The sequence below is a fragment of the Paramormyrops kingsleyae genome, chromosome 6 (assembly GCF_048594095.1).
Source record: "Paramormyrops kingsleyae isolate MSU_618 chromosome 6, PKINGS_0.4, whole genome shotgun sequence".
NCBI classification, from domain to species: domain Eukaryota; kingdom Metazoa; phylum Chordata; class Actinopteri; order Osteoglossiformes; family Mormyridae; genus Paramormyrops; species Paramormyrops kingsleyae.
In genome coordinates this window covers 28,751,560-29,280,422 of record NC_132802.1, presented here as the reverse complement: position 1 = coordinate 29,280,422, position 528,863 = coordinate 28,751,560, and the positions used below count along the sequence as shown (strand labels likewise).

At 42.6% G+C, this 528,863-nt stretch overlaps 8 protein-coding genes, 12 long non-coding RNA genes, 2 other non-coding genes and 28 pseudogenes across 46 annotated transcripts; 26 read left to right on the top strand and 24 right to left on the bottom strand.

The window, feature by feature from the left end:
• The first annotated feature begins 5,683 nt into the window (after positions 1–5,683).
• On the top strand, positions 5,684–43,534 carry syn1 (synapsin I). 4 transcript variants are annotated; one of them, XM_023813492.2, is made up of 14 exons: positions 5,684–6,214; positions 6,506–6,857; positions 21,357–21,414; positions 22,076–22,167; positions 24,075–24,231; positions 25,269–25,358; positions 30,618–30,680; positions 31,262–31,404; positions 32,390–32,464; positions 33,487–33,589; positions 36,217–36,366; positions 36,858–36,951; positions 37,291–38,011; positions 40,448–43,534. In XM_023813492.2, the coding sequence occupies exons 2-14, from the start codon at positions 6,556–6,558 to the stop codon at positions 40,584–40,586; spliced, it is 2,187 nt and encodes a 728-aa protein (XP_023669260.1). In that variant the 5' UTR covers positions 5,684–6,214; positions 6,506–6,555; the 3' UTR covers positions 40,587–43,534. The 4 variants fall into 4 exon arrangements, with proteins under 4 accessions (XP_023669260.1, XP_023669261.1, XP_023669259.1 ...); XM_023813493.2 differs by having other exon boundaries at positions 5,684–6,235; XM_023813491.2 differs by having other exon boundaries at positions 5,685–6,187.
• A 1,130-nt stretch (positions 43,535–44,664) lies between these two features.
• araf (A-Raf proto-oncogene, serine/threonine kinase) lies at positions 44,665–67,337 on the bottom strand. 2 transcript variants are annotated; one of them, XM_023813428.2, is made up of 16 exons: positions 67,284–67,337; positions 59,223–59,429; positions 58,128–58,231; positions 57,590–57,692; positions 56,766–56,920; positions 56,574–56,642; positions 55,543–55,678; positions 55,286–55,313; positions 54,970–55,097; positions 54,583–54,785; positions 54,140–54,316; positions 51,524–51,570; positions 51,101–51,219; positions 50,749–50,880; positions 50,517–50,651; positions 44,665–48,913 (listed from the first exon to the last, which is right to left on the bottom strand). In XM_023813428.2, the coding sequence occupies exons 2-16, from the start codon at positions 59,391–59,393 to the stop codon at positions 48,773–48,775; spliced, it is 1,848 nt and encodes a 615-aa protein (XP_023669196.2). In that variant the 5' UTR covers positions 59,394–59,429; positions 67,284–67,337; the 3' UTR covers positions 44,665–48,772. The 2 variants fall into 2 exon arrangements, with proteins under 2 accessions (XP_023669196.2, XP_072569095.1); XM_072712994.1 differs by having other exon boundaries at positions 59,223–59,439; positions 67,284–67,302.
• A 769-nt stretch (positions 67,338–68,106) lies between these two features.
• On the bottom strand, positions 68,107–68,189 carry trnal-cag (transfer RNA leucine (anticodon CAG)). The gene has a single exon. It is a non-coding gene; the product is annotated as a tRNA-Leu (tRNA).
• Positions 68,190–68,928: 739 nt separating this feature from the next.
• On the bottom strand, positions 68,929–75,380 carry imp4 (IMP U3 small nucleolar ribonucleoprotein 4). Its single transcript, XM_023813525.2, has 9 exons — positions 75,271–75,380; positions 74,511–74,619; positions 73,716–73,799; positions 73,520–73,629; positions 73,248–73,380; positions 72,646–72,800; positions 70,220–70,314; positions 70,028–70,101; positions 68,929–69,867 (listed from the first exon to the last, which is right to left on the bottom strand). Exons 1-9 carry the CDS (start codon positions 75,271–75,273, stop codon positions 69,755–69,757), a joined length of 876 nt encoding a protein of 291 aa, XP_023669293.1. The 5' UTR covers positions 75,274–75,380; the 3' UTR covers positions 68,929–69,754.
• Positions 75,381–75,555: 175 nt separating this feature from the next.
• Positions 75,556–75,627, bottom strand: trnah-gug (transfer RNA histidin (anticodon GUG)). The gene has a single exon. It is a non-coding gene; the product is annotated as a tRNA-His (tRNA).
• A 2,869-nt stretch (positions 75,628–78,496) lies between these two features.
• LOC140591683 (malate dehydrogenase, mitochondrial-like) lies at positions 78,497–84,627 on the bottom strand. 3 transcript variants are annotated; one of them, XR_011991962.1, is made up of 4 exons: positions 83,085–83,919; positions 82,790–82,933; positions 81,767–82,307; positions 78,497–81,510 (listed from the first exon to the last, which is right to left on the bottom strand). XR_011991962.1 is itself a non-coding variant. In XM_072712993.1 (4 exons), the coding sequence occupies exons 2-4, from the start codon at positions 83,224–83,226 to the stop codon at positions 82,180–82,182; spliced, it is 414 nt and encodes a 137-aa protein (XP_072569094.1). In that variant the 5' UTR covers positions 83,227–83,245; positions 84,009–84,627; the 3' UTR covers positions 78,497–82,179. The 3 variants fall into 3 exon arrangements, 2 of the variants coding, with proteins under 2 accessions (XP_072569094.1, XP_072569092.1); XM_072712993.1 differs by adding an exon at positions 84,009–84,627 and having other exon boundaries at positions 78,497–82,307; positions 83,085–83,245; XM_072712991.1 differs by having other exon boundaries at positions 78,497–82,307.
• Positions 84,628–84,993: 366 nt separating this feature from the next.
• Positions 84,994–86,522, top strand: LOC140591759 (malate dehydrogenase, mitochondrial pseudogene; annotated as a pseudogene).
• Positions 86,523–90,353: 3,831 nt separating this feature from the next.
• On the bottom strand, positions 90,354–91,237 carry LOC140591682 (malate dehydrogenase, mitochondrial pseudogene; annotated as a pseudogene).
• On the bottom strand, positions 90,354–100,447 carry LOC140591681 (malate dehydrogenase, mitochondrial-like). 8 transcript variants are annotated; one of them, XM_072712986.1, is made up of 9 exons: positions 98,905–100,445; positions 97,984–98,127; positions 96,215–96,644; positions 95,881–96,038; positions 95,601–95,744; positions 95,044–95,490; positions 94,531–94,697; positions 94,184–94,430; positions 90,354–91,931 (listed from the first exon to the last, which is right to left on the bottom strand). In XM_072712986.1, exon 9 carries the CDS (start codon positions 91,701–91,703, stop codon positions 91,233–91,235), a length of 471 nt encoding a protein of 156 aa, XP_072569087.1. In that variant the 5' UTR covers positions 91,704–91,931; positions 94,184–94,430; positions 94,531–94,697; positions 95,044–95,490; positions 95,601–95,744; positions 95,881–96,038; positions 96,215–96,644; positions 97,984–98,127; positions 98,905–100,445; the 3' UTR covers positions 90,354–91,232. The 8 variants fall into 8 exon arrangements, 7 of the variants coding, with proteins under 7 accessions (XP_072569087.1, XP_072569090.1, XP_072569091.1 ...); XM_072712989.1 differs by having other exon boundaries at positions 94,531–95,181; positions 95,433–95,490; XM_072712990.1 differs by having other exon boundaries at positions 95,433–95,490.
• Positions 100,448–100,813: 366 nt separating this feature from the next.
• LOC140591758 (malate dehydrogenase, mitochondrial pseudogene) lies at positions 100,814–102,342 on the top strand (annotated as a pseudogene).
• A 1,450-nt stretch (positions 102,343–103,792) lies between these two features.
• On the top strand, positions 103,793–108,990 carry LOC140591680 (uncharacterized). Its single transcript, XR_011991960.1, has 3 exons — positions 103,793–104,097; positions 104,595–104,859; positions 105,451–108,990. It is a non-coding gene; the product is annotated as an uncharacterized lncRNA (long non-coding RNA).
• On the bottom strand, positions 106,174–116,268 carry LOC111844698 (malate dehydrogenase, mitochondrial pseudogene; annotated as a pseudogene).
• Positions 116,269–116,729: 461 nt separating this feature from the next.
• LOC140591757 (malate dehydrogenase, mitochondrial pseudogene) lies at positions 116,730–118,163 on the top strand (annotated as a pseudogene).
• A 1,450-nt stretch (positions 118,164–119,613) lies between these two features.
• LOC140591679 (uncharacterized) lies at positions 119,614–122,044 on the top strand. The gene is made up of 3 exons (XR_011991959.1): positions 119,614–119,918; positions 120,416–120,680; positions 121,272–122,044. It is a non-coding gene; the product is annotated as an uncharacterized lncRNA (long non-coding RNA).
• Positions 122,045–122,434: 390 nt separating this feature from the next.
• On the bottom strand, positions 122,435–132,088 carry LOC140591678 (malate dehydrogenase, mitochondrial pseudogene; annotated as a pseudogene).
• A 366-nt stretch (positions 132,089–132,454) lies between these two features.
• On the top strand, positions 132,455–133,983 carry LOC140591756 (malate dehydrogenase, mitochondrial pseudogene; annotated as a pseudogene).
• Positions 133,984–135,433: 1,450 nt separating this feature from the next.
• On the top strand, positions 135,434–137,235 carry LOC140591677 (uncharacterized). Its single transcript, XR_011991958.1, has 3 exons — positions 135,434–135,738; positions 136,236–136,500; positions 137,092–137,235. It is a non-coding gene; the product is annotated as an uncharacterized lncRNA (long non-coding RNA).
• A 579-nt stretch (positions 137,236–137,814) lies between these two features.
• On the bottom strand, positions 137,815–147,077 carry LOC140591676 (malate dehydrogenase, mitochondrial pseudogene; annotated as a pseudogene).
• A 1,307-nt stretch (positions 147,078–148,384) lies between these two features.
• Positions 148,385–149,818, top strand: LOC140591755 (malate dehydrogenase, mitochondrial pseudogene; annotated as a pseudogene).
• Positions 149,819–151,268: 1,450 nt separating this feature from the next.
• Positions 151,269–153,762, top strand: LOC140591675 (uncharacterized). Its single transcript, XR_011991957.1, has 3 exons — positions 151,269–151,573; positions 152,071–152,335; positions 152,927–153,762. It is a non-coding gene; the product is annotated as an uncharacterized lncRNA (long non-coding RNA).
• Positions 153,650–163,743, bottom strand: LOC140591674 (malate dehydrogenase, mitochondrial pseudogene; annotated as a pseudogene).
• A 366-nt stretch (positions 163,744–164,109) lies between these two features.
• Positions 164,110–165,638, top strand: LOC140591754 (malate dehydrogenase, mitochondrial pseudogene; annotated as a pseudogene).
• A 1,450-nt stretch (positions 165,639–167,088) lies between these two features.
• LOC140591673 (uncharacterized) lies at positions 167,089–172,285 on the top strand. Its single transcript, XR_011991956.1, has 3 exons — positions 167,089–167,393; positions 167,891–168,155; positions 168,747–172,285. It is a non-coding gene; the product is annotated as an uncharacterized lncRNA (long non-coding RNA).
• Positions 169,470–175,542, bottom strand: LOC140591672 (malate dehydrogenase, mitochondrial pseudogene; annotated as a pseudogene).
• A 1,975-nt stretch (positions 175,543–177,517) lies between these two features.
• On the top strand, positions 177,518–179,046 carry LOC140591753 (malate dehydrogenase, mitochondrial pseudogene; annotated as a pseudogene).
• A 1,450-nt stretch (positions 179,047–180,496) lies between these two features.
• On the top strand, positions 180,497–185,693 carry LOC140591671 (uncharacterized). Its single transcript, XR_011991955.1, has 3 exons — positions 180,497–180,801; positions 181,299–181,563; positions 182,155–185,693. It is a non-coding gene; the product is annotated as an uncharacterized lncRNA (long non-coding RNA).
• LOC140591670 (malate dehydrogenase, mitochondrial pseudogene) lies at positions 182,878–187,942 on the bottom strand (annotated as a pseudogene).
• Positions 187,943–187,975: 33 nt separating this feature from the next.
• LOC140591669 (uncharacterized) lies at positions 187,976–189,148 on the bottom strand. 2 transcript variants are annotated; one of them, XR_011991954.1, is made up of 5 exons: positions 189,017–189,148; positions 188,739–188,888; positions 188,405–188,562; positions 188,125–188,268; positions 187,976–188,014 (listed from the first exon to the last, which is right to left on the bottom strand). It is a non-coding gene; the product is annotated as an uncharacterized lncRNA (long non-coding RNA). The 2 variants fall into 2 exon arrangements; XR_011991953.1 differs by having other exon boundaries at positions 188,739–189,145.
• Positions 189,149–192,829: 3,681 nt separating this feature from the next.
• On the top strand, positions 192,830–194,263 carry LOC140591752 (malate dehydrogenase, mitochondrial pseudogene; annotated as a pseudogene).
• A 1,450-nt stretch (positions 194,264–195,713) lies between these two features.
• On the top strand, positions 195,714–200,910 carry LOC140591668 (uncharacterized). Its single transcript, XR_011991952.1, has 3 exons — positions 195,714–196,018; positions 196,516–196,780; positions 197,372–200,910. It is a non-coding gene; the product is annotated as an uncharacterized lncRNA (long non-coding RNA).
• LOC140591667 (malate dehydrogenase, mitochondrial pseudogene) lies at positions 198,095–208,187 on the bottom strand (annotated as a pseudogene).
• A 461-nt stretch (positions 208,188–208,648) lies between these two features.
• On the top strand, positions 208,649–210,082 carry LOC140591750 (malate dehydrogenase, mitochondrial pseudogene; annotated as a pseudogene).
• A 1,450-nt stretch (positions 210,083–211,532) lies between these two features.
• LOC140591666 (uncharacterized) lies at positions 211,533–216,729 on the top strand. The gene is made up of 3 exons (XR_011991951.1): positions 211,533–211,837; positions 212,335–212,599; positions 213,191–216,729. It is a non-coding gene; the product is annotated as an uncharacterized lncRNA (long non-coding RNA).
• On the bottom strand, positions 213,914–224,007 carry LOC140591665 (malate dehydrogenase, mitochondrial pseudogene; annotated as a pseudogene).
• Positions 224,008–224,468: 461 nt separating this feature from the next.
• Positions 224,469–225,902, top strand: LOC140591749 (malate dehydrogenase, mitochondrial pseudogene; annotated as a pseudogene).
• A 3,829-nt stretch (positions 225,903–229,731) lies between these two features.
• On the bottom strand, positions 229,732–231,101 carry LOC140591664 (malate dehydrogenase, mitochondrial pseudogene; annotated as a pseudogene).
• A 27-nt stretch (positions 231,102–231,128) lies between these two features.
• LOC140591662 (uncharacterized) lies at positions 231,129–239,823 on the bottom strand. Of its 8 annotated transcripts, none has more exons than XR_011991946.1 (9): positions 238,281–239,823; positions 237,360–237,503; positions 235,592–236,021; positions 235,258–235,415; positions 234,978–235,121; positions 234,421–234,867; positions 233,908–234,074; positions 233,561–233,807; positions 231,129–231,309 (listed from the first exon to the last, which is right to left on the bottom strand). It is a non-coding gene; the product is annotated as an uncharacterized lncRNA (long non-coding RNA). The 8 variants fall into 8 exon arrangements; XR_011991948.1 differs by having other exon boundaries at positions 233,908–234,558; positions 234,810–234,867; XR_011991949.1 differs by having other exon boundaries at positions 234,810–234,867.
• A 366-nt stretch (positions 239,824–240,189) lies between these two features.
• Positions 240,190–241,718, top strand: LOC140591748 (malate dehydrogenase, mitochondrial pseudogene; annotated as a pseudogene).
• Positions 241,719–245,549: 3,831 nt separating this feature from the next.
• LOC140591661 (malate dehydrogenase, mitochondrial pseudogene) lies at positions 245,550–246,919 on the bottom strand (annotated as a pseudogene).
• A 9,454-nt stretch (positions 246,920–256,373) lies between these two features.
• LOC140591747 (malate dehydrogenase, mitochondrial pseudogene) lies at positions 256,374–257,536 on the top strand (annotated as a pseudogene).
• Positions 257,537–258,986: 1,450 nt separating this feature from the next.
• Positions 258,987–261,480, top strand: LOC140591660 (uncharacterized). The gene is made up of 3 exons (XR_011991941.1): positions 258,987–259,291; positions 259,789–260,053; positions 260,645–261,480. It is a non-coding gene; the product is annotated as an uncharacterized lncRNA (long non-coding RNA).
• LOC140591659 (malate dehydrogenase, mitochondrial pseudogene) lies at positions 261,368–271,476 on the bottom strand (annotated as a pseudogene).
• Positions 271,477–271,936: 460 nt separating this feature from the next.
• On the top strand, positions 271,937–273,371 carry LOC111844744 (malate dehydrogenase, mitochondrial pseudogene; annotated as a pseudogene).
• Positions 273,372–274,821: 1,450 nt separating this feature from the next.
• LOC140591658 (uncharacterized) lies at positions 274,822–277,873 on the top strand. The gene is made up of 3 exons (XR_011991940.1): positions 274,822–275,126; positions 275,624–275,888; positions 276,480–277,873. It is a non-coding gene; the product is annotated as an uncharacterized lncRNA (long non-coding RNA).
• Positions 277,874–278,062: 189 nt separating this feature from the next.
• On the bottom strand, positions 278,063–279,970 carry LOC140591657 (malate dehydrogenase, mitochondrial pseudogene; annotated as a pseudogene).
• A 2,411-nt stretch (positions 279,971–282,381) lies between these two features.
• Positions 282,382–293,346, top strand: LOC140591656 (uncharacterized). Its single transcript, XM_072712983.1, has 2 exons — positions 282,382–283,268; positions 290,290–293,346. The coding sequence occupies exons 1-2, from the start codon at positions 282,532–282,534 to the stop codon at positions 290,381–290,383; spliced, it is 831 nt and encodes a 276-aa protein (XP_072569084.1). The 5' UTR covers positions 282,382–282,531; the 3' UTR covers positions 290,384–293,346.
• A 12,971-nt stretch (positions 293,347–306,317) lies between these two features.
• Positions 306,318–306,929, bottom strand: LOC111843584 (malate dehydrogenase, mitochondrial pseudogene; annotated as a pseudogene).
• A 33,645-nt stretch (positions 306,930–340,574) lies between these two features.
• Positions 340,575–341,482, top strand: LOC111845821 (malate dehydrogenase, mitochondrial pseudogene; annotated as a pseudogene).
• Positions 341,483–409,601: 68,119 nt separating this feature from the next.
• ntsr1 (neurotensin receptor 1 (high affinity)) lies at positions 409,602–433,502 on the bottom strand. Its single transcript, XM_023841183.2, has 4 exons — positions 432,689–433,502; positions 422,072–422,273; positions 414,292–414,376; positions 409,602–411,771 (listed from the first exon to the last, which is right to left on the bottom strand). Exons 1-4 carry the CDS (start codon positions 433,289–433,291, stop codon positions 411,522–411,524), a joined length of 1,140 nt encoding a protein of 379 aa, XP_023696951.1. The 5' UTR covers positions 433,292–433,502; the 3' UTR covers positions 409,602–411,521.
• A 29,797-nt stretch (positions 433,503–463,299) lies between these two features.
• On the bottom strand, positions 463,300–493,250 carry slco4a1 (solute carrier organic anion transporter family, member 4A1). 4 transcript variants are annotated; one of them, XM_023841182.2, is made up of 13 exons: positions 493,091–493,250; positions 478,976–479,944; positions 477,360–477,450; positions 476,275–476,396; positions 475,984–476,095; positions 474,360–474,514; positions 474,002–474,251; positions 472,578–472,740; positions 472,169–472,341; positions 471,768–471,832; positions 471,399–471,547; positions 470,953–471,102; positions 463,300–466,076 (listed from the first exon to the last, which is right to left on the bottom strand). In XM_023841182.2, exons 2-13 carry the CDS (start codon positions 479,772–479,774, stop codon positions 466,071–466,073), a joined length of 2,235 nt encoding a protein of 744 aa, XP_023696950.1. In that variant the 5' UTR covers positions 479,775–479,944; positions 493,091–493,250; the 3' UTR covers positions 463,300–466,070. The 4 variants fall into 4 exon arrangements, with proteins under 4 accessions (XP_023696950.1, XP_023696947.1, XP_023696949.1 ...); XM_023841179.2 differs by lacking the exon at positions 463,300–466,076 and having other exon boundaries at positions 470,764–471,102; XM_023841181.2 differs by lacking the exons at positions 463,300–466,076; positions 493,091–493,250 and adding an exon at positions 492,761–493,028 and having other exon boundaries at positions 470,764–471,102.
• Between the last annotated feature and the right edge of the window lie 35,613 nt (positions 493,251–528,863).

The following is a 528,863-nucleotide window of genomic DNA, read 5'->3' as shown; positions in this document are numbered from 1 at the left end:
TGGTTAGCACTGTTTCCCTCCAGAACCAGGGTTAAAATCTCCACCCTGACTCCTATTTGTCATTGTAGTGCTTCCTCCAGGTACTCCAGTTTCCCCCCACAGTCCAAAAACACACTAAGGTGAACTGGAGTTCCCAAATTGTCCATAAATGTGTGTGTGTGTGTGTGTGTGTGTGTGAGCGGGTATACCTATCCTTATGGGGACATAATGTCCCCATAACGTGATAAATATCCATTTTTTTTCCCTTATGGGGACCGGTTTCCTGGTCCCCATAAGGGAATACTCTATTTTATAAAAATCGGTGACTGCTATGAAAAAACTAAAAATGCAAAAACTCTTGTATTTTGTTAGGTTACTTATGGTTATGGTTAGGGCAGGGTAGGGGTTAAGGTTGTCATAGTTAGCATTAGCATTTTTCCCATTGAAATGAATGAGCGGTCCCCATAAGGATATGTTTACCCTACATGTGTGTGCAATGGGTTGGCACCCCATCCTGGGTTGTTTCCTGCCTTGATACCTGGGATAGGCTCCAGATCCCAGCAGCCCTAAATAGGAAAACAAGTACAGAAAATGGATGGATGTATACAAAAACACAGTAGGTATGACTAGAAACAAAGTCTTAGAATTATTCTAAGTAACAATAAATGAAATGCACAGTAAATGAAAATATTTTGAACCTGCATGCTTCCTGCAACTTAGCATGCCACATAAATATAAAGACAAGACATATGAGGAAAATACAACAAAATATGGAGCATTAAACATGAAATCCTTCTTGTTATGTTTTCATATGCATATTACTATGATTCGTTTGACTTTTTTTGTTTGTTTTACTTGTTTTTGCAAGAACTTGGGAGGCAACCCTAGTTACTGATAAAACATTGAGCTGAAAGCTGGATGTGAGTGAGCTGGGGACATTTGCAATAACCTTGAATGTCACAGTTACCTCCTGGTCTTGTGGGGGACATTGAAGCACATAGCTAGCTCTCCACACCAGTGCCTATGAGTCTTTAGGCCACGTCTTTGCACTGATCGGTAATTAGTGCCACTATGACCCAATCTCCCTTCTGCCCCGTCAATGTCATTAGGTGTCAGTATGGGAGGTTACTTAACATTTAGGGAAGTGCACTTGGAACAAAAAGGCCGTCTTTTCAAATGGCAGGGCAGGAATTGTTCGGGTACTTTTGGGAAAGGTATCGAAGCTGCAACAATTATTCATGCAATTATTCAGTTGCATGAATTGGTTCACTTGATGACTATACCCCACATACCTAGTGGAGTGATCTGCCTTGTCAGCGCCATTATGCTGCATTGGTATTGAATATACAAAGCTCACAAATATCATCTCAGAATGTGGGTGTGAGCCAGCATTTTAATTGCCAGAATTTGAAATAGTCTGCTTTTTTATTATTCCTTTATGAATCAAAACCAACCTGACTAGCCTTTGTATTTGTGAATACAAAGTATCTGGTCAAGTAAGTGCTGTTGCCTTGGATAAAAAGGCTGTGTGAATTCCAGCTAGACGCTAAGATTTCTCAGATACAATGTGAATACAAGCTTGGTGTTAGCTCGTAGCACTGCTGGCCTTTGTCAGATGTATTACGAATACACACTAGCTATTACTTGATAGCGCTGCTGGCCATTGGCAGATGCTTTGTGGATTCAGACCAATCATTAGCTGCTGGTACCACTGGCCTTGAGCAACTTTTCTCACATCTGCTCACTGTTTGATGAAAGTAAAGCACAAAAAGCAGCAGTCAACACCTGCCATAGACCCCACCCCTGCCCCCCGGTTTCCCAGCTCACCTGGCCACATTCTTTAAGGTTTTGAGCCCACCTGAGCCTATCTGCCCACACATGCAACGGTGGGGGGGGGGGGGGAGTGGTGCTCAGACACACAAAGGGAGGCATTTAATGGCTGCCTTTTAAGTGCATCTCTGAGCATGCTGGGACATTGCCCAGGTGTGTGTGTTGGTGGGGGGCAGTTGAATACCTGGGACATTCACCTGAGAAGGTAGGAAACTCTTTAGAAAAACAACCAGAGGCTATATTTTTTGCCTCTTTTCATGGAATGCTTTTTAAAAGGTTTGAGGACCTGCAGTTGGATCATTGTCAGCATTAAAGCAGCTATATTTAGGAAATCACACTATTAGGATAAAATGTCTCACTCAAAGGTAAAACAGGAGGCCCCGTGATTAGATGTAAATTTCTAAACAATTGCTTATGTGCCTGGTTCAGTAACCAATACATTGACCCATGCCATTTTAAGGAGCAGTGTGTAGATTTCCCAATTGTATTCTGAAATGTTTGCACTGTGTTCGTCCATATTAACAACACGCAAAAGACAAAAATCTGCAGTGGGGAACCGGCGAATCACATGTATGTCCATATTAAATGATTTCCTGTGAAAAGGGGGCATAAACAAATGCTGAGTTACTGCTTAACAACAAACTATGCAGTCCAGCAAATTGTAAAGCAGCAAAACGCTGCCACCTGGTGATATTTTACCAGATTGCACATGCTAAAGTTATTAACAGCATTACAGCGATTTCCTGTTTGAGTAGTACAGAGCAAGAAATAGAGCACGGACATTAGAACTGAAAGTACTGACCTGTTAAGTCAATGCGTGAAAAATATTATACAGATACTGAAGACAGGTCTTTTCATTAATGATGTTCATTTAAATAAGGACATTGCTTTGTACAGAAAGAGATTTAAGTAAGTGGAATAGGGGTTTTAAGTGTTCTGCTCACCTAATATATGGCAAAATAAAATGGCTCCTTAAAGGAGAAGATTCACAGGCATGACAAAAGATAATGTCCGCCTCTGTGAAAAAGCACAGCCAGCTTACTGCCTTCTCAAAACACAAAAAAATGTAGGGTGTCAATTACTGGATCAGAAAAGGAACTAATAGAAACATTCCATGAAAAGAAGCCTTAAAAAAGCACAAGAGGCTTTCTTTGAGAAACACTGGAACTGCAAATTTCCTCCATTATAAAACAGAGGTCCCATGGAGCTGTAAAAGGGAGACTGTTCTTAACCTCTGAACCATTTGACTTGTTTTTCAAGGACCAGAAATCAGAATTCAAGGCCGCTTTCACACATAATCATGAGATCCACCTAACAGGCAGCACTATGTAGTGTGATTACAGTATGGTATCAGTCACCAACTGGCTTACACTACTTAAAGATCACTGGATTGGTTCCCACTCTGGTTCTACCCAGCACGTACTCTGTAGGCTCATATCGAGGACAGTTACCTGGCACACCCAGCTGTTGGCCTAGGGAGCTTATTTTAAATGTTCTTGAAAAGTAAGACTAACAGCTTCAGACAGTAAGAAAATGCATTTTTTTCCCCATATTGTTTATGTGTCAAATTCCACGAAAGTGAACTGCTGAATATGAACATTAATTGAATATTTAGAACCCATTTTATGTTAATTAATTTAAATATGGCAACAATTATGTTAAATTAAATCCATTATGCTACTTCAGGAAATTGTGGTAGATGAATGAATCAAAACCCCAAATGAGACAGAATTTGATTTAGACAGTGCTGAAGCCACAGAGGGCAGAAAATATTCATAGCTATAGGATGCTTGTGTCACCACCTGGTGACAGGATAAGGAAACGGGTCCCTGGAATGAGGCATCAGGTGACTGCTGGTAGGAGGGATGAGGGGTCTAGCATCTGAAGACAGCAGGAGGGGAAGCAACAGTCCTGGTGGCAAACACAACCTGACAGCTGAGAATAACAACCGGACACTGGGTGTGAATACCAGAGACATATCTGCCAATAAGTTTAATTTTACCTTTCTTCTGGATTATTTGCCTGACATTTTTGATGTCCTGAAAACCTTTAAAGATTGATGAGGCGGCTAGGAGAAGAGCTGCAAGAACATGAGGATACAGTGTACTTCAAGACAGGTTTTATTTAGAGACAAAATGGCTGAAGGGCTGAGTGATGACACTGGAAGGCAAGTGGCTCAAATAAAGCTGCTCCCAGTGACAGAGCAGTGCATGGATGATTCATGCCAGCACTTATTAGGTACAGTATAGGTAAATGATCCGGTAGTGAATAAAAATATGGGGTCTTTGATACCTTTATAATCATAAAATGCTATTATTTGTTCCCTCCACCAAATTCTGCCCATGTTTTTTCTGCTGTGGTTTACATTGTTTATTTATATTTTTTATTTATTTATATTCAAATAGAGAGGCTGCTACCCTGATCTTAAAAAAATTCACTATGATTGGCTGTGGTGACCATTAGCCTGAGAGCAGCCATTGGTCTGACCATCCCACAAGGCACTGCAGGATACCATCACCTTGAGGTGCAGCAGGGACCTGCACTAAAATTATTACATTGGTTGGCTAAGGCCTTGGAATATGTTGTCATTCTCCTTTGAGGACGCAGGCTCCTTTAGATACTAGTGCAGTCTCCACATTATCTTGACTGAGTCAAACTGATTATTGCTATTAAATAATTGCTGAGGTACAGAAACACATTCACACCATTACGGACACACACTCTGCCTTTCTCTTGCTTGCAAAGGCACGGACACTCACAGTGCCAATCAACCCATTATGCATTAGCATAGAAACAGTGCAAGGAGCGTGCAGCATGCACTGTAAACACATATTGTCCCTTTCTTACACATAGAAATGTTCACACAATTGCAGGCACACTGTCTCCTTTTCGTTCACACACCCCTACATACACCAACGCTCTCTCTTGTACTCTGTTTCCCAGAAAGACAATAACAAACTGACAGCCTGAGCTGAGAGTAAAACAGAAATGGAACATTTTACCTTAGCTTAGTAAATAATCACCTGTACAAACCAGTAGTGTAGCAACGTGATTATGTCATTCTGCTCAGTTTTCTGGTTAATATCGTCCAGTGCCAGACAAAAGCCAGGGCTTGCTGTCAAAATGCAGCTCCCTGTCCTTTTCAAAGACACTGGTAGGCTAATTATGGAGATGGAAACGTAAAAGTAACCTTAGAAAGTAGCTCCATTTGCAATGTTAAACCCGCATTGTCGGCATTTCAGAACATCTGACTTACTCAGATTCTTCATGAATTAAGTCCTAAAACCTTTTTCACGATAAGGGGGCGTTAGATTAAATTACATTTATTGATCACCGGAAACTTTCGTTCTAACCAGTGTTTCCATGGCAATTTGCCAGGAAACTAGGAATCGATTCGAAAACGCAATCCATACTATAAATATTAAATCAATTAATTAAATTTACAGATAATGTAGAAAATTAATCCACACCAATACGTTTAACATTTCAGATGGCGTTGTAGCTCGAGTAATTAAGGTAAATGCCTACCCGGAATGTTTATATATATATATATATTTTTTTTTCTTTTTATTAACAATTAAAAGATGTGACACAATCTTCGTACTCTTCAGCGCATTAAAGTCATTCCTGTCATTCTTGTCACCAAAATGTTACAACTGTTAGCTGCAACAAAGATAAATCAATAGGGAAACGAATTTCTGTAGTCGCCGAAGCCGCTCCATGCATCACACAGAGAAGGATATTTCACAATACGAGTCCCCCAACCCACACCAACCATCAGCATCATTCCCCCCACCACACACGCAAGCACATCCTCCACCATGACAACGCCCCTTATGCTTAATTTTTTATAGAACCTCCCTCACGAGTCAGCAAAGCTCGCTGTCCCCCTCCTCAGCAGATCGTACCATTTGTCAAACCGATCTTAAGTCAGGGTAGTGACTAGGGACGGGGAGGGGGGATACTGTTAAACGTAAAGGGAGGATTGGACAGAGGTTGCTGCAATATCCATACGCCTAGTCCCTACCTCCACTCCCTTACCCTGAAGGCAGCGGTACCCAGCAAGGCTCTGCAGACGCTTTTATATATTCATTCGCTTTATAATATTTGAAATATAATTCGAATTATAATATTGAAATATTATAAGACTGATGCAAGTAAATCATACAGCTTGTTCCGCAAACGGTGGGTCAATGCATATGCGTAAATGCAAGCGCGTTATTCTAGTACGTTCCTAACTAAGGAAATTGCACGTTTATATTGTAGGTGATCTTAATGCTTCAGTGATAGGGGACATATATATGTATATATAAAGGGATGTTGGCCGGTGTGATCGAGCATTTGGAAAAGGAATACGTTTGATGCAAAAGCCCCAGAGGTGAGACATTCATCCTTCGAGTCCAAGGTATTTTCACCTCCATGTCAGGTTGGAGTATTTACGGTTTATCCTTGTATTTTCTGAAATTTTCGATGTCATATTGTGCGTATTGTGATTAATTCTGCGTGCTTGTGGATAAAAAATCATTGTATAACAGGAATGTTAAGTGACGTTAAAGGATATCTTTGGCTGGCATAGCTTAAAGGTCTCCATCCCTATGCATCTCGGAATCACGTTTCCTCTTGTCACCACGGTTCCGACTTGCGTCTCATTGGACTGTCCTTAACCGGTGGACAATTTTCTGTCTCACTGCGACAGATTGAAGAAAACAGCCTCGTATCCGATATTTTGCACCTTGGGCCGCAGAAATGAATTACCTACGTCGTCGACTGTCGGATAGCAATTTTATGTCCAACCTGCCCAATGGGTACATGAGCGACCTGCAACGCCCCGACCCACCGCAACCAAGCCCGGTCGTGTCTCCAGGACCGCCCGAAAGGCGCCAGTCTACCAGCCAGTCCGCCGGCAGCGGCTTCTTTTCCTCCATTTCCAACGCAGTCAAACAGACCACTGCAGCCGCAGCCGCCACGTTTAACGAGGCTGCGGACAGAGCGACCGGCCCGGCCAAAGGAAAGGTACTCCTGGTTATCGATGACCAACAGACAGATTGGTAAGGAATCCGATGTGTTTGCTTTAATTGCACGGCCACGCTTATTTCATTCATTTTATTGGTTCTTCAGATCAGTGTTGTAGGTTTATCGGTAAATCTACGGGCTACCTGTTGAAGAGGCTGTCCGGCACCACCAGCAGCAGCGTGCGCTTCACAGCCCAATTTCGCCTCACCGCCTTGATCAATGAGTCATCGGCAATTGCCGAGGTATCTATTAAAGCAATGAGATGAGCGAAAGCTTCGGGCGATTTCGTTGCCTTGACCCCCTCGGTTATTTGCGTCTGTCGGGCATTCGTTTAAAGCCCTGTTTTTTATTCTCAGACGAATGCATACTGTGTGACTCCTTGGTTAGTCTGAGGGTTTTTTTGGTGTATACTGAGATATCGTCAACACTTAGGAGCGCATATTACCAGGCCTGTTTCATAATATGGGGGAAATGGGGGACATTTCGTGCGTATTTCAAGAATAATAATAATGAACAATAATACATGATAATTATTAATTATTATATTATAAGCACCCCTATCCACAGACTGATTCGTTTCTATCTCTTGTTTGGTTTATGCCCCAAATACTACGCCCCTCCCCACTAAATCAACTTACCCGCCCCTTTTTTGCGCAAGAGAGCGGGCGGCATTAACAGCCACGCTGCAACATCATGCGCAGTTTCCATGCGATAGCGCGTGGTGTTTGGATTGTACCCGTCCAATCACTTGTGACCATTTAACATTCTCAGACATAAAGGATGGCTTCCAGCATCTTCGTTTTTTTATTTTATTATTATTAAACTAGAAACATTTGCTTATATTTAGTACCCCCCCACACACACACTTAAAGAATTAAGTGAACTGTTGTATATAGACCAGAAAGCCACCAACCAATGTGTGAAGCATTGAATTACCAAGGAGATACAACACATGAGTATTTGCTAACGAAGAAAATAGTTTTAAAATACATTTCTAATTTATTATTAATATTATTAGTAGTAACAACAGGATTGCCGGTTTAGTTTATTGTGCTGGTTAAAGAACCACAAGCTCAATAAAGCATAATTAAAAATAAGTAAGGATGTTTCTATACAAACCTGACATCAGCTGCGACGGTCAAGGGGGGTGCTTCATGTTCAGAAAAAGACCACATTCTCGTGTTTCTTAAATCTCAATCCACTTATTTACTTATTTGCAGTCTTGAAACATTTGTTAGTGTTGGTGTGTCAGGACAGGTAACCCAATGTGGCTCCATTGTCTGACCTCAGTATTAGCTATTTCCTTCTATTATTTCTTTAACAAACATTTTATTCAAGATGGGTGACAAATACATATAGTATGAAGATGCATTATATCCACATTTTACTGCATGGGGAAATAAAGTTGTTCCCTGAATAAAGAGGCAGATATATTGCATATGGTCACATGGTCTATAAATTATAATTTAAGTGATTTTTTTTCTTTCTAAAAGTTATTACATACATCTTGCAAGTTTCTACACGAAGGTATGCAGAGGGATTACTTGAGTAAATAGATGAAAGAGTGCAAAATGTCTTTCTGTAAGTACTTTACTCCAGTTGATAATACAAGGATGTCTCTACCGAGACTTTAATGGAACTTCATGGATAGTGAATCTACAACATACAATGCCATGAACAAGTAAGTACTCCCCTTGTCTTTTTCAACATATTTGGACAAACAAATATTAGATCTTCATTTCAACAACATTACTAGAAAAATATTATAAATCAGAAAAAGTCACACTTCTAATTTATGTTCAGTAAACATTTATGCAGTTAAAATCAGAATTTCGAACTTCTTGTGAGGAAAAAGTACACCCCTACGTTTGTCACTACATTTATCTAAAAATTAGAATCAGATGCACCAAATAATTTCTAAGAGTCACACCTCACACAAACAATTGGTCCTCTTTAATAATAGCTATTGAGGTACATGGTACCATTGTGCCAAGATCAAAATTACTGCCCAAGGCCCTCAAAACGATGGCTGTTGGTGCGGTTGAGTCTGGGAAGCTGATTGAAATCATCCACTCTACTTTTCACAAAATCATCTACAAATGTAGAAGGTTTCATACCATTGGCAATCTGTCCAGGCCAGGTTGTCCTACTGAAATCCTCATCAGGAAGTCTCAAAGAACCCCAGGGTGTCATTAAAGGATCTTCAGGCAGCTCTTTCCACAGTCCATGTGAATGTACATGAGTCTACCATAAGAAAGAGACTTTGCCAAGACTTTGGTGGGAGTGTTTTGCATCGTGCTGCTTTGCTGCCTCTGGGCCTGGCCATCTTGTCATCATAACGTCTACAGTGTATTCATAATCATACCAGAAAGTGCCTGAGGAGAATGTGATGTCATTAAGTTGAAGCTGAACCATATGATTGCCTTTTAACATGATAATGACCTCAAACATACTTTGTTGCTCAAAACAAAGAACATAGTTGTTAAAATCTTATCTAGCTCTGATTTAAAGGAACCCAAGGTTTTAGCTTGCATTACATGAACAGTAAGACTATTCCATACTCTAACTACACACTGTATAAAGAAGTGCTTTTTCACATCCATTTTAAAATGTTCTGCTAATTTCCATCAAGTTCTATTATATTATTTAAACTATATAGAAGTAACTATTTGGCTGAACAGTTAGACCTGTTAGAGTTTTATATACAAGAATCATGCCCCCCCCCCAAGTCTCCTTTGCTTGAGGCTAAACAGATTCAGCTCAGCTAACCTCTCCTCATAAGACATTCCTCTAAGACCAGAAATCGTTCTTGTAGCCCTACGTTGAACCATTTCCAAGGCAGCAGTGTCCTTTTTAACGTATGGTGACCAAACAATATTCTAGGTGAGACCTTACAAAGGAATTGTATAATCTTAGCATCACCTCCCTTGACTTAAACTCCACACACCTAGAGATGTAACCCAATATCTTATTGGCCTTTTTAATTGCTTCCCCACACTGGCGAGAGTGGGACATGGAAGCATCAACATTCACACCAAGGTCTCTCTCATAATCAGCTACATTTATTTCAGTGGAAACCACAAAATATCTGTACTTTATATTTCTCTTCCCAGTATGAATTTTCTTACATTTGGCTACATTCAATTTCATCTGCCAAGTATCAGTCTAGTCACTAATTAAATCAAGATCACGCTGTAGCCTCTGTGCCCCTAGTTCAGTATCTGCTACACCACCCACCTTGAATGAGGCAATACCTGGTGCTAAATGTAAGGATGATGATTACGTTTCCCCCCCCAAATAAGTTATATTTCTGTTGAATTTTGTTGAATAAATCTATCTATCTAGCTATCTATCTATCTATCTATCTATGTGAACATAAATAACTTAACCTTGAGTTCAAACTAAAGCTGCAAATCAAAGCTAGTTGTCTTTCGTATATATTTTTTGACAGTTTGACTAAGCCAGAAGTTTCTGGCTATTTCAAACTTACGAATAGTGGACCTTTTTGGATATTTCACTGTGGCAGATAAGGTTAGGAGTTTTTCTTATGGGTATGTTAGTAGCCTCTTGATTTCGTTATAGGATGCTTTGGTCTTGAGTCCATTTTCTTGGCTGCTTGGCAGTGCTTTGCCACTATGACTAGCTAGTGGTTGACTGGCTTTGGTGCATGGTTGGTAGTCCCATGGTCAGCTGTCTGTAGATTGACTGGTAGCAGTTTTTGGGCTCCGTGATTCAAGCAGTACTTGAGACCACCTCCAACTGAGGTGAGTACCTGCTGTTTGCTTTGGACATTTTCAGGCTGCCCACACATGCTTGCCTGGGCTTCTTTGGTGCTGATTGAAGCGGCATGCAGCTGGTGCTATAGTGATATAACTGTACTGCATACATTGATGTATAAGTGGGGTTCTGTTAGATGGAGTGGCTGTTAACTTTGTGTTATGGCTGAAGTGGCAAGCAATTAACACAGTCAGCATAATTAGCATTAATTCATGACCAATGGTTCTTCTGAGAATGGCATGACTCTGTCACCTCAGCTTGCGAAACACATCAAAGGAAGAGCCGATTGTCTGTTGCCTGGACACCCCCTTTGCCTCATTGTTGTCTCTCTGTGATTAGCCCCTGCCTGTCAGGGATGAGAGGAAGCCTGGCTGAGTGATGTGGGATCTACATTGAGAACTGTGAGAGCACTTCACTTGATCAGATGACTTCCCTCCAAGGTTTTCTCAACATCTTTGCTACACTATCTCATCTGTCCGTTGTGTATTTCTTATTTCATCATGCTAGCTTGTTAGCTTCTTATGAAAATCAGCTTGCATTGTTTTACTCTTTTGTTCACCTGGATTAGTTTACAACTGCAGGGACCTTCTTGGAATAATCTTTAGTTAGCCTGCTACCTGTTCTATTTCTACAAGTTTCTTTTCTTCAGCTCCTCCCCTACCTGTTATTCATTCTGGCTCCATCTACTCATTTGTCTCTTTGAGTTGTATCCAATGTCAAACACCAGACCATCAATATGACATATAAAGTCTCCCACAAGGCTCTCCAGCATTAGGCTGGCTGCCCTGGTGCAGTTCATTTTCATAGAGTGTACAAGTCTGTCCTAAGCATTTTACAGTGGTTAATTGACAGAATGGCAAGGATTGCAGGTGTGCCCCAAACTCTTCATTGGAGGCCAACATTTCACTTGTGATAAGCTCTATAATCCCTAATTAATTATTTGAACTTGACCTGATTTGCCACAGTCTATGATCTATGTAGAGTTAACTTTTATGACTGTATGAATTAGCAGTTTAGCCCAGCACTGTGAAACACTGCTTCTCAGTAACTACATTGCTAAACATTATGTGGTATATTGTAAACTGCCTGCAATAATCTAAATTACTTACGTAATTATATTAAAGTCAGTACTGTTACATTTATTCCTTCTTCATTCTTTATATATCCAAGTTATTATTCCCATACTTTTGTGGTGAGGTTTTGTAATTTGTTGTATTATTTGTTAACTTCTAGTTTGAGGTGGCCATTCTCATTGAAGGAAGGTAAGATTTTTCTCTCAGGCAGACATTTTACTCCACCAGTCACCAACATCTCTGGTTGTTTTCAGTTGCCCTTAGCAATAATGCGGTCCTGAATGCATTCTTAGGCTGTTCATGCGTTGTATAGTGTTCTACAAGGATCGCACACCTTCCTTGTTGTGTGTTTAGCCTAGTAATAAAAAATAAAAAAATGAATTTTATGGAATGCTTTGGCTTTCTGCTTTTCAGAGCTGCACTGCATGGTCAAGGAGACTTTTAACTTAAATAAAGATGGATAAAACGGAGCCAATTTATGTGCTTCTCAGTGTGGCTATTGAATGCAGTCCACAGAATTTCAAGAAAATGAGCCTTCAAGCCCTGAATAATTCAGTCCAGACAAACCAATAGTTACAAAAATTTTAGTGGGCAGAATGAGAATCAGAGAAGGATTTAGATTTTGGAAAATCCTTCCTAGATGCCTTGGTTTACTGCTAGCTTGGTGCAGCTGCCACCAGTGCTAATGTGAAGAGTGCATGAGGTTTTTGTTGCCTGAACTGGGAGGGGGGGCTGGAATTCAGGCATCGTGTGGCTCCCGTTTCATCTAAAATAAGTACTGACCAACCACTGGCCACTGCATGGGCAGCAATGACTCTCACCATGCTCAAGATCTGTGAAATTTTTCATGAGAACGCATGTCCCATCCATAAAACTAGCCAGTGGTGTGACTTGATAACAGACTATTACAGAACTTTACTTTCATAGATAACCTTTTCATTTTTTGTTTTCAAGCAGACATTCCTGACACATTGATTTAAATATGTTGTTTCTGTACATTTCTTCATACATTATGTTACTCTGAACTGATGAGGGAACACAATGTGAACACCAAAGCTGCAACTGTTCTTACGTTTTTCAAAATGTCCTCTTATGTGACAGCTGTTATGTGTTAGCTGTTATATGATGTGTAGTAACTGTTATGTGTAAGTGCCTTGTCATTGTTGTCTCCTGCCGACTATCTATATGACATTGGCAATCTTCCAAAACCTTCTGTCTTCTGTCTGGCTCTGCAGGTTTTCCAGTGGCATGTTAATTGCTGAGATGATTGAGTCCTTTTATCTTATTGACGGTTGTCCTCTTCCTCTTTTTACCTCCAAGTTTTCCAAGCATCATGGCTTCTTGATTGCACTGGCTTTTCTCATAACATGCCCATTGTGAGTTCAGTATGGTAATTTGTGCTGAAGATTCCGGTTTGATTTAATTAAGTTTACTTGTTTGCATCCTTGTGGTTCATGAAATTCTGAAAAGTTTTTGTCCTGCTTCTTCACTGTCCAGCTATCAGAGTAAAATCTGAACTATTCTGATATTGGTTTTTAGACAGAAGTCGATGCTTTTTTTCTTGATTCTTCATTGCAGCATTACTAGGTGTCAGTCTATGATGTATTTCTTGACTGTTGGATCTTTTTTTGTCCATGATTGTTCCAAGGAGTCAAAAGCTGTTTATAATCTTTGTATCTTCACCAGCCACATTAAAATTGCCTGTTGTTCCACATGGTAATTGTATGCAACCTTATCTAATTCCTTTACTAGTTTGGAAGCAGTTTTTGTCTTCATATTCCTTGCTAACTTTGACTTCTTGTCCAGTGTAGAGATTCTTCATAAGGATAACGAAATGCCCTGGTACATCAGTTTTTCATATTTTGACATAGTCATTATAATCAAATACCTTGTTGCAGTCAGTAGAAGGCATGTTGACCTCCTGGCCTTTCCCGAATCCATCTAGACAGTTTTATGTAGGACTCTAATGTATGTTGAAGTACCATTGTCATAGTCCTCTTGGAATGTAATAGAAAGTATATTGTAGGATAGCTCGCAGACTGTCTGTGCCAGGATTGGTGCCTGTCTGGTCCTGTCCCATGTGTCTTGTCCTGGTTTGGCCAGCAGAAGTCCCTGGCCATCCTCAGCCCTTCCTGTCTTGTAGCCCTTAGTCCCTAGTTTGTTTACTTACTCCTGGATACTGCTTTGTGGCTTAATGGGCTAAGTGGTTGCCCATGGTTCCCAACTCCCCTTTTGTTGGGGGCTCAGGGCTGGCCAATGGTCAGTCCTAACTAGTTGTGTTTTTTTTTGTTTAACATCTGTTATCCTGTGTTCTCTTGGTTTGCTTCCTGGTTGTATTATGTCAGTTTTCCTTGTTTTATTTTCCCTTGATGTTTGAATCTGCTGTATCTGTTAATTGACTTCACCTGCTCATGATTGCCTTTAGTTCATTAAAGCCTACCCCTGTCCCTTGTTATTCTTTGTTATCTGTGTATTTAAGTGCTTGCCTTTGTTAATTTCCTCAGTCACTGTAGTTGTTGCTGTGTGTTAGTAGCTGTTTCCCAGTCCTGCTCCCTGTTGTGTGCTGTTCCCTAGTTGTGTTTCTTTGTGGCTTCTTTTTTAGTTAGTTTCTTAATTTTTCCTGTTCTGTTTTAGACCCCTTGTGGTCCCTTTATTTTGTGGTTTCCCCCTTTGTGTTGCTTTTTGTTAATAAACCCCTTTTGGTCAGAGCCGCCCCATGGAATATCCCTCTTTTCTCACATTCACTATACCCTGCCGTAACAGAATGACTGACCCAAAATGACAATCCCATGGACTTTCTCAGGCTGGGATCTATATACCTCGCCCTTTCTTCTGTTCCTGAGCCTGTTCCTCCAGTTCCAGGCCCTGCAGAGGGAACCGCTCTGGTCCGGTTTTTGTCAAGTTGTCTCATAGGAACACAACTCCTGCAGCTGTCTCCTGCATCACCTATTGAGGATTAACTCAAGAAAGTCCTCTGGAATCTGAAGGACCTGGCAGATTCACATGCGTTTTCTGAGCTCCACCACATCTCCAGTTCCCTGCCCATAGGAGGCAGCTGCAGCACCCAAGCCTCCAGAGCCCTATGGCAGTGTCTCCAGAGCCCTGCCCAGGGGAGGCCTGCTCCTGCTTTTCCCGACCCTCCAGAGCCCTGCCCAGGGGAGGCCTGCTCCTGCTTTTCCCGACCCTCCAGAACCCTGCACAGGGGAGGCCTGCTCCTGCTTTTCCCAACCCTCCAGAATCCAGCCCACCGGGGCCCACTCAGTCCGTCCTTGCCTCTGCAGCACCTCAGGATCCCGTCCTATCAACCCCAGTCTGGTCCTGCCCCTTGTAGGATCCTTCCCCCTCTGTTTCTTGACCTGCTTCCCCTTCAAGCCCCATTTGAGCCTTTCCTTTTTGGTTCTCTTACTCTGTATTGGCTCTCATCCCATGTCCCAGGTCCCGTTCTTCATATTCCGCATCCTGTCCCAAATCTGTCTCCCTAGTCCTCAAGTTCTGTTCCCTGTGTTGTTCCCTGTCCTGCTTGTTTTCCACCTGACTGCCCTTGTTCCTCTCTTATTCAATGTCTTAGTTATGCCTGTCCTGTTCTCTGGCTTTCGTTAGAGTTTTATATGTCTACATTTATATGTCTAGTGTTATTGGCTTCTTCTTGCTAGCCTTTGTGGTCTGGGAAGTCTTTATGTACATAAACATTTAGCTTTGCACCCCTTGGGAGTCTCTGCAGTAAATACCAGGAACTAGATTGGACAGGTGACAATGCACAAGTGGTCTTCATCTTCATTTCAGATGTTATCATTAAATATTAGATCCTGTTCTAAACTGGCGCTCCTCTTTCCTGAAACGCACAGGAGCTATTCCGGACAATGGACCACTAAAGTAGGCAAAATCACCATGTTGTCTATTCATGTTTATTAAACTACCATTAGTACGTAGAAGTTTTTATATCTTTTGTCCTTATAGTTGCTAAATATATTCATTTTTATAGCCATAAAGTTGTCTGGCTGCTACCTTAGAATCTCCACTGAATAAGTATTTGAGAGAAGAGCTAGGCTAGAATCTGGACTTATGCTGCGTTTCATTTACTTTGGAGGTCGGAACTCGGATCTGGGAATGACGTCACATACACGAGTTAACAGTGTTCCTGTTCAGTAAAGTCAGAGAACCATTTAGCAGTAACAGGCACCTGTTTAAAAAAGCTTTCCTGTTTACCTGGATAACTTGTTGGATTTAATTTACCCCAGTTTAAATGATGTTTATTTTGGTTCACTTAAATTTAGCCCAGACTACCTTAAGTCTGACAATTTGTCTGTCAATTTGTCTGCTAAAGCAGGAATCTTGCTTGATGAAACGGGCCCCAATTTTAGCCCGGTTAATTTTTAACCAGTGTTAGCAATATCAGTGGATGACAACACATTACGAGGTATTTTGCGTAGCAACATGTCGACAGATAGCGGTTGGACAGTACTGTGTGTACAACCGATTTAATAAACCACAAATAAGACGTAAGTGCTAATAAACAGTATAAAACTACAGCTTTAACTTCTGTTGATAAAGTGTGCAGTCATCTTGAATTCTGCACTCAGGGTTATGTCGATTCCTCCAAGTTCACAAGTCGGAATTCTCACTTGGGGGGCATTCCAGTTGAAATTTCCAACTAGTTAATTAATAGGTGCTGCTTTTCACAGATGGTTGGCTTTCATTTCATGTACATAATTATATCAATAGAACCAGCAGTGAATTTTCCACTAGATCTAACTAGTCTGTTTGAGCTGTTGCTAGTCAAGCAAAAGCAAGGGTATCCTAGGCAACACTCAAAGTGCATAAGTCCCATTGCCAAACTTACCAGCAAGTTTTTTCTCATACTTTACCTAAGGGAGGACGTCTGTCTAGTCTCCAAGTTGGGACTTTAGAAAGCAGCAGAAATCCGGAATCAGTCAGTCAAGCTCTCCATTATTTTGGCTGTAGTAACCTGATAACTGACTGACAATTGTTCCCAGACAATCACACAATCACAAAATACCCTCCAAACCCTGCAGATAAATTAAGAACCTCTCTCAGATATGGCACCGCTTTGATTGCACAAGAGACAAAAAAGGAGTTTTATTGAGTGCCGCATAAGTTTGCAGGAGTAGGAAAAAGTTAAGCATTGCTCAAATATGTTTTTTTGTAGTTTAAGCAAATTATTATTTATGTTCTTGACTGAATGGAATGTTACATTTCTCACCTAATAATAGAAAAACATGCTTACTATGCCTAATTTGGCTATTAGACAGCCAAATATTATGCTGGCTTTCAGAAGGACATTGGCATTTGGAAAGTGCCTCGTCACTCTAATGAGTGACCAGCTAATGACGGCATATTACAGCACAAAATTATTTAACGCCTGAGGATGTAAGTGCCTGCTTAAGGAAAGGTGAATGTAAAACCAGATAACTGCTAATGTAGTACGGGGAAATAAGATATTTGGCAGGCCATTTCATTTCAAGTGACTACAATGGGAACCACTTGCCTTTTGCCTGTTTTGACAAATGCAACAAAGTGCTATAAGAACATAAATGTACAAACGAGAGGAGGCCATTCTGCCCATCAAGCTCATTTGGGGAGAACTCAACTAATAGCGCAGAGTTGTTAAAATCTTATTTATTGAAGTAACTCTTTGGCTGAACAGCATTCAGACCTGTTAGAATATTATACACCTGGATCATGACCCCCCTTAGTCTCCTTTGCTCGAGGCTAAACAGATTCAGCTCAGCTAACCTCTCCTCATAAGACATTCCTCTAAGACCAGGAATTAGTCTTGTAGCCCTAAATTGCACCCTTTCCAAGGCAGCAATGTCCTTTTTAAGGTAAGGTGACCAAACCTGCACACAATATTCTAGGTGCGGTCTTACTAAGGAATTATATAATCTTAGCATCACCTCCCTTGACTTAAACTCCACACACCTAGAGATGTAACCCAATATCCTATTGGCCTTTTTTATTGCTTCCCCACACTGGCGAGAGTGGGATATGGAAGCATTGACATACACACCGAGGTCTTTCTCATAATTCAGCTTCAGTGGAACCCATAAAATATCTGTACTTTATATATCTGCTCCCTGCATGGATTACCTTACATTCATCTACGTTAAATCTGCCAGGTATCAGCCCAGTCGCTAAATAAATCAAGATCCCATTGTAGCTTCTGTGCTGCTAGTTCGGTACCTGCTACACCACCCACCTTGGTGTCGTCTGCAAATTTAACCAGTTTAGTCTATGTATTGAACCCTGAGGTACCCCACTATGAACGCAGGCCCACTATGACATTGTGCCTGCTGCTTTGATCTTAAGCAGGAGCTGTTTGTGGGGGACAACATGAAAGGAAATCTAAGTAGATCACATCATAGGCCTTTTTGTGATCAATTTCTCTTGCAGCTTCCTCAAAGAACTCAATTAGATTAGTTAAACAGGACCTACCTCTCCTAAATCCATGTTGGCTATCCCTCAGAATGTTATTTGCATCCAGGTAATCTACCATTTTCACTTGGATCATAGCTTCCATTACTTTTCCAGTTAAACTGATTGTCTTATAATTTGCTGGATTACTTCTCCCTTTTTTGAATATGGGCGTTATATTAGCATGCTTCCAATCTGACGGTACCACACCAGCAGATAAGGATTTCTGAAATAGTAAAGTTAAAGGTTGGATAATAGTATCCCTCATCTCTTTTAACTCTATAGGTTAGATGCCATCAGGGCCCTGCGATATATTTATTTTGAGCCTAGCTAGGCTTTGTAGCACATCAGCCTGTTATACATACACTCACCTAAAGGATTATTAGGAACACCTGTTCAATTTCTCATTAATGCAATTATCTAATCAACCAATCACATGGCAGTTGCTTCAATGCATTTAGGGGTGTGGTCCTGGTCAAGACAATCTCCTGAACTCCAAACTGAATGTCAGAATGGGAAAGAAAGGTGATTTAAGCAATTTTGAGCGTGGCATGGTTGTTGGTGCCAGACGGGCCGGTCTGAGTATTTCACAATCTGCTCAGTTACTGGGATTTTCACGCACAACCATTTCTAGGGTTTACAAAGAATGGTGTACAAAGGGAAAAACATCCAGTATGCGGCAGTCCTGTGGGCGAAAATGCTTTGTTGATGCTAGAGGTCAGAGGAGAATGGTCCGGCTGATTCAAGCTGATAGAAGAGCAACTTTGGCTGAAATAACCACTCGTTACAACCGAGGTATGCAGCAAAGCATTTGTGAAGCCACAACACGCACAACCTTGAGGCGGATGGCCTACAACAGCAGAAGACCCCACCGGGTACCACTCATCTCTACTACAAATAGGAAAAAGAGGCTACAATTTGCACGAGCTCACCAAAATTGGACAGTTGAATACTGGAAAAATGTTGCCTGGTCTGATGAGTCTCGATTTCTGTTGAGACATTCAAATGGTAGAGTCAGAATTTGGCGTAAACAGAATGAGAACATGGATCCATCATGCCTTGTTACCACTGTGCAGGCTGCTGCTGGTGGTGTAATGGTGTGGGGGATGTTTTCTTGGCACACTTTAGGCCCCTTAGTGACAATTGGGCATCGTTTAAATGCCACGGCCTACCTGAGCATTGTTTCTGACCATGTCCATCCCTTTATGACCACCATGTACCCATCCTCTGATGGCTACTTCCAGCAGGATAATGCACCATGTCACAAAGCTCGAATCATTTCAAATTGGTTTCTTGAACATGACAATGAGTTCACTGTACTACAATGGCCCCAACAGTCACCAGATCTCAACCCAATAGAGCATCTTCGGGATGTGGTGGAACGGGAGCTTCGTGCCCTGGATGTGCATCCCACAAATCTCCATCAACTGCAACATGCTATCCTATCAATATGGGCCAACATTTCTAAAGAATGATTTCAGCACCTTGTTGAATCAATGCCACGTAGAATTAAAGCAGTTCTGAAGGCGAAAGGGGGTCAAACACCATATTAGTATGGTGTTCCTAATAATCCTTTAGGTCAGTGTATATTGGTCATAGACGACACTGGATTAGTAATAAGAGTTAGTAATTGCTCATGTCCTCTACAGTGATACTGAATACCTATGTGAAATGGTCATTAAACTCATTTACTGTATCAATTTCATTTTCAATTATAAGACCCTTGCTATCCTGTAGATTAGTGATTTCAGCTTTTAGAGCTCTTTTGGAGTTAAACTATTGGAAGAAACTTTTAATGTCATCTTTAGCCACCAATGTAATCTTCCTTTAGACATTCCTCTTAGCAAGTCTATTGTTATTTTTTAACTCAACCTGTAGACTCCTGCTTTATTATGAAATCATGAGTTATTTTTCATTTGTAGAACAGAGCCCTTTTTCTCCTGACTTCATTATTAATTTCCGTAGTAAACCACCTTCGTTGCAGTTTTCTAGATTTAGTTTAGCTGGAAACAGGTATGAAGTCCTCTTGCACTTGCAATAATGTGGTTTAAAAAAATCCCTATGCCTCTTCAACAGTTTTGCTATTTTACTCCATCCAATCCTATCCTGGTTATTAGAGAAAACAAGATCAAAAATGGCTTCTTTCCTGGTAGGGGTTTTAACAAACTGAGTAAAAAAAACAATAATTTACCAATTCCACCATGTCAAGTTAATTTACAGAAGAGTCAGAGACTATGTTCCACTGTATCTCAGGTCATACACTGGGCACAAGGCTGGCATTTCAGGGCCACGTTTGTTCCGTTTTGAGAAAAAATACAATGAAATTCACTGCAAGTGTAAGCAAATCAAAAGTGGCAATTGCACTAAAAACTGAAACAAAACAAAAATGTGTGGACTTTGTTTGTGCAGACCTATGACCCATGATTGCAAACAAAACCTATATTTCCTTTGCAGGAGGGGATGGGATGAGACTTATAAGATGTGTGTGGGAGTGGAAGAAAATGTTTTTACAAAATATTTAATTATTTTACATTAATCACCAGCAACAAAGCTACAGTATACAACAAATGAACCATAATGGCATGCAGCTCCGCTGGCTGAAGATCTGGAGACTAACCATTATGACACAGATTTCTTAAAATATTTTGATGTACACATTATCTTTCACATTGCAATCTTTTTATTTTTAATCTTTTGCATGTTTTTGTGATGCTGCATGTTCCTAATTGTGTAACAAGCAGTGTACATGCACCGTGCACACACTTATATAGGTGCATGTCACTATCTTGATAATGCACTCTTAAAATAACAAATACTGCACTATTGACTTTAGGTCAGGTTTTTGTTGTTCAAAAGCACACCTGACTTCACCTCATTTTATGACCGATGCCCACGGGCGGTCAGATGGGCGCAAGTACGTTTGCTATTTAGACAATGTGAGCACTGGATGGGAAAATGACAACTGCTTTGGGTTCATGCTACCAAAGATGTTAGATGTTGGAACACTCCAAGTGTTTTTGTGTCCTTGCCATCTGTTCAGGTGAGTCTAATCAAGACAAAATAGTGATATTATCTCTGCCTAGATTATGGGTGTGACAGTCATACATGTTGGATTACTGAGCTTGCAAGTTTATATATATATATATATATATATACACACACACACACACACACACATATGATAATTGCATTATGCCATTTTGCTGGATACCTACTCAAAATACTCTTTCTGTTTCTCTGTATCACCATCAGGGCTAAGTTCTTTAAAGGCAAGAAAATCCATGGTGAATTTGACATCAAAGTTGAACAGGTAGGATATGCAACTGAATAATCATTTCTTTATTGCTTGTAAATCATGAAACTTCAAATCATATGATGAGCAGTGAACAGGGGCAGGGGATGTGTGACTATGGAGATTGAGGATAGGGGGCAGGTTACAAGGTTTGCCTCTTGTTACACTTGATTATTAAGTGAGAGCCAGACATACAATGACCATTCTCAGTATTTATTTTCTATCATGGCTTTTTCTTTGGACATTGTGGAATTTTAAGAATGTGTCTGAGGATCCTGTTGTCAGTCTTAAGAAAATGTTTGATAGATACTCATATTGTGTGATGATTCCATGTTATTGTGGTAAGGGGAAGGCACCGTAATAAGCTGCATGAATTCAATGAGACTTCCATGATAATGGTCCCGTCAGATGCCTGTTGCACGCGAAGACTCATTACGATCCATCCATCCATTGTCCAACCCGCTTATCCTACTGGGTAGCGGGGGGTCCGGAGCCTATCCCGGAAGCAACGGGCACGAGGCAGGGAACAACCCTGGACGGGGGGCCAGCCCATCGCAGGACTCATTACGATTTGTCTGATAATTCATCGTGGCTTTGTTTTTGCTTAGTTGACTTGCCTTCATGACCAGTGGTTTTCACAGTTTTCATTTCTATTGGTGCCCACCCCCCCCCCCAACAGGCTGAGTTTTCTGAGATCAACCTGGTGGCCCATGCTACTGGTAGCTACAGTGTGGACATTGAAGCAGTCCGCAATGGTAACAAGGTGACCAAGTAAGTGTATGCTCCCTGGAATCGTTTTTCCGTGTTTCCATAAAAGGATATTTAATCACTGCATTATAAACAAATAGTCTTACATCAAACATGACAAGAAAACAAATGCAAACAAGGTTAATCAAAAATTTTGTACACTTTCTGCTGTCCTGGTGTTGCTGTAATTGTTGACTTTAAATGTAAGTCAAATTTCTCATAAATGAATGTGAGAAACGGGAAACAGGACCATGTGACATAGGGACTGAAAGACAGGAAAAAGTTTGTTACAAAGGCTTCTTATTTGAGGGATATAAAGGGATGGTCTCAGATGGGACATAACCAAACAAACAAAGCGCTGTTATTTTGGGTCTGAAAAGATAATGAAATGTGTGAAAATGAACAAGAAAAAAATACAACAGAACATGCCAAAATGTAAGGGTTAGGTGGAACTGATTAATACACATAAATCTGCTCACCAGATTCTCTGTAAGACTACTGGATGGATGGGCCCTCAAAGGGCTTTAATAATGTCCTATATAATTTAGGACATAGCATGAACCTGTCACAATGGTAATACATCATTTTATAATAGATTCAGATTAATCACCTTCATATTTATCTCTAGAACAGTAATACTGCTATCACTATTGTTCAGATAAAATGATTTCTGTGTAACTTTTGTACTGTAGTGGAGCATTGCACGGCTGGCTATTGCTGACAAGCGCTGCTAAGGGTCTGTTGTTGGGCAACGTTACTACAGCTGTGGCTGTTGTCCAGCAACCAATCTGGAATGGAAAAGTCTTAATTGTCATTCGGCATCACAACAAAATGTGGGCGTTTGCATCAACAGACTTTGGTGCGTATATAGGTTTAGACAGATTTTATTTGACTGAATTTTAAAAATACTTTACATTAGCAATTGTAATTTGAAATATTCGCCACAATTGTTTGAAAAAGCAGAATTGTCCAGGGATTGTGCTTTACATGGAGTGGGGATGCTTGCTTATGTGAACAGCAGCGCTTTATTTATCTTGGAGTTCCCAGAGAGACTGTGCACAGCATCGAGTTGATACCCCTCTTCTGTACGGAACATCAAATTGCTATGTGTAGCTGTAAAGTATTAATATCAGTCTGTGGGGGATTCTGTAGAATATTTTGATTAGTGGTGTGGGGAATGAGTGGAATGATATATCCAAACATCCATAAATGATATATCCATACATCCATCTTGTAACCAGGCAACATAACACACATTGGGGTTCTCTCTGCATGTGATGTCAGTTCAACACAGGAGATATTCATGTAGACAGTATAGGAGATTTTAGAGATGGTATTGAGTGTAACAGCATGTATGTCAGTTATGGTAGGTGCTGGAATTGAATCCCTGAACCATACAGGTATGAGGCCAGCATGTCATCCACAGTTTTTATAGTGATTGTCTATTATAGTAACTCTGTACATACAGATCACAATCATGAAAGAGTAAATTGGGGGAGCATGAATATCTCAAGGTGGGACTGACCATAAAAAATGGGGCAGCCTGGAAGGTGCACCAGGACCCTGATTCCCAATCCAACCAAGTTGTAGCCCTACCTACAGAGTTTTCCTCTGTGTTTGCCTTTGCACAGAGACAGTAATGGCTGTTGTTTGTTTCATGCCTCCTAACCATATAGTTAAATGTATCTATACTCTGTAACCCAAAATAAAGTTCCTGTTCCCTCCTCCCATTCCCTGGACAAATTACCCTATTCAGTCTCCCGCCCGGAGCCCTGTCAGTAATATGCAATAGAAAATTATTCAATGGCATGGTAAAAACGCAGACATCACTTCAAATTCAGTCAGAGCACTGTGACCTTGAAGGAACCGAAGGAGCGTTAACTCTGCTTTACATTATGGGTTACTTTCATTAACGTCTATCTTACCTCCAGGTGCTTTCGGCCAGACTTTGTGCTGGTCAGGCAGCATGCCTTTAGCATGGCAAAGAACGGAGATTTCCGGAACATCGTCATCGGCCTGCAGTATGCGGGCCTGCCAAGCATCAACTCCCTACACTCCGTCTACAACTTCTGTGACAAGCCATGGGTGGTGAGGACTTCAATTATGCATACTTGCTATTTTTCTAGTTTAATATGAATGCTCTCAGATTGAAGAACCAGTGAGATACTTTTGCATCAAGCAGCCTCTGAAAAGAAAGGAGTGTTTCAGCTTGAATGCACTGGAGTCGTGATCTTGTCAGTATCTGGCCATTTTTGTGTGGGTGTGTTTTTTGTGCTAATTTGCATCTATTCATATGCTTCTGGAAGAACATCAAAAAAGCAAATGAAATGCACACTGTATTAGCTTTTATTGTCCCTCACAGTTTTTAAACTTGTTATATGAATTTCTGCCTTGTGAAGAACATGACATTTTGCAGAGTTATAAAATATGAAAGAACATTTGTAGTTGTGGAATTTCAGGAAGGATTTTCAAAATCTCTGTTTTATTGACTTTCTAAAGTCTAAGTGTAATATAACTATCTCTGTAGGAATTATAATGTTATAATGTTAACATGTGATGCTTGTGTTTGAGGGTAATAACTTGCATGCTAACATGTTATTTTTGCGTATGAGGTTAATAGCTCTGCATGCTCACATGATATCTTTCTGTATGTGGGTAATAACGGTTGCAGTCTAACATGTTATATGCGTGTTTGAGATATTTAGCTGTCTGAGGCTAACGTGCTGTCTTTGTGTGAACAATTTATAACTGCTGCAGGCTATTCCTGAACATGAGGCTAATGACTCTGTAGGCTACAATGATGACTCTGTTTGAGGCTATTAACAGCTGCAGGCTAACATGGCACGTTTGTGTTTGAGGGTAATAACACATTGCAGGCTAACATTCTAGCTTTGTAAATGAGACTGATGGCTCTGTAGGCTACCATGATAACTCTCTGTATGAGGTTAATAACTGTTGTTGGCTAACATGCTATGCTTGTGTTTGAGGCTAATGACAATTGCAAGCCAACATGCTTTGCTTACATTTGAGACTAATAACTTTCAGGCTAACATGCTATCCCTGTTCACAAGTGTAATGACAGTTGCAGACTTGCAGGCTAACATGCTACTGCTTGTCTCTTGTAGTTTGCTCAAATGTCCAGATTGTATAAGCAGCTGGGGCCTGAGGAATTCCCGCTGATTGAACAGATCTACTACCCCAACCACAGGGAGATGGTGAGTGTGCCCCTACCCCTACAGAGGCACCATCTGCACCCACCCTCCAAGGGTGGGGGGATCAAACTGTGAGAAATGCAGTCTTACACTGTGCCTGAGCCATGTCTGTGTTGCATGTCACGCTTCAAGCACGCAGGTCCACTCAGGATTATATTTTAGAAAAATAGACGTTATGGATTGGAACTTGGTGGGATTTCCCAGGAATGGAAGCAGTTGCTATTCTCTGGAGATTCAGATGTTCCCAATATCAAGGTTACTAGATACACAAAATTCAAATATGTTTAGCTCTGAACATGGCTCTTGCTAAAGCAGATGTAATACATAAACAGTATCTGAAATGATAGGAGACTGAGAAGCAGTTGGAATGAAGGGAAATAGACTTCTTTGTTGGTAAACTTTTCTAGGCCAATGAAGAAAAAATGGGTTTGCGTAATTACTGTCATCAGTCCAGGGCTGCTATATGAGACTGTAATGAGTAAATTGAACAGTTAGTTGGGCCAGATGGAGCCTGGGCTTCTCATTATGAAGCATGGTGCATCAACACTGGCTGAGTCATGCATTAGCACTCTGGCATTGTCTGGCAGAACAGAGCTCAGTTCTATGAATACACACCACCTCCAGGAAACCAGCCTCAAGAGCATGGTGAGAGGTCCACTGAGGTGATTGTGGGGACTCAACCACCATTGTTATTGTGTTCCTATAACTGGTGTAGGTAGTAGATGTTATATACTACACACTATATGGACAAAAGTATCAGCACACCTGGCCATTACACCTACTGGAACTGTTATGGCATCCCATTCCATAGGTATCAACATGGAGTTGGTCCCCTCTTTGCAGCTATTACTGCTGCCACTCTTCTGGGAAGGCTTTCCAATAGAGTGTGCCTTTAGGAATTTTGGCAATCCATCCAGAAGAACATTGTGACACTATGTTGGACATGAAGGCTTGGCTCACAATCTGCATTCTAGGGCTCTGTCCAGACCAGTTCTTCCACACCAAACTCACCCAACCGTGTCTTCATAGACCTTGCTTTGTGCACTGGGACACAGTCATGCAGGAACAGAAAAGGGCCCAAACTTTTCCCACAAAGCTGGAAGCATTGTCCAAAATGTCTCAATGCTGAAGCATTAAGAGTTCCCTTCACTGGAATTAAGTGACCTCAACGCCATACCATTTCCCCTCCTTTACCAAACTTTACAGTTAGCACAATGCAGTCAGGTAGGTAATGTTACCCTGGCATCCGGCAAACCCAGATTCATCCATCAGACTGCCAGACAGAGAAGTGTGATTCGTCACTCCACAGAAAACGGTTCCACTGCTCCAGAGTTCAGTGGCTTTACACCACTCTGTCTGACGCTTGCCATTGCTCTTGTTGATGTGAGGCTTGCATGCAGCTGCTCAGTGATGGAAGCCCATTTCTTGACGCTCCCGGCACACAGTGTTTGTACTGGGGTTATTGCCAGAGGAAGTTTGGAACTCTGCATTTATAAAGTCAACAGAGGGAGTTTTAAGTAAACTAGGGACTTTTATGCACCATGCACTTCAGCATTCAACTGCGCTCAGTTACTTTACATGGTCTGCCACTGAGTTTCTGTTCTTCCTAAATGCTTCCACTTTGCATAACACGTACAGTCGACCATGGAATATCTAGCAGGGAAGTTTAACAGATCATGCTTGAATTCACTGAGCTCTTCCGAACGACCCATTCTTTCACAAACCTGACTGCATGATTAGGTGCTTGATTTTATACACCTGTGTCAATGGATTTGAATGAAACACCTTAATTCATTGATTAAGAGGTATGTCCCAATACTTTTGTCCATGTAGTGTATATACTAGGGATGCTCCTTTTGACCGTTTAACCGTTAACCGAAATAATTAATTTTGACCGAATATTACTATCAGTTAAACGGTTTAAAATGTTTTTATATATATTTTAATTATTAGTAGTAGTATGAAGTTTTGTGGCATCTCAGCTGAAGATCACTTTTCATGTTCTAAATACACTGTGTTTGAATCGGCGACTGTGATTACAGGCACACAGGCTTAGCCCACTGAGCCATGAACACAGGTACGAGCTTTGCTGCTGAAAATGGAAACATTGGCGCAAAGCTTCAGCGGCAGAGACGTATCCGTGTGCTATATTGTAGCCGATCGGTGTAAACACTACCCAGACATGTGCTCTTGTTTTATTTCGGTTACAATGGGCGTATTCACATATTTCTTTATCCAATACTAACTGTCGGATTATCATGTTGTTATCATGCGAATAGCGCAATTAGCAAGTGGGAAGGCGATCAGAGCTGCTTCGAGACGCAGACGCTTAAGTCAGTCACTCTTGTTCTTTCTATTCGTATCACGAAGCTATAAAAATATATTTAGTTTCTACCTATATATATATAGGCTATTTGAAAAGTAGACCGTCCAAGGTTTCTGAGGGTGTTTTTTAAATGTGTATATGATAAAACCTCGCAGAGTTATTTAAATGGTTTGGCGAAATTTCTGTCAGATCCCGCCGGCGGGACCGCCGACCCCAGAGGAATTTAATATTCTAATCTAATCAGTTAACGGTTAATGTTCGGTTAACGAACGGCGGTTGTCGGTTGGGAAAATTAATCGAAATGAGCATCCCTAGTATATACATACACACACAGTACTTACGGAAAGTCTTGTAACTAATTTTGTAGCGATGTTGCAAATTTATTGGTTTTATAACAAAAGTCCATTCAAATGCAGTGATCAACATATCTTCAAATTTTATTAAGTCGTCACTTTTTGACTGATCCATTCAGTTCTGTTCTTGCCATTTTGCTATTAATTGCAATTGCAGTTATCGTCTCCCAAAGAGATATTAAGCACCCGGTGAAACTGTTTATCAATGAACTCAGAACAGCACTTTCAGAACTATAGTTTGGGTTTCAGTCTATTACTATTTGAAATGAATGTTTTACTTAAAATTACTGGCTGCTTGTAATGTGATATATATTTTTTATACACAAAATAATAAAGTAATGATTTTGTTATAAAACCAATAAATGTGGAATATTTTTATTGAATTAAGCAAGTATTCAAAGATTTTTTGTGAATATTGTATATACATGCTTACTTCATACAAGGCTATTCTATATGCATGACAAGTCTGTCAGACAGACGTGTTTTTAATGTTGTGCATGTCAGAATAGTCCCAGTGCCTTATGTGGTTTGAGGCTAGGGTGCAGCTCACAGTGTAGCTGGTCATTGTAATAATGTTGATTTTTGCTGCTAACCAGATACCAATAAAATATTTTTACTATGGGTTGAAGCATGTCATATTAAAAATCAAATGGAGAATATCAGCTGGGTTTTGATCTGTGTTGCGTACCAACAGCCGATCCATGTGAGTCTGTGGCCTTAACTACTAAGCAATGGAAGTTTCCAGATGGATATGGCATGACTCTGCTAGTGGTTGCTATGTGCAACCCTGACACTCTTAGTAAGGATCACACGGGGGACCTCATGAGGGCATACAAATCAAGTGTAGCCCATTTGACAGCCACTGCATGCTTGAAGCATTTTGTGAAAGCTTGTTCATAATGAAGACCTCAGCACTATGTTTATTTTCAAGGAATGATGTAATGCTTCATCAAATAAATTGATAAATCCTTTGCTCTTTTCTGCCAAAGCTGCAAATCCAGGCCAAAGCTTTTTTACAGTCATGACTATGCAGATGCAGGACATTTGGTGTAGCCCTTGCATGTTTATTGGTGATTTTTACTGTGAAAAGCTGAACCATGTTAAGTGAGATACTTAAAATCTGTGCATTTATTGCTATTATGATTATTATTATGATTATTATTATTATTATTATTATTATTGCATATTATTTATGGCTAACGTGTCCTAAACCTCTGTGCAGCTCAATTTTGTGAGATATAGATTTTCTGTCTTCTGAGTCTTTTCCTGGAGTTCACTGTAAATCAAGGGGGGTGGGGGATGGGGGGTGGCACTAGTACTAAGCACTACAGATGAATTCGGCATACCATGATGGAACAGCTTTTTGAGGAAGCATTGTGAACAGCGACGCATACCAGAATATATCTACACAAGTTGCTAGGCAACGGCACTGCTACACTAATCGGGTTTTAGAAGGTTTAGCAGGAGTAGTGTGCTGCATATTTCATGCAGCGTATTCTTTGTGTGTGTGTTTTAAATTTAATATTTCTAACACCAAAGCTTTTATAAGCTCTCACGCTTAAGATATGTTTTCTAAAGGTCACTAGCAACCATTTCTTACATTAATGTATTTTTCTATTTCCCTAAGACAATAGTGTACAGACATGTTCATCATATTTGGAAGATAAGATACTTATGATTTTAGTGTTGAGTTTGCATAGTGTCTTCTTGTTCTTCTTTTTCTCTTTTTGGTTAAGACCCAGAAACCCTCATAGTGAAACCTGCCATGTATCTGTCTTCACCACTGCACATTACACGCTCACCAGGGGACCTTGCACTATGTGCAAGTCTGCAGGTGCTTAACCAAGGGTGTGGGGACCAGGAGGGATGCAGGGGATGTATACCCCCAAATATTTAATTTGAATTAAATCATGGCACCAATAAATAGGTCTTTGTATTTAAATTGTTAAGTTGCGTCCTCCCTCCTCCCCCCCCCCCCAACTCTCTACAATTGTGTTGGGCTTCAAAAATCTGTAGGGCATTACCTACCTGGAACATAAGGGGGCACTAGTGTTTTAAGAGAAAAGAGGCCCCAGGCCATAAGGAACACTGGTTTTAGGGAATTACAGGTAAGGTAACACAACAGAAAATGTGGAACCTGTGTTCAGCAGATACTATTGCATTTGTGAGAAATCAAGAGTGAAATTTGTTTGCACAGAAACTAACATTTTGAAAGAGTGGATTGCAAAAGTGTCTGGCAGCCTACATCACGAAAGTGTTAATGCAGTGTAATTTCTATATTTTGTAAACCACATAGTTTGCCAGAGGCTCATAGCCAGAATCCCATTTTTGCAAAATGAAAGCCAGAATTACATACGTGCATCCAGTCTTCCTTCTCAGACATAATTCACTTTCGAAAGGAAGCACAGTCAGGAATCAGCCAGATGAATAAGTCTAATTGATTATACACATATTGTTTGCAATCGATGTGTTGTAATGCAGATTTGCCATACATAGTCTTGCGACATGCCTTGCTTGTCTGCCAGGCTTGTTTTGGGCAGAGACGGGATTAACGGGAAGCGGTGCTGTTTTCTCACACCGTAGATCACAACTCCAGGCTTCCCCGTGGTGGTGAAGATGGGCCACGCTCACTCTGGGATGGGAAAGGTAGTACAGCTGCTCTCTCTATAACATGCCAGCTGAAGCCTGGAGCATCAATGCCAGCAGCTTCTGAGCCTCTTCAACACTCGGCTTATCACTGAAACATCCAGTTGACTGATTAACATTGATTCTGTTGAGATGTGAAGAACGCCTTACATACAGCTTCCAACTTGGACCCATGATAAGTCATTACATGGTATACAATTACATGAATAAGAGCCTCATTTTCTTACAGCCTCATTACTTTTTGTTTAATAGGTCCAGGTGTGGTGCTTCTTAATTTCTATTATACCAGAGCGAGCAGATTATAGACAGTTCTGCCATAGAAAACATATGCTGTAAGATGCTATTAATGACTTAAATTACATTTACAGACCCGACGCATTATGTGCAGGGTCTGCTACAGAACTGTGACATATGCATTTAATACACATAATTCTTTGAAATGGTCACACATTGGTTACCTTAACATGAAGCAAAACATGATGAGAACTTCTCTGTTTGACAGAGATCTGTAAATTGGCACACGAACACCAACAGGAGTGCCACGCCCACCTGTGTTCTGAACTGAGGTGTCGTCCCTCCAGGTGAAAGTGGACAATCAGTACGACTTTCAGGACATTGCTAGTGTGGTGGCCCTGACGAAGACCTATGCCACCTCTGAGCCCTTCATTGATGCCAAGTACGACATTCGGATCCAAAAGATCGGAACCAATTACAAAGCCTACATGTGAGTGTCATCAGGTGACCTTAACCAAAATGCCATGTGACCATAAGTGTCATTCAGAAAAATTACATGTTTTTCGGGACTTCTGGTATTCTAGGAATAAATTTGTTATTCTTTTACTCTTACAGATTTAGAAAGCACAGAGAGATTAAAACGATCATTTTCAGTATGAGTTTTAGTAGACTTAAGAGAAATTTTACAAATTCTTGTGTCAATACTGGGATTTTATTTTAAAGTATCCTCCAGCATTTTAATAGTATCCATTTGTTCACAAATTCTACATGAAACATTATCAAAAGTGAGGTGTAGGCCACAACTTTAAAACTGCAAGTTGCCTGTGGTTTCCTGTATGGTCATTGTTTTTCTATGTTATTATAAGTTTAAAAGCACACAGTTACAATATGTATGTTAGAATAAAGTAAATACAGCCATAAATAATCAGTTATAATGTATAAAATCTGTTGAGTGTATCCTTGCTCCACTTAGTACCATATGTCCGGGTTTTCCTTGACTTGTGCTCTTTTAGGACCCATGTCCAAGCAGTTTTTCAAAAATTGGCGGTTTGTCCAAGTTTAGCACTGCAGCCCGTATGACACAATGTTGCAATTACAGCGGAGTAACAAGTGATGGAAAAGTTACTGATTTTCAATTACGGCAGCCACTCAATAACCCCCATGTGGTCCCCTTGTGTGACCCTTGCATGTGTTAACTGTAAAAATTAAACGATATGCACATCCATACATGTCATTGTGTTGTTTGCTTGAAGTTTAATGAACTTTAGCTTAGCATTTTGTAACTTTTGTTGAAATAGACTTGTATACACATATACTGTGTCAACTGTGTGTAGATTGTAAAACGAGAGTTAACTTTAAGTCTTTAACTGGCCACTTATACACAGTAATTTAGGGTATAATTCTATAGCCTTAATCACCTGGGCTGCCTGATCGATTTCGGAAAGTGTGGATGATCAGTTTCCTTTGTTTGGCAGGAGGACGTCGATTTCTGGGAACTGGAAAACAAACACAGGATCGGCGATGCTGGAGCAGGTGGCCATGTCTGACAGGTGAGCCGTCTGTGGTTGGGCCGCTTAGTCTTTATTCTGATCTTTCCTGTCGTTTTTCCCCTGCCTGCGGCACGCTTGTTCTGAAGCTCAAACTCCCTCGGTATTTGATGACACCGTAGCACCAAATGCCACCTTACTCATCACTTTCAATATGGACGATCTGATCTCTGCTGTTTCTTGCTTGTTGATAAAATGTGACAACAGCTTCTTGCATAATTCAGCTACGGACTAGAAGGCTTACATTTCTATTCATAGTACTAAATGAAAATTAAGCTGTTACATGTAAGGGTGGATATTCTTGTGAAGTACATTATTGTAGATTCCTCCATAGACCCGTCAGATTTAAGTATCGGGCTGAATCCCAACTACCTCCAGTGTTCATACATCTTTTGTCACCCAGAAGTTAGTTCTGCCAGGATGCACGTTATAATTTTGTGGTCCAATGAACCTGAGCTTGTTAAAGTGTCTTCACTGAGAAGGATTTATTTTTGAGCCATGTTTCGGGTACCTGTGTAGGGCATTTGATTTATATAAGGTGTAGGAATCATTATACCCTCCTCCCAGTCAAAGAATATGAGCCGTTGCCCCATGTCCTGGTGAGACTTCGGTCTCCCACCTATTTGGTTGGAGCTCAGATGGAGACCTGGAGCTGTGAATGCTGCCTGATTCATCTACATAGCAGGTGTTGACGCATCAGTCTGCAGCATGGTCTGCATGTGCTCTATAATACTCCCCCACCAGAACAGCATACACAAGCAGATACAGTTAACTGAATGAGCCGTTTCTTAAGGCTCATCATGTAAATTTCCAAAAGCTCCAGTTTTATCTGACTGTTAATATATAATAGACGAGAATTTCTTGGTATGAATTCTATAAGTCAAATAGATAGGTATGGCTCGGATCGAACGTGATACTAGTAGGCTTGCAGATATCACTTGTATCTGCAATATTATCTGTGATTGGTTTGCTGATATTTCTTGACATTTGGTTTGTTTGTATTCACTGCTCTGATTGGCTGCCAGGTATCGCATGTGGGTGGATTCCTGCTCTGAGGTCTTCGGAGGCTTGGACATTTGTGCAGTGGAGGCTCTTCATGGTAAAGATGGAAGAGATTACATCATTGAGGTGAGAGGCTGGAGATCATGAGTCAAAGCCTGTATGTCTAATGTGACAAATTCTACAATTGCACTAAGACCTGTACATTTCTGCTTAGACATCCTTCAAAACCCATTTAAGAATTTTCTTTAAAGGCCCCTCTATGTATTTCAGAAAATTCACTCCAAATCAGTCTCTAAATTTTTCAAAACAGACTAAGCTATCAGCTTTTTAAGAATGATGCCCCTAAGTTTTTATCTCTCTGTGTTTGGCGAGTGTGAGCTTCGCAGCTGCTGTCAGAGCAGATTTCCAGTCTCTTGCTGGGTGCGTGACATTGTCTTCCCAGTGGGAGGGCATTGTTCCTGGGAGGTCTGCTCCTCTGCCTGCCTGGGTTGGCAACTGCGTCCCCTGCAGTCCTCCCTCGTTAAAGTCACGCTGCTTGGAACTGCTTCAAGTATTTGGAACGTGCTGAGCTGGAGGCCTCTCTGGAAGTGGTCTTTCGTTCAATTATAACATGAATTATAAAACAGCATCTCCTACTGCAGCGTTCCACAGCTTGAGAACTTCTTATTCGGCACAACGCACACGACAAGGGCACTTTGTGCAGATATTATCTGACGAAGGAGCATCCTGAAATGCTGCCAGAATCCTCCTTTGTCTGACTTTGATTTTAATAACGCCTACCTTGGTGTGCTTTCGTGACACAAGGCTCTTTTATTTTTGGAATGTAGGAGTTGGAATTTGTGGTAAGGCAAGGCACAGTGTGGTGGTCAAGCATAGGATGTGAGATAGACTGTGTTGCTAGATATGCTGCAGTTTTCTCCTAGTGCTCAGACAAAATGGCATTATACAAATTTCTAGTTAATAAATAATCAGAGCTTAATGCCTTTTTCCAGCTTCAGTTTTGGAATTTATCATAACCTTTGGGTTTAATGGAAGAGCATTCTTGAGAAATACCTTGCCATGAATATTCATTTGACAGACATCCCGGAATCTTGCAGCAAGTTCGTCACCAGTCCATGCACTGCGGTGTACTTAGGAGCACAGGACACCATCTGTTACAATGCTATGGTTATAGCTCGACTACGCCATTTAAGCAGGCTACTGTCCTTGTCCCAGTATACATGCATGGGAGGGGAATCGAATTATTGACCAACGTATGTCTGACTCTGTTACAATAGGTGATGAGAATGGCTCCTTTCAGCTTATTAGTACTGGGCTTTTTCTGGTTGACCTATTATGTCACAGACATAAAACATAATAAAATCAATGATAATAGATGCGTGGACAAATGAAGTGTAACAATGCATGCAGCACTCATGCAAAAACAGCGGAGGTAAACTTTAAACTGATTTTTAAACATATACTAGATTCTTGTGAAAAGGAATAATCATTAAAATTGCAATTTTTTTTCCTATGACAGAGTAAAAATGTTTTAACGAGACTTAAACTCCCTGCACAATAATATCCATACCAAATTGAAGGTAAGAAAAAGACTGATCTTAATCTAGCTGACTAACGACGTAAGAATGACATGCAATGTTGGTATTAATCTCACACATCATCCTGCCCTATAGTAGACTATACCCATTTTTCGAATTCAGTACAAAATACCCTGCTTTACGTTGTGATGTCATTCGGCGCCGGTACCAGGTTTTACACGAGTGGAAAACCAACACTTTGAAGTATTATTTTTGGTACCTTTTTGAAGTACCAAAAGTACGGTACCTGGTGCAGTGAAAAAATGCCCTTTAGTTTAGCAGTGAATTGGACAGCTTGACAGTGCTGTACTTATCATGCGTGCTGTATGTCCATTGCTATCCTTCTTGCTTCTTCAGTGTACCAGCTTCTTCTGGGGAAGTGGAACTGTGGAGTATGTGCAGAGCGCCTAGGCAGTTTGAGTCCAATTGAATGTATACATGCAAATACAAATCGCCTCCCAATCGCATCTTGGTGTCTTAGTGTATTAGTTCAACTTTGTGAAATTCGATTTAGTATGATTTCAGTCAGACTAACATGTTTACGTGTACTTCAAAAGTCTGGTTTAGTCCGACTAACACAGTACTTCAATTTTCTTAGTGTGCATGTAAACATGCTGTGTGATGTGCTTCAGCCATAGCTTTAGGGAGAAGTTTTATGGCAGTGTTTTAGGGGTCACGTCACGTTCACAATATATATTTGTTTTTGTCTTAAGTGGCTATAAAGCCATCCATAGTTAGTGCAGTGGTTAGCACTGTTGCCTCATACCTCTGCGACAAGGTTTTGAGTCTTTGCCCTGGCTTGACATGTGGAGGTTGCATGTTTCATGTGGAGGTTTCCCATAGGTCAGCACCCCATCCTAGATCTTCTGGGATAGGCTCTCTGACCCAGCATAGGACAAGCAGCTATTGAAAATGGATGATTTTTAAAACAATTTATTAGTGCTGTGGTCAACTTAGCAGAACAAGTGCAGCCACTCAATTGTCTGAAAATAAATACAGTATTAGAAATCCCATGTTGGTGGCCATTTTGTTCTACGTGCCTCCTCCTGGTCTCTCTCTCCATGTGATAATGTGACATCTCTCCTTCTCACTTCTTAGTCACATGGTGCTTCTCCTTCTGCTCTACTCTATGTAGTCACATGGTGTCTGGTGTTTTTCTTGTGCTTCCTGTCTCAGGTGGTGGGCTGCTCCATGCCTCTAATAGGGGACCAGCAAGAAGAGGATCGTGCCCTGATTGCTGACTTGGTCATCTCCAAGATGAACCAGGCTATGCCACGTACCCCTATCCCTTCACCCATGCGTCCCACTGCTGGCCAGACAGCACAGGTGATCCTCACCTACATTCAAAGCTAGAAGAAGACCTTAGATTCACACAGGCTGACTTTTAGTGAGAGTCGATTTTAACCTGTGACTATTTGATTCTGGCATCCATTTTTCTGTAGTCATTTAGCAGCAATAGCAACCCTCATAACAACTATAACAAATATGACACATGGACAAAGCAGTCAGAGTTCTAATCCAATTCTTTTATATCAGTCTCCCACATGCCATCTGACAAAGTAATGGAGATCTCAGTTTTTCAATAATGGATTTTGTTTTCCACATTTTTGCAAATTTCTCATACCTTTTTCCATTCTTGGTGCTTGATATCTACAAGATGTAGTTTTTAAAAGCTATTATAAGTTTATCTTCGCTCATTAATAACAGGGTAACACTTTACTTGTGGTGGCACAAATTATTCTCATCCATAGCAAACCTCCAGCCTTGCTGTTTCTTCCCATGGCACTAATAGGTGTGTCCCCACTTTTCTCATTTAGCCAGCGGTATCCCCTCAGCCCATTCAGGGACAGCAGAGGGTACCCCAGGCCGCCCAGCAAGGACCACCAGCCCAACAGCGCCCCCCTCCTCAAGGTGAGGTATTGCACACTTTGTGAATAAGTAATGACAGTTGTACAATCCAACAAATACAAATGGAAAAAAAGATTTTGGAAAATGGACCCATCACAACTTGGCCCATTTCCTGGAATTAATCCTCACAGGTTAAGTCTGTTCACAGCAAGCAAAGGCCTGACATTTTGCCAGCAGGTTTGCTTCTGTTAAATACTCTACTGCTGCTTTAACATACTGTTCTCCTGATTGTGGAGGTTAGAGGGTACAGTTCATCAGGGCTTCCAGTGAGCATGGGGTATTTTCATGACTTTATATGGTCTGGCAGTGTACCCTGACTCTTTCTCTCTTTCATTACTCCAGGTGGCCCCCAGCAGCCTCCTAGTAGCTCTCAGGGCCCCCGGCAGGCCCCCCCCTCTCAGCAACGCCCTTCCCCACAGGGCCTGAGCCAACCCCCGCCCCAGGTCCAACCACATATGACTAGCCCTGGGTCACAGCAGCCATCCCAGCCTATCCCTGGCCAGCAACAGCGGCAAACCGGTCCTGGGGGCCCTGCCCAGCCACGCCCACCTGGCCAGGGTGCTCAGCAGCAGGTGAGGGCCCCCCCCATGCAGGGTTCGCCCCAACGCAGCCAGGGAGGCAGCTCCCCTCAGCTGCCGAAGCAACAGCAGCCGCCACAGCAGCAGCAGCAGCAGCAGCAGCAGCCGACTCCTCAGCAGGCGCCGCAGCAGACACGCCCCCCTCCAGGAGGCTCGAGCCCTAAACCCACCAGTGGTCAGCCACCACAGCAACAGCGCCCCCCTCAGCAGAGGCAGGGCCAGCCAGCCAGGCAGCCAGCACAGGGGGGGGCACTTCCTCCCCAGCAGCAAAGGCCGGCATCACAGCAAGGTCGTGCCACGGGACCTGGCCCCAGCTCCGGCCCTGGTCCCACCACTCAGCAGCCCCGGCCCTCAGCTCAGGGGCAGGGGGGCCCGCTGAGCGTGGCTGGTGCAGGTGGGACTCGCCCACCTGTGCAACAGAAGCCCCAACCCCCACAAAAGCCCAGCCAGGACCACCCAGGGATGGGAGCCCCTCCCCAGCTCAAGTAAGAGCCGTGGGGTTGCAGTGACCCCTTCTTGTGGCAAAAAGCTTATGAGTTACACTGGTACCTTATCGTGATATTTGAATAACATTCATTACCTCTGTGTGACAGGGTGACTGTCTTTCTGTTCACTGAATGGCTATGTGTAAGGGCATAGACCATACGCTTCACCCATTAGCTCTCAGAAAAGAGGTGGAGATACATTTCTCATCCCTGAGCCTATGAAATCATCACTGTCATGCCATAGAACACTGTCCAGTCTAAATCTATGGTAAGGTATGTTCATGCGGTTCTTTCAGGCCACATAGTAAATGAAGGAAATAATGTGTTAAGGCAGAATATGAACTGTATAGAAGGCATGCTTACACGTAACTATGGGAGTCCACTTTAAAATCAATCTCCATACAGGCCAAGGAAAGAAAATACGCTACTACTTTATGATGCAGTATGTAACAGAAATACAGAGGATTCAAAATGACACTAAATAAAAATAAAATTAAAGTATAGCTACACCACCATGCAGGTGGTTTTTCTTGCATTATTCTGCACATATTTACCATTTGTACACTTCCCATTTTGTGGCTCATGTGTGGCCTCATTTGGCCTTGCATAAATACAACTTTAGTTCTTTAGCGAACTGCCTCACAAAGTCTGGATTATGTTGTGAACGTTCACTGCCAAAGAACAATGTGAAATGCTCTTATTTTTTGAATGAATGGGCCACAGAAAAGGAAAAAAATATATCTGATTTTCAATATTACAATGCTATATGTGATTGTAGATTAATTACCCCCTCATCATAAAGATAAATATAAAACTCCAAAATAATATTTGAAAATAATGTATTTATATTCACCTTTGTATTACATTTTACCTTGCAAACATATGATGCATGCGGTATACCAACCTCCAGGTACTCCTAAGTCTTCTTGACTTGCAACACCTGGTTTGTCATTCTAGCATGTTTACAGCATGTTCATCATGATCACATGCCTACATCTCACATCGCAAGCCTCTCTTAGCCTTAACCTGCTAGATATGTCACTAGACTTACCTCATAAGGAGGTTACGGAATTGATATGGTAGGAACACCATAGAATATGTCAGTATTCCTACTGGGAGCTAACAGGGAGCAAAAATGTGGACTTTCTGGGGGTCCCCAAGGACTGGGTTGGGATACACTGGCTTAGAGGACTGACTCAGCCTGCTTGTAAAGGAAAAGAAATAGCTGAAAATGGCTAGTGGCTATGAAAGTATTCTTCCCTCCTGCTAATGAGAAAATTACCTTAAATTAACTCAACTAGTCAAAACGGTTAGGCTTATATTCAGTAATTGAAGTCTTGCTGGAGGAGTTGTTTTTCTGGTATGGAATAGGAACTGGTTAAACAGGATAGTTTAATTCAACACCCAGCAGGTAACTAACATAGCTTAGTTAGAAGACTTCTTTAGTTGTCTCCTAATGAAAGGAAGGATATAACTCAGTGGTTTATTGGTCTGAAAGAAGAAAATAATTAAATATTGCAATTTCACACAGAATCAGAATCAAACAACTGCATTACCTTGTAAATTGATTTTGTCTTGGTGCATTGTGATTCTGTTCTGATCTTTATTGAAACATAATGCTTATTAATATTTATTGCTAATAGAAAAAATGGTGAGTGGCACATTGGTGTAGGGGTTTGAGTAAAATAGAGCTTCCATTTCAGAAAAGGGGGCTGTAGTTGTGTGTGTATATGTAGCTTAGCCCAATCCATATAAAATATCCTGAAAGGAGCATTGCTCAAAACGATATACAGCACAATGAAAAAGTATATTCTGCGTGTCTGCAATATTGAATGTAATCAGCTCTGGAATTTAATTAGCAGGAAACCTGAGAGAATAAATAATATGAAATGAATTTAGTAAGAGTATATAAACCAAAGAGACATAGTGGTTTTGCTCTGACAGAGAAAACTTCAAGATTTTTTAAAATTATCATGGCATATGTCTATAGAATTTTTAATCTGAACTTCAGAACTAATGATAAAGGTCTAATAACTTGAGTCTATACTGTGCATCCTTGCTTGATTGTCCTGCTTAGTTTCTAAACCTGAACATCAAAACAGTTTTTATCATGTATATCAATACTGATATAAAAGTGTGTCCTTTTTAGCTGAAACTGTTTCACAATGAATTTTCCATGTTTTTAAGAGATTTATAGAGTGCAGTATATACACGTACATGTGCTATGTATTAAGTGTTAATAAATTGCAATTTTTTAAGCGAATGTGATGTACTGTAGCGCACAGACCTGTCATTGTCACTGAAATGCCTTCACATCGTAAACAAAGCTCATCTAGCTGCTCTGTCGCTGCCTCAGCCCTCCCCCCATCCCATGGGTTGCTGCATGAGTTTAATAGCCTTTTCCTCTCCTCTATTGCCATTCTCCTCTCTTTGTAGCAAATCCCAGTCTCTTACCAATGCCTTCAACCTTCCAGACACTTCGGCAGCTCCCCGTTCCAGCCTTAGCCAGGACGAGGTGAAGGCTGAGACCATCCGCAACCTGCGGAAGTCCTTCGCCAGCCTCTTCTCAGACTGAGCTGCCGCAGAGACTCTCACACGGTTTGACGGACAGACGGACGGACTGACTGACTGATGAAGAAACACCCCACCCACTGCCACCCCCCTCTCCCAATCCCCAACACCATAAGAACCAATGGAGGAAGCCCCACTCCATTGCTCATTTCCTATAGATGTAGGCTAAAATCCTTTGGAAAGTATGTGCACTCGCAAAACTGTACACTGCCTGCACTGTTCAGCATCAATACTAGAAATGGGCCTGAAGGTACCTGGGTGGAACTATGTTAGAGTGGCCCAGATTGCAGCTCCGCTGTCTCCTTCATTCCAAGATACTGTCTACAAAAGAAGCTTCATCCGCACATCCTTCTTCTCAACTTGCATGTTTGGTCGTGGACTGTCACAAAAAAAAAAGTCAAACACAGCTGTGGATTCTTGTCTCTGTCCTCTTTCCCCTACCAACCCTCCATCACTGGGCACTAACCAGTTTGCGATGCACTGAGAGATTCAACGGACAACCCAAATCTGTTTTTATTTTCTTATTTTAAATATAGATGAATAGTATATTTATATCTGCCTTTTCCATACAGCTGGGTCTTTCAGTTGATTGTAAAGTTATGCACTGAGTCTAGACCAAGAGATACCATCTCAGACCAAATCATGCAGGCTGTTAGATATATGGAAGGTGTTTTATTTAAATCTGGATAAAGTTCAGTAGCCATAACATTTTACAAAAGTTTACCAAGCATGGAAAATTGCTTGGAGTACAAAAGGCTATAATATGGTGAAAATCAACCCTTAGAAATACAAGGACTCTCAAATGAAACACCATGATTTTAAAGATTGTCTTATTCAACTTCCATATTAGAGACACAAAGTATCACATTCCTCTATTAGCAATGTGACAAGTGTACTAATCCATAGATAATGGAAATAAAACAATTCTTGTGCGTGACAATGTGCAACTCAAAGTCCTATGCTTGTGGTGAGAGCACCAGGGTCCATGGTCCTCCTATTCTTCCTGTTTCCCAATGGGTCATCGAAGTGGGAAAAAGGGGCAGATGCTGCACCCTGTCACCCCCCCCCCCCACCCACCCACTGTGGAGCTTGTCAGCTTGTTGTCACGCCTAAGTAGCTGTTGTGAAACTGTCCTGTGTCGTTTGTCGTGAATATGCCATTGCTGCATCCCTCTTTGGCCTTCCCACTCCCCTTGGATAACATGCATCACCTACCCCAACGATCAATCAAGCTCAGATGGTTTTGTCTCAGGGAAGTCCGTAAGAAAGTAGAAAGCAAAGTGGTTGTGGATTGTGACCCCACAGTTCTCTACAAATGAAGTGTGTTGTGTTTTAAGTGCTGCTACATACTTCTGACAGGAAGGGGTTCAAACCATTTTGTTGTTTTTGTTGTAACCTATCTACGATGAGGGCATAGTCGGAATAAGTCAGTTAGTGTTCATTTCAAGTCTTTTCTTGAGCTTACGTTGCTTCTTGGAAATGCCATGGTACTTGAAACCAGTTCCCAAGGACAGCTGAGTTCTCTTGAGGAACAGCAGTGGGTTAGTGTTCATATCTGCATGTTATGGTGCAAACACCATTGCAGATGGAGAACTACATAATTTTTGTTTTTGTCCTCCAAAAAAAGAAAGTTTGACTTCTTTTACCTCCTATATATTATTGGCAAAAAGCTCAAATTTTCGTGTTGCAAGAAGGCCGGTGTGCACAGTGCAGGAATTTTTGACAAGGTCTTGGGACCCGATCCATGGTCTCTTCCCCATACATTACCACCCCACCCCCCCCCCCCATCCACAGTAACCCTTCGTGAAAATTAGTGCATAAACATGTGAACGTTGTACTGTAAGACATAACCCCAAGTGTTGTACAGGTAGTGAATAATGAATGATGCAACCCTGTAATGCTTATTTTTTATGGCTGTGGCTGTATTTTGAAATGTGTTGACTGAATGCCCACTGTTCTTTCCACATCCTGCCATGTTTAGTCTCAAATTATTTTGTCAGTACCTAGTGGTTTATTTATGATATGATTAAAACAGAATGGAGATATTATATAGCATTTTATATTACAGATGTAATATTCCTTTAATATGATAGCTGTTTTAGACACTTAGCTGTGCTCTGAGCTTCCTCTTCTGTGGGGTGTCAGTAATAACTGCTTTGAATAATGTTTTATTTCATTACAGTGCCACCTTCTGGAATATTAGATCACAAGCTTCTACACAACTGCAAGCTTTCAGATTTCTCAGTAACAATGAGCATATACAATCAGGTGGTCATGAACACTAACGACCTCATTATATGCCTGTATACTATGGGTAATGTTTCTGCACATTTCTGGGAAGTCTGTTTTGGTTTGACATCACTACCCTATAGGTGGAAGTGTTGAGCAAAGTTGGGTAAATGACCACTGCAGGGGTTCACTTCCTTATTTAAAGATATAAGGAAGCTGATGATGTATATTAAGCCCATCTTGGTAACTATGGTGAGTGTTTATAAAACACACTCAGAGTGACATTTAAAAATGTTTCTATTATGCATTTAAAGCACTGAAAGAACTATATTTCACATCTTGTCTGTTGTATTGATTTCATTTTACTCGTTATTTTCCTGCATCTGATGGCTATGAGTTTAATTTCTGTTGTGTGTAAACAATTTTGAATGTCATCAAATATCTATCCATTGTGCAATGACATTTTTCAGGTGATTGATCAGTGTTTGTCTGTTTGATGCTTAGCTGTTATATAAAACAAATGTCTCTATCTATGGAATTATATATAACATTATATATACATATATAATGTTAAATTGAATAATTGTATATCATGTTGTAGTATATTATGTGTATAAATGTTTATGATGTACCTGTCAGTGTAGCTTAATATTTGTGAAAAATATTCTATAGAAATTGAGAAAATTAAAATAGAAAATATTGAATAAAGTATGATGAATCTAAATAGTCTCAGATGTCATCTTCCACTACAAGAGTTTGATCTATAGTTACAGCTAATCTCTTTGGGACAACTGACTAACATTTTGTTAAGTTACAGTAGTATCTACATTTAGTGATTGTGTTGCCTACCAACAGGAACAAAAAAAATGCACCATGCCAGAAATCTCTCTTGGGGGAAATGTTTGACACATCATAGGTTAGGTGTGAATATAGAAAACATAGTGATGAGAGACCCAGCACCGAGAGCTTAATCATTAATCATTAAACTCTTTCACAGAATGAGACAATGAAAATAATTTTAGATAATCACATCCTGATAAACAAATGTAGCTAAGCTAAAAAAGTCCATTAGGAATCCTCCTTACCTAAACACTTACTGGAAGATCATGGCTTCTAGCATAGGTTAACCCAGCTAACTGATAAATACTGCTTTGTAGAACTATTGCTATTTTATTATCTCACTGTGGAATGTGCAGTGGTTAGCACTGTCAGCCCTGGGTTCGAGTCTCCGCCAGGGTTCCGTGTGTGTGGAGTTTGCAGGTTCTCCCCGTGTCGTCATGAGGGTTTCCCCCCGGTACTCTGATTTCCCCCCACACTCCAAAAACAAGCTGAGGTTAATTGGAGTTACCAATTCCCATAGGTGTGAGTGAATGGTATGTGAATGTGCCCATCGATGGGTTGGTGCCCCATCTTGGGTTGTTCCCTGCCTTGCGCCCGTAGCCTATGGGATAGGCTCTGGACCCCCCCATGACCCTGAACAGGATAAGTGGTTTCAGAAAAGGGTTGGATGGATGGTATCTCACTGTGAAAATGCTGCCCTGTCAAAAATATCCTAATCTTACGGAGTAACCTAAACTTTTTTAACTGGTGTTTGCTTTCAATTTAGTTCAGCAATATCTTTAAGATTGAGAGGCAATGTTTTCAAACATGAACATAAATGCAATGAACAGCTGCATTTTATGCTCTGACAAAGACCATAAGACTGTGATGTGATGATTAACTTTACATAATGAATCAAGTTTTCTACTTTCCTCCCTAACTGTAATAGGAATACAATTTGGGAGACTTCAGCACCCAACTGAGACCCCAATCCCCTCAGCACAGACTGGAGGAAAAAAACTGAGAAACCACATAAATATTCCAGACTTTTATTTTAAGAATAAATCCCGTAGCCATCCGTATTTTTTACAAGACAAAAAATAATTCTAAAAAAACTAAGATTTGTCTCGTTTTAAAATAATTTGTTCTTTTAAAACCACACAAAAATAAAAACAAGTACATTTTTTTACATTAAAAAATGTAACTGTACACAGGACATACCTTTTTGTATTGCAAATGTAACATCCCATGTACCACCCTGATACTGTACAACATCAGTGATCTACATTAAGATGTGTATTTTCCACTCCAACGTACTGATCAATTATTTCTTCAATTCTGAAGAAAATTGACAAGAAAAAAAAAAGCTAATCTGTTAAGGAGGTCAATATTACTGAATCTTCCAATGGGACACTTCTGTCATGTGCCTTTCTGAAATGGAATGCTTTGTCGTCAGCCCTGAGGATCTAGAACGTTCAGGGGCATTCCTACAGCAGTCCCATTCACTTTGCTGCTGCCACTTATCACAGTCTCAGCAGTGCTTGCAGAAATTAACTGGCTGAGAAGCGGGTGGTTAAGGTACCTGAAGGAAAATGAATGTTATTCCCTAAAGATCCTTAAGTTTTAAAGTAATATCCAGTTTTAGAAATGGGTGAAATTTAACACGATAGTTTTCTATGAAACAAAAGCTTCATATTAAACAACCGGATGAGATAAGCATGCACCTGGCTGGCAAGGATTGGGGTTGAATGACACAAAATTCTGTTTTGCTAATATTTTGCTGTGGCAGGCTTTATTTGTCTCTATGGCTCCACGGACATGTAAGAACACATTTTTCTTCATCAGACTGAAGGAGGTTTTGCAGTCGACCCCCCACAGCTACTGGGCTTGCATCCCTGCTGCTTCAGGCATTCAGTATATCTGCTGTACAGTTTACCAGCTTGTTCAGATTCTTTGATTACAAAGGACTCTTAAAAAAAAAAAAAAAAAAAAACTCAAGAAGATAGTAACAAAATAAGTTAGGTTTTAAAAACCTCAGGACACGATTAGATATGTCACAGCGACATCAGGAACAGTTTTAACGTGTAATGTCGCGAAAATTAAATAAAGTGAGAAATCATCTAGGTCACTACCCTGTTTGTTAGGAAATCCCCTGAACCCAGAAACAGAGCAACCAGAACCCTACCAATGAGAAATGGGGTACCCAGCCCCTTATTAAAAATTAAATAATTCTAAAACTCAAATCATATATACATACGCATTTATTCTAGAAACAAAAGCTGTCAGTTATACTTGCTCTGGAGTCCTTAACCAATTGTCAGGCGATGTCGTTTTTAACATGATCATTACAGGGGTGGGCAGAATTATGCATTTCAAAATGCTGCCCTATGCAGACCAGTATTCACAGTACATCAATAAAGACCTGGCCACACCCATCAGCTTGGCACGGGACCATGTTCAACAGCCCTGTCTCCTTCAACCACCACCTGCACTCTACATACATGTATGATTAAGGTCACTACAAGCAAACTCCCCCCAGTAACACCAGTACTACTCACTTTCTACCAGCTACAAACTGTCCAATTCACTGCCAAAATTTCTCATTCAAAAACTATATATTTAGATGACCTGAACTTCAACCTATGCAGAACAAAGACCCTAACGGGGGCAAAATCTGTGTGTTTATATAACTGCAAGTGAGGCTTAATTCTTAGGGATCATTTAGACACTAATGTCCTGAGCTTGTTGTAGGGAAAAGATGATAACGTGGCCCAATCTGGAAGACTTACTAGATGCTGTAGTCTGGAAAATGTTTGATAATAAACAAAAATTAGGCATTTCCTGACATGACGCAAGTTTCCAATCTAATAAATAATTGATAATAGAACAGATTTGTTGATGCAGACCATTTGTATTAATGTACACCTGTACATAATGCGACACTGAATACAATATAGTGCCATTTTTGCCTATAACAGGTAATTTTAAGATTTGGCTGCACCTTGTAACTGAATCTCAGTTAACCACCAATGTCCCTCATCTGGCAATTACCAGTGTTCCCAAAAAAATAATAATAAAAATCCAGTTTTCCTTTTTTTGTATAGCGCTGCTGCAGTTGGACACCCAATGCCAGCCTCTGCTCTGCAAACAGCAGGTTTTTGTTTTTAAATTTAGTGACGGCCACTTTCCAACTCTGATAATTAAATACATAACTTTCAGCATTCCGCTAGTGTTTGTATGCGTGTGTGGGTGGGGGGGTAACAGCCACATGCCTGTGGTGCCATTTAAACTTCCTGTAGGCTGTATGGCAAGAGGCCGTAAATGGGGACAAGCCAATCTAGCTCTACAATGGACCGGTATCCCAAACAGAAAGTATGCCAGCGTTGTGCTCTCTGCTACCTGGCACAGGTTTCAGGCCCCCTTTGATCCTCACCAGAATATGTAGTTAGAAGACAAATGGATGGATCCAAAAATAAGAATGGATGGAAAAAAGCCAATCGTCTGTTTTTAATTAATTTAAATGGCACAGATTTAGGCCATCAGTAAGTCACAGATTGTATTGCTGAAAAAAATAACTAGGCCTCTGACAAACATTATTAAAATGTAAATGAGCAGCAGCTGAAAGATGTCTTCAGCGAATACATGTGTGCTTGATTCAGACATTAAAGCGGCAACAGTGAGGGAGAGTTGAAGCAAAATATACAAATGGACTTATTTAGATACCTTATTAAATGTGCCACTTACAGTGAATGAACCTGCATTGTGTTGCATAGCATTGAGCAGAGTCAGTAATGCGCAAATAAAGTAAGCTGTACTTTTCTGAGGCAATACAAGTTCTACAAATTGGCTAAAAGAAGGTTTACTAAGCAACCTACCACTTCTCTCCATTAAATCAAAGCAAACTAACACCACATTAAGGCATCCTATTTGTAACTCCAGACATCTACATGGCTAGAAACTTTGGGATTGACGCCTCCACCCTCACCGGCATGGTCATAGAAACAGAAACAGGTCCTCTCTCCAGGTTAATCCCTGAAGTCCACAGTGATAACAAAAAGTGAGCCTCTTACACGCAGACACAACCACACAGTTCAAGTACATATACAGAGCTGCAGCCAGCCTACCCAGCACACCGGAGCCAGTACACCCCAATCCTCTTTTAAATCTCCCCCCACCCTAGAGGAAGCAGTGTCTCAGTATTCAGCCTACAGGGAGGCATGCAAGGGCTTAACTTATCTAACTATACAACCGAAAATGCAGAAAAGGAGAAAAACCAAAACCTGATCTTCTGTAAGCACATTTTACACCCAACAGGATGTCTCCTAGCTTCAAGTTCCTTAAAGATAGGCACTATTTCAGTAAACTAAACCATGGTGATTTACTGTGTGAAGCAGCTTTGTTTCTGGCTGTTCCTTAACCCAAAATTTATTCTAGCCCATGGATGGTTTTATTTCGAGTAAAGGCAAGTCCACAAAACCTATCCTTCTCTGGATTGTGGCTGCTTGTTGTTTCAATAGCAGCTTTTTTCAAAGGATTAACCGTCCTTTTAGGCGATGACTACTGTAAGTCTAAACACCAACCAATTTTATTTTTAGCCAATATGTCTAAAAAGGCTGAATAGAGGATGCGGATACTCTAACAGTCGCAGGTCTCCAGCTGTGCAATCTTATCTCCAGCATATGTTGTTACATCTAAATTTCCTAAAATCTAGCAACCCTTACAGTTTATTCTAAAAATTAGTCTACAAACACAGGTTATCTTCTCCGATTTTTTATGCTAAGGGAATACCATGAAGGAGTCAGTCTAGCTCTTGGAGAGGCAAGAATTTACAGGGACCTAATTGCTGAGTTAGGAAAGTCCTTTTGAATATTTCAAATAACTTTGGGATAGGAATGCAGATGATAATTCATTGCCATTCAGGTGTCTGCTTGTGGCTTTGCAGTTGAGCCAGTCTGGACCATCTTTGCGTTCCCTCCCTGTCTTGGTTTCAGCTGATATTTTCTACATATTGGGGTTGCAGTCATGGGCAGTCGTGGCTGGTTATGTTGGGACTCCTCCAGCCCCTGCCACCCCCGGAACTGAACAGCAGAGCAGCAGGTCTGGGGATGAGCGCCCCCCCCCCCCTGAATAGCGATCAGCAGCGTCACAGTGGCATCAGCCGCGTGGCGTGGAACAGGAGAGGGTTCAGATCCTCTGCATGAACCGCACGGTGCAAAGAGGGTTCCGACGCACTCCGCTCAATCTTTGGCATCAGGTCCTGAACTTGCTCAATACCGACCAGGATCTGTGGAGCGAAGCCAACAAACTGATGAGAATGAGGCTCTGTCATGACGAGGCCACTTACGGGAATTCATTAAGTGGATTATGCTCAGATAGACAGTAGGAATTATACCAGCCAGTTTGGGTACAGCTAATATTGGGATGTATTCATGTCATAGCGTGCAAGTTTTAGCAAAGTGATGTTGACTAGCTCAGTGGTTCTCAAACTGGGGGCCACCAGATGGCGCTAGAGGGGCCACATCGAAATTGTAGAATCTAAAAAAAAAAAATTACCTGTATGTTAGAGATGCGCGGATCAGCTAAAATGTCACCCGAATCCCCGGCTTTAAACAAATCATCCACCCGCCACCCGCTCGCACCTATAATTTTCTCTGATATAGATATCCGCACCCGCTTCTTCGTTTTTAACAGCAGATTCAGTGACTTTAGAGCTAATCTGCGCATCTCTGATAGTAAAATAATACGCGTATCGTATGCTGCATTAAATGAACATTTATTCATAAAACAAATTTTGTCTTTGGCCAGATTAACCAACATTTTCTCAATAAAATACAGTCTTTAGCCTACTCCATTCAGACTTTAATGGGAATATCACCGTTTCTGTCGCTGCAACACATAAACACACAATGACTGGATAACGGCAAATTTATTAGCCCTATCTATTCAAATAATACAGAATATTATGCTTTCCAAATAGATATTAAAAAAAGAGAGAACAATTAAGAACTTTTTCCCCCCAAAAAAAACTCGTAGGCACTTATACAGACGATAGGTAACAGGCGATAGGCACTTCGCTAAACCACTCCCACACAGCACTTTTCTTTCCTTCCTTTTGTTTTGGTTTTAATTCTCCCTTTTTTAGTCTCTCTCGGATCTGTTTCGCCTCCATTTCTGCTTTAAGAAATGGACCCCCCTCCTCCCGCCACGCATATATTTTTTTGAGACGAGAGCGCAAATTAGCGACTGTCTGCCTGATGAAAAATGCATTTAAAACATGTTCGTATTTTAGAGAATGTAGTTGATATTTGCATCATTAATGATTGATCTCATCCACCCGCGACCCACCCGCAATTAATTAAAATGTATTTTTTTATTACCCGACCCACCCAACCCGCGGATTATCCGCAGCGCTCACGGATATAACCGCCATCCGCGCATCGCTACTATATGTAAATCAAGCTTGTCAACCTATGTAAAATATAATGTATTTAAAAAAAAATAGAAGTATAAAAAAAATGTAAATATAAATTTTACGTAGCACACTACGCTGCTATGGACATCATAAATTACTGTTCAGTATTCAGTAGCCTACTTTTGTTGCACTTTTCAGACAATGTTAGTTTTACTGTCAAAACTGTTTTAATACAATGTTATATTTTGTGAAATGTAAATTTAACAAACCAGAGAAATAAAGACTACAAACAGAATCTAAAATCTAAAATTAAGTAAAATTGTAAGTTTGAGGATGTTTTGTGTCATGATTTTTTTTTTGAGGAGGGGGGCCACAAAAGGATTCACCCTACACAAGGGGGCCTCCTGCTGAAAAAGTTTGAGAACCACTGGACTAGCTATAAAGACAGAGGTAAGCAGAATCCAGGCAATCTCACCTGTGGGAAAAGGGGCCTTTCATCCAATTTGAACTTCAGGCAGTCGATGATGAGTCTCTTCATGGCTTTTGGAGAGTTGCTGTACAGCTTACTAAGGTCGGGGGACAGATAGCCACGCCCCACCATGAAAATGATCTGAAAAGGGAAGATACAAGCACCTTTGTTTTTAAATACCCAACACCAGCAAGGCGGACCACTTGAGGCGGACTGAAAGGTTGTGAGTGGAATTTACCTGATCACGGTTGCTGATGTTGGAATAAGGCAGCGTGCCAGACATTAGCTCATACAGCACTACACCATACCCATAGACGTCTGACTGGAATGTGTAAGGGTTGCTGTCTTGCATACGGATAACTTCTGGGGCCTGGAAAATGAAGTCCACGACTGTTATAAACAGAATCACTTACAAAAGCAGCCACGGTTATGAAATTTTACTATTGCCATCCCTGCTTGAAATATACATCAAATCGTTAGGAAGTAACAAGGCAGCACTAAAAAAACACTCTGGACAAACAGTTTGACCCAAATGTCAGTGATGCCAAACAGGCCTCCTGAGCTACTCTGGAATTTCCAGTGTTACCTACCATCCAAAGAATTGATCCACTGGGCTGCTCCACCTGCTGGGACCCACTCCAGCGTGACTTGACCGTTGCCAACCCAAAGTCCCCAATCTTAACCGTCCAGCCCTCATGGAGAAAGATATCTGAGAGTTGAAGTCAAGGAGCATACAAGTGGTCCCTGGTGGTACAGGACTAGGTAGGAGTGACAGATGCAGATGACCAGCTCCATCCCTTCACCAGGATGGTAACCAAGCAGAAAATAATCTACTTTGTGAACAAATGAACGGTTTCACCATGATGCATCTCCATTAAGAGGGTTTTTGGATTTGTTACTAGACCAGGACAAAAAACATTCAGTCATTAAAAAGTCAATGTACAAAACAGAACTGCATCTCTATGTGGCAGCTACTTAGACAACACAAAAGTAAATGTTAACTAGAAGGATACTGTTTGATTTTAGATCTCTGTGGATGATATTCTTAGCGTGAAGGTAGCTGGAATTAGAAATAAATAAATCTTAAGGCTTGGACCTGCAATCACCTCCAGTGCCTTCAGTTCCATCACAATATACTTTGTGTATTAGGATGAGCACAACAGAAAGAAGTTCACAAAAAGGGACCAGGCTACTGCTCCATAAATATCCTAAGATACACAATGCATACAAACCACATCTGTGTACATGGATGTATTCAAATGCAATACAACATATGAGTGCTCTGTGTGTGTGTGTGTGTGTGTGCGCGCGAGTGATAAAAAGCCTGAAATGTGATAAAAGCCTGAAATGTTTTACCTTGTGGGGACATTTTTTCACTCCCCACAAGGATCACCTGTGAATGCAATAAAAAAAAAAAATCTTGTATTTTGTTTGGTTACTTATGGTTAAGGTTAGTGCTGGGTAGGGGTTAAGGTTGTCATACAGTAAGCCCTCGTGCATTTGCGCTTCGTGATTCGCGAATTCACACATCCGCGAAAATTTAATTGGAACCGAACTTATATGCATCCGCGATTTTTCTGAACAACTAATTTTCATAGTAATTTATAAGTTTTCATGCCTTTAAGTGTAAACTTGGTAAGAAAAATTTAGTTAATGAAGATTCTACTGTATTATATAATATAAATCAGTTAAAAAATCCCTTAAAAAATGTGGCTCTCTTATGGAAACGTTCCTTTTTATGTACATACTGTACTGTACCTTTACAAGATGTGAATCCCATTCGCAAAGTTTATTCCCTTTGGAACTGTCATGACCTGTTCGTCTGATTCTCCTGTGTGCCACGCCCCCTCATCTACCTCATGTAGAATCCCCGTGTGATCAGCTGTATCGAGTTGCTGTCATTAGTACTGAGTATTTCAGTCTACGTTTAAGTATGTTTCCCAAGTGTGGTTACTATCGTCATTTTGAGTTTGCTAGCTGTTCCGTTGTCCTGCTTGTCTTTACCTTTTGATTAAACCCCGTGTTCCCCGATTCCTTGCGTCCTGTCCCTGCTTCCCCAGTCCGTGCCCCAGCAATACATGACAGGAACGCTAATGGTTACATAAATATTAGAAAATAGTAAATTAACTATCTTGTAATGGTACGTACATGTTAACGTAAATTCAACGCACAAAAATTATAAATTTAATTGAAAGGTGCTAATGTTTATGTATATAGCAAATGCATCCCGTGATTTCCTCTCGAGACGAATTTGCTATAAACACTGAAAGGGTTCATTTACTCATTTTACCCTACTGTGAATGCAAAAGAAAACGGCAGTCAATGCCATGTTCTATGAATTAGTAGGGGTAACATTAGTATACTGTACTGTAAATGTGCTAGTGTGACAAATATCCGTTAGGCAATACTGTACTCAATTTTTACTAGTGCTGTCAAATGATTAAAATTTTTAATCAGATTAATCACAGGGTTCCTGTGGATTAATTTTGATTAATCATGATTAAATATCATTCATTTTTAATCTATATTAATCACATTTAATTTTGCATGAGCAAACAGACTCAAGAAAAAAGGGAATATATATGCACTTAACATGTTTATTATTTATCTTGAACATGAGTCGGATGCATTCCATCTGTCACAGAAGTGCAATACCATGGACCCATATCAAAAAGCAAGATTTTTTGCTTAGCCGGACAACTTGTCGGATTTTAGGTACCTCAGTTTAAATGGTCTTTATCTTCGTTCGTTTACAATTGGCACGAACTACCGTAAACCCGACAAATAATCCAACTAATCATGAAGTCCAATTCTAGCCCGGTTAATTGCCATTGTTAGCAATATCAGTTGATAACACATTACGTGCGGTGCTTTACATATAAAACTCCGTAGCAACACATCCACAGATAAGTTGGACGGTATAGCGTGTGCGAACTATTTAATGAGCCACAAATGAGAAGTAGTGCTTAAACAGTATAAGACTACAACTTTCCCTTCTGTTGATAAAGGGCACAGCAATCTTGGATTCTGAACTCGGGATCCTCTGTGCTGCTCCGAGATATTTCTCGGATGTCCGAGAAACGGGAGCGCATGTAGTCACTTCCGGCTTCAAAACTCCGGAATCCGACTCGGAATACAAGTTCCAAGGGGAAATGGAACGCACTAAAACTACCCGAAATGAGTTGACAGAGACATTTCAGTGATTTTTAATCATTCTGCGCTGCAGATGGGTTAATTGCGTTAAAAATTTTAATCAGATTAATCATGATGATGGATTAATCTGCGTTAACCCGTTAATTTTGACAGCCCTAATTTTTACATCAAACGTTTGATTTTTAGAAATGTAATGTATTAAGCTAACTTTTAAATGAAATTAAAGTGTTTTGGGAGCATATTTAGGATTTAAACTATAGAAATAAGCACATATTACCATTTTTAGTGACTCTACCAAACATCCGTGAATCTTCCTCATCACGTAACATCGTAAATGTCCGAGGTCTTACTGTTGTTGGGAGTTTTGTCCATAGAAATGAATGAAGAGTCCCCATAAATAAACAAATACATGGACTGTGTATGTGTGTGCTTGTGTGTACGTGGGTGCACACGTGATAGAGGGTAGTCCGTCTTACTCCATGCCCTGGGCTGTCTGCCGTGCCACATCGATGCGTCGCATAGTGTCGAACTTGGTTTCTGTGACGTGCAGGTGCCGGTAGAGGCTGCTGCCCTCACACCACTGCGTGATGATGGCAAACTTGGGCTTCGTCATGAAGCCCATGAAGAGTAAGATGTTGACGTGACGCGTCTTCCTGGAAGGAGAAGAACAAAGTCAAAAATCGAGTCTCCCACTACGCATTGTGTCTCCCGCCCCGAGTAATTGCCAGCAGCCAATACAACAGTATTGCTGGCCCACAACCCGGCTAACATATCGCTGAAAGCAACCACCAGGGCCACTGCTAGAGCTTTTGGGCCCCATGAAAGTGCATCATACTGGGTCCCCAACCCAGACTAATCTAGTCATGCTGCATCATCCCCTGGCAACCACTTATACACGTGACACGTGAGCTGGGCTGACCTGAGCACCTGCATCTCATTTTTGAAAGCCTGCAGCTGCTCTGGCGTGGGGTCCGTCACCTTCAGGATCTTCACAGCCACATCCCCATGCCACTTGCCCTTGAAGACGGTCCCGAAAGACCCGGTGCCAATGCGCTTCAGAATGGTGACCTCACTTGAGTGCACCTCCCAGTAGTAGCTTGAGTCCCGATTTCCACCACGGTGCTGGAACACATTTCCATTCACCAAAGCATGGACACCTCCAGTTCAGATGTCAAAATATGTGAGAGTTAATCAGTAGCACTTGATTACGTTAGAACCTGATACTGAAGTTCTGTTACAAGCAGAAGAAACCCACAAAGGTGAACCAGGGTGCCAGCAAACAGCTGTAATTCTTAAACCAGCTCACCACTTTCTTTTTGTCATCTGAGGAGGAGGACTTTCGCTCCTTGGTCTCTGAAGGAGACTTGGGAGGCCGTTTCCCAGGCGAACCAACAGAAGGAGGACTGGTGGAAGGTTTACACAAAGTCTCCAATCCTGGAATCAGGGTAGCAAACACAAACAAAACTTTGACTGGAATGGGGGAAAAGACTGAGAGACTCTTCAATTATGGGATTACAGCTTGAATCAAACCTCAGCAGAATAATAAACTCAGAAGAGGTGCAGTCATGCAAGTTTTATTCATGAAAAATGTAAAAAAGTAAAAAAAATAATCAAATACTCACCTATTGAGTTGTTTTTAATTAGTGCTTCCTACAGACAAAAAGGCAATGTTTGCATTTTAGGTATCTAAATATAAAACCAATTATAATCAAAAATAAGGAAAAATACATCTTACTGCAAAATACAGGAAACCTTCAGAAAATTCTTTTGAATTGCATCGGTAGATACACCGTGTTACAGTCTCAAATTCTCCGCCCAGATGAAATTGAGCAAAAAGCTGAACCATAAGGTTAATGAACCAACAAGCACCAAAGTTCACCTCGATAACTCCAGGCCCTACTGTGCTGAACATGTGGACATTGGGAGTTGATGTGGACCGGTGCCGCTGAAGGGACTGGCTGCCAGAGTCATGGGCGGGGAAGTGGAATGGTGAAGAGGGTGACAGCAGCCCCCCCCTGAGAGAAAAGTGGGAGAATGGTACAGATGAATGGTTTCTACCATGAATCAGATTAAAAGATCAGTGCACACAGGATTCACATTAAAGGACTTGTATTATTGTATTAAGCGTCATCAAATCAACCACTGCATGTTGAAAAAAATGTATCCAGGTAATTTAAACAGTTTTTTTTTTTTTTTTTACATAAGTACACTAAAGATAAGTCACAATGCTATCATGAATTGGCACATTTGAATCACAACACACTATATGGTTACACGTGCAAAAAAAAGTTCATAAAACCACTCGGGTAACATTCTTTATACAGACCCTAGGTTACTGTTCCAAGTTGGTCTTAGTCCAATTTGTAGGTAAGTCAGATCAATAAATAATAATAAACGTAACTATATACGGTACTGTACAGTACCTCAAGCCGAGGTAGCACTGAAGCAGTGTAATGTTTTCATAAGTGTCACTAAGCCAGGGGTGGGCAATCTTATCCGCAAAGGGCCGGTGTGTATATAGGTTTTTGGCATAATCTGTAGGTCGATCAGCTGTTCAAACCCAGGTATGAGTACTCTTCAGCCAATCAGTCCTCTAATTAGTAATCTAATTAGGGAGTTGCAGCGAAAACCCGCATACACACCAGCCCTTTGCGGATAATATTGGCCACCCCTGCACTAAGCAGTGCATGCCTTCGTTATTACAAACCATTGTCATTGACTCAAATTTTTTATATAATAGGCTTTATGGCAGCCTGTTCGTAAGTACAGCATTCGCTTGAACACATGCATTGCAATATTCGGTAGCCTAAGAACTACAAAAACTAGTTTTAATTGTGGTTTTCACAAAATAGACTGAAAAATCCAACAGTAGAAGGATGAACATCTTTTCATATACCAGAAAGAACTTACTTAGGCTCTGGGGATATGTCTGGTATGAGTGTGATTTGAGGATACTCATCTAGGCCTGTATTGGGTAATCTGTCCAAAAGAAAGACCACGGTCTGTTAGTCGCCTGTCAGTGCAAACAGCAGGGAACCCACAGAGATTCAGGGCATACACAAACCCTTCACTCACACATGGTGTGTGTGATAAAGCACTCACATCTTGTTCATTGTGTCCATGTCCACACACACTGTGGGCACCTTGCTGCTGCAGTGCTGATGGAACTTGTACCCACAGGTCTGACAGCGGAAGCCATTAAAGAGGAATTTGTGGCAGAAATCACAGTAGGCCAGCTTCAGGAAGGTCTTACGCACCTGTGAACAGTAATTGGAACAGCCAATTGGTGAGTGACCTGACAGTGACATCTCCTCTCTAATGGTTGCAGTGATATAGGCAAATTCAGAGTATTGAGTAAGGGACACCCTGCCGGTCCATTGAAGAATAGGGACAATTTAAGTTACCAATAAACCAACTAGGGGCAGCGTGGTGGCGCAGTGGTTAGTGGTTTGCTGCCTCACAGCAAGAAGGTCCTGGGTTCGGTCCCAGGGGCTTCCTGTGTGGAGTTCGCACGCTCTCCCCGTTTTCACTGGGGGCTCTGGTTTCCTCCCACGGTCCAAAAGCATGCAGGATAGGTTGATTGGTGAGTCTAAATTGGCCCTGTAGTTGTGTGAGTGTGTGCGCCCTGCGGTGTGTTTGCGACAGCCCAGGGTTGGTTCCTGCCTGCGCCCATTGTTTCCAGGATAGGCTCTGGTACCCCCCACAACCGCAGTTGGGATTCAGCGGTTTCAGGAAATGGATGGATGGACCAACTAGCGCAAACATGGGACAACACAAGACTCTGAGATTAAACTAATACTGAATGAATGATACCAGCTCTACCTGTACCCTATAAATGTTTACCCAAAATGGTTTTATTAAAAGAAAAAAAAGGTTGATTTTACAAGGGAGAGACATGGGTAAATTCCCATGGCAAGATCACTCACAAAGTTGTGCATGGTAAGGGGGACGTCATCCAAGATCTCCACAAGCAGCTCCTCCCCAACAAGCGGCGTAATGTCCGTGCTCCAGTCAGTCAGTCTTTTGTGACTGGGACAGACATACATATGATGGTCACTGTGTGTATTTTCTGCACATCCACAACACATTTTTCTGCTAGAGTGACTAAGCTCATGTTAAGTTATACTGCTTAAGATGGTGTGGACGACTGGTTATTGAAGCATTGGAACTGGGGTTGAGAAAGCTGGCCTTGATCCTTTGCAACTCATAAAAATTTCTATTTGACATTTACATGAGATCTGCCAGTATCAGCACTAATGGCCTATACATACATTTCTCAGATTAGCTAATTTCAAAATTTCTCACACACACCAACATAGACATAGACAAGTTTCATTTATGTTTAAATACAAAACGATACAGATACATCAGGAAACACTAGCACCGCAAACCAGTCCTGATGAGAAATGTTTTGCATCTTTCTGCAACTTTAAGCAACAGAGCAGAGTAGAACAAAGCACTTACCCCTCAAGAAGACGAAAAACAGCACAGCAGTCCTGGCTGAGTCCTCGCACTTTCAGAGCTTTGTCCAGGCTGTCTCGGACTGTCTGCCCAGGCCGAACATTCACCTGGAGATACAGAAGGTTGACCCGCCATTAAAGAGGTCATTCTACTGCTAAACACAAGACAATCTAAAGTTAAAGAACTCAGACTGTCATTGCATACAAGACAGCAATCTGTTACTAGAAGCAAACTTCTGAAACTGTAAAAAGAAGTAGGTAGGCTCTTTACATAAACTGCACCTTCATAATGCCTTTAAAATGCACTTATAAAACAGTCATAAGCAGCCTGCACATATATCTTAACCTAACATACCTCAACAGCTTTACTGTACATTAATAAAGAATATAACCAGCATTATAATCAGGGATGCACATAACTGGTATGCAAGTGCATATTCACCTTTAAGAACGATTTGTGCGACAATCAATTGTTTGTAAAAGCGCGAATGCATACCTATGTGCATTTGCGCTGCTATGACAAGAAAATACCTTGCATTTTAACCCGTATACTGCAAATGAAGTCGAGTGACCATATGAAGATTAAAATACAGTACCGTTCTTAAAGCTGAATGCGTACTTGCGTACCAGTTATGTTCACCCCTCATTATAATCCTATAATTGTATATTTGTTATTAATGTATAGTAAACCTGTTAAGATACTGAATGTTCAATGAATGCATAATAAATGCATTAGGATGTAGTTAACGTAAAACGTTACCAAGAAGTTAGACCAAATAATACTAGAAATGTAAAACTAAGCATGTTTCCTGTCATCAATAGAAAGGCATTTTGAAATCTATTGCATTAATATTCTCAGTATTTATTCCCAAATTACATGAATCTGCAGAAAGACTGCAATGTTCTTGTAACACCACAGCATAAGTTAAAATTACTGTTAAAATCAGACCAATTAAGGTCAACTATCATGATGTGTGTTCTTAATATGCTTCATGAATATTAGACCTGTAACTAATATAAGCATTGCAAAACCAGGGCCTGCAGCCAGAATATTGGGCACATTAAGTCTAAGATGGGCGACCCGACAGCAGCCACCTACCACAGTGCGCTGCTTATTAGGGAGGTAGACACGAATGGTACCACCACCACGGGGCATGTCCTCCGGGCTGGTCTCCACGGAGGAGGAGCAAGAGGAGGAAGACGACATGGTGGGAGGCAAAAGGAGTGGAGGGGGGTGTGCTGACAAACTCAAGCCACTGGACAGCTTCATTCAATGGGGGCACAGACACAGAGCCTCACCTGGAACCTGAGACACACTAATTAGAGTAAGGCACATAAGGCAAAGCAATACCGGTCACCATTTTAAAGGGAATTATCAGCATTAAATATCGGCTCATTTTTAACCATTGTGCAATACCGATGGGATGTTGGCAAAAAATGGTATATTCAGTACACCCCAGATGGTTCAATACACACACGTGAACAGTATTACGATATTTTCCTATTTGTATTGGCACAAATATATATTTTTGTTAAATACATTTATTTTGCATTATAAAGATAAGATTTGGTAGCAGTGGCCTGACATGCTTCTCTTTTTATAGAAGAACCTCACCATAAAGTAAGGCATCAACTTGTTTGAAACTGTTTTTACATTTAATATTTCCTATAGAAATATGTATCCTGTTATATATAACAAAGAAGGTAAATCACTTCCAGGTTGTCAAAGCTTAGACAGAATAGTAACAGAATGCTTAGACGGGTAGCTGACTTAATGCTACACTTTATGATTTTTTTTATTTAATATTGCCTGTACAGGTAATGTACATACTTGGTACACTGTTAATTTAAAATTGATAACCTGTAGGTGCGTTGTCTAAGTGAAGAAGCACTTCAAATGCTCAACAGAGTGGCTTTCAAAGTGTACAATGAGGGAGGAGGGGCATTATTATAATTACACACATATGCACCAATGCACACATTATAGAAAATGTAGGCATACTGGTGCTCCAATCAGTTAGGTAGAAAAAAAAACCCCACTACCAGCAGCTGCCACAGAGACCACGGAGAAAGCACTTCCTAGTCTCACATGATAAAACATTCATCCAGGCAGTCTAGGGGGTGCACAGTCTAGTTGGCTGTACTGCTCTGCCTAGTGTTGTATTACTCGAGACCAGTTTTGGTCTCAAGACCACATTTTTGTGGTCCTGTGTCCTGTACTACGAAGCGGGGTTACTGGCTTATCGGGGTAACTTGTCGGATTTAAGGTACCACAGTTTAAATGGACTTCATATTCGTTCACTTACATTTTGCCCAGACTACCTTAAATCCGACAACCCCAATAAGCCAGTAACCCCGCTTCGTAGTACAGGCCACTGGTCTTGGCTTGGAATCGACTTTATTTTGACTCAGTCTTAACTTGGTCTCGGACATAGAAAATGCAAAATGTGTTGATTTTCTGCACCCAGTTACCTCAGACTTGTAACTTTGGACAAGTATAATGCACAGACATGAGTCGTAGATCTTTGCAATCGAGAGAACTTACTCGACCTGGTCATCTAAGTTGCAGCTCTGTGCACTAAAATTTTCCAGAGTAATCCTGTGTGTAATGAGGCATATATTTTAAACATTTTCCATAAAAAAGTACTCTAATAATTCATAAAATATTGATATTATCCACATTAGACAGAAAACAAAGCGCATATCCACTTCCGCAATGATCCACGCACGACCCTTCTAGGAAAAAAAATACTGGTAACACTTTATTTAAAAGCAGTGATTATACTGCATTATACTATAATCATAAAGTATAATACACATGGCTATAAGTATTCGTAAAAAGGCATAACATTATAGTCATGTGTATTAGGCATTATGAATGCTCTGTGAAGGTCTCATCTATAATGCACAATAAATACCTTCATAATGCAGCACAAAACATCCTTAGTTGTTATACTGACCATTATTATGCATTATGAAGACATTCATAGTGCATTATGGATGAGACCTTCACAGAGCATTCGTAATGCATGAGAAACATGGCATAATGTGTCATGCCTTTTCATAAATATTTATAGCCATATCAATAATACTTTATGAATGCTAATGAAAACTAATTAAATGTTAGTGAATGATTTATAAGAACAGCAATTAGGCTTCAAAGAAAGTGTTACCAAAATACTTATAATTTATTTATTATAAGCCTATAAAGAAAGGGATAGAAAAACACAAAAAAATGGGCTGGGGTTTTACTTTATATTTTCACAATATTTATTCTTTATTGTACATGTATGTTTGATGTTGCGCTCTGTCAAAACAGTTAAAATAGAATGCACCTATTGTGTCACTGGAACACCTCCCACATGTAAATGCAATGACGTGTTACAGCGTTGGTTTGTTGTTTGGGGCTAAAATGATGACTAAAAGTTTCATTCTCGAATTTAACTTTACCAATCATAGCGTACATAGGTGGAAAAACGATGACAATAAACATTCAGCATTAGACTCTAACAAAACAAAACCATAAAGCATATGTGGCCATCTCATGAACATACAGTAAAATCCCATTATAACGGACTTCAAGGGACCTGGCAAAACAGTCCGTTATATCCAAAGTCTGTTATATCCAGAGTTGCTGAATGGCCAGAACACAACTACAAGACACCATTTACTCATGTCACACCTCAGCAGACACACTTGTGGTTTAGATTATTATATTGCACATGTAGTAATCCAACTTCACCTGGACAGATGCGTGACTAATAATAATCACCAGCACAACACATGCCTTGTAGGTGGAGCCTGCATGTAGATTACAGTTAAAAGTGGCTCAGGGGACCAAATTATTTGTCCATTATAAGCGAAAATCCATTATATGTGAGTCCGCTATGTTCAATGCTTTTTCTACATGTTCTTAAAGGTGCACGGCCGCACGCAAGACCTCGTCCGTTATAGACGATATTCCATTTTAAGCGAGTCCACTATAACAGGGTTTTACTGTACAATATAATAAGCCTAAAAACAAAGGGATGGAAAAAACGCTCAAAAATGGATTGGGTTCAAAGGGTTAACACTGTACTGTGATTGAAGCAAGATGTTTTACACCAAAAGTTCAAATGCAATCAATAAAAAGTGTGTCTAATTTAATAAAATCGTACAGAACATTTGTACAGAAGCATTTATATTGCCTTCTGCAAAAAAAACGGTCGCAAAATAAAATATCTAGTCACATTTTATAAAATATCTAGTGACCATTTTAGTCGCCATCTGGAGCTCATCGGAGATTATTCGACGTTGACTCGACTTTCACGACATAACGGTCAACTTGAGATTTAATTCATTCATGGAACCCCTATAACGGACAGAAGCTAGAAAGCCTCCATAGAGCAAATCATGCTGAGGGCCACTAGGCTGGGTCTTTCAGCATCATCTTCTTTCAAAACATACTTCAGAACAGTACTGAACTTTAATATCAGCAAGGGCCAATTAGCTTTAAATATAGGGTCAGTCTCCAGGTTACAAACGAGATGCATTCCCTGAGTCTGTCTATAAGCTGAATTTGTAGGTAAGTTGGATAAATAACTCAGTACATCAAAAATATTATATAGTAATAATAAAACTACATACAGTACTGTACGTTGAGCTGACAAATCTCTGAAGCTGTGCAATGTATTCACAAGCATCACAAAGTAATGTGCACGCTCATTACGACAAACTATTGTATTGAACCCAAATTTATAATATAACAGGCTTTATGGCAGTCTGATCATAAATATGAATTGTCCCTAATTTAGACAGACATTCTTAATTCTCTGGGGACTGACTGTACCTAGAGCTGGGCGGTATGACCAAAAATTTATATCAAAGTATTTTTCAAAGTTATACCAGTTTCATGGTACACGGCGGTATTTTGACTGGCTGTTTACCACATTTTACAGGACACATTTTTGTTTTATGCTTTTGCATTGTTCCCACATTAACTGTATTATTTTATTATTAACCATTGTGCCTATCCACTACCTTAATAACATACGGCTAATGTGTTTGTTGGCCAACTGCTTATAAATGGCTAATGTTAAGGTGTGCGCCAGCCAAGTTAACGTTTTTGATAAGTGTTTAATAGTTCAGTGTTGCTGGAACGTGAGCTTTACTGACCTCGCAAAATTTCTCATAAAGACCAGGATGTCAGTCTTTAAGATGCTTCGCCAGGTTTGACGTGCTACTTGATTTCGTTGCCACAACTTTGTAGCACTATTTGCATAGAGGCTTATCGACATCCTTAGCCTACGCTCGTCTGCAAAATACTTCCAAACGGCACTTTTGTGTGTTTTTTTTTTTTTTTTTTTTTTTACTAAAGCAGCTTGCGAAGTGTCTTCAACTGCAGCATATGCCATGTTCGGCAACTCAGTATGTGTGTGTTAACCAGCGTGAATGCGTTCGGCGGCTATTGAGAGGAGAGGAGGGGCTGCGCAAGTGTGTGCGTGCGTGTGCGTGCATGCACACCTGTGCTGTAGTGGTGCTGTGTGAAGTGTGGCGAATGAGGTGAAAACCGCACTGTTGGTATCTATAATGGTGAAAATGAGTATCTAATCAGATACTAATTTTTAATATCAATTAGTAATTGAGAACCAATTTTTGACAACCCCAGTGTCTCAATAGTTTCAACTCCAGCATCAGCTATATCTTCCGTTTCTGATCTTTCGCGGTACATTTTTAGCGATACAGCAATGAAAAAGGTCCCCCCTTAAACAGTTTCCAGCTGCGCCTCTTTCCAAACATTGTGTAGGCTATTTAAACCAGTATTGCGGTATAAGAAAAATTCACATAATAACAATAATAGAAAACGGTTTTCAGTACGAACCGGTATACAGCCCAGCACTACCTGTACCACTACCTGCCCAAAAATTATTTTTATAAAATATCTACAAAAAGTTGACAACACACCAAAATATCAATCTAGTGGGTTCACATTACCAACCCTTTAAAAACACACACACACAGAACCTCATAAATATGTTTAATTCATGACTATTTCAATTAATACCACATTTTCACCACAAAATCTAGTCTAGGACTTTTGTATAACTCCATAGGCACAGCCAAATTTTAGGGCATCACATTCCATTAAACAAGCCAAAGGCCTATGTTTGGAGAGCAGCAAAAAAGCAGGCTGGTTATGGAAACTGCTGGAAGCAAGAGCACAAGCCTGAGGGAACAAGCAAAACTGCCTGTGTGTCCATATCAGCACTCTCTAGGGGTAAACCTTGGCAAGATGTTCCTCTGCAATCAGCAAGACAGAAGGGCAAGTCTAAAGTGGGTTTTCCTGCATTTATAAAAGCATTCTTAAACTGCTTGTCCAGAACAGTTTACCAGTAGGATAAACAGTATAAGTATGTCCCTCCAACAAAAAAGTGCCAAGAAAAGGCACTAATTACAATCTGTTATATACAAAGGCCACTTTACATATTTACATGCTTTCCGCCATCTCTGCCTGCCATGTGACTGTCCAGGTAAGATGGCAATCCATCCGCACTTGGAGAGTCATTGCTAGAGCTGCAATTGTAACCATGGGATGCTAATTAGTCAACACTTTCGCAGAGTAACTTAGCTTCATTTATTTATGCAGGTGGACATTTCAGTGACTGATTTAGATTCAGTCCTTTGCTCCATGGAACAGGTAGCAGGGCTTCTCATGGGACCGAAAGTAACATGTTCATTACCTATGTCACATACATGCCTCTCACTCCTCAAGACTCAATCTTAAAATGTATGGACATTTTTCCACCACACCAAGTACTGTAATTTTGGTACTTTCTTGAAGTACCAAAAATACAGTACCTCGAGGTGTTGGTTTTCCACTGGTGTAAAGCCTGGTACTGCTGCCAAATGACATCACAACACGAGGCAGGGTATTTTGTGATGAATTTGAAAAAATTCTTAAATGTTTAGAAAACAGTTAAAAGTTAAAAGGTGTTCTCAGAAACAATTGTAATCATTTTCATACTTGCCGTTTATATCACTCAAAGGTGGGTTTGTGAGAAATTTATGAACTTTTTGTTTTATATATACCCCAATATTTATTACAACAAAATCACATTGCTAGGACAGCACGCTATAAGTCTGTTGTATTAATATATTGAACAAAATACTTTTTAATTCCTTGTCATGCCATCCAGATCTTTTTGTTGTACATGCTCTTATGACCAAATTGCATTTTTTTCTCTTCATTTATCATTATTTTCTGTGTTTGCAATTGTTTTCAAGGTGGCGTTTGTATTGTGTTTCAGCAGCAGGCAATTTGCATAACCAAATCGACAAAGAAAGCATTTCAAGTCCCACCCCAAAGTACCGAAGTACCAAAGAAGTACCCCAGCTGGTTTGGCACTTCCAGTTCTGGAAGTTTTGGTACAACAAGAACAGTACCCCTTATTTACTAGTGCACACATAACTAATGCTCATACAAACCAGATACCACTACAGCAAATAATACACTGATACATTTGGTACCTATTTAGCAAAATTCTGGAGAAAAAAAGGCAGCTGTAGAGCAAAGACATACAAGATCACATTAGCCAAACTATGACAGAACCCACTGAGAATGAAGATTTTTATGTAAGCATATTAAAATTTTGAACTAGCTATTGTAACATTTCCATAAACAATTCAATTAGCAGGAACATAAATTTAAACGACATTTTCATTTTTATACTTCTAATTTGGAACAAGTCTGCAATAGTTAAAGAAAAAAATGATTTTCACAAGAGGAAACTGTGTGGAAATAAAGGCCAGCACAAAAAAAGTAGTTACACAACTTGTCCTGCCAAGAAGGTTTTAATAGAACATTTTCTAACATACTTTCAGGTTCTGCAAAGCTTGTCATTTTCTTTTGCCAGGATAATGTCAGGTAAGCTGGGCCCAATGCAGAGGAATTTACTATAATACCATAAAAGCCAGTCTTCAAAACCATTTGGTCTTCCATCCCAGAAGAAAAACTAATGAACATATGCAAATACATAATACAAAGACAGTATGTAACATGTTGAAAGTGGCAGGAACAGGGTCCTTTTAAGAGCAAGACACTTAAATACCTACTGAAACACCTATTCAGATAACTCATTATAACCATGGTTGTACCTCGGCCGCTTAATCCTACTCTCAAAAATGTGGTTTCTTAAAAAACACGACATCATGGGAAGTATTGGCACTGACTAGAGGTCCTCTTATGTACCCTCCCGCCAGCGCTAACATCAATGTCAAAACACTACCATTCCTACTCCACCACTTTTGCACCTGGCACAAATTGGATATGAGGAGGAAGACTAGGAGGGCCCCTCTCCGGCGCCGAAAACCCTCAGGTACGCGATCAAGGTAAATTGTGTTCCGGTAGTAAGCCGGCCAGCTACTATTAATTATACAAAAGACAACGTAATACAGTATCGACACATTATGTCCCGTCGAAGGCAGAGCAGCCACCAAGTAAGACTGTCTGCTTTCTCTAGCCGTCCACATGCCGCTTCTAGTTTGTCTCGTTACTACTCACTGATAATCGTGGCTATAACTATTTTACTAGAACAGGCAGGAAAGTAGCTACGGGTCAGAGAAACGTATGGGTTAAGCAGCAAGCCAAACAATTACTCTATCACGCATAAAACTAACTCTCTGTTAAACACACAGGACTAGCCACTAAGATAAAGAGCATACTGGAATGCTCCTTGCTAACACATGGTAAGTTAACTTGTTCTTCTTCTGAATGGTTAGCTGGTTAGCTGCCTGATTTGAGCTAAGTAAAACTAGCGAATGCCGATCGCCCTCCGGCTCACAGCGCAGCATGAGCTTAAAACCTGCGTCCTGTTACGATCTTTAATGCGAACCGGTATTGTGTACATCTGGAAAGGCTTGCTCCCTGATTGTTGTTTTCTAAATTCACGTCAGGTGTTTGTCACACTGAAACTGGCTACTGTTTCTGAGACGGAAAGGGATTAGCAGACTAGCTACTTTTACTCCCCTCCACTTTTAAAAGTTGCAGACTACAGAATAAATTATGACTCAAGTTTTAAAAGAAAGCACTTCTAACCCAGAAAGACGATAAATTAAATCCTCTGTAACAAAGAGATAATCAGATATTTTCCTTAATGTATTTTTTCTGAAAATAAACACCCACCTGCGTCGGCCATCTTGAATACTCACGAACTGAAGAACAAGGCAAGAATTTCTGTGTCGACAGAGCGGAACAAGCGCATGACGCTTCTCCATTGGTTCATTCTTGAAATGGGATTCGCTGATTGGGTAGCGAGTCCCATGAATTCTAAAATTACCTAGCTCTCTGCTAATGGAGTGGTTATTAGTTGCATGGCTGCAGCTACTACTGTCTAAAAAGAAGCCGTATAAACATTTTTCCTTTTCTTGCATATGGGAATCATTCTCGAAACTTGCTGGATAGTGAATTAGCTAAAGTTACTTGTACTCTACATATATGTGTCAGGTATTTGGGATGTTTAACAAAATCTTTAACATAATGTACTACTGAAGAAGTATTAGTAGTTTAGTATGAAAATGTGCCTTGAGAGAAATGTGCTTATAGGAGATGTAAGTGCAGCACAGAACAAATCTCGATCATGTAACATGGAAGGTTAGTATTTATATACTATTGGTCGGATTTGAATGAGAGAAATACCCAAACTCCGAATACAAGTCCAGCATTTCTCTTTAGATTGTGCACTGAAACAGAACTCATGGGTGAATTTTGTCAGTAATACACTTATTAAACTTGATATGTACCTGTGAAAGAATACATGACTACATGCTTAATAGTGCTACTGCCTCTCTAGTAACAGCAAGACACGTGCCCTGTGACTGATCGAGTTCTCGCATTTCAAAGCAAAATAATAAACAAATTGAATCTTAGCATTATTATACAACTTGTTCGTTTAGAAGCAGTTTGGTAATCGAATGTTTTAAATATAAAAATATTTTTCAAAATGTACTGTCAGAAGTGGGATTCGAACCCACGCCTCCAGGGGAGACTGCGACCTGAACGCAGCGCCTTAGACCGCTCGGCCATCCTGACTTATGACAAAAGCTTTGTTATAATACTTAAAATAGATGTCGTCATCATCATCATATACAACACAGAAACCTTTTTTGTTTTTTGCAGGAAATGTAATATTTAAAAATCATGAGTGTCTAGCGTTTTTAATAAACATTTGGGATTTCTTACAAAGCTCTAAGGTTACATGTGTAACCAAGAAATAAAGATTTGTGGATTTTAGTTCTAGCTCAGCTAAAACTGTAACATATGAAAAACAGAAAACTGCTGAACAAACTGAGTACATAGTAATATAAAATGGCATCCACAATATATTGCACTTTGGAAACTGTAAGGAAAGTAAGAATAGTAAGAGGATTTCTTAAGATTTGGGTCACCACTGATCCAAAGTCAGGCAATTACAGATGGATGATATTCAGCATTGTGTCTACCCTCCCAAAGAGTGCCACAGATCAGTAAGGAATGCTTTAAAATATTTGAAGAAATGACAAAGAAACTTAGTATGATACCTAATGAGTAATGATCTGCTGGCACTTTTGCACACAATGCCTGTGTTCACCATAACAAAAATACAGAACAAGAGTAGTCATGGGAGGACACTGCAGAGGAAGCTTTTGCTCCATTAAAAATGTTTTGTAGACAGGTGAGATAAAATTGACCTTTTTGGTGAATGTGCGCAGTGTTATGTTTTGATAACCAACACCAAAACCTCATTCCAACTATAAGGCATGGTGGAGATGGTAAAATGGTGTTGGACTACTTTCACAATCAAGTGGGCTTTATTGTCATATCATACGTACCTAAAAGTATACATTGGTGCAACGTAACATTCCCCCATGATTTGGAACACAGGCTGAAACATCTTTGTATTAAGGAATGGCCCAAATTACCATCTAATTGCAGTGCTCTTCTGCTCAGTAGAATCCAGTTGATATTATTTCCAGTTGAGATTCAACTAGTTATCAATGGTCCACATACAACCATCCATAACTGCTCACCCTGATCAATAAAGATAAATGCTGTTTGTTGTCCATCATTATTATGACAACCTTTATGAGGCTGGGTCACACAAAACCAGATATAGATTTCCCCCCAGAAGACCAATGAAAAATACTTACTAACCTACTTGTAAAGCTCAAAATTGCAATTGAAGAAATGGATCCAAGAAGAAAAACACTAAATTTGTACAGTATAAACTTCCCTTAGGGCAAATAGAAATTGGCTTGGTTACAGAAATGCTAACAGATTCCTATTTAAAAAAAATCCACAACATCTGTGTTTTGTGTCTCAATTTTGGAGCTTACTTGCAAGGCATTGTTTCAACAGAAAATATCAGGATAATCAGAAAATTATTCACACATCCAATCAATGAGCAAGCCAAAGAGCTTGGACAAAATAAAAAAAGTGAAACACCAACCTCCTGTATAACAAAACTCTTTGCTACCTGGTAAATTACCTATAGCCAGTATTCAGTAATGTTGAAAACAGGAAATTATGGCATCAATAAATGACTTCTCTGAAGCAGTGGTAGAATCGCTGAGTAACACATATGATACAAAAACAGTTTTTGGTCCCAGGTCTCACAGCTACTCTGTGGTCAGAACCCTGCGCTTTTTTGCTGTATGCATGTAGCTATGCAGACGCCACTCCACGTCTGCTGTGGCCTCGTTCTCCAGAGTGCCGAGCTTGATCATATACACTGTGGCAAGACAGGAAAAACAGACTGACTCAAAAGAGGGATCCACTGGGGGGGGGGGGATAAAATCATACAAGTAATTCTTATTTACACCATGTCTATATTTACTAGGCATGATTTAAATGACAAGCATACTTTCAAATTATTCCAGCATGCGACTTACATTTCATTTCAAACCTTGGCCCCACTTCTGTTAGTTCAATATTCTTGTGGTCAGTTTTCTTATATGTGTGATGTCTACAAACAAGAATTACCACAGCTCAAAAGAAACATTCATGATCACAGCATCCAAATTATGATATAGGTTGACCAAAAGATTTCTAAAGGGTGGAATTGGAAATCTTGTCTGCCTCACCTGAAGGAAATGTAGTCTTCCTGATTGGCAAATGTGACCACACGTCTGCTGTCTTCTTTGGGCACTGGAAACAGATACTTCAGGATATTGGACACCTGAATAAAGAGAAGTATTTTCAGACGAAAAGCATTACTACCATGACTTGTGTGACCAGTTTGTGTACCACATATCCAAAAACCTCCGATTAAAACCCTCCGTACCAGACTGTGGCTCACATATGGAGCATATCAACTTATCAGAGGGAATCAATACTAGGACTTCAATGTACAGTCAACCCTTCTGTACTGCAGCTTTCCTCATCATGGTTTCGCTATATCGTGGCGCCAACATAAGAAATGGTGAGTTTTGTGATAGCTGCAAATGACATGCGAATGCCAGCAGACGACACTCAAAAGTTTAGTAACTTATAAATGCATAAAATATATGTACAGTGCTAGTTTGGAGGACACCAAGCGTGTTTAGGGCAGCCTCTCACAGTGGCTTGTAGTGATCTTTGTGTCTCACGTTTCTCATGTTTTTTCGCTCCACTCGCATGGTTGTTTTGCTCGCCAAGGGGACCAAAAAATTTCACATGGCTTTTCCAGATCACGGAGGACCTGTGACTCTAACTCTCGCAATGTGGTAGGGTTGATTATAGAACTTCCTAGTCAAACCAAGTGTAGAAAGAAAAGGGTGAGAAGAAAAGGCTGACATCTTTAAATAACCAGGAATCTAACTCGGAAAATATCCAAAGCTACTCACCATAATAATATATTAAATTAATATCATATAATAATATGAAGCACCATACTTTATTTGCACTTCAACACTATTGGATTACGTGAGCACAAATGGAAATACTACAAATACTACTTGTGCCTATGTAACAATGATTGGCGATTAGAACCGTCACGATTACACAGTAAATCTCAGATAAAAAATTTCCTTCTCAATTACTTGACAACTTGATGGAGGGACTACAGCACATAGTGGATGAGGATCCAAATAAAGAGCAAAAGGCTCAGTTCTATGGAAGAACTTCCGATTAAAACTGACTGAAAATGAAGTCGTTTGTCAGTATTGCAAAGCAGAACTTAAATATCATCACAGAACAACAGCAATGCAAAAACATCTTACAAGAAGACATTCGGGTTTGATTGACTCGCCCAATACTGCGAGGTTAGCCATAGATATGTGCCATTTAGCCTCGTAGAGTAGCATAGCCTGTCTTTGTCATCACGTTCACTTAAATTATTTTGCTTACTTTACTTTCTATGCTTCCTGTAAGTCAAAATAATCGCTGATAAAACAAAGATTGGTCCTGTTACTTAGCCACATCATCTTACATAATATGTTACATAATGACTGGACAATAATATTTTTTGTTAACATATTATGTGTTTTACGACTGAATGAGACTGGGAAAAATACACTGCGATATTTAGGAATTGAAAACTAGACAGCCAAAAAGAACTTTAGTAGCAGAGTCTGTCAAATAAGTTGGTGGTGTTGCCGTGTGTTGTGCCAACAGACACAAAGCAGTTCTGAGAAATCAATTACTTTTCCTCAATAATGGAATATAAAATTTTTCCATACAGTGAAAGATGAATCCCTTTTTGGGCCACTTCCTGCTCGCTTTTCCCATCTTTGCTCATTTTTGTTTAATTTCTCACAAATGCTCTAAATGGACTAAGCGTGAGTCCAACAGCCAGGACGAGAATGATTTAAACTGAAACTTGCAAAGTTTCCAGTGACTGAGTAAAAAGGTTTTAGCACAACTAATTGACGGTTCGAACCCAGCAGACTATCGCGGTCCTTACGATGTGACAGTTGCATGTGCATGAAATGTCAAGTGGATATTAACAGCATGCAAGCTGTCAGGGCAGTACAGTGCCACAGTGGGTCGGGGGGGGGGGGGGGGGTCACAGCTAGGGTTGCCACCCGTCCAGGATTTTCCAGGACCACCTCAGATTATAGTTGTCTGTCCTGGAAAAAACTAAATTTATGTGACAGATGTGGCAGACCTAGTCGTGACACCCTCACATACAAAGAGGTGCTGTATTTCTGAATATCCTCCAGTTTCCTTCCACTGTAAAAAAAAAACCAAAAAAACATGTAACTTAAGTGAGAGTGCCGATATGTTTGAGTGTGTCCCCTGCAACGACTGGCTGATTCCTGCCTCACACTAATTATATTATATTACATTACATATAAACGATTGCTCTGTGAATCATCAGATTAATCAGTAGATTACTTGATTATTGATATAATCGATCGTGACAGGCTTATTGGTGATGCAAATGTATGACATTTTTACTCAGAACAGCACTATGGATAAGGTTGTATGAGAAATGAGAACATGTTAAGTAAATAAATGTTAAAATATCTCATTAAGAATCTATAGAGAAAACAACATGAGCTAAAACCCACATTCATGCTGTACTCACTCTCTGCCCCAGGCGTGAGGTGAAGTTGTGGAAGATGAGGTGTGGGAAGGCCTCGGACATGGTGCCAATGTCTGGGATGTCATGTCTCATAACCACGTTGTACAATGTGAAGTAGGCTGTGGGTCCAAATGGCAAGTGACACACGACCAAGCCGTCTGTGGGTGGGAATACAGGTAACGGTGAACTACTGGACACTTTATTCTAATTCTTATTTTTATTATCATTTTATCTGCCCATTTCTTCCAACGATTCTTCAAAATATCATCCATCTGCCACAGCTCCATGGCCGCTAGACCCCACGACCCTGCCCGACACCCAGTCTATGCAAGCATTAAACAGTTCCTCAGACCCATGGGGACTGACACAGCCCTCAAAGCCAGCCCTGTCAGTGCCAGTGGTCACACTGAAGTCACCCATGACCAGGGGAGCTACTCCCGTGGAGAGCAGAAAAGTGTCATGCCTGTTCGGTTTGAGCTGTCATGAGATGTTTTACTGTGGCTGGAGTGCCAATCCCACCACCAACCCCCAAATTTTCCCCTGCAAGTTGGAGGGCTGCGTGCTGTGTCATTTATATACTTGAGCATGTCTCACTATACACCTACCTGGCTGGCCTCGGGTCTCATGCAAAATCACCAGGTCTGAGACCTCAGCCGCACGGCAGGCCTGGACCAATGCTTTCACCTCGTGGTTCCCTCTGTTCATACGCTGAGCTCCTGGGAAGATGAGCTTCACTTCCTGATAACCACAATGAGGACCAAAGAAGTCAAAAACACAGACTGCAATGCTGCACCTTCCTGAAACATGGCTGAAGGATAATTATCAGGTTTTCATTTAAAATCTACTGGTATGCTCCATGTATGGCACTGTAACAGACCTTGGCAAACATCTTAAGTCTGGAGCTAGGGTCTCTAGATGTCGTCACCATAATTTTAGGGTCTTCGACTCCACCCCATTTATACTCATCATCAGCGTGACTGCTGACACCTGCCAAAAGAAAGAAAATCACACTCATTTTCTGTAGTTACCATCAGTGTTGACAGGACATAAAATAGGTCATAAGTTGTGTTCACCTTCTGCTCCCTCATCATCATATTCAAGAAGCTTCTGGAGCTGCAAGGCCTCCTTACGAATCTCTGTCGGAAGCAGACGATTCTCTGGAAGATATATGAAGCCCTTAGTACTGTGGTTATGGAATGTATAGAAAGACCACACTCAGACTTCAGTCAATAAACATAATCGGTGCATTGTATAATTAGGGCTGTTTGATGTGTTTCTAGAAAAATCCCATTACAGCGATCTACACCATACCATGACAGAATTCACAAAAATATAAAATACTTTAGTGTCATTCATCTATTCAGTGACTTGTCATTAGGGAAGGTGGGGCCTTTGGACCTATCCTGAGCAGCACAGGATGCCAGTCCAAAACACAGCACACACCTACACAGTCACACACACAAAGTACAAGCCATCAGTCACTTAGATACACTAATTCACCTAAATGCATATCTTTAGACAATGGGAGTAAACCAGAATATATGCAGGAAGCCTGGGCAACACTGGCATAGCATACAAACTCCACACAGAGTAGGGACAGGACTGCAACCCTCAACCTACTAGTTCTAAAATATCCATAAAGGTGACACAGGGCAACTTCTTGAGCAATGTTTCGTTGCCCACTTTCGATTAAAGTTTTTCAAATATTGACCGAGCAACATTGGTCAGGAACATTGCCCGGCAGCAGTGCTTAAAAAAGTTACCGTGTATCGTCACGCTTTGCTTTCAACTAGATCATTCTGGAGGGAATGGCTTCTCAGAACATTGAACACTGTGGTAGAAATCTTATACGTGCGAGGCTCTCTTACCGTCTAGAGCAGATTTTAACTTGTGTTTTTTCTCCTGGATGGTGCGCAGCCTGTCCTCCTGAGCCTTCCGGTACAAGTACTCCCTCCTAAGCCTGGCTTCCCGTCGCAGCTAAATAAATACACAAAGCGAGGATTAGCGACAACAGCTACAAATTTCGAGTTGTAATTTTTTTTGTCCCTGATCACGTAAACACAACGCGCTACAGATTTCAAGGAGTATATTTCAGTGCCAGTTTTAATTCCATACACGCTAGACAGTTTTGATTGGTATACTGTACAAAAACCATCAAATTCATCGGCCTTGTTGAGGTAGCTATATGTAGCTATGACATTACGGAACGCCATTATTTCTGTCATATCTTGGACGCCAGGACAATATCATTAAACCTACTGACAGTTAAATATATATTACAAATTACATTGTTGTGTGTAACATGTTGGGTGCAATTTCGCTGCCGTCTCAACAATTTTGAGGATTAATTGCCGAAGCAAGAATAGCGGCACGTTATTTTATTAGTATATATATATTTTTTAAAAACCGTCTGATGAAACCTAAGTAGATATACAGAAAAGAACCAGATCTCTATATAATTCAGCTTCACAAACTGGTAAGTACTTCTAGTTGGATACAGGGTTCTTGTTTTTAATGACCCGAAAATGAGTTTCAGCTTTCTTAATGGAGTAACTCGGCAAGAGAACGAAATGAAACACAATGTTCAACATATTATTTCAAAACAATTCTACATTTAAACAAACTTACCATAATGTCTGCTCCGTTTTCAGACACCACATGGGTAAATGAAAAAGACGGATTTCTATTCGACCGTATGCGAACCAATAGTTGACATTGTTACTAGGAAATGACCAATGAGTTTTCCCAGTTCTTAAAAGTTGTCAGATCCGTGGGTGTTACTTCAAAGATTAATATCTTACTTTGAAGACTACGATTTTAAGTAAATAAACAGCTAAAGTTATAAAAAAAAGAGATTTAAAAACTTAAGTTGAAACATATAGTGTCAAAAATAATAACTTAAGGGACATTATCTGCCGTGACCCGGATTCGAACCGGGGTTGTTGCGGCCACAACGCAAAGTACTAACCACTATACGATCACGGCAAGCCACCCGTCACGGAAAACAGCTCTCGTTCGTGTTTGTTTGGAGCTTGCATCATGTCCAAGGTTTTTTTTTGTTAATATGAGTCCTACAGTTTTCATAATTTGTTATATTACTAATAATTTATTTACGGGTGCTACAGAGAGCAAGATGCGAGAGGCAGAAAGAGAATCCCCCCAGATATCAATCTGTGGGGGTGGTGAGTGGTTCAGCAGTCTTAGTCACTATGCCTGTGATCAAAATGAACTAGCACCCTCTTACCTAAAAGAACTCATCTCACCCCGCACCGCATCACGCTCTCTCCGATCCTCCAGCACTGCTCGACTGGTACCACCATCTCTCATGGCGCAAGGAAGATATGCATCTAGACTCTTCTCTGTTTTGACACCTATTTGGTGGAATGATCTTCCCCTAGATGGCCGAAGAGCTGAGTGATGGGGTTTCTTCAAACAATGACTAAAAGCCTTCCTCTTTCGGAAGTACTTGGATTAGCACGTCCAGGATTACACTCTTGTTAAAAAAATGATTACTTGCCAACAGATTTTTTTTAGAGCGATATTATTCTTAGGCGGTATCAGAATGCATTCATTGATGAGACTTCTAAGCACTTATGTAAGGGCGTCTGCTAAATGCCATAAATGTAAACATAAAATGATTAATGGGGTCCTCAAGGGCCAATTCCAGTTCCTGCATGATCTCTGGGTCACTCCAACAAAGGCGTGTGACATCATCGTAGCAAGTGTTGTATTCCATAACATAGCCACAGTAAAAGGAGAGAGATGTCCTTTAGTGTGCTTGTAAGATGATGACCTCCTCCCAGAAGGTTTGTGAAAGATATATTGTCAATGTATTAAAGTTAAAAGAAATTATTGCAGATACTTTTCCCCCCCAAATTATTTTTCACACAGTATGTTGCTATTGATTTTTTTTTAATTTAAAAAGTAAATAATTTAAGTAATAAATGTTTCAACGCATTGTCAGGTTACAAAGGAAATTGTGTATTTCATTCAGATCATACCGTTAATTGGTGCTATAGTATTTCTGTTTCCAAATTAGTCATTTTCTATTGAAAGATGCTTCTTGTCCATTTGTAACTTCATGTGATCAAACTGGAGGTCACATTTATGGATCTGCCTTGCCAGATATAACTTGTACATCTCTGGTACCAGCATCTGAGCATGTCGATTTGTAACATGTAAAATCACATTGATATATTATGGAGTCCCATGACCTTACAGTGTGATACAAAGAATGGTGTGCAAAGGGAAAAACATCCAGTATGCGGCAGTGGGCGAAAATGCCTTGTTGATGCTAGAGGTCAGAGGAGAATGGGCCGACTGATTCAAGCTGATAGAAGAGCAACTTTGACTGAAATAACCACTCGTTACAATCGAGGTATGCAGCAAAGCATTTGTGAAGCCACAACACGCACAACCTTCAGGCAGATGGGCTACAACACCAGAAGACCCCACCGGGTACCACTCATCTCCACTACAAATAGGAAAAAGAGGCTACAATTTGCACGAGCTCACCAAAATTGGACAGTTGAAGACTGGAAAAATGTTGCCTGGTCTGATGAGTCTCGATTTCTGTTGAGACATTCAAATGGTAGAGTCAGAATTTGGCGTAAACAGAATGAGAACATGGATCCATCATGCCTTGTTACCACTGTGCAGGCTGGTGGTGGTGGTGTAATGGTGTGGGGGATGTTTTCTTGGCACACTTTAGGCCCCTTAGTGCCAATTGGGCATCATTTAAATGCCACGGCCTACCTGAGCATTGTTTCTGACCATGTCCATCCCTTTATGACCACCATGTACCCATCCTCTGATGGCTACTTCCAGCTGGATAATGCACCATGTCACAAAGCTCGAATCATTTCAAATTGGTTTCTTGAACATGACAATGAGTTCACTGTACTACAATGGCCCTCACAGTCACCAGATCTCAACCCAATAGAGCATCTTTGGGATGTGGTGGAACGGGAGCTTCGTGACCTGGATGTGCATCCTACAAATCTCCATCAACTGCAAGATGCTATCCTATCAATATGGGCCAACATTTCTAAAGAATGCTTTCAACACCTTGTTGAATCAATGTCACGTAGAATTAAGGCAGTTCTGAAGGCGAAAGGGGGTCAAACACCATATTAGTATGGTGTTCCTAATAATCCTTTAGGTGAGTATATAGTATAATTGTAGTAGGGCTTTTATTAATACTTTATACTAGTACTTTCTTTTGTGCTCACATGTATATACAGTTTTAGTATTTATTATCTTGATTGTATTGGAACAAAATGTTAGGTCAAATTCCTTGGAAATGTCACATTATTTTGACAATAAAACTGATTCTGATGTACAATTTCCAGGTTGGAACAGGCTCCTAAGAAAAACTTGGGTTTACGTGCCTAGACTAGCTGCACCACTCTGGATTTGTCAATCAATGACTGTAGTGATTTTTTCTGGTTTGGGACTATTGAAGCTGTAATAATAATATACAATTTAAATATATGTTTAATATAATAAACTTTACAAATCTTGTTGCTGAGTGAGTGTTTGAATCTCGGCAACAAACTCCGAAATTGTTCTTATCATCTCATCAGTAAATTCATTTTCAATCAATCGCCCACTTGGCCAACATACACTGCTTTCCATTGTAGTCATTCTATTATAGCAAAATAGAAATATGGAAGGACACGCTAAGGGTATAAATCATAATAATAGCTGTTATATTAAAGTAGCAAAAAATGAGTTACTTTGTCAGTATTGTGTCTACATTAGCTTGTACATTATCAGACAATGCCAGCCGGGTGCATCCCGTAAATATCTGATTGCACTTCAAAAGAAACCTTCTAAGAGCCATTTTTCTTTAAGTTATTATTTATTATTAGTATAGCTGTAATACAACTGTACTATACCGGGACTTATTGTAGACTGACTTGTGGGCAGAACATTCTGGACATTCTCACATGTATCTCAACATTGATGAGGTGTTCTTACTATAGTATAACTGCTGAGAGCACTCCAAACATTCCATCTGGACCAGGGCAATCCAAGAATAACAGCATCAATACCTTTACACACACACACATATATAAGTAAATAGCAGTTTGTTAGCTTTTTGCTTTGCTATTTTTTCTTTAAGTAAAAACTTTTGTTTTTTAAGATACAGGCCTACAAGCAAATCTTTAGATTTATTTTAAGTAGTATGTTTTTTTCTCTCTATACTGGTCTCAACAGGATCACGTCAACTTGTACGCACAACGTTGTTCCTTCTGTCATCATCCCGGCAGAAAAATACTTCATTAATAAAAACAATGCAATAATCCATGAAAATACAACAGTAAAACATAAACAAATTCATAGATCCAGCAAATGTGCAACCAATTAAAATAACTAATTAAAACAATTAAGGTGCCACCTTAGATGTAATTAAAAGATTAAAACCTTGAAAACTGGAACACACCCAGGGGCCTCTTACCTCTTGACAGGCATCCAGTTAATAAGTAGATAAATAACATAGATAAACGTAAGGCAACCCATGCAGGGAGCTGTATGTACAGATATTTTATGGATTCCACTGAAATAAAGGTAGCTGATTATGAGAAAGACCTCGGTGTGTATGTCGATGCTTTCATGTCCCACTCTAGCCAGTGTGGGGAAGCAATAAAAAAAGGCCAATAGAATGTTGGGTTACATCTCTAGGTGTGTGGAGTTTAAGTCAAGGGAGGTGATTCTATGATTATATAATTCCTTGGTAAGACCCCACATAGAATATTGTGTGCAGGTTTGGTTACCATACCTTAAGAAGGACATTGCTGCCTTAGAAAAGGTGCAGCGTAGGGCTACAAGAAAGATTCCTGGTCTTAGATGAATGTCTTATGAGGAGAGGTTAGCTGAGCTGAATCTGTTTAGCCTCGAGCAAAGGAGACTAAGGGGGGACATGATCCAGGTATTAGGGATGCTCCTTTTGACCGTTTAACCGTTAACCGAAATAATTAATTTTGACCGAATATTACTATCAGTTAAATGGTTTAAAATGTTTTTATATATATTTTAATTATTAGTAGTAGTATGAAGTTTTGTGGCATCTCAGCTGAAGATCGCTTTTCACGTTCTAAATACACTGTGTTTGAATCGGCGACTGTGATTACAGGCACACAGGCTTAGCCCACTGAGCCATGAACACAGGTACGAGCTTTGCTGCTGAAAATGGAAACATTGGCGCAAAGCTTCAGCGGCAGAGACGTATCCGTGTGCTATATTGTAGCCGATCGGTGTAAACACTACCCAGACATGTGCTCTTGTTTTATTTCGGTCACAATGGGCGTATTCACATATTTCTTTATCCAATACTAACTGTCGGATTATCATGTTGTTATCATGCGAATAGCGCAATTTGCAAGTGGGAAGGCGATCAGAGCTGCTTCGAGATGCAGACGCTTAAGTCAGTCACTCTTGTTCTTTCTATTCGTATCACGAAGCTATAAAAATATATTTAGTTTCTACCTATATATATATTTGAAAAGTAGACCGTCCAAGGTTTCTGAGGGTGTTTTTTAAATGTGTATATGATAAAACCTCGCAGAGTTATTTAAATGGTTTGGCGAAATTTCTGTCAGATCCCGCCGGCGGGACCGCCGACCCCAGAGGAATTTAATATTCTAATCTAATCAGTTAACGGTTAATGTTCGGTTAACGAACGGCGGTTGTCGGTTGGGAAAATTAATCGAAATGAGCATCCCTACCAGGTATACAAGATTCTAACAGGTCTGGATCTACAGTTCAGGTCCTGCAGCTGATGGTCCAAACTCTCAGCATGGCCTGAGTACCCCTATAGTCAAGTAAAACCTTGTAAAATATTCTATGCTTGGTCAGTGCCTCCGTTTTCACACCAGCCGTGATGAAGTTACTCCATCCCTTGTTAAATCATATACACCTCCAGACTGTATTCAATGTCACCCACCTCACTCAAAGGGAAACACTAGCATTAAATACTTGGACCTCTCTGGTTTTGAGTACATATGTTTAGATTAAATATATCACATATAATAAAAATCTTATTTTCACCATTCCTATCAAGTTTTAATACCACACTACTTCTGAGTACTTGTCTGCAGTACAGACTAACTTCTTTGCTACACATACCAAAAAATAAATAAGACTTTATTTAAAGTACATTTGAGGACAGTACATGTTTGCGACAGTCAGATCCTGCTTATTCCCATCAATCCGGGAATAATTATATTCTACAAAATGCACTCCAGCAGAAAGCCTGTGTTAGAAGGACCTTTTGTAGTCTTGCCCTTGACCTGACTTGAAGTGCGCCATGTGGACTGGGAGAATTTCTGACGAGAAATAAAGTTCCTTTCTTGATGGAGGCCTTCAACTAGGCAGCCATGATATTCTAGTTATCACTAAATCCCATAAAAAGAATTTAAAAGTTTGCACTAATAAAACCCCTCACAATTTCACCAAAATGAAACAAACATACATATTTAAAAAAAACAAAAACAAAAAAACGCCTCAACAATCCAAAATGATTGCCTGGTGGAAAGGGTCCCCGGATTGATGGAAAAGAGTAGGATCTGTGATCTATGTAAACTCAGCTTGAATGAGGAAATCAGAATGGAATATTGCTTGATGACAGTGGGTATGCTCAGAATTTAGTGTTTACGTCATGCTCTCACCCATCAACAGCTGAGCCATGTCGCTACAACCAGGCTCATATCCACACTAGCGGTCTAGTATAGCACGCTTGGTGTTTGAAAGAGTTATTATCAGTGCCTTGAGAAAACACTTTGGTTAAAATTAAGAAGTTGCTGCACTGTCATCACTGCGACAGCTGTCCTTCACAACTGCCTGAAATGCATGGATGCCCAGATCCTCCAAGAGAAGAGGACAACAATGCAGATATTCCACTATTTACAACAAACTACAGAGGACATGCATAGAGATGCTTTTGCATTGCGCTGCTTTAAGTAGATATTTTTTACTTTATTTTCATCCTTCTATAGTCGGATCACATAAAAGTTTCGTATTCATTTTTTAAACCATGATTAACTATTCCACTTTACAGCCAACCCTTGTCTTAATTTGAACCGTCTCTGGGAAACCACCCCCTTAAGACTAAACTTGGTACCTTGATGCTGGTCTCTGGGATCTCAAAGAGGACAGAACTCCCACATCTGTTGCTGCTGAAACTGGGTGTCTCCCTCATTGTCCGCCTCGGGTCTCACTCCTGAAAACAATACTGCATGGTGAGTACAGGCCTTTGTTCCACTTTTCTTTACCTTCTTCTTGAGCTTAGCCCATGGGCATAGGCTTCCCACGAAGTACGGCCCAGCAAACTTCAACTCAGATCGTATGTTACACTCACATCAGGACACTTGGGGAACTTCACCAAAATCCGTTTATCAACAAAAGCCAATTCGTGGTCCAAGTAACAGGAAGGGACAAAGCCAGAGATCAGTCTGTAGAAAACGCCAAAACAATGATGGTGAACCGAAAGGGTTGTCGATGAGCCGGGGGCAGGCAGGCCAGGAAGGTAGAACGTCAATCCATAAACATGGACGGAAGACAGGAGGAAGATCCACGAGGGAGGAATGGGGTTAGGTCGGACGGGAGTGGGAAGGTTCTGGAGGCGTGGGAAGAGGAGGCAGGAAAAGTCAGGCGGTACGGAGCTGAAACAAAGACAAGGTTAGATCGCTCAGCAATTGCATACCAAAAATTACCTTGCCCTGAGCGATTTCACTTATAATCTTATCATTTACTTGTGTCCTATTATTGTGCAATACAGACAAGCCAAAACAACAGTTTGTAACTTCACTTAAAGTAGATTTGAGGACATAGGGATGAAGAAATATTTGCACTAAGTGTCCTCGGAGCTGACAAACGCACACCCGACAACCCCCTCTTGTGCCAAATCTCAGCCTCCTCGCTGAGTCTGCCTTATTGTACCGTAATTCTTAGGAGCTGTATACAAACTTGTACAAGCTGTTCACATTGTTTTTTTTATGACTGAATGCTTTTTCCATTTTATTTTAATCCATTAATATGCTGCAAAAGTGATTTGCAGGCCTGGAGTTCTGGATACCATTTTAATAAATACTGAATGAATTTGTTCTTTTAATCTTAAAAAGATATACCCTGACACATAACATACCGTCAGGGCAGTTATGGGCACAGGCATCACCCAGGGTGGCAACGATGGCGGATCCACGGGGGAGGAACGGGGTTAGGTTGGATGAGAGTGGGATGGTTCTGGAGGCGTGGGAAGAGGAGGCAGGAAAAGTCGGGCGGTACGGAGCTGAAACAAAGACAGGGTTAGATCGCTCTGCAATTGCATACCAAAAATTACCTTGCCCTGAGCGATTTCATATATAATCTTATCATTTACTTGTATCCTATAATTGTGCAGCACAGACAAGCCGAAACAACAGAGGCGAGAGCTTGCTCACAAGGGGACCCTTCTTCAGGAGCAGTGACGGGCTGGCCGATGCCCCTGGACGCACCCAATACTGTCACCTTGGCATTGTTCTGGGAAGATGTGCATAAGGTACGAGCGGTGCTTGCAGCTGATCTTGCAATGCGGGAAAACATTCTGACTACTGGTTTGCTGCTAGGATTAAAACAAAATAGAAATTATGCAGATTCTCACTTAGCAATGGCACTGACATCGATTAAAATAAAAGTTGTTGTGCACGCGAGCGCTCTTGGGTGTTGGCGCGCTCCGGCTTCCCGCTTGTTGTACACCCGTTACTTGGTAGTGGATCTGCGCTGTGTTCGTATCGCGCTGTACAATTAGCTGGACGACGGATTTGTGGTGGTGTTTATTGTCCACCGATTTGGATAGAATAATTATTAAAACATGTGAACACAAGGGTTACACACAGTCTTCTACCGTCTCCCAGTCCACATTGTGGAAACTCCGCTCACAGCAAATAAGTTGTACGCATTACTGCAAACTGGACACAACCATTCGATCAATTACAAAGGAAAATAAAATACCAGTGCTGGATAAACAACACACTTGAGTAGAGTAATTCCTGAAACAAGTGGATACAGGGGTTACACACAGTCATCTCCCTAACAGAGAACATAAAAAGCCCGGTCACCTATATCCATCAAAATAACGCATTTTAACAAAAACGACATGAAACGGCACACGAATATATTTATTCACAAACGTAAACAAAAGCAAAACTACATAATTCTATACAATATAACTGAAAATACACTTCTTGTACGCGACCGCTGAAACACTACGTACCGTCTCGGAGTCTACGGGGCAAACTGAGGCGCCCAGAACTAGGCGCTCTGGCGCCCCGCCCAGGATTAACTACGGGGGCTCGGCTAGCAGCAGCGAGTCGGTTTCGGCTTACCGCCGGTAAAACAATCGAGTGCCACCTGTCGCCACGCCGCGCAATTCCGGCGATTCTGACCAATTTTGCCAGTGCGATTCTGTTTGGATTTCCCCGTCTTCATCCCTGAAATCGCAAATTTCAACCCTGGAAGTCGGAGTTCAATAAATAAATCAATCAGTCCAACAACTGGGAGAAATGATTCTTGGAAAATTTGCAACAGTGGAGAAAGGATGACAAAACATCGAATACATTTAAGTCAGATGACAATAGGGCTGAACGGTTTGGGGAAAGGATCTAATTATGGTTTTTCTGACAGATGTTGTGATTTGATTTGCGATGTTGGTTTTTTTAAAAGTCAAATTTCAGTATTAAGTATGATCTCCTTAGCTTCAAGTCAGCGACTTTATGTAGGGGATCTTATAATATAGCAAGATCTTACCACACAGCGAACAGGCTGCGTTAACATAATCAGACTAGCATTTGTAGCTACAGGCTATTATATATGCGGCGCTGTGTCCTAAGCAGTTAGATAACACGTTTATTGAGCAGATGAACAGAAGAGATTTAGCAGAAGAATCTGCTGTAACCTTTGTGGGCGCTCAAATTATCTGTTGGCTATTTTTTTACAGTGTAAAGCAATGGTGATGAGTTTGATCACGGAAGTAATACATGTGACAGTTTTGCACATGACACAGAACACTGGCCCACTATACCTGTGGTACAGCCCCACAGGCCGGCTGTCATCAGTGATACGAAGCCAGGACAGTGCCAAACGCCCGGTTTTTTTCGGACACCAACTGGGAAGTTACACTTCATTTTAATTTTTATTCATCTGTGAAAATGATTAGTCTAAATGCTCACAAATGTAGCCTGAACGATCTTCCAACAGGAATGATAATTAAAACATGCCTGTATGTTCCAGGTCATCTGATAAATTAAGAGTTCAATTCTATAGCGTCAGGTACTATAGTAACGGCACACGGGCTCGAACTGGGAAGAAAATTCGGCCCAACATACACGGGGCAATATCAGGTTATTTATAATATGAGCTAATTAAGCGACGGATATTAATTTGGCCTTTGATCATGAATTATTTAATTACTTATTATTAAAACTGCATGGTACATTAGTCTTAAGCAGCGAACTAGTGTTTACTGTAGCATTTGTGGCTACTCTATGGAAATATATGTTCAGAAAAGCCACGTACACAAAATGCATTTCTTTCACTCCCGAAATGCATTTCGTCCACAAAGTGACGTTCTTCCATTCTGTTCCAGTCCGTTTCCAATGAGATGTTGCATCCCTAGTTTGCGTGTTTACGTAGTTGCTTACGTAAGTTATAGAACGCAGGGAGGGTATAAATCTCGTCGTTGCTGAGGGAGAGTCTGCAGAATTCTCATTTTGTTTTCAGCTTACCAGCAAAGCAGTACTGACAATGTTCTCCCGCATCGCCAAATCAGCTGCGAGCATTGCTCGCAGCATCTGCAGCTCTTCCCGGAGCAATACAAAGGTGGCAGTGTTGGGTGCATCCGGGGGCATCGGCCAGCCCCTGTCACTGCTCCTGAAGAGGAGTCCCCTTGTGAGCCAGCTGTCCCTATACGACGTTGTCCACACCCTCGGAGTGGCTGCTGACCTCAGCCACATCGAGACCAGGGCGCAGGTGACTGGCTACGTCGGCCCAGAGCAACTGCCGCAAGCTCTGGAGGGGAGTGAAGTCGTCGTCATCCCTGCTGGAGTGCCCAGGAAGCCGGGGATGACACGGGATGACCTGTTTGACACCAACGCCTCCATTGTGGCCACCCTGGCAGATGCCTGCGCCCGCAACTGCCCTGACGCAATGTTATGCGTCATCACCAACCCGGTGAACTCCACTGTCCCCATCGCTTCAGAAATTCTTAAGAAGCATGGAGTTTACGACCCCAAGCGGGTGTTTGGTGTGACGACTCTAGACGTCGTCAGGGCTAACACCTTCGTGGCTGAACTCTCGGGACTGGATCCGGCTCGCGTCAACGTTCCCGTTGTTGGTGGCCATGCGGGCAAGACTATAATTCCGCTTTTGTCCCGGTGTTCTCCCAAAGTGGAGTTCACTGCGGATACGCTGGCCACCCTGACGGGCCGGATCCAGGAGGCAGGCACGGAGGTGGTTAGGGCAAAGGCTGGGGCAGGCTCTGCCACCCTCTCCATGGCATATGCAGGGGCAAGGTTCGCCTTGTCTCTGCTGGATGCCATGAATGGCAAAGAGGGGGTCGTGGAATGTGCATTCGTCAGGTCTGAGGATCACGAATGCACATACTTCTCCACCCCTCTCCTCCTTGGTGGACAAGGAGTGAAGAGGAACCTGGGCCTGGGGAAGCTCTCTGCATTTGAGGAGAAACTGGTGGTGGAAGCCTTGAATGAGCTGAAGGCCTCCATCAGGAAGGGGGAGGACTTTGTTGGAAACACGCCAGGTCAAGGGGAGGCGCAATAAAAGTCCTCCCTTCACAAGGAAGCTGTTTGCTGGACAATGTACTGAAAATAAACTCTTACGAACTATTTTTCTTTGGCCGTGTTGTTTTTTGGTGTGTGAAGCAGAAAGGTTAATTGTGATTTTTCTGACAGATGTTGTGATTTGATTTGCGATGGATTTTTTTTAAAAGTCAAGCTTCAGAATTAAATATGATCTCCTTAGCTTCAAGTCAGCGACTTTATGTAGGGGATCTTATAATATTGCAGGAAAAGTCGGGCGGTAGGGAGCTGAAACAAAGACAGAGTTAGATCGCTCTGCAATTGCATAACAAAAATTACCTTGCCCTGAGCGATTTCACTTGTAATCTTATCATTTACTTGTGTCCTATTATTGTGCAGTACAGACAAGCCAAAACAACAGTCTGCAACTTTACGTAAAGTAGATCCTCGGAGCTGACAAAGGCACACCCGACAACCCCCTCTTGTGCCAAGTCTCAGCCCCCTCGCTGAGTCTGCCTTATTGTACTGTAGTTCTTAGGAGCTATATACAAACTTGTACAAGCTGTTCACCTTGTTTTTTTTTTATGACAATGCTTTTTCTATTTAATTTTAATCCATTAATAAGCTGCAAAAGTGATTTGCAGGCCTGGATAGCATTTTAAATTAATAATTTTATCTGAAGTACTTCTTTTCATATAATATAGCAAGATCTTACAACACAGCGAACAGGCTGCGTTAACATAATCAGACTAGCATTTGTAGCTACAGGTTATTATATATGCGGTGCTGTGTCCTAAGCAGTTAGATAACACGTTTATTGAGCAGATGAACAGAAGAGATTTAGCAGAAGAATCTGCTGTAACCTTTGTGGGCGCTCAAATTATCTGTTGGCTATTTTTTCACAGTGTAAAGCAATGGTGATGAGTTTGATCACGGAAGTAATACATGTGATAGTTTTGCACATGACACAGAACACTGGCCCACTATACCTGTGGTACAGCCCCACAGGCCGGTATCATCAGTGATACGAAGCCAGGACAGCGCCAAACGACCGGTTTTTTTCGGACACCAACTGGGAAGTTACACTTCATTTTAATTTTTATTCATCTGTGAAAATGATTAGTCTAAATGCTCACAAATGTAGCCTGAACGATCTTCCAACAGGAATGATAATTAAAACATGCCTGTATGTTCCAGGTCATCCGATAAATTAAGAGTTCAATTCTATAGCGTCAGGTACTATAGTAACGGCACACGGGCTCGGACTGGGAAGAAACTTCGGCCCTGATTTTAAAAGTGAGCATTAAACAATTATAACTAATTTCAGTTAAATTATTTATTCCATAATAAACAAATCTATCCAAAATAGTCTTATTTTTATTATAATAATATATAATATAGTTTTCCAAACGCGCATGCGCCTTTACGTATCCCCATGCACTGTAACGGTTTTTTTTCCCCGTCGCGCCACGGAGGTCGTTTGTGAGGAGTTTTGGCGGGCAGGCGTGAATTGTCAGAAGGTAATTTATAAGTTTTTTTGATGCTGCTGTTGCTGTTTATTTGCTATTTACTCGTATTTTAACATATTATTTATCTTAGCCGTAAAAAATTCTCGACGGTTTTGCGGACCACGTTTTAAAATTTCCTGTCAGAAAGTTATCAGATTAGATTGTTAGTTAATTTACGTCTCAGTACACAGTGGTGTGCAGCGGTTGTTATATCAATGTGTTCAGTTTGTTTTTTAAAGTAGGCCTATCAATTTTTCCATGTTCTCATTGAAGAGGACACTTCATTTTTCAGTGATCCAGAAAGACAGCTTGAAAGGGGAGATCGTTGTAGAAGGTACAATAATTTTCCTACCCCGTTTCATTGCTATGACTTAAGCACAGATTTCAAGCTTAGAATTTCTGCATTATAGAATAAAAATGTGTACTCTCTGCGGTTTATCTAATCCATTAGCATCTGTGTTTTTTGTGTATGTTGTCTAAAGATTGTAATTTTCTATTATGGCTGTGCGATATGTCCAAAAACTCATGTAACATTTTAGGTCATTTCATATCTCGTTGATACATATCATGATATAGCACATTTTCTGTAGGTTCAGAGCATAGTTTATGTAAAATGATCACATGGATAGACTTATGTCTTGTTAACTCTCATTTGTCTAGTGTATCATTCAAATGTATCAAATAGCTTAAATGCATTACCACTAACTGTGATTTGCAACACAATGTAATAAATGACAGAATATTTTATAAAACAATTAGTATTTTTCTGTCGTTACATCTTCATTTTGCACAGCCCTATTTATAATTATAGTATACACATTTTTTCAATAGACCAAACAAGAGATTGGAGGAGCTGGGCCATGGCTGCGGTAGTGTAGCTGTAAAAAAAGATGTCCATCCCTACCCAAACCTCCTCCTCGTCCAGTATTGACCTCTATTACCGAACACACTTCATCCTCTTCTGAACAACCTCCTTCTTCTCCTACTGCTGCATGTTCAGAGTCTCCCCAGCCAGCAGTAAATGAGCTACCAATGAGTTCTGCGACAGCAGTGTCACATAACAGTCAACGTTATTCAACCTCAGTACTCATTCCAGGTATGGTTGCACATGGTTTGTCACAAAGTAATTCCATACCATAATGCACAAGAGTCCTTGTGCAGGCCTGGCCACCAGACGCTCGCCATCGAGCCCCACCCCCAGGCCTGGCTCCAGGGGGGGGCCCCGGTGACCCGCGTCAGAGCGAGGGAAAACGTGAATCAATGTTTTTACTCATCATAAGGGGTCTGATGAGCCACACTTCGTCTGGTTCCTCACCCAGGACCTGTTTGCCTTGGGTGACCCTATCAGTAGCATAAAGCCCTGGGCAACTTAGCTCCTGGGATCATTGGAACACGCAAACCCCTCTACCACGATAAGGTGTCGGCTCCAGGAGAGGTTGCACCAGGAGAGGTTGCAGGAACTGTTAAGGAAATAATTTGTATCATCATTTTTTCTGTTAGTCTCTATGCCTATAATGTTGCAGACCTGACTCACATATACACAATGATTAACCTTCCACTCATAAAATACTTTTTTTAATGAATACAGGCAAAGTTGTTAGTACAGTCTGAGTTAAAAAGTGACATAAAAAGTTAAGTGAAGTAAGACTACTAAAATCCCTCTTTATAAATGTATCAACCTTTGCAGACTGTCTACCTGGGAACTGTTGGAGGTGGAGATGTAGCATCTACAACCAGGCGTGTGATGTCAACTCTCATGACCAATGAGCTAGCTACACAGCTAAACTGGATGGGCCATGGAGAAAAACAAGGCTTTTGAAGCCTAAAACTCTGTATAGTTGTCTGCGGTAAGATTTACTCTGGATTTTAGAGCCTCAGCTTCTTAATTTACACTGGGCAGAATATTTTAATTTGTACTTCAGCTTTTGATGAACAAGAAATTTCTCAGTTGCAAACTATACGTTTGCCCACAATGGGCCAGCATTTTGGGGCCAATGTCGTGCCGATGTGCAAATTCCAATCGGGCCAATGTAGGCTGCCCACTTGGGGCCCGGCGACCCATAACGCCTCAGAGGCTCAGCTGACACTTGCCAAATCTGAGCTAGTGAGGGCCACAGAGGTTAAGCCGGTGTTTGCCGTAACTCAGCGTGTGTGCGCCTCAGAGGCTGGGCCGGACTTTATGCCATAACCCAGCGTGTGCGCACCTCAGAGGCTGAGCCAGACATTATGCCGTGACTCAGCTTGTGCGAGCCTCAGAGGCTGGGCCGGACTTTGCCGTAACTGAACTTGGGCAGTCGCATCGGGTCTCGGACAAACGGGGTTGAGTCAGAGGCTGGAAGAGAATGTTAGTTAGAATAACCCCAGTCTCTGAGAAACATGCAGAGGTTAACAAAGTCAGACAGCCAAGAAGTAATCAAAAACACAGTTTATTAACAATTAATATATAACACATCAATTTAACTAAATATAACATTAAGGTCATTTTAACCCCACCGAGTGGGGGTGAGGTGTCTTGTCGGAGCCAGTGGACTTTTGCTTCAGGACACTGGTTGGAACATTACCGGCTTGCCAGAGGCTTGCCAGAGCCGGCGGCCTTAAAGGTGTTTCGCAAAGTCCTCCCCCTTCCTGATGGAGGCCTTCAGCTCCTCCAGGGCTTCCGCCACCAGTTTCCTGCAATATTATAAGATCCCCTACATAAAGTCGCTGACTTGAAGCTAAGGAGATCATATTTAATTCTGAAGCTTGACTTTTAAAAAAAATCCATCGCAAATCAAATCACAACATCTGTCAGAAAAATCACAATTAACCTTTCTGCCTCACACACCAAAAAACAACACGGCCAAAGAAAAATAGTTCGTAAGAGTTTATTTACAGTACATTGTCCAGCAAACAGCTTCCTTGTGAAGGGAGGACTTTTAGTGCGCCTCCCCTTGACCTGGCGTGTTTCCAACAAAGTCCTCCCCCTTCCTGATGGAGGCCTTCAGCTCATCCAAGGCTTCCACCACCAGTTTCTCCTCAAAGGCAGAGAGCTTCCCCAGGCCCAGGTTCCTCTTCACTCCTTGTCCACCAAGGAGGAGAGGGGTGGAGAAGTATGTGCATTCGTGATCCTCAGACCTGACGAATGCACACTCCACGACCCCCTCTTTGCCATTCATGGCATCCAGCAGAGACAAGGCGAACCTTGCCCCTGCGTATGCCATGGAGAGGGTGGCAGAGCCTGCCCCAGCCTTTGCCTCAACCACCTCCGTGCCTGCCTCCTGGATCCGGCCCGTCAGGGTGGCCAGCGTATCTAATTTTTAAGAATTTCCGAAGTGATGGGAACAGTGGAGTTTACCGGGTTGGTGATGACACATAACATTGCGTCAGGGCAGTTGCGGGCACAGGTATCTGCCAGGGTGGCCACGATGGAGGCGTTTGTGTCAAATAGATCATCTCGCGTCATCCCCGGCTTCCTGGGCACTCCAGCAGGGATGACGACAACTTCACTCCCCTTCAGTGCTTGCGGGAGTTGCTCTGGGCCGACGTAGCCAGTCACCTGCGCCCTGGTCTCGATGTGGCTGAGGTCTGCAGCCACTCCGAGGGTGTGGACGACGTCGTAAAGGGAGAGCTGACTGACCAGGGGACTGCTCTTCAGGAGCAGTGACAGGGGCTGGCCGATGCCCCCGGACACACCCAGCACTGCCACCTTGGCATTGTTCTGGGAAGAGGTGCATAAGCTACGAGCGATGCTTGCAGCTGATCTTGCGATGCGGGAAAACATTCTGACTACTGGTTTGCTGGTAGGATTAAAACAAAATAGAAAGTATGTAGATTCTCCCTTAGCAACGGCACTGACATCCTCTACCACGGCTCCCGGTCGAGAGCGACAAAAACTCTTGACTAAAGAACCGAACTGAATTGAAGTTCAAACAAGTGCACAGTTAGTCCTTGCTGCAGAAAATGTCACTCTGAGATGATCATCCAAAGGGTTCCTGTCTTCCAAAGTGTGCTGTCAAGAACAAATTAAATTATGTCAGTTAAAGAGATTATGTTAATCATGTACACAGATTGTTTCTCAGTAAACGTGACATTAATTAGTGTCAATAACAATAGAGGTCGACCGACATATTGGCCGGCCGATATTTGGCATTTTTTTTAATACTACGAGTGTAGTACGCCGATTTACAGACAGGCACGTCTGCGGGCAGCCCAGTGTTACTGTTGCTTCTGGTTTTTTTTTTTCTTGTGTCGGACAGTTTCACTCCGTGTGTGTGGGGCGGAGCAGGCAGATCTCTGCAGCGTGTTTGAGAGAACGGAGATTCGAACAATGTGTCAGACGTCTAGATGAAAAGTGCACGACTTTGCGCTGTTGGTTTCCTCATTAAACATGTCTATCTTTTATACGGGCTTATCCGTCGAAAACGTCACAATCACTAGGGGCTTACGTTGTCCTTGCATACAAGGCTGTGTAATACGACAGAGTTATTTTATTTTCTGCGATCGCTAGATTCTAATTGTGAATTTGGCTTGTAAGCCATCTGTCTGCTAACAACATAAGCAACATGTTAGTGACAGGTTTTGGGCCTTGTACACTACTCATCATACCACGATGCACTTAGTTACTAGTGTTTTTTTTTCTTTCAAAATGTATTAGAGTGTAATTGTTTTAATGTGCATGGAATACTGGAATTGTAGAATGAATTGAAGATGAAAGCACTGTAATAAAAATGCTAACCTTGCATTTCATCTTCTGCTTTAGTAATTGCTATCTAATGGCTGTGAGGGACGGGTGGGGCAAGGAAGACTCAGGGACCGGAAGTGGGATTAACCCTGGGGAACCCAGAGCACCTTATTATAGGAAAAATATCTCCATTGGCTAAAATGATCATACAGACCCAGTGAACTCAAAAACAGGTGTTTTGTAAAAAAAATAACCCTTTCCCAGTCCATGTTATGAAATGTGCCATATACGACCCGCTGGACTGTTCATGCTCTTCCAACTTGTTAATTTGTTAATGTAAAGGGGCAGCATGTGGCTCAGTGGGCTAAGCCTGTGTGCTTGTAATCACAAGGTTGCCGCTTCAAACCCAGCCTCAGCATGTCTGCGGGTCCTTGAGCAAGGCCCTTAACCCCCAGCTCCCTGGGCGCTGCCATGGACTGCTTGCTTGCAAAGACCAAGTTGAGGGAGGCGTAAAAAAAAAAGACAATTTCCCCACGGGGATTCATAAAGTGATGACTATTATTAAATTTCACCTATGAAATAAGGACAGAAAAGAAGGAGAAACCAAATCTTTGCAACATTCTCATTTCCAAAATGCAAAATGCATTTATTGAGTTTTCCTTTTCATCATTCACCATGTGCTGGCAATAAGACACATGCTTCAAACATGCCAAACCATCAAGAAACAGGTCAAGTGAACGGACCTGCAAAAAGGTGCACTACACACAGAAAGTTTACCTGTGGTGGGTTGTAAGGTCTGGTGTACCACATGTATTCCCTCTGTTTTTGAGGCTGATGTTGAGCACATGGAACATGATCATCACAGTTGCCAGAAAAGTTTCAAAACATCCAAAACCTAGTTGTACATGTTCTATAACATCTAAACATTATAACTGATGATGCAAAATTTCTGCCACTTACCTATTCACAGCTTGACAGGTGAATCTCAAAACGCGTTAGGGGCCATATTTATTGTGGAAAAAAATCTGGTTAATTGAGTCAGTAATCACTAAATGTCACTGTTACTGGTTCAATGGGCTGTAAAGCAAAAAAAAAAATTTCTTAACTTTGATGAGTGGGTTGAATGTAAGGCAGAAATAAAAGGAAGGGTCGTGTATGACCCTGTGGGTTCCCCAGGGTTAAAACTGAAGACAACATGCACATTCCTTTTTGTATTGTTTAGAAATTTTCCTTTCCTAAGAAATGAAGAGTTTGCTGCTATATTGTGCACTAGGAGATTCTGATGCTGCTGTTTTTATTGTTTATAAGTTTGTTTACAAGTTGTATTGTGTTTTGTTATTTAAGTTTATATTTAAATTTACACAAGTCAGTATTCAATAAATGCCAAGTTGAGAAATTTTCTGTATCGTTTGTTATTATTAGCGTGATATTTTACCATGCAAATAGAGGGGAAAACATCCAATTATCGGCCAAAAAAAAATCGGCAGCATATATCGGCCATCGGCTGACCCCGACTCCTAAATATCGGCATCGGCTACTGAAAAACCCATGGCGGTCGACCTCTAAATAACAATACTCACAGAGGACACGCTGCACACGGAGTTTCATCTGGGCCTCCAACCAACCTCGTATAGCTGTCACTGAAACTGGCCTGACGTCTGTGAACCGGCACTCCTGCCTGGCACGTCCACATCCAGGGTCACCAGGTGGGTCTGAAGAAACCTGTCAAATACTGACTGGACATCCAACTGTTGATTTGATCCAAAGGCAGCGTCCCGTGCAGTGCCACAGGCAGCACGACTGGTTCCCTCTTCCGCAGACTTTCCACTGAAATGGAGAACAGTTTAAGGTTAGTATTCAGTGGTGAGGGTTTTGATTTCGTGTGTCGATTTTTCCAAGTCTTCTGACATACATAAAACATGCTTACCGATTTACCTGCCAGCTTGCTCCTCAGCTTACTGGCCGCCACCACATTTTGAGCTGTCGGAGTAGAATGAGTGAGATAATCGGCGAACAAAGACTTTTCAGAGTCTGTCGTGCTCTTGCTGTCTGTTTCAAACACTCCTGGGCAGTCTGGCTGGTCACTGGGTCCATCTGGTATCAAAAATGCAAGATTAATATAAGAACATAAGACATTTACAAACGAGAGGGGGCCATTCGGCCCATCAAGCTCGTTTGGGGAGAACTTAACTAATAGCTCAGAGTTGTTAAAATCTTATCTAGCTCTGATTTAAAGGAACCCAGGGTTTTACTGTAGCTTCCGCTACACTAGCAGGAAGACTATTCCATACTCTAACTACACGCTGTGTAAAGAAGTGCTTCCTCAAATTTGTTTTAAAATGTTCTCCTGCTAATTTCCACAATATGAGAAACTAACGTAACACCCGATAACGTATTTAGAAGATACTGTAGGGGAAATGCATCATGACGATTAGCTAACTTTTGGTGTAGCCGGTTGAGGTCGTTTGAGACGTTCTATGTATGTCTTCCTGTGGTGGAGACAAAAAACCTCATCCCACCCAGGTCATCAGTGGTTCTTTGATCCCCCTTGGAGCTCAGCAGATGTGGACGCACATGGCTGAAGTAGATGTCAAACCACAGTGGCAGAGGAAAAACAGCAACAAAGATTTAATTCCTGCTTTTGAACAGGCCCTGCTTGGTTCTGGCTGGAAATGTGAAATAAATTTGATAAATTCAGATTTCTCTTCCTCAGAGAATAGAGCAAATGTGGCCCCTCGTTGTATGGATGTTTCCTGCTACTTCACACAGATGACCGTATCGTATAGCCCATTAAGATGGGTAACAAAAAGAGTACTGTACAATACTTACGGTCAAGGGACGTCACAAGCAGTAGGGTAAGCAGGATTTCTTGCTGATTTTGGGTCTCCTGGCAGCACACATTGAGAACAGCAGGGGTGTTAGAAAAGACTAGAGGCAGAGAAGACAAAACGTATCACCAAATCAACAAGTTACATGGGTGTGAACAATTGAACTTACCTCCTTTGGGCAATCTCCTTGCTCACCAGCTTGGCACAGCTTTGTTGGGGTGAGCCAATGTACTCAGTGAAGAACATGCAGTCGCTCCACAGTCCTTCATTCAAGTACCTGAGGTCAGTGTTTGTAGTATGATATTTCAGGAATCTGAAAGAGGAAGTACACATATTTAAAGTTTATATACACACACACAAACAAACACACACATATATATGCATATATATATATATATGTGTGTGTGTGTGTGTGTGTATGCTACTAATTCACAAAACATGCCACCAACCTCTTCAGACTCTTTAGGTAATTCATCTGCATCTGCTTGGACAGCTTTACCTCAGTCATCTCATAGAGGAACAACTTAGTTTTATCTCTTTCCTCGACAAATCCCAAGGAAGGCTTCTCCAAGTTCATGTAATAAATGAACCTGCTGACATTTTTCACCTGTAAAGAAAAAAAGCATAACGGGGGGAGGGGGGGGCATTAGTCACCAGTCACCACTCCAGGTGATTGAGGACACTCCAGCTCCTCAATCATCCATTTAAAAGGATCAGTTTTGTAAATTTCAGACAGAAGAAACAACATGATATATAAACAGGCTGAAAAGCTCTTCAACCAACCTGCTAAGTGGGTTCGCATCATTGAAAATCTCTTGCATGTGCCTGTAGCTGAAGATCCTGCCCCACTGCAGAGTATCCTGCACATCCTGCTTCGCCTTGTCTTTACCTTCCTTGATGGCATCATTAGATGTTGTCTTCAGGCAAACCCGACTGATAGCAATTGCATAACAAAAAATACCTTGCCCTGAGCGATTTCACTTGTAATCTTATCATTTACTTGTGTCCTATTATTGTGCAGTACAGACAAACCAAAACAACAGAGGCGAGAGCTTGCTCACAAGGGGACTCTTCTTCAGGAGCAGTGACGGGCTGGCCGAAGTTGTTGTGCAAGCGAGCGCTCTTGGGTGTTGGCGTGCTCCGGCTTCCCGCTTGTTGTACACCCGTTACTTGGTAGTGGATCTGCTCTGTGTTCGCATCGCGCTGTACTGCTCTTAAAGTAGATTTGAGGACATAGGCATGGGCGTAAATCCCGGGGGGGGGACGGAGGGGACATGTCCCCCCCTATCCGAGGGTTGTCCCCCCCCAAAAAAATTATATATATATAAAAAAAAATCGCACTATTGTGAAAAATATATGTATGTATACCTAAAATAATTCTGTAAGTAGAAAAAAAAACAAACGCAAAAAATGCATTTAGAAACAGTTGAGTTCCCCCTCCCCTTCCTCACAGTGGTTTGGCCAACTGCCTGCTTTCCCAGTTCATCTCACCTACTCTACACACGAGTCAGGTTTGTGGCTGCGGCTCAATTAATGTTGAACTCCAGTAAGTAGGGTATATTATTCACTTTAAATAAAGCGATTCTCTTTAATGTAGTTGATGCAGACTCATTCATAAATTAGTTGCGGCAAAAATGCTGATTACCGATTTAATTTTCCATGAATCTGCTATATTAGCGATTAAAATATTACTTATCTACATTAACGTTAGCTTGTTTACAATAGCTTGTTGCATAGTGCACTGCAACTAACACGCCAAAGCCGTTTCCCATGCATTGTTTTATTTGTGACGACTTGGCATAATGTTAACTTAACATTAACGGCCACAATTAGCATATTGTTTAGCTGTGCATTTACTAAATGCTACGTCCGAACTGACCCCACTGTATTTTTTTGTATAATCAATTTCTATTATGCATTTAAACAGTCATGTTTAAATTTTATTGTATGTTGATGGCTTGACTGTAAACAACATTAACAAACAATGCAATAAATAGTTTTGAGGAAAAATCTGCTTTGTCATTGAACCTGAGAAAAACTTTGAAAATAACCATAATGACGCAGTCTCCATGCTACAATAATAATGATAGAAGCAAAGTTTTTCATTGTGGGGACATATCTTTATAAGTACAATTTGACTTTATTATTTGTGTCCCCTTCAAAAATTGCTCATGAGAAATTTTATATTTATTGTCCCCCCCTACTGTTAAATGAAATTTACACCCATGGACATAGGGATGGAAAAATATTTGCACTCAGTTTCCTCGGAGCTGACAAACGCACACCCGACAACCCCCTCTTGTGCCAAGTCTCAGCCTCCTCGCTGAGTCTGCCTTATTGTACTGTAATTCTTAGGAGCTGTATACAAACTTGTACAAGCTGTTCACATCGTTTTTTTTTTTTATAACTGAATGCTTTTTCCACTTTATTTTAATCCATCAATATGCTGCAAAACTGATTTGCAGGCCTGGAGTTTGTGATACCATTTTAATAAATACTGAAGGAATTTGTTCTTTTAATCTTAAAAAGATATACTCTGACACATAACATACCGTCAGGGCAGTTATGGGCACAGGCATCACCCAGGGTGGCAACGATGCCGGATCCACGGGGGAGGAACGGGGTTAGGTCGGACGGGAGAGGGAAGGTTCTGGAGGCGTGAGAAGAGGAGGCAGGAAAAGTCGGGCGGTACGGAGCTGAAACAAAGACAGGGTTAGATCGCTCAGCAATTGCATACCAAAAATTACCTTGCCCTGAGCGATTTCACTTATAATCTTATCATTTACTTGTGTCCTATTATTGTGCAATACAGACAAGCCAAAACAACAGTTTGTAACTTCACTTAAAGTAGATTTGAGGACATAGGGATGAAGAAATATTTGCACTAAGTGTCCTCGGAGCTGACAAACGCACACCCGACAACCCCCTCTTGTGCCAAATCTCAGCCTCCTCGCTGAGTCTGCCTTATTGTACCGTAATTCTTAGGAGCTGTATACAAACTTGTACAAGCTGTTCACATTGTTTTTTTTATGACTGAATGCTTTTTCCATTTTATTTTAATCCATTAATATGCTGCAAAAGTGATTTGCAGGCCTGGAGTTCTGGATACCATTTTAATAAATACTGAATGAATTTGTTCTTTTAATCTTAAAAAGATATACCCTGACACATAACATACCGTCAGGGCAGTTATGGGCACAGGCATCACCCAGGGTGGCAACGATGGCGGATCCACGGGGGAGGAACGGGGTTAGGTTGGATGAGAGTGGGATGGTTCTGGAGGCGTGGGAAGAGGAGGCAGGAAAAGTCGGGCGGTACGGAGCTGAAACAAAGACAGGGTTAGATCGCTCTGCAATTGCATACCAAAAATTACCTTGCCCTGAGCGATTTCATATATAATCTTATCATTTACTTGTATCCTATAATTGTGCAGCACAGACAAGCCGAAACAACAGAGGCGAGAGCTTGCTCACAAGGGGACCCTTCTTCAGGAGCAGTGACGGGCTGGCCGATGCCCCTGGACGCACCCAACACTGTCACCTTGGCATTGTTCTGGGAAGATGTGCATAAGGTACGAGCGGTGCTTGCAGCTGATCTTGCAATGCGGGAAAACATTCTGACTACTGGTTTGCTGCTAGGATTAAAACAAAATAGAAATTATGCAGATTCTCACTTAGCAATGGCACTGACATCGATTAAAATAAAAGTTGTTGTGCACGCGAGCGCTCTTGGGTGTTGGCGCGCTCCGGCTTCCCGCTTGTTGTACACCCGTTACTTGGTAGTGGATCTGCGCTGTGTTCGTATCGCGCTGTACAATTAGCTGGACGACGGATTTGTGGTGGTGTTTATTGTCCACCGATTTGGATAGAATAATTATTAAAACATGTGAACACAAGGGTTACACACAGTCTTCTACCGTCTCCCAGTCCACATTGTGGAAACTCCGCTCACAGCAAATAAGTTGTACGCATTACTGCAAACTGGACACAACCATTCGATCAATTACAAAGGAAAATAAAATACCAGTGCTGGATAAACAACACACTTGAGTAGAGTAATTCCTGAAACAAGTGGATACAGGGGTTACACACAGTCATCTCCCTAACAGAGAACATAAAAAGCCCGGTCACCTATATCCATCAAAATAACGCATTTTAACAAAAACGACATGAAACGGCACACGAATATATTTATTCACAAACGTAAACAAAAGCAAAACTACATAATTCTATACAATATAACTGAAAATACACTTCTTGTACGCGACCGCTGAAACACTACGTACCGTCTCGGAGTCTACGGGGCAAACTGAGGCGCCCAGAACTAGGCGCTCTGGCGCCCCGCCCAGGATTAACTACGGGGGCTCGGCTAGCAGCAGCGAGTCGGTTTTGGCTTACCGCCGGTAAAACAATCGAGTGCCACCTGTCGCCACGCCGCGCAATTCCGGCGATTCTGACCAATTTTGCCAGTGCGATTCTGTTTGGATTTCCCCGTCTTCATCCCTGAAATCGCAAATTTCAACCCTGGAAGTCGGAGTTCAATAAATAAATCAATCAGTCCAACAACTGGGAGAAATGATTCTTGGAAAATTTGCAACAGTGGAGAAAGGATGACAAAACATCGAATACATTTAAGTCAGATGACAATAGGGCTGAACGGTTTGGGGAAAGGATCTAATTATGGTTTTTCTGACAGATGTTGTGATTTGATTTGCGATGTTGGTTTTTTTAAAAGTCAAATTTCAGTATTAAGTATGATCTCCTTAGCTTCAAGTCAGCGACTTTATGTAGGGGATCTTATAATATAGCAAGATCTTACCACACAGCGAACAGGCTGCGTTAACATAATCAGACTAGCATTTGTAGCTACAGGCTATTATATATGCGGCGCTGTGTCCTAAGCAGTTAGATAACACGTTTATTGAGCAGATGAACAGAAGAGATTTAGCAGAAGAATCTGCTGTAACCTTTGTGGGCGCTCAAATTATCTGTTGGCTATTTTTTTACAGTGTAAAGCAATGGTGATGAGTTTGATCACGGAAGTAATACATGTGACAGTTTTGCACATGACACAGAACACTGGCCCACTATACCTGTGGTACAGCCCCACAGGCCGGCTGTCATCAGTGATACGAAGCCAGGACAGTGCCAAACGCCCGGTTTTTTTCGGACACCAACTGGGAAGTTACACTTCATTTTAATTTTTATTCATCTGTGAAAATGATTAGTCTAAATGCTCACAAATGTAGCCTGAACGATCTTCCAACAGGAATGATAATTAAAACATGCCTGTATGTTCCAGGTCATCTGATAAATTAAGAGTTCAATTCTATAGCGTCAGGTACTATAGTAACGGCACACGGGCTCGAACTGGGAAGAAAATTCGGCCCAACATACACGGGGCAATATCAGGTTATTTATAATATGAGCTAATTAAGCGACGGATATTAATTTGGCCTTTGATCATGAATTATTTAATTACTTATTATTAAAACTGCATGGTACATTAGTCTTAAGCAGCGAACTAGTGTTTACTGTAGCATTTGTGGCTACTCTATGGAAATATATGTTCAGAAAAGCCACGTACACAAAATGCATTTCTTTCACTCCCGAAATGCATTTCGTCCACAAAGTGACGTTCTTCCATTCTGTTCCAGTCCGTTTCCAATGAGATGTTGCATCCCTAGTTTGCGTGTTTACGTAGTTGCTTACGTAAGTTATAGAACGCAGGGAGGGTATAAATCTCGTCGTTGCTGAGGGAGAGTCTGCAGAATTCTCATTTTGTTTTCAGCTTACCAGCAAAGCAGTACTGACAATGTTCTCCCGCATCGCCAAATCAGCTGCGAGCATTGCTCGCAGCATCTGCAGCTCTTCCCGGAGCAATACAAAGGTGGCAGTGTTGGGTGCATCCGGGGGCATCGGCCAGCCCCTGTCACTGCTCCTGAAGAGGAGTCCCCTTGTGAGCCAGCTGTCCCTATACGACGTTGTCCACACCCTCGGAGTGGCTGCTGACCTCAGCCACATCGAGACCAGGGCGCAGGTGACTGGCTACGTCGGCCCAGAGCAACTGCCGCAAGCTCTGGAGGGGAGTGAAGTCGTCGTCATCCCTGCTGGAGTGCCCAGGAAGCCGGGGATGACACGGGATGACCTGTTTGACACCAACGCCTCCATTGTGGCCACCCTGGCAGATGCCTGCGCCCGCAACTGCCCTGACGCAATGTTATGCGTCATCACCAACCCGGTGAACTCCACTGTCCCCATCGCTTCAGAAATTCTTAAGAAGCATGGAGTTTACGACCCCAAGCGGGTGTTTGGTGTGACGACTCTAGACGTCGTCAGGGCTAACACCTTCGTGGCTGAACTCTCGGGACTGGATCCGGCTCGCGTCAACGTTCCCGTTGTTGGTGGCCATGCGGGCAAGACTATAATTCCGCTTTTGTCCCGGTGTTCTCCCAAAGTGGAGTTCACTGCGGATACGCTGGCCACCCTGACGGGCCGGATCCAGGAGGCAGGCACGGAGGTGGTTAGGGCAAAGGCTGGGGCAGGCTCTGCCACCCTCTCCATGGCATATGCAGGGGCAAGGTTCGCCTTGTCTCTGCTGGATGCCATGAATGGCAAAGAGGGGGTCGTGGAATGTGCATTCGTCAGGTCTGAGGATCACGAATGCACATACTTCTCCACCCCTCTCCTCCTTGGTGGACAAGGAGTGAAGAGGAACCTGGGCCTGGGGAAGCTCTCTGCATTTGAGGAGAAACTGGTGGTGGAAGCCTTGAATGAGCTGAAGGCCTCCATCAGGAAGGGGGAGGACTTTGTTGGAAACACGCCAGGTCAAGGGGAGGCGCAATAAAAGTCCTCCCTTCACAAGGAAGCTGTTTGCTGGACAATGTACTGAAAATAAACTCTTACGAACTATTTTTCTTTGGCCGTGTTGTTTTTTGGTGTGTGAAGCAGAAAGGTTAATTGTGATTTTTCTGACAGATGTTGTGATTTGATTTGCGATGGATTTTTTTTAAAAGTCAAGCTTCAGAATTAAATATGATCTCCTTAGCTTCAAGTCAGCGACTTTATGTAGGGGATCTTATAATATTGCAGGAAAAGTCGGGCGGTAGGGAGCTGAAACAAAGACAGAGTTAGATCGCTCTGCAATTGCATAACAAAAATTACCTTGCCCTGAGCGATTTCACTTGTAATCTTATCATTTACTTGTGTCCTATTATTGTGCAGTACAGACAAGCCAAAACAACAGTCTGCAACTTTACGTAAAGTAGATCCTCGGAGCTGACAAAGGCACACCCGACAACCCCCTCTTGTGCCAAGTCTCAGCCCCCTCGCTGAGTCTGCCTTATTGTACTGTAGTTCTTAGGAGCTATATACAAACTTGTACAAGCTGTTCACCTTGTTTTTTTTTTATGACAATGCTTTTTCTATTTAATTTTAATCCATTAATAAGCTGCAAAAGTGATTTGCAGGCCTGGATAGCATTTTAAATTAATAATTTTATCTGAAGTACTTCTTTTCATATAATATAGCAAGATCTTACAACACAGCGAACAGGCTGCGTTAACATAATCAGACTAGCATTTGTAGCTACAGGTTATTATATATGCGGTGCTGTGTCCTAAGCAGTTAGATAACACGTTTATTGAGCAGATGAACAGAAGAGATTTAGCAGAAGAATCTGCTGTAACCTTTGTGGGCGCTCAAATTATCTGTTGGCTATTTTTTCACAGTGTAAAGCAATGGTGATGAGTTTGATCACGGAAGTAATACATGTGATAGTTTTGCACATGACACAGAACACTGGCCCACTATACCTGTGGTACAGCCCCACAGGCCGGTATCATCAGTGATACGAAGCCAGGACAGCGCCAAACGACCGGTTTTTTTCGGACACCAACTGGGAAGTTACACTTCATTTTAATTTTTATTCATCTGTGAAAATGATTAGTCTAAATGCTCACAAATGTAGCCTGAACGATCTTCCAACAGGAATGATAATTAAAACATGCCTGTATGTTCCAGGTCATCCGATAAATTAAGAGTTCAATTCTATAGCGTCAGGTACTATAGTAACGGCACACGGGCTCGGACTGGGAAGAAACTTCGGCCCTGATTTTAAAAGTGAGCATTAAACAATTATAACTAATTTCAGTTAAATTATTTATTCCATAATAAACAAATCTATCCAAAATAGTCTTATTTTTATTATAATAATATATAATATAGTTTTCCAAACGCGCATGCGCCTTTACGTATCCCCATGCACTGTAACGGTTTTTTTTCCCCGTCGCGCCACGGAGGTCGTTTGTGAGGAGTTTTGGCGGGCAGGCGTGAATTGTCAGAAGGTAATTTATAAGTTTTTTTGATGCTGCTGTTGCTGTTTATTTGCTATTTACTCGTATTTTAACATATTATTTATCTTAGCCGTAAAAAATTCTCGACGGTTTTGCGGACCACGTTTTAAAATTTCCTGTCAGAAAGTTATCAGATTAGATTGTTAGTTAATTTACGTCTCAGTACACAGTGGTGTGCAGCGGTTGTTATATCAATGTGTTCAGTTTGTTTTTTAAAGTAGGCCTATCAATTTTTCCATGTTCTCATTGAAGAGGACACTTCATTTTTCAGTGATCCAGAAAGACAGCTTGAAAGGGGAGATCGTTGTAGAAGGTACAATAATTTTCCTACCCCGTTTCATTGCTATGACTTAAGCACAGATTTCAAGCTTAGAATTTCTGCATTATAGAATAAAAATGTGTACTCTCTGCGGTTTATCTAATCCATTAGCATCTGTGTTTTTTGTGTATGTTGTCTAAAGATTGTAATTTTCTATTATGGCTGTGCGATATGTCCAAAAACTCATGTAACATTTTAGGTCATTTCATATCTCGTTGATACATATCATGATATAGCACATTTTCTGTAGGTTCAGAGCATAGTTTATGTAAAATGATCACATGGATAGACTTATGTCTTGTTAACTCTCATTTGTCTAGTGTATCATTCAAATGTATCAAATAGCTTAAATGCATTACCACTAACTGTGATTTGCAACACAATGTAATAAATGACAGAATATTTTATAAAACAATTAGTATTTTTCTGTCGTTACATCTTCATTTTGCACAGCCCTATTTATAATTATAGTATACACATTTTTTCAATAGACCAAACAAGAGATTGGAGGAGCTGGGCCATGGCTGCGGTAGTGTAGCTGTAAAAAAAGATGTCCATCCCTACCCAAACCTCCTCCTCGTCCAGTATTGACCTCTATTACCGAACACACTTCATCCTCTTCTGAACAACCTCCTTCTTCTCCTACTGCTGCATGTTCAGAGTCTCCCCAGCCAGCAGTAAATGAGCTACCAATGAGTTCTGCGACAGCAGTGTCACATAACAGTCAACGTTATTCAACCTCAGTACTCATTCCAGGTATGGTTGCACATGGTTTGTCACAAAGTAATTCCATACCATAATGCACAAGAGTCCTTGTGCAGGCCTGGCCACCAGACGCTCGCCATCGAGCCCCACCCCCAGGCCTGGCTCCAGGGGGGGGCCCCGGTGACCCGCGTCAGAGCGAGGGAAAACGTGAATCAATGTTTTTACTCATCATAAGGGGTCTGATGAGCCACACTTCGTCTGGTTCCTCACCCAGGACCTGTTTGCCTTGGGTGACCCTATCAGTAGCATAAAGCCCTGGGCAACTTAGCTCCTGGGATCATTGGAACACGCAAACCCCTCTACCACGATAAGGTGTCGGCTCCAGGAGAGGTTGCACCAGGAGAGGTTGCAGGAACTGTTAAGGAAATAATTTGTATCATCATTTTTTCTGTTAGTCTCTATGCCTATAATGTTGCAGACCTGACTCACATATACACAATGATTAACCTTCCACTCATAAAATACTTTTTTTAATGAATACAGGCAAAGTTGTTAGTACAGTCTGAGTTAAAAAGTGACATAAAAAGTTAAGTGAAGTAAGACTACTAAAATCCCTCTTTATAAATGTATCAACCTTTGCAGACTGTCTACCTGGGAACTGTTGGAGGTGGAGATGTAGCATCTACAACCAGGCGTGTGATGTCAACTCTCATGACCAATGAGCTAGCTACACAGCTAAACTGGATGGGCCATGGAGAAAAACAAGGCTTTTGAAGCCTAAAACTCTGTATAGTTGTCTGCGGTAAGATTTACTCTGGATTTTAGAGCCTCAGCTTCTTAATTTACACTGGGCAGAATATTTTAATTTGTACTTCAGCTTTTGATGAACAAGAAATTTCTCAGTTGCAAACTATACGTTTGCCCACAATGGGCCAGCATTTTGGGGCCAATGTCGTGCCGATGTGCAAATTCCAATCGGGCCAATGTAGGCTGCCCACTTGGGGCCCGGCGACCCATAACGCCTCAGAGGCTCAGCTGACACTTGCCAAATCTGAGCTAGTGAGGGCCACAGAGGTTAAGCCGGTGTTTGCCGTAACTCAGCGTGTGTGCGCCTCAGAGGCTGGGCCGGACTTTATGCCATAACCCAGCGTGTGCGCACCTCAGAGGCTGAGCCAGACATTATGCCGTGACTCAGCTTGTGCGAGCCTCAGAGGCTGGGCCGGACTTTGCCGTAACTGAACTTGGGCAGTCGCATCGGGTCTCGGACAAACGGGGTTGAGTCAGAGGCTGGAAGAGAATGTTAGTTAGAATAACCCCAGTCTCTGAGAAACATGCAGAGGTTAACAAAGTCAGACAGCCAAGAAGTAATCAAAAACACAGTTTATTAACAATTAATATATAACACATCAATTTAACTAAATATAACATTAAGGTCATTTTAACCCCACCGAGTGGGGGTGAGGTGTCTTGTCGGAGCCAGTGGACTTTTGCTTCAGGACACTGGTTGGAACATTACCGGCTTGCCAGAGGCTTGCCAGAGCCGGCGGCCTTAAAGGTGTTTCGCAAAGTCCTCCCCCTTCCTGATGGAGGCCTTCAGCTCCTCCAGGGCTTCCGCCACCAGTTTCCTGCAATATTATAAGATCCCCTACATAAAGTCGCTGACTTGAAGCTAAGGAGATCATATTTAATTCTGAAGCTTGACTTTTAAAAAAAATCCATCGCAAATCAAATCACAACATCTGTCAGAAAAATCACAATTAACCTTTCTGCCTCACACACCAAAAAACAACACGGCCAAAGAAAAATAGTTCGTAAGAGTTTATTTACAGTACATTGTCCAGCAAACAGCTTCCTTGTGAAGGGAGGACTTTTAGTGCGCCTCCCCTTGACCTGGCGTGTTTCCAACAAAGTCCTCCCCCTTCCTGATGGAGGCCTTCAGCTCATCCAAGGCTTCCACCACCAGTTTCTCCTCAAAGGCAGAGAGCTTCCCCAGGCCCAGGTTCCTCTTCACTCCTTGTCCACCAAGGAGGAGAGGGGTGGAGAAGTATGTGCATTCGTGATCCTCAGACCTGACGAATGCACACTCCACGACCCCCTCTTTGCCATTCATGGCATCCAGCAGAGACAAGGCGAACCTTGCCCCTGCGTATGCCATGGAGAGGGTGGCAGAGCCTGCCCCAGCCTTTGCCTCAACCACCTCCGTGCCTGCCTCCTGGATCCGGCCCGTCAGGGTGGCCAGCGTATCTAATTTTTAAGAATTTCCGAAGTGATGGGAACAGTGGAGTTTACCGGGTTGGTGATGACACATAACATTGCGTCAGGGCAGTTGCGGGCACAGGTATCTGCCAGGGTGGCCACGATGGAGGCGTTTGTGTCAAATAGATCATCTCGCGTCATCCCCGGCTTCCTGGGCACTCCAGCAGGGATGACGACAACTTCACTCCCCTTCAGTGCTTGCGGGAGTTGCTCTGGGCCGACGTAGCCAGTCACCTGCGCCCTGGTCTCGATGTGGCTGAGGTCTGCAGCCACTCCGAGGGTGTGGACGACGTCGTAAAGGGAGAGCTGACTGACCAGGGGACTGCTCTTCAGGAGCAGTGACAGGGGCTGGCCGATGCCCCCGGACACACCCAGCACTGCCACCTTGGCATTGTTCTGGGAAGAGGTGCATAAGCTACGAGCGATGCTTGCAGCTGATCTTGCGATGCGGGAAAACATTCTGACTACTGGTTTGCTGGTAGGATTAAAACAAAATAGAAAGTATGTAGATTCTCCCTTAGCAACGGCACTGACATCCTCTACCACGGCTCCCGGTCGAGAGCGACAAAAACTCTTGACTAAAGAACCGAACTGAATTGAAGTTCAAACAAGTGCACAGTTAGTCCTTGCTGCAGAAAATGTCACTCTGAGATGATCATCCAAAGGGTTCCTGTCTTCCAAAGTGTGCTGTCAAGAACAAATTAAATTATGTCAGTTAAAGAGATTATGTTAATCATGTACACAGATTGTTTCTCAGTAAACGTGACATTAATTAGTGTCAATAACAATAGAGGTCGACCGACATATTGGCCGGCCGATATTTGGCATTTTTTTTTAATACTACGAGTGTAGTACGCCGATTTACAGACAGGCACGTCTGCGGGCAGCCCAGTGTTACTGTTGCTTCTGGTTTTTTTTTTTCTTGTGTCGGACAGTTTCACTCCGTGTGTGTGGGGCGGAGCAGGCAGATCTCTGCAGCGTGTTTGAGAGAACGGAGATTCGAACAATGTGTCAGACGTCTAGATGAAAAGTGCACGACTTTGCGCTGTTGGTTTCCTCATTAAACATGTCTATCTTTTATACGGGCTTATCCGTCGAAAACGTCACAATCACTAGGGGCTTACGTTGTCCTTGCATACAAGGCTGTGTAATACGACAGAGTTATTTTATTTTCTGCGATCGCTAGATTCTAATTGTGAATTTGGCTTGTAAGCCATCTGTCTGCTAACAACATAAGCAACATGTTAGTGAAAGGTTTTGGGCCTTGTACACTACTCATCATACCACGATGCACTTAGTTACTAGTGTTTTTTTTTCTTTCAAAATGTATTAGAGTGTAATTGTTTTAATGTGCATGGAATACTGGAATTGTAGAATGAATTGAAGATGAAAGCACTGTAATAAAAATGCTAACCTTGCATTTCATCTTCTGCTTTAGTAATTGCTATCTAATGGCTGTGAGGGACGGGTGGGGCAAGGAAGACTCAGGGACCGGAAGTGGGATTAACCCTGGGGAACCCAGAGCACCTTATTATAGGAAAAATATCTCCATTGGCTAAAATGATCATACAGACCCAGTGAACTCAAAAACAGGTGTTTTGTAAAAAAAATAACCCTTTCCCAGTCCATGTTATGAAATGTGCCATATACGACCCGCTGGACTGTTCATGCTCTTCCAACTTGTTAATTTGTTAATGTAAAGGGGCAGCATGTGGCTCAGTGGGCTAAGCCTGTGTGCTTGTAATCACAAGGTTGCCGCTTCAAACCCAGCCTCAGCATGTCTGCGGGTCCTTGAGCAAGGCCCTTAACCCCCAGCTCCCTGGGCGCTGCCATGGACTGCTTGCTTGCAAAGACCAAGTTGAGGGAGGCGTAAAAAAAAAAGACAATTTCCCCACGGGGATTCATAAAGTGATGACTATTATTAAATTTCACCTATGAAATAAGGACAGAAAAGAAGGAGAAACCAAATCTTTGCAACATTCTCATTTCCAAAATGCAAAATGCATTTATTGAGTTTTCCTTTTCATCATTCACCATGTGCTGGCAATAAGACACATGCTTCAAACATGCCAAACCATCAAGAAACAGGTCAAGTGAACGGACCTGCAAAAAGGTGCACTACACACAGAAAGTTTACCTGTGGTGGGTTGTAAGGTCTGGTGTACCACATGTATTCCCTCTGTTTTTGAGGCTGATGTTGAGCACATGGAACATGATCATCACAGTTGCCAGAAAAGTTTCAAAACATCCAAAACCTAGTTGTACATGTTCTATAACATCTAAACATTATAACTGATGATGCAAAATTTCTGCCACTTACCTATTCACAGCTTGACAGGTGAATCTCAAAACGCGTTAGGGGCCATATTTATTGTGGAAAAAAATCTGGTTAATTGAGTCAGTAATCACTAAATGTCACTGTTACTGGTTCAATGGGCTGTAAAGCAAAAAAAAAAATTTCTTAACTTTGATGAGTGGGTTGAATGTAAGGCAGAAATAAAAGGAAGGGTCGTGTATGACCCTGTGGGTTCCCCAGGGTTAAAACTGAAGACAACATGCACATTCCTTTTTGTATTGTTTAGAAATTTTCCTTTCCTAAGAAATGAAGAGTTTGCTGCTATATTGTGCACTAGGAGATTCTGATGCTGCTGTTTTTATTGTTTATAAGTTTGTTTACAAGTTGTATTGTGTTTTGTTATTTAAGTTTATATTTAAATTTACACAAGTCAGTATTCAATAAATGCCAAGTTGAGAAATTTTCTGTATCGTTTGTTATTATTAGCGTGATATTTTACCATGCAAATAGAGGGGAAAACATCCAATTATCGGCCAAAAAAAAATCGGCAGCATATATCGGCCATCGGCTGACCCCGACTCCTAAATATCGGCATCGGCTACTGAAAAACCCATGGCGGTCGACCTCTAAATAACAATACTCACAGAGGACACGCTGCACACGGAGTTTCATCTGGGCCTCCAACCAACCTCGTATAGCTGTCACTGAAACTGGCCTGACGTCTGTGAACCGGCACTCCTGCCTGGCACGTCCACATCCAGGGTCACCAGGTGGGTCTGAAGAAACCTGTCAAATACTGACTGGACATCCAACTGTTGATTTGATCCAAAGGCAGCGTCCCGTGCAGTGCCACAGGCAGCACGACTGGTTCCCTCTTCCGCAGACTTTCCACTGAAATGGAGAACAGTTTAAGGTTAGTATTCAGTGGTGAGGGTTTTGATTTCGTGTGTCGATTTTTCCAAGTCTTCTGACATACATAAAACATGCTTACCGATTTACCTGCCAGCTTGCTCCTCAGCTTACTGGCCGCCACCACATTTTGAGCTGTCGGAGTAGAATGAGTGAGATAATCGGCGAACAAAGACTTTTCAGAGTCTGTCGTGCTCTTGCTGTCTGTTTCAAACACTCCTGGGCAGTCTGGCTGGTCACTGGGTCCATCTGGTATCAAAAATGCAAGATTAATATAAGAACATAAGACATTTACAAACGAGAGGGGGCCATTCGGCCCATCAAGCTCGTTTGGGGAGAACTTAACTAATAGCTCAGAGTTGTTAAAATCTTATCTAGCTCTGATTTAAAGGAACCCAGGGTTTTACTGTAGCTTCCGCTACACTAGCAGGAAGACTATTCCATACTCTAACTACACGCTGTGTAAAGAAGTGCTTCCTCAAATTTGTTTTAAAATGTTCTCCTGCTAATTTCCACAATATGAGAAACTAACGTAACACCCGATAACGTATTTAGAAGATACTGTAGGGGAAATGCATCATGACGATTAGCTAACTTTTGGTGTAGCCGGTTGAGGTCGTTTGAGACGTTCTATGTATGTCTTCCTGTGGTGGAGACAAAAAACCTCATCCCACCCAGGTCATCAGTGGTTCTTTGATCCCCCTTGGAGCTCAGCAGATGTGGACGCACATGGCTGAAGTAGATGTCAAACCACAGTGGCAGAGGAAAAACAGCAACAAAGATTTAATTCCTGCTTTTGAACAGGCCCTGCTTGGTTCTGGCTGGAAATGTGAAATAAATTTGATAAATTCAGATTTCTCTTCCTCAGAGAATAGAGCAAATGTGGCCCCTCGTTGTATGGATGTTTCCTGCTACTTCACACAGATGACCGTATCGTATAGCCCATTAAGATGGGTAACAAAAAGAGTACTGTACAATACTTACGGTCAAGGGACGTCACAAGCAGTAGGGTAAGCAGGATTTCTTGCTGATTTTGGGTCTCCTGGCAGCACACATTGAGAACAGCAGGGGTGTTAGAAAAGACTAGAGGCAGAGAAGACAAAACGTATCACCAAATCAACAAGTTACATGGGTGTGAACAATTGAACTTACCTCCTTTGGGCAATCTCCTTGCTCACCAGCTTGGCACAGCTTTGTTGGGGTGAGCCAATGTACTCAGTGAAGAACATGCAGTCGCTCCACAGTCCTTCATTCAAGTACCTGAGGTCAGTGTTTGTAGTATGATATTTCAGGAATCTGAAAGAGGAAGTACACATATTTAAAGTTTATATACACACACACAAACAAACACACACATATATATGCATATATATATATATATGTGTGTGTGTGTGTGTGTGTATGCTACTAATTCACAAAACATGCCACCAACCTCTTCAGACTCTTTAGGTAATTCATCTGCATCTGCTTGGACAGCTTTACCTCAGTCATCTCATAGAGGAACAACTTAGTTTTATCTCTTTCCTCGACAAATCCCAAGGAAGGCTTCTCCAAGTTCATGTAATAAATGAACCTGCTGACATTTTTCACCTGTAAAGAAAAAAAGCATAACGGGGGGAGGGGGGGGCATTAGTCACCAGTCACCACTCCAGGTGATTGAGGACACTCCAGCTCCTCAATCATCCATTTAAAAGGATCAGTTTTGTAAATTTCAGACAGAAGAAACAACATGATATATAAACAGGCTGAAAAGCTCTTCAACCAACCTGCTAAGTGGGTTCGCATCATTGAAAATCTCTTGCATGTGCCTGTAGCTGAAGATCCTGCCCCACTGCAGAGTATCCTGCACATCCTGCTTCGCCTTGTCTTTACCTTCCTTGATGGCATCATTAGATGTTGTCTTCAGGCAAACCCGACTGATAGCAATTGCATAACAAAAAATACCTTGCCCTGAGCGATTTCACTTGTAATCTTATCATTTACTTGTGTCCTATTATTGTGCAGTACAGACAAACCAAAACAACAGAGGCGAGAGCTTGCTCACAAGGGGACTCTTCTTCAGGAGCAGTGACGGGCTGGCCGAAGTTGTTGTGCAAGCGAGCGCTCTTGGGTGTTGGCGTGCTCCGGCTTCCCGCTTGTTGTACACCCGTTACTTGGTAGTGGATCTGCTCTGTGTTCGCATCGCGCTGTACTGCTCTTAAAGTAGATTTGAGGACATAGGCATGGGCGTAAATCCCGGGGGGGGGACGGAGGGGACATGTCCCCCCCTATCCGAGGGTTGTCCCCCCCCAAAAAAATTATATATATATAAAAAAAAATCGCACTATTGTGAAAAATATATGTATGTATACCTAAAATAATTCTGTAAGTAGAAAAAAAAACAAACGCAAAAAATGCATTTAGAAACAGTTGAGTTCCCCCTCCCCTTCCTCACAGTGGTTTGGCCAACTGCCTGCTTTCCCAGTTCATCTCACCTACTCTACACACGAGTCAGGTTTGTGGCTGCGGCTCAATTAATGTTGAACTCCAGTAAGTAGGGTATATTATTCACTTTAAATAAAGCGATTCTCTTTAATGTAGTTGATGCAGACTCATTCATAAATTAGTTGCGGCAAAAATGCTGATTACCGATTTAATTTTCCATGAATCTGCTATATTAGCGATTAAAATATTACTTATCTACATTAACGTTAGCTTGTTTACAATAGCTTGTTGCATAGTGCACTGCAACTAACACGCCAAAGCCGTTTCCCATGCATTGTTTTATTTGTGACGACTTGGCATAATGTTAACTTAACATTAACGGCCACAATTAGCATATTGTTTAGCTGTGCATTTACTAAATGCTACGTCCGAACTGACCCCACTGTATTTTTTTGTATAATCAATTTCTATTATGCATTTAAACAGTCATGTTTAAATTTTATTGTATGTTGATGGCTTGACTGTAAACAACATTAACAAACAATGCAATAAATAGTTTTGAGGAAAAATCTGCTTTGTCATTGAACCTGAGAAAAACTTTGAAAATAACCATAATGACGCAGTCTCCATGCTACAATAATAATGATAGAAGCAAAGTTTTTCATTGTGGGGACATATCTTTATAAGTACAATTTGACTTTATTATTTGTGTCCCCTTCAAAAATTGCTCATGAGAAATTTTATATTTATTGTCCCCCCCTACTGTTAAATGAAATTTACACCCATGGACATAGGGATGGAAAAATATTTGCACTCAGTTTCCTCGGAGCTGACAAACGCACACCCGACAACCCCCTCTTGTGCCAAGTCTCAGCCTCCTCGCTGAGTCTGCCTTATTGTACTGTAATTCTTAGGAGCTGTATACAAACTTGTACAAGCTGTTCACATCGTTTTTTTTTTTTATAACTGAATGCTTTTTCCACTTTATTTTAATCCATCAATATGCTGCAAAACTGATTTGCAGGCCTGGAGTTTGTGATACCATTTTAATAAATACTGAAGGAATTTGTTCTTTTAATCTTAAAAAGATATACTCTGACACATAACATACCGTCAGGGCAGTTATGGGCACAGGCATCACCCAGGGTGGCAACGATGCCGGATCCACGGGGGAGGAACGGGGTTAGGTCGGACGGGAGAGGGAAGGTTCTGGAGGCGTGAGAAGAGGAGGCAGGAAAAGTCGGGCGGTACGGAGCTGAAACAAAGACAGGGTTAGATCGCTCAGCAATTGCATACCAAAAATTACCTTGCCCTGAGCGATTTCACTTATAATCTTATCATTTACTTGTGTCCTATTATTGTGCAATACAGACAAGCCAAAACAACAGTTTGTAACTTCACTTAAAGTAGATTTGAGGACATAGGGATGAAGAAATATTTGCACTAAGTGTCCTCGGAGCTGACAAACGCACACCCGACAACCCCCTCTTGTGCCAAATCTCAGCCTCCTCGCTGAGTCTGCCTTATTGTACCGTAATTCTTAGGAGCTGTATACAAACTTGTACAAGCTGTTCACATTGTTTTTTTTATGACTGAATGCTTTTTCCATTTTATTTTAATCCATTAATATGCTGCAAAAGTGATTTGCAGGCCTGGAGTTCTGGATACCATTTTAATAAATACTGAATGAATTTGTTCTTTTAATCTTAAAAAGATATACCCTGACACATAACATACCGTCAGGGCAGTTATGGGCACAGGCATCACCCAGGGTGGCAACGATGGCGGATCCACGGGGGAGGAACGGGGTTAGGTTGGATGAGAGTGGGATGGTTCTGGAGGCGTGGGAAGAGGAGGCAGGAAAAGTCGGGCGGTACGGAGCTGAAACAAAGACAGGGTTAGATCGCTCTGCAATTGCATACCAAAAATTACCTTGCCCTGAGCGATTTCATATATAATCTTATCATTTACTTGTATCCTATAATTGTGCAGCACAGACAAGCCGAAACAACAGAGGCGAGAGCTTGCTCACAAGGGGACCCTTCTTCAGGAGCAGTGACGGGCTGGCCGATGCCCCTGGACGCACCCAACACTGTCACCTTGGCATTGTTCTGGGAAGATGTGCATAAGGTACGAGCGGTGCTTGCAGCTGATCTTGCAATGCGGGAAAACATTCTGACTACTGGTTTGCTGCTAGGATTAAAACAAAATAGAAATTATGCAGATTCTCACTTAGCAATGGCACTGACATCGATTAAAATAAAAGTTGTTGTGCACGCGAGCGCTCTTGGGTGTTGGCGCGCTCCGGCTTCCCGCTTGTTGTACACCCGTTACTTGGTAGTGGATCTGCGCTGTGTTCGTATCGCGCTGTACAATTAGCTGGACGACGGATTTGTGGTGGTGTTTATTGTCCACCGATTTGGATAGAATAATTATTAAAACATGTGAACACAAGGGTTACACACAGTCTTCTACCGTCTCCCAGTCCACATTGTGGAAACTCCGCTCACAGCAAATAAGTTGTACGCATTACTGCAAACTGGACACAACCATTCGATCAATTACAAAGGAAAATAAAATACCAGTGCTGGATAAACAACACACTTGAGTAGAGTAATTCCTGAAACAAGTGGATACAGGGGTTACACACAGTCATCTCCCTAACAGAGAACATAAAAAGCCCGGTCACCTATATCCATCAAAATAACGCATTTTAACAAAAACGACATGAAACGGCACACGAATATATTTATTCACAAACGTAAACAAAAGCAAAACTACATAATTCTATACAATATAACTGAAAATACACTTCTTGTACGCGACCGCTGAAACACTACGTACCGTCTCGGAGTCTACGGGGCAAACTGAGGCGCCCAGAACTAGGCGCTCTGGCGCCCCGCCCAGGATTAACTACGGGGGCTCGGCTAGCAGCAGCGAGTCGGTTTTGGCTTACCGCCGGTAAAACAATCGAGTGCCACCTGTCGCCACGCCGCGCAATTCCGGCGATTCTGACCAATTTTGCCAGTGCGATTCTGTTTGGATTTCCCCGTCTTCATCCCTGAAATCGCAAATTTCAACCCTGGAAGTCGGAGTTCAATAAATAAATCAATCAGTCCAACAACTGGGAGAAATGATTCTTGGAAAATTTGCAACAGTGGAGAAAGGATGACAAAACATCGAATACATTTAAGTCAGATGACAATAGGGCTGAACGGTTTGGGGAAAGGATCTAATTATGGTTTTTCTGACAGATGTTGTGATTTGATTTGCGATGTTGGTTTTTTTAAAAGTCAAATTTCAGTATTAAGTATGATCTCCTTAGCTTCAAGTCAGCGACTTTATGTAGGGGATCTTATAATATAGCAAGATCTTACCACACAGCGAACAGGCTGCGTTAACATAATCAGACTAGCATTTGTAGCTACAGGCTATTATATATGCGGCGCTGTGTCCTAAGCAGTTAGATAACACGTTTATTGAGCAGATGAACAGAAGAGATTTAGCAGAAGAATCTGCTGTAACCTTTGTGGGCGCTCAAATTATCTGTTGGCTATTTTTTTACAGTGTAAAGCAATGGTGATGAGTTTGATCACGGAAGTAATACATGTGACAGTTTTGCACATGACACAGAACACTGGCCCACTATACCTGTGGTACAGCCCCACAGGCCGGCTGTCATCAGTGATACGAAGCCAGGACAGTGCCAAACGCCCGGTTTTTTTCGGACACCAACTGGGAAGTTACACTTCATTTTAATTTTTATTCATCTGTGAAAATGATTAGTCTAAATGCTCACAAATGTAGCCTGAACGATCTTCCAACAGGAATGATAATTAAAACATGCCTGTATGTTCCAGGTCATCTGATAAATTAAGAGTTCAATTCTATAGCGTCAGGTACTATAGTAACGGCACACGGGCTCGAACTGGGAAGAAAATTCGGCCCAACATACACGGGGCAATATCAGGTTATTTATAATATGAGCTAATTAAGCGACGGATATTAATTTGGCCTTTGATCATGAATTATTTAATTACTTATTATTAAAACTGCATGGTACATTAGTCTTAAGCAGCGAACTAGTGTTTACTGTAGCATTTGTGGCTACTCTATGGAAATATATGTTCAGAAAAGCCACGTACACAAAATGCATTTCTTTCACTCCCGAAATGCATTTCGTCCACAAAGTGACGTTCTTCCATTCTGTTCCAGTCCGTTTCCAATGAGATGTTGCATCCCTAGTTTGCGTGTTTACGTAGTTGCTTACGTAAGTTATAGAACGCAGGGAGGGTATAAATCTCGTCGTTGCTGAGGGAGAGTCTGCAGAATTCTCATTTTGTTTTCAGCTTACCAGCAAAGCAGTACTGACAATGTTCTCCCGCATCGCCAAATCAGCTGCGAGCATTGCTCGCAGCATCTGCAGCTCTTCCCGGAGCAATACAAAGGTGGCAGTGTTGGGTGCATCCGGGGGCATCGGCCAGCCCCTGTCACTGCTCCTGAAGAGGAGTCCCCTTGTGAGCCAGCTGTCCCTATACGACGTTGTCCACACCCTCGGAGTGGCTGCAGACCTCAGCCACATCGAGACCAGGGCGCAGGTGACTGGCTACGTCGGCCCAGAGCAACTGCCGCAAGCTCTGGAGGGGAGTGAAGTCGTCGTCATCCCTGCTGGAGTGCCCAGGAAGCCGGGGATGACACGGGATGACCTGTTTGACACCAACGCCTCCATTGTGGCCACCCTGGCAGATGCCTGCGCCCGCAACTGCCCTGACGCAATGTTATGCGTCATCACCAACCCGGTGAACTCCACTGTCCCCATCGCTTCAGAAATTCTTAAGAAGCATGGAGTTTACGACCCCAAGCGGGTGTTTGGTGTGACGACTCTAGACGTCGTCAGGGCTAACACCTTCGTGGCTGAACTCTCGGGACTGGATCCGGCTCGCGTCAACGTTCCCGTTGTTGGTGGCCATGCGGGCAAGACTATAATTCCGCTTTTGTCCCGGTGTTCTCCCAAAGTGGAGTTCACTGCGGATACGCTGGCCACCCTGACGGGCCGGATCCAGGAGGCAGGCACGGAGGTGGTTAGGGCAAAGGCTGGGGCAGGCTCTGCCACCCTCTCCATGGCATATGCAGGGGCAAGGTTCGCCTTGTCTCTGCTGGATGCCATGAATGGCAAAGAGGGGGTCGTGGAATGTGCATTCGTCAGGTCTGAGGATCACGAATGCACATACTTCTCCACCCCTCTCCTCCTTGGTGGACAAGGAGTGAAGAGGAACCTGGGCCTGGGGAAGCTCTCTGCATTTGAGGAGAAACTGGTGGTGGAAGCCTTGAATGAGCTGAAGGCCTCCATCAGGAAGGGGGAGGACTTTGTTGGAAACACGCCAGGTCAAGGGGAGGCGCAATAAAAGTCCTCCCTTCACAAGGAAGCTGTTTGCTGGACAATGTACTGAAAATAAACTCTTACGAACTATTTTTCTTTGGCCGTGTTGTTTTTTGGTGTGTGAAGCAGAAAGGTTAATTGTGATTTTTCTGACAGATGTTGTGATTTGATTTGCGATGGATTTTTTTTAAAAGTCAAGCTTCAGAATTAAATATGATCTCCTTAGCTTCAAGTCAGCGACTTTATGTAGGGGATCTTATAATATTGCAGGAAAAGTCGGGCGGTAGGGAGCTGAAACAAAGACAGAGTTAGATCGCTCTGCAATTGCATAACAAAAATTACCTTGCCCTGAGCGATTTCACTTGTAATCTTATCATTTACTTGTGTCCTATTATTGTGCAGTACAGACAAGCCAAAACAACAGTCTGCAACTTTACGTAAAGTAGATCCTCGGAGCTGACAAAGGCACACCCGACAACCCCCTCTTGTGCCAAGTCTCAGCCCCCTCGCTGAGTCTGCCTTATTGTACTGTAGTTCTTAGGAGCTATATACAAACTTGTACAAGCTGTTCACCTTGTTTTTTTTTTATGACAATGCTTTTTCTATTTAATTTTAATCCATTAATAAGCTGCAAAAGTGATTTGCAGGCCTGGATAGCATTTTAAATTAATAATTTTATCTGAAGTACTTCTTTTCATATAATATAGCAAGATCTTACAACACAGCGAACAGGCTGCGTTAACATAATCAGACTAGCATTTGTAGCTACAGGTTATTATATATGCGGTGCTGTGTCCTAAGCAGTTAGATAACACGTTTATTGAGCAGATGAACAGAAGAGATTTAGCAGAAGAATCTGCTGTAACCTTTGTGGGCGCTCAAATTATCTGTTGGCTATTTTTTCACAGTGTAAAGCAATGGTGATGAGTTTGATCACGGAAGTAATACATGTGATAGTTTTGCACATGACACAGAACACTGGCCCACTATACCTGTGGTACAGCCCCACAGGCCGGTATCATCAGTGATACGAAGCCAGGACAGCGCCAAACGACCGGTTTTTTTCGGACACCAACTGGGAAGTTACACTTCATTTTAATTTTTATTCATCTGTGAAAATGATTAGTCTAAATGCTCACAAATGTAGCCTGAACGATCTTCCAACAGGAATGATAATTAAAACATGCCTGTATGTTCCAGGTCATCCGATAAATTAAGAGTTCAATTCTATAGCGTCAGGTACTATAGTAACGGCACACGGGCTCGGACTGGGAAGAAACTTCGGCCCTGATTTTAAAAGTGAGCATTAAACAATTATAACTAATTTCAGTTAAATTATTTATTCCATAATAAACAAATCTATCCAAAATAGTCTTATTTTTATTATAATAATATATAATATAGTTTTCCAAACGCGCATGCGCCTTTACGTATCCCCATGCACTGTAACGGTTTTTTTTCCCCGTCGCGCCACGGAGGTCGTTTGTGAGGAGTTTTGGCGGGCAGGCGTGAATTGTCAGAAGGTAATTTATAAGTTTTTTTGATGCTGCTGTTGCTGTTTATTTGCTATTTACTCGTATTTTAACATATTATTTATCTTAGCCGTAAAAAATTCTCGACGGTTTTGCGGACCACGTTTTAAAATTTCCTGTCAGAAAGTTATCAGATTAGATTGTTAGTTAATTTACGTCTCAGTACACAGTGGTGTGCAGCGGTTGTTATATCAATGTGTTCAGTTTGTTTTTTAAAGTAGGCCTATCAATTTTTCCATGTTCTCATTGAAGAGGACACTTCATTTTTCAGTGATCCAGAAAGACAGCTTGAAAGGGGAGATCGTTGTAGAAGGTACAATAATTTTCCTACCCCGTTTCATTGCTATGACTTAAGCACAGATTTCAAGCTTAGAATTTCTGCATTATAGAATAAAAATGTGTACTCTCTGCGGTTTATCTAATCCATTAGCATCTGTGTTTTTTGTGTATGTTGTCTAAAGATTGTAATTTTCTATTATGGCTGTGCGATATGTCCAAAAACTCATGTAACATTTTAGGTCATTTCATATCTCGTTGATACATATCATGATATAGCACATTTTCTGTAGGTTCAGAGCATAGTTTATGTAAAATGATCACATGGATAGACTTATGTCTTGTTAACTCTCATTTGTCTAGTGTATCATTCAAATGTATCAAATAGCTTAAATGCATTACCACTAACTGTGATTTGCAACACAATGTAATAAATGACAGAATATTTTATAAAACAATTAGTATTTTTCTGTCGTTACATCTTCATTTTGCACAGCCCTATTTATAATTATAGTATACACATTTTTTCAATAGACCAAACAAGAGATTGGAGGAGCTGGGCCATGGCTGCGGTAGTGTAGCTGTAAAAAAAGATGTCCATCCCTACCCAAACCTCCTCCTCGTCCAGTATTGACCTCTATTACCGAACACACTTCATCCTCTTCTGAACAACCTCCTTCTTCTCCTACTGCTGCATGTTCAGAGTCTCCCCAGCCAGCAGTAAATGAGCTACCAATGAGTTCTGCGACAGCAGTGTCACATAACAGTCAACGTTATTCAACCTCAGTACTCATTCCAGGTATGGTTGCACATGGTTTGTCACAAAGTAATTCCATACCATAATGCACAAGAGTCCTTGTGCAGGCCTGGCCACCAGACGCTCGCCATCGAGCCCCACCCCCAGGCCTGGCTCCAGGGGGGGGCCCCGGTGACCCGCGTCAGAGCGAGGGAAAACGTGAATCAATGTTTTTACTCATCATAAGGGGTCTGATGAGCCACACTTCGTCTGGTTCCTCACCCAGGACCTGTTTGCCTTGGGTGACCCTATCAGTAGCATAAAGCCCTGGGCAACTTAGCTCCTGGGATCATTGGAACACGCAAACCCCTCTACCACGATAAGGTGTCGGCTCCAGGAGAGGTTGCACCAGGAGAGGTTGCAGGAACTGTTAAGGAAATAATTTGTATCATCATTTTTTCTGTTAGTCTCTATGCCTATAATGTTGCAGACCTGACTCACATATACACAATGATTAACCTTCCACTCATAAAATACTTTTTTTAATGAATACAGGCAAAGTTGTTAGTACAGTCTGAGTTAAAAAGTGACATAAAAAGTTAAGTGAAGTAAGACTACTAAAATCCCTCTTTATAAATGTATCAACCTTTGCAGACTGTCTACCTGGGAACTGTTGGAGGTGGAGATGTAGCATCTACAACCAGGCGTGTGATGTCAACTCTCATGACCAATGAGCTAGCTACACAGCTAAACTGGATGGGCCATGGAGAAAAACAAGGCTTTTGAAGCCTAAAACTCTGTATAGTTGTCTGCGGTAAGATTTACTCTGGATTTTAGAGCCTCAGCTTCTTAATTTACACTGGGCAGAATATTTTAATTTGTACTTCAGCTTTTGATGAACAAGAAATTTCTCAGTTGCAAACTATACGTTTGCCCACAATGGGCCAGCATTTTGGGGCCAATGTCGTGCCGATGTGCAAATTCCAATCGGGCCAATGTAGGCTGCCCACTTGGGGCCCGGCGACCCATAACGCCTCAGAGGCTCAGCTGACACTTGCCAAATCTGAGCTAGTGAGGGCCACAGAGGTTAAGCCGGTGTTTGCCGTAACTCAGCGTGTGTGCGCCTCAGAGGCTGGGCCGGACTTTATGCCATAACCCAGCGTGTGCGCACCTCAGAGGCTGAGCCAGACATTATGCCGTGACTCAGCTTGTGCGAGCCTCAGAGGCTGGGCCGGACTTTGCCGTAACTGAACTTGGGCAGTCGCATCGGGTCTCGGACAAACGGGGTTGAGTCAGAGGCTGGAAGAGAATGTTAGTTAGAATAACCCCAGTCTCTGAGAAACATGCAGAGGTTAACAAAGTCAGACAGCCAAGAAGTAATCAAAAACACAGTTTATTAACAATTAATATATAACACATCAATTTAACTAAATATAATATTAAGGTCATTTTAACCCCACCGAGTGGGGGTGAGGTGTCTTGTCGGAGCCAGTGGACTTTTGCTTCAGGACACTGGTTGGAACATTACCGGCTTGCCAGAGGCTTGCCAGAGCCGGCGGCCTTAAAGGTGTTTCGCAAAGTCCTCCCCCTTCCTGATGGAGGCCTTCAGCTCCTCCAGGGCTTCCGCCACCAGTTTCCTGCAATATTATAAGATCCCCTACATAAAGTCGCTGACTTGAAGCTAAGGAGATCATATTTAATTCTGAAGCTTGACTTTTAAAAAAAATCCATCGCAAATCAAATCACAACATCTGTCAGAAAAATCACAATTAACCTTTCTGCCTCACACACCAAAAAACAACACGGCCAAAGAAAAATAGTTCGTAAGAGTTTATTTACAGTACATTGTCCAGCAAACAGCTTCCTTGTGAAGGGAGGACTTTTAGTGCGCCTCCCCTTGACCTGGCGTGTTTCCAACAAAGTCCTCCCCCTTCCTGATGGAGGCCTTCAGCTCATCCAAGGCTTCCACCACCAGTTTCTCCTCAAAGGCAGAGAGCTTCCCCAGGCCCAGGTTCCTCTTCACTCCTTGTCCACCAAGGAGGAGAGGGGTGGAGAAGTATGTGCATTCGTGATCCTCAGACCTGACGAATGCACACTCCACGACCCCCTCTTTGCCATTCATGGCATCCAGCAGAGACAAGGCGAACCTTGCCCCTGCGTATGCCATGGAGAGGGTGGCAGAGCCTGCCCCAGCCTTTGCCTCAACCACCTCCGTGCCTGCCTCCTGGATCCGGCCCGTCAGGGTGGCCAGCGTATCTAATTTTTAAGAATTTCCGAAGTGATGGGAACAGTGGAGTTTACCGGGTTGGTGATGACACATAACATTGCGTCAGGGCAGTTGCGGGCACAGGTATCTGCCAGGGTGGCCACGATGGAGGCGTTTGTGTCAAATAGATCATCTCGCGTCATCCCCGGCTTCCTGGGCACTCCAGCAGGGATGACGACAACTTCACTCCCCTTCAGTGCTTGCGGGAGTTGCTCTGGGCCGACGTAGCCAGTCACCTGCGCCCTGGTCTCGATGTGGCTGAGGTCTGCAGCCACTCCGAGGGTGTGGACGACGTCGTAAAGGGAGAGCTGACTGACCAGGGGACTGCTCTTCAGGAGCAGTGACAGGGGCTGGCCGATGCCCCCGGACACACCCAGCACTGCCACCTTGGCATTGTTCTGGGAAGAGGTGCATAAGCTACGAGCGATGCTTGCAGCTGATCTTGCGATGCGGGAAAACATTCTGACTACTGGTTTGCTGGTAGGATTAAAACAAAATAGAAAGTATGTAGATTCTCCCTTAGCAACGGCACTGACATCCTCTACCACGGCTCCCGGTCGAGAGCGACAAAAACTCTTGACTAAAGAACCGAACTGAATTGAAGTTCAAACAAGTGCACAGTTAGTCCTTGCTGCAGAAAATGTCACTCTGAGATGATCATCCAAAGGGTTCCTGTCTTCCAAAGTGTGCTGTCAAGAACAAATTAAATTATGTCAGTTAAAGAGATTATGTTAATCATGTACACAGATTGTTTCTCAGTAAACGTGACATTAATTAGTGTCAATAACAATAGAGGTCGACCGACATATTGGCCGGCCGATATTTGGCATTTTTTTTAATACTACGAGTGTAGTACGCCGATTTACAGACAGGCACGTCTGCGGGCAGCCCAGTGTTACTGTTGCTTCTGGTTTTTTTTTTTCTTGTGTCGGACAGTTTCACTCCGTGTGTGTGGGGCGGAGCAGGCAGATCTCTGCAGCGTGTTTGAGAGAACGGAGATTCGAACAATGTGTCAGACGTCTAGATGAAAAGTGCACGACTTTGCGCTGTTGGTTTCCTCATTAAACATGTCTATCTTTTATACGGGCTTATCCGTCGAAAACGTCACAATCACTAGGGGCTTACGTTGTCCTTGCATACAAGGCTGTGTAATACGACAGAGTTATTTTATTTTCTGCGATCGCTAGATTCTAATTGTGAATTTGGCTTGTAAGCCATCTGTCTGCTAACAACATAAGCAACATGTTAGTGACAGGTTTTGGGCCTTGTACACTACTCATCATACCACGATGCACTTAGTTACTAGTGTTTTTTTTTCTTTCAAAATGTATTAGAGTGTAATTGTTTTAATGTGCATGGAATACTGGAATTGTAGAATGAATTGAAGATGAAAGCACTGTAATAAAAATGCTAACCTTGCATTTCATCTTCTGCTTTAGTAATTGCTATCTAATGGCTGTGAGGGACGGGTGGGGCAAGGAAGACTCAGGGACCGGAAGTGGGATTAACCCTGGGGAACCCAGAGCACCTTATTATAGGAAAAATATCTCCATTGGCTAAAATGATCATACAGACCCAGTGAACTCAAAAACAGGTGTTTTGTAAAAAAAATAACCCTTTCCCAGTCCATGTTATGAAATGTGCCATATACGACCCGCTGGACTGTTCATGCTCTTCCAACTTGTTAATTTGTTAATGTAAAGGGGCAGCATGTGGCTCAGTGGGCTAAGCCTGTGTGCTTGTAATCACAAGGTTGCCGCTTCAAACCCAGCCTCAGCATGTCTGCGGGTCCTTGAGCAAGGCCCTTAACCCCCAGCTCCCTGGGCGCTGCCATGGACTGCTTGCTTGCAAAGACCAAGTTGAGGGAGGCGTAAAAAAAAAAGACAATTTCCCCACGGGGATTCATAAAGTGATGACTATTATTAAATTTCACCTATGAAATAAGGACAGAAAAGAAGGAGAAACCAAATCTTTGCAACATTCTCATTTCCAAAATGCAAAATGCATTTATTGAGTTTTCCTTTTCATCATTCACCATGTGCTGGCAATAAGACACATGCTTCAAACATGCCAAACCATCAAGAAACAGGTCAAGTGAACGGACCTGCAAAAAGGTGCACTACACACAGAAAGTTTACCTGTGGTGGGTTGTAAGGTCTGGTGTACCACATGTATTCCCTCTGTTTTTGAGGCTGATGTTGAGCACATGGAACATGATCATCACAGTTGCCAGAAAAGTTTCAAAACATCCAAAACCTAGTTGTACATGTTCTATAACATCTAAACATTATAACTGATGATGCAAAATTTCTGCCACTTACCTATTCACAGCTTGACAGGTGAATCTCAAAACGCGTTAGGGGCCATATTTATTGTGGAAAAAAATCTGGTTAATTGAGTCAGTAATCACTAAATGTCACTGTTACTGGTTCAATGGGCTGTAAAGCAAAAAAAAAAATTTCTTAACTTTGATGAGTGGGTTGAATGTAAGGCAGAAATAAAAGGAAGGGTCGTGTATGACCCTGTGGGTTCCCCAGGGTTAAAACTGAAGACAACATGCACATTCCTTTTTGTATTGTTTAGAAATTTTCCTTTCCTAAGAAATGAAGAGTTTGCTGCTATATTGTGCACTAGGAGATTCTGATGCTGCTGTTTTTATTGTTTATAAGTTTGTTTACAAGTTGTATTGTGTTTTGTTATTTAAGTTTATATTTAAATTTACACAAGTCAGTATTCAATAAATGCCAAGTTGAGAAATTTTCTGTATCGTTTGTTATTATTAGCGTGATATTTTACCATGCAAATAGAGGGGAAAACATCCAATTATCGGCCAAAAAAAAATCGGCAGCATATATCGGCCATCGGCTGACCCCGACTCCTAAATATCGGCATCGGCTACTGAAAAACCCATGGCGGTCGACCTCTAAATAACAATACTCACAGAGGACACGCTGCACACGGAGTTTCATCTGGGCCTCCAACCAACCTCGTATAGCTGTCACTGAAACTGGCCTGACGTCTGTGAACCGGCACTCCTGCCTGGCACGTCCACATCCAGGGTCACCAGGTGGGTCTGAAGAAACCTGTCAAATACTGACTGGACATCCAACTGTTGATTTGATCCAAAGGCAGCGTCCCGTGCAGTGCCACAGGCAGCACGACTGGTTCCCTCTTCCGCAGACTTTCCACTGAAATGGAGAACAGTTTAAGGTTAGTATTCAGTGGTGAGGGTTTTGATTTCGTGTGTCGATTTTTCCAAGTCTTCTGACATACATAAAACATGCTTACCGATTTACCTGCCAGCTTGCTCCTCAGCTTACTGGCCGCCACCACATTTTGAGCTGTCGGAGTAGAATGAGTGAGATAATCGGCGAACAAAGACTTTTCAGAGTCTGTCGTGCTCTTGCTGTCTGTTTCAAACACTCCTGGGCAGTCTGGCTGGTCACTGGGTCCATCTGGTATCAAAAATGCAAGATTAATATAAGAACATAAGACATTTACAAACGAGAGGGGGCCATTCGGCCCATCAAGCTCGTTTGGGGAGAACTTAACTAATAGCTCAGAGTTGTTAAAATCTTATCTAGCTCTGATTTAAAGGAACCCAGGGTTTTACTGTAGCTTCCGCTACACTAGCAGGAAGACTATTCCATACTCTAACTACACGCTGTGTAAAGAAGTGCTTCCTCAAATTTGTTTTAAAATGTTCTCCTGCTAATTTCCACAATATGAGAAACTAACGTAACACCCGATAACGTATTTAGAAGATACTGTAGGGGAAATGCATCATGACGATTAGCTAACTTTTGGTGTAGCCGGTTGAGGTCGTTTGAGACGTTCTATGTATGTCTTCCTGTGGTGGAGACAAAAAACCTCATCCCACCCAGGTCATCAGTGGTTCTTTGATCCCCCTTGGAGCTCAGCAGATGTGGACGCACATGGCTGAAGTAGATGTCAAACCACAGTGGCAGAGGAAAAACAGCAACAAAGATTTAATTCCTGCTTTTGAACAGGCCCTGCTTGGTTCTGGCTGGAAATGTGAAATAAATTTGATAAATTCAGATTTCTCTTCCTCAGAGAATAGAGCAAATGTGGCCCCTCGTTGTATGGATGTTTCCTGCTACTTCACACAGATGACCGTATCGTATAGCCCATTAAGATGGGTAACAAAAAGAGTACTGTACAATACTTACGGTCAAGGGACGTCACAAGCAGTAGGGTAAGCAGGATTTCTTGCTGATTTTGGGTCTCCTGGCAGCACACATTGAGAACAGCAGGGGTGTTAGAAAAGACTAGAGGCAGAGAAGACAAAACGTATCACCAAATCAACAAGTTACATGGGTGTGAACAATTGAACTTACCTCCTTTGGGCAATCTCCTTGCTCACCAGCTTGGCACAGCTTTGTTGGGGTGAGCCAATGTACTCAGTGAAGAACATGCAGTCGCTCCACAGTCCTTCATTCAAGTACCTGAGGTCAGTGTTTGTAGTATGATATTTCAGGAATCTGAAAGAGGAAGTACACATATTTAAAGTTTATATACACACACACAAACAAACACACACATATATATGCATATATATATATATATGTGTGTGTGTGTGTGTGTGTATGCTACTAATTCACAAAACATGCCACCAACCTCTTCAGACTCTTTAGGTAATTCATCTGCATCTGCTTGGACAGCTTTACCTCAGTCATCTCATAGAGGAACAACTTAGTTTTATCTCTTTCCTCGACAAATCCCAAGGAAGGCTTCTCCAAGTTCATGTAATAAATGAACCTGCTGACATTTTTCACCTGTAAAGAAAAAAAGCATAACGGGGGGAGGGGGGGGCATTAGTCACCAGTCACCACTCCAGGTGATTGAGGACACTCCAGCTCCTCAATCATCCATTTAAAAGGATCAGTTTTGTAAATTTCAGACAGAAGAAACAACATGATATATAAACAGGCTGAAAAGCTCTTCAACCAACCTGCTAAGTGGGTTCGCATCATTGAAAATCTCTTGCATGTGCCTGTAGCTGAAGATCCTGCCCCACTGCAGAGTATCCTGCACATCCTGCTTCGCCTTGTCTTTACCTTCCTTGATGGCATCATTAGATGTTGTCTTCAGGCAAACCCGACTGATAGCAATTGCATAACAAAAAATACCTTGCCCTGAGCGATTTCACTTGTAATCTTATCATTTACTTGTGTCCTATTATTGTGCAGTACAGACAAACCAAAACAACAGAGGCGAGAGCTTGCTCACAAGGGGACTCTTCTTCAGGAGCAGTGACGGGCTGGCCGAAGTTGTTGTGCAAGCGAGCGCTCTTGGGTGTTGGCGTGCTCCGGCTTCCCGCTTGTTGTACACCCGTTACTTGGTAGTGGATCTGCTCTGTGTTCGCATCGCGCTGTACTGCTCTTAAAGTAGATTTGAGGACATAGGCATGGGCGTAAATCCCGGGGGGGGGACGGAGGGGACATGTCCCCCCCTATCCGAGGGTTGTCCCCCCCCAAAAAAATTATATATATATAAAAAAAAATCGCACTATTGTGAAAAATATATGTATGTATACCTAAAATAATTCTGTAAGTAGAAAAAAAAACAAACGCAAAAAATGCATTTAGAAACAGTTGAGTTCCCCCTCCCCTTCCTCACAGTGGTTTGGCCAACTGCCTGCTTTCCCAGTTCATCTCACCTACTCTACACACGAGTCAGGTTTGTGGCTGCGGCTCAATTAATGTTGAACTCCAGTAAGTAGGGTATATTATTCACTTTAAATAAAGCGATTCTCTTTAATGTAGTTGATGCAGACTCATTCATAAATTAGTTGCGGCAAAAATGCTGATTACCGATTTAATTTTCCATGAATCTGCTATATTAGCGATTAAAATATTACTTATCTACATTAACGTTAGCTTGTTTACAATAGCTTGTTGCATAGTGCACTGCAACTAACACGCCAAAGCCGTTTCCCATGCATTGTTTTATTTGTGACGACTTGGCATAATGTTAACTTAACATTAACGGCCACAATTAGCATATTGTTTAGCTGTGCATTTACTAAATGCTACGTCCGAACTGACCCCACTGTATTTTTTTGTATAATCAATTTCTATTATGCATTTAAACAGTCATGTTTAAATTTTATTGTATGTTGATGGCTTGACTGTAAACAACATTAACAAACAATGCAATAAATAGTTTTGAGGAAAAATCTGCTTTGTCATTGAACCTGAGAAAAACTTTGAAAATAACCATAATGACGCAGTCTCCATGCTACAATAATAATGATAGAAGCAAAGTTTTTCATTGTGGGGACATATCTTTATAAGTACAATTTGACTTTATTATTTGTGTCCCCTTCAAAAATTGCTCATGAGAAATTTTATATTTATTGTCCCCCCCTACTGTTAAATGAAATTTACACCCATGGACATAGGGATGGAAAAATATTTGCACTCAGTTTCCTCGGAGCTGACAAACGCACACCCGACAACCCCCTCTTGTGCCAAGTCTCAGCCTCCTCGCTGAGTCTGCCTTATTGTACTGTAATTCTTAGGAGCTGTATACAAACTTGTACAAGCTGTTCACATCGTTTTTTTTTTTTATAACTGAATGCTTTTTCCACTTTATTTTAATCCATCAATATGCTGCAAAACTGATTTGCAGGCCTGGAGTTTGTGATACCATTTTAATAAATACTGAAGGAATTTGTTCTTTTAATCTTAAAAAGATATACTCTGACACATAACATACCGTCAGGGCAGTTATGGGCACAGGCATCACCCAGGGTGGCAACGATGCCGGATCCACGGGGGAGGAACGGGGTTAGGTCGGACGGGAGAGGGAAGGTTCTGGAGGCGTGAGAAGAGGAGGCAGGAAAAGTCGGGCGGTACGGAGCTGAAACAAAGACAGGGTTAGATCGCTCAGCAATTGCATACCAAAAATTACCTTGCCCTGAGCGATTTCACTTATAATCTTATCATTTACTTGTGTCCTATTATTGTGCAATACAGACAAGCCAAAACAACAGTTTGTAACTTCACTTAAAGTAGATTTGAGGACATAGGGATGAAGAAATATTTGCACTAAGTGTCCTCGGAGCTGACAAACGCACACCCGACAACCCCCTCTTGTGCCAAATCTCAGCCTCCTCGCTGAGTCTGCCTTATTGTACCGTAATTCTTAGGAGCTGTATACAAACTTGTACAAGCTGTTCACATTGTTTTTTTTATGACTGAATGCTTTTTCCATTTTATTTTAATCCATTAATATGCTGCAAAAGTGATTTGCAGGCCTGGAGTTCTGGATACCATTTTAATAAATACTGAATGAATTTGTTCTTTTAATCTTAAAAAGATATACCCTGACACATAACATACCGTCAGGGCAGTTATGGGCACAGGCATCACCCAGGGTGGCAATGATGGCGGATCCACGGGGGAGGAACGGGGTTAGGTTGGATGAGAGTGGGATGGTTCTGGAGGCGTGGGAAGAGGAGGCAGGAAAAGTCGGGCGGTACGGAGCTGAAACAAAGACAGGGTTAGATCGCTCTGCAATTGCATACCAAAAATTACCTTGCCCTGAGCGATTTCATATATAATCTTATCATTTACTTGTATCCTATAATTGTGCAGCACAGACAAGCCGAAACAACAGAGGCGAGAGCTTGCTCACAAGGGGACCCTTCTTCAGGAGCAGTGACGGGCTGGCCGATGCCCCTGGACGCACCCAACACTGTCACCTTGGCATTGTTCTGGGAAGATGTGCATAAGGTACGAGCGGTGCTTGCAGCTGATCTTGCAATGCGGGAAAACATTCTGACTACTGGTTTGCTGCTAGGATTAAAACAAAATAGAAATTATGCAGATTCTCACTTAGCAATGGCACTGACATCGATTAAAATAAAAGTTGTTGTGCACGCGAGCGCTCTTGGGTGTTGGCGCGCTCCGGCTTCCCGCTTGTTGTACACCCGTTACTTGGTAGTGGATCTGCGCTGTGTTCGTATCGCGCTGTACAATTAGCTGGACGACGGATTTGTGGTGGTGTTTATTGTCCACCGATTTGGATAGAATAATTATTAAAACATGTGAACACAAGGGTTACACACAGTCTTCTACCGTCTCCCAGTCCACATTGTGGAAACTCCGCTCACAGCAAATAAGTTGTACGCATTACTGCAAACTGGACACAACCATTCGATCAATTACAAAGGAAAATAAAATACCAGTGCTGGATAAACAACACACTTGAGTAGAGTAATTCCTGAAACAAGTGGATACAGGGGTTACACACAGTCATCTCCCTAACAGAGAACATAAAAAGCCCGGTCACCTATATCCATCAAAATAACGCATTTTAACAAAAACGACATGAAACGGCACACGAATATATTTATTCACAAACGTAAACAAAAGCAAAACTACATAATTCTATACAATATAACTGAAAATACACTTCTTGTACGCGACCGCTGAAACACTACGTACCGTCTCGGAGTCTACGGGGCAAACTGAGGCGCCCAGAACTAGGCGCTCTGGCGCCCCGCCCAGGATTAACTACGGGGGCTCGGCTAGCAGCAGCGAGTCGGTTTTGGCTTACCGCCGGTAAAACAATCGAGTGCCACCTGTCGCCACGCCGCGCAATTCCGGCGATTCTGACCAATTTTGCCAGTGCGATTCTGTTTGGATTTCCCCGTCTTCATCCCTGAAATCGCAAATTTCAACCCTGGAAGTCGGAGTTCAATAAATAAATCAATCAGTCCAACAACTGGGAGAAATGATTCTTGGAAAATTTGCAACAGTGGAGAAAGGATGACAAAACATCGAATACATTTAAGTCAGATGACAATAGGGCTGAACGGTTTGGGGAAAGGATCTAATTATGGTTTTTCTGACAGATGTTGTGATTTGATTTGCGATGTTGGTTTTTTTAAAAGTCAAATTTCAGTATTAAGTATGATCTCCTTAGCTTCAAGTCAGCGACTTTATGTAGGGGATCTTATAATATAGCAAGATCTTACCACACAGCGAACAGGCTGCGTTAACATAATCAGACTAGCATTTGTAGCTACAGGCTATTATATATGCGGCGCTGTGTCCTAAGCAGTTAGATAACACGTTTATTGAGCAGATGAACAGAAGAGATTTAGCAGAAGAATCTGCTGTAACCTTTGTGGGCGCTCAAATTATCTGTTGGCTATTTTTTTACAGTGTAAAGCAATGGTGATGAGTTTGATCACGGAAGTAATACATGTGACAGTTTTGCACATGACACAGAACACTGGCCCACTATACCTGTGGTACAGCCCCACAGGCCGGCTGTCATCAGTGATACGAAGCCAGGACAGTGCCAAACGCCCGGTTTTTTTCGGACACCAACTGGGAAGTTACACTTCATTTTAATTTTTATTCATCTGTGAAAATGATTAGTCTAAATGCTCACAAATGTAGCCTGAACGATCTTCCAACAGGAATGATAATTAAAACATGCCTGTATGTTCCAGGTCATCTGATAAATTAAGAGTTCAATTCTATAGCGTCAGGTACTATAGTAACGGCACACGGGCTCGAACTGGGAAGAAAATTCGGCCCAACATACACGGGGCAATATCAGGTTATTTATAATATGAGCTAATTAAGCGACGGATATTAATTTGGCCTTTGATCATGAATTATTTAATTACTTATTATTAAAACTGCATGGTACATTAGTCTTAAGCAGCGAACTAGTGTTTACTGTAGCATTTGTGGCTACTCTATGGAAATATATGTTCAGAAAAGCCACGTACACAAAATGCATTTCTTTCACTCCCGAAATGCATTTCGTCCACAAAGTGACGTTCTTCCATTCTGTTCCAGTCCGTTTCCAATGAGATGTTGCATCCCTAGTTTGCGTGTTTACGTAGTTGCTTACGTAAGTTATAGAACGCAGGGAGGGTATAAATCTCGTCGTTGCTGAGGGAGAGTCTGCAGAATTCTCATTTTGTTTTCAGCTTACCAGCAAAGCAGTACTGACAATGTTCTCCCGCATCGCCAAATCAGCTGCGAGCATTGCTCGCAGCATCTGCAGCTCTTCCCGGAGCAATACAAAGGTGGCAGTGTTGGGTGCATCCGGGGGCATCGGCCAGCCCCTGTCACTGCTCCTGAAGAGGAGTCCCCTTGTGAGCCAGCTGTCCCTATACGACGTTGTCCACACCCTCGGAGTGGCTGCTGACCTCAGCCACATCGAGACCAGGGCGCAGGTGACTGGCTACGTCGGCCCAGAGCAACTGCCGCAAGCTCTGGAGGGGAGTGAAGTCGTCGTCATCCCTGCTGGAGTGCCCAGGAAGCCGGGGATGACACGGGATGACCTGTTTGACACCAACGCCTCCATTGTGGCCACCCTGGCAGATGCCTGCGCCCGCAACTGCCCTGACGCAATGTTATGCGTCATCACCAACCCGGTGAACTCCACTGTCCCCATCGCTTCAGAAATTCTTAAGAAGCATGGAGTTTACGACCCCAAGCGGGTGTTTGGTGTGACGACTCTAGACGTCGTCAGGGCTAACACCTTCGTGGCTGAACTCTCGGGACTGGATCCGGCTCGCGTCAACGTTCCCGTTGTTGGTGGCCATGCGGGCAAGACTATAATTCCGCTTTTGTCCCGGTGTTCTCCCAAAGTGGAGTTCACTGCGGATACGCTGGCCACCCTGACGGGCCGGATCCAGGAGGCAGGCACGGAGGTGGTTAGGGCAAAGGCTGGGGCAGGCTCTGCCACCCTCTCCATGGCATATGCAGGGGCAAGGTTCGCCTTGTCTCTGCTGGATGCCATGAATGGCAAAGAGGGGGTCGTGGAATGTGCATTCGTCAGGTCTGAGGATCACGAATGCACATACTTCTCCACCCCTCTCCTCCTTGGTGGACAAGGAGTGAAGAGGAACCTGGGCCTGGGGAAGCTCTCTGCATTTGAGGAGAAACTGGTGGTGGAAGCCTTGAATGAGCTGAAGGCCTCCATCAGGAAGGGGGAGGACTTTGTTGGAAACACGCCAGGTCAAGGGGAGGCGCAATAAAAGTCCTCCCTTCACAAGGAAGCTGTTTGCTGGACAATGTACTGAAAATAAACTCTTACGAACTATTTTTCTTTGGCCGTGTTGTTTTTTGGTGTGTGAAGCAGAAAGGTTAATTGTGATTTTTCTGACAGATGTTGTGATTTGATTTGCGATGGATTTTTTTTAAAAGTCAAGCTTCAGAATTAAATATGATCTCCTTAGCTTCAAGTCAGCGACTTTATGTAGGGGATCTTATAATATTGCAGGAAAAGTCGGGCGGTAGGGAGCTGAAACAAAGACAGAGTTAGATCGCTCTGCAATTGCATAACAAAAATTACCTTGCCCTGAGCGATTTCACTTGTAATCTTATCATTTACTTGTGTCCTATTATTGTGCAGTACAGACAAGCCAAAACAACAGTCTGCAACTTTACGTAAAGTAGATCCTCGGAGCTGACAAAGGCACACCCGACAACCCCCTCTTGTGCCAAGTCTCAGCCCCCTCGCTGAGTCTGCCTTATTGTACTGTAGTTCTTAGGAGCTATATACAAACTTGTACAAGCTGTTCACCTTGTTTTTTTTTTATGACAATGCTTTTTCTATTTAATTTTAATCCATTAATAAGCTGCAAAAGTGATTTGCAGGCCTGGATAGCATTTTAAATTAATAATTTTATCTGAAGTACTTCTTTTCATATAATATAGCAAGATCTTACAACACAGCGAACAGGCTGCGTTAACATAATCAGACTAGCATTTGTAGCTACAGGTTATTATATATGCGGTGCTGTGTCCTAAGCAGTTAGATAACACGTTTATTGAGCAGATGAACAGAAGAGATTTAGCAGAAGAATCTGCTGTAACCTTTGTGGGCGCTCAAATTATCTGTTGGCTATTTTTTCACAGTGTAAAGCAATGGTGATGAGTTTGATCACGGAAGTAATACATGTGATAGTTTTGCACATGACACAGAACACTGGCCCACTATACCTGTGGTACAGCCCCACAGGCCGGTATCATCAGTGATACGAAGCCAGGACAGCGCCAAACGACCGGTTTTTTTCGGACACCAACTGGGAAGTTACACTTCATTTTAATTTTTATTCATCTGTGAAAATGATTAGTCTAAATGCTCACAAATGTAGCCTGAACGATCTTCCAACAGGAATGATAATTAAAACATGCCTGTATGTTCCAGGTCATCCGATAAATTAAGAGTTCAATTCTATAGCGTCAGGTACTATAGTAACGGCACACGGGCTCGGACTGGGAAGAAACTTCGGCCCTGATTTTAAAAGTGAGCATTAAACAATTATAACTAATTTCAGTTAAATTATTTATTCCATAATAAACAAATCTATCCAAAATAGTCTTATTTTTATTATAATAATATATAATATAGTTTTCCAAACGCGCATGCGCCTTTACGTATCCCCATGCACTGTAACGGTTTTTTTTCCCCGTCGCGCCACGGAGGTCGTTTGTGAGGAGTTTTGGCGGGCAGGCGTGAATTGTCAGAAGGTAATTTATAAGTTTTTTTGATGCTGCTGTTGCTGTTTATTTGCTATTTACTCGTATTTTAACATATTATTTATCTTAGCCGTAAAAAATTCTCGACGGTTTTGCGGACCACGTTTTAAAATTTCCTGTCAGAAAGTTATCAGATTAGATTGTTAGTTAATTTACGTCTCAGTACACAGTGGTGTGCAGCGGTTGTTATATCAATGTGTTCAGTTTGTTTTTTAAAGTAGGCCTATCAATTTTTCCATGTTCTCATTGAAGAGGACACTTCATTTTTCAGTGATCCAGAAAGACAGCTTGAAAGGGGAGATCGTTGTAGAAGGTACAATAATTTTCCTACCCCGTTTCATTGCTATGACTTAAGCACAGATTTCAAGCTTAGAATTTCTGCATTATAGAATAAAAATGTGTACTCTCTGCGGTTTATCTAATCCATTAGCATCTGTGTTTTTTGTGTATGTTGTCTAAAGATTGTAATTTTCTATTATGGCTGTGCGATATGTCCAAAAACTCATGTAACATTTTAGGTCATTTCATATCTCGTTGATACATATCATGATATAGCACATTTTCTGTAGGTTCAGAGCATAGTTTATGTAAAATGATCACATGGATAGACTTATGTCTTGTTAACTCTCATTTGTCTAGTGTATCATTCAAATGTATCAAATAGCTTAAATGCATTACCACTAACTGTGATTTGCAACACAATGTAATAAATGACAGAATATTTTATAAAACAATTAGTATTTTTCTGTCGTTACATCTTCATTTTGCACAGCCCTATTTATAATTATAGTATACACATTTTTTCAATAGACCAAACAAGAGATTGGAGGAGCTGGGCCATGGCTGCGGTAGTGTAGCTGTAAAAAAAGATGTCCATCCCTACCCAAACCTCCTCCTCGTCCAGTATTGACCTCTATTACCGAACACACTTCATCCTCTTCTGAACAACCTCCTTCTTCTCCTACTGCTGCATGTTCAGAGTCTCCCCAGCCAGCAGTAAATGAGCTACCAATGAGTTCTGCGACAGCAGTGTCACATAACAGTCAACGTTATTCAACCTCAGTACTCATTCCAGGTATGGTTGCACATGGTTTGTCACAAAGTAATTCCATACCATAATGCACAAGAGTCCTTGTGCAGGCCTGGCCACCAGACGCTCGCCATCGAGCCCCACCCCCAGGCCTGGCTCCAGGGGGGGGCCCCGGTGACCCGCGTCAGAGCGAGGGAAAACGTGAATCAATGTTTTTACTCATCATAAGGGGTCTGATGAGCCACACTTCGTCTGGTTCCTCACCCAGGACCTGTTTGCCTTGGGTGACCCTATCAGTAGCATAAAGCCCTGGGCAACTTAGCTCCTGGGATCATTGGAACACGCAAACCCCTCTACCACGATAAGGTGTCGGCTCCAGGAGAGGTTGCACCAGGAGAGGTTGCAGGAACTGTTAAGGAAATAATTTGTATCATCATTTTTTCTGTTAGTCTCTATGCCTATAATGTTGCAGACCTGACTCACATATACACAATGATTAACCTTCCACTCATAAAATACTTTTTTTAATGAATACAGGCAAAGTTGTTAGTACAGTCTGAGTTAAAAAGTGACATAAAAAGTTAAGTGAAGTAAGACTACTAAAATCCCTCTTTATAAATGTATCAACCTTTGCAGACTGTCTACCTGGGAACTGTTGGAGGTGGAGATGTAGCATCTACAACCAGGCGTGTGATGTCAACTCTCATGACCAATGAGCTAGCTACACAGCTAAACTGGATGGGCCATGGAGAAAAACAAGGCTTTTGAAGCCTAAAACTCTGTATAGTTGCCTGCGGTAAGATTTACTCTGGATTTTAGAGCCTCAGCTTCTTAATTTACACTGGGCAGAATATTTTAATTTGTACTTCAGCTTTTGATGAACAAGAAATTTCTCAGTTGCAAACTATACGTTTGCCCACAATGGGCCAGCATTTTGGGGCCAATGTCGTGCCGATGTGCAAATTCCAATCGGGCCAATGTAGGCTGCCCACTTGGGGCCCGGCGACCCATAACGCCTCAGAGGCTCAGCTGACACTTGCCAAATCTGAGCTAGTGAGGGCCACAGAGGTTAAGCCGGTGTTTGCCGTAACTCAGCGTGTGTGCGCCTCAGAGGCTGGGCCGGACTTTATGCCATAACCCAGCGTGTGCGCACCTCAGAGGCTGAGCCAGACATTATGCCGTGACTCAGCTTGTGCGAGCCTCAGAGGCTGGGCCGGACTTTGCCGTAACTGAACTTGGGCAGTCGCATCGGGTCTCGGACAAACGGGGTTGAGTCAGAGGCTGGAAGAGAATGTTAGTTAGAATAACCCCAGTCTCTGAGAAACATGCAGAGGTTAACAAAGTCAGACAGCCAAGAAGTAATCAAAAACACAGTTTATTAACAATTAATATATAACACATCAATTTAACTAAATATAACATTAAGGTCATTTTAACCCCACCGAGTGGGGGTGAGGTGTCTTGTCGGAGCCAGTGGACTTTTGCTTCAGGACACTGGTTGGAACATTACCGGCTTGCCAGAGGCTTGCCAGAGCCGGCGGCCTTAAAGGTGTTTCGCAAAGTCCTCCCCCTTCCTGATGGAGGCCTTCAGCTCCTCCAGGGCTTCCGCCACCAGTTTCCTGCAATATTATAAGATCCCCTACATAAAGTCGCTGACTTGAAGCTAAGGAGATCATATTTAATTCTGAAGCTTGACTTTTAAAAAAAATCCATCGCAAATCAAATCACAACATCTGTCAGAAAAATCACAATTAACCTTTCTGCCTCACACACCAAAAAACAACACGGCCAAAGAAAAATAGTTCGTAAGAGTTTATTTACAGTACATTGTCCAGCAAACAGCTTCCTTGTGAAGGGAGGACTTTTAGTGCGCCTCCCCTTGACCTGGCGTGTTTCCAACAAAGTCCTCCCCCTTCCTGATGGAGGCCTTCAGCTCATCCAAGGCTTCCACCACCAGTTTCTCCTCAAAGGCAGAGAGCTTCCCCAGGCCCAGGTTCCTCTTCACTCCTTGTCCACCAAGGAGGAGAGGGGTGGAGAAGTATGTGCATTCGTGATCCTCAGACCTGACGAATGCACACTCCACGACCCCCTCTTTGCCATTCATGGCATCCAGCAGAGACAAGGCGAACCTTGCCCCTGCGTATGCCATGGAGAGGGTGGCAGAGCCTGCCCCAGCCTTTGCCTCAACCACCTCCGTGCCTGCCTCCTGGATCCGGCCCGTCAGGGTGGCCAGCGTATCTAATTTTTAAGAATTTCCGAAGTGATGGGAACAGTGGAGTTTACCGGGTTGGTGATGACACATAACATTGCGTCAGGGCAGTTGCGGGCACAGGTATCTGCCAGGGTGGCCACGATGGAGGCGTTTGTGTCAAATAGATCATCTCGCGTCATCCCCGGCTTCCTGGGCACTCCAGCAGGGATGACGACAACTTCACTCCCCTTCAGTGCTTGCGGGAGTTGCTCTGGGCCGACGTAGCCAGTCACCTGCGCCCTGGTCTCGATGTGGCTGAGGTCTGCAGCCACTCCGAGGGTGTGGACGACGTCGTAAAGGGAGAGCTGACTGACCAGGGGACTGCTCTTCAGGAGCAGTGACAGGGGCTGGCCGATGCCCCCGGACACACCCAGCACTGCCACCTTGGCATTGTTCTGGGAAGAGGTGCATAAGCTACGAGCGATGCTTGCAGCTGATCTTGCGATGCGGGAAAACATTCTGACTACTGGTTTGCTGGTAGGATTAAAACAAAATAGAAAGTATGTAGATTCTCCCTTAGCAACGGCACTGACATCCTCTACCACGGCTCCCGGTCGAGAGCGACAAAAACTCTTGACTAAAGAACCGAACTGAATTGAAGTTCAAACAAGTGCACAGTTAGTCCTTGCTGCAGAAAATGTCACTCTGAGATGATCATCCAAAGGGTTCCTGTCTTCCAAAGTGTGCTGTCAAGAACAAATTAAATTATGTCAGTTAAAGAGATTATGTTAATCATGTACACAGATTGTTTCTCAGTAAACGTGACATTAATTAGTGTCAATAACAATAGAGGTCGACCGACATATTGGCCGGCCGATATTTGGCATTTTTTTTAATACTACGAGTGTAGTACGCCGATTTACAGACAGGCACGTCTGCGGGCAGCCCAGTGTTACTGTTGCTTCTGGTTTTTTTTTTTCTTGTGTCGGACAGTTTCACTCCGTGTGTGTGGGGCGGAGCAGGCAGATCTCTGCAGCGTGTTTGAGAGAACGGAGATTCGAACAATGTGTCAGACGTCTAGATGAAAAGTGCACGACTTTGCGCTGTTGGTTTCCTCATTAAACATGTCTATCTTTTATACAGGCTTATCCGTCGAAAACGTCACAATCACTAGGGGCTTACGTTGTCCTTGCATACAAGGCTGTGTAATACGACAGAGTTATTTTATTTTCTGCGATCGCTAGATTCTAATTGTGAATTTGGCTTGTAAGCCATCTGTCTGCTAACAACATAAGCAACATGTTAGTGAAAGGTTTTGGGCCTTGTACACTACTCATCATACCACGATGCACTTAGTTACTAGTGTTTTTTTTTCTTTCAAAATGTATTAGAGTGTAATTGTTTTAATGTGCATGGAATACTGGAATTGTAGAATGAATTGAAGATGAAAGCACTGTAATAAAAATGCTAACCTTGCATTTCATCTTCTGCTTTAGTAATTGCTATCTAATGGCTGTGAGGGACGGGTGGGGCAAGGAAGACTCAGGGACCGGAAGTGGGATTAACCCTGGGGAACCCAGAGCACCTTATTATAGGAAAAATATCTCCATTGGCTAAAATGATCATACAGACCCAGTGAACTCAAAAACAGGTGTTTTGTAAAAAAAATAACCCTTTCCCAGTCCATGTTATGAAATGTGCCATATACGACCCGCTGGACTGTTCATGCTCTTCCAACTTGTTAATTTGTTAATGTAAAGGGGCAGCATGTGGCTCAGTGGGCTAAGCCTGTGTGCTTGTAATCACAAGGTTGCCGCTTCAAACCCAGCCTCAGCATGTCTGCGGGTCCTTGAGCAAGGCCCTTAACCCCCAGCTCCCTGGGCGCTGCCATGGGTGGCTGCCCTTCGCAGACTGCTTGCTTGCAAAGACCAAGTTGAGGGAGGCGTAAAAAAAAAAGACAATTTCCCCACGGGGATTCATAAAGTGATGACTATTATTAAATTTCACCTATGAAATAAGGACAGAAAAGAAGGAGAAACCAAATCTTTGCAACATTCTCATTTCCAAAATGCAAAATGCATTTATTGAGTTTTCCTTTTCATCATTCACCATGTGCTGGCAATAAGACACATGCTTCAAACATGCCAAACCATCAAGAAACAGGTCAAGTGAACGGACCTGCAAAAAGGTGCACTACACACAGAAAGTTTACCTGTGGTGGGTTGTAAGGTCTGGTGTACCACATGTATTCCCTCTGTTTTTGAGGCTGATGTTGAGCACATGGAACATGATCATCACAGTTGCCAGAAAAGTTTCAAAACATCCAAAACCTAGTTGTACATGTTCTATAACATCTAAACATTATAACTGATGATGCAAAATTTCTGCCACTTACCTATTCACAGCTTGACAGGTGAATCTCAAAACGCGTTAGGGGCCATATTTATTGTGGAAAAAAATCTGGTTAATTGAGTCAGTAATCACTAAATGTCACTGTTACTGGTTCAATGGGCTGTAAAGCAAAAAAAAAAATTTCTTAACTTTGATGAGTGGGTTGAATGTAAGGCAGAAATAAAAGGAAGGGTCGTGTATGACCCTGTGGGTTCCCCAGGGTTAAAACTGAAGACAACATGCACATTCCTTTTTGTATTGTTTAGAAATTTTCCTTTCCTAAGAAATGAAGAGTTTGCTGCTATATTGTGCACTAGGAGATTCTGATGCTGCTGTTTTTATTGTTTATAAGTTTGTTTACAAGTTGTATTGTGTTTTGTTATTTAAGTTTATATTTAAATTTACACAAGTCAGTATTCAATAAATGCCAAGTTGAGAAATTTTCTGTATCGTTTGTTATTATTAGCGTGATATTTTACCATGCAAATAGAGGGGAAAACATCCAATTATCGGCCAAAAAAAAATCGGCAGCATATATCGGCCATCGGCTGACCCCGACTCCTAAATATCGGCATCGGCTACTGAAAAACCCATGGCGGTCGACCTCTAAATAACAATACTCACAGAGGACACGCTGCACACGGAGTTTCATCTGGGCCTCCAACCAACCTCGTATAGCTGTCACTGAAACTGGCCTGACGTCTGTGAACCGGCACTCCTGCCTGGCACGTCCACATCCAGGGTCACCAGGTGGGTCTGAAGAAACCTGTCAAATACTGACTGGACATCCAACTGTTGATTTGATCCAAAGGCAGCGTCCCGTGCAGTGCCACAGGCAGCACGACTGGTTCCCTCTTCCGCAGACTTTCCACTGAAATGGAGAACAGTTTAAGGTTAGTATTCAGTGGTGAGGGTTTTGATTTCGTGTGTCGATTTTTCCAAGTCTTCTGACATACATAAAACATGCTTACCGATTTACCTGCCAGCTTGCTCCTCAGCTTACTGGCCGCCACCACATTTTGAGCTGTCGGAGTAGAATGAGTGAGATAATCGGCGAACAAAGACTTTTCAGAGTCTGTCGTGCTCTTGCTGTCTGTTTCAAACACTCCTGGGCAGTCTGGCTGGTCACTGGGTCCATCTGGTATCAAAAATGCAAGATTAATATAAGAACATAAGACATTTACAAACGAGAGGGGGCCATTCGGCCCATCAAGCTCGTTTGGGGAGAACTTAACTAATAGCTCAGAGTTGTTAAAATCTTATCTAGCTCTGATTTAAAGGAACCCAGGGTTTTACTGTAGCTTCCGCTACACTAGCAGGAAGACTATTCCATACTCTAACTACACGCTGTGTAAAGAAGTGCTTCCTCAAATTTGTTTTAAAATGTTCTCCTGCTAATTTCCACAATATGAGAAACTAACGTAACACCCGATAACGTATTTAGAAGATACTGTAGGGGAAATGCATCATGACGATTAGCTAACTTTTGGTGTAGCCGGTTGAGGTCGTTTGAGACGTTCTATGTATGTCTTCCTGTGGTGGAGACAAAAAACCTCATCCCACCCAGGTCATCAGTGGTTCTTTGATCCCCCTTGGAGCTCAGCAGATGTGGACGCACATGGCTGAAGTAGATGTCAAACCACAGTGGCAGAGGAAAAACAGCAACAAAGATTTAATTCCTGCTTTTGAACAGGCCCTGCTTGGTTCTGGCTGGAAATGTGAAATAAATTTGATAAATTCAGATTTCTCTTCCTCAGAGAATAGAGCAAATGTGGCCCCTCGTTGTATGGATGTTTCCTGCTACTTCACACAGATGACCGTATCGTATAGCCCATTAAGATGGGTAACAAAAAGAGTACTGTACAATACTTACGGTCAAGGGACGTCACAAGCAGTAGGGTAAGCAGGATTTCTTGCTGATTTTGGGTCTCCTGGCAGCACACATTGAGAACAGCAGGGGTGTTAGAAAAGACTAGAGGCAGAGAAGACAAAACGTATCACCAAATCAACAAGTTACATGGGTGTGAACAATTGAACTTACCTCCTTTGGGCAATCTCCTTGCTCACCAGCTTGGCACAGCTTTGTTGGGGTGAGCCAATGTACTCAGTGAAGAACATGCAGTCGCTCCACAGTCCTTCATTCAAGTACCTGAGGTCAGTGTTTGTAGTATGATATTTCAGGAATCTGAAAGAGGAAGTACACATATTTAAAGTTTATATACACACACACAAACAAACACACACATATATATGCATATATATATATATATGTGTGTGTGTGTGTGTATGCTACTAATTCACAAAACATGCCACCAACCTCTTCAGACTCTTTAGGTAATTCATCTGCATCTGCTTGGACAGCTTTACCTCAGTCATCTCATAGAGGAACAACTTAGTTTTATCTCTTTCCTCGACAAATCCCAAGGAAGGCTTCTCCAAGTTCATGTAATAAATGAACCTGCTGACATTTTTCACCTGTAAAGAAAAAAAGCATAACGGGGGGAGGGGGGGGCATTAGTCACCAGTCACCACTCCAGGTGATTGAGGACACTCCAGCTCCTCAATCATCCATTTAAAAGGATCAGTTTTGTAAATTTCAGACAGAAGAAACAACATGATATATAAACAGGCTGAAAAGCTCTTCAACCAACCTGCTAAGTGGGTTCGCATCATTGAAAATCTCTTGCATGTGCCTGTAGCTGAAGATCCTGCCCCACTGCAGAGTATCCTGCACATCCTGCTTCGCCTTGTCTTTACCTTCCTTGATGGCATCATTAGATGTTGTCTTCAGGCAAACCCGACTGATAGCAATTGCATAACAAAAAATACCTTGCCCTGAGCGATTTCACTTGTAATCTTATCATTTACTTGTGTCCTATTATTGTGCAGTACAGACAAACCAAAACAACAGAGGCGAGAGCTTGCTCACAAGGGGACTCTTCTTCAGGAGCAGTGACGGGCTGGCCGAAGTTGTTGTGCAAGCGAGCGCTCTTGGGTGTTGGCGTGCTCCGGCTTCCCGCTTGTTGTACACCCGTTACTTGGTAGTGGATCTGCTCTGTGTTCGCATCGCGCTGTACTGCTCTTAAAGTAGATTTGAGGACATAGGCATGGGCGTAAATCCCGGGGGGGGGACGGAGGGGACATGTCCCCCCCTATCCGAGGGTTGTCCCCCCCCAAAAAAATTATATATATATATAAAAAAAAATCGCACTATTGTGAAAAATATATGTATGTATACCTAAAATAATTCTGTAAGTAGAAAAAAAAACAAACGCAAAAAATGCATTTAGAAACAGTTGAGTTCCCCCTCCCCTTCCTCACAGTGGTTTGGCCAACTGCCTGCTTTCCCAGTTCATCTCACCTACTCTACACACGAGTCAGGTTTGTGGCTGCGGCTCAATTAATGTTGAACTCCAGTAAGTAGGGTATATTATTCACTTTAAATAAAGCGATTCTCTTTAATGTAGTTGATGCAGACTCATTCATAAATTAGTTGCGGCAAAAATGCTGATTACCGATTTAATTTTCCATGAATCTGCTATATTAGCGATTAAAATATTACTTATCTACATTAACGTTAGCTTGTTTACAATAGCTTGTTGCATAGTGCACTGCAACTAACACGCCAAAGCCGTTTCCCATGCATTGTTTTATTTGTGACGACTTGGCATAATGTTAACTTAACATTAACGGCCACAATTAGCATATTGTTTAGCTGTGCATTTACTAAATGCTACGTCCGAACTGACCCCACTGTATTTTTTTGTATAATCAATTTCTATTATGCATTTAAACAGTCATGTTTAAATTTTATTGTATGTTGATGGCTTGACTGTAAACAACATTAACAAACAATGCAATAAATAGTTTTGAGGAAAAATCTGCTTTGTCATTGAACCTGAGAAAAACTTTGAAAATAACCATAATGACGCAGTCTCCATGCTACAATAATAATGATAGAAGCAAAGTTTTTCATTGTGGGGACATATCTTTATAAGTACAATTTGACTTTATTATTTGTGTCCCCTTCAAAAATTGCTCATGAGAAATTTTATATTTATTGTCCCCCCCTACTGTTAAATGAAATTTACACCCATGGACATAGGGATGGAAAAATATTTGCACTCAGTTTCCTCGGAGCTGACAAACGCACACCCGACAACCCCCTCTTGTGCCAAGTCTCAGCCTCCTCGCTGAGTCTGCCTTATTGTACTGTAATTCTTAGGAGCTGTATACAAACTTGTACAAGCTGTTCACATCGTTTTTTTTTTTTATAACTGAATGCTTTTTCCACTTTATTTTAATCCATCAATATGCTGCAAAACTGATTTGCAGGCCTGGAGTTTGTGATACCATTTTAATAAATACTGAAGGAATTTGTTCTTTTAATCTTAAAAAGATATACTCTGACACATAACATACCGTCAGGGCAGTTATGGGCACAGGCATCACCCAGGGTGGCAACGATGCCGGATCCACGGGGGAGGAACGGGGTTAGGTCGGACGGGAGAGGGAAGGTTCTGGAGGCGTGAGAAGAGGAGGCAGGAAAAGTCGGGCGGTACGGAGCTGAAACAAAGACAGGGTTAGATCGCTCAGCAATTGCATACCAAAAATTACCTTGCCCTGAGCGATTTCACTTATAATCTTATCATTTACTTGTGTCCTATTATTGTGCAATACAGACAAGCCAAAACAACAGTTTGTAACTTCACTTAAAGTAGATTTGAGGACATAGGGATGAAGAAATATTTGCACTAAGTGTCCTCGGAGCTGACAAACGCACACCCGACAACCCCCTCTTGTGCCAAATCTCAGCCTCCTCGCTGAGTCTGCCTTATTGTACCGTAATTCTTAGGAGCTGTATACAAACTTGTACAAGCTGTTCACATTGTTTTTTTTATGACTGAATGCTTTTTCCATTTTATTTTAATCCATTAATATGCTGCAAAAGTGATTTGCAGGCCTGGAGTTCTGGATACCATTTTAATAAATACTGAATGAATTTGTTCTTTTAATCTTAAAAAGATATACCCTGACACATAACATACCGTCAGGGCAGTTATGGGCACAGGCATCACCCAGGGTGGCAACGATGGCGGATCCACGGGGGAGGAACGGGGTTAGGTTGGATGAGAGTGGGATGGTTCTGGAGGCGTGGGAAGAGGAGGCAGGAAAAGTCGGGCGGTACGGAGCTGAAACAAAGACAGGGTTAGATCGCTCTGCAATTGCATACCAAAAATTACCTTGCCCTGAGCGATTTCATATATAATCTTATCATTTACTTGTATCCTATAATTGTGCAGCACAGACAAGCCGAAACAACAGAGGCGAGAGCTTGCTCACAAGGGGACCCTTCTTCAGGAGCAGTGACGGGCTGGCCGATGCCCCTGGACGCACCCAACACTGTCACCTTGGCATTGTTCTGGGAAGATGTGCATAAGGTACGAGCGGTGCTTGCAGCTGATCTTGCAATGCGGGAAAACATTCTGACTACTGGTTTGCTGCTAGGATTAAAACAAAATAGAAATTATGCAGATTCTCACTTAGCAATGGCACTGACATCGATTAAAATAAAAGTTGTTGTGCACGCGAGCGCTCTTGGGTGTTGGCGCGCTCCGGCTTCCCGCTTGTTGTACACCCGTTACTTGGTAGTGGATCTGCGCTGTGTTCGTATCGCGCTGTACAATTAGCTGGACGACGGATTTGTGGTGGTGTTTATTGTCCACCGATTTGGATAGAATAATTATTAAAACATGTGAACACAAGGGTTACACACAGTCTTCTACCGTCTCCCAGTCCACATTGTGGAAACTCCGCTCACAGCAAATAAGTTGTACGCATTACTGCAAACTGGACACAACCATTCGATCAATTACAAAGGAAAATAAAATACCAGTGCTGGATAAACAACACACTTGAGTAGAGTAATTCCTGAAACAAGTGGATACAGGGGTTACACACAGTCATCTCCCTAACAGAGAACATAAAAAGCCCGGTCACCTATATCCATCAAAATAACGCATTTTAACAAAAACGACATGAAACGGCACACGAATATATTTATTCACAAGCGTAAACAAAAGCAAAACTACATAATTCTATACAATATAACTGAAAATACACTTCTTGTACGCGACCGCTGAAACACTACGTACCGTCTCGGAGTCTACGGGGCAAACTGAGGCGCCCAGAACTAGGCGCTCTGGCGCCCCGCCCAGGATTAACTACGGGGGCTCGGCTAGCAGCAGCGAGTCGGTTTTGGCTTACCGCCGGTAAAACAATCGAGTGCCACCTGTCGCCACGCCGCGCAATTCCGGCGATTCTGACCAATTTTGCCAGTGCGATTCTGTTTGGATTTCCCCGTCTTCATCCCTGAAATCGCAAATTTCAACCCTGGAAGTCGGAGTTCAATAAATAAATCAATCAGTCCAACAACTGGGAGAAATGATTCTTGGAAAATTTGCAACAGTGGAGAAAGGATGACAAAACATCGAATACATTTAAGTCAGATGACAATAGGGCTGAACGGTTTGGGGAAAGGATCTAATTATGGTTTTTCTGACAGATGTTGTGATTTGATTTGCGATGTTGGTTTTTTTAAAAGTCAAATTTCAGTATTAAGTATGATCTCCTTAGCTTCAAGTCAGCGACTTTATGTAGGGGATCTTATAATATAGCAAGATCTTACCACACAGCGAACAGGCTGCGTTAACATAATCAGACTAGCATTTGTAGCTACAGGCTATTATATATGCGGCGCTGTGTCCTAAGCAGTTAGATAACACGTTTATTGAGCAGATGAACAGAAGAGATTTAGCAGAAGAATCTGCTGTAACCTTTGTGGGCGCTCAAATTATCTGTTGGCTATTTTTTTACAGTGTAAAGCAATGGTGATGAGTTTGATCACGGAAGTAATACATGTGACAGTTTTGCACATGACACAGAACACTGGCCCACTATACCTGTGGTACAGCCCCACAGGCCGGCTGTCATCAGTGATACGAAGCCAGGACAGTGCCAAACGCCCGGTTTTTTTCGGACACCAACTGGGAAGTTACACTTCATTTTAATTTTTATTCATCTGTGAAAATGATTAGTCTAAATGCTCACAAATGTAGCCTGAACGATCTTCCAACAGGAATGATAATTAAAACATGCCTGTATGTTCCAGGTCATCTGATAAATTAAGAGTTCAATTCTATAGCGTCAGGTACTATAGTAACGGCACACGGGCTCGAACTGGGAAGAAAATTCGGCCCAACATACACGGGGCAATATCAGGTTATTTATAATATGAGCTAATTAAGCGACGGATATTAATTTGGCCTTTGATCATGAATTATTTAATTACTTATTATTAAAACTGCATGGTACATTAGTCTTAAGCAGCGAACTAGTGTTTACTGTAGCATTTGTGGCTACTCTATGGAAATATATGTTCAGAAAAGCCACGTACACAAAATGCATTTCTTTCACTCCCGAAATGCATTTCGTCCACAAAGTGACGTTCTTCCATTCTGTTCCAGTCCGTTTCCAATGAGATGTTGCATCCCTAGTTTGCGTGTTTACGTAGTTGCTTACGTAAGTTATAGAACGCAGGGAGGGTATAAATCTCGTCGTTGCTGAGGGAGAGTCTGCAGAATTCTCATTTTGTTTTCAGCTTACCAGCAAAGCAGTACTGACAATGTTCTCCCGCATCGCCAAATCAGCTGCGAGCATTGCTCGCAGCATCTGCAGCTCTTCCCGGAGCAATACAAAGGTGGCAGTGTTGGGTGCATCCGGGGGCATCGGCCAGCCCCTGTCACTGCTCCTGAAGAGGAGTCCCCTTGTGAGCCAGCTGTCCCTATACGACGTTGTCCACACCCTCGGAGTGGCTGCAGACCTCAGCCACATCGAGACCAGGGCGCAGGTGACTGGCTACGTCGGCCCAGAGCAACTGCCGCAAGCTCTGGAGGGGAGTGAAGTCGTCGTCATCCCTGCTGGAGTGCCCAGGAAGCCGGGGATGACACGGGATGACCTGTTTGACACCAACGCCTCCATTGTGGCCACCCTGGCAGATGCCTGCGCCCGCAACTGCCCTGACGCAATGTTATGCGTCATCACCAACCCGGTGAACTCCACTGTCCCCATCGCTTCAGAAATTCTTAAGAAGCATGGAGTTTACGACCCCAAGCGGGTGTTTGGTGTGACGACTCTAGACGTCGTCAGGGCTAACACCTTCGTGGCTGAACTCTCGGGACTGGATCCGGCTCGCGTCAACGTTCCCGTTGTTGGTGGCCATGCGGGCAAGACTATAATTCCGCTTTTGTCCCGGTGTTCTCCCAAAGTGGAGTTCACTGCGGATACGCTGGCCACCCTGACGGGCCGGATCCAGGAGGCAGGCACGGAGGTGGTTAGGGCAAAGGCTGGGGCAGGCTCTGCCACCCTCTCCATGGCATATGCAGGGGCAAGGTTCGCCTTGTCTCTGCTGGATGCCATGAATGGCAAAGAGGGGGTCGTGGAATGTGCATTCGTCAGGTCTGAGGATCACGAATGCACATACTTCTCCACCCCTCTCCTCCTTGGTGGACAAGGAGTGAAGAGGAACCTGGGCCTGGGGAAGCTCTCTGCATTTGAGGAGAAACTGGTGGTGGAAGCCTTGAATGAGCTGAAGGCCTCCATCAGGAAGGGGGAGGACTTTGTTGGAAACACGCCAGGTCAAGGGGAGGCGCAATAAAAGTCCTCCCTTCACAAGGAAGCTGTTTGCTGGACAATGTACTGAAAATAAACTCTTACGAACTATTTTTCTTTGGCCGTGTTGTTTTTTGGTGTGTGAAGCAGAAAGGTTAATTGTGATTTTTCTGACAGATGTTGTGATTTGATTTGCGATGGATTTTTTTTAAAAGTCAAGCTTCAGAATTAAATATGATCTCCTTAGCTTCAAGTCAGCGACTTTATGTAGGGGATCTTATAATATTGCAGGAAAAGTCGGGCGGTAGGGAGCTGAAACAAAGACAGAGTTAGATCGCTCTGCAATTGCATAACAAAAATTACCTTGCCCTGAGCGATTTCACTTGTAATCTTATCATTTACTTGTGTCCTATTATTGTGCAGTACAGACAAGCCAAAACAACAGTCTGCAACTTTACGTAAAGTAGATCCTCGGAGCTGACAAAGGCACACCCGACAACCCCCTCTTGTGCCAAGTCTCAGCCCCCTCGCTGAGTCTGCCTTATTGTACTGTAGTTCTTAGGAGCTATATACAAACTTGTACAAGCTGTTCACCTTGTTTTTTTTTTATGACAATGCTTTTTCTATTTAATTTTAATCCATTAATAAGCTGCAAAAGTGATTTGCAGGCCTGGATAGCATTTTAAATTAATAATTTTATCTGAAGTACTTCTTTTCATATAATATAGCAAGATCTTACAACACAGCGAACAGGCTGCGTTAACATAATCAGACTAGCATTTGTAGCTACAGGTTATTATATATGCGGTGCTGTGTCCTAAGCAGTTAGATAACACGTTTATTGAGCAGATGAACAGAAGAGATTTAGCAGAAGAATCTGCTGTAACCTTTGTGGGCGCTCAAATTATCTGTTGGCTATTTTTTCACAGTGTAAAGCAATGGTGATGAGTTTGATCACGGAAGTAATACATGTGATAGTTTTGCACATGACACAGAACACTGGCCCACTATACCTGTGGTACAGCCCCACAGGCCGGTATCATCAGTGATACGAAGCCAGGACAGCGCCAAACGACCGGTTTTTTTCGGACACCAACTGGGAAGTTACACTTCATTTTAATTTTTATTCATCTGTGAAAATGATTAGTCTAAATGCTCACAAATGTAGCCTGAACGATCTTCCAACAGGAATGATAATTAAAACATGCCTGTATGTTCCAGGTCATCCGATAAATTAAGAGTTCAATTCTATAGCGTCAGGTACTATAGTAACGGCACACGGGCTCGGACTGGGAAGAAACTTCGGCCCTGATTTTAAAAGTGAGCATTAAACAATTATAACTAATTTCAGTTAAATTATTTATTCCATAATAAACAAATCTATCCAAAATAGTCTTATTTTTATTATAATAATATATAATATAGTTTTCCAAACGCGCATGCGCCTTTACGTATCCCCATGCACTGTAACGGTTTTTTTTCCCCGTCGCGCCACGGAGGTCGTTTGTGAGGAGTTTTGGCGGGCAGGCGTGAATTGTCAGAAGGTAATTTATAAGTTTTTTTGATGCTGCTGTTGCTGTTTATTTGCTATTTACTCGTATTTTAACATATTATTTATCTTAGCCGTAAAAAATTCTCGACGGTTTTGCGGACCACGTTTTAAAATTTCCTGTCAGAAAGTTATCAGATTAGATTGTTAGTTAATTTACGTCTCAGTACACAGTGGTGTGCAGCGGTTGTTATATCAATGTGTTCAGTTTGTTTTTTAAAGTAGGCCTATCAATTTTTCCATGTTCTCATTGAAGAGGACACTTCATTTTTCAGTGATCCAGAAAGACAGCTTGAAAGGGGAGATCGTTGTAGAAGGTACAATAATTTTCCTACCCCGTTTCATTGCTATGACTTAAGCACAGATTTCAAGCTTAGAATTTCTGCATTATAGAATAAAAATGTGTACTCTCTGCGGTTTATCTAATCCATTAGCATCTGTGTTTTTTGTGTATGTTGTCTAAAGATTGTAATTTTCTATTATGGCTGTGCGATATGTCCAAAAACTCATGTAACATTTTAGGTCATTTCATATCTCGTTGATACATATCATGATATAGCACATTTTCTGTAGGTTCAGAGCATAGTTTATGTAAAATGATCACATGGATAGACTTATGTCTTGTTAACTCTCATTTGTCTAGTGTATCATTCAAATGTATCAAATAGCTTAAATGCATTACCACTAACTGTGATTTGCAACACAATGTAATAAATGACAGAATATTTTATAAAACAATTAGTATTTTTCTGTCGTTACATCTTCATTTTGCACAGCCCTATTTATAATTATAGTATACACATTTTTTCAATAGACCAAACAAGAGATTGGAGGAGCTGGGCCATGGCTGCGGTAGTGTAGCTGTAAAAAAAGATGTCCATCCCTACCCAAACCTCCTCCTCGTCCAGTATTGACCTCTATTACCGAACACACTTCATCCTCTTCTGAACAACCTCCTTCTTCTCCTACTGCTGCATGTTCAGAGTCTCCCCAGCCAGCAGTAAATGAGCTACCAATGAGTTCTGCGACAGCAGTGTCACATAACAGTCAACGTTATTCAACCTCAGTACTCATTCCAGGTATGGTTGCACATGGTTTGTCACAAAGTAATTCCATACCATAATGCACAAGAGTCCTTGTGCAGGCCTGGCCACCAGACGCTCGCCATCGAGCCCCACCCCCAGGCCTGGCTCCAGGGGGGGGCCCCGGTGACCCGCGTCAGAGCGAGGGAAAACGTGAATCAATGTTTTTACTCATCATAAGGGGTCTGATGAGCCACACTTCGTCTGGTTCCTCACCCAGGACCTGTTTGCCTTGGGTGACCCTATCAGTAGCATAAAGCCCTGGGCAACTTAGCTCCTGGGATCATTGGAACACGCAAACCCCTCTACCACGATAAGGTGTCGGCTCCAGGAGAGGTTGCACCAGGAGAGGTTGCAGGAACTGTTAAGGAAATAATTTGTATCATCATTTTTTCTGTTAGTCTCTATGCCTATAATGTTGCAGACCTGACTCACATATACACAATGATTAACCTTCCACTCATAAAATACTTTTTTTAATGAATACAGGCAAAGTTGTTAGTACAGTCTGAGTTAAAAAGTGACATAAAAAGTTAAGTGAAGTAAGACTACTAAAATCCCTCTTTATAAATGTATCAACCTTTGCAGACTGTCTACCTGGGAACTGTTGGAGGTGGAGATGTAGCATCTACAACCAGGCGTGTGATGTCAACTCTCATGACCAATGAGCTAGCTACACAGCTAAACTGGATGGGCCATGGAGAAAAACAAGGCTTTTGAAGCCTAAAACTCTGTATAGTTGTCTGCGGTAAGATTTACTCTGGATTTTAGAGCCTCAGCTTCTTAATTTACACTGGGCAGAATATTTTAATTTGTACTTCAGCTTTTGATGAACAAGAAATTTCTCAGTTGCAAACTATACGTTTGCCCACAATGGGCCAGCATTTTGGGGCCAATGTCGTGCCGATGTGCAAATTCCAATCGGGCCAATGTAGGCTGCCCACTTGGGGCCCGGCGACCCATAACGCCTCAGAGGCTCAGCTGACACTTGCCAAATCTGAGCTAGTGAGGGCCACAGAGGTTAAGCCGGTGTTTGCCGTAACTCAGCGTGTGTGCGCCTCAGAGGCTGGGCCGGACTTTATGCCATAACCCAGCGTGTGCGCACCTCAGAGGCTGAGCCAGACATTATGCCGTGACTCAGCTTGTGCGAGCCTCAGAGGCTGGGCCGGACTTTGCCGTAACTGAACTTGGGCAGTCGCATCGGGTCTCGGACAAACGGGGTTGAGTCAGAGGCTGGAAGAGAATGTTAGTTAGAATAACCCCAGTCTCTGAGAAACATGCAGAGGTTAACAAAGTCAGACAGCCAAGAAGTAATCAAAAACACAGTTTATTAACAATTAATATATAACACATCAATTTAACTAAATATAACATTAAGGTCATTTTAACCCCACCGAGTGGGGGTGAGGTGTCTTGTCGGAGCCAGTGGACTTTTGCTTCAGGACACTGGTTGGAACATTACCGGCTTGCCAGAGGCTTGCCAGAGCCGGCGGCCTTAAAGGTGTTTCGCAAAGTCCTCCCCCTTCCTGATGGAGGCCTTCAGCTCCTCCAGGGCTTCCGCCACCAGTTTCCTGCAATATTATAAGATCCCCTACATAAAGTCGCTGACTTGAAGCTAAGGAGATCATATTTAATTCTGAAGCTTGACTTTTAAAAAAAATCCATCGCAAATCAAATCACAACATCTGTCAGAAAAATCACAATTAACCTTTCTGCCTCACACACCAAAAAACAACACGGCCAAAGAAAAATAGTTCGTAAGAGTTTATTTACAGTACATTGTCCAGCAAACAGCTTCCTTGTGAAGGGAGGACTTTTAGTGCGCCTCCCCTTGACCTGGCGTGTTTCCAACAAAGTCCTCCCCCTTCCTGATGGAGGCCTTCAGCTCATCCAAGGCTTCCACCACCAGTTTCTCCTCAAAGGCAGAGAGCTTCCCCAGGCCCAGGTTCCTCTTCACTCCTTGTCCACCAAGGAGGAGAGGGGTGGAGAAGTATGTGCATTCGTGATCCTCAGACCTGACGAATGCACACTCCACGACCCCCTCTTTGCCATTCATGGCATCCAGCAGAGACAAGGCGAACCTTGCCCCTGCGTATGCCATGGAGAGGGTGGCAGAGCCTGCCCCAGCCTTTGCCTCAACCACCTCCGTGCCTGCCTCCTGGATCCGGCCCGTCAGGGTGGCCAGCGTATCTAATTTTTAAGAATTTCCGAAGTGATGGGAACAGTGGAGTTTACCGGGTTGGTGATGACACATAACATTGCGTCAGGGCAGTTGCGGGCACAGGTATCTGCCAGGGTGGCCACGATGGAGGCGTTTGTGTCAAATAGATCATCTCGCGTCATCCCCGGCTTCCTGGGCACTCCAGCAGGGATGACGACAACTTCACTCCCCTTCAGTGCTTGCGGGAGTTGCTCTGGGCCGACGTAGCCAGTCACCTGCGCCCTGGTCTCGATGTGGCTGAGGTCTGCAGCCACTCCGAGGGTGTGGACGACGTCGTAAAGGGAGAGCTGACTGACCAGGGGACTGCTCTTCAGGAGCAGTGACAGGGGCTGGCCGATGCCCCCGGACACACCCAGCACTGCCACCTTGGCATTGTTCTGGGAAGAGGTGCATAAGCTACGAGCGATGCTTGCAGCTGATCTTGCGATGCGGGAAAACATTCTGACTACTGGTTTGCTGGTAGGATTAAAACAAAATAGAAAGTATGTAGATTCTCCCTTAGCAACGGCACTGACATCCTCTACCACGGCTCCCGGTCGAGAGCGACAAAAACTCTTGACTAAAGAACCGAACTGAATTGAAGTTCAAACAAGTGCACAGTTAGTCCTTGCTGCAGAAAATGTCACTCTGAGATGATCATCCAAAGGGTTCCTGTCTTCCAAAGTGTGCTGTCAAGAACAAATTAAATTATGTCAGTTAAAGAGATTATGTTAATCATGTACACAGATTGTTTCTCAGTAAACGTGACATTAATTAGTGTCAATAACAATAGAGGTCGACCGACATATTGGCCGGCCGATATTTGGCATTTTTTTTAATACTACGAGTGTAGTACGCCGATTTACAGACAGGCACGTCTGCGGGCAGCCCAGTGTTACTGTTGCTTCTGGTTTTTTTTTTTCTTGTGTCGGACAGTTTCACTCCGTGTGTGTGGGGCGGAGCAGGCAGATCTCTGCAGCGTGTTTGAGAGAACGGAGATTCGAACAATGTGTCAGACGTCTAGATGAAAAGTGCACGACTTTGCGCTGTTGGTTTCCTCATTAAACATGTCTATCTTTTATACGGGCTTATCCGTCGAAAACGTCACAATCACTAGGGGCTTACGTTGTCCTTGCATACAAGGCTGTGTAATACGACAGAGTTATTTTATTTTCTGCGATCGCTAGATTCTAATTGTGAATTTGGCTTGTAAGCCATCTGTCTGCTAACAACATAAGCAACATGTTAGTGACAGGTTTTGGGCCTTGTACACTACTCATCATACCACGATGCACTTAGTTACTAGTGTTTTTTTTTCTTTCAAAATGTATTAGAGTGTAATTGTTTTAATGTGCATGGAATACTGGAATTGTAGAATGAATTGAAGATGAAAGCACTGTAATAAAAATGCTAACCTTGCATTTCATCTTCTGCTTTAGTAATTGCTATCTAATGGCTGTGAGGGACGGGTGGGGCAAGGAAGACTCAGGGACCGGAAGTGGGATTAACCCTGGGGAACCCAGAGCACCTTATTATAGGAAAAATATCTCCATTGGCTAAAATGATCATACAGACCCAGTGAACTCAAAAACAGGTGTTTTGTAAAAAAAATAACCCTTTCCCAGTCCATGTTATGAAATGTGCCATATACGACCCGCTGGACTGTTCATGCTCTTCCAACTTGTTAATTTGTTAATGTAAAGGGGCAGCATGTGGCTCAGTGGGCTAAGCCTGTGTGCTTGTAATCACAAGGTTGCCGCTTCAAACCCAGCCTCAGCATGTCTGCGGGTCCTTGAGCAAGGCCCTTAACCCCCAGCTCCCTGGGCGCTGCCATGGACTGCTTGCTTGCAAAGACCAAGTTGAGGGAGGCGTAAAAAAAAAAGACAATTTCCCCACGGGGATTCATAAAGTGATGACTATTATTAAATTTCACCTATGAAATAAGGACAGAAAAGAAGGAGAAACCAAATCTTTGCAACATTCTCATTTCCAAAATGCAAAATGCATTTATTGAGTTTTCCTTTTCATCATTCACCATGTGCTGGCAATAAGACACATGCTTCAAACATGCCAAACCATCAAGAAACAGGTCAAGTGAACGGACCTGCAAAAAGGTGCACTACACACAGAAAGTTTACCTGTGGTGGGTTGTAAGGTCTGGTGTACCACATGTATTCCCTCTGTTTTTGAGGCTGATGTTGAGCACATGGAACATGATCATCACAGTTGCCAGAAAAGTTTCAAAACATCCAAAACCTAGTTGTACATGTTCTATAACATCTAAACATTATAACTGATGATGCAAAATTTCTGCCACTTACCTATTCACAGCTTGACAGGTGAATCTCAAAACGCGTTAGGGGCCATATTTATTGTGGAAAAAAATCTGGTTAATTGAGTCAGTAATCACTAAATGTCACTGTTACTGGTTCAATGGGCTGTAAAGCAAAAAAAAAAATTTCTTAACTTTGATGAGTGGGTTGAATGTAAGGCAGAAATAAAAGGAAGGGTCGTGTATGACCCTGTGGGTTCCCCAGGGTTAAAACTGAAGACAACATGCACATTCCTTTTTGTATTGTTTAGAAATTTTCCTTTCCTAAGAAATGAAGAGTTTGCTGCTATATTGTGCACTAGGAGATTCTGATGCTGCTGTTTTTATTGTTTATAAGTTTGTTTACAAGTTGTATTGTGTTTTGTTATTTAAGTTTATATTTAAATTTACACAAGTCAGTATTCAATAAATGCCAAGTTGAGAAATTTTCTGTATCGTTTGTTATTATTAGCGTGATATTTTACCATGCAAATAGAGGGGAAAACATCCAATTATCGGCCAAAAAAAAATCGGCAGCATATATCGGCCATCGGCTGACCCCGACTCCTAAATATCGGCATCGGCTACTGAAAAACCCATGGCGGTCGACCTCTAAATAACAATACTCACAGAGGACACGCTGCACACGGAGTTTCATCTGGGCCTCCAACCAACCTCGTATAGCTGTCACTGAAACTGGCCTGACGTCTGTGAACCGGCACTCCTGCCTGGCACGTCCACATCCAGGGTCACCAGGTGGGTCTGAAGAAACCTGTCAAATACTGACTGGACATCCAACTGTTGATTTGATCCAAAGGCAGCGTCCCGTGCAGTGCCACAGGCAGCACGACTGGTTCCCTCTTCCGCAGACTTTCCACTGAAATGGAGAACAGTTTAAGGTTAGTATTCAGTGGTGAGGGTTTTGATTTCGTGTGTCGATTTTTCCAAGTCTTCTGACATACATAAAACATGCTTACCGATTTACCTGCCAGCTTGCTCCTCAGCTTACTGGCCGCCACCACATTTTGAGCTGTCGGAGTAGAATGAGTGAGATAATCGGCGAACAAAGACTTTTCAGAGTCTGTCGTGCTCTTGCTGTCTGTTTCAAACACTCCTGGGCAGTCTGGCTGGTCACTGGGTCCATCTGGTATCAAAAATGCAAGATTAATATAAGAACATAAGACATTTACAAACGAGAGGGGGCCATTCGGCCCATCAAGCTCGTTTGGGGAGAACTTAACTAATAGCTCAGAGTTGTTAAAATCTTATCTAGCTCTGATTTAAAGGAACCCAGGGTTTTACTGTAGCTTCCGCTACACTAGCAGGAAGACTATTCCATACTCTAACTACACGCTGTGTAAAGAAGTGCTTCCTCAAATTTGTTTTAAAATGTTCTCCTGCTAATTTCCACAATATGAGAAACTAACGTAACACCCGATAACGTATTTAGAAGATACTGTAGGGGAAATGCATCATGACGATTAGCTAACTTTTGGTGTAGCCGGTTGAGGTCGTTTGAGACGTTCTATGTATGTCTTCCTGTGGTGGAGACAAAAAACCTCATCCCACCCAGGTCATCAGTGGTTCTTTGATCCCCCTTGGAGCTCAGCAGATGTGGACGCACATGGCTGAAGTAGATGTCAAACCACAGTGGCAGAGGAAAAACAGCAACAAAGATTTAATTCCTGCTTTTGAACAGGCCCTGCTTGGTTCTGGCTGGAAATGTGAAATAAATTTGATAAATTCAGATTTCTCTTCCTCAGAGAATAGAGCAAATGTGGCCCCTCGTTGTATGGATGTTTCCTGCTACTTCACACAGATGACCGTATCGTATAGCCCATTAAGATGGGTAACAAAAAGAGTACTGTACAATACTTACGGTCAAGGGACGTCACAAGCAGTAGGGTAAGCAGGATTTCTTGCTGATTTTGGGTCTCCTGGCAGCACACATTGAGAACAGCAGGGGTGTTAGAAAAGACTAGAGGCAGAGAAGACAAAACGTATCACCAAATCAACAAGTTACATGGGTGTGAACAATTGAACTTACCTCCTTTGGGCAATCTCCTTGCTCACCAGCTTGGCACAGCTTTGTTGGGGTGAGCCAATGTACTCAGTGAAGAACATGCAGTCGCTCCACAGTCCTTCATTCAAGTACCTGAGGTCAGTGTTTGTAGTATGATATTTCAGGAATCTGAAAGAGGAAGTACACATATTTAAAGTTTATATACACACACACAAACAAACACACACATATATATGCATATATATATATATATGTGTGTGTGTGTGTGTGTGTATGCTACTAATTCACAAAACATGCCACCAACCTCTTCAGACTCTTTAGGTAATTCATCTGCATCTGCTTGGACAGCTTTACCTCAGTCATCTCATAGAGGAACAACTTAGTTTTATCTCTTTCCTCGACAAATCCCAAGGAAGGCTTCTCCAAGTTCATGTAATAAATGAACCTGCTGACATTTTTCACCTGTAAAGAAAAAAAGCATAACGGGGGGAGGGGGGGGCATTAGTCACCAGTCACCACTCCAGGTGATTGAGGACACTCCAGCTCCTCAATCATCCATTTAAAAGGATCAGTTTTGTAAATTTCAGACAGAAGAAACAACATGATATATAAACAGGCTGAAAAGCTCTTCAACCAACCTGCTAAGTGGGTTCGCATCATTGAAAATCTCTTGCATGTGCCTGTAGCTGAAGATCCTGCCCCACTGCAGAGTATCCTGCACATCCTGCTTCGCCTTGTCTTTACCTTCCTTGATGGCATCATTAGATGTTGTCTTCAGGCAAACCCGACTGATAGCAATTGCATAACAAAAAATACCTTGCCCTGAGCGATTTCACTTGTAATCTTATCATTTACTTGTGTCCTATTATTGTGCAGTACAGACAAACCAAAACAACAGAGGCGAGAGCTTGCTCACAAGGGGACTCTTCTTCAGGAGCAGTGACGGGCTGGCCGAAGTTGTTGTGCAAGCGAGCGCTCTTGGGTGTTGGCGTGCTCCGGCTTCCCGCTTGTTGTACACCCGTTACTTGGTAGTGGATCTGCTCTGTGTTCGCATCGCGCTGTACTGCTCTTAAAGTAGATTTGAGGACATAGGCATGGGCGTAAATCCCGGGGGGGGGACGGAGGGGACATGTCCCCCCCTATCCGAGGGTTGTCCCCCCCCAAAAAAATTATATATATATAAAAAAAAATCGCACTATTGTGAAAAATATATGTATGTATACCTAAAATAATTCTGTAAGTAGAAAAAAAAACAAACGCAAAAAATGCATTTAGAAACAGTTGAGTTCCCCCTCCCCTTCCTCACAGTGGTTTGGCCAACTGCCTGCTTTCCCAGTTCATCTCACCTACTCTACACACGAGTCAGGTTTGTGGCTGCGGCTCAATTAATGTTGAACTCCAGTAAGTAGGGTATATTATTCACTTTAAATAAAGCGATTCTCTTTAATGTAGTTGATGCAGACTCATTCATAAATTAGTTGCGGCAAAAATGCTGATTACCGATTTAATTTTCCATGAATCTGCTATATTAGCGATTAAAATATTACTTATCTACATTAACGTTAGCTTGTTTACAATAGCTTGTTGCATAGTGCACTGCAACTAACACGCCAAAGCCGTTTCCCATGCATTGTTTTATTTGTGACGACTTGGCATAATGTTAACTTAACATTAACGGCCACAATTAGCATATTGTTTAGCTGTGCATTTACTAAATGCTACGTCCGAACTGACCCCACTGTATTTTTTTGTATAATCAATTTCTATTATGCATTTAAACAGTCATGTTTAAATTTTATTGTATGTTGATGGCTTGACTGTAAACAACATTAACAAACAATGCAATAAATAGTTTTGAGGAAAAATCTGCTTTGTCATTGAACCTGAGAAAAACTTTGAAAATAACCATAATGACGCAGTCTCCATGCTACAATAATAATGATAGAAGCAAAGTTTTTCATTGTGGGGACATATCTTTATAAGTACAATTTGACTTTATTATTTGTGTCCCCTTCAAAAATTGCTCATGAGAAATTTTATATTTATTGTCCCCCCCTACTGTTAAATGAAATTTACACCCATGGACATAGGGATGGAAAAATATTTGCACTCAGTTTCCTCGGAGCTGACAAACGCACACCCGACAACCCCCTCTTGTGCCAAGTCTCAGCCTCCTCGCTGAGTCTGCCTTATTGTACTGTAATTCTTAGGAGCTGTATACAAACTTGTACAAGCTGTTCACATCGTTTTTTTTTTTTATAACTGAATGCTTTTTCCACTTTATTTTAATCCATCAATATGCTGCAAAACTGATTTGCAGGCCTGGAGTTTGTGATACCATTTTAATAAATACTGAAGGAATTTGTTCTTTTAATCTTAAAAAGATATACTCTGACACATAACATACCGTCAGGGCAGTTATGGGCACAGGCATCACCCAGGGTGGCAACGATGCCGGATCCACGGGGGAGGAACGGGGTTAGGTCGGACGGGAGAGGGAAGGTTCTGGAGGCGTGAGAAGAGGAGGCAGGAAAAGTCGGGCGGTACGGAGCTGAAACAAAGACAGGGTTAGATCGCTCAGCAATTGCATACCAAAAATTACCTTGCCCTGAGCGATTTCACTTATAATCTTATCATTTACTTGTGTCCTATTATTGTGCAATACAGACAAGCCAAAACAACAGTTTGTAACTTCACTTAAAGTAGATTTGAGGACATAGGGATGAAGAAATATTTGCACTAAGTGTCCTCGGAGCTGACAAACGCACACCCGACAACCCCCTCTTGTGCCAAATCTCAGCCTCCTCGCTGAGTCTGCCTTATTGTACCGTAATTCTTAGGAGCTGTATACAAACTTGTACAAGCTGTTCACATTGTTTTTTTTATGACTGAATGCTTTTTCCATTTTATTTTAATCCATTAATATGCTGCAAAAGTGATTTGCAGGCCTGGAGTTCTGGATACCATTTTAATAAATACTGAATGAATTTGTTCTTTTAATCTTAAAAAGATATACCCTGACACATAACATACCGTCAGGGCAGTTATGGGCACAGGCATCACCCAGGGTGGCAACGATGGCGGATCCACGGGGGAGGAACGGGGTTAGGTTGGATGAGAGTGGGATGGTTCTGGAGGCGTGGGAAGAGGAGGCAGGAAAAGTCGGGCGGTACGGAGCTGAAACAAAGACAGGGTTAGATCGCTCTGCAATTGCATACCAAAAATTACCTTGCCCTGAGCGATTTCATATATAATCTTATCATTTACTTGTATCCTATAATTGTGCAGCACAGACAAGCCGAAACAACAGAGGCGAGAGCTTGCTCACAAGGGGACCCTTCTTCAGGAGCAGTGACGGGCTGGCCGATGCCCCTGGACGCACCCAACACTGTCACCTTGGCATTGTTCTGGGAAGATGTGCATAAGGTACGAGCGGTGCTTGCAGCTGATCTTGCAATGCGGGAAAACATTCTGACTACTGGTTTGCTGCTAGGATTAAAACAAAATAGAAATTATGCAGATTCTCACTTAGCAATGGCACTGACATCGATTAAAATAAAAGTTGTTGTGCACGCGAGCGCTCTTGGGTGTTGGCGCGCTCCGGCTTCCCGCTTGTTGTACACCCGTTACTTGGTAGTGGATCTGCGCTGTGTTCGTATCGCGCTGTACAATTAGCTGGACGACGGATTTGTGGTGGTGTTTATTGTCCACCGATTTGGATAGAATAATTATTAAAACATGTGAACACAAGGGTTACACACAGTCTTCTACCGTCTCCCAGTCCACATTGTGGAAACTCCGCTCACAGCAAATAAGTTGTACGCATTACTGCAAACTGGACACAACCATTCGATCAATTACAAAGGAAAATAAAATACCAGTGCTGGATAAACAACACACTTGAGTAGAGTAATTCCTGAAACAAGTGGATACAGGGGTTACACACAGTCATCTCCCTAACAGAGAACATAAAAAGCCCGGTCACCTATATCCATCAAAATAACGCATTTTAACAAAAACGACATGAAACGGCACACGAATATATTTATTCACAAACGTAAACAAAAGCAAAACTACATAATTCTATACAATATAACTGAAAATACACTTCTTGTACGCGACCGCTGAAACACTACGTACCGTCTCGGAGTCTACGGGGCAAACTGAGGCGCCCAGAACTAGGCGCTCTGGCGCCCCGCCCAGGATTAACTACGGGGGCTCGGCTAGCAGCAGCGAGTCGGTTTTGGCTTACCGCCGGTAAAACAATCGAGTGCCACCTGTCGCCACGCCGCGCAATTCCGGCGATTCTGACCAATTTTGCCAGTGCGATTCTGTTTGGATTTCCCCGTCTTCATCCCTGAAATCGCAAATTTCAACCCTGGAAGTCGGAGTTCAATAAATAAATCAATCAGTCCAACAACTGGGAGAAATGATTCTTGGAAAATTTGCAACAGTGGAGAAAGGATGACAAAACATCGAATACATTTAAGTCAGATGACAATAGGGCTGAACGGTTTGGGGAAAGGATCTAATTATGGTTTTTCTGACAGATGTTGTGATTTGATTTGCGATGTTGGTTTTTTTAAAAGTCAAATTTCAGTATTAAGTATGATCTCCTTAGCTTCAAGTCAGCGACTTTATGTAGGGGATCTTATAATATAGCAAGATCTTACCACACAGCGAACAGGCTGCGTTAACATAATCAGACTAGCATTTGTAGCTACAGGCTATTATATATGCGGCGCTGTGTCCTAAGCAGTTAGATAACACGTTTATTGAGCAGATGAACAGAAGAGATTTAGCAGAAGAATCTGCTGTAACCTTTGTGGGCGCTCAAATTATCTGTTGGCTATTTTTTTACAGTGTAAAGCAATGGTGATGAGTTTGATCACGGAAGTAATACATGTGACAGTTTTGCACATGACACAGAACACTGGCCCACTATACCTGTGGTACAGCCCCACAGGCCGGCTGTCATCAGTGATACGAAGCCAGGACAGTGCCAAACGCCCGGTTTTTTTCGGACACCAACTGGGAAGTTACACTTCATTTTAATTTTTATTCATCTGTGAAAATGATTAGTCTAAATGCTCACAAATGTAGCCTGAACGATCTTCCAACAGGAATGATAATTAAAACATGCCTGTATGTTCCAGGTCATCTGATAAATTAAGAGTTCAATTCTATAGCGTCAGGTACTATAGTAACGGCACACGGGCTCGAACTGGGAAGAAAATTCGGCCCAACATACACGGGGCAATATCAGGTTATTTATAATATGAGCTAATTAAGCGACGGATATTAATTTGGCCTTTGATCATGAATTATTTAATTACTTATTATTAAAACTGCATGGTACATTAGTCTTAAGCAGCGAACTAGTGTTTACTGTAGCATTTGTGGCTACTCTATGGAAATATATGTTCAGAAAAGCCACGTACACAAAATGCATTTCTTTCACTCCCGAAATGCATTTCGTCCACAAAGTGACGTTCTTCCATTCTGTTCCAGTCCGTTTCCAATGAGATGTTGCATCCCTAGTTTGCGTGTTTACGTAGTTGCTTACGTAAGTTATAGAACGCAGGGAGGGTATAAATCTCGTCGTTGCTGAGGGAGAGTCTGCAGAATTCTCATTTTGTTTTCAGCTTACCAGCAAAGCAGTACTGACAATGTTCTCCCGCATCGCCAAATCAGCTGCGAGCATTGCTCGCAGCATCTGCAGCTCTTCCCGGAGCAATACAAAGGTGGCAGTGTTGGGTGCATCCGGGGGCATCGGCCAGCCCCTGTCACTGCTCCTGAAGAGGAGTCCCCTTGTGAGCCAGCTGTCCCTATACGACGTTGTCCACACCCTCGGAGTGGCTGCTGACCTCAGCCACATCGAGACCAGGGCGCAGGTGACTGGCTACGTCGGCCCAGAGCAACTGCCGCAAGCTCTGGAGGGGAGTGAAGTCGTCGTCATCCCTGCTGGAGTGCCCAGGAAGCCGGGGATGACACGGGATGACCTGTTTGACACCAACGCCTCCATTGTGGCCACCCTGGCAGATGCCTGCGCCCGCAACTGCCCTGACGCAATGTTATGCGTCATCACCAACCCGGTGAACTCCACTGTCCCCATCGCTTCAGAAATTCTTAAGAAGCATGGAGTTTACGACCCCAAGCGGGTGTTTGGTGTGACGACTCTAGACGTCGTCAGGGCTAACACCTTCGTGGCTGAACTCTCGGGACTGGATCCGGCTCGCGTCAACGTTCCCGTTGTTGGTGGCCATGCGGGCAAGACTATAATTCCGCTTTTGTCCCGGTGTTCTCCCAAAGTGGAGTTCACTGCGGATACGCTGGCCACCCTGACGGGCCGGATCCAGGAGGCAGGCACGGAGGTGGTTAGGGCAAAGGCTGGGGCAGGCTCTGCCACCCTCTCCATGGCATATGCAGGGGCAAGGTTCGCCTTGTCTCTGCTGGATGCCATGAATGGCAAAGAGGGGGTCGTGGAATGTGCATTCGTCAGGTCTGAGGATCACGAATGCACATACTTCTCCACCCCTCTCCTCCTTGGTGGACAAGGAGTGAAGAGGAACCTGGGCCTGGGGAAGCTCTCTGCATTTGAGGAGAAACTGGTGGTGGAAGCCTTGAATGAGCTGAAGGCCTCCATCAGGAAGGGGGAGGACTTTGTTGGAAACACGCCAGGTCAAGGGGAGGCGCAATAAAAGTCCTCCCTTCACAAGGAAGCTGTTTGCTGGACAATGTACTGAAAATAAACTCTTACGAACTATTTTTCTTTGGCCGTGTTGTTTTTTGGTGTGTGAAGCAGAAAGGTTAATTGTGATTTTTCTGACAGATGTTGTGATTTGATTTGCGATGGATTTTTTTTAAAAGTCAAGCTTCAGAATTAAATATGATCTCCTTAGCTTCAAGTCAGCGACTTTATGTAGGGGATCTTATAATATTGCAGGAAAAGTCGGGCGGTAGGGAGCTGAAACAAAGACAGAGTTAGATCGCTCTGCAATTGCATAACAAAAATTACCTTGCCCTGAGCGATTTCACTTGTAATCTTATCATTTACTTGTGTCCTATTATTGTGCAGTACAGACAAGCCAAAACAACAGTCTGCAACTTTACGTAAAGTAGATCCTCGGAGCTGACAAAGGCACACCCGACAACCCCCTCTTGTGCCAAGTCTCAGCCCCCTCGCTGAGTCTGCCTTATTGTACTGTAGTTCTTAGGAGCTATATACAAACTTGTACAAGCTGTTCACCTTGTTTTTTTTTTATGACAATGCTTTTTCTATTTAATTTTAATCCATTAATAAGCTGCAAAAGTGATTTGCAGGCCTGGATAGCATTTTAAATTAATAATTTTATCTGAAGTACTTCTTTTCATATAATATAGCAAGATCTTACAACACAGCGAACAGGCTGCGTTAACATAATCAGACTAGCATTTGTAGCTACAGGTTATTATATATGCGGTGCTGTGTCCTAAGCAGTTAGATAACACGTTTATTGAGCAGATGAACAGAAGAGATTTAGCAGAAGAATCTGCTGTAACCTTTGTGGGCGCTCAAATTATCTGTTGGCTATTTTTTCACAGTGTAAAGCAATGGTGATGAGTTTGATCACGGAAGTAATACATGTGATAGTTTTGCACATGACACAGAACACTGGCCCACTATACCTGTGGTACAGCCCCACAGGCCGGTATCATCAGTGATACGAAGCCAGGACAGCGCCAAACGACCGGTTTTTTTCGGACACCAACTGGGAAGTTACACTTCATTTTAATTTTTATTCATCTGTGAAAATGATTAGTCTAAATGCTCACAAATGTAGCCTGAACGATCTTCCAACAGGAATGATAATTAAAACATGCCTGTATGTTCCAGGTCATCCGATAAATTAAGAGTTCAATTCTATAGCGTCAGGTACTATAGTAACGGCACACGGGCTCGGACTGGGAAGAAACTTCGGCCCTGATTTTAAAAGTGAGCATTAAACAATTATAACTAATTTCAGTTAAATTATTTATTCCATAATAAACAAATCTATCCAAAATAGTCTTATTTTTATTATAATAATATATAATATAGTTTTCCAAACGCGCATGCGCCTTTACGTATCCCCATGCACTGTAACGTTTTTTTTTCCCCGTCGCGCCACGGAGGTCGTTTGTGAGGAGTTTTGGCGGGCAGGCGTGAATTGTCAGAAGGTAATTTATAAGTTTTTTTGATGCTGCTGTTGCTGTTTATTTGCTATTTACTCGTATTTTAACATATTATTTATCTTAGCCGTAAAAAATTCTCGACGGTTTTGCGGACCACGTTTTAAAATTTCCTGTCAGAAAGTTATCAGATTAGATTGTTAGTTAATTTACGTCTCAGTACACAGTGGTGTGCAGCGGTTGTTATATCAATGTGTTCAGTTTGTTTTTTAAAGTAGGCCTATCAATTTTTCCATGTTCTCATTGAAGAGGACACTTCATTTTTCAGTGATCCAGAAAGACAGCTTGAAAGGGGAGATCGTTGTAGAAGGTACAATAATTTTCCTACCCCGTTTCATTGCTATGACTTAAGCACAGATTTCAAGCTTAGAATTTCTGCATTATAGAATAAAAATGTGTACTCTCTGCGGTTTATCTAATCCATTAGCATCTGTGTTTTTTGTGTATGTTGTCTAAAGATTGTAATTTTCTATTATGGCTGTGCGATATGTCCAAAAACTCATGTAACATTTTAGGTCATTTCATATCTCGTTGATACATATCATGATATAGCACATTTTCTGTAGGTTCAGAGCATAGTTTATGTAAAATGATCACATGGATAGACTTATGTCTTGTTAACTCTCATTTGTCTAGTGTATCATTCAAATGTATCAAATAGCTTAAATGCATTACCACTAACTGTGATTTGCAACACAATGTAATAAATGACAGAATATTTTATAAAACAATTAGTATTTTTCTGTCGTTACATCTTCATTTTGCACAGCCCTATTTATAATTATAGTATACACATTTTTTCAATAGACCAAACAAGAGATTGGAGGAGCTGGGCCATGGCTGCGGTAGTGTAGCTGTAAAAAAAGATGTCCATCCCTACCCAAACCTCCTCCTCGTCCAGTATTGACCTCTATTACCGAACACACTTCATCCTCTTCTGAACAACCTCCTTCTTCTCCTACTGCTGCATGTTCAGAGTCTCCCCAGCCAGCAGTAAATGAGCTACCAATGAGTTCTGCGACAGCAGTGTCACATAACAGTCAACGTTATTCAACCTCAGTACTCATTCCAGGTATGGTTGCACATGGTTTGTCACAAAGTAATTCCATACCATAATGCACAAGAGTCCTTGTGCAGGCCTGGCCACCAGACGCTCGCCATCGAGCCCCACCCCCAGGCCTGGCTCCAGGGGGGGGCCCCGGTGACCCGCGTCAGAGCGAGGGAAAACGTGAATCAATGTTTTTACTCATCATAAGGGGTCTGATGAGCCACACTTCGTCTGGTTCCTCACCCAGGACCTGTTTGCCTTGGGTGACCCTATCAGTAGCATAAAGCCCTGGGCAACTTAGCTCCTGGGATCATTGGAACACGCAAACCCCTCTACCACGATAAGGTGTCGGCTCCAGGAGAGGTTGCACCAGGAGAGGTTGCAGGAACTGTTAAGGAAATAATTTGTATCATCATTTTTTCTGTTAGTCTCTATGCCTATAATGTTGCAGACCTGACTCACATATACACAATGATTAACCTTCCACTCATAAAATACTTTTTTTAATGAATACAGGCAAAGTTGTTAGTACAGTCTGAGTTAAAAAGTGACATAAAAAGTTAAGTGAAGTAAGACTACTAAAATCCCTCTTTATAAATGTATCAACCTTTGCAGACTGTCTACCTGGGAACTGTTGGAGGTGGAGATGTAGCATCTACAACCAGGCGTGTGATGTCAACTCTCATGACCAATGAGCTAGCTACACAGCTAAACTGGATGGGCCATGGAGAAAAACAAGGCTTTTGAAGCCTAAAACTCTGTATAGTTGTCTGCGGTAAGATTTACTCTGGATTTTAGAGCCTCAGCTTCTTAATTTACACTGGGCAGAATATTTTAATTTGTACTTCAGCTTTTGATGAACAAGAAATTTCTCAGTTGCAAACTATACGTTTGCCCACAATGGGCCAGCATTTTGGGGCCAATGTCGTGCCGATGTGCAAATTCCAATCGGGCCAATGTAGGCTGCCCACTTGGGGCCCGGCGACCCATAACGCCTCAGAGGCTCAGCTGACACTTGCCAAATCTGAGCTAGTGAGGGCCACAGAGGTTAAGCCGGTGTTTGCCGTAACTCAGCGTGTGTGCGCCTCAGAGGCTGGGCCGGACTTTATGCCATAACCCAGCGTGTGCGCACCTCAGAGGCTGAGCCAGACATTATGCCGTGACTCAGCTTGTGCGAGCCTCAGAGGCTGGGCCGGACTTTGCCGTAACTGAACTTGGGCAGTCGCATCGGGTCTCGGACAAACGGGGTTGAGTCAGAGGCTGGAAGAGAATGTTAGTTAGAATAACCCCAGTCTCTGAGAAACATGCAGAGGTTAACAAAGTCAGACAGCCAAGAAGTAATCAAAAACACAGTTTATTAACAATTAATATATAACACATCAATTTAACTAAATATAACATTAAGGTCATTTTAACCCCACCGAGTGGGGGTGAGGTGTCTTGTCGGAGCCAGTGGACTTTTGCTTCAGGACACTGGTTGGAACATTACCGGCTTGCCAGAGGCTTGCCAGAGCCGGCGGCCTTAAAGGTGTTTCGCAAAGTCCTCCCCCTTCCTGATGGAGGCCTTCAGCTCCTCCAGGGCTTCCGCCACCAGTTTCCTGCAATATTATAAGATCCCCTACATAAAGTCGCTGACTTGAAGCTAAGGAGATCATATTTAATTCTGAAGCTTGACTTTTAAAAAAAATCCATCGCAAATCAAATCACAACATCTGTCAGAAAAATCACAATTAACCTTTCTGCCTCACACACCAAAAAACAACACGGCCAAAGAAAAATAGTTCGTAAGAGTTTATTTACAGTACATTGTCCAGCAAACAGCTTCCTTGTGAAGGGAGGACTTTTAGTGCGCCTCCCCTTGACCTGGCGTGTTTCCAACAAAGTCCTCCCCCTTCCTGATGGAGGCCTTCAGCTCATCCAAGGCTTCCACCACCAGTTTCTCCTCAAAGGCAGAGAGCTTCCCCAGGCCCAGGTTCCTCTTCACTCCTTGTCCACCAAGGAGGAGAGGGGTGGAGAAGTATGTGCATTCGTGATCCTCAGACCTGACGAATGCACACTCCACGACCCCCTCTTTGCCATTCATGGCATCCAGCAGAGACAAGGCGAACCTTGCCCCTGCGTATGCCATGGAGAGGGTGGCAGAGCCTGCCCCAGCCTTTGCCTCAACCACCTCCGTGCCTGCCTCCTGGATCCGGCCCGTCAGGGTGGCCAGCGTATCTAATTTTTAAGAATTTCCGAAGTGATGGGAACAGTGGAGTTTACCGGGTTGGTGATGACACATAACATTGCGTCAGGGCAGTTGCGGGCACAGGTATCTGCCAGGGTGGCCACGATGGAGGCGTTTGTGTCAAATAGATCATCTCGCGTCATCCCCGGCTTCCTGGGCACTCCAGCAGGGATGACGACAACTTCACTCCCCTTCAGTGCTTGCGGGAGTTGCTCTGGGCCGACGTAGCCAGTCACCTGCGCCCTGGTCTCGATGTGGCTGAGGTCTGCAGCCACTCCGAGGGTGTGGACGACGTCGTAAAGGGAGAGCTGACTGACCAGGGGACTGCTCTTCAGGAGCAGTGACAGGGGCTGGCCGATGCCCCCGGACACACCCAGCACTGCCACCTTGGCATTGTTCTGGGAAGAGGTGCATAAGCTACGAGCGATGCTTGCAGCTGATCTTGCGATGCGGGAAAACATTCTGACTACTGGTTTGCTGGTAGGATTAAAACAAAATAGAAAGTATGTAGATTCTCCCTTAGCAACGGCACTGACATCCTCTACCACGGCTCCCGGTCGAGAGCGACAAAAACTCTTGACTAAAGAACCGAACTGAATTGAAGTTCAAACAAGTGCACAGTTAGTCCTTGCTGCAGAAAATGTCACTCTGAGATGATCATCCAAAGGGTTCCTGTCTTCCAAAGTGTGCTGTCAAGAACAAATTAAATTATGTCAGTTAAAGAGATTATGTTAATCATGTACACAGATTGTTTCTCAGTAAACGTGACATTAATTAGTGTCAATAACAATAGAGGTCGACCGACATATTGGCCGGCCGATATTTGGCATTTTTTTTAATACTACGAGTGTAGTACGCCGATTTACAGACAGGCACGTCTGCGGGCAGCCCAGTGTTACTGTTGCTTCTGGTTTTTTTTTTTCTTGTGTCGGACAGTTTCACTCCGTGTGTGTGGGGCGGAGCAGGCAGATCTCTGCAGCGTGTTTGAGAGAACGGAGATTCGAACAATGTGTCAGACGTCTAGATGAAAAGTGCACGACTTTGCGCTGTTGGTTTCCTCATTAAACATGTCTATCTTTTATACGGGCTTATCCGTCGAAAACGTCACAATCACTAGGGGCTTACGTTGTCCTTGCATACAAGGCTGTGTAATACGACAGAGTTATTTTATTTTCTGCGATCGCTAGATTCTAATTGTGAATTTGGCTTGTAAGCCATCTGTCTGCTAACAACATAAGCAACATGTTAGTGAAAGGTTTTGGGCCTTGTACACTACTCATCATACCACGATGCACTTAGTTACTAGTGTTTTTTTTTCTTTCAAAATGTATTAGAGTGTAATTGTTTTAATGTGCATGGAATACTGGAATTGTAGAATGAATTGAAGATGAAAGCACTGTAATAAAAATGCTAACCTTGCATTTCATCTTCTGCTTTAGTAATTGCTATCTAATGGCTGTGAGGGACGGGTGGGGCAAGGAAGACTCAGGGACCGGAAGTGGGATTAACCCTGGGGAACCCAGAGCACCTTATTATAGGAAAAATATCTCCATTGGCTAAAATGATCATACAGACCCAGTGAACTCAAAAACAGGTGTTTTGTAAAAAAAATAACCCTTTCCCAGTCCATGTTATGAAATGTGCCATATACGACCCGCTGGACTGTTCATGCTCTTCCAACTTGTTAATTTGTTAATGTAAAGGGGCAGCATGTGGCTCAGTGGGCTAAGCCTGTGTGCTTGTAATCACAAGGTTGCCGCTTCAAACCCAGCCTCAGCATGTCTGCGGGTCCTTGAGCAAGGCCCTTAACCCCCAGCTCCCTGGGCGCTGCCATGGACTGCTTGCTTGCAAAGACCAAGTTGAGGGAGGCGTAAAAAAAAAAGACAATTTCCCCACGGGGATTCATAAAGTGATGACTATTATTAAATTTCACCTATGAAATAAGGACAGAAAAGAAGGAGAAACCAAATCTTTGCAACATTCTCATTTCCAAAATGCAAAATGCATTTATTGAGTTTTCCTTTTCATCATTCACCATGTGCTGGCAATAAGACACATGCTTCAAACATGCCAAACCATCAAGAAACAGGTCAAGTGAACGGACCTGCAAAAAGGTGCACTACACACAGAAAGTTTACCTGTGGTGGGTTGTAAGGTCTGGTGTACCACATGTATTCCCTCTGTTTTTGAGGCTGATGTTGAGCACATGGAACATGATCATCACAGTTGCCAGAAAAGTTTCAAAACATCCAAAACCTAGTTGTACATGTTCTATAACATCTAAACATTATAACTGATGATGCAAAATTTCTGCCACTTACCTATTCACAGCTTGACAGGTGAATCTCAAAACGCGTTAGGGGCCATATTTATTGTGGAAAAAAATCTGGTTAATTGAGTCAGTAATCACTAAATGTCACTGTTACTGGTTCAATGGGCTGTAAAGCAAAAAAAAAAATTTCTTAACTTTGATGAGTGGGTTGAATGTAAGGCAGAAATAAAAGGAAGGGTCGTGTATGACCCTGTGGGTTCCCCAGGGTTAAAACTGAAGACAACATGCACATTCCTTTTTGTATTGTTTAGAAATTTTCCTTTCCTAAGAAATGAAGAGTTTGCTGCTATATTGTGCACTAGGAGATTCTGATGCTGCTGTTTTTGTTGTTTATAAGTTTGTTTACAAGTTGTATTGTGTTTTGTTATTTAAGTTTATATTTAAATTTACACAAGTCAGTATTCAATAAATGCCAAGTTGAGAAATTTTCTGTATCGTTTGTTATTATTAGCGTGATATTTTACCATGCAAATAGAGGGGAAAACATCCAATTATCGGCCAAAAAAAAATCGGCAGCATATATCGGCCATCGGCTGACCCCGACTCCTAAATATCGGCATCGGCTACTGAAAAACCCATGGCGGTCGACCTCTAAATAACAATACTCACAGAGGACACGCTGCACACGGAGTTTCATCTGGGCCTCCAACCAACCTCGTATAGCTGTCACTGAAACTGGCCTGACGTCTGTGAACCGGCACTCCTGCCTGGCACGTCCACATCCAGGGTCACCAGGTGGGTCTGAAGAAACCTGTCAAATACTGACTGGACATCCAACTGTTGATTTGATCCAAAGGCAGCGTCCCGTGCAGTGCCACAGGCAGCACGACTGGTTCCCTCTTCCGCAGACTTTCCACTGAAATGGAGAACAGTTTAAGGTTAGTATTCAGTGGTGAGGGTTTTGATTTCGTGTGTCGATTTTTCCAAGTCTTCTGACATACATAAAACATGCTTACCGATTTACCTGCCAGCTTGCTCCTCAGCTTACTGGCCGCCACCACATTTTGAGCTGTCGGAGTAGAATGAGTGAGATAATCGGCGAACAAAGACTTTTCAGAGTCTGTCGTGCTCTTGCTGTCTGTTTCAAACACTCCTGGGCAGTCTGGCTGGTCACTGGGTCCATCTGGTATCAAAAATGCAAGATTAATATAAGAACATAAGACATTTACAAACGAGAGGGGGCCATTCGGCCCATCAAGCTCGTTTGGGGAGAACTTAACTAATAGCTCAGAGTTGTTAAAATCTTATCTAGCTCTGATTTAAAGGAACCCAGGGTTTTACTGTAGCTTCCGCTACACTAGCAGGAAGACTATTCCATACTCTAACTACACGCTGTGTAAAGAAGTGCTTCCTCAAATTTGTTTTAAAATGTTCTCCTGCTAATTTCCACAATATGAGAAACTAACGTAACACCCGATAACGTATTTAGAAGATACTGTAGGGGAAATGCATCATGACGATTAGCTAACTTTTGGTGTAGCCGGTTGAGGTCGTTTGAGACGTTCTATGTATGTCTTCCTGTGGTGGAGACAAAAAACCTCATCCCACCCAGGTCATCAGTGGTTCTTTGATCCCCCTTGGAGCTCAGCAGATGTGGACGCACATGGCTGAAGTAGATGTCAAACCACAGTGGCAGAGGAAAAACAGCAACAAAGATTTAATTCCTGCTTTTGAACAGGCCCTGCTTGGTTCTGGCTGGAAATGTGAAATAAATTTGATAAATTCAGATTTCTCTTCCTCAGAGAATAGAGCAAATGTGGCCCCTCGTTGTATGGATGTTTCCTGCTACTTCACACAGATGACCGTATCGTATAGCCCATTAAGATGGGTAACAAAAAGAGTACTGTACAATACTTACGGTCAAGGGACGTCACAAGCAGTAGGGTAAGCAGGATTTCTTGCTGATTTTGGGTCTCCTGGCAGCACACATTGAGAACAGCAGGGGTGTTAGAAAAGACTAGAGGCAGAGAAGACAAAACGTATCACCAAATCAACAAGTTACATGGGTGTGAACAATTGAACTTACCTCCTTTGGGCAATCTCCTTGCTCACCAGCTTGGCACAGCTTTGTTGGGGTGAGCCAATGTACTCAGTGAAGAACATGCAGTCGCTCCACAGTCCTTCATTCAAGTACCTGAGGTCAGTGTTTGTAGTATGATATTTCAGGAATCTGAAAGAGGAAGTACACATATTTAAAGTTTATATACACACACACAAACAAACACACACATATATATGCATATATATATATATATGTGTGTGTGTGTGTGTGTGTATGCTACTAATTCACAAAACATGCCACCAACCTCTTCAGACTCTTTAGGTAATTCATCTGCATCTGCTTGGACAGCTTTACCTCAGTCATCTCATAGAGGAACAACTTAGTTTTATCTCTTTCCTCGACAAATCCCAAGGAAGGCTTCTCCAAGTTCATGTAATAAATGAACCTGCTGACATTTTTCACCTGTAAAGAAAAAAAGCATAACGGGGGGAGGGGGGGGCATTAGTCACCAGTCACCACTCCAGGTGATTGAGGACACTCCAGCTCCTCAATCATCCATTTAAAAGGATCAGTTTTGTAAATTTCAGACAGAAGAAACAACATGATATATAAACAGGCTGAAAAGCTCTTCAACCAACCTGCTAAGTGGGTTCGCATCATTGAAAATCTCTTGCATGTGCCTGTAGCTGAAGATCCTGCCCCACTGCAGAGTATCCTGCACATCCTGCTTCGCCTTGTCTTTACCTTCCTTGATGGCATCATTAGATGTTGTCTTCAGGCAAACCCGACTGATAGCAATTGCATAACAAAAAATACCTTGCCCTGAGCGATTTCACTTGTAATCTTATCATTTACTTGTATCCTATAATTGTGCAGCACAGACAAGCCGAAACAACAGAGGCGAGAGCTTGCTCACAAGGGGACCCTTCTTCAGGAGCAGTGACGGGCTGGCCGATGCCCCTGGACGCACCCAACACTGTCACCTTGGCATTGTTCTGGGAAGATGTGCATAAGGTACGAGCGGTGCTTGCAGCTGATCTTGCAATGCGGGAAAACATTCTGACTACTGGTTTGCTGCTAGGATTAAAACAAAATAGAAATTATGCAGATTCTCACTTAGCAATGGCACTGACATCGATTAAAATAAAAGTTGTTGTGCACGCGAGCGCTCTTGGGTGTTGGCGCGCTCCGGCTTCCCGCTTGTTGTACACCCGTTACTTGGTAGTGGATCTGCGCTGTGTTCGTATCGCGCTGTACAATTAGCTGGACGACGGATTTGTGGTGGTGTTTATTGTCCACCGATTTGGATAGAATAATTATTAAAACATGTGAACACAAGGGTTACACACAGTCTTCTACCGTCTCCCAGTCCACATTGTGGAAACTCCGCTCACAGCAAATAAGTTGTACGCATTACTGCAAACTGGACACAACCATTCGATCAATTACAAAGGAAAATAAAATACCAGTGCTGGATAAACAACACACTTGAGTAGAGTAATTCCTGAAACAAGTGGATACAGGGGTTACACACAGTCATCTCCCTAACAGAGAACATAAAAAGCCCGGTCACCTATATCCATCAAAATAACGCATTTTAACAAAAACGACATGAAACGGCACACGAATATATTTATTCACAAACGTAAACAAAAGCAAAACTACATAATTCTATACAATATAACTGAAAATACACTTCTTGTACGCGACCGCTGAAACACTACGTACCGTCTCGGAGTCTACGGGGCAAACTGAGGCGCCCAGAACTAGGCGCTCTGGCGCCCCGCCCAGGATTAACTACGGGGGCTCGGCTAGCAGCAGCGAGTCGGTTTTGGCTTACCGCCGGTAAAACAATCGAGTGCCACCTGTCGCCACGCCGCGCAATTCCGGCGATTCTGACCAATTTTGCCAGTGCGATTCTGTTTGGATTTCCCCGTCTTCATCCCTGAAATCGCAAATTTCAACCCTGGAAGTCGGAGTTCAATAAATAAATCAATCAGTCCAACAACTGGGAGAAATGATTCTTGGAAAATTTGCAACAGTGGAGAAAGGATGACAAAACATCGAATACATTTAAGTCAGATGACAATAGGGCTGAACGGTTTGGGGAAAGGATCTAATTATGGTTTTTCTGACAGATGTTGTGATTTGATTTGCGATGTTGGTTTTTTTAAAAGTCAAATTTCAGTATTAAGTATGATCTCCTTAGCTTCAAGTCAGCGACTTTATGTAGGGGATCTTATAATATAGCAAGATCTTACCACACAGCGAACAGGCTGCGTTAACATAATCAGACTAGCATTTGTAGCTACAGGCTATTATATATGCGGCGCTGTGTCCTAAGCAGTTAGATAACACGTTTATTGAGCAGATGAACAGAAGAGATTTAGCAGAAGAATCTGCTGTAACCTTTGTGGGCGCTCAAATTATCTGTTGGCTATTTTTTTACAGTGTAAAGCAATGGTGATGAGTTTGATCACGGAAGTAATACATGTGACAGTTTTGCACATGACACAGAACACTGGCCCACTATACCTGTGGTACAGCCCCACAGGCCGGCTGTCATCAGTGATACGAAGCCAGGACAGTGCCAAACGCCCGGTTTTTTTCGGACACCAACTGGGAAGTTACACTTCATTTTAATTTTTATTCATCTGTGAAAATGATTAGTCTAAATGCTCACAAATGTAGCCTGAACGATCTTCCAACAGGAATGATAATTAAAACATGCCTGTATGTTCCAGGTCATCTGATAAATTAAGAGTTCAATTCTATAGCGTCAGGTACTATAGTAACGGCACACGGGCTCGAACTGGGAAGAAAATTCGGCCCAACATACACGGGGCAATATCAGGTTATTTATAATATGAGCTAATTAAGCGACGGATATTAATTTGGCCTTTGATCATGAATTATTTAATTACTTATTATTAAAACTGCATGGTACATTAGTCTTAAGCAGCGAACTAGTGTTTACTGTAGCATTTGTGGCTACTCTATGGAAATATATGTTCAGAAAAGCCACGTACACAAAATGCATTTCTTTCACTCCCGAAATGCATTTCGTCCACAAAGTGACGTTCTTCCATTCTGTTCCAGTCCGTTTCCAATGAGATGTTGCATCCCTAGTTTGCGTGTTTACGTAGTTGCTTACGTAAGTTATAGAACGCAGGGAGGGTATAAATCTCGTCGTTGCTGAGGGAGAGTCTGCAGAATTCTCATTTTGTTTTCAGCTTACCAGCAAAGCAGTACTGACAATGTTCTCCCGCATCGCCAAATCAGCTGCGAGCATTGCTCGCAGCATCTGCAGCTCTTCCCGGAGCAATACAAAGGTGGCAGTGTTGGGTGCATCCGGGGGCATCGGCCAGCCCCTGTCACTGCTCCTGAAGAGGAGTCCCCTTGTGAGCCAGCTGTCCCTATACGACGTTGTCCACACCCTCGGAGTGGCTGCTGACCTCAGCCACATCGAGACCAGGGCGCAGGTGACTGGCTACGTCGGCCCAGAGCAACTGCCGCAAGCTCTGGAGGGGAGTGAAGTCGTCGTCATCCCTGCTGGAGTGCCCAGGAAGCCGGGGATGACACGGGATGACCTGTTTGACACCAACGCCTCCATTGTGGCCACCCTGGCAGATGCCTGCGCCCGCAACTGCCCTGACGCAATGTTATGCGTCATCACCAACCCGGTGAACTCCACTGTCCCCATCGCTTCAGAAATTCTTAAGAAGCATGGAGTTTACGACCCCAAGCGGGTGTTTGGTGTGACGACTCTAGACGTCGTCAGGGCTAACACCTTCGTGGCTGAACTCTCGGGACTGGATCCGGCTCGCGTCAACGTTCCCGTTGTTGGTGGCCATGCGGGCAAGACTATAATTCCGCTTTTGTCCCGGTGTTCTCCCAAAGTGGAGTTCACTGCGGATACGCTGGCCACCCTGACGGGCCGGATCCAGGAGGCAGGCACGGAGGTGGTTAGGGCAAAGGCTGGGGCAGGCTCTGCCACCCTCTCCATGGCATATGCAGGGGCAAGGTTCGCCTTGTCTCTGCTGGATGCCATGAATGGCAAAGAGGGGGTCGTGGAATGTGCATTCGTCAGGTCTGAGGATCACGAATGCACATACTTCTCCACCCCTCTCCTCCTTGGTGGACAAGGAGTGAAGAGGAACCTGGGCCTGGGGAAGCTCTCTGCATTTGAGGAGAAACTGGTGGTGGAAGCCTTGAATGAGCTGAAGGCCTCCATCAGGAAGGGGGAGGACTTTGTTGGAAACACGCCAGGTCAAGGGGAGGCGCAATAAAAGTCCTCCCTTCACAAGGAAGCTGTTTGCTGGACAATGTACTGAAAATAAACTCTTACGAACTATTTTTCTTTGGCCGTGTTGTTTTTTGGTGTGTGAAGCAGAAAGGTTAATTGTGATTTTTCTGACAGATGTTGTGATTTGATTTGCGATGGATTTTTTTTAAAAGTCAAGCTTCAGAATTAAATATGATCTCCTTAGCTTCAAGTCAGCGACTTTATGTAGGGGATCTTATAATATTGCAGGAAAAGTCGGGCGGTAGGGAGCTGAAACAAAGACAGAGTTAGATCGCTCTGCAATTGCATAACAAAAATTACCTTGCCCTGAGCGATTTCACTTGTAATCTTATCATTTACTTGTGTCCTATTATTGTGCAGTACAGACAAGCCAAAACAACAGTCTGCAACTTTACGTAAAGTAGATCCTCGGAGCTGACAAAGGCACACCCGACAACCCCCTCTTGTGCCAAGTCTCAGCCCCCTCGCTGAGTCTGCCTTATTGTACTGTAGTTCTTAGGAGCTATATACAAACTTGTACAAGCTGTTCACCTTGTTTTTTTTTTATGACAATGCTTTTTCTATTTAATTTTAATCCATTAATAAGCTGCAAAAGTGATTTGCAGGCCTGGATAGCATTTTAAATTAATAATTTTATCTGAAGTACTTCTTTTCATATAATATAGCAAGATCTTACAACACAGCGAACAGGCTGCGTTAACATAATCAGACTAGCATTTGTAGCTACAGGTTATTATATATGCGGTGCTGTGTCCTAAGCAGTTAGATAACACGTTTATTGAGCAGATGAACAGAAGAGATTTAGCAGAAGAATCTGCTGTAACCTTTGTGGGCGCTCAAATTATCTGTTGGCTATTTTTTCACAGTGTAAAGCAATGGTGATGAGTTTGATCACGGAAGTAATACATGTGATAGTTTTGCACATGACACAGAACACTGGCCCACTATACCTGTGGTACAGCCCCACAGGCCGGTATCATCAGTGATACGAAGCCAGGACAGCGCCAAACGACCGGTTTTTTTCGGACACCAACTGGGAAGTTACACTTCATTTTAATTTTTATTCATCTGTGAAAATGATTAGTCTAAATGCTCACAAATGTAGCCTGAACGATCTTCCAACAGGAATGATAATTAAAACATGCCTGTATGTTCCAGGTCATCCGATAAATTAAGAGTTCAATTCTATAGCGTCAGGTACTATAGTAACGGCACACGGGCTCGGACTGGGAAGAAACTTCGGCCCTGATTTTAAAAGTGAGCATTAAACAATTATAACTAATTTCAGTTAAATTATTTATTCCATAATAAACAAATCTATCCAAAATAGTCTTATTTTTATTATAATAATATATAATATAGTTTTCCAAACGCGCATGCGCCTTTACGTATCCCCATGCACTGTAACGGTTTTTTTTCCCCGTCGCGCCACGGAGGTCGTTTGTGAGGAGTTTTGGCGGGCAGGCGTGAATTGTCAGAAGGTAATTTATAAGTTTTTTTGATGCTGCTGTTGCTGTTTATTTGCTATTTACTCGTATTTTAACATATTATTTATCTTAGCCGTAAAAAATTCTCGACGGTTTTGCGGACCACGTTTTAAAATTTCCTGTCAGAAAGTTATCAGATTAGATTGTTAGTTAATTTACGTCTCAGTACACAGTGGTGTGCAGCGGTTGTTATATCAATGTGTTCAGTTTGTTTTTTAAAGTAGGCCTATCAATTTTTCCATGTTCTCATTGAAGAGGACACTTCATTTTTCAGTGATCCAGAAAGACAGCTTGAAAGGGGAGATCGTTGTAGAAGGTACAATAATTTTCCTACCCCGTTTCATTGCTATGACTTAAGCACAGATTTCAAGCTTAGAATTTCTGCATTATAGAATAAAAATGTGTACTCTCTGCGGTTTATCTAATCCATTAGCATCTGTGTTTTTTGTGTATGTTGTCTAAAGATTGTAATTTTCTATTATGGCTGTGCGATATGTCCAAAAACTCATGTAACATTTTAGGTCATTTCATATCTCGTTGATACATATCATGATATAGCACATTTTCTGTAGGTTCAGAGCATAGTTTATGTAAAATGATCACATGGATAGACTTATGTCTTGTTAACTCTCATTTGTCTAGTGTATCATTCAAATGTATCAAATAGCTTAAATGCATTACCACTAACTGTGATTTGCAACACAATGTAATAAATGACAGAATATTTTATAAAACAATTAGTATTTTTCTGTCGTTACATCTTCATTTTGCACAGCCCTATTTATAATTATAGTATACACATTTTTTCAATAGACCAAACAAGAGATTGGAGGAGCTGGGCCATGGCTGCGGTAGTGTAGCTGTAAAAAAAGATGTCCATCCCTACCCAAACCTCCTCCTCGTCCAGTATTGACCTCTATTACCGAACACACTTCATCCTCTTCTGAACAACCTCCTTCTTCTCCTACTGCTGCATGTTCAGAGTCTCCCCAGCCAGCAGTAAATGAGCTACCAATGAGTTCTGCGACAGCAGTGTCACATAACAGTCAACGTTATTCAACCTCAGTACTCATTCCAGGTATGGTTGCACATGGTTTGTCACAAAGTAATTCCATACCATAATGCACAAGAGTCCTTGTGCAGGCCTGGCCACCAGACGCTCGCCATCGAGCCCCACCCCCAGGCCTGGCTCCAGGGGGGGGCCCCGGTGACCCGCGTCAGAGCGAGGGAAAACGTGAATCAATGTTTTTACTCATCATAAGGGGTCTGATGAGCCACACTTCGTCTGGTTCCTCACCCAGGACCTGTTTGCCTTGGGTGACCCTATCAGTAGCATAAAGCCCTGGGCAACTTAGCTCCTGGGATCATTGGAACACGCAAACCCCTCTACCACGATAAGGTGTCGGCTCCAGGAGAGGTTGCACCAGGAGAGGTTGCAGGAACTGTTAAGGAAATAATTTGTATCATCATTTTTTCTGTTAGTCTCTATGCCTATAATGTTGCAGACCTGACTCACATATACACAATGATTAACCTTCCACTCATAAAATACTTTTTTTAATGAATACAGGCAAAGTTGTTAGTACAGTCTGAGTTAAAAAGTGACATAAAAAGTTAAGTGAAGTAAGACTACTAAAATCCCTCTTTATAAATGTATCAACCTTTGCAGACTGTCTACCTGGGAACTGTTGGAGGTGGAGATGTAGCATCTACAACCAGGCGTGTGATGTCAACTCTCATGACCAATGAGCTAGCTACACAGCTAAACTGGATGGGCCATGGAGAAAAACAAGGCTTTTGAAGCCTAAAACTCTGTATAGTTGTCTGCGGTAAGATTTACTCTGGATTTTAGAGCCTCAGCTTCTTAATTTACACTGGGCAGAATATTTTAATTTGTACTTCAGCTTTTGATGAACAAGAAATTTCTCAGTTGCAAACTATACGTTTGCCCACAATGGGCCAGCATTTTGGGGCCAATGTCGTGCCGATGTGCAAATTCCAATCGGGCCAATGTAGGCTGCCCACTTGGGGCCCGGCGACCCATAACGCCTCAGAGGCTCAGCTGACACTTGCCAAATCTGAGCTAGTGAGGGCCACAGAGGTTAAGCCGGTGTTTGCCGTAACTCAGCGTGTGTGCGCCTCAGAGGCTGGGCCGGACTTTATGCCATAACCCAGCGTGTGCGCACCTCAGAGGCTGAGCCAGACATTATGCCGTGACTCAGCTTGTGCGAGCCTCAGAGGCTGGGCCGGACTTTGCCGTAACTGAACTTGGGCAGTCGCATCGGGTCTCGGACAAACGGGGTTGAGTCAGAGGCTGGAAGAGAATGTTAGTTAGAATAACCCCAGTCTCTGAGAAACATGCAGAGGTTAACAAAGTCAGACAGCCAAGAAGTAATCAAAAACACAGTTTATTAACAATTAATATATAACACATCAATTTAACTAAATATAACATTAAGGTCATTTTAACCCCACCGAGTGGGGGTGAGGTGTCTTGTCGGAGCCAGTGGACTTTTGCTTCAGGACACTGGTTGGAACATTACCGGCTTGCCAGAGGCTTGCCAGAGCCGGCGGCCTTAAAGGTGTTTCGCAAAGTCCTCCCCCTTCCTGATGGAGGCCTTCAGCTCCTCCAGGGCTTCCGCCACCAGTTTCCTGCAATATTATAAGATCCCCTACATAAAGTCGCTGACTTGAAGCTAAGGAGATCATATTTAATTCTGAAGCTTGACTTTTAAAAAAAATCCATCGCAAATCAAATCACAACATCTGTCAGAAAAATCACAATTAACCTTTCTGCCTCACACACCAAAAAACAACACGGCCAAAGAAAAATAGTTCGTAAGAGTTTATTTACAGTACATTGTCCAGCAAACAGCTTCCTTGTGAAGGGAGGACTTTTAGTGCGCCTCCCCTTGACCTGGCGTGTTTCCAACAAAGTCCTCCCCCTTCCTGATGGAGGCCTTCAGCTCATCCAAGGCTTCCACCACCAGTTTCTCCTCAAAGGCAGAGAGCTTCCCCAGGCCCAGGTTCCTCTTCACTCCTTGTCCACCAAGGAGGAGAGGGGTGGAGAAGTATGTGCATTCGTGATCCTCAGACCTGACGAATGCACACTCCACGACCCCCTCTTTGCCATTCATGGCATCCAGCAGAGACAAGGCGAACCTTGCCCCTGCGTATGCCATGGAGAGGGTGGCAGAGCCTGCCCCAGCCTTTGCCTCAACCACCTCCGTGCCTGCCTCCTGGATCCGGCCCGTCAGGGTGGCCAGCGTATCTAATTTTTAAGAATTTCCGAAGTGATGGGAACAGTGGAGTTTACCGGGTTGGTGATGACACATAACATTGCGTCAGGGCAGTTGCGGGCACAGGTATCTGCCAGGGTGGCCACGATGGAGGCGTTTGTGTCAAATAGATCATCTCGCGTCATCCCCGGCTTCCTGGGCACTCCAGCAGGGATGACGACAACTTCACTCCCCTTCAGTGCTTGCGGGAGTTGCTCTGGGCCGACGTAGCCAGTCACCTGCGCCCTGGTCTCGATGTGGCTGAGGTCTGCAGCCACTCCGAGGGTGTGGACGACGTCGTAAAGGGAGAGCTGACTGACCAGGGGACTGCTCTTCAGGAGCAGTGACAGGGGCTGGCCGATGCCCCCGGACACACCCAGCACTGCCACCTTGGCATTGTTCTGGGAAGAGGTGCATAAGCTACGAGCGATGCTTGCAGCTGATCTTGCGATGCGGGAAAACATTCTGACTACTGGTTTGCTGGTAGGATTAAAACAAAATAGAAAGTATGTAGATTCTCCCTTAGCAACGGCACTGACATCCTCTACCACGGCTCCCGGTCGAGAGCGACAAAAACTCTTGACTAAAGAACCGAACTGAATTGAAGTTCAAACAAGTGCACAGTTAGTCCTTGCTGCAGAAAATGTCACTCTGAGATGATCATCCAAAGGGTTCCTGTCTTCCAAAGTGTGCTGTCAAGAACAAATTAAATTATGTCAGTTAAAGAGATTATGTTAATCATGTACACAGATTGTTTCTCAGTAAACGTGACATTAATTAGTGTCAATAACAATAGAGGTCGACCGACATATTGGCCGGCCGATATTTGGCATTTTTTTTAATACTACGAGTGTAGTACGCCGATTTACAGACAGGCACGTCTGCGGGCAGCCCAGTGTTACTGTTGCTTCTGGTTTTTTTTTTTCTTGTGTCGGACAGTTTCACTCCGTGTGTGTGGGGCGGAGCAGGCAGATCTCTGCAGCGTGTTTGAGAGAACGGAGATTCGAACAATGTGTCAGACGTCTAGATGAAAAGTGCACGACTTTGCGCTGTTGGTTTCCTCATTAAACATGTCTATCTTTTATACGGGCTTATCCGTCGAAAACGTCACAATCACTAGGGGCTTACGTTGTCCTTGCATACAAGGCTGTGTAATACGACAGAGTTATTTTATTTTCTGCGATCGCTAGATTCTAATTGTGAATTTGGCTTGTAAGCCATCTGTCTGCTAACAACATAAGCAACATGTTAGTGAAAGGTTTTGGGCCTTGTACACTACTCATCATACCACGATGCACTTAGTTACTAGTGTTTTTTTTTCTTTCAAAATGTATTAGAGTGTAATTGTTTTAATGTGCATGGAATACTGGAATTGTAGAATGAATTGAAGATGAAAGCACTGTAATAAAAATGCTAACCTTGCATTTCATCTTCTGCTTTAGTAATTGCTATCTAATGGCTGTGAGGGACGGGTGGGGCAAGGAAGACTCAGGGACCGGAAGTGGGATTAACCCTGGGGAACCCAGAGCACCTTATTATAGGAAAAATATCTCCATTGGCTAAAATGATCATACAGACCCAGTGAACTCAAAAACAGGTGTTTTGTAAAAAAAATAACCCTTTCCCAGTCCATGTTATGAAATGTGCCATATACGACCCGCTGGACTGTTCATGCTCTTCCAACTTGTTAATTTGTTAATGTAAAGGGGCAGCATGTGGCTCAGTGGGCTAAGCCTGTGTGCTTGTAATCACAAGGTTGCCGCTTCAAACCCAGCCTCAGCATGTCTGCGGGTCCTTGAGCAAGGCCCTTAACCCCCAGCTCCCTGGGCGCTGCCATGGACTGCTTGCTTGCAAAGACCAAGTTGAGGGAGGCGTAAAAAAAAAAGACAATTTCCCCACGGGGATTCATAAAGTGATGACTATTATTAAATTTCACCTATGAAATAAGGACAGAAAAGAAGGAGAAACCAAATCTTTGCAACATTCTCATTTCCAAAATGCAAAATGCATTTATTGAGTTTTCCTTTTCATCATTCACCATGTGCTGGCAATAAGACACATGCTTCAAACATGCCAAACCATCAAGAAACAGGTCAAGTGAACGGACCTGCAAAAAGGTGCACTACACACAGAAAGTTTACCTGTGGTGGGTTGTAAGGTCTGGTGTACCACATGTATTCCCTCTGTTTTTGAGGCTGATGTTGAGCACATGGAACATGATCATCACAGTTGCCAGAAAAGTTTCAAAACATCCAAAACCTAGTTGTACATGTTCTATAACATCTAAACATTATAACTGATGATGCAAAATTTCTGCCACTTACCTATTCACAGCTTGACAGGTGAATCTCAAAACGCGTTAGGGGCCATATTTATTGTGGAAAAAAATCTGGTTAATTGAGTCAGTAATCACTAAATGTCACTGTTACTGGTTCAATGGGCTGTAAAGCAAAAAAAAAAATTTCTTAACTTTGATGAGTGGGTTGAATGTAAGGCAGAAATAAAAGGAAGGGTCGTGTATGACCCTGTGGGTTCCCCAGGGTTAAAACTGAAGACAACATGCACATTCCTTTTTGTATTGTTTAGAAATTTTCCTTTCCTAAGAAATGAAGAGTTTGCTGCTATATTGTGCACTAGGAGATTCTGATGCTGCTGTTTTTATTGTTTATAAGTTTGTTTACAAGTTGTATTGTGTTTTGTTATTTAAGTTTATATTTAAATTTACACAAGTCAGTATTCAATAAATGCCAAGTTGAGAAATTTTCTGTATCGTTTGTTATTATTAGCGTGATATTTTACCATGCAAATAGAGGGGAAAACATCCAATTATCGGCCCAAAAAAAATCGGCAGCATATATCGGCCATCGGCTGACCCCGACTCCTAAATATCGGCATCGGCTACTGAAAAACCCATGGCGGTCGACCTCTAAATAACAATACTCACAGAGGACACGCTGCACACGGAGTTTCATCTGGGCCTCCAACCAACCTCGTATAGCTGTCACTGAAACTGGCCTGACGTCTGTGAACCGGCACTCCTGCCTGGCACGTCCACATCCAGGGTCACCAGGTGGGTCTGAAGAAACCTGTCAAATACTGACTGGACATCCAACTGTTGATTTGATCCAAAGGCAGCGTCCCGTGCAGTGCCACAGGCAGCACGACTGGTTCCCTCTTCCGCAGACTTTCCACTGAAATGGAGAACAGTTTAAGGTTAGTATTCAGTGGTGAGGGTTTTGATTTCGTGTGTCGATTTTTCCAAGTCTTCTGACATACATAAAACATGCTTACCGATTTACCTGCCAGCTTGCTCCTCAGCTTACTGGCCGCCACCACATTTTGAGCTGTCGGAGTAGAATGAGTGAGATAATCGGCGAACAAAGACTTTTCAGAGTCTGTCGTGCTCTTGCTGTCTGTTTCAAACACTCCTGGGCAGTCTGGCTGGTCACTGGGTCCATCTGGTATCAAAAATGCAAGATTAATATAAGAACATAAGACATTTACAAACGAGAGGGGGCCATTCGGCCCATCAAGCTCGTTTGGGGAGAACTTAACTAATAGCTCAGAGTTGTTAAAATCTTATCTAGCTCTGATTTAAAGGAACCCAGGGTTTTACTGTAGCTTCCGCTACACTAGCAGGAAGACTATTCCATACTCTAACTACACGCTGTGTAAAGAAGTGCTTCCTCAAATTTGTTTTAAAATGTTCTCCTGCTAATTTCCACAATATGAGAAACTAACGTAACACCCGATAACGTATTTAGAAGATACTGTAGGGGAAATGCATCATGACGATTAGCTAACTTTTGGTGTAGCCGGTTGAGGTCGTTTGAGACGTTCTATGTATGTCTTCCTGTGGTGGAGACAAAAAACCTCATCCCACCCAGGTCATCAGTGGTTCTTTGATCCCCCTTGGAGCTCAGCAGATGTGGACGCACATGGCTGAAGTAGATGTCAAACCACAGTGGCAGAGGAAAAACAGCAACAAAGATTTAATTCCTGCTTTTGAACAGGCCCTGCTTGGTTCTGGCTGGAAATGTGAAATAAATTTGATAAATTCAGATTTCTCTTCCTCAGAGAATAGAGCAAATGTGGCCCCTCGTTGTATGGATGTTTCCTGCTACTTCACACAGATGACCGTATCGTATAGCCCATTAAGATGGGTAACAAAAAGAGTACTGTACAATACTTACGGTCAAGGGACGTCACAGGCAGTAGGGTAAGCAGGATTTCTTGCTGATTTTGGGTCTCCTGGCAGCACACATTGAGAACAGCAGGGGTGTTAGAAAAGACTAGAGGCAGAGAAGACAAAACGTATCACCAAATCAACAAGTTACATGGGTGTGAACAATTGAACTTACCTCCTTTGGGCAATCTCCTTGCTCACCAGCTTGGCACAGCTTTGTTGGGGTGAGCCAATGTACTCAGTGAAGAACATGCAGTCGCTCCACAGTCCTTCATTCAAGTACCTGAGGTCAGTGTTTGTAGTATGATATTTCAGGAATCTGAAAGAGGAAGTACACATATTTAAAGTTTATATACACACACACAAACAAACACACACATATATATGCATATATATATATATATGTGTGTGTGTGTGTGTGTGTATGCTACTAATTCACAAAACATGCCACCAACCTCTTCAGACTCTTTAGGTAATTCATCTGCATCTGCTTGGACAGCTTTACCTCAGTCATCTCATAGAGGAACAACTTAGTTTTATCTCTTTCCTCGACAAATCCCAAGGAAGGCTTCTCCAAGTTCATGTAATAAATGAACCTGCTGACATTTTTCACCTGTAAAGAAAAAAAGCATAACGGGGGGAGGGGGGGGCATTAGTCACCAGTCACCACTCCAGGTGATTGAGGACACTCCAGCTCCTCAATCATCCATTTAAAAGGATCAGTTTTGTAAATTTCAGACAGAAGAAACAACATGATATATAAACAGGCTGAAAAGCTCTTCAACCAACCTGCTAAGTGGGTTCGCATCATTGAAAATCTCTTGCATGTGCCTGTAGCTGAAGATCCTGCCCCACTGCAGAGTATCCTGCACATCCTGCTTCGCCTTGTCTTTACCTTCCTTGATGGCATCATTAGATGTTGTCTTCAGGCAAACCCGACTGATAGCAATTGCATAACAAAAAATACCTTGCCCTGAGCGATTTCACTTGTAATCTTATCATTTACTTGTGTCCTATTATTGTGCAGTACAGACAAACCAAAACAACAGAGGCGAGAGCTTGCTCACAAGGGGACTCTTCTTCAGGAGCAGTGACGGGCTGGCCGAAGTTGTTGTGCAAGCGAGCGCTCTTGGGTGTTGGCGTGCTCCGGCTTCCCGCTTGTTGTACACCCGTTACTTGGTAGTGGATCTGCTCTGTGTTCGCATAATGTTAACTTAACATTAACGGCCACAATTAGCATATTGTTTAGCTGTGCATTTACTAAATGCTACATCCGAACTGACCCCACTGTATTTTTTTGTATAATCAATTTCTATTATGCATTTAAACAGTCATGTTTAAATTTTATTGTATGTTGATGGCTTGACTGTAAACAACATTAACAAACAATGCAATAAATAGTTTTGAGGAAAAATCTGCTTTGTCATTGAACCTGAGAAAAACTTTGAAAATAACCATAATGACGCAGTCTCCATGCTACAATAATAATGATAGAAGCAAAGTTTTTCATTGTGGGGACATATCTTTATAAGTACAATTTGACTTTATTATTTGTGTCCCCTTCAAAAATTGCTCATGAGAAATTTTATATTTATTGTCCCCCCCTACTGTTAAATGAAATTTACACCCATGGACATAGGGATGGAAAAATATTTGCACTCAGTTTCCTCGGAGCTGACAAACGCACACCCGACAACCCCCTCTTGTGCCAAGTCTCAGCCTCCTCGCTGAGTCTGCCTTATTGTACTGTAATTCTTAGGAGCTGTATACAAACTTGTACAAGCTGTTCACATCGTTTTTTTTTTTATAACTGAATGCTTTTTCCACTTTATTTTAATCCATCAATATGCTGCAAAACTGATTTGCAGGCCTGGAGTTTGTGATACCATTTTAATAAATACTGAAGGAATTTGTTCTTTTAATCTTAAAAAGATATACTCTGACACATAACATACCGTCAGGGCAGTTATGGGCACAGGCATCACCCAGGGTGGCAACGATGCCGGATCCACGGGGGAGGAACGGGGTTAGGTCGGACGGGAGAGGGAAGGTTCTGGAGGCGTGAGAAGAGGAGGCAGGAAAAGTCGGGCGGTACGGAGCTGAAACAAAGACAGGGTTAGATCGCTCAGCAATTGCATACCAAAAATTACCTTGCCCTGAGCGATTTCACTTATAATCTTATCATTTACTTGTGTCCTATTATTGTGCAATACAGACAAGCCAAAACAACAGTTTGTAACTTCACTTAAAGTAGATTTGAGGACATAGGGATGAAGAAATATTTGCACTAAGTGTCCTCGGAGCTGACAAACGCACACCCGACAACCCCCTCTTGTGCCAAATCTCAGCCTCCTCGCTGAGTCTGCCTTATTGTACCGTAATTCTTAGGAGCTGTATACAAACTTGTACAAGCTGTTCACATTGTTTTTTTTATGACTGAATGCTTTTTCCATTTTATTTTAATCCATTAATATGCTGCAAAAGTGATTTGCAGGCCTGGAGTTCTGGATACCATTTTAATAAATACTGAATGAATTTGTTCTTTTAATCTTAAAAAGATATACCCTGACACATAACATACCGTCAGGGCAGTTATGGGCACAGGCATCACCCAGGGTGGCAACGATGGCGGATCCACGGGGGAGGAACGGGGTTAGGTTGGATGAGAGTGGGATGGTTCTGGAGGCGTGGGAAGAGGAGGCAGGAAAAGTCGGGCGGTACGGAGCTGAAACAAAGACAGGGTTAGATCGCTCTGCAATTGCATACCAAAAATTACCTTGCCCTGAGCGATTTCATATATAATCTTATCATTTACTTGTATCCTATAATTGTGCAGCACAGACAAGCCGAAACAACAGAGGCGAGAGCTTGCTCACAAGGGGACCCTTCTTCAGGAGCAGTGACGGGCTGGCCGATGCCCCTGGACGCACCCAACACTGTCACCTTGGCATTGTTCTGGGAAGATGTGCATAAGGTACGAGCGGTGCTTGCAGCTGATCTTGCAATGCGGGAAAACATTCTGACTACTGGTTTGCTGCTAGGATTAAAACAAAATAGAAATTATGCAGATTCTCACTTAGCAATGGCACTGACATCGATTAAAATAAAAGTTGTTGTGCACGCGAGCGCTCTTGGGTGTTGGCGCGCTCCGGCTTCCCGCTTGTTGTACACCCGTTACTTGGTAGTGGATCTGCGCTGTGTTCGTATCGCGCTGTACAATTAGCTGGACGACGGATTTGTGGTGGTGTTTATTGTCCACCGATTTGGATAGAATAATTATTAAAACATGTGAACACAAGGGTTACACACAGTCTTCTACCGTCTCCCAGTCCACATTGTGGAAACTCCGCTCACAGCAAATAAGTTGTACGCATTACTGCAAACTGGACACAACCATTCGATCAATTACAAAGGAAAATAAAATACCAGTGCTGGATAAACAACACACTTGAGTAGAGTAATTCCTGAAACAAGTGGATACAGGGGTTACACACAGTCATCTCCCTAACAGAGAACATAAAAAGCCCGGTCACCTATATCCATCAAAATAACGCATTTTAACAAAAACGACATGAAACGGCACACGAATATATTTATTCACAAACGTAAACAAAAGCAAAACTACATAATTCTATACAATATAACTGAAAATACACTTCTTGTACGCGACCGCTGAAACACTACGTACCGTCTCGGAGTCTACGGGGCAAACTGAGGCGCCCAGAACTAGGCGCTCTGGCGCCCCGCCCAGGATTAACTACGGGGGCTCGGCTAGCAGCAGCGAGTCGGTTTTGGCTTACCGCCGGTAAAACAATCGAGTGCCACCTGTCGCCACGCCGCGCAATTCCGGCGATTCTGACCAATTTTGCCAGTGCGATTCTGTTTGGATTTCCCCGTCTTCATCCCTGAAATCGCAAATTTCAACCCTGGAAGTCGGAGTTCAATAAATAAATCAATCAGTCCAACAACTGGGAGAAATGATTCTTGGAAAATTTGCAACAGTGGAGAAAGGATGACAAAACATCGAATACATTTAAGTCAGATGACAATAGGGCTGAACGGTTTGGGGAAAGGATCTAATTATGGTTTTTCTGACAGATGTTGTGATTTGATTTGCGATGTTGGTTTTTTTAAAAGTCAAATTTCAGTATTAAGTATGATCTCCTTAGCTTCAAGTCAGCGACTTTATGTAGGGGATCTTATAATATAGCAAGATCTTACCACACAGCGAACAGGCTGCGTTAACATAATCAGACTAGCATTTGTAGCTACAGGCTATTATATATGCGGCGCTGTGTCCTAAGCAGTTAGATAACACGTTTATTGAGCAGATGAACAGAAGAGATTTAGCAGAAGAATCTGCTGTAACCTTTGTGGGCGCTCAAATTATCTGTTGGCTATTTTTTTACAGTGTAAAGCAATGGTGATGAGTTTGATCACGGAAGTAATACATGTGACAGTTTTGCACATGACACAGAACACTGGCCCACTATACCTGTGGTACAGCCCCACAGGCCGGCTGTCATCAGTGATACGAAGCCAGGACAGTGCCAAACGCCCGGTTTTTTTCGGACACCAACTGGGAAGTTACACTTCATTTTAATTTTTATTCATCTGTGAAAATGATTAGTCTAAATGCTCACAAATGTAGCCTGAACGATCTTCCAACAGGAATGATAATTAAAACATGCCTGTATGTTCCAGGTCATCTGATAAATTAAGAGTTCAATTCTATAGCGTCAGGTACTATAGTAACGGCACACGGGCTCGAACTGGGAAGAAAATTCGGCCCAACATACACGGGGCAATATCAGGTTATTTATAATATGAGCTAATTAAGCGACGGATATTAATTTGGCCTTTGATCATGAATTATTTAATTACTTATTATTAAAACTGCATGGTACATTAGTCTTAAGCAGCGAACTAGTGTTTACTGTAGCATTTGTGGCTACTCTATGGAAATATATGTTCAGAAAAGCCACGTACACAAAATGCATTTCTTTCACTCCCGAAATGCATTTCGTCCACAAAGTGACGTTCTTCCATTCTGTTCCAGTCCGTTTCCAATGAGATGTTGCATCCCTAGTTTGCGTGTTTACGTAGTTGCTTACGTAAGTTATAGAACGCAGGGAGGGTATAAATCTCGTCGTTGCTGAGGGAGAGTCTGCAGAATTCTCATTTTGTTTTCAGCTTACCAGCAAAGCAGTACTGACAATGTTCTCCCGCATCGCCAAATCAGCTGCGAGCATTGCTCGCAGCATCTGCAGCTCTTCCCGGAGCAATACAAAGGTGGCAGTGTTGGGTGCATCCGGGGGCATCGGCCAGCCCCTGTCACTGCTCCTGAAGAGGAGTCCCCTTGTGAGCCAGCTGTCCCTATACGACGTTGTCCACACCCTCGGAGTGGCTGCAGACCTCAGCCACATCGAGACCAGGGCGCAGGTGACTGGCTACGTCGGCCCAGAGCAACTGCCGCAAGCTCTGGAGGGGAGTGAAGTCGTCGTCATCCCTGCTGGAGTGCCCAGGAAGCCGGGGATGACACGGGATGACCTGTTTGACACCAACGCCTCCATTGTGGCCACCCTGGCAGATGCCTGCGCCCGCAACTGCCCTGACGCAATGTTATGCGTCATCACCAACCCGGTGAACTCCACTGTCCCCATCGCTTCAGAAATTCTTAAGAAGCATGGAGTTTACGACCCCAAGCGGGTGTTTGGTGTGACGACTCTAGACGTCGTCAGGGCTAACACCTTCGTGGCTGAACTCTCGGGACTGGATCCGGCTCGCGTCAACGTTCCCGTTGTTGGTGGCCATGCGGGCAAGACTATAATTCCGCTTTTGTCCCGGTGTTCTCCCAAAGTGGAGTTCACTGCGGATACGCTGGCCACCCTGACGGGCCGGATCCAGGAGGCAGGCACGGAGGTGGTTAGGGCAAAGGCTGGGGCAGGCTCTGCCACCCTCTCCATGGCATATGCAGGGGCAAGGTTCGCCTTGTCTCTGCTGGATGCCATGAATGGCAAAGAGGGGGTCGTGGAATGTGCATTCGTCAGGTCTGAGGATCACGAATGCACATACTTCTCCACCCCTCTCCTCCTTGGTGGACAAGGAGTGAAGAGGAACCTGGGCCTGGGGAAGCTCTCTGCATTTGAGGAGAAACTGGTGGTGGAAGCCTTGAATGAGCTGAAGGCCTCCATCAGGAAGGGGGAGGACTTTGTTGGAAACACGCCAGGTCAAGGGGAGGCGCAATAAAAGTCCTCCCTTCACAAGGAAGCTGTTTGCTGGACAATGTACTGAAAATAAACTCTTACGAACTATTTTTCTTTGGCCGTGTTGTTTTTTGGTGTGTGAAGCAGAAAGGTTAATTGTGATTTTTCTGACAGATGTTGTGATTTGATTTGCGATGGATTTTTTTTAAAAGTCAAGCTTCAGAATTAAATATGATCTCCTTAGCTTCAAGTCAGCGACTTTATGTAGGGGATCTTATAATATTGCAGGAAAAGTCGGGCGGTAGGGAGCTGAAACAAAGACAGAGTTAGATCGCTCTGCAATTGCATAACAAAAATTACCTTGCCCTGAGCGATTTCACTTGTAATCTTATCATTTACTTGTGTCCTATTATTGTGCAGTACAGACAAGCCAAAACAACAGTCTGCAACTTTACGTAAAGTAGATCCTCGGAGCTGACAAAGGCACACCCGACAACCCCCTCTTGTGCCAAGTCTCAGCCCCCTCGCTGAGTCTGCCTTATTGTACTGTAGTTCTTAGGAGCTATATACAAACTTGTACAAGCTGTTCACCTTGTTTTTTTTTTATGACAATGCTTTTTCTATTTAATTTTAATCCATTAATAAGCTGCAAAAGTGATTTGCAGGCCTGGATAGCATTTTAAATTAATAATTTTATCTGAAGTACTTCTTTTCATATAATATAGCAAGATCTTACAACACAGCGAACAGGCTGCGTTAACATAATCAGACTAGCATTTGTAGCTACAGGTTATTATATATGCGGTGCTGTGTCCTAAGCAGTTAGATAACACGTTTATTGAGCAGATGAACAGAAGAGATTTAGCAGAAGAATCTGCTGTAACCTTTGTGGGCGCTCAAATTATCTGTTGGCTATTTTTTCACAGTGTAAAGCAATGGTGATGAGTTTGATCACGGAAGTAATACATGTGATAGTTTTGCACATGACACAGAACACTGGCCCACTATACCTGTGGTACAGCCCCACAGGCCGGTATCATCAGTGATACGAAGCCAGGACAGCGCCAAACGACCGGTTTTTTTCGGACACCAACTGGGAAGTTACACTTCATTTTAATTTTTATTCATCTGTGAAAATGATTAGTCTAAATGCTCACAAATGTAGCCTGAACGATCTTCCAACAGGAATGATAATTAAAACATGCCTGTATGTTCCAGGTCATCCGATAAATTAAGAGTTCAATTCTATAGCGTCAGGTACTATAGTAACGGCACACGGGCTCGGACTGGGAAGAAACTTCGGCCCTGATTTTAAAAGTGAGCATTAAACAATTATAACTAATTTCAGTTAAATTATTTATTCCATAATAAACAAATCTATCCAAAATAGTCTTATTTTTATTATAATAATATATAATATAGTTTTCCAAACGCGCATGCGCCTTTACGTATCCCCATGCACTGTAACGTTTTTTTTTCCCCGTCGCGCCACGGAGGTCGTTTGTGAGGAGTTTTGGCGGGCAGGCGTGAATTGTCAGAAGGTAATTTATAAGTTTTTTTGATGCTGCTGTTGCTGTTTATTTGCTATTTACTCGTATTTTAACATATTATTTATCTTAGCCGTAAAAAATTCTCGACGGTTTTGCGGACCACGTTTTAAAATTTCCTGTCAGAAAGTTATCAGATTAGATTGTTAGTTAATTTACGTCTCAGTACACAGTGGTGTGCAGCGGTTGTTATATCAATGTGTTCAGTTTGTTTTTTAAAGTAGGCCTATCAATTTTTCCATGTTCTCATTGAAGAGGACACTTCATTTTTCAGTGATCCAGAAAGACAGCTTGAAAGGGGAGATCGTTGTAGAAGGTACAATAATTTTCCTACCCCGTTTCATTGCTATGACTTAAGCACAGATTTCAAGCTTAGAATTTCTGCATTATAGAATAAAAATGTGTACTCTCTGCGGTTTATCTAATCCATTAGCATCTGTGTTTTTTGTGTATGTTGTCTAAAGATTGTAATTTTCTATTATGGCTGTGCGATATGTCCAAAAACTCATGTAACATTTTAGGTCATTTCATATCTCGTTGATACATATCATGATATAGCACATTTTCTGTAGGTTCAGAGCATAGTTTATGTAAAATGATCACATGGATAGACTTATGTCTTGTTAACTCTCATTTGTCTAGTGTATCATTCAAATGTATCAAATAGCTTAAATGCATTACCACTAACTGTGATTTGCAACACAATGTAATAAATGACAGAATATTTTATAAAACAATTAGTATTTTTCTGTCGTTACATCTTCATTTTGCACAGCCCTATTTATAATTATAGTATACACATTTTTTCAATAGACCAAACAAGAGATTGGAGGAGCTGGGCCATGGCTGCGGTAGTGTAGCTGTAAAAAAAGATGTCCATCCCTACCCAAACCTCCTCCTCGTCCAGTATTGACCTCTATTACCGAACACACTTCATCCTCTTCTGAACAACCTCCTTCTTCTCCTACTGCTGCATGTTCAGAGTCTCCCCAGCCAGCAGTAAATGAGCTACCAATGAGTTCTGCGACAGCAGTGTCACATAACAGTCAACGTTATTCAACCTCAGTACTCATTCCAGGTATGGTTGCACATGGTTTGTCACAAAGTAATTCCATACCATAATGCACAAGAGTCCTTGTGCAGGCCTGGCCACCAGACGCTCGCCATCGAGCCCCACCCCCAGGCCTGGCTCCAGGGGGGGGCCCCGGTGACCCGCGTCAGAGCGAGGGAAAACGTGAATCAATGTTTTTACTCATCATAAGGGGTCTGATGAGCCACACTTCGTCTGGTTCCTCACCCAGGACCTGTTTGCCTTGGGTGACCCTATCAGTAGCATAAAGCCCTGGGCAACTTAGCTCCTGGGATCATTGGAACACGCAAACCCCTCTACCACGATAAGGTGTCGGCTCCAGGAGAGGTTGCACCAGGAGAGGTTGCAGGAACTGTTAAGGAAATAATTTGTATCATCATTTTTTCTGTTAGTCTCTATGCCTATAATGTTGCAGACCTGACTCACATATACACAATGATTAACCTTCCACTCATAAAATACTTTTTTTAATGAATACAGGCAAAGTTGTTAGTACAGTCTGAGTTAAAAAGTGACATAAAAAGTTAAGTGAAGTAAGACTACTAAAATCCCTCTTTATAAATGTATCAACCTTTGCAGACTGTCTACCTGGGAACTGTTGGAGGTGGAGATGTAGCATCTACAACCAGGCGTGTGATGTCAACTCTCATGACCAATGAGCTAGCTACACAGCTAAACTGGATGGGCCATGGAGAAAAACAAGGCTTTTGAAGCCTAAAACTCTGTATAGTTGTCTGCGGTAAGATTTACTCTGGATTTTAGAGCCTCAGCTTCTTAATTTACACTGGGCAGAATATTTTAATTTGTACTTCAGCTTTTGATGAACAAGAAATTTCTCAGTTGCAAACTATACGTTTGCCCACAATGGGCCAGCATTTTGGGGCCAATGTCGTGCCGATGTGCAAATTCCAATCGGGCCAATGTAGGCTGCCCACTTGGGGCCCGGCGACCCATAACGCCTCAGAGGCTCAGCTGACACTTGCCAAATCTGAGCTAGTGAGGGCCACAGAGGTTAAGCCGGTGTTTGCCGTAACTCAGCGTGTGTGCGCCTCAGAGGCTGGGCCGGACTTTATGCCATAACCCAGCGTGTGCGCACCTCAGAGGCTGAGCCAGACATTATGCCGTGACTCAGCTTGTGCGAGCCTCAGAGGCTGGGCCGGACTTTGCCGTAACTGAACTTGGGCAGTCGCATCGGGTCTCGGACAAACGGGGTTGAGTCAGAGGCTGGAAGAGAATGTTAGTTAGAATAACCCCAGTCTCTGAGAAACATGCAGAGGTTAACAAAGTCAGACAGCCAAGAAGTAATCAAAAACACAGTTTATTAACAATTAATATATAACACATCAATTTAACTAAATATAACATTAAGGTCATTTTAACCCCACCGAGTGGGGGTGAGGTGTCTTGTCGGAGCCAGTGGACTTTTGCTTCAGGACACTGGTTGGAACATTACCGGCTTGCCAGAGGCTTGCCAGAGCCGGCGGCCTTAAAGGTGTTTCGCAAAGTCCTCCCCCTTCCTGATGGAGGCCTTCAGCTCCTCCAGGGCTTCCGCCACCAGTTTCCTGCAATATTATAAGATCCCCTACATAAAGTCGCTGACTTGAAGCTAAGGAGATCATATTTAATTCTGAAGCTTGACTTTTAAAAAAAATCCATCGCAAATCAAATCACAACATCTGTCAGAAAAATCACAATTAACCTTTCTGCCTCACACACCAAAAAACAACACGGCCAAAGAAAAATAGTTCGTAAGAGTTTATTTACAGTACATTGTCCAGCAAACAGCTTCCTTGTGAAGGGAGGACTTTTAGTGCGCCTCCCCTTGACCTGGCGTGTTTCCAACAAAGTCCTCCCCCTTCCTGATGGAGGCCTTCAGCTCATCCAAGGCTTCCACCACCAGTTTCTCCTCAAAGGCAGAGAGCTTCCCCAGGCCCAGGTTCCTCTTCACTCCTTGTCCACCAAGGAGGAGAGGGGTGGAGAAGTATGTGCATTCGTGATCCTCAGACCTGACGAATGCACACTCCACGACCCCCTCTTTGCCATTCATGGCATCCAGCAGAGACAAGGCGAACCTTGCCCCTGCGTATGCCATGGAGAGGGTGGCAGAGCCTGCCCCAGCCTTTGCCTCAACCACCTCCGTGCCTGCCTCCTGGATCCGGCCCGTCAGGGTGGCCAGCGTATCTAATTTTTAAGAATTTCCGAAGTGATGGGAACAGTGGAGTTTACCGGGTTGGTGATGACACATAACATTGCGTCAGGGCAGTTGCGGGCACAGGTATCTGCCAGGGTGGCCACGATGGAGGCGTTTGTGTCAAATAGATCATCTCGCGTCATCCCCGGCTTCCTGGGCACTCCAGCAGGGATGACGACAACTTCACTCCCCTTCAGTGCTTGCGGGAGTTGCTCTGGGCCGACGTAGCCAGTCACCTGCGCCCTGGTCTCGATGTGGCTGAGGTCTGCAGCCACTCCGAGGGTGTGGACGACGTCGTAAAGGGAGAGCTGACTGACCAGGGGACTGCTCTTCAGGAGCAGTGACAGGGGCTGGCCGATGCCCCCGGACACACCCAGCACTGCCACCTTGGCATTGTTCTGGGAAGAGGTGCATAAGCTACGAGCGATGCTTGCAGCTGATCTTGCGATGCGGGAAAACATTCTGACTACTGGTTTGCTGGTAGGATTAAAACAAAATAGAAAGTATGTAGATTCTCCCTTAGCAACGGCACTGACATCCTCTACCACGGCTCCCGGTCGAGAGCGACAAAAACTCTTGACTAAAGAACCGAACTGAATTGAAGTTCAAACAAGTGCACAGTTAGTCCTTGCTGCAGAAAATGTCACTCTGAGATGATCATCCAAAGGGTTCCTGTCTTCCAAAGTGTGCTGTCAAGAACAAATTAAATTATGTCAGTTAAAGAGATTATGTTAATCATGTACACAGATTGTTTCTCAGTAAACGTGACATTAATTAGTGTCAATAACAATAGAGGTCGACCGACATATTGGCCGGCCGATATTTGGCATTTTTTTTAATACTACGAGTGTAGTACGCCGATTTACAGACAGGCACGTCTGCGGGCAGCCCAGTGTTACTGTTGCTTCTGGTTTTTTTTTTTCTTGTGTCGGACAGTTTCACTCCGTGTGTGTGGGGCGGAGCAGGCAGATCTCTGCAGCGTGTTTGAGAGAACGGAGATTCGAACAATGTGTCAGACGTCTAGATGAAAAGTGCACGACTTTGCGCTGTTGGTTTCCTCATTAAACATGTCTATCTTTTATACGGGCTTATCCGTCGAAAACGTCACAATCACTAGGGGCTTACGTTGTCCTTGCATACAAGGCTGTGTAATACGACAGAGTTATTTTATTTTCTGCGATCGCTAGATTCTAATTGTGAATTTGGCTTGTAAGCCATCTGTCTGCTAACAACATAAGCAACATGTTAGTGAAAGGTTTTGGGCCTTGTACACTACTCATCATACCACGATGCACTTAGTTACTAGTGTTTTTTTTTCTTTCAAAATGTATTAGAGTGTAATTGTTTTAATGTGCATGGAATACTGGAATTGTAGAATGAATTGAAGATGAAAGCACTGTAATAAAAATGCTAACCTTGCATTTCATCTTCTGCTTTAGTAATTGCTATCTAATGGCTGTGAGGGACGGGTGGGGCAAGGAAGACTCAGGGACCGGAAGTGGGATTAACCCTGGGGAACCCAGAGCACCTTATTATAGGAAAAATATCTCCATTGGCTAAAATGATCATACAGACCCAGTGAACTCAAAAACAGGTGTTTTGTAAAAAAAATAACCCTTTCCCAGTCCATGTTATGAAATGTGCCATATACGACCCGCTGGACTGTTCATGCTCTTCCAACTTGTTAATTTGTTAATGTAAAGGGGCAGCATGTGGCTCAGTGGGCTAAGCCTGTGTGCTTGTAATCACAAGGTTGCCGCTTCAAACCCAGCCTCAGCATGTCTGCGGGTCCTTGAGCAAGGCCCTTAACCCCCAGCTCCCTGGGCGCTGCCATGGACTGCTTGCTTGCAAAGACCAAGTTGAGGGAGGCGTAAAAAAAAAAGACAATTTCCCCACGGGGATTCATAAAGTGATGACTATTATTAAATTTCACCTATGAAATAAGGACAGAAAAGAAGGAGAAACCAAATCTTTGCAACATTCTCATTTCCAAAATGCAAAATGCATTTATTGAGTTTTCCTTTTCATCATTCACCATGTGCTGGCAATAAGACACATGCTTCAAACATGCCAAACCATCAAGAAACAGGTCAAGTGAACGGACCTGCAAAAAGGTGCACTACACACAGAAAGTTTACCTGTGGTGGGTTGTAAGGTCTGGTGTACCACATGTATTCCCTCTGTTTTTGAGGCTGATGTTGAGCACATGGAACATGATCATCACAGTTGCCAGAAAAGTTTCAAAACATCCAAAACCTAGTTGTACATGTTCTATAACATCTAAACATTATAACTGATGATGCAAAATTTCTGCCACTTACCTATTCACAGCTTGACAGGTGAATCTCAAAACGCGTTAGGGGCCATATTTATTGTGGAAAAAAATCTGGTTAATTGAGTCAGTAATCACTAAATGTCACTGTTACTGGTTCAATGGGCTGTAAAGCAAAAAAAAAAATTTCTTAACTTTGATGAGTGGGTTGAATGTAAGGCAGAAATAAAAGGAAGGGTCGTGTATGACCCTGTGGGTTCCCCAGGGTTAAAACTGAAGACAACATGCACATTCCTTTTTGTATTGTTTAGAAATTTTCCTTTCCTAAGAAATGAAGAGTTTGCTGCTATATTGTGCACTAGGAGATTCTGATGCTGCTGTTTTTATTGTTTATAAGTTTGTTTACAAGTTGTATTGTGTTTTGTTATTTAAGTTTATATTTAAATTTACACAAGTCAGTATTCAATAAATGCCAAGTTGAGAAATTTTCTGTATCGTTTGTTATTATTAGCGTGATATTTTACCATGCAAATAGAGGGGAAAACATCCAATTATCGGCCAAAAAAAAATCGGCAGCATATATCGGCCATCGGCTGACCCCGACTCCTAAATATCGGCATCGGCTACTGAAAAACCCATGGCGGTCGACCTCTAAATAACAATACTCACAGAGGACACGCTGCACACGGAGTTTCATCTGGGCCTCCAACCAACCTCGTATAGCTGTCACTGAAACTGGCCTGACGTCTGTGAACCGGCACTCCTGCCTGGCACGTCCACATCCAGGGTCACCAGGTGGGTCTGAAGAAACCTGTCAAATACTGACTGGACATCCAACTGTTGATTTGATCCAAAGGCAGCGTCCCGTGCAGTGCCACAGGCAGCACGACTGGTTCCCTCTTCCGCAGACTTTCCACTGAAATGGAGAACAGTTTAAGGTTAGTATTCAGTGGTGAGGGTTTTGATTTCGTGTGTCGATTTTTCCAAGTCTTCTGACATACATAAAACATGCTTACCGATTTACCTGCCAGCTTGCTCCTCAGCTTACTGGCCGCCACCACATTTTGAGCTGTCGGAGTAGAATGAGTGAGATAATCGGCGAACAAAGACTTTTCAGAGTCTGTCGTGCTCTTGCTGTCTGTTTCAAACACTCCTGGGCAGTCTGGCTGGTCACTGGGTCCATCTGGTATCAAAAATGCAAGATTAATATAAGAACATAAGACATTTACAAACGAGAGGGGGCCATTCGGCCCATCAAGCTCGTTTGGGGAGAACTTAACTAATAGCTCAGAGTTGTTAAAATCTTATCTAGCTCTGATTTAAAGGAACCCAGGGTTTTACTGTAGCTTCCGCTACACTAGCAGGAAGACTATTCCATACTCTAACTACACGCTGTGTAAAGAAGTGCTTCCTCAAATTTGTTTTAAAATGTTCTCCTGCTAATTTCCACAATATGAGAAACTAACGTAACACCCGATAACGTATTTAGAAGATACTGTAGGGGAAATGCATCATGACGATTAGCTAACTTTTGGTGTAGCCGGTTGAGGTCGTTTGAGACGTTCTATGTATGTCTTCCTGTGGTGGAGACAAAAAACCTCATCCCACCCAGGTCATCAGTGGTTCTTTGATCCCCCTTGGAGCTCAGCAGATGTGGACGCACATGGCTGAAGTAGATGTCAAACCACAGTGGCAGAGGAAAAACAGCAACAAAGATTTAATTCCTGCTTTTGAACAGGCCCTGCTTGGTTCTGGCTGGAAATGTGAAATAAATTTGATAAATTCAGATTTCTCTTCCTCAGAGAATAGAGCAAATGTGGCCCCTCGTTGTATGGATGTTTCCTGCTACTTCACACAGATGACCGTATCGTATAGCCCATTAAGATGGGTAACAAAAAGAGTACTGTACAATACTTACGGTCAAGGGACGTCACAAGCAGTAGGGTAAGCAGGATTTCTTGCTGATTTTGGGTCTCCTGGCAGCACACATTGAGAACAGCAGGGGTGTTAGAAAAGACTAGAGGCAGAGAAGACAAAACGTATCACCAAATCAACAAGTTACATGGGTGTGAACAATTGAACTTACCTCCTTTGGGCAATCTCCTTGCTCACCAGCTTGGCACAGCTTTGTTGGGGTGAGCCAATGTACTCAGTGAAGAACATGCAGTCGCTCCACAGTCCTTCATTCAAGTACCTGAGGTCAGTGTTTGTAGTATGATATTTCAGGAATCTGAAAGAGGAAGTACACATATTTAAAGTTTATATACACACACACAAACAAACACACACATATATATGCATATATATATATATATGTGTGTGTGTGTGTGTGTGTATGCTACTAATTCACAAAACATGCCACCAACCTCTTCAGACTCTTTAGGTAATTCATCTGCATCTGCTTGGACAGCTTTACCTCAGTCATCTCATAGAGGAACAACTTAGTTTTATCTCTTTCCTCGACAAATCCCAAGGAAGGCTTCTCCAAGTTCATGTAATAAATGAACCTGCTGACATTTTTCACCTGTAAAGAAAAAAAGCATAACGGGGGGAGGGGGGGGCATTAGTCACCAGTCACCACTCCAGGTGATTGAGGACACTCCAGCTCCTCAATCATCCATTTAAAAGGATCAGTTTTGTAAATTTCAGACAGAAGAAACAACATGATATATAAACAGGCTGAAAAGCTCTTCAACCAACCTGCTAAGTGGGTTCGCATCATTGAAAATCTCTTGCATGTGCCTGTAGCTGAAGATCCTGCCCCACTGCAGAGTATCCTGCACATCCTGCTTCGCCTTGTCTTTACCTTCCTTGATGGCATCATTAGATGTTGTCTTCAGGCAAACCCGACTGATAGCAATTGCATAACAAAAAATACCTTGCCCTGAGCGATTTCACTTGTAATCTTATCATTTACTTGTGTCCTATTATTGTGCAGTACAGACAAACCAAAACAACAGAGGCGAGAGCTTGCTCACAAGGGGACTCTTCTTCAGGAGCAGTGACGGGCTGGCCGAAGTTGTTGTGCAAGCGAGCGCTCTTGGGTGTTGGCGTGCTCCGGCTTCCCGCTTGTTGTACACCCGTTACTTGGTAGTGGATCTGCTCTGTGTTCGCATCGCGCTGTACTGCTCTTAAAGTAGATTTGAGGACATAGGCATGGGCGTAAATCCCGGGGGGGGGACGGAGGGGACATGTCCCCCCCTATCCGAGGGTTGTCCCCCCCCAAAAAAATTATATATATATAAAAAAAAATCGCACTATTGTGAAAAATATATGTATGTATACCTAAAATAATTCTGTAAGTAGAAAAAAAAACAAACGCAAAAAATGCATTTAGAAACAGTTGAGTTCCCCCTCCCCTTCCTCACAGTGGTTTGGCCAACTGCCTGCTTTCCCAGTTCATCTCACCTACTCTACACACGAGTCAGGTTTGTGGCTGCGGCTCAATTAATGTTGAACTCCAGTAAGTAGGGTATATTATTCACTTTAAATAAAGCGATTCTCTTTAATGTAGTTGATGCAGACTCATTCATAAATTAGTTGCGGCAAAAATGCTGATTACCGATTTAATTTTCCATGAATCTGCTATATTAGCGATTAAAATATTACTTATCTACATTAACGTTAGCTTGTTTACAATAGCTTGTTGCATAGTGCACTGCAACTAACACGCCAAAGCCGTTTCCCATGCATTGTTTTATTTGTGACGACTTGGCATAATGTTAACTTAACATTAACGGCCACAATTAGCATATTGTTTAGCTGTGCATTTACTAAATGCTACGTCCGAACTGACCCCACTGTATTTTTTTGTATAATCAATTTCTATTATGCATTTAAACAGTCATGTTTAAATTTTATTGTATGTTGATGGCTTGACTGTAAACAACATTAACAAACAATGCAATAAATAGTTTTGAGGAAAAATCTGCTATGTCATTGAACCTGAGAAAAACTTTGAAAATAACCATAATGACGCAGTCTCCATGCTACAATAATAATGATAGAAGCAAAGTTTTTCATTGTGGGGACATATCTTTATAAGTACAATTTGACTTTATTATTTGTGTCCCCTTCAAAAATTGCTCATGAGAAATTTTATATTTATTGTCCCCCCCTACTGTTAAATGAAATTTACACCCATGGACATAGGGATGGAAAAATATTTGCACTCAGTTTCCTCGGAGCTGACAAACGCACACCCGACAACCCCCTCTTGTGCCAAGTCTCAGCCTCCTCGCTGAGTCTGCCTTATTGTACTGTAATTCTTAGGAGCTGTATACAAACTTGTACAAGCTGTTCACATCGTTTTTTTTTTTATAACTGAATGCTTTTTCCACTTTATTTTAATCCATCAATATGCTGCAAAACTGATTTGCAGGCCTGGAGTTTGTGATACCATTTTAATAAATACTGAAGGAATTTGTTCTTTTAATCTTAAAAAGATATACTCTGACACATAACATACCGTCAGGGCAGTTATGGGCACAGGCATCACCCAGGGTGGCAACGATGCCGGATCCACGGGGGAGGAACGGGGTTAGGTCGGACGGGAGAGGGAAGGTTCTGGAGGCGTGAGAAGAGGAGGCAGGAAAAGTCGGGCGGTACGGAGCTGAAACAAAGACAGGGTTAGATCGCTCAGCAATTGCATACCAAAAATTACCTTGCCCTGAGCGATTTCACTTATAATCTTATCATTTACTTGTGTCCTATTATTGTGCAATACAGACAAGCCAAAACAACAGTTTGTAACTTCACTTAAAGTAGATTTGAGGACATAGGGATGAAGAAATATTTGCACTAAGTGTCCTCGGAGCTGACAAACGCACACCCGACAACCCCCTCTTGTGCCAAATCTCAGCCTCCTCGCTGAGTCTGCCTTATTGTACCGTAATTCTTAGGAGCTGTATACAAACTTGTACAAGCTGTTCACATTGTTTTTTTTATGACTGAATGCTTTTTCCATTTTATTTTAATCCATTAATATGCTGCAAAAGTGATTTGCAGGCCTGGAGTTCTGGATACCATTTTAATAAATACTGAATGAATTTGTTCTTTTAATCTTAAAAAGATATACCCTGACACATAACATACCGTCAGGGCAGTTATGGGCACAGGCATCACCCAGGGTGGCAACGATGGCGGATCCACGGGGGAGGAACGGGGTTAGGTTGGATGAGAGTGGGATGGTTCTGGAGGCGTGGGAAGAGGAGGCAGGAAAAGTCGGGCGGTACGGAGCTGAAACAAAGACAGGGTTAGATCGCTCTGCAATTGCATACCAAAAATTACCTTGCCCTGAGCGATTTCATATATAATCTTATCATTTACTTGTATCCTATAATTGTGCAGCACAGACAAGCCGAAACAACAGAGGCGAGAGCTTGCTCACAAGGGGACCCTTCTTCAGGAGCAGTGACGGGCTGGCCGATGCCCCTGGACGCACCCAACACTGTCACCTTGGCATTGTTCTGGGAAGATGTGCATAAGGTACGAGCGGTGCTTGCAGCTGATCTTGCAATGCGGGAAAACATTCTGACTACTGGTTTGCTGCTAGGATTAAAACAAAATAGAAATTATGCAGATTCTCACTTAGCAATGGCACTGACATCGATTAAAATAAAAGTTGTTGTGCACGCGAGCGCTCTTGGGTGTTGGCGCGCTCCGGCTTCCCGCTTGTTGTACACCCGTTACTTGGTAGTGGATCTGCGCTGTGTTCGTATCGCGCTGTACAATTAGCTGGACGACGGATTTGTGGTGGTGTTTATTGTCCACCGATTTGGATAGAATAATTATTAAAACATGTGAACACAAGGGTTACACACAGTCTTCTACCGTCTCCCAGTCCACATTGTGGAAACTCCGCTCACAGCAAATAAGTTGTACGCATTACTGCAAACTGGACACAACCATTCGATCAATTACAAAGGAAAATAAAATACCAGTGCTGGATAAACAACACACTTGAGTAGAGTAATTCCTGAAACAAGTGGATACAGGGGTTACACACAGTCATCTCCCTAACAGAGAACATAAAAAGCCCGGTCACCTATATCCATCAAAATAACGCATTTTAACAAAAACGACATGAAACGGCACACGAATATATTTATTCACAAACGTAAACAAAAGCAAAACTACATAATTCTATACAATATAACTGAAAATACACTTCTTGTACGCGACCGCTGAAACACTACGTACCGTCTCGGAGTCTACGGGGCAAACTGAGGCGCCCAGAACTAGGCGCTCTGGCGCCCCGCCCAGGATTAACTACGGGGGCTCGGCTAGCAGCAGCGAGTCGGTTTTGGCTTACCGCCGGTAAAACAATCGAGTGCCACCTGTCGCCACGCCGCGCAATTCCGGCGATTCTGACCAATTTTGCCAGTGCGATTCTGTTTGGATTTCCCCGTCTTCATCCCTGAAATCGCAAATTTCAACCCTGGAAGTCGGAGTTCAATAAATAAATCAATCAGTCCAACAACTGGGAGAAATGATTCTTGGAAAATTTGCAACAGTGGAGAAAGGATGACAAAACATCGAATACATTTAAGTCAGATGACAATAGGGCTGAACGGTTTGGGGAAAGGATCTAATTATGGTTTTTCTGACAGATGTTGTGATTTGATTTGCGATGTTGGTTTTTTTAAAAGTCAAATTTCAGTATTAAGTATGATCTCCTTAGCTTCAAGTCAGCGACTTTATGTAGGGGATCTTATAATATAGCAAGATCTTACCACACAGCGAACAGGCTGCGTTAACATAATCAGACTAGCATTTGTAGCTACAGGCTATTATATATGCGGCGCTGTGTCCTAAGCAGTTAGATAACACGTTTATTGAGCAGATGAACAGAAGAGATTTAGCAGAAGAATCTGCTGTAACCTTTGTGGGCGCTCAAATTATCTGTTGGCTATTTTTTTACAGTGTAAAGCAATGGTGATGAGTTTGATCACGGAAGTAATACATGTGACAGTTTTGCACATGACACAGAACACTGGCCCACTATACCTGTGGTACAGCCCCACAGGCCGGCTGTCATCAGTGATACGAAGCCAGGACAGTGCCAAACGCCCGGTTTTTTTCGGACACCAACTGGGAAGTTACACTTCATTTTAATTTTTATTCATCTGTGAAAATGATTAGTCTAAATGCTCACAAATGTAGCCTGAACGATCTTCCAACAGGAATGATAATTAAAACATGCCTGTATGTTCCAGGTCATCTGATAAATTAAGAGTTCAATTCTATAGCGTCAGGTACTATAGTAACGGCACACGGGCTCGAACTGGGAAGAAAATTCGGCCCAACATACACGGGGCAATATCAGGTTATTTATAATATGAGCTAATTAAGCGACGGATATTAATTTGGCCTTTGATCATGAATTATTTAATTACTTATTATTAAAACTGCATGGTACATTAGTCTTAAGCAGCGAACTAGTGTTTACTGTAGCATTTGTGGCTACTCTATGGAAATATATGTTCAGAAAAGCCACGTACACAAAATGCATTTCTTTCACTCCCGAAATGCATTTCGTCCACAAAGTGACGTTCTTCCATTCTGTTCCAGTCCGTTTCCAATGAGATGTTGCATCCCTAGTTTGCGTGTTTACGTAGTTGCTTACGTAAGTTATAGAACGCAGGGAGGGTATAAATCTCGTCGTTGCTGAGGGAGAGTCTGCAGAATTCTCATTTTGTTTTCAGCTTACCAGCAAAGCAGTACTGACAATGTTCTCCCGCATCGCCAAATCAGCTGCGAGCATTGCTCGCAGCATCTGCAGCTCTTCCCGGAGCAATACAAAGGTGGCAGTGTTGGGTGCATCCGGGGGCATCGGCCAGCCCCTGTCACTGCTCCTGAAGAGGAGTCCCCTTGTGAGCCAGCTGTCCCTATACGACGTTGTCCACACCCTCGGAGTGGCTGCAGACCTCAGCCACATCGAGACCAGGGCGCAGGTGACTGGCTACGTCGGCCCAGAGCAACTGCCGCAAGCTCTGGAGGGGAGTGAAGTCGTCGTCATCCCTGCTGGAGTGCCCAGGAAGCCGGGGATGACACGGGATGACCTGTTTGACACCAACGCCTCCATTGTGGCCACCCTGGCAGATGCCTGCGCCCGCAACTGCCCTGACGCAATGTTATGCGTCATCACCAACCCGGTGAACTCCACTGTCCCCATCGCTTCAGAAATTCTTAAGAAGCATGGAGTTTACGACCCCAAGCGGGTGTTTGGTGTGACGACTCTAGACGTCGTCAGGGCTAACACCTTCGTGGCTGAACTCTCGGGACTGGATCCGGCTCGCGTCAACGTTCCCGTTGTTGGTGGCCATGCGGGCAAGACTATAATTCCGCTTTTGTCCCGGTGTTCTCCCAAAGTGGAGTTCACTGCGGATACGCTGGCCACCCTGACGGGCCGGATCCAGGAGGCAGGCACGGAGGTGGTTAGGGCAAAGGCTGGGGCAGGCTCTGCCACCCTCTCCATGGCATATGCAGGGGCAAGGTTCGCCTTGTCTCTGCTGGATGCCATGAATGGCAAAGAGGGGGTCGTGGAATGTGCATTCGTCAGGTCTGAGGATCACGAATGCACATACTTCTCCACCCCTCTCCTCCTTGGTGGACAAGGAGTGAAGAGGAACCTGGGCCTGGGGAAGCTCTCTGCATTTGAGGAGAAACTGGTGGTGGAAGCCTTGAATGAGCTGAAGGCCTCCATCAGGAAGGGGGAGGACTTTGTTGGAAACACGCCAGGTCAAGGGGAGGCGCAATAAAAGTCCTCCCTTCACAAGGAAGCTGTTTGCTGGACAATGTACTGAAAATAAACTCTTACGAACTATTTTTCTTTGGCCGTGTTGTTTTTTGGTGTGTGAAGCAGAAAGGTTAATTGTGATTTTTCTGACAGATGTTGTGATTTGATTTGCGATGGATTTTTTTTAAAAGTCAAGCTTCAGAATTAAATATGATCTCCTTAGCTTCAAGTCAGCGACTTTATGTAGGGGATCTTATAATATTGCAGGAAAAGTCGGGCGGTAGGGAGCTGAAACAAAGACAGAGTTAGATCGCTCTGCAATTGCATAACAAAAATTACCTTGCCCTGAGCGATTTCACTTGTAATCTTATCATTTACTTGTGTCCTATTATTGTGCAGTACAGACAAGCCAAAACAACAGTCTGCAACTTTACGTAAAGTAGATCCTCGGAGCTGACAAAGGCACACCCGACAACCCCCTCTTGTGCCAAGTCTCAGCCCCCTCGCTGAGTCTGCCTTATTGTACTGTAGTTCTTAGGAGCTATATACAAACTTGTACAAGCTGTTCACCTTGTTTTTTTTTTATGACAATGCTTTTTCTATTTAATTTTAATCCATTAATAAGCTGCAAAAGTGATTTGCAGGCCTGGATAGCATTTTAAATTAATAATTTTATCTGAAGTACTTCTTTTCATATAATATAGCAAGATCTTACAACACAGCGAACAGGCTGCGTTAACATAATCAGACTAGCATTTGTAGCTACAGGTTATTATATATGCGGTGCTGTGTCCTAAGCAGTTAGATAACACGTTTATTGAGCAGATGAACAGAAGAGATTTAGCAGAAGAATCTGCTGTAACCTTTGTGGGCGCTCAAATTATCTGTTGGCTATTTTTTCACAGTGTAAAGCAATGGTGATGAGTTTGATCACGGAAGTAATACATGTGATAGTTTTGCACATGACACAGAACACTGGCCCACTATACCTGTGGTACAGCCCCACAGGCCGGTATCATCAGTGATACGAAGCCAGGACAGCGCCAAACGACCGGTTTTTTTCGGACACCAACTGGGAAGTTACACTTCATTTTAATTTTTATTCATCTGTGAAAATGATTAGTCTAAATGCTCACAAATGTAGCCTGAACGATCTTCCAACAGGAATGATAATTAAAACATGCCTGTATGTTCCAGGTCATCCGATAAATTAAGAGTTCAATTCTATAGCGTCAGGTACTATAGTAACGGCACACGGGCTCGGACTGGGAAGAAACTTCGGCCCTGATTTTAAAAGTGAGCATTAAACAATTATAACTAATTTCAGTTAAATTATTTATTCCATAATAAACAAATCTATCCAAAATAGTCTTATTTTTATTATAATAATATATAATATAGTTTTCCAAACGCGCATGCGCCTTTACGTATCCCCATGCACTGTAACGGTTTTTTTTCCCCGTCGCGCCACGGAGGTCGTTTGTGAGGAGTTTTGGCGGGCAGGCGTGAATTGTCAGAAGGTAATTTATAAGTTTTTTTGATGCTGCTGTTGCTGTTTATTTGCTATTTACTCGTATTTTAACATATTATTTATCTTAGCCGTAAAAAATTCTCGACGGTTTTGCGGACCACGTTTTAAAATTTCCTGTCAGAAAGTTATCAGATTAGATTGTTAGTTAATTTACGTCTCAGTACACAGTGGTGTGCAGCGGTTGTTATATCAATGTGTTCAGTTTGTTTTTTAAAGTAGGCCTATCAATTTTTCCATGTTCTCATTGAAGAGGACACTTCATTTTTCAGTGATCCAGAAAGACAGCTTGAAAGGGGAGATCGTTGTAGAAGGTACAATAATTTTCCTACCCCGTTTCATTGCTATGACTTAAGCACAGATTTCAAGCTTAGAATTTCTGCATTATAGAATAAAAATGTGTACTCTCTGCGGTTTATCTAATCCATTAGCATCTGTGTTTTTTGTGTATGTTGTCTAAAGATTGTAATTTTCTATTATGGCTGTGCGATATGTCCAAAAACTCATGTAACATTTTAGGTCATTTCATATCTCGTTGATACATATCATGATATAGCACATTTTCTGTAGGTTCAGAGCATAGTTTATGTAAAATGATCACATGGATAGACTTATGTCTTGTTAACTCTCATTTGTCTAGTGTATCATTCAAATGTATCAAATAGCTTAAATGCATTACCACTAACTGTGATTTGCAACACAATGTAATAAATGACAGAATATTTTATAAAACAATTAGTATTTTTCTGTCGTTACATCTTCATTTTGCACAGCCCTATTTATAATTATAGTATACACATTTTTTCAATAGACCAAACAAGAGATTGGAGGAGCTGGGCCATGGCTGCGGTAGTGTAGCTGTAAAAAAAGATGTCCATCCCTACCCAAACCTCCTCCTCGTCCAGTATTGACCTCTATTACCGAACACACTTCATCCTCTTCTGAACAACCTCCTTCTTCTCCTACTGCTGCATGTTCAGAGTCTCCCCAGCCAGCAGTAAATGAGCTACCAATGAGTTCTGCGACAGCAGTGTCACATAACAGTCAACGTTATTCAACCTCAGTACTCATTCCAGGTATGGTTGCACATGGTTTGTCACAAAGTAATTCCATACCATAATGCACAAGAGTCCTTGTGCAGGCCTGGCCACCAGACGCTCGCCATCGAGCCCCACCCCCAGGCCTGGCTCCAGGGGGGGGCCCCGGTGACCCGCGTCAGAGCGAGGGAAAACGTGAATCAATGTTTTTACTCATCATAAGGGGTCTGATGAGCCACACTTCGTCTGGTTCCTCACCCAGGACCTGTTTGCCTTGGGTGACCCTATCAGTAGCATAAAGCCCTGGGCAACTTAGCTCCTGGGATCATTGGAACACGCAAACCCCTCTACCACGATAAGGTGTCGGCTCCAGGAGAGGTTGCACCAGGAGAGGTTGCAGGAACTGTTAAGGAAATAATTTGTATCATCATTTTTTCTGTTAGTCTCTATGCCTATAATGTTGCAGACCTGACTCACATATACACAATGATTAACCTTCCACTCATAAAATACTTTTTTTAATGAATACAGGCAAAGTTGTTAGTACAGTCTGAGTTAAAAAGTGACATAAAAAGTTAAGTGAAGTAAGACTACTAAAATCCCTCTTTATAAATGTATCAACCTTTGCAGACTGTCTACCTGGGAACTGTTGGAGGTGGAGATGTAGCATCTACAACCAGGCGTGTGATGTCAACTCTCATGACCAATGAGCTAGCTACACAGCTAAACTGGATGGGCCATGGAGAAAAACAAGGCTTTTGAAGCCTAAAACTCTGTATAGTTGTCTGCGGTAAGATTTACTCTGGATTTTAGAGCCTCAGCTTCTTAATTTACACTGGGCAGAATATTTTAATTTGTACTTCAGCTTTTGATGAACAAGAAATTTCTCAGTTGCAAACTATACGTTTGCCCACAATGGGCCAGCATTTTGGGGCCAATGTCGTGCCGATGTGCAAATTCCAATCGGGCCAATGTAGGCTGCCCACTTGGGGCCCGGCGACCCATAACGCCTCAGAGGCTCAGCTGACACTTGCCAAATCTGAGCTAGTGAGGGCCACAGAGGTTAAGCCGGTGTTTGCCGTAACTCAGCGTGTGTGCGCCTCAGAGGCTGGGCCGGACTTTATGCCATAACCCAGCGTGTGCGCACCTCAGAGGCTGAGCCAGACATTATGCCGTGACTCAGCTTGTGCGAGCCTCAGAGGCTGGGCCGGACTTTGCCGTAACTGAACTTGGGCAGTCGCATCGGGTCTCGGACAAACGGGGTTGAGTCAGAGGCTGGAAGAGAATGTTAGTTAGAATAACCCCAGTCTCTGAGAAACATGCAGAGGTTAACAAAGTCAGACAGCCAAGAAGTAATCAAAAACACAGTTTATTAACAATTAATATATAACACATCAATTTAACTAAATATAACATTAAGGTCATTTTAACCCCACCGAGTGGGGGTGAGGTGTCTTGTCGGAGCCAGTGGACTTTTGCTTCAGGACACTGGTTGGAACATTACCGGCTTGCCAGAGGCTTGCCAGAGCCGGCGGCCTTAAAGGTGTTTCGCAAAGTCCTCCCCCTTCCTGATGGAGGCCTTCAGCTCCTCCAGGGCTTCCGCCACCAGTTTCCTGCAATATTATAAGATCCCCTACATAAAGTCGCTGACTTGAAGCTAAGGAGATCATATTTAATTCTGAAGCTTGACTTTTAAAAAAAATCCATCGCAAATCAAATCACAACATCTGTCAGAAAAATCACAATTAACCTTTCTGCCTCACACACCAAAAAACAACACGGCCAAAGAAAAATAGTTCGTAAGAGTTTATTTACAGTACATTGTCCAGCAAACAGCTTCCTTGTGAAGGGAGGACTTTTAGTGCGCCTCCCCTTGACCTGGCGTGTTTCCAACAAAGTCCTCCCCCTTCCTGATGGAGGCCTTCAGCTCATCCAAGGCTTCCACCACCAGTTTCTCCTCAAAGGCAGAGAGCTTCCCCAGGCCCAGGTTCCTCTTCACTCCTTGTCCACCAAGGAGGAGAGGGGTGGAGAAGTATGTGCATTCGTGATCCTCAGACCTGACGAATGCACACTCCACGACCCCCTCTTTGCCATTCATGGCATCCAGCAGAGACAAGGCGAACCTTGCCCCTGCGTATGCCATGGAGAGGGTGGCAGAGCCTGCCCCAGCCTTTGCCTCAACCACCTCCGTGCCTGCCTCCTGGATCCGGCCCGTCAGGGTGGCCAGCGTATCTAATTTTTAAGAATTTCCGAAGTGATGGGAACAGTGGAGTTTACCGGGTTGGTGATGACACATAACATTGCGTCAGGGCAGTTGCGGGCACAGGTATCTGCCAGGGTGGCCACGATGGAGGCGTTTGTGTCAAATAGATCATCTCGCGTCATCCCCGGCTTCCTGGGCACTCCAGCAGGGATGACGACAACTTCACTCCCCTTCAGTGCTTGCGGGAGTTGCTCTGGGCCGACGTAGCCAGTCACCTGCGCCCTGGTCTCGATGTGGCTGAGGTCTGCAGCCACTCCGAGGGTGTGGACGACGTCGTAAAGGGAGAGCTGACTGACCAGGGGACTGCTCTTCAGGAGCAGTGACAGGGGCTGGCCGATGCCCCCGGACACACCCAGCACTGCCACCTTGGCATTGTTCTGGGAAGAGGTGCATAAGCTACGAGCGATGCTTGCAGCTGATCTTGCGATGCGGGAAAACATTCTGACTACTGGTTTGCTGGTAGGATTAAAACAAAATAGAAAGTATGTAGATTCTCCCTTAGCAACGGCACTGACATCCTCTACCACGGCTCCCGGTCGAGAGCGACAAAAACTCTTGACTAAAGAACCGAACTGAATTGAAGTTCAAACAAGTGCACAGTTAGTCCTTGCTGCAGAAAATGTCACTCTGAGATGATCATCCAAAGGGTTCCTGTCTTCCAAAGTGTGCTGTCAAGAACAAATTAAATTATGTCAGTTAAAGAGATTATGTTAATCATGTACACAGATTGTTTCTCAGTAAACGTGACATTAATTAGTGTCAATAACAATAGAGGTCGACCGACATATTGGCCGGCCGATATTTGGCATTTTTTTTAATACTACGAGTGTAGTACGCCGATTTACAGACAGGCACGTCTGCGGGCAGCCCAGTGTTACTGTTGCTTCTGGTTTTTTTTTTTCTTGTGTCGGACAGTTTCACTCCGTGTGTGTGGGGCGGAGCAGGCAGATCTCTGCAGCGTGTTTGAGAGAACGGAGATTCGAACAATGTGTCAGACGTCTAGATGAAAAGTGCACGACTTTGCGCTGTTGGTTTCCTCATTAAACATGTCTATCTTTTATACGGGCTTATCCGTCGAAAACGTCACAATCACTAGGGGCTTACGTTGTCCTTGCATACAAGGCTGTGTAATACGACAGAGTTATTTTATTTTCTGCGATCGCTAGATTCTAATTGTGAATTTGGCTTGTAAGCCATCTGTCTGCTAACAACATAAGCAACATGTTAGTGAAAGGTTTTGGGCCTTGTACACTACTCATCATACCACGATGCACTTAGTTACTAGTGTTTTTTTTTCTTTCAAAATGTATTAGAGTGTAATTGTTTTAATGTGCATGGAATACTGGAATTGTAGAATGAATTGAAGATGAAAGCACTGTAATAAAAATGCTAACCTTGCATTTCATCTTCTGCTTTAGTAATTGCTATCTAATGGCTGTGAGGGACGGGTGGGGCAAGGAAGACTCAGGGACCGGAAGTGGGATTAACCCTGGGGAACCCAGAGCACCTTATTATAGGAAAAATATCTCCATTGGCTAAAATGATCATACAGACCCAGTGAACTCAAAAACAGGTGTTTTGTAAAAAAAATAACCCTTTCCCAGTCCATGTTATGAAATGTGCCATATACGACCCGCTGGACTGTTCATGCTCTTCCAACTTGTTAATTTGTTAATGTAAAGGGGCAGCATGTGGCTCAGTGGGCTAAGCCTGTGTGCTTGTAATCACAAGGTTGCCGCTTCAAACCCAGCCTCAGCATGTCTGCGGGTCCTTGAGCAAGGCCCTTAACCCCCAGCTCCCTGGGCGCTGCCATGGACTGCTTGCTTGCAAAGACCAAGTTGAGGGAGGCGTAAAAAAAAAAGACAATTTCCCCACGGGGATTCATAAAGTGATGACTATTATTAAATTTCACCTATGAAATAAGGACAGAAAAGAAGGAGAAACCAAATCTTTGCAACATTCTCATTTCCAAAATGCAAAATGCATTTATTGAGTTTTCCTTTTCATCATTCACCATGTGCTGGCAATAAGACACATGCTTCAAACATGCCAAACCATCAAGAAACAGGTCAAGTGAACGGACCTGCAAAAAGGTGCACTACACACAGAAAGTTTACCTGTGGTGGGTTGTAAGGTCTGGTGTACCACATGTATTCCCTCTGTTTTTGAGGCTGATGTTGAGCACATGGAACATGATCATCACAGTTGCCAGAAAAGTTTCAAAACATCCAAAACCTAGTTGTACATGTTCTATAACATCTAAACATTATAACTGATGATGCAAAATTTCTGCCACTTACCTATTCACAGCTTGACAGGTGAATCTCAAAACGCGTTAGGGGCCATATTTATTGTGGAAAAAAATCTGGTTAATTGAGTCAGTAATCACTAAATGTCACTGTTACTGGTTCAATGGGCTGTAAAGCAAAAAAAAAAATTTCTTAACTTTGATGAGTGGGTTGAATGTAAGGCAGAAATAAAAGGAAGGGTCGTGTATGACCCTGTGGGTTCCCCAGGGTTAAAACTGAAGACAACATGCACATTCCTTTTTGTATTGTTTAGAAATTTTCCTTTCCTAAGAAATGAAGAGTTTGCTGCTATATTGTGCACTAGGAGATTCTGATGCTGCTGTTTTTATTGTTTATAAGTTTGTTTACAAGTTGTATTGTGTTTTGTTATTTAAGTTTATATTTAAATTTACACAAGTCAGTATTCAATAAATGCCAAGTTGAGAAATTTTCTGTATCGTTTGTTATTATTAGCGTGATATTTTACCATGCAAATAGAGGGGAAAACATCCAATTATCGGCCAAAAAAAAATCGGCAGCATATATCGGCCATCGGCTGACCCCGACTCCTAAATATCGGCATCGGCTACTGAAAAACCCATGGCGGTCGACCTCTAAATAACAATACTCACAGAGGACACGCTGCACACGGAGTTTCATCTGGGCCTCCAACCAACCTCGTATAGCTGTCACTGAAACTGGCCTGACGTCTGTGAACCGGCACTCCTGCCTGGCACGTCCACATCCAGGGTCACCAGGTGGGTCTGAAGAAACCTGTCAAATACTGACTGGACATCCAACTGTTGATTTGATCCAAAGGCAGCGTCCCGTGCAGTGCCACAGGCAGCACGACTGGTTCCCTCTTCCGCAGACTTTCCACTGAAATGGAGAACAGTTTAAGGTTAGTATTCAGTGGTGAGGGTTTTGATTTCGTGTGTCGATTTTTCCAAGTCTTCTGACATACATAAAACATGCTTACCGATTTACCTGCCAGCTTGCTCCTCAGCTTACTGGCCGCCACCACATTTTGAGCTGTCGGAGTAGAATGAGTGAGATAATCGGCGAACAAAGACTTTTCAGAGTCTGTCGTGCTCTTGCTGTCTGTTTCAAACACTCCTGGGCAGTCTGGCTGGTCACTGGGTCCATCTGGTATCAAAAATGCAAGATTAATATAAGAACATAAGACATTTACAAACGAGAGGGGGCCATTCGGCCCATCAAGCTCGTTTGGGGAGAACTTAACTAATAGCTCAGAGTTGTTAAAATCTTATCTAGCTCTGATTTAAAGGAACCCAGGGTTTTACTGTAGCTTCCGCTACACTAGCAGGAAGACTATTCCATACTCTAACTACACGCTGTGTAAAGAAGTGCTTCCTCAAATTTGTTTTAAAATGTTCTCCTGCTAATTTCCACAATATGAGAAACTAACGTAACACCCGATAACGTATTTAGAAGATACTGTAGGGGAAATGCATCATGACGATTAGCTAACTTTTGGTGTAGCCGGTTGAGGTCGTTTGAGACGTTCTATGTATGTCTTCCTGTGGTGGAGACAAAAAACCTCATCCCACCCAGGTCATCAGTGGTTCTTTGATCCCCCTTGGAGCTCAGCAGATGTGGACGCACATGGCTGAAGTAGATGTCAAACCACAGTGGCAGAGGAAAAACAGCAACAAAGATTTAATTCCTGCTTTTGAACAGGCCCTGCTTGGTTCTGGCTGGAAATGTGAAATAAATTTGATAAATTCAGATTTCTCTTCCTCAGAGAATAGAGCAAATGTGGCCCCTCGTTGTATGGATGTTTCCTGCTACTTCACACAGATGACCGTATCGTATAGCCCATTAAGATGGGTAACAAAAAGAGTACTGTACAATACTTACGGTCAAGGGACGTCACAAGCAGTAGGGTAAGCAGGATTTCTTGCTGATTTTGGGTCTCCTGGCAGCACACATTGAGAACAGCAGGGGTGTTAGAAAAGACTAGAGGCAGAGAAGACAAAACGTATCACCAAATCAACAAGTTACATGGGTGTGAACAATTGAACTTACCTCCTTTGGGCAATCTCCTTGCTCACCAGCTTGGCACAGCTTTGTTGGGGTGAGCCAATGTACTCAGTGAAGAACATGCAGTCGCTCCACAGTCCTTCATTCAAGTACCTGAGGTCAGTGTTTGTAGTATGATATTTCAGGAATCTGAAAGAGGAAGTACACATATTTAAAGTTTATATACACACACACAAACAAACACACACATATATATGCATATATATATATATATGTGTGTGTGTGTGTGTGTGTATGCTACTAATTCACAAAACATGCCACCAACCTCTTCAGACTCTTTAGGTAATTCATCTGCATCTGCTTGGACAGCTTTACCTCAGTCATCTCATAGAGGAACAACTTAGTTTTATCTCTTTCCTCGACAAATCCCAAGGAAGGCTTCTCCAAGTTCATGTAATAAATGAACCTGCTGACATTTTTCACCTGTAAAGAAAAAAAGCATAACGGGGGGAGGGGGGGGCATTAGTCACCAGTCACCACTCCAGGTGATTGAGGACACTCCAGCTCCTCAATCATCCATTTAAAAGGATCAGTTTTGTAAATTTCAGACAGAAGAAACAACATGATATATAAACAGGCTGAAAAGCTCTTCAACCAACCTGCTAAGTGGGTTCGCATCATTGAAAATCTCTTGCATGTGCCTGTAGCTGAAGATCCTGCCCCACTGCAGAGTATCCTGCACATCCTGCTTCGCCTTGTCTTTACCTTCCTTGATGGCATCATTAGATGTTGTCTTCAGGCAAACCCGACTGATAGCAATTGCATAACAAAAAATACCTTGCCCTGAGCGATTTCACTTGTAATCTTATCATTTACTTGTGTCCTATTATTGTGCAGTACAGACAAACCAAAACAACAGAGGCGAGAGCTTGCTCACAAGGGGACTCTTCTTCAGGAGCAGTGACGGGCTGGCCGAAGTTGTTGTGCAAGCGAGCGCTCTTGGGTGTTGGCGTGCTCCGGCTTCCCGCTTGTTGTACACCCGTTACTTGGTAGTGGATCTGCTCTGTGTTCGCATCGCGCTGTACTGCTCTTAAAGTAGATTTGAGGACATAGGCATGGGCGTAAATCCCGGGGGGGGGACGGAGGGGACATGTCCCCCCCTATCCGAGGGTTGTCCCCCCCCAAAAAAATTATATATATATAAAAAAAAATCGCACTATTGTGAAAAATATATGTATGTATACCTAAAATAATTCTGTAAGTAGAAAAAAAAACAAACGCAAAAAATGCATTTAGAAACAGTTGAGTTCCCCCTCCCCTTCCTCACAGTGGTTTGGCCAACTGCCTGCTTTCCCAGTTCATCTCACCTACTCTACACACGAGTCAGGTTTGTGGCTGCGGCTCAATTAATGTTGAACTCCAGTAAGTAGGGTATATTATTCACTTTAAATAAAGCGATTCTCTTTAATGTAGTTGATGCAGACTCATTCATAAATTAGTTGCGGCAAAAATGCTGATTACCGATTTAATTTTCCATGAATCTGCTATATTAGCGATTAAAATATTACTTATCTACATTAACGTTAGCTTGTTTACAATAGCTTGTTGCATAGTGCACTGCAACTAACACGCCAAAGCCGTTTCCCATGCATTGTTTTATTTGTGACGACTTGGCATAATGTTAACTTAACATTAACGGCTACAATTAGCATATTGTTTAGCTGTGCATTTACTAAATGCTACGTCCGAACTGACCCCACTGTATTTTTTTGTATAATCAATTTCTATTATGCATTTAAACAGTCATGTTTAAATTTTATTGTATGTTGATGGCTTGACTGTAAACAACATTAACAAACAATGCAATAAATAGTTTTGAGGAAAAATCTGCTTTGTCATTGAACCTGAGAAAAACTTTGAAAATAACCATAATGACGCAGTCTCCATGCTACAATAATAATGATAGAAGCAAAGTTTTTCATTGTGGGGACATATCTTTATAAGTACAATTTGACTTTATTATTTGTGTCCCCTTCAAAAATTGCTCATGAGAAATTTTATATTTATTGTCCCCCCCTACTGTTAAATGAAATTTACACCCATGGACATAGGGATGGAAAAATATTTGCACTCAGTTTCCTCGGAGCTGACAAACGCACACCCGACAACCCCCTCTTGTGCCAAGTCTCAGCCTCCTCGCTGAGTCTGCCTTATTGTACTGTAATTCTTAGGAGCTGTATACAAACTTGTACAAGCTGTTCACATCGTTTTTTTTTTTTATAACTGAATGCTTTTTCCACTTTATTTTAATCCATCAATATGCTGCAAAACTGATTTGCAGGCCTGGAGTTTGTGATACCATTTTAATAAATACTGAAGGAATTTGTTCTTTTAATCTTAAAAAGATATACTCTGACACATAACATACCGTCAGGGCAGTTATGGGCACAGGCATCACCCAGGGTGGCAACGATGCCGGATCCACGGGGGAGGAACGGGGTTAGGTCGGACGGGAGAGGGAAGGTTCTGGAGGCGTGAGAAGAGGAGGCAGGAAAAGTCGGGCGGTACGGAGCTGAAACAAAGACAGGGTTAGATCGCTCAGCAATTGCATACCAAAAATTACCTTGCCCTGAGCGATTTCACTTATAATCTTATCATTTACTTGTGTCCTATTATTGTGCAATACAGACAAGCCAAAACAACAGTTTGTAACTTCACTTAAAGTAGATTTGAGGACATAGGGATGAAGAAATATTTGCACTAAGTGTCCTCGGAGCTGACAAACGCACACCCGACAACCCCCTCTTGTGCCAAATCTCAGCCTCCTCGCTGAGTCTGCCTTATTGTACCGTAATTCTTAGGAGCTGTATACAAACTTGTACAAGCTGTTCACATTGTTTTTTTTATGACTGAATGCTTTTTCCATTTTATTTTAATCCATTAATATGCTGCAAAAGTGATTTGCAGGCCTGGAGTTCTGGATACCATTTTAATAAATACTGAATGAATTTGTTCTTTTAATCTTAAAAAGATATACCCTGACACATAACATACCGTCAGGGCAGTTATGGGCACAGGCATCACCCAGGGTGGCAACGATGGCGGATCCACGGGGGAGGAACGGGGTTAGGTTGGATGAGAGTGGGATGGTTCTGGAGGCGTGGGAAGAGGAGGCAGGAAAAGTCGGGCGGTACGGAGCTGAAACAAAGACAGGGTTAGATCGCTCTGCAATTGCATACCAAAAATTACCTTGCCCTGAGCGATTTCATATATAATCTTATCATTTACTTGTATCCTATAATTGTGCAGCACAGACAAGCCGAAACAACAGAGGCGAGAGCTTGCTCACAAGGGGACCCTTCTTCAGGAGCAGTGACGGGCTGGCCGATGCCCCTGGACGCACCCAACACTGTCACCTTGGCATTGTTCTGGGAAGATGTGCATAAGGTACGAGCGGTGCTTGCAGCTGATCTTGCAATGCGGGAAAACATTCTGACTACTGGTTTGCTGCTAGGATTAAAACAAAATAGAAATTATGCAGATTCTCACTTAGCAATGGCACTGACATCGATTAAAATAAAAGTTGTTGTGCACGCGAGCGCTCTTGGGTGTTGGCGCGCTCCGGCTTCCCGCTTGTTGTACACCCGTTACTTGGTAGTGGATCTGCGCTGTGTTCGTATCGCGCTGTACAATTAGCTGGACGACGGATTTGTGGTGGTGTTTATTGTCCACCGATTTGGATAGAATAATTATTAAAACATGTGAACACAAGGGTTACACACAGTCTTCTACCGTCTCCCAGTCCACATTGTGGAAACTCCGCTCACAGCAAATAAGTTGTACGCATTACTGCAAACTGGACACAACCATTCGATCAATTACAAAGGAAAATAAAATACCAGTGCTGGATAAACAACACACTTGAGTAGAGTAATTCCTGAAACAAGTGGATACAGGGGTTACACACAGTCATCTCCCTAACAGAGAACATAAAAAGCCCGGTCACCTATATCCATCAAAATAACGCATTTTAACAAAAACGACATGAAACGGCACACGAATATATTTATTCACAAACGTAAACAAAAGCAAAACTACATAATTCTATACAATATAACTGAAAATACACTTCTTGTACGCGACCGCTGAAACACTACGTACCGTCTCGGAGTCTACGGGGCAAACTGAGGCGCCCAGAACTAGGCGCTCTGGCGCCCCGCCCAGGATTAACTACGGGGGCTCGGCTAGCAGCAGCGAGTCGGTTTTGGCTTACCGCCGGTAAAACAATCGAGTGCCACCTGTCGCCACGCCGCGCAATTCCGGCGATTCTGACCAATTTTGCCAGTGCGATTCTGTTTGGATTTCCCCGTCTTCATCCCTGAAATCGCAAATTTCAACCCTGGAAGTCGGAGTTCAATAAATAAATCAATCAGTCCAACAACTGGGAGAAATGATTCTTGGAAAATTTGCAACAGTGGAGAAAGGATGACAAAACATCGAATACATTTAAGTCAGATGACAATAGGGCTGAACGGTTTGGGGAAAGGATCTAATTATGGTTTTTCTGACAGATGTTGTGATTTGATTTGCGATGTTGGTTTTTTTAAAAGTCAAATTTCAGTATTAAGTATGATCTCCTTAGCTTCAAGTCAGCGACTTTATGTAGGGGATCTTATAATATAGCAAGATCTTACCACACAGCGAACAGGCTGCGTTAACATAATCAGACTAGCATTTGTAGCTACAGGCTATTATATATGCGGCGCTGTGTCCTAAGCAGTTAGATAACACGTTTATTGAGCAGATGAACAGAAGAGATTTAGCAGAAGAATCTGCTGTAACCTTTGTGGGCGCTCAAATTATCTGTTGGCTATTTTTTTACAGTGTAAAGCAATGGTGATGAGTTTGATCACGGAAGTAATACATGTGACAGTTTTGCACATGACACAGAACACTGGCCCACTATACCTGTGGTACAGCCCCACAGGCCGGCTGTCATCAGTGATACGAAGCCAGGACAGTGCCAAACGCCCGGTTTTTTTCGGACACCAACTGGGAAGTTACACTTCATTTTAATTTTTATTCATCTGTGAAAATGATTAGTCTAAATGCTCACAAATGTAGCCTGAACGATCTTCCAACAGGAATGATAATTAAAACATGCCTGTATGTTCCAGGTCATCTGATAAATTAAGAGTTCAATTCTATAGCGTCAGGTACTATAGTAACGGCACACGGGCTCGAACTGGGAAGAAAATTCGGCCCAACATACACGGGGCAATATCAGGTTATTTATAATATGAGCTAATTAAGCGACGGATATTAATTTGGCCTTTGATCATGAATTATTTAATTACTTATTATTAAAACTGCATGGTACATTAGTCTTAAGCAGCGAACTAGTGTTTACTGTAGCATTTGTGGCTACTCTATGGAAATATATGTTCAGAAAAGCCACGTACACAAAATGCATTTCTTTCACTCCCGAAATGCATTTCGTCCACAAAGTGACGTTCTTCCATTCTGTTCCAGTCCGTTTCCAATGAGATGTTGCATCCCTAGTTTGCGTGTTTACGTAGTTGCTTACGTAAGTTATAGAACGCAGGGAGGGTATAAATCTCGTCGTTGCTGAGGGAGAGTCTGCAGAATTCTCATTTTGTTTTCAGCTTACCAGCAAAGCAGTACTGACAATGTTCTCCCGCATCGCCAAATCAGCTGCGAGCATTGCTCGCAGCATCTGCAGCTCTTCCCGGAGCAATACAAAGGTGGCAGTGTTGGGTGCATCCGGGGGCATCGGCCAGCCCCTGTCACTGCTCCTGAAGAGGAGTCCCCTTGTGAGCCAGCTGTCCCTATACGACGTTGTCCACACCCTCGGAGTGGCTGCAGACCTCAGCCACATCGAGACCAGGGCGCAGGTGACTGGCTACGTCGGCCCAGAGCAACTGCCGCAAGCTCTGGAGGGGAGTGAAGTCGTCGTCATCCCTGCTGGAGTGCCCAGGAAGCCGGGGATGACACGGGATGACCTGTTTGACACCAACGCCTCCATTGTGGCCACCCTGGCAGATGCCTGCGCCCGCAACTGCCCTGACGCAATGTTATGCGTCATCACCAACCCGGTGAACTCCACTGTCCCCATCGCTTCAGAAATTCTTAAGAAGCATGGAGTTTACGACCCCAAGCGGGTGTTTGGTGTGACGACTCTAGACGTCGTCAGGGCTAACACCTTCGTGGCTGAACTCTCGGGACTGGATCCGGCTCGCGTCAACGTTCCCGTTGTTGGTGGCCATGCGGGCAAGACTATAATTCCGCTTTTGTCCCGGTGTTCTCCCAAAGTGGAGTTCACTGCGGATACGCTGGCCACCCTGACGGGCCGGATCCAGGAGGCAGGCACGGAGGTGGTTAGGGCAAAGGCTGGGGCAGGCTCTGCCACCCTCTCCATGGCATATGCAGGGGCAAGGTTCGCCTTGTCTCTGCTGGATGCCATGAATGGCAAAGAGGGGGTCGTGGAATGTGCATTCGTCAGGTCTGAGGATCACGAATGCACATACTTCTCCACCCCTCTCCTCCTTGGTGGACAAGGAGTGAAGAGGAACCTGGGCCTGGGGAAGCTCTCTGCATTTGAGGAGAAACTGGTGGTGGAAGCCTTGAATGAGCTGAAGGCCTCCATCAGGAAGGGGGAGGACTTTGTTGGAAACACGCCAGGTCAAGGGGAGGCGCAATAAAAGTCCTCCCTTCACAAGGAAGCTGTTTGCTGGACAATGTACTGAAAATAAACTCTTACGAACTATTTTTCTTTGGCCGTGTTGTTTTTTGGTGTGTGAAGCAGAAAGGTTAATTGTGATTTTTCTGACAGATGTTGTGATTTGATTTGCGATGGATTTTTTTTAAAAGTCAAGCTTCAGAATTAAATATGATCTCCTTAGCTTCAAGTCAGCGACTTTATGTAGGGGATCTTATAATATTGCAGGAAAAGTCGGGCGGTAGGGAGCTGAAACAAAGACAGAGTTAGATCGCTCTGCAATTGCATAACAAAAATTACCTTGCCCTGAGCGATTTCACTTGTAATCTTATCATTTACTTGTGTCCTATTATTGTGCAGTACAGACAAGCCAAAACAACAGTCTGCAACTTTACGTAAAGTAGAACCTCGGAGCTGACAAAGGCACACCCGACAACCCCCTCTTGTGCCAAGTCTCAGCCCCCTCGCTGAGTCTGCCTTATTGTACTGTAGTTCTTAGGAGCTATATACAAACTTGTACAAGCTGTTCACCTTGTTTTTTTTTTATGACAATGCTTTTTCTATTTAATTTTAATCCATTAATAAGCTGCAAAAGTGATTTGCAGGCCTGGATAGCATTTTAAATTAATAATTTTATCTGAAGTACTTCTTTTCATATAATATAGCAAGATCTTACAACACAGCGAACAGGCTGCGTTAACATAATCAGACTAGCATTTGTAGCTACAGGTTATTATATATGCGGTGCTGTGTCCTAAGCAGTTAGATAACACGTTTATTGAGCAGATGAACAGAAGAGATTTAGCAGAAGAATCTGCTGTAACCTTTGTGGGCGCTCAAATTATCTGTTGGCTATTTTTTCACAGTGTAAAGCAATGGTGATGAGTTTGATCACGGAAGTAATACATGTGATAGTTTTGCACATGACACAGAACACTGGCCCACTATACCTGTGGTACAGCCCCACAGGCCGGTATCATCAGTGATACGAAGCCAGGACAGCGCCAAACGACCGGTTTTTTTCGGACACCAACTGGGAAGTTACACTTCATTTTAATTTTTATTCATCTGTGAAAATGATTAGTCTAAATGCTCACAAATGTAGCCTGAACGATCTTCCAACAGGAATGATAATTAAAACATGCCTGTATGTTCCAGGTCATCCGATAAATTAAGAGTTCAATTCTATAGCGTCAGGTACTATAGTAACGGCACACGGGCTCGGACTGGGAAGAAACTTCGGCCCTGATTTTAAAAGTGAGCATTAAACAATTATAACTAATTTCAGTTAAATTATTTATTCCATAATAAACAAATCTATCCAAAATAGTCTTATTTTTATTATAATAATATATAATATAGTTTTCCAAACGCGCATGCGCCTTTACGTATCCCCATGCACTGTAACGGTTTTTTTTCCCCGTCGCGCCACGGAGGTCGTTTGTGAGGAGTTTTGGCGGGCAGGCGTGAATTGTCAGAAGGTAATTTATAAGTTTTTTTGATGCTGCTGTTGCTGTTTATTTGCTATTTACTCGTATTTTAACATATTATTTATCTTAGCCGTAAAAAATTCTCGACGGTTTTGCGGACCACGTTTTAAAATTTCCTGTCAGAAAGTTATCAGATTAGATTGTTAGTTAATTTACGTCTCAGTACACAGTGGTGTGCAGCGGTTGTTATATCAATGTGTTCAGTTTGTTTTTTAAAGTAGGCCTATCAATTTTTCCATGTTCTCATTGAAGAGGACACTTCATTTTTCAGTGATCCAGAAAGACAGCTTGAAAGGGGAGATCGTTGTAGAAGGTACAATAATTTTCCTACCCCGTTTCATTGCTATGACTTAAGCACAGATTTCAAGCTTAGAATTTCTGCATTATAGAATAAAAATGTGTACTCTCTGCGGTTTATCTAATCCATTAGCATCTGTGTTTTTTGTGTATGTTGTCTAAAGATTGTAATTTTCTATTATGGCTGTGCGATATGTCCAAAAACTCATGTAACATTTTAGGTCATTTCATATCTCGTTGATACATATCATGATATAGCACATTTTCTGTAGGTTCAGAGCATAGTTTATGTAAAATGATCACATGGATAGACTTATGTCTTGTTAACTCTCATTTGTCTAGTGTATCATTCAAATGTATCAAATAGCTTAAATGCATTACCACTAACTGATTTGCAACACAATGTAATAAATGACAGAATATTTTATAAAACAATTAGTATTTTTCTGTCGTTACATCTTCATTTTGCACAGCCCTATTTATAATTATAGTATACACATTTTTTCAATAGACCAAACAAGAGATTGGAGGAGCTGGGCCATGGCTGCGGTAGTGTAGCTGTAAAAAAAGATGTCCATCCCTACCCAAACCTCCTCCTCGTCCAGTATTGACCTCTATTACCGAACACACTTCATCCTCTTCTGAACAACCTCCTTCTTCTCCTACTGCTGCATGTTCAGAGTCTCCCCAGCCAGCAGTAAATGAGCTACCAATGAGTTCTGCGACAGCAGTGTCACATAACAGTCAACGTTATTCAACCTCAGTACTCATTCCAGGTATGGTTGCACATGGTTTGTCACAAAGTAATTCCATACCATAATGCACAAGAGTCCTTGTGCAGGCCTGGCCACCAGACGCTCGCCATCGAGCCCCACCCCCAGGCCTGGCTCCAGGGGGGGGCCCCGGTGACCCGCGTCAGAGCGAGGGAAAACGTGAATCAATGTTTTTACTCATCATAAGGGGTCTGATGAGCCACACTTCGTCTGGTTCCTCACCCAGGACCTGTTTGCCTTGGGTGACCCTATCAGTAGCATAAAGCCCTGGGCAACTTAGCTCCTGGGATCATTGGAACACGCAAACCCCTCTACCACGATAAGGTGTCGGCTCCAGGAGAGGTTGCACCAGGAGAGGTTGCAGGAACTGTTAAGGAAATAATTTGTATCATCATTTTTTCTGTTAGTCTCTATGCCTATAATGTTGCAGACCTGACTCACATATACACAATGATTAACCTTCCACTCATAAAATACTTTTTTTAATGAATACAGGCAAAGTTGTTAGTACAGTCTGAGTTAAAAAGTGACATAAAAAGTTAAGTGAAGTAAGACTACTAAAATCCCTCTTTATAAATGTATCAACCTTTGCAGACTGTCTACCTGGGAACTGTTGGAGGTGGAGATGTAGCATCTACAACCAGGCGTGTGATGTCAACTCTCATGACCAATGAGCTAGCTACACAGCTAAACTGGATGGGCCATGGAGAAAAACAAGGCTTTTGAAGCCTAAAACTCTGTATAGTTGTCTGCGGTAAGATTTACTCTGGATTTTAGAGCCTCAGCTTCTTAATTTACACTGGGCAGAATATTTTAATTTGTACTTCAGCTTTTGATGAACAAGAAATTTCTCAGTTGCAAACTATACGTTTGCCCACAATGGGCCAGCATTTTGGGGCCAATGTCGTGCCGATGTGCAAATTCCAATCGGGCCAATGTAGGCTGCCCACTTGGGGCCCGGCGACCCATAACGCCTCAGAGGCTCAGCTGACACTTGCCAAATCTGAGCTAGTGAGGGCCACAGAGGTTAAGCCGGTGTTTGCCGTAACTCAGCGTGTGTGCGCCTCAGAGGCTGGGCCGGACTTTATGCCATAACCCAGCGTGTGCGCACCTCAGAGGCTGAGCCAGACATTATGCCGTGACTCAGCTTGTGCGAGCCTCAGAGGCTGGGCCGGACTTTGCCGTAACTGAACTTGGGCAGTCGCATCGGGTCTCGGACAAACGGGGTTGAGTCAGAGGCTGGAAGAGAATGTTAGTTAGAATAACCCCAGTCTCTGAGAAACATGCAGAGGTTAACAAAGTCAGACAGCCAAGAAGTAATCAAAAACACAGTTTATTAACAATTAATATATAACACATCAATTTAACTAAATATAACATTAAGGTCATTTTAACCCCACCGAGTGGGGGTGAGGTGTCTTGTCGGAGCCAGTGGACTTTTGCTTCAGGACACTGGTTGGAACATTACCGGCTTGCCAGAGGCTTGCCAGAGCCGGCGGCCTTAAAGGTGTTTCGCAAAGTCCTCCCCCTTCCTGATGGAGGCCTTCAGCTCCTCCAGGGCTTCCGCCACCAGTTTCCTGCAATATTATAAGATCCCCTACATAAAGTCGCTGACTTGAAGCTAAGGAGATCATATTTAATTCTGAAGCTTGACTTTTAAAAAAAATCCATCGCAAATCAAATCACAACATCTGTCAGAAAAATCACAATTAACCTTTCTGCCTCACACACCAAAAAACAACACGGCCAAAGAAAAATAGTTCGTAAGAGTTTATTTACAGTACATTGTCCAGCAAACAGCTTCCTTGTGAAGGGAGGACTTTTAGTGCGCCTCCCCTTGACCTGGCGTGTTTCCAACAAAGTCCTCCCCCTTCCTGATGGAGGCCTTCAGCTCATCCAAGGCTTCCACCACCAGTTTCTCCTCAAAGGCAGAGAGCTTCCCCAGGCCCAGGTTCCTCTTCACTCCTTGTCCACCAAGGAGGAGAGGGGTGGAGAAGTATGTGCATTCGTGATCCTCAGACCTGACGAATGCACACTCCACGACCCCCTCTTTGCCATTCATGGCATCCAGCAGAGACAAGGCGAACCTTGCCCCTGCGTATGCCATGGAGAGGGTGGCAGAGCCTGCCCCAGCCTTTGCCTCAACCACCTCCGTGCCTGCCTCCTGGATCCGGCCCGTCAGGGTGGCCAGCGTATCTAATTTTTAAGAATTTCCGAAGTGATGGGAACAGTGGAGTTTACCGGGTTGGTGATGACACATAACATTGCGTCAGGGCAGTTGCGGGCACAGGTATCTGCCAGGGTGGCCACGATGGAGGCGTTTGTGTCAAATAGATCATCTCGCGTCATCCCCGGCTTCCTGGGCACTCCAGCAGGGATGACGACAACTTCACTCCCCTTCAGTGCTTGCGGGAGTTGCTCTGGGCCGACGTAGCCAGTCACCTGCGCCCTGGTCTCGATGTGGCTGAGGTCTGCAGCCACTCCGAGGGTGTGGACGACGTCGTAAAGGGAGAGCTGACTGACCAGGGGACTGCTCTTCAGGAGCAGTGACAGGGGCTGGCCGATGCCCCCGGACACACCCAGCACTGCCACCTTGGCATTGTTCTGGGAAGAGGTGCATAAGCTACGAGCGATGCTTGCAGCTGATCTTGCGATGCGGGAAAACATTCTGACTACTGGTTTGCTGGTAGGATTAAAACGAAATAGAAAGTATGTAGATTCTCCCTTAGCAACGGCACTGACATCCTCTACCACGGCTCCCGGTCGAGAGCGACAAAAACTCTTGACTAAAGAACCGAACTGAATTGAAGTTCAAACAAGTGCACAGTTAGTCCTTGCTGCAGAAAATGTCACTCTGAGATGATCATCCAAAGGGTTCCTGTCTTCCAAAGTGTGCTGTCAAGAACAAATTAAATTATGTCAGTTAAAGAGATTATGTTAATCATGTACACAGATTGTTTCTCAGTAAACGTGACATTAATTAGTGTCAATAACAATAGAGGTCGACCGACATATTGGCCGGCCGATATTTGGCATTTTTTTTAATACTACGAGTGTAGTACGCCGATTTACAGACAGGCACGTCTGCGGGCAGCCCAGTGTTACTGTTGCTTCTGGTTTTTTTTTTTCTTGTGTCGGACAGTTTCACTCCGTGTGTGTGGGGCGGAGCAGGCAGATCTCTGCAGCGTGTTTGAGAGAACGGAGATTCGAACAATGTGTCAGACGTCTAGATGAAAAGTGCACGACTTTGCGCTGTTGGTTTCCTCATTAAACATGTCTATCTTTTATACGGGCTTATCCGTCGAAAACGTCACAATCACTAGGGGCTTACGTTGTCCTTGCATACAAGGCTGTGTAATACGACAGAGTTATTTTATTTTCTGCGATCGCTAGATTCTAATTGTGAATTTGGCTTGTAAGCCATCTGTCTGCTAACAACATAAGCAACATGTTAGTGAAAGGTTTTGGGCCTTGTACACTACTCATCATACCACGATGCACTTAGTTACTAGTGTTTTTTTTTCTTTCAAAATGTATTAGAGTGTAATTGTTTTAATGTGCATGGAATACTGGAATTGTAGAATGAATTGAAGATGAAAGCACTGTAATAAAAATGCTAACCTTGCATTTCATCTTCTGCTTTAGTAATTGCTATCTAATGGCTGTGAGGGACGGGTGGGGCAAGGAAGACTCAGGGACCGGAAGTGGGATTAACCCTGGGGAACCCAGAGCACCTTATTATAGGAAAAATATCTCCATTGGCTAAAATGATCATACAGACCCAGTGAACTCAAAAACAGGTGTTTTGTAAAAAAAATAACCCTTTCCCAGTCCATGTTATGAAATGTGCCATATACGACCCGCTGGACTGTTCATGCTCTTCCAACTTGTTAATTTGTTAATGTAAAGGGGCAGCATGTGGCTCAGTGGGCTAAGCCTGTGTGCTTGTAATCACAAGGTTGCCGCTTCAAACCCAGCCTCAGCATGTCTGCGGGTCCTTGAGCAAGGCCCTTAACCCCCAGCTCCCTGGGCGCTGCCATGGACTGCTTGCTTGCAAAGACCAAGTTGAGGGAGGCGTAAAAAAAAAAGACAATTTCCCCACGGGGATTCATAAAGTGATGACTATTATTAAATTTCACCTATGAAATAAGGACAGAAAAGAAGGAGAAACCAAATCTTTGCAACATTCTCATTTCCAAAATGCAAAATGCATTTATTGAGTTTTCCTTTTCATCATTCACCATGTGCTGGCAATAAGACACATGCTTCAAACATGCCAAACCATCAAGAAACAGGTCAAGTGAACGGACCTGCAAAAAGGTGCACTACACACAGAAAGTTTACCTGTGGTGGGTTGTAAGGTCTGGTGTACCACATGTATTCCCTCTGTTTTTGAGGCTGATGTTGAGCACATGGAACATGATCATCACAGTTGCCAGAAAAGTTTCAAAACATCCAAAACCTAGTTGTACATGTTCTATAACATCTAAACATTATAACTGATGATGCAAAATTTCTGCCACTTACCTATTCACAGCTTGACAGGTGAATCTCAAAACGCGTTAGGGGCCATATTTATTGTGGAAAAAAATCTGGTTAATTGAGTCAGTAATCACTAAATGTCACTGTTACTGGTTCAATGGGCTGTAAAGCAAAAAAAAAATTTCTTAACTTTGATGAGTGGGTTGAATGTAAGGCAGAAATAAAAGGAAGGGTCGTGTATGACCCTGTGGGTTCCCCAGGGTTAAAACTGAAGACAACATGCACATTCCTTTTTGTATTGTTTAGAAATTTTCCTTTCCTAAGAAATGAAGAGTTTGCTGCTATATTGTGCACTAGGAGATTCTGATGCTGCTGTTTTTATTGTTTATAAGTTTGTTTACAAGTTGTATTGTGTTTTGTTATTTAAGTTTATATTTAAATTTACACAAGTCAGTATTCAATAAATGCCAAGTTGAGAAATTTTCTGTATCGTTTGTTATTATTAGCGTGATATTTTACCATGCAAATAGAGGGGAAAACATCCAATTATCGGCCAAAAAAAAATCGGCAGCATATATCGGCCATCGGCTGACCCCGACTCCTAAATATCGGCATCGGCTACTGAAAAACCCATGGCGGTCGACCTCTAAATAACAATACTCACAGAGGACACGCTGCACACGGAGTTTCATCTGGGCCTCCAACCAACCTCGTATAGCTGTCACTGAAACTGGCCTGACGTCTGTGAACCGGCACTCCTGCCTGGCACGTCCACATCCAGGGTCACCAGGTGGGTCTGAAGAAACCTGTCAAATACTGACTGGACATCCAACTGTTGATTTGATCCAAAGGCAGCGTCCCGTGCAGTGCCACAGGCAGCACGACTGGTTCCCTCTTCCGCAGACTTTCCACTGAAATGGAGAACAGTTTAAGGTTAGTATTCAGTGGTGAGGGTTTTGATTTCGTGTGTCGATTTTTCCAAGTCTTCTGACATACATAAAACATGCTTACCGATTTACCTGCCAGCTTGCTCCTCAGCTTACTGGCCGCCACCACATTTTGAGCTGTCGGAGTAGAATGAGTGAGATAATCGGCGAACAAAGACTTTTCAGAGTCTGTCGTGCTCTTGCTGTCTGTTTCAAACACTCCTGGGCAGTCTGGCTGGTCACTGGGTCCATCTGGTATCAAAAATGCAAGATTAATATAAGAACATAAGACATTTACAAACGAGAGGGGGCCATTCGGCCCATCAAGCTCGTTTGGGGAGAACTTAACTAATAGCTCAGAGTTGTTAAAATCTTATCTAGCTCTGATTTAAAGGAACCCAGGGTTTTACTGTAGCTTCCGCTACACTAGCAGGAAGACTATTCCATACTCTAACTACACGCTGTGTAAAGAAGTGCTTCCTCAAATTTGTTTTAAAATGTTCTCCTGCTAATTTCCACAATATGAGAAACTAACGTAACACCCGATAACGTATTTAGAAGATACTGTAGGGGAAATGCATCATGACGATTAGCTAACTTTTGGTGTAGCCGGTTGAGGTCGTTTGAGACGTTCTATGTATGTCTTCCTGTGGTGGAGACAAAAAACCTCATCCCACCCAGGTCATCAGTGGTTCTTTGATCCCCCTTGGAGCTCAGCAGATGTGGACGCACATGGCTGAAGTAGATGTCAAACCACAGTGGCAGAGGAAAAACAGCAACAAAGATTTAATTCCTGCTTTTGAACAGGCCCTGCTTGGTTCTGGCTGGAAATGTGAAATAAATTTGATAAATTCAGATTTCTCTTCCTCAGAGAATAGAGCAAATGTGGCCCCTCGTTGTATGGATGTTTCCTGCTACTTCACACAGATGACCGTATCGTATAGCCCATTAAGATGGGTAACAAAAAGAGTACTGTACAATACTTACGGTCAAGGGACGTCACAAGCAGTAGGGTAAGCAGGATTTCTTGCTGATTTTGGGTCTCCTGGCAGCACACATTGAGAACAGCAGGGGTGTTAGAAAAGACTAGAGGCAGAGAAGACAAAACGTATCACCAAATCAACAAGTTACATGGGTGTGAACAATTGAACTTACCTCCTTTGGGCAATCTCCTTGCTCACCAGCTTGGCACAGCTTTGTTGGGGTGAGCCAATGTACTCAGTGAAGAACATGCAGTCGCTCCACAGTCCTTCATTCAAGTACCTGAGGTCAGTGTTTGTAGTATGATATTTCAGGAATCTGAAAGAGGAAGTACACATATTTAAAGTTTATATACACACACACAAACAAACACACACATATATATGCATATATATATATATATGTGTGTGTGTGTGTGTGTGTATGCTACTAATTCACAAAACATGCCACCAACCTCTTCAGACTCTTTAGGTAATTCATCTGCATCTGCTTGGACAGCTTTACCTCAGTCATCTCATAGAGGAACAACTTAGTTTTATCTCTTTCCTCGACAAATCCCAAGGAAGGCTTCTCCAAGTTCATGTAATAAATGAACCTGCTGACATTTTTCACCTGTAAAGAAAAAAAGCATAACGGGGGGAGGGGGGGGCATTAGTCACCAGTCACCACTCCAGGTGATTGAGGACACTCCAGCTCCTCAATCATCCATTTAAAAGGATCAGTTTTGTAAATTTCAGACAGAAGAAACAACATGATATATAAACAGGCTGAAAAGCTCTTCAACCAACCTGCTAAGTGGGTTCGCATCATTGAAAATCTCTTGCATGTGCCTGTAGCTGAAGATCCTGCCCCACTGCAGAGTATCCTGCACATCCTGCTTCGCCTTGTCTTTACCTTCCTTGATGGCATCATTAGATGTTGTCTTCAGGCAAACCCGACTGATAGCAATTGCATAACAAAAAATACCTTGCCCTGAGCGATTTCACTTGTAATCTTATCATTTACTTGTGTCCTATTATTGTGCAGTACAGACAAACCAAAACAACAGAGGCGAGAGCTTGCTCACAAGGGGACTCTTCTTCAGGAGCAGTGACGGGCTGGCCGAAGTTGTTGTGCAAGCGAGCGCTCTTGGGTGTTGGCGTGCTCCGGCTTCCCGCTTGTTGTACACCCGTTACTTGGTAGTGGATCTGCTCTGTGTTCGCATCGCGCTGTACTGCTCTTAAAGTAGATTTGAGGACATAGGCATGGGCGTAAATCCCGGGGGGGGGACGGAGGGGACATGTCCCCCCCTATCCGAGGGTTGTCCCCCCCCAAAAAAATTATATATATATAAAAAAAAATCGCACTATTGTGAAAAATATATGTATGTATACCTAAAATAATTCTGTAAGTAGAAAAAAAAACAAACGCAAAAAATGCATTTAGAAACAGTTGAGTTCCCCCTCCCCTTCCTCACAGTGGTTTGGCCAACTGCCTGCTTTCCCAGTTCATCTCACCTACTCTACACACGAGTCAGGTTTGTGGCTGCGGCTCAATTAATGTTGAACTCCAGTAAGTAGGGTATATTATTCACTTTAAATAAAGCGATTCTCTTTAATGTAGTTGATGCAGACTCATTCATAAATTAGTTGCGGCAAAAATGCTGATTACCGATTTAATTTTCCATGAATCTGCTATATTAGCGATTAAAATATTACTTATCTACATTAACGTTAGCTTGTTTACAATAGCTTGTTGCATAGTGCACTGCAACTAACACGCCAAAGCCGTTTCCCATGCATTGTTTTATTTGTGACGACTTGGCATAATGTTAACTTAACATTAACGGCCACAATTAGCATATTGTTTAGCTGTGCATTTACTAAATGCTACGTCCGAACTGACCCCACTGTATTTTTTTGTATAATCAATTTCTATTATGCATTTAAACAGTCATGTTTAAATTTTATTGTATGTTGATGGCTTGACTGTAAACAACATTAACAAACAATGCAATAAATAGTTTTGAGGAAAAATCTGCTTTGTCATTGAACCTGAGAAAAACTTTGAAAATAACCATAATGACGCAGTCTCCATGCTACAATAATAATGATAGAAGCAAAGTTTTTCATTGTGGGGACATATCTTTATAAGTACAATTTGACTTTATTATTTGTGTCCCCTTCAAAAATTGCTCATGAGAAATTTTATATTTATTGTCCCCCCCTACTGTTAAATGAAATTTACACCCATGGACATAGGGATGGAAAAATATTTGCACTCAGTTTCCTCGGAGCTGACAAACGCACACCCGACAACCCCCTCTTGTGCCAAGTCTCAGCCTCCTCGCTGAGTCTGCCTTATTGTACTGTAATTCTTAGGAGCTGTATACAAACTTGTACAAGCTGTTCACATCGTTTTTTTTTTTATAACTGAATGCTTTTTCCACTTTATTTTAATCCATCAATATGCTGCAAAACTGATTTGCAGGCCTGGAGTTTGTGATACCATTTTAATAAATACTGAAGGAATTTGTTCTTTTAATCTTAAAAAGATATACTCTGACACATAACATACCGTCAGGGCAGTTATGGGCACAGGCATCACCCAGGGTGGCAACGATGCCGGATCCACGGGGGAGGAACGGGGTTAGGTCGGACGGGAGAGGGAAGGTTCTGGAGGCGTGAGAAGAGGAGGCAGGAAAAGTCGGGCGGTACGGAGCTGAAACAAAGACAGGGTTAGATCGCTCAGCAATTGCATACCAAAAATTACCTTGCCCTGAGCGATTTCACTTATAATCTTATCATTTACTTGTGTCCTATTATTGTGCAATACAGACAAGCCAAAACAACAGTTTGTAACTTCACTTAAAGTAGATTTGAGGACATAGGGATGAAGAAATATTTGCACTAAGTGTCCTCGGAGCTGACAAACGCACACCCGACAACCCCCTCTTGTGCCAAATCTCAGCCTCCTCGCTGAGTCTGCCTTATTGTACCGTAATTCTTAGGAGCTGTATACAAACTTGTACAAGCTGTTCACATTGTTTTTTTTATGACTGAATGCTTTTTCCATTTTATTTTAATCCATTAATATGCTGCAAAAGTGATTTGCAGGCCTGGAGTTCTGGATACCATTTTAATAAATACTGAATTAATTTGTTCTTTTAATCTTAAAAAGATATACCCTGACACATAACATACCGTCAGGGCAGTTATGGGCACAGGCATCACCCAGGGTGGCAACGATGGCGGATCCACGGGGGAGGAACGGGGTTAGGTTGGATGAGAGTGGGATGGTTCTGGAGGCGTGGGAAGAGGAGGCAGGAAAAGTCGGGTGGTACGGAGCTGAAACAAAGACAGGGTTAGATCGCTCTGCAATTGCATACCAAAAATTACCTTGCCCTGAGCGATTTCATATATAATCTTATCATTTACTTGTATCCTATAATTGTGCAGCACAGACAAGCCGAAACAACAGAGGCGAGAGCTTGCTCACAAGGGGACCCTTCTTCAGGAGCAGTGACGGGCTGGCCGATGCCCCTGGACGCACCCAACACTGTCACCTTGGCATTGTTCTGGGAAGATGTGCATAAGGTACGAGCGGTGCTTGCAGCTGATCTTGCAATGCGGGAAAACATTCTGACTACTGGTTTGCTGCTAGGATTAAAACAAAATAGAAATTATGCAGATTCTCACTTAGCAATGGCACTGACATCGATTAAAATAAAAGTTGTTGTGCACGCGAGCGCTCTTGGGTGTTGGCGCGCTCCGGCTTCCCGCTTGTTGTACACCCGTTACTTGGTAGTGGATCTGCGCTGTGTTCGTATCGCGCTGTACAATTAGCTGGACGACGGATTTGTGGTGGTGTTTATTGTCCACCGATTTGGATAGAATAATTATTAAAACATGTGAACACAAGGGTTACACACAGTCTTCTACCGTCTCCCAGTCCACATTGTGGAAACTCCGCTCACAGCAAATAAGTTGTACGCATTACTGCAAACTGGACACAACCATTCGATCAATTACAAAGGAAAATAAAATACCAGTGCTGGATAAACAACACACTTGAGTAGAGTAATTCCTGAAACAAGTGGATACAGGGGTTACACACAGTCATCTCCCTAACAGAGAACATAAAAAGCCCGGTCACCTATATCCATCAAAATAACGCATTTTAACAAAAACGACATGAAACGGCACACGAATATATTTATTCACAAACGTAAACAAAAGCAAAACTACATAATTCTATACAATATAACTGAAAATACACTTCTTGTACGCGACCGCTGAAACACTACGTACCGTCTCGGAGTCTACGGGGCAAACTGAGGCGCCCAGAACTAGGCGCTCTGGCGCCCCGCCCAGGATTAACTACGGGGGCTCGGCTAGCAGCAGCGAGTCGGTTTTGGCTTACCGCCGGTAAAACAATCGAGTGCCACCTGTCGCCACGCCGCGCAATTCCGGCGATTCTGACCAATTTTGCCAGTGCGATTCTGTTTGGATTTCCCCGTCTTCATCCCTGAAATCGCAAATTTCAACCCTGGAAGTCGGAGTTCAATAAATAAATCAATCAGTCCAACAACTGGGAGAAATGATTCTTGGAAAATTTGCAACAGTGGAGAAAGGATGACAAAACATCGAATACATTTAAGTCAGATGACAATAGGGCTGAACGGTTTGGGGAAAGGATCTAATTATGGTTTTTCTGACAGATGTTGTGATTTGATTTGCGATGTTGGTTTTTTTAAAAGTCAAATTTCAGTATTAAGTATGATCTCCTTAGCTTCAAGTCAGCGACTTTATGTAGGGGATCTTATAATATAGCAAGATCTTACCACACAGCGAACAGGCTGCGTTAACATAATCAGACTAGCATTTGTAGCTACAGGCTATTATATATGCGGCGCTGTGTCCTAAGCAGTTAGATAACACGTTTATTGAGCAGATGAACAGAAGAGATTTAGCAGAAGAATCTGCTGTAACCTTTGTGGGCGCTCAAATTATCTGTTGGCTATTTTTTTACAGTGTAAAGCAATGGTGATGAGTTTGATCACGGAAGTAATACATGTGACAGTTTTGCACATGACACAGAACACTGGCCCACTATACCTGTGGTACAGCCCCACAGGCCGGCTGTCATCAGTGATACGAAGCCAGGACAGTGCCAAACGCCCGGTTTTTTTCGGACACCAACTGGGAAGTTACACTTCATTTTAATTTTTATTCATCTGTGAAAATGATTAGTCTAAATGCTCACAAATGTAGCCTGAACGATCTTCCAACAGGAATGATAATTAAAACATGCCTGTATGTTCCAGGTCATCTGATAAATTAAGAGTTCAATTCTATAGCGTCAGGTACTATAGTAACGGCACACGGGCTCGAACTGGGAAGAAAATTCGGCCCAACATACACGGGGCAATATCAGGTTATTTATAATATGAGCTAATTAAGCGACGGATATTAATTTGGCCTTTGATCATGAATTATTTAATTACTTATTATTAAAACTGCATGGTACATTAGTCTTAAGCAGCGAACTAGTGTTTACTGTAGCATTTGTGGCTACTCTATGGAAATATATGTTCAGAAAAGCCACGTACACAAAATGCATTTCTTTCACTCCCGAAATGCATTTCGTCCACAAAGTGACGTTCTTCCATTCTGTTCCAGTCCGTTTCCAATGAGATGTTGCATCCCTAGTTTGCGTGTTTACGTAGTTGCTTACGTAAGTTATAGAACGCAGGGAGGGTATAAATCTCGTCGTTGCTGAGGGAGAGTCTGCAGAATTCTCATTTTGTTTTCAGCTTACCAGCAAAGCAGTACTGACAATGTTCTCCCGCATCGCCAAATCAGCTGCGAGCATTGCTCGCAGCATCTGCAGCTCTTCCCGGAGCAATACAAAGGTGGCAGTGTTGGGTGCATCCGGGGGCATCGGCCAGCCCCTGTCACTGCTCCTGAAGAGGAGTCCCCTTGTGAGCCAGCTGTCCCTATACGACGTTGTCCACACCCTCGGAGTGGCTGCTGACCTCAGCCACATCGAGACCAGGGCGCAGGTGACTGGCTACGTCGGCCCAGAGCAACTGCCGCAAGCTCTGGAGGGGAGTGAAGTCGTCGTCATCCCTGCTGGAGTGCCCAGGAAGCCGGGGATGACACGGGATGACCTGTTTGACACCAACGCCTCCATTGTGGCCACCCTGGCAGATGCCTGCGCCCGCAACTGCCCTGACGCAATGTTATGCGTCATCACCAACCCGGTGAACTCCACTGTCCCCATCGCTTCAGAAATTCTTAAGAAGCATGGAGTTTACGACCCCAAGCGGGTGTTTGGTGTGACGACTCTAGACGTCGTCAGGGCTAACACCTTCGTGGCTGAACTCTCGGGACTGGATCCGGCTCGCGTCAACGTTCCCGTTGTTGGTGGCCATGCGGGCAAGACTATAATTCCGCTTTTGTCCCGGTGTTCTCCCAAAGTGGAGTTCACTGCGGATACGCTGGCCACCCTGACGGGCCGGATCCAGGAGGCAGGCACGGAGGTGGTTAGGGCAAAGGCTGGGGCAGGCTCTGCCACCCTCTCCATGGCATATGCAGGGGCAAGGTTCGCCTTGTCTCTGCTGGATGCCATGAATGGCAAAGAGGGGGTCGTGGAATGTGCATTCGTCAGGTCTGAGGATCACGAATGCACATACTTCTCCACCCCTCTCCTCCTTGGTGGACAAGGAGTGAAGAGGAACCTGGGCCTGGGGAAGCTCTCTGCATTTGAGGAGAAACTGGTGGTGGAAGCCTTGAATGAGCTGAAGGCCTCCATCAGGAAGGGGGAGGACTTTGTTGGAAACACGCCAGGTCAAGGGGAGGCGCAATAAAAGTCCTCCCTTCACAAGGAAGCTGTTTGCTGGACAATGTACTGAAAATAAACTCTTACGAACTATTTTTCTTTGGCCGTGTTGTTTTTTGGTGTGTGAAGCAGAAAGGTTAATTGTGATTTTTCTGACAGATGTTGTGATTTGATTTGCGATGGATTTTTTTTAAAAGTCAAGCTTCAGAATTAAATATGATCTCCTTAGCTTCAAGTCAGCGACTTTATGTAGGGGATCTTATAATATTGCAGGAAAAGTCGGGCGGTAGGGAGCTGAAACAAAGACAGAGTTAGATCGCTCTGCAATTGCATAACAAAAATTACCTTGCCCTGAGCGATTTCACTTGTAATCTTATCATTTACTTGTGTCCTATTATTGTGCAGTACAGACAAGCCAAAACAACAGTCTGCAACTTTACGTAAAGTAGAACCTCGGAGCTGACAAAGGCACACCCGACAACCCCCTCTTGTGCCAAGTCTCAGCCCCCTCGCTGAGTCTGCCTTATTGTACTGTAGTTCTTAGGAGCTATATACAAACTTGTACAAGCTGTTCACCTTGTTTTTTTTTTATGACAATGCTTTTTCTATTTAATTTTAATCCATTAATAAGCTGCAAAAGTGATTTGCAGGCCTGGATAGCATTTTAAATTAATAATTTTATCTGAAGTACTTCTTTTCATATAATATAGCAAGATCTTACAACACAGCGAACAGGCTGCGTTAACATAATCAGACTAGCATTTGTAGCTACAGGTTATTATATATGCGGTGCTGTGTCCTAAGCAGTTAGATAACACGTTTATTGAGCAGATGAACAGAAGAGATTTAGCAGAAGAATCTGCTGTAACCTTTGTGGGCGCTCAAATTATCTGTTGGCTATTTTTTCACAGTGTAAAGCAATGGTGATGAGTTTGATCACGGAAGTAATACATGTGATAGTTTTGCACATGACACAGAACACTGGCCCACTATACCTGTGGTACAGCCCCACAGGCCGGTATCATCAGTGATACGAAGCCAGGACAGCGCCAAACGACCGGTTTTTTTCGGACACCAACTGGGAAGTTACACTTCATTTTAATTTTTATTCATCTGTGAAAATGATTAGTCTAAATGCTCACAAATGTAGCCTGAACGATCTTCCAACAGGAATGATAATTAAAACATGCCTGTATGTTCCAGGTCATCCGATAAATTAAGAGTTCAATTCTATAGCGTCAGGTACTATAGTAACGGCACACGGGCTCGGACTGGGAAGAAACTTCGGCCCTGATTTTAAAAGTGAGCATTAAACAATTATAACTAATTTCAGTTAAATTATTTATTCCATAATAAACAAATCTATCCAAAATAGTCTTATTTTTATTATAATAATATATAATATAGTTTTCCAAACGCGCATGCGCCTTTACGTATCCCCATGCACTGTAACGGTTTTTTTTCCCCGTCGCGCCACGGAGGTCGTTTGTGAGGAGTTTTGGCGGGCAGGCGTGAATTGTCAGAAGGTAATTTATAAGTTTTTTTGATGCTGCTGTTGCTGTTTATTTGCTATTTACTCGTATTTTAACATATTATTTATCTTAGCCGTAAAAAATTCTCGACGGTTTTGCGGACCACGTTTTAAAATTTCCTGTCAGAAAGTTATCAGATTAGATTGTTAGTTAATTTACGTCTCAGTACACAGTGGTGTGCAGCGGTTGTTATATCAATGTGTTCAGTTTGTTTTTTAAAGTAGGCCTATCAATTTTTCCATGTTCTCATTGAAGAGGACACTTCATTTTTCAGTGATCCAGAAAGACAGCTTGAAAGGGGAGATCGTTGTAGAAGGTACAATAATTTTCCTACCCCGTTTCATTGCTATGACTTAAGCACAGATTTCAAGCTTAGAATTTCTGCATTATAGAATAAAAATGTGTACTCTCTGCGGTTTATCTAATCCATTAGCATCTGTGTTTTTTGTGTATGTTGTCTAAAGATTGTAATTTTCTATTATGGCTGTGCGATATGTCCAAAAACTCATGTAACATTTTAGGTCATTTCATATCTCGTTGATACATATCATGATATAGCACATTTTCTGTAGGTTCAGAGCATAGTTTATGTAAAATGATCACATGGATAGACTTATGTCTTGTTAACTCTCATTTGTCTAGTGTATCATTCAAATGTATCAAATAGCTTAAATGCATTACCACTAACTGTGATTTGCAACACAATGTAATAAATGACAGAATATTTTATAAAACAATTAGTATTTTTCTGTCGTTACATCTTCATTTTGCACAGCCCTATTTATAATTATAGTATACACATTTTTTCAATAGACCAAACAAGAGATTGGAGGAGCTGGGCCATGGCTGCGGTAGTGTAGCTGTAAAAAAAGATGTCCATCCCTACCCAAACCTCCTCCTCGTCCAGTATTGACCTCTATTACCGAACACACTTCATCCTCTTCTGAACAACCTCCTTCTTCTCCTACTGCTGCATGTTCAGAGTCTCCCCAGCCAGCAGTAAATGAGCTACCAATGAGTTCTGCGACAGCAGTGTCACATAACAGTCAACGTTATTCAACCTCAGTACTCATTCCAGGTATGGTTGCACATGGTTTGTCACAAAGTAATTCCATACCATAATGCACAAGAGTCCTTGTGCAGGCCTGGCCACCAGACGCTCGCCATCGAGCCCCACCCCCAGGCCTGGCTCCAGGGGGGGGCCCCGGTGACCCGCGTCAGAGCGAGGGAAAACGTGAATCAATGTTTTTACTCATCATAAGGGGTCTGATGAGCCACACTTCGTCTGGTTCCTCACCCAGGACCTGTTTGCCTTGGGTGACCCTATCAGTAGCATAAAGCCCTGGGCAACTTAGCTCCTGGGATCATTGGAACACGCAAACCCCTCTACCACGATAAGGTGTCGGCTCCAGGAGAGGTTGCACCAGGAGAGGTTGCAGGAACTGTTAAGGAAATAATTTGTATCATCATTTTTTCTGTTAGTCTCTATGCCTATAATGTTGCAGACCTGACTCACATATACACAATGATTAACCTTCCACTCATAAAATACTTTTTTTAATGAATACAGGCAAAGTTGTTAGTACAGTCTGAGTTAAAAAGTGACATAAAAAGTTAAGTGAAGTAAGACTACTAAAATCCCTCTTTATAAATGTATCAACCTTTGCAGACTGTCTACCTGGGAACTGTTGGAGGTGGAGATGTAGCATCTACAACCAGGCGTGTGATGTCAACTCTCATGACCAATGAGCTAGCTACACAGCTAAACTGGATGGGCCATGGAGAAAAACAAGGCTTTTGAAGCCTAAAACTCTGTATAGTTGTCTGCGGTAAGATTTACTCTGGATTTTAGAGCCTCAGCTTCTTAATTTACACTGGGCAGAATATTTTAATTTGTACTTCAGCTTTTGATGAACAAGAAATTTCTCAGTTGCAAACTATACGTTTGCCCACAATGGGCCAGCATTTTGGGGCCAATGTCGTGCCGATGTGCAAATTCCAATCGGGCCAATGTAGGCTGCCCACTTGGGGCCCGGCGACCCATAACGCCTCAGAGGCTCAGCTGACACTTGCCAAATCTGAGCTAGTGAGGGCCACAGAGGTTAAGCCGGTGTTTGCCGTAACTCAGCGTGTGTGCGCCTCAGAGGCTGGGCCGGACTTTATGCCATAACCCAGCGTGTGCGCACCTCAGAGGCTGAGCCAGACATTATGCCGTGACTCAGCTTGTGCGAGCCTCAGAGGCTGGGCCGGACTTTGCCGTAACTGAACTTGGGCAGTCGCATCGGGTCTCGGACAAACGGGGTTGAGTCAGAGGCTGGAAGAGAATGTTAGTTAGAATAACCCCAGTCTCTGAGAAACATGCAGAGGTTAACAAAGTCAGACAGCCAAGAAGTAATCAAAAACACAGTTTATTAACAATTAATATATAACACATCAATTTAACTAAATATAACATTAAGGTCATTTTAACCCCACCGAGTGGGGGTGAGGTGTCTTGTCGGAGCCAGTGGACTTTTGCTTCAGGACACTGGTTGGAACATTACCGGCTTGCCAGAGGCTTGCCAGAGCCGGCGGCCTTAAAGGTGTTTCGCAAAGTCCTCCCCCTTCCTGATGGAGGCCTTCAGCTCCTCCAGGGCTTCCGCCACCAGTTTCCTGCAATATTATAAGATCCCCTACATAAAGTCGCTGACTTGAAGCTAAGGAGATCATATTTAATTCTGAAGCTTGACTTTTAAAAAAAATCCATCGCAAATCAAATCACAACATCTGTCAGAAAAATCACAATTAACCTTTCTGCCTCACACACCAAAAAACAACACGGCCAAAGAAAAATAGTTCGTAAGAGTTTATTTACAGTACATTGTCCAGCAAACAGCTTCCTTGTGAAGGGAGGACTTTTAGTGCGCCTCCCCTTGACCTGGCGTGTTTCCAACAAAGTCCTCCCCCTTCCTGATGGAGGCCTTCAGCTCATCCAAGGCTTCCACCACCAGTTTCTCCTCAAAGGCAGAGAGCTTCCCCAGGCCCAGGTTCCTCTTCACTCCTTGTCCACCAAGGAGGAGAGGGGTGGAGAAGTATGTGCATTCGTGATCCTCAGACCTGACGAATGCACACTCCACGACCCCCTCTTTGCCATTCATGGCATCCAGCAGAGACAAGGCGAACCTTGCCCCTGCGTATGCCATGGAGAGGGTGGCAGAGCCTGCCCCAGCCTTTGCCTCAACCACCTCCGTGCCTGCCTCCTGGATCCGGCCCGTCAGGGTGGCCAGCGTATCTAATTTTTAAGAATTTCCGAAGTGATGGGAACAGTGGAGTTTACCGGGTTGGTGATGACACATAACATTGCGTCAGGGCAGTTGCGGGCACAGGTATCTGCCAGGGTGGCCACGATGGAGGCGTTTGTGTCAAATAGATCATCTCGCGTCATCCCCGGCTTCCTGGGCACTCCAGCAGGGATGACGACAACTTCACTCCCCTTCAGTGCTTGCGGGAGTTGCTCTGGGCCGACGTAGCCAGTCACCTGCGCCCTGGTCTCGATGTGGCTGAGGTCTGCAGCCACTCCGAGGGTGTGGACGACGTCGTAAAGGGAGAGCTGACTGACCAGGGGACTGCTCTTCAGGAGCAGTGACAGGGGCTGGCCGATGCCCCCGGACACACCCAGCACTGCCACCTTGGCATTGTTCTGGGAAGAGGTGCATAAGCTACGAGCGATGCTTGCAGCTGATCTTGCGATGCGGGAAAACATTCTGACTACTGGTTTGCTGGTAGGATTAAAACGAAATAGAAAGTATGTAGATTCTCCCTTAGCAACGGCACTGACATCCTCTACCACGGCTCCCGGTCGAGAGCGACAAAAACTCTTGACTAAAGAACCGAACTGAATTGAAGTTCAAACAAGTGCACAGTTAGTCCTTGCTGCAGAAAATGTCACTCTGAGATGATCATCCAAAGGGTTCCTGTCTTCCAAAGTGTGCTGTCAAGAACAAATTAAATTATGTCAGTTAAAGAGATTATGTTAATCATGTACACAGATTGTTTCTCAGTAAACGTGACATTAATTAGTGTCAATAACAATAGAGGTCGACCGACATATTGGCCGGCCGATATTTGGCATTTTTTTTAATACTACGAGTGTAGTACGCCGATTTACAGACAGGCACGTCTGCGGGCAGCCCAGTGTTACTGTTGCTTCTGGTTTTTTTTTTTCTTGTGTCGGACAGTTTCACTCCGTGTGTGTGGGGCGGAGCAGGCAGATCTCTGCAGCGTGTTTGAGAGAACGGAGATTCGAACAATGTGTCAGACGTCTAGATGAAAAGTGCACGACTTTGCGCTGTTGGTTTCCTCATTAAACATGTCTATCTTTTATACGGGCTTATCCGTCGAAAACGTCACAATCACTAGGGGCTTACGTTGTCCTTGCATACAAGGCTGTGTAATACGACAGAGTTATTTTATTTTCTGCGATCGCTAGATTCTAATTGTGAATTTGGCTTGTAAGCCATCTGTCTGCTAACAACATAAGCAACATGTTAGTGAAAGGTTTTGGGCCTTGTACACTACTCATCATACCACGATGCACTTAGTTACTAGTGTTTTTTTTTCTTTCAAAATGTATTAGAGTGTAATTGTTTTAATGTGCATGGAATACTGGAATTGTAGAATGAATTGAAGATGAAAGCACTGTAATAAAAATGCTAACCTTGCATTTCATCTTCTGCTTTAGTAATTGCTATCTAATGGCTGTGAGGGACGGGTGGGGCAAGGAAGACTCAGGGACCGGAAGTGGGATTAACCCTGGGGAACCCAGAGCACCTTATTATAGGAAAAATATCTCCATTGGCTAAAATGATCATACAGACCCAGTGAACTCAAAAACAGGTGTTTTGTAAAAAAAATAACCCTTTCCCAGTCCATGTTATGAAATGTGCCATATACGACCCGCTGGACTGTTCATGCTCTTCCAACTTGTTAATTTGTTAATGTAAAGGGGCAGCATGTGGCTCAGTGGGCTAAGCCTGTGTGCTTGTAATCACAAGGTTGCCGCTTCAAACCCAGCCTCAGCATGTCTGCGGGTCCTTGAGCAAGGCCCTTAACCCCCAGCTCCCTGGGCGCTGCCATGGACTGCTTGCTTGCAAAGACCAAGTTGAGGGAGGCGTAAAAAAAAAAGACAATTTCCCCACGGGGATTCATAAAGTGATGACTATTATTAAATTTCACCTATGAAATAAGGACAGAAAAGAAGGAGAAACCAAATCTTTGCAACATTCTCATTTCCAAAATGCAAAATGCATTTATTGAGTTTTCCTTTTCATCATTCACCATGTGCTGGCAATAAGACACATGCTTCAAACATGCCAAACCATCAAGAAACAGGTCAAGTGAACGGACCTGCAAAAAGGTGCACTACACACAGAAAGTTTACCTGTGGTGGGTTGTAAGGTCTGGTGTACCACATGTATTCCCTCTGTTTTTGAGGCTGATGTTGAGCACATGGAACATGATCATCACAGTTGCCAGAAAAGTTTCAAAACATCCAAAACCTAGTTGTACATGTTCTATAACATCTAAACATTATAACTGATGATGCAAAATTTCTGCCACTTACCTATTCACAGCTTGACAGGTGAATCTCAAAACGCGTTAGGGGCCATATTTATTGTGGAAAAAAATCTGGTTAATTGAGTCAGTAATCACTAAATGTCACTGTTACTGGTTCAATGGGCTGTAAAGCAAAAAAAAAATTTCTTAACTTTGATGAGTGGGTTGAATGTAAGGCAGAAATAAAAGGAAGGGTCGTGTATGACCCTGTGGGTTCCCCAGGGTTAAAACTGAAGACAACATGCACATTCCTTTTTGTATTGTTTAGAAATTTTCCTTTCCTAAGAAATGAAGAGTTTGCTGCTATATTGTGCACTAGGAGATTCTGATGCTGCTGTTTTTATTGTTTATAAGTTTGTTTACAAGTTGTATTGTGTTTTGTTATTTAAGTTTATATTTAAATTTACACAAGTCAGTATTCAATAAATGCCAAGTTGAGAAATTTTCTGTATCGTTTGTTATTATTAGCGTGATATTTTACCATGCAAATAGAGGGGAAAACATCCAATTATCGGCCAAAAAAAAATCGGCAGCATATATCGGCCATCGGCTGACCCCGACTCCTAAATATCGGCATCGGCTACTGAAAAACCCATGGCGGTCGACCTCTAAATAACAATACTCACAGAGGACACGCTGCACACGGAGTTTCATCTGGGCCTCCAACCAACCTCGTATAGCTGTCACTGAAACTGGCCTGACGTCTGTGAACCGGCACTCCTGCCTGGCACGTCCACATCCAGGGTCACCAGGTGGGTCTGAAGAAACCTGTCAAATACTGACTGGACATCCAACTGTTGATTTGATCCAAAGGCAGCGTCCCGTGCAGTGCCACAGGCAGCACGACTGGTTCCCTCTTCCGCAGACTTTCCACTGAAATGGAGAACAGTTTAAGGTTAGTATTCAGTGGTGAGGGTTTTGATTTCGTGTGTCGATTTTTCCAAGTCTTCTGACATACATAAAACATGCTTACCGATTTACCTGCCAGCTTGCTCCTCAGCTTACTGGCCGCCACCACATTTTGAGCTGTCGGAGTAGAATGAGTGAGATAATCGGCGAACAAAGACTTTTCAGAGTCTGTCGTGCTCTTGCTGTCTGTTTCAAACACTCCTGGGCAGTCTGGCTGGTCACTGGGTCCATCTGGTATCAAAAATGCAAGATTAATATAAGAACATAAGACATTTACAAACGAGAGGGGGCCATTCGGCCCATCAAGCTCGTTTGGGGAGAACTTAACTAATAGCTCAGAGTTGTTAAAATCTTATCTAGCTCTGATTTAAAGGAACCCAGGGTTTTACTGTAGCTTCCGCTACACTAGCAGGAAGACTATTCCATACTCTAACTACACGCTGTGTAAAGAAGTGCTTCCTCAAATTTGTTTTAAAATGTTCTCCTGCTAATTTCCACAATATGAGAAACTAACGTAACACCCGATAACGTATTTAGAAGATACTGTAGGGGAAATGCATCATGACGATTAGCTAACTTTTGGTGTAGCCGGTTGAGGTCGTTTGAGACGTTCTATGTATGTCTTCCTGTGGTGGAGACAAAAAACCTCATCCCACCCAGGTCATCAGTGGTTCTTTGATCCCCCTTGGAGCTCAGCAGATGTGGACGCACATGGCTGAAGTAGATGTCAAACCACAGTGGCAGAGGAAAAACAGCAACAAAGATTTAATTCCTGCTTTTGAACAGGCCCTGCTTGGTTCTGGCTGGAAATGTGAAATAAATTTGATAAATTCAGATTTCTCTTCCTCAGAGAATAGAGCAAATGTGGCCCCTCGTTGTATGGATGTTTCCTGCTACTTCACACAGATGACCGTATCGTATAGCCCATTAAGATGGGTAACAAAAAGAGTACTGTACAATACTTACGGTCAAGGGACGTCACAAGCAGTAGGGTAAGCAGGATTTCTTGCTGATTTTGGGTCTCCTGGCAGCACACATTGAGAACAGCAGGGGTGTTAGAAAAGACTAGAGGCAGAGAAGACAAAACGTATCACCAAATCAACAAGTTACATGGGTGTGAACAATTGAACTTACCTCCTTTGGGCAATCTCCTTGCTCACCAGCTTGGCACAGCTTTGTTGGGGTGAGCCAATGTACTCAGTGAAGAACATGCAGTCGCTCCACAGTCCTTCATTCAAGTACCTGAGGTCAGTGTTTGTAGTATGATATTTCAGGAATCTGAAAGAGGAAGTACACATATTTAAAGTTTATATACACACACACAAACAAACACACACATATATATGCATATATATATATATATGTGTGTGTGTGTGTGTGTGTATGCTACTAATTCACAAAACATGCCACCAACCTCTTCAGACTCTTTAGGTAATTCATCTGCATCTGCTTGGACAGCTTTACCTCAGTCATCTCATAGAGGAACAACTTAGTTTTATCTCTTTCCTCGACAAATCCCAAGGAAGGCTTCTCCAAGTTCATGTAATAAATGAACCTGCTGACATTTTTCACCTGTAAAGAAAAAAAGCATAACGGGGGGAGGGGGGGGCATTAGTCACCAGTCACCACTCCAGGTGATTGAGGACACTCCAGCTCCTCAATCATCCATTTAAAAGGATCAGTTTTGTAAATTTCAGACAGAAGAAACAACATGATATATAAACAGGCTGAAAAGCTCTTCAACCAACCTGCTAAGTGGGTTCGCATCATTGAAAATCTCTTGCATGTGCCTGTAGCTGAAGATCCTGCCCCACTGCAGAGTATCCTGCACATCCTGCTTCGCCTTGTCTTTACCTTCCTTGATGGCATCATTAGATGTTGTCTTCAGGCAAACCCGACTGATAGCAATTGCATAACAAAAAATACCTTGCCCTGAGCGATTTCACTTGTAATCTTATCATTTACTTGTGTCCTATTATTGTGCAGTACAGACAAACCAAAACAACAGAGGCGAGAGCTTGCTCACAAGGGGACTCTTCTTCAGGAGCAGTGACGGGCTGGCCGAAGTTGTTGTGCAAGCGAGCGCTCTTGGGTGTTGGCGTGCTCCGGCTTCCCGCTTGTTGTACACCCGTTACTTGGTAGTGGATCTGCTCTGTGTTCGCATCGCGCTGTACTGCTCTTAAAGTAGATTTGAGGACATAGGCATGGGCGTAAATCCCGGGGGGGGGACGGAGGGGACATGTCCCCCCCTATCCGAGGGTTGTCCCCCCCCAAAAAAATTATATATATATAAAAAAAAATCGCACTATTGTGAAAAATATATGTATGTATACCTAAAATAATTCTGTAAGTAGAAAAAAAAACAAACGCAAAAAATGCATTTAGAAACAGTTGAGTTCCCCCTCCCCTTCCTCACAGTGGTTTGGCCAACTGCCTGCTTTCCCAGTTCATCTCACCTACTCTACACACGAGTCAGGTTTGTGGCTGCGGCTCAATTAATGTTGAACTCCAGTAAGTAGGGTATATTATTCACTTTAAATAAAGCGATTCTCTTTAATGTAGTTGATGCAGACTCATTCATAAATTAGTTGCGGCAAAAATGCTGATTACCGATTTAATTTTCCATGAATCTGCTATATTAGCGATTAAAATATTACTTATCTACATTAACGTTAGCTTGTTTACAATAGCTTGTTGCATAGTGCACTGCAACTAACACGCCAAAGCCGTTTCCCATGCATTGTTTTATTTGTGACGACTTGGCATAATGTTAACTTAACATTAACGGCCACAATTAGCATATTGTTTAGCTGTGCATTTACTAAATGCTACGTCCGAACTGACCCCACTGTATTTTTTTGTATAATCAATTTCTATTATGCATTTAAACAGTCATGTTTAAATTTTATTGTATGTTGATGGCTTGACTGTAAACAACATTAACAAACAATGCAATAAATAGTTTTGAGGAAAAATCTGCTTTGTCATTGAACCTGAGAAAAACTTTGAAAATAACCATAATGACGCAGTCTCCATGCTACAATAATAATGATAGAAGCAAAGTTTTTCATTGTGGGGACATATCTTTATAAGTACAATTTGACTTTATTATTTGTGTCCCCTTCAAAAATTGCTCATGAGAAATTTTATATTTATTGTCCCCCCCTACTGTTAAATGAAATTTACACCCATGGACATAGGGATGGAAAAATATTTGCACTCAGTTTCCTCGGAGCTGACAAACGCACACCCGACAACCCCCTCTTGTGCCAAGTCTCAGCCTCCTCGCTGAGTCTGCCTTATTGTACTGTAATTCTTAGGAGCTGTATACAAACTTGTACAAGCTGTTCACATCGTTTTTTTTTTTATAACTGAATGCTTTTTCCACTTTATTTTAATCCATCAATATGCTGCAAAACTGATTTGCAGGCCTGGAGTTTGTGATACCATTTTAATAAATACTGAAGGAATTTGTTCTTTTAATCTTAAAAAGATATACTCTGACACATAACATACCGTCAGGGCAGTTATGGGCACAGGCATCACCCAGGGTGGCAACGATGCCGGATCCACGGGGGAGGAACGGGGTTAGGTCGGACGGGAGAGGGAAGGTTCTGGAGGCGTGAGAAGAGGAGGCAGGAAAAGTCGGGCGGTACGGAGCTGAAACAAAGACAGGGTTAGATCGCTCAGCAATTGCATACCAAAAATTACCTTGCCCTGAGCGATTTCACTTATAATCTTATCATTTACTTGTGTCCTATTATTGTGCAATACAGACAAGCCAAAACAACAGTTTGTAACTTCACTTAAAGTAGATTTGAGGACATAGGGATGAAGAAATATTTGCACTAAGTGTCCTCGGAGCTGACAAACGCACACCCGACAACCCCCTCTTGTGCCAAATCTCAGCCTCCTCGCTGAGTCTGCCTTATTGTACCGTAATTCTTAGGAGCTGTATACAAACTTGTACAAGCTGTTCACATTGTTTTTTTTATGACTGAATGCTTTTTCCATTTTATTTTAATCCATTAATATGCTGCAAAAGTGATTTGCAGGCCTGGAGTTCTGGATACCATTTTAATAAATACTGAATTAATTTGTTCTTTTAATCTTAAAAAGATATACCCTGACACATAACATACCGTCAGGGCAGTTATGGGCACAGGCATCACCCAGGGTGGCAACGATGGCGGATCCACGGGGGAGGAACGGGGTTAGGTTGGATGAGAGTGGGATGGTTCTGGAGGCGTGGGAAGAGGAGGCAGGAAAAGTCGGGTGGTACGGAGCTGAAACAAAGACAGGGTTAGATCGCTCTGCAATTGCATACCAAAAATTACCTTGCCCTGAGCGATTTCATATATAATCTTATCATTTACTTGTATCCTATAATTGTGCAGCACAGACAAGCCGAAACAACAGAGGCGAGAGCTTGCTCACAAGGGGACCCTTCTTCAGGAGCAGTGACGGGCTGGCCGATGCCCCTGGACGCACCCAACACTGTCACCTTGGCATTGTTCTGGGAAGATGTGCATAAGGTACGAGCGGTGCTTGCAGCTGATCTTGCAATGCGGGAAAACATTCTGACTACTGGTTTGCTGCTAGGATTAAAACAAAATAGAAATTATGCAGATTCTCACTTAGCAATGGCACTGACATCGATTAAAATAAAAGTTGTTGTGCACGCGAGCGCTCTTGGGTGTTGGCGCGCTCCGGCTTCCCGCTTGTTGTACACCCGTTACTTGGTAGTGGATCTGCGCTGTGTTCGTATCGCGCTGTACAATTAGCTGGACGACGGATTTGTGGTGGTGTTTATTGTCCACCGATTTGGATAGAATAATTATTAAAACATGTGAACACAAGGGTTACACACAGTCTTCTACCGTCTCCCAGTCCACATTGTGGAAACTCCGCTCACAGCAAATAAGTTGTACGCATTACTGCAAACTGGACACAACCATTCGATCAATTACAAAGGAAAATAAAATACCAGTGCTGGATAAACAACACACTTGAGTAGAGTAATTCCTGAAACAAGTGGATACAGGGGTTACACACAGTCATCTCCCTAACAGAGAACATAAAAAGCCCGGTCACCTATATCCATCAAAATAACGCATTTTAACAAAAACGACATGAAACGGCACACGAATATATTTATTCACAAACGTAAACAAAAGCAAAACTACATAATTCTATACAATATAACTGAAAATACACTTCTTGTACGCGACCGCTGAAACACTACGTACCGTCTCGGAGTCTACGGGGCAAACTGAGGCGCCCAGAACTAGGCGCTCTGGCGCCCCGCCCAGGATTAACTACGGGGGCTCGGCTAGCAGCAGCGAGTCGGTTTTGGCTTACCGCCGGTAAAACAATCGAGTGCCACCTGTCGCCACGCCGCGCAATTCCGGCGATTCTGACCAATTTTGCCAGTGCGATTCTGTTTGGATTTCCCCGTCTTCATCCCTGAAATCGCAAATTTCAACCCTGGAAGTCGGAGTTCAATAAATAAATCAATCAGTCCAACAACTGGGAGAAATGATTCTTGGAAAATTTGCAACAGTGGAGAAAGGATGACAAAACATCGAATACATTTAAGTCAGATGACAATAGGGCTGAACGGTTTGGGGAAAGGATCTAATTATGGTTTTTCTGACAGATGTTGTGATTTGATTTGCGATGTTGGTTTTTTTAAAAGTCAAATTTCAGTATTAAGTATGATCTCCTTAGCTTCAAGTCAGCGACTTTATGTAGGGGATCTTATAATATAGCAAGATCTTACCACACAGCGAACAGGCTGCGTTAACATAATCAGACTAGCATTTGTAGCTACAGGCTATTATATATGCGGCGCTGTGTCCTAAGCAGTTAGATAACACGTTTATTGAGCAGATGAACAGAAGAGATTTAGCAGAAGAATCTGCTGTAACCTTTGTGGGCGCTCAAATTATCTGTTGGCTATTTTTTTACAGTGTAAAGCAATGGTGATGAGTTTGATCACGGAAGTAATACATGTGACAGTTTTGCACATGACACAGAACACTGGCCCACTATACCTGTGGTACAGCCCCACAGGCCGGCTGTCATCAGTGATACGAAGCCAGGACAGTGCCAAACGCCCGGTTTTTTTCGGACACCAACTGGGAAGTTACACTTCATTTTAATTTTTATTCATCTGTGAAAATGATTAGTCTAAATGCTCACAAATGTAGCCTGAACGATCTTCCAACAGGAATGATAATTAAAACATGCCTGTATGTTCCAGGTCATCTGATAAATTAAGAGTTCAATTCTATAGCGTCAGGTACTATAGTAACGGCACACGGGCTCGAACTGGGAAGAAAATTCGGCCCAACATACACGGGGCAATATCAGGTTATTTATAATATGAGCTAATTAAGCGACGGATATTAATTTGGCCTTTGATCATGAATTATTTAATTACTTATTATTAAAACTGCATGGTACATTAGTCTTAAGCAGCGAACTAGTGTTTACTGTAGCATTTGTGGCTACTCTATGGAAATATATGTTCAGAAAAGCCACGTACACAAAATGCATTTCTTTCACTCCCGAAATGCATTTCGTCCACAAAGTGACGTTCTTCCATTCTGTTCCAGTCCGTTTCCAATGAGATGTTGCATCCCTAGTTTGCATGTTTACGTAGTTGCTTACGTAAGTTATAGAACGCAGGGAGGGTATAAATCTCGTCGTTGCTGAGGGAGAGTCTGCAGAATTCTCATTTTGTTTTCAGCTTACCAGCAAAGCAGTACTGACAATGTTCTCCCGCATCGCCAAATCAGCTGCGAGCATTGCTCGCAGCATCTGCAGCTCTTCCCGGAGCAATACAAAGGTGGCAGTGTTGGGTGCATCCGGGGGCATCGGCCAGCCCCTGTCACTGCTCCTGAAGAGGAGTCCCCTTGTGAGCCAGCTGTCCCTATACGACGTTGTCCACACCCTCGGAGTGGCTGCAGACCTCAGCCACATCGAGACCAGGGCGCAGGTGACTGGCTACGTCGGCCCAGAGCAACTGCCGCAAGCTCTGGAGGGGAGTGAAGTCGTCGTCATCCCTGCTGGAGTGCCCAGGAAGCCGGGGATGACACGGGATGACCTGTTTGACACCAACGCCTCCATTGTGGCCACCCTGGCAGATGCCTGCGCCCGCAACTGCCCTGACGCAATGTTATGCGTCATCACCAACCCGGTGAACTCCACTGTCCCCATCGCTTCAGAAATTCTTAAGAAGCATGGAGTTTACGACCCCAAGCGGGTGTTTGGTGTGACGACTCTAGACGTCGTCAGGGCTAACACCTTCGTGGCTGAACTCTCGGGACTGGATCCGGCTCGCGTCAACGTTCCCGTTGTTGGTGGCCATGCGGGCAAGACTATAATTCCGCTTTTGTCCCGGTGTTCTCCCAAAGTGGAGTTCACTGCGGATACGCTGGCCACCCTGACGGGCCGGATCCAGGAGGCAGGCACGGAGGTGGTTAGGGCAAAGGCTGGGGCAGGCTCTGCCACCCTCTCCATGGCATATGCAGGGGCAAGGTTCGCCTTGTCTCTGCTGGATGCCATGAATGGCAAAGAGGGGGTCGTGGAATGTGCATTCGTCAGGTCTGAGGATCACGAATGCACATACTTCTCCACCCCTCTCCTCCTTGGTGGACAAGGAGTGAAGAGGAACCTGGGCCTGGGGAAGCTCTCTGCATTTGAGGAGAAACTGGTGGTGGAAGCCTTGAATGAGCTGAAGGCCTCCATCAGGAAGGGGGAGGACTTTGTTGGAAACACGCCAGGTCAAGGGGAGGCGCAATAAAAGTCCTCCCTTCACAAGGAAGCTGTTTGCTGGACAATGTACTGAAAATAAACTCTTACGAACTATTTTTCTTTGGCCGTGTTGTTTTTTGGTGTGTGAGGCAGAAAGGTTAATTGTGATTTTTCTGACAGATGTTGTGATTTGATTTGCGATGGATTTTTTTTAAAAGTCAAGCTTCAGAATTAAATATGATCTCCTTAGCTTCAAGTCAGCGACTTTATGTAGGGGATCTTATAATATTGCAGGAAAAGTCGGGCGGTAGGGAGCTGAAACAAAGACAGAGTTAGATCGCTCTGCAATTGCATAACAAAAATTACCTTGCCCTGAGCGATTTCACTTGTAATCTTATCATTTACTTGTGTCCTATTATTGTGCAGTACAGACAAGCCAAAACAACAGTCTGCAACTTTACGTAAAGTAGATCCTCGGAGCTGACAAAGGCACACCCGACAACCCCCTCTTGTGCCAAGTCTCAGCCCCCTCGCTGAGTCTGCCTTATTGTACTGTAGTTCTTAGGAGCTATATACAAACTTGTACAAGCTGTTCACCTTGTTTTTTTTTTATGACAATGCTTTTTCTATTTAATTTTAATCCATTAATAAGCTGCAAAAGTGATTTGCAGGCCTGGATAGCATTTTAAATTAATAATTTTATCTGAAGTACTTCTTTTCATATAATATAGCAAGATCTTACAACACAGCGAACAGGCTGCGTTAACATAATCAGACTAGCATTTGTAGCTACAGGTTATTATATATGCGGTGCTGTGTCCTAAGCAGTTAGATAACACGTTTATTGAGCAGATGAACAGAAGAGATTTAGCAGAAGAATCTGCTGTAACCTTTGTGGGCGCTCAAATTATCTGTTGGCTATTTTTTCACAGTGTAAAGCAATGGTGATGAGTTTGATCACGGAAGTAATACATGTGATAGTTTTGCACATGACACAGAACACTGGCCCACTATACCTGTGGTACAGCCCCACAGGCCGGTATCATCAGTGATACGAAGCCAGGACAGCGCCAAACGACCGGTTTTTTTCGGACACCAACTGGGAAGTTACACTTCATTTTAATTTTTATTCATCTGTGAAAATGATTAGTCTAAATGCTCACAAATGTAGCCTGAACGATCTTCCAACAGGAATGATAATTAAAACATGCCTGCATGTTCCAGGTCATCCGATAAATTAAGAGTTCAATTCTATAGCGTCAGGTACTATAGTAACGGCACACGGGCTCGGACTGGGAAGAAACTTCGGCCCTGATTTTAAAAGTGAGCATTAAACAATTATAACTAATTTCAGTTAAATTATTTATTCCATAATAAACAAATCTATCCAAAATAGTCTTATTTTTATTATAATAATATATAATATAGTTTTCCAAACGCGCATGCGCCTTTACGTATCCCCATGCACTGTAACGGTTTTTTTTCCCCGTCGCGCCACGGAGGTCGTTTGTGAGGAGTTTTGGCGGGCAGGCGTGAATTGTCAGAAGGTAATTTATAAGTTTTTTTGATGCTGCTGTTGCTGTTTATTTGCTATTTACTCGTATTTTAACATATTATTTATCTTAGCCGTAAAAAATTCTCGACGGTTTTGCGGACCACGTTTTAAAATTTCCTGTCAGAAAGTTATCAGATTAGATTGTTAGTTAATTTACGTCTCAGTACACAGTGGTGTGCAGCGGTTGTTATATCAATGTGTTCAGTTTGTTTTTTAAAGTAGGCCTATCAATTTTTCCATGTTCTCATTGAAGAGGACACTTCATTTTTCAGTGATCCAGAAAGACAGCTTGAAAGGGGAGATCGTTGTAGAAGGTACAATAATTTTCCTACCCCGTTTCATTGCTATGACTTAAGCACAGATTTCAAGCTTAGAATTTCTGCATTATAGAATAAAAATGTGTACTCTCTGCGGTTTATCTAATCCATTAGCATCTGTGTTTTTTGTGTATGTTGTCTAAAGATTGTAATTTTCTATTATGGCTGTGCGATATGTCCAAAAACTCATGTAACATTTTAGGTCATTTCATATCTCGTTGATACATATCATGATATAGCACATTTTCTGTAGGTTCAGAGCATAGTTTATGTAAAATGATCACATGGATAGACTTATGTCTTGTTAACTCTCATTTGTCTAGTGTATCATTCAAATGTATCAAATAGCTTAAATGCATTACCACTAACTGTGATTTGCAACACAATGTAATAAATGACAGAATATTTTATAAAACAATTAGTATTTTTCTGTCGTTACATCTTCATTTTGCACAGCCCTATTTATAATTATAGTATACACATTTTTTCAATAGACCAAACAAGAGATTGGAGGAGCTGGGCCATGGCTGCGGTAGTGTAGCTGTAAAAAAAGATGTCCATCCCTACCCAAACCTCCTCCTCGTCCAGTATTGACCTCTATTACCGAACACACTTCATCCTCTTCTGAACAACCTCCTTCTTCTCCTACTGCTGCATGTTCAGAGTCTCCCCAGCCAGCAGTAAATGAGCTACCAATGAGTTCTGCGACAGCAGTGTCACATAACAGTCAACGTTATTCAACCTCAGTACTCATTCCAGGTATGGTTGCACATGGTTTGTCACAAAGTAATTCCATACCATAATGCACAAGAGTCCTTGTGCAGGCCTGGCCACCAGACGCTCGCCATCGAGCCCCACCCCCAGGCCTGGCTCCAGGGGGGGGCCCCGGTGACCCGCGTCAGAGCGAGGGAAAACGTGAATCAATGTTTTTACTCATCATAAGGGGTCTGATGAGCCACACTTCGTCTGGTTCCTCACCCAGGACCTGTTTGCCTTGGGTGACCCTATCAGTAGCATAAAGCCCTGGGCAACTTAGCTCCTGGGATCATTGGAACACGCAAACCCCTCTACCACGATAAGGTGTCGGCTCCAGGAGAGGTTGCACCAGGAGAGGTTGCAGGAACTGTTAAGGAAATAATTTGTATCATCATTTTTTCTGTTAGTCTCTATGCCTATAATGTTGCAGACCTGACTCACATATACACAATGATTAACCTTCCACTCATAAAATACTTTTTTTAATGAATACAGGCAAAGTTGTTAGTACAGTCTGAGTTAAAAAGTGACATAAAAAGTTAAGTGAAGTAAGACTACTAAAATCCCTCTTTATAAATGTATCAACCTTTGCAGACTGTCTACCTGGGAACTGTTGGAGGTGGAGATGTAGCATCTACAACCAGGCGTGTGATGTCAACTCTCATGACCAATGAGCTAGCTACACAGCTAAACTGGATGGGCCATGGAGAAAAACAAGGCTTTTGAAGCCTAAAACTCTGTATAGTTGTCTGCGGTAAGATTTACTCTGGATTTTAGAGCCTCAGCTTCTTAATTTACACTGGGCAGAATATTTTAATTTGTACTTCAGCTTTTGATGAACAAGAAATTTCTCAGTTGCAAACTATACGTTTGCCCACAATGGGCCAGCATTTTGGGGCCAATGTCGTGCCGATGTGCAAATTCCAATCGGGCCAATGTAGGCTGCCCACTTGGGGCCCGGCGACCCATAACGCCTCAGAGGCTCAGCTGACACTTGCCAAATCTGAGCTAGTGAGGGCCACAGAGGTTAAGCCGGTGTTTGCCGTAACTCAGCGTGTGTGCGCCTCAGAGGCTGGGCCGGACTTTATGCCATAACCCAGCGTGTGCGCACCTCAGAGGCTGAGCCAGACATTATGCCGTGACTCAGCTTGTGCGAGCCTCAGAGGCTGGGCCGGACTTTGCCGTAACTGAACTTGGGCAGTCGCATCGGGTCTCGGACAAACGGGGTTGAGTCAGAGGCTGGAAGAGAATGTTAGTTAGAATAACCCCAGTCTCTGAGAAACATGCAGAGGTTAACAAAGTCAGACAGCCAAGAAGTAATCAAAAACACAGTTTATTAACAATTAATATATAACACATCAATTTAACTAAATATAACATTAAGGTCATTTTAACCCCACCGAGTGGGGGTGAGGTGTCTTGTCGGAGCCAGTGGACTTTTGCTTCAGGACACTGGTTGGAACATTACCGGCTTGCCAGAGGCTTGCCAGAGCCGGCGGCCTTAAAGGTGTTTCGCAAAGTCCTCCCCCTTCCTGATGGAGGCCTTCAGCTCCTCCAGGGCTTCCGCCACCAGTTTCCTGCAATATTATAAGATCCCCTACATAAAGTCGCTGACTTGAAGCTAAGGAGATCATATTTAATTCTGAAGCTTGACTTTTAAAAAAAATCCATCGCAAATCAAATCACAACATCTGTCAGAAAAATCACAATTAACCTTTCTGCCTCACACACCAAAAAACAACACGGCCAAAGAAAAATAGTTCGTAAGAGTTTATTTACAGTACATTGTCCAGCAAACAGCTTCCTTGTGAAGGGAGGACTTTTAGTGCGCCTCCCCTTGACCTGGCGTGTTTCCAACAAAGTCCTCCCCCTTCCTGATGGAGGCCTTCAGCTCATCCAAGGCTTCCACCACCAGTTTCTCCTCAAAGGCAGAGAGCTTCCCCAGGCCCAGGTTCCTCTTCACTCCTTGTCCACCAAGGAGGAGAGGGGTGGAGAAGTATGTGCATTCGTGATCCTCAGACCTGACGAATGCACACTCCACGACCCCCTCTTTGCCATTCATGGCATCCAGCAGAGACAAGGCGAACCTTGCCCCTGCGTATGCCATGGAGAGGGTGCAGAGCCTGCCCCAGCCTTTGCCTCAACCACCTCCGTGCCTGCCTCCTGGATCCGGCCCGTCAGGGTGGCCAGCGTATCTAATTTTTAAGAATTTCCGAAGTGATGGGAACAGTGGAGTTTACCGGGTTGGTGATGACACATAACATTGCGTCAGGGCAGTTGCGGGCACAGGTATCTGCCAGGGTGGCCACGATGGAGGCGTTTGTGTCAAATAGATCATCTCGCGTCATCCCCGGCTTCCTGGGCACTCCAGCAGGGATGACGACAACTTCACTCCCCTTCAGTGCTTGCGGGAGTTGCTCTGGGCCGACGTAGCCAGTCACCTGCGCCCTGGTCTCGATGTGGCTGAGGTCTGCAGCCACTCCGAGGGTGTGGACGACGTCGTAAAGGGAGAGCTGACTGACCAGGGGACTGCTCTTCAGGAGCAGTGACAGGGGCTGGCCGATGCCCCCGGACACACCCAGCACTGCCACCTTGGCATTGTTCTGGGAAGAGGTGCATAAGCTACGAGCGATGCTTGCAGCTGATCTTGCGATGCGGGAAAACATTCTGACTACTGGTTTGCTGGTAGGATTAAAACAAAATAGAAAGTATGTAGATTCTCCCTTAGCAACGGCACTGACATCCTCTACCACGGCTCCCGGTCGAGAGCGACAAAAACTCTTGACTAAAGAACCGAACTGAATTGAAGTTCAAACAAGTGCACAGTTAGTCCTTGCTGCAGAAAATGTCACTCTGAGATGATCATCCAAAGGGTTCCTGTCTTCCAAAGTGTGCTGTCAAGAACAAATTAAATTATGTCAGTTAAAGAGATTATGTTAATCATGTACACAGATTGTTTCTCAGTAAACGTGACATTAATTAGTGTCAATAACAATAGAGGTCGACCGACATATTGGCCGGCCGATATTTGGCATTTTTTTTAATACTACGAGTGTAGTACGCCGATTTACAGACAGGCACGTCTGCGGGCAGCCCAGTGTTACTGTTGCTTCTGGTTTTTTTTTTTCTTGTGTCGGACAGTTTCACTCCGTGTGTGTGGGGCGGAGCAGGCAGATCTCTGCAGCGTGTTTGAGAGAACGGAGATTCGAACAATGTGTCAGACGTCTAGATGAAAAGTGCACGACTTTGCGCTGTTGGTTTCCTCATTAAACATGTCTATCTTTTATACGGGCTTATCCGTCGAAAACGTCACAATCACTAGGGGCTTACGTTGTCCTTGCATACAAGGCTGTGTAATACGACAGAGTTATTTTATTTTCTGCGATCGCTAGATTCTAATTGTGAATTTGGCTTGTAAGCCATCTGTCTGCTAACAACATAAGCAACATGTTAGTGAAAGGTTTTGGGCCTTGTACACTACTCATCATACCACGATGCACTTAGTTACTAGTGTTTTTTTTTCTTTCAAAATGTATTAGAGTGTAATTGTTTTAATGTGCATGGAATACTGGAATTGTAGAATGAATTGAAGATGAAAGCACTGTAATAAAAATGCTAACCTTGCATTTCATCTTCTGCTTTAGTAATTGCTATCTAATGGCTGTGAGGGACGGGTGGGGCAAGGAAGACTCAGGGACCGGAAGTGGGATTAACCCTGGGGAACCCAGAGCACCTTATTATAGGAAAAATATCTCCATTGGCTAAAATGATCATACAGACCCAGTGAACTCAAAAACAGGTGTTTTGTAAAAAAAATAACCCTTTCCCAGTCCATGTTATGAAATGTGCCATATACGACCCGCTGGACTGTTCATGCTCTTCCAACTTGTTAATTTGTTAATGTAAAGGGGCAGCATGTGGCTCAGTGGGCTAAGCCTGTGTGCTTGTAATCACAAGGTTGCCGCTTCAAACCCAGCCTCAGCATGTCTGCGGGTCCTTGAGCAAGGCCCTTAACCCCCAGCTCCCTGGGCGCTGCCATGGGTGGCTGCCCTTCGCAGACTGCTTGCTTGCAAAGACCAAGTTGAGGGAGGCGTAAAAAAAAAAGACAATTTCCCCACGGGGATTCATAAAGTGATGACTATTATTAAATTTCACCTATGAAATAAGGACAGAAAAGAAGGAGAAACCAAATCTTTGCAACATTCTCATTTCCAAAATGCAAAATGCATTTATTGAGTTTTCCTTTTCATCATTCACCATGTGCTGGCAATAAGACACATGCTTCAAACATGCCAAACCATCAAGAAACAGGTCAAGTGAACGGACCTGCAAAAAGGTGCACTACACACAGAAAGTTTACCTGTGGTGGGTTGTAAGGTCTGGTGTACCACATGTATTCCCTCTGTTTTTGAGGCTGATGTTGAGCACATGGAACATGATCATCACAGTTGCCAGAAAAGTTTCAAAACATCCAAAACCTAGTTGTACATGTTCTATAACATCTAAACATTATAACTGATGATGCAAAATTTCTGCCACTTACCTATTCACAGCTTGACAGGTGAATCTCAAAACGCGTTAGGGGCCATATTTATTGTGGAAAAAAATCTGGTTAATTGAGTCAGTAATCACTAAATGTCACTGTTACTGGTTCAATGGGCTGTAAAGCAAAAAAAAAAATTTCTTAACTTTGATGAGTGGGTTGAATGTAAGGCAGAAATAAAAGGAAGGGTCGTGTATGACCCTGTGGGTTCCCCAGGGTTAAAACTGAAGACAACATGCACATTCCTTTTTGTATTGTTTAGAAATTTTCCTTTCCTAAGAAATGAAGAGTTTGCTGCTATATTGTGCACTAGGAGATTCTGATGCTGCTGTTTTTATTGTTTATAAGTTTGTTTACAAGTTGTATTGTGTTTTGTTATTTAAGTTTATATTTAAATTTACACAAGTCAGTATTCAATAAATGCCAAGTTGAGAAATTTTCTGTATCGTTTGTTATTATTAGCGTGATATTTTACCATGCAAATAGAGGGGAAAACATCCAATTATCGGCCAAAAAAAAATCGGCAGCATATATCGGCCATCGGCTGACCCCGACTCCTAAATATCGGCATCGGCTACTGAAAAACCCATGGCGGTCGACCTCTAAATAACAATACTCACAGAGGACACGCTGCACACGGAGTTTCATCTGGGCCTCCAACCAACCTCGTATAGCTGTCACTGAAACTGGCCTGACGTCTGTGAACCGGCACTCCTGCCTGGCACGTCCACATCCAGGGTCACCAGGTGGGTCTGAAGAAACCTGTCAAATACTGACTGGACATCCAACTGTTGATTTGATCCAAAGGCAGCGTCCCGTGCAGTGCCACAGGCAGCACGACTGGTTCCCTCTTCCGCAGACTTTCCACTGAAATGGAGAACAGTTTAAGGTTAGTATTCAGTGGTGAGGGTTTTGATTTCGTGTGTCGATTTTTCCAAGTCTTCTGACATACATAAAACATGCTTACCGATTTACCTGCCAGCTTGCTCCTCAGCTTACTGGCCGCCACCACATTTTGAGCTGTCGGAGTAGAATGAGTGAGATAATCGGCGAACAAAGACTTTTCAGAGTCTGTCGTGCTCTTGCTGTCTGTTTCAAACACTCCTGGGCAGTCTGGCTGGTCACTGGGTCCATCTGGTATCAAAAATGCAAGATTAATATAAGAACATAAGACATTTACAAACGAGAGGGGGCCATTCGGCCCATCAAGCTCGTTTGGGGAGAACTTAACTAATAGCTCAGAGTTGTTAAAATCTTATCTAGCTCTGATTTAAAGGAACCCAGGGTTTTACTGTAGCTTCCGCTACACTAGCAGGAAGACTATTCCATACTCTAACTACACGCTGTGTAAAGAAGTGCTTCCTCAAATTTGTTTTAAAATGTTCTCCTGCTAATTTCCACAATATGAGAAACTAACGTAACACCCGATAACGTATTTAGAAGATACTGTAGGGGAAATGCATCATGACGATTAGCTAACTTTTGGTGTAGCCGGTTGAGGTCGTTTGAGACGTTCTATGTATGTCTTCCTGTGGTGGAGACAAAAAACCTCATCCCACCCAGGTCATCAGTGGTTCTTTGATCCCCCTTGGAGCTCAGCAGATGTGGACGCACATGGCTGAAGTAGATGTCAAACCACAGTGGCAGAGGAAAAACAGCAACAAAGATTTAATTCCTGCTTTTGAACAGGCCCTGCTTGGTTCTGGCTGGAAATGTGAAATAAATTTGATAAATTCAGATTTCTCTTCCTCAGAGAATAGAGCAAATGTGGCCCCTCGTTGTATGGATGTTTCCTGCTACTTCACACAGATGACCGTATCGTATAGCCCATTAAGATGGGTAACAAAAAGAGTACTGTACAATACTTACGGTCAAGGGACGTCACAAGCAGTAGGGTAAGCAGGATTTCTTGCTGATTTTGGGTCTCCTGGCAGCACACATTGAGAACAGCAGGGGTGTTAGAAAAGACTAGAGGCAGAGAAGACAAAACGTATCACCAAATCAACAAGTTACATGGGTGTGAACAATTGAACTTACCTCCTTTGGGCAATCTCCTTGCTCACCAGCTTGGCACAGCTTTGTTGGGGTGAGCCAATGTACTCAGTGAAGAACATGCAGTCGCTCCACAGTCCTTCATTCAAGTACCTGAGGTCAGTGTTTGTAGTATGATATTTCAGGAATCTGAAAGAGGAAGTACACATATTTAAAGTTTATATACACACACACAAACAAACACACACATATATATGCATATATATATATATATGTGTGTGTGTGTGTGTGTGTATGCTACTAATTCACAAAACATGCCACCAACCTCTTCAGACTCTTTAGGTAATTCATCTGCATCTGCTTGGACAGCTTTACCTCAGTCATCTCATAGAGGAACAACTTAGTTTTATCTCTTTCCTCGACAAATCCCAAGGAAGGCTTCTCCAAGTTCATGTAATAAATGAACCTGCTGACATTTTTCACCTGTAAAGAAAAAAAGCATAACGGGGGGAGGGGGGGGCATTAGTCACCAGTCACCACTCCAGGTGATTGAGGACACTCCAGCTCCTCAATCATCCATTTAAAAGGATCAGTTTTGTAAATTTCAGACAGAAGAAACAACATGATATATAAACAGGCTGAAAAGCTCTTCAACCAACCTGCTAAGTGGGTTCGCATCATTGAAAATCTCTTGCATGTGCCTGTAGCTGAAGATCCTGCCCCACTGCAGAGTATCCTGCACATCCTGCTTCGCCTTGTCTTTACCTTCCTTGATGGCATCATTAGATGTTGTCTTCAGGCAAACCCGACTGATAGCAATTGCATAACAAAAAATACCTTGCCCTGAGCGATTTCACTTGTAATCTTATCATTTACTTGTGTCCTATTATTGTGCAGTACAGACAAACCAAAACAACAGAGGCGAGAGCTTGCTCACAAGGGGACTCTTCTTCAGGAGCAGTGACGGGCTGGCCGAAGTTGTTGTGCAAGCGAGCGCTCTTGGGTGTTGGCGTGCTCCGGCTTCCCGCTTGTTGTACACCCGTTACTTGGTAGTGGATCTGCTCTGTGTTCGCATCGCGCTGTACTGCTCTTAAAGTAGATTTGAGGACATAGGCATGGGCGTAAATCCCGGGGGGGGGACGGAGGGGACATGTCCCCCCCTATCCGAGGGTTGTCCCCCCCCAAAAAAATTATATATATATAAAAAAAAATCGCACTATTGTGAAAAATATATGTATGTATACCTAAAATAATTCTGTAAGTAGAAAAAAAAACAAACGCAAAAAATGCATTTAGAAACAGTTGAGTTCCCCCTCCCCTTCCTCACAGTGGTTTGGCCAACTGCCTGCTTTCCCAGTTCATCTCACCTACTCTACACACGAGTCAGGTTTGTGGCTGCGGCTCAATTAATGTTGAACTCCAGTAAGTAGGGTATATTATTCACTTTAAATAAAGCGATTCTCTTTAATGTAGTTGATGCAGACTCATTCATAAATTAGTTGCGGCAAAAATGCTGATTACCGATTTAATTTTCCATGAATCTGCTATATTAGCGATTAAAATATTACTTATCTACATTAACGTTAGCTTGTTTACAATAGCTTGTTGCATAGTGCACTGCAACTAACACGCCAAAGCCGTTTCCCATGCATTGTTTTATTTGTGACGACTTGGCATAATGTTAACTTAACATTAACGGCCACAATTAGCATATTGTTTAGCTGTGCATTTACTAAATGCTACGTCCGAACTGACCCCACTGTATTTTTTTGTATAATCAATTTCTATTATGCATTTAAACAGTCATGTTTAAATTTTATTGTATGTTGATGGCTTGACTGTAAACAACATTAACAAACAATGCAATAAATAGTTTTGAGGAAAAATCTGCTTTGTCATTGAACCTGAGAAAAACTTTGAAAATAACCATAATGACGCAGTCTCCATGCTACAATAATAATGATAGAAGCAAAGTTTTTCATTGTGGGGACATATCTTTATAAGTACAATTTGACTTTATTATTTGTGTCCCCTTCAAAAATTGCTCATGAGAAATTTTATATTTATTGTCCCCCCCTACTGTTAAATGAAATTTACACCCATGGACATAGGGATGGAAAAATATTTGCACTCAGTTTCCTCGGAGCTGACAAACGCACACCCGATAACCCCCTCTTGTGCCAAGTCTCAGCCTCCTCGCTGAGTCTGCCTTATTGTACTGTAATTCTTAGGAGCTGTATACAAACTTGTACAAGCTGTTCACATCGTTTTTTTTTTTATAACTGAATGCTTTTTCCACTTTATTTTAATCCATCAATATGCTGCAAAACTGATTTGCAGGCCTGGAGTTTGTGATACCATTTTAATAAATACTGAAGGAATTTGTTCTTTTAATCTTAAAAAGATATACTCTGACACATAACATACCGTCAGGGCAGTTATGGGCACAGGCATCACCCAGGGTGGCAACGATGCCGGATCCACGGGGGAGGAACGGGGTTAGGTCGGACGGGAGAGGGAAGGTTCTGGAGGCGTGAGAAGAGGAGGCAGGAAAAGTCGGGCGGTACGGAGCTGAAACAAAGACAGGGTTAGATCGCTCAGCAATTGCATACCAAAAATTACCTTGCCCTGAGCGATTTCACTTATAATCTTATCATTTACTTGTGTCCTATTATTGTGCAATACAGACAAGCCAAAACAACAGTTTGTAACTTCACTTAAAGTAGATTTGAGGACATAGGGATGAAGAAATATTTGCACTAAGTGTCCTCGGAGCTGACAAACGCACACCCGACAACCCCCTCTTGTGCCAAATCTCAGCCTCCTCGCTGAGTCTGCCTTATTGTACCGTAATTCTTAGGAGCTGTATACAAACTTGTACAAGCTGTTCACATTGTTTTTTTTATGACTGAATGCTTTTTCCATTTTATTTTAATCCATTAATATGCTGCAAAAGTGATTTGCAGGCCTGGAGTTCTGGATACCATTTTAATAAATACTGAATGAATTTGTTCTTTTAATCTTAAAAAGATATACCCTGACACATAACATACCGTCAGGGCAGTTATGGGCACAGGCATCACCCAGGGTGGCAACGATGGCGGATCCACGGGGGAGGAACGGGGTTAGGTTGGATGAGAGTGGGATGGTTCTGGAGGCGTGGGAAGAGGAGGCAGGAAAAGTCGGGTGGTACGGAGCTGAAACAAAGACAGGGTTAGATCGCTCTGCAATTGCATACCAAAAATTACCTTGCCCTGAGCGATTTCATATATAATCTTATCATTTACTTGTATCCTATAATTGTGCAGCACAGACAAGCCGAAACAACAGAGGCGAGAGCTTGCTCACAAGGGGACCCTTCTTCAGGAGCAGTGACGGGCTGGCCGATGCCCCTGGACGCACCCAACACTGTCACCTTGGCATTGTTCTGGGAAGATGTGCATAAGGTACGAGCGGTGCTTGCAGCTGATCTTGCAATGCGGGAAAACATTCTGACTACTGGTTTGCTGCTAGGATTAAAACAAAATAGAAATTATGCAGATTCTCACTTAGCAATGGCACTGACATCGATTAAAATAAAAGTTGTTGTGCACGCGAGCGCTCTTGGGTGTTGGCGCGCTCCGGCTTCCCGCTTGTTGTACACCCGTTACTTGGTAGTGGATCTGCGCTGTGTTCGTATCGCGCTGTACAATTAGCTGGACGACGGATTTGTGGTGGTGTTTATTGTCCACCGATTTGGATAGAATAATTATTAAAACATGTGAACACAAGGGTTACACACAGTCTTCTACCGTCTCCCAGTCCACATTGTGGAAACTCCGCTCACAGCAAATAAGTTGTACGCATTACTGCAAACTGGACACAACCATTCGATCAATTACAAAGGAAAATAAAATACCAGTGCTGGATAAACAACACACTTGAGTAGAGTAATTCCTGAAACAAGTGGATACAGGGGTTACACACAGTCATCTCCCTAACAGAGAACATAAAAAGCCCGGTCACCTATATCCATCAAAATAACGCATTTTAACAAAAACGACATGAAACGGCACACGAATATATTTATTCACAAACGTAAACAAAAGCAAAACTACATAATTCTATACAATATAACTGAAAATACACTTCTTGTACGCGACCGCTGAAACACTACGTACCGTCTCGGAGTCTACGGGGCAAACTGAGGCGCCCAGAACTAGGCGCTCTGGCGCCCCGCCCAGGATTAACTACGGGGGCTCGGCTAGCAGCAGCGAGTCGGTTTTGGCTTACCGCCGGTAAAACAATCGAGTGCCACCTGTCGCCACGCCGCGCAATTCCGGCGATTCTGACCAATTTTGCCAGTGCGATTCTGTTTGGATTTCCCCGTCTTCATCCCTGAAATCGCAAATTTCAACCCTGGAAGTCGGAGTTCAATAAATAAATCAATCAGTCCAACAACTGGGAGAAATGATTCTTGGAAAATTTGCAACAGTGGAGAAAGGATGACAAAACATCGAATACATTTAAGTCAGATGACAATAGGGCTGAACGGTTTGGGGAAAGGATCTAATTATGGTTTTTCTGACAGATGTTGTGATTTGATTTGCGATGTTGGTTTTTTTAAAAGTCAAATTTCAGTATTAAGTATGATCTCCTTAGCTTCAAGTCAGCGACTTTATGTAGGGGATCTTATAATATAGCAAGATCTTACCACACAGCGAACAGGCTGCGTTAACATAATCAGACTAGCATTTGTAGCTACAGGCTATTATATATGCGGCGCTGTGTCCTAAGCAGTTAGATAACACGTTTATTGAGCAGATGAACAGAAGAGATTTAGCAGAAGAATCTGCTGTAACCTTTGTGGGCGCTCAAATTATCTGTTGGCTATTTTTTTACAGTGTAAAGCAATGGTGATGAGTTTGATCACGGAAGTAATACATGTGACAGTTTTGCACATGACACAGAACACTGGCCCACTATACCTGTGGTACAGCCCCACAGGCCGGCTGTCATCAGTGATACGAAGCCAGGACAGTGCCAAACGCCCGGTTTTTTTCGGACACCAACTGGGAAGTTACACTTCATTTTAATTTTTATTCATCTGTGAAAATGATTAGTCTAAATGCTCACAAATGTAGCCTGAACGATCTTCCAACAGGAATGATAATTAAAACATGCCTGTATGTTCCAGGTCATCTGATAAATTAAGAGTTCAATTCTATAGCGTCAGGTACTATAGTAACGGCACACGGGCTCGAACTGGGAAGAAAATTCGGCCCAACATACACGGGGCAATATCAGGTTATTTATAATATGAGCTAATTAAGCGACGGATATTAATTTGGCCTTTGATCATGAATTATTTAATTACTTATTATTAAAACTGCATGGTACATTAGTCTTAAGCAGCGAACTAGTGTTTACTGTAGCATTTGTGGCTACTCTATGGAAATATATGTTCAGAAAAGCCACGTACACAAAATGCATTTCTTTCACTCCCGAAATGCATTTCGTCCACAAAGTGACGTTCTTCCATTCTGTTCCAGTCCGTTTCCAATGAGATGTTGCATCCCTAGTTTGCGTGTTTACGTAGTTGCTTACGTAAGTTATAGAACGCAGGGAGGGTATAAATCTCGTCGTTGCTGAGGGAGAGTCTGCAGAATTCTCATTTTGTTTTCAGCTTACCAGCAAAGCAGTACTGACAATGTTCTCCCGCATCGCCAAATCAGCTGCGAGCATTGCTCGCAGCATCTGCAGCTCTTCCCGGAGCAATACAAAGGTGGCAGTGTTGGGTGCATCCGGGGGCATCGGCCAGCCCCTGTCACTGCTCCTGAAGAGGAGTCCCCTTGTGAGCCAGCTGTCCCTATACGACGTTGTCCACACCCTCGGAGTGGCTGCAGACCTCAGCCACATCGAGACCAGGGCGCAGGTGACTGGCTACGTCGGCCCAGAGCAACTGCCGCAAGCTCTGGAGGGGAGTGAAGTCGTCGTCATCCCTGCTGGAGTGCCCAGGAAGCCGGGGATGACACGGGATGACCTGTTTGACACCAACGCCTCCATTGTGGCCACCCTGGCAGATGCCTGCGCCCGCAACTGCCCTGACGCAATGTTATGCGTCATCACCAACCCGGTGAACTCCACTGTCCCCATCGCTTCAGAAATTCTTAAGAAGCATGGAGTTTACGACCCCAAGCGGGTGTTTGGTGTGACGACTCTAGACGTCGTCAGGGCTAACACCTTCGTGGCTGAACTCTCGGGACTGGATCCGGCTCGCGTCAACGTTCCCGTTGTTGGTGGCCATGCGGGCAAGACTATAATTCCGCTTTTGTCCCGGTGTTCTCCCAAAGTGGAGTTCACTGCGGATACGCTGGCCACCCTGACGGGCCGGATCCAGGAGGCAGGCACGGAGGTGGTTAGGGCAAAGGCTGGGGCAGGCTCTGCCACCCTCTCCATGGCATATGCAGGGGCAAGGTTCGCCTTGTCTCTGCTGGATGCCATGAATGGCAAAGAGGGGGTCGTGGAATGTGCATTCGTCAGGTCTGAGGATCACGAATGCACATACTTCTCCACCCCTCTCCTCCTTGGTGGACAAGGAGTGAAGAGGAACCTGGGCCTGGGGAAGCTCTCTGCATTTGAGGAGAAACTGGTGGTGGAAGCCTTGAATGAGCTGAAGGCCTCCATCAGGAAGGGGGAGGACTTTGTTGGAAACACGCCAGGTCAAGGGGAGGCGCAATAAAAGTCCTCCCTTCACAAGGAAGCTGTTTGCTGGACAATGTACTGAAAATAAACTCTTACGAACTATTTTTCTTTGGCCGTGTTGTTTTTTGGTGTGTGAAGCAGAAAGGTTAATTGTGATTTTTCTGACAGATGTTGTGATTTGATTTGCGATGGATTTTTTTTAAAAGTCAAGCTTCAGAATTAAATATGATCTCCTTAGCTTCAAGTCAGCGACTTTATGTAGGGGATCTTATAATATTGCAGGAAAAGTCGGGCGGTAGGGAGCTGAAACAAAGACAGAGTTAGATCGCTCTGCAATTGCATAACAAAAATTACCTTGCCCTGAGCGATTTCACTTGTAATCTTATCATTTACTTGTGTCCTATTATTGTGCAGTACAGACAAGCCAAAACAACAGTCTGCAACTTTACGTAAAGTAGATCCTCGGAGCTGACAAAGGCACACCCGACAACCCCCTCTTGTGCCAAGTCTCAGCCCCCTCGCTGAGTCTGCCTTATTGTACTGTAGTTCTTAGGAGCTATATACAAACTTGTACAAGCTGTTCACCTTGTTTTTTTTTTATGACAATGCTTTTTCTATTTAATTTTAATCCATTAATAAGCTGCAAAAGTGATTTGCAGGCCTGGATAGCATTTTAAATTAATAATTTTATCTGAAGTACTTCTTTTCATATAATATAGCAAGATCTTACAACACAGCGAACAGGCTGCGTTAACATAATCAGACTAGCATTTGTAGCTACAGGTTATTATATATGCGGTGCTGTGTCCTAAGCAGTTAGATAACACGTTTATTGAGCAGATGAACAGAAGAGATTTAGCAGAAGAATCTGCTGTAACCTTTGTGGGCGCTCAAATTATCTGTTGGCTATTTTTTCACAGTGTAAAGCAATGGTGATGAGTTTGATCACGGAAGTAATACATGTGATAGTTTTGCACATGACACAGAACACTGGCCCACTATACCTGTGGTACAGCCCCACAGGCCGGTATCATCAGTGATACGAAGCCAGGACAGCGCCAAACGACCGGTTTTTTTCGGACACCAACTGGGAAGTTACACTTCATTTTAATTTTTATTCATCTGTGAAAATGATTAGTCTAAATGCTCACAAATGTAGCCTGAACGATCTTCCAACAGGAATGATAATTAAAACATGCCTGCATGTTCCAGGTCATCCGATAAATTAAGAGTTCAATTCTATAGCGTCAGGTACTATAGTAACGGCACACGGGCTCGGACTGGGAAGAAACTTCGGCCCTGATTTTAAAAGTGAGCATTAAACAATTATAACTAATTTCAGTTAAATTATTTATTCCATAATAAACAAATCTATCCAAAATAGTCTTATTTTTATTATAATAATATATAATATAGTTTTCCAAACGCGCATGCGCCTTTACGTATCCCCATGCACTGTAACGGTTTTTTTTCCCCGTCGCGCCACGGAGGTCGTTTGTGAGGAGTTTTGGCGGGCAGGCGTGAATTGTCAGAAGGTAATTTATAAGTTTTTTTGATGCTGCTGTTGCTGTTTATTTGCTATTTACTCGTATTTTAACATATTATTTATCTTAGCCGTAAAAAATTCTCGACGGTTTTGCGGACCACGTTTTAAAATTTCCTGTCAGAAAGTTATCAGATTAGATTGTTAGTTAATTTACGTCTCAGTACACAGTGGTGTGCAGCGGTTGTTATATCAATGTGTTCAGTTTGTTTTTTAAAGTAGGCCTATCAATTTTTCCATGTTCTCATTGAAGAGGACACTTCATTTTTCAGTGATCCAGAAAGACAGCTTGAAAGGGGAGATCGTTGTAGAAGGTACAATAATTTTCCTACCCCGTTTCATTGCTATGACTTAAGCACAGATTTCAAGCTTAGAATTTCTGCATTATAGAATAAAAATGTGTACTCTCTGCGGTTTATCTAATCCATTAGCATCTGTGTTTTTTGTGTATGTTGTCTAAAGATTGTAATTTTCTATTATGGCTGTGCGATATGTCCAAACTCTCATGTAACATTTTAGGTCATTTCATATCTCGTTGATACATATCATGATATAGCACATTTTCTGTAGGTTCAGAGCATAGTTTATGTAAAATGATCACATGGATAGACTTATGTCTTGTTAACTCTCATTTGTCTAGTGTATCATTCAAATGTATCAAATAGCTTAAATGCATTACCACTAACTGTGATTTGCAACACAATGTAATAAATGACAGAATATTTTATAAAACAATTAGTATTTTTCTGTCGTTACATCTTCATTTTGCACAGCCCTATTTATAATTATAGTATACACATTTTTTCAATAGACCAAACAAGAGATTGGAGGAGCTGGGCCATGGCTGCGGTAGTGTAGCTGTAAAAAAAGATGTCCATCCCTACCCAAACCTCCTCCTCGTCCAGTATTGACCTCTATTACCGAACACACTTCATCCTCTTCTGAACAACCTCCTTCTTCTCCTACTGCTGCATGTTCAGAGTCTCCCCAGCCAGCAGTAAATGAGCTACCAATGAGTTCTGCGACAGCAGTGTCACATAACAGTCAACGTTATTCAACCTCAGTACTCATTCCAGGTATGGTTGCACATGGTTTGTCACAAAGTAATTCCATACCATAATGCACAAGAGTCCTTGTGCAGGCCTGGCCACCAGACGCTCGCCATCGAGCCCCACCCCCAGGCCTGGCTCCAGGGGGGGGCCCCGGTGACCCGCGTCAGAGCGAGGGAAAACGTGAATCAATGTTTTTACTCATCATAAGGGGTCTGATGAGCCACACTTCGTCTGGTTCCTCACCCAGGACCTGTTTGCCTTGGGTGACCCTATCAGTAGCATAAAGCCCTGGGCAACTTAGCTCCTGGGATCATTGGAACACGCAAACCCCTCTACCACGATAAGGTGTCGGCTCCAGGAGAGGTTGCACCAGGAGAGGTTGCAGGAACTGTTAAGGAAATAATTTGTATCATCATTTTTTCTGTTAGTCTCTATGCCTATAATGTTGCAGACCTGACTCACATATACACAATGATTAACCTTCCACTCATAAAATACTTTTTTTAATGAATACAGGCAAAGTTGTTAGTACAGTCTGAGTTAAAAAGTGACATAAAAAGTTAAGTGAAGTAAGACTACTAAAATCCCTCTTTATAAATGTATCAACCTTTGCAGACTGTCTACCTGGGAACTGTTGGAGGTGGAGATGTAGCATCTACAACCAGGCGTGTGATGTCAACTCTCATGACCAATGAGCTAGCTACACAGCTAAACTGGATGGGCCATGGAGAAAAACAAGGCTTTTGAAGCCTAAAACTCTGTATAGTTGTCTGCGGTAAGATTTACTCTGGATTTTAGAGCCTCAGCTTCTTAATTTACACTGGGCAGAATATTTTAATTTGTACTTCAGCTTTTGATGAACAAGAAATTTCTCAGTTGCAAACTATACGTTTGCCCACAATGGGCCAGCATTTTGGGGCCAATGTCGTGCCGATGTGCAAATTCCAATCGGGCCAATGTAGGCTGCCCACTTGGGGCCCGGCGACCCATAACGCCTCAGAGGCTCAGCTGACACTTGCCAAATCTGAGCTAGTGAGGGCCACAGAGGTTAAGCCGGTGTTTGCCGTAACTCAGCGTGTGTGCGCCTCAGAGGCTGGGCCGGACTTTATGCCATAACCCAGCGTGTGCGCACCTCAGAGGCTGAGCCAGACATTATGCCGTGACTCAGCTTGTGCGAGCCTCAGAGGCTGGGCCGGACTTTGCCGTAACTGAACTTGGGCAGTCGCATCGGGTCTCGGACAAACGGGGTTGAGTAAGAGGCTGGAAGAGAATGTTAGTTAGAATAACCCCAGTCTCTGAGAAACATGCAGAGGTTAACAAAGTCAGACAGCCAAGAAGTAATCAAAAACACAGTTTATTAACAATTAATATATAACACATCAATTTAACTAAATATAACATTAAGGTCATTTTAACCCCACCGAGTTGGGGTGAGGTGTCTTGTCGGAGCCAGTGGACTTTTGCTTCAGGACACTGGTTGGAACATTACCGGCTTGCCAGAGGCTTGCCAGAGCCGGCGGCCTTAAAGGTGTTTCGCAAAGTCCTCCCCCTTCCTGATGGAGGCCTTCAGCTCCTCCAGGGCTTCCGCCACCAGTTTCCTGCAATATTATAAGATCCCCTACATAAAGTCGCTGACTTGAAGCTAAGGAGATCATATTTAATTCTGAAGCTTGACTTTTAAAAAAAATCCATCGCAAATCAAATCACAACATCTGTCAGAAAAATCACAATTAACCTTTCTGCCTCACACACCAAAAAACAACACGGCCAAAGAAAAATAGTTCGTAAGAGTTTATTTACAGTACATTACAGGACAGTAAAAGTTTGCCACAGTCACATTTTGCTCATTCCCATCAGTCCGGGAATAGGTCTGCAGTACAAAAGTAGTCCAGCAAACAGCTTCCTTGTGAAGGGAGGACTTTTAGTGCGCCTCCCCTTGACCTGGCGTGTTTCTTACAAAGTCCTCCCCCTTCCTGATGGAGGCCTTCAGCTCATCCAAGGCTTCCACCACCAGTTTCCTGCAATATTATAAGATCCCCTACATAAAGTCGCTGACTTGAAGCTAAGGAGATCATATTTAATTCTGAAGCTTGACTTTTAAAAAAAATCCATCGCAAATCAAATCACAACATCTGTCAGAAAAATCACAATTAACCTTTCTGCCTCACACACCAAAAAACAACACGGCCAAAGAAAAATAGTTCGTAAGAGTTTATTTACAGTACATTACAGGACAGTAAAAGTTTGCCACAGTCACATTTTGCTCATTCCCATCAGTCCGGGAATAGGTCTGCAGTACAAAAGTAGTCCAGCAAACAGCTTCCTTGTGAAGGGAGGACTTTTAGTGCGCCTCCCCTTGACCTGGCGTGTTTCTTACAAAGTCCTCCCCCTTCCTGATGGAGGCCTTCAGCTCATCCAAGGCTTCCACCACCAGTTTCTCCTCAAAGGCAGAGAGCTTCCCCAGGCCCAGGTTCCTCTTCACTCCTTGTCCACCAAGGAGGAGAGGGGTGGAGAAGTATGTGCATTCGTGATCCTCAGACCTGACGAATGCACACTCCACGACCCCCTCTTTGCCATTCATGGCATCCAGCAGAGACAAGGCGAACCTTGCCCCTGCGTATGCCATGGAGAGGGTGGCAGAGCCTGCCCCAGCCTTTGCCTCAACCACCTCCGTGCCTGCCTCCTGGATCCGGCCCGTCAGGGTGGCCAGCGTATCTAATTTTTAAGAATTTCCGAAGTGATGGGAACAGTGGAGTTTACCGGGTTGGTGATGACACATAACATTGCGTCAGGGCAGTTGCGGGCACAGGTATCTGCCAGGGTGGCCACGATGGAGGCGTTTGTGTCAAATAGATCATCTCGCGTCATCCCCGGCTTCCTGGGCACTCCAGCAGGGATGACGACAACTTCACTCCCCTTCAGTGCTTGCGGGAGTTGCTCTGGGCCGACGTAGCCAGTCACCTGCGCCCTGGTCTCGATGTGGCTGAGGTCTGCAGCCACTCCGAGGGTGTGGACGACGTCGTAAAGGGAGAGCTGACTGACCAGGGGACTGCTCTTCAGGAGCAGTGACAGGGGCTGGCCGATGCCCCCGGACGCACCCAGCACTGCCACCTTGGCATTGTTCTGGGAAGAGGTGCATAAGCTACGAGCGATGCTTGCAGCTGATCTTGCGATGCGGGAAAACATTCTGACTACTGGTTTGCTGGTAGGATTAAAACAAAATAGAAAGTATGTAGATTCTCCCTTAGCAACGGCACTGACATCCTCTACCACGGCTCCCGGTCGAGAGCGACAAAAACTCTTGACTAAAGAACCGAACTGAATTGAAGTTCAAACAAGTGCACAGTTAGTCCTTGCTGCAGAAAATGTCACTCTGAGATGATCATCCAAAGGGTTCCTGTCTTCCAAAGTGTGCTGTCAAGAACAAATTAAATTATGTCAGTTAAAGAGATTATGTTAATCATGTACACAGATTGTTTCTCAGTAAACGTGACATTAATTAGTGTCAATAACAATAGAGGTCGACCGACATATTGGCCGGCCGATATTTGGCATTTTTTTTAATACTACGAGTGTAGTACGCCGATTTACAGACAGGCACGTCTGCGGGCAGCCCAGTGTTACTGTTGCTTCTGGTTTTTTTTTTTCTTGTGTCGGACAGTTTCACTCCGTGTGTGTGGGGCGGAGCAGGCAGATCTCTGCAGCGTGTTTGAGAGAACGGAGATTCGAACAATGTGTCAGACGTCTAGATGAAAAGTGCACGACTTTGCGCTGTTGGTTTCCTCATTAAACATGTCTATCTTTTATACGGGCTTATCCGTCGAAAACGTCACAATCACTAGGGGCTTACGTTGTCCTTGCATACAAGGCTGTGTAATACGACAGAGTTATTTTATTTTCTGCGATCGCTAGATTCTAATTGTGAATTTGGCTTGTAAGCCATCTGTCTGCTAACAACATAAGCAACATGTTAGTGAAAGGTTTTGGGCCTTGTACACTACTCATCATACCACGATGCACTTAGTTACTAGTGTTTTTTTTTCTTTCAAAATGTATTAGAGTGTAATTGTTTTAATGTGCATGGAATACTGGAATTGTAGAATGAATTGAAGATGAAAGCACTGTAATAAAAATGCTAACCTTGCATTTCTTCTTCTGCTTTAGTAATTGCTATCTAATGGCTGTGAGGGACGGGTGGGGCAAGGAAGACTCAGGGACCGGAAGTGGGATTAACCCTGGGGAACCCAGAGCACCTTATCATTATAGGAAAAATATCTCCATTGGCTAAAATGATCATACAGACCCAGTGAACTCAAAAACAGGTGTTTTGTAAAAAAAATAACCCTTTCCCAGTCCATGTTATGAAATGTGCCATATACGACCCGCTGGACTGTTCATGCTCTTCCAACTTGTTAATTTGTTAATGTAAAGGGGCAGCATGTGGCTCAGTGGGCTAAGCCTGTGTGCTTGTAATCACAAGGTTGCCGCTTCAAACCCAGCCTCAGCATGTCTGCGGGTCCTTGAGCAAGGCCCTTAACCCCCAGCTCCCTGGGCGCTGCCATGGACTGCTTGCTTGCAAAGACCAAGTTGAGGGAGGCGTAAAAAAAAAAGACAATTTCCCCACGGGGATTCATAAAGTGATGACTATTATTAAATTTCACCTATGAAATAAGGACAGAAAAGAAGGAGAAACCAAATCTTTGCAACATTCTCATTTGCAAAATGCATTTATTGAGTTTTCCTTTTCATCATTCACCATGTGCTGGCAATAAGACACATGCTTCAAACATGCCAAACCATCAAGAAACAGGTCAAGTGAACGGACCTGCAAAAAGGTGCACTACACACAGAAAGTTTACCTGTGGTGGGTTGTAAGGTCTGGTGTACCACATGTATTCCCTCTGTTTTTGAGGCTGATGTTGAGCACATGGAACATGATCATCACAGTTGCCAGAAAAGTTTCAAAACATCCAAAACCTAGTTGTACATGTTCTATAACATCTAAACATTATAACTGATGATGCAAAATTTCTGCCACTTACCTATTCACAGCTTGACAGGTGAATCTCAAAACGCGTTAGGGGCCATATTTATTGTGGAAAAAAATCTGGTTAATTGAGTCAGTAATCACTAAATGTCACTGTTACTGGTTCAATGGGCTGTAAAGCAAAAAAAAAAAATTCTTAACTTTGATGAGTGGGTTGAATGTAAGGCAGAAATAAAAGGAAGGGTTGTATATGACCCTGTGGGTTCCCCAGGGTTAACACTCAAGGTCGCTTCACAAAGAATAAAACAACAATAAAGTTAATGACAATAAAAGTACTGAACACAGTAAAATCAAATGACAAGACAAATTAGGATATAACAGTAATACTTATAGTACTACTATAAGTATTACTGCATTACTATAGTGGGTATGCCAGCCTAAAGAGATGTGTTTTAAACGCAATTTTAATTTGTATTATTGAGTCCAATTGACAGATGTTTACATTTTTAAATGGTGTCAATGTATATCTTACTGATGAAGAGGCTGATTATTTCCAGATTCTGTAGTGGTAGTTTTCCCCGTTGTCCTTTAAATGAATACTTGGACCACAGTTTGTTGGTGGCCACCTTCATCATATTTCTTATGTGGGCTTTTAATCCATTACCCCCAGGTATATGATCTGCAAACAAATCAAAAATGTAATCAAAAAAACATTTTGTAACAGTTTGGTTTTGTCTACCGTTAGTTATGTTTCTTTGTGAACTCTCTTTTGTTCATTGCATGTTTCTGCGTTTATGAATATAGTTAAAATTTACTTTGAGTCTATTTTGCTTGTTGAAAATTCATCAGTCACCTTGTTGTTAGGTGTTGTATTGTATTCTAGATTATATCTGTCTAACATTGTATGCTTTTTACTTACAAATACTTGATATTAATGAAAGATGGATGCATACTGAACACTATAACTATCAAACTCACTATTTTTCTTCTAAACTCCTTATCTGAGGTTGCTTTAGAGCAGAGACTATTAAGTTCCTCTACTGTATCAGCTGCAGAGGGCAGAACATCTTCCAGCTCATCCCGTGTTCCTGGCTGTGATATGAGCAGCCTTTGAAGGAGAGATGTGTGCTGTCTTTGATTCAGCCCACAGGAACAGTTACCTAATCTTAAAGAACAATCAATGTTGAACTGATAGAGACAAAGTTTTAATATGAAAAAAGACAAAAGGCCGTAAGGTCCATATTGGTCAGTCTTTCTCATGATGGTGGGTAAATCTGGGGTGGTTCTTATGGTCCTCATATGAGTGCACTTTAAGATAGGGCAGATATGGGCCGCCCATCTTTGTTCCTGTGTGCCACCCATACAGGCTTGTAATCAGGGGAGAGATGAAGTCACAGTCATGTAACTGGTGTCAGTTTAACACTAAGACTTAGTTAAGTTTAACACTGTAATAACAATACTGACAGTACTGTCTGCATTCCAAAATTGTGGTGAGTTAGAAAGTAAGAGAAAAGTAATTAAATATCTTCGCCAATTTAGAATAACCTAAAATTAAGTGAGTAAATAAGTAAAAAGTATATAATTAATCGCGGTTCATTTAAAATCTTCACTCTGGAGGAGTCTGCGGACGGATTGGATAACCTATTTACTTTCATCGACGAGTGTTTTGACCGGATTATAATGGGGAAACCAAAGCCTCTCACCGAGACTCCGACCACCAGCAAAACCGCTTCATCCACCAAGAGGAGCAGACCCGAGGATTCACCCGAGGCGGCCTCCCCACCTAGGGAAGACCTGGCAAACATTCTGGACTCCATTGATAAGAGGCTATCGAGCTTCGACGCACGTATGTCCCTATTAGAAATTCTCCATAGGGAATTCCAGGCGATGCGTGAGTCTCTGGAGTTCAGCCAGAAACAGGTGGAGACGCTCGCTAAAGAGAACGCAGCTCTCAGAGAGTCCGTGAAATCCCTCACAGAGGGCCTGGGCCAGCTCTCGTTAGAAAACAAGAAAATCAAAGAAGCGGTTTTGGACCTCCAGGCGAGAAGCATGAGGGACAACCTCGTTTTTGCAGGCATCCCAGAAGCAGCGGACGAAAATCCCGAAACCACGGTGAAGAACTTCATCCATAAACAGCTCAAACTTCCAGCGGAGACCACAAGTAACATCACCTTCCATCGTGTGCACCGCCTTGGAGGTAAAAGACCCGACGGCCACAGACCACGACCCATCGTGGCAAAATTCGAGCACTACAAGCAAAAAGAGGTGGTTAAAAGCCGAGGCAGGGAACTGACGGGGACGAACTTTAGTGTCAACGACCAGTTCCCTAAGGAGATCCTGGAGCGACGCCGGGTCCTGTTTCCCGTGAGGAAGCGTCTCATAGACGGAGGTTCGCGAGCGGTCATCACCGTGGACAGGTTGTATGTCAACGGACAACTTTACCGCGACCGGGATACTACCCCCTGGCTATACTAGAGTAAAATAATCCGGGGGAAAAAAAAAAAAAAACCCCGCTAACTTTTCCAAGGTATGTCTCCGTTAATATAATAACTGCTGGTCTCAAAGCATAGCCTGAGGTAAGATGTGCCCACGTCTTAATAGTGACTGCACCCCGCTTTTTCTCTCTCTCTTCTTTAATTCAGCTGTTATTTTCTCTCCTCTTTTCTTCTTCTCTCTTCTCCTATATATAACGTATAACACCATGATTATGCATAAATGCATCGCACATAACGTACGCACACAAGCAGCACATAAACAGACCATACATATAGACACATCACACACATATGTACTTCACATGCACACAGAGGTACATAGGCACTTATGCGCACATATAAGTACAGGTGAGCATAGGCACGCACATGCACACGCACAGACACACACACCTAGCAAGCTCCGCACACCCGGCGAGTTAGTTTAAACATGAGCACAATAAGGTTTGTCACATGGAATGTACGTGGTGTCGGCTCCAGAGTAAAGAGGCTAAAAGTTTTTAATCACCTGAAAGATTTACAAGCAGACATTGTCCTCCTACAAGAGACACATCTGTCCAAAACAGCTGCAGATGCACTCACCTCACCAGAGTTCCCTCATGTATATTCAGCTGGATACAACTCAAAACAGAGAGGAGTGGCCATACTGATTAATAAAAAAATACACTTTACTACCATTAACACTATTACAGACCCAGAAGGTAGATTCATTATAGTCAACTTATCTATCCAAAACATGAACATATGTATTGCTAGTATATATGGCCCAAATGTTGACGACCCCTCCTTTTTTCACACTCTTTTCACCTCACTTTCTGATCATTCTGACACCACACTTCTTATAGGAGGGGACTTCAACCTGATTTTTAACCCTGAAATTGATAGGTTTAGTAATGCAGGTAGCTATAGGAACTGGCAATCCCCAGAAATCCTGAAACAATATATGAGGGACCTTGGTCTATGTGATGTTTGGCGTTCTCATCATCCCACTCTTAGAGAATATACTTTTTTCTCGTCTGTACACCGATCATACTCCCGCCTAGACCACTTTCTAATCAGTAGCTCCAAAATGAGGGACACTTCAGCGGTTCAGATCCACCCTATCACTATCAGCGACCACGCCCCAGTCTCCCTCACTCTGACTAACACAAAGGTCACTCCGCCAATCAAACATTGGAGATTTAATACATCATTGCTTAAAGATCAAAATTTTATAAATTGAAGGGTCGATATGTTGCGACCCCTTACTTGGAAGTCTTGTTTATAATTTTTATAGTTTCACCTTTTTATGGTTGTTCTTCACTCACCTGTTCATGTTCAATGCATACTCAGAAGGGGATGTTATCAGATGATTGCTATACAACTGTGAGAATATTGGATTTAAAACACAGGGAAATAAGTGGATTGAAGGAAAAATGAGTAATTACATAAAGGTAGCATCATATAACGTAAATGGGTTACTTAATCCTGTAAAAAGAAGCAAGATTCTGACTAAACTTAAAAAAGAGAAAATTGAGATAGCATTGCTTCAAGAGACCCATCTCAGTTTAATAGAGCATAACAAATTAAATCGGATGGGGTTTAAATATGTTTTTTCCGCGTCTTTTGGATCTGGACGTAGGAGAGGGGTTGCAGTTTTAATTTCTAATAAAGTGACTTATGAGCATCTTACAGAAATAAAAGACAGAGAGGGTAGATACATAATGATAAGAGGTAGAGTGGAGGGCACCTTAGTTACTATTCTTAATGTCTATGCTCCTCCAGGTAGTAAATGTTCCTTTTTTAAGATTTTGATTAATCTAATAGCATCGGAATCGCAAGGCATCTTTCTTTGCGGTGGGGATTTAAATGTTTTATTAGACCCTAAATTAGATTCTTCGAACACTTCCACCCATTTAGCGAGTCCATTAAGAAAACATATAAATACAATGATAAAAGAAATAGGTCTGATTGATGTATGGAGAGACTTTCATCCAGGACATAGAGATTATACTTATTATTCATATCGGCATACATCATATTCAAGAATTGATTACTTTCTAGCGTTTGGACAAGACAAATTTAGAATTAAAAATTGTAACATAGGTTTAATTGACATATCAGATCATGCATTAATATCACTGTATTTAAATTTAGAGATTAAACCAAAAAATACTCTCTGGAGACTGAACTCAGGCATTCTGAACAATAAAGCGATTAGGGAACAACTTGTAGTAGAAATACAACGATATGTGGAGCAGAATGATAATGGTTTAGTTCCGCCCTCTATACTTTGGGACGCATGTAAAGTAGTTCTTAGGGGTAAAATTATAGCCATTACGTCTAAATTAAAGAAAGGTAGACTTGAAAAACATAACAGACTTACGAACAGTCTAAATAAATTAGAATTGGAAAACAAGAAGGATCCTAAAAAAAATTTGTCTCAAGAAATTAAGAAAGTTAGAACAGAGTTGAATTACCTATATACACAAGACATAGAGAAAAAAATAACCTTCTTAAAACAAAAATACTATGAGTCTGGAGGTACAGCAATGAAGGTATTGGCTAGAAAATTACGTAAGCAACAGGCTGATGTGACAATACAGAAGATACAAGACCCAATATCAAAACAGCTATTCCATAAGTCGGAAGATATTCAGAGAGTGTTCGAAAATTATTACAAAAAACTTTATACTCAGGCACAGACTGTAAATTCTGTCGAAATTGATTCTTTTCTTACTCCCTTAAAACTTCCTTTAGTTAGTGGTACCTGGAATGCTGAATTAACTGCGGATATAACTGAGGAGGAGTTAAATAAAGCAATATCCAGGTTTAAAACAAACAAGTCACCGGGGCCAGATGGTTTTTCATCTGAGTGGTATAAGATATTTAGACAACAACTTATCCCTATTTTATTACCAGCATTTAATCATGTTTTGCATGGAAGTGATCTGCCACCCTCGTGGAGAGAAGCCACTATTTCTGTTATTCCAAAGGAGGGGAAAAACAAACAAGAGTGTTCATCATATAGACCAATCTCTGTCCTGAACATGGACTACAAATTGTTTGTCTCAATCCTAGCTAAAAGACTAGAATTGTTAATGCCAGATTTAATTAACTCTGACCAGACTGGTTTTATCCATGGTAGGCAAACACAAGATAACATCAGAAGAACTCTCCAAATTATTAATCATATTCAAGATTCTAAATTACAAGCTGTTCTCCTAAGCCTTGACGCAGAGAAGGCTTTTGACTCTGTCAATTGGCTTTTCCTTAAGGGCATTCTTACCAAATTGAATTTTCACGAGAAATTTATTAAAGTAATCCAAAATATATACTCATGTCCCACCGCGAGGATTAAAATAAATGGTAATTTATCAAAGAACATTGCCCTCGAGAGGGGTACTAGACAGGGGTGCCCTCTCTCTCCTCTGCTCTTCGCATTGTTTATTGAACCTCTGGGGCAATGGATCAGGCAAAATTCTAAAATAAAAGGTATTAACATCAAAGATGATGAACATAAAATAGCATTATTTGCTGACGATATATTAGTTTATCTAAACGATCCAACTGAGTCATTGATTGAGTTAATGGAAACATTAAAAAAGTTTGGCTCTTTTTCAGGATTTAAATTAAATTTTTCAAAAACACAGGTATTGACCTTTAATTATAACCCCCCAGACGAAATTAAAAAGGATTATTCCTTAAAATGGGATCTAGCATTTATTAAATACTTAGGAATAAATATCCCCAAGGATATGAGCAATTTAGGAATGCTTAATTACGATCCTATTAATAAAAGAATAAAACTTGACATTGCAAGATGGAATCTCTTGCCTTTTTTCAACATGAGATCTAGGTTAGATTCTGTCAAGCAAAACATACTTCCAAGACTGCTATATCTATTTCAATCTTTGCCTGTTCCCTTGCCCAAAAAACAATTCTCAGAATGGGACAAATTGATCTCCAGATTCATATGGCAAGGCAAGAAACCAAGGGTAAAATTTAAAACCCTCCAGTTGAGTAAAGATAAAGGAGGGGTTGCGCTTCCATGTTTACAAAAATATTTTTGGGCGGCACAGTTAAGAGTAATAGTTTGTTGGTGCAACCCAGAGTATCAAGCAAGGTGGAAGGACATAGAGTTTGACTGGTTTGACGGGATCCCTATTCAAGCTATCATTGTGGATGATCATTTAATTAAAAACAAGAAAGAAAATCAATGGATTAAGGTAACATTTAAAAATTGGTTTGAGATTATTAAAGTCTATAATCTAAAAGATTTTGTGAATGTTTTGAAATGGCCATCGTATGATTCCGATTTTAAACCAAATACACTAGATATGCGTTTCAAAATATGGGCTAAGAAAGGGATCACTGCTTACTGTTCCATTATGTATAAAGGACAATTATTAGATTTTAATTCTCTAAAAGAAAACTTTATGTCACGCCCCGCTCCGTCCGCTCCCGATGTGTGCCACGCCCACCTCATTACACCCTCCGTTCTACCTGAGGTGCACGCCGCGGTTGCGCCCCCTGTTGGCCACGTGCTGGTGGTGCCTGCTGCGGCGCCCCCTGTTGGCCACGTGCTGGTGGTGCCTGCTGCGGCGCCCCCTGTTGGCCACGTGCTGGTGGTGCCTGCTGCGGCGCCCCCTGTTGGCCACGTGCTGGTGGTGCCAGCAGCTGCGTCTGAGGTCCCGGTGCCGCCTCCGCCTGCACCCACACGCACCGAGGCGCTCCCTGCTGGACACATGCCCGCGGCCCTGCCTGAGGCCGCTTCCCCAGTCCTGCCCGCAGCTCTGGCTGCCCCGCCTGAGGCCCTGACTCCCTCGCCATTACCCCGGCAAGGCCGATGCCCCCCAGGACCCCGACTCTCCGTCTCCAGCAAGGGACGGGGACATAGGCGTAGGACCCGGGTCCCGCCCTCCCTGCCCCCTGGCTCGCCCGTTCGGCCCCTGGCTGTGGCTCGGTGGCTGCCTGCGGGTCCTGCGCCTCGGGGTCGGCGGTCGCCGCCGGGTCCCCCCCTGGATCCTCGGTGCCGGTCCTCGGTCCCGCCTCCGGCTCCTTGTCGGCCGCCTCCGGGCCCCCCTGCTCCGGCTTGGCGTCGGACGGCGCCTTCGCCGGCTCCGGCTGCGCCTCCGCCTGCCGCGGCTTCCCCCTCCTGCCTGCCTTCCCTGGTGTTCCCTCCTGCTCCCTCCGTGTCCCCTCCGTCACTCCCTCGTCCCGTTCCCTTGGCCCCTGGGTGGTCCCCTCCTGCTCCCTTCTCCCTCTCCCCTGCGGCCCCTCCGGCCGCTGCCCGTCGCCCGCCTGGGTTCCTTCGGGCGCCCTTTGTTCCTCCTCCGTTCCCTCCTGGCCCTTTCGTTCCGCCTGTCTTTGTTCCTGGTCCCTCTGTTCCTCCTCTGTGCACTCCTGGCCCCTTCGTGTCGCCTGTGGGTGTCCCCTTTGTGTCTCCTTTTTCTTTCTGCCTGTCTGCGTTCCCCGTCCTCTGTCGCGTCCTGTCCTTCTTCTCGTCCTTGTTTCTGTTTTGTGTTTCGGTCCTGTTTCCCTGGTCTCGTTGATGGTTTTTGCTTTTTGTCTTTCAGGTCTTGTTCCCTCGTCCCGTCCGTCGCCTCCTCTCGGGCGCGCCCGGTGGGCGCGCCTTTGGGGGGGGGTTATGTCACGCCCCGCTCCGTCCGCTCCCGATGTGTGCCACGCCCACCTCATTACCTCCTGTTTTGCCCTGATTGTTCTAACCTGTGGCTTGTTGTCCGTGGCTTGTCTAGTGTATTTAGTCCTTGTCAGAGTCAGTTATCCCCAGATCAGTCATTGTGTAGTGTCCGTTGGTGTCCGTGCTTGTACGTCTGCCTTCTATTAAACCCCGTTACCCTGACTACCTGGCTACGCTCGCCTGCTTCCTGCCTGCTCTACCCGCGAGCGTGACACTTTAGTTTAGAATCCGAAGACTTTTTCAGATACCTCCAGCTCAGGCATCATTTTTGTCAGAAAATTAAAAAAGGGATTGATGAAGATCCAAATAAGAGTGCTCTTGTTAAAATATTCTCCTCAGCTTACAAGGCTGAACCAATGTTTAAGACTATTACAAAACTTTATAGAGCTTTGATGGATTTAAAAGGAGATTCATCCTTATACATTAAAGAAAGATGGGAGAAAGAAAGTGGGATTATCCTCTCAACCGAGGATTGGAAAAATATATGTAAACAACAATGGGCAACTTCCCGTTCTCCATATTGGAGAGAATTTTGCTGGAGAAATATTATTAGGTCTTTCCTTACCCCAAAACAGAAAAATAATTTTCAAGGCAACTCAAATTGTTGGAGACATTGTGGTTCACAGGATGCTAACCATTTTCATATATTTTGGGGATGTCCTAAAATTAAATGTTTTTGGACAGATATACATAAGGTATTAGAAAGTATTTTAAACATTAAAATTGATTTTAGCTTTGAGGTACTTTATATGGGCTCAGTATCAATGGTCTCTTGGGAAAGGAAAAACAAATATATGTACAGAATAATTCTTGCTTCAAGTAAAAAAGCCATTACTAGATGCTGGCATACACCTAATCCGCCACAAATACAGGACTGGATTGATATTGTAAAAAGTCTGTTTATAATGGAGAAAATTACTTTCTGTATGAATAATCAAAAAGATATATTTGTTGATTTTTGGTCCAAGTGGATCGAGTACATAACTCCTATTGAACCAAATGTTTTTTTGTTATAGAATCTGTTTTATGTGTGGCTATCATCTATACATCCCCTTTCTTTTGTAAATAGTTTTTTGTATAATTGAGAGATAACCTAAAGAGATATATTGATTTGTTGTATGACATGAAGTGCTTTTTGATAATACACAAGCTGTAATTGTTGTAAGTGTGGCAAAGGTCATAAACAGATGTATTGGACTGTATCTCTTTTCAATAAAAACTTAAATTAAAAAAAAAAAAATTTTTATAAATTATTTCAACCAGGAGTGGGCACTATACCTGGAGGACAATGACACACCAGGAATCTCAGCTTGTGTTCTTTGGGAGGCAGGGAAAGCAGTCATGCGAGGTAAGATAATCTCTTATTCCTCACATAAGAAAAGAGCAGAGAATTCACTAATATTAGAACTGGAGCAAAAGATTAAAACTTTAGAAAGTGAATATGCAGCCACGTCCCAGGAATTCATTCTGGATGAATTAAGGAAAACAAAACTTAAATTAAACGAGATTAATGATAAAAAAACACAGTTCTTGGTGCAAAGGCTTAGACTGGAAAATTTCGAACAAATCAACAGATCAGGTAGATTTTTAGCCAACCAATTAAAGCTTAACAAGGAAAAAATAACAATCTCTTCCGTAAAAGACCGATTAGGTAACATTACACATGACCCAGATGAAATAAACAATACCTTTAGAAATTTCTATGAAAATTTATATAAGTCACAGATTGATCCACCACAGGCTGATATTGATGAATTCCTTAACAATATAAATCTTCCAAAATTACAGGAAGATCAGGTAATGGCACTGGAGGCACCCATTTCAGTGGCAGAACTCCATGATGCCCTTCAGCATATGGCCAACAATAAGGCTCCGGGACCAGATGGTTTTCCAGCAGAATTCTATAAAGAATTTTGGACTACGTTAGAGCCCACTTTCCATAGAATGGTATGTCATATTAAAGAAAGCGGCGAATTACCTTTGACTATGAACTCGGCCAATATTAGTTTACTCCTAAAACCAGGTAAGGACCCCACGCTCCCATCTAGTTATCGTCCCATATCACTAATAAACACAGATCTTAAATTAATATGTAAAGCTTTAGCAAAAAAACTGGAGAAAGTCACCCCTTTCATAATACACCCTGATCAAACAGGCTTCATCAAAGGTAGACAGTCGGCAGCCAACACACGCAGGTTAATTAACTTAATGGATTACTCTACCATCAACAAACTAGAAACTACAATTATTTCTTTAGATGCAGAAAAGGCTTTTGACAGGGTAAATTGGAAATTTCTTATTGCAGCACTAAATAAATTTGGGTTTGGATCATCTTTTATTAACTGGATTAAAATTCTATATAGCTCTCCTAATGCATCAGTCAGGACAAACGACCAAACTTCACCAAGCTTTCTTCTCCAGAGGGGTACTAGACAAGGCTGCCCACTCTCCCCCTCTCTCTTTGCTATTTTTATTGAACCTCTAGCAGCCATAATAAGACAAAATAGAGATATTACAGGTATTCAAATTAAAAATGAGCTTCATAAGATAAGTCTTTATGCAGATGATGTATTAATTTTCCTTCCAAACTCTCAATCCTCCCTATCTCACACAATTTCAGTCATAGAAAGATTTTCATCAATCTCTGAGTATTCCATCAACTGGTCAAAATCCACAGTCCTGCCTATAAACTGCGATTTTCAAAATGCACCAAATACTACATTACAATCAGGAAATATCAAATATTTAGGTATAAATATTTCCCCCAGGCTGTCAGACCTGCAAAAATTAAACTTTACTCCACTACTTAAAACAATAGAAGACGATCTTATACGGTGGAAAACCCAGCCCATATCACTCATGGGGAGGGTGGCCTCTATTAAAATGATGGTACTACCCAAAATTAACTATTTGTTCTCAATGATCCCCTATAAACCCTCTTCTGCCTGGTTCAATTCATTAAATTCACACATTTCCAAATTTCTATGGCGGGATAAACCACCAAGAATTAGTATAAAAACCTTACAAAAGACTAAACAATGCGGAGGTTTAGATTTGCCAAATTTTTACTACTACTTTCTTGCCAATAGATTACAATATGTTTTGAAATGGATTAATCCAAGCCCGCTAGACAGACTATGGCTAAATATAGAACAGGAGTTCTGTGATAATTTAGATATCTCCGATTTGCCTTTTATCAGCTCTAGTATTAAACACCATAAATGTTTCCTAAGCATTAATATTAGAACATCTCTGACCGCCTGGTGGGACTTTCTTAAATTAAACAAATCCTCGCTAACCCCATGCCAACGAACGCCCATCTGGAACAATCCAGACATCCTACTGAACAAGAAAGTATTAAATTTCACTGTATGGAGGGATAAAGGTATACGGTATCTAGAGCATATTATCCAAAATGGACAATTTATTCCATTTGAAGAACTTGTTTCACAGTACAATATTCAGAGAAGCAAGTTTCTAGAGTACCACCAACTTAAATATATACTGCGGGTTAAATACGGACATGATGAATTAAATCTACAATTACCTACAAAGGTAACCCAACTACTGAGAATCCATGCGCCTAAAACAATGTCAAAAATATACAGATCATTGTCAGATTTAAACGACTCAATATCTCTCCCAACCTCAAAATGGGAAATTGATTTATCGATTAGTATAGACCAGAGCATCTGGACACAAATATGTTTAAATACTTTTAGAATGACCAAAAAACCCAATCTGCAACTCATACAATATAAGACTCTCCATAGAACACACTACACAGGACAAAGGATGTTCAAGATGGGCCTCATAGAATCCGACACCTGCCCTTATTGCACAAATAATGCACCAGACAACTATATGCACGCTATGTGGGAATGCACAGCTGTTCACCTATTTTGGCAGAGGGTATGCGAAGACTTATCTACGTATTTAGGGTATAATATTCCGGCCTCCCCGAGATTATGCTTGCTAGGCGATGTAAGCAATATGGATCTGGAGGGTAGTGCAACACAAATGGTTCTCACCGCCCTGTGCATCGCCAAGAAAACTATTCTTGTGAATTGGAAATCAAAAAACAATTTGAGTATTAATCAATACAAAGGTCTCTTGTTGGACCACATTAGTATGGAGCGAATGTCTGCTTCCTCCAAGAATCAATTAGCCAATTTCAACTCTCTCTGGTCCCCAATAATTGACTCCATCACTTAGTGGGTGTGTGGGGTCATGGCTTTGCTGTTCCTTGTGTCCCTTGGATGGTGGGGGGGCTCTGGGGGGTGTGGGTGCCGGTGGCTCCATGGGGCTGGGGGCCTGCGGTTCCTGGGCTGGGGGTTGTGGGTCGCCCCTGGGCTGGCGGGGTGGGGGGGGCTGGGGGCGTCTACCCGGTGGGCGCGGGGGGGGCCTGGCGGCCTGGGCGGGGGGCACCGGCCCTGGCCGGGTGGCTAGGGCCTCGTGGGTGCGGGGTGGGGCTCGGGGCTCTGGGGGGCCCGCTAGTGGGGTGGGGGCCTCGTCCGTGCCGGGGGGGCCGGTCTCCCCCTGGGCGCCCCTTCCCATGTGGGACTGACTGGGGTGTCGCTCTGGGAGCCTCTGGGCATGCTGGCCTCTGGGGGGAGGGCACCGGGGCAGGGTATGGAGGGTATAGGTCCCAGGTCAGTCTGTCTGGTGAGTGTAGGTGTTTGTGTGAGAGCGGCTCGTCAGCGAGGCCTTCGCAGATGAGGCTCCAGATACCCCCCTCGGGTTGGGGCGGGGGTGCTGCGGCGGGGGGGGTAGCACCCCCGTGGGCGTTGGCGCCGCGCATCCGGGCGCGTCGTGCTGGATGCCCGCTGCCCTGCTGCATTACCACCTATTCCCCCACAGCCCCCTACAGCCCACACCCACCTACACCACACTCCATATAGGTACTGGGGGGTGATCAGCTAGTCACCCCCCCATCTCTTTTAATTCCACTTTAGACACCACACCCACAACACCACACTGCATCACACAGAGGGAAGGGGGGGGTGACTAGCCACTCACCCCCCTCTGTATTATTTTAATTGCACTTTAGACATACATTCATGTCACACCACTCTTTCACATAGGGCATTGGAGGGTGGGGGGAGCTGTGCAGGTCCTGGGTCGGCTGCCAAAGCAGCCCACAGCTGGACAGCGCGGCTCCCTTCCCCTCTATTTTAACTCCACTTTAGACATTGAGGGCCTGTGGGGGCTGGGGGGGGAGGACCGCAGCTCTGGCTGGGGTATCCATCCCCCACTTGTGTCCCCTCCACATTTTAACTGCACCCTAGCTCCACACACACACCCATTCCCACTGACCAAGGGGGGTGGTGGGCGGACCGGGGGAGTTGGGGGATGGCGGGGGCGGCGGGTGTTGGCTGGCGGGCCCGGGTGCGGGGCGGCGGCGTCCGCGGGGGGCTGCCGGCCTTCGGCGGGGGGCCGCTAGCCTGCGACCTGAGGGGTGGGGGAACAGCCTCTGGAGCCGTCCACTGGACAATTCCAGGGCATCTGCTGTTGGGCCTCGAGATGAGTGTGTGCGTGTGGGCGTGCGTGTCTGTGTGTGTATCTGGTGAGGGTGTGCGTGTTGGGCGTGCGTGTTTGTATGTGTGTATCCGGTGAGTATGCATGCTCTGTTTGTCTGCATGTATGGCCTGGGACGGGGGAGCACGTCGGTGTTGGGGTGGTGCGGGTGTGGTGGGGTGCGAGTGTTCGGTGAATGTGGGTATCTGGGTATGAATGGCTCGTCGGCGATGCCGGCGCAGATGAGGCCCCAGACACCTCCTTGGGTTGGGGCGGGGGGGCGCTGCGGCGGGGGGCGGGGGTGTCCCCCTGGGTGTTGGCGCCGCGCGTCCGGGCGTGCCTTGCCTGGCGCCCGCTGCCCTGCGGCACTGTGGGCTGTCGCCGCGCGCCCCCCCTGCCGGCCCGCATCCACCTACACCACACATAGGTAATGGGGGGTGATCAGCTATTCACCCCCCATCTTACACATTAGACGCCACATCTAGACATCACACCGCACCACACAGAGGGAAGGGGGGGCGATTAGCCACTCATCCCCCCCTCATTATCTTAACTGCATTTTAGACATACATCCACGTCACACCACTCCTCCACATAGGGCCTTGGAGGGCGGGGGGAGCTGTGCAGGTCCTGGGTCGGCTGCTTCTGCAGCCCGCAGCTGGACTGCACAGCTCCCTTCCCCTCTATTTTAACTCCACTTTAGACACTTAGGGCTTGGGGGGGGCGATGGGTGTCTTTTCCCCATATGCTCCCCCATATCTCAACGACACCTTAGTTCACACACATGTACACCATCAATGATCAAGGTGGGTGGGGGGCGGTTGGGGGGGGGGCGGGGTGGGGGGTCCTGGGTGTGGCGGGGGTGGCGGGCGCCGGCGGGTGGGCTCGGGGGTGGGGCGGCCGCATCTGTGGGGCGCTGCCGGTCTCCGGCGGGGTGCCCGCTCGCCTGCGATCTGGGGGGGTGGGGAACATCCTCTGGGCCGTCCACTGGGCAAGTCCAGGGCATCTGCTGCCGGACTTCAAAGACGAGCAGGTGTGACTGGGAGTGTGTGTCTGAGTGTGTGTATGAGTGCATGCATGGATCGGTGTGTCTGCATGTTTGTCCTGGTACGGGGAGCACGTGGATGATGGGGCGGTGTGGGTGCGGCAGTGAGGGGACTTGGGGGAGGGAGGGTGCGGGGGCTGGGGAGGGAGGGTTGGGATCTGGGTGGGGGAGGGGGGGTCGGGGTAGCCAGGGGCGGGTGTGCTTGGTGGCTCTCGGGGCGTCCCCCTGGTCCCCCGGGTGGGGGTTCTTGGGGGGGGGCGGGTCTCCCCGGGGCTGGCGGGGCCCCCGCGGGGTGTGCGGGTGCTCCGGGCTCCGGGTTCTATCCGTGCCTGCTCACTTCCGGGCTCCGGGGGGGGCCGGCGCGCTACCGCCTGTGGCCGTGGGGTTCCTGCCTCGTGCTTGCCGGTGGGGGGCGCCCGGTGCCTCCTTCCCTGCCTTCCTTGGGTGGGCGCGCAGCCTTCCGGTGGCGGGGGCCCGGGTACCTGGCCACTGTGGGGCGGCTGGGTCCGTGACCCGTCGGGGCTCTCCCGGCCGTCTGGGGGCCCCGGGGCGGCGTTGTTGTGGCCTCGCACACACACTGGGAATCATTCCATGTTAACCTGCACACTCATACATACACTCACAACACACAAACATACACACATACACATATGCGTACACACACACATGCACGTACATATGCACACGCACACACATACACTTAGAACGCACACACACATAGACATGCACGCACACGCACACACACGAGCGCCTGGGGCTCTCTTCCCCTATTTTATCCCTCTTTCCCCTTGTCTGGGTGTGTGTGTGTGTGTGTGTGAGAGTGTGTGTGGGGGTTGGTGTGTGGCTTCCACTCCCTCCTCTCGGATGCGGATGCGGGTACGACAATGTTTGGACGGTGTTCCTGGTGGTCTGCTTGTGCCTACTGTATATATTTATTTTCTTTCGTTGGTATTGACGTGTTTGGTTCCAGGAGCGGATACTGGCACAGGCACGGTCCCATGTCATGGCGGTACCACTGGTTTCTTTGTGTGTATACTGTTTGTGTGTGTCCCTGGATCTTATCTTTCAGATACAGCAGCTGGTGTGATGATACGGTGTAAAGCAGCAAGATGCAGAAGCTGTCCTCATCACTCTTTCCTTTTTTGTTCTATTGTTTGTTATGTATTATTTCTCTTTCCCTGTCTCTCTCTCTCTCTCTGACCCCCCTCCTTATTTTATTTTTATTATGCATTTATTTATTTTACTGTCTCTCACCCCTTTCTCTCCTTTCTCACTTTCTCTCTCGATTTTTTTTCCCCACTAACCCCCCCTGTCAGCTCCGGCTTTGTGGCGCATTGACATATAACTGATTAATAAAGAGTATACCTCAAGTAACAAGAGGAGCTTAAATCCGAAGCTCCACTTGTTAAAATAAAAGTGTTGGCACAATAAGGCACCCAGACTAACATCCTGCTTGCTTAACTGCCGACACGACAGGGGGAAAAAAAAAAAAAAAAAAAGTAAGAGAAAAACCAGTGTTAACTACTTTACCTAATGTCAACTTACTTTCAACAGAGGAATCTTTACTTCTGCATGTGTTGGGCCAGGAGGAGTGGCTGACCCTATAGAATATGATATAAAAATATATATCATTTAAAAAATAGTAATATACCAGCCTTTGGATGAGAGATCTATTTCATATCTTGTGAAACACAGTAACTATAATCATGACAACTGGTACATCTGCAATTACTTTCAACTAAAGCCTTTTGTCCTGATGAAAATGCTGGTGAAGAGTCTGGCTTGAAGGACAGGAAACAGTGTTGGTATATGGCCTGGGGATGGGCCTCTTGTAGGCTTGTCAGAATCTGGAAGAGGTAAATAAAAGATCCTCCATACCATTTCGAATCTAGAGAGATGGTACTGAGACATCATGAGCAAATAAAATCTAAAAACCTTAAATTAGACATACTATCAAAGTTGAGGAAAAACTCATCATTTGAAGATTTTGTATATGGAAAAGTACTGTACTTTATATAAGTATGATCTAATATTATACAACCTCAATGATGTAAGAATATATTGCACAGAGTATAGAAATAAAAATAAGATAGTAGGAATATATATAAATTACATTAGCAGTGTTTATGCTTGCTTTATGAAACCACACTTTGTGTTTTTCAAATATTTTTCTATAATGCAAATATGTTCTATAATGCACAATTCATTTAAATAAAATATGATTTCATACCTTCTGAATTATTTGACATGTGATATCTAAAGGCTGGAGCCTTTGGCAGAGATGACTGCAGTTTTCTTTTTTTCTGCCCTGGCTCAATGTTCTCACCTTCACCTGTGATTTCAATATGACATAATGATTTTGTGGGATTGTATTGGCAGCAAATTTGACGTTAAAACAAGTAGCATGCAGCATACCATCTGATGCATACTGCTCATCCTGGAATTGAGCAGGGGTCTTGGATACTCTGGGTTTACCCACAGACTGTTCCTCCTGGGAGTCCAGGTTGGAGGTTTCTTCAGCTCTCTTGCTCATTTTGTAAGCCTTCTCATATAATTCTAAGATGAAGACAGTAAAATTCCAGTAAGTTGTTTAAAAGATTATTTTAAAGTGTTAATACCATCTTTTTTTAGTAGTTTCAATTACTAAAAAGGTACTGCAATGTACTGGCAAAAGCAGGGATAGGCAGTATTTCTGATACATTTATTTTAAAATTCTTTGTTAAATAAATTTGTATTTGACTTGCTTTATAAAATGGTCATGTAATTTTTATCTAAATACTTCAGTAATCTAACAATATACACTCACCTAAAGGATTATTAGGAACACCGTACTAATACGGTGTTTGACCCCCTTTTGCCTTCAGAACTGCCTTAATTCTACGTGCCATTGATTCAACAAGGTGCTGAAAGCATTCTTTAGAAATGTTGGCCCATATTGATAGGATAGCATCTTGCAGTTGATGGAGATTTGTGGGCTGCACATCCAGGGCACGAAGCTCCCGTTCCACCACATCCCAAAGATGCTCTATTGGGTTGAGATCTGGTGACTGTGGGGGCCATTTTAGTACAGTGAACTCATTGTCATGTTCAAGAAACCAATTTGAAATGATTCGAGCTTTGTGACATGGTGCATTATCCTGCTGGAAGTAGCCATCAGAGGATGGGTACATGATGGTCATAAAGGGATGGACATGGTCAGAAACAATGCTCAGGTAGGCCGTGGCATTTAAACGATGCCCAATTGGCACTAAGGGGCCTAAAGTGTGCCAAGAAAACATCCCCCACACCATTACACCACCACCACCAGCCTGCACAGTGGTAACAAGGCATGATGGATCCATGTTCTCATTCTGTTTACGCCAAATTCTGTCTCAACAGAAATCGAGACTCATCAGACCAGGCAACATTTTTCCAGTCTTCAACTGTCCAATTTTGGTGAGCTCGTGCAAATTGTAGCCTCTTTTTCCTATTTGTAGTGGAGATGAGTGGTACCCGGTGGGGTCTTCTGCTTAAGGCAACCCATCCGCCTTAAGGTTGTGCGTGTTGTGGCTTCACAAATGCTTTGCTGCATACCTCGGTTGTAACGAGTGGTTATTTCAGTCAAAGTTGCTCTTCTATCAGCTTGAATCAGTCGGCCCATTCTCCTCTGACCTCTAGCATCAACAAGGCATTTTCGCCCACAGAACTGCCGCATACTGGATGTTTTTCCCTTTGCACACCATTCTTTCTAGAAATGGTTGTGCGTGAAAATCCCAGTAACTGAGCAGATTGTGAAATACTCAGACCGGCCCGTCTGGCACCAACAACCATGCCACGCTCAAAATTGCTTAAATCACCTTTCTTTCCCATTCTGACATTCAGTTTGGAGTTCAGGAGATTGTCTTGACCAGGACCACACCCCTAAATGCATTGAAGCAACTGCCATGTGATTGGTTGATTAGATAATTGCATTAATGAGAAATTGAACAGGTGTTCCTAATAATCCTTTAGGTGAGTGTATTTCTTCACAACTAATATTGTTGTGCATATATTACATATGACAATGGTAGTACTGTCATGCATTCCAAATATCTTGCTCTATCTGTTGCATCAAAGTCAGGACTTCCTTTAGTGCGCATGGGGCCGGCCCGTCAGCGTTTGTCTAAGCAAGTGAGCAGCTTAAAACTATATGCGCATGTTCAACGTGCTTTCAATAATGAGCTGTGGGGGGTGGGGGGCACGATCAGGATGGCCCCTGATGAGAGCAGCCAATAAAATGTAACGGTAATCGATTTCACATAGGTCAAGACGTTGTCATTGGTCTTTTCAAGCAATAGCTAGCTGTAACGTTAGCAATTTATTAAAAGTTAGATTTAGCAGCTTGCCATTAGAGCAAAAATTATAGATTAAACGTTTGGGACCACACAATGTGTCACGCCCAGCTCCGTACGATCCTTGTGTGTGCCACGCCCACCTCGTTACCTCGTGTTTATGCCTGATTGTTCTCCACTGTTGCTCGTTAAACTCAGTTTATCTTGTGTATTTAGTCCGAGTCTCAGTCAGTCTTCCCCAGGTTCGTCATTGTATTGTTATGTTTTGTTCCTTGTCCGCTAGTCGACCCGCAATAAACCCTGTCTGTCCGTCTTTACGGCTCTGTTTGCCTGCTTCGCCGCTCGCCCATTTGCCAAACGTGACACAATGTAGATTATGTACATTAAGACATGTAGATGTTATTAATATAGTGGTGCGGGTACTGGACATGGCAACAGCATGGTAATAATGAGGCCAGACAACTGCAGGTAAAGCACAAAAATGGCTTTATCTGATATATACCAGTCACACTTACAGCACATACACACTGCCCATCATGTTGGCTGCCCTGACAACTTACAAACCACGGGGTGGGTGCACACACACACACACACACACATTATTTACAACAGATAACGTTAAATACTACATCTAACATTACTGAACACAATGACAACACAATACATGACAAATATACAGTACACAGCTATTTACACTATTACACTTAGCATTAGTCCAGCATGTCACCTGATGGGTACCCCCAAAGCTGCAACATATAGATATAGAACTGAGTCTGACATGCACTTCCTGTTTATAGGTCATGCAGAATGGCCATAAATATAATTTTCTGGTGTCTTCCTGTTCAATCAGCATTGCCCTTCTTTTAAGTTGATGCTCTTTTAAGATTTCAATGTGAGAGTTTTTTTGTGTTCACAGAGTATACCCCAATTATTTGAGAATCACAGGGTTCTTTGAAGAAAGCATCTCCACCTTCATAGACATCTCCTTTCTGTGGGTCCTCATTTGTGCTGGATATAATTTTACAACATGAACTATCTAAAAGAAAAGCATTATTTGTGTTCTGCCTCACGGCGCATGGAGAACAAAAGCTCAGGAATCCAGGAGCCGGGGTGAACTCGGGGTTTTAATAAGAACATCAACGATGGGGACAGGTAAAACACGGGGTAACATTACAATGACCGGACTGGGGAAACAAACTGAAACGCGGACTAAATACATTGCACTAATGACAGTAACCAGAAACAGCTGATAAACACGGGGAATTCACATGAGGTTAACGAGGGGGCGTGGCACATGAGAGGAGCGAACGATCGGGGCATGACAATTTGGCCTTCTTGATGAAATGTTGGGATCGGCTGTTTTTTTACAAATGACATCATCCACTTCAGCAAGCTGTTTTACCACCTGAGAAAGTGGATTCTTTCCAGAAAGCACTAGCCTTTTCAACTGCTGCAGATAATTTTCAAATGGAAAAGCACTGCACTGATCCAGGCTCCTATATCTTTCACCATCTTGTCCAATGTGAAGCATGCTGTGCACATTATAAACAATGAACTCCGGACCATACAAAATATGACCCTGGGAGACAAAGTATTGCAGCAACTCCTCAGCATACTCCCTTTGTCGAGGGTATTGTACAAATTTGCCACACACAAGTATTGACATACCTACGCTAAGGGACATGAAGTGATCATATAAATCTTGTCGCAGCATGCCTTTCAAGACGAGTTTTCCCGTGTATAGGAGAAACTGCCTGTATTCTGTAGCCTTCCATCTATCTAGTTCCTGAAGGCCTCTTGGTTTCCTGGCAAAGACTGAAGGGATTGATTGCTGCAGATTTGTTAACCTTTGGCTTACTTCTGCAGCTTGAACTGCAGACATCTTCACTTCCTTTTTACCTCTTATCCACAACAGTAACAGTCTCTTCATAATACCAAGGCATGCTTGTTGCATATAGTCAACTGGAAAGATATAAACCATATCAATAGATGCAAGACAAAGAATGGAATCTCCATTGTGATGTTCTTTATGTTGCTTCATTCTAAAGCTGTTGTCTGTGCGCAGGGTCAGGTTATCTACTGTACCTCTTGATAAGTCATCCGACCAAACCACTTCCCTATCTGTGTACACCTCTCACAGCCATAGTAGCCTGAATAGAGTTTTGTGGCTTTCACCATGGCTTTGGCAGGAGCATCGCACACAATACAACGAAGCTTGACATTAATATGTCTGCTGTCATGAATGGTCTCATGCTGTGACAGATCCTCCAATTCAGTAACTATCTCTCATAAATTCTACGTCAGAAACTGAGATTGCTGAAGGCTCTCTATCAGTTTGGTGTGTAGCAGATTTAATTGACCAGGACAGGCATATCAAACAAAGATGAGGTTTGACAATTTATTCTGAAAAATACCAAAGACACTGTTCAGTGTGATGTAGCTGTCCATTGTTTTTGGCAAATATCTTTTTGTTTTCTAAAATTTGTTTGATCTTCAAGAATCTAGGGACAAATGAAGATGATATTTACTATTTTAACTCATTTAAACTGGTGGAATCTTAAACTTCTCTTCAGAGTTCATCATTCCTTTCTTTTTTCCCCCCACTCAGTTCTGTATTATCACACTGAGGAACATGACGACCAGGAATTAGACACTGGTCGGACTGAAATTATCCAATCCTATGAGGGTGTCAGCATGTTGCCCAGTCTGGATAAGCTTCAGGGGCGGATCTAGGATTTTTGGAAAGTGGGGGCGCAGCCACTAGAGCGAGTGCCGTAGGCGCGAATCTCTAGGCAACAAAAATTGTTGTTCATGGAAAAATAGGGGGGGCGTGCGGCGAGTGCGCCCCCTTCTGTATCCGCGCCCGAGCTTGGCCTCCCTGGTCTAAACATTCATAATGCACTTTATTATTGTTATTTGTATAATAATAATAATAATAATAATAATTTGCTTTTAGCTCTTAAATGCAAGCACATAGTGAACATAATAATTTGTTAATAAAATATGAAAAAAAAAAATCTGAATTGGACAAAATTGCAGCAGAAACTGCTGTTTTGAGTGTGATTTGTTTGGAATGGTTTTGTTTATTATTTGTTTTATTGTTTAATTTTATTTAATATGGACATCACAGTAGCAAATGAATCATAACACACATTTATGCACAAGTACCAAATACGAAATGCTAATTTACAACGTTCAATATACGTGTAGTAGTGTTTCATGTTTTTTCATTAATGTTTTATAACAAACACAATGTAAAATGATTATATTTCTGAAATTATACGGTCGAAAGAAAAACGAGAGGGAATTTTAAACGATGTAACATCAATAATATGTTGCTCGAAATTGTTAGAATAATTTCCTTCCATTGAAAGTGCCTTCATTATCGGAAACTGTATAAACTGGACCCACATCGTCTCGTGTCACTGTATACATGTATATAGCTGAGATAATACAGTTTACTTTGACTTTGGCTTCGATGTGCCAGCAGCAAAACTTTCCGATCAAGCTGGAATACGTACGTACCACATATGGGACTGCTGTTGGTAAAATTCGCCGATAGGGGGGAGGAGGAGGCTATTTTAAACCACATTTTAACCAAAATTGTTATATAAATGGATTATGGTGGACATTTGATCTGTGTGTTTTGTTACTAAAAAAGAAAGCCCGCTTTCTTGAGAGTGGGTAGTTCGCCCCTCCGTCCCCCCAATTCCGCCCCTGGCCGGCTCTTATTGCTCAGCCAAATGATCCGGCTCACTGAAAAGAGCCGGAATTCCTATCAACATTGAAACGTCGTCCTCCCCCCCAACACCATTTTCTGAAAAGTAAATTCCAAACCATTGGTTAACCATTGTTAGATGTTTTGTACAATAAAAGGTTCAAAACATTTATGCTTTTTTTTTTTTCCTTTTGTTTTTTTTTGGCGTGGGACGGGGGTGGTTGGATGTGGTCCCTGATTTTTTTTTTTTTGAGAAAGTGGTCCTTGGTCTGAAAAAGTTTGAGTAACACTGCTCTACGCGCTCGCGTTTGCACAGCACTCGCTCGCTCGATCGGCGTTACAATTAGTGCCAAAAGACGTCTAAAACCCTTGAACGCGTGACTTGCCCCTTGATATATGTTTTGTTCGGTATGTGTAATTTTGTATGGTTGTACAGTGATTCTTAAATGATGAAACGTGACAAAAGTTTTAACATTCACACAGTGACATGACAAAAGAAGTATACTTGACTGTATCTGAGAGATAATAATCCATTAAGAACTGGGGGGGGGGGGCGCGGGGAGCAAGATGGCGCTGTTCCGTTGTTTGAAAACTTGGTTATATGGTCAAACGCAAAGCGAAACTCCACTCCGAAGTGATGTTTTATTTACTCATCTGTCATTCCAATCCTCCTATGGGAGTGGTTCCCAATTCCGGTCTTGAATTTAACGTTTTTAAATTTTCTTCTTTCCCCTCTTCCTCCTAATCCCCTCATCTAATTTATATAGGATGGCAATCAAGAAGAATTCAGTAATGCTCTCATGACAATTCTTGTCCATGGAAATGGAGATGAAGAGCCAGACGTGTCCATTGTTTTAGAAGGAAGCAAGGTCCTAACAAAATGTGAAAATACTGCCAAAGTCTTCTGATGGGACTGATTTATGCCTTAAATCTACAGTATCCATCAAATCTGAAATACACTTTCGAGGTTTTTCAGAAACTCATTCTGGATCTTGATGGACTTAAGCTTTCTCCTAAAGCACGGTCTTTGAAAACCAAGCTGCACACTTGAAATATTTTTGTTCTCAGAAAATTCATAGGCATTAATCTGTCTTGTTTACCCAAGTTTGTTTAAACATTGTTTAAACAATGGTTTTAATATTTTCAAATTCTGTATTAGAGGAAGTTTATTGGAAGTTTAAACTATTTTAAAAAAGAGCACTTGGCCATGGACTTGCTGAATTTACTTGAAAGACAGGATTTATTTGTAAAAGCAGTCTGTTAATATTTGGTCTAATACTTGCTCTAGTTAAGATTGTGACCAGACTTTGTATAGACATGTAAGTTAAGAAGACTTGAATAAGCAAAAGTTTTATAATCAAAAATGTCATTGCACTTTACTGCTGCTTGAGCTATTTAAATATTAAGCATTGATCTTGTTTACATATGGGCATGTTAATTACTTTAAATGAAGCTCTTAAATGTGCAATCAAGAGTTATTTTAGTCACAGTACTATTTTGTCGTATTGTAACAGTGTCACATTGCGGGAAGCAGGAGAGCGAGCCAAACTGACGGGTAATCAGGGGTTTTAATGCTCGAGAGACAGACAGGTAGGGACATCTACGGACACTACACAACAACACAATGACGGATCTGGGGGATAGTGGGAGACGCGGACTAATATACAGGTTGGAATTAACTAGACATAGGTGGGAACAATCAGGAGTCGACATGAGGTAATGAGGGGGCGTGGCACACACGAGGATTGTTCAGAGTTGAACGTGACAAACAGTGACTCATTTTATTTATTTAAAATAATTAACATTGACTGAATAAAACAAGTAAAATTTACTTAAAATAGAAAATAGTTTTACTTAATTATATCAATTACTGTAATTACATCAGATCAGTAAGTAAATACTACTTAACATAATTTAAAGAGGCCATCTTATATGTAATTATTTACTTTGTTAGTTTTACTCAACTTCCTTAAGTAAAATTTACTTGAAAAACCTGAGTGCAAAAACTTGCAAAAGAAAAATTTAGTAAATTTTACTTATTATTTTTTTCAGTGTGGGGCTGTACCGCAGGTAGCGGGGCCAGTGACTGTTTAACAGTATTGGGCCGCGTACTGTGTCATGTGCAAAACTATCACATGTATTTCTTCCGTGATCAAACTCATCACCATTACTTTCCACTGTAAAAAATAGCCAACAGATAATTTGAACACCCACAAAGGTTACAGCAGATTCTTCTACTTTCTTCTGTTCATCTGCTCAATAAACGTGTTATCTAACTGCTTAGGACACAGCACCGCATATATAATAGCCTGTAGCTACAAATGCTAGTCTGATTATGTTAACGCAGCCTGTTCGCTGTGTGGTAAGATCTTGCTATATTATAAGATCCCCTACATAAAGTCGCTGACTTGAAGCTAAGGAGATCATATTTAATTCTGAAGCTTGACTTTTAAAAAATTACATAGCAAATCAAATCAGAACATCTGTCAGAAAAATCACAATTAACCTTTTTGCTTCACACACCAAAAAACAAAACACATCCCAAGCAAAAATACTTAGCAAGACTTTATTTACAACACGCAGCGTGCAAAAGAAGGAGTTTTAGTGCGGCTGTCCTTGACCTGACATGTTTGTCACAAAGTCCTCCCCCTTCTTAATGGAGGCCTTCATCCCACCCAACGCTTCCACCACCAGCTTCTGCTCAAAAGCGGAGAGCTTGCCAAGGCCCAGGTTCCTCCACTCCGTTTCTGCCGAGGAGGAGAGGGGTGGAGAAGAATTTGCATTCCCCTTCCTCTGAGCTCACTATTGCGCATTCCACCACCCCCTTTTTGCCATTCATTGCATCCAGCAGAGACAAGGCGAACCTAGCCTCTGCATACGCCACGCAAAGTGTGGCCGATCCTGCCCCAGACTTGGCCTTCACCACCTCAGTGCCTGCCTCCTGGATATGGCCCGTCAGGGAAGCGAGCGTATCTGCAGGGAACTCCACTTTGGGAGTGCACTGAGAGACAAGCGGTACGATGGTCTTGCCCACATGGCCACCAACCACAGGAACGTTCACCTGAGCCGGATCCAGACCCATGAGTTCGGCCACGAAGGTATTAGCCCTGACGATGTCCAGTGTCGTCACACCAAAGACCTGCTTGGGGTTATAAACTCCATGCTTTTTCAGTATCTCCGAAGCAATGGGAACAGTTGAGTTCACCGGGTTGGTAATGATGCATAACATTGCGTCAGGGCAGTTGCGGGCGCAGGCATCAGCCAGGGTTGCCATGATAGTGCCGTTGGTGTCGAAAAGGTCATCGCGACTCATCCCGGGCTTCCTGGGCACTCCGGGCAGGAACGAGCGCAAGTTCACATTCCTTCAGAGCCACACCAAGTTGCTCTGGGCCGACGTAGCCGGTGACCTGGGCCCTGGTCTCGATGTGGCTAAGGTCAGCCGCAAGAGAAGAGGACAACAATGCAGATGTTCCACCATTTACAACAGACTACAGAGGACATGCATAGAGATGCTTTTGCATTGCGCTGCTTTAAGTAGATATTTTAAAATTTATTTTCATTTTCATCCTTCTACTCGGATCACATAAAAGTTTCGTATTCATTTTTTAAACCATGATTAACTATTCCACATTAAGGCCAACCCCTGTCTTAATTTGAACCCTCTCTGGGAAACCACCCCCTTAAGACTAAATTCAGTACCTTGATGCTGGTCTCTGGGATCTCAAAGAGGACAGAACTCCCACATCTGTTGCTGCTGAAACTGGGTGTCTCCCTCATTGTCCGCCTCGGGTCTCACTCCTGAAAACAATACTGCATGGTGAGTACAGGCCTTTGTTCCACTTTTCTTTACCTTCGTCTTGAGCTTAGCCCATGGGCACAGGCTTCCCACGAAGTACGGCCCAGCAAACTTCAACTCAGATCGTATGTTACACTCACACCAGGACACTCTGGGTACTTCACCAAAATCCGTTTATCAACAAAAGCCAATTCGTGGTCCAAGGAACAGGCAGGGCCAAAGCCAGAGATCAGTCTGTACAAAGTGCCAAAACAATGATCGTGAACCGAAAGAGTTGTCAATGAGCCGGGAGCAGGCAGGCCAGGAAGCCAGAACGTCAATCCATAAACACGGATGGAAGACAGGAGGAAGATCCACGAGGGAGGAATGGGGTTAGGTTGGACGGGAGTGGAAAGGTTCTGGAGGCACGGGAGAGGAGGCAGGAAAAGTCGGGCGGTACGGAGCTGAAACAAAGACAGAGTTAGATCGCTCAGCAATTGCAGAACAAAAAATACCTTGCACTGGGCGATTCCATTTGTAATCTTAGCATTTACTTGTGTCCTATTATTGTGAACAAGAAAATTTAAAAGTGGGCCAATCTCTTTGTGAACAAGAAAATTTAAAAGTGGATAGAAAGTCGTTGTAGTGCTACAAAGAACCATTTAAATTGAAAAGTTGTCTGACTGTGAGAATATCACTATTAAACCATTGTGGATAGAACAGAGATTTATTTTTGTAAGTAAACATGTGGTAAATTCCAAATAAAGTAATCATGAGAAGAAAAATTGTGTTTGTAAATTAAAGACCAAGACAACAACAGCCGTTTATGGAACTGTGAAAGTTTAAGAGGGAGTTTTTCAGGTTTGTAATCACATAGTAGCAAGAATTTTAAGCCACCAACTTGAGAGAAAATATAAGCAGGAATACGGATCCAAATGGAGGTAGGATTGCGTAAAAACTGTTTTATCCAATTGATTTTAAAGGTATTATTTAGACTATCAAAATCAAGACCACCTTTATCATAGCTATTCATAACACCTGATTTTTTAATGTAATGGGTTTTGTTTTTCCATAAAAAGTTAAATAACAAACTGTCTACAAATTCTCTTGTCTTTATGGATGGAGAAAGTTACAGATATAAGCCTAGACAAACCTTCTGTTTTGCAAAGCAAAGAACGGCCTTTTAAAGACAAATGTCTCTGAAGCCACTGTTTTAATATTTTTTTCGTTTTTCAATGAGAGGTTGAAAATTAATCTCACATCTTGAGTATTTGTCTTTTGTAATGTTAATTCCTAAATAGGTAACAGATTCTTTCACAGGGATATTATTTATTGATGAATAATCAGAGATTTTAAGGCACAGTAATTCACATTTGTTAATACTCAGAGTCAGACCTGATGCTTTGGAATATAAGGAGATAGCATTAGTGGCCAGTGGCACTTCAGATGCATCTTTTAAAAAAATTGTGGTGTCATCTGCGACCTGACATCAGAAAATTAAAGTTCGCACAAGAGGTGCCTTTCAAAGGGCTAGATATAATTTGGATAGTGAGTAACTGTGCACAGATAAGAAATAGATACGGGGATACAGGGCAGCCGTCCCTCACCCCCCTGTTTACCTCAAATCTTGGTGAAGTTCCAAATTTAAGCTTTATAGAACAATTTGCATTTGTGTATAATGCTTTAATGGCATTACGGAAGAAAGGTCCAAAGCCAAACTTATCAAGTGCAGAAAAAATAATGGGATGCTCAATCGTATCGAAAGCTTTATGGAAATCTAAGAACAGTATGTAACTATCATTTTGAATGAGGTGAGAATAATCAATAAGGTTTATAATAATCTTATATTGTCAAAGATATGTCGATTTTTCATGAAGTCTCTGTGTTTCATCAATTATAAATGGTAAAACTGCCTTCATCCTGTTGGCAAAGATTAGGGCTAAAATTTTATAGTCTGTATTAGGAAGGTAGATAGGACGCCAGTTATCAATTTGTAATTTATCTTTTTTGGGCTTCAGGATTAACGTGATGAGGCCCTGGGTAAGAGAAGTTTTTTTTCAATGCACTGTATATAAAGTTTCTGAAGAAAAGGAGTCAACGAAAGTTTTGTAAAATTCAGCACTTAAACCGTCCACACCTGGGGATTTTTTATTTGTGTAGATTAGTTTTGATTTCTGCCAATGTAAGAGGAGCATTACATTTATTTTTCTGTTCAGTCGATAAATTTTTACTAATTTTTATATTATTCATAAAGGAAAGCATAGCTGGTTCTGAATGGTTGGGACTGTATAGTTTGCTGTAAAAGTCGTACAGTGTTGTATTATCATTCTAGGGTCATTGTGCCTCAAGGAGTCTGAAATCAGCCAGTAGTCTAATCTAGACATACAAGTACTGTAGCAGCCTTATTAACCCAGGTATAGTTTCTTACACCTGGAAAGTGTTCCCTCCACACATACATGAGACTAAATTTTTAAATTAAGTTGGTTAGATAATTGTTGGGTGAGTAACTTTTCAGTGGCCATCTGTCAAGGTTGGCATCTAGAACAACATTAAAGTCCCCTCCTATAACTAAAAACAAATCAGGATGTTTGGAAAGCCAGTTATCAACTCGCTGCTCCAAAACCCTGAATAACTACAGTATAACTCAAAATTCTCCTCTCTCTTATTGTACTTAAGACAGATCGTGTGGCACCTCTCAGCCAGCTGCACAAACTGGAACTGCCTCCATGACGAAAAAACAATTATTGGCTGAAATGGCATGACGTTTGTATCCGAGGAAGTTCCGATGCGCTATCTGCTATTTCTCCAGAAAAGCACGTAAAGCAGTGAGAACTGGTTTTCAGTTAATTTACCTGGTAAAATAAAGTTTAAATAAATGTCATAAATGCTCTAATAGTACACGTAAGTTTATTTATTGTTAGTTACTGTAATGTTGCGCTGTTTTATTTGCTTAATGGTCTAGTCTGTGAAGAAGGCATTCAAGTAAGAATTTGATCTTTTTCCTGGTATCTATCTTTTTACACAGGGCCACTATACACAATAGTTTATTTTTTTCCACTGCTAACAGTTTGGATCAGGAGTTGGTTATTGGAAACGAAGTAATGTGCATGCAGGTGATATTTGTATAGATTTATCTACACCTTTCTGGCAGTGCTGCTACTCCGGTCAGGTCTCGCACACTACAACAAATAGAAGTTGTCCGACTTGGCTGCAGTCAGTTTATACTCCACCCCTGCAGCCGCCGGCAGATCTCGCTCCATGTCACATCAGCCGCAGAGAGACCTAAGCCCAAGTCGAACGCACCCTATGATATGCCTAATTAAGAAAAAGACGACGAAGATGAAACGGCATCCGTGTGATCTACAGACAGTCCACCCGGACGGCTTCTTTATCGTTGCGGGGGATTTCAACAAAGCTTTACTCAAGTCAGTTCTACCAAAGTTTCATCAGAACATTGATTTTGCAACAAGAGGGGACAATATACTTGACGTTGTTTTCACAAACATCCAGCGTGCATACAAGGCTGCACCCCTCCCCCACCTCGGACAATCAGACCACATTTCCATACTTCTCACCCCAGTCTACAGACCCATCAACAAGCAGATCAGACCAGCCATCAGAGATGTGAACATGTTGCCCCAGGAGGCCATCTCTGCCCTTCAGGACTGTTTTGACTGCACAGACTGGGAGATGTTCAGAGAAGCAGCCACCTATGAACACTCAGTGGACTTGGAGGAGTACACAGACTCAGTCACTAGCTACATCAGCAAGTGCATTTAGGATGTCACCGTCTCCAAGACCATTATCACCCGACCAACTCATAAACCCTGGTTCTCTGCTGAGCTGCGCAACCTGGTGAAAATCAGGGACTCTGCCTTCAAGTCGAAAAACAAAGAGGCCTATTCTATAGCCAGAGCCAACCTGTCACGGGCCATCAAGGAGGCAAAGCGGATTTATGCAGAGAAAATCAACAGACACTTCACATCCACAAAGGACACGCAGCACATGTGGCAGGGCATCCAGACCATCACAGGCTACAAGCCAGCATGTCAGGCCTGCAGCAGTGAGCCCTCCCTGCCAGATGAGCTGAATGACTTTTTTGCACGTTTTGAGACAGAGATCAAGGACCTATTAAAGAAGATGACCCTATCACTGGATGACCACGTACTCCGAGTTTCTGCAGGCGACGTCAGAACAACTCTTCGCAGAGTGAACCCGCGGAAAGCAGCAGAACCTGACGACATACCTGGTCCGGTGCTTCGGGAGTGTGCTGATCAGCTGGCGGACATCTTGACAGACATCTTCAACTCATTGCTGAGTTCAACTGTGGTCCCTGCCTGTCTCAAAACCACCAAAATCATCCCAGTGCCAAAGAAATCTATAGTGTCTTGTCTCAATGACTACCGGCCTGTGGCGCTCACCCCTATCATCATGAAGTGCTTTGAGAGGCTGGTACAGAGGCATGTGGAAACACAACTCCCACAGAACCTGGACCCATTACAGTTTGCCTATCTCCCAAACCGCTCCATAGACGATGCCATTTTGTCTGCCCTTCACCTGACCCTCTCCCATCTGGACAAAAAGGACACTTATGTCAGAATGCTGTTAATTGACTTCAGCTCAGCATTCAACACTGTCATTCCTCAGAAGCTGGTAAGCAAATTAGACCTGCTGGAAATAAACGCCCCCCTCTGTAACTAGATCTTGGACTTCCTGACGGACAGACCCCAATCTGTCTCCATAGGAAAAAAGACTTCCAAGGTCCTCAGACTGAGCACTTGTTCCCCACAAGGATGCGTGCTCAGCCCACTGCTGTTCACTCTGCTGACTCACGACTGTGCTGCACGGTACTGTTCAGACAAAATCATCAAGTTTGCAGATGACACAACAGTGGTGGGTCTCATCACCAACAATGATGAGTCTGCGTACAGAGAGGAGGTGAAACAGAGGAGGTGTCAGAGCAACAACTTATCTCTCAATGTCAACAAGACCAAAGAGACGACTGCACACACACCACTGCACATCGATGGGTCCGCGGTTGAGATCGTCAACAGCGTGAAGTTCCTAGGTGTGCACATGACTGATGACCTCTCCTGGAGCCTCAACACCACCTCCATCACTAAGAAAGCCCAGCAATGACCACACTTCCTTCGAAAGCTGAAGAAGGCCAGCCTCCCTCCTCCCATCCTCACATCATTCTTCCGGGGGACCATTGAGAGTGTACTCTGCTGCTACATCACTGTCTGGTACGGAAACTGCACCATTGCTGAGCAGAAGTCCCTATAGCGGATAGTGAGGACAGCAGAGCGCATCATCGGGGTTCCTCTCCCACCCATCTCCTAGCTGTACGAGAAACACCTCATCCGTCCAGCTTGCAGCATCGTGAAGGACTCCTTCCACCCCTCACATGCACTGTTCTCCCTCCTGCCATCTGGCAGACAGTTCCAAAGCATCAGAACTCTAACTGCCAGACACTGCAGGAGCTTCTTCCCACAAGCAGTCAGAGCTCTCAAGTCACTGCCACCACCAAAGAACTGATAAAAATCACAAAAATGCTACAATTCCAGAAAATGCAACTTTTTGGCTCCTCCTTGGATTGCCACCTTATCGTGGTGGAGGGGTTTGCGTGCCTCCGTGAACCTGGGGGCTATGTTGTCGGGGGCAATAGCCCCTGGTAGGGTCTCCCAAGGCAAAAAGGTCCCAGGGGAGGGGACTGACAAAGAGCAATCCAAAAGAAGCCCATGAAAAAGTATCAAATCAAAGTCACGTTTCCCTCGCCCGGACTAGGGTCACCGGGGCCCCACCCTGGAGCCAGGCCTGGGGGAGGGGCCCGTCGTCGAGCGCCTGGTGGCCGGGCCTTGGCCCGTGGGGCCCGGCCGGGCACAGCCCGAAAGAGGCACGCGGGACTGTCCCCAGGTGGGCCCACCACCCGCAGGGGGAATGTCAGGGGTTTGGTGCTTTGTGGATCGGGTGGCGGCCAAGGGAGGCCCTGGCGGTCCGATCCCCGGCTGACAAAACTGGCTTTCGGGACATGGAATGTCACCTCTCTGGTGGGGAAGGAGCCTGAGCTTGTGCGTGAGGTTGAGAGGTATCGACTAGATATAGTCGGGCTCACCTCAACACATAGCTTCTGGAGAGAGGCTGGACGCTCTTTTACTCTGGAGTTGCGGCGGGTGAGCGACGCCGGGCTGGGGTGGGGCTATTGGTGGCCCCACAGCTCGGTGCAATAACAACGGAGTTTACCCCGGTGAACGAGAGGGCTGTTTCCCTGCACCTTCGGGTCGGGGATAGGTCTCTGACTGTCATCTGCGCTTATGCGCCGAATGTCAGTTCGGAGTACCCGGCCTTCTTGGATTCCCTTAGCGGTATGCTATTTGGCGTGCCGCAGGGGGATTCCATCATTTTGCTGGGGGACTTCAACGCTCACGTGGGCAATGACAGTGTGACCTGGAAGGGGGTGATTGGGAGGAACGGCCTCCCTGATCTGAATCCGAGTGGTGTTCTGTTATTGGACTTCTGTGCAATGCATGGTTTGTCCATAACGAACACCATGTTCGAGCATAAGGGTGTCCATAAGTGGACATGGTACGAACATGCCCGGGGCTTCAGATCGATGATCGATTTTATAATCGTATCATCTGATCTGCGGCATTCCGTCTTGGACACTCGGGTAAAGAGAGGGGCAGAGCTGTCAACTGATCACCACCCGGTGATGAGTTGGCTCAGGTGGCGGGGGAGGAAGCCGGTCAGACCTGGTAGGCCCAAGCGCATAGTGAGGGTCTGCTGGGAACGTCTCGCAGAGGCTCCTGTTCGCTGGAGCTTTAACTCGTGCCTCCGGCAGAATTCCGACTGCATGCCGGGGGAGGTCGGGGACATTGAGTCTGAATGGACACTGTTCCGGACCTCCATTGTGGAAGCGGCCGTACGGAGCTGTGGCTGCAGGGTGGTCGGTGCCAGTCGTGGCGGTAACCCCCGTACCCGATGGTGGACACCAGAGGTGAGGGGGGCCGTGAAGCTGAAGAAGGAGGCTTACCGGGAATTATTAGCCCGGGGGTCTCCGGAGGCAGCTGACGGGTACCGGCGGGCCAGGCGGAACGCAGCTCGGGCGGTCGCAGAAGCAAAAACCCGGGCGTGGGAGGAGTTCAGTGAGGCCATGGAAAGTGACTTTCGGTCGGCCTCAAAAAGGTTTTGGAAAACCATCCGGAGTATCAGGAGGGGGAAGCAGCTCCTGGTTCCTACTATTTATAGTGGGGGGGGGGGGCTGTTGACCTCACCTGGGGACATCATCCGGAGGTGGAAAGAATACTATGAGGACCTCCTCAACCCTGCCTCAGATACATCTACGCACACTGCCTTTGAGACATCTGAGGGCACAGAGCCCGAGGGTGCTGGGGGGGGGCTTGCCCATCACTGGGGCTGAGGTGGCCAGGGTGGTTAAAGAGCTCCGTGGCGGCCGGGCCCCGGGGGTGGACGAGATCCGCCCGGAGTACCTGAAGGCTCTGGATGTTGTGGGGCTGTCGTGGCTGACATGCCTTCTCAACAGTGCGTGGAGGTCAGGGACGGTGCCGCTGGATTGGCAGACCGGGGGGGTGGTCCCCTTATTTAAGAAAGGGGACCGGAGGGTGTTCCAACTACAGGGGGATCACACTTCTCAGCCTCCCTGGGAAAGTCTATTCCGGGGTACTGGAGAGGAGGGTGAGATCGATAGTTGAATCTCGGATTCAGGAGGAACAATGCGGTTTTCGTCCTGGCCGTGGAACACTGGACCAGCTTTATACCCTTACAAGGGTACTGGAGGGGGCCTGGGAGTTTGCCTATCCGGTCTACATGTGTTTTGTGGATTTGGAAAAGGCTTACGACCGGGTTCCCCGAGGCGCTCTGTGGGGGGTGCTTCGGGAGTATGGGGTCCGGGGTCCGCTATTGTGGGCGATTCGGTCCCTGTACGAACGGAGCAGAAGCTTGGTCCGCATTGCCGGTAATAAGTCGGACGTGTTCCCGGTGCGGGTTGGGCTCCGCCAGGGCTGCCCTTTGTCATCGGTCCTGTTTATAATATTTATGGACAGGATTTCTAGGCGCAGCCAGGGTGTTGAGGGTGTCCAGTTTGGTGGCCTCAGGATTGCCTCGCTGATTTTGCAGACGATGTCATCCTGTTGGCTTCATCTGCTGGGGATCTCCAGCATGCACTGGGGCGGTTCGCAGCCGAGTGCGAAGCGGCAGGGATGAGGATTAGCACCTCCAAGTCCGCGACCATGGTTCTTAGCCGGAAACGGGTGGTTTGCCCTCTTCGGGTCAGGGAAGACGTACTGCCTCAAGTGGAGGAGTTTAAGTATCTCGGGGTCTTGTTCACGAGTGAGGGTAGGCGAGATCGGGAGCTGGATAGACGAATCGGAGCGGCGTCTACAGTTTTGCAGGTGCTTAACCGGTCCGTCGTGGCTAAGAAAGAACTGAGCCAAAAAGCAAAGCTCTCGATCTATTGGTCCATCTTTGTCCCTACCCTCACCTATGGTCATGAGCTATGGGTAATGACCGAAAGAATGAGATCGCGAATACAGGCGGCCGAAATGAGGTTTCTCCGCAGGGTGTCTGGGCTTTCCCTTAGGGATAGGGTGAGAAGTTCGGATATCCAGGAGGGCCTCAGAGTAGAACCGCTGCTTCTTCACGTCGAAAGGAGCCAGTTGAGGTGGTTTGGACATCTGGTGCGGATGCCTCCTGGGCGGCTACCCGGAGAGGTTTTTCGTGCATGTCCTACAGGGAGGAGGCCCCGGGGCAGGCCCAGGACTCGCTGGAGGGATTATATCTCTCGGCTGGCCTGGGAACGCCTCGGTGTCCCCCCCGAGGAGCTGGTAGAGGTAGCTGGGGAGAGGGAGGTCTGGGTGCCTCTCCTGAAGCTGCTGCCCCCGCGACCCGAACCCCGGACAAGCGGCAGATGATGGATGGATGGATGGATGGCAACTTTTTGGACAATTTTTGACATTTGCACAATTTCACAAATATGCACAATTTTACATCATGCTAAATTTGCACATATTTTGTACATCTGACATTTTGCACATGTTTTTGTCTTGTCCTGTTCTGTTTTGTCTTTACAATATCCTGGAAAGTATAATGCACAGTCACTTTTGAAGCATCTTGTTATGTCCTCCTGTTGTCCCTGTTTAGTGTACAGAGATTTTTATAGTTTTTATAAGTATTTAAGCGTGTACAGAGATTTTTTATAGTCCTCATATGTATTTAAGTTTAAGACTCTTCTAAATTTGTATTTCTTTTAAATTTGTATTATGTGTAATCTCTGTTTATATTTTATATTCTACGCACCATGGGGGGGCTGGGCAAAACGGCATTTCAATACACTATAAACTATGTATATTGTTGTATTGACAATAAATCCCTCTTGAATCTTGATTGGGCTGGGCCATGAAATATCGCATCATGGTTATGAACATTCATACCGTCATCAGTGTTTAATATCGTGCTAAACACAATAATTACATTATTAGTTATAATGCACTATTTATGCAAATTCCATCAAGGGATGAGTCAGTCGCAACCCTCATCATTATACCAGTCACACGCCCCATAGCTATTAGTAATACAATTTAGTCATCATAATCAGAAAACCTCGAAACCATCTAACATTCTATTGTTTTCTACATATGAATTTTATAAAATGGACAAGTCGAAAATCTCTGAAAATATTGAGATATAATTTTTTAGGCCATATGCCTAGCCCTACTCAAACCCATTCACTGGAAGGAATAGGGAGGCATATCATACTTTAAAAGTGGGAAGATCTTCCTAAAGCGGACAGAGATGCCAGAAATGCAGTGTGGCCCCAGATTGAACAAGCGAGAGCAAACGGTGACCGGGCTTATCACCGAGGTCCCATTGGATACATCGACATTCGTCCGGTGGTGGTGTGAAGGTACTGATTTTGCTATAGCTGGTTTATTCTACTTATTTCATCACACTTATTCTTGCTGTGCTCTATGGTTAAGGAAGGTTAGTTGAATAATGGGACTTTCTCTGTTATATTCCACTTCACTTGATCCTTTCTGAATTCTACATTATATTACTCCCTTTATAGCCAAGTTATATTACTACAGGCTATATGTTCTCTTTAGGTTCCAATTTATCTTTTATTTCTCTTAATGTTAGGGGTCTTAGTGTTAAGACGGAAGCGGAATTGGGAGCTACGTCAGCCTGCGACAGTGCTGGATCGTTTACGGCACACTACTTGCATGGCAGCAGTCTCCAGAAAGCAGGAGTACTAGAAGCTCGCCCGCGCTCCCGAGAGAGAGGGACTTTATAGTTACTGCTTTATTAACCCCCTTTAGTAGTTCCGTTTTCCTGTCCGCGATTACGGGTGTGCGTTTATGTCGTTCAGTAAGTAATATTTCCTATACATTCAATGTAGTTGATTTATTTCTGTATGCGCAGTGTCGGTGTAGTTCTACCGGATTGCTTATATGGTAGCCTTTTGGATTTCTATGCCCTGTTATGTTAGCAATTTGTAGTGTGCCGGCATTTGTATGCGGGAATTATAAGTTTGTTACTGCTATTAATCGAGTTAAGAGAGTGCCTCCAACTTATTGTATAGTTTTATTTGTGATCCTTCGGTGCCATCTTGTGGACATACTTGGAACTGCCATACTTCAGTTACCTTTTCCGAAATGTTCAGTTTTTATTCCCTTTATTGGTTATATTCCAGAACTACACCCACAGAGAAGTATACTGGACTGGATGGTGCCTACTGTTTGGTTGTTGTACTATAACCAGCATTGCAGAGTAAACAACGTAAACCCACCTCGGCTGTGATCCCAGTGCTCTGACCGGCACTCTTCTACCTCATCCTGAACCACAAATTAATTAGTCCACCTAATCCTCCCCCACACTTAGAGATGCTACAAAAAGAAAAGCAACTTTTTTTCTGCAAGAATAGGAATGCACACTGTATTTTACTGCAAGAAACACACTCCAATATGGAGGATGAGAAGTTCTGGAGAACACAATGGGGTGACAATATGATTTTCTCTCATGGCACATCTCGCTCGGCAGGTATCGCCTTTCTTCTCAATAACTGCCCAGGCAAAATTTGCTTCACAAAATCTGATAATTTGGGTCACTGGCTGCTGATAGTTCTGAGCATAGAGAATACACGTATTATAATTGGAAATATACACTCACCTAAAGGATTATTAGGAACACCATACTAATACGGCGTTTGACCCCCTTTCGCCTTCAGAACTGCCTTAATTCTACGTGGCATTGATTCAACAAGGTGCTGAAAGCATTCTTTAGAAATGTTGGCCCATATTGATAGGATAGCATCTTGCAGTTGATGGAGATTTGTGGGATGCACATCCAGGGCACGAAGCTCCCGTTCCACCACATCCCGAAGATGCTCTATTGGGTTGAGATCTGGTGACTGTGGGGGCCATTTTAGTACAGTGAACTCATTGTCATGTTCAAGAAACCAATTTGAAATGATTCGAGCTTTGTGACATGGTGCATTATCCTGCTGGAAGTAGCCATCAGAGGATGGGTACATGGTGGTCATAAAGGGATGGACATGGTCAAAAACAATGCTCAGGTAGGCCGTGGCATTTAAACGATGCCCAATTGGCACTAAGGAGCCTAAAGTGTGCCAAGAAAACATCCCCCACACCATTACACCACCACCACCAGCCTGCACAGTGGTAACAAGGCATGATGGATCCATGTTCTCATTCTGTTTACGCCAAATTCTGACCATTTGAATGTCTCAACAGAAATCGAGACTCATCAGACCAGGCAACATTTTGCCAGTCTTCAACTGTCCAATTTTGGTGAGCTCGTGCAAATTGTAGCCTCTTTTTCCTATTTGTAGTGGAGATGAGTGGTACCCGGTGGGGTCTTCTGCTGTTGTAGCCCATCCGCCTCGAGGTTGTGCGTGTTGTGGCTTCACAAATGCTTTGCTGCATACCTCGGTTGTAACGAGTGGTTATTTCAGTCAAAGTTGCTCTTCTATCAGCTTGAATCAGTCGGCCCATTCTCCTCTGACCTCTAGCATCAACAAGGCATTTTCGCCCACAGGACTGCCGCATACTGGATGTTTTTCCCTTTGCACACCATTCTTTGTAAACCCTAGAAATGGTTGTGCGTGAAAATCCCAGTAACTGAGCAGATTGTGAAATACTCAAACCGGCCCGTCTGGCACCAACAACCATGCCACGCTCAAAATTGCTTAAATCACCTTTCTTTCCCATTTTGACATTCAGTTTGGAGTTCAGGAGATTGTCTTGACCAGGACCACACCCCTAAATGCATTGAAGCAACTGCCATGTGATTGGTTGATTAAATAATTGCATTAATGAGAAATTGAACAGGTGTTCCTAGTAATCCTTTAGGTGAGTGTATATGGATTCAATAATATATCCCAAAATAAAATTTTGAATTCTTAATTTTACTGAAGAAATAGTGTCTTAAAAAGTTATTTTCCACTGACAATGCAATACTAGGTGGTGACTTCAACATGTGCTATTATGAATGGTTAGACAGATACCCATCAAAGTTCACTTCCCATCATTATAACCCTATTTTAGTAGACCTATGTGATTCGGGAAATTTAATAGATCCATGGAAACTGTTAAATTTGACAACTAAGCAATATTCTTGGTAGGGCTGGGCGATATATCGATATGATATCGCCCAGCCCTAATTCTTGGTTTAAATCTGATCTTTCCTGTAAGTCAAGAATAGACTTTTGGTTGATTTCTTCATACATCCACAATTTCGTTCATAGTTCCTTAATTTCTGTTGCACCTTTAACAGATCACTGCTCAGTCAGCCTAGATTTCAAATCTCCTGCTTCAGCACATAGTAACAAAGGTTACTGGAAATTTAACTCGTCTATTAGACAACGACCTCTTTTGTATAGGTATTGAGAATATTATAGCTGAAGTTTCTAATAGCCATAAAATATCTTCTTTCTCTCTGAAATGGGAGTTTTTGAGATATAAAATTTGGAAATTCGTAATTTCCTTCAGTAAACGTTTAACCAAAACAAGGGATCAGAACAAACTTGATCTAATTCAGGAGATCAACCTTTGCTACCTTAAGCCTATCTTGTCAGATGATGACAAACAAAAAAATTTAGCATTACAACCAAAGCTAGAAGAAATTTATACTAAGAAAGCCAAAGGCGCCTTCATAAGGTCTAAAGCAAAGTGAATTGAAGAGGGGGAGAGCAGTACCGCTTATTTTTGTAGATTAGAAAAGAAACATTAAAAACGTATCTCAATAAAAAATTTGATAATTAATGGTGAAGAAGGTACTAACCCTTTACTAATTGCCAACCTTTTGTATAAAAACCTCTACTCTGCCTTCTTCAATGACAACTGTGATTATTTCTTTAATAAAATTTCAGACTTAATCCCCCAAATAAGCCAAGATTTTAAAGATCTTTGTGAGAATTAAATTAGTATGGTTGAATTGGAAAGAGCTTTATCACACCTCACATAGGATCAGTGGTTCCCAAACTTTCTCTGCAGGGCCCCCCTTTTCTAGATAGGAACATTATTGAGCCCCCCCCCTTCAAACTACACAGGTTCAGATTCAAACTTCATTTGAAATACAACTCCCTTTTCTAATTGAGCGAAACAAATGCAATTACAAAATTCAAATGGTGCAATTTCACCACTGTGGCAGAAATCAATTAAAAATAAAAGTCCAGCAAGTTTGAAATTATGCAAATACAGATTTAACATTCCTTTTAATATTCATTGGCGTGCACAAATTAAAGTTTGTCTTACGATTACCGCATTTTGTTTTTAATGATAACTGCAGGTTTCAGCCTATACCATATGTCCATCAGCCCTCCCTAAAAGAAAGGGAAGAAAGGGGAATGAGGTTGTTCTAGTACTAAAGAACTTATAAGAAGGGATGTTGAACGAAGCAGTTCGGTTAGCAGGAGTAGGTGCAAAAAGTTGTGAAATTTATTAACAAAATAGTAATGAAACAAAGGCAAAAATCTCCCGGGAAAACAATCTACAACTGAAGAAAAACCCAAAAACACAAGTTTAAAACTGCAGCCTCACAGCAAACTGCCACCTCTCTCTCTCTCCTCTGGCCTTCACCTTCACCGCCTCCCCTAACTGGAACCTACCACCTGTTCAGGAGAGCATGGGGTGAGCTGCGCAAATATAAAAAACAAAATTAAATCAAAACAACCAAAACAACAAAACAAGCCATGGCAGCTATGATTCACCTCAAACTATGCCTCTACGTTTGGATGCACTCATAAGTTCTACATGTTTACTAAATTGTGATTCTTGGCATTCCTCCCCCACCTAGTATAACTCAGGCTAGCAGCACCCAACCTCCCACTGCTAAGAGGACCTAATCACCCAAACCTGTCTTCACTCTCCCTAATGAGCAGCTGACTCCTCTGCCTTCACAGTAGCAGCAAAACCAAAACAAACACATACACCCCACGAAAATTCCCCCCCCCCCCAACTTAATCCAAACACTTAAACAAGCACACATATCCACAATACACAACATAATCCCCTAGAAAAAAAAATACAGGACAATTATATTTAATAAGTATGTAAGGGAATTGGATCCAGTGAAAAGGGAAAAAAGTAACCTTTTCACACCATAGCACAAGACAACACTAAATCATACCCATTAATTGATAGTCTCCCTGCACTTCATGTAGAAAATTTTAAACCTCGTTTTTCATGATATGGTTAGATTCCTTTGTCCGGTGCTGCAAAACATCGTCACACGTCACCATGTCACACGGTACAAAAACCTTGCAAGAGCAAGACGACTTAAGACAGATCGTACAGCACCTCTCAACCGGCTGAACAAACTGGAACAGCCTCTGTGACGACACAACTTTGCCCTTATTGGCTGAAGAACGTGACATTTGCATGACATTTGTATCCCAGAAAGTTCCGATGCGTTATCTGCTATTTCTCCCGAATATCACGTAAAGCAGTGAGAACTGGTTTTCACTTAATTTACCTGGTAAAATAAAGTTTAAATAAATTACATAAATGCTCTAATAGTACACGTAAATTTGTGGTTTATTTATTGTTAGTTATTGTAATGTTGCGCTGCTTTATCTGTTTAATCGTCCAGTCTGTGAAGAGATTATTTTAGGGTGTCACATGCCCCTGAGGCTATCCCATTGGTGTGCCCCTCCGCAATGCCTCTGCACCCCCTCAGGGGGGTGCTCCCCCCAGTTTGGGAACCACTGCATTGGATGAATCTCCTGGAAAAGACGGTCTTACTGCTAACTTTTTTTTTTTTTTTATTCATTTTTTATTGATATATACCCAAATACACTTCAAATTATGCATATCAATTACTTACATTTACATAAGAGAGAAAAAAAAAACATACATAAAACTATATACAAAAAGGGAGTGATCAATAAGATACAACCTAATGAAAAATAAAAATAAGGTCAGGCCTGTTAGATTTTACATAGTTAACCCATTTATCCCAATTTAAGGTAAATTGTTCCAATGTCTGATTAACCAGTGCTGTTTGTCACGTTCGCTGGTCGGGCGAGCAGGCAAGTAGGAGAGCAGGAGCCAGGAGGTAGGGTAATCGGGGTTTATTCGGGGGAAACAAAGGACGAGGGGTAACGGAAAGCAACATCAATGGCCGATCTACCGGAGACGGACTCAGACGAGGACTAAATAGGAAAGACAGACCAGACTCAATAGGACACAGGCGATCGGAATCAGGATTGAACACGAGGTAATGAGGTGGGCGTGGCACACATTAGGAGCGGACGGAGCGGGACGTGACAGAACCCCCCCCCAAAGGCGCGCACACCGGGCGCGCCAGAGAGGAGGCGACGGACGGGACGAAACCGGGGAACAGGACCTGAAAGACAAAACAGAACGTCAACCAAAACCAGGGAACAGGACGGAGACGCAAAACAAGAACAGGGACGAAAAGAAGGACAGGACCCGACAGAGGACAGGGAAGGCGGACAGACAGATCAAGAAGGGAGACACAGGGGGAACACCCACAGGCGACACGAAAGGGCCAGGAGTGCCAAAAGGAGGAACAAAGGGACCAGAAGGAGAGACAGGCGGGACGAACGGAAAGGGAGGAGGAACAAGGGGAGCACGAGGAAGCCCAGGCGGGCGACGGGCAGCGGCCGGAGGGGCCGCAGGCGAGAGGAAGGAGGGAACCGGAGGGGACCACCCAGGGGCCAAGGGAACGGGACGAGGGAGTGACGGAGGAGACACGGAGGGAGCAGGAGGGAACACCAGTGCAGGCAGGCAGGAGGGGGAAGCCGCGGCAGGCGGAGGTGCAGCCGGAGCCGGGGAAGGTGCCGTCCGACGCTCAGCCGGAGCAGGGGGGCCCGGAGGCGGCCGACACGGACCCGGAGGCGGGACCGAGGACCGGCACCGAGGATCCAGGGGGGGACCCGGAGGGGACCGCCGACCCAGAGCCGGAGGACCTGCAGGCAGCCACCTAGCCACCGCCAGGGGCCGAACGGGCGAGCCAGGGGGCAGGGCGGGTGGGACCCGGGCCCTACGCCTATGTCCCCGTCCCTTGCTGGATACGGAGAGGCGGGGTCCTGGGGGGCGTTGGCCTTGCCGGGGTAAGGGCGAGGGAGTCAGGGCCTCAGGCGGGGCAGCCAGAGCCGCGGGCGTGGCCGCAGGCGGGGCAGCCAGAGCCGCGGGCGTGGCCGCAGGCGGGGCAGCCAGAGCTGCGGGCAGGACGGGAGAGGCGGCCTCAGGCAGGGCCGCGGGCGTGTGGCCAGCAGGAGGCGCCTCAGCGGGCACCTCAGGCAGAGAGGAGGCAGCTACAGGTGTGCGACCAGCAGGGGCCGCCTGGGCAGGCGGCTCGGGTGTCTGGTCAGCAGGGGGCGCCTCGGCGGGCGCCGCCAGCACGCGACCAGCAGGGGGCGCAACCACGGCCGCCTCAGGCCGTTCAGGAGCCGGCAGGACAGGCGAGACAGGCAGTTCAGGAGCTGACAGGACAGGCGAGACAGGCAGTTCAGGTGCCGGCAGGACGGGCGCCGCCGTCACGTGGCCAGCAAGAGGCACCTCGGAGGGCACCTTGGGTGTGCGGCCAGCAGGGGGCGCCTCGTCAGGCGCTGCAGTTACTTGGCCAGCAGGGGGCGCCACAGCGGGCGCCGCCATCACGTGGCCAGAAGGGGGCATCGCAGCGGGCGCCACCATCACGCGGCCAGCAGGGGGCCCCGCGGCGGGTGCCGCCATCACGCGGCCTGCAGGGGGCACCGCGGCGGGTGCCGCCATCACGCGGCCAGCAGAGGGCACCGCGGAGGGTGCCGCCATCACGCGGCCAGCAGGGGGCACCGCGGCGGGTGCCGCCATCACGCGGCCAGCAGGGGGCACCACGGCGGGTGCCGCAGCCAGAGTGGTGGCAGCTGCAGGGACTGCAGGCAGAGCAGGCCGGACTGGCGGGTCAGGTAGGACAGGCGGGTCAGGCAGGATCGGCGGGTCAGACAGGACAAGCAGGTCCGCTGACAGAGCGGCGGTAGTTGCAGCAGGCGGTGCTGCGGGCAGATCAGCGGCAGCAGCGGGCAGATCGGCGGCGGCAGCAGGCAGCGCAGCCGCGGGCAGATCGGCGGCGGCAGCAGGCAGCGCAGCCGCGGGCAGATCGGCGGCATCAGCAGCAGGTAGTGCAGCCGCGGGCTGCTCCGGAGCTTGCAGGTCCGGTATCGGCGGCAGGAGAGGCGCCGAGTGAGTCGGCGAAGCCCCTTTAAGGGTTCTCGGCACCCGCGGAATCGCGTCCCACACCGCTGCGATCCTCGCACACTCCAGGCGGCCGTCCTGAAGAGGCGAGGCAGATGGTCTCTGGGGCAAAGCGGTGGTGAAGACCTCCGGGCTCTTCTGAGCCAGGAGGGGCTTCTCCTGAGCCTCTGCCTGAAGAGGCGCTGCGGCGAGGTAGCACGCCCCTACGAAGAGCGTCGGGGCGGTTTCCTCGCCTTTTCCCCGGCGTCTCTTCTTTTTTCGCCGCCCGGTTCCTGTAGGCGGAGGCGGGGTTGCCTCCGCCCAGGTGAGCGGCTGGAGCCTCTTCTCCTCCAATCGAAGGGCCAGCTGCCGCAGCAGGACACGCACTTCCGCGAAGTCGCGTTCCTCCGTGCGCGGTTGTACGCCTTGGAGGAGGTCCCAGCTTCGGCTCACCAGGTCGTTCATGACGGGGTCCTCCCGGACCTCTGGTTGCTCTCTCCAGTGCGCTACTTCGTGCAGCAGGATGATCCATCCATCCACGTCCTGCTGCGCAGCGTTGTTGGGGAGATCGGCCATTCTGTCACGTTCGCTGGTCGGGCGAGCAGGCAAGTAGGAGAGCAGGAGCCAGGAGGTAGGGTAATCGGGGTTTATTCGGGGGAAACAAAGGACGAGGGGTAACGGAAAGCAACATCAATGGCCGATCTACCGGAGACGGACTCAGACGAGGACTAAATAGGAAAGACAGACCAGACTCAATAGGACACAGGCGATCGGAATCAGGATTGAACACGAGGTAATGAGGTGGGCGTGGCACACATTAGGAGCGGACGGAGTGGGACGTGACACTGTTATCTTATCCATTTTATAAATGTCTATTATAATGTCCGTCCACATGTTTAATGTTGGGCTTTCCTGTTATAACCATTTCTTGGTAATAGATTTCTTAGCAGCTGCCAACAATATATTAATTAAATATTTATCTCGTTTCAACCACTCTTGATCAATACATCCAAAATATATTGTTTTGCTTTCTAGCGGTATATCACACATAAAAATGTTTTGTAAAGCATTGTGGATTACTTTCCAATATTCTTTTATGAGAGGGCAGTCCCAAAAAATATGTAATGGTGAGCTTTTTGATACCCACAATTTCTCCAACAGAATGAAGAATTACTACTATAGTGAGACGTCTGAATTGATGAAATAAAATATCTTATAATAGTCTTCCATCCAAACTCTTTCCAATTTTGCGACCTAGTGCATTTCCACTGAGATTTCCATACTGTTGTCCATTCTTCCTCAGATATAGTAATCCTTCCTTCCTTTTCCCATTTTTCTTTAATATATGAAGTTGAGTGTGTTTTAAGAGTTAATAACCCTTTATAAAAGCCTGAAATTATACCCTTGCTCGTACCTGATTTATAAGCTTTTTTAAACAATTCCACCAGATGTGTACCTGCCTCAGTTACATTCTTCATCTTCATATTGACATAATGTCGCATCTGTAGATATCGGTAGAAGTCTTGTTTTTCAAAAGAGTATTGCTCTTTAAAACTTTCAAAACTGAGCAAGGTTCCCCCTTCCATTACAGTACAGAATGATGTTATTCCTTTCTCAGTCCAGTCTTTAAATCTAGTATCCAATCTATTTGGCGTAAACTCTGAATCATATGCCCACCATTTAAGGATTACAATATTTCCCTGCAGATTATTTTCTTTTATGATCATTTTCCATACTTTAAGGGTGCATTTCACCCATGGGTTTTCCAAACTATCTATATAATCTTGTAATTTATTATCTGCTAAAATAGCTTGTATAGGGACAGAAAATATTGTATCTTCAATATTCTTCCATTGAGCATAGTATGATGGGTTGCACCAACAACAGCTCTCATCTGTGCAGCAAAGTAATAATCTTTGAAAGAAGGTAAGCCCCATCCTCCCAAGTCTTTAGGTAATTGCAAAGTTTTAAGGCAAACCCTGGGTCTTTTACCTTGCCAAATATATCTTGTTAACATTTTGTCCCATTCATTGAATTGTTTTTGGTTGATATCTATTGGTAGGGTTTGAAATAAATAAAGTAATCTTGGCAGTATATTCATTTTAATGGATTCAATCTTTGAACTAAGGCTGAAGAAAGGTATTAAATTACATCGTGCTATGTCCTCCTTAATTTTTTTTTGCATAGGAAGATAATTTAATTCTGAAAGTTTTGTCAAATTCTTTGGCATATTAATGCCCAAATACCTAATAGACTCTGTTTGCCAAGCTAGGGGGTATCTGCTTATAATTTCCTCCGGTGGATTATAGTTGTATAAAAGTAATTGGGTTTTATCTATATTAATTTTGTATCCTGATAATTGGCCATATTTTTCAAATGTTTGCATCAATCTAGGCAATGAATATGTTGGTTGTCCTAAATAAATCAAAATATCATCTGCATAACAAGCTAATTTATGCTCTGTCCCTTTAATTGTAATTCCTTTAATATCTTCATGTTGTCTAATAAATTGAGCTTGTGGTTCCAAATATAGGGCGAAAAGTAACGGTGACCATGCGCATCCCTGTCTCGTGCCCCTCTCAAGGGTAAAACTATTTGATAAATATCCATTGACTTTTATTCTTTTTTTTTTTTTTTTTTTTTATTGCCCACCACCACCCCCCCTCTTCGGAGGACAACTTTATTTTACATTACATTCGAGAGCAAAGAGTGTGGCCGCTCCGAACTCACCAGTACCGTAGAAAAAGGAGGAAAAAAAAAAAAAAGAAAAACATACAGAAACAACAGGCGTAACAATAACAGACATCAATCACCATGGGGAGAGAGAAAAGAAAAAAGAAAAAAAAAAAAAAAGGTATACAGAAATAATAACACTAATAATGTAAGTGGGATGGAAAAAAAAATTAAGTACAGGGGAATACAGAATACAAACAAGCATAAGAAACATAACACTCGTCAACCAACAGGAATTATAACAACATCAGTGATAATAATAATAATTAATAATGTGACAAATCGGTATTATATATATGTAACATACACACACGTGATCGTACCGTTATATATGTATATTTCAATTCCTAAATCTATAACATACCCTAAAAAGTAATAATAATAATGATATTGATCGCTCAACCATTCTTGTATGCATGTGCAAGTGTAGGTGTGACCTGATTTGTCATTGGATGTGCTGGCATTTAATGCCGTCAGGGGAGGCAGCAGCAAACCCCCCCCCCCCCCCCAGGCCCAAGGCGAAGGCAGGAGAACCAGGCAACCGAGGCCACCGCCCCCCCCGGCACAAGGGCCCACAGCCACGCATCCCAGAGACAACCACCTGCCCAACCCGAGAGGGAGCCCGCGAGGGACTAAGGGTAAGGGGGCGCCAACCCCCGCACAGGGAGGCCCACAGAGGGAGGACGGGCGGCGAGCCCCCCAGCCCCACCCGCAACCCCCCCACCGAGGCAGGGACCACCCCCCCCCCCCCCCCCCCGGGCGGACGGCCCCCCACACACTGGAGGAGCCCAGCCCCCCCCAGCCCGTCCCCCGGTAGGACGGGCCGCCGCCCACCGCAGCGACCCGGCACGCCTCCCCCCAAACACTGCAGGATGATCGAAGGGGGGCCCATACAAAGAGCCCCCCCCCCACCCGGAAGCGGACCCGCGGCAACCGGGGAGCGGCAGACCCCCCGCCCAGCCCATACCGAACCCCCCAATCCGCCTATCAGGGCCCAGAGCGTCCCAAGATTCCCCGGACTGCCCGCCACGGCCCCACTACGGTGCAGCAGAGCCAAGCACCACCCAGCCCGCAGCCCAAGAGAGGAGGCCGCCCACACCCGCCAGGGCCGCCCGAACCCACCCATGATGGGTCTTCCCCCCGGCGGGCCACCCCACCCGCACAGGGCCAGAGACAGAGAGTTAGGGGGGGCCCCTCGGCCCCCATCCCCTCCCCGACCCATGTTGGTGTGAAGTGTGCATGTACATGTGTGAGAGAGTTGTGTGTTTATGTCTACAAGGTATTAAAATTAGTGGGTGCAGTTTGGGTATGAGGGCCCCACCACTGGCAGATGGCAGAGTCCCCCATCCCCCTCCCCACACCCCCAAGGCCCTAATGTAATATGGACTGTGTATATGACTAAGGTGCAAAAAGTGGGCGAGCAGTTGAGGCATGGGCACCCCACCGCTGGCAGACGGCAGAGCTCCACCTGCCTCAACCCACCTCCTCAGCCCTAGTGTCATGTGGTGTCTAACATGCAAGTAAAAATTGATTGAGGGGCAGTGTCTCGGCGCACCTCCCCACCGCCCCTCAAGGCCCTCGTGTTGTGTGAAATGTGGTGTTGGGCCCAGGGGAGCAACAAGGGCGTGCCAGGAGTGGGCCCCCCCCGGCACCGGGGCCAGATTCCCGACTGGCCCCGATTAGTCCCCATCCCTGACCCCGCACAGCCGGCAGGGACGGCCAACCGAGGTGATTAGGGGCGCCACAGGCAGCCCGGCAGCAGGGAACCCCCCCCCCAGGCGCAGACCGGGAGAGACCCACCCCACCACGCCCGATGAGACCCCAGCTAGCAGCCAAGGACGGGACAACCCCAGACCCCCCCGGCGAACGGGGAGCCGGTCCAGCCAGGCGGGGTGACCCCCGGCCACCCCGGGCCCCCTCCCAGGCGAGGCCCCCCCCACACCACCCCACAGCGCCCGAGGGCCCAGCGCCGGAATCGCCAACGGCAGACAACGACCCGCCCCCACCAGGCAACGGGCCCGGGCAGACCGGGCCCCCCAGCATGCGGGCGACCACCCGCCCGGGAGCCGGAGCAGCGGCCCCAGCAGATAGAGCCCACGCCCCCAAACCCACGCACCCCAGCGCAGCGGCCCAGGCGGAACCCAGAGGCCCCACCCCCCGATCCCCCCCAGCGCGCCACCCACCCCGCGGGGGCAGAACCCCCCATCCCCCACACCGCCCCCAACAGGCCAGGCCAGCGGCCACCCAGAGACACTGACCACGCGCCCTCAGCCAAGAGAAACACCAGAGGACCCCAACAACCCAGCCCCCAACCCGGGACGGCGACGGCAAGGCCCCACCACCCCTGACAACATTACATTAAATAATTAATTATTGGAGTCCAACTGTCTTCAAAATCGATCAAATGATTTTTCTTACAGGCAGACATCCTCTCCATGGAAACATAATCCAAGAGTAGATTTTTGAACAGATTTATGTTTAAATTCTCTTTTGACTTCCAGTTCAGAAGGATTGTTTTCTTAGCAATGGTTAGTACTGTGAGAAGCATGCAAGATTTATTCGTGTCCATATTAGTGTTAGTGAGGTCCCCAAGCAGGCAGAGTGAGGGCGAGGGTAGGATGGGATGCCCTAGGTGTGTCGATAAGTCTTCACAAATCCTTTTCCAGAATTCGTTGACCGGTGTGCAGTACCAGAAAGCATGCAGGTAATTATCTGGTGCATCCTTCTTACAAGTTAGGCATATGTCAGTATCTCTAGTGTACACCGGGCGCGCCAGAGGAGAGGCGACGGACGAGACAAACCGGGAAAACAGGACCTGGAAAACAAAGCAGAACGTCAACCAAAAACAGGGAACAGAACGGAGACGCAGAACAAGAACAGGGACGAGAAGAAGGACAAGACACGACACAGAACAGGGAAGGCAGACAGGCAGACAAGGAAGGGAGACACAGAAGAAGGGGAGAAAGGCGGAACAAAAGGGCCAGGAGTGAACGAAGGAGACAAAGAGGGACGAGGAGCAGAGACAGGCGGGACAAACGGAAAGGGAGGAGGAACAAGGGGAGCACGAGGGAGCCCAGGCGGGCGACGGGCAGCGGCCGGAGGGGCCGCAGGGGAGAGGGAGCAGGAGGGGACCACCCAGGGGCCAAGGGAACGGGACGAGGGAGTGACGGAGGGGACACGGAGGGAGCAGGAGGGAACACCAGTGCAGGCAGGCCAAAGGGGGAAGCCGCGGCAGGCGGAGGCGCAGCCGGAGCCGGCGAAGGCGCCGTCCGACGCGCAGCCGGAGCAGGGGGGCCCGGAGGTGGCCGACATGGACCCGGAGGCGAGACCGAGGACCGGCACCGAGGATCCAGGGGGGGACCCGGAGGGGACCGCCGACCCCGAGCCGGAGGACCCGCAGGCAGCCACCTAGCCACAGCCAGGGGCCGAACAGGCGAGCCAGGGGGCAGGGCGGGCGGGACCCGGGCCCTACGCCTATGTCCTCTTCCCTTACGGGACACTGAAAGGCGGGGTCCCGGGTGGTGTTGGCCTTGTCGGGGCAAGGGCGAGGGAGTCAGAGCCTCCCTGGGGGCAACAGGCGTGGCCATAGGCGGGGCAGCCAGGGCCGCGGGCAGGTTGGGAGAGGTGGCCTCGGACAGGGCCGCGGGCAGGACGGGAGATGCGGTCTCAGGCAGGGCCGCGGGCATGACGGGAGATGCGGCCTCAGGCAGGGCCGCGGGCGTGTGGCCAGCAGGGGGCGCCTCGGCAGGCACCTCAGGCAGAGCGGAGGCAGCTGCAGGCGTGCGACCAGCAGGAGGCGCCTCGGCGGGCACCTCAGGCAGAGCGGAGGCAGCTGCAGGCGTGCGACCAGCAGGGGCCGCCTGGGCAGGCGTCTCGGGTGTCCGGTCAGCAGGGGGCGCCGCCAGCACGCGACCAGCAGGGAGCGCCACAGCGGGTGCCGCCATCACACGGCCAGCAGGGGGCGCAACCGTGGCCACCTCAGGCAGTTCAGGCACCGGCAGGACCGGCGAGACAGGCAGTTCAGGAGCCGGCAGGACAGGCGAGACGGGCAGGTCAAGAGCCGGCAGGACAGGCGAGATGGGCAGGTCAAGAGCCGGCAGGACAGGCGAGACGGGCAGGTCAAGAGCCGGCAGGACAGGCGAGACAGGCAGTTCAGGTGCCGGCAGGATGGGCGCCGCCGTCACGTGGCTAGCAAGGGGCACCTCGGAGGGCACCTCGGGTGTGCGACCAGCAGGGGGCGCCTCGGCGGGCACCTCAGTCGGAGCTGCAGCGGGCACCCTCAGTTCCTGGTCACCAGGGGGTGCCACAGCGGGCGCCGCCATCACGCGGCCAGCAGGGGGCACCGCAGCGGGCGCCGCCATCACGCGGCCAGCAGGGGGCGCAACCTTGGCCACCGCGGGCAGTGCTGCAGGCAGAGCGGTGGCAGCTGCAGGGACTGCAGGCGGGTCAGGCAGGACAGGCGGGTCAGGCAGGACAGGCGGGTCAGGCAGTGCTGCTGGTAGCGCGGCCGCAACAGCAGCAGGCGGTGCCGCGGGCAGAGCGGCGACAGCAGCAGCAGGCGGTGCCGCGGACAGAGCGCCGACAGCAGCAGCAGCAGCAGACGGTGCCGCGGGCAGAGCGGTGACAGCAGCAGCAGCAGCAGGCGGTGCCGCGGGCAGAGCGGCGACAGCAGCCGCAGCAGCAGGCGGTGCCGCGGGCAGAGCGGCGACAGCAGCAGCAGCAGGCGGTGCCGCGGGCAGAGCAGCGACAGCAGCAACAGGCGGTGCCGCGGGCAGAGCGGCGACGGCAGCTGCAACAGGCGGTGCCGCGGGCAGAGAGGCGGCAGCAGCATGCAGCGCAGCCGCAGGCAGAGCGGCAGCAACAGCAGCAGCAGGCGGTGCCGCGGGCAGGTCCGGAGCATGCAGGTAAGCGGGTAGTCCTGCCCCGACGGGCGCTCCTTCTGGAGCAGGTCCCGGCCCTGGCTAGCCAGCTCCAGGGCTACCGGGTCCTCCTGGACCTCGGGCTGGGATTGCCAGTACACGAAGACTTGCAGCAGTCCGAGCCGGTGGTGCTTCGTGCTTTCGAAGAGATCAGTCATTCTGTCACGTTCGGGCTCGGGCGAGCAGGGAAGCAGGCGACGTGCAGCCAGAACGTCAGGTAAACGGGATTTATTCACAAAGACGGACAGGCACGGACATCTACGAACAATACAACAATGACTGATCTGGGGATGACTGACTCTGACAAGGACTAAATACACTAGACAAGCTGAGGGAAACGAGCAACAGGTGAGATCCATCAGGGAAGAACACGAGGTAATGAGGGGGGCGTGGCACACATCGGGATCGTACGGAGCAGGGTGTGACAATAAACTCTATAGAGAAAATCCCAGTTAACTGAATCAAATGCCTTTTCAGCATCCACACTCATAATTATTGCTTTAATTTTGTTTTTTTGTAAATGATCCATCACATGTAATGTCCGTCGTATATTATCCTGTGTCTGACGCTGTTGTATAAAACCTGTTTGGTCATAATGTATCAAAGAAGGCAGGAAATTTTCTAAACGTGTAGCCATAATAGAACTGAACAACCTATAGTCCACATTAAGTACAGATATTGGTCTAAATGACCCACATTCCAATCTGTCCTTGCCTTCTTTCGGTATAGCTGAAATTATCGCCTCCCTCCAACTAGGTGGCATTTGTATCTTTTTTAATACCCAATTCAATGTAGGGAGTATTATCGGAATTAACTCATCCTTAAATTCTTTATACCACTCCGCTGAGTAGCCGTCCGATCCTGGGGACTTATTCACTTTAAGTCGATTAATTGCAATTTTTAATTCCTTTTCGCTTATATCAGATGTCATTAGTCTGTTTTGTTCTTCACTTACTGTAGGCAATTTTAGAGCATTTAAAAAGGTATCAATTTGAGTTATGTTTCCCCCTGGAATTGCAGAATACAGAGTTCTATAAAACGTTTCAAAAGCTTCATGTATTTCATGTAGCTTATGTCTAATCTCTTTTGTTTTTGGATCTCTGATTCTATGAATTGTATTGTTTGCTATCTTTTTTCTTAGCTTCCATGCCAATATTTTCATTGATTTGGATCCACTTTCATAATGCCTGTTTCAAAAACATTAACTTTTTCCTGATTTCTTGTGTGCTCAAACTATTAATTTCATACCTAATTTCCCTAATTTGCTCAAAAATATCTTGTGCCAAACTCACCTTATGTATCTTTTCTAATTCGTTCAACTTACATTGCAGTTCCTCATCTTTTTCTTGTAAGAGCTTATTGATATAATTTTCCCTCTTAATACTGCCTTCAAAGTATCCCACAGAATAGGAGGCGATACCTCCCCATTATCATTGAATTTTAAAAAGAGATTAATCTCCTGCTTAATTTGCTCCTTAAAATGTTGGTCATTGAGAAGACTTGAATTTAACTTCCATGTAGTATTCTTTGGTCGTAAATTAAAGTTAACCAATAAGTAAATAGGCGCATGGTCACTTAAATCTATTGTTCCAATTCCGCAGGTATCTATTTTGTCTTTATCCTTTCCGAATGTTATGAAGTAATCTATTCTTGTATAAAGGGAGTGAGGGGCAGAGTAATGGGTATAGTCCCTCCTATTAGGAAAAAGGTCTCTCCATATATCAATTAGATCCACCTCCTCAAAAAGTCTACAAACTTTTTTGTTTAAAGACTTTGTTATAAAGTTTTTTCCCCTGGAAGAGTCCAATTTTGGTTGTAATTGTATATTTAAATCCCCCCCTCCTATTAACAGACCTTCCGTTTCTGTCATTGTGGAAGTAAAATTGGACATTAGTAGGCCCGGGAGGGGAGGCATATTGGGTCTGTCATGTCTTAGGCCTTAGGCCAGAAGAGATTGTTTTGAATACTGTGTGACCTCGCTTTGTGATAGCTGCCTGCAGGTGCCTCCGCAGAAGCTCGGACCTTGGAGGGGCAGACAGTGGAGCAAAGGGGGGGAGAAACCAGTTGCAGGAAGGGACTCGAAGCCACCCCAACTGGTGCACAAAGAGTTATAGCTTAATAGAATAGTAGTAGTCAATATATAATATGTTATATGCAATTGATCGCATCATGTTAATCATACTTATGTTAATCATACTAATCATATGTTAACCATGTATTTTCAGTGATTCAGGGACAATATGTCAATGTGTTAATCATTAATCAATGGAACACCCAAACATTAACACTGATTCAATGTCATATAATTAATATCTATATACATATCTCATGTAGAGTCTAGAAGCCGAGGCTGTCTCCAGTAAGTTGCGTACAATGGGTGGACTTTACCTTGCTACCAAAGTGAACCAATGGAGCAGGAGAATTGTGTTTGTTATACGTTTCAGCTTAGTTTGTTGATGTTTCATGACCAATCAGGCCTGGTAGTTATGTTTTATCTACTGGTTGCTCTGTGTGCCGGGTGTGACTTGGTACCAAGTGCCAGAGTGTGATGGGAGCGCTTTGCTGAACTTGCTGGAATAAAAGAGATTTTCTTTACTCACCAAACTAAGAGGTCCAGACTTTTATTCTAAGTCCTTGATTTATAATTTTTCTACCACACATCAGAATACTAATGATTTTTTGAAAAAAACTAATATCACTTCCTGGGGGTGCATATATATTTAACAGAGTAACTGGATTTCCATCTATATTGCCCCTTATCATAATATATCTACCCTCTTTATCACAAATTTCAAATGTTTTTTTAAAATTTAATTTGTTCGAAATAAGAATAGCAACTCCCCTCCTATGCCCTGATTTGTACGAAGAAAAACCTACATTAATAAAACCCATTCTCTCTAATTTGTTATGTTCCTCATCATTTAAATGAGTTTCCTGAAGATATACTGTACAACATGCGCTTGTTCTTTCTTCATTTTAGATAGAATTTTACTACGTTTAATCGGATTTAATAGCCCATTCACATTAAAAGAAATAAACTTTACCTGATCTATATACAATCCAGATAATGTATAAAGTTTATAATAATTTACTTCCAAATCGTATTCAGAGGCTGTTCAAAATAAGAGAAAGTCAATATAATTTAAGAGGAATGTATATGTTTAAAAAAGCCAGGGCAAGAACTAACGTTAAAAATAGGTGTATATCTGTCCAAGGGGTTAATTTATGGAATAAATGTGATAAGGAACTAAAACTTTGTAAATCACTTTGCGAATTTAAGAAAATGTATAAAAGTATGGCTATAAATAATTATATGAATGAGAATTAAATTGTAAATGTATCAGTTTAAATTTTGCAGTAATGGATGGAATTTGTATTTCTATAATTATGTATGTTTTAAATTATGTTTGTATAAAATGTCTTATGAAATTAAGTTTTCTTGTGTCATCCAGTTGAGTAAACAGTGTCGTTCATCAGATAAGAATGTACTTGTATAAAGGGTAGTACGGTGGCCCCTAGAGACAAAACACACACAAAAGAAAAAGCAGAAACAAAATGAAAATGCGCAGCAAATTAAAAAAACACACAAAAGAAAAAGCAGAAACAAAATGAAAATGCGCAGCAAATTAAAAAAACACACGCAAAAGAAAAAGCAGAAACAAAATGAAAATGCGCAGCAAATTAAAAAAACACACGCAAAAGAAAAAGCAGAAACAAAATGAAAATGCGCAGCAAGTTAAAAAAACACACGCAAAAGAAAAAGCAGAAACAAAATGAAAATGCGCAGCAAGTTAAAAAAACACACGCAAAAGAAAAAGCAGAAACAAAATGAAAATGCGCAGCAAGTTAAAAAAACACACGCAAAAGAAAAAGCAGAAACAAAATGAAAATGCGCAGCAAGTAGACAATCCCAAACCGGAAGTGCTCCACCACGCTAGGGGGCGCGGTGAGCTCATGTGGCACAGTCGCTACACAGTAGTGATGGGAAGTTCGACTGAATTAACTGATTTGATTCTTTCGAGCTGTCCGTTGTAATGAATCGATTCTAAAATCGATTCTGTGATTCACTTTTTTTTCCGTCTTTTTTGCGCCTGACCGTATGAGTCAACGAATCATGGGATCGGATAATAAATCAAACGGTGTCTCAAGGTTACGTTGACTGAAAGATGGGGCTGGTGTTCAACAAAAATGTTTAGCTTAACTATTCACAATAAAAAAAACAATATATAAAAAGCAGAAAGGGTGTCGATGCTGAATAAACCCGCGTGTATATATAGTTCTTATTTTCTTGACTTTAGCCAAATTCATGTGCATGAGTATCAAGGACTACATCACAGTTAACAACTGCAATATTACCAATACAATCACACACACATACAATGAGCATGAGTAAACTTGCATACGTTGTTGTGTAAACGTCAAAGTTAATAAATATCTTTGGTTTTTGATGAAAGACATATGGTTTTATTATGCAGAAATGCAATAATTTACTGTTGTGATAAATGAACACAGGGCTGCCAACTCTCACGCATCTGGCGTGACACTCACGCTTTCGGATTCTCACGCTCGTGCAAGAAATCTTACTGCAAATTTATATTATTACATTATAAACCTGATTCAGTCGAACTTCCCATCACTACTGTGTAGCGACTGTGCCACATGAGCTCACCGCGCCCCCTAGCGTGGTGGAGCACTTCCTGTTTGGGATTGTCTACTTGCTGCGCATTTTCATTTTGTTTCTGCTTTTTCTTTTGCGTGTGTTTTTTTAACTTGCTGCGCATTTTCATTTTGTTTCTGCTTTTTCTTTTGCGTGTGTTTTTTTAATTTGCTGCGCATTTTCATTTTGTTTCTGCTTTTTCTTTTGCGTGTGTTTTTTAATTTGCAGCGCATTTTCATTTTGTTTCTGCTTTTTCTTTTGCGTGTGTTTTTTTAACTTGCTGCGCATTTTCATTTTGTTTCTGCTTTTTCTTTTGCGTGTGTTTTTTTAATTTGCTGCGCATTTTCATTTTGTTTCTGCTTTTTCTTTTGCGTGTGTTTTTTTAATTTGCTGCGCATTTTCATTTTGTTTCTGCTTTTTCTTTTGCGTGTGTTTTTTTAATTTGCTGCGCATTTTCATTTTGTTTCTGCTTTTTCTTTTGTGTGTGTTTTGTCTCTAGGGGCCACCGTAGGGTAGGCATAATAAGCAAGGCTTCAGCCTACACCTTTTTCGGTTTTCTTATTTATATGTTTGTATGTTTGTTTGGCATGGGATATTGTTTTCGAGGACCGAAAATAAAAAATTATTATTATTATTATTATCTCTGGCCATATGTTATCCATCAGTATATGATTAGAATTAACAAAACCAAGCTTAACTGATCTACTCCCTAAACAATTAACAAAAAAATCACATGAAAAATCGAACTAGAATGGTATGGTTCCAAGGCAGGGGTCTCAAACAACTGACCCTGAACAAAGCTAGAAATAAAGTCTAGCAATGGGGGGAAATCTATCCCACCTTTCGGCAAGGGGTCCCCACTACAGCCCATGAAATAGTAACTAAAACAATCTGAAGCGAACATGAAAAAAGTCCCTATTCCTCTTTTATATATTTTCTTGTTTCAGTTGGGAAAAAGAGGACAAACACATTTCAGTTATATATTCGGACGAAAATTGCTCGTTGTATGTAAAGTTCTATTTAGCCCACCAGCTCACCGAGATTAGTAAATCATGACTCCTCTGGGTGAGATGAGGTATGTCTTCTGAAACCTCGCAGTCTCTCTCTGATGCCTTACTCTCGCTCCTCTCTCCTTCCCTGTTTACCTGCTCTGTCCACTATGTTCGAGGCTGTGCGGGACAGCTGTTCAGCCAGGCTTTCCCTCGGTGCAATTATGCTGACGGGCAGACCTCTATCTTTCATATCTGTTGTCGCCTCATCCGCCGTGTGGTACAGCTTTATCCCTTCTTTGTAGAAGACTCGTAGTTTAGCAGGGAACGGAGTTTCTCTCCTTTAACATGCGCTTTGCTTCAAAGTAGTCCCTACGTTTTTGTAAGACTGCAGGAGGATAGTCGTGATCAAAATATATTAGTCTCTGATTCATCAACACCCTCTTCTTTCCCCAAGCTTTGCATAAAATCTCGTCTTTGATTTTGTAGCGGAGAAATCTAATCACAATGGACCGCGGCTTATCGTTTCTGTCCTCGGAAGTCCTCGGGCCGAGCGCCCGGTGTGCACTCTCAATGCCGAGATCAGTGGTTGGGGGAATCTCCAGCGTGTCCCGTAATAGCTTTTCCACAAATTCTTCCGTAGACAACCCCTCCGTTCCTTCTGGAATATTGTATACCCTCATATTCTTCCGTCGAGATCTCCCTTCCTGATCAAGTAGTTTGCTTTCTTGCTGTTTCATCACTTTTATCATCTTGCTTAGCACTTGCTCCATATTTTCAACACGGTCTTCTACTTTTTCTATTCGCGTCTCCACCTCCCCTATCTTATGATTAACAGTAGCGAGCTCAGTTTTAATATCATTTAGTTGTTTTGTGTCTTTCCGAAAGTCCTGTATCTCTTCCAACACTTTCGCTAAGCTTGCTATGTCCTGAGGGGAGTTAGCATTAGCCCCATCACCGCTCGCCGTATTTTCTGCACTTAACGACTCATCAGTTGTGTCTTTTTTATTTCCATCCCTTTTCCCCATTCTGGCCTCACTTATGAAATCAACTGTTATGGAGTAATTTTATATTTGACTATATTATGAGGCGAAGAATATATTATTACCGGAGGAGCTATTCCTCTAGGCCAGTGTTACTCAAAGTGTGGTCCGCGGACCACTAGTGGTCCGTGAGCGACCTCAAGTGGTCCGTGAAGTGATATCATCTCTAAAAAAAAATACCTAACCTAACATTGACTGAAGGGTAAAGCGAATTTATTCTCGGAACAAAAATGTATACATTTTATTTAAAAAAATGTATAAAAATAAATGTAGGCTAAAAATAAATCTGAATTGGCAGTGCCTAAATTGTTGCCTATCAACCCCGCCAATTTCGTCTCCTAAACAACATCCGCTGTCAGGTCAGTAGGCTAAGTGAAAAGAAGCAAAAAGCAGTAAAAGCATTGAACTTTAACTAAAAAAAATACACAGATAGTATGAAACAAGGATGGATAGATGGCTGAAGACGGGATCAGTTAAAAGAAAGGCAAATGATAAAGATACCGACGTGCATAGAAAGGAGTCGGGAGCTAGCGAGGAGTCCCACTCACAACACTGCTCGCAACAAGAGGTAGACCTAGCTCCACCAAAAAAAATTCAACATGCTGGGAAATCATCTACAAAAGTTAAAAGGAAATACCATGATGAATACTTAAAATTCGGATTTTTTTGGACTGGAGATTCCGAGGATCCGAATCCACACTGTGTCCTGTGCTACGATATGAGGCTGCTTTTCACCAGAGCCAATTAGTTTATTACTTCTTCATAACAGTCATGTTACTTGCCATTTTGAATGTGTGAAAATTGAAAACAATATTTCGAACAGGAAACTTTAAATAAAATTGAAAAAGAAAAAAAAAACATTCCAAACCATTGGTTAACCATTGTTAGATGTTTTGTACAATAAAAGGTTCAAAACATTTATGCTTTTTTTTTTTTCCTTTTGTTTTTTTTTGGCGTGGGACGGGGGTGGTTGGATGTGGTCCCTGATTTTTTTTTTTTTGAGAAAGTGGTCCTTGGTCTGAAAAAGTTTGAGTAACACTGCTCTAGGCTGCCATTCTAGGTGGTGACGTCACCGGAACCTCTCCTGCTAACTTTTACAAACATTTTTGGAATCCTATTAAAGATCTTTTATTCAAAAAGAGTCCCCTTGTGAGCCAGCTCTCCATTTATGACGTGGTCCACACCCTCGGTGTTGCAGCTGACCTTAGTCACATCGAGACCGGGGCCCAGGTCACCGGCTACATCGGCCCAGAGCAACTTGGTGCGGCGCTGAAGGGATGTGAACTTGTGCTCGTTCCTGCCGGAGTGCCCAGGAAGCCCGGAATGAGTCGCGATGACCTTTTCTACACCAGCGACACCATCGTGGCTACCCTGGCTGATGCCTGCGCCCGCAACTGCCCTGAGGCGATGTTATGCATCATTACCAACCCAGTGAACTCTACTGTTCCTATTGCTTCAGAGATACTGAAGAAGCATGGAGTTTACAACCCCAAGCGGGTCTTTGGTGTGACGACACTGGACATCGTCAGGGCTAATACTTTCATGGCCGAACTCACGGGTCTGGATCCGGCTCAGGTCAATGTTCCTGTGGTTGGTGGCCATGCGGGCAAGACCATCGTACGACTTGTCTCTCAGTGCACTCCCAAAGTGGAGTTCTCTGCAGATACACTCGCTACCCTGATGGGCCGCATCCAGGAGGCAGGCACTGAGGTGGTGAAGGCCAAGTCTGGGGCAGGATCGGCCACACTTTGCATGGCGTATGCAGAGGCTAGGTTCGCCTTGTCTCTCTGCTGGATGCCATGAATGGCAAAAAGGGGGTGGTGGAATGCGCATTCGTGAGCTCAAAGGAAGGCGAATGCAAATTCTTCTCCACCCCTCTCCTCCTCAGCAGACACAGAGTGGAGAGGAACCCGGGCCTTGGCAAGCTCTCCGCTTTTGAGCAGAAGCTGGTGGCGGAAGCTTTGGGCGGGCTGAAGGCCTCCATTAAGAAGGGGGAGGACTTTGTGACAAACATGTCAGGTCAAGGGCGGCAGCACTAAAACTCCTTTTGCAGGCTGCGTGTTGGACTGCTTTTATAGTGTAGAAGTATTCCTGGACTGATGGGAATGAGCAGGAACTGACTGTGGCAAACATTTACTGTGCTGTAATGTACTGTAAATAAAGTCTTGCTAAGTATTTTTGCTTGGGACGTGTTTTATTTTTTGGTGTGTGAAGCAGAAAGGTTAATTGTGATTTTTCTGACAGATGTTCTGATTTGATTTGTGATGTATTTTTTTTTAAAAGTCAAGCTTCAGAATTAAATATGATCACCTTAGCTTCAAGTCAGCGACTTTATGTAGGGGATCTTATAGCAAGATCTTATAACACAGCAAACAGACTAGCATTTGTAGCTACAGGTTATTATATATGCGGCGCTGTGTCCTAAGCAGTTAGATAACACGTTTATTGAGCAGATGAACAGAAGAGATTTAGCAGAAGAATCTGCTGTAACCTTTGTGGGCGCTCATATTATCTGTTGGCTATTTTTTTACAGTGTAAAGCAATGGTGATGAGTTTGATCACGGAAGTAATACATGTGATAGTTTTGCACATGTACACCGGCCCACTATACCTGCGGTACAGCCCCACAGGCCGGCTGTCATCAGTGATACGAAGCCAGGACGGCGCCAAACGACCGCTTTTTTTCGGACACCATCTGCGAAGTTACACTTCATTTTAATTTTTATTCATCTGTGAAAATGATTAGTCTAAATGCTCACAAATGTAGCCTGAATGATCTTCCAACAGGAATGATAATTAAAACATGCCTGTATGTTCCAGGTCATCAGGTAAATTAAGAGTTCAATTCAAGCGTCAGGTACTATAGTAACGGCACACGGGCTCGAACTGGGAAGAAAATTCGGCCCAACATACACGGGGCAATATCAGGTTATTTATAATATGAGCTAATTAAGCGACGGATATTAATTTGGCCTTTGATCATGAATTATTTAATTACTTATTATTAAAACTGCATGGTACATTAGTCTTAAGCAGCAAACTAGTGTTTACTGTAGCATTTGTGGCTACCCTATGGAAATAGCCCATATGTTCAGAAAAGCCAAAACAATCATGTTACAGTATATCTATGTTATTTTGAATATCCCCTTTACGACTTGCAAGCTGCAGTCGGCTACTTTCTCATATCCAGAATATAAGTGAGATACATCCCTATCTCAATGACGGACTTCTATTCCGTCAAAATCTGGAATATTACTAAATCAATTTTAAAAAACGATATTGTTAAGCAGTTGATGTCTAATTATAAGTTGTACTTACATATGTTACCAGATGCATGTGGATTAACATGTATATATTGGGTATGATGCACTTGAACTGACTGTATTTTAAAAGATGTAGGCTATTTTTCAGATTTATTGCCCAGTGTCACCATTACAATGTGCTTTAGAAATACACAACTTTGTTCAAAACAAATTAATGCAAACAGTAAAAGTAAAGAACACTATTAGGCCTACTTATAAACTTGGTAGTTCGACTGTGTTGCGAAAGGTGCTATATAAAAATAAACTGAAATTGAAAATTGGGAAAAAAATAAGTGACAATGCGGCTCATATGCACCTCGACTTGACCTCCTTGTTTGCAGGCCCGCTTGTCATCCCTGAAAACTAATCATGCTGTTCTCAAAATGTCCAGGGCTCCACGAGGTCGCCATCTCCGGGCTCAGGTACGCCGCATAGGGGTTTGAGTAGGATCCTCCAACCAAGTGCACCAAGGTGCTGCCGTATTGCTCCGGCTGGCCGTTGTTGCTCAGCACCAGCGGATTCTGGTACGCCATGTCTCTGCCGGTGTTGCTGCTCACCGGCAGGCTGTGGGAGTAGGAGAAGCCCAGGGGCGGGTGCGGACTGCTCGGATTAAAAGACGAGCTGTCCGTGCCAGTCTGTGACCAGCCGTGGTGTCCGCCGAGGCCGTGCGACTGGTGAGCAGTCTCACAAGTCTGGAGGTACGGAATTGTCGGCAACATAGTGGGTACCCGAGTTGTGGGCACATAAACCGGAGAACTGGCCGAAAGGTGTATGTAGTTCCCGCTGTCGTGAGCGTATGGTGACTGGTTTGAGGTTAGTGCCAGACTCGGGTACATTCTGGCACAACTTCTTTCACTTTTTATATAAGTTGAAGGGGCGATATTGAAGGAATAATGAATCTATTCCAATGACAAGGTGTAAAATAGTTTCCAAACTCTTCTCGGTAGGTCTCGTGATTGGTTCTGCAGAGCGACGACCAGTTCTGTATTCCACTCCTATGTAAAAAGAAGACACAATCAACGAAACGGAACCTATTCCTACTGTAAAATTCATATATTCTGTATGCCCTTCCATCTTATGCTTACCGATCTGACTTGCTTTACAGTGTCTTTAAAACATGTTTTCTTCTCTCTGTGTCAGTTTACGCTAAAATTTGCAAGCATACATAAGAACAGTAATGTAAGATGCTGCTTTTCTGAAAGTAGAGGTACTGTATCTGGTGAATTTTTAATAGTCATTTTTAACATCTGCTACAACGTTCATTTCTTTATTGTTAATTACTTTAAAGATTTCTTTCTTACTGTTAACTGTATGTGTACTATACTGGAATGTTAGCTACAGTATTAAGGCTAGCTACAGTATTACAGTGTCAACTGTAAAGTACTGTAATAAATTATACAGTAAATAACTGTATAAGTAGTATCACTGTAAACATGCAGTAAAATACTGGCGACCACAACTGCCAGTATTTTACTGCAAACCTTATATTCTATGGTAGAGTACTGTAATAAATCTTAGTTATTAACTGTTGAAATGTATAATGTAAGGATGCTGTAAAAATACAGTAAAATACTGGCATCATCATCTACTCAGTACAATCATTTACTCCTGGAGTCACTCTAATCTTCCTTCAGGAAATTGTCTTAGTTACTTCAGGACTAGGCTAAGCCCAGAACTATTTCAAAACATGACTTCAGTTAATTTGGAATAAAATACCTTTTTATTCTAGGACTGGACTTAGTCTTTTTCTGCTAAACTGGTCCAAATAGTTTAATGCATGCTTGACTTATTTGTTTCAGAGTGAATAACAGTTATTGTAGTTCAGATATGACTGTCAGTGTTGGCTCTGTTCACCACAGGCATTCAAGAAATGAAATGATACACCACCACGTGAAGAGGGTCTTCAACAGCTGGGTGAAGGGCAGCCTCACAGAATCCTTCCAATACAGGCCTTTTACTACCTTTTCTCTGAGCTGCTTTTCTGGGATATAAGTATCCCCAGATGGATGGGAAGGACAGTGCATGTTTGCCACAGTCAGATCCTACTCTTTCCCATCAATCTGGGAATATCCTATGAAAGCAGCCCAGCAGAAGGCCCAGAAACAATCATTTGTAGGCTTATATGGTCATTTTGATAGAGAAAAACAGCGGTGCTTGGGAATGCAGCCCAAACCTGGTAAGAAACTCCATCTAAGGCTAAATTTATATAGCACTCTTTTAACCACAGGGCATTTACTTCAACTTAAATTCAATCCAGTTCTTTAATCAAAAGTAGAGCTGGGCGATATGGCAAAAAAAATTATCACAATATTTTTTCCTGTATTGACCAATATCGATAATTATCAATATTATAGTTTCACAATGCTGTTCCATGTAATAATCAAAATAATAATAAAAATAACCCTATTCTGACAAATAGAATGAATGCATTGAAATAAACAATATTAGTAAACAAATACTTTACTACAAATTTTACTGTTTACATACAAAATTCCCTTAAAATTATAAAAGGTTATTGATTTTCAAGTATTCAAAGAAACATAGCTCAAATGAAGAAAACCATATAATAATGTAACAATGTGCAAAACTCTATAATATTGCAAATATGTTAAAGGGCAAACATAAAATAAACCAGGACAGAACTGACTGCAACAAGTATCTTCCTCTATTCTTGGTCTCTTAAAAACTTTTTAAAATTCTGAGGTAGAAAAGTATCTAAACCAAACAAAAAACACTTATTCAAAAAAAATGCCAAATCATGGTTAGACTTTTTTGTTCGGCGCTGCAAAACATCACCACGTGTCACCATGTCACATGGTACAAAATCCTCGCGAGAGCAAGACGACTTGAAACAGACCATGCCCCACAAGAGAGTCTGGCTGCAGCTGCTCCAAGAGAGTCGAGAAGGGTCTGGCTGCAGCTGCTGTGGAGCGTGGAGTTTTACAGGAAGTGGAGTTTAACCGGAAGTGGACTGGAGTTTGGAGTTTTACAGGAAGTGGAGTTTAACCGGAAGTGGAGTTTTACAGGACGTCCTTCCTTAAAACAAGAGAGTCTGGCTGCAGCTGCTGTGGAGCGTGGAGCGTAGAGTTTTACAGAAAGTGGAGTTTAACTGGAAATTGAGCGTGGAGTTTTACAGGACGTCCCTCCTTAAAATGATTAGGAGTGGAGTTTTACAGGTAGTCCGTCCTCAAAATAAATACACAACCTCATCTCGATAAAATATTCTCGGCATTCCATTTTATTTTATATTTTGGACAAGAAAACAGTGGACTTATTAAAGTAAAAACATATGTATTTCTACAAAATATACAAATTAACTTCTTATTGTTACTTGTAGTGTTTACGGAGGTTACAATGAATTTCAGAGGAAAAATATTCCCGTCTTTCCATTACATGTAGTTTTGTACTTTTGACAGAGCATTGTTTTTACCATATATGTTGCTATTGTTAGGCATTTTTAACGTGTGTGTGTGTGTGCAAAACATACTGCAATGTAATCTTTTAAACAGCAGTAATGAATTGTGTCTATTATTATTACATGTATAATTTGTAGGGTTTGTTTGCGAAAATATTAAGGTGTCTTGGTCCTTCGGCAAAATGTCGGCTCTCCGTAGCGTTACTTAAATTTTTGCTCTTGTGCAATTGAGTCTTTCTGTCGTGTGTGTACCTACATACGTATATCATTTTTGCCTTTATGACAAATGTACCAGAAGGAAATGAATTATATCTATAATGTGGGACTGCTATTAAATCAATGAATATTGAAAACTCATTCAAGGTACCATGAAATTGTGTATGCCAATTTAATTTTGCCAAATCAGCCGTATTGTCTGGTGCTTTAGTGGGGTGAAGTGCAATATTATAATCTGTGGATCCTGCTCAAGTACCGATGCAAAATTTAGGGTGGGTACACATCTTAAACTAACAGTGTTCGGTGTACACGTATGTCCTAGGCTGCACACCATATAGTCAAATCAATTTAACTAACTGTGCAATGAGTGTTCTTTTTTAGTTTTCATATTTACACTTAACATTGAATTTTTTTCCATTATAAAACCACATTTTTTAGTTAATTTATACACAACTTTCATAACTCAGTCCAAAAGTCGCTGCTTGATGGAGATAATCGTAAATGTATGTCTGTCATAAGTGTCATGATCCGCTCCGTCCGCTCCTGATGTGTGCCACGCCCACCTCGTTACCTCGTGTTCAGCCCTGATTGTGATCACCTGAGTCCTGTTATGTCTAGCTTGTCTTTTGTATTTAGTCCTCGTCTGAGTCAGTCTTCCCCAGATCCGTCATTGAATGTCATGTGGTTGTTGCCTGTTGTGCTTCCCCGGCCCTGTCACCCGAATAAATCCCCGTTATTTCGACTTCCTGGTTTGCTTGCCTGCTTCACCGCTCGCCTGCTTCCCGCGACATGACAATAAGACACTGTTTGGGGAATGCACTTTCGTAAAAGAACAACTTCGCTAAGACATACCTTCAGAGTCTTCGTAACACCAAGAGACAACATTTTTGGGAAACACACCAAATATCTTTCTTTTTAGAAATTTCTTTTTAGAAGATTGTAATCAGAGCAAAATGACCACAATCTTGCAAATCTTATTATTTTTACGTGTTTGGTAATAAATACAAATATATGGGGGGGGGGGGTCATTAATATAAACAATTATGATTGCATATTGCAGATAAAATGTTTCCTTTAAACTTCTTTATGAAGACACTACATATATTTATTATTAATCTGTTAATATTGTAATACTATAATGTAGGTTATATGTACTAATATGTAGGTTATTATGATGCAAAATTCACATGACAGATTTGAAGTTGAAACAAACATTTTAAGACAATGATACAGTATATATATATATATATAACAAATAAATAAAATGTATAAATACTATATCAAAATAAAAATGCACATATACACATTGTAGTACTAAGAGAGCAATAAAAAGAGAAAGTGGAAGAGAGGGGAGGATAAAAAAGGAAGATAGAGAAAAACAAGAAACACACTAATTAAATTTATCTTCTGATCAAACAAACGAATTTAAACATAGTAAGTACAATTCTTACAACCAAACACCTTTCCTTTTCATGTAGTTCTCAACTGATTCGTTGAAGACATCTTTCTCACTGAAAAGAAGAAAAATTGCTTAATTTTTACAGAATAATTAAAAATAAAACTCTCAAGATTAAATACGAGTACATAGCTTTGATCTAACGGAGGGCCTGCAAGGAACATTTCCTCTGCCTTAAAATCAATATTATGAAGTGCAGAAAGGCCATAGATGGTGCATTGGAATAAAACTCATGATTTACACTCACCTAAAGGATTATTAGGAACACCTGTTCAATTTCTCATTAATGCAATTATCTAATCAACCAATCACATGGCAGTTGCTTCAATGCATTTAGGGGTGTGGTCCTGGTCAAGACAATCTCCTGAACTCCAAACTGAATGTCAGAATGGTGATTTAAGCAATTTTGAGTGTGGCATGGTTGTTGGTGCCAAAAGGGCCGGTCTGAGTATTTCACAATCTGCTCAGTTACTGGGATTTTCATGCACAACCATTTCTAGGGTTTACAAAGAATGGTGTGCAAAGGGAAAAACATCCAGTATGCGGCAGTCCTGTGGGCGAAAATGCCTTGTTGATGCTAGAGGTCAGAGGAGAATGGGCCGACTGATTCAAGCTGATAGAAGAGCAACTTTGACTGAAATAACCACTCGTTACAACCGAGGTATGCAGCAAAGCATTTGTGAAGCCACAACACGCACAACCTTGAGGCAGATGGGCTACAACAGCAGAAGACCCCACCGGGTACCACTCATCTCCACTACAAATAGGAAAAAGAGGCTACAATTTGCACGAGCTCACCAAAATTGGACAGTTGAAGACTGGAAAAATGTTGCCTGGTCTGATGAGACTCGATTTCTGTTGAGACATTCAAATGGTAGAGTCAGAATTTGGCGTAAACAGAATGAGAACATGGAACATGGAGTATGGTGTTCCTAATAATCCTTTAGGTGAGTGTATATACCAAATAATAAGCTCAGCAACTTAATCAAGTGCATTCAAAATTCAAAATTAATTCAACACTTACCTCTGGCATCAATACATCAAGAATGAACTTGATTTTATCCTCGATCAGCAAAACAGTAGGGGTCCTGTCAAGGAAATCTTTAAGGTATATGAAAGGTATATGGTTTTGCTGTTCATCATCCTCGAAATACACAGGAACGATGTAAGAAGATGGTTTCAGAAACCTTGTAAGATACTTTGATTTCTTCTTGCCCGTTAATATGCCCTATGACAAGGAAGCACACTAAACAGTCATGCACCACATAATATAATAATGCACTCTATAATTTTCAAATTACAGATTGTAATCTACTCTCTCCTTTCCTTAACTAACCATTCAGTACTTATAGTACGAAAAACATGTTATTTCATTTTGTACTACAACTAATAGCTGCTGAGGGTTGCAAACAGTGGGATTTCTTGGTACAACAAAAACACATTTATGTTACTTTAATGTGTATCATGGCTACTAAATCTATAATTTGCCTGTGTTAGTTCTTACTTATAACTATTGAAAACATTAAAGGAATAATATCTTACATTCAGTTGTTCTTTTGCCACTTGTTCCTTGATTATAAGGTCCACAGGTTTTTTTTTGAAGTGCGCTCACTGAGCACCACCTCATGTTTTGGGGTGCTATGACTTATTTTAGATGTCCTGGATAACCTGTATACAGGCTGCAACTTGCCCTGAAGAAGGTCAGTTGCCTCAACAGTCCAAAAGGAAAATCTAAAGCCATGTCTGAGAGAGAAATAAGAGGAGCTATGGTTAACAAGTTTTTACTATTAATTTGACCTGCATGGTAATCTGCACCTTAGAATATATATTTTTCTGCAAAATAATATTAGCAAATACACATAATAATAAATTATGAAATAATATTTTGAGAAATGCAACAATAGGTAATTAGCTTATGTTTTAATTCAATATGCTTCTGATTTTAAACACTTGTTATAATATTTATCTAAATATTCCTAAAGAAATGTGTGTATCCAATAAACTTTTACACGCTTTTACACAGCTGCACAGTCAACTTAACTTTAAAATGCAATGCCCTTTTTACATGAAGATTCATATGGGCCTCAATCACTGACTTTTTGCTGGGTTTAAAGGTAGGAGACAGCGGGCAGTGAAAAAGTCCCTTACAACAAACATGGCATTCTTCTAGAGCTGGATAGGAACCAGCCTCACAGATAGATCGGTGCATCTGAAAGATTTTTTTCCAATAGTCAGCCAGTGTATACAAAAGCAATATTACCATTGTAGCACTATAATTACTATAGAGGTTATTAAATGAACTTTAATTACTAATAATGTTTTTGCAATAATTATGCAAAGAATTAAGTGCCTGGAATACAGCCACTTCTGACGATGTTTACTACCTTGTCGAAATATACTACTGAAGCGCGGATCGAACAAAGAATCGAAAAAATATACCGTGTCAAATTATGGTTAGTGTGTAACTTTACATGAAATGACACGAGGAATCGGCACTTGTTCACAATGACAGCATAGTACGATAATCTTTTAAAACTCAAATATGTTAAATATCATGCTATATTTGATCAGTGCATTCATGGTATCACGTCTCAATGCGATTGAACACACAATAAAAAAAATAAAAAAAATTACGGGGAAATATTTTTTTTAATTGTAAAGCTCTAAGGAACTTACCTTGACTTAAATTATGACTGCACTTAAAACAAAAATATTGTTATTAAAATGAACAAGAAAAGAACGCTAAATCAAAATCTAATTGCGAAGCACAACATCTCAAACTATATTTTTCACTCATACAAAAAAAATCAATGCTACTGTCACACCCAGAGGGGCGGGGCAGAACAGCTGTAACCCATGATCCACTAATGAGTTCTCTACTTAAAGCAGTCACCTCCCATGCTACTTTGCGAAGTATTGTTGTCATGCCCATGCACTTTACCAAGCATTCTTTTGTCCTGTTCCTGTCTCGTTCGTCCTGCCCGTCTCGTCCGTCCTGCCTGCCTACGCCCCGTACTCCGAACCCAACCTCCTTGTGCCTACCGTCCCGTCGTTACCCCGTCTCGTCTCTGCTTGTAGGACTGACTTCCCCGGCATCCGACCCCTGGCTTGCGACCCGACTACTCTACCTGACAACCCCTTCGGCTTCTGACGCACCGATCTCCTCCCCGGCATCCGACCCCTGGCTTGCGACCCGACTACTCTACCGGACAACCCCTTCGGCTTCTTATGCACCGATCTTCATTAAAGTCTCTTTTCACCGCATCCCGGGGTTCGCCTCGTTCTTGTCCGCTTTGTCTAACAGCTACGTCATTCCCGTTACGTATTTCTGCTAAATCTCGACATTGCTCCATTTCCGGCTATTCTCCATGGAGGGGGCATGAGCGGCTGCAGCCAGACCCTTCTCTATGGAAGGCCAACGGGGCCAAAACGTCTTAAAACTTTACACCTAAAGACGTCAAATATTAACGGCCAGAGACGTCAAATTTGCACGCCTTTAGACGTAAAAAATCAGCACGTTGATTTTTCACATGCAAAAAATCAACATGTCGATTTTTCACGCCTAAAGACGTATTTTTTTTACACCTTCAGACGTCAAAAACAGGTAGAATTTCTCTCTTTTTAAATGACATACACTTAATTATTTAAAAATATAATAAAATATGTGCATGTATGCGTGTATTATTAATATTCTTAATTACAATTCTTGTTGCTACTAGTAGTTGTATTTAACAATTTTTACTACTCTTATTATTATCAAAGTGAGTAATTATTCGTCACCACAGCACAGTGCACAGTGCAAGTGTGTGTAGTGATTTTTTTATGCTTTGGGACAATTGATGCTGTAATAATAATATACGGTTTTAATATATGTTTAATATAATACACTTGACAAACCTTGTTGCTGAGTGAGTGTTTGAATCTCGGCAACAAACTCCGAAATTGTTATCATCTCATAAGCAAATTCATTTTCAATCAATCGCCCACTTGCCCAATGTACACTGCTTTCCATTGTAGTCATTCTATTATAGCAAAATAGAGATATTCAAGGACACGCTAAGGGCATAAATCATAGTAACAGCTGTTATATTAAAGTAGCGAAAAATGAGTTACTTCGTCAGTATTGTGTCTACATTAGCTTGTCCATTATTAGACAATGCCAGCCGGGTGTATTCTGTAAATATCTGATTGCAGTTCAAAAGAAAGCTTCTAAGAGCCATTTTCCTTTGCGCTCCGAACCAAGTTCTCTATCTAGTTTAATGGCACGCACACCTCCGTTAAGCAGTCTTCTGTGGCTCATCACAACCACGCAAAGAATCCGTAATCAAAAACGTAAAGTGATGCAGAAATATGTACCTGTGGCGAAGACCTGCGTTGTCTCTTAGTCACAGTACTGTACGTTTAAACATGTACGGCAATACGTCCCACTGCTTATTAGTATAATTTATATATTCATTGCTGCGACACAAAACGTCCACTTTCGTAATAATAAATAATTATAGTATGTTCATTTTTTTCTATGACGTAAGTACACGCGTGGATCATTGAGGTGTGACTGCAAATCACTTAACAGTGATGTAGGTTAACTATTGTTGTCGTATTTCCTCTTTTCAATTATTCAAATTAGAGCACAAGGTGGTTCTGCCTTTATTATGTTGGTTTTGCAACTTCAAATATACAACTTATAGTGAAAACGAGCCTAGAATAACGCAAAATGCCGATAACGATTTCGATGAATGAAACACTAATGTGACAGATTTCTTCATCAGGGGAGCTGATCAGACATTGCATGGATAATGTATTTGCGCGTTGCAGTTTTTCTGCACAATCGACCATTTTCACTGATGCCCGAAATGGTAGTCAGAGGCACAATATGCTGCCATCATTTTAACATGTAAATTTTTTTAAATGCAGTAATTTTTGCTACAACATTTTCATGTTGACTCACTTTAAAATAATGTCTATGGGACAACGAATGATGAGAAAAAGTAACAGCTGTATATTACAAGAATTAAAATAATAATAATAACTAATATCTTATGATCTGTCCTTGTGTTTGGAGACTTGTGTCATGACCTGCTCGTACGATCCTTGTGTGTGCCATGCCCCCCTCCTTACCTCGTGTTAATTCCCGATTGTGTTCACCTGTCGTCTGTTATTTTCGCCTTGTCCTGTGTATTTCGTCTGCGACTGAGTCCGTTTTCCCCAGGTCTGTCATTAACATTCGTCCTGTGCTGCTTTAATAAAACCCTGTTTACTCGTATTCACGGCTTCCTTAGTCTGATTCTCCACTCCCTGCTCGTTCGTTCGCACAGGTCTCAACAACTTGTATGTAAAAAGCCATTTATACATAGATAATAAGACTTCAATACAGACACCATTAAATACCAGCAGTGCTGGGATAGCTGAATAAATATGTTGAATGTAGTCACTGGATGGAAGTTACAAGTATGTGCAATTGTTTGTCTAATGGACAAAAGTACTTGAGGCAGGTGTGTGACAGCAGATAGTTTGTATGCAAAAAAAGCCAGTATATCCATGTTTTTCATGTTCAGTGTGCATGTATGAATGGATAATTAAAAAAGAGGGAAATACTCAATTAAGGGACGTTTGTGGACAGGAGTTGGTGGTGCTTTTATTTTGAAAGGGTCGCTTTGTCGACATCAGCACACGTTGCAAAATGGCGCCTGTTTTTAACGTCTGAAGGTGTGAAAAATTGACATGTTGATTTTTTGCATGTGAAATATTGACATGTTGATTTTTTGCATGTGAAAAATCAACCTGTTGATTTTTTACATCTGAAAGCGTGCAAATTTGACGTCTCTGGCCGTTAATATTTGACGTCTTTAGGCATCAAGTTTTAAGACATTTTGGCCCCGTTGGCCTTCCATACTTCTCGACCGTGCAGCACAAACGGGAACCGCCTCCGTGACGACACAACTTTGCCCTTATTGGCTGAAGATTTTAGTCACACGCATGACGTTTGTATCCCAGGAAGTTCCAATGCATTATCTGCTTTATTTCTCCCGAAAAGCACGTACAGCAGTGAGAACTGGTTTTCATTTCATTTACCTGGTAAAATAAAGTTTAAATAAATTACATATGTGGTCTCCGGGACCTGTTTGGGGTCACTGCCCCCCCCTTTATCACTTCCAACTACGCCACCTACTCCTAATTCAGCAGGAAATTTCTGCCCCTTAACTAGCCCCCACCCTGCACTGGAGATGTTCGAAATAAATGAACTGCTGGAGGCTGAGGTACAAAAGCAATGGACACAATCTTTTATTTACAGGATTATCCCAAAAACCATTAAAACTGGATGCATACCCTCAGATACACAGATTGTTACATTACAAAACTCTCTGTCCCAAAAATTAAACTTAGCGGCAGGGAGATCCAGCTTGCAATGTCCAGAGTGGTAACCCAATCGTCAGCGTCTCGCAGAAAAGCAAACTTATCAGCAAACCAGTTCTCAGAATGTTTTCCTGCATTGCAAGATCAACTCAAAGCATCACATCGGAGCATCCCAGAACATTGCCAAGGTAACAGTGTTGGGTGCATCCGGGGGCATCTGCAAGCCCCTGTCCCTGCTGCTGAAAAAGAGTGCTCTGGTGTCACACCGGCAGCTGCGAGCAATCGAAGCCACGCCCCCCTTCGCTAATTAAACCTTGCGCGACGATCACTCCGTGAGAGGTATTGTTAAAATGCAATTTCCGAGCAACTTCTTCCTGTGTCTCTGTTCCAGCTCTGATCCGCCCGACTCTCCCTGCTCCCGCTTCCATCCGCCCCAGCCTGATCTTCCCTCGTGTTTGCTCCCCGTGTGTCCTGTCTGCGTCCTCGGACAGACCTCCTGGAGATCTTCAACCTAACGGCACCCAGCCTGACTACAATTAGCCCGGAATAACTCGCGATGACCTGTTCAATACCCACGCCATCATCGTGAGGCTGGGGCAGGCTCTACCACACTCTCAATGGCGTATGCAGGAGCTAGGTTCACCTTCTCTCTGTTGGACACTATGAATGGCAAAGAGGAGGTTGTCGGGTATGCATTTGTGTGATCCAAGTTAAGCGAATGCAAATATGCAAATACTTCTCTACCCCTCTCTTCCTCGGAAAACATGGACTTGAAAAGAACCTGGGCTTTGCCAAGCTCTCTGCCTTTGAGGAGAAGCTGGTGGTAGAAGCGTTGGGTGAGTTGAAGGCCTCCATCAAGAAAGGGGAGGAATTTCTGCTGAACAAGTCAGGTCGAAGGCATGCAATCAGCAAAGAATGCAATTTCCAAGCAACTTCTTCCTGTGTCTCTGTTCCAGCTTCGATCCGCCCAACTCTCCCTGCTCCTGTGCCTCCAGACCCTTCCCGCTCCCGTCCGCCCCAGCCCTGATCTTCCCTCGTGTTTGCTCCCCGTGTGTCCTGTCTGCGTCCTCGGACAGACCTCCTGGAGATCTTCGACCTAACGGCACCCGACCTGACTACAATTACAGTTTTCCCTTTGGCTTCGGTATTACGGATCAGACGGATTTTGGTTGTGACCTTGCTTGTTATTTGGACTTCACTATGGTTTGCCCCAATAAAGGACCGTTCAACCATTCCCAAGCGTTCTGTCATTACAGAATACCTCGCCGCAACAATGTCCAGAGTGGTAACCCAATCGTCAGCGTTGCCACGTACTCCACTCCAACTTCAAACCTGGGTTAATCCAGCCTCAAACCCCCCATTATCAACACAACAAGCACACGCATGCAATATCACACGGAGACACACTCCTGATCCTAAAATATTACCGTAACGCAATTAGCTCGACATGCAAAATACCCGTGGCCACCATGCAAACTGAGGATAAGATCCCCCCTCCCCACAACAGCCGCAACAGGCAGATATTACTGTACACCCGCTATCGAAACCTTTCAGAGAAACAATGTTTCACAGGTACGGAAAAGCAAACAATGTACAAGTTATCTTAGGTCGGTGTTCACGGTTCGACTTCTGAGATTCAGATCGAGTTCCAGGTAATTTTTTTTTCGAACTGGTTGGTTCAATTTTAAAGAAGTTCGAGTTTTAATGAGTTCGAGAACCAAGGTACCACTGTATTTGATCTTTTTCCTGGCAGCTATCTTTTTACACAGAACCACTATACACAATAGTTTTATTCACTGCTAACAATTTGTATCAGGAGTTGGTTATTGTAAAAGAAGTAATGTGCATGCAGGTGATATTTGTATAGATTTATCTACACCCTTCTGGCAGTGCTGCCATTGCAGTCAGGTCTCGCAGACTACGAGGAGTAGAAGTTGTCCGACTTGGCTGCAGTCAGTTTATACTCCACCCCTACAGCTGCCAGCAGATCGCGCTCCACGTCGCGTCAGCTGCAGACAGACCTAAGCCCAAGTTGAACGCACCCGTTACTTCTTTAAGGGAGGATGGGCAAAACTACAATGTTGTCGGTGATTGGGTGTTGTGCTGGCGTTCAGTAAACCTCTGCTTGATAGGCTATCGAGTTGTCTGTCTCAGTGCATTCTCTAAAACCTTTTTTTTTTTTTAACATTATTCATGAAGCGCATTCTCTAAAACGGAGGACACTTGGTTGATTGAGTTTTACAGTCAGTGTGTATCATCGTGATCGTCCTCATTTTTTATCGATAAAAAATCGAGATCGTTTTATTGCCCAGCACCAGAGGTGTGGACTCGAGTCATGTGACTTGGACTCGAGTCAGACTCGAGTCATGAATTTGATGACTTTAGACTCGACTTGACAAAATATAAAAAGACTTGCAACTCGACTTGGACTTTAACATAAATAACTTATGACTTTCACTTGGACTTGCGCCTATTGACTTGTAAAGACTTGCTACTTCCCATAAAAAGCCCAAAGATAAAAAAGTATGTTGACACGGACCGCTCTATCTCTGTTTATGTGTCTGTGCGCGTGTGTGTGACAGAGAGCGCGCGCGCATTCGGCACGACATCCAATCAAAGTACCGTAGATTATTTTGATTCGACAGCGTCCAACGTGATAACAACGTGAACGCGCCAGTTTGCAAAATGATTCCGAAGGTAGTTTTGTTTGGCTATAAAAATTACAAGGTGGTGAACAAAAAACGAATTGCAATATGTAAAACATGCGGGTCGAGGATTACAGACGGAGATGCCACAACTTCCAACTTTGTTCGACACTTGAAGTTGCACAAAGAAAGGTAAGTTTTGAACGAATAACTAACGTTACCTTATCAGTAGGGGTGCACCGATCGATCGGCGCACCGATCTATCGGCCTCGATCACGTTAATTTGAGGGGATCAGAAATCGACCATATTCCCATGAGATCCACCGATCTTAGTTATATGCTTTTAAATCAGCCTTTTCTCCCATTCCCGAGAGAGGTGCAGTGCAGGCTGCCTCCCTCCCGCCCGCCCAATACATTTTTACAAAATTAGAGAAATTAAAGTCTGGAAGAAAAAATATGATTTTGTAGTTCAAACAGCAATGCTCATTTATATGTTCATTTATATTTGAGGACACTACCTCATGTTTTGTGAGTATTCATATCAATTTACTCAATAAAAATGGAAACATTGAAGTAATTGTCTTTTAGTTATGAAAGAAACAAGATCGGCAAAAAAAAAATCGAGATCGGCAGGTAAGGTTGTCTAAGGATCGGTGATCGGCCAGAAGACTGCAATCGGTGCACCCCTACTATTAATATTAACACAGTGACATTGATATGAGTAAAGAGTAGTTTCAAATACAACGTGTGGCTATAAGGGATTTTCTGACAGTTGTTTCGTATGATTATCTGTTACAGATATGAAGAATACCAGATGAACAGAACCATCTTAAATGAACCACAACAGCCTTCAATCTCTCAATTTCTGGACACTGGTGTAAGGCAGTACAGCTTGAGTCACCCTCAGCAGAAAGCCATCACCAATGCCATATTGTCTGATTTGATTATTGATTGCAACATTCCCCTGTCCATTGTGGAAAAAAAGAGCTTTCGTCACTTTCTGTCAGTGCTTGACAGTAAGTACAGCCCAGTGTGTCGCAGAACACTGACTGCAAAAACAGAAAGCCTCACTGAGGAGAGACGTTTAAAATTAAAAACTCAATTGAGCAACACTGACCATGTTTCAGTCACTGTGGACATCTGGTCCGACCGAAAGATGAGGGGATTCCTTGGTGTCACTGTGCACTGGGTAGAGAAAGACGCAGAGAGGGTACAGCTAAAGACTAATCTCTTGGCCTGCAACCGCTTCAAAGGTTCTCACACTGCTGAACGTATCTGTGACCAATTTGAGGCGATATGTGATGAATACGACATCAAAGCTAAATTGGACTATATTATTAGTGACAATGCTGCTAACATGCGAAAGGCATTCACTGTGTGCTTCCCCAGTGGACAAGAGGATGATAGTGATGACGGAGATCATCTTGATGACCCTGAGCTGTGGTGTGACTTAACCCTGGAAGATCAGCAAACAGTAGATGCTGCTATGGCAAAGAAACAGCGTCTGCAGTGTTTTGCACACGCACTGCAGCTGGTTGTGGGAGATGGTTTGAAAGAAACAAAAGTAGTATGTCCTTCTCTTTCCAAATTATCAAAACTTAGCTCACTGCTGCACACAAGCACAACGTTCAAAGATCTTTTTGATGATGAATTTGGGGAGCAGAAAGGCATCCCTGCTGCAGTGAAAACGAGATGGAACTCAACACTGAGGCAAGTAAAAGCAGTCCTTCAGTGTGATCACCTAAAGCTCTGTGCTGTTCTTGAAAAGGCCGGGCATAAGGAGCTGTCATTCTCACCACGAGAGTGGAATCTGTTGAAGGAGTTGGTGGACACCTTGAAACCGTTTGGGGAAGCAACTGATTTGACGCAGGGGGAGAAGGTCATCACAATCAGTGCAGTTGTTCCATCTGTCTTGTCCCTCAATCACCACCTCGAGAAGCTGAAGCCTCAAGTTCGTTTCCTGAGCGGCCTAGTCAGTAGTCTCCAGACGTCCCTGAAAAAAAGATTTCTTGGGATTTTCATTAATGTGAAAATGGCCCAGTCTCAAGAAGGAATCACTGCCCCGTTTTCAGACACCATCTACCTGAAAGCAGCGGCCTTGGATCCAGCCTTTGCTCTGCTGTGGGTGGAGCGCCATGTGCTGGTCAGTCGTGACATCAAGGCAGAGGTGGCACAACGAGTTAAAGGTAAATATTATTGACTTTAATGCAACTTTTTAATAATTTACTTTTAAAATTTGATCTAATTGACTAACAATAATTACATCTTTCAGTCTAACACTGTCACCAACATCAGTGTAATAAGGGCTCTCTTGTTTCTGCTGTCATTGTTACATGTATTTCCAGAATTGATCCTGCAAGATGCTGCAGAGACTGAGCCACCGGTGCCTCTGCCTGATCAAGAAGAGCAAGAGGACATTGGAGAAGGAGAGGGCCTGTTTGCTGCATACCATAAGAGGCAGAAAAGGGATGTAGGGACCACGCCAGGAGTACAGCTAAGTCACTACATTGACATTGCAGAAGGACAGAACGCCCTTTTGTTCTGGGCACTGAACATGAAAACTCTTCCTTCACTCTTCCGAGTGGCCATCAGAGTCTTGGCAGTGCCTGCATCTAGTGCTCCGGTGGAGCGAGTTTTCAGCCATGGTGGCATCATTCTGCGTCCCCATCGTGCACAAATGACTGACAGACTTTTGGCCAATCTGATCTTTTGCAAATGCAATGCAGTGTAGGGCCTTGACATAAAAGCATGTTATGTTCATGTATTCGCCTCCCCCACCCCCTCCTCTAATCTCTCTTTCTCTCTCTCTTTCACTCTCTCTCTCTCTCTTTTGTGACAAAGAGTTTTGGAGAGTCAGGACACTGATTTTTGGGGTGTAATTATCTTTTATAAAGTGGAGACATGTTTGAAAAGGTTCTGGTTACAAGGTTACACTTTTGAAAGTTGTTAAACATACTGAGAAGTATAGTTTCTGTGGTGATGCATTTAAGTAAAACTGTTTTGCAGTACAAGGTCAACTCGTTCTTGTGCAATATGCTGTGGAGACGAGACGCAGCACTGTTCAGCACTTTTTCAGATAATTTCATTTGTATGTTTATGTATCTGTCACGCCCCGCTCCGTCCGCTCCCGATGTGTGCCACGCCCACCTCATTACCTCCTGTTTTGCCCTGATTGTTCTAACCTGTGGCTTGTTGTCCGTGGCTTGTCTAGTGTATTTAGTCCTTGTCAGAGTCAGTTATCCCCAGATCAGTCATTGTGTAGTGTCCGTTGATGTTCCTGCTTGTACGTCTGCCTTCCATTAAACCCCGTTACCCTGACTACCTGGCTACGCTCGCCTGCTTCCTGCTTGCCCAACCCGCGAGCGTGACAGAATGACTGATCTCTGCGAAAGCACGAAGCAGCAGTCCGAGCACCACCGGCTCGGACTGCTGCAAACCTTCGTGTATTGGCAATCCCAGCCAGAGGTCCTGGAGGACCCGGTAGCCTTGGAGCTGGCTAGCCGGGGCCGGGACCTGCTCCAAGAGGAGCGCCCGCCCGGACAGCATTACCCGCTGACAAAAGCCCGGAAATGCCTCCGTCGGCTACAGCGCCGGCTCACCGAGCCGGGAGAGGACAAGCAGGAGGCGACTCCCTCGCTCTACCTGGGAGCCTGCTCTCTCCTCCCCGCCTGGGATGACACCGCTGCTATCCGCCTGACCAGCCTCCACCCGGAAAAGCCACCGCCGTTGGAGGCGTATTATTACCGACTGGAGCGTCTGGGCGTCGGAGGTATCCGCGCCTTAAGAGACGCTATTCCCCGGGTCCCGAGAGCCCTTAAAGGGAAGGCGCCTACGCGCTCGGCACCCCTCCTGCCGGCTCCGGACCTGCATGTTCCGGATCTTGCTGCCGCCGCCGATCTGCCCGCGGCTGCGCTGCCTGCTGCCGCCGCCGATCTGCCCGCGGCTGCGCTACCTGCTGCCGCCGCCGATCTGCCCGCGGCTGCGCTGCCTGCCGCCGCCGTCGATCTGCCCGCGGCACCGCCTGCTGCTGATGCCGCCGCTCTGCCCGCGGCGCCGCCTGCTGCGGATGCCACCGCTCTGCCCGCGGCACCGCCTGCTGCTGATGCCGCCGCTCTGCCCGCGGCACCGCCTGCTGCTGATGCCGCTGCGATGCCAGCAGCTCCGCCTGTCCTGCCTGACCCGCTTGCCCTGCTTGTCCTGCCTGCTGCAGCTGCCGCCGCTCTGCCCGCGGCACCGCCTGCTGCAGCTTCCGCCGCTATGCCAGCGGCACCACCTGACCCGCCGGTTTTGCCTGTCTTCCCTGCTGCAGCTGCCGCCGCTCTGCCTGCGGCACCGACTGCTGTAGCTTCCGCCGCTTTGTCAGCGGCACCGCCTCTCCTGCCTGACCCGTCTGTCCCATCTTACCCGCCTGGCTTGCCTGCAGTCCCGGTGGCTGGCCGCGGGGTGGCAGCGCCCGCCGAGGCGGCCCCTGCTGGCCGCGTGAAGGCTGCGCCCGCCGAGGCGCCCCCTGCTGGCCGCGTGGAGGCTGCGCCCGCCGAGGCGCCCCCTGCTGGCCGCGTGGAGGCTGCGCCCGCCGAGGCGCCCCCTGCTGACCACGAGACGGCGGCGCTCGTCTTGCCCGTTCTGCCGGCACCTGAACTACCTGTCTCGCCCGTCCTGCCGGCACCTGAACTACCTGTGTTGCCTGTCCTGCCGGCACCTGAACTACCTGTGTTGCCTGTCCTGCCGGCGCCTGAACTACCTGTTTTGCCTGTCCTGCCGGCGCCTGAACTACCTGTTTTGCCTGTCCTGCCGGCGCTTGAACTGCCTGTCTTGCCCGTTCTGCCGGCACCTGAACTGCCTGTCTCGCCCGTTCTGCCGGCTCCTGACCCGCCCGTCTCGCCTGTCCTGCCGGCTCCTGACCTGCCCGTCTCGCCTGTCCTGCCGGCTCTTGACCTGCCCGTCTTGCCTGTCCTGCCGGTGCCTGAACTGCCCGAGGTGGCCGCGGTTGCGCCCCCTGCTGGCCGTGTGATGGCGGCGCCCGCTGTGGCGCTCCCTGCTGGTCGCGTGCTGGCGGCGCCCGCCGAGGCGCCCCCTGCTGACCGGAAGCCCGAGGCGCCTGCCCAGGCGGCCCCTGCAGGTCGCACGCCTGCAGCTGCCTCCGTTCTACCTGAGGTGCACGCCGCGGTTGCGCCCCCTGTTGGCCACGTGCTGGTGGTGCCTGCTGCGGCGCCCCCTGTTGGCCACGTGCTGGTGGTGCCAGCAGCTGCGTCTGAGGTCCCGGTGCCGCCTCCGCCTGCACCCAAGCCCACCAAGGCGCCCCCTGCTGGACTCATGCCCGCGGCCCTGCCTGTGGACACCTCTCCCGTCCTGCCCGCGGCCCTGCCTGTGGCCGCCGTTCCTGTCCTGTCCGCGGCCCCGCCTGAGGCCGCCGTTCCGGTCCTGCCCGCGGCCCCGCCTGAGGCCGCCGCTCTGGCTGCCCCGCCTGCGGCCACGCCCGCGGCTCTGGCTGCCCCGCCTGCGGCCACGCCCGCGGCTCTGGCTGCCCCGCCTGCGGCCACGCCCGCGGCTGTGGCTGCCACGCCTGTTGCCTCATTAGAGGTCTTGACTCCCTCGCCCTTACCCCAGCAAGGCCGACGTCCCCCAGGACCCCGCCTGTCAGTGTCCCGTAAGGGACGGGGACACAGGCGTCGGGCCCGGGTCCCGCCCGCCCTGCCCCCTGGCTCGCCCGTTCGGCCCCTGGCTGTGGCTCGGTGGCTGCCTGCGGGTCCTGCGCCTCGGGGTCGGCGGTCGCCGCCGGGTCCCCCCCTGGATCCTCGGTGCCGGTCCTCGGTCCCGCCTCCGGCTCCTTGTCGGCCGCCTCCGGGCCCCCCTGCTCCGGCTTGGCGTCGGACGGCGCCTTCGCCGGCTCCGGCTGCGCCTCCGCCTGCCGCGGCTTCCCCCTCCTGCCTGCCTTCCCTGGTGTTCCCTTCTGCTCCCTCCGTGTCCCCTCCGTCACTCCCTCGTCCCGTTCCCTTGGCCCCTGGGTGGTCCCCTCCTGCTCCCTTCTCCCTCTCCCCTGCGGCCCCTCCGGCCGCTGCCCGTCGCCCGCCTGGGTTCCTTCGGGCGCCCTTTGTTCCTCCTCCGTTCCCTCCTGGCCCTTTTGTTCCGCCTGTCTTTATTCCTGGTCCCTCTGTTCCTCCTCTGTGCGCTCCTGGCCCCTTCGTGTCGCCTGTGGGTGTCCCCTTTGTGTCCCCTTTTTCTCTCTGCCTGTCTGCGTTCCCCGTCCTCTGTCGCGTCCTGTCCTTCTTCTCGTCCTTGTTTCTGTTTTGTGTTTCGGTGGGCGCGCCTTTGGGGGGGGGTTATGTCACGCCCCGCTCCGTCCGCTCCCGATGTGTGCCACGCCCACCTCATTACCTCCTGTTTTGCCCTGATTGTTCTAACCTGTGGCTTGTTGTCCGTGGCTTGTCTAGTGTATTTAGTCCTTGTCAGAGTCAGTTATCCCCAGATCAGTCATTGTGTAGTGTCCGTTGATGTTCCTGCTTGTACGTCTGCCTTCCATTAAACCCCGTTACCCTGACTACCTGGCTACGCTCGCCTGCTTCCTGCTTGCCCAACCCGCGAGCGTGACAGTATCTGAGCAATGTTCTTTTATAAAAAAAGGTTTGTTTAATAAATACAGATCTTACAACCATACATAATCTATATACATTTGATTTTTCTGTTAAAAAGACTTGAAAAGACTCGAAAGTCAAACCGTAGGACTTTGGACTTGACTTGAGACTTGTTGGCCTTTGACTTGGGACTTGACTCGAGACTTGCTTGTCTTGACTTGGGACTTGACTCGGGACTTGAGGGCAATGAATTGAGACTTACTTGTGACTTGCCAAACAATGACTTTGTCCCACCTCTGCCCAGCACTAATCAAAAGTCTTTTGTTGGTCTCAACCGAGACCCGTGGTACAGGATGTTAGTGCCATTACCGAAGGAGAATCTGCATAATTTCCATTTTGTTTTAAACTTATCAGCAAACCAGTTCTCAGAATGTTTTCCTGCATTGCAAGATCAACTCAAAGCATCGCTTGGAGCATCCCAAAACATTACCAAGGTAACAGTGTTGGGTGCATCCAAGGGCATCTGCAAGTCCCTGTCCCTGCTGCTGAAAAAGAGTGCCCTGTTGTCACACCGACAGCTGCAAGCAATTGAAGCCACGCCCCCCTTTGCTAATTAAACCTCACACAACGATCACTCCGTGCAAGGTATTGATAAAATGCAATTTCCGAGCAACTTCTTCCTGTGTCTGTTCCAGCTCCGATCCGCCCAACTCTCCCTGCTCCCGTTTCCTGCGCCTCCAGACCCTTCCCACTCCCGTCCGCCCCAGCCTTGATCTTCCCTCGTGTTTGTTCCCCGTGTGTCCTGTCTGCGGACAGACCTCCCAGATCTTCGACCTAACGGCACCCGACCTGACAACGATTACGGTTTTCCCTTTGGCTTCGGTATTACAGATCGGAAGGATTTTGGTTGTGACCCTGCTTGTTGTTTGGACTTCTCTCTGGTTTGCCTCAATAAAGGACCGTTGAACCTTTCCCCAGTGTTCTATCGTTACACCTGGAGAGCCAGCTCTCCCTGTATGATATTGTCTTACAGTGTTTCTGCTGACCTTAGCCACATTGAGACCAGAGCCCAGGTCACTGGCTACATCGGCCCAGAGCAACTTGATGCAGCTCTGAAGGAGTGCAAAGTTGTGCTCCTTCCTGCTGGAGTGGCCAGGAAGCCTGGAATAACTTGAGATGATCTGTTCAATACCCACACCACCATCATGGGGCTGGGGCAGGCTCTACCACACTCTCAATGACGTATGCAGGAGCTAGGTTCACCTTCTCTCTGCTGGACACTATGAATGGCAAAGAGGAGGTTGTCGGGTATGCATTTGTGAGATCCGAGATATGCGAATGCAAATATGCAAATACTTCTCTACCCCTCTCTTCCTCGGGAAACATGGAATTGAAAACAACCTGGGCCTTGCCAAGCTCTCCGCGTTTGAGGAGAAGCTGGTGGCAGAAGCGTTGTGTGAGTTGAAGGCCTCCATCAAGAAAGGGGAGGAATTTCTGATGATCAAGTCAGGTCAAGGGCAGCACCACAAAAAGCCCTTCTAACATAGGCTTTCTGTTGGACTGCTTTTGTTCGATATAAGTATTAAGGGAAACAAGCAGGATTTGACTGTATCAATCATGTACTGTCCTAAAATTTAGGTAGAGAAAAACTGAGGTGCTTGGGAATGCAGTCCAAACCTGGTAGGAAACTTTATCTAAGGCTAAATTTATATAGTACTCTTTTTACCAAGGGCATTAAACTTAATAAAATTAAACTTAAATTCAATCCAGTTCTTTAATCAAAAGTCTTTTGTCAGTCTCAACCGGGAGACGTGGTACAGGACGTTAGTGCCATTAACGAAGGAGAATCTGTATAATTTCCATTTTGTTTTAAACTTATCAGCAAACCAGTTCTCAGAATGTTTTCCTGCATTGCAAGATCAACTCAAAGCATTGCTTGGAGCATCCCAAAACATTATCAAGGTAACAGTGTTGGGTGCATCCAAGGGCATCTGCAAGCCCCTGTCCCTGCTGCTGAAAAAGAGTGCCCTGGTGTCACACCGACAGCTGCAAGCAATTGAAGCCACGCCCCCTTTGCTAATTAAACCTCACACAACGATCACTCCGTGCAAGGTATTGATAAAATGCAATTTCCGAGCAACTTCTTCCTGTGTCTGTTCCAGCTCCGATCCGCCCAACTCTCCCTGCTCCCGTTTCCTGCGCCTCCAGACCCTTCCCACTCCCGTCCGCCCCAGCCTTGATCTTCCCTCGTGTTTGTTCCCCGTGTGTCCTGTCTGCGGACAGACCTCCCAGATCTTCGACCTAACGGCACCCGACCTGACTACGATTACGGTTTTTCCTTTGGCTTCGGTATTACAGATCGGACGGATTTTGGTTGTGACCCTGCTTGTTGTTTGAACTTCTCTCTGGTTTGCCACAATAAAGGACCGTTGAACCTTTCCACAGTGTTCTGTCGTTACACCTGGAGAGCCAGCTCTCCCTGTATGATATTGTCTACACCCTCGGTGTTTCTGCTGACCTTAGCCACATTGAGACCAGAGCCCAGGTCACTGGCTACATCGGCCCAGAGCAACTCGATGCAGCTCTGAAGGAGTGCAAAGTTGTGCTCCTTCCTGCTGGAGTGGCCAGGAAGCCTGGAATAACTTGAGATGATCTGTTCAATACCCACACCACCATCATGGGGCTGGGGCAGGCTCTACCACACTCTCAATGACGTATGCAGGAGCTAGGTTCACCTTCTCTCTGCTGGACACTATGAATGGCAAAGAGGAGGTTGTCGGGTATGCATTTGTGAGATCCGAGATATGCGAATGCAAATATGCAAATACTTCTCTACCCCTCTCTTCCTCGGGAAACATGGAATTGAAAACAACCTGGGCCTTGCCAAGCTCTCCGCGTTTGAGGAGAAGCTGGTGGCAGAAGCGTTGTGTGAGTTGAAGGCCTCCATCAAGAAAGGGGAGGAATTTCTGATGATCAAGTCAGGTCAAGGGCAGCGCCACAAAAAGCCCTTCTAACATAGGCTTTCTGTTGGACTGCTTTTGTTCGATATAAGTATTAAGGGAAACAAGCAGGATTTGACTGTATCAATCATGTACTGTCCTAAAATTTAGGTAGAGAAAAACTGAGGTGCTTGGGAATGCAGCCCAAACCTGGTAGGAAACTTTATCTAAGGCTAAATTTATATAGCACTCTTTTTACCAAGGGCATTAAACTTAATAAAATTAAACTTAAATTCAATCCAGTTCTTTAATCAAAAGTCTTTTGTCAGTCTCAACCGGGAGACGTGGTACAGGACGTTAGTGCCATTAACGAAGGAGAATCTGCATAATTTCCATTTTGTTTTAAACTTATCAGCAAACCAGTTCTCAGAATGTTTTCCTGCATTGCAAGATCAACTCAAAGCATCGCATGGAGCATCCCAAAACATTACCAAGGTAACAGTGTTGGGTGCATCCAAGGGCATCTGCAAGCCCCTGTCCCTGCTGCTGAAAAAGAGTGCCCTGGTGTCACACCGACAGCTGCAAGCAATTGAAGCCACGCCCCCCTTTGCTAATTAAACCTCACACAACGATCACTCCGTGCAAGGTATTGATAAAATGCAATTTCCGAGCAACTTCTTCCTGTGTCTCTGTTCCAGCTCCGATCCGCCCAACTCTCCCTGCTCCTGTGCCTCCAGACCCTTCCCACTCCCGTCCGCCCCAGCCTTGATCTTCCCTCGTGTTTGTTCCCCGTGTGTCCTGTCTGCGGACAGACCTCCCAGATCTTCGACCTAACGGCACCCAACCTGACTATGATTACGCTTTTCCCTTTGGCTTCGGTATTACAGATCGGACGGATTTTGGTTGTGACCCTGCTTGTTGTTTGGACTTCTCTCTGGTTTGCCGCAATAAAGGACCGTTGAACCTTTCCCCAGTGTTCTGTCGTTACACCTGGAGAGCCAGCTCTCCCTGTATGATATTGTCTACACCCTCGGTGTTTCTGCTGACCTTAGCCACATTGAGACCAGAGCCCAGGTCACTGGCTACATCGGCCCAGAGCAACTCGATGCAGCTCTGAAGGAGTGCAAAGTTGTGCTCCTTCCTGCTGGAGTGGCCAGGAAGCCTGGAATAACTTGAGATGATCTGTTCAATACCCACACCACCATCATGGGGCTGGGGCAGGCTCTACCACACTCTCAATGACGTATGCAGGAGCTAGGTTCACCTTCTCTCTGCTGGACACTATGAATGGCAAAGAGGAGGTTGTCGGGTATGCATTTGTGAGATCCGAGATATGCGAATGCAAATATGCAAATACTTCTCTACCCCTCTCTTCCTCGGGAAACATGGAATTGAAAACAACCTGGGCCTTGCCAAGCTCTCCACGTTTGAGGAGAAGCTGGTGGCAGAAGCGTTGTGTGAGTTGAAGGCCTCCATCAAGAAAGGGGAGGAATTTCTGATGATCAAGTCAGGTCAAGGGCAGCGCCACAAAAAGCCCTTCTAACATAGGCTTTCTGTTGGACTGCTTTTGTTCGATATAAGTATTAAGGGAAACAAGCAGGATTTGACTGTATCAATCATGTACTGTCCTAAAATTTAGGTAGAGAAAAACTGAGGTGCTTGGGAATGCAGCCCAAACCTGGTAGGAAACTTTATCTAAGGCTAAATTTATATAGCACTCTTTTTACCACAGGGCATTAAACTTAATTAAATTAAACTTAAATTCAATCCAGTTCTTTAATCAAAAGTCTTTTGTCAGTCTCAACCGGGAGACGTGGTACAGGACGTTAGTGCCATTAACGAAGGAGAATCTGCATAATTTCCATTTTGTTTTAAACTTATCAGCAAACCAGTTCTCAGAATGTTTTCCTGCATTGCAAGATCAACTCAAAGCATCGCTTGGAGCATCCCAAAACATTATCAAGGTAACAGTGTTGGGTGCATCCAAGGGCATCTGCAAGCCCCTGTCCCTGCTGCTGAAAAAGAGTGCCCTGGTGTCACACCGACAGCTGCAAGCAATTGAAGCCACGCCCCCTTTGCTAATTAAACCTCACACAACGATCACTCCGTGCAAGGTATTGATAAAATGCAATTTCCGAGCAACTTCTTCCTGTGTCTGTTCCAGCTCCGATCCGCCCAACTCTCCCTGCTCCCGTTTCCTGCGCCTCCAGACCCTTCCCACTCCCGTCCGCCCCAGCCTTGATCTTCCCTCGTGTTTGTTCCCCGTGTGTCCTGTCTGCGGACAGACCTCCCAGATCTTCGACCTAACGGCACCCGACCTGACTACGATTACGGTTTTTCCTTTGGCTTCGGTATTACAGATCGGACGGATTTTGGTTGTGACCCTGCTTGTTGTTTGAACTTCTCTCTGGTTTGCCACAATAAAGGACCGTTGAACCTTTCCACAGTGTTCTGTCGTTACACCTGGAGAGCCAGCTCTCCCTGTATGATATTGTCTACACCCTCGGTGTTTCTGCTGACCTTAGCCACATTGAGACCAGAGCCCAGGTCACTGGCTACATCGGCCCAGAGCAACTCGATGCAGCTCTGAAGGAGTGCAAAGTTGTGCTCCTTCCTGCTGGAGTGGCCAGGAAGCCTGGAATAACTTGAGATGATCTGTTCAATACCCACACCACCATCATGGGGCTGGGGCAGGCTCTACCACACTCTCAATGACGTATGCAGGAGCTAGGTTCACCTTCTCTCTGCTGGACACTATGAATGGCAAAGAGGAGGTTGTCGGGTATGCATTTGTGAGATCTGAGATATGCGAATGCAAATATGCAAATACTTCTCTACCCCTCTCTTCCTCGGGAAACATGGAATTGAAAACAACCTGGGCCTTGCCAAGCTCTCCGCGTTTGAGGAGAAGCTGGTGGCAGAAGCGTTGTGTGAGTTGAAGGCCTCCATCAAGAAAGGGGAGGAATTTCTGATGATCAAGTCAGGTCAAGGGCAGCGCCACAAAAAGCCCTTCTAACATAGGCTTTCTGTTGGACTGCTTTTGTTCGATATAAGTATTAAGGGAAACAAGCAGGATTTGACTGTATCAATCATGTACTGTCCTAAAATTTAGGTAGAGAAAAACTGAGGTGCTTGGGAATGCAGCCCAAACCTGGTAGGAAACTTTATCTAAGGCTAAATTTATATAGCACTCTTTTTACCAAGGGCATTAAACTTAATAAAATTAAACTTAAATTCAATCCAGTTCTTTAATCAAAAGTCTTTTGTCAGTCTCAACCGGGAGACGTGGTACAGGACGTTAGTGCCATTAACGAAGGAGAATCTGCATAATTTCCATTTTGTTTTAAACTTATCAGCAAACCAGTTCTCAGAATGTTTTCCTGCATTGCAAGATCAACTCAAAGCATCGCTTGGAGCATCCCAAAACATTATCAAGGTAACAGTGTTGGGTGCATCCAAGGGCATCTGCAAGCCCCTGTCCCTGCTGCTGAAAAAGAGTGCCCTGGTGTCACACCGACAGCTGCAAGCAATTGAAGCCACGCCCCCTTTGCTAATTAAACCTCACACAACGATCACTCCGTGCAAGGTATTGATAAAATGCAATTTCCGAGCAACTTCTTCCTGTGTCTGTTCCAGCTCCGATCCGCCCAACTCTCCCTGCTCCCGTTTCCTGCGCCTCCAGACCCTTCCCACTCCCGTCCGCCCCAGCCTTGATCTTCCCTCGTGTTTGTTCCCCGTGTGTCCTGTCTGCGGACAGACCTCCCAGATCTTCGACCTAACGGCACCCGACCTGACAACGATTACGGTTTTCCCTTTGGCTTCGGTATTACAGATCGGAAGGATTTTGGTTGTGACCCTGCTTGTTGTTTGGACTTCTCTCTGGTTTGCCTCAATAAAGGACCGTTGAACCTTTCCCCAGTGTTCTGTCGTTACACCTGGAGAGCCAGCTCTCCCTGTATGATATTGTCTACACCCTCGGTGTTTCTGCTGACCTTAGCCACATTGAGACCAGAGCCCAGGTCACTGGCTACATCGGCCCAGAGCAACTCGATGCAGCTCTGAAGGAGTGCAAAGTTGTGCTCCTTCCTGCTGGAGTGGCCAGGAAGCCTGGAATAACTTGAGATGATCTGTTCAATACCCACACCACCATCATGGGGCTGGGGCAGGCTCTACCACACTCTCAATGACGTATGCAGGAGCTAGGTTCACCTTCTCTCTGCTGGACACTATGAATGGCAAAGAGGAGGTTGTCGGGTATGCATTTGTGAGATCCGAGATATGCGAATGCAAATATGCAAATACTTCTCTACCCCTCTCTTCCTCGGGAAACATGGAATTGAAAACAACCTGGGCCTTGCCAAGCTCTCCACGTTTGAGGAGAAGCTGGTGGCAGAAGCGTTGTGTGAGTTGAAGGCCTCCATCAAGAAAGGGGAGGAATTTCTGATGATCAAGTCAGGTCAAGGGCAGCGCCACAAAAAGCCCTTCTAACATAGGCTTTCTGTTGGACTGCTTTTGTTCGATATAAGTATTAAGGGAAACAAGCAGGATTTGACTGTATCAATCATGTACTGTCCTAAAATTTAGGTAGAGAAAAACTGAGGTGCTTGGGAATGCAGCCCAAACCTGGTAGGAAACTTTATCTAAGGCTAAATTTATATAGCACTCTTTTTACCACAGGGCATTAAACTTAATTAAATTAAACTTAAATTCAATCCAGTTCTTTAATCAAAAGTCTTTTGTCAGTCTCAACCGGGAGACGTGGTACAGGACGTTAGTGCCATTAACGAAGGAGAATCTGCATAATTTCCATTTTGTTTTAAACTTATCAGCAAACCAGTTCTCAGAATGTTTTCCTGCATTGCAAGATCAACTCAAAGCATCGCTTGGAGCATCCCAAAACATTATCAAGGTAACAGTGTTGGGTGCATCCAAGGGCATCTGCAAGCCCCTGTCCCTGCTGCTGAAAAAGAGTGCCCTGGTGTCACACCGACAGCTGCAAGCAATTGAAGCCACGCCCCCTTTGCTAATTAAACCTCACACAACGATCACTCCGTGCAAGGTATTGATAAAATGCAATTTCCGAGCAACTTCTTCCTGTGTCTGTTCCAGCTCCGATCCGCCCAACTCTCCCTGCTCCCGTTTCCTGCGCCTCCAGACCCTTCCCACTCCCGTCCGCCCCAGCCTTGATCTTCCCTCGTGTTTGTTCCCCGTGTGTCCTGTCTGCGGACAGACCTCCCAGATCTTCGACCTAACGGCACCCGACCTGACAACGATTACGGTTTTCCCTTTGGCTTCGGTATTACAGATCGGAAGGATTTTGGTTGTGACCCTGCTTGTTGTTTGGACTTCTCTCTGGTTTGCCTCAATAAAGGACCGTTGAACCTTTCCCCAGTGTTCTGTCGTTACACCTGGAGAGCCAGCTCTCCCTGTATGATATTGTCTACACCCTCGGTGTTTCTGCTGACCTTAGCCACATTGAGACCAGAGCCCAGGTCACTGGCTACATCGGCCCAGAGCAACTCGATGCAGCTCTGAAGGAGTGCAAAGTTGTGCTCCTTCCTGCTGGAGTGGCCAGGAAGCCTGGAATAACTTGAGATGATCTGTTCAATACCCACACCACCATCATGGGGCTGGGGCAGGCTCTACCACACTCTCAATGACGTATGCAGGAGCTAGGTTCACCTTCTCTCTGCTGGACACTATGAATGGCAAAGAGGAGGTTGTCGGGTATGCATTTGTGAGATCCGAGATATGCGAATGCAAATATGCAAATACTTCTCTACCCCTCTCTTCCTCGGGAAACATGGAATTGAAAACAACCTGGGCCTTGCCAAGCTCTCCGCGTTTGAGGAGAAGCTGGTGGCAGAAGCGTTGTGTGAGTTGAAGGCCTCCATCAAGAAAGGGGAGGAATTTCTGATGATCAAGTCAGGTCAAGGGCAGCGCCACAAAAAGCCCTTCTAACATAGGCTTTCTGTTGGACTGCTTTTGTTCGATATAAGTATTAAGGGAAACAAGCAGGATTTGACTGTATCAATCATGTACTGTCCTAAAATTTAGGTAGAGAAAAACTGAGGTGCTTGGGAATGCAGCCCAAACCTGGTAGGAAACTTTATCTAAGGCTAAATTTATATAGCACTCTTTTTACCACAGGGCATTAAACTTAATTAAATTAAACTTAAATTCAATCCAGTTCTTTAATCAAAAGTCTTTTGTCAGTCTCAACCGGGAGACGTGGTACAGGACGTTAGTGCCATTAACGAAGGAGAATCTGCATAATTTCCATTTTGTTTTAAACTTATCAGCAAACCAGTTCTCAGAATGTTTTCCTGCATTGCAAGATCAACTCAAAGCATCGCTTGGAGCATCCCAAAACATTATCAAGGTAACAGTGTTGGGTGCATCCAAGGGCATCTGCAAGCCCCTGTCCCTGCTGCTGAAAAAGAGTGCCCTGGTGTCACACCGACAGCTGCAAGCAATTGAAGCCACGCCCCCTTTGCTAATTAAACCTCACACAACGATCACTCCGTGCAAGGTATTGATAAAATGCAATTTCCGAGCAACTTCTTCCTGTGTCTGTTCCAGCTCCGATCCGCCCAACTCTCCCTGCTCCCGTTTCCTGCGCCTCCAGACCCTTCCCACTCCCGTCCGCCCCAGCCTTGATCTTCCCTCGTGTTTGTTCCCCGTGTGTCCTGTCTGCGGACAGACCTCCCAGATCTTCGACCTAACGGCACCCGACCTGACAACGATTACGGTTTTCCCTTTGGCTTCGGTATTACAGATCGGAAGGATTTTGGTTGTGACCCTGCTTGTTGTTTGGACTTCTCTCTGGTTTGCCTCAATAAAGGACCGTTGAACCTTTCCCCAGTGTTCTGTCGTTACACCTGGAGAGCCAGCTCTCCCTGTATGATATTGTCTACACCCTCGGTGTTTCTGCTGACCTTAGCCACATTGAGACCAGAGCCCAGGTCACTGGCTACATCGGCCCAGAGCAACTCGATGCAGCTCTGAAGGAGTGCAAAGTTGTGCTCCTTCCTGCTGGAGTGGCCAGGAAGCCTGGAATAACTTGAGATGATCTGTTCAATACCCACACCACCATCATGGGGCTGGGGCAGGCTCTACCACACTCTCAATGACGTATGCAGGAGCTAGGTTCACCTTCTCTCTGCTGGACACTATGAATGGCAAAGAGGAGGTTGTCGGGTATGCATTTGTGAGATCCGAGATATGCGAATGCAAATATGCAAATACTTCTCTACCCCTCTCTTCCTCGGGAAACATGGAATTGAAAACAACCTGGGCCTTGCCAAGCTCTCCGCGTTTGAGGAGAAGCTGGTGGCAGAAGCGTTGTGTGAGTTGAAGGCCTCCATCAAGAAAGGGGAGGAATTTCTGATGATCAAGTCAGGTCAAGGGCAGCGCCACAAAAAGCCCTTCTAACATAGGCTTTCTGTTGGACTGCTTTTGTTCGATATAAGTATTAAGGGAAACAAGCAGGATTTGACTGTATCAATCATGTACTGTCCTAAAATTTAGGTAGAGAAAAACTGAGGTGCTTGGGAATGCAGCCCAAACCTGGTAGGAAACTTTATCTAAGGCTAAATTTATATAGCACTCTTTTTACCAAGGGCATTAAACTTAATAAAATTAAACTTAAATTCAATCCAGTTCTTTAATCAAAAGTCTTTTGTCAGTCTCAACCGGGAGACGTGGTACAGGACGTTAGTGCCATTAACGAAGGAGAATCTGCATAATTTCCATTTTGTTTTAAACTTATCAGCAAACCAGTTCTCAGAATGTTTTCCTGCATTGCAAGATCAACTCAAAGCATCGCATGGAGCATCCCAAAACATTACCAAGGTAACAGTGTTGGGTGCATCCAAGGGCATCTGCAAGCCCCTGTCCCTGCTGCTGAAAAAGAGTGCCCTGGTGTCACACCGACAGCTGCAAGCAATTGAAGCCACGCCCCCCTTTGCTAATTAAACCTCACACAACGATCACTCCGTGCAAGGTATTGATAAAATGCAATTTCCGAGCAACTTCTTCCTGTGTCTCTGTTCCAGCTCCGATCCGCCCAACTCTCCCTGCTCCTGTGCCTCCAGACCCTTCCCACTCCCGTCCGCCCCAGCCTTGATCTTCCCTCGTGTTTGTTCCCCGTGTGTCCTGTCTGCGGACAGACCTCCCAGATCTTCGACCTAACGGCACCCAACCTGACTATGATTACGCTTTTCCCTTTGGCTTCGGTATTACAGATCGGAAGGATTTTGGTTGTGACCCTGCTTGTTGTTTGGACTTCTCTCTGGTTTGCCTCAATAAAGGACCGTTGAACCTTTCCCCAGTGTTCTGTCGTTACACCTGGAGAGCCAGCTCTCCCTGTATGATATTGTCTACACCCTCGGTGTTTCTGCTGACCTTAGCCACATTGAGACCAGAGCCCAGGTCACTGGCTACATCGGCCCAGAGCAACTCGATGCAGCTCTGAAGGAGTGCAAAGTTGTGCTCCTTCCTGCTGGAGTGGCCAGGAAGCCTGGAATAACTTGAGATGATCTGTTCAATACCCACACCACCATCATGGGGCTGGGGCAGGCTCTACCACACTCTCAATGACGTATGCAGGAGCTAGGTTCACCTTCTCTCTGCTGGACACTATGAATGGCAAAGAGGAGGTTGTCGGGTATGCATTTGTGAGATCCGAGATATGCGAATGCAAATATGCAAATACTTCTCTACCCCTCTCTTCCTCGGGAAACATGGAATTGAAAACAACCTGGGCCTTGCCAAGCTCTCCGCGTTTGAGGAGAAGCTGGTGGCAGAAGCGTTGTGTGAGTTGAAGGCCTCCATCAAGAAAGGGGAGGAATTTCTGATGATCAAGTCAGGTCAAGGGCAGCGCCACAAAAAGCCCTTCTAACATAGGCTTTCTGTTGGACTGCTTTTGTTCGATATAAGTATTAAGGGAAACAAGCAGGATTTGACTGTATCAATCATGTACTGTCCTAAAATTTAGGTAGAGAAAAACTGAGGTGCTTGGGAATGCAGCCCAAACCTGGTAGGAAACTTTATCTAAGGCTAAATTTATATAGCACTCTTTTTACCACAGGGCATTAAACTTAATTAAATTAAACTTAAATTCAATCCAGTTCTTTAATCAAAAGTCTTTTGTCAGTCTCAACCGGGAGACGTGGTACAGGACGTTAGTGCCATTAACGAAGGAGAATCTGCATAATTTCCATTTTGTTTTAAACTTAACAGCAAACCAGTTCTCAGAATGTTTTCCTGCATTGCAAGATCAACTCAAAGCATCGCTTGGAGCATCCCAAAACATTATCAAGGTAACAGTGTTGGGTGCATCCAAGGGCATCTGCAAGCCCCTGTCCCTGCTGCTGAAAAAGAGTGCCCTGGTGTCACACCGACAGCTGCAAGCAATTGAAGCCACGCCCCCTTTGCTAATTAAACCTCACACAACGATCACTCCGTGCAAGGTATTGATAAAATGCAATTTCCGAGCAACTTCTTCCTGTGTCTGTTCCAGCTCCGATCCGCCCAACTCTCCCTGCTCCCGTTTCCTGCGCCTCCAGACCCTTCCCACTCCCGTCCGCCCCAGCCTTGATCTTCCCTCGTGTTTGTTCCCCGTGTGTCCTGTCTGCGGACAGACCTCCCAGATCTTCGACCTAACGGCACCCGACCTGACAACGATTACGGTTTTCCCTTTGGCTTCGGTATTACAGATCGGAAGGATTTTGGTTGTGACCCTGCTTGTTGTTTGGACTTCTCTCTGGTTTGCCTCAATAAAGGACCGTTGAACCTTTCCCCAGTGTTCTGTCGTTACACCTGGAGAGCCAGCTCTCCCTGTATGATATTGTCTACACCCTCGGTGTTTCTGCTGACCTTAGCCACATTGAGACCAGAGCCCAGGTCACTGGCTACATCGGCCCAGAGCAACTCGATGCAGCTCTGAAGGAGTGCAAAGTTGTGCTCCTTCCTGCTGGAGTGGCCAGGAAGCCTGGAATAACTTGAGATGATCTGTTCAATACCCACACCACCATCATGGGGCTGGGGCAGGCTCTACCACACTCTCAATGACGTATGCAGGAGCTAGGTTCACCTTCTCTCTGCTGGACACTATGAATGGCAAAGAGGAGGTTGTCGGGTATGCATTTGTGAGATCCGAGATATGCGAATGCAAATACTTCTCTACCCCTCTCTTCCTCGGGAAACATGGAATTGAAAACAACCTGGGCCTTGCCAAGCTCTCTGCGTTTGAGGAGAAGCTGGTGGCAGAAGCGTTGTGTGAGTTGAAGGCCTCCATCAAGAAAGGGGAGGAATTTCTGATGATCAAGTCAGGTCAAGGGCAGCGCCACAAAAAGCCCTTCTAACATAGGCTTTCTGTTGGACTGCTTTTGTTCGATATAAGTATTAAGGGAAACAAGCAGGATTTGACTGTATCAATCATGTACTGTCCTAAAATTTAGGTAGAGAAAAACTGAGGTGCTTGGGAATGCAGCCCAAACCTGGTAGGAAACTTTATCTAAGGCTAAATTTATATAGCACTCTTTTTACCACAGGGCATTAAACTTAATTAAATTAAACTTAAATTCAATCCAGTTCTTTAATCAAAAGTCTTTTGTCAGTCTCAACCGGGAGACGTGGTACAGGACATTAGTGCTATTACCGAAGGAGAATCTGCATAATTTCCATTTCGTTTTAAACTTATCAGCAAACCAGTCCTCGGAATGTTTTCCGGCATTGCAAGATCAGCCCTACACTGTAAATTCCAATAGCTTTGCTGACACATATAATTAGTAAACTTTACTAAAAAATACAAAAATATACTTCCGGGCGGTTTTAGGGCAGACATTTTTTAAACATCGCGGGTGCAGGCGGGCGGGTCAAAAAGTTACAAAACGCATTTCATTATCGATCAAAACGTGTTGTAATCGGGGTTCGAATTACCACGAAGATCTCCTAGCACAAAAAAAATGATCTTAGCTTCATGACAATTATCTTGGTACTTTTCTGGCCTTGAACGTGGTAGTACCCTAATGATGTCTTTTCTACCTTTCTGGGTCTTGAAAGTGCTAGTTGCCAAGGCTGCATATGGAGGGACAGAAAGCTCTCAGATTTCATTTTTGCTATTTCTTCAACTGTGTTCTGAAGATGATCAAAGGTCTTACAAGTGTGGAATGACACGGTTTAGCAACTGATGACAGAATTTAGGTTTTTGGGGAATTAATCATTTAACAAACTGATTGGTACTGTAACTTTAGAATGCTGCATGATCTTGAACTTGAATTTGTTTTTCATTATCTACTCCTAGAAACCAGATGTGACAGCAAAATGGGTTTACCAAAAAATTCATTAAACAATGTGAGTCCAGTGTACTCTCTGATGTCTGTGTCAACCTAAAACTAGGACTCGTTATTATTATATATTCTTTGGAAGTATTAAAATCATATTGTAAGTCATGCAATATGCAAGTACTATACCTTGAATATTCATGAGTTGAGATAAAAATAAATAAAGACAAATAAAAAAAACAATGCATGTAAATACTTAACGAGGAATGGCTAAACGGCAGTTTAGGCAGGGCAGACAACTGACAATTAATCATCCCTTTCAACGTTTCCCTGTTGTAATGTAGTTATTGTTTTGTTTTCCTATAGGCATCTGATACTGATGAGGCCTGGGCACAAGTACCTGTTGGAGTGTTGACTGTCATTGATGAACATATTCTTCTCTTACCAAATCAACTGTACCTTGACCCAGTTTCTACTGCCATCATTGTTCAGGGAGGTATTGTCATTGACAATCTGCAGAATCTACCACAGGCAATTTGCCTCTTGTTTGGCCTGTCATATTGCTTTGAATTTGGATTACCCCAAAAACATGAAAAACACTTTCAACTTCTTTCAGAAAGTAATGCTTGGGTTGGGACAGAATAAACTCCCACCAAAACTGCAGTCACTTAAGAATCTCCTGTTAAGTTAAAACATTAACAGATGTGTAAGAATGGTGATGATTTCAATTGTTCATGACAGTGGATAATGATTGAAGTGTTAAATCTGTTGGTTTAGGATGTTACAGTCAGGTCAGGGTCTCTCTTTTTTTTCCAAATTTATTTTATGTAGATTTCATATAGATTTATTGTACCATCAAATGGTTTGTATTTTATTTTAAAAAATTAAAAAATTGTAAAACCTAAAGTGAATATTTGAAATAATTTTATACCCCAATGCAACCATCCCTGTGCCTGTCAGTTCTTAAGAAGAAAAAAATACAATAAATTTACCCTTGAACTGTGTCACTGCCTTAGACAATTGATGCACTTAAGTTATTGCAGTAATGCTTACTTGGTTTTTTTAATCGGTTTGCATAATTTTAACAAGTAAACTGGATTGCTTTTAAAGTAAAGTTAACTTAGAAATTTCAAGTTGCATGCAGAAAATGTCAAGTTAGCTCAGCTTGCATAAATCAGTAGTTTGGAATACATAAAAAGTATATTTCACTTGAAATTATATAGTTGTTAAAAATTGTAATTCTGAGTAACCTGTACTAAAGATGAGTACATCTAAAATAAACAATCAAGTATATGCTACAATTTAGTTTTATTAAGTTACTGGAACTCTCTTGTAAGTATACAATACTAGATAGGCGTTTGTTAATACTACAAACTATTCCTAGTTAACTTTACTTGTTTTTTTTAAGGCAATCCGTTTCCATGCTTTTTTAAGTAGGGTTTACTAATTGGATTTTACAGTGTAAGCATCGCTCGGAGCATCCCAGAACAATGCCAAGGTACAGGGCTTGTCCATTGAAAAATGCAGGCGCACACAAATATGTGCACCTAAAAAGAGCTAGGTGCACAATTTTTTTTGTGCACCCTAAAAGTGCAAGGTGCACAATTTTACCTTTTTTGTGCGCCTAAAATGTGGTTGGACTTTGGTGCAATGGGTCAAAATGTACTTGTATTTGTACATATTTCTGTTTTTTGTAGTCCTAGTGTTAGTTGAGAATTTTGTCCTACTGTAGTTTTAATGCTTTAACATATTTTGTAGAAACCCATTTAAAGTGAATCACTTTTTATTGGTGAATAAAATTTGCAATTCAGAATTCAGTCTTTTTTGCATCAATACTTTGGAGATTGTCCTCAATTTGCATAACACTTACTGCAGAAGGCTCAGAGGGGAAGAGCACCATAATATTAATATTATATGGGCCAAAACTTAGATATGGCATCCAATAATTTGTATGAGCCAAATTCTGTTTCTCCACTGAAATTGCATTTGTTAGCCAGTGTCTTCTTTGAAAACTTCATTCTTGGATGAAGAACACATCAGCAGTCGAACCCAGCAGCAGCCAATCCTTAACATGTATACAGCTAATACTAACTAGTTATGAAGATGCCATCTCTTAAGTGCTTGAGTAGTTTTGAGTAGGTTGCCTTCCAGGATAGAATCTGCAACTAGACCACAGGGTGAGTAATGACAGTAGCCAAGGATATTGCTGTTGGACTAGGACTAGGAGTGGGGATAGCTCAATATTAAGAGTTGGACAATAAGGTTGGGTCGATAGACGATCACGATGCTGAGCCGACATCGCGATCCTCCGCCCCACCCCCGCCACAGCAGCAACCAGCTCACGAAAAACACAGACTTAATCACACTATATAGCCAAATTAAATGCATGCTTTCAATTTCCGCATCTTTACTTATTTTATTATTATTATGAGGAAATAATAACAAGGAAGTTGTTAGCGATCACAATACAAATTACAGTGAACTCCAAACGAATTACACGAACTAGTTCGTTTACATTAATAAATGAGGCATACAGAAACAGCAGAAAAAAAAAACAAAATAATTTTAATTAAATTAGATTAAATACACTACAGCAAATATGCCTTTTTCATGGTTTTACCATAACGAACAGAACGTCTGCGCATCTTTTGCGCGGATAACTTGACCGCAAATCCTACACACCACTTCAGACGTATCTCGTGGCTGTCCTGTTTCATTCGGTCTAAAGCCAAAGTATTGCCAGAAAGGTGAATTTGCACCTTTTTTACCAACCAAGTTTGTCGACGCCATTATAACGACACAGATCACTGTGGCTATTCATGCCAGAGTCCCGCGGAAAAAGTGATTGACAGGTGGTAATTTGTGTGTAACTTATCTTTATTTATTTATGGTTTGGTTATGGGTAAAACAAAGACCATGCGGGTCAGGTAGTGGAAACGGTAGGCTACAATTAATTAATTCGTTATGAATTAATTATTTAACAACAACCATCCCTCCCCTCCCCAAAAACGTTGCGTTCTGACACGGATGACCCTTGCTATCCATGGTTTTTTTCGACGCCATTGTTGTCATGAATAATTCCGTGGAGCGTCGAGTGGTCACGTGACAAATTATGAGGCGCGTACAATTTAATCCTTTTTTATTGATAGGCGCGCATTTCTTTGCGCAGCTCTTCACCATTTTAGGCGCGTGATGGCGTGCACGCGCAATTGCGCACCTTAAAGGACAAGCCCTGCTAAGGTAACAGTGTTGGATGCATCCGGGGGCATCGGCCAGCCCCTGTCCCGGATTTGACTGTCTCAAACATGTACTGTCCTGAAATCTAATTTAAATAAAGTCTTACAAACTATTTTTAGGTGTGATGTTTTTTCGTTTGCATAGCAAAAAAGTTAACATCTAGATATGGAAATTTATGGCACTGTTAAGTCTAACTGTTGTTTTGTCTCAGTCAAAGCCCCTGTTCAGATCAGACTCAATGCTGAAACTCTTCTCTGGAGATATTGCCAGCAGTTACATTCCACACTTGGACAAACAGAGAGGACAGCCATGCAGAGGAATTTTGGGTGGAAATACTGAATTACAAAGATAGTAGTGAGGACCAGCCATTCAAACATCTTGCCTTGTTTGTTGTCATTGCTAGCAATGCTTTTGAACAATGCCAATGTAGAGAGAATATTTTATATTTTTTAAATTAATGTCTCTTCTCCCCTGTCTCTCTATTTTATAAAAATGACTCTCGGAGATACGCACAAGAAATCCAATGTACTTGTACTGACCTGTACCTGTGCAAATGGCAATAAAAATCTATCTGTCTTCTTTCTCTCCTAAAATGTGGTAACACTGCTTGGTAATTCTTCTAACTAAAAGAGAGCTTGGTTTTGCGCGCAACAGTTTACATGGTTTAGGAATTCACCTTTTAAATTTTGGCTCTATAAAATTTGCGCAAATACAGCAAAATTATAACACTTAATATTTATTCAGTTACTGATTTAGTTATTTGCCCCGAAAGAAAAAGCTGCTAATTAACTTTACCATATAGCTTACACCGCGACTTCTTGATAACCTTTAAGGTATACGTACTACATTTAATGAAATTGCTTGAAAATAAACTTCCACCTGGATTATTTCTATAAACATCCTTTAACATATAAACATACGGGATGCACAATTTTATTCCCCTAAAAGTCGTGAGAACCAGGAGACATATTTTATCTTAATTCAAAAACAGACAGCTGGCTTTTACAAGCAACAGTTTACAAATGGAAGCAGGTTCGCGATAAAAGCCATGCCCTCTGGAAGCAAAAAATATTAATAATGCCAGTTGTCAGCTAAATAAGTAATACGAAAGTAATATATCAAAATGACTTAACTCACTATTCCTTCTATAGGCATTTATTGTTAATCTAGTGTGCTTACATCAAACCAAAATCGTATAGCCTAGTTGTATAGTATATACAACTAATGAACAAACTAACTGTGGGATATTTGACGTGTCTATGTCAATGATGTGTATTTAGAATTATTTTTAAGTTTTAGATTTTATTTAACGTTGTTTTGTTTGCAGTTTGGTGCTGGCGTAGGCGTAGGCATCTCGTTTCAGAAATGTCTTATCCGTCGTCGGCCCGCTGAGCCATTCAATCCGGCCCGCGACTGGATTCCAAAATTGTGAGGATCAAAAACAAAATAGTGGTCTACACTATTAAAGCAACTAAAAATAACAACAACTTAGTCTCTTGTCAGAATAACCACCATTTATGACTATATGCCTTCAGTTTTGTAATGAAATGGAAAAAGTATAAACATTAAACATAATGTTAAGCCAAAATTAGATTTTTATTTGATTTTCTTCTTGGGGGTCCGGCCCCCAAGGAGACTGTCTGGTAAAACTCTGGCCCTCTGACAAATATAGTTGATGACCCCTGAAATACACTAATCAATACATTGCCCAGTAATGTTTTGTTTTAATATTGTTCTTTAAACTACATTTGAAATCATATGAAACTGGCCTGAATGTGGATTGTTTTATCTTAATACTGGTGTTTTTTATATTAATAAATAATAATAATTTGAAGTTAATATTTTTTTGCCCAAAGTACACTTATTAGCACATTGTCAATTCAGGTTTTTTTTAAATTGTGAAATGTGATTTATTTTCTCTTGAAACGACATTTGAATGAATATTATTAATATGGGAATGGACTGGAATGCATTATTTTATTATTATAGGTTACTTTTTTAAAATAAGACGCTACTGCCGTTTTCTACTGTGGAAAATTGATAGTAAAGAAAGCGATGGATTGTCATGGGGTTGTCATTGCAAATGAAAAGGCACCAGGTTTGAATTTTCACACTATTCAACATAATTACAGTATGTTACTGTTAAACATTTGCTGTGTATAATCTTTGGTGTATCGAATGATATAAGCTTTTGACCAGAGATTTTGAGAGTGACCAGATTAATTGCTGTGAATATGGCACATCACACATTGTTGTTTAATGGGTATTAATGGGGTAAATTGCTGAATTCAGATGGGATTATTTTGAAAGTTGCATAATAATTTTGAACACGGTGTATTTGTTCAAAGAGAAATTGGTGTCATGACAGGCTCATCTCTTTTTCTTCCTATTTCTTACTGTTCTATTTGGTATTAAATAAATGTGAATTATTGTACATTAGATTTTTGGCTGTGTGTGTTTATTTGAAACACTGTGTACTTTGAGACAATAAAGGATGATTTACATGAATAAAATAATGACAAGTTGAACACCTAAAATGCATGTAAAGCTTTGCACAGGACACTTGCTATTGAAGTACTGGCTTCTTTGGGTCTGAAGTGCAATGCAAAAAAAAGAAAAGAGAGAGGCAACTCATCAAATCACAGTGCAGGGGACATTTTTTTGTGTTAAACCCAAATTGCATGACCATTCTGCTGCTAATACAGGTGTCATGAGCGCCTGGAGCGCAGACAAATAGGCAGGAAGCTAGGGATCAGGAACACGGGGTTTAATCGCAGCACAAAGCACGCAACAATACAACATCAATGACCGGACTGGGGATACTAACACAGACGTGGACTAAATACACAAGACAAGTCAAAATCAAATAGGAAACAGGTGATAACAATTAGGAAATAACATGAGGCTCCTCCTGGTGTTCCCGTGCCCTGAGGGGCCTCTGGATGTCTGGGGCCCGGGTCTCCTCCGTGTCGGCTTCATGTCCTGGGTGGGCGGGGCTGTGGCTCCCCACACACACTACTAGACAGTTACATGGAGAAACCTTAGGAACACCAGCGCGCTGACACACACAGGTGTGCACACAGGTGCTCACAGACACGTGCTCACGGACACACACTGTCTGTAATGCGGGTTGTGTGTACTGTTCAATAACATTTAACGTTTGATGGTTGTTGTGGTTAGTACAGGTGTTGTATGTTGTCTTTCTCTTTTCAGCAGACATGGAAGCAGATTATCTGTTTTGTTTTTTTTTCCTTTTCTCTCCTTTTTTCTTTCTTTTTTCTTTTCCTCTCTCTCCATGATGGGGACTTACTCTTGAAGTTTTAGTATTGTTGTTGATGGTGTCGATTGTTTGACCCGCCATATGTTTTTTTTGGGGCCCATTGTATTGTTTGTGTTTCTATGTTGGTTGCCCTGGCTAATTTTTTTTTTTTGCTTTTTTTCTTTTGGTTGATTGTTTAATTTTGTTTTTGGTTTGTTTGATTTCGTGATAAAGACCCATTTTGTGATTTGAAGTCGCAGTACAGTTTTTTTCTGTTGCTGACTGACTAAATAAAGGCTGGTGCAAAGTCAAAAGTCTCTCTCCCTCTCTCTCTCTTCCCCCCTTCTTCTCCTTTGTTCCCTCCCCCCCTCCCTCTCCTTCTTTTGAGGAACCAAATAAAAATATAAAATAAATAAAAAAAATAAATAAATAAATAAATAAAATTAAAAAAAAGAAAAAAAAACATACAAATAAAGTAGTCCTCTGCAGAGGGGGGGTGGAGGAGGGAGGAGGTAATGAGGTGGGCGTGGCACACACGAGGATCGTACAGAGCTGGGCGTGACAACAGCCCTTTAATTCACCATGCATTAAAAAATGTCAAGCATATGTGTCATCATTTGGTCACAGTGTTTTAGTAAATTGTGCTACATTGACCCTAGAATTGTGTTTTCCCGGTGTCATTCATATGTGTGATTTCATGACAAAACGTACTTTTGAGACTTGTCAGCAATTCCTCCTGGTGAAAGGTCTTGTATTGTTTGACCCTTGTCGCTGATCACTCATGTAGTGTGTAAACTGCAACGATGCAAAGACTCCTGATTACAAGGCGATAAGTCAGGTAGTGGGAACATACAGTGATCTGGCAAATTTAATATTTGTGTAGTGTGAACTTAGTATTATCATTCTCTTAATACATTTTCATCCTGTCAGCAGATGTCGATGGCCATCCCTTACATGCCTTACGCACATTTAACAGACACGGCCAGGAAGCAACATCATAACCATAAGTGTGGCCACGGGCCGAAAACTAGATGTTCACTGCCGTTTTTTTGCCACATTTGCAGATATTTAGTCCCATTAAAGTTTAATGTGAGACGTACTTCAGTGGTCAGTATAATGTAAACGTTATAGTACATTTATGGAAAAAAATGACTAGGGTTGCATTAATGGCCATGTAATCACAAAGGTTTAAAACTAACAGAAGACAGACCATGTCTTTCACTGTCAGTTGTCCTGAAATAGATCAGACCACAAGTAGAACGCATTTGGTCCAGTTCAGTCCGGTTCAGTTAATCACCCTTTGATGGCTGAGGGGGGACAGTGGAGTGTTTGACATGCTTTAGGTGGCACAGGATTTACAGAGTGTCAATTCGTTGATAGACTGACCTCCAGTAAGTTAAAATAAGTGCCAATTATTTTCATAAACAAGTGTGAAATGGCATAGCAGCACCTAGTTTAATTCAAATTTTCAGGTCACATGTTTTGAAGGCTGATACAACAGTACAAAAAAACATAACCATGTGATGCAGCAGAGACAAGAAGTACTGGTGTGTACATGTGTATAGCTGGAAAGTGAGAGTGTAGAAAGTCTTAATTTTCAGTTTCGACAGGCATATGTCCCCATGCCGACAAAGATTTGAAGAGCCACCAAGGCTGATGTATGATGTTCTGATGAGATTAAAATCCATTGTAATGTAAAACCAGTTAAAATTAGAATAGAATCTATGAATAATATCTTATTCATCGCTGCGATTCTACTAGCATAGTGGCACTGACCACTCATGTAGCTATATTATGTGACAGGAAAACTTAGAGGTGCTTTAAACGGCGTACTGTACGTCCACCCATTAGGGTGAAGCAAGGCTCGTTCTGAGCTTTTAGTTGTGATTACATTCCTCATGACTTAATTGCGATCGAAGTTGTGATGCCTGAGGAATTAGTGTGCAACGTGTAAAGCCCCCCCCCCCCCCAGCATTTTTCTGCCAAGCTAGCCCCTAAATGGAAAGGACCTTACAGTATTATAAAGCAGTTAGGTCCTGTTACTTTCCCAGGTATGAGAGAGGAAACTGGTGAGGACCTGTGTATAGTATGTGTGGCTAATATTAAGTCCTATTTTCCCACAGCTGAGGTAGATGCCTGGGAAAAATATACTATAATTGATATTCTCCTTGAAGAACCTGAGGATGAAAATTTACTGGGTTTTCCCCAATAAACTATTTCCTCAATCAAAGGTTGTTTTACCATGGGGGGGACTTGCTATTAACTGTTTATAAATTAAATTCAAAATATTTACCACAGAGAGTAGTTTCAACCTTTAGTAATGATTTGATTCACCTTAATTGAAGAAGAAAATGACATCTGACCTGTAGGGGAGGATAAAAGAGCGCTGAGGTATAGAGGAAGGGGGAGTGACCCAGGAGCTGATTCAGGACTCCTCGCAGGAGGAATCACTCTGTGATCCCAAGATGAGAACAACTGTCGTAAGCAGCAGAATGTGCAGGGGGATTTTAAAAATTAAAATAATCCTCGGTTAAGGTTTTTGTTTTTTTGTTTTTGCCCACGAATTGTACGCTGGGAGGAAGTCTCCTTGTGACTACAAGGATCAACTACAGGCAGTGGATCGGCTGGCAGGATACTGCACATTCAATGTGGTTGAAAGCGTCTCTTTCATATATACCTTCACGCTGGATTGTTGCTGGCATCTGGTGATGTCAAGGCCCTCTCATCCTAGGTTCTCCGATGGTCCTATTAATCCGTGGGTAACTAATTTTTACCCACTCCATTTGACATTAATCTCCCCGAACCTTGCATATGCTCATAGTCTCATGTCACTCAAGTAAATAATTAAGCCTTTTGTTATATACTCTGTTAATCTGTGAGGGGTAAAATATTTTTCTTGACAGGTGTGTCTCCTTTTTTTCAAAAGAGCTCACGTGGTAAAAATACAAAACCTTAGAACATTAATTGTGTTAAACTCAGCTCATCTTTGAGACTAGAGCTGCGATCTGAGACTGGTTAATTTATGGTTGGACAGCGGTTTGTTTATGTTCTTTTTGACTGAGCTGCGAACTATTTACAGTAGTTCTTTTATTTAAAAAAATCCTTTCTTTGTTTCTAGCGAAATATATATGTTTATTTCCTTCTGTATGGGGTGTTGAGACTGATTTTTTAACCATATGGCTGTAGGGTCTCTTCGACTGCTATGTTGGTAGAAGATTATTATTTCTTTTTGCCAACCATTATTCCTTGTATGTTACACTAGTTAACGTGTACTATTATTATTATTAAGTTGACTGCACTACAAGGTACAGATGCTAGTTTGGTGATATTAGCGTGGTCTGTTTGCTCTGTTATAAGGTCTTGCTATATAATAAAATGTCAATAGAAAAAAATACATTGAATATAATATTGAACAAGCTCTATATACATCCAGGGCAAGTTTCCTATATCAAAACTGGTAAGACTTATAGCCTTCCAAATTTTTGGAAAAATGCTTATGCTATGTTAGATGGATAATGATATATTAATATTGATATTTTATATCAAAATTAAATCAAGATGTGGCTCAACTATTATTTGTTTTTATACCATTTAATGTAGCTAATATCTATCTTCTTTCGTGTTACAAAGGGCTTATTGTAAAGTGGAAGTGTAACCAAAAACAGTAATCGTGCCAGAACTATATTGATTGCAGTATATTTTCTATTTAATCTGCCATTTTACGTCTTGTATCACATAATGCTATTGAAAACCAGCCAGACTAATGAAGTGATCTTTTAACATTCTCATTAGCCCTTGCATGGCTGTCCGGATGCTTTAGAGCATTTCAAGATGATGGCATATTTTCAATTTCATGCACAATGTGTATCCTCAATGGGCATCTTTTGAATGATGTGTTCAAATGTGCCATGAAATTTTGAGCAATTTCAAGCCGAAATCATGCTGGGGTAATCGACCCACCTCAGATTCGCTGAAATTGACCAAGACATTTTTGCTCTACAAACGTATTTCTTTAATATAATGATATACTGTATTTTGTACTTTCAGAACTTTACACTGGTAAGCAACAGAGGTGAGTACAAAAAATTGATTCTGCAACTGTATTGCTGCAGTTACTCAGCATAAAATTGGTTTTCTCTAGCCATTACCAAAAAAACATCCATGGATAGGAATAATAAATACATCGATGACATTTCCACAAAGGACTTAAAACATTTCAGTTATTCCCTTTTTCATTTTACAGCTTCACCCAAATGATCAAACCACTTAATTACTTTACCATAAACAAAATTGACTCAGTAGAATTATGAATCCATAATTTTTTTTAATTTGGATGAAAGACCTTATATACTGTATTTGCTAGTGAGTGAGAATTTATTTATGGAAAAATACATCAAGTGAAACTTTACTTTCATTTCAAAATATACAGGGATACAGTGAAATGAAGCAGCGTTCATCTTAAACATGGCTTTGCACAGAACATGATAAAGTATACACACAAGACAATAATGAATAAATAAATATGTGGTAGACAATGCATTGTTAATCTGAATAAACAGCAAAGGGAAGTTTTGCTGGGGGATTTTACTTCTCATGTATGTTGGATAACATACATGGATAACCCTGGATAAATGCTAGAAAATGGATGGATGAATGGATGGATGGATGGGAAGTAACAACTGTGATTCCTAAAATTGCTTTCCCCTAACCCCCACATTTTAGACTGAATCTTTATTGAATTGCATTTCCTAAACTCATCTAATGTGCATGGGAATGACTGAGGCAAAGCAGCATGTATGATTCCAGATTTTGAATGGGTGCCGGAAATGGGCCAACCCCTTTATTTTCCTCTGCTTTGATGTACTATTAATTTATAAGGATTGCATCAATGGTTTATAGCCACAGTCCAGAGGTTGTCAGTTATTCTCTCTCTCCTTCTTCTTCAACACTTTCATGTTTTCAACACTATATATTGTTATTTTCTTGCATTCCTGCCTTTTAGCCCTGGCCCCTCCATTATGATTCCATCATGCAGCCCATAACAACTGTGGCAGATCTGTCCAAGACAGAAGTTATGATCTAGCAGTTATATAATGTAATGTATCAAATCAAAAATGCACAAATATTTAATGTAGCCCAAAATCCCACTTTCTTGCATGTTTACATTTGTCCGATTGATCATTTGCTTGGTTCATTTGGGTACTGGCTCCCCTTGGAATTGGTAGTACTTCAAACAGGATCTGATGAAGCATCAAGGGCTCCAGCCTAAATAATAGGTGTTTACAATGTCACTCACCACTTTGACTTAGGATCTCAGCCAGATAGCTCTTTTTAATGCCTTATAAAAACAATGCTACAAGTGAAAATATCATGCTGTCTGAAGTGGACAAAGGATGTGTGATACATCAGCCCACAGCAGATGACAGCTATGCTAGAAGGGGTTAGTGACCTGCTTTTATAGTAACTCTGTGTGACAGTTCCTTTATTCTTGGCTCATAATTAGACATAAGCATGATCTAATTCTTTAAAGTGCAGCATTGTTTATAAATGTAATTTGTACTTGTACACATGACAATAAAGAATTGAATTAAATGTGAATCACTTCTTAAATATGCCATACCACCAAAAGAGAAGCGTGGTTAAGTTCATATCTGTCACACCCAGCTCGTCCGAAACTCGTGTGTGCCACGCCCCCTCATCATCCACATGTGCTTCCCCGATTGTGCCCACCTGTTCCCTGTTATTTCGGCTTGTCTCATGTATATCAGTCCACGTCTTCCACCTGCCTGCCTCGTCCTTCGCTGCTTCCTGCCTGCTCGTCTACCGCAAACGTGACAGAATGACAGACCCACAAGAAGACACACCGCAGCGGACCGAGAACAAGCGTCTCGGTCTGCTGCAAGAGGTAGTGTACTGGCTGTCCCAACCCAAGGTCTGGGAGGACCCCGTAGCCCGGGACTTGGCCAGCCGGAGCGGGGGACCTCCTGAGTGAGGCACCCCCGCTGGGAAACGTGTACCTCCTGCAGAGAATCTCCGGCTACTAACACAGCGGATTACAGTCGCTCTGTGCTGTGCTGGGGCTGCTGTACTGCCTCCCGTCCCTACGGAGACGGCTCAGCCTTCTTCCACCGTCGCAAGCTGGAGAAAAAAGAGGAGAAAGGCGAAAGAAAAGCCGGCGGAAGCCCCGACGATCGTCTTGGGGGCTTGCTCTATTTCCCTGCCAGTGATCTGGGGGAATTCACGATCTCCCCGGACGTCCCCACTGCCTCCAAGTTGCCTTCGCGGGCAGCTTGCCCCTTCCGGGGAACGCGCCTGCCTCTGATAGGGGCCAGGGCGGTCTGGGATGCTATTCCTCAGATCCCCAGGGCTTTTAAAGGGACAATGCCTGCTTTTTTTAGCCCCGACCCTGGCAGCAATTGTTGATGTCCCGGACGTGCCTGATCCGCCTGTCTTGCCGGCACCTGATCTGCCTGTCTTGCTGGCACCTGATCCGCCTGTCTTGCCGGCACCTGACTGCCTGTCCTGGCGGCTACTGCAACGCCCAGCGAGACTCTGGCTGCGGTGCCCCCTGCTGGCCACGAGTCAGCGGTCGCTGTGGCGCCCCCTGCTGGCCACGAGTCGGCTGTTCCTGCTACGCCGCCCGCGCTCCCGGCTTCGCCTGCAGCCCGCGCCCGAGGTCCCGGTGCTGCCTGCAGCTCCGCCCGTGCCCGACGCTCCGCCCATGGGTCCACCTGCCACTCCGCCTGAGGTTCTGGCGCTGCCTGCAGCTCCGCCCACACCCGACGCTCTGCCCGTGGCTCCGCCTGAGGTCCCAGCTATGCCCGCGGCCCCTCCTACGCCCGCGGCCCCTGCTCCGGCTCCGCCCGCACCTGATGTCCAGGATCCGCCCTCGCCTGACGCTTCAGCTCCGGCGCGTCGGTGGACGGCTGTGGCTGTGCCGTTGCCTGCTGCGGCTTCCCCTCCCTCCTTGCCTTCGCCAGTGTCCCCTCCGACTTCCTCGTCGCCTCCCCTGGTACCCCCTCCGACTCCCTCCTCGTCGCCTTCACCTGTGATATCCCTTGACCTGTCTTCTCGGCCCCTTCAGGGTCCCCGCCTGCTCCGGCCTCCCAGTCGCCTGTGGCCTCTCCGGCTGCCGCCCATCGCCCGCTGTGGCTCCCTCGGGCTCCCCTTTGTCCCCCGTCCTTTCCAATTTGGTCTCCTGTCTCTGCTCCTTGTCCCCCTGTGGTCCCTCCGTTCGCTCCTTGCCCTTTTGTTCCTCCGCTTTATGTTCCCTCTGTGTCTCCTTTCCTTGTCTGCCTGTCTGCGTTCCCTGTTCTGTGTCGGGTCCTGTCTTGGCTTTTGCCTCTGTGCTTGTTCTGTGTTTCTGTTCTGTTTCCTGCTCCCCGTTGATGTTTGCTCTTGTCTTCCAGGTCCCATGTCCCCGATCTCGTCTCGTCCGTTGCCTCCCCTGAGGCGCGCCCGGTGTGTGTTCAGTCACACCCAGCTCGTCCAATCTTCGTGTGTGCCACGCCCCGTCATCATGAGCAGTCCACGTCTTCCTTAGTTGGGGGTCTGTCATTGATGTGATGTGCGTCGCTGTCTGCCCTGTCTCCCCAAATAAACCCACCTGCCTGCCTCGTCCTTCGCCGCTTCCTACCTGCTTGTCTGCCGCGAACGTAACAATATCAGTCACTTTTTCAACTGTAAATAATTTTCTCTCCTTTATAAATGCCTGGACACTAAAACAGCCACTACAACTACAACAGTAATTTCATACCAAAGATTTCATACATCCAGGTGTGCAAAGGTAGAAATAATAAGCATGTCTCATTATCATTTTGTCTGTAATCTGGTGTCTGAACACAAGGTGACCTTAAATGCTTTTCTTTAATTTTTTAAAGAATTTTTTTAACTTTTTTTCTTTAATTCACCTGGTCCTGACTTTAATATGACTTTTTAAAATTAAATTTCTTTGCAAGAAATATAATAAATACAATGTTTATGCAAATATAAACAAACTAGTTGACTTCCTATTTTCCTCTTTTTTATTTCAAGATCTCACAAAATTTTCATATTAAGTGGCCACCTGATCAAAACCTTGCAGGATGTTTAAATAAAGCAACTGCAGACTACAAATATCACAGCAGATTACCATACAATATGTGTCATATTTGTATATACAGTAATGTACAAAAGTCTTAAGCAGTCAAAGAAAATGTTTACAGCTATATACAGCGTGTTGCTGCACCGACCACATGACAAAACAGCTTGGGATCCCAGTTGACACATGGTCCTGTCAACCCTCCAGAAATAGCCGTCTGTCTACCACAGCCAGGTGTTACATGGGTGTGCCCTTGGCCTGGTCTAGCCACTCAGCAATGAGGATCCTAAGAGCAGGATCACCTTTAGGAAATTGCACCACATGGCCATAGTGCCGTAACTGATGCTTCCTCACAATGCAGGTAATGTGCCTCATTCGGGACTCCCTATGAACCGCTTGTTTGACACAAAGTCAAACCAGTGGTACCCCAGGATCTTCTGAAGACACACAGTATCAAAGGAGTCTAGCCTTTGTCTCAGCTCCCCCATGCTTTTCCAATCTGTCTGCTGACTTCAAAGGAAGAGTCACCAGAGACATGAATGTCACTGCCGCCATTCTGCCTCTACTCTGCACAGCACACACAGTACTTGTGTACAGGTCAGCCATGACCTTCAGCAACTTTGGGGGGATCCCACGAAGTCTCAGGATGTCCCACGGAGCAGCTCCATCAACTTTATTGAACAATTTATAAAAATCGACAAAGACAGCAAAGAAACTCTGCTGATATTCGGGTTTGCACTTGATGAGAGCCTTCAGCGCTACGCTTTAGACGTAAAATCAGACTGCTCTGGTCACTGCTAGGAGAGCAAGTGATCACAGATCCTGTTGAGGGTGTTTTGGACAGTTGACAGGTGACAATAGGAGAGGTTTACAAATGGCTAGGCTGACACACTTTGACAGACATAATGGGCCTGTATCACGAAGCAGGATTTCTTGCTTAGCCAGATAGATAAAATCCATTTAAACTGGGATAGCTTAAATCCAACAAATTATCCAGCTAAGCAATCCGGCTTAATAATACAGTCTCAGGATCATAGTTTTATACCAACATGAAAATCCTTTAAACATCATTTTCTTTGACTTCCTAAGACTTTTATTTACCTTCATTTTTAAATATAGTGGCTATATTTGTAAACAAATCATGGCAGTAAAAAGACTGGTAAGGTAAAATTTGTTCAATTCTATAAATTATAGCTATGTTAATCAACTTGTGTATTTGAATTTATGTTTATGACATAAGAAATTTATCTTGCACACCACATACCCAATAGATGAGTAACTTTGGAGCCTATTCCAAGAAGCATAGGCCACAAGACAGGAAACACTCTGGTGAGGATGTGAGTTCATTGTAGGTCCCACTCTCATTATGATATTGGTGCAATATACTTTTACTGTTACGCTCGCGGTCCGACAAACAGGCAGGAAACCAGGGATCAGCAACACGGGGTTTAATTGACGCACAACACAAAGTAGGCAACGATACAACATCAATGACCGGACTGGGGAAACAAACGGAAACGCGGACTAAATACAATGAACTAATGACAACAATCACAAACAGCTGTAAAACACTGGGATTCCACATGAGGTTAACGAGGGGGCGTGGCACATGAGAGGAGCGGACGATCGGGGCATGACATTTACTTTACTGTGCAATATACACTCACCTAAAGGATTATTAGGAACACCATACTAATACAATGTTTGACCCCCTTTCGCCTTCAGAACTGCCTTAATTCTACGTGGCATTGATTCAACAAGGTGCTGAAAGCATTCTTTAGAAATGTTGGCCCATATTGATAGGATAGCATCTTGCAGTTGATGGAGATTTGTGGGATGCACATCCAGGGCACGAAGCTCCTGTTCCACCACATCCCAAAGATGCTCTATTGGGTTGATATCTGGTGACTGTGGGGGCCATTGTAGTACAGTGAACTCATTGTCATGTTCAAGAAACCAATTTGAAATGATTCAAGCTTTGTGACATGGTGCATTATCCTGCTGGAAGTAGCCATCAGAGGATGGGTACATGGTGGTCATAAAGGGATGGACATGGTCAGAAACAATGCTCAGGTAGGCTGTGGCATTTAAACGATGCCCAATTGGCACTAAGGGGCCTAAAGTGTGCCAAGAAAACATCCCCCACACCATTACACCACCACCACCAGCCTGCACAGTGGTAACAAGGCATGATGGATCCATGTTCTCATTCTGTTTACGCCAAATTCTGACTCTACCATTTGAATGTCTCAACAGAAATCGAGACTCATCAGACCAGGCAACATTTTTCCAGTCTTCAACTGTCCAATTTTGGTGAGCTCGTGCAAATTGTAGCCTCTTTTTCCTATTTGTAGTGGAGATGAGTGGTACCCAGTGGGGTCTTCTGCTGTTGTAGCCCATCCGCCTCAAGGTTGTGCGTGTTGTGGCTTCACAAATGCTTTGCTGCATACCTCGGTTGTAACGAGTGGTTATTTCAGTCAAAGTTGCTCTTCTATCAGCTTGAATCAGTCGGCCCATTCTCCTCTGACCTCTAGCATCAACAAGGCATTTTCGCCCACAGGACTGCCGCATACTGGATGTTTTTCCCTTTGCACACCATTCTTTGTAAACCCTAGAAATGGTTGTGCGTGAAAATCCCAGTAACTGAGCAGATTGTGAAATACTCAGACTGGCCCGTCTGGCACCAACAACCATGCCACGGTCAAAATTGCTTAAATCACTTTTCTTTCCCATTCTGACATTCAGTTTGGAGTTCAGGAGATTGTCTTGACCAGGACCACACCTCTAAATGCATTGAAGCAACTGCCATGTGATTGGTTGATTAGATAATTGCATTAATGAGAAATTGAACAGGTGTTCCTAATAATCCTTTAGGTGAGTGTACACTTTTACTTTTCCTGTAACTTTTGTACAAATTAAGGTACTTTAGATTCCTGTACAGAGATCTTATTTTATTTTATTTATTAGAATGTTTAACAGTGCCGTAATTTGTTTTTCACTTCATTCCTATTTTTATACTTACAGTTGAAACCAAAAGTTTACATACACTGTATAAAAAGACATATAACTTTTTTTTTCTTACTGTCTGATATTAAATCCTACTAAACCCTTTTAGATTCCTGGTCTTAGAGGAAAGTCTTATGAGGAGAGGTTAGCTCAGCTGAATCTGTTCGGCCTCGAGCAAAGGAGACTAATAAGGGGGGACATGATCCAGGTATATAAGATTCTAACAGGTCTGGATGCTGTTCAACCAAATAGTTACTTCAATATTAGTTTGAATACAAGAACTCATGGCCACAGATGGAAATTAGAAGGTGAAAATTTTTAACTGGATTTGAGAAAGCATTTCTTTACACAGTGTGTAGTTAGAGTATGGAATAGTCTTCCTGTTAGTGTAGTGCAAGCTAAAACCTTGGGTTCCTTTTAATCAGAGCTACTGTAGATACATTTTTACCAACTCTGAGCTATTAATTCAGTTCTCCCTAAACGAGCTTGATGGGCCAAATGGCCTCCTCTCAATAGTAAATTTCTTATGTTCTTATGTTGATATTGCCACAGTAATAGCCCCTTCAAATCACTTTCCTGATCTATAGGGAGTCATTCATATTCACTAGCTGGACTTTCTTTCCTGAAAGAAACCATTTCCACAGACCACAGGTCATGCCAAACTGTACACAGAGATTTATTACAGTTCCTAAATGAGTTAATTGGGTTTTCAAAAGGAGGAGATATTGCAGTCTTTCACTGTTTATATTTTAAGAGTTCGAAAAGTAAAGAAAACTCATAAACTGATGAAAAGAGATCCATATTCTTTTGAAGAAAGTGGTGTTTTACAAGTCTACTTGCTTCTAATCGGAATCAGTGTAGACGTAATACAATTTGTAGCCCAAACTGACTTCTGTAGGGACAGTTACCCCCTTTTCTTAAGTTTACCTCCTCATTAACCTTGGCTCCATCATCCTCCTTCAGTTGATTCCTGTCGCCGTATTTCCCTTACTGTTATATCTATCTCTCTGAAATTGTCCTCACTGAAGTATGGCTTTGCTATGGAGGGAAATGGTACATTATTATATACAGAGAGTTACTGAGTATAGTATGGATATGGAGAGAATAAAATCATCTTGAATACACTGTGAATATATTACCCACATTGGGATAGTGGAACTAGCTGAAATATGCTTAATTCTCTTTATTTAACATTGCTTACAGCTGCAATAAAATGAAATCTCTTAGTTTCTTGTTCAAGCTGTCTGTGTAGTAAAGTGTATTTCGCTGCACAGCTTATTTGTTTCTGTCGTTAAGTAACGGCAACACAATGTTGTTTCGTTTTAATTAACATCCATGCTTTAGTGAAGTGAGCCAGCAAGAGGTACAAAAATAGCAGATGGCTGAGTTCAAATGGTCTTCTCCAGGGTGACTGATCATCAACCCCATGCCGGCAGACTCTTCAATTAGTGATTCCCAGCTAATATTGATTGGAATCATTGACATCATACGATTTAAAACAGGACCAGCTGGGTGTATGCTGGAGGGAATTGTGGTCAAAATATGACCAAGATGTTAATATAACTGAACCATTAATGTGTTGTGTACTTGCACATCTGTGAACATCCACAATGTTTTAATAATTTTTTTCATCCATCCATCCATCCATCCATCCATCACACACTTTATAATTGTGATTTATCAGCAGATTTTCTCTACAGTGCTACCCCAGGCGTGGCAAAAGAGTATGCCATTGCCTAGCGCATTGGTGCTAGAAGTATGAACATTCAGGATTGCAGACCATCCTGCATTATGGCGGGAGTCATGCAGACGAGCCCATAGTAAGTATGAACCAAGCCTTATGGATGTGACATCTATTGGTCAGACTTATGGGAAACTACAGATGTTTTACTCACTATCATCAAATTCTTTTTTAAAATTTTTTTTAAGACAATTGCAGAAAGCATTGTTTTTGGAAAAAAATATTAAGGAAAAAAATGGATGTAACATTTTATTATATAGATGTGACTGTCCTCCACAGATTATATAGGAACCACATTCTTGCATGGTTAATTTTCATATTCAACAAAAATAATTGTGTCTGGCACTGTCCAGGTTGTCTGGGTTGTCAAAGACCCAAACAGCCTAGTTATACAGGCATAACCACTGCTCCCTATGTCACAACTGGTTGTCCAAAAACAGATGCAGAGCACCTCCGGAGACTATTGATGGACATGGATGGACATATTAAGGTTTGGGCTTGAGTGGTTAAATGTGTTTGCTTTGGTGGTAACAATAAACGTAATCAAATGAACTCCTAATGGGCCCTTAAGCCTCTTATGGGCCTCGACTGGTCTTGCCCACCGATGCTTCCAAGCAGGGCTGCTGTCTTACAGCTTTGAAACATGGAAAAATAAAGGAGACTTTCTGTTAATATTGAAAAGCTAATAGGTGTCTTTCGGATGTTCAAATTTTGCTATATGTACAAATCATCTTACTAAAAGCTACAAATAATACAAAAACCTGCCCCAATGGTAACACCTAGCACTACAACGTAAACGTAATACACCAGCTGGAATTTGGCTGCACTGGTACTGACCTTTTTAAATTCTGCTACTTGGCTCTAAGTCAAGGCAAGTCAAGTCAAAGTCTTTCTTGTGCATAGTATGGCAGAGACATCAGTACAATAAAGTCACTGCACAAGGCACTGCATAGGTAAGCAAAATGACAAGCCCAGCTGCATTCCTTGTTCATTACATTCAAGTTCCCCTAATAGCGAGGGCCACTGTAATTCAATAAAGCAGGATATGTGTGTAAAAGACTTGGTTGATATCTTGGACCTTTTGCCTGAGACACAACAGCTGCCATCACTAATATCTTCTGGCTATTGATCATTTCATGCAAAACAATGTAGATATTATTCATGGTATTGTGAATAATTAAGCAAGGCATGGTTTTCATAACAGAAATTACTAGCATTCATCCTGAAATAAGTGAACTCTCTAAAAAATATTCATGTATCCTGTACCAATTATCTCAGATAATACCTAATATAGATTAAAGAATAAAGTAAAAATTCACTGAAAGAGGCATCGGCAGGCATACAATACCATTAACCTCTCAGCTTGTTTGGTAGTATGTTAGTTAAGGGTAATAAGTTGGGGTCTGTCAGACGTCCCCTGTGTCCCGGAAAGAAGTATAAGGTACATCTTGGATATCAGATGAAATAATGTAATTTCCTCTGTATGGTAAAGTCAGTATCCATTATAAATGGTCATGTTTTGTAATGTCACCTCATCTTCTTTCTTTGGTCCATCCATAGTTATGACAAGGGCTCCGTACTACAGCCATGTCACTGATTTTGTTATGTTTGACCATTCTGGTTATTGTCAAACCTTTTTCAAATAATTTCAAATTAAGAAAATAATCATGCTGGCAGACTGGTTGCTTGAGTTTATCAACTCCTCAACATCAATGTGTGTAAAATGAAGTTTATATATGCTGCAGTCAAATATGGGGCGCCGTTTGTAAAGTTACTAAACATTTTTGTACTTGCCACTTTTTCAACATTTAATGCAATTTTCTGACATTTAGCTAGAAGTCAATGGTGTTGTGGATCATCAGATTTTTTTGCTGTGTAGATTATTTGCAAAATTGTTCATCATATGTAAATATAAATGGTATGTCTATATATAAATATTTTCATCACAAACACTTGTTAGAACAATAAGAGCCCACCCATGCACCATTACCCCTCTCCCCCTCGCCCACCCCTCCCCTTCCACCTAATTCCCTCAGCACTAAAACATGTAATTCAGGACTTTGATTCTCATTTCAGTTTGGACCAGTTCATTTGCTATTGTCCCAGTGATCACTCTCTGAGCCATGCTTATTAATCATGGTGTTGCATGCCATCCGTAAAAACAGTTTAACACGGTTCTTAAACACAAAGTTCATTTGTGACTTCATCCGACTTGTTTAATTGGGGTCTGAAGAAGTTTTCTCTTTAAGGGAAGCCCTGTGGAAATAAGATGGCTGTTAATATGGTTTTTCTTTTCCCTAGAAATTTTAAATTGATTTAAACCTATAGCCATGTCTTGCCTTGGTACTAAATAGTTTGTTTACTAGAGTATTGGTTTACCTAGTAGTAGGCCAATAACTTTTTTTTTTTGTTTTATTCCCATAAGTAAGCTTTTATTTTATTTGACAGAATTACTTCAAGTTTACAAGAATGCAGGTTTCCTTGTCGTTCCACGTATAATAAAGTGAGAATGGGTGGTAAAGCATTCTGCTGCAGTGCCCCTAAATTGTGGAATGGTTTACCAGCCTTTGTTTGGGATGCCAATTCGGTCTTGGTCTAAATCTTGACTGAAGACCCGCTACTTTAGTTTAGTTTACCCGCAACCTACCACACCATAACTATGGCTGCTGGTGCTGCTGTACATGTAATTTTTATCTACTATGCTTGTCCGTTTATGTGTCAATGCATGTTCTGACCATCCATGCTCTCTGCCTTCCCACATGTCCGGGTGGTGCCCGGGGTGGGCACCATCTGAGCTGGAGTCCTGGTTCAGTCACATGGAGGGGTAACATCGCAAATGGGCCATACGAACTGCATTAACGTGGGTGCAGCCTTCAGTGCCACCTGGCACAGCCCAACATGGAGAAAAGACCTTGGCCACCCTTCACAGGCCAACATGGATAACGGACTCATTGATGGACTTCATTCTTAATCCCTTTTAGCAAGCATGTCCACTCTTTTCTGTTCTCAGTAATGTTAGTCTGCCCGGGGGGGGGGGGGGGGGGGGGGCAGCCAGTTGACCTTGGACCCCCAGAGGTTTTTTTTCTCCCTACTTGGGAGTTTTTGGTTCCTCTCCTCCGTTGTCTTCTGGCTTTCTTTACTCAGTTTCTTTCCTTCCCTTTTTTCCCCATTCTGTATCTCCCTCTACTTCTGTTTTACAGTATGTATTACAACACAACCCTGTAAAGTGATTTGGGACAACTCTGTTGTGAAAGGCGCTATATAAAAATAAATTGAATTGAATTATTAAAAAGTATACGGTTCATGGGACTGTAGCCAACCTCCCAGGATGTGGATGCAAGAGGAAATGCAACCCCAGGTTGATCAGAAGGGTTGTGTAGATGGTAGAAAAAGAGCCAAGGAAATCATTCAAGCTGAGGTCCAAGGTCAAGGTACGTCAATTTCTGTTTGCACCATCCATCGCATTTTGAACAATAATGGGCTCCATGGAAGAAGACTCAGGAGGGCTCCACTATTGACAGAAAAACATTAAAAAGCTGGAGTGGAATGCATGTTGACAAGCCCCAAAGTTTCTGGGAGAATGTTCTTTGGACTGATGGGACAAAACTGGAGCTTTTTGGCCAGTCACATCAGCTCTATGTTCACAGAAGAAAAAATGAAGCTTTAAAAGAAAAGAACTCAGTTTTGTTTTGGGGCTGCTTTGCTGCATCTGGCACGAGGAACCTTGAATCTGTCCAGGGCACAATGAAGTCTCAAGACTATCAACATATTGCCCAGTGTCAGAAAGCTTAGCCTCAGTCGCAGGTCATGAGTCCTCCAACAGGATAATGACCCAAAACATATAGCTAAAAGCTGTCAAGAATGGCCCTCCATGATCCCGGACCTTAATCCTACTTCCACAGATGTTCAATCTATGGAAAGATTTGAAAATTGCAATGTGTAGATGCCACCCTTTAAATCTGAGACAGCTTGAGCAAACTACCTGTTGGCAAATGCATTGTGAAGTACAGAGATCGCTTGTTGGTAGTGATTGCTGCAAAAGGTGGTGCCACAAAATATTAAATTAAGGGTGTCATCTTTTTTCTCTGTGCCATTTTCATTTGTTTAATTATATAAAATATTTAACTGAATCAATACTTAAAAGCAAAGTGTGTTTTGTGTTAAATATGGAATACACAATAGGGAGGCCATTAAACCTTTGTCAGTTTCAAGTTATTTCAGAGATAGTTGTGTTTTTTTGTGGAAGGGTACCAACAAATTTGTCCATGTCTGTAAGTATACATCTCCTTATCTCATTTTATAAACTTAGTTTTTCCCTGTATTAGAACAATTTCACTACACTTAATTTTCTGTATACTGTAAGTTTTCGATACAAATATTACTTCTAAAATATAGCTGAATGTATTCTCTACGTCTAGTGATGTTTCTCTTTCTCGTCAACAGTTAGCTGCAAAACCTGACTCTTCACAAACCTTTGTGTTTACTCTCTGTCCTGTTTCTTAAATTTTCCTCAGTTGTGTTATTTGTCCACAGTTTTACTGTGGATATTTGTACCTCATGTTACCCCAATCTCCAAGAGACGAAGCGCAAAGTCTGTCATTAAGCTTTCTTCCCATGTGACTATGGAAAACACTTATTACCAAAAAATGACCCATGACCTCCAAATCTGTTTCACATTTCACATGCATACTGCCAAATTACAAAGGACGTATAATCCAAAATATTATTTTGCATGAACTCCATTAAAAGAAAAAAGCTTAATATGACATAAGGTACTCAAACAGATGCAAAGGACTTCCAGGCTTCTCTCACATTGTCTACTTTAAAGTCAATGTCCCAAAATCAATAGAATGTGATTCAAGCAACTTCTATTGGACAGTAGCCTGTTTGATAGGTGCATACAGTGACCACAAGAACCACAATATCTTTCATAAACATATTACTATATTGCATCTTTAAGTATTGTAGCACAAAGCAGACCAAGGCATCGTGAGAGCAGCAAAGGACGAGGAGACTTTCTTGTCGGGAAGAACACGCTCTTTTATTACAGTCCTTAACAGGACTATAACAGGCACCCAACAAACACCGAGCCAACACAATAGCAGAAACACAAGGAGGTCAGACGCTGAACTGTAAAGTACACACACAGTGGGAGATTTATACAAAGCTAAGGATAGGCAAGGACCGGACAGGGTGCAAATAAGACACAGGCAAACATACATTCCACTATCAGGAAATCCAACTATTGTTAACAGCAGTACAACAAGGAGCTATTTACAATTGCCCGTGAACATTCCAGGAATGCTAATCCCCGCCGCCACTAGTGTATGTTTGGAAAAAAGAATAGCAAGATGATGATGAATATGAGTATTACTCACATGCCTTTGGTAGAGGTCACAGATTACGAGCAGTGTCATAATAACATTTTGACAAATTTTGGACAGTAAGACCAATGGAAGACAAATAGTCAGATTTTGTCATATTTTTATAGGTTACGTATTTCAGTTATACGTAGAAAACATTCATAATCTTGGCAATAAATCAGGACCTGGAAACATGGATAGCAGACCTAGTTGGGTGATTCCATGTGTGAAATGCTACCTAGTTATCTTATGCTCATATAAGCAGGAATAAACTTCATGGTGTCACAGGTTGGCACCATGCTTGGTGACCATTAAATATAGCATAGTGGCTGTGTAACAAGTTTTACAACTGTGCTGGAACTGCCACTCATGTTATCTTGCTGTCTGACATAGTCAACTATACACAAAATGCTGATAACTATGTTAACCTGTCTTGGAGAGGTATGTCCACTTGTACCATACAACAGATCTATTATTGTTTAGTCTATAATCACACTTTTCTTGTCTGTCCCTCAGTATGGCAAGCAGGGGTGGTTGCTGCTCCTCCAGAACCTCCCTGTTTCTTTCCAGCTGTGTCCTGCTCATAATCCCCAATTCTAATGTGGTAAACGTCAACACCTGAGTCGTATCAGTCTCTAGTTAGCCTTGCAGATACCTGTTCCCAGTCCTGTGTTCCCCAGTTCTGTCATTGTTCCCTGTCCTTGCCCCGACTCCCCAAATTATCAATAAAGTCCCTTTTGTGAAGACAAAACACATCTAACAAAATTTATAATCCTGTTATATTTAACTGTGAAACTAAATTTTAAATGAGTAATTTTAAATGATGAAATCTTTATTATTTAAAATCATTTGAACATTTTTCTCCCATCCTTTCACAATGTGACTATTGCATATGTGCCCATTGCAATGTTACAATGTACATTGCATTTGCCCCCACCCCACTGCCAAGGCAAATTCTGTTCCCCCAGTGTCACACTCCTGCAGGCACCACTGGTTGGAAGGATCAGCACAAAACACATATTACTTGTGAATAATTTAGCAAGTATTATTAGAAGATAAATCAGTTTTTTCAGTGTGAAAGAATTAGTGTAAACTGTGGCATGAACTCATTTTGGCTGCATTAATGAATCACTTTAATTACTGAGGTGTTTCTCAGTCACGCCAGTGGTCTTCGGTGTCCAGGGGTGTCTTTCTCTTGTGTGATATTATGCATTAACCACTCTTTTGGGGCTTTTCCCATGTTAAGTTTAAAAAGGCCTAGGAACACATACATTTCTTGTGAAAGTATTTTGCATTTTTAATTCTCAAACAAAATATGAATACAATATGAATACAGTTCTATAGTTTTTTATTTATACAACACTTTTCACTGATCACTTGCCCAGTACAGGAAGCCTGGAGTCCATTGGGTTCATCCCATGACACAGTCTCATACTACATGTCAGGATGTGTCCGTCATGTACCTGTTTGGCCAGCAGATGTCGCTGACCATCCGGTCTTCCACCCTATTGCCAGTCCTAATGCTCATTAAGTGGTTATTTACTCACACCTGTTCCTTGTTTAAACACCTGTGTGTATACCCTTGCCCTAGTTTGCTGTTAGTTACTGTTAGTGCTGTGTATTAATTCTGCTTGTGGTGTTCTCTGTTAATGTCCTTGGTTACTTGTTTCCCCAGGATTAGCCTCATGCTCCTTCATGTTTAGCTGGCCTTTGTTTTGATCCCATGCGGTCCTTCTATTTCTGATTGTTCGTGTACATCAATAAAGTCCCTGTTGCTATTTGACAACCACGTCTCGTCATGCCACAAGTTACAGTAACTGTATTTAGAGACACCTCTTGACCAGATGTTTTTGAACTGTGGGAGGAAACTGTGAAGGAGATTTACATAAACAGTGGGATATGCAAATTCCATTTGTACACAGAGAGCAAGAGGCAGAAATCAAACCCACAAACCTGGCTTTGTAAGGCACCCCTAAGCACCATGTCATCCTATTAGCATTATTAACTGCATTGAAAATCAGCATCATTTCCCTAGATTCTTCTTCTTTTAGTGGTTTATATCCTTTTAATATTTGAAGAATTAGGTGTAGGTGGTAAAAACGTCCTACTGGGGATGTTTTATTTGCATTTTAGCTCCACTACTTGGGCCAGCTGTAGTCTGGTCACCAAAGAGTCATCCTAAATCACAGCAGACCTTCAAATAAGTGACCTCATACAGTACAGTAAGTGGCCCTCACAACAGGTCACTTGCCGAGGACGGAACTGAAAGTGACGGCACTGTTGGCAGCAGCCTCTGATCAGGTAGAACATGTATGGCCTGTAACCATCTGACAGGAAACTACAAGCACAGCTTTTCATTATCTCCACCACCCCAAAGCCTCGGTCACACAGAACAGCTGCAGAAATGCAAGATATATTCACCACTGTGATTATATTTGCTTTAATTTTTACTGAAATACATAAAAACACCTTTATTCCAGTATGTAATTGTTGTAAGTGCTTTACTGCAAATTGGTATCGAACACACTTCTGAGTGGTAATGTACAGGGCATAAAATGTGGCTCTTTAAAGCAAAATTAACACTGTTTCTGCCATTAAGCAGCATGACGGAAGTACGAGGACGAATTGTGCTAGTAGAATTGCAGGTTTTGTGTTTTTCATTTAGATCTGAAGTTGGAGCAGCTGCGCTTGTGTGTGAACTCATCTGTCACTCTGACCCTCCTTATTCCAAGGTTTTCTTCCAATGGTACATCTGCTGTCAGTTATAGAGAAAAGGGTAATGTTTAGCTGCAAATCTCTGGCCATCTTTAACAATGAATCACAATGCAGAACAATATGTTTCCTTTATATATATTTTGCTCATATTTCTTTTATATTTTCTGATTTTTCATGTCTTATTCAGGGGTGTAGTAACAGGGGAAACTGCTGTCCTCACCCTCCCACTGTCTGCTTGCTTGGATGAAACAGAGCCCATCGCAGGCAGCAGAGGGAATGACCTGGCTGGGATACAGCCTGGACGGGATGCACAAACATGCGATTTTGGGAGAAAACCAAAGAATCCGTGGGACTTGAAGCCTTGCATCTCCATAAAATTACAATTATACATCAAAAACAATTCAAGGCTGTGGAGGGGAGATGGCAGGAGTTTATTCCAGGCAACATATGTTAAATAGTATACCAGTACATTACAACACACACAAACACACACAGTCAGACCATGGGCGGAGAGCCGGGGGGGTTGCGGAAGGGCCCCCTGAGTTGCCTGAGTCGAAATTGCAATTAATTGCCAAGACCAGCATTGGGTAATGTTCTATGCTGTAAATTTGTACCTTTGCATAAGTTTTAGGTGCCCTACAGTTAGACAAAATGATAGGATGTGCGAATGTGCGTTAACACATAAGGTAAGCAAGATGCAGGCTTTTTGTCTCCCAAAGTGCAAACATCAAGATCTACCCATGAGTCATATACTGTCATACACTGTTGGTTTAACACACTGTACGTCTATTGAACCCTGAGAGAAAAACTGGAGTACCCAGAGACAATCCACGTAACAAATGAATGCTCCCCACGCACAGTTGATGGGATTCAAACCACCAACCCTGAAAATGTGATCCCTGGAGTGTGGAACCTAAAAGAAAAGAAGTGCAGCCACAAACACACAGATCATAACAGGTTTTTATTCTGGTTATTGACTACATTATAATCTGATCTGAAATCTGCATAAAGAATCTTTGTCTACTGCCCACTGAAATTAATTTTAAGGCAATTTTGTATTTGTCCAGACAATGTCCTCCAACTGTTTTACATACACCGTGAACTAAGAATAAATTTTCCAAAAAAAAAAACAAGTCTCATACATCACAGCACCTTGCCGTCAGATCTGTAGTCACAAAGTACTCATTAAACAAAATAGGATTTATTAATCTATACACTAACTCCAGCTGCACTCCCTGCTGTTTAGTTGTACCGATCAATATTCGGTAACACTTTCTATGAATGCCGTGTCTATAAGAATCTATGAACACATTCATGACACATTATAATGCATTCATAAAGCATTATAAATATGGCTATAAATATATTTAAAAGGAATATCAAATTATTATGCATTATGACTGCCTTATGAAACTCTCCTTTATAATGCACTATAGATACCTTCATAATGAAGTACAAAACATCCTTAATTATTATACTGACCATTATAATGCATTATGAAGGTATCTGTGTTGCATTACAGATGAGAGCTTCATTTGAGCTTATGAAGTATTATAATCAACACTATAATGCCTTATGACTATCAAAGAAAGATGTTGTAATGCTTCATTATTTTTTATACTAAGCATTATACTGCATTATAGATGACAGCTTTAAGTAAAGAGTTATCCAGTATTCTTATATTGACTGCATTTGTCCAGTCAATGGGAAGAAAGATGGGCGATAATACTTGATGTTGCTGACCTTGCTTGTGGTTATTTGAGCCCCATGACTTTTAATTAAATGCCAGGCACTAATCAGCCACTTGGAAGTTTTGAAAAGGTCATCAAAGCCATGTAGGTTCACGTGTGTGTGTGTGTGTGTGTGTATGCATGTGTATGACCATTGCAATAACACAAAAATCACGTTATTCTCAAAAAGTATGGTTCATGTACACATTTATTTATTGAATGTTATTTATATCAGAATACTTAAAATGAAGCCTTCATATACACTGCTCAAAAATTAAAGGAACACTTTTTAATCAGAGTATAGTATGAAGTCAATTAAACTTCTGGGATATGGATCTAGTCAGTTAAGTAGCAGAGGGGGTTGTTAATCCGTTTCAGCTGCTTTGGTGTTAATTTAATTAACAACAGGTGCACTTGAGGGGCAACAATGAGACGACCCCCCAAAAAGGAATGATTTAACAGGTGGAGGCCACTGACATTTTTCCCTCCTCATCTTTCTTTTTCTTTTTCACTAATTTTGCATTTGGCTATGGTCAGTGTCACTACTGATAGCATGAGGCGATACCTGGACCCTACAGAGGTTGTACAAGTTGTCCAACTGCTCCAGGATGGCGCATCAATACGTGCCATTGCCAGAAGGTTTACTGTGTCTCCCAACACAGTCTCAAGGGTTTGGAGGAGACTCCAGGAGACAGGCAGTTACTCTAGGAGAGCTGGACCCATCAGCAGGGCCAGTATCTGCTCTTTTGTGTGAGGAACAGGATGAGCACTGACAGAGCCCTACAAAATGACTTCCAGCAGGTCAGTGGTGTGACTGTCTATGACCAAACAATCAGAAACAGACTTCATGAGGGTGGCCTGAGGGCCCGACATCCTCTGGTGGGCCCTGTGCTCACTGCCTGGCACTGTGGAGCTCGATTGGCATTTGCCACAGAATACCAGAATTGGCAGGTCTGCCAGTGGCACACTGTACTTTTCACAGATGAGAGCAGGTTCACCCTGAGCACATGTGACAGACTTGAAAGGGTCTGGAGAAGCGGTGCAGAACTTTATGCTGCCTGTAACATTGTTCAGTATGAATGGTTTGGTGGTGGGTCAGTGATGGTCTGGGGAGGCATATCCATGGAGGGACACACAGACCTCTACAGGCTAGACAACGGCACCTTGACTGTCCTTAGGTATCGGGATGAAATCTTTGGACCCATGGTCAGACCCTACGCTGGTGCAGTGGGTTCTCCTTTTGCACGACAATGCCTGGCCTCATGTGGCGAGACTATGCAGGCAGTTCCTGGAGGATGAAGGAACTGATACCATTGACTGGTCCCCACACTCGCCTGACATAAATCCAATAGAACACCTCTGGGACATTATGTTTCAGTCTTTCCGAAGCCACCAGGTTGCACCTCAGACTGTCCAGGAGCTCAGTGATGCCCTGGTCCAGATCTCGAAGGTGATCCCCCAGGACACCATCCGTTGTCTCATTAGGAGGATGCCCCGATGTTGTCAGGCATGCATACAAGCACGTAGGGGCCATACAAACTACTGAGTATGATTTTGAGTTGCTGTAATGAAATTTCAGCAAAATGGACTAGCCTGCTGCGTTATTTTTTCACTTTGATTTTCGGGGTGTCTTTGAATTCAGCCCTCTGTAGGTTGATAATTTTTATTTCCATCAAACGATGTGGCATCCTTTCATTTCTAACACATTACAGAGTCCATATTGGTGTTGGTATCCAGCATGATTTTTTTCCCCGTTGAGATCTGATGTGTTTTCAAAGCATTCCTTTAATTTTTTTGAGCAGTGTATACACTCACCTAAAGGATTATTAGGAACACCATACTAATACGGTGTTTGACCCCCTTTCGCCTTCAGAACTGCCTTAATTCTACGTGGCATTGATTCAACAAGGTGCTGAAGGCATTCTTTAGAAATGTTGGCCCATATTGATAGGATAGCATCTTGCAGTTGATGGAGATTTGTGGGATGCACATCCAGGGCACGAAGCTCCCGTTCCACCACATCCCAAAGATGCTCTATTGGGTTGAGATCTGGTGACTGTGGGGGCCATTTTAGTACAGTGAACTCATTGTCATGCTCAAGAAACCAATTTTAAATGATTCGAGCTTTGTGACATGGTGCATTATCCTGCTGGAAGTAGCCATCAGAGGATGGGTGCATGGTGATCATAATGGGATGGACATGGTCAGAAACAATGGTCAGGTAGGTCGTGGCATTTAAACGATGCTCAATTGGCACTAAAGTGTGCCAAGAATACATCCCCCACACCATTACGCCACCACCACCAGCATGCACAGTGGTAACAAGGCATGATGGATCCATGTTCTCATTCTGTTTACGCCAAATTCTGACTCTACCATTTGAATGTCTCAACAGAAATCGAGACTCATCAGACCAGGCAACATTTTTCCAGTCTTCAACTGTCCAATTTTTGTGAGCTCATGCAAATTGTAGCCTCTTTTTCCTATTTGTAGTGGAGATGAGTGGTACCCGGTGGGGTCTTCTGCTGTTGTAGCCCATCCGCCTCAAGGTTGTGCGTGTTGTGGCTTCACAAATGCTTTGCTGCATACCTCGGTTGTAACGAGTGGTTATTTCAGTCAAAGTTGCTCTTCTATCAGCTTGAATCAGTCGGCCCATTCTCCTCTGACCTCTAGCATCAACAAGGCATTTTCGCCCACAGGACTGCCGCATACCGGATGTTTTTCCCTTTGCACACCATTCTTTGTAAACCCTAGAAATGGTTGTGCGTGAAAATCCCAGTAACTGAGCAGATTGTGAAATACTCACACTGGCCCGTCTGGCACCAACAACCATGCCACGCTCAAAATTGCTTAAATCACCTTTCTTTCCCATTCTGACATTCAGTTTGGAGTTCAGGAGATTGTCTTGACCAGGACCACACCCCTAAATGCATTGAAGCAACTGCCATGTGATTGGTTGATTAGATAATTGCATTAATGAGAAATTGAACAGGTGTTCCTAATAATCCTTTAGGTGAGTGTATATGTCATACATGTTCTCATTCAGTTGTCTAGAAATAAATATATACAGTAACAGATACTTAATTCTTCCTCATTTTTACAATCCTTTTTTCAATAATAGATGCAAGCCACATGACTTCACAAGAATAGCTTCAATACAACAAACTTTGCAATCACAAAAAAGCAAAATACAAATTCATCACAGTGGCAAAATGAGGATTCACCTTCACATGTAATAATGATGTAATCACACTTTGCTCACATAGCAGATGCTGTGAATACGGTTCTTGATATATGATTCATTCATGCTGAACAAATCATGTGTAATTATCAAAGGGGAGATAAAGATGAAAGTTTGCCATTTCTAACCGCCTGAAATCACTACATGTGTAAATGGTGGCAAGTGGAGTTACATACTGTTCTCATGTAGTTACAGTTTTAAAATGATTGTTTTCATGACAAATGTTCTCTTTTTGTCTATCCCAGCAGAATTATGCTGAATGAAAAAAAAACCAAACGTATGATTATTAAATCATTTTTATGTGTAAGAATTGGGAATGAAAACACTGTTTTCATTCTGTACTCCTTATTCTATTCTCTAAGTGGACTGGATTTAAATGAAACAGAAAACACATTGCTGTTTTTCAGTCGGTGTTCTGACCATTATGGTTAATTCATGAGGCTGGTTTGCTACAGCAATTTGAATAAGACAAGAAATGGGCACAGTCTTCCAATGCTTTAAACCACATATAGCAAAATGTAATGGGACATTCATTTGCTATGATGTCTGTAAAAATAGAATTGAGAGACATTTGGATGATGCACTATCGCCAAGCTGGATGATGATGAAAAACATTCACAGCCTAGGATGGACGCGAACACACATGACTAGAAATGCAGCCGTCTTTAGAACTATCTGCAGAGGAGTCTTAATGAAAAATTTCTCTTTATCTACTGGGCACAGTGTTTCTATTTTGGAAAACAGATTTTTCCTTTTGTACTGAAAGGTTTATGCTGAATGTCACTTAAAGGGTGAAGCACCTGTGAAGACAGACAAAGCTTCCTCTGCAACACAGTGATATATCCAACATGGCAGCACGCTCCCTTTTGAGCTAACAAGGAAATAATGTAGCTGTCATCCATGCTATTTCCTGCCGCTCTCAGACTCTCAGAGGTGACACGGTCTCTGTTTGAAGTCTAAGGTGCTGTTTTGTGTTCTCAGGATCCGGGTCTGTTATGCTGGTACTCTTTCAGCTCTGTGCATGTCAAAAATGACGAGTTACGCTGACGGACAGTGGAATCCTTTTGCAACCTTCTACAATTTTAGGATTTTTTTTCAAACGTCAATATTCGTTGGCCGCAATGAGAGTAGGACAATTATCCTTTTGGCATTCTAAATACATAGACATATAGCATGTCGCTACATTATTAGGCTAAAATATAGAACTGGCGTATAGAATGAAAATCTTTCTTTCTTAATTCTGCTCAAGAAAATTCACAGGCCACCTGAACTGAAAATAATTAACAAGCCATGAAATTAATATTTTGAACACTGAGTATGCGTATAAAGCTTAAAGTTTTGGGCAATTATGAAAATGACTCTTACCTTCCCCTTTCCCTGAAGGCTGATGAAAAAAAAAACAACGAATACCGTTATTGGCACATTCAGTCTGAGACTAATTCTGCTGCTTTGACTTTACTGTAGCCATGATCCTCCCTTGCTTGCCAGGTGATATTAATTAGCATTAGCTAATCAGAGATCAGTACACAGTCTCCTTGATAACATTGGTAGAGCAGGTGTGGTTGCTGGAGGTACTATTGGAGTATCTGGTCAGGACCTGTCTCTGCTTCTTCTGGTGGCAGGGCAGGCAGAAGTAATTTACCATGGAGAAAAAGATCTGCCTGTAGTTTGCCGATACCAGGTTGTAGAGGATGGGGTTGATAACAGAGCTGACATAGAACAGCACGTTTGTCACCATGTAGAAGTAGTGGTAGAAGTCATAAAGGCTGCTGTGGGAGAAAGGAGACAGGAAGGGAATGTTGCTTGATCTCATCAATCCATGCAGAAGGTCTATACAGAACCACTTGTCTAGTTTATTTTTTTACATAATAGTAGAAACATTAGTTGGTTTGCCACATACCACATACCGTAACTGCCAGAAAATGCTTTTCCTAATTACTGATTAGTCTCTAACAGCTCTGTAATTTTTTTTTATTAATTAATTTTTAAAAAATCAATTTATTTATGTACAAAGATTTTGGCCAAATTGGCTACTTTTCCTAATTTTCTCTGGTTGGACTGGATGTATTCCCAGAGCCATCAAAGTGGCTCTGCAGTGTTTCCTAGACTTATTGGCATCAACAGGGATTTTTATGGTTTTAAATAATTTGTTTGATTATGTCAACTGCCTTGCATCTACAAATACTGTATTGTACCATGGTCACACACCACAATCTCATTCCCATATGTGATGCTCATTATTGTTGTTTGCACTTTGTGTATAGTACTTGTCTTGTATATGATCTGTATATTAACCAATCAATCAATCCTTTATTGTCCCTCATGGGGAAATTCTTTTTACGCCTCCCTCAGCATGCTGTCCACAAAGGGCAGCCACCTGTAGCGGAGCCCAGGGAGCTGGGGGTTAAGGGCCTTGCTCAAGGACCTGCAGACATGCTAAGGCTGGGTTTGAACTGGCGATCTTGTGATTACAGGTACACAGGCTTAGCCCACTGAGCCACAGCCTGCCCCATATTGCATTGTTGTGCATTGTTTCTGGCTTGCGCCCGTAGCCTTTGATATAGCTCCTGACCCCCTGTGACCCTGAATATAGCTTGAGGGACACCTTTGGCCGGAACTAAATTTAACATACTTGGCCAATAAATCTGATTCTGATGAAGTTCCTATTTCTGATGACCTCAGTCCACAAACACTGCAATCCTTTTCTAACTCTTAAGATTAAGAGAATTAGAAAGATATACAGTATGGTCATTTATGCAGTAAAAACAATAGTTCCAGCCGAGTACATTAAACCAATGTAATCATTGTGTCAGCATAAGCACAATGAGGTGTTGTAATAGACAACAATAATACTGTATCCATTCAGTATTTCAATAACAGAAAAACTGCTTCAATAGAGCTATACGGAACAAGATCTTAGTGCCAAAAGCATGGGAAGTTTATAACCCACAGCTGTTTGCCCTTTGTACAGTGGAGCTGAGATGTCTGTAATGAGTCCCGTTTGAAGGGCCCTCCATAGTACCCTTGAAAATGACACAACCTCAATTGCTAAAGTAAAAACTTTCAGCTTTACTTTAGGGTTAAAAAAGTTGCTTTGGATAAATTCATCAGCCAAACAAGCAAGCGTAACTCAGCAGAATGGAAAAAAGCCATTCGTTATTGCGTTCCTTGCTAGCGCACTTGCGTAATCAGGATATGAACATGATGCACTTTTATGTAACTCTCCTCAGCAGCCTTTACCTGTATTATTATATTATTAAAAGCTAAGTCAGTATAGTTTTGGTAAAAACTAAAACATCCTATATAATTCCTCTCAAGTGTCCCTTGGCCTTCACAAGCATGCATTCATTTAGTCCGAGTGAAGAACACTTTTTTCTCCCATCATCTGTAAGGCTGAATAAAATTTGAAAAACCATGGCAACTGTAAAAGGAAACATATGCAGTCAACACTCTTAGTCAGGAATATCTGACCAAATCCCATTGCTAACAGCCTTTTAAATTCTGTGCTCCTGTCAGATTGGAATATTGATTTAGTTAGGTACCAGACACACTATGACTGCTTAAAATTCTTCTTTCGGTTTTTTTTTAGTTTGTTACTTGTGTGTTTTTCAATGAGTAACCTATGGATGATGATCTTTAAACATCATATACACACTAACCTGCAACCCTTTACCAAAAACTTGGTAATAAGATGGATGGATAGATCGAAGGAATTTTACAGTATTTCATCTGACATTCACCACTGTAAATGAGAGTGCATTCCCTTCTCTGAATAGCTTTGCATTTTGCCTTATTTGCACTGACCAGCCGCAGTGCATCATGTATCGGTGGCATGTGACACAGTTCACTGTGTAGCGATGTCTGTGGTTCTGCTAGCATTCTAACATGAGTGGTGTGTGATTCCCAGAATACTGTCACATTGGTACATATTGCTGCAATCTGCTCAGGAGCTGAAAAGTCAGTGTAATTACCTACAAGACTTCTGATTAAAATGGTAACTTTGCTTGACCTTTGGATTTGATAATTCTCTCAATGGGTTCCTCCTAAACAGTGAAGCAAAATAGTACCACATTACGATCTGAAGTGTCACTCTGCTCCAAACATTCCTTGTGACATACTGTATGTGATTTGTTTATTTGTTTCTGAAAACAATCCTGCAGAACGACTCCTTTTACCTAAAAGGCAGGACAGAAAACATCACAGGCCTAGAATATTCCATATGTAAAATAAGTCATTTATGAACAGGTATTCATGAATGCACCTTGACCGATTTGATCTGCGGCACTCACTCTGTCCACTCAGTGACGTAGCAGAACATGAGCCGTCTCGTGTGGTAGGGCAGCCAGCACACCACAAACGCGATGACCACAGCACCTGGCAAGGTACAGGGCCGCCCGGAGACGTCACCGAGGGAGAGAGGGAGGGAGGGAGAAGAGAGACAAACAGTACTGTCACTGCAGGGGGCAAAAAAGACTGAATGAAGAGCCGTATTCAGTATTTTTGCCAAAACATTTTTTAATTTAAGCGTTAATTTGTTAAGACTGCTAGTTTCATCTATCCAATCTATCTATCCAATCTGAAGTGAATTTACAGTAATTGACTGTTTACAGTTTTTTCCAATCATTTTCACACTTGTCTCAATACCATGTCCACTTTTTCAAAATTACTTCACACTGTGAACTTTACAAACATGCACCTGAGCATATCAGTTAACTTTCGGTGCAAAATGCACTAAAATCACCAAAACACTTCACCCAAAAGTGACACATGCTGCCAAAGCTATAGCACATGCACTCTCTCACAAGACGACTGTCACACAAATACAAAGCATGAAAAAACACCAACCACTTGAAGCGCTGCAAAATGCATATATATGATGTGTTGTTGTATCCTATATTTTCACACAATGTTTATTGCAAAATAAAAGAAAAACATATGACATTTCTTACAGTAAACATTGTAATACAAACAAATAATACAGTAAATAAATTCAGCTGCTCAATACACTGGAAAAGAAAAATACATTACAACCACCTACTGAAAGTACATTACATTCAATACAAAAAACAACAAATCTCTTTGAGTGCCTTATCCAGCTCTGGATGTCCTCCACATGGATGTCTACACACCCAGCAGCCATTGCATCTAAAAGCGACATCTGATCGTGTAGCCGATGGTCATATACCTTCCATACCCATGCAGAAAAAATTTTTCAATGGGATTGAGGAATGGAGAGTATGGGGGCAAGAATAATGACATCATCCTGGGATGGGGAATAAACCACTCTGTGACTTGGCGGGAATGATGAAAGGCCACATTGTCCCACACAATCACAAATACTTGTAAATTCTTCCTCTCCCACCTGTGGAAGGTAAACACTAAATCCTACAGTAGTGGGTTCAGTAAAGACAAACATGCACCGATGCATCAGTTTTTTTCCCAGAGACTTTCCTCAAATCACACCACTACGGTAATATACATATCAATCAAATGCCTTCAGTCAGAATGCTCTAAATAGTGTATAGTATCTGTTGCTTTTCCTGAAAATCCTGACAATTGATGCCACTGTGGATCTAGGCAGGTGGGGTTAAACTCTTAGACCCGCTTCTCTCAGGGACAGACCATGAGTTGCAACATGGTCAATTACCGTGGCTCTGATTTCATCAGTAACCATGGTTCTTCCTCTGCCTCTTGCGGCATCCATTTTTTACTAGCTAAAGAAAAATGGCAATGGAATATGCCAATCCAAAGATGGCTCCTTTTGTACATATGGCAAATTGGCACTAACCACACAAATTCCTAGATAGGTGCTTAGCTGAAATTACAGGCAGATGTATGTTTTCATTCAGCTATCCAGCTTCAAGCATTGTAAAATGCTTGGTGGTGATCTAGGGGGGTGGTGGTGGTCTAGTAGTTAGGGATCTGGCTGGGCTCCCATTAGGAACACCGGAAGGTTGTGAGTTCACTCCCAGGGGGTGCCACCATTGTGCCCCTGAGCAAAGCCCTTGACCCCAACTTGCTCCAGGGAGACTGTCTCTGTAGATACAGTACTTCACTGTAAGTCGCTTTGGATAAAAGTGCCTGCTAAATGAATAAATGCAAATGTTTTACTGTAATATATGTGTTGCCTTACCCACTATTTATGCACAGAATACATTGTGTTGCGATGCAAAAAGGAAAGGGGCACTCTATGACCTCATTTGTATAAATGGTAACAAAGCCGCAAACAAAAACAAAATTACGAAATTTCTGCTAAAAGCATAATTATTTGTATTAGTGCAAGTGCACAGTGTCCTTTGTCTGTCATAATGCAGCATATTTCAATTTACATTGCTCTTCATTAGGTTTTGACCTGAAAGTTTTAAACAGATTATCTAAACGTCTGAAAAATCAGCTGTAGTTGTACAAAGTTTTGCTGGTGGCGAACAGTGACTGAGAGAAGTATTCATGAAATTTGGAGGAAGTGGTGATTGAATGCATATTGTGTCAAATAAATGCAAACGTATACATAGTTTAGCTCACATGGTCCAATGGTATGGTGCATGTGTTAAGTGTTGTGAAAAAGTGGACATGGTATTGAGACACGCGTTAAAATGATTGGAAAACGCAAGACACACGTTACAGTTTTTTCCGATCATTTTAACGCGTGTCTAATTTTGTTTTTGTTTGCTGCTTCGTTACCATCTACATCATCTATACAAATGAGGCCATGGAGTGTCCCTTTCCTTTTTGCAAGGCAACACAATGTAATCTGTGCAAAAACAGTGGGTATGGTAACACATATATTACAGTAAAACATTAGTTGTACGGTAACTACAGAGACTGTCCCACTGGAGCAAGTTGGGGTCAAGCGCCTTGCTCAGGGGCACAAAGGTGGCACCTCCTGGGATTGAATTCACAATCTTCCAGTGTTCCTACAGTAATAGGACATTGTTATGGCAGCATGAGTCACTTTTGGGTGAATTGTGAAACATTTTGGTGGTTGTAGTGCATTTTGCGCCAAAGGTTAAGTGATGTGCTCAGGTGTGCATTGGTACAGCCCACTGTGTGTAGTGTTGTGGAAAAAGTGGACATGGTATTGAGACAAGTGTGAAAATGATTGGAAAAAACTGTAATATTCTATTCTTTACTATTGGTGTCACTGATAATACTCAGTACCTCAAAAAGCTCAGTACCTCTAAATCTCAGCTACTACATATCTGCCATAAGAAGCAGAACTAGAATTCATCATTATTCATCACCTAACTTATAAATATCAAACAAGGGCAAGAAGCTCTGTATATCTTATAAGAAGCTCAATGGACTGTAAATTTAGGATAGATAATTTATTAATGCCATGACCCTGTTTAGCACTTGCATGCAAACATGAAAACATGAAAATGAAAGGGACAGCAATTCTGATACCAAAGGAGGAGTCCAAAATAAGAACAACAAATTTTTGATGAAGCATTGTTTATTCCTCCCTGGTACCTTTGGGGGGGTGTCATTCACCAAGTGACAAGAGTTACTGATCATCCCAAGTACTTATTAATTTCCACATGTCTCTTGTTCCCTGGGTTTGTTTAAGCTGAGTTTGTTTTAATTAAATTATGCTATTTGACATTTATAAGTTCACACACACACACACACACACACACACACACACAGAGAGAGAGAGAGAGAGAGAGAGAAAGAGAGAGACCTTTACTCATATATTTGTGGAATAAAAAATGACGACCTTAACCCCTACCCAGCCTTGACCCTAACCATAAGTAACTAAACAAAATAGAAGTCTTTTGGCAGTTTTAGTTTTTTGATTGTAGTCACTGATTTTTATTACACTGAGGTTATCCTTAAGGGGACTGGTCCCCACAACTTAAAAATAACAAGTTTTTATCTCATCGTGGGTCCCCGCAACACAAGGTATACCTGTACCACACACACACACACACACACACACACACATGTAGGGTAAACATATCCTTATGGGGACCGCTCATTCATTTCAATGGGAAAAATGTTAACGCTAACTATGACAACCTTAACCCCTACCCTGCCCTAACCATAACCATAAGTAACCTAACGAAATACAAGAGTTTTTGCATTTTTAGTTTTTTCATAGCAGTCACTGATTTTTATAAAATACAGTTTTCCCTTATGGGGACCAGGAAACTGGTCCCCATAAGGGAAAAGAAAACGGATATTTATCACGTTATGGGGATATTATGTCCCCATAAGGATAGGTAAACCCGCTCACACACACACACACACACACGCACGCACGCACACACGCACGTAAAAATACATTCATCCTTTATTGCAGTGTTTCCCAGTCCGGTCCTTGGGATGCACAGACAGTCCACATTTTTTCTCCCTCCCAGCTCCCTGGGGCAAAAATGTGGATTGTTTGGCAGGGAGCTGGGAGGGAGCGAAAACATGGGCCGCTGAGGGTCCCTGTGGACCGGGTTGGGAAACACTGCTTTACAGTATTGATTTAAGATGTTCCTTGGTTGTCATACAACTGCTGGCTAAATAAAATCCTAAACCTGGGAAACAACTCAAAGGTAAGTCCCTCTCAAAATGCAAAGTGTGGTATTTCATGACAACTCACAACAAATCTCTGTTCAATGAAATTAATATTTACTATGAGGCATTTATTTGGAGCCCAGGACAGACAGTAAAATGCATATTATAAAGGTCTATCACATAAAACTCCTGCAGCAGAAGGACAGGTGCAAAATTGCACCAGATAGTATTTGGCTTAACAGACTCCTTGTTACTGGATGGTCCACCAGCTGGTGGGGGGAGGGGGGGTCTTGTTCTGGACCGGAGGAAAGGTGAGTTAGTGGTTAGTTTACCCCCTTGTAGGGGTCTGACTGTGTGATTGTGGAGGAGTGTGAGAAGGATTACGCTTCTTGTGAGCAATGTAACATGTACGAGTACATAGTACTTTCCAGTAGTCCCTCATTTATTTCTTAGAAACAACGTTTTTCTTCACAAGTCAGATTAGAGACTGGTGCTCACATAATAAAAGTAGAGAGCTTAAAAGATGATATTGCACAAATATGCACATTATTATTCCTCAGGATCTCTGAGTAATACTCTGAGGAACTCTGATTATTACTCTGAGGAACTCTGGAGCAAACATATTACAGGGAAAAGTGCTGCTGCTGTAGGTTGATGGTACAATGGAGCTCATCACATCTTGCTGATCGGCAATGTGGCACCGCATTGTGGGGCCCTGCTGTGATAGGAAATTTGAAAAGGTGTTAAGAGTAGCTCCAGTACTTCCTTACCAGTAACACCTTGTGCCCGACCGTGTCTGTGGCAGCCTACAATTAGGGGGAAACTGAAGGGAAAAGGAGGAGGTTTGGGACACTGCTGTACTTTTGTGAGGGAAAAGATCCTATTATTGATAATGGCTCTCCCAATCCACTCCACTCATCTGTGTTACTGAAGGAACATTTAAGCGAAATTTTTTGCTCTAAAATGAATTCTATACCCTGTGTGCAAGTGTGTGTCTAAAACACTTTTTTTGGTTATTTTTAGTTTTGTTGTTCTACTCATCCTGGGCCTTTTTTTCAGACTCTATGATCCACAGATGTAGGAGCGTCACATACTGTAAATGAGTCACTTTACTGATTGTCTGTTGTTTCTTGGTACATACCGAAAGAGAAACCATTTCAGTGATCTATTTGTGCCTCCAAATTGGTAGAGTGAAATCCAGCTGATGAAGATAAAGGCTTAATTTCTGCGTTTACAAAACCTTTCAGTGACTATCTGTTACTTTCTGGTAAAAAATAAAAAAATTTAAAATTTGGAAGAGCCTCACCATTATACACTGCCTGGCTAAAAAAAGTGTCACCATTTGAATTTTTTGTTTAACTGCCTTTAGCTTTGATTATAGCACACATTTGTCATGGCATTGTTTCTACAGGCTTATGCAACATCTCACTCTTCATTTCCATCCAGATTTGCATTAATTTCTCACCGAGATCCAGCATTGACAAGTGAGTTGAACCACTCCATAAAGGCTCCTTCAGCACATCCCAAAGACCTTCAATGAGGTTAAGGTCACAACTCTGTGGTGACCAAGTCATGCGTGAAAATGATCCCTCATGCTCCCTGAACCACTCTTTGACAATTCAAGCCCAATGAATCTTGGCATTCTTGTCCTGGAATATGCCCATGCCAACAGGGAAGAAAAAATCCATTATGATGGATGGAGGTGTAACCTGGCCATTCAGTAGATTCAGGTACTCAGCTGACTTTACTTTATTGCCACATAACGTTGCTGAGCTGTAATAATGATCCAGTCATTGGCTCTTAAGTATTTGCTGATATAAATTCAAATGGCGACTTTCTTTTTGCCGGGCAGTGTATATGTGTACTTGACCAATATCATTTTAGAATATGGGACCATCATCAGAAGACAGTGTTTGTACCACAGGGTGCACCTGGTCCTATAAATTGACCTCATATTTCTTGTGACCTTTCAGAGAAATCCTCAGACTGAGATGGCAGCCCATTCTTTTTTACATCCTCCACATTGAGGGGTGGAGGTATCCTTTGGCTTTCTTCAAATGGAAACCTGTCCAGATGTAGGGAAAAGTTTGAAAGATGCCTCACCAAGAAATGGTTGCTTTTTTCCATTGTTCAGGCATCTAGGCTTTGTGCTCAGGTCTTGCTTCTTTTTGCGTTGACCCTGGCTATTAGTTTCCTAGTTATTGGTTTCTGAATGACAGTCCTGCTATAAATTCCAGCTTTGTGAAGCTCACAATTTTTGTTAAGACTAAGTCAGAGAGGTGCTGATTCAGTTTATTTAAGTAAAGTTAATTTATGAGGCCATACATATATGCCTGCTCACATATAAAACAAACCCTGGCTTCCAGCTTGTGACAGTTTCCCATAAAAGGCAGTCAGACCCCATCCTCTGATCTGATGTGTTACATCCATCCCAACTCCCTGATCTGATGTGCTACATCCATTCCAACTCCCTGATCTGATGTGCTACATCCATTCCAACTGCCTGATATGATGTGCTACAGTACATCCATGCCAACTGCCTGATCTGATGTTATACATCCATGCCAACTGCCTGATCTGATGTGCTACATCCATGCCAACTGCCTGATCTGATGTGCTACATCCATTCCAACTGCCTGATCTGATGTGCTACATCCATCCCAACTCCCTGATCTGATGTGCTACATCCCTAAAATGGCAACATACTGGCAACTGTAACCAGGTGAAGTGAAAGCTGGAATGGAGCTGATGAAGATTTTCCTATCAGAAGTGTGGCGCTCAGCCAAATTTGACTGCTAAACTATGCGGCCTGTTGCCAACATGCTGTAACTTGCTTTACTGTGACTTTTATTATGTCAAACCAGTATGGCTGGTGAAGTCACAGTCATTCCAGTCCCTTCTTAAGCACACACTCCTCTACTAGCCTGATGCTTCTTTACGCTCCCTGATTGTTCTTATGTTGCACATCTGGTCTTTGAATAGTCTTAGTTTCTTGCTTTGTCAGAAACTGTTGTTTAGCTCTTGCTCCAATATTGCTTACACTTGCACTTGGGCATTCACCAGAAGCTCAGCATAGCTGCACTTATGTCTAGTTTACTGCTTGACAGCATGTATGTTTACAATATGCTATTAGCCTCACTTATACACCAAAAGCATCTGCTAGATACCTTCAATGTAATTGTAAATACTCAGTTTGTATGTCAGCCGACAGAAATCAAGTCAAAAATATAGAAGAACACAAAAAAGTTGTCACAAGACGACATGAAGTCTAGTATTTTATACATTATTACTCCTGGGAAGTTGATTTTCATATTGGTATAATAATGTGGCTGTAATTAAGGTTAAAAGGAGATAATTAATCAAGCCTTTGAGGAAACATGAAACTGATTTAATTTGCTGCATACAAAAGGGCAGAAAATGTCAGGATGTTTTTTTCCCATAAAAAAAATCTGATTTCACAACTTCTTCTTAGCTTTAGGAGGTTTCTGAAAAATCTTGATGCCCTGCTGCACAAAAAACGTTTCATTTCTGTGTGCCGGTGTCTGTGACAGGCAGTACACTTACGCAGGACCATGACGCCATGGCGCAGGGACTGGATGCGATTGGGCTCCATTGAGACACTCAGCATGGTTGGGCTTCCTCCGACGACGCACACGCGGGTGTCCCGCTCAGCCTGGCGGAACATGTGAAGGAGCTGGCTGGCGATCATTCCATTCAGTGCCGAGATCGCTGCCATGGGAACCACGAAGGAGAGCAAGGCATTCACCTGTTCGGGGGGGGGGGGGTCACACACAAGCAGATGGACAATGGGGTGGAAGAGCAAAAAGTGAGAGTGAGGCACTTGTGCATTTTATTACACTTAGAATATCAACATATTTCATATATTATAGCTCAAACAGAGATATAGTCCTTGTAATACAGCTTATAATGCAAACTCTTTTTCAGCATTTGCTCATTTTGACAGTTGAGGCAGTAATGTGACACTCAGCCTCAAAACCAGAACAGAGATAGATAACAACACAGCAGCAACAGAAGGACTCTGCATGTCACCAAATGACAGGGCCGACTTTTAAGGGAGAAATAGTCCTCTTAACATGTTTCTTCTTCGCTGCTAGGGGTGTAATACAGCTGCATTGATTGAAAATCCCCAATCTGACTCAAATTCGGGAGGAAATTGGTCGTATGTCGATAAAGACTTCACTAATCGATATACTCATTGTGTTAGCATTACAGACTAGTATTATTACTGCACATTCAGTTACCTGGAATCTAAAGGGTTTTGCAGACCTATTTTGGGAAAAAGAAGTTTTTAGGAATAAGGGCTATGATCAAGAGATATTACTCTGTCAGTCACAGGATTTGAACCAGCAACCTTCCACACAGAGGCACAGAGTCCTAACTTGCAGAAACACACACAGTAACAGCAGAAGACACAGATATGGCACAGTAGCTCAGTGGGTATCACTGTTGCCTCACACCTCCAGGACTGGGGCCCTGAACCCACACTCTGCTTTGTATGTGTGGATTTTACATGTTCTCTCTGATTTGTGCATGTTTCTCTCTTCTCCTCAAAACACGCCCCCTCTGACATGCAGCACAGGTCTGTTCATGGTGCACATCAGTGGTGAACAACCTGATCAACCTGGACCAACTCATTAGTGCCTCCTACTGGGCAGCACACACCAGTGTTTCTCAAACATTCCTCAAAATTTGAAAATCACATACCACATCCTGAGGAATCTTGATTTTGGTTTACTAACAGTCACTGCAAAAGGCAATGAAGAATTAAAGGGAGCTGATAATAAGCATCAAATCAAATGTCAGGTCTTTTTTGTCCTGTAGACAAGTATTCTTCCAGCATGAGCTTGTGGTCAGTATCATGAATATCAAATAATGAGTTTCTGGCAAAACCTAATGATGCACAGCTCTTATTTTCAGTATTATTACTTGCATGACACAAAACGTTAGGCAGGTAGAAGGGAAATGCACTGTTTACCACAAGGGGGGCAAGCTAAGCTTTACAGACCAGTGGCTAAATCCAGGTGTGTGTAATGAAGGCCCACAGAAAGGGTTACTCCAAACAAACTGTGAGTTTTGCATAACTGGACATTTGCCCAAAGAGCCTTATGCATAACTCAACTTCACATCAAACGTTCATTTTGCACTTCTCACCGTAAGTTATTCAGACTTTTCCTTGACCTATGATTTTATAAATGCCAGCAACTGATGCATCAAAACAACTTCAGTTTAATAAAGAAATATGGCTGATACATCCATCTATACATCCATCTTCCATAACCACTTACCCTGTACAGGGTCAAATGGACTAGCATTCCATTAAGGATGAATAGATGGATATTGCTAAGGGTGAATCAGCTAACTGTAGAATGACCAAGAGATCCAGAAACTACTCCTAAAGCCAGTCCATGAATTTTATAAGGTATTTATAAGGCAATTGCCTGTGCCTTATTTGTGGATAGAAGTAAGAAGAATCTACAGTATATGCATGAGTAGTAGTTAGCTGTTAGTAGTTAGGAGGACAATCAATCATTCCAATAAGTCAATCAGTCAATAACTCCTTAGCTTAAAAGCACCAGGATGGACCGACAATATGCCGTTATTATGCTTTTGTCTTTGTTTCCACTGCCCTTCACCCCTTCCAAGAAATTTTGCAGTCTAATGAGAAAACTACTTACTGCCATTGAGCCAACCTACAAATTTCACATATTATATCACACAGTTCCAAAACATAGATAGATAGATGGTGGGTGGATGGATGGATGGATAGGTAGGTGGGTGAACGGATGAATGAATAGGTAGTCAGGCAGATAGATAGATACAGTAGATAGATAGATCATTTTAAGGGTATCCATGTTAAATCTGTATTAATTATATTTATCCTTCTTTTATTAATGCTCTCCATATGAATCCTACATCCTTGCTTGTTCCTTTTTTGAAATCAATGAATGTGATGCAGAATTCACCTTTCAAATGGGGACTTTCCACAGTAGACACAGAAATGAATACCTCGTGAACCATCCCTAAAAAAAAAGATTCTATTTTATAACCTATCCAGCCACACTTTCATAAGACTCACAAAACTGCACTTGCAAAAGCATCTGCCCAGAAGAGGAATTAAAAGGTTCATCTAAAAAGTTTATTTTACATATAGTATGTGTCAGAAAAGATAGAATATTTTATATTTTCCACAAAGTTTTATATCTACTACGACTTTACACAATCCCCAGTGCTCGTTCAAATTAGCGAAGAAGCAGCGGTGAATTTCAGTCCGTTGGTTATTTGCTTCTATTCCAGCTGAAGTGACAATCCACAGAAGCGAAAGCCCCCCTTCCATTGCAGAATGAATGTCGAGCATTCAATCTTGAGGCTGTTGAAAAAACAGCCTCAAAAAAGTAATTTCTGTGCATCATCATCAAGGTTAGACAGGAGCACATCAGTAAAGCTGCTATCTGCAGCTTCTCTTTCCCAACCTTCTCTCAATCCCAAACACACAAATTACTGCCCAGCCCTTATCTCTACTACTGTCAGGGACAATGTGGAACCACAAGGCACAGATCACTCTTCCATATTCTGTATATTTGGTCATGTGCAACAACATGTGCCTAATGTATACTGCAGAAAATGGTGGATTTAATTATTATAGGAAAGAGCTGCATGATTGCATTCACTTTAAACTTATAGTTAGCCCAGGGTTAATGCACTGTGCAGAAAAAGCAACACATGCTGTGCAAGGTCCACCTCAGCCGTGTGCTCTGTGCTGCCTGGAACAGGCTCCAGGTCCCATGCAACCATGAACGAGATGTTTGGGTGGGTGAATGAAAAGATCATTTTGTGTCAGCAGCAGACAAGGCAGGGATGGAGAACACCCCCCTCCCCCAAGCTTGGACACACCAAGCCGCCTACAAAGGAGAGCGTTAGTGTCGCATCACATGACCTGACCACCTGACCTAAACACCGTAGAAATGGTTTTGGAGGAGCTTTACTAGAGGGTGAAGGGAAAGCAGCCAATGAGTGTTCAGCATACTGTACATGTGGGGCCTCCTGCAGGACAGGAAAGCTTCCCAGGAGGCTGCCTCATTAGAACTGGCATAGAGAGACAGTGGGGTCAGCCGGTCCCTGGGCCAATTGGGGTTAAGGGCCTTGCTCAAGAATAGATAAATAAACCTTACTATGGTGTGTCCAAACTTTTGACTGGTACTGTAATTCAGTCTAATATTGCCAATACTGATACATGACTAACCTCTGACCCATTGCCGAGTGGGAGTGGAGGTAAAACCTGCTGATCTTGCCTGCACAAATTAGTGAAATGACGTTACATGTTTTTATTCTGTGGAAAAAGAAAGCTCGACCTGCAGCCCAGATTTAATAATGAATTAAAAACATGTTGCAGGCTGTATAAAACCAGTCTGAGCTGAATGCAGAAACTCTGGTGTAAATGTTTTCTTTTTCTAGTATTGTACACGTAATTCCATGGGTTGTAGGTTCTGAGGTACAGATATTTACTTTGATGGCATGGGGACACAATGTGCAGGATGTATGCAGACTGTTTAACTGTCTGTTACAGAGACAATGACAACAAGCATAATCCCTAAAATAAACACAAACCATTCTTGGCCACTCCAAACCTAAAAAATGAGCACACTGCAGACTCCCCAAATCCCCGAGACCCAAACAGATTACCCTGTTAATTTGGTATGTCAAATCATTCAGCTGGAATTCATTACCTAATGCCTGTAGAGAAGAGGTTAAGTATGTATTCACCATATTAACACAAAGGACCAAATCCCACAGAACAGGTAGAAGGCAAGGATTCTTTACAAAACTGGAGCAAAACCCTCAGTACAAATCCAGACCAAGATTTTCTTTCTACCAACCAGTTCAGTACTCTGTGACCATGACTTTTTATACTCAGCTGGTTGGTAGAAACAAAATCTTGGTCTGGATTTGTAGCTTCTGGACCTGAAATGCAGAAATACCGAAAACCCTATGAAGAAACATATTACATACAGACAGAAACAGAGAGAAAGAGAGACACAGACTCACACAGCCCCATTATGCTCTATCCCTCACTGTTCAATTTTTTTTTATAGGTTATGGGTCATCTAATAAATGGCACAATTCTGTAAATGGACCGCTACTGTTTGACCAGTGCCTAACAAATACTGCATATTGTTATCATCTCACTAGTAGACCAGCGTGGAAGAATAAGTGGAGATGTTACCTTTTTGAACCCATTTTTGAAAGCAAAAAACACAAGTAATCAGAGGTGGGTCAGTGTCTGGGTTTATCTGTCGGCCCATTAATAGTTATGAAATAACTATGCCACAAACCATTAGCGTGACATAACATACTATTAAAGACAGCTAATTTTCCACAAGTCAAACCAGCAGCGGACTGATGCTAATTTTACTTTGCTATGGGAACTTTGCTGAATAACTGACAAGGAATATCAATGGATGTATAGAAAGAAGAATAGAAAAGGAGCTCCAGAAATTGAAAACGGAGCCTACTGCGTCTGGTGCAATGGGCTGCAGTATTTCTCTTCTTCTTCTTACAGAAGTGCAAACATGTAAACATCTTCTGACAGTAAGACAGAATGCAGATTTTTTTTGCAGGTACTGTGTAGGAAAAGTTAAGAGTTAAAGAAACACAGAGTCTGTTGGATTGACATGTACTTCAGCGAGAGAAAATGCACCTCAGTGGAATGTCAGCTTGTCCTGGTAGCTCCAGCTCTCCTAATGTCTGAAGTTTGCCCTCCTTGTCTTGAGCTTCCTTTTTCAACATGCCACAACACACTGAGGAAGAAGGACGATTCTCTAGACCCTTCAGCCTTGAAATTAAACTGTGTCACAAGAGACATTAAGCGTTTCAGTGACAGTAAATGACTTATTGCAGCTGTTCATCGCTGCTCATGCAGATCAGCCTTACAGCCCTCAAACTAATGATTCAGGCAGAACCAGACCTTGAGATTCACACATTAAACAGATGGTCGTTGGACATTAAGTCAAGGGCCAGTAACCAGTACATGTTAATATCACAGTCATCAGCAGTCATGTGGAAGGCTGATTAACAACTGACTACCTTAGCAAACATGTGGACTGTCTGCGGATGCCTGAGGACCAGCTGGGGAAAAATTGCCATTTGTTTGTTTGTTCTGTTTAGCTAATAACTCACACATAATACAGCTGCGGAAAACATAAAGAAGCCACAACACAATTTTTTGTTTCACTCATTTCTCAATTTATAGGAGTGTGTCTGTGAATAATATGTGTTTTTTTTGCAAACTCTACCCTGGTTCTTCTCTGTTCCACACTGATGAAGGGCTTCTTCCTTGCTTTATGAGTCCTGCTTCTAGGAGCCTGATACAAACTGTCCTAGCAGTGCACTTCACACCTGCATTTAATGTTTCCCATTCCTTTTGAAGGTCACTTAATGTCATCCTGCGATTCATGAGAAACTGTTGGATAAGTTACTGGTCACCACTGGCGTTAGAAAGTCACTTCTGCCCTTTACCTGGCTGGTTTCTGGCCGTTACCAGTGTCTCCTGCTTCACATTATTCTTGTGTACTGCTGTCTTAGAAATTTTGAACCTGGAAGCACCCTGCTGCTCAGCATAGCTTCTGCCAGGAGAACCAGGATTAAACCAGGATTTAAAAATGCAGATTTGTTTAAAAATATAGAGTGGGATCTTAATTTTTTCCATGGCTGAATATCCACTGACCACATTAATAAGTACAACAAGAACCAAATAATGGTACAACTAGTACCAGAACTGCTTTAACTGTAAACAATTTGTGCATTCAGGGACGCCTTCCTGCAAAACCGGTGTCGTAGTAAAGCCACTATCCATTTGACCTCTATAATTAACAAAGTGTTTGGTAACACTTTCTATTAATGTCATGTCTATAAGAATCTATCAACAAAGTCAGAACACAAAATAATGCACCAATAAAGAATTATAAAACTTAAATGCAAATGATTTAAAGAGAACATGGATGTTCCCGGATGGGATGGAAAACATACTGTACACAGCAAAAGCAAAATGGTTGTGAGCTGCCCACTATCCATTATGAAGATATTGTTAATTATCAGTTTTTTTTTTTTTTTTTTTAAACATCGTGGGTAACATTGAAGCGAATGAAAGCGACTAAAAATGGAAGTTTAATTTCTTTATTTCTGGCTGCATATAAAAACTGCAGAAGAAAATGTGTAGAAGAAATACTTCAGTGTATTCATGTGTAAGTATAGACCTCATGCGTGTTAGTTCATTTTTTTAATTATATCTCATTTATTTTAATTATTGCTTTCTTCAGTATATATACTTTATATATTTATAAATATCTTTTTTTTTTATCTGGGCTAGTTAAAATTAATTTCAGGCTACCAAAATCTGAAGAATGGCCGTCGTATGTTAGCATCAAACTCCAGGGGAATGAGTATTAGCTTGTCTAAATTTGCATTAAAAATCCATTCCATTCAGCCATTCTCTATTACCTTTTTAAGGTTCTTCGTGACAGTGGAAAAACGCCAAGAAAGAAAACTCGTTGAGCCTGTGCCCTGATGTGCTGCCTGGGACAGGAATGACATTTAGCCAAGGACTTAAGTTGTATTGTAAAGAACATCTCCTGACCAGGGATGGAGAAAAGGCAAACATACGGCTGATATCCTACCATTAAGGTCAGGATGACCTGATGTGATGAGAGGAATGCAGGAAGGGAGCCTGCAGAAAGATGAACTGAAAGAGAGATATTTTAATGCAGGAAAATAGTATTGAAAGATTGTGATTCTGTATCAGGGAGATGTGTCCCTTTTGTGCTGATTGGGGAGCTCCTCATGCATGAGACCAGAAGAAAAATATTCTCTTATGAAAAAGAAGGTGTCATGAAGTTATTTTGTCTGTCTGAAATCTAACTTCCAGAGGGGGGTGAGATCGTGTAGAGTCCAGATTCAACTGTATTTCGGTCCAGCCAGTTGGTCACCATTGCTTTACTAATCTCTAGCCCCACTACACATGCCTTGGGTGGTATCTAATGCTTAATATGGTCATATTGTCCATACAGTATATTGTGGTATAGGCCATTTTGACAGCGTTTTCAAAAGCAACACTATTCCCCCATGATAAAATTTACCGAGCTAGGGGGGATGGATTACCCATGATCAATTTTACTGAAGAAAAAAAACACCATGGTGTACCATGCTAAGGTAATACCAACCAAGCCCACCCTGCACACTCAGAGTACAGCGTTATGGGGGAGCCTACAGTCCATACCAGGCACTGAGGATGGACTGTCCGTCGCTCACTCAATTACACACAATTACACTTAATTCACAATTAGCCAAACTGTATGTTATGAGACTCTGGGACAAAATGCGCATAACAAGAGGAGAACATGAAAATTCCACATGGACATGTGAGGTAACAGTGCTACTCACAGAGTCACCATGCCAACCAGACCCACCCAAATATGTTTAAAAAATAATTTAAAAAATCGACATTAAAAAACTAGCCCTGCATGAGTGGACAATGGCAACAATCTAGATCAGGGGTGGCCAATCTTAACTGCAAAGGGCCGGTGTGTGTGCGGGTTTTCGCTGCAGCTCCCTGATTATATTACTAATTGGAGGACTGATTGGCTGAGAAGTCCACACACCTGGGTTTGAACAGCTGACCTAAAGGTTACCCCAAAAACCTGCATGCACACCGGCCCTTTGTGGGTAAGATTGGCCACCCCTGATCTAGATGCTTATGGTCTTTGTGGAAATCTATAGGGAAATTTTAATTAATTTGTTTTCAATCCATGCCAACTGACAAAGCACTAAAATGAGATGTCAGCATGACCATGATAGAACAATGATGACAGACTGCACACAGACATGTTGTTGTTTTTAAGATGAAGATGTAGGTTAAAGTATCACACATGTTGATACAGACAAACATAATAATTTGAGCCCAAACGCACATTAATTTATCACAGGTTTTAAACGGCACTTAGATGATAAACTGACACAGTAAAATCACATTTTCATTATTTTACTGTCACCTCATAGAGGGAGCAAAATTCACAGGACAGGATTAGCAGCATCTCAATAAAATTATGAACCACAGCTCATGTCTATACTATATTATTAGGATTAAAATTGATTGGCTAATTAGTTATTGCCTGGCTCATGAAGTTAGTCTCTGATGTAATACCATAGAGAAAGGTCATTCACGAAAATAAAAAAAGCAGAATGAATTCTGCAACATAATCTAAATTAAAGCTTGGATGACATCATGACGACAATAATATCTGACAAGCTGGCTGCACAGATATGTATGGAGAATATCCACAGTAATCTAATTGCAGATTTTCAGACAGAATTTCATAAATCATTTGCTTTAAAACAGTTTCAAAACAATGGGTAGATGAAACTGATTTCTTTAAGAAGGCTGTGCAGATAAAACTTTTTGAAGAAATTACAACTTGCCTAATAAAATTATTAAAACAAGTTTAGTGGGCTGAATGCGGAAAATATTCTAAACACTATTAAGCTAATTCACAGATCAGTGGATGGAACAGTTTCCAAATACAAAACCGACAGCAAATTGTTACGGACCCGGGTCATGGTGCGGCTGGGAAAAGCTGTCAATCCACTTAAAGCTCCAAGACGGAGGACGTTTATTGAGGTAACTAAACACCCTGGGTGAACTACAAAATAGCAGTACCATAAGGAGTCAAAAACAAAACAGGGGGAACAAGACCTATCGGAAAAGGTTGAGGGGAAAAGACTAGGAGAGGGAGAGGGAGAGGGAGAGAGACTTAATTGCTCTTAGAAAACTAAGGCAAACGGAACAGGTGTAGGACATAATCAATTAACCAATCAAAACAGGACACAGGACAGAATAGAACAATTTACAAGCACTGGCAAGAAAATGGGAAACAGGTGGAACTAATAATAATTAACACTCACAGAAACTAGGGAACTTAATATAAAAAACTAACTACATTAACCACATACTGGGAGTTAAACACTAGGACGAGAAACACAAATAAACAGATGAGGCTGGCCCAAGACCAGCCTTGAAACCATAACCAGGGGGTTACCATTCACAGGGTCACACGCTCAACCTGTTGAGCCATGCAACAGTCAAGGAAAAGGTAAAAGCACACTGGGGCTGAAAGACCAGAAACGGGGAGGAGAACAGGATGGCCAGCGACACCTGCTGACCAAATGGGGAGGAGACACAAAGGGCAGGGTCATGTGGGCGCTGGCTCTGACAGCAAACTGTCAAACAGTGCAGTGGACTGCAAACCTTATTAGGGTATTTATCCATTGCGGCAGTAAATGCGGAAACAGAATAATTGGATTTAAGATTTTTTGCTGTATGAATAGTTTGAGGCACAAAATTAAGCTATTTTCCTTAATAAAATGCTATAGATCATACAAATTCCCAATATTTCCACTTTATACCCAAATCTTAACAAAAACTATCAGCACTAATCAAAAGTGTCTCATGAAACGATTCTGTGACTGTCGTATTTATTTTTCCTATTTTTATTGCAGTGTCTGACAAACGCAAAAGATACACATATCGCCCAATATGCGATGTACTTCTAATTAAAGCAAATAGGCTACTTTTACGTGTTTTAATGAAATGATTTTTCAGAAATTTAAATTTCACTGGGTAATCAGTTTCACTGTAATTAGGCCTACTGCAACATCTCGGGCTAGCATAAACGTAGATCAGTAATTATAGCCCTCCTTTAGTATAATTTAAAGCACTAAAAAGTAGTTAAATGCAAAAGCCGATTAATTGAATCACTCGGTACGAAGTTAGCTACTCTTTACTCGATCTAATCTCTCGTATTCTCAGTACAACACTTCATCATGCAAATTAAGTTGGATAAAATAATGCCATGACGAAAACTATGTTAATATAAAACCACCCGTTAGGATAAAACAATCTGTAAAAAACCTATAGCAACAATTAATTGTTTGTTGTGTGAACTAAATGCAAGGATGACAATCCTAAAAATTTCAACAGGTATAGCTTGCATGTGGATGTCTTGGACTTCCAGTATGTATGTAGGCTAGACATAAGTCCAGGGTCATTTTCAATTTATTAAAGCAATGCTTATACGATTCTGTTATATTGCAGTAAAAACCGAGCCTACCTACCTGCAACACAATCTTGGAGCTAAGCAGGGATACAATGGTGGTGCAGATGTTCTCGCCGCCCATGTTCTGCTGCCCCATGGTAAAGAGCATCGGTGCGGCCAGGATAAAGGACAAAATCCACATTCCGCTTATCAGTTTCTTAGTGCGGCTCTTGGACATAATACTCTTTGCTTTAAAAGGATGGCAGATTGCCATGTAACGCTCGACGCTCAAGCTGGCGATGTTAAGCACGGTCGCGTAGGAGCAGCCGTCTCGTAAGAAGTAGTAACCCTTGCAAACAGCTTCTCCAAATGCCCATGGGTGGTGCACCCATATGAAGTTGTACAGCTCAATGGGCATGCAGAGGATCAAGATGAGGAGGTCGGAAACAGCCAGGCTGGCCAGGTGGTAATGCACAGTGCTCTGCAGGTTCTGTAAGGATTTCTTCCGTACTAAAGTATACAGCGTGATGGAATTCCCCAGACAACCGACCAAAAACAGCACGATGTATATCACGGTGATCAGTACCTTTGAGTATATATCTGTGTTAACATCCAAACTAGACTCGAGGTCTCGATGGCTGCTGTTGTCATACAGCGAATATGAGAGATTCCCAGGCGCCATGGATTGTTGCGCTGAAATGCCGAAGTCTATGAAGTTGCGTCCTATCACTGTGGCATATATCTTCTGATAAAGATCACAAATAAAACGTGCGCGTTACATCTACTATAAATGCACATGAATGGAGAGCTGTCCGCCAGCCCCTACAGGTGTGAAGTAGAGATGATTGGATTGTGCATCAAAGCATAGAGGAACCGAAAGAGATGCACGTCCGTAGCCGGTCAGAACTCAGTCTGCGCGCTCGGAGAAGCCACGCTGGTTTTATTTCGCTCAGTGGAGGCGCGTTAGAGACCAAACCCTGAACACTGACGCAGATTCTTTTTATATTATAACGTGCAATTTTATTTTTAGCTATCTCTGTTTTTTAGCAATCTTTTCAAAGATTTTTCATAGATGTTTTTAATCAAGACAATGGAAATAGGAACAGAAGTCAGTATATATAAAGCAATAAAGAATACAAGATACAGTCACATATGCATATCAAATAAGCCCTGTCTTACATTTGTCCAATACAATGCAATTTATTAATGACAATACGTCAGTACCTGTTTGATTCTTTATTTTGATTATTTTAGATAAATTAATCTTTAGGTTTTCTGATTATTTTTGAATTGGACTGATCTAAGCCGAGTCATATATATAGTGGACTGGGAAAAAAGTCGATGTTCGTGTGTGTGTGTGTCTGAAGGATGCATGAATGGTAGTTTTTCGATATTTAATAAACCATTTTATTGTTCCCCAGGAAATATGTCGGTCTTTTATCTTTAATTAATGTGCCGTGCAATTTAATATCAGATCATCAGACGGCATGGGTTCTGATTCTTCATTAGGAATTGATGAGCCATTAAGAAGCAAGGTGGGGTTTTAGTGGGGTATGTTACGCGGTTCACAGAATACCATATAGGCCTACAGTAGTTCTGATGAAGGCTGAAACCATCTACGCAAGTGCTGTTTAGTATAAATCGTAAGAGAAAGTGAAAAATGATCATTTTACGGCGGTAGAGTAGAGACAGTCCTTATACATTCATTTTTCCAAGAACTGTTGGAATATCTAAATAATTTCGAAATGCAAATATTTTTATTCATGCTTCAATGGAAGAGTTAGACATGTCAGTAGAATTCTTCCGGAGAAAATAATACAAAGTCTCGCTGATTTTTTTCTCATAAAAATTTATTTAAAATTATAATGATCATTATTATTATTATTATTATTATTACTGTGAGCAAAAAAGAGAATAAGGAATGTGATGAAACCAGTCTTTTCCAGTAATTTCCTGTCAAAGTTCCACTTTTCTGATTCATGCAGTCTAACTGGGCATCTTTCTGGCCCACAGGGCAGGGAATGGGCTCACAGAGGATGATCTTCTCTTTTATTGTTCTGTTGCAACCCAAACAACACTATAATTAAACTGTTTCAGAAAAGACAACTTTAAGCCAGAATAACAAACCCCAGGGAGAATGTAAAATGTCTTTATGCATAAGGCATCATAACATACATTTGTTTATTTATTTATTTTCTTGTCTTTACTTTTCTGGCACAATGAATTTGCTGTGATTTTTATCTCCACATACAGTATGAATTGTTCAAAAGTAGGTGTATGTGCACATAAAATTTCCAACTCTGTATTTTTCATATTGACATCATGTGTGTAAAGAAATCTTGGAGACACTAAAGATATCTGTTGTTTTTCAGTCTTTATTTCCTCACATGTGATCAAAAACCTGCAGTGAGTCTAATGCTTACACAGTGCAACATAACCTGAATTGTGGCATTTGCTCTGTCAACAGCTCTGTCAAGGCTAATTAACTTAGAGCTTGAATGAAAACCAGCATACATATTGTGTTTCCAGGTACCAGTACGGGCTAAATGTCATGGGTTTGAATAGATGAGAGGGCTTCTATGAGAAGCACATTAAACACGTACTTGTTCATCTTTGTTTAAATGGCTGTGCTCTTGCATTGCACATGGTTTTTCATGAATTTATATGGTATTTAATTTGATTAATTGCTTTGCTAGTGATTGCAGTGTATTGCTGGGGTTCATGTACTTAGGAAAAGTATGAAAAAATAATGGGTACTTACACTGTAGCCTCAGCCATCTGGGGTTGTGGTGTCACCCCGGAGTTCACGGGTCATCTTTGTGTTCATATGGTGTCATTCTCGTTTCCTACCACAGCTTAAACGGGCGGTTTAGGTGGATTGGTTTCTTTAAATCGCCCTTTTTGTATTTCTGTGTATGTGAGATAGGGTGTAATCAGCCTATGTGCTGTGTGATTCCAGAAATTACCTCCAGGATTCCCATGATCCTGCACTTCATAATTGATGCGGAAAGTGGATGAATGGACAACAGTGAGAATGAGTTTCTGACAGATGGCAGACCTTATCTGCAAGTTATTCTGTTAGGCTGAAATAACAGCTGCCCCTCTGAGGAATGGATACGTTCTACCCACCTTGGCTTTATGGCAGATAAGAAACAAAACTGGTCACCTCAGTCATAGCTGGACATATGAGCATTTGGGACAGAGACAGATGTCAGAGGTAGGAATGAATGGACCTAGATGTAGAATAACATAGACATCATGTGACAAACTGTATGGAGGAGATATAAAACAGAATAATCACTCTCAAGGTAAGATTGCTGTGGCAGAAATGCTGAGTCCAGAGGCCATTGTTATTAGGCAATTGATGCCGAAGACAAATATCATTTTCAAATGTCAGGCTTGACATGCTAACTGTGTATCCAATGATATGTGAAAACCTTTCTATTATATTTGCTCTGTTTTGCTAACATTTTTACATGGGTTAACTTGGGGGCTTTCATGGAAAAACATGGTAACTAGGAATAGAAAAACAGTAGCACGTAGCTAATTACAAGGCAGAACTTCAAAATGTCCAAAATAATGAACTACCAAAATGTTTTTGTTCTCTGGATTGTATAAGATCAATATTGTCCAGATAATTTCTTCCTCCTTCTACACTTCATGGATAAAAGTATTGGGACACACCTCTGAATTGTTGAATTCAGGTGTTTCATTCAGACCCATTACCACAGTGTCACATCCGCAGCGGAAGGAATGACCCAGACTTGCCATGTAGTCGGGTTTACAAACATTTGTGAAAGAATGGGTTATTCTGAAAAGCTCAGTGAATTTAAGCATTGTACTGTCATATGATGCCACCTTTGCAATAAGTTAGTTTGTGAAATTTCTTCCCTGCAGCATATTCCATGGTCAACTGTAAGTGTTATGCAAAGTGGAAGCATTTAGGAACAACAGCTACTCAGCCACGACGTGGCAGAGCACATAAAGTAACCGAGTGGGGTCGCTTTGTTGGCTCATTAACTGCGGAGTTCCAAACTTCCTCTGGAATTAACCCCAGCAGAAAAACTGTGTGCTGGGAGCTTCATGGAATGGGCAGCTGCATGCAAGCCTCACATCAACAAGCACAATGCCATGTGTCAGATTGAGTGCTGTAAAGCCAGCTGCCACTGGACTCTGAAGCAGAGTAAATGTTTTATGTGAAGTGATAAATCACGCTTTTCTGTCTGGCAGTCTGATGGACAAGTCTGGTTTTGGTGGATACCAGTAGAACGTTTGGTGCAGGATGGTTATTGGTATGGGGTTGTTTTTCAGGAGTTGGTCTAGGCCTCCTAGCTCCAGTGAAGGGAATCTTTAATGCTTCAGCATACCAAGATAGTTTTGACAATTCTTGCTTTGTAGGAACATTTTGGGGAAGGCCCTTTTCAATTCCAGTATGACTATGCACCAGTGAACAATGCAAGGTCCATAAAGACATGGTTGGATGAGTTTGGTGTGGAAGAACTTGACTGGCCTGCAAAGAGCCCAGACCTCAACCCTATCGGACACCTAATGGAGATTGTGAGTCAGGCCTTCATGTTCAACATGAGTGCCTGACCTCACAAATGCTCTTGTGGATGAATGGGCAAAAATTCCAACAGACACACTCCAAAAAGCCTACCCAGAGGAGTGGCAGCTGTTGTAGCTGATGCCAACTGCTCATCATGGTCAGGGATGTCCGTAACATGTTTAAAGAAAACATCCAAAGACATGCTATTGATTGCTAATTGAAAAGCAAATTTCCAGAATCCAAACCAGGATTTTGTTTTGACCAACCAGTTGAGTATAAAGAGTCAAAGTCACAGGGTATACTCAACAGGTTGGTTGAAACAAAATCTTGGTCTGGATTTCTATTTTCTGGACCTGAACTACCCACCTCTGTTATTTATGAAATGTCTCGCGTTTGTACATGTGCTCTTTGATGTCTCTCCAGATGAACCCCTGTCCGGTTTTGCCGTGCTGCCTGGGGTAAGATTCAAGTCTCCCACATCTCTGACCACAATGACCAGTCGAAAGATGGATGGGAGCTAGAATTTTAAACTTTTTTCCTCCATTACATGGATTTCATTGAGTTATACTCATCTAATTGCCTACTTCTGACAGACACATTAATTACTCCACTGAGTGGATACAGCAGCTTTTTTACAAAGCAAATCTGTCAGTCTAAGAGGACACTGCACAAGGAGAAGAGAAACAGACATATGTAAATGCACAACACCACTCACTAGCATAAGGAGAATCATGCACAGACACAAGACACATATGCACACATACACTAACCCATGCAAGAGCATCTATGTAAGAGGTGCAGTTTGCATTACATTAGGCATCAATGGATGCAAATGCAAGAAACATTCAGCAGTAGGAGCCCCTAATGGACAAAGTAAATTCTGCAGAGATAGACAATATGTGTTAATGACCTAAGCCGAAAAGAGCAAAGTAATTAGACTGAAAAAAAACAGAAATACATAGAATTTATGGGAATTAATGCATTGTTTCCCTGGTGCCAGATATCAAACGTGTTTTTTTCTAGTGGTGATGCTTCATAGAGGGATGAAGTTTTGTTCCCTTTGGGAAGACAAGCACAACATATTATTGAAATAAGGCTTGTTTGATTGTTATTTTATTTTCTCTGTCACAGCTTCAAAATTAGATTGTGAGATCTGGACAGTATAAGTACATTCATGGAAATTTTGTACGACTGTAACATAAGAAAATGTTCTGACAGATTATGAAGGTTGTCATAAAATTCAGAACCAGTTATCAATGATATGTTCAAAGCCTGAAAAATTCAAGATAAGGAACAGGTACAGGCTGGTAGACAAACACTGATGTTTGGTGTACAACTTTTACACCATCACTCATAGGCATTGTTAAGTGCAATTTTAAGTCTAACCCCAAATATTTTAGCCCTGATGCCAATCTTCCTTCAAAGAAAATAAAAAAAAAATCAAGCCTCGGGTCTCTGCCATAAGCCCCTGATCTTTTCAATAGCTAGAAACACCCCTACCATCACAAAAATAGCTCTTCACATCCTCATCTCTCTTCAGCACTTCTGACACAACAAGTGGAAAGTACGATTTAATCCAAACCATACAATCAAATTCCCCCTCCACTCTCAGCAAATTTTATCACTGGGAACTCAAATGTTTAAATACTTGAAATACTTGGGCTGAAACTTATGAGTACTTCCTGAATAGTATCTTATTGATAACCAGGGAGTTACGAAAATAGTATCGGCCCATCCGACATCTTGTAATTCTCCTTGGTTTGTTATTTGCTGAGGTGTTGTATGTCAACACAAATGTATATGTGAGAAGGATGACACGGTAGTACGATGAACTTTTATGCCAGACTTGCAATTCAGGATATGTTTTATGGTTTTTAGACTAAGGTCCCAGAATGAACAAGCATGTAGTATAGTGACAACAGGCACAGTCTGGCTTTCCCCCCACTAACTTGCCACGCATTTTGCTGAATAGCTGTGCCTATTGTGTTCTTATCATGAGGATTATGTGATTATTGTGTAAGTTTTGGCGTGAGTGCCTATGATTGTTCAGTGTTAGTGCGTCAACAGATCCTGCTGAGTCTCTTCAGCCTGATGAGCATATCTACAGAGTATTACATCTAATAGTTTGCATGAATGGTTAAGTCAAGGTACTCTGAATTTGGTTTGGTGAGATATGCAGTTTTCCCAGAATATTCCCAGAGGAAATCTATATAGGGACATTCCCGCCTCCATTTGTTCACCACCAAGTTATTGATACATTACAACATTCTTTCCTCACACCATTAGCTCTTAACAATTGGTTTCGGAAGCAGCTGTTTATGAATATTCATTCACACTTTCTTGTTTGGTTGTAATTTAATCTTTTCCTTGTTTGGTTAATCTGTGGCTGCAGAATCTTCATAGCTGATTACATTGATTCAAAACATGTAACAGGTGTGATATGTTCATACATATTTCATGTCATAAGGAACCACAAATATTATCTTTACCAGAACTCTTCATTAGAGTCAAAGAAAGAGTGTATTATATTTTGATACAACTAAGGCTACTACGTTCACACTGCAGGACAAATATGGCCCAAATCAGATTTTTTGCTCATATGTGACTCAGATCACATTTTTTCATGACAATGTGAACAGCACAAGTCACATGGAATCCGATTTTTTCAATTCCGATTTGGGCCACTTCAGTATGTGGTCATAAATTGGATACTGGTCTGTTTTTTTTTGCAATGCGACCTCAGTCTGAACAGCAAAATTGGAATTCATGCGACTTTTATGTCACTCTCGATCGATATTCGTCACAATTCTGCGCAGGCGGAAGTCACCATATGTCTCCGTCAGAGTGCCAAACATGGAGGAGAGCACAGAAGTTGGCCAGTGGAGGGAAGGTGAGGTGCTGGATTTAATAAGTATTTGGGGAGATAAATCTGTTCAGGCAAAACTGGAAGGTTCATATCATAACCAGGCAGTTTTCAAATCAATAAAGTGACGTCTTTGTTATTGCGCATGCGTGTTATTGCATCTTTGTTGTTATGTGCGCATGCAGTCCAGTTCAGTATAGTGAACTGTTCGCATTGAAATCTGATATTGCCCACATTAAAAAGTGTAATGTGAACAGGCAAACAAAAAATCCGATCTGAGCAGGAAATCAGAATTGAGCATTAAGCCTTGCAATGTGAACGTAGCCTAAGAACCTTAAAAGTTATTCAGTGTGATGGGTCATTGCATCGATTCTATGTAATTTCTATCTATAGTCCTTGTCTTCCTGAGTAGATGTTCGGGCTGGACACAGCACAGAGCAGTGATGTCATGAAGATGCCACTGCAGTTCTGCTAATGGATGTCAGGGACAGAGGCTGTCTGTCCAACTTGTTTGCAGGGCTAACTTCATGTTAACCTCAGCTACAGGTTTTTGGACTCTGGATATGAAGGGATATGAAGCTGCGATATGAGGACATCTTTTGTAGAAGCGGGAGCAGAGCCGATTGTAAAATATCACACATTGATTTTTTTGATTTTGCAATGAAGGAAATATGAATTAGATAATGTGACATGCAGTTTATGAAATGCTAGGTTTCATGTGTTTTACATCTTATCACATGCGTGCGCATTTATTTGTATGAAATGCTAACACATACAAAAACTCTCTTTGCTTTTTGTTGGGCCCTTCAATTCAATGCTGTGAACAAAAGTGTTTTGTTACTCTAATTTTTTCTTGTATGGAGTCAAGGGGAGCAACCTTTTCAATGAGTCTGAATGTTGGTCAGCCTTAGTGGCAAAAAATAACATGTCTGCATTCAGCCTGTCCATTTCAAACACAAAGCGCATTCATCCAGCATACCATTCTTGAATGACTGCACACTGTGGAAAGGAAGTACTGTAAATGTTATTACTTTCATCTAAAAGTCCTTGAAAATGTATTTTAGTATTTACCTGTAAGTCTATTTTTGATAGTTATTTTCCTCTAGAGCTTTTGTAAGTTTTCTGAAATTTGTATGTACTTTAATGGCATTGGAGTGTTGGTGTTCTAACTGTGAGGGGTATGTTATATTTTTTACCATTTTTAAATTTGGAGGAATATTTTTTCTCAAAAATGAATAATTGGAGTTCTGTTATTCTCAATGACAATTATGACTTGTCAAATTCAAGTTCCTTTTTCTATGAAACTCCAATTAAATCATATATGTTTATGTAAACGTATTTATTCTTTTAAAAATTAAGAATCATTATTTCATCTAAAATTTCAGCATTCAATGTCTGTCAAATGTAGGGAGAATCTGAGCATGGTGAGTCTGGGCATGGTGAGTCTTTCTTTACAATGTGAGTCTGAGCATGGTGTGTCTGTCAGTATCAACTGAGTGTGAGTATGCTGAGTCTGAGCATTGTGAATCCCAAATATCAGTCTTTGTTCAGAGTTAGTCTGTCAGTGCTGGGTGAGTCTGACAGTCAGAGAGAATCTGAGCATGGTGAGTCTTTGTTCAGAGTCAGTCTGCCAGTACTGGGTGAGTCTGACAGTCAGAGTGAATATGAGCATGGTGAGTCTTTGTCCAGAGTCAGTCTGTCAGTGCTGGGTGAGTCTGACAGTCAGAGTGAATCTGAGCATGGTGAGTCTTTGTTCAGAGTCAGTCTGCCAGTACTGGGTGAGTCTGACAGTCAGAGTGAATCTGAGCATGGTGAGTCTTTGTTCAGAGTCAGTCTGCCAGTACTGGGTGAGTCTGACAGTCAGAGTGAATCTGAGCATGGTGAGTCTTTGTCCAGAGTCAGTCTGCCAGTACTGGGTGAGTCTGACAGTCAGAGTGAATCTGAGCATGGTGAGTCTTTGTCCAGAGTGAGTCTGTCAGTGCTGGGTGAGTCTTTGCAGATATCAGCATGGTGCCTCTCTGGAGGGCGTCTGTCTGTCCAAGCATGTAACTGTGTAAATATATCCCCACAAGGGATGACCTTTCACTAAGAATGAACTTAGTGAAAACTTAGTTTACAAACAGGTAATATAAATGTTGCAGGGTTTGCAGAAAGTCTCCTTCTGAATTAACCCAAGGAGATGTCAGTCTCTCCCCTTTCCTTCCTTAGAGACTGATGAGTTTTCACTGGCTCCTGCTTCAGCATTAGCTCTTGTGATCTGTATTGTATCTCCTGAAGAGCTTCAATTAATCCTTCCTACTTAAAGACTGAAGGCAGAAAGTGGAGGGAGGAGCAGAGGGTAGGAAAAGAAATATAATAGTAGTGACTTTAATCTTTTTTGTCTTCCATCATGATTATTTAACCCTGGGTATCTGAGAGGAGGATGATTTCATGCAGATTAACTTAGTGTTTTTAACAGACAGCCTTTCCCGAGGAGTTAAATTTGTTCTGATATATGTCCTTCACAAGCACACTTTACTGTCAGCCCATTTCAAGAGGTCATACACCGTGGTTTTCAACACTGACAGTCCGGGTGCCACAATACAGAGCCTAATTAGCTTCTCGTTCTTTCTTTCTATCCCTCTTCCACATAGACATATACTGTAATTTGAGTCATATTTATGTGTGATGCATGTTTCAATGAAGAAAAGGCTTGATTTAAAAAAAGAAACATTTTATTTTATTTTTTGCCAAATAGCAAAAAACTGTTCAGAATGTCTCCGGTGGCAGGTTTGGAGTCTGTGTGAGTTTCCTCATTCTGCTCCGTTTTCCCCTCACAGCCTTTGGTGACTGAGTTAAGGTAATCGGTCTCTCTAAATTGCAACTATTATGTGATAGTGTCTATCAGCATCTGTGTTGTGATGGACTGACATACCATCCCAGGATGTGTCCCTGCTTTGTGACCTGTGCTACCAGGAATAAGTGATATCTTAAGAAAGTCATTTGCATTTCACTGTAAGGTAAGCTAGACTAACACAAATGCGTTTGGCATTTGCTAACACTGTCACACTTGAAATTAGGTGTGTTTTTGGCACCTAGCAGTAAATTACATGGTTCCAAAATTCAGACTAAAAGCCCCGTGGGCACCCAGCTGGTTCCTGCAGTAGCAGCATGGATGGACATGAAAGCTACTTTTGAATTAACTATGTCTCTAATTACCTAAATGCTGTTCAGCAGTAAGAAATTCATTTGCAGAAATCTGAAGCTTACTCAATGTATTTGCTGAGTATGCCTGATGAAAGAAGTGATGGTACCCTGAGTGGTTGGCTTGTAAAGAGTATTCACCAGTTCCATGGTCTGATTCATGGTTTATTGTTTTACAACGCTGAATCACAGTGCATTTAATTAGGCTTCTTTGACATTGATGAACAAAAAAAGATTCTTATTGTCAAAGTGAAAACATATCTACAAAGTCATCAAACTTAATAAGTTAATAATATTTCATATTTGGCAGAAACAGTCTAAAGACACATGCAATGAAATCAGGGTCAGATGTATGTTGAACAGTTTTGATGTGTCACTTTGTGTTCATTGTACTAAAACCCAATAAAAAATTGGTTGCAAAAAACAATCAGGTGATCCCTTATGTAATTCGGGTTAAGGACCTTGCTCAAGAGCCCAATAGTGAAAGGCTCTCAGCAGACTCTGGGTTTTGACCCAGCAACTTTTTGATAACAGACAGAGCGTCCTAACCTGCTGCGCCACACAAAAGACAGCATTTAGAGGCACGCAGGGTACCTTTGGTAGGAATTACAGCCTTGAGTCTGTGTGGCTATGTCCCTATCAGCTTTGCACATCTAGCTACTGTGATTTTTTTAAGCTACTCAATCTCTGTCAAGTTGCACAGGGACCATGAATGAACAGCTATAAGCTATGTTCAAGTCTACCTGCAAATTCCCAGTTGGATTGAGGTCTGGACCCTGACCTGACCACTCCAGGATACTGAATTTGTTGTTCCTTTGTAGCTTTGGCTTTATGTTTGGGGGCATTGTTTTGCTGGAAAATAAACCATCTGTGGTGCTTGACTTTGACCAAACATAGAACATAAGAAATTTACAAATGAGAGGAGGCCATTCGGCCCATCAAGCTCGTTTGGGGGGAACTTAACTAATAGCTTACAGTTGTTAAAATCTTATCTAGCTCTGACAGCGTTTAGCATCATGGCCAGAACGCTCACTAGTGTTTTCATCAGAGCATATAAGCTTCTTCCACTTTTCAGAGTATCCCACATGCCTTGTGGCAAACATTTTCTCAGTTCTACTCTCCCATGAAGCAGTGACTAATGAAGCACCAAGCAACAGTTTCATCAGTGTCATTTGCACAATCTTTCCCATCTCAGGCATTGAACATTATGACACAGAGTGCGGCAGAATCACCCACAGAATTGTTTGGTGTGTTCTTTTGTCCTCATGGTATAGTTTTTAGTCAATTTTTTGAAGATTTGTTTTTACTTTGATATTAAAGAATCTTGTTTGGTTAGTCACTGACAAAAAAGCCACATTAAATTGATGGTGACTCAGTGTCATAAAACAATAAAACATGAAAAAGTCCCTGAGGGAATTTTACTATGTATAGGCACTGTAGTCAATAAAAATGCTTAGGATTTATGTAGTTAATTTTTTAAGGTCTAGTTGTCCTCTATATTGGCCCGCACAGCTAGAAAAAGAGTTCTCAGTAACAGAATGTGTTACGGACTCAGGGCATAGTGCAGATGGGAAAAGATGTGACAATCCACTTGCGGCTCCAACACAAAAGGGGTTTATTTAAAGGAAGTTCAGTACACTGGGAATCTCACAAAATAAAGGACCACGAGGGGTCAGAAAACTATAACAGAACTTAATACTAAAACAAGCTACAAAAACCATAAGGGAAATACAACCGGACAGCACAGAGGGCAGCACCAGGAACAAGATACAAGAAGAAAAACACATGGCAACATTACACCATGACATTACAATGGCAGAGTGAGGGAAGACACTTAAATACAGAGACATTCAGGGAAAACAAGGAACAGGTGTAACCTAATCAATGAACCAATCCAGGGAGACTCAGGAGCAATGAGAAACAGGTGGACAAAATAACTCTAAGAACACACAGAACTAAGAGAATTAACAAACAGTAAAGACTAAGAATCTACAGGAAGGACTAGGGGATAAACCACCAGGAAAAACTAGCAACAAGAACACACAGATAAACTTGGGGAAACTCTAAGATAACTTGAAACTACAAAACAAAAATCCAGGTGAGACTGGTCTCAAGCCAGCCTTGAACCCACAGCACAAGGGAACAGTATCAGAGCCACACACAGTCCACTGACCTGTGCGGCAGTCCAGGAAACTGGGATAACACACTAGGGACTTAGGCACACTAAGGCTGATGGGCCAGAATCAGGGAAGAAGACAGGATGGTCAGCGACACCTGCTGGCCAAACAGGAAGGGGACATGGAGGACAGGGAGGGCAGGATCGGACGGGTGCTGACTATGACAGAATGATGACATGTGAGAGATTGATTAGTAGGAATATTACTGAACTTGTTCATGAGGAACACAGGTGCCTAAGGTGATACTGGTATGGAAGGGTGTGAGAAAGTCAGAACCCCAAATGTAAAACTGAATCAGTAAATTCTTGATTTGGACACACAGTTTCATCAAGTCCCGCTTGCTGAGAAATTCACAGTGAGCTAAAAAAAATCAAAAGGTCAGACAAGTCTCCATCTTCCTGCTTGCAGTCTTTACTTGAGGGGACATGAATAATGTAGTAGTACATGCTTACTTAATTAATTAACCACTAACTAAGGTTAGTTACGTACTTACCATGCTTGTTCATCATTAATCACTTGTGACAGTTCATGTATTCCTTTCAGGCACTATATTGGTTAAAAATTAGTTAACTAATTAGTTAATAGTGGTAAGACTTCACTCGAGGGGGCAAAATTACTTAACTCATTTACTGCTCAAGAAAAAAATCATGACCTAATAGTTTTCAAGTTCAAGTGCTTTTTTTCCACAGAGAAACAGTCTGCTTTGTGGTGTGTCTGCTCATCGCCTTCTCCTTACATCACTGACCCCCACATTTCCTCATTCATACTTCGCTTTGGACAAAAGTGTCTGCTTAATAAATAAAAACAAAAAACATAAAAATTATGTGAGCCACATACCATTGCCATTCCACTCACCAGATCTCAACCCATCTGGACACTAATGTGGAGACCCCCATGGGATACGGCGCTTTCCAACAGCATTACAACTGGGATTCATTTGGACTTCAATTACACATGACACATGTCGTCACTCTTAGCTGCCTAAATGCCTCTGTGGGGCACAGCACAGAGCCTCATGTACAGCAATGATGGGAAGCACGAGCTCAGAAGTACCACAGTTCAGAGAACATATTTCTTATCGTCCCTCTGAAGTGCGATCAGGCACGGGGCATTGCACTCAAAGCTGCTGCTCTTTATGTATCTGCACAAATGACATTTTTCTGCTACCTTCATTTATTTTGCAAAACTAAACCACTGAAATTCTACAGAGAAATGTGGAGCAAGAAAGAGATCATACTGATCATTTTGTTCTTAAATTGCAGGATCCATATCTTACACAAATGTGAAATAATATATATCCTGTTGACCTTCTAACTCTTCTTTTTAACCTTGCTTTCTATTACCAATTTTAATCTTTTGGAATAATATTTAGTTTTTTAAGTATCTTGCTGTCCAGCACATCTCCCTGCATGAAACCAACGCCAGCCGCTGCTACACGAATCCCCTTAGCATCACCGAAGACCCATCCCACCCCAGTATTTCCTTATATGAACCCTTACTTTCAGGTAAATTTGCTGTTGTGTGCCCACACAACAAGGCGGTTGCTAGGCACCCCCCCCCCCACCCCCTTGCCCGCACACCGTCTCCCACCTCCTGTCTTTGAAATTGATATGTCTACCTCACACCAATGTGCAATAGGATCCATAGATCCACTCTGCTCAATGTGTAATTTGCATCTCTTTGATATTTTCCACAGTTACCATTTTTCACTGTTACACAAATACTGCAGGTATATTTATGGTCTTATATTTCCTTGTATATTGCGTATTGCTGTGTTTATCCATGTGTGTCTCCATTGCCCTTCTGTATACCTATTGCTTATGCTGTACTGTTTGCTGGAGTGCTGCTAAAGTACATTTTACAGTGACGGTGACAATAAAGATGCTTATTTTTTTTGGCATAGCCAGATTACGCTTCATGTTTCTTTTCCATCTCTGCAGCTCAGATCTTCATTTCCATGCTATTGCACGTAAATAAGTTGATTTTTTTTTAAAAGGGGAAGGCCATGGGGAAAATGGGAAAGTGTTATGATGTCGGAAAGCCCTGCAATGACTTATCAATGACCCGCCCCTTCCTCTGTGTGGTATTGCACTCTGTTTACATCTCTGCACCCCCACTGAGCTCCTAAGGGAGGGCAACTTTCACATAGGTTCAGTGTAACGAAGGCCCTGAGTAATAAGCTGTGCATTGGCTCTGCTTTACACTCCAGCAGGACTATAAAGTTCTTTGCAAATAGTTTATTTATGTCAATGACAGTTGGATACCCCTCCAGTGCTGCTCTGTCTTATGACTTTTGTTCGGTTGTTATAAAATCCATCCATCCATCCATCCATCTACCCATCCATCCATCCATCCATCCATCCATCTCCTGTAACTGCTTATCCTGTACAGGGTGACAGGGAGCCTGGAGCCTCACCAAAGAAGCACATGGCAGAGGAGTCCCTGAATGGGATTCCAGTATGTTGCAGGGCACACTCCCATGTATAAGCCACACTACCTGTAATTTAGAGACAACACTTCACCTAACTGCATGTCTTTGGATAATGGGATGAAGCAGGTGTTCTTTGAGGATGCCATGCGCACACACGTACGCATACACACGCACGCACACGCACACACACGCACACACACACACACACACAAGCACACGCACACACAAGCACACACACACACGCACACACACACACACGCACGCACACACAAACACACACACACACACACAAGCACACACATAGGTTTGTAATTATATCTTTGTGGGGACTCTCTATTCATTTCTACGGGGAACATGACGACCTCTACCCAGCCATAACCTTATGCATAAGTAACTAAACAAAATTTGAGACTTTAACATCTTTACATTTTTCATTGCAGTCACAGATCTTTGTGGGGACCTCAAAAATGATCCCCGGTTTTTTTTACATTTGGTCTCCACAATGTAATATAAACATAATCCACACACACATATCTTTTTGAGGATTCTCCATTCATTTCTATAGACATGACCCTAATGACCATAAAATGGTGGTCCATATAAAATATAAAAATATAATATAAAATTTTATTTTATATAAAATTTTTATGCCATATAAAACTTCAGTAACACTTTCTATGAATGCCTTATCTCTGAGACTTTATTAACACATTCATATTATTATGCATTGATAAAGCATTATAAACATGGCTATAAGTATTTATAAAAAGGCTTAACACATTATAGCCATGTTTATTATACATTATAAAAGCTTTATGAAGCTCTCATCTATAATGTACTATAGAGACCTTCATAATGCAGTACAAATCATCCTTAATTCTTATACGAGTACCATTCATTATAATGCATTATGAAGGTATTTAATGTGCTTTATAGATAAGAGCTTCATTGGAGCTTATGAAGTATTATTTTCGACACTATAATGCCTTATGACTGTCAATGGAAAATGCTGTAATGATTTATTAATTCTTATAATGACCCTTAGAAATTATCATGCATTATGAAGGAATCTGTAGTGCATTTTAGATGAAAGCCTTAAGTAAAGTTTTACCAAAACTCTCTTGTATTGAATACAACTATTGTACATTTTGTTCCATTGAAGAAACGTGACAATTTGACTGATGAGCAGGTAAGCAGGATTGAGAAGAGATCCCTGGAGCAGCACCTGCTCTGTTGCTTGTTTTTGAGATGTCATACAACAACATCTGCATAACAGAACTGCAAAGCAGGTGCAGAAATTATGAGCAAACCTGAAAGTGGTATAATGTGATGCTACATCTGTAGTAGGCATTCCTCTTCAAAAGGTAAGTCCTACTAGACCCAGCATTCTGTTGTTTTGCGTTATTTTATATTTTATAGTTATATAGCTTAAAAAAAAGAAAAGGTGAGTGAAGGAATGTGTAATGTGATTTGAGAAAACGGCATGTGACTTGGTGTAATAGCTGGGCATATTACTTTGTGAAGCACATCTGTGATCCTGCATTTCTGGAGGAGACTATCAGGCGAAAGCTTGGCCTTTGTGCTTAGGGGTCAGCAGTGCTGATACTCAACCAACTGGCTGGGGCAGCTGATAGAGGGAGAGGTTGGAGGACCTGTGGCCAACAGGCTTAAAGTTGCTCACAAACACAAACCTCAAGGCAACATTATATTATATTATATTATATTATATTATTTTTCCCTTGTTCATATATACTCAGAAATTAATGGCACCACTTTCATATTAATTTACAAAAGAAATTATAACTGGTGGGAATTCCTGTATACTGTACAGCGATGCAGAGCATTCTGTCGTGCTTTTTCAGCCGTGCTTCACCACTTACAGTATGCAGAATTTTTTGGAATCCGAAATTCATGTGACAATGTGTAGAGGAATTCTAAGGAGCCACCAGTGGTATTATTATTAAGATAAGGTGTACCTTATTGAGTAAAATTCTTTTGCCTACGTCAATGAAGTACATCAAGTAAACAGATACCAACATGTAGTACAAAACAAAGGGCGAGGACAGTGATGTATTATAGCTGGGCATGAGGGCCGACACAAATAGGTATGATAAAATTGATTTGTGACTAAACAACCCAGAGTGTTCTTTCTGCGTCGAAAAATAATTAGTTCTAGTTAATGATGGCCGTGTTTGTCATCCTGTGAACTTGGACATAATAAAATGCTTTGTGATAAAGGAGAATGGAGCTTTCAGACATCATTCATCAGACATAGAACGTTATTCCACAGTGCTAGACAAACTGGCGGTTACTGGAGTTACAGCTAATTTAGTTTTTATTTGCTGTTACATTACTTTGGCATGGCATGCAAATTCAGTAACTGAATTATTTGCTTTTGGTGGGGAGAAAAATCCTGGCTAATGAAGCTTACCAAGCTACTCTGAGCACACACATCAGGATGCCACTAGACACTTCAATGTCTTTGCAACCACACAACAAATTTGACATTGTTAATCCAATCATATTTGAGTCCTGTGGGACCCTGGTAAACAGAGAGAATTTTGAATTTACATTGCAAAGCATGCATGTGATTTTTGCAAGTGGAGTGTTACAAAAGAAAACAGAGCATAGCTGCTCATTTGTATGTAGTGCCTAATATCCCTGCAAGTTTGTTGGTTGGGGTTCATAGACATCATTAGTGGAGAATGGGCTAATGATAGGGAATGACATGACACTAGGCAGTGAAGGGCAATTAAAATCTTAATTAAAGATTTTATTCATGGCCTTCGCTGGTCCTATTCAGTTAAAATATTATTATGGGCTTCTTATGTACATCTGATTCAGTAATTATGGCTAATATATATTAGAGCAACATTATTTTGTGTGACTTAAATACTCTAATATTTGTTCATAAAATTAAGAAACTTCAATTTATATGTGTATACATTATATTGCTGTAATATAAACGTGGCGGAGTCACACTGAATTGAACTGTTTGAATAAACATTTCAAAATGCAAATTGCATACAGTACAGTGTATATTACAAATGCAATAGATAAATTTGCAGGTATAGTAAATAATGCATCACTGCATTTCAGACCAATTGCATTTGCATGTTTCCCCATGTTGTGCAGGTTGCCTCCTGAAACCCAAAGATATGCAGGCAGGTAACTGGTGTCTCTAAATTGCCCATGGTTTGTAATTATGTGTCAGTGTACATTCTGAGTGATGGACAGCCATCCTAAACCAGTGGTAACTTTGCTTTGTTCCCCAAGCTACCATGGCAGGGGCAGAATTTTGGGGGAGGGAAAACATCCCTGGGCCCCTTGCTGATCTTATCGTTAGTCTGCCCCTGTATGTGGGAAAAGATTCAGTGTAAGTGCTTGAAATATGGATCGATGGACAATTCATTAGGCAGTGTAATTATACACAATAAGAGAAGAATAAAATCTGTCTTACAGGAGATGTTTTCTGTTGTGATGTTTTGCAGGTGTATGAAAATACATTTTGTGCTTCTGAATTTAAATACAGGATTCGTTATTTTCAGACGCCTCCACTTTAGTCAGTTTATTTGTCTCTGTTGATGATTGTTTTTGTGTGTGTGCATCTGCGGCATGTATAATGAGTGCCTCTCCTTGCCCAAGTGAATGTTTGCGATTAGGTAGTGCGCCGCCGTAATGACACACCTTCCCCCAGATGTTCGGCTTCTTGAGCTAACAGGCGCAGCTGTGCGCTGTTTACTCAGTACTGTCCTGTGCATTTGTGCATGACGGCAAAATGGAAACATTGCAAATGAAAAAGCAAATATCCGTTGCTTTACGCACAGAAAAAAGGGGTGTTGCTAGTGGCAACTAATGACCCTTATTTTTTCAAATATGGAGGATCATTAGTGAATAGATTTTTTAATGCATGCTTTAAAAGACATCAGCATGATCTACCTGTCACTTGTAAAATGTCAATATCCTAGATGTAAGAGTAAGTGGAGAGGTTTTCCAAAGAAAAGAGTGACAGGAGGCCTGTCCATCTGGCATAAGAATCAAGCTGTATCCTGAGGTTGATACAACACTCCCTTTCTGTCTGTTGACACTTTCATGTTCTGAAATTAACCAAGAGAAAATAAGTATAACAAAAAAAGAAATTTCAGTAGCTCTTTACTTAAAGCTGTCATTTATAGTGCATTATAGATTCCTCCATAATGCATTATAATGGTCAGTATAGGAGTTAATAAAGCATTACAGCATCTTCTATTGTCAGTCATAAGGCATTGGAGTGATTATAATACTTCTTAAGCTCCAATGAAGCTCTCATCTATAATGCACTATAGATGCCTTCATAATGTATTATAATGATTGGTATAAGAATTATGGATGCTTTGTACTGCATTATGAAGGTACAATATATATTATAGAGCTTCAAAATTCATAATAAACATGGCTGTAATGAGTTATGCCTTCTTAAAAATATTTATAGCCATGTTTATAATGCTTGATGAATGCATTATAATGTGCTATGAATATGTTTATAGATTCTTATAGACATGGCATTCAAAGAAAGTGTTACTGAAATTTCTTATAGATGGCTAATTTCACTATCAAGATGATACCAAAACAGTAGCATTTTACTCATAAGAACATAAGAAATTTACAAACGAGAGGAGGCCATTCGGCCCATCAAGCTCGTTTGGGGAGAACTTAGCTAATAGCTCAGAGTTGTTAAAATCTTATCTAGCTCTGATTTAAAGGAACCCATGGTTTTAGCTTCCACTACAATAGCAGGAAGACTATTCCATACTCTGACTACACGCTGTGTAAAGAAGTGCTTCCTCAAATTTGTTTTAAAATGTTCTCCCGCTAATTTCCACTTATGGCCACGAGTTCTAGTATTTAGACTAATATTGAAATAGTCATTTGGCTGAACAGCATCCAGACCCGTTAGAATCTTATAGACCTGAATCATATCCCCCCTTAGTCTCCTTTGCTCAAGGCTGAACAGATTCAGTTCCGCTAACCTCTCCTCGTAAGACATTCCTCTAAGACCAGGAATCATTCTCGTAGCTCTTCGTTGCACCTTTTCTAAGGCAGCAATGTCCTTCTTGAGGTATGGTGACCAAACCTGCACACAGTATTCTAGGTGGGGTCTTACCAAGGAATTATATAAGTGTAACATCACCTCCCTTGACTTAAACTCCACACATCTAGAGATATAACCCAACATTCTGTTCGCCTTTTTTATTGCTTCCCCACATTGGCGAGAGTGGGACATGGAAGCATCAACATACATACCGAGATCTTTCTCGTAATCAGCTACCTTTATTTCAGTGGAACCCATAAAATATCTGTACTGTATATTTCTGCTCCCTGCATGGATTACCTTACATTTATCTGTGTTAAATTTCATCTGCCAAGTATCAGCCCATTCGCTAATTAAATCCAGATCCCGTTGAAGCCTCTCTGCTGCTAGATTAGTATCTGCTACCCCGCCCACCTTAGTGTCGTCTGCAAATTTAACCAGTTTACTGTATGTATTCGTGTCAATATCATTAATGTAAATTAGGAACAATAGTGGTCCTAAAATTGAACCCTGCGGTACCCCACTATAACCGGAGGCCCACTGTGACATAGTGCCTCTAATAACTACTCGCTGCTTCCTATCAGTTAGCCAGTTTTTGATCCAAGCTGCCACAGTTCCTAAAATTCCTGCAGCTTTAAGCTTTAACAAGAGCCGTTTGTGGGGGACAACATCAAAGGCTTTCTGGAAATCTAAGTAAATCACATCATAGGCCTTTTTGTGATCAATTTCACTTGTGGCTTCCTCAAAGAACTCAAGCAGATTCGTTAAGCAGGATCTACCTCTCCTAAATCCATGTTGGCTATCCTTTATAATGTTATTTGCATCTAGGTAATCTACCATTTTCACTTGAATTATAGCTTCCATTATTTTTCCAGTAATTCTAGTTAAACTGATTGGCCTATAGTTTGCTGTATTACTTCTATCCCCTTTTTTGAATATGGGTGTTATATTAGCATGCTTCCAATCTGATGGTACCACACCCGCAGATAACGATTTCTGGAATATTAAAGTCAAAGGTTGGCTAATAATATCCCTCATCTCTTTCAAGACTAAAGGTAAGATGCCATCAGGCCCCTGCGATTTATTTATTTTGAGTTTTGCTAGGCTTAGTATCACATCAACCTCAGTTATACATATATTGGTCATAGACGATGCTGTATTCGTATTAATTGGTGGTAAGTTACTTGTGTTCTCTATTGTGAACACCCTTGAAAAATAATCATTAAACTCGTTTACCATATCAATTTCGTTATCAATTATAAGGCCCTTACTATCCTGCAAATTATACTCAAAACTTTTAATTTGAAATACTTCATCAAGGAGAGGAAAATGTTCAGCTGGCAGGCTGGGCATACATGAAATCCATTATTTTCTCCACCTGCGACTCTACTTACTGTCTCACCTTTGTCTTCAGCATACTGTGTAAATTGACTGTTTGGTACTGTAGACAATGAAAGAGCCCTAAGATCAGCATTTGGTCTCATTTTGGCATCTTATTTTCAGACAGAATGGACTGATTATTTATATCAAAAATCCAAAGTAATTTCCCACGTACAGGGTTCTTATGCAGTGCTGAAATGTACAGTATGGTGCTGTATCTAATTTTGGTGTTTTCCAAGTCTGGAAAAGTATGGAGAATATCTCAGCCTTTCCAAACTATTGCATCTAATTGGCCTACTATGCTTTCTAAAAACAACATCAGAATTTACTTATCAATATTTTTGATTAAATCACCAATGTGAACTGGTTGTCAGCACCAGAACATGCACAGAGTGTACACTGAAGTGCAACGTCCTAAATGATTGAGTGGGATGTGTCTGTGGGGTGTTTGATTAATTGACAATGATGTTTGATTAATTGACAACAAGAAATGAGCCTACCTTGTGATTTACAGTATAATGGTCACGATGGGGAAATACAAATTTTTACCTGCTTCGCAACCCCAAATATTGTGACTGGTTGGCTAAGGATCTCAAATGTGAGTGGAAAAATGGACAAAGTATGTGTAGAGTTATTTACAGTAACATGTGTTGTTAGCCATCTGGCAGGCAGAAGCATTGCCATCTAGTCACATCTGGTGGTGGATCCTGGTAAGGACATGATGGGGAATTGCCCAGGGGAACATTTTCTGGGAGGCGGCAACATTACAGACTTACTGTACAGTGCCAATCATGTTGCGTGACCACTAGGAGGAGCTAGAAATGTGTAACACTAGGTGCCAATATCCGGTTGCAATACCAATTCAGCATTAATAATACGTTCTTTCCAATACTTATTGATAAAAAGCCATGTGTGTCTTCAGCACTTCTTTCCATTTTCTGTTGTGCATTGTATTAAGTGTGTTTTAAAATCTCCTGGTTAGATGTAGGTTTGGGCAGGTAGCAAAATTAGATATCGCCCAAGCCAACTTAGATGGCTTGTGTACTTAGCGTAGTTCACGTTGTGCTTAATCTTTCTCCCTTGTGTGCATTTTACATTATACTGTGGTGTATAGCATTTTGGCGGTACTTTCAAAAAGTAGTTTAATTTGTTTTTAGCATACAGGCCTACAGTATGTGTGCCTGTGTATTTGAATTAATGCTGATTTAAGATGTTCTGCAGCCCAATAAAGCTATAGGGTTCAGTTCAACAGTAAATATATCACATTACAAAATAAATACAGTTAAAAATGGTTGTAGTACAATTCTATATTGCTTACATGAGCTTGGCCAATATCAGACTGGCTAATCGCTCAACAAATCTTACTTGTTTTACTTGGCTGACTGGCCTCATCAAAGCTGTTAATGTTTTATGGCCCAACTGAGGACTGAAGTTCCACATCCTTGATGTAGGACTATGAGAGTTAAGACTTCTGGAAGTGATTCAATGGTTGATTTAAGGTCAACCCAGTAGGCAGATCATATTTTATTATCATTCTGCATGGTCTGTTTTCGCTGTGAAGACATTGCAACATTTATTGAGCTTTTCAAATGTGCTCCCAAATAAGAACAATTCAATGACCAGGATGTACTGTACTTATTACCTCGGAGGCAATTTTGGAAACCAAGTCCATCCATTTGTGTTCAGTCTGCAACAATGAGTAGAGGGATGAGTGCGCTGGGTGGTGGTGGTCAAGGACCTTTCTCTGGTAGGTGGCACATCAATGACAAAAGTTCTCGATATTTCGGCCCGGTAGAAGCAGTCCCTGCTTCTCTGTACTGGGGCCTAGGTAGCCAACAATTGAGCAGATGCATGCCAGCTCCATGATGAAATCGATCTGACTCAGCAGAACCACCAGAAGCTCCTTTGTGAGTCAAGATTCAAGTCTTTATTGCTGTTATACAGCACATAACAGCACAATGGATGCGATGGATACCAAAACATGTGACAAGACAAGACATGTATTATGTAAGAATTTGTACAGTAAATATGTTTAAAGTACAAATTGATAAATAATATATGGTGGGTGTAGTGGGTGGGGATGAGAGTCAAAATTGTTCTTAAGTCTTGTAGTGTGGGCTCTAGTTGCCCTGTTCCTTCTGTCAGATGATAGCAGTTTAATCAAATGGTGTCCAGGGTGCGATGTGTCACCAAAGACGGTCATGGCTTTGCAAATACAGTGAGTTTTATAGGTGCAGGAAAGGTACTGTAGCAGAGTGCTTGCAATCTTCTCTGCATTCCCAATGACCCACTGCAAACCAGTTTTGTCTGTCACAGAGAAGTTTCCAACCCAGCTGGTAATGGCGTAAATTAAAATGCTCTCGATAGAGCGACAGTAAAAGGACCTCTTCTGGTCATTGAATAAAGCTGGAACTACAAGCACTCCTGTAATCATGGTTCCCTCCATGACTCACTACCAACAGTGCTTCAGCCTGATAAGTAGGTATTGCTCCTTGGAAAGGCTGCTGGTCATTGTAATATGCTAGTATGGGTCTGAGAAAGGATTAGCAACAAAGCAGGGCTGCTCACCTTCTGCACTGACACTATCACTTGGCCACATTCTGCAGTGAGGGGGGGCCAGGGTCATTTTATTGCTCTTCTTCCTCTGGCCCTGCCCTCAGCACCACAGGGTCCCTGACTGGCACATGGTGGGATCCACTGGGGATCTGTGGGAATTGATTCATTGCTAAGGCAGTGATCAGTGTTCAATGGGGTTTGGAACTCAGTCTGGTCGGCATGCTCTGGGGCCCACTGGCCAGCAGCCTCCCTGGCATATGGAACTCCTACCTTCACTCATGAGCACATGGGCGACTCCGGTACATTCTATGGTTCAGCCACCTCTGTCAGGGTGGCTGGGAGGCTCTGGTGACTTTTCGGGGAATGCTCTGGAAAGCTTCATAGATTTGACACTTCTTAATAAATTTCACATTTGATTTTTCCCTAAGCATTTAATTTAACTGCTATAATTTAATTACACATTTAGCTATTATAATTTAATTTAGCCATTGATTTTCATGATCCATCGTTTATTTCAATATCATTATACAAGTTCCATCCATTCATCTTCCTGCCAATTACCCAATACAGGGTCATGGGGGGGGGGGGGGTATCTGTAGCCTGTCCCAGAAATCACGGGGTAGGGGTACACTTTGTAATTGTCGGGAAAACTGGTTGTTCTGTAACAAATTACACTTTCGGATTGATGTGCACCTGCTGAGAATAGATAGGGAACTATGTGGATTTTTCTCTCGGGAGGCCAGACTCCATATTTTGGAACAATTTGTTAGACCCAGAGAAGGAGACAATATAGCATACATCTTAAAAATATACATTTTAAGAAAACTCTGGCAACAGTAATCCCTAATGACAACTTAATGTCGGTAGCAGTAGAATCACAGTATTGTCATAAGTGGTAGCAACATTCTCAGAGTGCCATTATACCCTACATAGCCTTAGGTCTTCATTAATGGGGAGCCCCGCACAGTGGAAATAGGAGTAATAACTATTAAAAACAAACAAGTATTATAGAAAAATAGCTTAAGAAAAGCAAAAATAATCTGCTAGATGGCAGAAGATATTCAGAAATGCAAGACTGTTGGAGAACAACGGTGTATTGTGAAGACAGCAGGCAGAAGTGTTCTGATTGAAATCCAACAAAATGACAGAATATGCAGAGAATCTCTAATCCCTGGATGGTCTGTGTACTAATTACACTCCATACACCTTTCCACCACTTAAAAACTGCAACCAAAGTCTTGTATAGGTGTAACGGTGATGTTGCCTGTAAAGGAGTCCTTCCAGTGCAAGTTTGGAGCCCTAAGAAGTGACTGGATTTTCCACTAACTCAACGGGATATTTTCCTAGGCAGTTCTCAGTTATGTCTCATACGTGTCACTGTCGCTTTTCTTTTCCTGGCCATATTGATTTTAACGTTTGGTATATTTGCTCAGAAGCTGATTAAAAATGAAAGCGATATTGGGGATACTCACAAGGGGAGCTTCATAGTAAACTCTGAAAGCATTCCTGTCTTTTTCAAGTATCATGATTGGTGGAATAGCCTCAGAAGGTTTTTCTATGAGTGTGTTTTGTGGTTTGGGACACTTTTGAAGGTGATGTGCATATATTTTGACTGCAAAATGTCAAAGGTAAAGCATTTGAGAACTAAACATAAACATTTATTTTAATGGAAAATGCAGAATAATCCAGAAAGAAGTAAAATAAAAAAAATAAATAAATAAAAAAAATAAAAAATGGAAATTTACGTATAGATCCTGAACTACTTCGGCCTGTGCCCTTCCAGTTTCTTGCAAAGTCCGGAAAAGTTTTGTATGATACAGACATTTCTCTACATTATACAGTATATTCGTCTCCTAGCAAAAATAACAATGGCTTTCATTAGCACTTGAGGAATATTTAGGGAAAGGAACAGATGCAACAAAATACCACAGCGTTCCCTGCATGACATTGGACATTTACACAATAGTTAACCAATTAGTTATACCAATTGATATTTAAAATATGAATGCCTGCTGCGTTGGCCAGATTTTAAGTGCACATATTAAAAAAAATCCTCCCAAAGAAGGAAAATCCCTTGATAATAAAAGCTACTACAAAACTCAATGTTTTTTCCATGTCTGTAATAGCCTCGGGCTGTTAGGCATTAGATTTAAATGGGTAATTGCTTTGATTTGAACAATACGGCACTTTTGAAAATTTCTTGATGTGTCAAAGAAAATAAATTCAAATTCAAATGAACGAGAACTGGAGCAGATGTACTATAGAAAAAGATTTCAGCATGATGCTTATGCGGCTGCTCCGGCATAGACTAGGGAAGAGGGTATCAGTATTTTTGTAAAATGTGTAAGGAAAATATGTGTAGGAGTTACAGGTGTATACATGACATCTACCATGGTATCATAGCCTGCCACATTTTATATGATTTGGGCACGAGTATGGTTTGGTGCAGTGGTGAGGTTCCAGCCCTGTCTATTCAGTAAGCAGAGATTCAGGTCCAGAAAGTACAAATTTAGACCAAGGTTTTGATTCAACCAACCAGTTGAGTACTCTTGCATATGGTGACTCTTTATACTGAACCGGTTGGTTGAAACAAACCCATGGTCTGGGACTTTCCACCTCTATCAGTAAGAATGGCCCTTTGTGAAGGGAAAGAAGCAGACTATGCTGTGGTTCAAGGGTTTACCATTGTTTCAGTATCTGTATATGGTATAGCGGCAATTTGCTCACACAAAGGATCCCTTTGGTAGAAAATATGGGAGGAATCCTGAGTATGCAGAAGTCTTTTGAAATTATATTTGTTGTGTTTGAGTGAAGGCTACTGTGAAATAACTGGTCATATTTTGAGGGTAATTCTTACAATTTAAGATGTTACAGCATAATATAATTTTACTGTGCTTAATTTCTGTTGAAGAAGTGTGTATATTATTTAAAGGAAAATGGCTGTAACCCCAGAGTTCAAGGGGCTGTGCTAGTTCCAGGAAATGTGAATATGTTCAGTGACTCAGCAAATGGCACTGGGTATAGTGAAAGTGTCAAAACACAGTAACAAAGCACAGAGTCTGGCACTATGGGGGACTGGTTAGACAGTAGCCCCATAGTCAAAATTATGTACTTTCTTTGTGTAAGTGACACAAAGAAAGATATCATTCCATGACCAAGACCCCACATTACTTGATCTAGCACCAAAATTATGTACAGGACAGCTTTATCATCAACACTAAAACTGAAACTATTATGAGAATCTGCAGTAATGAAATTCAAAACAACCACTTGTGGTGGCAAGTTGGCATGAGAGATGAGGTCGCCTACAAATACCCCTGGAGGGGCAACATTTTCATAAGGAATTCTGGGAAATATACCAAGGTGGCGCCGGGGAGGGGCTGTGGATGCCAGGTCAGTAGTGTGGGTGGCTTGTTTGGGATGTGGCAGTCCCCTCAGGGCGGTCATCCTCCAGCAGAGAAAGCATAAGTAGTTTGCTTACCCCTTTTTTTGTCTCCCTGACCTTCTCCCCAGTGCTGACTTTGAACTGTGAGAGGACAGACAATCCCACTCCTCATTTGGGCCAATTCGCAGCTGTCAGCCATGTCCCATTATGATGGCTGATGGATTCATCAGACTGACTGCGAGGAAACCACGGTTACTGACTACCTGCGTGGTGCTGATTGGCTGGTCGCATTTTTTTTACATACTGGATTCCTGGTTGTTTGATTATATTTTAAATTTAATATTAACATATCCCATACATGAAAAGGTGTAAAGTATGCTTGCATGGAAAATGTTTAGTTTATTATTTTAGCATCTGTACTTTGTGCACATGAAATATATGGTAACGCTTTACATTAACTGCACCTTCATGATGCTTTTACTGTATAATGCATTCATAAAACATTCAGCGTCCCTACTAAATGCATTTAGAGAGCATTCATAAGAAGCATGTAAGTATACCTTAATAACCTAACATACCGTAAAACCCTTAATATATGCTAATAACACACATTATAATAATTTAATCTGATAATGTTTGTTATTAATGTATATTAAAGCTGTAAAGGTATTTTAGGATGTTAAGGTATAGATAAATGCTATGAGTGTTCTATAAATGCATTATGAATGTATTATGACAGTGTACTAAATGTTCTATTAATGCGTAATGAATGCTTTATGAAGGTACAGTTGATGTAAAGCGTTACCAAATATATTATGAGAATGCTATGACACTGTTGATACCTGTAAATAAAGGTTAACATTCATTATGCATTTGTAAAAGCTAAAGTAAGCTGAAGTGTCAGATGCTTAATCCTCTGGGGTCTGAGTCCTCTCTGCCACTTTTGAGGTAGTCTGACATTTTTAAATATTTCACCTATCTAAAAAAACAGGAATCCCAAATTGCTACATATGCTTTTATTCAGCAAACTCAGCACCAATAATCTGAGACCATTTGAAATATCATTCTTTCACTTTTTAAAGTTGTTTTGCTGAAAAATTGTAAGAAAACACATTATAAACGATTTTTGCCAAGACCGTTGAGCCCTGGAGCGTATATGCATTGGGGATGTGTCCTGTAATACTGGATCAGCTGGTCAGATAAATCTACATCTTCCATGTGCAGCACAGACAGAGAAGTTTCAGACAACTTACCTGCAGGCCGCTTTATAACAGAAGTATTACGCTACATGAGCCTGATAGGATGATGCATAAAATAATACAGAGAAACCGATACAGTGATGCATAGAATAAGACGTGAGTGAGAGAAAGCCAACAACAAACATAAGGGGTTTAATTAATTTACACAGATGTAACTGTTACATTATAATACCGTCATGTAATATTTCCGATTTTTTTTATTACTACAGAAGGAGGTGAGGTGAACCGCTACATAATTTCATGACGTTCGTGTAATCATATATAACGACATTCATGATTTTGTATTATTTTCTACCGGTGCAGGTGGTATTTATGTATACTTGAAGACTACATAAGAATATCTTGTCTATGAGGATTAACACGCGATTATTTAGTATCTACAACAAATTGAATGAGTAATATACACTCACCTAAAGGATTATTAGGAACACCATACTAATACAGTGTTTGACCCCCTTTCGCCTTCAGAACTGCCTTAATTCTACGTGGCATTGATTCAACAAGGTGCTGAAAGCATTCTTTAGAAATGTTGGCCCATATTGATAGGATAGCATCTTGCAGTTGATGGAGATTTGTGGGATGCACATCCAGGGCATGAAGCTCCCGTTCCACCACATCCCAAAGATGCTCTATTGGGTTGAGATCTGGTGACTGTGGGGGCCATTTTAGTACAGTGAACTCATTGTCATGTTCAAGAAACCAATTTGAAATGATTCGAGCTTTGTGACATGGTGCATTATCCTGCTGGAAGTAGCCATCAGAGGATGGGTACATGGTGGTCATAAAGGGATGGACATGCTCAGAAACAATGCTCAGGTAGGCCGTGGCATTTAAATGATGGCCAATTGGCACTAAGGGGCCTAAAGTGTGCCAAGAAAACATCCCCCACACCATTACACCACCACCACCAGCCTGCACAGTGGTAACAAGGCATGATGGATCCATGTTCTCATTCTGTTTACGCCAAATTCTGACCATTTGAATGTCTCAACAGAAATCGAGACTCATCAGACCAGGCAACATTTTGCCAGTCTTCAACTGTCCAATTTTGGTGAGCTCGTGCAAATTGTAGCCTCTTTTTCCTATTTGTAGTGGAGATGAGTGGTACCCGGTGGGGTCTTCTGCTGTTGTAGCCCATCCGCCTCAAGGTTGTGCGTGTTGTGGCTTCACAAATGCTTTGCTGCATACCTCGGTTGTAACGAGTGGTTATTTCAGTCAAAGTTGCTCTTCTATCAGCTTGAATCAGTCGGCCCATTCTCCTCTGACCTCTAGCATGAACAAGGCATTTTCGCCCACAGGACTGCCGCATACTGGATGTTTTTCCCTTTGCACACCATTCTTTGTAAACCCTAGAAATGGTTGTGCCTGAAAATCCCAGTAACTGAGCAGATTGTGAAATACTCAGACCGGCCCGTCTGGCACCAACAACCATGCCACGCTCAAAATTGCTTAAATCACCTTTCTTTCCCATTCTGACATTCAGTTTGGAGTTCAGGAGATTGTCTTGACCAGGACCACACCCCTAAATGCATTGAAGCAACTGCCATGTGATTGGTTGATTAGATCATTGCATTAATGAGAAATTGAACAGGTGTTCCTAATAATTCTTTAGGTGAGTGTATTATGTGTGACCTCTCCCGAAGACAGCCCTGATCGTAGAGCATAATTAATTTTGGTTGAATAGGTACAGTATCTGCTTCCCCCTTGTGGTGAACATAGCTTAAGCATGCAATTTCGTCATATCATGGCGGTTTTGAAATTGAAATTAATCAGGCCTGAATTAGAATGTTCTGTATTCATGAGCATTAATGCAATTTTGTGTTATCTCAGGAAGCAGTATTAAAACTCGTCACAAAGTCATTTTTATTTCTTTCAAACAGTTCAGTCCAAGACAATTCCTTTTTAAGGTAAAGGTAGTGCTTTTTAAAATCTCAATTGTGCTTTTTAAAATACCAAGAGTTTGTACGCCTTTTTCCCAGCACAGAAATAAACAAAATAACCCATAATTAAGATTTTCAGTGACTCATATTTGTTGACAAGCAAACAGAAACATATTAGTAAAAAAGGATGTGCAAAAGCCATACAAACACTTCACATAAGAGCACATTAATGCAGAGGAAAATAGTTCCTGTGAAATTTCTGAATATGATGGAAGGGCTGACACACAGTTACCTGCAGTTTCATGTAGTCACATATAGGCCATGAAACCGCTTCGTTCCCCAGAATTCATAATATTGATAGAAGTACCAGTGCCATGTAACCTGCTGCGCTGATAGAGTAATGATTGTGCAACTTTGACTTGCCTGATAGATACTGTCTTTAAAAACTTATGTACTCAGCATATGTTTTTGTCCAAAGGGGTATACAAGAAATCTTAGTGCCAGAGACCAGGGACGGTGAACAACCTTGGAGAAGCTGGGGTTTAGGGCCATGCTCAAGGACCCAGTGATGATGTGATTACTTTAGTGGCCATGGGATTTGAACCCAAAACCGTCTGGACATGGGGACATATTCCTAACTCACTGAACTATATGCCATGGGAAACACATGTGCAGGGCTGACTTGGGTTAGCTGGCTGGAGTGAGATTTTCAATTTGATACATGTCTGCTCACACATGCACATGCATTTACATGTATGTAGCAGTTTTATTACCTTGTAAATAGTCTGTAGGGTATGCAAATTACCCCAGCACTTTTGATGTAGCTGATTTTCAGTTTGTAATGGAATAATGTAGATTTGCTGTAATATTTCTTGTGTGAGCATGAGACTCTGAATGCGTGAGTGTCACACCAGATGCGTGAGAGTTGGCAGCTCTGCATGTGTTTTTTGCAAACAGTTTAGGTGTTATTATGTCAGTTATTGGAGAACTGAATGATAGGTCGCAAGAAATTTGACCATGTGCATTGGTGGGGGGGGGGGGGGGTGCCACTATCACCTCACACCTCCAGTGTTGTGGGTTTGCTTGTTCCCCCGGATATGTTGCATGTTTCCTCCTGCATGCAACTCCTGCAACTGCATTTCTAAGACATGCAGTTAGGCTGTTTGGTGTCTCTAAAATGCCCACAGAGTATGACTATGTGAATGTACCTAGGAATCGACTAGCATCCCAAACTGGGGTGTACTCCAGCCTTGTGTCCCAGACTGCCTGGGGTAGGCTCTAGGATAGTTAGAAGATTCATGCCAATGGAGATTTACATGGTCAAAAACATGGAATAAGTTGCTCAAACTTACTTCTCCAAGTTCCAAAAGGATGTGCTACCACCATTTACCAGCGTGCTTTACCTAGATTGTTCAAATCAAAAAACAAATGTAAGACCTTTTGGGAAAGATACTGGTTAAGCAACATAATACAACAAATAAGAATAGTAATGGAGCTGCAGGTTATATAAGTTCTTTGTGTTTCATAACATTACATACACCGGATATGCACACCTAGTAAACATTACAAGCCATGGATTCTAAATAGCATAACAGGAGCATTTGAAGTTTTTTTTTTTTGTTTCTAAAGCCATTCTTCTCCTTGCATACATGTTCCTGTTTCAGACTTGAAATGGTGCACACAAGGAATGTAAAGAAAGGGTAAACACAATAAATGGCCTGGATACTGATGTTTCAGTGCACTTACACTCTGATGAGCTGTAACTTAAACTGTTTACACGCTAAAGATCAAAGAGCACTTCATTAAAAATCTGGAGTAAAAAAAAAGAATGTCATTTTGAAGGAAACATGAAGGTACTTTGAAAATTCCAGTTACATACAAAACAAAAAGTTTAAATGCTTTTCCAGATAAGAGGATCAAACATAAGAGATTTAAACAGTACAACTTTTGATTTCTTCATAAAAACTTTACAACACTGCCAAGCCCTGTCTGAAAGTTTGTGTATTTAGATTTTAAGCTTTTAAACTTCACCACAGCTTTTTTTTGTTTTTTGTTTAAATAAAAACATTGGTCTTTTTCAAAGGTTAGATCCATTACGCATAAGTATTAATGAACAAAAATAGCAATAAAAACACTTATCAAAGTAAAAGGTTTCAAAACATGATTCTTTGTGCCTTAGAAGCATGTACAAATAACTGTTTAAATATCAATCCATTTTCTTTAACCGCTTGCCCAATTCAAGGTTGCGTGCAAGTCAGGGCACAACCCAGGATAGGACACAAACCCATCGCAGGGCGCACTCACACACCATATATTCATGCATACACATTATGGACAATTTGGTAACTAATTAACCTCAGCATGTTTTTGGACTGTGGGGGGCGGGGGGAAACCGGTGCACGCAGAGTAAACCCCACGATGACATGGGAAGAACATGCACACTCCACACACAAAGAACCCAGGTGGGAACATGAACACTGATCACAGAGATGTGAAGCTGACCATGGCACCATCGTGCCGCCCCATCTGGTTAAATAAACACTGAATAATGGTTATACTTTTTAAACATGTATGCAGTTAATGGAACGACGAGCTGCTGCGTCGTTCCGAATATGGAGAGTCATACTGATTTTCTTGTCTTGTAGACGTGGGTTTCTCTCTGCAGCTGAATGTCTGCCGGTTCTCCTGGCAGAGCTGTGAGCCGCCAGAAGCAGAGGAGTTTGCACCAGCTTATTCCTGAATGGTCACAATAAAGAGAAAGGGTAGGAGAGAGAAAAGCAGTCAGGTGAAGTCAGATACTAATGAGACTGCAGTGTCTGGAAATCAGACCCAAAGAGGATCCAGAATGGCGAAGACCTCATGGCTTACATTGGCCATGTGGTTTTTCACTATAGAAACATTTCTATTTCTTTAAAATCTGCCCAAGTGACTCCAAGTTCAATGACAAAACCAGGCTTTTCATTGAAACCATATCAATCTTAGGTTGACCTTTAGAGAGATGATTTCATTTTTTAATCTCTAAGATTAGCTGAGCTTCAATGAACTGAGCCAATTTGGCGTGTTTCAGGCTGCAAAAGCCTAATTTCTTAAACGAACCCTTCCCAAGAGTGATAATTGTACGAGGCCTGCACAGCCTCAGACGATACTAGCCCAGAAAAATGTAACCCTATTTTAAACATTTCTCTCAGAACCCTCTTGCCGCTCATTCAGACTGTAAGGATAATCCCCAGGTCTATGTTGGAGCCATTGGCAAGTAGATCTGTTTATTCAGAAGTGGACTGCTGACCCAGACATTAGATTTGTTTTTTTAAGGAGACATTTAGCAGACTGGTAGTGGGCAGAGGCAGTGCAGATGGTGATACAAGGCACATGATTAGACAGCAGACGGCACACATCACCCATTGCATGGTCATGCTGAAATGATATTCTGGGGATGTATGAGTGTGATATGGTTTTGACGTACATATACAATCTGACGATCTGTGTGCATCTGAAGGAGATCAGTGTTTTTCTGCATGTAAGGTGTGTCATACTGCATTTCAGAAGAGTGATCATTTTTGCGAGTACACCTGGTGAGCGTCGGGCAATTGGACATCATGGGTCAATAAGTCAGAAATGGAAAAATGAATAACATGATGCAAATAAAACTGTACAGATAATAAACACAAAAAACTTGTTACAGTGACATGGTTATTTATGTTTCTTTGGGGGGGAAATATTACAATTTTGGTCTTCATTCTTTGATCATAATATTCAGTTCACTTTAAAAAGTACCAAAAAGGACAACATGAAGCAGTATCAAAATATGGAACAGATAACAGTTAATCAGTAAAGCCCTTTAAAATCTTAAATAAAACAACAATACATTGGAAAGACAAATATTTGGCAACAGGTTGAATAAGTTAACGTGCAAAATAAAATGAAAGAGTTGTACTATAATGAGAATAATATATGACACTGGGATTCTGGACCCCAAAGCAGAAATCTGGCTCTAGGTACTAATATACAAGTCATTCAGTCACTTCGAGTCTCGCCAAGTTGAAAAAGCTCTAAAATTTTGTGGATACAGATGCTCCTCGACATATGATGGATTCATCAGAATGTAAGTAGAAAATACTGCATATATAATCTGGTTAAACAGAGAAAAAGGCATCCTACAATACGTTGTTAAAGGCAAGGCTGCTGGTATTGCCAGGCATCAGTAGAAAGTGTAAAATGGTATATCGCTAGAATCAGATCAAAATTCAAAGTTTTATGACTACTTACTATGCATCGCTATCACACCATTGCAACAGGAATTTTGGCAAGTGGAACCATCATAAAGCGAGGAGCATCTTGATATAAATTGTTGCTTTCTTTAGACATGAAAAACATTAGTAAATTTAAACAGGAAACAATATTACGTAGACATACATAATTGTATGTCTTTTTTTACATTATGTAATATATTGATGCAAATTGGATGCAAGTTGGAGAAATAGCATTTTAAACTTTAGTGACGTCATACATGTTGCAAATATCAGCATAAAAACCAGCCGAGTAGGTGAGAGTACGATGCAAACAGCAGTTCATTTTGTTACTGAAATTTCAATAAAGCCTTTTAAAAAGCCTTTTAGTGCATAAAGGTCACTGAAAAGCACCTATCACAACACTAGATCCTGTAACTCTACACTACACTGTCGTTGAAGATAATTGTTCCATATATTTTTTTTCTTGCCAGTTTTAACAGGCATTAATATATATATAAAAAATGCACAACTTCGATCCATTCATTCACCCATCCATCTTCTGACTGCTGAGGTCTATACCAGGTAGTAAAGGTACAAAGCTGTAGTGCACTGTGGATGGGATACCAGTCCACTACAGAAATTCAAATTAAAAGGGGTCCAGAAATAAATAAATAGTAATGAAAACAGGGTGTGAACTGCTCATACATTTGCCTACATTTTGGTCACTTTTGTATAAATGTAAAGAACTCTTCACATAATACTTATATGATAAATTGATACAAAAAAGCTTTGTGAATGGATACAGAAATACAACTGTGTGGTTACCATGATTATTATAATGAATGTTTTATAATGGAGCTTTGAATGACGAGCTCTTATGGTCCTATCACAGGGAAACACTGACGAATTGCTGTGGCACAGACTCTGCTGTTCAGAGCTGACTTGTCACATTCTTTGCATGTTTCTGGTGCCCCTAGCTTCAGTCTATACACCCCAGACTGTTGTCATCTTTCCCTCTTGTTCATCCTACAGCTACTGTATTTATGTGGCATTTCAAATATGCACTTTGGTGAGTTAGCACACCTGCAGAAAATCGGATTTAAGTGCATGTGTTTCATACAGTGTGTACTGAAAAAAGATCAGCCCCCTTCAAAATATTCACATTTTGTTCCTTTGCAGCCTGAAGTGAAGACATACAAAAAATATACTTTTCCAGCTGTGTTTATTCAATGCAACTTATAATAACAGACAAGTGAAAGACAGAAAAAAATAATAATAAAAAACCCAATCACTGAGATGGTTAAAGGATCATCCTCCTCATAATAAACTAAATCAGGTGTAACTAATCACCTTGTCCATTGCACACCAAGCTAAATGACTTCCACCTGTGATCAACTGTAATTATTCTGATGAGCTCAGCATAAAAATGGCTATTCAGTCCAGCGCTTGTAAATGCAAATGACAGCAAACAATCAAGTATGGGTGGCAAGACACTTTCAAAAGATGTCAGGCGTAAAGCTGTGGACAGGTACATAAAAAAAATTCAAAGGCTTTAAAAATCTCTAGAAGCACAGTAATGTCCTTAACCAAGAACAGTAAAGTTTTGGGTACGACTAGGACCGTTACTGGATCAGGCTGTCCCTCCAAACTGGATGGAAGACTGAGGAGGAAACTGATTAGAGAGGCTACCAAGACACCTATGGCAACTTTGAAGCAGTTGCGGGAATTTTTGGCAAAGAGTGTGGCCATTGTGTGCATGTGACACAATATCACAAATGCTCCAGAAAAGTGGCTTGAATGGGAGAGTAAAAAAAAACACTGATGAAGAAAGGCCACAAGAAATCTTGACTGAGCTTAGTCAAAACGTACCTTGAAGATTCTGTGACCAAATAGAAAAAGGAGTTATGGTCAGATCGACCTATTTGGCCTCAATGCCAAACGGTATATCTGGCAGAAAGTCAACACAGCTTGCTATCCAAAGACCCCACACCTACAGTAAAGCATGGCGGTGACAGCATCCTGTTTGAGGGTGTCTGTATGCAGCAGGGACTGGGGCACTTGTCAAGATAGAAGGAAAAATGGATAGGGCAAAATACCCTCAAATTCTTGAGGGAAAACCTGCTGCCCTCTGCCACCAAATTGTGGCAGAAAAACGGTTCACCTTCTGACATGACATTGATCCAAAGCAGAGCAAAGTCGACCACAGAGTGGCTAAAGGAAAAAACTTGAATATCTTTGTGTGGCCAGTCAGAGCCCAGACTTAAACCCTATGGCAAAGCTGTGAATTGACTTGAAGATTGCAAAGCACCAATCGGTCACCTTCCAATTTGACTGAGATTGGACAGTTCTGTATAGAAGAGTGGGCAAATATTGCAGTCAATATGTGCAAAGTTGGTAGAGAAGTATCCCAACAGACTCATGGCTGTAATCAAAGCAAAAGGCAGTTCCACAAAGTACTGACACAGGGAGGTGATCCTTTAACCATCTCAGTGATTGTTTTTTTATTAAATTTTTTTCTGAACTGTTGCTATGATATCTTTCACTGCTGTTAAGTTTCATTGAGTAAATACAGCTGGAAAACATTTTTGTATGTCTTCCTTTCAGGCTGCAAAGCAACAAAATGAATATTTTGAAGGGGGCAATTCTTTTCTAGACCCACCTATGTGGAGTTCTCCAGTGAAGAGCTTCCAAAATAACTTTCTTTTTAAAATGTGCGTTCCAGAAAAAAACATATCCCCCATACCTTAACAGCTCACAATAACCCTTGCAAACAGACAAACATAGAACATTTAAAAATACCTGTTTCACTTTCAGTTTCATTCTTTACACCACTTGCAGTCCTTGTCATATAAACTAAAGTTTATATAAAATCCCTACCTATGAAGTTCAAGAAAATATTAAAATGAATTAAACTATGTACAGTCATATAACAAATTAATAAACTAATCAATATCAATAAGCCCTAAAAACCTCTCTAATGAACAATGCAGTCATTTTCACTAGGTTAGTAGATACGATGAGATGTACATGTAGTAGTTAACCAAATATCTATTCTAGCTTTAATTTGTCGCTTTCCCACCCTTAATCTCATTCTCTTTCTGTTCCAAGTTGATCCCCTGGATTTTGGGGATGAGGCTTGTAACCATGTGCTTTACAGCTGTACACTGGCTTCCATAAATGGGTGTTCTACATCTAGGAGCCATAGGGAAGTCTCAGTGGAAATGGTGCCTGACTTCGTACCAGTGTTGGTTGAAATATGACGATTTAGGGTTGTATGAGGTGGTGGAACACACCCAGCCCAATGAAGAGGCTAGCAAATCAAGGCAGACACAGCGAACATGTGGGCAAGCAGTGAGAGAATGACATCAGAGCTTTGCGTTTACATTGGAGATCATCTCCTTGGGAACTTCCTTCACGGGGAGGTCGGCAGGGTCCCCCAGGCCGTGGTCTGTACTCTCACAGCTGCTCTGCGGGGACTCTGGAGGGGGATGGTATAGAATGCATGCCAGCAGGAAGAAAGCTGTTCCTAGAACCTGACGGAAAGCAAAGAACCACAGTTTACATCTGAAGGGTCCCAGAACTTGACAGAGAACCACAGTCATTTGACAATAGTCTGAATACTCTGTCTGGGAAACAATTCTCAAAATAATACTCTGTATAACTCTGAATATCGATCATTACTCCCCATCACCATAAACATGCTGAAATTTCCTATCAAAAGCACACACTCCTACTATCAATCATAACATAGCAATGTCAAATAACCTCTCTGACATAGATACTGTAAATAAAAACCTAGAGAGCTGCCATAATGCAGTCAGACAAGCACCTTATAAATGACCCCTGCAGCAAGTGTGTAGCTACTCATGGCGGAGTTCTGGTAGAGGTAGCAGGAACCCTGTTCTCCACACTGGTCTTGCCACAGGATACAGGAGATGTCGATCATGGATCCAAAAGCTATGGGGCCTGGGATTCCCCCTGATACACAGCATAGGGCAAAACATTAGTTAAATCATTTGTCTTTTGCTCAACTTTAAGACTGAACTTGATTTGTTGATTTATCTTTTTAACAACGTTTTTTAATTTGATTATTTTATTTCACTGCCAGAGAATACAGTAACTATTTTGGAAGTTACTTGTCCAAATCTGCAATGTTTAAAACCTTGTAAATCTGATCTATTCAACAAGCGAAACATACCAAGCGTCCGCACAACAATCCACTGAATGCCCAATCCAAAAGAACGCTGACTGTCTGGTACACACCTACAAGTGGGACAAAGGCAGGCTTTCAGAAGCACAATCAGTTTGCTAGGGGGACAAAGGGAAGCTTCACAAAGCAGCTTGTTTCTCGGAAGTATCCTAAAAATTCACGGCTTTGGCTGGCCAGCATTCGGTCTGCTTTGCTGGGAACTCCGGGCAATGTTGTCCTGCCATGCAATGCTGTCAACTGTGTTGTAACGACAGGACTTTGGTTTTGGCTGTTTTACAGTTCGTCTCCGACGTTTTGCCGTTACCTGTGGACTTGCACCCGATATCTTTAATTAAGCTGACACTGACTGCTATAAAGTATAGTGAGGAACATTCTCAAAAAAAACGTACCTGAGGGTGGCAGTGAGGGCAGGGATGCTGCAGAGGAAGGTGAAGAAAATGACGATGAAGAGGAAGACGAGTAAGACAGACATATGCTGGCATGAGGAGCTGCACTTTCCCGTGAGGGCAAACCCCTCCTCCATAGTCGTATTTCCCATTATGCAGCTGCAGCTGGAAAACAGCTGGGTAGAGTGACAGAAGGGCCAAGAGAGAAGTACAGAGGAGAATGAGGGTAAGAACTACACAAACTGTAGCACCAAACATGTTGGGATGGACACACAGACACACACAGACACAGACAGACACAGACACACAGACACACACACACACACACAGACACACACACAGACACACACACACACACAGACACACAGACACACACACACACACACATCTCTGTACACTGCTGCCTGCTTACCTGTCGGTCAGTGGTGCTCTGTGAGTTGTTCATGGTGGCGCAGCCAGCATGGCAGGGGGAGTAGTACATGATCCCGTCGGATCCACACACCGGGTTGTACAGCTGTTCTGTACAGTGACATCCAGAATTGCACCCCACCGTAAGGTTCACCGTCAGCTGGGACCTTCAACAAAATGGGATTTCATAAGGCAAGGCAAATTATTTGCATGACACCATTCACACACGAGTAATTCTAAGTTCTTTACAGAAGATTAAAAATATCTACATTAGTGGCCAAAATTGTGGAAACACTTTTGGCATTATGCTTTAAGAATTACTACACGAATATTGGTGATAATGTTTATAAACAAATATTTGGAAACGTCATACACTGGAAAATTAAATAAGTTTCTGGAGCAACTGGAATAAAGTTCTGCAATTTCTAAAAATTGGAAGCGTTTCCACAATTTGGGCTACTACTGTATGTTAAAAAATTTAACACTGACATAAAATTAAATCTCTGAAGGTTAAAATACAATGAAATACATTAAGGAGAGTTGAAAGCTTTAAAAGTGTTTAAAATCATAAAAAAAGCTAAGATTACAACACAGTTAGCCAGAAGCATAGTGAAATAAAAAGGTCTTAAGCCTAAATTTATAAATGGCTACAGCTGTATCATGTCTGACATCCTCTGGTAGTCGGTTCCAGCTTTTGACAGCATGGCAGCTGAAAGCCATTTCACCCTGCTTACTTCTAGCTTTAGGAACTGCTAGTTGACCAGTTACAGAGGATAAAAGGGCTTTGTTGGGTTTGTAGGCTTCAAGCATCTCAGAAATATATTTTGTACCTTGACTATTTAGCGATTTATAGGCAATTAGCAGCATTTTAAAATCCATTCTATAGCTGACTGGAAGCCATAAACCTAAAAATTTGGGAGGTGTGCTCTTCTTGGGTTCAGTAAGCGATCTTGCACTGGAATTCTGAATAAGCTGTAAAGAGAAAAGCATTAAAATAAACCACCTTACTGGAAATGAGAGCATGGATTATTTTCTCCAAGCCTTGATTGGACATAAGCCCCCTGACCATAACATGGAGTAACTGCTAGAATGCAATCAGCTGTCCTGTACTGTCCTGTAGCTGATGGGCCTTTGTAGTTGTTCATAGTGACAATTCTCTCTGAGACAGAGGGAAGCTTGTGTGATGATTGATGAAATTTACGAACAGGAAAAAGGCCAAAAGGGCAATATTTATTATCGCAATTTGTTAATATAATGCTGGGAAAAAATGGAATGGTTACTAAATGTGCAACCACTACTAGCAATCGTTCTATGAGGATTAGGCACCATTGTCCTAGTTTATAAGGTTAATGATAGTAGCATACTATAGTTCATTCAAGGTCATAGGATCGTCTTCTGTTCATCGTTGAAAGCAGTGCTATTTCCCACCTGTTTTTGGAGTCCTGGAACATGGTGAGGTACTGGTTCTGGTATTGGAGAGGGCTGGTGTGGTAGGCTGTGGTCACACCGGCCATGGGCACATTGGGGCAGTGCATGAGGAAGATGAATATGGCCAGCAGGCTGACAACGGCGCACAGCATGCAGAAGCGGATGATGCCGCGGCAGCGTAGGCCGAGCTTCTTGACGAAGTACCCGCCCAGGAAGGTGCCACCCCCGCCTGCGGGCACCACCATGTAGCCTGCGGAGGTGGCGAACAGAGATGGGCCCGCTCATTCTTCCACTCTTTGGTTTGTCGTGTGGCGAGTGCCGCCTGACAGGAAATGCATCCGATAGCCCTTTCTCTTACCAAACCAGGTCGCCGCCTCAGACGCACTGAGGCTGAACTGAGACTCCAGGAATTTGGGCCCAAAGGTGGACATGCCTGCGATGAGGGTGGCCTCCGTGGCTCCAGCGAAACAGAGGAAAATGAACGTGGGGTTTTTTAACAGCAGCATTACTGACCTAGACAAGCACAGACAGACAGGTGCTGACTCAGACTGAGGCTGCGCAGCTGAACTTGCGGTGTAACATTTAGGGCAGAGACAGAAAAAAAGGCTTCAACAAGACAATGATTTCCTGAGGTTTAAATGTCTGACATCTGGAAAGAACAATTAGCTGTTTATCAAACAGGCTCTGTAAGCTTTGAGGTCTTAAGACCAAGGCTGTTATAGGGCACTTTTCCACCGTACCAGGTACCGTGCTTTTGGTATTTCAAGAAAGTATATTTAAGGTGTTTGGCAGACGCCCTTAACCCAGAGCGACTTGCAGAAGTGCTTAGAAGTCTCATCAGTGAATACATTCTGATGCTGGTTCAGTAGAACCAGACTAAGAATACTATCACTCTAAAAAAGTATGGCACATGTCTGTATTTGTTTGTCGTGGTTTAGTTGTACTCTGTATTTATTTATTTTATCTGTGTTTTGGCTGTCTGGGGTTTTTATTTTGGGGTATTAACGTTCAAAGGAAAGAAAGGGATAAAAGGGGGAGAAAAGGAGGAGAGGGGAGGGGGGAAAATAGGAAAGGGGGGAAAAGAAGAGGGGGGGAAAATAAAAGTGTAGTATTGTTCTGTAGTATTGTTCTGCTGCAATTTTTCAAATCAATAAAAAGACATTTGAAGAAGAAAAAAAAAGTATGGTATTTCAAGGTGTTTGTTTTCCACTGGTCTATGAGCCACTACCAGCCCGGAATGACATCATAACGCGAGGCATGGTATTTTGTACTGAATTTGAAAAATGGCTGTAGTATATTACACTAGCCGACATCAAATTTGGTAAATAATATCAAATGACATTTTTCAAACACTCTTCATAAACAAACATTTTTAGTATATTTAGTTTTGCTCCAGCACATCTGGTTTTTCTATGATTTCGACTATCTTAAGGGGACAGTGGCATTTTACCGCAATAATGAATTTTTGTTTTGGTATCTTTCTACCAAGATTTTGTTTGCAGGATCGGCAAGGGTGGAAGCAGATGGGCGCGCACCGGTGGAGACTACGCAGTCTTTATTTATATTTATTGCCCTTTTGTCCCTTGTGGTAGGGTGGTACCCCTATAACCAGAGGGGAATAGTAGTTCCCAATTAGAGGGGTGGGGACAAGGGTTTATAAGATGGTGGAAGGGTTAGTTTTTTTTTGAGCCCAGCTATTTGTGTGCTCTCGGAGTTCGAGATCCTCAGCTGTGTGGGGACTAGAGGCCACAGTTAAGTCTGTTGTATTTGTTTTTTTTTGTTTGATAGTTATTTGTATTAGTACCCCAAGCTGGTTTGGCACTTTTAGAACTGGAACTTGGTACTGGTACTCGACCGGAAGTCAATGGAAAGTACGGAAAGTACCGTACTAAAAGCATGGTACTCGGTTCGGTGGACAAGCACCCTTACTCTACCATCAGAAAGAGAATTATGAGGAGACACAGAAAGGCCTCCGGCTGTACCTGGGCATGTCTTTCACCGTCTTCCCAAACTGTGGATCGGCCGCCCTCTCCTGGCTCCCGTCCTTCATCTGATGGGCCTCCGATACACGCATAGCCACATAACGCTGAGAACCTGGTACCCATCACGACAATGAACACACCAATTAAAAGAGCAGCAGTCCTACAGAGAACTCCCGTAGAAGCTCTTTTATGAGCACCATCTCTCATGTAGTGATACTACCGCAGATTGCAAGTCACATGGCAATAGGACTTTCAAAGCCTGCACAATGCAAGATGAGGGTGGACAATTACCTGGCAGTTGCCGTGGATATCCCAGAATAGGGAGGGCGATGACGAGTGCGGCAATACCTCCCAGGATGAAACCAATCCACCATGCCCCCACCCAGAGAGGATTTTCTGGGGTCAGTTCAGTCCTGTGGAAGATAGAGGGCAACATATGTGAAGTGAGAAAGAGACTGTACAGCCTGTCCTAGGCCCGGAGTGGCCAATCTGGAGACTGTGAAAAAGTCATGTTGTTCAGATACAAAATTACTTGACAAGTTTATAATTCTACAACAAAGCTTAAGAATGTTAAACAGCGAGTTGTGTGTGCACGCACGCACAGACACAGATTGCTCTGCATAGAAAAATGAGCAAATATACGGATTAACAGTGTGATCGTCTGTTATTTAGAACCGACTGAGCGGTGCCACAGCTAAATTGGGTGCTATTGCTAATCACTGGATGTTTCCCAAACGATGGATGTTAGAAAGAGACCATGCAGGGCAGGCTGAAAAAAAAATCAGACTGCTTAAAAAAAGACTGCTTAAATAGTTCAGTATGCTATTTACTACTACTTTTCTTCTTGGAATGTCAGTAAAAAAATTATCGGGCTAATAACAATCATTAATCAAAGTTCCCCCAGAACAAAGACAAAATGGGCTGGTCTTGGGCAGAAATCAGCATGCATGGATTTTCCATTTGGCATCACTTAGGTTTTTCTTTTTTTTTTTTTAAAGAGCGATCGTTAGCTTTCTGCACAACCAAATGTAGTCTGGGGAGTGCTCAATGAGGCAGGATGTCCGGAGCTTGTCCGAGTCGCTCCTCAGGACTAGTCTTCTTCCTCAGGATCATAAAAAAGTTCCAAGATTTCTCACAATGTATTTCACGCCTGACATGCTCCATGTGACAGTCTCCTGAGGATTAGTTTGTTTACCGGGGACCCTATAAAACTGAGAATTACTGAATCATGTGGATGGATTCCACACATGTACAACAGCGTGGTTAATTTCCACTGAATGAACAGATGGAAGTTTCCAGAGGTTTGACTGGAGACAACCCTGCAAGGATCCATAAAAGGAAGTGGGACTTAGAGATGTGGCAGGACGAACACTTACGTCTGGTGGATCTCCGTATACATGTTAAGGAAGATTCCCCCCAGCAAGTATCCAGCAGCAGGTCCCACTATGGCTGCCGTGTAAAAAATTCCTAGGAAGAGAAGGATAGTCAGCTGGGACTGACGGCATTGTTAGCTTTGTCCTGTCTGCATCCTAATGGGTTGTTTTTGTTTAGGTCAAGTGCATTTGCTAAACTTCCTTGATAGTCTTTGATAGCGTTTTAACTGCTAGGAGGAAAATGCAATTCAAGGACATGTTATTGATGTCTGGGCTGGGACTGGTGGCCCTGCTGAGAAGGCTGGTGTATTGCTAGAGGCCTAAAAAGCAAAAAGGATAGCTTTATTGTGCAGTGAAATTAAATGGATCAACTGTATCCTGTAAAGAACAATGTGTAAATCATAGATGCATGTAAGCCACAGCTACAATGTCATTTTGTAGAAGCAACAGAATTCAATATTTTTAACCTGTGTTAAAATAATGACACGTAGTATAACTAGATGTTATAACATTTGGGACAACTGGATTATACAAGGACAAGCAAACTGCTTCAACCAACATCAGTAAAGTTTATTCTAAGATGGCTGGAGACTGGTCCTTCTGGTTCTACACTGTGCTCAGATCCGTGTTTACCCTGTCAACTGACATGCTGGCTTTGTTTCCTTTTTTTTTAACAGAGCTCCCAAACAAAAAACAGCTGACTAGTGTGTCCCCTTTCCCATGGTGAAAGTGTTTCAGTTCTGTGTCCCTACAAAGCATGGATGCCAAAGGTTGCAGCATGGCCAGTGGGTCTGTCTGGCACAACTTCCTGACAGAGGTACTGTAACATACTGTACACAAATACTCACAAACACGGGGAATTCCCTTATACATCACTACCCTTTAGAATAACCTTCAACCTTCTACAGCTCCTTTCAGATGCGGCAACAAACTAGCCCTACGAAAACAATTTTTTGAGTCTCACTCACCTTTATTCAGTAACTATATAATCCATTACCTGCGATCATTATTTTACACGTCTTAAATAATGCAGGTTACAACAAATGTAACCCAGAGACACTTAATAGTTTGTCATCCAAATTAAATAAATAAAAGATGTAGCTCACATGTGGTGTCTGAGCTTTTTTGTAATTCTTTGTAGAATAATTAGGATGTATTTTCTGCTCATTCAGTCTTCTGTTGAAAGATTTAGGCCTAATCTCTTAGGGCCTGTGCTGGCTTATGAATATATACTGGTTTTGGACTGATCTCTGGCAGTGACTGTCCTCTAGTCATGACAATTATGACAATAGAAACAACAATATTTAACATTCTCCTCTTTGTCTGAGTCATGTCCAGGGACTAGACTACAGAGTTCTTAACAGACAGAGCAACCTGTGACCAAATTTCTCAAACATTAGCAGTTAGGCAAACACAATATTACAGAAATTTCCGTGACACAAGATCATGAAGCAAAAAAAAATAATTTCTTGACTGTCTTATTCTTCAATGATTTATTCCTGATTGTCAATTTTAGCTTGAAACTGGTGAAAGTGATTGGTGCCATATGCAAGCATGTGTGTAATACTAGATGAATCAGGAAGATCTGATCCACTATGCCCATCTGGAAAACCACTTACCAATGTAGACTGGTGCGTAGCTGGATTTGACATTCTCATCGAGGTACGTAACACCCAAGGTGTAGAGCGGTGTGGCCCCCACACCATGCAGGAACTGGCCCAGCATGAAGACAAATCTGTAGCTAGACAAGCTGCTGCTGCTCTCATGGCAAGGACTGGTTCTGTTGTTCAAGCACAGGCTGGTCTGCTCCGCCATGCTAACCTGGTATGTGGGGGTGGTGAAGTGCGGCAGGGCAAAAACCAGAGAGCCCAGGGCCATGATCAGCACACCCCAGCCAAGCCACTTGGGCTTGTGGCCCGTACCTCCAAAGTAGCTGACAAAGGTCAGACAAATGCAAGCGGCAATGTCATAGGAGCTGGCGATCAGGCCGGTCTGGTAGCTGCGCAGGTCAAAGCGCCGTTCGATGGACGTTATCACCGTGTTGATGAAGCCATTGATGATCATCCCCTGAAGGAAGGAGGCCACGCACAGGAAGAAGAGCACCCAGCGGGGTGTGTTGAAGGCTTGGATGCACTGAGGTGTCAGGGCCCCCCAGCCACAGAGATGCTCAGAATCTGTAGGGACAAACTTGACCCCATATGAACCACCTGTCTCTTCCCTGAAACCTTCTCCTAGAGACACAGTGTCAATTTTCTGGTTGACTGTACTTAAACTATCAGGGCTGAAACCTTCTGGGGAAACATCCTGGATCTCTGCTGTATCGTGACCATCCAGGGAGCCAGGAGTTGACCCATCATGGAGATCCAGTAGTTCCTGCCTGGAACTGAAGGAAGTGTTGGCATTTTGCAGGTTGGGCATAGCTGTAAAAGTAAGTTCTATTTCTTGGAGGAGGATTTTCCTGGGTCGGTCACTGACTCTATATCCCTGAGCACCATAAGATACTGGTGGCCTCTGTCTGTTGGATGCTGTTCTCCCGGTAGAATAGTTCTCTAGGAGAGACACTTGTGATGGAGAGCTGCAAAAAAACCCTGCAAAGGAATAAACAGACAGACAGGTGGCTTAATTTAATTAGCGAAAAATACACTGAAGCAAAAAAAAAAAGAAAAAAAAATGTAATTGTGCTTGTGTATTTTTATATACACAAGCTTTGGAAAAAATTAAGAGACCACTGCAACATTTTTAGTTTCACTTATTCCTCAGTTTATGGGAATGCATCTGTAAACTCCAGCCTAGTTTTTCCCTGCTTCACATTGATGAAAGGCTTCTTCCTTGCTTTAGGGGTCTTTAAGGGCTTCTAGGAATCCTAGCAGTCCTAACTGTCCTAGCAGTGCACTTCACACCACTTAGTGTTTCCCATTCTTTTTGAAGGTCACTTAAGGTCGTCCTCCAATTTATGAGGCACTATTGAATAAGTTGATGGTCATCTCTGCTTCTGCCCTCTACCTGGCTGGTTTTTGGTTATTGCCAGTATCTCCTGCTTCAACTTTTCCTTGTGTGCTGCTGCCTTAGAAACTCGAAGTCTGGAAGCAGCCTGCCTCACAGTGTAGCCTTCTGCCAGCAGAACCAGGATTAGAGCAGGATTTAAAAATGCAGATTTAAAATATATATATATATATATATATATATATATATGGAGTGATCTCAATTGTTTCCATGGATGTGTATGAAATGATGCTTTAATTGCCATTTGCACAAATACACTGGAATGCTTCTAGTTACATATCCCTAACTTGTTTTCCTATGAAACATACATACCCATATACAATGGTCATGATTAAAGCTTGGGGTCCAAGTCCAGCCATTTATCTGGATTCCCGGTACATTACTGTATGTAGTAACCACCCCCAAATTCCCCAAATACTTGATATGGTAACATATGTTTAGTTGTTCGCCATTTACTGGAATTATTGATGCGTTATTTTCCTCATCACCACAGTACATATCACCCTGACAGTAACTCTGTTACTATAACCAATTGTGTACATTTATTGGAATTATGCTCTTTACAAAACACAGAATAACATTCTTAATAACTGTGTATATATGCACTGATTGGTTTAGTAAACATGGTCTGTAAGAAGTATTAACTATCCAATATGACAGAAAGGGAATGGTGTTTCTTACGGGCATATTTTCATCTTCTGCACTGATCTTAAGTATTTTCAGTATTATAGGAGACAAAGTGCACAAAAGTTTGCAATTGTGTGTATTAGTGGCAGTGCATCCTGTACTCTGAAGCAATTAGTAAATGATAAGAACAAAAATACAGAACGAACAGAAACGAGCAGGAACATAATTTGTGCAATTCTTTGGGTTTCTGTCACAGTGCCCAATAAGGCCTCTTACACAATTACAAAGCATTAAAATCAGTATTAGTCACAGATAACCTTGAACACTGCCAAACAGTTATTCTTGGTTATTATGGAGGCCTAAGGTCATCTTTAAAGCAAAAATAAAACAATAGCAGCAAAATGGCATGTAGAAATGTACTAGTGCAGCACAAACTGAAAGCTGTTCAAGGATGAATTTGGGACTTAAATTTCCAAGCTCCTTCCACTCGTCTGGCACTGCTTTTTTATTTTCACTCTCCGGGTTTGTGTTTTGTATGCCACATGAACACCCCTACTGGAAAGGCAGACGGTAATGCTCCCCGCTTGCCATGTGCCAGAGGGGTTGTGCAGTTATTACTAAGTTTAGCGTGTGACTGCCATGGGATTTCATTCATTCCATAATCTCTGCTTTGTGATTGTGGTGGTAAGAGCACCACAACTAGTCCCCTGCCACGAGTATCACTATGCACAAGGCATTAATTAAAGATATGAAGGAGGTTGGAGGACGTTAATTGAGATTCATGGGGTAAGTGGCTCAGAGACCCAGCTCATAGTGAAAGAATGAACGCCTTTCCTCATTTCATGTAAAGGGAATCCAAGTCCTCTTAATTTCTCTGATTATCATCAACTGGAAGGTTCCTATAGCAAAGACAGCTCTTCTACTCATTTCATATGTAATGCTTGCTCATTGTCTACTTATATCATTACACAAACAGCAGAAACATGGTCTGCCAGATTTGATCAAAGTTTATAACTATTTGTGAACACCAGTAACTTTCCACTTCAAATTATTATTACAAGAAAAAGTTGAGCACAGACCAAATCTTCCAGCTTGGCTGCACCAGAGTATAGAGGAAGAATAGGGTTTAGCTTAATTTTTTCCAAGACATTGTTAGAGCTTTTTTTGCTGTGCATTAGACAAACATTTGCACCTCTGGAAACATTTCAACCTGACACCAGGAATAGAATAGTGACTTTACTAGTGCCCATGAGGAAATTGTGTGTATCATAGAGAGCAAAATGAGGCACGCAAAAAGACAGAGACATATACAAATAAGAGCAAGCTTGGAGATCACAGCAGGGCTCAAACTTGTGACCTTCTGATCACAAGCACAGAGGCCTAGTCTGCTGAGTCACATAGCCTTTGCTGTGAGTCATAGACCTGGTGCATGCCTTGATCATACCATCATACCGAGTACTCATTATACACTACATTTTGTCAAGTGAGTCTTACACAGTTTACAGTTATCCAATTAAATGGTACTTACATGAGGAAATCAGCACCGCACTCATTAATCAGCTGCATATCTGATACAGATACATCATCAACCCCATTACATCACCTAACAAGGTCTATACAGTCAATCTATTCAGAAAGGTTACACAGAAGAGCTTTAAACAAACAACAAAAGCAAAACTGAAAAGATAAACACAACACTCCCTTCCCATGAACATACAGTTTAAAAATACAGAACATGCTTAGTTAACTTCCCTAAGTCATTATCATAGAATAATGAAAATGATTATTCCAGCAAGTAAGGCTTTGGCTGCATTCGATTCTGAATACATGAAAATGTCAATGAGATAATTTCACTCAAATGGCCATGGCAAAGTTAAATTCCACGTATAAATTTGTTCACTATTGTAAACATTTAAGTTTCAAAGTTTTATTTGTTACACTCGGTACTATGTAGATGTAGATTCTTTATTTGCCACATGTAGTTATAGCTGCTACAACATACAGTGAAATGCTTTGAAATTGCAGTGAATACTGTATGTGCAGTGAAACTGAATTACTGCCGAGCTCCAGAATGAACAGGAGACACACATATACAGTTAAAGAAGAAATTTACACAAAGAATAAAAAACACTGCTAATAATCTTAAATTAATCAAGCAATATTTAATATTTAACATTTATCCATTTTATTATTTATCTGTACCTACTGCACAAATGTAAGCAGAGATAACTAGAGACAAAAATCCTTCTACGTGTGAACATACTTGACCGATTAAACCTGATTCTGATATATGCTTTTTCCAGAACTAAAACCTAGTCAATGGATTACCAAAGTTAATATTATTTTTTTTTAAAGTTACAAAAAGGTTGACAGGTCAATTACACACAACAAAACTGTACAAAGTTTAGACTTTTGAAATAGAATTGATAAACTATTACATAAAGTAAAATTAATCAAACTATAAAAACTGTAAAACTAATCAAACTATAATGAGTGGAAAGTATTTAAAAGAAAATCCAAAATTAACTGACTGAAATTTTGCCTGATTTATTATAAGCACCTTCCTTCACTTTACTCAACATTAAAAAAAAAACAGCCTGCTCAAGCACCACTGACTAAGTTAGTCTATGACAATCATCAATCCTACAAAATCCACTAAAATATAGACCTATCCATAGCCTAGTCCATTCAACAAACTCACCTGTGTCGTTCCTTGTACTTAGCTGATCACCCAAAGACAAAAGTACACGCTGACCACAAGCCTGAAGGCTGGAGTCATTATCTGATAAGTGGGCAGGTCACAGTTTGTGATCCAGGTATGAAATAATAGGTCCTGCTCTCTGATCACATTAGCACTGAGAAACTCACACTACTTATCCAGAAGATCTTTTTCAATGACCTCATTACTCAGGGAGGAATCATCCACCCAAACTTAGCAGAGCCAGGAAGAGGGAAGGAAAAAAAATAATCACTTGTAGCAGTTCAGATGTTGGTTCTCAATCCACACACCAAGAATAATAAACACTTTGCCTCAGAACAGCTCCAGATGGGGTAGAATAAAAAGAACACAAGAGAAGCTGAGTACTTCAAAACCCGCTCACCATTCCTCACTTTCCCAAGAACAAACTGCTAGTGTGACAACTGTCAGCAGTATATACTGTACAAATATATCATCAGATTAAACAAACTGTTGTGTTTCTCACTCCAGTGGGTGTACCATGGAAGACATTTCATTTCAGGCATATCTAATGCAAATACAATAGTTAACCTTTTCCCAGAATGCTTTTCTTTATGAGAGACGGCTTTTTTAATGTTCAGCTTTATATCATGCGAACCTCCATGGTCAATCCATATGTAGTAACCACCCTCAAATCTCAGGTTACAATGATTGGGAGCCTATCCCAGTAGGCATGGGTCACACAGCAGAACATAACCCAAGCAGAATGTTGCTTCATTCATAAACATAAAAAGTTACTCAGGTATTGATTGTGTAATAGTCAGTCTGGGTAGGAAACGACCTGGATTAATTGTAATGACAAGGTATGAAACAGAGTGAAAATGGAGCATGCTGCCACTGTGCCACTTAAATTCAGGAGTTTGAACCCCCCCACTTCCCACACAGACACAAACTTAATGAAGAAGGGCAAGACAATATGGACAGTTCTTCATTTTCATAGAATAACTGCCACGCCAACGAAAATAACAGCTGGAAGCTTTACCGACCAACTTTTCCCACCCACCAAAACTCAGGGGTCAATGCGCTTATGGAAAATCGTGGTACAGTACCATTGAAAAGTACTATTAATAATTTGCATTTGCCGCAAATATTTAACAAAATACAAAATCTGGGGCAACAGAGGAAAAGGACTATTTATGTGTTTCCCCTCCCTTTATTAGTTCTTCCTGCGTATTAATAGAAAGGCTTTTTACAATGGTGAGAATCGCACTTTTTATATCAGAAGGCTCGCCATTTAGCAAAAGCGGGTGTGGCAAGACTGTTCCGGAAATATGCGTTTGAAGTGTGCTCTAGACGGAGGGCCCTGCTTGTGTTTGTTTTGTAAGGGATTTACTCAGGATGCTGAGAACAAACTAGGCCTGTGATCTATAAAAATCTGGCACCATTTCTCTTTCAATTTTCTATTTATTGTCATCACAATAAGACTTCAGGAAGTTAAAATCCACAAGAAACAGTGTATATTCTAAAAACAGCTGTCTACTCTGGAATTACATGTTTTTCCTTCAGCAAACAGGTGCTTTTGAAGTGCTAGAATGCCCATGCATGTTTGCAGAGTGGGAATTTGGCTAGATTTAGTCTTACCTAAAAAGTTTATTCTATATTGTTTTTTCAGGCACTTCAGGGTGGGTTAGCGCTACGGTGCCAACTCACCACAACGGGCTTGAAGGTGTCAAATAAAAAACTGTTCCTTAATGCCTTCAACAGACCTGTACTTTTCCCTCCAACTAGTATCGGGGCAGTTTTGCTTGTCAGCTGGTCAGGGCCATATCGAGAATTTTGAGTCCAGGAATGTCACTGACATTTGTAACAAGCCAGCCTAAAACCAGGGAGGCTCACCAGAGATTCTCCCAATTTGATACTCCCACATTGCAGCTGGTATTTGTACTGTTCTGCTTGTCAAGGACTGTAGTTTTTTCCTCTATTAACACCGAGGCCAACTTGTGCGAGGCAGCTGGTACATCATTTGTCTTCTCAACCATCTGTTGACAATATGGAACAATAGTCCTGGGGCCTCAGTAATGAAGCAGAATTTCTTGTTTAACCGGATAACTTGTCGGATTTAAGGTAGCCCAGCTTAAATGAGCATTATCTTCATTCACTTACATTTAGCCCAGACTACCTGTAATCCAACTCGTTATCAGTCTAAGCAAGAAATCCTGCTTCATGACATAGGCCCCTGATCATCAAGCCATGTCCAAGGTGTCCATTGGATTCTGTTCCTCATTTTGCAACTTGAATGACTTCATAAACCAATCATAAGCAAGAACAGAAAAGGGGACAGTAGACAACCTCGTTCAACTGCAGTCCCCACTTTGAATGCGTCTTTGAACTGCTTGCCATTGACAACTTTGCAGGTCGTGTGATGGACTGTATTGTTGATACAATTAGTATCTCTGCTTTACTTCCTTATCTTTCACTGCTCTTTCTGAGTTACTGTATTAATAATTTGAGCGGGTTGCAGTTTACCAAGTTAGTGATTGTCGGATGATTGAAAAAGGGGAGCCTAGGATCTTAAAAAGAAGATACTTATAATCAGTCAGTCGAAACCAGGTGCTCAGGTACTGCATGTCTCTGATACTACACATGGCTGACCCATCCCCTAGCACAGAACTTATCATGCTCCCATAGCTGTTCGACAAAGCAAAGCTAATACATTTGGTGATACAACTTTTTCTCATTATGCGCCATGCCACTGGAACAGCCTTCCTGAGGAGGTGAGAGATGCTGAAAATATATTAAAAAATGAAATGTAAATTAAAAACTCAACTGTATAGTCTGTTTTGTATGCAATGACTTGTCAGTCAGCACTACATTATCATACAATAACATAGGAGTGCCGTGACAATGAAGACCACAAAATAAGGCTGTACTCTGCGGCTACATAGCTGACTCATCTTTACAATTACTGCTACTCTCAAGGGTTCCTGTGTTTAGAGATCTTGATTTCTAAGGTATAATGTCTTACAGACATTGACAGCTGTTCGATTCTATATATTTATTTTTGCAAATAGAGAAAAATATCATCTACTTCATTTTCCCCCATTAGCTACACATACTAAAATTTAAGTAAACTTCATTTCTGGTCAGGTTAAACACCTTTTACAAGAGCACAATGAACAAGAGCCCTCAGAGACTTACCATAGTAAGTAGGTCAAGTCTGTATACCTGCCGGCCCACTTTAGCACTACAGGAATCAGCAGATACAGGCTTCTGAGAAGCCAGGCGAACGCTGCCACATAATGTGCCGTCTTTTTAATCCTTTCATATCATTTGTTACCAAATGAGCGGGTCATCCTGCCACTGTACCTGTTCATCTAGCCAGAATGCTTGCTTTGTTTTCAGCCTTTTTGGGTTACCACACAATAACTAAAGTCTGCATTACAAAATGGCTTAACTGAAACACATCCAGTTTCACACACTTGATGCTGTCAGACAGGCATACTGGGCTCTTACAGTTAAATCTGTAATATAAAAATAATCTCTACAGCAAATGCAATTTTTAATTATACCATTCTTCTGAAATACACTGTACTAAAGGTGCAAACTCAAAGTGCTATAGGACCATATATGGCGGCAGTTCGTCTAACAAACTAAAAATAGTGTTCCATATATTAGGTACGTCTAAGTTTTTAAAAGTAACACGCACAGCAACTCCTTCCTGTTAAAATGGTTGTGTATATTAAGTGTGACAAGAGAAAAAAAGTTATGAACTGAAAATAGTCAGTTTAATGCATAAAGTTCATGACAGACTAAACAAAACTAAACCTAAGAATGCCTGCACAGGGATACAACATTATTTTTTCCATCTCCTGAAGCTGATCAACCTTTCTTTATACCTTTTTAATATGCGTCTTCTGTATTCAACCTTCTTCTGCGTTTAAGGCAAGTTGGTTAGGTCTGAGAATGATGGGATTTGTTAGAACAGGCAGAACCGATAAACAGGTTCCGTACCACAAATTTAACTGTACTTTATGCGGCAGTACAGTTGTCACAACAATGAGAGACTTTGGCTTGACTACTCCTACTCCCACGATATCGTATTGTGACCCAAGGGAAAGTGGAGTAGTGTTAAATACCCTAAATTAAAAAGGATAACTTCTTTTTTTCCTGCTGCAATTAATAGGAGCAATTACACAAAAAAGCTGAAGTGTGATAGGCATACAAACAGAAATAAGAAAACAAGCCGCCTGCTCTGGTATAATGTGTATAATGCTCTTATGGTTAGTAAAGGTATGGAGTCATTGGATCAACGATACATGGGTTCCTTTAAATCAGAGCTAGATAAGATTTTAACAACTCTGAGCTATTAGTTAAGTTCTCCCCAAACGAGCTTGATGGGCCGAAAGGCCCCCTCTCATTTGTAAATTTCTTATGTTCTTAAACAAAAGATATAGCTGACGCTGGAGTTGAAAATAATGAGACACTGGGGTTGTCAAAAATTGATTCTCAGATACTAATCGATATTAAAAATTAGTATCTGATTAGATACTCATTTTCACCATTATTGATACAAACAGTGCGGTTTTCACCTCATTCGCCACACTTCACACAACACCACTACAGCACAGGTGTGCATGCATGCACACACTCGCGCAGCCCCTCCCCTCCTCTCAATAGCCACTGAACACATTCCCGCTGGTTAACACACGTACCAAGTTGGCCGAACATCGCATATGCTGCAATTGAAGGCACTTCGCAAGCTGCTTCAGTAAAAAAAAAAAATGCAAAAGTGCCGTTTGGAAGTATTTTGCAGATGAGCATGTAAAGGCTAAGGATGTGGATAAGCCTCTATGCAAACACTGAAACAGTGCTACAAAGTTGTGGCGACGAAGTCAAGTAGCACGTCAAACCTGGCGAAGCATCTTAAAGACCAACATCCCGGTCTTTATGAGAAATTTCGCGAGGTCAATAACACTGAACTATTAAACACTTATCAAAAATGCTAACTTGGCCGGAGCACACCTTAATATTAGCCGCTTATCTATAAGCAGTTAGCCAACAAACACATTAGCCGTATGTTATCATTAAGGTAGCGGATAGGTGCAATGGCTAATAAAATAATATAGTTAATGTGGGAACAATGCAAAAATGTAAAACAAAAATGTGTCCTGTAAAATGTGGTAAACGCCCAGTCATACTTAAAAAAAAATATATACCATTGTATACCATGAAACCGATACAACTTTGAAAAATACCGCGCTGCAATTTTTTGGTCATACTGCGCGGCTCTACAAGACCTGATTTTTAGTTGTTGGACTTTCAGAATGATCTTCCTGAAGCATACATATTAACTCATAGGCAAAAGTGGATACTCATCTTTACCATCTGCACGGGTAGCTCCACAGCACTACAGTGTTTATGCTATAATTATATAAACCAATAAATGTAAAAAGCAATCCCTTTTGACAAGGCACACATATCAAGTACGCCTGGGTGCTATAAAACACATAATCAACTGTTTCATTCGGTAGTCACTAAAGGTCAATAGACACAGCTCTCCATTCAACTTGCAGAATAAATCTAATTTATTTATAAATATAAATTTATTTAAGACGAGCCAAAAAAAATTTGTTTCAGACGTTATACATCCAGACCTCAGATCTGTGTGGTTAGAATCTGCAGTGTCCAGCTTTAAAGAAGTTAGCATAAAGTACAGTGGTGAGTAAACTGACCTTCGCATGCATCTGTAAGTGTGTGAGTGAGACAGACAGACAGTAAGGACCCTATAACAGTTGAGAGCCTTCCTGTTACTGAACAAGAACTACATCACTGTTGAACGACAAACTCTCCTGGCTGGACTCTCTGCACATGCTACCAGATCCATCTAAAATCAGAGGTGGGAAATCTTATCTACTGCAGAAATGGCCTTGGTGTATGGAGGTTTTTGCTGCAACTCCCTAATTAGAGGACTGATTGGCTGAGAGTCATCACACCTGGGTTTGAACAACTGACATAAAGGTTATCCCAAAAACCTGCATACACACAAGCCTTCTGCTGATAAGATTGCCCACCCCTGATCTAAATGACACAAAATACAACAGCTTGTTTTATTTTCAGGGGTAGATCTCTCTCCTGACCTTTGCCCCCTACACAAAATACAGGCTTAGAGTTTGTTGGAATACCCTGGCCCATAAAACAATAAAGCTTAATGACAAAATGATCTGGGGAACACAAAGTTACTTCTACATTCCCAGCAGGCAGCTCTGTTTAAGAGCTGTTTGGTGATCAGTGGTGTCTCCTGTGGTACTATGTACAGTGCAGCCTCAGGTAGGGTTGCCTCTCATCCTTTATTATACAGGATCGACACAGAATTTCATTTTCTAATAATAGGACAATCCCATATTATAAGGGACGGGTTGCAGCCCTAACCTCAGGATAATGCAATTCAACAGGTAACCATGATAACTCCTACACAATAACTATGCATCTGGGGTCTGTATCACAATGCAGGATTTATTGTTTAGCCAGATGACTGATTTAAGTTACCCCAGTTTAAATGGATTTTATCTTCACTTACATTTAGCCCAGACTACTTCAAATCAGACAAGTTATCTGCAGTGTAGCCAAAGATTATTTGTACACTTCGAGGATATTGAACAACAAATTTAAAAAATGTTCTTAAATGTTACAATTATGTGTTAGTTATGTAAAGAAACAAGAAAAACTTTTATTCAAAACATATTCTGGAAATGTTTTCAAATTATTTATTGCCTTCAAACAATTATTTGTACACCTGGCTATTGGAGTTTTCTCGAAGTCCTGCTCAGTATTTGGTAGGCCCTCCTTTGGCAGCAATAACAGCACACAGCCTCTTGGGCATGGTTTCAGCAAGGGTGTTGCAAACGGCTAAATCAAGGCTCTCTGATGTGCGGTGGAGCATGTCTTTCAAATTCCGGACTTTGTGGGGGCCACTCAAGCACTTTCACCTTCTTCTTTGCGAGAAAAGGCTTTCATATGTTTTTGTGTACTTGGGGTCGTTATCTTGATGGAAAATGTAGTGACGTCCCAGCAATTTAGCAGCAGATGGGATCATCTGGGTAGACAGGATCTCAGAATCCATGATGTCTTCAATAAAATGCAAATAGCTGACACTGCAAGCTGCCATGCAACCCCAAACCAACACTCTCCCACCACCATGCTTGAAGGTTGGATTTAGGCACTCCTCCTTTGAGTTGTGCCATGCTCTCTGACCATACAACTGATTTCCAGATTGATTTCTCAACATGTTCTTTGGCAAATTTCAGATGTTTCAGTTTGTTCTTTTTACTTATAAATGGCTTCTTATGAGGAACCCTGCCATGCAGCCCACATTCGTTCAGCCTGCTCTTTATTGTTTGCGTGCAAACCTAAATTCCAGTAGCCTCCTTGACTTGCTTTGCTATTTGTGTAGCAATCAACTGTTGGTTTTTCATGGGAAGCTCATCGATGTACCTATCTATCCTTGGACTGGTCTTTCTTTTTCTCCATCTTCCCTCCAAAGTAAAGATTTCACCAATCTTCTTAAATTTCTGAATGATGTAGTGCACAGTAGTGAGCCTCATATCAAGTCTGGTGGCAATTTTTTGAACAGAAAGACGGTAGACCCCGACTGTGAAATTTTATGATTCTTTCTCTCAATACATTGGGTATTTCAGCAGTTTTAGCCATGTTGGGAAACACTTGAGTGGAGAATGACCACTAAGGCTACAGTACTTCTAGAAACAAAGGGCACCCAATTACCTGCCTATTTGGAACATCTGCTGTTTTATGTTGTGTTAAATGATCTTTACTGACTGAGAACTCCTCCCATTGTCACCTATACGAATGGCCAGGTGTACAAATAATTATTTGAAGGCAATAAATTACATAATTTGAATATGATTCCAGAATATGTTTGTAGAAAAGAAATCTTAATTCTTTAAATAGCACACAAATAATTGTAACATTTCTGACAGTTTCTAAAGTTTGTTCTTCAATATCCTCAATTTAATTTCCACTTTTGACCATTTTTTCATAGTGTACTAATAATTTTTGGCTATTCACTTGACACATGATACAGGCCCCTGGGCATATCTACATAATTAATTAACTCATTACTAAGACATAATACAAATATTGTCATATAACTATTGCTTGACAACTACAGAAAAATCCATCCATTTATACAACCATCCATCTGCCCATTATTCAGCCTGGTGCCCATTCCAGGGAGCAGAGGACACAAAGCAGGTGAACCCAATATGGCTATATTAAATCATCTCAATGGGCATAGGGTGGAATTAATGAGCATGGATTAACTGTTCACATGGATCATTGCCATTTATACACAAGAAACAATGGCTGTTAAAAATAAGGTGGGCTTCCAGATAATTTCAGATAATACTTTTGTTGCAAAAAAGGAATGAACCCATGCAAAGCACGGACTGATCCAGATACTTTGAAAGGACCAAACACTGCTCAACAGTTTTTTCCCACTAGAAAATTTGACACCCATTTATCATTTAGTTAACTTAATGTCAGTGACGTGTCCTTTTGTCCTTTAGGTGGCGTTTGTTAAAGAAACCGAGGACACCATTCCATATTCACGAAGGCAATAGTATATAATTCTGTTACAAGAAATACCCGCAGATACCTGAGTATGAGGCGCAGAGCGCTTCTGTAGGCCCTTAATATTGGAACATCGATTCATCGATTTGGAACGAGGACAGTTTGGTACAGGTGTTTAACCGGTAATAACCACGAGCCAGAAGGTACAACACATAGCCCAAAACACCTTTAATTTCTTTATCCACAAAATTTCGCTTTCTCCTTTGCTTAGGTGTAACACAGGCCACCGGATTTCATTCGACATAGAAGCAGCACATACAGTATAAACGCTAGATCTCGCTCGCAGTAAACGAACAGAACATCATCAGTCTCATAACCATTTTAGCTGTATCCGCTGATATGTACACGCAGAGTCAATCTCTGATTCCAGTGAAGAATTAAAAGCAATAGTGAATATTACATGAAATATTACGATCCTCAAAATCACCATTAATATTGTTGTTAGCTTTACCTCAATAGTCTTAATTCCGGAAAACGCGACTCTTCAACGAATGACACGTAGAATCGTTAAAAAAAAAACATGTTTTAGTTAGGTGTCAATCCTGAATGGTTTCCTGGTGTCTACTGACAGAGCTCAACATAGATATTCCATTTATATAACCTAAATATTTAGCATTTTTTATTTCCCCGGTGCATGCACCTAACACTAAAAGCGTCTCGTGCTTCAGCACTCCCACTTTGGTACGACAGCGCACGAGCATCGCTGGAGCTGCTCCCTTGTATCTCCTGCACCGCGTGATTTCACATCAGTGGAAACTTAAAGCGTGGCTCTGCTACTTACAAGATGTTGCGCACGGGTCTCTTTATCGTCATCGTATCATCGTTTTAGTTCAGAATTCGTAAAAAATAATATATATGCTTAATAAAGATCTTCCGTCCGTTACACCCCATTCATTCCACAGACAATACTGCCAACAGACTCATATCGCTGTGTACCACTCACTTCCTCATCCAATGAAAAGGCGTGCCTCGATGGCGCTATAGTATTTGAACCAATAGATGTGATATCACGTGACTCGTCTGCTTTTGTACTTTGAGTATCATCTATAAGCGGCAATACTGCTGTCTATGTAAAAAAATGTGTTGGCCACTGTATAAGGCCTTTTGAAATTGTGGTACTAACTGGGGTCATAGCACACTGAAGGTTGAAAAACTCTGGTTTATGGTTTAGTGACATTTTTGCAATTTTTCACATTTACTTTGATAAGATCTTTTGTGGTTTCAGTTTTAATATAGCATAGGGAAGGTAAATGAGGGAATAACATCACACTCCTGTTTCACACACACAAAACATTTTTGTTTGCCTTTTAAGGTAGTTAAACATGCAGTCTCAAGTATATGGAAAAAAAACACTACCCTCTAATTAACAGCTCAGATATACGGGATATCTTTGGAAAAATATCAGGCCTGATTTGGACTAATATAATTCTTGACCAATTTTTGGCTCTTTCTCCATTTTGAAGATACTGTATAGACAAGGAGAGGTCACCATTAATCAACTGGTTGATTGATTGATTGACTGATTTGTTGATTATATCAACAGATAGGTCACTGTGTGTATGAATGTGTGGCACAGTGTTGGCTGCCTTGTGCTCTTTGCTTCCTGAGATAGTCTGAAAGTTTCCTGTCACCCTGTCCAGCATAAACAGCTGGAAGATGGATAAAAAAGTCATTTGTGATGTGTGCAACAAGAGGAGGGCAATTACTGTTTAGACAGGCATTCATTTTCTGTTGACTAAATTAACCAAATCAATTATTTAAGTATTATAATTTATTTGTTCACTACTTCATATATAATATACAAGTCTCGTTTAAAGATGTGACAACATTCAGTATTACAATATGTAAACATCCCAGATCTGAGTAAACCTAGCTGAATACTTCATATGACTAGACCCAGCATCCCTTTTTACAGTCAGTATAACCGAAGTCTTTAATGAGCTGAGAGAGCAATAAATGCTACAGAACAAATTATTTTCATACATTCAAAGCCCAAAAGAAATGGCAGAAAGATTTGCATAAACTGAAACCGCTGACACTATTGTAATGATCTTAGTAGCCTTGCTAGAAGAATTCAGCTTATTGATGACAGAATTATGGACACTGACTCTTTTGTGTGAGACCCTGCTTACAAAACATGCCTTAGTGCTTACTACTTCTGCTCCTGGGGAGATGATTCTGTAGGTGTCAAACTGAGATGAAAAACTTTATTCAGTAACTTTGCAGAAAGAACTGTAAGGCCAATAGGCGGTTTCTCTGTATGTCCCTCTTTACATGTCATTTGCTTATGGTCTGACCTATAAGGCTAACATGAGGGTACGTGTGTTGCCTTTATAGGAGCAGACAGTGCAGTAATTGTAGCATTCTCCCCATGTTTGCATGAATGCTTATACATACAGTGGTTCCTATCTTCGACTTAGACTGCAATGGGGGTCTGTGTCAGTTGAGCGATGCCACATACAGGGTATTTGTAAAGTATGTATGTTATTCTTGTGCACTTCATGGGATGGATGTCTAAAATCCTTCCCCTAAAATTTGTGTTGTGAATGTTGTGCAAGTGATGCAATCCCATATAATTCAAAGTATACAGCTGCATAAAAATTTTTGAGACCACAGCACATTTTTTGTTTCATTCATCTCTCAATTTATGAGGATGCATCTGTGAATTTTTTTTACATATATTATATATATATATATATATATATATATATATAGCAAACTGCAGCCTGGTTTTTCTCTGTTTCTCATTGATGAACAGCTTCTTCCTTGCTTTATGGACCTTCAGTCCTGCTTCTAGGAGCCGGATACGAACTGTCCTAGCAGTGCACTTCACACCTGCACTTAGTGTTTCCCATTCCTTTTGAAGGGCACTTGATGACATACTATAATTCATGAGAAACTGTCGAATAAGTTACTGGTTATCTCTGATCTCTGGCATTAGAAAGTTGCTACCACCCTTTATCTGGCTGGTTTCTGGTTATTCCAGTGTTTCCTTCTTCACGTTATTCTTGTGTACTACGGTCTTAGAAATTTTGAACCTTGAGGCATCCTGCTGCTCAGTGCCAGCAGAACCAGGATTAAACCAGGATTTAAAAATGCAGAGTTGTTTGTTTTGTTTGTTTGTAAACAGTGGTCTCTTATCCTGCGGCTGTATGTACTGTCTCCTGAAACTGAGGCTGAAGCAAATTGATGTTCATGCATGAACAGGGGATCGGAAACTTTTTGTTGAAGGTGAGACACAGACTCTGCGAATGGCTTTAAAACTTCATAGAGTGCTCTACTGCCAACACCATGGACTTTGTGCATAGCATTGAGTCATTAGGCATGCATGGAATACACAGCGATTAGAACAGTGGTCTTCAACCCTGAATTTTTCCAACCCTTCAATCCCTGATAGTTGCAATCGACTAGGAATGTCTTTATGATCTTTATCGACCTTTTGGCAACCACTGATCTAGAAGGTAGGGGGTGTGAATAACTGACCAAATGGGGGAACAGTGTTCACAGACTGCTCCTTGTGTGACTGGGTTATTTTGTGTGTGCACTGTCATTGTCATGCTTTCCAGAGTATAACAGAAAAAGCTCATTAAATTTTTACCCTGTACAGACACAATACTAAGCTGATAACTCAATTCAATTTATATTGGAAGCTGGATGGATGGATAGAATTTAAAAAATTGTAACTTAGTGAGTAAACAAAATTTACTACAGTGCAGTATAATAAGTAAAGCTGTCTGTTTGGCAGGCTGGACTGAACCACATAGCATGGGATTGGGCAGGGAACAAGATCTTTATCTGAGGACTTGGAGAGACAATCACAGATAAAACCCTGGTCTGAAAAGACAAGATGCATACCTGGACGTGTGACATGCCCCAACATGGTGATAGTTACTTTTGAGTAGCTTTCCTGTTTGACTGACTACAGCAAGTTCATCTGACTCAGTATGTTACCCTACTGCCCCTAGTATTTGGGGACTATAAACATGTTAACTTTCAAAATGACATTGAGCACAATGACTCATCTTTAAAATACTGTTATATCCATGTTGAATTTCATTAATGTCTCGACATGGAGCTAGATATTATTAAGGAAATGCTACACAACATACATACGTATATATATATATATATATATATATATATATATATATATATATATATATATATAGACACACACATACACAAGCATACATACATACATACATCTTCTATACCCACTTATTCTATGCAGGGTCATGGCAGTCTAGAGTCTATCCCAGAAGCTATGGGTGCAAGGCAGGGAATAATCCTGGACGAGGTGCCAACCCATGACAATGACAACACACAAAATAATTAACCACATTTCTGCATTTGCAGGGCTCTAGACTGGTTGCATATATGACCTTTTATTGAGAGTGTGCGATATAAAATTTCACTTGGTCGCATCTGTGCCAGTGTGTGATTATCATTAGGATGTTTTGATCCTGCATGGGTTTTTTTTCTTCTTGCCTGGTTTAGTGTGTTTTTTATTTTTTGTTTCTTTTTACTGACTTGGTCTCAATGATCGGACTGGGGAGCACAGGACTGGGAGGCACTCTTATACACTATTGATGAGGAGCAAACAAGAGGCATCTTATTTCCCGTAAAAGGTATTCCCTTCCTTGTGTCCTGTACTTGTTGAAGTAGACTCTGGGCTCCCCACGGTCTAGTAATGGATAAGCTGTTGGAAGATGAATGAATAATGTCTTTGTCAGATATTATTCTCTAGTTAGAAGAATCCTCTTAATAGTTACTGCAAAACATGTGATGACGTGTGTAAGCAGAGCAGCTGGCTGGGAATCGTCACCAGGACAGATTTATGTATGAGGGTGTGTTCCCCCTTACTCATCTATGGGACAGCACTACTGTAGTTTCACTTTCACTGCTTGAAGATGTGTGTCACATCAGAAACATCCCCATCTACTCCCATGACCCACATCAAGAGCTTGAGGGCTTTTTCTAGCATTCGGCTGCACAGCGGGGTTCAGCACTTGAGACTGAGCATTAATAATTTCATGATATTATCAGTAATCGATAATGATAAACAAGTAAGACAGTGTCAGTGTTTGACAGTGATTGACAGGTGATTATTGCCTTTGTCAGCTTTAAGCTCAGCCTTGTAACCTACGTTGCTGATGCTCTTTTTAAACATGGTTATTACAGCACAGCAGTAATGGTAGGACAATACTATATGACTGACAGTGAAGTTCTTCAGACATAAAAAGTGAAATTTTTAATGGACAAGTCAATCGTCAGATGGGAGTCATACTGAGCATACATATCACTTGTTGAACAGGAGAATTAAGGCAGAAAACCCAACTGACAAGCAGAGATATTTTAATGTTTATGCCCACATGCTGTTTGTCAAGCCCTGCCTGCCCCTCTCGTTCTCTCCCTGTTGCTTGTTTTGTCTTACCTCTTGTTTCAGCCCTTGCATGCATCACTCCAGCTACCTCTCGTCTGTTCCCTCGTTGCTGGTGTTATAAAGTGCTTCCCAGGCATGTGCTCCGCAGTCCAGTCATTGATGTTGCTACCTGTCTGCTCCAGAGTTTGTCCCGTGCTTTCTGCCCTATCCGAGCCTCATCTTCCCATTTTGACCTTTCGTGTTCTTTGTGTTTGTCCTGTGTTAGTTTTGGTTTTCCCTAATTAAAGTCCATTTCGTTCCTCCCTACACTCATCCTTGCCTCCTTCCACATCATGACATGACACTTTTGGAGGGCGCTACATGTGCATTGTACTCAAAAATACTGGATTTGAAGGCATGATAGGACTAGCACATTTTTGGGATAAATTCATGATTCCCTCTTTACTGATGATTTTCATTAAGCTGGTGTAACTTTTGATACATACACTTTTATGGTAACCACTGATTTGGAATCAGGAGTGATTTTCCATCAGTTTGATACCAAACATGCCATACCAGCCTAGCGGTTCACACCTCATACCATCTGTATCAATTAATTAACAATTGCTTATATTATGTATATTACTGACACACATCAGATTACGGTATAGGTGTTTTGGGTTGCACCTCAACAGATGTTACACTTTGGGTAAATTGTACAGACATTACATGACATATTCACATTCAAACAGCACATCTTATCCTTAGATAGGCGTGGCCGTTTGTGGTAATACCAATTTGAGTTGCACATCTGGGAACAAAATATTTTGGTTGGTGTGGCTTATCCCAATTGATTTTCTACAGAATGGATAATGTACACCTTAATTCAGTTCTTTTAATATAGCATGGTAGAACACAAAGAGCTTGCTAACAGGCCACAAAGATCAGATAAGGGCCACCGAGGAATGTGGAAGAAAAGGGGGAGGGGGGGGGGGGGGTTTGTTAAACAAAGAAAGAAGAATCTCTTAAAGTTAGGACACACTAAGATACCTGGTTAGACTATTCAATTTTCAAGATTCTTCTGGTATAACCATGAGGACATATATGCAGTGGTAGCTATACCTATTTATTTATTCAAATTTATATAAGTGTTCAAGTGTAAAGGGGTAAAATAGGTGATACTCTGTGAACATGGCACACAAAACACTAAGATTGTCTAAGGACACATACAAACATAACCTATCTGTATATTGAGACTAGTAGTCATGAGTAAATCAATATACAGGGTATACAAAAGCCAAACTTAAATGAAACTTTCTTTAGGGTGTTGGTCTGTTGGGTGAGTGGTATGCAAGGCAGGATGTATGGGGAGGGGGTTGTGTGCCAAGTCGAGGGACCACTGTCCTTGAGGTCCTTGTTGTCTGTAGGTCCCTAAATCTTTGGGCAATAAAAGTTGGAGTGCTGGCCTCCCTTGTTATCTGTGTGTGTGTGTGTGTGTGTGTGTTTTAGTGTGTTTGTGTGTGTGAGGTCACTAACCCCCTTTGGTGCTTAGGCCAATGTCTACCTCTCGTACCAGGCTAGGCCTTGTCTCAGGCCACCTGGAATTTAAGCTCTGTGATATGTGCATGTGTGACCCTACATATAGAATTGTCCTTCCATTACTGCTGTGCTGTAATAACCATGTTTAAAAAGAGCATCAGCAATGTAGGTTACAAGGCTGAGCTTAAAGCTGACAAAGGCAATAATCACCTGTCAATCACTGTCAAACACTGACACTGTCTTACTTGTTTATCATTATCGATTACTGATAATATCATGAAATTATTAATGCTCAGTCTCAAGTGCTGAACCCCGCTGTGCAGCCCAATGCTAGAAAAAGCCCTCAAGCTCTTGATGTGGGTCATGGGAGTAGATGGGGATGTTTCTGATGTGACACACATCTTCAAGCAGTGAAAGTGAAACTAGTGCTGTCCCATAGATGAGTAAAGGGGAACACACCCTCATACATAAATCTGTCCTGGTGAAGATTCCCAGCCAGCTGCTCTGCTTACACACGTCATCACATGTTTTGCAGTAACTATTAAGAGGATTCTTCTAACTAGAGAATAATATCTGACAAAGACATTATTCATTCATCTTCCAACAGCGTATCCATTACTAGACCGTGGGGAGCCCAGAGTCTACTTCAACAAGTACAGGACACAAGGAAGGGAATACCTTTTACGGGAAAGCAGCCCATTACAGGGGTGTGTCCTCTGCATTTAACCCATACTGTATGTGACATAGCAGGGGGCAGCTAATTCAGCGCCCGGGGAGCAGTGCTTGGGGGTGGTACCTTGCTGGTCGAGGATTTGAACCAGTAATCCCTAGCCATTAGGCCATCCCTGTCCCACCACATGAAATAAAACATGAAATAATCCACAGTCTTTCTGTGCACTGCACAGTGGGTAGAGGCATGATGCAGGGAAGAGGTGCAGAGATGACCGTCAACCTATCCAACAGTTTATGATGAGGATGACATCAAGTGACCTTCAGAGAGAATGGGAAACATTAAGTGCAGTTGTGCAGTGCACTGCTAATACAGTTTATATCAGGCTCCTAGAAACAGGACTGAAGACCTATAAAGCAAGGAAGCAGCCCTTCATTAATGAGAAGCAGGGAAGAGTCGGGTAGAAGTTTGCAAAAAATATGTATATTTTACAGACACATCCCCATAAATTGAGAAATGAGTGAAACAAAAAATTGTGCTGTGGTCTCACAGTTTTATACACGGCTGTATACTTTGAAAGAATTTCAGTGAATGAACTAAACTAAGTGTTATGCTTGCAGCACTCATTATTTCAAGCAGCAGTTCATCCTATTCTGTCAACATCAACGAAAGCTCAAGTGAGGAACACTGAATTATATGGGATTGCATCACTTGCACAACATTCACAACACAGATTTTAGAGGAAGGATTTTAAACATCCACCTCATGAAGTGCACAAGAATAACATACATACTTTACAAATACCCTGTATGTGGCATCGCTCAACTGACACAGACCCCCATGGCAGTCTAAGTCGAAGATAGGAACCACTGTATGTATAAGCATTCATGCAAACATGGGGAGAATGCTACAATTACTGCACTGTCTGCTCCTATAAATTGAGAAATGAGTGAAACAAAAAATTGTGTTGTGGTCCTTCCCAGAGCTGTATATCATATTCATTTTGATTATGTTAATCTACATATCATACTGAATTAACTCTAATCTTAATATGCTTATATGTAAAATATAATGTGTATGTACTTTGGGTGTAGCAATAGTAGCAATAATCAATACTTGTGTAAAAGGACATACTTTTTCCAGTTTATCATAATCAACTTCTATCACTTTGAAATGTTTATTCCCATTTTCACATTTACTGAACATGGAATAATAACAAGGATATGTTAGTGTGTAGAACTGAGGGGCTCTGTACCAGGAACCTTGAAAAGGTAGCAAGATAGATAAGAGCCAAGCTAATAAGGAACAAAAAGATCAGCAAACAAGAAACATCTGGCAAGTTCATGTAGGGACATCACCTGCAGAAGAGGCATAAAAATGGATTTTGATTTGTGAAGGGGGGGTTTTCCTGCTTTGCTTGCAGGAAGTCCCTGTGCACACAAACAAAATAAACCAGACACTTTTTAACTTCCACAGTGGCTCTGTGTGTGTGTTTGTGTGTGTGTGGACATTGTATATCTTCCCTGTGTTCCTGTGAGTCTCTTTCAGGTACTCTGATTTCCTATACTACAGGCAAAAACATGCAGAATTGCGTGTCCTGCAATAGACTGGCATCATATTTAGAGACTATCTATCTATCTATCTATCTATCTATCTATCTATCTATCTATCTATCTATCTATCTATCTATCTACTGTATCTATCTATCTAGTTTTTTAGTGGTTTAGTAAGGTCAGGAACCTTCAGCTCGTATTGTGTGTCAGTTATTTGCATTGTTTGTAAAATGTCTGTCAAGATGGATAATGACCGCTGCAAGCCAAATATTCCTACATGTACCTGAACTTCCCCACGACCCATTTCAGTATAGTAGCTATGGATAATTGGTGTTTAATATTTTATTTGCTATGTATGTAAACTTAGTAAGTCACTAAAACGATTAATCACTAAAACACGTTTCATTACTCAATATCTGAAAAAGATTAAAGATAGAATTATTAATAATGAATGAATCAAGTACTGATTAATCTTATTTAATCGAGTGAATCAATCAATCATCTTAGAACATAAATCGCTCATTTGATTAAACTAAAAAACAAGAATCATTTTAGCAACATAGTACTAAATATGTTCTTCCTCTTTAGACTCTTCACTTTTGACCTTTGGAACTATTCTCTGTCCATAGCAGCTTAGTTGCACATTGAGTCCAGGAGAATAACATTCATTTCTGCCAACAGAATTATAGCATAAATCACTTGAGCACACAAGTATTAAAAAACAGATGAGGACAGAAGTAATCCTCCAGACTCCTGGGCGCCAGGTCCCAGTTTTCTTGCTTTTCTTGCTTTCAAGCCTGAGGTCACTAGCAAGCATCTTAGGCCTGAAAATATAACTTCAGTCCATTCATGTTAATCTCTCCTGTTCACTGTAATGTAGTTACAGAGCACGAGGGAATGAACAGTTTTTTGTTATGTAGCCTATGTCAGACTGCATATTCACAGTGAGGGCTTCAGATAAGGGCTCTGCAACCTCACAGGAGATCCCAGAAATTTCCAGTAGTGTTCCATCAGACCCAATATTTTGCAGGATGTTTTTGAACATTGGCAGTAATTATGAAGTCAACCTTCTGACCTCACACAACTAGGAACACTTAACTTTAATCCATAGTAACCCATTCATCCATCTGTTCAACCATCCATACATCCATCTTTTGTACCCACTTGCTCCATTCAGGCTTGCAGGGGGTCCAGACCCTATCCTGGAAGCTATGGGCACCAGGCAGGGAATAACCCAGGATGGGGTGCCAACCCATTGCAAGGCACAGTCACATACTGTTCATTCACACATGCACACCTATGGTGTTATGAACCCTTAGCACGTTTTTTCCACCACAGCATGGGAAAAGGATGCAAACTCTACACATATGGTGGAGAATCAAACTCTGGTGACAGAGGTATGAGGCAACAGTACAAATCACTGCACCACCATGCCACCCCCTCCATATTAACCCATGTCAGTCACAAAAGTATTATAACACACAACTAACACATTACCACTTAGTCCAGTATAGCATTTTTAGAAAGCTTGGTCCCAGGGTCATTATAGTCTTCAAACTTGCATTAGTTTTAACTTTTTAGTTTTCCATTTAGTTTTTCAGTTTTAATTGCGTTTCAGTTTCTCTAAAGAATGTTCAAATAGTTTTAGATTTTGTATATTTGTAACATTTCGAAGTTTACTGTACTTTTCATTTAGTTCCATTATTGATTTTAGTTCTCAGTACTATGTGTTAATACCACACTGGAAGTGACTTACATGCCTTCACCACTTTCACCCTGGATCCTGGCACACGATGGTTTTGTTCTTTTCTTCCTGTGAGCCGTACAGTGTGACGTAAATGGCAACCCACAGCCACAGTGCAAATTGATGGGATAAAAATGAAAATGAAGCTGATTTCGCCTGCATTTCTATTTTGTGTTGCATCATTCATTGTAGTTTTTATTTAGTTTTCTGTTTTTTTTAAATGTCATTTTTGTTTTTATTTCAGTAAGTTCTAGTTTTCGACAACTACAATATCCCTGGTGTAGAACAAAGTAGTTCTGTATCCCTGTAAATGCATACTGGTAAATATATGCTTTGTGAATCCTTACACATTACAGTATCTACACCAGACTTAATGTGGCATTCATTATTTCAACCAATACAGATTACTTTCATCTAAAGGTCATTTGGTTTCTTTGAGACCATAAATTGGATTTTGTTTATCTCTAAATGTGAGGCTAAAGTGGCCTTTTGGGGCGTGAAATCTTGGTAAGTCAGATGTAAATCTGGATTCACCATACATCATCAATGCACAGCACAGCTAAATGGTTTCTCTAATAGAATGACATGATTTTACATTCTTTGGAAAGTGATAGACTGCAGTATTTAAACAAAAGGTCTTAATAAACAATAATTCAAGTAAAGTGTGAGAAAGAGAAAGTAAAACCATTAAAGGATAAATAAAAGCCCATGTGTTGTGGGACAGCTTAGTGGTGGTGGAAAAAACAAGCTTTTCTGGGATGTGATGATTCAGATGGCAATTTATTTTCCCCAAATGCCATGACAGATGGACAGTGTCAAAAGAATGAGAATGTGAGAAAGAACACTTGAAAAAAAGTATCATATGTTGATGTAGAAAACTTGGGGATCCAGGATCCTGACACAGAGCAACAAATAGTGAGAAATAAAAGATACAGAATTTGAAATAAGAGCCGAGGTCAGAAAGCCAAAAAGTCGGTCCTAGGAGCACAAGCAAAGGCAGACACATGTGCAGACATGGGAAAGTGGGGACGCACACATCGAGAGTGGTATCAGAAATCACGCTTGCAGGGTTTCGGGGCTTGCAAACACACAGAAGTAAACAATAGGCACTTGTGAGAAAATGGAGATATAAAAGAATTGTAATTGTTAGAGTGGTTTGACTGGTTTTATAGCACAGGGGAATCAACGGAATCAGTACGGGAATTAGTTGCAGTTGTCAGTATTCTGGGGAGTAAGAACTGCAAATAGGTATAGTTATGGTGCAGGTGGGTGATTTAGAGCTGAGCCTTAGTGTCTGAAGTCCAGGAGGGTGCAGAGTGTGTACGCTGGGGTACCGTCAATGTCCAGAGGAGGCGGTGTAATCGTGGGGGTGCTCAGTGGGTGCAATTGAATATAATGAACAGATTTGAGCAGAGAGACTAGAAAAGTCAGGGAAATACGATAATGATTGGCCAACTGACATGGTATGTGTCTGGGTAAATACATCTAAGGATTCTAAATGGGCCAGTGAGATGGGGGAATAGCTTCTTTGAGGAGCGGCAGCCATACCTGTTGTGCGAGATGGAGGATCGGTATGGGGCGTGATCAGTTGGTGTGTCGTGTGGGTTAGGGCCATGGGGGGAGCCCCAGTGGTACTGAAGGTGCATGCAGACGTCTTGTAAAAGTTGGCAAACCTTACTTTACTATGGGTGTCCTAAAAGAACAGGATCACGGGGGGATTTTGTCAAAAATAGCTAACTCTTTTCTCAGTGAGAATGGGATCAGTGCAGTTCGTAATAAGACTAACAGCCATCAGTGAGCTGTCCAAAGTGTGAATGTGCAGTGAAGGCTCCTCCCATTGTATAAGTGGGTCCAGGTGGTGACAATGAGGGTTCTGCCAGCCTCAGAATCCATCAGGGCTGTGGACACATGTGACTCATGAGCCAGGAACAGTGCTTACACTAAAACAGACAAACAAAACCAGGACCAGGCTTTGATAAACAGTGCACTCAATTATGGCAATGGAACTCAATCAGTGCCCATGACCAGCCAGCCCCCAAATAACTGAATCCATGCTCCTTAAATGAGAGGACAGACTTCTAAGCAAAACTATACGCAGCTTAATTCCCCTAACAATTTAAACATTTCAATAAACCAAACATTGGTAGTGTCATACAATATCAGGTCAGGTCAGGTTGGGGAGCACACACTGGTGCAGCGTGTTGCCGCACCCTCCTCGGGAATACAATACAATATAAATACATAATTTAAATATTCTGTTTTGTCTATGACCCACCAAGTTACCCCATTGATGTGTTGGAAGAGACCAGTAAAAACAAATATTTCATTAACAAATAACATTTTATACTAAAGGCTTACCATTAATTTTGACTATCTGACAGGGAGCTGGGAGGGACCAAAACATGGACTGTTTGGTGGTCCCCAAGGACCAGGTTGGGAAACTCTGCTCAAGAGTCTGGAGCAGCTTCTTCCCTGACAGACTTTGCCTCCCACTGATGACACAACAGCTCCCCCCCGCCCCAACATGAACATTGCACTCAGACTGCTTTTTCACCTTACAGCCCACATTCTATCAGCACTCTATATTTATTGAACATATTTATATCTTTATTATTTATTCCATTCTTTTCACTTTTTTGGCATATATTCTATTTTTCTACTGTGCACCAGGACCCAAGGAAACACATTTTGTTCTGGTTCACATACAGTAGTGTTGATGTGTAGAAATGACAATAAACCTTTGACTCTAAAACTATGAAAATTACTTCTGCTTGTGATTGTCTCTGATAAAACATTTGATGCAATTAAACCAGCCAAATGCTCCATTCCGCCACACTTGCCCTAAACCCACTAACAGTCTGTGGAAACCCTCCTCATAACTTCCCCCAACTGGCTCTTTAAACAACCATAACGAACATTTAAAGTAATGAGGGTTATCTGGGTTTTAATCACAGCGTTCCCTGTTGGTTTAAGCCTGGTGATCATGCCCAACCTCAAACGATCACTCAGTCTGTAACTCGAGCCTTTATTATCATCCACACAGGCATCATTGCACCTCTTCTGAATCAGTATAGCCTTGCAGCCATGTACTGACTCTTAATCACAAATGTCAGGGTTCTGGCAGTGTCTTATGAATGAGTTAGCTCACGTGCGGCTCTTTGAGCACGAGGCCACGGCTCTTCTCAGAATGATAGACACATTCACATTTTCATACCTTAACTTCCCAGATCTTCGTGAAATTATTATATTTTCTCCAGTTTACATATTATAGCCAGCTGAGTTCGGAGTGGTGAGTATATTTTGCACTGCTCGGTCAGCACAGTTACAAGTAGTGAAGTAGAGAGTGAAGGCCAAAGGACTCAGAACTTTACTCAGAAAGAAGGGGTGAGGGAGAAGACTATCGATACTGAACTGAACAATATTGTGATATTAGTCACATTTGCGCTGTTACACGTCCAAAACTGAGAACCCCCCCCCCACCCAAAAAATTGTTTTTCTTTATTTTTTGTAAGTACAGTGGTACCTCAGTTCTCGAACTCATTAGAACTCGAATTTCTTAAAAGTCGAACCAACCAGTTTGAAAAAAAAATACCTAGAGCTCGATCTGAATCTCAGAAGTCAAACCATGAACGCCGACCTAAGATAACTTGTACGCGCGGGAAAATGAGTCATGCGGCACGTCTCTCAGCAGAAAAAAAGGGTAACGCTTCAGTCTCAGCCTCACATTTGCTGTGATAGCATCGTGCATGTTTACACTAGCTGAATACATATATTTAGACAGTAAAAATACATTTAGACAATGATAGACAGTAACAGTATTATTATTATATAATAAAATACATTTAAAAATAAAGATTTCTTATTCATTATTTTAATATTAATAATAAACCATTAATACATTTAATTATAATAATATTGTTGTGCCAAGCGGGGACGGAACGGAGACAAAGGCGCAGACGTCAGGGTATCGGGGAATACGGAGTTTAATTACAGGTAAGGCAGGCAAAACGCAGACAGACAATACAATGACCGGACTGGGGAAACAAACTGAAACGCGGATGAATAATGGTTCTTTGCTTTAGGAAGGTTGCCAACCTCTGGGTTTGCCCATTTAAATTCAACAAATATCCAAAAACATTTTTGCATCACCCATTTTGATTTAGATGAAATTTGCCGTGTGAATTGCACATACATTACAGAGCTCAGAAATTCTTTTTTGTTTATTCTTTTGGGATATAGTGCCTTTCCTATACTGCAGGTACCAAAAATTCACTGGTAATTGAAAGCTGCTTATGAGCTGTAACTTGGTCTTAGTATGACAGCTATATGGTTAGCTAAGTCTCCTACAGATGTAATAACCATAAGCTAACAGCCAATAAGGATAAGTGTGAATTCCATAACTCGTACTTGGAGTTCTATGGATACATCTTTTTCACAGATAGCAACTCCTTAGACCTTAAGAAATGTAGCTATCGCACACCCTCAGAGAACATCCATCAAATGTAGACGCTTTGTTCTGATCATTGATCACTGATGAGAAAAAAGCATAGCTGCAATTTACATAACTAGAACCATGCAACTGAACAGTTCCAATTATTCTAAGACATTGTCCCAGTGCTCCAGGTGTGGCATTGACTGGCTCAGGCCCATTCCAGCCATTCCAGTGCAGAGGGACCTCAGACATGGACCACTCTGGCCAGTGGTCTGTTCACCACAGACCCTGCAACACCTTATATGTGTATGGATTAGATTTATACCTTATCTAAATGCACTAATAAAATTACGAATATCATAGAGTAGCCTGCAAAACTGTTAAGAGCCAATGGGAGGCGGAAGGGACAGGGAAGTAACAGGGAAGGGAATGGTTCAGCATTCATTTTGCCATGGTGAGTGATCATCGACTTTGGGATTAGAGGCATCCCAGCCATGGAAACCCAGCTGACTCTCATCGCTTTTATGTAGAAGGACTATTTACAAGGTCAGCTGGTTGGATGCTGGGAGATCCACTGGGAAGCATCTGCAATGCCTTTAGATTGCATGGGTTTATATTGGCTATGTTTCTTCCTATTTATGGGTGGGGAGGACATATATTATTTTTATGGGGTTCTCCATTTACTTTTGTTAAAGGGACTGTATTGTATTGTTTTTGAAAATATGAAAATACTTTCCATTACTTAATTCCTGTTGTCTTGTGCCTTTCTGCTACCCTCTGGCACGCCTCAGCCTTGTAGCTTACCACACTCTGCTTGTGAATAAGTTACATGATTCCATCTCATGAATGTATTATATTATCATTCATATTAGTTAACTAATGAAACAACTTTGACCCTCTGCAGTTTGCCTACCGCCCAAACAGATCAGTGGATGATGCGGTGGCTCTGGCACTTCATTACACACTGCAACACTTGGACACAAATGGAACATATGCGCACATGCTCTTCATAGATTACAGTTCCGCCTTTAATACAATCAGGCCAATAACTGTAACAGGCCTGTGACTGGATATTGGACTTCCTTATAGACAGACCACAGGTGGTGAGGATGGGAAATAAGGTCTTGGCTGAGCTCACAGTCAGCACAGGAACCCCTCAAGGTTCTTCTCACTATACACATATGATTGTGTCTCAAATCAGGACAACAATATAATAATCAAATATGCGGATGACACAACCATTCTTGGCCTCATCAAGAATGGAGAAGAGTCGTCTTACAGGGAACTGGTGAACAAAATTATTGTCTATGGTGAGGCCAACGACCTTGTGCTTAACATAGATAAAACCAAGGGACTGATTCTGGACTTCAAGAGGAGGCACCTCCCCTGCATCCTCTTAACATCAAGGGGATTAATGTACAGGGGACTGACAATTACAAGTTTCTAGGTCTTCACATCTCTGAAAACCTAAGCTGGGCTAAAAACACCGGGCGACTGTGAAGAAGGCAGAGCAGCGGCTGTACTTCATCAGGCTGCTGAAGAAGGCCGGACTCAGACGTCAGCCCCTCACACAGGCCTATACAGGACTCAGACGTCAGCCCCTCACACAGGCCTATAGAGGACTCAGATGTCAGCCCCTCACACAGGCCTATAGAGGACTCAGATGTCAGCCCTTCACACAGGCCTATAGAGGACTCAGACGTCAGCCCTTCACACAAAGGCCTATAGCGGACTCAGACGTCAGCCCCTCACACAGGCCTATAGAGGACTCAAATGTCAGCCCCTCACACAGGCCCATAGAGGACTCAGATGTCAGCCCCTCACACAGGCCCATAGAGGACTCAGATGTCAGCCCCTCACACAGGCCTATAGAGGACTCAGATGTCAGCCCTTCACACAGGCCTATAGAGGACTCAGACGTCAGCCCCTCACACAGGCCTATAGAGGACTCAGACGTCAGCCCCTCACACAGGCCTGTAGAGGACTAGCTGAAAGTATCCTTACCAGCGGCATAACTGTGTGATATGGAAATACCACACAGGCTGAGAGGAAATCTCTTCAAGCTCAGGGTATACTCAGGGTATACTCAGTGATCAACATCACCCAGCATTCTGCCTGTTCAGGAGGAAGAACCTAGGATACAACCTAAGACACCACAGGCCAGAGAGCATCACCACCTACAAAGCACGATTCTACAACAGCCTTTCCTCCACCACAGTTAGACTGATGGCTGATGATATTAAAGTGGGTAAGAAACACAGTACCCCCCCACTTCCCCCATGGACATTACCTGGACAGTTAGCACTCCAAAGAGGCAATCAGACACAACAGAGCACTACAACCTCACTTTCATTCTGTGTCTTCCTCTTAGTTAGTCAAATAATTCTTTCAGTGCAATTGCCTAACAAACATGTGCAATATTCCACTTATGTGTACAATATACTGTCTTAAATATTATTTCTGTGAAATAATTCACTCGTCCACCCAGGCCATGCACTCTGTATCCTGTATCTACATCTTTACACAGTGAGTATCTACTTACTCCGTCCTGCAATTAGTGTGTCTGCTGCTTTTATTATTTATATTTTTATATATGTTATTTTATGTTTAAAAAACTGTCTCTTCTCCTCAGTCTCTCTATTTTATAAAAATGACTCTGGGAGATACGCACAAGAATTCCCATGTTCTTGTACTGACCTCTACCTGTGTAAATGGTAATAAAGATATCTATCTATATCTAACTTTAAATAGTGCATTCTTGAGTATTGTCCTTGTAGTACTGTAGGATCTTATTTGATGCTTTATTTGAGGATACTGGTTAATTATATACTTTCCTCATGTATAAGGAAGTCATGTAAGTGAAGAACTGAATGGAAGCATGGCGTGGATGCTTCACAGAAAGCTTACTTTCGAGGACCCGTATTCACAAAGCATCTTAAGGCTAAAAGTAGCTCCTAACTTGCAGATTTGGGAAAAACTCCTAAACATTATGGGCGAGTCCTAAGTTTTCTGACTAAGAGCAATTCACAAAGCCCCTTAGCACTGAAAGTAGCACTTAAGTCTGGGAGAACTAAAAAGTAGTGGAGAGGACTCCTAAGTAACCAATAAAAAAAAAGTTGCAAAATGCCTGCTGTCAATCCACGTCGCAATGTCTTGGAAACATTAAACGAATGCTGAATTACTTAAAGGACAAGGGAGGGGATAATGATTGTTGTGGAGCTTGTGAGGGATACAATAACATCTCCAACAAAGCGAAACAACCCAATCATATATACAGTGGAAACCACTTATAGTGATTATTACAACCGATTTTTACATTTTTTCTTTTTCTTTCTGTCTCAGGCAGGTTACCATCTAAATTGACATTTGTATTTATTACATGAATATAAGGTAATAAAATGGACAACGTCACTATTTACTGAGTTTTATTGATTTGTTCAAAACATAATGCAGCTGATTCAAACGCTTTTAAATTACGTAACTGTGTATAATTAAAATATGCTATAATACAGTACAGTACTGTACATAAAATATAGCTTATTGTAGTTTCACTGCTGCATCTCAGTGGCTCCATTTTGGCAGTTTATCATAAGCTTTGATGAGTATACACTCACCTAAAGGATTATTAGGAACACCATACTAATACGGTGTTTGACCCCCTTTCGCCTTCAGAACTGCCTTAATTTTATGTGGCATTGATTCAACAAGGTGCTGAAAGCATTCTTTAGAAATGTTGGCCCATATTGATAGGATAGCATCTTGCAGTTGATGGAGATTTGTGGGATGCACATCCAGGGCACGAAGCTTCCGTTCCACCACATCCCAAAGATGCTCTATTGGGTTGAGATCTGGTGACTGTGGGGGCCATTTTAGTACAGTGAACTCATTGTCATGTTCAAGAAACCAATTTGAAATGATTTGAGCTTTGTGACATGGTGCATTACCCTGCTGGAAGTAGCCATCAGAGGATGGGTACATGGTGGTCATAAAGGGATGGACATGGTCAGAAACAATGCTCAGGTAGGCCATGGCATTTAAACGATGCCCAATTGGCACTAAGGGGCCTAAAGTGTGCCAAGAAAACATCCCCCACACCATTATACCACCACCACCAGCCTGCACAGTGGTAACAAGACATGATGGATCCATGTTCTCATTCTGTTTATGCCAAATTCTGACTCTACCATTTGAATGTCTCAACAGAAATCGAGACTCATCAGACCAGGCAACATTTTTCCAGTTTTCAACTGTCCAATTTTGGTGAGCTCATGCAAATTGTAGCCTCTTTTTCCTATTTGTAGTGGAGATGAGTGGTATCCGGTGGGGTCTTCTGCTGTTGTAGCCCATCCGCCTCAAGGTTGTGCATGTTGTGGCTTCACAAATGCTTTGCTGCATACCTCGGTTGTAACGAGTGGTTATTTCAGTCAAAGTTGCTCTTCTATCAGCTTGAATCAGTCGGCCCATTCTCCTCTGACCTCTAGCATCAAGAAGACATTTTCGTCCACAGGACTGCCGCATACTGGATGTTTTTCCCTTTGCACACCATTCTTTGTAAACCCTAGAAATGGTTGTGCGTGAAAATCCCAGTAACTGAGCAGATTGTGAAATACTCAGACCGGCTCGTCTGGCACCAACAACCATGCCACGCTCAAAATTGCTTAAATCACCTTTCTTTCCCATTCTGACATTCAGTTTGGAGTTCAGGAGATTGTCTTGACCAGGACCACACCCCTAAACGCATTGAAGCAACGGGCATGTGATTGGTTGATTAGATAATTGCATTAATGAGAAATTGAACATGTGTTCCTAATAATCCTTTAGGTGAGTGTATATTTGTCACTTAGAGAAAATGACTTTCTTTTCCCCATCATGTTTTCTGTGCATGCCGCATTATAGCCTCAGGTAGCTAGCCAGAAGCAGAGGGGGTTACTACAAGGCAAAGTAGGGCAATCAAAATAAAGTAAAGTACAGTAAAGTAAAGTAAAAAAAACAAAAATTCTGTAGTTTTAATTTCATTCATATATTGTCATATTTAAAAATAACAAATAATGAACACTGGAATGAACACATGATTAAAATAAGTAAATTATTTAAATAATATTTGTACAGGAATGATTCATTCAGCTTTTTGATCCATATAAGCGGTTGATCACTATAACCATGATCACTACAAGCAGTTTCCACTGTATTTGTGTTTATGGGATGTTGCGTGTACATTTTAACCAGCACACACTGGCCTCTTATCAACCAATCCTCGAGGTTATTGCAGGGAAGCTCATGCATGAGAACTGACTTCAGCCGTAATGATGGAGTCTTACTCTTAGTTTAGGAGTTGGCTCTTTTCCTAACTAAAAGTTGCTCTCAGCCGCTTTGTGAATCGGTTTTAGGAAAAAACTCTTAGTTAAAAACTTTTACTGTGATTTGGGAATACTCTTAGAGGTAAGATAAAATGCTCTGTGAATACGGGCCCAGTTTTCTATATTGGCACTTAAATTTTCCCATCTACAGCTTTGGAAAAAACTAAGAGACCACTCTATTTAAAAAAAGATTTGCATTTTTAAATCCTGATTTAATTGTGGTTCTGCTGGCAGAAGGTTACACTAAGCAGCAGGTTGCTTCCAGGTTCAACATTTCTAAGACAGCAGTACACAAGAACAAAGTAGGGCAGGAGATACTGGGAATGACCAGAAACCAGCCAAGTAGAGAGCAGAAGCAACTCTCTAAAGCCAGGGATGAATGATAACTTATCCGACAGTTTCTCATGAATCGAAGGATGACATCCACTTTACATATCCGATTCCACTTTACAACCACAGAACTAGCATTTGACTGGGGCAGGCATGACAGGGCAGAAATCTGACTAATTGATTTGTAACATCCTATGATGGAGCTATTATATATGTGGAAAGATATTGCACATTCTAAGAAAAAAAGCTACTCATCCCTCCTTGATATTACCAGGTCATGTAGCAATAGTTAGAGATGTCCAGGTACCAAAGGGTATTTTGGAAAATGGATAACAAGCAATTTCTTATGATTTAGGACACCAACTTGTAGTTATGCATAATCTGTTTGGTGAATGACGTGGCTGCTTACTAAAGGTTGGCCATCCAAAGTTTGTACATAAAGTGGACAGTTGGACTGATGATGGACCCTAAGACTGTCATCCAGTTTTATGTCTATTCAACTTCTTGCAACCCCTGAATCCACTAGTGCTGTGAGGTGCATTGATCCAGAAACGTGAGACAACCAAAAATGTACTACAAGCTGTTTATGGGAGCTATTTAGGAGGAGGATATATAGGGAACATGACATCAAGAAGCCCTTACATCCATCAGGATTGCCATCATACATCTCAGTGTGACAGTTACAATGCGGGGCTGTGCAATGCTTGGTCTTGGACGGTGGAGGACCAGCAAATATTTCACATGATATTCATGTTCTAGAGGGATTTGTGAGAGGCAGAGACAATTGAACCAGCTCCACAACTTGAAGTAAATCTACCATGGCAAAACATTCTGTAATGAATCAATCCAACGATCCAAGTGTGGAGCAGATTCTTTAAAAGGAAAGCAAAGTTCATCAATACAAGAACATAATCTTCTATTGCTACTCCAAAGGAAAGGCTAGGGTCAGAAAACAGGTCAGGTACGAACGATTCTGAATAAAAAACTGTAATCCAAAACACCTGGCCAATAAGCCAGGAAAAAGTCAGAACGAAATACAATAAGGTATAACTATGGTTCAGCAGAGCAAGCACAAAATTCAAAAAGGACTGAGAACACTGAGATCCTTTTATATTCTTCCTAATTAATATCCTCCTGAGACCCCACCCATTCATTTATGTCCATTGTAGTGGACATTTTGTTTTTGCATCTATCTTTTCACTGATGTAAGGAAACATATTTATTCCTGTTGTAGACTAAAGAGGACATGCTGTGAAATAAAAATAAAAATAAATTTGAAAAAATGTAAATTGTAAGATGTCTTGTTTCCTACAAATACAAATAGCCTAAAATTGAAGGAACTTTTTTCCTTGGGTCTCAGGAGGATATAAGAACGGTTATATTTGCTTGATACTGAAGGAAGACAAAACATGACCTGGTTGGGAGTAACATGGGAAACTCTGACTTGCTGCACCTTAAGTTTTATTCATTTTTTTTTCTTACACATTTACCTTTTCAGTTAATAAACTGTAGCAGCCTTGACTCGAATGAGCATTTAAGATGAATGGATCATAATAAACTGTCAAATGCTGTCTGTAGTTTTTAATCCCTTAAATATGCATTATGGTGAATAACTGCACAATAGTTGTTTTATTTTTCTTATTTATTACATGACCATGTGAATTCATTGTAGTCTTACATCCATCCATCTGCAGCGTCATGGCAAAATTATAATTTTCTGAAGTAAATTCAGGGTAGCATGAGAGTGGGTACTGTTGAGAGTATAAAACAAAGGGTTTCCCAGTGTTTTGTGTGCTGTGCATTGGATGAGTTTTTTAATCAATACCGCCATAACCAATGAAGTCATGTAATTCTATTATAGTACATTTATGGTGATAATACACAGGGCAACATTTCCGAGCAATGTTGTCAGGCAAAGTTACTGACCAATGATGCTCGAGCATTTTCCCATTGATACTGAGCAACAAATTTCTGTTTGAATAACTTAAATCAGTGGGAAATGTTTCGCGATCATCTAGATCCAAATGAGTTTGCCGTTTGATTCAAAGTTAACACGTGAAAAGTATTTGTACGGTAACAGCATTAAATGAGACAGCTCAACATTTAGCTATGAAAGGAACCAGCAGAGGGCGACATTATACGTAAAAAAACATCTTCCGGTGCAATTCAAGTACCAGCTGCCTTTTGGCAGGGGAAAGCATAAGTTATTGTATGAGAGACTTAAGAGATTTATACAAGGTATGTCACACATTCTATTTAATCAGCTAGTAGTAAGTGTTTGACCTCCTGACTGCACTACCATATTTTAAAACAATTGCAAAACTGTTGATTATTCGTTTTCAGCATGTTTGCTGTTGTTAAAAATTATGTTTAATCACACAATTAGGTGCAATAAAGTCAAAGTAACTGTGGTAGCACTGTAATAACAAATGAATTTGATCATGAACTGTATGAGATATTCAAAAGTTTTAAATTTTAAAAACAAACAGCACACACACAATATGGTGTAATTAACAAATGAATTGCATACTTGAATATTTCCCATATATATATCCCTCCAATGACCACTTTCTATAAAAATTAATTTACGAGAAAATCTATACACAGGTACAGTGGAAATGCTTCAGTATGCAAAGGGAATCTGGAGAATGACAGAATGACTTTGTTATCCAGGTACTTTGGTCCCTTTAGGCCTCTCAGATTGGCATTTAGGCTTCTCTATAAGTGTCTTAAGATGTTTCTGAAAATGATGCATTACCATTCCCAGGTCCCATGTAACAGAATGTGCTGCACTATATTCTTAAATCAAATTGTCCATACTCCATATTGCGGAACAATATTTAAACCCATCAACTACATACAAAACTATTTGATCCATAAGTGCATGCAGCTTGAGATTTTTTGGTGAATTGATTTTTGGAATTGTAACTTTATTTGATTTTATATTTATATTTCAGAAAATTTCCTGCCAAATGGTACTGCAGCTGAGGGCTGTTAGCCAATAAATCCTTGTTCTGAACAATTGTTCACTAATCCACTAGAGGGAACTCACATCCATACAAACCATACATATATCAATTATAATTTCTCATTTTATATATAAAATTATGCAATCTAGTTAACATTTTCTATTTTTTGTAATAGAGTATTCTATACAAACCTATCTACATCCCAGTTTAAATAATCTTAAAATAAGTCACAATAAGCTTTACATGGAAAAATGGCAATTTTAATGGTATAGTTTTAAGAATCAATTAAGTATAAAAACAATTATATCTAAATCCTTGAGGGTATATGAAATATTAATTTAGAACATTTATTCAATTGTAAAAATTAAGCAATATATGACAATATTTTTGTCCAGGTGTAATTGATTTACTTTATGCATTTTACTCATATGCTTGTAGAACACGTTCTCAGTCCCATTTAGCTTTGATTAATACCCCATCACTAGTTACCAAAGGGCCTAGCGGAGAAGCCTCTAGTTTATTGTTGCGAACTGCAATTGCATCTCCATTAATCAAACGGGGGGGGCCTGTCGAGTTAGTATTCATCAGTGTTGCATTATGATATTTAGATGATTCAATACCGGGTGAATTCCACACTCAGAGGAGGAGAGAGAGGAAAGAAGAGAAATCAATGTACGCGGGGAAGGCTGTTCTCAGCAGTTAGGCTGGCCCTGCTGGGTTATAGAGTCTTTCTGTGGAAAGGGGTGGCAGTGGAATTAATGAGCTGGCTTTTTTTAATGTTAGGCTTCAGGGCCTCCATTCACCTTATAAAAGTCAAAGAGCTAGTTGAGAGGTAGGGAGGGACAATGGCACTGTTCTGCGCAATATATGATCGCAAAGGTTCAGTGGATGCCCCTCCCCCCCGCTAACGTCTACTTGAACATCTCCCCACCCAGGGAACTGAATCAGTGCGGCAAATCAGACAACCGCAGACTCTGAAATCCGTGTTGCAGGTGACTTGACTTTCTTGTTGCTCATACCTCATTTTGGGGGGCTTGGGTGTTGAGTTTAAAACCTTTCATTTCAAAAGCAGGAGGGATTCCACTGCTGGGGTGTTACTAGACTCAGCTGACAACCAAACAAAGGAACTGCTGATTCAGAACTGCATTTTTTTATTGAATATCAATGCAGGCAGTTGACAAGGCAATTGTATGATCTGTGGCTAGTGGTTGAATCATAGCAGTCAGTTGAGGAGCATGTCTTGAGGATCGACAGTAGACATTGTTCTGAACTAGAATCGTACCAAAGATTTCCTGGGCTGATCTAAGCTTTTGAAAATGTGACTTTTTTAACCGTTTTTAAAACACTGACAGACTGTGAAAATGCATTTTAATTTTGTTTGTTGTTCTTCACACTCACGGTGCACACAAGTGGACACGACTTCTACATTACATTAGCAATATTATTCTGTGTGTCACTGATGAATACATAAATTGATTGACTTTTTGATGCTGAAATAGTCCAGTAAGCATTAGTGTTCAGCCTGTTGGTAAGACTGACTGTAAAGTATTATTCTGCAGATGGACAGTCCATTATAAAAGCATATCTTATGAGAACAGTATGATTTTGGGTTGATTCACATCCTACAGAATTCTAGGTGCCTGGTTTTCTGCTTGCAGTGACTATCTGTGTCTGATGGTTGAGCCTTGGGTGAATGACAGCTGTCAGGACTTAGCTGCAGACATTGTAAGTGTACTGGCAGATTAACTGTGACCAGACCAAAATGCAGAATCTTCTGCATCCACCAGGAGTAGGTAACAACAGCCAAGCAGAAAATCAACTATGGTTGGCTAACAACAAACTGAGCTCACAAATAATGGATACAAATGGACTCTAGGGGGAGCACTGGCTGGCGATAGGCCAATAGCCCAATCGGGTATATGTGTAGAAGGACGGCAGCTCAGCAACTTTTTCTTTGCTGAACACCTTCCTCATCGCTCCAAGCAAATAAATCACCTGAATTCTGTGATATGTGGGTATAGTGGGCTCTCAGTCAGGACAACCCTAAAACTGATTGGATGGTGTGTATATAATTGAGAGCCAGATCTGCTCCCAGTGGATACTGAATTGTAGCACCAGGAGACAGATAACTGATATGAGTCACCGAGGTCTCCTGGGCCTTCTAAGGCCCTCATGTGCAAAGGAGTGTGACAGTGTTCTGCAGGAATCCTTGTGCATTGCTGAGGCTGACAATCAATGAAACGTCCAGATGAACCAGAAATGATACAGGCAGTAAATGGGAAGCGCTTATACCTCCAGAAAAGAACTCTCCTACATGGGTAGGAGAACTCGTGAGAACCCCCTAACTGGGGTGTTTCCCAGCATTACAGAGCATGACTGACATAAATGGCCTTAGTCTCACAATATAGACAGGGGTGCTTTTCTACTGGTTGACTCTCTTCGTAACAGCCATCCCCAACCTAATTGCATAGATTCTGCTACAGGAATGTTAGATATTGGGGCTGAGGAGAATGATGAACTCTCCTTATTAGCACGGGATCTAATACTCTCCAGTTTTCTCTCTCATGAGCTCATCCAGCCTAATAGAGAGATTTATCAAACTATCCAGAGTGCCTGCTTCATCACGACATACAAGTTCCTTTTTAGAGAGTTTCGGTCAACTAGAACTGGAATAGCATCATTAAGGAGGGCTGGATCCTACCACTCTCTGCAGCAGGATTATGGAGTTCCACCATAAGAAACTGGGGCAGAGAGATGACTTTACTGCAGGAAACAAAGCAAGGCTGGGTAACAAAGTAAGCTAAAATTTTCTTGGTTGTATACTAACCAGTAGGTAACCATACCTGTCTAACTGTATGACCTTTTGCGTTTATGACAAGGTCTTGGCAGGTTAACACGGCATTATTCCAGTCACCATTGGCTGGCTGGTGGAGATGGTAACTGTTTTTCTACTTAAAGAGAAAGTTAGCATGTGCTAGATTAATGTGGGATCATAATAGACAGTGAGGGAATACACACACACAGACACACTACACATGCCCATTAGGGGCACTGGCCATAATAGTGTGGATGGTAAACTTCACAAGGTTCAGCACAGCCTGATGAAGATGATGGCCACTTTGGCTATTGTCTCTGAGCACCATTACAAGGATGTAAAAATGGAATAGGAAAAACAAGGAGGGATTACAAGTCAGTCTTTACAAGGTCCAGGCTTTCATATGCATTTTACTGATGTGAGACATCTCATATTAAACTGATATATGGCTGCTTACTCTGTGTGAGTAGAAGCAAAAAGAATAGCATGTACCTTATACATGAAGAACATGGCCCCTTTGTTTTAACCATGGCGTTTTCTGAACTTGGGATGTTTGGTGCATATTTGTAACACCATGGAGTATTTACCTTAAAAAATTGAATTTATGTCTTAGCTTTATTTTTGTCCTCTTATATTTCTTTACTTCATCATCTTATTGTCACATTTTGACTTGAGAGCAATTTCAGGGTCCCTAGCTCCTCTGAGCAGCAACTAGTGCAGTGTCTCCCAACCCAGTCCTCGGGGAACCCCGGACAGTCCACATTTTTGCTTCCTCCCAGCTCCCAGCGCATCTATACCAGGTATTCGGTGTTCCTGATTGGCTGGGAGCTGGGAGGGAGCAAAAACGTGGACTGTCTGGGGTTCTCCAAGTACTGGGTTGGGGATCACTGATCTAGAGGACAGCAGGAGTCCCTGTGGGAAATATGTGAAAATAGGGAGAGCATGCAAACCCTATGAGGACAGAACTATGGCAGTGTTTGTGCCGCCTGGGAGTGGTGACAACTTCTAAGAGATACTGTGTCACAAGAAAAAATGCAATTAATGGGTAAACATTGTTTACATAAAGTATAGATCCACAAAATATTACTTATCTACATGGCAGAAACCTGAAAATCAGAAAAAAATGTATAATGTATAAAAAAATGTAAATGTATAATGACTCATTTTGTCAAGGAGACCCTGAAGAGTGTTGAAGTTAAAGTATCGGATACTTTAACACAGAGGCGTATTTTGGTGCCGTCCATCTTCTAACCTCTTATACAATACAGAGTCAAAATATTTTTTATTGTCAGCTTTAGATGTATGATGTACACTGAGCTGAAATATCGTTCTCATTGGGACAGGATTCAAACCCCTTACCCTTGAGGTGGAAGACAATAGTGCGATCCAGTGAGCAACTATTTCTCCCCATCCTTCAGTTCCTACAGGTAAAAGGAATTGCTGCAATATGGTTGCAAGTTGTGTTTAAAAGGATATAGTCTTTTTAATGTCTCTTGGGATAATAATAACAGTGTGATGTTTGCTCTTATGAAGTACTTGAAGAAAAGTCACGTCTGCCAGCTGGCATTGATTATGCATGTCATTTAAAGCACATCCAGGCAGACTTCTAAGGAAAACTGTAGAGTTTTCAAATGAATTAGGACAGCTGTACTGGCTCACTGACTTGGGTTAGAAATAGCAGATTTCCCATATCAGTAGCATTCCCGGCATATTCACTGGTGCATGAGTGATGCAAGCTGATACAAGTCTGCTGAGATGCCCATTGATAACATGCCCAGAAATGCCTATATGGGAAAAAGTGCTTACGGTTTATCTCCTCAGTGTGCAAAGATTTCGAATAGCTCCCTCAACCTCTCCCACAATGACGTAGAGTCAAGACAATAGGACAGTTACACACAATCAAATTTTATCACCCAGCTCTTGAGCATAGTACACAGCCCTAGATAAAACGGGACACCCCACACTGTGCACACACTCTTCAGCTGGTGAGAATCAGTATTCGGTGAAGACAGGACTCAATCTCCAATCTACAGTGGATATTACTAATGACAGAACTGAGGCATTAAACAAGGTTGGCTGACCAGTAGACACACCAGTCTAAGACCAGGGACTATCAAGCAAATTCAAATCACAGTGCAAAACCAGAGAACCGACACGGATTCAGAAAACCAGAAATATAAATCGAGAAAAAGAACAGCAAGCAGAGCAGGCAGAATGACCCCTCAAGGGTGCACGCCCACCTAGAGGTGGGCGTGGCTTTGAAAAATGGTCACACCTCTGACAGATGACTGGTGAACTAATGCAGAGCTTGTTAACCTGAGTTTACATTTGTACAACTAAGCCATACTTTTTTCTCCATAGGCAGCGCTGTCTTTGTGTCTGTTCGTGTTAGTGTTATCACAAGCACGTGTCCATCGTTTTTGTGATTTTTCTTCGGTATGTGTGTCTAATCACTGTCCTACCTGCTTGTGCCATGTGGGTAATTTTTGTATGAGGACCTGTGGGCTCTGTTGTCTCAGAGGTGGGGGGTTGCCAACATAATCAGCAGTGGGTCTGGTTTAACCCTCCACCCCTCTCTTGTCACCCAGCTATGCCGCTTCATCCTAAATCTTTGGTTGGAAGGAGGTTATACCCGTAAACTTATTAAAGCAGGTGCAGCACATTGAAAATCCATTCAGTGTTGCTGCCACAGCATTTCTGTTTCATTGAATTAAGTGGGGTCAATCCAACAAATCAAGAGATTACACTGAGGGAGAAAGAAAAGAGCATGCTGTCGCTAATATAGAAAATACACACAAGTGGATCCCCATGCATAGATGGAAAAGCACTTACTCATACTGTGTGTGCTCAATATGCAGAGGTCCAACAAAATGGGTGCGATGGCACCAGCTGAAAGGGCCATGTACATTAGGTATCATCATGGCAAGAGTGTATTACTAGACGGTGCAGGATTTCAAGAGGGCCTTAAAAGACTGTCATTTATTGAAAGTTCAAATGCAAAACTTCTTAGTGTCTCATTTCAAATGCAGACTCTTCTTGACACATTAAAGATGGCAGGTTGTCTTTTCGTTTGTTACTTGAAATAGTCAATCTGTTTCAAGATCAAATGCGACCACATCCTGGCATACAAATGCATTGCATTGTTTTCAGATTAAAATACTATCTATTATCTAGCAATACTGTACAAGGCCTGCTTTTGGTTCTGGAATCTCTGTTAAACCTGTTGGTATTGATGTACTAGGTTTCAGTTTCACATCCAGTGGGCAAACTGAGTCTGGGTGCCAGGAGGTAGCAAAATGTTTTGGCATCTGGTGTCATTACGTCTTGTATGCTATACTGTAGCACTGACTGAGCCACTGAATACTGGGACTTCAGCATAAGTCAATTCAATCCCCCATTCTGACTTCCTTTAATTATAACGTACCAAACTTAACTGATCCCTTAATGCAAATACATTCTCATAGCTTTATATTAATTTGAGCTGTCGTTAGAGCTTGCAGTCAGTAATTCACTGTCACAAGTGTTTTGTGGGGAAGATCTTTGTGTATCATTGTTTCTGTAGGTGCATAATTATGTGGGATAGGGTTCAGTAATGATTTGTTTGTTTATTTAGTGGAAATGGGTACTAAGACTGATCTGTGTGCAAAGCCATCTACTCACTTATTGTATGATTTTAGTCTTGAGATGCAACAAATAATATCTGCAGTGGTTCAGACAGGTTTTGTTTGATTTTTTTTTGTTCACACATATTTTCTTAGAGCTCTTTTGTCAATGCACCTGCTCTGTTAAACCTATACTAAGGTGACCACCTACTGTAATCCATGTCAGGAGTTGAGCTACTGTACGACAGGGTTTGTAAACTACCATTTCAATTAAAAGGATTTCACTTAAGCGTTGGTCAGTCTCCTATCATCACGCATGTGTCACTAAAATTTATGTGAAATAGCATCACCATGCAAAAACCATGAGAGACGACTTTTCACCTAAATAACTGCTCCAATAATGCGATCTATGGAAGGAAAAGAAGCACTCCAACGTAAAATGTGTTTCGAATGTAATCTCAGAATTAACTGCCTGGGCAAGGTGAACTAGGGATGAAATATCTGGATCTCAACAAAAATACACTGCCAGTCCAAAAAAAAAGTCACCATTTGAATTTTTTCTTGGGCCGCCATTAGCTTTGATTATGGCGCATATTTGTCATGGCATTGTTTCCACAAGCTTATGCAACATCTCATCCTTTATTTTCATCCAGATTTGCATTAATTTCCCACCAAGTATTGACAAGTGAGTTGAACCACTCCATAAAGCCTCCTTCAGCACATCCCAAAGACCTTCAATGAGGTTAAGGTCACAACTCTGTGGTGACCAAGTCACGCGTGAAAATGATTCCTCATGCTCCCTGAACCACTCTTTGACAATTCGAACCCAATGAATCTTGGCATTCTTGTCCTGGAATATGCCCAGGCCAACAGGGAAGAAAAAATCCATTGATGATGGATGGAGGTGTAACCTGGCCATTCAGTAGATTCAGGTACTCAGCTGACTTTACTTTATTGCTGCATAACGTTGCTGAGCTGTAATAATGATCTAGTCATTGGCTTTTAAGTATTTGCTGATATAAATTCAAATGGTGACCTTTTTTTTGGACGGGCAGTGTACAGTATATACATTTATTCTTTGGATTATGTGTATCCTTCAAATCTATATTGAACACAGTATACAAAATTGCTGGTGCTAATGTTTTGAACGAATATCAGTTTATATGCTTGTGAAATGATTTGGTATGAAGGGAGAAGTTATGGGAACTTGAAATTCATGAAGAGGTCAACAAGGATATTGCTTTCTGCTGGAAAGCAGAGAGCCACCAAGTATCATCAGACTGTGTTCATGTAAGTTCATCATATCCACCCAAAAAGAAGATGATGCAAGTTCATATATAGACAGGGACTGACATAACTGGTACGCAAGAATGCATTCACCTTTAAAAGAGATACCTGCGGCAATCGATTGTTGTAACAGCGCGAATACGTACGTATTTTATGTGCATTCGCGCCGATATGACAAGAAATTACCGTGCATTGTAACCTTTATATGCTAATTTGTACTTCATTTGCGGTATAGATGTTAAAATGCATGATAATTTCTTGTCATACTGGCGCAAATGCACATAAAATACGTACGCATTCATGCTGTTACAACAATCGATTGCCGCATGTATCGCTTTTAAAGGTGAATGCGTACTTGCTTACCAGTTATGCCAATCCTTGTATATAGAATAGGCATTCTGAAGGCAGTGATTTTATTGAGGCTATTTTAAAGTAAAAAAATACTTTCTTTTTAGTCAAAGTAAAAATTTGCAAAAATTTATGAACTGGCTCCTTTAAAATTTATTTTATTTTCAACACTAATCTATGTAGTATGCATATGAACATACACTCACCTAAAGGATTATTAGGAACACCATACTAATATGGTGTTTGACCCCCTTTCGCCTTCAGAACTGCTTTAATTCTACGTGACATTGATTCAACAAGGTGCTGAAAACATTCTTTAGAAATGTTGGCCCATATTGATAGGATAGCATCTTGTAGTTGATGGAGATTTGTGGGATGCACATCCAGGGCACGAAGCTCCCGTTCCACCACATCTCAATGATGCTCTATTGGGTTGAGATCTGGTGACTGTGGGGGCCATTGTAGTACAGTGAACTCATTGTCATGTTCAAGAAACCAATTAGAAATGATTCGAGCTTTGTGACATGGTGCATTATCCTGCTGGAAGTAGCCATCAGAAGATGGGTACATGGTGGTCATAAAGGGATGGACATGGTCAGAAACAATGCTCAGGTAGGCCGTGGCATTTAAACGATGCCCAATTGGCACTAAGGGGCCTAAAGTGTGCCAAGAAAACATCCCCCACACCATTACACCACCACCACCAGCCTGCACAGTGGTAACAAGGCATGATGGATCCATGTTCTCATTCTGTTTACGCCAAATTCTGACTCTACCATTTGAATGTCTCAACAGAAATCGAGACTCATCAGACCAGGCAACATTTTTCCAGTCTTCAACTGTCCAATTTTGGTGAGCTCGTGCAAATTGTAGCCTCTTTTTCCTATTTGTAGTGGAGATGAGTGGTACCCGGTGGGGTCTTCTGCTGTTGTAGCCCATCCGCCTCAAGGTTGTGCGTGTTGTGGCTTCACAAATGCTTTGCTGCATACCTCGGTTGTAACGAGTGGTTATTTCAGTCAAAGTTGCTCTTCTATCAACTTGAATCAGTCGGCCCATTCTCCTCTGACCTCTAGCATCAACAAGGCATTTTCGCCCACAGGACTGCCGCATACTGGATGTTTTTCCCTTTGCACACCATTCTTTGTAAACCCTAGAAATGGTTGTGCGTGAAAATCCCAGTAACTGAGCAGATTGTGAAATACTCAGACCGGCCCGTCTGGCACCAACAACCATGCCATGCTCAAAATTGCTTAAATCACCTTTCTTTCCCATTCTGACATTCAGTTTGGAGTTCAGGAGATTGTCTTGACCAGGACCACACCCCTAAATGCATTGAAGCAACTGCCATGTGATTGGTTGATTAGATAATTGCATTAATGAGAAATTGAACAGGTGTTCCTAATAATCCTTTAGGTGAGTGTAAGTGTACAATAATAAATATTTAGAAACCAGGAGAGTGAGAACAGTTGTGCAGCACAGATTTGCAGGGCGATCCACAGTATGGCACAATAAAGTGAAAAGTGTTTCCACCTCTAAGATCACGTTATTTGGTGTTTTATGTGGCCGTTATTGCTGTTGGATTACCTGATCATGTTTACCGAGAGGCATTGCAAATCAGCCCAATAGCTCAACATGATCTTTTGAGATACATCTCAGGCCTTGTTAGAAAAGCTCTCCCACTGCCTTTCTTGCTTACACTCTCCCAGTTTCTCTCTCTGTCTTACTCTTTATCTCTTTCCATACATTATTCTCCTCCCTCTTGCTCTTTGGATTATTTTGCACATAGAGGGACCCTAATAGACACCTCTCTAGCAGTTCTGACATCGTATTTTTTGTCGTTCTGCTGGTTGTATGTGTCTCAGTGCAGTTCTTTGTTAATAATGAGGAAGTCATGTAGAATATGTTTTTTTCACAGCTGCTAGATGTTAAAGTGCTATAGTACTACCACAACCTACTTTTTTTTACCCTACTTCAGAAATGACTCATGTAGGTATGCAGGGAGTGTAGATATGCATTAAAATAAAAAGTTGCATCTGGATGTTTCCTACCATTAAAAAGAGCTGTCACCATAGTTTCCACCCCTATTTTATCTGTTCCTCTAATGTAAATTTCTTCCTTATGAGACTTTCAAATGAATCCATTTTTTTTTACATTGAACCCATGATGTCATAATGAGTCATTTCAGGTTCAGGCCACTAGCTTCTCTGGATCTTATAGCCACACATTTCTGATCATTATTCTTCAAGTATTAACATTAATCTCCCAGCTGCTTATCCAGTACAGGGTTGTGGGAAGCTGGAGGGCAATGCCAGCAAGCACAGGGCATAACGCAGGGCACATTCTGGATCAGATTGTCCGTCACATGGCATACACACATATATTCATAGTCTATGGGAAATTCAGAGATGCCAATTAACCTGTGTGTCTTTCTGTATGAAACTCCTGCAAATACAGGGAGATTGTGCTCCCCCCCCCACACACAAGTTGGTCTTCCTATCTAAATGGGGACCATCCATTTATTTCTATGGGAAAAACCCTAATCACAATCAAGACACCCTTAACCTCTACCCATCCCTAACCTTAACCATAAGTAACCAACCCAAATACAAGACTTTTGGCATTTTTACTTTTTTGATCGCATTCACAGATTTTTATAAAACTGAGGTTATCCAAATGGGGACCTCAAAAGATGTCCCCAAAAGTAGGGAAATTTCAGGTTTTACTACACTTTGGTCCTCAAATGTGATCTATGCAAACACACACACACACACACACACACACACACACACACACACACACACACACACACACACACACACACACACACACGTGTGGTGACAGGATGAGAACCTACAAGGTGGACATCCAGAGTGCTGCTCATTGAGCCAAATCAAATTATTCTGGGATCAAATAACAGCAAAACATTTTCTTCTCTCTTCTTTGACTATGCTCACATTTTTCTCACTCTATGGATTCTCTCCAGCTTTGGTCAGTATGACTCCATTACAGAAAATAAAGCAGCGTGAATAAGTCGCAAAAAAGATGACCTGTAGCAAAAAAGTAGGGGAAGATGGTCTGCTGAAGAAAATGGCCTCTCAAGGAACACCTGGTAAATTGGGGTCTCTAAACTGCATATTATGTGTATTTGCCTTGTGAAGGGCTGGCATCCTGATCGGGGTGTCCCCTGCCCCCCTGCCTTCGCTTGCTGAAATGGACTCCAGGCTCACTGTAAATCTGACATCCCGCGAGGCATCCAGCTGTCTACTTTTAGAAGTGTACTTAGGCAGGAAAAAACAGCAATGCAGAAAAAAAGCTACAAACAAGTTATTGTTTGGAATTATTGCTATAGCTGTTGATCAATTTCTATTTTAGTGTCTCAGAAGATACAGTAAATTTATTTCACTGCTTAGTGTAATAGATTAATCACCGGTCATTGCTCTTCATATGCGGCATTTCTCCCAGGTGCAGCATAAAGGTAACGGTGTGGGGTGTGCTGGGGGATCTTCATGCCAGCTGAACTGTGTCGCAGACACAACGGAAAGGAGGGGAGATAATGGGCAGTGATTCTCCACTTTAGCTCCATATTGATTTCACTTTTCTCTGCTCCTCCTGGGTACTGCTGGGGAAGGCGTGCCCCCACAGGGGGGAGGGGGGGGGGGCTCTTCAGGGAGGAACCCAACATGTGTAAATGCTTCAGGCAGCATGTGGGGCCACAGCGACTCAGTGTTTACAAAAATGAGAATGTGTTTCCTTCTGGGGGAACTAATCCCTTTGACCTTTTGATATGCAATTACTGCACACCAGAGATGAATTTCCATCTTTATTTCCTAGAGGTCCATGAAAGGAGTTTATTTTCAGTATCAATTCAAGACTGACGGCCTTAGCATAAGCTCAGCCTCGCCTCCTGCTTACAACTGAAGCTTTTTAGAAGCAATTTAGTTTTCCATTTTTCACAACCAGCCCTGAAAATTCCCTTGAAAGAAAGGCACATGTTCTTCCTCCAGAGATTAACCCTTTGTAAGGTACAGCTGTTTGCAGTATCTGCTCCTCAGGGGCTAAAATGCCTTCCTCATCACTGCCAACAATCACTGTAAACAATGGAGCTAATTTCGTCAGAGCTGTGCAGACGGTATGGACGTAAGCATTAACTTTATTTACAGCTTTAATCGTCATCCAGAATGACCCTTGCCCATTTTTTTTTCTGGGGATAAATAGGAGTAAAAAATACAACAGTCGCCAGCAGCTTCAAATGATTTTTTTTCTCCTACCCATTTTGATGTCCAGGAATGGGCACTGAACATTAAATGTACTGTCAAATTTTTGTGCTGGGGGAGCATAGATCTTTGTGTCTTTGCAGATTGTCAGTTCCAAAACAATGAATTGTCTTAAACTCATTATCATTAGGTTACAGACAATTGTCTCTAACTTTGTGTCGAGAGAATTATAAAGCACAGATATACCCTGAGGCTCTTATGAGCCCTCTGGGCCACTGCAGAATTAACTGTGGTCATAAACACCTGAAGTGGCTTGAAAACAGCAGCATGAA

Coding starts and splice junctions, on each gene's coding strand:
- ntsr1 (XM_023841183.2), bottom strand. CDS start 433,291: ATGGCGCCTGGGAATCTCTCATATTCGCTGTATGACAACAGCAGCCAT. Junction 422,274..432,688: donor GCTCCAAGATTGTGTTGCAG/GTAGGTAGGCTC, acceptor CCCCCCGAACAG/GTGAATGCCTTGCTCTCCTT. Junction 411,772..414,291: donor TACGTCACTGAGTGGACAGA/GTGAGTGCCGCA, acceptor TTTCTCCCACAG/CAGCCTTTATGACTTCTACC.
- syn1 (XM_023813492.2), top strand. CDS start 6,556: ATGAATTACCTACGTCGTCGACTGTCGGATAGCAATTTTATGTCCAAC. Junction 22,168..24,074: donor AATGGTAACAAGGTGACCAA/GTAAGTGTATGC, acceptor TCTTACCTCCAG/GTGCTTTCGGCCAGACTTTG. Junction 24,232..25,268: donor TCTGTGACAAGCCATGGGTG/GTGAGGACTTCA, acceptor TGTCTCTTGTAG/TTTGCTCAAATGTCCAGATT.
- LOC140591681 (XM_072712984.1), bottom strand. CDS start 91,703: ATGTTTTCCCGCATCGCAAGATCAGCTGCAAGCATCGCTCGTAGCTTA.
- imp4 (XM_023813525.2), bottom strand. Junction 73,800..74,510: donor GTTAAAATCTGCTCTAGACG/GTAAGAGAGCCT, acceptor TATATCTTCCAG/AGAATCGTCTGCTTCCGACA. Junction 72,801..73,247: donor TGAGACCCGAGGCCAGCCAG/GTAGGTGTATAG, acceptor TCCCACCCACAG/ACGGCTTGGTCGTGTGTCAC.
- LOC140591656 (XM_072712983.1), top strand. CDS start 282,532: ATGGGGAAACCAAAGCCTCTCACCGAGACTCCGACCACCAGCAAAACC. Junction 283,269..290,289: donor GCGGTCATCACCGTGGACAG/GTTGTATGTCAA, acceptor TATTTCAACCAG/GAGTGGGCACTATACCTGGA.
- araf (XM_023813428.2), bottom strand. CDS start 59,393: ATGAAGCTGTCCAGTGGCTTGAGTTTGTCAGCACACCCCCCTCCACTC. Junction 57,693..58,127: donor GTTTTTCGTCTTCTTGAGGG/GTAAGTGCTTTG, acceptor TGTCTGTCCCAG/TCACAAAAGACTGACTGACT. Junction 55,098..55,285: donor AATTAAAAACAACTCAATAG/GTGAGTATTTGA, acceptor CCCTGATTCCAG/GATTGGAGACTTTGTGTAAA.
- LOC140591683 (XM_072712993.1), bottom strand. CDS start 83,226: ATGTTTTCCCGCATTGCAAGATCAGCTGCAAGCACCGCTCGTACCTTA. Junction 82,934..83,084: donor TCCTGAAGAAGGGTCCCCTT/GTGAGCAAGCTC, acceptor TCTTTGTTTCAG/CTCCGTACCGCCCGACTTTT. Junction 82,308..82,789: donor TGCCCATAACTGCCCTGACG/GTATGTTATGTG, acceptor TCTTTGTTTCAG/CTCCGTACCGCCTGACTTTT.
- slco4a1 (XM_023841179.2), bottom strand. CDS start 479,774: ATGCCCAACCTGCAAAATGCCAACACTTCCTTCAGTTCCAGGCAGGAA. Junction 476,397..477,359: donor TATACGGAGATCCACCAGAC/GTAAGTGTTCGT, acceptor TATCTTCCACAG/GACTGAACTGACCCCAGAAA. Junction 471,103..471,398: donor CTGCAGGGGTCATTTATAAG/GTGCTTGTCTGA, acceptor GCTTTCCGTCAG/GTTCTAGGAACAGCTTTCTT.